Source organism: Gopherus evgoodei, chromosome 5 (assembly GCF_007399415.2).
Source record: "Gopherus evgoodei ecotype Sinaloan lineage chromosome 5, rGopEvg1_v1.p, whole genome shotgun sequence".
Lineage (NCBI taxonomy): Eukaryota > Metazoa > Chordata > Testudines > Testudinidae > Gopherus > Gopherus evgoodei.
The window spans coordinates 26,355,640-26,932,355 of record NC_044326.1 but is presented as its reverse complement, the minus strand read 5'-3'; the positions used below and the strand labels follow the sequence as shown (position 1 = coordinate 26,932,355).

General features: G+C 43.0%; 3 protein-coding genes across 4 annotated transcripts; 2 read left to right on the top strand and 1 right to left on the bottom strand.

Moving 5' to 3' along the window:
* The first annotated feature begins 145,699 nt into the window (after positions 1–145,699).
* Positions 145,700–148,534, top strand: MSX1 (msh homeobox 1). Its single transcript, XM_030563783.1, has 2 exons — positions 145,700–146,278; positions 148,027–148,534. Exons 1-2 carry the CDS (start codon positions 145,807–145,809, stop codon positions 148,455–148,457), a joined length of 903 nt encoding a protein of 300 aa, XP_030419643.1. The 5' UTR covers positions 145,700–145,806; the 3' UTR covers positions 148,458–148,534.
* A 131,765-nt stretch (positions 148,535–280,299) lies between these two features.
* Positions 280,300–282,554, bottom strand: CYTL1 (cytokine like 1). The gene is made up of 4 exons (XM_030564382.1): positions 282,371–282,554; positions 282,234–282,278; positions 280,825–280,953; positions 280,300–280,659 (listed from the first exon to the last, which is right to left on the bottom strand). The coding sequence occupies exons 1-4, from the start codon at positions 282,512–282,514 to the stop codon at positions 280,576–280,578; spliced, it is 402 nt and encodes a 133-aa protein (XP_030420242.1). The 5' UTR covers positions 282,515–282,554; the 3' UTR covers positions 280,300–280,575.
* Positions 282,555–319,023: 36,469 nt separating this feature from the next.
* STK32B (serine/threonine kinase 32B) lies at positions 319,024–576,460 on the top strand. 2 transcript variants are annotated; one of them, XM_030565483.1, is made up of 12 exons: positions 319,024–319,408; positions 356,405–356,460; positions 371,658–371,809; positions 471,528–471,701; positions 498,352–498,389; positions 508,947–509,036; positions 531,298–531,401; positions 538,683–538,799; positions 540,932–541,057; positions 550,285–550,416; positions 551,201–551,265; positions 575,237–576,460. In XM_030565483.1, the coding sequence occupies exons 1-12, from the start codon at positions 319,333–319,335 to the stop codon at positions 575,373–575,375; spliced, it is 1,269 nt and encodes a 422-aa protein (XP_030421343.1). In that variant the 5' UTR covers positions 319,024–319,332; the 3' UTR covers positions 575,376–576,460. The 2 variants fall into 2 exon arrangements, with proteins under 2 accessions (XP_030421343.1, XP_030421344.1); XM_030565484.1 differs by lacking the exon at positions 356,405–356,460 and having other exon boundaries at positions 319,345–319,408.
* Positions 576,461–576,716: the final 256 nt, after the last annotated feature.

Below are 576,716 nucleotides of genomic sequence, written 5' to 3'. Positions count from 1 at the left end.
GCGCTTGTGCTTCCCCCCTGTTTGAGTTTGTCCCTCTTGCACTGCACCCCCCAATTGCTGTTGTATCCCTCCCTCCCCTAGTGCAGCTAGAGGAGCCAGATTTCAATCTTGTGTCAGTGACTGACCCCCCCCTCCAAGTCCTTGATAGTCCCCTTCTCTACCCCCTCCCCCATTTTGGCACCCTCCTCCCCTGCCTACAACCTAGCAGGGACGAGTGGTTGACGTGCTTTCCCTCCCCTTCTCGGGTATTTCCCCTCCCTCCCTACTCACCATGGCGGGATTCGCAGCGGGTGGGACTCCTGGGACAACCCCTGTCCCCCCTCCCCCACCTGCTCTCCCCCAAAACCCCCCAGTCTCAGCCTCAACCGCCGCTACCGGACCACTTGCCACCGCTCCCGCTAAGGTGCCGGCAGTGCCAGGCGCCGGGGTGACCTCCGCTGCTGCCATGTTCCTCACCCCCTCCGATTCTGGGGGATCCCCCCCAGCTGGCAGAAAGGGCCAGGGCAAGAAGAAGGGGAAGGGCTCTGCTCGGAAGACTAAGCCCTCCATGGCAGTGGCTGCCACCGCTGCCGCGGCTCCGCCATCGCCCGCGGCGCCCCTCCCCGCTGTTCCCTCCACCAGCTCTGCGGGTGCCCGGCTCCCAGGGCATATGCCCAGGTGGTGGCGGCCTCCCCGCCCGCCGCTATGTCATCTCCCCCGACCGCCGCCTCCGCTACCACCTACGGCGGTTGGGACCCATTCCCCACCTTGACCAGGAAGCACGGCGTCCGTTGCCTCCTGGTGCCTGCCTCGCCCCACGTGGAGACCTACGTGCGGACGTTGGCCAGGTTGGTGGGGCCCACGGCCATCGATGTAGATGGCAAGGTGGTCTTCTTCCTTGCCTCAGAGGCCGCCGCCCAGGAGGTGGTGGAGAAGGGCCTGGCGGTGGCGGGTGTGTTCGTCCCCCTGGAGCCGCTGGAGGACCTAGGTGTCCGTGTTGTTCTGATGTCCGTCCCTCCTTTCCTTCCCAATGCCACCCTGCTACCTGCCCTCTCGACTCTGGGGAAGCCCATCTCTATAGTGAGCCCTCTCCCCTTGGGCTGCAAGGACCCCGTCCTCCGTCACGTCCTCTCATTCCGCCGGCAGGTGCAGCTTCAACTGCCGCCGGCGACGCGTGGCGGAGAGGCGCTCGAGGGGTCCTTCCTGGTCCCATATCAGGGGGCCCATTACCGGGTGCACTATTCTACGGGGGAGGCCCGGTGTTACCTCTGCCGGGCGACGGGGCACGTCCGGAGGGACTGCCCCTTGGCCGAGCTCTGAGGGGCACCCGGGACCCCCGAGCCCCGGCAGAGTGCCGGCCCCGTCATCGCCGGCACCCCTGGCCACCCGGTGCCCAATCACTGCTCCCGCTCGGGGCTGTCTCCTTCCCTTTCCCAGAGGGTGACCCCCAGGGAGCGGCCTTTATGTTTCACAGTCCCGACCCCCTCGGGGCTGCACTCTTCCCTCCGCCGCGCCCCATCGAGCCGGGGTCTGAGGCACAGCGCGTGGCGCCGGCCCATTCGGCGCCACATCGTGGGTCCGCCCCTTGCCTGCCCGTCTCAGTAGGCCATGGGGCTGTCCCAGAGGCCCCACCGGTGGATCGCCGGAGGCCAGCGACTCCACCCCCCCATACGCTGCGAGAGGAGCTGCGGGAGTTCCTGGTAGACGTCAGGGGCTCCTGCAACAAGGTAGCGCTTGCTCTCCAGCGCTAGGGGGATTTCCACCAGATCCTCCTGGCTGCAAGGGCCCTCATGGGAGAGGGCAAGAAGACTGGGAAGCAGGCTGCCGCGACTTACCACCGGGTCCGCAGCTTCCATGACTCCTTGCTCACCTTCGGGGTGGGTCACGGTTTGCTGCACGGCCCAACGGGGGCCGTGAGCGCCCCTGCTGGCGAGGCTCCCCCCAGCCCTCCTCATGGCACTCTTCACCTTTGCCTCATTAAACACCCAGAGCTGTAGGATGGGTTTCCGCAGGAGCCAGGTGCTCTCCTTCCTTCGGGAGGGGGGGTACTCTGTGGTTTTCCTGCAGGAGACCCACACGGATCCGGCCGCCGAAGCCAGCTGGCGGCTGGAGTGGGGGGACGGGGTCTACTTCAGCCATCTCACAACCCGTCGGGCTGGAGTGGCTACCCTGTTCTCTCCCGACCTACGGCCCGAGGTGCTGGGGGTCATTGAGGTTGTGCCGGACCGCCTGCTGCACCTCCGGGTCCGCATGGAGGGGCTCGTGGTGAACCTCGTGAACGTCTATGCCCCGACATTGGCCCCAGAGCGCCTGCCATTCTATCAGCAAGCGTCCGCCTTCCTTGGCTCCTTGAATCCTCGTGAGTGCCTGGTCCTGGGCTGGGACTTCAACATCGTCCTAGAGGAGCGGGACCGCTCGGGGACCAAGCAGAGCCCAGCTGCCATGGATGTCCTCCAGGAGATCATCAACCATCACTCCCTGGTGGACGTCTGGCGCGACCACCACCTGGACGATGTCTCCACTTTCACCTATGTCCGGGTGGGGGCCCATCGGTCATGCCACTCCTGGTTGGACCGCATCTACATGTCACGCTTCCACCTTTCATGGACCCAGTCCTCCAGTGTCCGACCGGCCCCTCTTTCCGATCACCACCTTGTCACCGTGACGGCCTCTCTCAGTGCGGAGAGGCTGGGGCCGGCCTATTGGCACTTCAACAACAGCTTGCTGGAGGATGCGGGCTTCGTGGCGTCCTTCCAGGAGTTCTGGCTGGCCTGGCGAGGGCAGCGGCGTGCCTTTCCCTTGGCACGACGCTGGTGGGATGTGGAGAAGGTGCACGCCAGGCTCTTCTGCCATGTCTACACCCGGGGCATCAGCCGACGGAGGGATGCGGCGATAGAGCAGTTGGAACGAGAGGTCTTAGGGCTGGAGAGGCGTCTGGCCGCCAGCCCCGAGGATCCATCCCTTTGCAGAGCGTGCCAGGAGAGGCGGGAGGAGCTCCGGGTCCTCGAGGACCATCGGGCTCGGGGCGCATGTGTTCTCTCCCGCATCCACCTCCTTCGGGAGATGGATCGCGGCTCCCACTTCTTCTATGCCCTGGAGAAATGGAGGGGGGCCAAGAAGCACGTCACCTGCCTTCTGGCGGAGGATGGCACCCCCCTCACGAATCCGGCCGAGATGTGCGAGAGGGCCCAGACCTTCTATGCGCACCTTTTTCTCCCTGGATCAGACCGATCCTGCTGCTTGCAGAGTGTTCTGGGACGGGCTCTCGACACTCAGTATGGGGGACTGGGACCGGCTAGAGCTGCCTCTCTCTCTGGCTGAGTTCTCGGAAGCCCTCCATTGCATGCCCACCAACAAGTCTCCGGGCATGGACGGGCTGACCGTGGAGTTCTACCGTGTGTTCTGGGACGTCCTCGGCCCGGACCTGGCCAGAGTCTGGGCCTAGTCCTTGCATAGCAAGGTCCTCCCTCTCTCGTGCAGGCGAGCTGTGCTCGCCTTATTGCCGAAGGAGGGGGACCTCCGCGATTTACGGAATTGGCGTCCCGTCTCGCTTCTCAGCACGGACTACAAAATCGTGGCCAAGGCCATCTCGCTGCGGCTGGGGTCCGTGCTGGAGGACGTGACCCACCCAGACCAGACCTACACTGGCCCGGGCCGTAGCATCTTTGATAACCTCTATCTGGTCCGGGATCTCCTGGAGCTTGGGTGCAGGGATGGTCTGTCGTTCGCCCTCCTGTCCCTGGATCAGGAGAAGGCGTTCGACAAGGTGGACCACGGGTATCTCCTGGGCACTCTGCGAGCGTTCGGCTTCGGGTCCCAGTTTGTGGGTTTTCTCCAGGTGCTGTACGCTTCCGCGGAGTGTCTTGTCAGGCTCAACTGGATCCTGATCGAGCTGGTCAGCTTCGGGCGGGGAGTGCGGCAGGGGTGCCCCCTCTCGGGCCACCTGTATGTGCTGGCAATCGAGCCCTTCCTCTGTCTTTTCCGCTGGAGGTTAATGGGGTTGGTGCTCCGGGAACCGGAGCTGCGGCTGGTCCTGTCGGCGTATGCCGACGATGTGCTCCTCATGGTCCAGGACCGAGGCGACCTGGCGTGGGTAGAGGCTTGCCAGGCGGTGTACTTGGCGGCCTCCTCCACCTGGGTCAACTGGGTCAAGAGCTGTGGCCTGGTGGTTGGGGCCGGGTGGCAGGCAGGCTCCTTCCCACCCGCTCTTCAGGCCATCTGGTGGAGCGTGGGTCCGCTGCTCTATCTCGGCGTTTACTTTTCCGCCACGCATCCGTCTCTGCCAGAGAACTGGCAAAGTTTGCAGGGCAGGGTGGCGGAGCGGCTCCGGAAGTGGACAGGACTCCTCCGGTGCCTTTCTCTTCAAGGGAGGGCACTGGTGCTCAACCAACTAGTCCTGTCCATGCTCTGGTACCGGCTCAACACACTGGTCCCGGCCCCGGGCTTCCTGGCCGACCTCCGGAGGGTGGTTCTGGAGTTCTTTTGGCCAGGACTGCACTGGGTCTGTGCAGGGGTACTCCACCTGCCTCTGGAGGAGGGAGGGCAGGGCCTGAAGTGCCTGCGCACTCAGGTTCACGTCTTCTGCCTCCAGGCACTGCAGAGGCTTCTTTATGGTGCAAGTAGTCTGGCCTGGAGAGCACTGGCGCACGCCTTCCTGTGCTGCTTCCAAGGGCTCCGATACGACTGGCAGCTCCTTTATCTCGATCCTAGGGGTCTTCCGCGAGACCTCTCCAGGCTGCCAGTCTTCTACCAGGACCTCCTCCGGACCTGGAAGCTGTTCTCCGCCACCAGGTCTGTGGCGGCCACCGAGGGGGCAGATCTCCTCGCGGAGTCCCTGCTACACAATCCCCAGCTCCTTGCGCAGGTAGCGGAGTCCCCCGCGATGCGCCAGAGGTTGGTCCTGGCGGAAGCTACGAGGGTCGGAGACCTCCTGGACTACGACCGGGGAGGCTGGCTGGATCCCCTGATGCTCACTCAACACATGGGGCTCTCCAGACCCTGTAGTCCCCGGCGTGTACTCCAGGAGGTGGAGGCCGCTTTGCCGCCCGCTGCTCGGGCCTATTTCGACCGGGTACTGCGGGAGGGCATGCCCCGCCCAGCCCCCACCCCAAGCCCTCCGGACCTTTTCATCGGGCCCCTTCCCTGTAGACCCGACCGGCCCCTCCTGCCCCTTCTCAGCAAGCCGGCTGCACAACTGCAGCCGGTCCGTTTTCAAACTGAGCCAAGGAAACAACTCTACACACTCGTGCTCCACACCCTTCACTTCCTCACTCTCGTGTCCCGCCCCGATACAAAGTGACGGGACCTCCTGCCACCTCTGGAGGGTGAGGAGCCCCTTTGGGCCAGCCTATACTCTACTCTGGTCCCGAGGCCCTCCAGGGATATCAGTTGGTGGCTCCTTCATGGTGCCATAAGCACGGGCGTGTACTTGGCGCGGTTTACCCCGTCTCGGACACCTGCCCCTTCTGCGGCGTGAGGGAGACCCTGGCGCATGTTTACTTAGAGTGCTCCAGGTTGCAGCCCCTACACCAGCTCCTCATTAACATCCTATTACGTTTCTGGCTGCACTTTTCCCCTCACCTCCTTCTCTACGCACTCCCTATCCGTGGCCCCACAAAGTCCCAGGACCTCCTGGTCAACCTCCTCCTCTCCCTGGCTAAAAAGGCCATCTACACGACAAGGGAGAGGAAGTTGGCCGATGGTGACTGTGGGGCTTGTTTCCGCTCCATGGTCCGTTCACGAATCTGGGCGGAGTTCTTTTGGGCGGTGTCCGCTGGCTCCCTTGACGCCTTCGAGGAGCAGTGGGCGCTGTCCGGGGTTCTCTGCTCGTTGTCCCCGTCAGGTTCCCTTCTTATGACCCTTTGACCACACTCCTGTCCCTGTTCTTTTATTAGTTGTCCCCCGAACTCAGTGGGTTCTGTGGTCCTGTGGGTCCTCCCCTTAGGCTGGGGGAGGATCCTTTAGCTTCGCCCACCCACTTCCCGGAAACCCAATAGATACAATGCCTGATTTGAGAATGGATTCCAATTTTGAATGGGTCTTATGTTAAAAAATGGTCTCAGGCCCCGAGACCATAAAGGATGGGGGTGCAAACAGGACAAGTGAGAAGAGGTATTTTGAGACATTTCAAGTTAGACGGTGTGTCCAATGTGAAGAGAGGGATGTAGCTATGAATGGTTGGGAGACTGAAAAGGTCAGGGTAGGAGAAGAAAAAATGTTACCTTCTAAATGCAAGCTATTTAAAAAAAACCTCACTAACTAAACCTATGAAGGACTTAGCTGGATGTGTTTTGCAAACTTTAAAACTCACTATGTTCAGCATGCTTTCTTCTGCTTTACTCTGTCTCTCTCTAGCCTTTCATTAGATCTCTGGATCTCTGCTGTGGATTGGGAATTTCATGCAGACCCATCCTAGAGAGCCCACTTCATTTGAGAATCTCAGTCAAAACAGCACAAATAGGGAGTCACCTCCCATCAATTGTCACTCACAGGGCAGTGTTCCAAGGAACACATGAGAAATGCTTCCTGAACACATACGACAACTGATCTTAAAGTGGATGAGGTGACAGTGTTTGGAATAATCTTTCCCCCACAGCCACAGATAAACAGTAATATGTCTGTGACTCAGAGAACTGAGGGACAGATCCTCAGTGGGTATAAATGGACATGGCTCTGTTGATGTCAACATAGCTATGCCTCTGGGTTTGAAACTCAAACTGTTGTGATCCAAAATAGGAGGAGGAAGTTTAAGGTGCTGGGAGGAGAACTTAAGAGGTATGGTGTCTTACGGTATGGCTACACTTGAAATTTCAAAGCGCTGCCGCGGCAGCTCTTTGAAGTGTGAGTGTAGTCGGAGCGCCAGTGCTGGGGGAGAACTCTCCTAGCGCTGCACGTAAACCACATCCCTTATGGGTGTAGCTTGCAGCGCTGATTACACTGAGGCTTTACAGAGCTGTATCTTGCAGCGCTCAGGGGGGTATTTTTTCACACCCCTGAGCGCGAAAGTTGCAGCGCTGTGAAGTGCCAGTGTAGCTATGGCCTAATTAGTCTCCTCTCAGCTGCACTAGTGGAAATCAGGAGAAATTCCACTGAAGACAATGGAGAGGCACAGGTTTAAAATTAGTTTAAGTCAGAGAAGAATCAGGAATGGGGTCTGATTCAAAGCTCACTGACATCAATGGGAGTTTCTTCATTGACTTGACTGAACTTTGGACCAAGCTACTTGTTCCTTGGATTACAGCAGCAGTAGAGTTGCCAGCATTTCTACAGTAGTCAGCCATGTTCTGCTTCACTGAATCTCGGAGAGCCTTGGGGGCATACTCCCATTAACGTATTTGTACAAAACAAAACCAAGTACTTGTGTGTGTTCTCTCTCTGTTTACCATGTAAATAACTTACTCCACTGTGCATCAAGGCTGGAGTGACCATGCTTTTGTATTTTATCTGTGCAAAGCATCCATCATGTACATCTATTACACCATGTCCAAATGTTAATAATAATTATTAATAATATTGTTAACTTATCAAATAGGATAGTGATGATTTACACCTTTCTTATGGTTAGAAGATCCAGGTATCTAAGCATCTCTGGAACTACTGACAGGCACTTTGAAAACTAAAAAGAAATACATTGTTTTATGAGTGAGAACCCTGGCATTTGCTCTCTTATTTAGGATAGATTTCCCCACCCCCACTCCAAATCATGACTACACTCTTTATATCTTTATTATAAAGCTTGCTGTATGGTTAACAATAATCAGATTAAATGTTGCCAGTTTTTAAACCATTGCTGATCTAGTTTGATTGCTATGAACAGGCTAAAATATGCAGTAATTTGTACAGCTGGCAATACTTTCATGAGTAATACAGGGTTTTGTTTTTTTTCTTGAGTTTGAGAGGAGGGGAAGAGCAGAGGAAAGGAGCTTGAAATTTCAATAATTTAATGTTGCTTCAGTGCTGTGTTTAAGTATAAAAGAATTTCTGAGGCTGTTCAAGATGTGCCAGCAGGTCAGGGTGCTTTCTAGTTCATCTAACTACTTCTTAATAAAGTAGTAACTATTTGAGGATTTGACAAGTCCCATGGGTCAGGAAACACACATTAAACAGCCTTACAGAAGTTTCCCCCCTTTCAGTATTGAACTGATATTGTATGACGGAAAAGGAGAGCTTTCATTCTCTTGCATGCATGCCAGACAGGGATCTCTTTCCATCTCTTTTTTGAGTGCTAGGATGTAGGGACTTTTCATCTTAAATATAAATCATGCCCAATAAATAAATAAAAATAAAAATAAAAATGGCTATGGAATATGAAGGGAAAAGTGAAAGGGGGAAGAGAAATAAAAGGGATGGAGAGACAAGAAGAGTTTAAAGGACAAGTGTCCTTCTTTTCCTTTATTTCGTGCTTTCCCTATTAATTCCTCCTCCTTTTTCCTTCACCCCCCTTTTCACTTTCTTCCTTTTCTTTTCCCCACCCTTTCAACAATTTTTCTTCTGCCTTCCATTATTTTTATGTAGATGTATTAAAATGAGCATATTCAAAGCTCTAAATATTTGCTCCTCGGTTCAAAAGCCATCACTACTGAAAGGAAACATGTCTCCCCCAGTGGACTTCACCAGCCTAGAAGGACATAAGTGCAATTCAAAGGTCATAATCCAAAGGTCCCAAAACATTTCCAAAACCTCACTATGAGACACCATCCAAAACTTAAACAGGAAAAACTCCATATTTTTCAGGTCATGATCTGGCCATTATAGAAGACAGGCTGATAGAAATCCAAGTTGTCTTATCCACAGGTAGAGTGAACACTCCTCACAGTGAGAAATACTTTAGTTCCACCAAATAGAGACCCCCTGGGGTTCAGCACGATGTTTACCATCTAGAACAGCTTTTTGTTAAATATTCTGAATCCTCTCTACTTTTCTCTGCTTGTCCCTTATTCCCAACCATTTTATTATCTTTGTGTTCAAGACTTTGTATTCTATTTCTATCAATCTTCTTTTCTGTTGCTTCCATCTTCTCCATCAAGTTTTTAATTAATTAATTGTATATTTTTCAAAGTCTTATGTTTCAGCATTCTTTAACTAAGAAATCTAATCTTCCCAGTATAGCTCTCCTATCCCTCCTTGTCCAACTTCCTCAGCACCTAAAAAAGTTAGCTCTGGTGTCCTGGTCAAGATCCAACTGGGTCATTACATTCTATCTACCTAATGTGTCCAGTAGGTCAGATGCTCTTAATAAAATATTCTCAGATTTCTACCCTGAGCACTTATGCAGTTTTGGTGTGTGCTATAAAGTGATTGCTACTTCTGAAGGAAGTCAACTCTCTCTCTCTCTCTCTTTCACTAGGGTTGCCAGGTGTCCAGTTTTTGACCAGAATGCCCGGTTGAAAAGGGACCCTGGCATTTCCGATCAACACTTCTGACCAGGCTGTTAAAAGTCTAGTTGGCAGCACAGTGTGGCTACGGCAGGCTCCCTGCCTGCCTTGGCTCTGTGTATCTCCCAGAAGCGGCACCATGTCCCTACTCCGTCTCCTAGGCACAAGGGCAGCCAGGGGGCTCCGCATGCTGCCCCCCACCCCAAGTACCTGCTCCACAGCTCCCATTGGCCACGAATTGCAGCCAGTGGGAGTTGTGGGGGCAGTGCCTGCTGACAGGGCAGCCTGCAGAGCCACCTGGCCGCACCTCTGCATCGGAGCCAGAGGGTGGACATGCCACTGCTCCCAAGAGCTGCCTGAGGTAAGCACTGCCCAGAGCCTGCACTCCTCACCCCTCCCACACCCCAACCCCCTGCCCTTGCTATGATCCTACTCCTGCCCTCTGAACCCCTCGGCCCCAGCCCAGAGACCCTCCTACAGCCCAAGCCCCACCCCAGAGCCTGCACCCCAACCGAAGCCCTCATCCCCCCATACCAATCCCCTGCCCCAACCCAGAGCCCCCTCCTGCATTCTGAACCCCTCAGCCCCAGCCTGGAGCCCCCTCCTGCACCCTGAACCCTTCATCCCTGGCCACACCCCGGAGCCTGCACCCCCAGCCAGAGCCCTCACCCACTCCCACATTCCAACCCCCTGAGCCATCCAGTGAAAATGAGCTAGTGAGGGTGCAGAGAGCAAGCAACAGAGGGAGGGGGGATGGAGTGAGCAGGGGGCGGGTCCTCAGAGAAAGGGCAGGGGGCAGAGCAAGGGTGTTCAGTTTTTTGCAAGTATAAAGTTGACAACCCTATCTCTCTCTTTCTCTCTCTCACACACACACGTGCATGTGGATAGTCTCATCTGCTCTGTAGCAGTTTGACCTAAATTCTGTAGCAAGACTCTTGTATTTATAGCCATCCGTGGCAGTGGACTGGAAATTCTGCAGTAGCTTCAGAGCAGTGTTTTAGTAGAGAGTGTCAGGTATCATCCTTTCTGTCCATGTGGCTGCAGGTTCAAATCTTGTGTAATATGTCACAGAGGAGGTGAATATTCTCTTCTGTAAGGCTTACCAGTCTGTGGGTATGGTTATATCTGACCATATGAGAGGGCCTGGGCTCCAAGCTCACATGAATGTCTTTGTTTGTTTATTTGTTTTTTAAGGCCTGACTAGATGATCTAATGACCCTTCATGGCCTTAAGATCTATGAATAAGCTAAAGCTGAGAGCACAGTTAGTTGAAAAACAATTCAAAATTTCAATGACATCTTTTGCTGAAATTTCAAATGTTGACTGAAAAACATAGGACAAATTATTCACAGTAATTTTCATTCCAATTTTAACCAACTCTTAAACTGAAATTTGTTAATGAAATAAATATGAACTGTTATAATACAATCAAAAGAGATCTGGTTTTAATCTGACATTCTACATGTTTTACACTGCCTCTGGATTTTTTTAATTTTTACTGTGCTGGAGAAATGTGTATTGAAAACACGGCAGGATCCTGCATTTTTGGTAGGCCTGTGAAACACGTTGCCACCATAACCTCTCCACTCACAAAACACTGACTCCTATCCCAGCCTTTCAAGCCTCTTTCCTAAACTAACTCTTGTCCATCATGATCACACACCTATAAACTCTACTGTGTATGAACAATACACTCTCTGTTTTAATAACTAAATAAGATAGCTACATGTCCCCTGAAAATTGGGACTATTTCAGCCCAGAATCTGCCTGCCAATGCACATAGCTCTATTGCTGAAGTTGCAGCTGTGATAAGGCTGTGCTACCACTCTAATGTCTTGAGGGAAGATTTTTCTTGCACTTCCTTTGTCTACCAGGGTCTTCTGTGGTCTGTGCCTCAGGCTTATTGTGGGGATCAGAATTTGGCCTATTATAGTTAAGGGATAATCTCTGTTGCTTTGTAGCACTCAAACAATAAATGACTTTGATTGATGGCTAAAGCAAAGATGAGATGTTTATTCCATCTCTAAAGCTGTTAATTGTGAACATACTAGAAGGCAACGGGGGATAGTCACAACTGCACAATAATCTAGTGCAAAAAAGAACAGAAATGTGCTTCTCTTGCACCAGGATCTCAGTGTAGTACTCAACATATGTCTCAGATTCTAGTGACAGATCAACACACTTTGGGACGTGGACATTAATAACTCAGCATGAGCGAAGCTACACCTGATTAATACCTTCAAAGCACACCAGGTCAGGCCTTCTTAGAAAGGATTATGTGATCACCTACATACTGTATGAATCAACAAGGGTTTTCAGTGTCATTTTTGAGATCTGCAATGCTATTATATCTATCAATCCCTTTATTTATAACAGACACCACTGTATCTGTTGTCTATATGCAATCTATTCAGCATCACTGTAAAGATACCAACATGTTACATGTTCTGCAGGGCTTGTAACTCTGTTTTTCAATAACAAAGGGCCAAATTCTGCATTACTCAGAAATCATATTGACTTCAACTGGCATTTTGCCTGTGTAAAGTGTTTAAGTTTTAGCCCAGGATGAGTAATTACCAAATTACACACCGGATCTCTTTCAAAGAGTCGTCTTGCTGATGTTCTTTTGTCACACAGCCTAGAAAATGTACTGTGGTAAGTGAGCAATCACGTTGCTATTAATTGGCATCCCATGTATTTACTGATAGATTAGTCCCTGAGAATCAGTCTCATTGACAGCATGAGGCATAATATGATAATATGTAAAGGAAACAATTTTGGAAAACAAATGCAAACAAAACCGCAGAGTAACATTTCCTTTTGATGTGTGGTGCTGTATCACAGCCATTTAACTTAATCCCACAAATAACAGCCCTACAGTTGCATATTGAAACCACATCAAACTTTACCAAATGCTGTAATACTTTGTAATGATAAAGTATTTTGAGTGTTTTTAAAAAAAATAAATTTACTTTACAGTTACTAACAGACAGCTTACCAAGACATCAACATTAAAATTGGCATCTTACATTTATTATTTTATACAGATGCTAGATTCATTCATACTCCAGAGCTGTCACTGTATAATTTAATCTTTCTTAAAACAAAATCAATATTGTTTTCTGGTTTGCACTATATCTTTCTCTCAGTGCAACCATCACGTCTTCAAACCTTTCTGAACATGATCCTTCTCTTCCCCCAAACCCCCCTCCTTGTGCAAGTATAATTCTAGAAAGCTGTATTTTATTTTGATCTGTTCCTCTTTTCTTTAGGGAAAAACCCTGAAGCATAGACAAGCAAGCATAATATATTACCTCTGTTGGCTTAGCTGGACAGCAGCGGGGGCTTGTAATAAGGATGTGGTAATACACCACAAGGAATCTGTAGACTCATAAAACCTGACCTTATAAATCTCTACGTTTATCAATTCCATGCAGCAGCCACTCCCTGCGGTGGAAGTCTCAGACCAATAAACCTGCAGCTGATAACCATATAATTTATCCTCAGTTTTTTTCCCCACCAAACCAGCTAATCATGCTACAGTAATAACGTCTGTAAAAAATTGAAATGTCATTTTAAAATAAAGATGCCATCTGATCATTCTCGTTACCCTACATACGATTAAAATGTTAAGCAAACGAATATACATGTATAGCAAAGCAGCCTAGAAATGCTTAATTCATATGTTTGTATCTCTTTTGTTTTTTGAAGTGCCTTCTGCTGTGAAATACTGTATTTCTGTTTTCTCACTTTATTTAGCTTCCTACATTAGGTCAGCTTAATAGTTTCTCTCGCTGTGTGATATAAATTCAAGAAACAGGGACACAGGTTTAGGCTGCAAGTATACTGAAACTATGGAATATGCCCTCTTTTTTAAGGCTGGCAATACCTTTAAAACACTGTGATTCCTGGTTACGCATCTTAAGAGCATTAAGAAGCAAACCCTGTCCCTGCACCAAAGCAGACTTCAGAGGCTTGGCACAGGGGAAGTCTGCAAGGGGTTGGAGTGGGGGGAGGAGTAATCTTCCCGCCAGGCCTTGGAACGGCAGCAGAGAGGCAGACGCTGCTTATTGAAGCCTCATGACTGCAATAGGTTGCTCTTTTCTCCTTTTCAACAGTGGTGGAGGAGATGCTGGTTGATGAGGACAGGACCGATCCTTCATCAGCTTATTTACTATTCATATTCCAACAGGGGCCTAGAGACCTCAACCAAACAGGTACTGTACAACCCCACTTTGCCTTGATCCTCAGTGCCAGAACCCCTGCATGCAGAGTGATGGTCCACAGAGACACTCAGGATGTATCCCTCTGCCCCTTCTCACTGTCCTGATTCCTGCATAGTGGGGCAGGGTTAGCCCCTAAAGACCAGATTTCGACACGCCTTGTGCACCCAGTTTTGAATGCAGAAGGGCTGCTTCTGCTGGCTTAGGTCCTAAATTTGCATGTAGAAAGTGACTAAACAAACATTCTTCTCTGTTTCCCAAGCCCATGTCCGCCCACACAAGGTTTCCGTTTTCAGCTACACACACATGATGTTCACCAACAAAACTGCCAGGCTATTATGATATTCAGTCAGAAAGTCTGGTGACCTAGATGCAGCCTGGCCAGTGAGAATGAGGATAAAGTTTGGCTTATTCATTTGATATTCATGTTACATTTAAATATGATTGTGCAGCACGCTCCTCCCACAATGGGCCCAGCAGCAGGTCCACCTGCTAATTTCCTATTAGAATTATTCAGTGTCATATAGAATTAGCTGCAAAATCAGGCCCAATGTGAGTGATTTGTTCTTTTAGCTCTATAAGAGTTAATAGCTGTTATTCAAATAAATCTTACACTTCAAGAGGAGATATGACCCCGACTTCTGTAACTTACAAGAAAAAAAAACCCATGCCCAATAAGATTAATTCAAATTACACTGAGTGACAGATCATGGTGCAACATTCGTTCTATTTCTATATCTTATAAGTATCCTGTGAATGCAGTTGGCTGGTATGTGTTTAAAAGGGATAATTTTGTATCCTATCAGACTTTTAGGTTGAACAATTTTTTTTTTTTAAATCAAGGTCTGGTCTGATCTGCATAGTTATTAAAGGTCCTATGGCAATTTTTCTAAGAGTAGGGTTTTTTCCTGTGTCCTCAGCCAAGATGTTACTCTTTATTCATATTGCCTTGCAGTGTTACGTGTGTGGGACTTGGCTATCATCCTCCACCCCAGCGTAGGCTGCACTTTAGTATGTACCGTATATAGTTTGCAAAGTGCACTGGGATGAAAGAGGTTTTAGAAACTTAAAATGTTACTAATGAGAAATTCATAAATATAAATATCTTTCGTTCTTAATCCTTTGCTCTCCACTGAATGCCCATGGGCATTCCTAGTAACGCTTATGTTAATGATCATTGTATTAGGCAAGCAATCCAGGAGAGAGTTGATTCTATTAAGCTTAATTTTAGGTGACTAGTTCCATTCAAATTTATTGGAATAAATCTGCATCAGATAGGGCCCAAATCTGTAAGCTTTACACATGGGAATAGTCCCATTAACTTCAGAAGGCCAGATTATGTCTTTGTTTTAGGGTTTGTCCACAAAACACCAGTACAACAAAATAGATATTTTCTTAATTTCAGTTAGCTAGCTCTGGGTAAAATAGCAGTGAAGACACAACAACTGGTCTTTTAACACAGGTTAACATCTGGAGTTAAAGTCTATAGGTGAGCTGGGGGTTGAACTCAAGCTGCTAACCCAAGTTAGAAGCAGAGTTGCTGTGTCTTCACTGCCATTTTAACCCAAGTTAACTCATTCATTTTAATGATAAAACCACTGATTTCCTGAGGAAACTACAATGCATTGGTGACCTTCCAGAAAACACCATCCTAGCCACCATGGACGTAGAGGCTCTCTACACAAACAACCCACACACAGATGGAATACAAGCTGTCAGGAACAGTATCCCTGATGATGCCCCAGCACAACTGGCTGCTGAGCTCTGTGCTTTTATCCTCACACACAACTATTTCAAATTTGATGACAATTTATATCTCCAGATCAGTGATACCGCTATGGGCACCCGCATGGCCCCACAATATGCCAATAGTTTTATGGCCGACCTGGAAGAACACTTCCTCAGCTCTCGTCCACTCACGCCCCTTCTCTATCTATGCTACATTGATGACATCTTCATCATCTGGACCCTGGGAAGGAGACTCTGGAAAAATTCCACCACGATTTCAACAGCTTCCACCCCACCATCAACCTCAGCCTGGACCAGTCTACACAGGAGGTCCACTTCCTAGACACCATAGTGCAAATAAGTGATGGTCACATTAACACCACCCTATACCGAAAACCTACCGACTGCTATGCCTACCTTCATGCCTCCAGTTTCCATCCCGGGCACATCACACGATCCATTGTCTACAGCCAAGCACTGAGGTACAACCGCATCTGCTCTAACCCCTCAGACAGAGACCAACACTTACAAAATCTCCACCAAGCATTCTCAAAACTACAATACCCACACAAGGAAATAAGGAAACAGATCAACAGAGCCAGACGTGTACCCAGAAGCCTCCTACTGCAAGACAAACCCAAGAAAGACTCCACTGGCCATCACATACAACAGGACTCCACTGGCCATCACATACAGTCCCCAGCTAAAACCCCTCCAACGCATCATCAGGGATCTACAACTCATCCTGGACAATGATCCCACACTTTCACAGGCCTTGGGTGGCAGGCCAGTCCTCGCCCACAGACAACCTGCCAACCTGAAATATATTCTCACCAGTAACTGCACACCGCACCATAGTAACTCTAGCTCAGGAACCAATCCATGCAACAAACCTCGATGCCAACTCTGCCCACATATCTACACCAGCGACACCATCACAGGACCTAACCAGTTCAGCCACACCATCACCGGTTCATTCACCTGCATGTCCACCAATGTAATATACGCTATCATATGCCAGCAATGCCCCTCTGCTATGTACATCGGCCAAACTGGACAGTCGCTACGGAAAAGGATAAACGGACACAAATCAGATATTAGGAATGGCAATATACAAGAACTTGTAGGAGAACACTTCAACCTCCCTGGCCACACTATAGCAGACCTTAGGGTGGCCATCCTGCAGCAAAAAAACTTCAGGACCAGACTTCAAAGAGAAACTGCTGAGCTTCAGTTCATCTGCAAATTTGACACCATCAGCTCATGATTAAACAAAGACTGTGAATGGCTTGCCAATTACAGAACCAGTTTCTCCTCCCTTGGTTTTCACACCTCAACTGCCAGAACAGGGCCTCATCCTCCCTGATTGAACTAACCTCGTTATCTCTAGCTTGCTTGCATATATATACCTGCCCCTGGAATTTTCCACTACATGCATCTGACGAAGTGGGTATTCACTCACGAAAGCTCATGCTCCAAAACGTCTGTTAGTCTATAAGGTGCCACAGGATTCTTTGCTGCTCATTCATTTTAGCTAATCTGAGATAAGATCTTTTTTTTTTTGCAGTATAAACATTCCCCCATACTCAGCTGTGCAGAGAAGTAAAGCTAAACCCACCAAAACCTGTGCCATCTGAGTAAGACTGAGCTACCTGCATCTTAAATCTGAATCCAGCTGTGGGGAAAATCACAGCCCCTGTCCTCTGGATAACCCCACCCACTTCCAGAAACATGTAGCCCAGGAGAAGCCAGAGAGGAAGGAGGAGTGGCCAAAACTGCTTTCACAAGTGTGGAGCTGGACACTAGGGTGGGTGGAAAGTATACTGAATCATAGAATGGTATGACTGGAGGGGACCTTGAGAGGTCATCTAGTCCAGTCCCCTGCACTCATGGCAGGACTAAATATTATCTAGACCATACCTGACAGGTATTTGTCTAACCTGCTCTTAAAAACGTCCAACGTCAGAGATTTCACAACTTCTCTAGGCAATTTATTCCAGTGCTTAACCACCCTGACAGGAAGTTTTTTCTAATGTCCAGCCTAAACCGCCTTGCTGCAATTTAAATCCATTACTTCTTGTCTTATCCTCAGAAGTTAAGAACAATTTTTGTCCCTTCTCCTTGTAACAAGTTTAATGTACTTGAAAACTGTTATCATGTCCCCTCTCAGTCTTCTCTTCTCCAGGCTAAACAACTCCCCCCCTTTTTTTTTTTTTTTTCAATTTTCCCTCATAGGTCACGTTTCCTAGACCTTTAATTATTTTTGTTGCTCTTCTCTGGATTTTTTCCAGTTTGTCCACATCTTTCCTGAAATGAATCTAGTAAAGAGGTGTGAAATCAGCTTCCTTCTAAGAGCAATGGGAGAGAAAAGGAGGAATTGTAACTCTTCAAAACACAGTTCATTCCTGGTTCTATGGCTAGGGATGGAGCTACATGCTAACCCTCACTAAAGGCTGGGCAGACAGGCTCAGTCTAGTTTTATTGGTTTCTGTGAATTTAAGGCTAGGTTCTGTGAGCAGTGAGGGCACTCACATCTAGCAGGTTCAGACTCTGAATGGTTAAGGCATTGCAGGAGTATGGGTACAGGACTGGACCAATAGGTAGTATAACATTGCAAACATATACCCTGATGTAGGCTGATAGAGTATGAAACAAACAGGCCAACAAAAATGTTCTGGAAGAAAAAAACCCACACTAAAATCGAAAAATCCAAACATAGCTATTTTCCTGCATATATATATATATATATATATATATATATTTTCCCCCCAGGAAATCAATCCAACCTGACAATTAAATCACCAACAAGAATAAGCAAAGTAATAGCAATGGCAGGCTAATATAAGAGTTCTCTTTCCAGGATTATTTTTCCCCAAAAGCAATCTTGAAAAGCAAAAGCAGATAGTTCTCATTTTTCTGTAGCCAGGGAGTCTCAATATACATATATTGTTTTAAGATTTTTTTGTCTTTACTGTAATGCAAATTTGCAGTCAAAATTTACCATATTCTAGTCTCTGAATCAAGTGATCATTTTTAAAATTTGTTTTAAGAATACATCAACCAAGTATGCAATTATACCTAGTAAAATTAAAGGGTGATATCTCAGCCCTATTGAAGACAATGGAAGTTTTGCCATTAACTGCAATAGGGCCAGGATTTCACCCATGGAATTGACCACTGTATTTTATCAGTAGAGTATGATAAAGCAATTCTGAATTTAATTGACACATCTAACTAATTCTATACAAATGGAATAAATGGTATATTTTAAACAAGTTTTCTGTTTGCCAGAAATTATTTTTTATCGTGTTAATATTAGTTTTTACTCTTTATCAAGTCCATCATACCAATGAGACTGAATTGAAGATTTGTACCAGATTAGTGGAAACTATTACTTCTACTGCATAATGTAAGATGGTAAATTGCAAAACCTGGGCCTGCTGCTACATCTCCACAGAGCTGATATGTTTTCTAATTATGCAGTTTATGGTCTGGATACTGCAATAAGTTTTGCAATGGCCGATCTTATTACAAGATCAGGTCTTAAGTGTGTATGTTTATGTACCAAATACTTGTAGTGAAATCCTGGCCCCACTGAAGTCCATGGCAAAACTCTCACTGATGTCAGTGGGGCCAGGATTTCACCCTTTCATTCTGATTGTTACCTATCAATAAGGAGAAGAAAAGCCATTCTGCTTGGCTCAGAGCCTGCAATTTGTTGTGGGAGTCTGGACCTCTGCACCTGTGTGCTGTTCCATTTGTTTAATTGGAACTCAGCCCACGTGAATGAGAATGTGGAAAGAGCCCTTGTGTGGATGAAGTGTGGTGTAGTGGATAGTGCACTGGATTAGGACAGGAGATTTTGGTTCTATTCCCAGCTCTTCTACTGGCTGATCCTGGGTAGTTGCTGTACCCCAGTTTACTCATCTGTAAAATGGGAATAATGATACTGATCTTTGTAAAGCATTTTGAGATCCGTGGAAAAAAGTGCTGTGTAAGAGCTAGGTATAATTGTTTGGAAAAAGCAAGAACAACTGCATATATATGATCTGTGGGTTCAGAAAGTCATAAGAAATATTGCACAGATTAAATTTTAGTTCTGGTTATTACTAAATGAGCTTATAATCATATAGGTACTTTGCTATAAATATATTTCCCATAATAACATTTGATATGTACAGGAAACTATTCTGAAACTCCCCAAAACGGGAACGGTCTCTTCATCCAAGTTCGTACCATGCCCATTGGGATGGTGCCCCAGCTATGTTCAGGCCTCTGGACAATACCATAAAATAACTGATAAATAATAACAATAAGAATTCAGTATCTGTGCAATCTATGGAAGGTCTATTAAAGCAAATAATCATTATGAACTCTCTCATTGGTAAATTAAATAGACTAGTAGAAAAAATTAACTAGTTACTATTCCTTTTGTGTGTCACTGGCTTTTGTAACTTATGGCTGGGATGCCTAGCACCTTGAACAAGTCCACTTGTTATTTTGTACAAACCTACGCCCCGGTTCAGAGGGTGCTTTAGCATGTTCTCATCTTTAAGCATGTGCTTATGTCCCATTGAACTCAATAGAATTTAAGCATGTATTTACATTTATGTACATACTTAAGTGCTTTGCTGAATTGGGGACCCAAGCAAAATTAATTAAATATCTGGCCAAGTGAGTTTTATTTTAAGGGAACAGGCATCTAATATGCTAATGTTAATATGCTAATTCAGGGTTGGATCATTAGTCTGCAATCTAGCTCACTGCTGGGCTGGAGCAGGCTCCCAGGGAGACTGTGACTTGGGGAGTTATAATTTTGCTCCCAGTCTCCTCCTGGCTCCAGTGAGGAGGTAAGTGGTGATAAGTTACACCTATCACATTATTTTATACTGTTCTTGATGTGCTGGCGTAACTACACCACTGGGCAGATTAGGGGTGGAGCCAAGACTGTCCCACCCCCCTTTCTGCCCCACTGCACAAGGGTGAGACACAGCAGTTCTGCAGAGACTGCTTCCCCCCTACCACACAGGAAGCAGTAGTTTAGTATACCAGTGTGAGGGGACTCCTTTTACCCCCTCAGCTCCTTGGAGCTAGTGTGCAGGATAGGCCTTAATTTTGTTGGCAAACATCATGGCTATAGCAATTTGCACGACACAGTATCAAATAATCAAATAGTCATCTGGATGAGGTGCAAAATCTACATATTTTCTGAAACCTTAAAGGTATCAATCTTTTCTGTCCTCAAAAAGTGCTTCCAAAATTTAATTGTGTTGGACAGAATTCTAAGGGGATATTGTTTTGTTTTAAACGCCATACTGAAGAAAACTGTTGTACCAAAAGAAAAGAAGAGAGGTTAGGTCCAATTTGTGCAAGAAAGTATTTAACTCAGATGAATGTACTAATTTATTCAGCATATTTCTGTAGGATCTGCATTTTATCCTTTTTTAATTAACTCATTTCAAAGCTTTCAAACTTGTACAAAAATATTTTATTGGAATTTCATTACTATTGTTTTCCTTGGGAAGGCAGCCTATAATCTTCATGATATTATTGTAAAGCCATCACTAAGCAACACGCTTTGGCATCTGTATAAGCTTTTGTCCTCCGCCTTCCCCCTGCCCCATCCAAATCCAGACATTTGCATTTACTGTTAAAATATTATGGATGCTGACACTAGTTTAGCCACAAGACCTGGTGTTTGACTGTCTCTAATTGATTTAATTATTCATAATTGCTCAGTTGGGGCTTATGAGTACTTTAGCGTGATTAAAGGGGAACATACAAGTCTGCAGCTAATGATGTGTTCCATCATAATTTACAACCGCGAAGCTGATAGAGTTAAATTGTATAGGCACTTTTAAGCCTGTTTTAGAATGGTATTTCAGACCTAGTTAAAAAAAACTACAAACAAACGAAACACAAACCATACTTGCTCTATATAAATGAAGCTTAAAGAATGATTGGAACAACTTGGGAGTCTCTTTTAGTGTGTTTAAATAAAAAGGCACTAGATAAACTCATCTATGTCTGTAGTGTGTATGATTCCATTGTAATGCATTTCTCTTTGTTGTCGCCTCCTCTCTGTTTAGATGTATTTACTAATTTGACGCTGAAACCAAAGCGGTGGTGTTGTATTTGGAAAATACTGAGGTATCTGTGGTTACACAAATATAAAAGTAACTTCTGTCAACATGATGCATCACAATGATCATATATGGCGGTTTTCTTAATTGTCACCAAACATGTTTCCATAATTAGTTCAAGACAAGTGATTTAGACAACGTGGTGTACATTTTATGAGACAACGTCTTTAAAAAATAATGTTGAGAGACAGCAGTGTCTTTTTTGTGTTTGGACATGGCTTGCACATTGTGACTGTTATTGGGCTACAAATAATAATTCTAAAAATTGTGGGTTCTTCTGTAATTAGATGGCTTTAAAAAAGGGCTTCTTCTAAACGAAAGTGTCTTATTTTCCTAAGCTGTTTAAGGAGAACGAACACACACACACATACACACACAGTGGTCCAGTATGAATGATGATGAACATTTTTTTTGGATTTATATAACCACGAAATTGTTTGTTAGTATTAAGTTCTGCCTTTCTGTTGAATTCACTTAAATCAGAGACTGCCACAGAAAGAGAGTGAGCCCTATTTACAGGATTAGGTTCAATTTGGTTAAGTAGATGGGGAAATGATGCAAACTAGAAAAGGCACCATTTGCATCCTAATATTAGAGGCATTATGGCTTTGTCTGGAATAAACCCTAAGTGGTAGCATATAACTTTATATAGCCTTTGTATTTTTAACTCCTCTGAACAACCCCAAAATAGTATCTTCCCCCTAATCATTACACGGAATGGTTTTGTGGACCTGTAGATAGACACAACATGCAACAATTAGAACTGAAATGTATTATCAGAAGGATATAATTACAATTATTTATTTAAGCTGGTTCTGAACCAGAGAATTCTGATATGAAGCTGGAGCCAGTAAAGGCTTGAAAAACTACTGACAATAAGCAATTCTTCATGGAACAAAACTGTTACAATAGAGAGCCTTTGATCTTGCCTGTCTCCTGTTGCCAATTGAACTTTGTCACCATGCACTGTCATCCACAAGGGAGCACTTTTGAATTAAGCAGTCTACAGCAATTTAGTCTGTTCCAGCTTTGAAGTGCCAACATCAGTCAGGCCAGTACTAACTTTTTTCATTAATTTTTTTTTTTGAGTTCTCTTAGGAGTTGTGCAGCCCTGGCATTTAGATAACTAAAGTCAAGAAACCAAGGCACTAAGACATCAAAAGCAAGAGAGGCCCCTAAAATACAAATGTGAACAATCATTAGGCTCTAATGGTGCACTTCATTAATGTCCACTTCAAAGCAAACGTTTACTGACTTTGGGATTGACTAATTTACACATTGTGGTAAATTGCTGCCAGCCATGCATGTAACCACTAAACATTTCTGAAATAAATAGAAACGCCCTCTTCCTTCAGAAATCAGGAACTGCAAACTGAGCCTTTAATTGCAAGATGGCTTTTCATTTGAATTGGAATGGATACCCTGTCTAGTGCATAAATCACTACAGCTGTGTGTGAATCACAGATGCCAATCAGCACTTTTTGCAAATTCCTACTTCCCCTCCATCCACCTCAGAAGATACTTTTCTTATGGAAATGTTCATCTGTTTGGAACATTCATTGACGGGGCTAAAACTCTCTAAAGTTCTCAAGTGACTTAGGAGCCTAAATCCCATTTTTGAAAGCGACTAAGGCGCTCAGGAACCAAAGTCTAATTGAAAGTCAGCTGCACCAAGGGTATGCGTACACTTCAGTCACTACGGTGTCATGGGTAGGTGCTGCAGCCATAGTGCTGTAGGATAGATACTTCCTACATAAACAAAAAGGGTTTTTCCATCCATGTAGGTAATTTACTTCTCGGAGAGGGGGTACCTAGATCAATGGAAGCATTCTTCCATCAACCTATCTGTGTCTACACCAGGGTTAGGTTGACCTAACTACGGAGCTCAGGGCACAAAATTTTCCATAGCCCTGAGTCACATAGCTAGGCTGCTCTAAGTTTTATGTGTAGGCCAGGCCTTGGGCTCTTAAGTGCCTAAATCACTTTTCAAAATGGGACCTTATCTCTAAGGTCTTGTCTACACACAAAAGGTACACCAATTTAAGTACAGTTGTATATTTAAAGTGGTACAATTCCCAACCCCCCTTGTATAAATGGTACCTTTATACTGTTATAACTGCATGCTCACTAGAAGTCTCATGGTATAATTATCAGTTAAAAAAATCACACCCCCAATTGACCTGCTGGTTCAAATATTGTATATAGATCATGCCTTTGGAAAATGTTACACAGCAACTTCACTTAATCAAAGTAAATAGCGCTAACAAGCAAATTGACACCATACCTAGTCCAAGTTATACAATTTGCAGCAATATTTGAGATTTTGTGATTTTCAAACTGTGATCAATTGAGTTGGATGACACAGAGGAAGCTGACCATGACTTAGAAGACAGTGTAGCCCAGGATAAGTGGTAGTCAGGATTTAATTATAGTGAGTTGATACTATTATGCTAAATATAATTTGTCCTGGTCTACACTAACCACTAAGTATCAGAGGGGTAACCGTGTTAATCTGTATCCACAAAAACAAAGAGGAGTCTGGTGGCACCTTAAAGACTAACAGATTTATTTAGGCATAAGCTTTTGTGGATTAAAAAAACACTTCTTCAGATGCAAGTCATGGTGGTATCCTGCCATCTAACTGTACTATTTCCAATCTTTTTCAAACAATCAGATCTTTTTATGTAGATGAGCCCCACAGAAGCTATAAGAGATCAGCACCTTTGAAAACCAGGCCATTGGTTTTTCATTAACAAAAGGGTTGAAAATAGTCTGCTAAAACAGTATTTGGACAAAGTTGTCAGAGATCTACACTTATACATACATTTTTGGAAAAGGAAAACTATTAGACATGGATTGGCCAAAACACAGAGAGAGGTTGCCAATGGATATGATTTTTAAAAAAACCCAAAAAAATGGGGCAGGGGGGTTAAAAATTGTAACTCTGCTGCTTTGCATTTCAACTAACTTCCTTAATTATAGAAAATTTTTAGCAATTACCTCCTCTTTGCAACATTTCAATAAAAGTTCTGCCTTCATGCCTGGCAGGGAAGCTGACTTGCCATGGGCAAGAATGGCAAAAAGAAGAAGAAGAAGAAGAAGAAAAAAAAACCCACTTAGCAAACCACAAATTTCAGAGACCTAGTCACATCTGCATTTTATCAGCTTTTTCCGGATAGTATTACACCAAACAATTGTCTGCAGATCGGTAGACAGCTGAGACTTTAAAGTGCTGAATTACTGAGAAAATGCTAGAGATAAAAAACAGCACATGTATCCTATCAGTATAATGAAACCAACCTGCTGCTAGCGCCATAGTGCCGTAGTTCTAAGTACCCTGTAGAGGAACGGAAGGCTTTCATTTAACTCTTAAGAGGAAAGTAAGGGAAAGAAGAGTAAAGGTCATCTAATACCAGCCTTAATCACAGAACAGAAATACTTTTAGATATATGAAGGGAGGAATGTTTGGTGTTCAAAATTAAACACCAACAGCAGACAACAAGAGGGTGCCTACTCATACCGGAGCAAGCATTTCCTGTGGGAAATTCCCAAGCCTTACCTTGATGTCAGCTGCAGTTACACAACCATGGAACACAGCAAAGGATAAAACTAAAATCAAACATGTAGGTTTCAGCCTCTGCTGCATAAAGGATTAATTCAGTGTACTCATAAACTCTCAAACAGAAGGTGATTCAGTAGATCAGCCAGAAGGTACTTTGGAAATGAATAATGGATATTTCCTGAACTGAGCATGGTTATTATGCATCAGGGCTACTACCTAGTGGCAGATGTCTAGGTAGAAGTCATGTTTAGAAATCCAAAAAGAGGAATCCATTAGTCATGAAAAAGAGTTTATTGTAGTATTTCTCACTATTAATTGTTCGACTTCATGTAAGGATTGTAGTGTAGATTATATCTGAGCTTTGATTACTGGTCCTAGCTGAGCATAACATTTAGGCAGATATCAAAGGTGGATTTACTCAAAAGAGGTGTAATCCTGCACCCATTGAAGTTAGCGGTAATAAAATCCTGGTCCCATTGAAGTCAATGGGAGTTTTGCCATTGACTTCAGTGAAGCCAGGTTATTAGCCCCAAGGCCTTCCACAGGAATAGAATTAGCCTTGCAGTGACTGCATGAGACAATATAAATTATTATTCTCATTATTTAATATTTCTATTACAGCAGCACCCAGAAATTCCAGTCAGGATCAATGCCCCTTTGTCCTAGTTGCTGTACAAAGATAGAGGTAAAAAATAATCCCTTCAGAGATTTAAGAACAGCAACACAGGAAGGATGATGGAAAGGAAAATATTCAAATGTAAACAACCTTTTTATTCATATACATTTCTTTTTACTAGTTTTATAATTGTAGCCTTTTATTTTATTTAAAGTGAATTTAGTAATGTTATATTACACAACCATGGGTTCGGCTCTGGTGGCTACAGTTTCAAGCTCAAAAGAGTGAAAGTCACCTGCACTACTTGTTTCAGATTTAGAATCTCTAGGAACTCATAAAGACCAAGGATAGTGGCCACACATACATTTCACAAGTACAAGATCTAGTCTGTTTTACAAGTTTTATTAAAGTTACAATTCAGGTTATGATTATCCAAGCATATAGAAATCCTATAAAGATCTATGTACAAGTTACAAAGATAGTCAAACTCACATCCTTAATGACATTCTTAGGGTCTAATGGCTGCCTTGCCAATTGATCATCAGTAGAGGGATGGTTCCTCTTGGAGTTTTCCCATAGGGAACTCATTTTACGCTATCCAGTAACCCTCTTTTATCTTATGATTCTCACTGTACCCCATACATATGCATGAAGGTGTCCACCCTCTTTTCCCTTATTTGTACTGTATCCCCCAAGAATACTGGGGTGCCCATTTTTCATAGATTGTTTATAGTTCCTTTTATTCTCATTAGCATTTGCGCACATAGCGCACCATGTGGCTGGGGCATGTGGTAGAAACAAAAGTGCCTCTAGGCATTTTGTGATCCAAAATTAATCTTGTGGACAGTTTTTCACAATACCACCCATTGGTACATCTATTCCCATAATCTTGTGGCATGGGGTCATTCTTTGGTCACTTATGTCAAGCATTTCTTAACTTTAAGGCCTAGTGTGGCTACACTGACATCTTACAGCCTAAGGCCTTGCATTTCAGCCCTACTTAGATACTTAATCCATACTTATCACTTCTAAATACTTATCAATCTTATACTTCTATAATTCTAATCCTACAATTTACATCTATTCAACCTATGATGATTATACATAACAGCATGCTAATGTTAGTCTGTAAGGTGCCACAAGTACTCCTCACTGGGGTTTTTTGATAAAATGAAATAATTGGCTACATAATTAAATACATAAATATTTACTTTTTTTCCCATTATCCCTTAGGCATCTGCCCCAAATACCCCTCAGTTTAGCCATTTAAAACTGGTTGATTTCTTGTAGGTGTTGTGGCAGAAACACAGAGTAGAGATTTGAAGGAGGAGAGAGACTAGCTTTCAAGCAAGGTATTCTAGGCCTAAGGAGTGATAAAGAAGAAAGCACAAAAGACATTTATAGGGAGAAGATGGTAGTTCAGACAGGCATCATTGGCAATGTAATTTGTAATTAAAGGGTGCCTTTTGTATACTTTAGCCCAAACAATTTGAACACACCATTTAGGTTTTTCATGCTCACAATGATTGATATTCTATTTTAGTGGGTGTTTTCAGTTGAGCCTTCTGACAGTGACACACACACACACACATTTTAAACAGCTGTATCTGTATTCCTGAAATTGGGCACACCACAGGTGCATGACTGAGGCATATGGAAGTAAAGGAAATGAGGAAGTGCAAAACCACATTCACGTATAGGTCAATTCCATTTTTAATGTGTTCTACTGTGCAAGCAAGTGTGAAACTGAGGGAAAAAATTATGACTAAAGCCTATAATTTAGCCTTATTGGCACTTATTTTTATTGGCATTCTCAGTGAAACGTATTGGAGAACTGTAGTTTGCAAGGTTTGTTTTTAACCCTGTGTTCAAACACAGGGTACATCTTCACTACCGGCTGTATCAGCGGGTAGCAATGGATTTCTCAGGGATCGATATATCGCGTCTCATCTAGATGTGATATATCGATCCCCGAACGTGCTCCTGTTGACTCCGGAACTCCACCAACCCAAACGGCGGTAGCAGAGTCGACAAAGGGAGCCGCGGACGTCGATCCCACGCCGTGAGGACAGTAGGTAACTCGATCTAAGATACTTCGATTTCAGCTACGCTATTCACGTAGCTGAAGTTGCGTATCTTAGATCGATTCCCCCCCCCCAAGTGTAGACCAGCCCATAGGCTCCTTAATAGGGTGTCCAAATCCCACAAACTGGCATGTAGGCATATAAAATGGGATTTTATGCACTTAAGATCTTATTTGGACATCCAAATATGAGCTCTAGATGTCATACATAAACCATTTATAATTGAAAATTGGGCTCTGTCCATGCTGAAAGCTCACTTCTGTAAATCTTCTGGGAGTCATCATTTGCAGAGCCTTATAGCTTGCTGTCTATTAAAGAAAGAGTAGATTTACTTACAAATTCTATATAAGATGGATATTCTGTGTCAAAGGAACTAAATATTGTGTTGTGAGAAGGTTAGAGGAAGGTTGAAAGATAGGAGTAAGTGTCCAGTAACTTTATGGGGCAGTATAAGTGGGAAACAGTATTCAACCTACATATTACCATTACAAAGAATGTGAACAATTAAATCAATCCCATCAATACACAATTGTAGAAGATTTTAATTTTGTTTCCAAGCAGTAGTGCATGTCATTTACTTATTGTTCCAGTTCCATTATTCTTTAATGTTGATTGCTTTAAAAGGTTGTCTTTAATTTAAAAGCTGTTTTCATTTTAGTATTCATCTTTCTGTCATGTTCCAAATGAGATGAAATTGAATTATACACAAGTATAAACAGAGTTTTGGTTTTCCTCATTGGTTTATCCCCAAGGATTGAAAATAAGCATCTTTCATTGCTCCTACCTGCAAGCCTGACACCACTCATCAGGAGGGTGTGGCCACTGACCAGCTCAGTCCTTCCTTAGCACACTTTGTTCTTTGTGCACCAAGATTAGACTCATAGACTCTAAGGCCAGAAGGGACTGTCATGATCATCTCATCTTACCTCCTGCACATCTCAGGCCACAGAACTTCACCCACCCTCTCCTGTTACAGGCCCATAACCTCTGGCTGAGTTACTGAAGTGCTCAAATCTTGACTTGAAGTCTTCAAGTTACAGAAAATCCACCATTTATTCTGGTTCAAATCACAGTATAATCAGTTTTTAGACAATAAAGGGAAGGGGTGAGCACACAGACATGCCCCACAGCAATGGAAATATGGATGGAAAGGATGTACAACATATACAATGCAGCATTCCATATAGATGCAAAAAGGATAGAAGTGCAGGTCATACAGAAGGAAAGAGAGACCTATATATTGCTCTGTGCCATGCCTTGATATGATGAGACCCAGACAAATTGGAAATTGACAGATAATCAGAAAATACTGTCCTTCATGCAGTATTTACCTGTGTTTATTTTGTATCCACTTCATTTGTTGGGATCCCATAATGTAAATCACTGTACTCTGGGCATCTCCATTTTTATTCTTTTACTATAACCTCCAGTTTTTGTTGCATTCTTAGACCAGCTCACAACGTGCCGGTTGCTTTTAGCACTGCTGTTCGTAGCATGGCATTGTACCACTTAGCTCCACTTGCACATCATGGCCAATGCACTTTAATTTTTATGATATTTTCTTACATAAACCATCACTGCAGATCAGGCAAAAGCACAGGATGGTTTGGCCTTTTTATCTGAGATGGTGTGCGTGTGACTCCTGGTCTATTGTTCGCCTGGCAAAGTCAGGCCTTGGCTTGTGGCTGGTAAATTTCCAAAGCAGCATGGAAAAACTGAAAATAAAATCTCTTAAAATAAAACAAACACCTCGGGGGTCCAAAAGATCAGTCCAGTCTTCACTGAAATAATGTCAAGGTGCTGTAGGTCAATATTTTTAGCTTTATAGCCTTGAAAGTGTCTTTTTAATAGTGGACATCTCATTCCTGCTTGCTCTCTACTTAAGGACAACCTATGAAAATACAGCTAATTGTAGCAACATACGAGCAATGGGATGACAGAACTTGTCCTGCAAATACCTGGTGCAAACAAGGGCTATTGGCACTTCTTTACTTAGCACTTTTGACTTGTTTACAGTAGCTGGAGCAAGGCAATTATTTACCCAGTTCTGCTGAACCATCACCCTGATTTTCTTAATCATTTGTCATTTTAGTGAATCAGCTAGCAAATTGTTTTCCTTTCAAGACACTTCATTTAGGTTTTTAATTGAATAGCATATTCTTGAACATGCTAATGAGTGTCAAGAGCTCATTGCAGGGTCTCTCTTTCATCTTGAATTGGGAAGGAATCAAAATTCATCTGTTTATTTATGTACAATTTAAATAGATTTTATAGTAAAGGGCACTTAAGGCCTATTTTGATAAGCCCTTGGCCTAATGTTTCCTCAGTGGAGTTTAGTTCTACTTCTTTGATTGGGAGGAGACCAAATGCTGTTGGCTCTGTTTCTTAGCTTATTGTAGGAATTATAGCCATTGATCTAGCTATCCAGCTGAGATATTCTAAGGTATAGCAGGTTAGGGAGTGGAACACAGATTGGCTGGCTTCAAGACAACACCTACAAAAATATTTGTACAGGTATTTTCTCATCTCAGTGTATATAAATTCATGCATATAACTCCTGTTAAAACTGATTCCCTGTTGACTGAGGTAGTAAGGTTCCTTTTCATCAAAATGAGGCCTATAGTATATGTCCTAAGAGATGAAAAGTAGCAATTCACTCCCAGTCAAGTGTGTTAAGCAATGACTAGCCAAGAGCCATTAAAGGAAAACTACCTAGGTATGGATTAATTTTCCTCCCATATCAGGGCTGGAAAGTTACCAGGACCAATGGAAAAGAAAATGAGATGCATTGATTGAAAATGGGTCACATGGTGCAGGGTAAACATTCAAGATGCACAAACCCACTACCCCAAACCCTTCCAAAGAAATAAACAACAATTCATGGATTAGAAGCTAAGAGAATTAGGAGCTCAGATAAAATGGTGATGGGAGCCATATGAGAATCTTAATAGAAATAGGAGGAAAATATCCCACAACAGTCCTGAACAGCATGTGCATAAACATGTGAAAAGAAGTAGTCAGTCTACCTCCGTCAAAGTACAGAAAGAAAATTTTAAGAGTATGTGTGTATTTATATGTGTATATAAAACACCCACACAATTATACACACATACACATATATAATCTATTAACATGGCATTTCTTTAGCTAACTATTGGTTTCTTTACATCTTGTGATTCAAATATATGGATTAGTTAAGATCAGGTGAATTCTAGCCCCAAATATTTAGAAAAAATCAAGCTGTTCTGTTATTGACACCTGCTATATGTTCTCATTTCTTTTTATTTTGGATAAAATATTTGAAAACTTGTTCTATTCTATTGCATACAAATAAATGTGTTTTACTTGGTTAAGTTATATGACCTAAGTGTTGAGATGTGGCCGTGCCTAGTTAGGCATCCTGCTCATCACAAAATTTAAGATAAGAACCAATTGTATGTATTAATAAAATAACGGTCATTATTTAAAAAAATATTTCTGATGACAATACTCTGAGCATCTGACCAGTTTTAGATGCCGAGCTAATGTATTGGGAGATTTTCTGGTTTTCTCACTAATCTGTTTTTGCCTTTTTCAGGAGTTTGTCCTGCCATTTTGATTTCTTCCTATCCCCCAGTTGTATCAACCCTGATTCCTTGACTCTTGAACTCTATTTAAATAACTTTTCTCTTCCAATCCTTCTCTATTCTTCCTCTTTCTTTTCTCATTCATGAAAAGAAGTAATATGGCAAAACACAACATTTCCAGTAAGTTCTTAGAATGTATTGGGGATAACTGTGGAGAAAGTAGCTCGGGAGACAGCCATTTTAGACTTGATTCTAACCAATAGGGAGGAATTGGTAGAGAATCGAAAGGTGAAAGGCAATTTGGGTGAATGTGATCATGAAATGGTAGATTTCGTGATTCTAAGGAAAAGAGGGAATGAGAACAGCAGAATGAGGACAATGGACTTCAAACAATCAGACATTAACAAACTCAGAGAACTGGTATGTAAGGTCCCATGGGAAGGAAATCTAAAGGAAAAAGGAGTTCAGGACAGCAGGCAGTTTCTCAAGGAGACAATAATAAAGGCATAACCGCAAACTATTTTCATGTGAGGGAAAGTCAGGAATAATAATAAAAGGACAATATGGTTCCATGAGGAGCTCTATAGTAACCTGAAATTCAAAAAGGAATCCTACAAAAAGTGGAAACATGACCAAATTGCTAAGGAGGAGTTCAAAAGAATAGCACGAGCATGTAGGAACAAAATCAGAAAGGCTAAGGCACAAAATGAATTACACCTAACAAGGGACATAAAAAAGCAATAAGAGGAGGTTTTAAAAATACATTAGATGCAAGAGAAAGATGTAGGAAGTCATAGATCTTCTACATAGCGGGGAAAGAGAGATAATAGCTGATGACATCAAGAAGGCTGAAGTGCAAGATGCCAATTTGGCTTCAGTCTTCACTAAAAAGGTTAAACATGGCCAGATACTCAACACAATTAATATTAACAACAAGAAGGAAGGAATGCAAGCCAAAACAGGAAATGATCAGGTTAAAGAATACTCAGTAAGTTAGATGTATTCAAGTTGGCAGGGTCTGATTAAATTCATCCTAGGTGCTTAAGGAATGAGCTGAAGCAATCTTGGAACTGTTAGCAATTATTTTTGGGAACTCCTGGAGAATGGATGAGGTCCCAGAAGACTGGAAAAGGGCCAATATAGTATCTACCATCAAAAAGGGGAACAAGGAGGACATGAGAATGTATAGATCAAAGAGCCTAACTTTGATACTTAGAAAGATGCTGGAACAAATTACTAAAAAAATCAATTTGTAAGCACCTGGGGGATAATCGGGTTATAAGGAATAGCCAGCATGGATTTGTCAAGAACAAATTATGCTAAACCAAGCTAATTTCCTTCTTTAAACAGGGTTATTTGCCTAGTGAAGGGGGGAAGCAGTAGACCTGATACTTCTTGATTTTAGTAAGGCTTTAGACACAGTCCCACATGATATTCTCATAAGCAAACTAGGGATATGTGGTCTAGTTGAAATTATTGTAAGGTGGGTGCACAACTGGTTGAAAGATCATACTCAAAGAGTAGTTATCAATGGTTCTTGACAAACTGGAAGGGTGTATCTAGTGGGGTCCTGTATGACTCAGTCATGGCTCCAGGACTATTCAATATTTTCTTTAATAACTTGGATAATGGAGTGGAGAGTATCCTTATAAAAATTTCAGATGACTCCAGGCTGGGAGAGGTTGCTAGCACTTTGGAAGACAGAATTAGAATTTAAAACAACCCTGACAAATTGGAGAATTGGTCTGAATTCAACATGATGAAATTCAATAAAGACAAGTGCAAAGTACTACACTTAAGAAGGATAAATCAGATGTACAACTACAAAATGTGGAATAACTGGCTAGGTGATAGTATTATTTAAAAAGATGTGGGGTTTATAATGGATCACAAGTTCAATAAAAGTCGTCAATGTGATGCAGCTGCAAAGAAAGCTAGTATCATTCTGGGTCTTAGTAACAGGAGTGTTGTAGGTAAAATGCAGGAGGTAAGTGTCCTGCTCTAGTCAGCACTGGTGAGGCCTCAGATGGAGCACTGTGTCTAGTTCTGGGTGCCACACTTTAGGAAAGATGAAGATGAATTGGAGAGAGTTCAGAAGTGAGCAACAAAAATGATAAAAGGTTTAGAAAACCTGACCTACGAGGAAAAGTTTAAAAACCTGGGTAGGTTTAGTGTTGAGAAAAGAAAACTGAGGGGGGACCTGGTAACAGTCTTCATATATGCTAAGGGCTGTTACCCAGAGAACTTTGATCAATTGTTCTCCATGTTCAGTGAAGGTAGGACAAGAAATAATGGGCTTAATCTGAAGCAATGGAGATTTAGGTTAAGTATTAGGAAAACTCTTCCTAACTACAGGGTAACTAAGCTTTGGAATCGACTTTCAATCGAGGCTGTGGAATCCCTGTCATTGGAAGTTTTTAAGAACAGTCTGGACAGACACCTGTCAGGGATGATCTAGGTTTATTTTTTCCTGACTCAGTGCAGGAGGCTGGATTTGATGACTTCTCAAGGTCTCTTTCAGCCCTACACGTCTATGATTTGATGATTTCTATGCTTCTGTGAAACATTTACATAGAGCTGGACCCTGAAGCAAAGCCATGGACAAGAACTCCCTTTAAGCACCAAAACTTTATTCAGAATTTGGCTCTACATCTGAATTTGGTGGGTGGTTGCCATCTCTGTAGAGTCAAATCAAAGCCCTAGGCCTTAAAACCCCAAAACTGAATGGGCCACAATCCAGATCCAAATTTTGCCTCTTGGGTCCATCCATAATTTCACCTAGAGTGACCCTCAAATGTAAGCAACTTGGCATAGTCTACAGTACTGGGACCTTCAAACCTAAGAGTCCTTAGCAGAGTATTTAATTAGAGCACCTGGATAAATATAGATGCTACAGGGCAGAAAAGATGAATACATTGCCAACTCTTCAGCTGATTTCATACTGTAAAGTTACTGGAATTATTGGGGAAAAAATAAGATCTTCTTTTGCTTAGTTCACATCAAGTGTGAATAGGAAATATTGAAAATAAGCAGTTACCAGCCGCACAGACTTTAACATACCAGTCTCCATGACAACATGAAACCCAGAGGAAGGAAAAATATTCCTGAGGGAAAGCTGAGAAGTGCAAAGAAAATGTAAAAAAAAAATAGAAAAAAAATAGAAAAAAGAGTGGGATGTGGTGTTTATTTTTGTTAGCTGAGTCCTACTGTTTGAAGTCCGTTCTTGTTAGATTACTTTATCTACTGCTCCTTAGGGAACAGACACCATGCTATCACTTTGTATAGACTACACTGATAGTGCTATTGCATTTGGGCATAGAATTGTATGGCATTTCATTAGAGAACTTCATTTTCCCTAGCGCTGTCTGAATACAGAGCCTATGTAATGCAGAACAAACTTGCTTCAACTTTGTTTCATTTTTAAGCTTGCAAGTTTAGGGATGTCTTTAAATCATTGGAAAAATTTCAAAGTGGGGGAAGGGGCAATAAGATAAAAACCAAGAATGCGGGAAAGAGAGACATTTTCTAAATAACAATGCAAAATATTGCCTGTGAGAAAGCTGTGAGAACCATCTGAGAAAGTATCATAACAACAATAATATCAATAACAGGCAAAATTTTTAAAAGCACCTAAGTAACCTTGGAGTCTAAGTCCCATTGACATTCAATGGCATTTAGGCTCCTAAGTCACTTAGACACTTCTGAAAATTTTATCCAAGAACAATATTAATGACTATTATACAGCACTTTTCATTCTGAAGGATCCCAGAGCATTTTAAAGGACTGCACATGTATGGATACAGAGACACATTTTACTGCGCCTACTACTGAAACACAACCACTTCTTGTGTGGATTACGACAGCTTTTTCACCATGCACAGCAGTTGAGGAAAAAGCAGGGGGCACATTAAGTGTGAAAAACTTCCCAAATATGTTTTCACTGAAATCAGTGGGTAAACCCTCATTGACCCCAGTGGGAGCAGGACCCAAATTAGAGATTTGGCCAGGACATGGATAAATCCTCTATTTTCCCATGAGATGCAATGGGAATTTTTATGAGCACAAGTGGTTAGGAATTCAGTTGTACATTATAAAGACAGTATTTCCAGCAGTACAACACTAAGAGGAATCTGGGACACTGGTTCTGTACTGGCCCAGTGGGGAAGTGTCTACTCCAGAAACAGCAATATCATCAATGACTCGAAAGGAAAGAATTAAAACGTCTATGTAATTTTGAGAGAAAGAAAAAGACAACGGAAAGAGTCTTGTGTACGTGTAAACCTGCCACTCAATCAGACTTGTATAGTAACATAATGGACCCATTTACCTCCTTATCTCTCAGAAATCAGTCTCAAACATAGATACATGGTGTGTTGACTTCAACTACCTTTATACACTTTGTCATGCCAGCCTAGCTATTGAAAATGAATTGGAAAGAAAACAGTGATGGGAATCTTGACACTGTCATGTGCCTTCCCTCCCAAAACATCTTAAGGTAACTGGTAGATAGCAGGTATTGCCATGTATGAGTCAAATTGCTTTATGTATCTGGCACACAGATGTCTGATCTTCTATGTCCCAGTTACCCAACAGCAGACAAATGTTTTGGATGTAGAATGGTGGAGGGAAAGGGTATCCCACCATTTTGTCTTATAGTGAAGCAAATCTGCCAATCCTTACCCACCATTTCATTTACTTCTTGTACTCTAGCTGATACAGAAGAGACCCCTATCATCCCCTATTCTATTATTGGGTGGTAGAATGTTTGGACTGAAATTAGATAGACTGTGCTGTGCGTTTACACATATAACACATACTGCAAGTTCCTTAATCCTCACTGTCCTTTCAACATGTCAGTCTTTTAACACTGTGCTATTGTAGGAGGAGAAAGATGTGAGCTATTTGTGGTGTTTTCAAGTATACTGCTAAGCACCAGTATATATTTTTTCATTTGTAATACCATAGAAAAGCAAAGTAAACCAGCCCACTGCTTCTATAGCGTTTTCCTCCAATCAGCTATCACTTTATTTACTTGTTGTATTACGAGAGGTGAATAACCTAGATCCCAACTTGCAGTGCTTCAGTTCAAACATGTTTCTTCAATCATGATTTTTTCCCAGATATTTTAGAACAGGGGTGATTGGTTTAACAGGAGTTGGTCTTTATTACAAAGCTTCTCATGCAAGAGCAAGCATAAATCAAACATATGTAAAGCCAGCAATTAGCATAGTACTGGGAAATTCACTCCCAAATATAGGTGAACGTAGTGGGCCAGCGTGGCTCCCCTTCTCCCCAGAGAGGGTCGAGCCCCAGCAGAAGTCAGAGTGGGCGGAGCTACGGAACTATAAAAGCCGGCCTTCAGAGCTCAGTCAGGCGCCAGGGGCCGGAGAGAACAGACATTCCTCCGGGAGCTCGAAACTGGGAGACTCCGGTGACCCAGGGAATCCGCCCAGACCGCCGGAGCTTCCCTGGGCTCGCCACCAGGAGGAGCTGCCGGAGCTTCCCCACGCTCGCTACCAGGAGGAGCTGCTGGAGCTTCCCCGCGCTCGCTACGAGGAGGAGCTGCCGGAACTTCCCTGCGCCTACTACCCAGAGGAGCCGCCAGAGCTTCCCCACGACTGCTGCCACCCGGAGGAGCCGCCGGCGCTACCGTGGCCCGAGTATTCTGAGGAACTCCTGGACCTACCACCCAGCCCCGGGTCGTGATGAGCCTATGCTCCTGGACCCTGCAGAGGCCGACGTTAGGACCCTGGTAGGTCCCGAGGGGAAGTACGGAAGCAGCCCGGGGGCAGCCGACCCCAGTCAGGCTGCGGAGTTGCCAGAGCCTATGTCAGTGTGTTGCGACCAGGATCCCCACTGACTGACCAGCGGAGTGACAGCCGCTGTTAGGGCCCCGGGCTGGGACGCAGTGGAGTGGGAGGGTCTGCGTCCCCCCTGCCACCCACTCCGGGGTGGCAGACTTCCCCTCTCCCTGGCCTGAGAAGGCCGATTGCTGAGCCTACTGACTGAGCATTTGCTGCCCCACCCTACCCAAGGGCTGGGCCTCTAAACTTTTACTGCTGCTCAGTCCTGACCCCAGGCCTGAGCTTACCGACTCAGTGTTTGCAGCCCGCCCTGAACTAGGGCTGGGCCTTTAAAACTGCTACTATTGCTTAGTCCTGACCCAAGGCCTGAGCTTGCCGACTCAGCATTTGCTCGCCCGCCCTGACCTACGGCTGGGCCTTTAAAACTGCTACTATTGCTTAGTCCTGACCCAAGGCCTGAGCTTGCCGACTCAGCGTTTGCTCACCCGCCCTGACCTAGGGCTGGGCCTTGAACAATCACTATTGCTCAGCCCTGACCAAGGCTTATTGACCCAGTGTTTGCTGCCCCACCTGGATCCAGGCCCGAGTTTACTGACTCTGTGTTGTTATCTGTCCTGACGTAGGAACCAGTGCCTCGTGGTTGTTACGGCTCAGCCCTGCCGGAGGGCCTGAGCCCCTTGCCCGCCGGACAGACAAGTACCGCAAGGGCTGCCAGGCTAACTTCCAGGGCCAACCGGAGCAGAGTGGGCCGGCGTGGCTCCCTTCCTCCCCGGAGAGGGTCGAGCCCCGGCACCACTCACTTACACGTGGCACCAGGAGTGTGGTGATACGACCCCTTGGCCCCTGTGAGAAGAGCCGAAGGGCGACATCGCCCTCCCCTAAAGGATCATGGAGATGGAGTGGTTGTTCCAGCTGCTGGCAGAGAATCAGGACCGGCAGCAGGCCGCCCAGCTACAGCAACTGCAGCAGCAGGATACCGCCCAGCTCCAGCAGTAGCAGCAGCAGTATGCCGCCCAGCTTGAGCAGCAGCAACAGCTTGTGCAGCAGTTCGGAACCCAGCTGCAGCAGCTGGTGGCCGCGCTACCCTGCCCTGTAGAAGCGCCAGGGGACGGCGCTGGGGCACCCCACTCCGCTGCCCCAGTACGACTCACCAAGATGGGCCCCGACGATGACCCCGAGGCGTTCCTGGTGACCTTCGAACGCGTGGCCCTCGTCGCAGGGTGGGCCTGGGACCAAAGGGCCACCCTTCTGGCCCCGTATCTGACTGGGACCGCCCAGACGGCATACCGGGGGCTGGTGACGGACGAAGCCACGGATTACGGCCGAGTCAAGGCAGCAATTTTGGATGCCCTAGACGTTAGCCCTGAGACCTTTCGGCAGCGGTTCCGGGGCCAGACGTATCCCCCAGGCGCCCGACCCCGGCTGGTGGCACAAGCCCTGAAGGAGACGTGTCGCTGATGGTTACAGCCAGAAACTTGGACCGCAGAGGAGGTCACCGAACAGGTCGTCCCAGAGCAGTTCGTACACACCCTGCCAGGCCGAGGACGAGCCTGGGTGCTCCGCCACTGACCGGCAACATTGACCGCGGCTGTCTCACTGATGGAGGACTTTCTTGCGGCCAAAACCTCTGTGGGGCCTGCCTTTCGGCCTCCAAATCCCGGGCCCAAATGCCTTACCTCGGACAAAAGGGAGAACTCCCTGACTGGGCCGCGAAACCTGGGCCGCAGGCAGGATACCCGTCTGGGGCCTCGGGCCCAACGCCCGGAGCCGGCCCCTCGGTCCGGAATGGCCCCCTCTGGGCCGGGGTCCTCGAGGACCCAGCGGAGCCCTCTCAGAGGTCCCAAGGGAGCTCCCCCCAGGGGTGGTCACCCTGAACTAGGACCCTGTTTCTGGTGTGGGCAGACGGGACACCTGCAGCGTGACTGTGCAGAAATGGACTGCAGCTTTGGGCAGGTCTGTGCAGGGGACACCTGGGCCCAGTTGGCACAGGCCCCCAAGCTTACGGTCCCGGTAGTCGTTGGGGACCAGGCAACCCAGGCATTGATTGACTCCGGCTGTGGCCAGATGTTAATCTGGCAGGCCCTGGGGCCCCCGGCAGACCCCCGCTTAGGAACGATACTTCTACAATGTATCCATGGGGACGTCCAGCCATACCCCAGTGCCTGTATCCCGCTGATGGTAGCTGGCATCACCCAATGTGTCGTGGTCTGCCTAGCCCCTCGGCTGGCATACCCGGTGATCCTGGGATGGGACTGGCCCGCCTTTGAGGAGGTCCTCCGGTTGACACTGGCACTGGAAGCAGAACGCCAGGAGGCTTTACCGGAGGAAGTGGATGGGACCCCGGGGACTGAGGTGGGGAACGAGGAAACCAGTGACCCTCGACTGGAGCCCGCGGTCGAGCCCCTCCTTCATACCGACTTTTGCCGGGACCAGAGGGCTGACCCTGTCCTTAGTTGGGCCTACAAACAACTCGCGGCCATTGATGGTACCGTCATCGACCCTCAGCGCGCAACCCAGTGGTCCCACTTCGAGTTGCTCTGGGACTGTCTTTACTGGATCGACTGGGACTCCCGCATGAAAGAACCCCAAACACAGCTGCTGGTACCGCGGGGTCACCGGCGAGCCGTGATGAAGCTGGCCCATGACGTCCTGGCCGCTGGGCATCTGGGCCATGAGAAGACCCTCACCCAGATCTTGGCACGGTTCTTCTGGCCCGGTGTTCACCAGGAGGTGAGGAACTACTGTAGCTCCTGCCCAGAATGCCAATTAGCCACTCCGCAGCACGTGCCCAAGGCACCCCTGGTCCCCATGCCAGTAATTGAGACCCCCTTTGAATGAGTGGCTATCGACCTGGTGGGCCCGCTCCCAAAAAGCAATGCTGGATTCCAGTATGTCCTGATCATCTTAGTCTACGCCACACGGTTCCCCGAGGCCATCCCGCTGCGAAGCACTCCTGCCCGGACCATCGCCGGGGAACTGGTAAAGGTCTTTGCGCGGGTGGGCCTGCCCCGCGAAATTCTGACCTATCAGGGCACCAATTTTACCTCTGTTACAGCAGGTCTGCAAACTCCTGGGGGTAAAACAGCTACGCACCTCTATCTACCACCCGCAGATGGATGGGTTGGTCGAGCGGTTCAACCTGACCCTCAAGGAGATGTTGTGGAAGTTCCCCCCGGAGGAACTATGCCAGTGGTATCAGCTGCTCCCTCCCCTGCTGCTAGCCATCTGGGAGGTGCCCCAGTCCTCAACCAAGTTTTCCCTGTTTGAGCTGTTGTATGGATGTCGCCCACAGGGCCTGCTGGACTTGATGCGGGAGACTTGGGAGCAGTCCCCCTCTCCAACCCAGGGACTCTTGAAGTATGTCCTCCAACTACAGGACTGCTTTGCCCAGGCAGAGACCCTAGCTCGGGAGAACTTAAAGGCTGCTCAGGGCAGGCAGGAACGGACCTATAACCAAGCGGCCCAGGTGCACGACTTTGAACCCGGGGACCGGGTTCTGCTCCTTCTACCCTCCAGCGAATCGAAACTACTGGCCCATTGGCAGGGACCCTACGAGGTGGCTCTGAAGGTTGGGCCTGTCACCTACGAAATCCACCAACCCGACCGGCGTAAGAAGACCCAGTGATACCATGTAAATCTCTTAAAATCATGGTGGGACCGGGAGGGCCTATTGATTAACCCTTACCCGCCTGAACCGGAGCTGGGTCCCTGGGCACCCCAGGCAGAGGACCTCACTGCTCCTCTGCTCGGCGACACCCTGACAGAAGAGCAGCGCAAGCAGGCCAATTGTCTCCTACAAGCTTTCCAAGGAACCTTCATGGCCCTACCAGGATACATGAGCTTGGTCTACCACTCAATCCAGACCGAGCCGGGGAAGGTAATCCGAGAAATGACCAGGCCGCTGCCATATCAGATGCGCCAAGAGATAGAAGAAGAGGTGTAGGCCATGCTGGCCTTAGGAGTCATCGAGCCATCTCGGAGTGAGTGGCATAGCTTGGTGGTGCTGGTGCCCAAGCCCGATGGCACCTGCTGGTTTTGTATAGACTTCCGGCGGGTGAATGCCATCTCGCGATTCGATACCTACCCCATGCCCCGGGTGGATGAGCTGCTGGGCCACTTCGGGGAGGCCCAGTTCATCACCACCCTTGACCTCAGCAAAGGGTACTGGCAAATTCCACTCGAGGAGACCTCTAAGGAAAAGACGGCATTCGCTACCCTGACGGGACTCTACCAATTTACACGAATGCCTTTCAGCCTCCATGGGGCCCCGGCGACCTTCCAGCGGCTGATGGACCTCATATTGCTGCCCCATCAAGAGTATGCCACTGCTTATCTGAATGATGTCGTGATCTATAGCCGCGACTGGGGAGACCACCTAGAGCGAGTGGCGGCAGTCCTGTGGTCCCTGCGACAGGCGGGACTGACTGCCAACCCCCCAAAATGCCGCATTGGATGGCAGGAGACCACGTATCTGGGGTACACTATCGGGGGAGGCTGAGTGAAGCCCCTTGTCGGGAAGGTACAAGCCCTGACCACCTGCCCGACACCCACCACAAAACGCCACATCCGGCAGTTCCTGGGGCTTGTAGGGTACTATCGGCGATTCATCCCCCAGTTTGCCTCCATCACGCACCCTTAACTGGACTGCTGACCAAGAATAGCCCTCGGCAGATATGATGGTCCCCAGAATGTGAAGAGGCCTTCCGGACCTTCCAGACGTGCCTTTGCCAACAGCCAGTGCTATACAGCCCTGATTTCCACCGGAGGTTCATTCTCCAGATGGATGCCTCAGAGGTGGGGCTGGAGGCCGTCCTGTCCCAAGAAGTAGACGGAGAGGACCATCCAGTGCTGGACCTCAGCCATAAATTATTTCCGCAGGAGAAGAACTATGCGGTGATTGAAAAGGAAGCACTGGCTATAAAGTGGGCCTGTGACGCCCTATGCTACTACCTCCTTGGGGCCCCATTCATGCTGGTCACAGACCATGCCCCCCTTCAATGGCTGATGAATATGAAGAATAATAACGCCTGACTCATGTGGTGGTATCTGGCCTTACAACCTTATGTGTTCACCATTCAACATCGGGCCGGTAAGGACTATGCGAACGCGGACTTCATGTCCCGCCTCGGCGGGATGGACGGGTCTGGCCCCGATGAGCGGGAGCCAGACTTGAGGGGTGTGTGTGTGTAGTGGGCCAGCGTGGCTCCCCTCCTCCCCAGAGAGGGTCGAGCCCCAGCAGAGGCCAGAGTGGGCGGAGCTACGAAGCTCTGAGCCCGCCCCTCAAAGGGTCAGGCGGCGACCCGGAGCTATAAAAGCCGGCCTTCAGAGCTCAGTCAGGCGCCAGGGGCCGGAGAGAACAGACGTCCCTCTGGGAGCTCGAAACTGGGAGACTCCAGCAACCCAGGGAATCCAGCCAGACTGGCCGGAGCTTCCCCGCGCTCGCTACCTGGAGGAGCCACCGGCGTTACCGTGGCCTGAGTATCCTGAGGAACTCCCGGACCTACCACCCAGTCCCAGGTCATGATGAGCCTATGCTCCTGGACCCTGCAGAGGCTGACGTTAGGACCCAGGTAGCTCCTGAGGGGGAGTAAGGAAGCAGCCCGGGGGCAGCCAATCCCAGTCAGGCTGCAGAGTTGCTGGAGCCTATGTCAGTGTGTTGCGGCCAGGATCCCCACTGACTGACCAGCGGAGTGACAGCCGCTGTTAGGGCCCCGGGCTGGGATGCAGTGGAGTGGGAGGGTCTGCGTCCCTCCTACCACCCCACTCCGGGGTGGCAGACTCCCCCTCTCCCTGGCCTGAGGAGGCCAATCGCTGAACTTATTGACTCAATGTTTGCTGCCCCACCCTGCCCAAGGGCTGGGCCTCTAAACTGTAACTGTTGCTCAGTCCTGACCCAAGGCCTGAGCTTGCCGACTCAGCGTTTGCCGCTCACCCTGACCTAGGGCTGGGCCTTGAACAATTACTGTTGCTCAGCCCTGACCAAGGCCTGAGCTTATTGACCCAGCGTTTGCTGCCCCACCTGGACCAAGGGCTGGGCCTGAAAACTATTACCATTGCTCAGCCCTGACTCAGGCCCGAGCTTACTGACTCTGTGTTGTTATCCGTCCTGATGTAGGAACCAGCACCTCATGGTTGTTACGGCTCAGCCCTGCCGGAGGGCCTGAGCCCCTCGCCTGCCGGGCGGACAAGTACCGCAAGGACTGCCGGGCTAACTTCCCGGGCCAACCAGAGCAGAGTGGGCCGGCGTGGCTCCTCTCCTCCCCGGAGAGGGTCGAGCCCCAGCACCACTCGCTTACAGTGAATATTGCCCTATTTGTAGTGGGGTTTGTTCTGTTAGTATATGACTTTTTCAGTTTAATATGGGTCCTGATCATTCAACTCTCACTAAAAAATAAGTTCCCAATTATCTTCATGGAAGAAGGAACATGGAATTTATTCTTAGAAATTGAGTGTCACAGGACTGAATTGAACTCTAAACCCTCTTAAAGGGCCAGCTCCCCATGGTGCCTCCTCAATCCTCCATTGGCAAGTTAGTCTCCACTGGCGAAACTGAGATCCACTGAGGAAGCATTTTAGTACATTCTGAAGTTAGAAAGAAAAGCAAAACCATAATATTGAAGTTCAGAAAAGAAGTTTTACTGAGTGTAATAGAACCTAAAGACTATTGTAAATGGCATTTGAAATGCGTGCTTGATCAGGTGGAGATGCGTGTTCTATAAGTTTCTACACAGGCTTACAGCTATATTCAAGGAACCAGACTCTGCCCTCAGTTATATCCATCCAAGCACATTGACTTCGCTTGGATTGCAGGAATGTCAATCAGGGCTGAATTTGTAGGCCCATCTGTCTGTTTCAGTCACACAGTGCAGTTTGAGGTATGGGAGTAACCAGGCCCATGTGATACAGGGACCTGTCATATCAGATTTCCTCTCAAGGCCATACCCACTGATTATGAGACTACTATTTTCTAGCCAACGTACATCTTTTAGTTGTAAGATCTTAAAAGCATTAAAGAGGTTAATAATACCAATATTTGCCATAAGTTGGGAGCAAGCCCACTTTTGAAGATGTCACTGGACTTACTCCCGATTTACAGAAGTGTAACTGAGAACAGAATTTGAACAGAAGTGTAACTGAGAACAAAATAGGCTGGAAGCTTACATTTAGCTCTTTGTGTATAATAACATAGTGTAATATAAACTGCTCATCTGCCCTTACTGTAGGCATCATTTTACTTTGATACTCTTTGCTGCAAACTGTAGAAACACTAATATAAGCTCTTTTCAATATAAATGTGTTGTTCTGTTCACCTCACCTTTAAAAATAAAGATACAACACTGTAAGATATGATGGTCAATGTGGCACACACTATCTTCATGAATTGCTGGCTGTTCTTTTCTCAGAGGATGATAACTAGCTATCTAATCAAAATGCATAAGCAGTGTCTGCCTCCTCCACCCCCAGCTCCATTCATTTTCTGCTCATGATCTCTGCTTGGGGTAGTATAATTGTTTTAGACATAATTTACTGCTTACTTGGTAATGCAGCATTTCAGCCTCTGATAAAAACCATATCAAGTCACAGCACTGGTACTCAGCTTGAAAGGGAGTTAGTGTAATCACTTTCTTACCCTAACCCATTGCCATATCATTTTTGCTGGATGAGGGGCTGAAAAGTAATCATTGTTAAATGATGCTGGCTCCAAACAGGAGCTTTGACTTCCCAGCCTGACCACTCTTCTTTGTCTCCTGCTTCTTTTATGGGGAGGCAGTAGGCAAACTTTTATAGTTTGAATTTCATGGAAATAAAATGAATATAATGGCGGACCATACAGACATGAGACATCTGTCCTAGCACAGGGCAAAGATAGGTATCTCAGAACTAACCTCAGGGCTGCGAGGGAGAGTTGATAAGTCATGATGGTGTAGGAGTATAAATAGTAAAGTCTTGAACATTTTGTTTCATAGCTGTGGGTATATCTATGCTGTAGCTGGGAGTGCGCTTAAAGTAGCAGATTGGATGCTGCAGCATGGGTGATGGCTCCTCCAGCTAGCCACCAGAGTTTGGACCCTGGGGGTTGGGTGGGCTTAGACTTGGGTGGCTAGCCCAAGCCACCGCCAGTGCTGCAGCATTCACATTACTATTTTTAGTGCAGTAGCTTGAGTGGAGCTGGCATGAGTCTGTGCACCTGGGTTGGGAAACCCACTTCCAGCTGCCGTGTGGACCTACTCTGTGTGCTCCTAAATGTTTCTGTTGTAGCTGGTAATATTTAACAATAAGGACTGGAAGTTAACATAATCAGTAGTATTTAACAAGGGTGGGTAAGGAGGGTACTGCAAAGCCTAGCTAATTAAAGTCTGTCCTGTGAACGGAAATCCTTGAATGAAGGATGCAATATGGTAGAGGTAAAAAGGTGGGCTAATCCCTGGTCCCATTTAAGTGAATAGGAGATTTGAAGTTTGCTTCAATGGGATCAACACGGGAACTTATATTATTGGTAATGGGCTCAGTCTCCCCCAGATCTCTTCACCCCGCACCCAAATCAATGCACAGAGGTATCTTCTCTGCAGGATCAAACCATACTTTCATGTGGAAAGGATGTTCAGCTGCCTGCATAGAAACATCCCCCTTGCCTTATGCCTGGACTCCGTTGGAGGCACTCCGTACATGTGTTGATCTGTATGGGGAAGGTAGACAATAGATGGACCCAGGGAGCAATGGCAAGGCAAACTGGGGGACGGAGTACATGCCATCTACACAACTAGCCCTGTGGAGCTCAGGGAGAAAACTAATACCACTCCAGGCTTGCTCTGCCATAGACATCTCAGTGTAAAGGGGGAGAGAGGATAGTTCCATCTCCATGCCTCTTGGCCTCTGTTCTGGGACTGCCAAGTCTGCTAATTAGTGTCAGTTATGATTTTTTGTAATAGATAAGCAGCCAAATGTATTCTCACTGGAGCTCCACCAGTGGAAAGAAGAATAGAACTTGGGCTGCATCCCCTAGGAACTGGACTGAGGTAGTTCATTTCACATGGGTCATTAAACAGTCAATCAGATGGTAGGGACTTTTGGGCCCTCTAACCCTATGGTCCTAAGTGTGCAGAATTCTGTCAGCAGAATTCCACAATCCTGTCTCTGGGCTGGATTCACAACTTCCACTAGTTCAACTTGCACAGAACTTGACTGTGTCAGTCACTTACTTCCCCTGCACCAAGTAAACACATTTTAAAAAACAGAGCATGGCAAGAGTGATTCACACATTATTATAGAACACTCAGTTATATTTTAATACAAAGCAGAAGCTCTTTTTTTTTTTAAATCCCATTCTAATTCAAGGTCAGAAAGCGGCAGACACACCTTTGACAAGAATCCCATTTTGCTATCGCAAGCTATGATTCAGCCTGAGATCTAAATAAGGCTTTTAAGGTGATGTTCTTACAGGTCACAAGCCACTAGATATATGGTCTGTTAGCACTGGCAAAGAGCACTGTATAATCATAGCTTGAATCTGCTACCAGCCATCTAACTTCTGCCTCACAGAGCAAAATTCCGCCCTCAGGTACACTCACGCAGCTACAACTACAGTCAGTGGTTCACAATTCAGTTCAGATTGTTTATATTCCCTTTGACAGTAAGGCTACATCTACACTACAAGCTAGGGGTGTGATTCCCAGCTTGTGCAGACATATTCCTGCTAGCTCTCAATGAGCTAGAGCACTAAAAATAGCAGCATAGCTGCAGGAGCATGGGCAGTGGCAGCATGGGCAAGCTGCCCCGAGTACACACCCATCTGAACCCTGGGAGTCCATACTCAGAGAGCCTAGCTTGTGCCACGGTTCACAGCTGCCTGTGCTACTGCAGCAACATTACTATTTTTAGCGTACTAGCATGATGAGAGCTAGCTTGAGTATGTCTGCATGAGCTGGGAATCACACCCCTAGTTCCAAGTGTAGACATAGCTTAAGCAAAAGATTGATAACCCCTTTTCCATCTAATCAAATGTCACTGACTCTGTGCCCAATCCTGCAAGGCGCTGAGCATCAGTAAAGTTAATGGGTGTTCTCACATGGCCGGATTGGGTCCTTAGAAATGACGCATTTCGATGGCAGGATATCCAAGCTGTAGTTCAGTGGGAGTCAGATGTTACTGTATACAGGTAAGCATTCATGCCAGCTGGCTTTTAAAAGTTGATAAGTCCTGTGCTGACTAGGCTTGTTCTTTGAAGTTGTAAAATGGTCTACTTTTACTCTGGCAACAAAGTAAAGGTCAGCATTTAGCACAAGCTACTACCGCATAGAAAGAGACAACAAGCATGAAAACAGGGTTTACAGTGGATGAAAAGGTAAAATAATAGGTGCTCTACAGTAGATAATCTCCTTTTTATCAAGGAAGAGAAAGAAACAAAGATTTGTTACAGCTGGGAGTCAAGAAGCCAAGGTACTTTACAACAAAAAGTCTATTCTGATACCTATTGAAAGTTAAACTCACAGATCTAAGCTGGCATCTCTACTCTTAGCACATAACTCAAGATTCTTTACAATCTGTACCATTGCATGTAGAAACTTTGTCTATTTAAAAAAAAAGATAAGAAACAGTTTTCTTGGCTTTGAACACAGCACTGTGGTCTACTCACATATGAAAAAAGCTGTTAGAATATTGTCAGACCCATAGATGCCAGGAAATTAAAACTGAAACGCTGTCCTTAGCTAACCCTGTTGTGTTTCAATGTTGCAGCTCATATGTTACATAAAATAACCTACTATTTTACAGCCCCCTGAAAGAGTATATAAAATGCATTACCTAGGAATAACTGGTGAATTCAGGATGAGGTTTTGACCCTGAATTAGGACCTGATCCTGCAAAACTCCCTTTAAAGTTGAGAAATTTAATGGAGTTTTGCCCAAGTACAAATAGTAGGAATGGGCCTTACACTTATTCTGTGAGTTTATTGATTTCTTAAAATATTGGATTTTTACTGTATATTTAATGTGCAAGTTCCCTTTTCTTTACATGTGAACTTTTTAAAAATGAAAAAGCACTTGGGGTTTTTTAAAAAAAACTTTCACTGGCCCATTAGACTCCAATGTTTTAATGTTTGCAGATGTGTGTTCTTTGCATCACCAAATATAACAGCTCCAAGCAATTATATATCTATATTTAGAAAGCTGGAAAAAAGTTGAGGTGGTTGTTTGATTGTTGAAGGGAGGGAGTGGTCTACTTACTGGAACAAAAGGATCCTTTTCAGTATATAGGAGTATATGAGCATTGGAGTATATAGGTTATATGAGTATAGGAGTATATAGGAGTTAAATGAATAGTCTATGGCCCTTATCCTGCAATGCACATGTTTAATTTCAAGCCTGGAACCACTCACATGCTTGAAATTACTCATGTGCATAAGTCTTTGCTGGATTGTGCTCTGTGAATGTCATGCCTCCATATGCTTAGATAGGGCCTGATTCTGCTCTCCTCTAGTATCTTACTCTACAAATAGTTCCAACCTGAAATCAAACATGGTTCCACTCAATAGGAGTAAGAGTGGTAGGACTGGGCCTATGGTAAATATTTGGTGTGAATTTTTAAGATAGTAAACTTTAGAGAGCATCCACAGTAAACTACATTTTAAGTACATTTACATGGTCATTTGTTTATTTCTAAAATATCTAAAGGCACCAGTCCATGTTATGGACTATTGAGATACAGAAATTCAGATCAGAAGACAAAACTATTTGAAACCATGAGCTTCTATTTATTTATGTCTTATTTATTTATTTATTTATTTATTTAAGGATGACTTTTGTTAGTAAGAGCTTACTAGGCAAATTATAGGGTCAAAAACTGCTACTAACTTATTGGCACTCACACTATAAATTTAAATATGGCTTCTGGATTTTCTTAAAAATTCTCAGCACAGGTGAGGCTAATAACCTAAATGTTAGTCCAAAGTATGAAATTGTAAGACAAGCATGTAGGTTTCTAACTATACCTCTGCCATTGCTGCTGTTCTCATTTAACAGATAGCATTCTAGTATCAGTATAATCTTTGCCATAGCAATAAGCGTGCAGGTTAACTTTAAACTGAAACTGGAGTGTATGTTTGAACTACATGCACAGGTAATTTTAACCTTCTGGTTTAAATCCAAATGTTTCAATTGCAGGAAGCACTATGTTTTCTTGTCACATTCATTATCTCTGGTGTATTTAATGTGTCATTTGCATCAGAACTGTGTTTCTAGTAGCTGAGTTTGGGTTGCTTTCTCACGGTAGAAACTATTAGGTTTGGATTTATGAATTGATGAGATACCCACACTTTATTCCTACCAGATCAGCATTTTAATACAATGCTGTATATAAATATAATGAAATGAAATGGATGAAGGGATAGTTTCTCCATATTCCCAATGACAGATAAATCGTTTTATCTTATCAAGCAGCTACCATCCTTCACGAACAAGACACCATTTACCAAGCAAGTATATTTTTGTAGTAAGTAGAAGTAAGATGGTAAGGTCCCAATCCGGGAAACACTTACTGATCATAGATTACACATCCCTGGACCTGGCATGAATGTGCAGGGGGCTGTCCAAGGAGCCTTTCTCCCACACACGCTATATACCCCACACAAGTGATAGGGAGCACAAGGACTGTTCCCTCCATTCAGCTCCAGGTTGCAAATTCTCTACAAAGCTGTCAGGAAGAACCCCTTGACTGTGTCCCTTCTCATGCATTGTGCAGCTGACTTGTGGTGGAGAAGGGAGCCCCACAGGGAGAGTCCACTAGCTACCCCCAGCATGCCAGGGAGTATGGGGAAGGGCAGTATCACCTAAGGTGCAGTCCTTCCCTGAGTTCTACACCTGCCCCCTACAGTCTAGCTCCATGTAAGTAATCTCTATTCTGCACAGTAAAAGCTACTTGCCAGAGCAAGGCTTTGATTTGGGCCCTAAATTAGCTAGTGATCAAAGCAGCTGAGAACTGAATTGATATCCCAGTGCTAACATGCTGCCTGCTTTACAGGTGAGCTCTCAGCCAGAGACATATTACAGGCTAGACTATGCAAAGGGAAATGTATAGCTTTTCTACCCCAGGTGAAGGCTAGGGAAGTAATTTTGACACATAAGGTCATTTCAGGGCAACTGCACCTGTACTTTCCTCGGTGGTTTAGCAAGGGCACTTATTTTCAGGCTTTTAGCTTCTTAGCTGTTGCCTTTTTGGGTGGAGACTCATGTTTTTTTCCCTTCTGACTGGGGTATTTCCAGGTGCACAGTTCTTTGTCTTCAGTGTGTTATTTCCAGTACTAGACAGGTTGCCCAAAGACACCTGCTTGTTTTTTGTTTTGTTTTTTAGATAGTTAACACATGTAATTGCTACAGTTATAATTTACTGCACAGCACTTTCAATGCAAGCTTACTTTATTCTTAATAACACTTGCAGAGAAAACATGAAAAACAATAAAGGAATTTACACACATGCTAATACGCTTACCAGAGGACATCCCACCCCTAACATGGGCTCTAGCAAGAGAAGTCCTTCAACACTCCACCCATGGGGCTTTTTTTGTAGTCACAAAGTCATCACAGCTTCAGCTCAGAACAAGCAACCAGTTTTATAAGGCCTCACTAGGCCCAGTCCTTCTAGTCCTACCCTGAGGTTTGGGGCCATCCATGGAATGTAGAGAGGGAGGTCTTGTCAATTTGCTGGATCATGGAGAAGGCCAAGAGTCAGTTTAAAACCAGGTTGTTTATCCAAAAACTCTGCCTTTGACTCTTGGTCCCTGGAGAATCCAGTTTGAACTAGTATATGTGCACGTTTCTGGGGTGGGGGTGGGGCTTTTCTGGGGGATGTCACAACTTGACTGAATTTGCCTAATCACTTCTTGTTGTTCTTCTGTTTACCCTTGCCATGAAAATCCATACAATTCCACAACACATGCACAATTACATTTTTAACAATAGACCCCAATGGCTTAAACTAATTCAATAAAGTTTATTTAGGATATTCCTAAAAATTGTCTGTCGCACCCTGCTCCCCACCTTGTTCTCAGGGAGAATGGGGCAGGGTACCTTGCAATCTGCTACAATGCCTTACTAATAGCAATCTATTTCTTTCCCTCTCCTGCACTTGCCAGCACACTTGGGAGAGAGGAGGAGTTGGAACTGCAGCTCTGGCTCCTCCTTGCCCATCTGCAGAGAAAAGAGCAAGGATCAGTCCACTGGAGCCTGGTGTCCCCCTCACGCCTGGAGAGGTGATCTGGAGGAGGCTGCAGGGGAAGAGGCTCTTACTCCTTACATGGCTACATAAGTCTGGGATCACAATGTGGTCCTTAAGGGTTAGATTAGGCTGGCGTTTCTGTAAGCCATCTCTACCATGATCTATTTGTAGAAACTTCTCGCACTGTCCAAGAAATGTTAGCTGAGGAGGGGCATCAACTAGTCTGTGAAAATGGATGGTAGGTCAGCCTATCATCTACTTCAACTGTCCTTGGCCCCACTCTTACGTTGTATTATGTCTTATCACTAAGTGTTACATGGCATCATGTCTCAAGTATTTCGGTCTAGTGTCTGTGATGATGTCAATTTGGACCAGAACATGGTGAATATTTAGAGCGCAGACATCTGTCCCCAAAATATCACAATGATAAGAAATGGGTTCTTCTGAATAGGTTGAATATTAACATTATTTGCTACATAGTTTTGTATAAATTGAACATTGTTGGATTAGTTGAGTTCTAGTCAAAATCTGTCCCTGCTGCTCTCTTGAACCAATCCCTGTGCAATATTGAAAAACAACTTTAAAAGGGGAGCATAAAAGAAAGAAAATGGTCTCCTCTAATAGATCTTTTTGTTCCTGACCCCTCCTTCCTGTGAAGGAAGGATGTTCTTGAGGCTAAGGCACTGAACTGGCATTAAAGAGACCTGTGGATTTAAGAGACTATGTCCTATTCATTGTTCTGTAACAGACTTCTTGCACTGTCAAACTTTAGGGCAAATCCTGTCTGTATAGGGAAGAGAATGGATGTCACCTCCTGTTTGGTTCCCACACCCCCTCCCCTTAACGATCATGGGCTTATGGCCTCATAGATCTTCACTGAGCATGAATCCACTTCTCACACCCCTGTTGTGCCCTGGTCTGTTCACAATTGCCTTTGCAACAGATGGTTACAAATGACTTCTCTTCTATTGTGAATGGTGGATTGTGGAGTCCCTTGGGCTTCCTGGATCTCTTGTAGAGCACAAATATAACATCACGAGCCTTGCATGCCCAAGATCTGACCCTTAGTGCCTGAAAAGTGTCCAATTAAGAGGCACCTCTTTGTGCAGGGCTAGTTAGAATAATACTTGGTATATATATAGAAATGTCCAGGCATAAATCTCAAAGCACTTTACAAAGATGGGTAAAATAGTGTTAGCTCTCTTTTACAAATGGGGAAATGGAGGCATGGAAAACTGAAATGACTTTCTCATGGTCACACAGTAAGCCAATGACAAAGCCAGGAATGGAACGCAAGTGGCACAGTCCTGGTAGAGCTCCTGCAGTTGGGCATTCAGCTACTGTGTTTGGGTCCTACCACTGAGCCCATGTGCGCTCTTAAGCTTCCAGTAAGCTGGAGCACTGTCTCTCCCCTGGTCCTCCCAGGCACACTTCTTGGGTACTTCTTTGTCTGTTGCCTCTTCGTGGAAATGGGACCTCCTGGCCCAGCTGCCTCTTGAGCTAATGGAGTAACTGATAGCAATAGTAGGTTGCCATCCTGTATATGGACCAGCGCTACAGGGGGATGAGACACTTTGCTGAAAACAGCAGTGGAATAGTGAGACTCGACAATCTAGAATTCCATTCCAGGCTCTAGACAAATGTTAGCTCTCATGGGAACAGACTTTTCTGCCCCTGCGCCTTCCCCTCCAATCCCTGTCCCAGTCTTACCTCTTTCCCCACCCCTGGCTTCTCAGCCCTTGCCCATTCTCCTCATCTTAGACAGTCCCTAAGAGAGTATGGTGGAGCTAAAGGTTCCAACTTTGCTGATGAGCTATATGGGTGTCAATAATACACCACATAATGCTGGAATTGCTGGTTTTTTCAATTTTCTTTTTTAAAAACCTCGGAAATTAGTTTTGTGTCTACGTTAAAAAAGCATTATTAAGGTTGCAAAGTCAAGCACTCAGAAGTTAGGAAAAGCCAAAATTAAGGTTGCTGGGTTATCATTAATTGTGTTTCTCTCATTTTGTCAGTGCGTGACTTGAGATGCTGGAGCTGATTTGAAAGTGCTGAACACTCTCAGTCTCAGGTGAAGTCAATGGGAGCAGTGATTTGAACATGTGAAGAGCTATATAATGCTACATACTTTGAAAAGTCAGGCACCCAAAATTAGTGGACTTTTGGTTTGCCTTGATCTCTCTGTGCCTCAGTTCCCCATCTGTAAAATGGGGATAATACCCTCTCATTTCATGGGAGGATTGTGAAAATAAATGGATGTTTGTGAAGCATTTAGACACTGTAGTGATGAACACCACAGAAAAGGCCATGAGGAAGATGATAATACCTTCTACAGACCAGCGTTTGAATAATGCAGAATAAATAAGGACTGGGGCCACTCATTGAACAATGAGGAGAAAACAAAATATTTAATAGCTGCTCATTAAGTGAACACGGTCTGTTTTATGCATTAAATGAGGCAGGGGTCCTGTGGAAAAAATAATAAATGATCATGTAATTAAAGGCTGTGTCATAATGCATATGCGCAAAAAGGCCAAATTAAGGTTTTACAGGCAACTTTAATTCTGGTGTTTCCTAACTTTTGAGAACTTGATTTTGTGACTTTAATAATGTTCATTTAATGTAGTTGTGTGTGTGGTTATAATATACACTCAGTGTAGAATGTAAGTTTCCAATATGGTTCCTCATTTCTCCCATTCCTCCATTTGTAGAAAAGAGAGACTAGGATTTTATTTTTGTTCCTCAAGTCTGGGACCAAAACGGCTACAACACTGCAAATAAGGATTATTATGTTGGTAAAATTCCAGCCGTTAATAAGTAGCAGGTGTTAAATATTTTAATCTCTTTCTCTGCTGGCTAGATCAATGACTTACCCATTATAATATTATGGCTAAAGATGTGCTAAACTGTCTAAAGTAATTAGTGACAAAAAAGATATGCCTGTTAACCCTAAGGCAATTTGAGTAATAGGAGAGAGGGATTTGTTTCCTACTTTTGTTCCAAATACCACTTTGTTACCTTTGCTTAGAATGTCAAATGGCATTTTACTCTGATAGAAATGATTTTACATTGTACAACATAACATTGCCCTGCACAGCCTAATGGCTCACCCACTTTGCATTTCAAAATACACTTTATTTCATATAGAGTCAATATTTACAGGATACATTTCAGCGGCACAGTATCTTATGTGACACATGATACTCATTTTGCCCAAGCACTTTCCATTAGGAAATCTCAGCTGCTTCAACAGATGAATTTACATCTCTGATTCAAAGTGAGATTTGGATTCCGATGTATTATCAGCTGGTGATTTTCCCAGGAGATTTTCATTTAACTTTTTCTTTAAAATAATTTTGTTTTTATGTAGCTACACGTTATTTAGTTGAAAGGTCTCTATAGAATCATTTATTAACTGTTCATGAACGTGTAACTGATTGGGAAAGACATATTCCTGCTTGAAATATCATTAGCACAATCATAAGTACACAGAATAGGGCAGAGGCCATCGTGAGATGTAACCAGTGATGCACTGAGATTCCTATGGCATGGCCCTGGTATCTTTAAAGGCTTTCATAGAACAATTGCTTACCAAAAATCCGTGAGATTGGGAAAAGTCTCTCCAACTGTGTCCAAGGAACTTATATTTTGGGCTTTGGTGACATCCAGCTAGACCAGTGTGAAACTCAAAGTCATGCCTGCTCTACGGCCACATATTTAGTTGGGGATTGGTTCTGCTTTGAGCAGGGGGTTGGACTAGATGACCTCCTGAGGTACCTTCCAACCCTGATAGTCTATGATTCTACGATATGTAAATCAGCATGTACAAATGAGTCACTACTGAATTAACTGATTATGTGCAGGTAGAACAATGGTGCTGACATGCAGGAAATGGGTGTGATAAGTGGCAATCTTTTTCTCTACCCTGCCCAATCTGTGGTTTTTCTTTTTTCCAAACACAAGAACCTAGCTACAGATGATGAGAGCTCCTGCCAGGAGACAAAGATAGTCTTTCATTCCAAGGCAATAGGGACTCTGGTATTTTATTTCAGTGCCCTGTGTGGTCCTGATTAACTGAAGACTGACTCTGCCCAGTGACAGAAATAGTGTGTCAATGTTGCCTGCTTCAGTTCACTGACAGTCAGATAGAAACTCAGTGATGCCAGCGGAAGGACCACCCCAGCCCCTTACACCTAACATGTTTCTACAGCTATAGCCAGATCAGAAACACTGCTCTTTCCTTTCTATTGTGCATTAGTACAAAATATAATTTGTGAGATGGGAGAAACACCTAGCAGCAGTTTGCTAGGATCATGGCATCATACTTAATTCCTGCACAGAATATGATTTAGATGATAGAGAAGATCTATTTTGGAAACAAACCAGTTGGCACGATTCACATATTATATCACACTTCTAGTGCATACAGAAACCACAATTTTGGCCCTAGATCTTTGGAAGTTCACCCATCATTACTTCTCCTTTCCTCATGAAGCAGTGGTATGGTAGCAGGCTAGGAGTTTGTTTTCAAGGGAAAGTATTATAATGGACGAGAGCTCCATGTGTATTGATGAATATTATTGAACAATTTTTGTAGCTGTTGTGGCTGGCTGGCTATGACTAGTAGCTAGGGATTTGGGGGATGATTTCTTTCTTCCAAAACCTGGGGACAAATCTGTGAAGTCAGTGCTCAGCACCTGATTAGATTCCTAATCCATATTTAGCCATCTAACTTTAGTCACCCAAGTTTGAAAGTTTGGGCTTTTGTCATTATTTCTGTAGACAATTGCAAAAGGTTTGACTGACACTTGAAACATTTTTTTCGTAGCTGGAAGTAACTGAGTCTAGAGAGGTTTAATTACCATTACTCAGTATCCATAATCTGAACTCTGATTCAAGTTCTGCTTTTTTTTTCTTCCACTGGCATAATACTTACAACAGAGAGTCATATGAGGGTGAGAAAACATATTTGGAGAGACAAAGTCAATCTGAATCCAAAAGATGCAGATCAGTAAATTCTATCCCTGTTGTGAAGAAGCAGTTTTATTATTGTGTTGAAATTTTCCATATTATAGTGCTATTCTATAAAGCCAAAACATTAAAAGTTAAACTTTCTTCCAATTCCAAGATTTATTTCTCAGAAATGATTTCTAGCTGTGATATTTTCTTTATACTTTATTTGACCACAGTTGTTCAGCTTGTCCTCATATAAACAGTTTGTGGATTTGGATCTGCCTTTCTTCCCATAAACCTTAATACACCCACCCAGAAATACATATATTCAGACATAATGTGCATATAATTTTAACTCATTCATGCTGTCATTTACATATGGCATGTGTATACAGAGATGCATGAATGGATTAAAAGTCACTGATGCTAATAAGAACAGAAATGTCTCATGGTGTGTTCCATTATAAAGTGAACTGAAGAAAACCGTCATAGAAAAATTAGCTAACTTTTAATCCTGTTATGAAAATGATTCATCCTGTTAAGCTTTCCCTTGTAGGCTCACCCTGGTGAGTTATAAACTGCTGCCCTACTGCTGTCTTTCTCACAATCATTTACTCTCAGAGAGCATCCTTCCACACTGGGCTTGAGAAGAGATTGACTGACTGACAGAAGGACTAATTTGCAGAGTATTGTGTGGTTTTTCGAGGCCATTACTCTTTTAATCCCCAAAGATTCCAAATAAAAGGAAAGGGCAATATCACATGACCCAGCCACAAGTATTCTTTCCAGCCAAAGTAAATTTACATCTTATAGACCAGCCATCTAGGCTTGGCCGTGGGTTGACCTTGATGTTTAGAGAGTAGAGAAAAAATAGTAATGCAATAGTTCAAACAAGCAGACAACTTCATAGCCACCTAAAAGGACGTGGGGACAAAGAAACTAACAGACCAAATTATGCATATCTACCTAGAGCGTTCAGATCAACCCATGGCTGTATTTTCAGTCCATCACAAGGATATCTGAGTCTATTCACCTAATTGTCTCTTTTGTTTGGCACTCAGGTATCTTATGCTGGATATGCTTTGCTTTGTTTGCTCTTCTCCTCAAAGGCTGGTCTACACTGGGTTCTTGCATTTTACCACATTCCTTCATTCTGAAATCTCTGTTAATACCCCTACTTAACTCTGCTCCCATCTTCCCATCCACACGGTGCTGCCTAATTCTAGTTGGAAAGTTCCCACCCCGGAAAGCTCAAAGTCAAAGCTATTGCAAATATCATCAGGTGGCCAAGGTTGAATCTACTAGCTGGAGTCAGAGTATTTGAGGTTTTCACTTGAATTGTGAAAAACTCTTCATATGAAGAGGAGAATGACCTCTTCCCGCAGCATGATTCCATCTCGAGGGCTTTAATGCCAACTGTGACATGTCTTTTCCACCACAGTGGTCCTGATTCTGCTCTCAGTTATACATGTCAGGTTTCAGAGTGGTAGCCGTGTTAGTCTGTATTGTTAGAGTTGGTATGGCAACACCCATTTTTTCAAAACCAGGTGAAACTTGTCTGGCTCTGAGTATTGTTGAGTTGAGTTTCCAGTGAATCTGAGTCAGTTCATGCATGGTGAAAACCATGCAGATCCAGTGGTTTCTTATGAAACGAAGCAAAACTCAGTGGTTTCAGCTGACTTCCACACTGAGGTTTTGGTCTCATTTAAACCTGAAGCTCAAAGTGAAATTCAAGGAGTATGAAGCCACAGAAAGTGAAACTGGGGGGCGGAGGGGAGGGGGAGCTTGTACAGATTCCTTTAGGTTAAAACTCTTGAGATCCATGCAGCTGTACTTCTCAGCCTGTCCTTTTATGTATCGTTTAAAAGTAAATAACACATTCAGTAGATAAGCCAATGAAATTCACACTGAATGAAAGAAAGACCAGATTATGGCTGGGAAATGGGAGTTCCCACCCACAGGATTTATGTTCAGGAGACAGCCATGATTTGGCAGTCTGCTCTACCTGTGCTCCAGGGAACACTGAACTAGCTCTGCTTGGCATCACTCAGTGACTCAGTGGGGCATTTCTGGGTCGAGTGATGGCCCAGCCATGTCCTTGCTCACCCTGTGCACCAGATCACATCTTCAGAGCTATGCTAGAAGGAGCACATGCTCAGCTGGATTCCACATGTGGAGCAGCAGCTGTAGGTGAGCACGTCTCCCCTGGAGTTTCTCTACACATTATGCTTCTTCTCCCGTCCACACATACAATCTCTCTAGTAACAATGCTTAGAGTCAGGATGACCAGGGCCGGCTTTAGGCCTATTCCACCAATTCCCCTGAATTGCGCCCCGCGCCTAAGAGGGCCCCACGCCCAGTGAGAATCCCTTCCCTGGCTAGAGGCGCCTTTTTTAATTTTTACTCACCTGGCAGTGCTCCGGGTTTCCAGCAGCACTTTGGCGGCGGGTCCTTCGCTTGCTCTGGGTCTTTGGTAGCACTTTGATGCCGGGTCCTTCAGTGCCGCCTAAGACCTGGAGCGAGTGAAGGACCCTCTGCTGAAGACTCAGAGCACTGCCTGGTGAGTACAAGCCCCACTTGTTTTTTTAACATTTTTTTTAAAGTCATCCCTGCTGGGGCCCCACCGAAACTGTTCGAATTGGGCCCCGCACTTCCTAAGGCCGGCCCTGGGGATGACCTCCTCTTCCCGCAGCATGATTCCATCTCTAGGGCTTTAATGCTAGCTGTGACATGTCTCTTCTATCACAGTGGTTCTGATTCTGCTCTCAGTTATACGTGTCAGGTTTCAGAGTGGGAGCCGTGTTAGTCTGTATTGTCAGAGTTGGTATGGTAACACCCATTTTTTCATGTTCTCTGTGTATATATATCTTCCTACTGTATTTTCCACTGCATGCATCTGATGAAGTGGGTTTTAGCCCATGAAAACTTATGCCCAAATAAATTTGTTAGTCTCTAAGGTGCCACAAGTACTCCTTGTTTTTTTAGTTATACGTGTGTAATTCAGGAATAACTCCTTTGAAGTGGAGACAGAGAAGAAGGATGGTCCAGTGCCTAGGATACTTGGGAATCTGGGGTTCAAGTCCTTGCTCTGCTACAGACTCCTGGCATAACCTTGACAAGTAACTCAATCTTTCTCTGCCTCAGTTCCCCACTTGTAAAATGGGGATGATAGTTCACCCCTCCCACACAGGAGTGTTGTGAGGAGAAATGCACTAAAGATTGTGAGGTGCTCAGATATTATGGTAATAGGGGCCAAATGAGAAGTAATTGGAAGCAGGTGTAAGTGAGATCAGAATCAGGTCCTGTGTTTTAGCTGTTCAGGGAATAGTAATTCTTACCCCACAGGCAGGTTGTGGGGATTTGTACATAACCAGATAAGACTGAAAAATGCTTTAGATTGAGGGAAGCAAATAAACAAAGGGCAGAGATTACATTTGCTCCCTCGATTGAAGGGATACATCCACCGTTTGCTATTCAGGTTCACTCCCTGCGGGTCTTGTTAGATTTCCTGCTGCTTTTGGATACACAGTGTGCAGCTGTTCCCAAGAGTGCTCTTTATCATTTGTGCTTGGCAAGGAGGTTATGACCTCTTATTTTGCATGCCATCCTTGATAGTGAACCTTGCCTTTTGCCACTTTGAGGCTGGATTACTGGGATGTGCTACTCTTGAAAATCATTCAGAAATTGCAGCTGTTGCAGGATTTGGCTGGCTGTTTGTTAAGCAATGTTTCACACAAAGAGTATGGAACACCTGTGCTTTGTGATCTGCACTTGTTCTCAGTTGATGTCTGAATTATGCTTAAGGTTTGCATTTGACCTATAAAGCCTTATACAGTTTGTGTTGAAGCTACATAAACATAGAACAATTACAAAAATGTGAGCCTAACTTTTGGTTATTTAGATGCCTATGGGTAGGATTTTCAAAAGCACATAAGGGAATTAGGAGCTGAAAATCTCACTGAAAATCAGCGGGGCTTGTGCACCAAACTCCCTTAGGTGCTTTTAAAATGAGGTCATTTACTTGGGGTAGGAATAAGTGCAGAGCATCCAGCAGCTCCTATTGGGAATTGCAAATGCTTGGCACTTTTTAAACTCAGGCCACTTATTTAAGTGCCTTTAAAGACTAACTTCAAGTCTCCAAATATATTTAATTTTAGCTATAGTATCTTGTACTGTGGTATCATGACAACTATGATAAGCTAAGGCACTCCAGCAGTGGTTTCTGAACTGAGGCCCATGGGGAATTAGTTGAGCTGCCTCCTTTCCCCCGGCCTCTGCTCTATCACATTAACATACAGCTAAAAAATACATTAAATACTTTCCAACCAAGCAATATCTGTATTTGGCCCAGGGATATTATCCAGTTGCCAATGGGAGAGGAAGTAGCCATTATGAATAGGAGTAAAGTGACTACACTGTCAGGGTAGGAGGGAAGATGGCCCAGGAAAAGGCTCTCTGTTAAGAAGTGATACTCACCATAAAAGAATTTGAGAACTACTGTATTGAATTAAACCATTCTCCTGTTTTAAATGGGCTGGAATGGGTGCCAAAGCACTCTTGCGCCTGGCTCTGGAACTCATACCCATCCTTGGTGTGACAAAGCTTGGATTCGACCATCAGGACATGTGGCTTGTCTACTCTCTCAGGCTTTTTTTGGGAGTGCTGCATAGACTTATGAAGGTTGGATAGAATTTATCCGAATAGCCTGAAAAAAATATTGAGGCCTTTGACCACATAGTTGAATGTTTAATTATTTAACGCCTACAGTCCATGAGCAGCACTAGCCAGAACTACCAACGTAAGGGAGCAGGAAGCTTTGGGAAGTAAACCATCCCCTGTCATGGGCAGAGAGATCTTCACAGCCGCAGGCCACCTTCTGGCACTCACATCTGTTGATCTCAGTAACCATGGCCTCTGTAGCTCTAACTGTCACTTTTATAAATGCTGGAGGCAAAGTGGGTTTTGGGGTGGAGGTTGACAGCTCGTGACCCCCCTTGAGGGGTCCCGATCCCCAGTTTGAGAACCCCTGGTCTATATGAATGCAGGATCATATTACTGTTTCCATCCTTCCCCTTCCACCACTCCTCCTGATTGTTTTGTTACACTCACTTGTGGTATCTTGTGTTTCGTGGATTCTACGATCTTTGAGACAATGTCTTCCTCTATTTTTGTACAGTTTCTAGCACAATAGATATGCTGGTCCTGATTAGGGTCTAATGGTGCTGCCATAATATCAATCATTCTATTTCTCTGAAATGTAGACCCTTTATGGGACACATTCACAAATGTGCTTTCTAAGGGCCATTTCCTGACTCCATTAAAGGTGGCTCAGTAACACCAGAGAGAGATTTGGAAAACAATTTAAAATAGATTATGACCCTCAGGCTGTATATACCATTAGCTTTTTTAACCTGTTTGATATACATGTCAGTGTATTTTCATTATAAAGCCAAAATCTGCCTTTAGTTGTGCACAGCACTATAGGTTCCATGTGCATTTAAGAGCACAATTGGGACAAGTGCTTGGTTAAAACTTTCTAACTATAAAGGAAGTTAAGTTTTGGAACAGGTTTCCAAGGGTGGTTGTAGAATCTCTGTCATTGGATGTTTTTAAGAACAGGTTGGACAAACACCTGTCAGGGATGGTCTTGATTCTAGATTAATTTGGTCCAGCCTCAGTGCAGCGAATGAACAAGAAGGGATCTCTTTTAGCCCTACATTTTAATAATTCTGTGATTAATCAGTTTGTAACTTATTGTAAACACAAACAAATTACCCAAATTAAAGGCCAGAAATAAATAGGGCATGGAGGGCACTGGGAGTCATGCCTGGAGAACTCCCACTCTTGGTGTTAATCATATAAGAACCAGACACAATTGGTTTCCAAGCACTAAAGGGAGTAGAAGGCCTGTACCTCTAGGAGCATGTATAACCTTAAGGAGGGTATGGAGGAGACAGGGCCTTGATCCCGGTCTCCCACATACTAGCAGAGCCAGGGGTAGGCTTTGCACCATGCCAGTCAGGAAGGAATTTTGCCTGCTCTAACTGGCAATATATTGCCCTAATTGTTCAAATCTCAGAATTTTTCATGAAATCAAACCTTCCAAAAATGTTTTGTTTTGACCTTATCTAAATATTTCATTTCAATTAGGTAAAAAAGTTTAAACGTTTGACTATGGTATTATTATTATTATAAACTATGTAATAAAAGTTAAAATAATAAATTCAAAACCAAATGTTTTATTTCCCATAGACAATTTTGACAGAATGTTTTGATTTAGTCAAATCAGCATTTTCTGGAAAACTTCCACTGGAAAATTTTTGACCAGCTCAACTACAGACAAACTGTTAATTAACTTCTTAGGGCTATTGGTCATATGTAATAGTTGACAGAAATAGGCATGCAAGCATGCATTGTCCTGCTGCCTCATATGAAGCTGTTGGCAAAATACTCGGCTGGCATAATTCCATTGACTTCAGTGGAGCAAATGCCAGCAGAGAATTTGACCCACTGACTCCAATGACAGTTCTCAATTTCCAATATAAACATTTAGGACCCAGTTCTGCAACTTACATATATAATAGGTAGGACTGAGTCCCACAAGCAGTCTCTTAATGTCATGGGGCATAAGTTCTACTCAACAAGTGTACAGGTTGCAGCATCAGGACTTCATAAAGTAGGAGACTACTGCAGGGTTAACTAATCCCTATGCTAATTCTCTGAAGAGGTTTGGAGCCCTTCTGAGTGATCATGATGTATTGTAATATCCCATTCATTATAAACTTTCAAAGCATGATTTTCAAATCTTTCCTTCTTTTTCTTTAGCATTAACAGGATTTGAATTTGTGTTTCATTTCTTGCTTCTATCTTCCCTGCTTGCTTTCAGACTTCACCATTTTTTCCCTTTCACAAACAGCTCTTTGCTCATGGAAAACATTTCGTATGTGGGATGAGTCGCCATATTAAAAAGATTATCGCACCATGGAGTCCATCGCATTTAGCAACAACAGCTCTTATATTTTTCTAAAACTGCCTTTATCTCTCTTAATCATTATTAGCTACTTCAGATTTATGACATCCTCCTCCTCCAAAGATAAAATCAATTAGTTGAAAAATCCTCAGCTTGTTAGCCATAGTAAAAAACAACCCTAACTGTTCTCTTGGTTGTGTATAATTGTATTTTCCACTTCACTGAGCATGTGCACAGGAAAACAGCAACAACCCACAGCAGGGAGTAGTCAGCTGATCCAGGCTTTTCAAGGATCTTGCCTGCAGGCCAGCTTTCAAAGAAGGGGGGTTGTGTCCTAAATAGCCCAAAGGATTTTCCTGACTCTCTTGGGTAATTTACACCAATCTTAAACATGTATGTTTGTCTGAGGTCTCTTTTATCAGCGTGGTAATCCCATTACTGACAAATGAAGATGTAATCACAGTTTATTCAAATAGCTTGAAAGCTTTATCCTCTTTTGAGAGAGAGTAGAAAGTACAACTGCTTGCAACTGACTTCTTAAACTCCTACTGAGATGCTAGCAAAGCAAAAGTGATTTTTAAAAGTCATGGAGATTTTGGAGGCAGAAGAAAAATACATATTATAAACTGGACCTTGTGGAAAGGATTCTCTTCTCTTTTACACTGATTTTACACTGGCTTTGGTGGATTGACTCCAGTCAGAGTGAGGCGGGAATTGGGCTCTGTCTCTTTGGCCTTTTCTACACTACTCAATTCCCCCCTCCTAAAATTTCCCACTACAGCTATCACTGATGCAGCTACACCCATAGTAACAACAGTGAGGATGCTAGTATAGATAGGCCTCAACCAGCCACTTACAAGCATGTCTAGTTAACATGGTGGTTAAAATGCCAGTGGCCTACATACACCAGTACTTCCCCCAGCATTGCTACAACCAAAGCTATCACCACTGGTAGCAGATTTTAGGGGGAAATACTAGAACAGATACCTTCTTTATTTGCAGGCACTTGTCAGATAACAATTGCAGCCTCCTAATTAATAAAAAAGAGTTGATAGCACTTAAAATTTTAAAACCTTTTATTATTCCTTTTCAAAATACGGAACCCTATATATTGTGACAGCTACTTTGTTGAATGATCATGCTATGACATGATTGCCCCCCTGCTCATGTTATAATGATGTTCGGTCTCAACTATACAAGCAAGATCAAACATTGTAACAAGATAGAGAGGAGATTATAATGTTATGACAGGAACCTTCTGCATGGTCATTTTAATGGCAGAGATGGGACTCTAAAATAAACACAAAATATTTTGAGTTTTTTATTTTCTCACTTGAAGCAATACCTTAGCTATATCTTCTAGACTGTAAGTGTCTCTCTTCTGTCTCTTAGGGTATGGCTACATTTGGAATTTCAAAGCGCTGCCGCGGCAGCGCTTTGAAGTGTGAGTGTAGTCAGAGCGGCAGCGCTGGGAGAGAGCTCTCCCAGCGCTGCATGTAAACCACATCCCTTACGGGTGTAGCGTGCAGCGCTGGGAGCCGCGCTCCCAGCGCTGCTGCCCTGATTACACTGACGCTTTACAGCGCTGTATCTTGCAGCGCTCAGGGCGGTGTTTTTTCACACCCCAGTTGCAGCGCTGTAAAGTGTGAGTGTAGCCAAGCCCGAAGCACCACAACATGTATCTTGTCTTGGTTTATAGCTACAGATGCTTTTTTTAACTGTCATTGTACTTTGTAAACTGCATGTAATATGATTAATATGAAGAATACACATGTGTAGAGCCAAATCCAGCAGTCTTGATGTAGGGCATAATCCTGTGACAAGCTGAGTGCCCTCTACCCCCATTGACTGAGATCAGTCCCTTAGTTGTTACCCAAGTAAAATTCCCATCACACTGGGATTTATTATTATTGTGTTAGTTTTTTATTAGTTAATTGCCCCAACCAAGCCTGGGGCCCCATTATGCTAGGGACTTTACATATGTATAGGAAGATATAATCCCTGCTCTGAAGAGTTTACAGTCTAAATAGATTTGACAGACAGAAGGAAACCGAGGCCCGGAGAAGTGAAGTGACTTGTCCAACCTAGAGCAGGTCAGTGGGAAAGGCAGGAATAATATCAAGGCTTCCTGAGTTTGACTTTAGTGTCCTATCAACTGCACCACACTGCCTCTTTCTATCTGATCCATAATAAAAGAATTATTAGTATCCATAACAAGAGGTGGGTTTAGAGGGATGGAACTCGCTGCTTCACACTGTAGGAGAAACAGGGAAATTCTAACTGCTGACAGGCCATTTAAATAAATTATAATTTTGTTTACTCACAGTTCCATATTGTATAGTGTGTAGATTCATTTGGAGTTTGTGTTCTGTATGATGCTGGCAAACCAGAGGCCAGCTCCTGCCAAGGTCCCCATGCCTCACTTGAATACTGACAGGTACGGATAAATTCTGGGGCACCTATGTTAGTATTGTTAAAATAGGTATTAGAGTTATATAAATGTGCTTAGTGTTCAGACTTTATTGAATGCTTGTAAATTGCTGCATGCATTAATCTCACTTATAATGTCTGCATCCCATATTGTAAGGCAATATTTGAGCATTTGCACTGGAAGCCTCTCTAACTCTTTAAATCTCCAGACAGGAGAGAGACATTCACTAGTATGAAATGCTGGCCTCCAGCAGAAACTGTTATGTCCTATCCCACAAGGAAGGCCTATCGACTCCAGACAAACTCTTGTGGAGCATCAAAAAGGACAAAAGAATTTGTTGATTGCTGTCCCCACTGCCCCATGAAGAGGGGACCTGCAAGTGAATTCCTCCCATCTATGAGTTTGCTGTTCGAAGCAGACGAGGAGAAGGAATAAGAAGGAGGAACTGTATCTTTATACTGCTTGGTCTCTGAGGTGCAAGGATTACTAAGCATAAGCAAAAGATCCCCAGTGTTTAGCCTGGATTAGCCCTAAAGGACAAATAGAGCTTGTCTATTATAGAAATTTTTATTATTTTTTGAAATTTAAGATTTGGGACTGTAGTGGGGCGACTACCCTACTCCCTGAGAGTATGGGCTGCGGCAGGCCACTAGGCCTGCGCAGACCGACAGCGAATAAGAAAAGGGCTTAGAGGGGGACCAATCGGAGCCAAGATTGGAGACAACCAATCAGGGCTCAACTTGGCCCTATATAAAGGCTGCCCAGGAAGGAAGCAGTCAGTCTGTTCCAGACCTTTGATGGGGGAAGGTCTGTCTCTAAAGGGGTGGGAAGACTAGCACCGTGGACAGCACAGTGCTGATGGGCTCAGGGAGCAGAAGGGAGCTCTAGCCGGAAGTCTACCAGGCTGCAGGCCCTGAAGAGAAGGGCCTAGCAGGTGCAAGGGGTGGAAGGGGAAGTGGCCTGGGAAAGTGGACAGATGAGGGGAGAGAAGGAGGACAGCAAGGCTGCTGCCAGAGGGTCCCTGGGCCAGGATCCAGAGTAGAGGGTGATCCTGGGTCCCCACTGCCTTCCCTCCTTGCAGTACACCCAGCCATTGGCCATGGGGGGTGACCATCACAGACTATGCCAGATCCCTGACAGGCGGGATTAGACTTTGGGGGTATGGTTGGACATGGTGGCTGGGGTGTAGGAAAACTGCTGATCAAACCTCCCCCTGGAAGGGGCTGTGGATGGACTAAGTGGCACTGCTGGAGGGCAGTGGTCCTGAAGAGAACGCTGCTAGCTGGAGAGCGATGTGGGCTCAGACACCAACCAAGGGCGAGACAGCAGTGACACCACTAGGAGAGGGTGCTCCACTGTACTGAGCTAATTCCTGGAGACAACCAGTAGGAGGTGCTGTGGTGGTGAGTCCCAACTGTGTCACGGACTCATTTGTGTGTATATATGTTTACCTGCTTTAACCTTGTCAATAACCATCTTGTTTCCTTTTCCTATATAATAAATCTTTAGATAGTTTATTATAGGATTGACTACAAGCATTGTTTTTGGTGTGAGATCTAAGGTGCGATTGACCTGGAGTAAGTAACCGATCCTTTGGGACTCGGAGTAACCTGAATATTGCTGTGATCTTTGGTGTAAGGAACTGTCTATCATAAAGGCAAGCCTATAAGGGTAGTAAGACAGATTGAAGTACTCTAGAGGATTGTCTCTGACTCCATCTTAAAGCTATTATAGTGCCTGAGGAATTTATGCTGGATAACATGTTGGTAAAATCTAAGAATAGAACTCAGAACCAAATTGTGCCCTGTTACCTAACAATCTCTCCTGAGCACCTGCAGGAGAGCTTGACATTCTGATTTTATGAATGCTGTCTGTTGATGCAACAAATTATGAAAGGGCATATGAATGGTGCAAGATATATCCTGACCTTACAATGGACGCTGTCTAGGTAGGAAATCCGGAGTCAAGAAGGGGATTTTAGGGGGCTGTTAAAACCAGGCATTTGGAACCCAATCTAGAGCTGACTTTCCTGGCCTTGACTATGTAACTACAGGCCAGACCAGGACCTGGGGGTGTGGAGTTTGCTGAACTGCAATACTGCCATTCCTAAATATCTCGGGTTAAAGGTATTGTGGATGCAATTCAACATTATTGGCCTCTGGAAGCTATCCCAGAATGTTCCCTTGTGATCACTCTAGACAACACTCTCAACGCTGATGCACTAGCCAGGTGGGCAGGAAAAGCCCTGGGAACTTTTGAATTTCATTTCCTGTTTGGTCGCCATCAGCACAGATGACCATCAGCACAGTCCACCATCACAGGCGACTATGCAGAGTCCACCATCACAAGAGATCACGCAGTCTCGGATTTGCAGACGAGCTCCATCATGGTCCAAACGGGAGATACTGGATCTCAATGCATGTTGGGGAGACGAGTCTGTTATGGCAGAACTAAGCAAATATGTACGCTAAAGTCTCCAGGGCCATGACGGAAAGAGGCTACTCCAGGGACTCAGAGCAGTGTCGTACAAAAATCAAGGAGTTTGGGCAAGCATACCAAAAAGCCAGGGAAGTGAACAGGTGCTCTGGATCACAGCCCCATACATTCAGCTTCTACTGTGAGCTGCATGCAATTATGGGGGGGGGGTGACGGCACCACTACCCCACCACTGTCCGTGGACACCTGCAAGAGGGGAGTTGCATGGAGTGACAAGGAAGAGGTCATTGGAGGAGGACAGTACACAGGTGGCAAGTGAGGAATCCATTTTCCCCCCAGCCAGAAACTATGCTTAATGCTGGATCCAATAGCCTCCCCCCATTCCCAATGCAGGCTCCCAGACCATGACCCTGGAGAAGGTACTTCTGGTGAGTGAGAGCCTGATTGGAGCCACGTGTGGTGGACCCAGCCGTGCTGGGCTGTTTGTGTATAGTTTAAAGGGCTCATCCCTGCTCAGAGCCTCATTGGAGGGTGCAGAGGGTTGGGTGTTGTGTGAAGTGATCATCCCAGAGAGCCCACAGGCCCTCCTTTATGGCAAACCCACCAGGAATTGCTTGCTATGGGAAAGGGGGCCCAGCAATTTGAAAACATTGAAATGAATGTAGAAGAAGCAGAACTCCGCGTGTGCCTAGGCTGCCTGTAAGATGAATTCCGTTGCCCAGCTGTGTGTGGTGGCTTATTCATACCAAAATGTCCCCTTTGTTCTCTGAAATGTGTATTTTAAAATACTACCCTCCCTTTTTCTCCTCCCACAGGTGCAAATGTTTCAACGCAGCCCCCATCTACTCCATCCCAGATGCTGGTCCAGATTAGAAGGCAGAAAAAATGAACTCAAGAAGACATGTTCGCTGAGCTCATGCAGTCCTCCCTCACTGATAGGACCCAGATGAATGCATGGAGGCAAACAATTGCAGAGTCCCGTAAAGCATTACAGGAACATGAAGAGAAGAGGAATGAGTGCTATGAGAGCAGGCAGGGCACTATGGTCAAGCTCATGGGGGAGCAAACTGCCATGCTCTGCTGTATGGTGGATCTAATGCAGGAAAGGTACCAGGACCACAAACTGCCACTGCAGCCCCTATATAACCACCTTCCCTCCTCCCCAAGTTCCATAGCCTCCTCACTCAGATACCCAAGAACACAAGGGGGAGGCTTCAGGGACCCACACACTCAACCCCAGAGGATCGCCCAAGCAGCAGAAAGTTGGCATATGTGAACTTTTGATTTGGTTTCTGGACTTGTCCTTCCCTCCTCCTCCTCATCCATTCCCCTAACCCCACCCTTCTTCCCCCTGCCCCAGTCTGCCTTCTGATTTCTCTCAATGTGTTATGCAACAAATAATAAAGAACAGTTTTAAAACAATTTAGACTTTATTTCCTCTCATATATATAGGCAGCAAGTAACTTCAAGAGAAACAAACACAACTGTTACACTGTACCCTGGCCAGTCATGAAACTGGCTTTCAAAGCTTCTCTGATGCATTCTGCTCCCTGCTGCACTCTTCTCATCTCCCTGTTGTCTGGCTGTGTGAAATTGGCTGCCAGATGCGTTGCCTCAACCTCCCACCCCGCCATAAATATCTTCTCCCTTACTCTCACAGAGATTGTGGAGCACACAAAAAGCAGCAATTACAATTGGAATATTGGTTGTGCTGAGATCTGAGTCAGTAAACTGCACCAGCGCACTTTCAAATGTCCAAAAACACATTCTACCACAATTCTGCCCTTGCTCAGCCTATAGTTGAACTGCTCTTTACTACTGTCCAGGGTGTCTGTGTGTACGGCTTCATGAGCCATGGCATTAAGGGGTAGGCTGGGTCCCTGAGGATAACTATAGGCATTTCAACATCCCCAACAGTTATTTTCTGGTCTGGGAAGTAAGTCCCTTCGTGCAGCTGTTCAAACAGATCAGAGTTCCTGAAGATGCGAGCATCGTGCGCCTTTCCTGGCCATCCCATGTTAATGTCGGTGAAACATCCCTTGTGATCCACCAGTGCTTGCAGCACCATGGAAAAATACCCCTTGCTAGTGCCTGGTTCTCCTCTTGTTCAATTTGTTTTCAGGTTATAAATTAATACTTAATGACACCAAGGTAAATGAGAGAAAATCACCCCCTATCATGCAGGTCCAAAGCCCACTGAAGTCAATGGAAAAACTTCTGTTTGGATTTGAATGATTAGGCTCCTACGGTATGTCTACACTGCATCTGGGAGCAAGGCTTCCAGCCAGGGTTCACAGACACCTTAGTGGGGCTTGTGCTAGTGCTCTAAAAATAGCTTCATAGACGGTGCTTTGATGATGCGGCCTGGACCGGAGCTCAAGTTATTAAGCCCGCCCTGGCTTCAGATCCTCAGCTGCGATGCCTATATGGTTATTCTTAGAATGTGAGTCCCACTACCACGAGTCTGTGGACCTGGCCTGGGATGCTCACTCTCAGATGCAGTGTAGACAAGTCCCTGGTGTCCAAAAGGAGCCAAATCTTGAAGGCCTCACTGAGACAGAGCTTCTTTGTGCTTAGTGTGTTACCAGTCAGTGCTACCTTCTGTTCTCTTTTGTTTTTGCAGCTTAGTGTTGCAGGAGGGTGATGTTGCACAGCTGTGAATGTTGTAATGTACTGAAGCTCTGCAAAATAGTCAGAAATGTTATTCAAGTTTTGTCTTGCTTTGCATTTGGATTTTTCGTAATATGTCAAGACTTTTTTTTAATACAACTTTTTTTTCTCTCCTGCTGCTTGTTACAACTCTGCTTCTTGTTTCAGTCTTCAAATTCAGATAGTATTGGAAAGGAACTCCCTGCTGAAAAAGAGAATTTCAATATAACTTCTTTGCTGTCATTGCAGGAAGGGTGGCGGCAGTTAGCCAACATGTGGTCTGACATGATGCACCCAGCAGAACAGACCTGGGCGGTGGTGTCTGTATTTAATTGGAAACATCCAGCATACAGAGGTGATTCATATGCATATAAAAGATTCATTTTTCAGGTGCAATTGCAGCTATAATCAAGTATGTTTTATTTGGTGAGTCACAAAAGGTGCCTTGCCAGATCATTTGTAACTATTTGTTAAATAGATGCACAGCAAGCTGCAACCTGGTGGAAGGAAGTCAGTTTTCCCACAGGTCAATTTTATGATGGTTGAAATTCACATCTTCACCACAAAAGGCAAGATCCATATTTGGTCTAAATCACCACAGCTCTATTGTGTTTTATAACAGCTGAAGATTTGGCCCAAAGAGTCTCTAATCCAATTTTATGCTGGATACTAAATAGCTGTTGAAATTCACCTGAACTGAAGTCAGGTGGTGAGTGGGCACTACTTTGGGTTGGAATAGTGGTTGCTGTCTCTCAGTACCTCCTGTGTGAAGATTGCTTAGTCATGAATTCTATGACCTTCTCCTGCCTTGCCTTAGGCAGCACCCTCAAAGCCCTTTGCTGCATTAAGGTGCACCTACGCAGCTGGTCCCGCTGCACTCCACTCCCATGGTGCATCGATGATATGGACAGCTCTACAACACAGGAAAATTCCACCTTGTGAGCAAAGGTTCATTGTAACTGGAGTCTCGCTGCAAGTTTGCACTTTGCTATGCCTTCAGGCAATTTAGAACTTCAATTCTTTTTCACAATAAGTGGATTCCCCTGTATATGGTTCAACTTCTCAGTTTTCCCCATCGTTCCCTAATCAATGGGCTGGAATTAGTGGATGAGTTAATGTTTTCCCCAAAGTGCTTTTTAGAAACCAAAGAAATATAAGTGATATAGTTATCTGGTATTTTAGTAATGCCTCTCCCCCACATACTGCAATGTAAAAAATAAAGTGTCAACAGATAGCACCATTCAGTTTCTTTAATTCAGGGCTTGTCAAATGGGACTACCTTAATGTGCACCAGGGAACTTTTAGTGCATGCCAGCAGCGCCCATAAGGGCCAGTTAATGAGCTACACACCAGTGCGCATTAGAATTTACACCCAAGCTGGTGTGGCCTGTGGCATTGTGAAGAAAAGCCTTCCGTGATGATCAATGATTTATAGTATGTGTACACAACCCATGGCAACAAGCCTCCCAGCCTGGGTCAACTGCTTCAGACTCGTGCTACCATGCTAAAAATATCCCTGTAGACATTGTGGCTCCAGCTGGAGCTCAGGTGCTGAAGCCTAGTAAAGGGGGTTGCTTCAGAGCCTGAGCTCCAGCCTGAGATGCGACTTTAAAGCACTGCCAATACATGGTAGTGTGAGCTCAAGTCTGTCAACCCAGGAAAGGAGGCTTGTTGCTGTGGGCTGTGTGGACGTTCCCATCATTATTAGAACTGATTGGAAAATTTTCCAACAAAACATTTTTTTTCAGAAAAAGCCTTTCCAACCAAATGAAAATTTTCATGAACATTTTTGATCTGGTCAATTATTTTTCATGTTTTGATTAAAGTTATGAAACCAAAATTTCAAAATGTTTTGAAAAAATTCATTTCAGTGGAGGAAATAAACCTTTTTTTATTTAAAAGAAAAATCCACTGGAAAAAGGAGAGGAAAGTGAAAGTAAATGATTTTTCCCCATCCCTTGGGAAACAAATCTTACAAAAAAAATCAAAATTGTTCATTTTGACTATTGTGGTTGAAAAATTTCATGGAAAACATTTGAACAAAACTCAAAATTTTCCTTCAAACTTTTTCACAAAATATACTTATGAGAGCTGGCCAAAATATTGGATGGAGCTGTTTTTCCACTGGAAACTACAGTTCTGTGAAAATTAAAATGTTTCATCAAATCCTGTCAATTTTACTGAACTTTTAATTCAGGAAAAAAAGAGAAAAACATTCCAACCAGGCCAAAACATCCTATTTTGACATTTTCAGAATGTTTAACATTTTAAAATTTGTATTTGATATTATAATGTACATTTTAAAATAAAATTTCTATCAAAATGTCTGTTTTGTTGGAATTAAACATTTTTGTCAATCCATTTCCTCCCTCCCCAAAATTTTCTTTCACATAGAATTTATAGATTTTCAGGCTTTGTTTTGAATGGGGACAAAAACATATTTCAAAATCCTTCGTAAAATGGAATTTCCATCCTCCACATAGCTCTAATACTTATCTATTTTCAGTTCTCTGCAATTATTATGGCTAGGGGCCAAGAGAGGTTAGAACTCTTCAATGGAAAGGTTGGTTAGCACTGGAAGTCTGTAGGAATGCTGCTCTTTCCATTTGTATTCAATCAGCTGATCACAATCTCTGAGAGGGACACTAAGTATTTTTGAATGTCTGGCCAAGTTTGCTGATCAGTTATATTGCTGTGTATATGATTATGATATGCCTTATCTGCACTCAGCAACTACAATGATGGGCACCTTGCAAATCCATGAAATGGTAATTTTGTGTTGAGTATTTCGAAACACACTGACTCCAAATTTGTGTGCTCTAGTTGTTCACACTAAATTTAGAACATATGTTAATCAGTTTTTGCAAGATCAGGTTTATTGTTTCCTCTATAAACTACATTAATATATGCCACAGAATAAGAAACAGAAAATGTCCTAATAATTAAATATGATGCCAAGTTCCTTATAATGTATTGTTTTTCAATCTTTACTAGAAGAATTGAGAATGTTCTGCATGGTCAGTAAATTCTTCAAACTTATCAAGGGATGACTCTTCCAAGGTGCTGACTGCTCTGCCCATGATCCAGCAAGGCACTTAAGCACATGCTTAATTGAAGTATATGTGAAGTCACATTGTATCAATCATATACTTAAGTGTTTGGCTAGATCAAAGCCAGAATGCTCAGCACTGTACAGGATCAAGCCTCAAACCTGCAAAGTGGAAGAGATTTTAATTAATAATTTTTCACTGTTACTGTAAAATTTACAGCTTTTGTTTTAACGGTCCTCCAGAGATTCCCATTGTTGGCTTGGCCATATCTTAAAATGTCTCTAAAAATGACTGTCCTCACTTTTTCTTTTCCTGTCTAAGCAACAGAACAAACCAATTTATATAAATATAAAATGAATGATAAAGCTGTCATTCACAAAAGTTGTCTTTAAGGTCAGAAACTGGACAACTTTCTGGTCGCTCCAGGGAATCTGTAATCCACAGGGTGTGGGATCAGCTGCTGACAGTCTGACATTCCTGAGTCAAGTGGGTAAACTATACATCCAGTATTTGCTTCCTGTCTCTTTCAAGAGAACATATGTGCCTGCAGCCAGACCATCTTAGGCCGTGGTCTCATAAAATCTGATAGGCTATGCAGGGCTGGGTTTGTTCAGTAGTACAAGAATGGCGGATGAGCAAGGTGAAAAGTAACTGTTGGAGGAACTGATTTTTAGTAATTCAATAGGTGGTATTTTTATTTCTGATGACTCAGTGCTACTGAATTGCCATTTTCCTAGCCACTTCTAGTAATATGATTCAATGGTAGTTCTTGAAGTAATACGAGTGCCTGTCTATTCCAGTGTCCTAACCACATTCCAGCTTGGGCAATTGCCTTCTGTCTGCTTAGTGTACATACTGCTTGCTAAGGTCTTTTACTTAACTTCTTGCTCCGCAAACTAGCACCCTTATAGTGGCTGCAGTTTGTAGGTGGGCAAAATGACATTATCCCTATATGTGTGATATATGTAATTCTTTAAAATATTTTGGACCTGGTTTTGATACATTTTAAGTTTACTATCCGTAACCTTATTTCACAAGTAGTCCCACTGAAATCATCAGTGGTCCCATTTGTGGAGCAAAATACTCATCAGCATATAGCTCATTATTATTATTTTATTTTATTATTATTTAGACTGAGATGGGATGTGAAAAGAATCAAGGAATCTACCTTCCCATTATAAATACGGTGGAACCATGATAATGTTTTACTTTTTCTAAATGAAAAGACCATTTTATATGGATTAGAGTGCAGCAACAAATCTGAGAGCTATCCTGATTTCACAGTGCAAAAGAACGTTAAATATAGTGCACCCAAGGACAAAAGTTTATACTGAACCAAAGCATCAGAGGAACCTTACTCTTTTGTTTGATAAATTGCAAAGAAAAAATAAGTACTAAATTTGTCAGATCTCTGGAGCCAAGACCAGAAGTGATCAGGAATCAGTGAAACAGAGAAAACTATTCTCTTGCCTACCCAACTTCTGACTGAGTCTAGCTAGGCATGTGGGCTGCTGCAGCAGACTGACCTGAATAGTTCATTGTGGCACAGGTTGAAAAGTATGGCGAGGGCTCTCAGTATTTATTGTAAACTTTACCACTCCTCTGTCTCTTTAGGATTTTGTGGGCTGTCAATAGAGTGGATCTGATCACCTCCACATTCATCCCACTACAGAACACAATATAGAGAAATAACTCTCAGGATTTTTAGAGCTCTGTAAATCATTAAAGCACTATGCGATCATTGACTAATTAAAAACTGAGCAAGGCCTATCAAAACAAATCTGCTGTGAGGACTAGTTTTAAAAATAGTACTTGAGAATTGAGAACTGTAGTTAGAGGACTCAAAATGTTTGTTAAAGAAGAAAACTAGCACGTTTTGGCCAAGAACACATCTGGACCCAACAGGGACATGCAGGGACATATGTGGGAATAACACTCCCCTGCTCAGCCTCCCCAGCCTTGTCTCCAGGCATAGGAGGGATTTTGTTCTGTGTTAGTATAGCACCTAGCACGTGGGGTCCAGGGCCACAACTGGGGCTCCTAGGTATTACAGCAATGCAAATTCAATTACAGGCTCTGTAGCTACTACTCCCTTCTGCAAGCAAATGGGCAGGGAAAGGCTGGGGAGTAGGTGGAACACCAACTCTGCCACTGCGCCCCCCCCACCTCCCCGCAAAGCACTGACTGACAGAGCTGAGCTGGCTGTAGTGGGGAGTATGGCCATGGCTACACTAGAGAGTTGCAGTGCTGGTGAGGGGGTTACAGCGCTGCAACTTAGGATGTGGCCACACTTGTAAAGCACGGCCAGGGAGTTGCAGCGCTGGCTATACACCCGGTCGAGCCTCGGGTGTAGGGATTCCAGCACTGGTGATCCAGCGCTGGTCAGCAAGTGTGGACGCCCACCAGCGCTTTTATTGACCTCCGGGGTATAAGGAGGTATCCCAGCATACCTTATAAGCCTCTCTGGTAATCATGCACACTCCGCTGCCCTGGGCTCAGCTGACCCCACCTTTAAATGCCCCGGGAATTTTAAAAATCCCCTTCCTGTTTGCTCAGCCAGGTGTGGAGTGCAATCAATCAATCAATCAATCAATCAATCAGCGACCATGCCTCCACGCCCCAGACGAGCCCCAGCATGGAACAGTTCCGAGCTGCAGGACCTCATCAGTGTTTGGGGTGAGGAAGCTGTGCAAGCACAGCTGCGCTCCAGCTGGAGAAATTATGATACCAATGGGCAGATATCACAGTCCTTGCTGAGAAGGGGCCATGAACGGGACGCGTTGCAGTGCAGGGTAAAAATTAAGGAGCTGCGCAGTACTTACTGCCAAGCCCGTGAGGGAAATCGCCGCTCAGGAGCTGCCCCCACAACCTGCCGTTTTTACAAGGAGCTGGATGCCATACTTGGGTGTGACCCCACTGCCAATCCGAGGAGCACGATGGAGAGTTCAGAGCACGGAGAAGTGGGGGAGGGTGTAGAGGAAGCCGAGAGTCAGGCTACTGTGGTGGAGGGAGACACCCCGGAGTCCCAGGAGACATGCAGCCAGGAGCTCTTCTCAAGCCAGGAGGAGGCTAGCTAGTCGCAGCAGCTGCAAGTTGCTGGTGAGGAAGAAGCTGAGGAGCGTGCTCGGGGTAAGCAGATTTTTATGTTTTGGGAGAGGACGGTTTGGGTTATGGCTGCTGCATGCATGCCTAAACGTGGAATAGCCCATTGATTTGCTCTATCACTTGTCTGTAATCTGCCTCGGTAATCTCTTGAAAAGTTGCAGCCAGAGCGTGGGCAATGTGCTTTCGCAAGTTTATAGGGAGAGCCACCGTGGTCCTTGTCCCGGTCAGGCTAACTCGTCCGATCCACTGTGCCGCGAGGGGTGGGGGGACCATGGCTGCACACAGGCAAGCTGCATAGGGGCCAGGGCAGAATCCACATTGCTGTAGAAGACCCTCCCTCTCTTCCCAGGTAACATGCAGAAGTGATATGTCTGGCAGTAGGAAACCCTGTTGAGAATTTAGGGATACTTGAGTGCAGGGCGCCAGGTTCGCGGTCCCCCCCCCAGCCCCGCGGTGCGCTCCGGTCTCCCCACTCCCCTTTCCAGCAGGTAGCCAGCCCCGCGGTGCGCTCCGGTCTCCCCACTCCCCTTTCCAGCAGGTAGCCAGCCCCGCGGTGCGCTCCGGTCTCCCCACTCCCCTTTCCAGCAGGTAGCCAGCCCCGCGGTGCACTCTGGTCTCCCCCCCCTTCCAGCAGGCAGCCAGCCCCGCGGTGCGCTCCGGTCTCCCCACCCCCTTCCAGCAGGTAGCCAGCCCCGCGGTGCACTCTGGTCTCCCCCCCCTTCCAGCAGGTAGCCAGCCCCGCGGTGTGCTCCGGTCTCCTCACCTTCCTTTCCAGCAGGTAGCCAGCCCCGCGGTGCACTCTGGTCTCCTCACCCCCTTCCAGCACGTAGCCAGCCCCACGGTGCGCTCCGGTCTCCCCCCCCACCTTCCAGCAGGTAGCCAGCCCCGCGGTGCGCTCCTGTCTCCCCACCTCCTTCCAGCAGGCAGCCAGCCCCACGGTGCGCTCCGGTCTCCCCATCCCCCTTTCCAGCAGGCAGCCAGCCCCGTGGTGCGCTCCGGTCTCCCCATCCCCCTTTCCAGCAGGTAGCCAGCCCCGCGGTGCGCTCCGGTCTCCCCATCCCCCTTTCCAGCAGGCAGCCAGCCCCGCGGTGCGCTCCGGTCTCCCCATCCCCCTTTCCAGCAGGTAGCCAGCCCCGCGGTGCGCTCCGGTCTCCCCATCCCCCTTTCCAGCAGGTAGCCAGCCCCGCGGTGCACTCTGGTCTCCTCACCCCCTTCCAGCACGTAGCCAGCCCCACGGTGCGCTCCGGTCTCCCCCCCCACCTTCCAGCAGGTAGCCAGCCCCGCGGTGCGCTCCTGTCTCCCCACCTCCTTCCAGCAGGCAGCCAGCCCCGCGGTGCGTTCCGCCCCCCCACCAGCAGGCCGGCAGTTCCGCGGACCGCCCCCCCCCCCCCGCCATCAGCTCGCCACTTTCATGTTCCCTACTGTCCCCTGTGCAGGCCACCAGCTACCTCCTGTACCCAGTGCAGATAAACCCCAGTGAGCCAGCAGTCAGTTCCCCCTCCCAGGTGAAGTCGGGGCAGAAACACTCACCCCATTGCTTGCCATGCCTTCGCTTCCCTGGCCTCTCTGTGTTATGTTAGGTATGTGGAAATGATGCTACAAAAAGTCTACAAACTCCTTCACTGTGTGATAATAAACAATGTAGCCTCTGTGTATTACATGTTTCTATCTATGTTTTTTTTAGTGACTTTGACTAATGCAGCCAGATCATCGGCCTCATGTCGCTTGCAGAACTTGAGAAAAAATCCACGAAAATCAATAGAGGAGTTGATCAAAGCAGTTATGAATCATTACAACAGAGAAAGTAGGAAGACGCAGGAATGGAGAGAGAAAATGTATGAGTGGAGGCAAACAGAAAGCAGGAGAGAGGAACTGGCTACCAAAAAAACCTCAAAGCACATGATAAGCCTCCTGGCTCGCCAAACTGACTCTTTCGAGTCTCTCATAGCCATGCAGGCAGATCTGTACCGTGGTAACCCACACCCCTCCCAAAGCTCTCTTTCTTGTTCCCCAGTATTTGCACAAAACACCTTTCTCCAGCAGCCAGTTTCTTATTACCCCCAGCTGCCCCAACACCTGTACGATCACCTACCAGCCCTGATAACTACAATCCTTACCCTGTGCACTCCACCCCCATTACTCTGCAGCATAGTAATCCTGAAGTGCAGCAGACATTGAACAATAATCCAAACAGGACATATTCAAACCTCTGAATGTACAGTCCACCACTCTAACCTGCCTTGGGCTTTTATGTACTGTACTTTGAATAAAGGATTTTATGGCTTTTACAATACGTTTTATTATTGCAGGAAGTGGTAAATATTGTACCCCAAGGTAGAAAGGAGCACAGCAAAGGCACCAAACATTACTGTTGGCTCTCAGCATCAAATTGGTCCCTTAAGGCATCCCTAATCCTTGAAGCCCTTTCCTGGGCCTCTCTAGTAGCCCTGCTCTCTGGCTGTGCAAATTCATCCTCTAAGCGTCGAACCTCGGAGGTCCATTCCTCACTGAATCTTTCACCCTTCCCTTCACAAATATTATGGAGGGTACAGCACGCTGATATAATAGCGGAGATGCTGCTTTCCCCCAAATCTAGCTTCCCATAAAGATACCTCCAGCGGCCTTTCAAACGGCCAAAAGCACACTCCACAGTCATTCTGCACTGGCTCAGCCTGTAGTTGAACCGATCCTTGCTCCTGTCAAGCTTCCCTGTATACGGTTTCATGAGCCAAGACATTAAGGGGTAAGCGGGGTCTCCAAGGATCACAGTGGGCATTTCGACATTCCCTACTGTGATCTTGCGGTCTGGGAAAAAAGTCCCGGCCCTCAGCTTCCTGAACAGGGCACTGTTCCGAAAGATGCGTGCATCATGCACCTTTCCAGGCCATCCTGAGTAAATGTCAGTGAAACGCCCACGGTGATCCACAAGCGCTTGCAGAACCACGGAGAAATACCCCTTGCGATTAACGTACTCTGATGCCAGGTGAGGTGGGGACAGAATAGGAATATGCGTCCCATCTATTGCCCCTCCACAGTTAGGGAAACCCATTTGTGCAAAGCCATCCACAATGTCCTGCACGTTCCCCAGAGTCACAGTTCTTCTTAGCAGGGTGCAATTAATGGCTGTGCAAACTTGCATCAGCACCATTCCAACGGTGGACTTTCCCACTCCAAACTGGTTTGCCACCGATCGGTAGCTGTCTGGAGTTGCCAGCTTCCAGATTGCAATAGCCATTCGCTTCTCCACTGGCAGGGCAGCTCTCAATCTCGTGTCCCTGTGCCGCAGGGTAGGGGCGAGCTCAGCACACAGTCCCATGAAAGTGGCTTTTCTCATCCGAAAGTTCTGCAGCCACTGCTCGTCATCCCAGGCTTGCAGGACGATGTGATCCCACCACTGAGTGCTGGTTTCCCGAGCCCAAAGGCGCCGTTCCACAGTGCTAAGCACGTCTGTTACAGCCACAAGCAATTGAGTGTCTTGAGCGTCAGGCGTTTCAATATCATCGTCTGACTCCTCACTGTCACTTTGCAGCTGAAGGAATAGCTCCACTGCCATGCGTGATGTGCTGGCAACATTCATCAGCAAGGTCCTCAGCAGCTCAGGCTCCATTTGTAACAGAAATCTCAGAAATCGTGCTGCAGACTCACAATGCCGCCAAACTGCTCGGAATGTGTAGCAAAGCACCACGGGGCGTTGGAACAGGAAGCGGAAAGACCCGCACACTTCCTTCCCCTTCCCACAAGCCACAGCGCCAAAATGGGACGAGGTGCTCTGTGGGATAGCTGACCACAATGCACCACTCCCAACAGCGCTGCAAGTGCTGCAAATGTGGCCACACTGCAGCACTGGTAGCTGTCAGTGTGGCCACACTGCAGCGCTGGCCCTACACAGCTGTACGAACACAGCTGTAACTACCAGCGCTGCAAAACTGTAAGTGTAGCCATGGCCTGAGCTACATCTGGTAAGGGGCTGTAGCTAACTATTCCACCACTGGAGCAAGGGAAGTAATTCCTCTTCCCCAGACTTCATCTGAATTTAGACATCCAAGTCAAGATACTTGTGTACTACTCTAAACATGAGAATGGGGTTCATGCTTCTGGTATGGAAGTCAAGAGTACCCGAAAATCTGACTCTTCTGTCTATGGGCTTGGTTCTTAACTCCCATATTCATCAGAGTAGGTCAAGTGAGTCATCTAATTAGAGTCAACGGAACAATTTGCATGATTAATTGCTTGATTAAATGTGACTGGAGTGGGCTTTACAATTCCTATTATTGACTCAAATTAGTCATTTGATAGATACCATCTTTCTCACGGGTCCATCTGGATGAATGTGTTCACTGAAGACTCTGGTCAAATTCCTAATATTATTGTTTACTTTCTTATTTCACAAAAAGGAAATAAGGAAAGGGAATGAGCATGAATAGAAACAAAGCTACCTTTTATCTTTAGTGTTAAAGAACTACTTCAGGTCTTGAATAATTTGTTTCAGAAACCTAGAAGGTAATAATGGGGTTTCAGATTTTGCATTTGATGCATACAGCGGACTGTGTTCTTTGCACACTTGCACTGGTGTAAATCAGGAGTAATTCCATTGAAGTCAGTGAAGTTACACTATTGTAAAATTGGTGAGAGATCACAGTCTGGCCCAAAGAGTCTAGAGCATTAGTCAGCTGGAAGGATCTTTCCCCTAAACACTTAATTTCTAGGAAACTGCACAATGTGACATTACAAGGATCCTATTTAGACACACACACTGAGCAGATCAAAGCAGTAACTACTAGAAATGCTTTCTGAAGGTATGTGTAACTATAAAATGTTTGGAGTGGCTGCCAGGATTTAGTAATCAGCATTGTAAAGTTTTGCGATACTCTTGATGTCTGCAGATGTTATGTGGCCTGTGGCAGAAAGCTGATGTTCTAAATTACCAATTATATACCTAATAGAGCCTTGAGAACAAGCTCCTGCTTTCCTATTGGTCACTGGAACAGTCTTTACATGCTAGGAAGGGACCAATACTGTAAACGTAATGTTGTCTCCATAGCAATGTGCAGCTCAGTGTTTAGCTTTTCAACACTTGAAAAGGTAATTGCTGTCCATTTTTTTTTCTTTATATTTTTCTATTCCCAGTTTATAACAGCAATAATAACCTCCTGAGTTGGGCATTTCCTGGCAATTAATGCCTGACTGTATTAAGAGCCCTTGGCTTTACCTCAAGCCCTCAAATCCTCCAGCCGGTCATTAACTGCCAGGAAATTCCCTTCCCGATAGTCATTATTGGTTATGGAAACCTGGATTAGAAATGTAATTACAGAGGTCTAACCTTTCTGTGATTTTTTTTCTACCATCCCACAGTATCTGCCATTATCATCTTCTGAATTGACTGAAGGCTAACTTGATCTGAAATAATAACAGTGCTGGCAAGTGTCCTTTCTTGTTCGGCTTTTACCATACAATTGTCTTCTGATACACTTTCAGTTATTGGCTTTCTGCTGTTTGCCAACAGATTTTAGCTATGCCTCTCTGTCAGTGTATACACAATCTGATTAAAACTGCCCTTCCAAAGTGCTAATGCTAGTGACAATGTTTAAAATAAGAAGGATATCCCTGATCCCTCAATCAGATCCTCACAGACAGACCACAGAAATCAATAGGTCTGTGCACAGGCCAAAGAGCCTGCCTTGATGGATCTAACTGCCTACATAAATAACACCTAGTATGGCACCCTAAGGAAAGTGCAGGATAAAGATGCATCCCTTCTCCCAACACAACATTTTATAGATTCATGTTCATAAAGTTAAAGGCCAGAAGGGACCATGAAGATCAGCTAGTTTGACGTTTTGTATAACACAAGCCAGAGAATTCCATCCATTTACTCCTGTATTGATCCTAATATGCTTTAATCAAACAAGTTATCTTACAGAAAGGCATTTACTTTATCTTACAGCTTCTTCTATACTCTGGCTGGTTGTTTTCTATTCCTTTGGCATGTTATACTAGCTTCCTCCAATTTACTAATATGTAACTTACACCATGATTTCTGTACTCTCTGAATTTAGCCTTGGAAAAGTTGCTTGAGCGAAAAGCTCAGTCCCTCATCAAGACCATATTTATGAACCAAATAAAAGCAAAACCCCAAGAATTATATTATGTGTATCCTTGGAAGAACTCCCACTAACTCATTAATTTCTGTTACTGACTCTTGTGCAGCCTGTATGGCACCATTTAATAATGACTTAGTGTCTTGAACTCTCTGTATAACCATAACTACTTACATACTTCATAAAATGCCTCAGTGTTAATTGTTTTAATGTACAAAGGGTATATAATTTGGATCAAAGGGCACTTTCTGTGAAATCTTAATTATGTATTCCAGCACTTGTACAAAATATTACTTCTTGACATATAGGTCATGTTCTAATAAACAGAGGAACCACAATAATGTGGACATGAAATTTAATTATTATATTACTGAATCATCTCTTTAATTTGAAGGCCTTTTAAAAAGCACAGTCTGCCTGACTGCAACCTCCGTCAATTCCTTCCAGAAGTGTTAGTGTGTTATGACAATACAAGGCAAAAGCACAAATGTCTTTTGAAAGCTGTTTAATTGCAACCATTCCATTGGTGTCTGTTGTGCATTAAAAAAGAAGTTCCAAAAGAACAAAGCTGAATATTATAAAACATTTTTTAAAACTCTCGGTTTTCTCCTTTTAAAAAGTTATATACTAAAGTGATACCTTTATATCAAAATGACTGCAAAATACCACTCAGCTTAAAGTAAATGAGTAAATAGTGTCTATTAAAGACAAAATTATTTCAATGCAATAATTAAACTTCCATACGGTAATGCTGACTCTTGAATAATGTAATACTTAATTATGGCTTAGTTGTTTACAAAATGTGCCTACTTACAGTAAGAAAAAATATATAAACTGCTTTTTAAAAAAAAATTAACCCAGCAGGCCAGATTCTGGCCAGATTCAGATCCTCTGGAGGGGGTCTCGGCACTGGCATAAATGTGATGGAAGTGGTGCCTGCTGCAGCTGATTTCCATCCCCCAACCAACTCCAGTATAGGGGTCATACTGGATTAGGGTGTGTGGGAGTATAATCAGGTGAAACTTTGCTCCACTGACCCTCTGCTGAGGTTAGGTCCATGGGGAGACAGGACTGCTTCAGGTAGAGAAAGCTGTAAGTTGTTCACTGAAAGCCTCCACTTCTCCTGCACCAAGCAGAGCTCGAATATAGAGGAGAACTGAGCCTACATTTGATTCTTTTCTGATTGTTCCTCTGTCAGGATTGAATCCCATGAAAATGGTATCGTGTTCCATACAGCCAGTCTGGTGGAGGTCTGATTTGCTTCTATAGTATAGCAGGCTCACAGGGCACATAGGGCCAGACACTTCATTCTGGCCCAGCTATGCTTAATGCAGGAATAGGAGGGCAGAGGGAAGGTGGCTTTAAACTGCAAGCTGAGCATAGCTGGAGTGCAGCAGCAATGCAGCTGTCATGACCTCCTCATCTGACTACACCCTCAACCCAACTGGGGCTGAAAGGGGTACATGGCAATGGCCTGGCCAGCCAATTCTGTGCCATCCAGGGAACCTCTGTATGCTGGAGGCAGGGCCGGCTCCAGGCCCCAACGTGCCAAACACGTGCTTGGGGCGGCATGCTGCGAGGGGCGTTCTGCTGGTTGCCGGGAGGGCGGCAGGTGGCTCCGGTGGACCTCCCGCAGGCTTGCCTTCGGAGGGTCCGCTGGTCCCGTGGCTCCGGTGGAGCATCCGCAGGCACGCCTGCGGGAGGTCCACCGGAGCCGCAGGACTGGTGAGCGGCAGAGCGCCCCCTGCGGTGTGCCGCCATGCTTGGGGCAGCGAAATGGCTAGAGCCGGCCCTGGCTGGAGGCATTCTTGGCATGAGAGAGCTGCTTGTTTTATTACTCCTTTATGCCAACAGAAGGATGTAAAGGGTCCATAATGCATCACAGAATTGGCCTAACAGAGTTTATATAGAATTCAACCCTCAAAGGGATATTTACACTGGTATGAGAGTGTATATAAACACTTCTCCCTCCTCTCCCCCAATCAATTTACTATTCTGTATACCACTGGATATTAATGAATGAAGATATTTATAATTAAATAAAAGCTTTCCCCTTATCAGCCTGAGCTTCAGAGGAGCATTAACCCAATGTTTAAAACACTATAGTTAATCCTCAGATGAGGCAAAGCTGTAACAATTTACATCAGCGGATGATATACTCAAATAACTTTGCAGTCTTAACATCATAGCCCAGGGTTGATATAAATAATAAATGAAAGTTAAAGGGTCATGTATTTAGATGTGATATTGTGTATTGTGCAACTTAATATTTTCCTAGTGTCAGAATAAGAATACAAACCCACAATTCCTTTACATTTATATTTATAATGATATAAGTTATTAAAAAAACATGCAATTATTAGGTTTCAGAGTGGTAGCCATGTTAGTCTGTATCAGCAAAAAGAACAAGTAGTCCTTGTGGTACCTTAAAGACTAATAAATTTATTTGAGCGTAATAATATTTTCCACTGCATGCATCCAATGAAGTGGGTTTTAGTCCACGAAAGCTTGTGCTCAAATAAATTTGTTGGTCTCTAAGATGCCACAAGGACTACTCGTTCTTTTTATACAATTATTAGTAAATGGTACTGTGTTTTTGGAAGGTGCAAATACATTATTTTAATGGCCAAAAATCTTCAGTAAAGTAGAAGGCACTTAATACTAGCCTTGCATTATCAGGTGGTGCATCTTTCATTGTCGTACATATTAGTTTAAATGGACAAATCCCATTAATAATGGGACTTGCGGTCTAGTTGGCCTCATATGAATTCAGAGTGACTAGAATTTTCGTTAGAGTTTTCAGTTTTCTTAATATATTGTAACTACAACAAGCTATGAATTCTTTCTACATCAGATACATCTGGTTTGACAAAACTGAGAATATGGTTTATTCCAGCATGTGCTCTGACAGGACTGGTTTTATGCTCATCATAGGCCAAAGAGTTTTGCATTGGTAAGGACCAGGGCTGGCTCTAGGCACCAGTGTTCCAAGAATGTGCTTGGGGGAGCCCTTCTCAAGGGGCAGCATTCCAGCTCTTTGGGGGCGGCACTTTTCAAGGGGCAGCACTCCAACCTTTTTTTTTTTCACTTGGAGAGGCAAAAAACCTGGAGCTAGCCCTGGTAAGGACTGCAGGACCCAGCTCCAGATAGCAAATATACTCACCTCAGATTCCAGTGCAGAATGCCTCTCTGCATGCCAAACTCAGAGATGAATCTAGTCTTTAAGTGGTTGTAATGTATGTCTTCTTCTCTGAGTCTGTGCTGATGAAACAGGACAGAGGTAGAAGATTCTTAGGACTTGTCTCTACACAGAAGTGGCACTGGTATAGTTTATATTGGTTTAGTTAAACTAACACAACTCCAGCTGAGTGTGTTCAGACTGTGTGCTAGAGTCTGCACAGCACCACATTGCACCAGTTTCAGTGCTGTGTGGCTGGGTCTCCCAGAGCCCCTTGCACTGCCTGCAAGGTCACTGCATTCTGGGCAAATTTTATTGTGTATTATGGGAAATGGAGGCACAGGTGTCAAAAGGCAATCATCCCTCTGCTGTATCTCAGAGCTTATCTTGTGTCTGCACCATTGCCAAACTGCTCTCTGCCAGTATGGGTGAACCCCAGAGGAACACTGTGCATATTGTCACAGGAAAGCTGATCTTGTTATGTTGGAAAGGCCATGGGACTGTGCCTGAGGTGCTGATGAGAGGAATCCATAACTGGAGAAAGATGGCATAGGAGAACACATACTTTGATGCTGCTTAGGTACTCTGGTTTCATCTCTTCTTGAAGAAGCTGCTCTTGGTGGAGTGACACTTTTGGAGATACCAACAAGCACTAAATGGTGGGAGCAGATTGTTTTGAAGACCTAGGATGACCAGTGATGGCTCCAGAACTTCAGGATGTGAAGGCCTCATTCCTATTTTGTGTGCCAAGCTAGCCCAAACCCTGCAGTGTCAGAACACCAGAATAAGAGCTGCTCTGAGTGTGGAGAAGTAAGCGTCAATCACAGCATGGAAGCTTGCCGTCTCAGTTTGTTACTGGGGTTAGTGGAGAAATGGTGTGGGGAAATGCACAATGAGGGTAGTTGTTATGGAGAGCAGCAAGGCAACTCAGCATCTCCTATGGTGCATCCTGTTCAAGCAGTAGGGGTTCCCTAATTGTGAGGGTGCGGTTGACAGGACACATGTACCAATTTTGTGCCTGCCTCACCTAGCTTCAAGGAAAGGCTACTTCTCAATGGTTCTTCAGACCTTGATGGATCAAGGGGGCAGATTTACAGACATTAAGACTGGATGGTCTGGAAAGGCCACAGTGTGAGAATATCCTTAAATTCTGGTCTATCTGAAAAATTGCAGCAAAGAACTTTTTCCCCCAACAATCCAATGGACATTAAGGGAGCTGCTTGCTCAAATGTTGTGGGTAATTTAGCCTACCCTTTGCTTCACTTGTGTATAAGATATATGATGACAACAGAGGAAAAAATTGTGTATGCATGTGTACATTTTGCTGTTTTTTCAAATTTTTGAAATTTCAACATTTTCAAAAATTGAGAAATTGTGAACAACTCTATAGCTGTCAAAAATGGGGATATTTCTGACATTTTGTGTTTTTTTCACTGATTTTTTCATCAAAATTTGATTTATTTTAAATTAAAAATTCAAAGAAATTTCACCAGCTCTAGTTCTTGGCAAGCAGATAGTAAAACAGTGGATTTCATGGTTTAAGGTCTATGTAGTTGTCACATCAAAGCTGCATAATATTGACTTTCTGTATCTCTGAAAGAAAAGAGAGTTCCCTAGTTCTTGCACAAAGTTTTCTAGATAAAGAAGGGTTGATGTAAATGATGTATAAGAGACATTAACCCTTAACACTCTGTTTATGACAGTCATACACGGAACGAATATTGAATTTCATGGGGCCTATGCATAGGCAAAATAGATTGAAAGGGAATGTGTGTAAGGAGGGTTATATAAATTGAAAGACATACACTGAAAGATACAAATAATGAAATGAATGGTGAAGGAAGAAGAATGACCTGACTGATTAAACTGATACGAGTCAAACAGTGCTGCTGAGTCTTTGAGTGTGTCAGAGGTCACCTCTATACAATCACTAAAGTTCCCAAGACATGCAACCTTCCCGACCTAGTCGGAAGATTAAACAGGAGCTCTGAGACTTTATCAGCAAACAATAATATACTGGATGTTGATAACTGATAGACTTCTAAGCAAATACTGTAAAAAGGGATTGGGAATAGGGGGTTAGTCAAGATGAGAAACTGGGTGGTAGGGAAGAAGTTTAGAATAAATTAAAATGGCTACTTCAGTTGTAATTCCCATACTGCAGCAATGAGAGAAACTCTGTAGATGACACTAAGCTTGGGGGAGAGGTAGATACACTGGAGGGTAGGGATAGGTTCCAGAGTGACCTAGACAAATAGGAGGATTGGGCCAAAAGAAATCTGATGAGGACAAGTGCAGAGTCCTGCACTTAGGATGGAAGAATCCCATTCACTGCTACAGGCTGGGGACTGACTGGCTAAGCAGCAGTTCTGCAGAAAAGGACCTGGGGATTACAGTGGACAAGAAGCTGGATATGAGTCAACAGTGTGCCCTTGTTGCCAAGAAGGCTAACGGCATGTTGGGCTGCATTAGTAGGAGCATTGCCAGAAGAGCGAGGAAGTGATTATTCCCCTCTATTCAGCACTGGTGAGGCCACATCTGGAGTATTGCATCCAGTTTTGGGCCCCCCAGTACAGAATGGATGTGGATAAATTGGAGGAAGTCCAGCAGAGGCCAATGAAAATGATTAAGGGGCTGGGGCACATGATTTATGAGGAGAGGCTGAGGGAACTGGGTTTATTTAGTCTGCAGAAGAGAAGAGTGAGGAAGGATTGCCTTCAACTAATTGACTGGGATTCCAAAGAGGATGGAGCTAGGCTGTTCTCAGTGATGGCAGATATCAGAACAAGGAGCAATGGTCTAAAGTTGTGGTGTGGGAGGTCTAGGTTGGATATTACGAAAAACTATTTCACTAGGAGGGTGGTGAAGCATGGGAATGGGATACCTAGGGAGATGGTGAAATCTCCATTCTTAGAGGTTTTTAAGTGCCCAGCTTGACACAGCCCTGGCTGGGATGATTTAGTTGGTGTTGGTCCTGCTTTGAGCAGGGGGTTGGACTAGATGACCTCCTGAGATTTCTTCCAACCCCAATCTTCTATGATTCCATAAGAACAGGCATCATTTGGGTACGGTTTATCAGATATTAATCAAATAGATGAAGTTCATATTCATGCTGATTATCTACTCTTCCAGGTTTGTCTTGCTAGACAGAGACTTGGAGCTTGATTATTTACTGAGAAATGCTGGAGTCTTAAGAGTTTCTTAACACAACTAATTATGTTAAAAATAACATGTAAATATCAAAATAATATTATGAGTACACAATCAGATTCACATTAGATGGAGTTGTATCCTTTTACCCCATCCAAAGACTTCTTAGATTGCAAGCTCCTCAGGTCAGGGATCATGTCTTCTTTTATGTTCGCACAGCACCTGACACAAGTCTCCAGTACCAATTGGGAGACTAGGCAATACTTCAGCAAAAAATACAAATGTTCTAAAAATACAGGAAAAATGACTGTTTATACTTGTGTTTTAAGGATGGCTTACTTTTCTGACATATAGAGAGGGTTTGTGTTGTTTTTTGAGGGGTGGGATGGGTGCAAAGGACTAGGGAGTGGAGGGCATTTTAGAACTACCTTTTCTTCCCATTCAGCTGTACCAAGTGTAAACTCAATGCAGCTGAGGGGCTGCTCCAAATCCTTTCCGAGTAACTGTTGGTTTAAGTAATCATGGTCAATTCAGCTGTCAGTAGCTACATAGGTCTTTAAGCCTAGTGAAGAGAGAGAGAGAGAGATTCCTTTCTGCTTAGTGCAATGCCAGCAGAACTCTTAACTGTGTTCCAATAGCAGACTCTTTTTTACTGGTAATGATGTATAAGCCAGAAAGAACCTTACTTAACTTTCAGATCCTAGGTTGAGTTTGCAGGTTTAGAAAGCAGAAACACACACTCTTTATCTGTAAACTGAGCAAATTTGATGCCAAATCTGTTGAGAGAAAATAAACATGGAACTCGATATCTTTTTTTTACAGGGTCGCTGTTCAGAGTACAAGACACACTTTGAAAGGGAGAACTGATAAGCATTGTTAGTGAAATGAAATGCCACAGAAGAGGTAAAGAGGTTCCCCACCCACAACCCCATTATCTATGTCCCCGGCTGAAATAATTGTCCAAAAGCCTGTATGGTTTATTTAAACAAATTTACTCAGAGATATGACTGACTGTTTTTTAAGCTAAATGCTCACAGTAACAATTACCTGTGATCTCAATGTCCATGAGCTTCAATAAACAGACCATGGATTTATGTCTTAGTGAGAACCAACCTATTAGTTGCAGCCATAAATCTCATGTGCCTTGTGTGCAAAGTGAATTTTAATAAAAATCATATAAGGAGACAGAGTTGCTAGGCTGAGTTTCACATGGTTGCCAACATTTGAAAGCAATTAATAAGGACCTTTTGGGGGTGGGTAAATAAAGCCATGTCTTTAGAGACTGTTGACATGTACTGGACTTGATTAACTTGTCTGAAGGACAGAATGAAAAGAAGTTTTCTTAAAAAAGAAATGGGGACTGTCACTTCTGAATAAGGACAGATGGTACGCATGGGTCAGTCCTCTGAGTTTACAATCTATTCTCATATTCTCCTATACTCTACCACCATATAAACAGCATAAGCTCCATAAAAATGAAGTGGTATAATAAAATAAATATACATCTGCACCCATCAGAATACTGAAAACAGATTCGGCTCATAATGAATAGAAGTGGAGACTATTAGAATAAGCAGGATGTGTGTCCATTTTCAAAGTTCTTACTTTCCACCTTCATTGTGCATCACACATCCTTTGTACGGGAAATGTGATGTAGCTTCATTACTAACTCAGAATTAAAAGGTCAAGCAAATAATTAGTGAATTTTATAATGATATTCACATTATTTTTATAACCCAAACAGCTCAGACCTTTTGTCATTTGCATGAAAAGATTAAAAAAGCACCTACCGAGTGCCAAATGCTTTGTGCTGTCTCAGCAGTGCAAGTCAGCTAGAGAGGTGCCCTGCAGGGGAAGCTAGGGATTCTCCCTGACATGCAAAGTGTATTTCAGGGACTGAGGGTATTGTGCTCCACTGGTTGCTATAAGACCAATTCAATTAGTGCAATTCAGCACAGCCTTTAGGCTGCTTTAAGTTATGTCAGGGGCCATTTTGGGCCTTGGTTGCAAAGGACTGGGGAGTGGAGGGCATTTTAGAACTACCTTTCCTTCCCATTCACCTTACCCAGTGTAAACTCAATGTAGCTGAGATGCTGCTCCAGATCCTTTCTGAGTAACTGTTGGTTTAAGTAATCATGGTCAATTCAGCTGTCAGTAACTACATGGGCTTGACCTGCATCTGTATATATAGAACAGGCCTGGCAGTGAGAATGAGGTAGATAAAATTCTAATTGATCACTTTCATTGGGAAGTTGACCTTGCTTTTGTACGTCTTTTGAGCTGTTGAAGTGTTACCTGTGCCAGTACCTATATGCACCACATGCTACTTCAGTACAATTCATGAAACCCCAGAATGGGATGCTAGTTTTCAACTAATATTGTATCTGCTACTGGGATCAATCCCTTCACTCTCTGTCACCATTAAATTCCAAAGGGAACACCGTGATTCTTTTATGTCAGTTTTCTTAGGCATTGAAGGTGTGGGTCCTATTATCCCATGCCGTGCATGTGTACCTTTTAAACCAAAATCACTGAGGGTTGGATAAATGGTTTGGGGGAGGGAATATGATCCATTCCAAACTGGCTGGATTTGAGCCATCTGAACCAAATTCATACACTCAGATTAAAGTTCAGCTGACTGGGCAGTGTGGCCTAGAAGAGCTTGTGGATAGCTGTGGAAAGGTTAGGTGGGGAAGTGCATTTTCCCGGTGAGTCCTGTGCTTGGGGAGGCCAGCCCAGGGGCAGCTCTAGACATTTTGCCACCCCAAGCACGGAGGGTCCGCTGGTCCCGCGGCTTTGGCGGACCTCCCGCAGGCATGCCGTGGGACCAGCGGACCCTCCGCAGGCAAACTGCCAAAGGCACCCTGCCTGCCGCCCTAGCGGCAACTGGCAGAGTACCCTCCGCAGCTTGCTGCCCCAGACACGTGCTTGGAGCGCTGGTCCATGGAGCCACCTCTGGGCCAGTCCACGAGATTAGCAAGAAGTGGGCTATTTCCCTATCTATTTACCCCCTCTCAATACCTTCCTGTCATTCCAGGATCATGGGTCGTGCTGGTCTTGCTTTGTTGATTGGAATAGTTGCACTATATTTGTTATCATATCCTAAGGCAGTTTGAATATGGGTTCAATATGCATGAAAGCAAACACCCTCACTCCTGCATACTCAGAAATCGTTAGTGCCAATTCCTGCCCTCAGATAAGTGCACATAGCCCCTGATTTGGTCACTGAGAGCTGAATGCATGGATCTATTTGGCTCTAAACACTACTGAACTACTGAACACAGGAAAATTAATAGGAGTTGAGGGTGCCCAGTATCTTCAAGGATCAGGCTCTAACAATCTAACAAGTCCACAAAAGATATGAAAAACAGAGCCGAAGCAGAAACTCAATTTTTAATCTATCCCAATAGATCTATTAGCTATTGCAACATATCAGATAAGATCACTCAGGGCCTTATTCAAATCCTAATGAGAGTCTTTCTGTTGACTTCACTGGCCTTTTGGTTTAGGCTGAGAGGGTCTTGATACTTTGCAATATGTGTTTAACTACTGCTTACTGTGGGTAAAGGATGTGACTTCAGCCTTTGGGCCCTTGTCTTTGGGAGTCCGAGAGAGAACTTCAACATTGTCTAAGTGGGTTTTGATTGTACGTTGTCTAGTTGGGTTTGTTTTTGTATAATAATACCCACTTCTGACAATAGCGTGCTTTGGTTTCTGAACTTTAATGGTGCTGTATCAGTAAATTTTATATACATAATATAACATGCCAGTGATTTGTTATGGGGTCCAAGGTTTACAAGAAATTACATCTCCCAAATAATTTTGTTTATGTTATTGACTGATAACCTGCCAAGTTTCATTGTAAAAAAAAAAAAGCAGCAGCCTTTTTAGCAATCAAGGAACACAAATGTGCTCCAAAATGCCCATGTGGTTTTTTTTTATATTTAACTTCCCTGCAGTGTTGTGTCTTTACTTCCCCAGTCTCAGCCTGGAACATAATTTTATGGCCAAGTTATCCAACCTCTTTAAAGTGAGGTTCATAACAGCAATAGGGACAGATCCTTAGGTGCATGGGTGGGCATTGCTATAGCAATCGCGTCTTTAAAAGCATTATTCACACTATCACTCTCGTAATAGTGGCACCTGCTAATAGTACTGCTGAAGTCTCCCAGTGTTTTGATTATAAGCCACTCTTTTCATGAGTTCATTTCTCGGCTAATAAAAGTTTACTTCTCAGCTGAAACTTGGCTGAAAATGGCTTTTGCCTGGGAATGATTATTATTAATATTTTAAAATACATTTTGCTTTACAAATATTCGTTGCTTTTAAATTAAAGGACGGAGAGGCCTACACAGCACATTTACAGCCAATCTGGCAGCCCTCTTTAGAGTTATAGGCCAACTAGAAGTTAAAGGGTCTGATTGTCCTGTGGTTTGTAGGGCGCAAAACTGGCCAAAGAGGTGTCAGTTGGACAATGGAGTGGAAAACTGGGACACAGTTCTGCTGCTTCTGTGCATGTGGGAGGATATTGGCTCATGTCAGCAGTACACACCCCAAGCCTGGCCTGTTGGAAGAGGGTGTGGCTAACAAATGAGAAAGTGCAGCAAGGAAAAAACCAACTATACCACATACTCTGCCCTTCAAAAGTAACTTTAGTAATGCCAGAAGGCTGTAAGTTAAAGCAGCCTCAGGAAGCTTTAATTTAGAGGTATGAGTGGGGTACTGGGATCCACCTGGTGGGCCTGTGCTTTCATTGACTGTGTTACGTCATGGGGGCATGAAGCAAAGCTGCTCCTCACCACGTAGAGCTCACGACTTGCTGATCTATTGTCTTCCTGCTACTCCTGATGATTCATGTCAGTCGCCTCCTCTCCGGCCCCACGCTTGTATGTTCATCACTCTTACTTGAGCTCCTGCTGCTGCTGTCCAGCATGCTGTGCTGCAGTATATACGCTACTGTTTCCCTGACTCAACAGCTGGATCTGCTCTCTTGTACACTGGTTGCAAGGTTGTGGTCGAGAGTACAACCTCTTTCATCACAAGTCTCTCAAAATCCCTCTGTCCTTATTCACGCTAACTTTGCGCCTCTTCCACTCCAAGTAGCTCGCATGTCTCTTGGGGTGATGCTCACATTCAATGTGTGACCCTAAATTTCATTGCATTTTCTGCCAATGAAGACAAATTGGGCTAAAATATTAAGTAGCGTGGACCATCTTCACAGTCAATACACAAAGTGAAATCATGGTCCCAATAAAGTAAATGGCAAAACTCACCCTGACTTCAACAGAGCCAGGATTTCACCCAGAGTATTGCAGACAAACACACTTCATTATAGCAGAAAGTATGTCCAGTTAATATGTGATGCTGCTACGACAAGGGAAGCCCTTCCAGAGTTGCTTCCTCAGTAATACCACTCCTTTATAATAGGCTTTGTATGAGCGTCTGAATTTTACCTTTTATCAACAGCCCAGATTTAATACCTGTTTTACAAGTGCCAGGTTGTAGGGGATTTTCTTGCATTAAAAATATATCCAGAAACTGAACTTCCAACCAGGAGTTCCCTGGGTTTTGGCGTAAATGTTGTTTGTGTGGTATTTCAGCCTGTACTTTTCCTGGCCCATTGAAACAAGTCTATAAAGCATCCACTCGCTTGAGCAGTACTGTACAAGCACATTCTGCAGGACTTAGGGACAGCTGTCTTCTCTGCCTTTGAAGTGTGCTGTCCAGGTGGATAATGCTCACCAGATACAGACTGGGAAAAAGCTGGGTATGCCACTGTAGTTTACTTCTGAGAAACTGAGAGGTGTGGTCCAGTGGCTACAGGCAAACCAAGATTGGGAGCCAGGAACTCTTGAGGACTAGTTTTCTCTCTGACATGCCTCCTGAAACAAGTTACTTAAGTTCTCTGCCTCAGATTCTGCACCTGTAAAATGAGGACAATGATACTTAGGTGTCTGCTCCACACTGGTAAATTAGTTAGTGGGCCAGATCAAAAGTAGCTTGCTGACTTACACCAGTCGATGACCTGGCCCTAATATGTGTAAAATGCTTTTGAATGAAATGCTGTACTTAATATTTTTTCCTTGAAGAAAAAGGACTCAATCCTCCAATGGAAAAATCAACATTTGGTAAAATCGTTGCTATGATTTCCAGCCATGAACTCTGATTCTCCTGTCTCCCTTTTCCTACCCCAGTATAATTCTATTGGCTCCGTTGGAGTTGCTCCTGATATACAGCTGTGAGAGGAGAATTGGGCCCATAGCCTTCAAATTCAGTTATTTTTGCCTAGCAACAATAAGAGGTTATGCAGTTAAATAACAGGGTGGGGGAAAAAAAAACAACTAAGAGGAACTGTAAATATATCCTAATAATTGTGTTGAAGCATAGGATTTATAATTACTAAATGTGTGATAACTGCTTCCTAAATGCCCATGCTCTTTAAACAACCTAATTTATAATTTAAAAAGCTGACAACTCTTAAAGTGTTTTATTTTATCTTGTCTGAAATAATTGAAGAGTAAGTTATTGAAAACCTTTATTTTTCATTAGCCTTAAATTCAGCTACAATTAATGTGCCCAATTTGATTATAAACTGCACAAATTAAACAATAAAGAGCTGTCTAATGAGAAATTAATTATGAGGTACAGAAGAGGAGCTGGGCTGGATAAAAGTAATAAGTTATGGCCTGTGGCAGGATGTGTCAGGTTTTAAAAGAGACAAAGGGCTTTTTCCTCAATGTGTGCCAGTGCTGATAGGGCTCATCACAGATCAGTAGATCCAGAAGCCATAACAGCTCGGTAATTGAAACTGCCAAAATCAATAGTGCTGACAACCTTAATTAAATTAAATATGTCTCTGATGAGCTCAAACAGCATGGCAGCGGACCACTTGACCCTTTCTCTGAGCACCGCTTGATAGAATGCGGCATGCAGCATGATGGATTTCACCCCTGAGGACAGTTGGAGCACTCTAGCTACAGTAGAAAATTGCTCCAAGAGTAATGGTCCCCTCCCCCCCATGTAACTATATCTTTGACTTACAAAGTACAGTGCTAGAGTTCCTTTCTTGTTGCAGTTTTTGCTTTGCATAGCTGCAGTTTTGCAAGGCTCACAGCTCCTTCTGCTGAGAACACTACAGAGAACTTCTTCCTCTGACATCTTTCCTTCCTCCTCCTCTTCCGCCAAGAAAAGGATCATTTTATTTTCCTAATGGACAAACAACTTTAGCAATTGCAATTGATGGATGAAACAGTTCTGGCTATTTTTCTGTTATAAACATGGTATTCAAGGGATCAGCTTTGCAGTTGTTCGAATTCATTTTTTTTTTATCATGACTTTTTAAAGCAACAAGATTTGATTGAAAATTGTATCTGCTTAGCATTACCCTGAAGATCCTCATGACATAATCGGTGGGAAAATGTGTGCTATAAATGTGAAGGAGACAAAGAAAAACCTTCAGGCCTTAAATCACAGGGCCTGAATCTCAGTTCATCTGTATAATCAGCATTTGTTTTTCTCCCTAGGAAATTGCATGAGTAAATATTTTCATAGAATTCTGTTCTGTTGACTGGGTAATTCCGACTTCCTAAACAACATGAAATAATCACACCTCTAGGTTTTTCAAAATGTTTGTAAACTGTTCCTTCATTATAAGCCTGTCAAAGATCAGAGGTTTACATTATTGAAGTAGATTCCTTTCAAATGCTAAAGTTGTTGCTGTGACAACTCCAGGAGAGAATAGATTGTTGGAGGTGGACAAACTGCGGGTTTTCCATGCCGAAAGATTTTAAATAATCCACCTCTGTTCAGCAAAATACTTTAGCTGAAGGGTTTACAGTGATTAAACACAGAGCTCTCAGGAAGGTAAAATGTTACAGTGCATGTAGGAACCAATGATTTAAAATCGTCCTGTTGGGCTCCATTTTATATATATAAAATTGGGCGAATTTTAAAGAAATGTGATCGGGTCACTGTAATTCTGTTCCATGTAGGATGTTTCATGAAAGACATCCAAAAGACATTTTGTGCATTTCTATTCTGCTAGCATCCTTTACAGAATTGTATGGCACTGGAAAAATTATGCAAAAAGCCAGTGCCCTGGAATCACTACCTGGCCTTTCTTGGTGCAGTTTATTGCACTGCTAATTTAAATGCGCTTCTGTGTCAGCCAAGCTGCTTTATAGCAGCCTCTCTAGGCCAGCCTTAAAAAGCCTTTCATGTTGGCCAGGGGCATACAAAAGACAAGGTGGGTGAGGTAATAGTCTGATAAACAATATCTTCTGTTGGTCAGAAAGAATCTTTTGAGCCCCATAGCGCTCTTCACGGGTGCTGTGAGGCTGAAAGCTTGTCTCTTTCACCAACAGAAGATGATCCAATAAAAGATATTACCTCATCCACCTTGTCTCTCTAATATCCTGAACTGACATGGCTACAACAACACAGCATAGGGTCGGAAGATGGCAGTTTGTGGGGCGTGGGAGGAATGATTGAATTTTGTTTTCAAAGTGACCTGATTTGTTCCCCCTCTTTTTGATTTAGGGTATGTCTACACTTGCCATTTAAAGCGCAAAATGTCCCTTTTTTTCTCTAAAACCATGGGAGCGTCTACACTCGTTAATGACTTTTTGCAGTGAAACTCAGAAGTTTCACCGCAAAAAGAAAACCACCTTCACGAGAGGCGTACAGCTCTTACCGCTGTTCTTTTTGCACTGTTGTGAAAGTGAAGACGTGTTCTAGCAGTGTAAACACCTTTTGGCCTCCGGAGGGTATCCCACAATTCCAAAAGCGACCACTCTGGCCAGCATCTCCGCCTCTGAGATGCACAGACGTCCGCCTCTCCCCCTGTAAGACCCAGAAAGTTTGAAGCTCCCTTTTCCTTTGCTTGTAAATGTGGTGGGGAAAGCAGTCAGACAGCAGGGGGGTTTAAAAAAATGCCACGGAAGAAACAAGAAAGTAATGGGGCTCCTGAGCCGTGAAGCAGAGCAGCATGGGGCACTGGACAGGGACCCAGAATGCCTTCCGCTCACCCCCTCCCTTCCCACACGACCTATCGAGAGAGCTGCACTGTGGGATAGCTGCACTCAGCGCTGGTCTCATCGGGGATGGAAGTGCTGTTAGTGTAAACACTCTCTAACATCTGAGGAATTGAGTGAGTACACAAACCAATGCCTTACTTTCACCGGTTCCCTATCACCTGTGAAACTTACAGAGCAAAAACTCTGTAAGTGTAGACATAGATGAGTAAAAAGTACCCAGCTAAAACTCTCAGCACTGTGTGTTATACTCATTAATATTGGTGGAGATTTAAAAAAGTACAGGGAAGTTAGGTGGCGCACTCTCATTGAAAGTCAATAGGAATAATGTGCCTTAGGGTATGTCTACACTGGCAAGTTTCTGCACCACAAGTTATACCATTCTTATTAAAATGCTGGAATTAAATCGCTGTTGCGTGTCCACACTGTGATCCTTGTAACGCTGGAGCGCATCCACATTAGCAGCTCTTGCAATGGCTAAGACAGCAGTGCACTGTGGTAGCTATCCCACTGCGCAACTGGCTGCAGGGTGCTTCTGGAAGGATTTGCAATGACTCATGGGGCAGGCACAGCGTCACATGATGCAGATTTCCCAATCCCATGGGCATCCTAATGCACTGCCAGCTGCTTTTCAACTGAAGTGGGTGGAGAGGACAAGTGTGTGATAGGGAGTGTGTATGGTATGGAGGAGGGGAGAGACACAGTGTGTTTTGGGGGACCGAGGGTGTGTCAGCATGCTGTCTTCTAAGTTCAGACAGCAGCAGGAAGCAACCAGTCCTGAGGCAGGGGGAGGGGGAAACCCCAAAATCAGCCCCCACCTCCCTTCCTGGGCTCTCTGCAAAGCAATCTCTCTCTCTCTCTCTCTCTCTCTCTCTCTCACACACACACACACACACACACACACACCTCTGTGTTCAACAGCATGAGCATTCCACATTAATGATTTGCTTTGTGTACCGGAGCAGATCAGCACAGCACACAGTGAATGTCAGAAACGGTGCTTTGAAAGGGGAGGGGGGCATGTTTCCAGGGCAGCCGAGTTCAAAACAATGAGCAGAGCAGTCACTTGAGGCATCATGAGACAGCGCTGGATGCCAATTACAGCGCAAAAAGCAATCAAGTGTCTGCACAGGCAATAGAGCGCTGGAGCCTCTGCACATATAGCCTCATGACTCTGGTCAAGGAGGTTTTTTGCAGCGCTGCAAATGAGGGGTTTCTGCGCACAAAGCGGCTTGGCAGTGTGTGCATGTCTGCAGTTTGAGCGCAAAAAGCTGCTTTAGTGCACAGAAACTTGCCAGTGTAGACGAGCCCTAATTCACCTTTGTGCTTTTGAAAGTTTCCCACCTTTTCCTTATGGTGCCAGCTCCTGCCAGGTCAGCAGTAAGCAAAAGCCTTTAACTTCACTCTTGACCAGCTCCCTCAGCCTTGCAACCACCCACCCATCTCAAATGCCCAAGAAGAAAGAGACTCTTAGTAATGGAAGCATGAGGTTGACACAGCCCCATTCTGGTGTGTCCATGTGGGGAAAATAGCCTTCCAGAATGGAGGGGCCTTCACGGAGAATGCCCTGCCAACAGCCACCTTTTGTTTCAGCTGAGGGGATTCCAGCAGGAATGCCTCCACTGATTGTGATTGTGGGAGAAGAGTGAGAGTTGGCCTATCAACAGGGTGACATTCACCGCTGTGCAGAGGGCCAGCTCGAGTTTTATGCACCCGTTAAGCACTCAGGGCTCCCACTTGAGTGTGCTGTCCCCTTTACACTGTGACATCTTTGTCACTTGTCACGAACACATTATTTTCTGACAGCTGATTGGTTGTTTGTCCTTAGCCTCCTGCCCTCCCTTTCCCTCACAGTCCCTCTGCTGCCAGCCTCACTCTGCCCCTCATGCTCCTCTCCACCCTTCCATACTCTTTTTCTTTCCTCTCCCCATTTCTCTTTCTCTCAATGGACCTTTTCTCCCCCTGCCCATTCCTTTGCTCCTGCCATTCTCTTCACTCCACCCTTGCCCAATAATAAACCGATCTCTATATACTATTCCCATTTGGGCAGGGGCAATCCAACAAGTACATGAAGGGGCTACTCCAGCCTGTTATCATTTATTAATGTAAAAAAATTAGTCAAAAGCTCATTTGCCAGTACACAGGCAATGGTGACTCTCCGGGAGAGGAGGTTCAGGCCCAGCTGAATTGTATCATAAGGAAAACTTGATGTATGGCTGACTGTCCAAGCGATGAACTGAGGTAGACATTGTTTGAGCAAGCACAGCCAAGGGAGGGTAAAACCCAGCACTATAATAGGTCTAGATCAGGAAACAAAGAGTCCATTCTTTGAAAAGATGCACTGACTCCTTTCTCACCTCTTCATGCACCCTGATGTTCTACTAGCAGCTCTCGGCAGTTCTGTGGCAGGAGGAGAACATCACTTACTGGACAGACCAGAGGTCCAAAGAACTGGATTAGGATATGCCTAAGACCATGTTGTGGTCTAGGAATCTGTTTAGAGAGTCCCAGGATCCAGACTTGCATACTGCTGGGAATAAAGAATGTAGGCCATATTTACAGGATAGGGGACTCTATCCTGGGAAGCAGTGACTCTGAAAAAGATTTGGAGCTTATGATGGCTAATCAGCTGAATGTCAGCTCCCCATGCAATGCTGTGGCCAAAGGGCCTAGTGCAATCCTTGGGTGCATAAACAGAGGAATCTCGAGTAGGAGTACAGAGGTTGTTTTTATCTCTGTATTTGTCACTAATGCAATTGCTGCTGGAATACCGTGTCCAGTTCTGGGGTCCATAATTCAAGAAAGATATTGACAAATAGAGGGTTCAGAGAAGAGCCGGGACAATGATTAAAGCATTAGAAAACCTGCTTTATAATTATAGACTCAGAGAGCTCACTCTATTTAACTTAACAAGGAGAAGGTTAAGGAATGACTTGATCACACTCTGTAAGTATGTACATGGGGCAGAAATATTTGATAACGTGCTCTTCAATCTAGCAAAGAAAAGTATAAGATGAAGTTTACAAATTCAGACTGCAGCTAAAGTGTAAATTTCACAGGCAGACTGACTACTCATTGGAACAACTTACCAAAAGTCATGGTGAAGGCTCCATTACTAACCACTTTAAAATCAAGATTGGATGCTGTTCTACAAGATCTACTCTAGGAGTTATTTTGGGGAAGTTCCTGACCTGTCGTACATGGGAGGTCTGACTAGATGATCACAATGGTCCCTTCTGGTCTTGGAATCAATTAATCTATTAAATTTGACTAATTCTGAGAACAGAAGAATTTTATAGCCAGAAATGACACATGAGGCGCTGTGGTTAAGGCATGGACATTGTATCTGTCAGCCCACATGTCAGATGAGTGCACTTACCTACTGCTCTCATCTGTCTGAAATCACACTTCATTCTATGTGTGTCTACTACATGAGAATAGTCCTTTCCATATTGTGACAGAAAAATGACACACACGAGAGACAGACAGGGTAGTGGGGAGAGAGGTAAATGACACTCTCGGTTCTGCCAGCTTGCAGATAGTAAATGCGTGTTAAGAAATCTATCCGAAATAACAAAGGGCTCTAAGGCCTGGTCTATACTAAAAAGTTAGGTCAATATAAGTCACCTTGGGTTGACCTATTTAAGCATGTGTCTACACTCAAATTTGTCTCCAGCTGACTAAGTAGTCCATTATGGGGACACAGTCAAACCGCCTCTCCAAATGGCACAGAGCCATGATTGAATTACTTTGGCTGACACAGTGAGAATGTAGATGCTGCATGACCTGTGTCGATCCTAAAAGTCCTCCAGGCACTGTCCCACAATGACCCACTCCCTGCAACAGCGACCACTCCTTTCACAGTTTAAAATTCCACACTAAGGGATCACAGGGACTAGAAGCCTGCCCACCCTGCCTTAAAAGCCCCTGGCAGCTGACTTTTGTTGTGTCTGTCCAACTGACCATATCATCTTCACGCACACAGTTACTTTACACACTCCTGTCTGGAGCAGGTAAGAAATGTTTGATCCCCTGGACCTGCAGGGGACAAGGCTGTGCAGGCACAGCTATGGACAAGTCATAGAAACATGGAAAATTGAGCTGTCTGTCCTCCAGTGTGCTCCAGCTTGACCCATCTTTCCCTGTTTAGGACCTTGCACACAAGGCTGGGTTTGAGGTTCCTTTGTGCCTCATGATCTCTCAAATTCCATAGAAGGTGAAGGCTGAGCTTGTGGTTAAAGTTCAGGAGTGGAAGTCAAGATCTGGGTTCTCTTCCCAGCTAAGCCATGGCCTTCTTTGGGCAACTACCCTTGCTTTTAAATTGGGAATATTAATAGGTCTCTACAGTTCACCAGTTTTAGTGGCTTAGTCCATTCATGCTTGTAAAGTGTTCTCTAGTGTCCCATGTTTTGCCAGACATCCTACTTCCAGGACCCCTCAAGAGGGAGAGAGCCAATTTCTGAGTGAGTGGGGTTGCCACATTGGTAGGCCATTTTGTGTGTTTTACTTTTGGGGGTGGGGTGGGGGAGGGTCAGCTGCATTTGGCAGAGCACCAAAAACATTTTTTATCTGGGACAGCAAAACACCTTGAGATGCCCTGTCAGTATCTTTCAAAATCCCTATGGTTTGAGGATCTGTGCCTCATTTTAGTGTGGAAGGTTGAGACCATGCAAATCTTTCTTCATGCTGCTTTTACACAACTGAGCTAATATTATGTGTATGTGTATTTTTGCTTTCACTCTTTATTACCTCCTCTGACTTCACTGACCCCTAAAGCTGCCTCTGGGTTGCTAGCTTAGAAGGGATAAGATTACCTCAAAAAAATAAGAGTCATCATCACCCTATAACTCTCCCCCCTTCCCAGCAAAGAAATCATACTTTGCTAGAACACTCTGGATAGTACTCCAGTGGAAGCTGATTAATGCTGCTTGCTTAGAACCCATTCCTATGAGACATTCTGAGAGGTGCTGAAAACCTTTGAATGAAAAGGCCTTGCAGGATAAGTTCAGATGGAACTCGTTCTCTGCATAGGATCTGATCATGACATCTCCACAGCACTCAGCCTCGGTGACCCAGAAACCCCAAGAGATTAGGTCTGAGACAGCACTTACTGACAGGACACCAAACAAGCTCAACTTTTATTCCTTTGAATGCAAACAGAAGCATAGCTTGGGAGTATTTTAACTGGGGAAGGAAGGAAGGCGGGTGGGTAGTTTTTAAAAATATTGATGAAGTTAATGAGTGCCTCAAGAACAGAGATTTGAGAACCTTGTCATTTTATACGTCTCTGGAAGGCCTGAATTGGAAACAGAATTCAGGGGTTTTTAAACTTCTTCCTTGAGGGGCTTTTTGTTTTAAATTACTCTAGACTTCGACAGCTGTAGCAAACCATACATGTAAAGCTCTTATTGTTGGGAAAACAATTTAGAAAAAGTGATTCCTAATCTGCTTACGCAAGGTATAGATACTCTCTGGAGCCAAACTTTTCTGAATGTTTTGTTTTTTTTGGCTGGCCAGACTATATCCCCATAATCTTAAAGAACCCACAGTATTTTCTCATTGCCAAAGAAACACTCGGTGTTTTGGATGGATCTGATTAGCTGCAGGCAGCTTCATTGTTGAGTTTACAAGCTTCTACTCCTTACCGTGGCAGCTGACCTCCCAGTGATTGTGTAGTATGATGCTTGTCGCTATGACCTGAATATATAAACTCATATAAAGCACAGAGGTAGGGAAGCAAAGCCTCAAGGTTCAGACAGGAATCCATGTTAGCAAAGGATATAAGATACAATTTGGCCTTTTTTTTTTTTTGCAGTATAGTGCTATGTACTCAGACTGATCTAGAGGGAGGTGACTGTGTCAGTCTTACTTCACCAGCTTTTGCAATGGGTTAAAGTATTTAAGATGGCCAGACAGATAGCTAGGAAGAAGCAATTTATAGAAGGAGGAGTGTCGCATTGATTATATCATAAAATCAGCAACCACAACAAAGATGCTCTAGCTCTAAGGAGAAAAGAAAAAGAGATGAATTCTTACAAAAAGAGGATTTCCTGAATAGCTGGCGAGAGTAAGATGGGCACAAAGTAGCTGGGAATCAGCAATCAAGTGATGGTGGGGAGAAACATATGGAAAGTGAAATGTCACAAATAAAAGAAAGAAACTGATGCTCTTCCTCATTCCCTCACTAAAATATTCCTAATGGCATGTCTACACGTACAGCACTGCAGCTCGTCTGATGAAGAGAGCCCTCCTGTCAGCATAATAAAACCACCTCTGTGAGCAGTGGAAGCTATGTCGGTGGGAGAAGCTTTCCTGCCGACACAGCGCTGTGCACACCGCTGCTTATGTTGGTGTAAATTACGTCGCTCTGGGGGTTGGTTTATTCACACCCCTGAGTGACATAAGTTCAGCCAACGTAAGCTGTAGTGTAGACATAGCCATGCTTTCTCCCAGGCCATCCCTTATGCACTGAACATCAGCCAAGCCAGCTTAGTGTCCTCCTTCAAGCTCTCCTCTGTCGCAATGCCAGCAAAAATTCTATAATAGCTAGGCAGCTGGTGTTCTGCAACCACTGCTTATTGAACTGCTTATGGTCTTCCAGGTGGTGTATCCTCTTGCTGCCTCTCATTTTCGTACATCAGTACAGCTATGTCTCATAGGGGTGTGAAAAATCCACACCACTGAGAGGTGTAGCTACACAGCTCACTCCCAATGTAGACAGCACTAGTCAACTGAAGAATTCTTTCACTGATCTAGCTATGGCCTCTTGGGGAGGTGGAGTACCTATGAGGACAGGAAAAGCCCTCCCATCAATGTCTGCAGTGATAGCTCAGTGGTTTGAGCATTGGTGTGCTAAACCCAGAATTGTGAGCTCAATGCTTGAGGGGGCCATTTAGGGATCTGGGGCAAAAATTTATCTGGGGAGTGGTCCTCCTTTGAGCAGGGGGTTGGAATAGATGACCGTCTAAAGTCCCTTCCAACCCTGATATTCTAAGTGCTACAGCACTGTGCTGCTGTAGTGTTTCAAGTGTAGCTACATGCCTTTAGAGTACAGTATAAGCTTTTTGAGCAAGGATTATCTTTTTATTATGTGTTTGTAGGGCACCGAGCACAGTGGGGTCCTGCTCTCTGAGGCCTAGAAGCTAATGAAATGCAATTAATAATTACATGCTACCTGGGGCTGTTGTGAGGCTACATTCATTAATGTTTATAGAAATGCTTTGGGATCCTTGTCCAGAAGCCTCAACTCCTCAATTATAAGCTATTATCAACTGCTATGGGGCTACAACTCTTGTCAAGGAGCACCCTTATTTTTGCTTGCTTCAGAGCCTAAGTCTGGGTTTTTTCTTAGCTTTTCTTGAAAAAACTGGATTCATGAAAGGCGATGAACCAGGAAAGGTTGAAAGTACAGTAAAATAGAGCAGAGGCCCAATCGTGAACACCCTCCTGTTGCTGGCAGTTCCCACCTTAAGTTCAATGGGCGAGTGATCAGCCCATGAAACAAACTTTTGCTCTTTGTCTTGTCTTGTAAAACTTGAACGGGTTTATCTGCTTTCAGCCAGGCTCTGAATTTTGTACATACCTCGATACATGAACAAGGCAGGTGAAAGGCCAGATCATTGAGTGCGGAGTGACCAGTTTGTATTGCACCACCAGCATAATTTGGCTGGAAATCCAGCTGTACTGGTTCAGGGAGAATTGCTCCAGTGCAAAGGTGACAGCTACCAAGAGGGTTTGTATCCTACACAACATCTATGCTGCTGGGATCCTGGGGAGAAGGAAGTGTGCCTCCCTAGAGCAATGTGCCTATGTCACACCAATCTGCCACTGACTTTTTGGTGATTAAAGGCCAGTGTAGGCTACAACAGCTCTCAGGCTGCTCTAGCACAATGCAAGGGGAATGGTACGTACAGAGCAGCATCGGACCTGGCACTCAGAGGAGAACTTTAAACCATCTTTGCACCAAACCCACTGATTAGTGCTTTGTTCATTTTTCCTTATTTGGCAAATCTGGTCCTTTATCTTGTGTTAAAGTGGGAGTTTAGGACAGATTCACAGAGATTAAGGCCAGAAGGGGCCATTAGACCTCCTGCATACCACAAGACAGTAAATATTATCCAGTTACCACTGTATTAAGCACAATAACTTGTATTTGGCTAAAGCCTATCAAGGCAGCCTGTCTTGACCTGAAGACATCAGGAGATGGAGAATCCACCACTACCTTGTCAGCTTATTCCAGTGGTTAATCACCTTCACTGTTCAAAGTCTGTGCCTTATTTCCAATCTGAATGTGTTTGGCTTCAGCTTCCAGCCATTGTTCTAGTTATACCTTTCTCTGCTAGAGACACACGCTTCCCTCGCTCCATTGATTCCAGATTGGCAACTTATTTTTTTGAGATTTGTCAAATAGTCAATTCTTAAGCCATCTCATGGGTGAGTTATTATATTAGGTAGTGCTCAATATTTTGAATAAGAATGGCATATGGCACTAAATCAAATTCCATTTCATTTTGCAGTCTAAGGGTATGTCTATACTACAAAATTAGATCAATTTTATAGAAACTGATTTTTAGAAATCGAGTTTATACAGTCAATTGCATATGTCCACACTAAGTTCATTAAATCAGCAGAGTGTGTTCTCACCACCATGGCTAGCATTGACTTACGGGGCTGTGCACTGTGGTTAGCTATCCCACAGTTCCCGCAGTCTCCACCGCCCATTGGAATTCTGGGTTAAGCTCCCAATGCCTGATGGGCCAAAAACATTGTCCTAGGTGGTTTTGGGTACATGTCATCAGTCACCTCTCCCTCCATGAAAGCAAGAGCAGACAATCGTTTTGCGCCTTTTTTCCTGGGTTACCCTTGCAGATGTCATACCACGGCAAGCATGGAGCCTGCTCAGCTCACCATCACCACTGCTTGTTGTGGGCAAGTCTACTGTGAGGGCTGCTGTGATTCAAGTAGCCAATGCAATCATTCGCATTCTGTTATCAAGGGTAGTGACTCTGGGAAGTGTGTGGGCCTTTTTAGATTTTAGGTACATCATATTCCTGTCCTGTGTCGCTGGTGAAGAAGTCTTGCAGCCATGGAGTCTAGTCTGGTCAGCGCTGTAACACCCCATAGAACTTCTGTGGTTGAAGCATGTAACAGCTACAGGGCTCTTGCTCTTTTGCCTTGGCTGAGAGACTTTGCCCTACTCGGACTTCCAAGCATTCGACACAGAAGCAACTGCAGCAGCTGGCATTGCTACACAGCAGCAACTCCTTGTCTTCGCAGCAGACAGTGCAGTAGGACCGGTGCCCATCCTCGTTGGACATGTAGCTTGGCCAGGGTTCTGGGAATGTCTTCCCTGGCCTGCTCCTAGCAACCTCCAGGGCATGGTGTATGGCTCCACCGCTTCTGCTGCAACTCTGCTCTCCTGCTCCCCAGCGATGAGCTCAGGAGATTCATTCTGGTCCTCCTGGGTGCTGCTGGCAGCAGATGGTGCAGTAGTACTGCTAACCGTCCTCATCCACCGCTTCCGCTGCAACTCTGCTCTCCTGCTCTCCTGCTCGGAAGATCTGTTCATGAAGCCTGGACAGTTGTAAGGAGCGGTTCAACTATAGGCTGAGCAAGTGCAGAATGGTGGTAGAATGGGCCTTTGGATGTTTAAAAGCTCACTGGTGCTGTTAGCCAGACCTCAACACAACCAACATTCCCATTGTTATTGCTGCTTGCTGTGTGCTCTGTAATATCTGTGAGAGGACGGGGGAGACATTTATGGTGGGGTGGGAGGTTGAGGCAAATTGCCTGGCATCCAATTTTGAGCAGCCAGACACCAGGGTGATTAGAAGAGCACAGCAAGGCGTGCTGTGCATCAGAGAGGCTTTGAAAACCAGTTTTATGATTGGCCAGGCTTCGGTGTGACAGTTGTGTGTGTTTCTCCTTGATCCATACCTGCTTCCTTTGTTGATTTTAATTTCCTGTAAGCCAGCAACCCTCCCCCCTTGAAATAAAGTAACTAATGTTTTGAAACCATGCATTATTTCTTTATTAATTAAATAAAATGAGATCACGGACAAGGTAGCCCAGGTGGAGTGGGGGAGGTGGGAAAGACAAGGCCACATTACTTATTATAGCCACACTAAAAATCGCACTGTTTGAATGACAGCCTTCTGTTGCTTGGGCCATCCTCTGCAGTGGAGTGGCTGGGTGCCTGGAGCCTCTCCCCCCGTCACGTTCTTGGACATCTGGGTGAGGAGGCTATGGAACATGGGGAGGAGGGTAGGTGGTTATACATTGGATGCAGCGGGGATCTGTGCTCTTGTTGGCTTTCCTGCAGCTCCAACAGACACTTCATCATGTCCGTTTGCTCCCCCATTAGTTCAGCATCGCATCCTGCCTCCGCTCTTCATGCTCACTTAATTCTTTCCTGGCCTCTGCCACTGAATGCCTCCATGCATTAAGCTGCACCCTATCAATGCAGGAGAACTGCACGAGCTCGAAAAACATGTCATTGCAAGTGCGTTTTTTTGCCTTCTAATCCGCGATAACCTCAGGGACAGAGATGATAGAGGGAGCGTAGAAACATTTTATGCTCTATGATTCTAGGGGGACTGCATGTTCACCTGTGCTGCTGAGTGCTGCTGAGTTCACTACGCTGACCAAACAGGAAATTAAATTCAAAAGTTCCTGGGGCTTTTCCTGTGTACCTGGCTAGTGCATTGGAGTTCAAAGTGCTGTCCAGAGCGGTCACATTGGAGCACTCCTGGATAGCTCCTGGAGGCCAATAATGTCTATTTGCATCCGCACTACACCAAATTCGACCTAGCAAAGTCAATTTTAGTGCTACTCCCCTTGTCAAGGAGGAGTACAGAAGTTGATTTTAAATTGACCTAACATGGCTAAATTCGACCTAACCCCGTAGAGTAGACAAGGTCTAAGGGAAGGCCACACTTCAATTAGACACTCCCAGCTGGGCTGTGTCAGCTGACTTAGGCTCACAGGGTTAGACTAAGGGGTTGTTTGACTGTGGTGTAGATATTTGGGCTCCGGCTGCACCCCAAGCTCTGGGACCTTCCCATCTTGCAGGCCCAGGTTCCAGCCTAAGTCTTAACATCTACACCACAGATAAACAGCCCCTTCACCCAAACCCTGCAATCCCAGCTGGCAAGGGCAATCTGTGAGTGTCTAATGGCAGCATAGAGGTGCAGTTATCTTTATCAACCAGACGATACAGATAGAGATTACAATACCTACTTTCCATAAAACCATGTTGACTGGTATTAATTCTATTCCTATCCTTTAATCATTTATCAGTTGAAACCTGTATCAACTTTTTCATTGTTTTGCCTGGGATTTATGTCAGGCTACTCAGCCTGTAGCTACCTGCATCATCCCACTTGTCCTTTTTGAATATTGGCACAACTTAACACTCTTCCAATCTTCTGGAATTTCCACAGTATTCCAAAATGTATTAAAAACTTACATCAGTGGACCAGAGATTTCATCAGCCAACTCTTTTAGGACCCTGAGGGGCAAGTTATCTGGGCCTGCTGATTTAAACATTGTTAGCCCTAGTCAATGTTGTTTAATATCCTCCTTGGTTACTAATGGACTGGCAAATACTTCATCAGCCTCATATGATATGAGTACATCATCCTGCTTCTTTCCGAATACTGAATTAACAATTTTACCACCTCCATCTAGTAATGAGCTTATACCATTACCAGGATTTATTTTGTACCTAATCTACTTAAAACAAAACTTTTTATTGTCCTCAGCACTGTCAGCATGTAGATATTAGTTAGCTTAATAATATATATTGAATACAGATCACCAAACAGAATGCTGCTTTTGTCCTTTCCTTCATTTTGGGCTACGTTCTGGAAATATTTGATGGCTTGATAATGCCATTTAACAACACAGAAATGTGATCAACTGCATGCCCTGAAGCACAGACCTTAAGAATTTAGACTAACATTAATCTGCATTGAAAGATATTTCATTGCCTTATTATTGAACTATTATAGAGGAATGCTTTGCAAGAAAGAGAATATTAACAAATGATTGTATATGTGAATCATAGGTCAAATCAGACACCTTATTGCAAATTTAAAGAAATTTATCTTTATAGCTCCTAGGAGGTGAGATGGAGTTCAAGGCCAAACCTTCATGCAATTGTGAGAGTTCGAATCATCCATATGATAATACTTGGTGACAACAAAGTCATAGGTCAAGTCTGAGAACTTACTGTTGCAAATCTAGGGAAAATTACCTTTCAGATATTATATGACACTCTTGTTAGTTTAAGGCGGAGATTTTGACCTTAAATCCACCGATGTAAATCTGGGATGATGGAGCTACTCCAGATTTACATTCAGGTAATTGTGTGTGTTTTTACACCTGAATTATTATTTAGATTTTAAGGTATTAATTAACACATTAACTGACATTATTAGGCATTCTAGTACAGAAAGGATACAAGTGTTTGTTCATATTCTTGTTTAAGGAATAAGTGTTTGTAATGTATCCTGTCTACACTAGCCTTTATAATGCTAGCCAATGCATATTAAAAATAAGATTAAAAGTCAAATGTAGACATATCCTTAGAGGATAATTTGGCCCTAAGAGTTTTCATATGATCATTCTCATATTTATATCCCCAGACACCCCAGCCAAACAGCAGCTGAAATATGTCCTAGTGAAATATATACAGAATAGCGAAAAATAATTGGTCTATAGTAAACAACTGGAAAAAAATACACATTTGTTTAAATACATTTTCTTGTAAATTTCACTCTATGACTTTCAAAACTGCCAGAGAAAGGTATTATCTGCTATTGGAGTTAAACCATTTCAGTTGGTTTTATTTTAGAGTTTGTTTCTTGGTTAAATGAATAAAGAGGTGATTTTCAATAGAACATGTGCTGTGTGCTCCTAAGTCATGTAAGCATTTTTGAAAATCCAATCAGACAACTAGTTTGGCAGCTTAAGAGAAGACAGCTATAGCTTTTACAGTGAACTTTCCTTGCCAGCATGTAGCATAGATCATGTTAGAACAGTCCTCCCCAAACAAATGGGGGGAAATGTTAATTATGCCAATTTGCACATAAAATGAATGATAATTTAGAGTGATATTCAAACACAAGGATAATTTATGTTTGCAGTTCCCATAAATTGTTCACAGTTCTTTTAATAGTATAATGATGTTTAGACTGATACAGTTAATAGATGCCAGAATTACGATGCAGGAAAAATGACATGAGCATGTAGATTCCTTTTTGCTTACCTTTATTATGTAGGTGCCACTGCAATGTAAGTGTTAAATAATGGTGATAATAATACAATACACAGAAATGTTGCTGTTGAAGAGAACTGATGCTATTTTTATTAGCATGTTATTTATATGCACTTGATGTCAAACCTGCTTTTCACTAAGATGTAGCAAGAAAAAGGAATCCATGAGATGAGTGAAGACATACAGAGTCCTTTGCAAGAAAAATATGGTAATGTCACTTTGCTCACTTGCCTGATTGAATGTATATTCTTCCAGAGATACTGACCTTTTAGACTAGTTTACAAAAGCTTTGTATCCAGACTAGCTTACAAAGAATAATTAATAGAATCATAGAGTTGGAAGGGCCCTCAGGAGGTCATCTAGTCCCACTGCCTGCTCAAATCAGGACCAATCCCCAGATAAATTTTTGCCCCAGATCCCTAAATGGCCCCCTCAAGAATTGAACCAATGCTCAAACCACTGAGCTATCCCTCCCCCCCCCCATTAGCATAGCCCCTCTCAGTCTTCTCTTTTCCAGATTAAACAAACCCAATTTTTTCAATTTTCCCTCACAGATCATGTTTTCTAGACCTTTAATCAATGTGTAATATAAAGCTGAAATACTAACTGGATGCAGCAAAACATGGAATGAATCTGCTAATTATTATGTTCGGAAATGTATATACCAAAACCAGCTGAAGCTGGGTTTTGAGACCCAGATACCGCTTGATGCCAACTGGCAGAGGGCACAGGGGTACTTAAAAATTATAAGGATCCCCCGGTGAACATTCCAGTTCACCAAAGAGTGTCACATAAGCAAGGCTGGCTGCAGGCACCAGTGGAGGAAGCACATGCCTAGGGCGGCACATGCTAAGGGGCAGCATATTGTCCATTCTTGGGGCGACACAGTCCGGGCGGCTTTTTTTTTTTTTGCTTTGGCAGCTCCAGTGCCGGCTCCAGCTTTTTTGCCGCCCCAAGCAGCAAAAAAGAAAAAAGAAAACTGATCTAGCTGCCACCAAAGTGCTGCCAAGGAGCAAGACAGCGAGTGAAGGACCCGCTGCCGAATTGCCGCCAATCTGGAGTGGGCCGATTGAGCTGCCACCGTCAATGAACGCACTACTGCCCCTTACCATTGGCCGCCCCTGGAGCCGGCCCTGGGCAGTTTAGGTGACAGTCTGAGCGGCTTTTTTTTTTTTTTTTTTGGTTTGGGGAGGCAAAAATGGTAGAACCAGCCCTGCACATAAGGTTTCTGTGGAAAGCCGATGTCACCCTGGTCATCATAATCTTTATTAAATGTATGTGCAGATAGTGTATGGAGCAGGGAGGGGTAGCATGCCTTAAGTCAGTTTCCACCAGACAGAAGGTGGGAAACACTGATATCTGTAGCTGACCATTGTGCACTGTGTGTCTTACAATGGTGGTCAGTTTACTGAGTCCAGTACTAATGAAGATATTTCAGGGACTTCAAAAGGAAAATTAACAGGAAGAAGCAAATAGAGAGGAGGTGAACCCCATTTTAGAGGTGAAGAATAAAGGACTGGTTTGGTACATCTGGGGCTGCAGAAAGATGCCCTGGGACCCTTTGTCATGGGGGCCATCAGGCTTGATCGTGTGACAGAAGGGTCTCAGCCATCCTGGTTGAAGAACGCTATGAGAAGAACTCTGGGGTAAGCAATACCTTATTAGACAAGAGGGCACCTTGTTAGTTGAGTTTCTACTCCAGAAGGAGTGTTGCGATTTTATTTTATATGTAACCTTTTGTTTCCAATATTTCTATAAAGACAAAGTGAGTCCTGTGGAGGCCTGGAGGGCTGTGCTTGTGTTGCCAGGACCAGGCAGGCACACACAAGGCTTCCTCATGCTAAGGGTAGGAGGTACCCTGGGGGAGTGTTACCAGGAGTGGGGGACTGCTCTACATTTTCTCCTTCTCCTCATATTAGTAATAAATTAAGATTGACTAGAAGTCAGAATGGGGCTTGCTATGAAATACAGTTAATGTTGTCCTGGGTCAGTAGAACCAGATCATGGTTGCAGGCTGGCTATGGAGATGCTCTATCCCATCAGCTGCTGCCAGTGCCACCACAGGCCAGAGCCATAACCATGTCCAGTACTATTGGCTCTGTCAGCACTACTGCAGCAAGCACAGATACAATTGTTACCACCAGTCTAGTTCATCTTATTTAATATTTACCTTCAATATCTATTGAATTATACTGTCATCTGCTACAAACATGAGAGGTTTATCTTTCCTATTCACCAACTAAGAGCTATGTATCGCTATTTGCTGGTAGTTCCAGACAGAAGACAATGGCCACATGCACTTTCTCTTCTCCTCTAAGCAGTACTAGCACGGGTCTCTATCTAAATCCCGGCTAGAAAAATTCAAACCACATGGAACATAACAACACTAGAAATGGGGGCCTTGCCCACAAAGGCCAGTGACATTGCACATCCTCAGTTGGGGAACCTGGATCACTCTAGTAAATAGAATGGGAATTACTCCATAAGAGAGAAAAGTCTGATGGCAGAATTTCACTCCTGGGAAATCGGATAATGAAAAATAGAAAAGGAAAAGCTAATGAAGGGATGACATGGTCAAAGTAATATGATAGGGAAACCCTCATTGAATGAATATGAGTGGGACAAGGATGCATTTGCCAAGGCTACAGAGAAGGATGTTGCTGTAATCAGGACATGAGCTGCTGAGAGCTGGATGAGAGTTTTAGCTGTGTGGATGGGTAAGAAAGGCATAGGTGACGGGTTATATAGGCTCGAGGTGCCTGGGCTCCAGGAATATTCAGGGCCGGGTGCCCTGCTCCAGCAATATTTGGAGCTGGGTCTCTCTCCCGGCCCTGCCTGGATCGGGTCCCGGCCCCGGCCCCCGCGGGTCTCCCCCCATGGCCCCACCCTGCCGTGCCGCGTCCCTGCCTGGAGCGGGTCCCGGCCTCCGCCTTCCACCCCTCCCCCTGCGTCCCCCCTCCACCACGTCCTTGCCTGCTTGCAGATCGGCTCCCGGCAGAACTGCTGTCTGTTGCTCCAGGGTCCTAGCACCTGCCCTCCGCTAATGGCAAGGCAGGCTGCCCTTACCCTGCTCTTCTGCCCTAGCCCTGTGCCTCTCCAACACCCCAAACCCTCATCCTCAGCCCCAACCCTCATCCTCCTGCACCCTAATCATCATCCCCAGCCAGAGCTCTCATCCCTCTGCACCCTAATCCTCATCCCCAGCCAGAGCCCTCATCCCCCTGCACCCTAATCATCATCCCCAGCCAGAGCCCTCATCCCCCTGCACCCTGATCCTCATCCCCAGCCAGAGCCCTCATCCCCCTGCACTCTGATCCTCATCCCCAGCCAGAGCCCTCATCCCCCACACCCTGATCCTCATCCCCAGCCAGAGCCCTCAGCCCTCTGCACCCTAATCCTCATCCCCAGCCAGAGCCCTCATTCCTCTGCACCCTAATTCTCATCCCCAGCCAGAGCCCATCGCCCTGCTCCCTAATCCTCAGTCCCAGCCAGAGCCCTCATCCCCCTGCACCCTAATCCTCTGCCCCAGCCAGAGCCCTCATCCCCTGCACCCTGATCCTCATCCCCAGCCCGAGCCCTCATTCCTCTGCACCCTAATTCTCATCCCCAGCCAGAGCCCATCGCCCTGCACCCTAATTCTCATCCCCAGCCAGAGCCCATCGCCCTGCACCCTAATCCTCATCCCCAGGCAGAGCCCTCATCCCCCCGCACCCTGAGCCCCTGCCCCAGCTCTGAGCCCCCCCGCATCATGAACCCCTCATCCTCAGCCCCAGCCCTCATTCCCCTGCAGCCTGATCCTCTGCCCCAGCGTGCACCACCTCCCACTTCCTACACCCCCACCCCCAGCCAAGCCTGCACTCAAACTCCGTCCCAAAGCCTGCACCCCTCACCCCCTCCTGCACACCCACCCCGTACCCCAGCCCAGAGCCTGCACCCAGCACCCAAACTCCTTCCCAAAGCCTGCACCCCTCCTGCACCCTAATCCCCAGTCCAGGACCTGCACCCCAGACCTCCCCCCTGAAACTCCACCCAGAGCCTTAGGCAGGTGGAGGCGGAGTTTGAGGAGGTGGAGTTGGGGGGGGCAGAGTTGCGGGGGCGGGTTCTGGGCACCACCAAAATTTCTACAAACTTGCCTCCCATGAAGAAAGGCTGTATCTTAGAGGTGTGATGTGGAAAGAATCAGCAAGATTTAATACTGTGACAGTCTGTTGGTATTATTGCTTGTGGTCTAAGTGATACTTCTCATCTCTGATTCAGGTTATACGGGGCTTCAGTAATAAGCTGATCAAACAACTGCTTTATACTCATGGTATAGGGCTGTTGATGATTCAGTGAGTGGCACTGTAGCAGCCTTTTCTCAGGGGTCAGCAAGCCTAATGGTCAGGCCACAGCCAAACAGTCTGTCCAAGCCCTGAGGCACTCTTCTGTGCAGGTTGGGGGCCCAGTAGCCAAGCCACAGTTCATCACACTTCCTCTCTGAGGGGCCTCCAGGATCTCCCAGGAGGCCAGGGGAGAAGAGAAGGAAAGAGGAACCCAGGCCCTCCCTCTCCACAAGGTCCCAGCCCAGGACCAAGGGGAGAGAGGCAAGGGGTGGCTCAGTCCCTTCTGGCTGACACTCCAGATCAGCCTCCCCTGGACAACTTCCTATCTTCCCTGTTTTCCCTTCAGTTTAGGGCACGGCCTCAGTTTTCTGCTTACACATTCTCAGTAGTTCAGGGTTTCAGGTGAAGGGATGCTTCTAAGCCCCCGCAACTTAGGGCAAAGGGGGATCCTTACTAAATCCTACTCACTGTCCCAATCCTTCCCCCCAGCTCACTCTGCCTCAGTGGCTGCAGCCTGTCTACCTCCTCACAACCATTCTTTCCTCCACACAGCCCTCTGCCAATGCTCTGTTTTAAGTCAGTCCTCCATTGGGACCAGGCCTAGCAGCTGCTGAGGGGCAGGAACTTCCTGTCCCACTACTGTTCTGCCATTCCTTTTACCTTAGTGTGGGGCCTGTAAACCCCATCACAGGTATTCTTCTCATCCCTCATAACTGAAAGAGTCTCCCACCTTGGTGTCAGGTGGCACTGTGCTGTGGATGGAGATGCCATCTTCTGGAAGAGAGGTAAAACTGAGCTCCTGAGCCTTGGGCCCACTAAAGATCCCATGGTTTGGTATCTATCTATCTATCTATGAATAAAGTTTTAATATGGGTAACCTGGCCAGCTTCCAACTCTATCTACCTAAAAATTTCCCTTATAGTTTCAACTGGCTACTTCTCCAATTCCTGACCTAAACTATTGTTTATTGTTCTTACATGTCATTGAACAGCTGCCATGTTCTACCCAGGAGATGACTGCATTACAGTGGTGGGTGAAGGGATTCCCTTGCTAATCCTTACTGACAGCACATATGTGCTGCAAGGGTTAATTAGCTAAAGCTTGTAAAGCCCTTTGACAGTCTTAGATGGAAGGCGTTATAAAAACATGATTTTAGGGCCCAGTCCTTCTAACCCTTATTCACATGCACAGCCCTATTGACCCCAATGCCAGAAGAAGGATCACTTGCATAAGAAAGGAGTTGAAGGACTAGGCCCTTGTTGTTGTATCATATATCTAGGCAGTGGCTATGTCAGAGCCGTGGTGGCCAGTCTATGGTTCAGGAGGTACATGTGATCCCCAAGCCCCTAAGCTGTTACCCCTGAGAGTGACTGTGCTGAGAAAATGTGTATTTGATTAGGAGTTAAAATATGGTCCCCGAGCTGTACCTGCTGCTTTCCACACACAGTGTTTGATTTAGTGAGGGGTGCTCCAGGAGCAATGCTGCATTGAGCCATGAGTGCTTTGAGCAACTGCTGCCTCTTCCCTGCTGCTCAGCTGTTTCCCTTTCAGCCACCTGCTGCTTCGCAGGGACAAGGAGAGAGAGTAGTTCTGGTTGCTCCACTGCCTGTTTTAGGGTGACCACATACCAAGTGTGAAAAATCAGGATGGGGTAGGGGAGTCTGAAGGTAATAGGTGCCTTTATAAGACAAAGCTCTGAATATCGAGACTGCCCCAATAAAATCGGGACATCTGGTCACCCTAGCCTGTTTCCCTGCTGAGCTGGGGGAGCCCTGGGGGTATGTCCACACTGCAATAACAAAACCAGCAGCAAAGAGTCTCAGAGCCTGGGTCAATTGACTCAGGCTTGCAGAGCTCAGGCTACAGAGCTAAAAATTGCAAGTGTAGAAATTTGGGCTCCAGCTGGATCCCTGGCTCTGAGACCCTCCTTCCTCTCAGGGTCTCAGAGCCCAGGGTTCCAACCCAAGACCGAACGTCTACACTGCAATTTTTAGCCCCACAGCCTGAGCCCTGTGTTCTGAGTCAGCTGACTTTGGGCCAGCTCTGGCCTTGCTGTGGGTCTTTTATTGCAGTGTAGACGTACCCAGGGAGAACAGGATAGGATCTCATCTGGCTCTGACTGTGCCTAAAGGAGTGATTAGCATAGTTACTCAGGGCAGCCTGGGAAAGGAGGAGAAGTTGAGAACCAACAATCAGTTATGGGTTCCCAGTTCTTACCCCAGCCCAGTTAGAGCTGCTATCATTTCTTGCTTCTGACACGTCTTTCTGCACCAGGGCTTGCTGAGAGGAAGGCGTAGTAGCCAGCAATGCAGCCAGCTGGATGCCTACTGGGGACTCTGCCATGCTGGGGTACCCCTAGTAACAGACTTATGGGTGGCATCTGCTTATTTTGTGCTACCTGTGGTCTCTTGGCCTTTTTGAAATAATATGTCCAGCCCTCATGTCATAAACAGATAGCTAAGGGTTAATGTTCTTTTACCTGTAAAGGGTTAACCCAGGGAACCTGAAACACCTGACCAGAGGACCAATCAGGAAACAAGACTTTTTCAAATCTGGGTGGAGGGAAGTTTTGGGTGTGAGTTCTTTGTTCTTTGTCTTGTGTCTGTACCCTCTCAGCTCTGAGAGTGATCTTTCTGTCTCCTGGCTTTCTAATCTTCTGTTTCCAAGTTGTAAGTACAATGATAGTAAGACAATAGGGTTATATTGTTTTTCTTTTGTATTTACATGTGTGTAGTTGCTGGAATGTTTAAATTGTATTCTTTTTGGATAAGGCTGGTTATTCATTTTTTTTCTTTTAAGCAAATGACCCTGTATTTGTCACCTTAATACAGAGAGACCATTTTTATGTCCTTTTCTTTCTTTTTATATAAAGCTTTCTTTTTAAGACCTGTTGGAGTTTTTCTTTAGTGGGGACTCCAGGGAATTGAGTCTGCAGCTCACCAGGGAATTGGTGGGAGGAAGAAGTCAGGGGGAAAATCTCTTTGTGTTAGATTTACTAAGCCTGACTTTGCATACCCTCTGGGTGAGGGGAGAAGAGAGATTAGCTCTCTCGGTACTTGTGTTTCCAGGACTGGAAACAGGGAGGGTGGAATCCCTCTGTTTAGATTCATGGAGCTTGCTTCTGTATACCTGGAGGGGAGGAGGGGAAAGGGAAATAGTTTATTCCCCTTTGTTGTGAGACTCAAGGAATCTGAGACTTGGGGTCCCCCAGGGAAGGTTTTGGAGAGACCACAGTGAGCTAGGCACCGTATAAATCCCTGGCTGGTGGCAGCTTTACCAGGTCCAAGCTGGTAACTAAGCTTGGAGGTTTTCATGCTAACACCCATATTTTGGACGCTAAGGTCCAAATCTGGGAAAAAATGTTATGACACCTCAGGCCTGAGGGAAAGAGTATTAAAGAATCACAGAATCATAGAATATCAGGGTTGGAAGGGACTTCAGGAGGTGCATTAGACCCACTGTATTAGAGTCTGCAGAAATTACAAGTACACTACCAGTGGCCAGGGCCGGCTCCAGGCCCCAGCACACCAAGCACGTGCTTGGGGCGGCAAGCTGTGGGGTGCGCTCTGCCGGCGCCGCGAGGGCGGCAGGCAGGCTGTCTCCGGCGGCTTGCCTGCGGAGGGTCCCCTGGTCCGTGGCTTCGGAGGCCCTCCCACAGGCACACTTGTGGAAGGTCTGCCGAAGCCGCGGGACCAGCGGACCCTCTGCAGGCAAACCGCTGGAGGCAGCCTGCCTGCCGTGCTTGGGGCGGCAAAATCTCTAGAGCCCCCCTGCCAGTGGTGATAAACAGAACTGTCTCCTGACTATAACACTGCAGTATTTTGTTTCCCTAAACCAGTCTGTTTCCATAGAGTTATTAGGGGGAGATAACTCATTTTAATGGCAGTTAGCCAAACAATCCAAATCTATTGATTCAGCAAGAGGAACATTAATCAACACCATTTAGAGTGAAGTTGTAGCAAGTAAAGAGATTACGCGTCCAATCCTATGCCTGCCAGAGTCAATGGACAGGGCACCCTTTTACTTTCATAGCAGTAGGATCAGGCCCAGGGTAAAAACACCACCACCACCTTACTCCATATATCTATGTGCCTTCAAGCATATCTGCTTCCTTCACTTTATAATGTGTGTTTATGATCACTACTACTGCAGAACCCAAACACCTATGGAAAAGCCAGCTGGCCTCCATTCTGCCTCATACATCATTAACAAATGTGTCAGCCGTGTCTCTGATTGCAGAGCCTTTCTTACTGGCAAAGGGATCAGGGGCCAACCCCACCTCCCTCAAAATCAACGAGAATTTTGAAAGTGACTTCAATGAAATCAAAATCAAGCCCAGAAAGGCAAGGGTTTGGTTCTTTTTTCAGATCTCAAGCTAAGTTTACAATGCTGATAGTTAAAAAATCATCATGTGGAACTGGACTTTACACAATGCTCAGCACCTTCAACTCTCATTGGAATCAATTGGAGTGGAACATACCCAGCATTTGTCAGGACTGGGCCCTTCCCAAGATTTTCAAAAATGACTATGCTATTGGCAGCCTTGGCTTGCGAGCGCTGAACTTTGGAGCACTTTAAAGAGACCTGATTTTCAGAAGAAGCTGAGCACCTGCCCTCTGAAAACAAGGCCCCTTTAAAGTACCTAAAATTGAGTGTCCCGAACAGAGACACCAAAAATCACCAATCTATTATTATTGTTTATTATAGTATGAATTGCAAACAAACCAGATCTGTTCTGGAAGTCACTGGAAGAAAATAAACCTGGGATGCTGCAGCATCCCTCTTACAGTCCTTTCTTCTGACTGCAGCTGTAAACTGCCTGCAGAAATGAAAGATAATGACTAAGTTAGAATGAAAGGGGAATATTTATTATTAAGGCTAATAAAGATCCAGTAAAAATATCGTAAATCTCTGTCTCTCTCTTTTTTAAATCAGGCATTTGAAAGTTGGTTTATCTACATCTTGCAAATCCTAATCCTCACAAGCTAAACTTTAGAACTGAATAAGGAATGCAGGTCGAATGCATTTCTCTTCTGAAGTTGAAGGGCAATAGCATGTCTTTTCTGTCACAGAGTCATAGTGAAGACAAGTGCCACTTGATGAAAGAGTCGCAGTTAATCCGTCTCAAGACTAGTGTCTCCATGTAACACCCAGGGGAACAGGAATAAAAAGAAGTGGTTTGACTGTTGAGCTGCAGAGAATGCAGCGTAGGAAAATCCTTGTTGTACAGTATGCCAGATTGTTTCACTAATGTATTTTTTTCTGCACTGTGAATGAAGGGCTTATATGCGGTCAAATTGGCTTTGAGGGGAAATATAAAGATGTAATGGTGTCAATGATCTGTCTCGCAGCACTGGTGGTGGTCAGCTGATAGCTCGGGTTAAATCACAGTAGGCCTGATCCTATAACTATTTCTCACATGGGTAACCCTTACTCAAAGGAATAGTTTCATTGACCTCAGTCTGACTGCTTTTGTGGATAAGGACAATTCTGATGCATAAGGATCTGGCATTATTATGGTAGCTTAATTGTGGCTAACTGTAGAAGACAATAATCTTTTCTTTTTCTTTCTTTCTTGTTGTAAATGAGCTAGAATTAGGCAATGTATTGCAGTTCAAAGCACCCTTGAATATTTTCAGGGGCAGATGATGGCAAAATAGGGTTCTGGGGTACGAGCTGTATATTAGGCAGGAACTTTTCCCCACTTGGCTTCTCCATTGGTTTTTATTCTGATTATTTTTTCAGGAAAGGACCATAGCATCTTCCACAATTCTAAAAATTATCATCACTTATTTATATAACAGCAGTGCCCAAAGGTCCCTATCAGAACGCAGGGCCCACTGTGCTAAGAACTGGTACCAGTGCATAGAGAGAGACAGGCCCACATTCTTGAAGGTATTTAGGTGCCTAACTCCTGGGCCCCAGTCTCTGCCCCTAAAGATTTTATTCCTTTTTTTCTCTGTCATAACTCCTAGGAAGTTTTCTGCTGGTTTGTTGCACCAAACTTTTTTTTCTTCTTTTTTCTTTGCACTGACTAGTTATTTAAGGCTGTTCAGAAGTAAGAGATGCTGATTTTTTGGTTGGTTGGGTTTTTAAAAAAAATTAACCGCGGTGCCACATTTGAGTTGTATGTGAGCGGACAATAAAGAATTACATCAACTTTGCAAACATGTGTAAGAAACCAAACAACTTTCAGACTGCCCTTTTAACTCCACAATCATATTGTCATGAAATATGCCATCTTACTTTGTGAAGGGTCATCCTATCTAAAAATAGACCAATTTTGTGAAAGTCCTAGGCTACAAGATGAAAGGTCTTTAAGATGCAATTCTTGGGGGTAATTGGAAAGCATTTTGTCAGTGTACACTGCTAATCTGCTTAGTATAGACTCATAGTTAATGCGATAGGATTTCAAATCAGCTGTTACCAAGAGTATAAACTAACTTCATATATGACTGATGGTGGTAATAAAAATGGAATCCTTTCCAAACACATATGAAATGCTAAATTAATGATCCAAAAATGCATTAAACATTCGTCTTTAACTGAACCCCAGCAGAAACTATTTTGCTGTTAGCTAAATAAAATATTATTTTCAGAACATGAATATGATGTAAGTAACTTTACTTGTACTAAATGTGTATGGAAGGACTGATTATTATAATGTAAGAATCAGAGTAGCTAAGCAATAGTAGGAATAAAAGTGTACGGAATTCTGGCTAAGAGGAGAGAAGGTTTTGGAAGACCTCTTAGGATTTCTCTCTCAACCACCTCCTCTGTGTTTTGCATAATGGAAATGACCTAGGAATCCTACAGGCCATTTGTCCCTAAAAGCTGGTGATGTCACTCAGTGTTCTGTCCTATGATTTGCAAATCCCTGAAGACTGGCCACTTGAAGAAATTGTCTGCCTGATAACTGGTGAAATTTACGATCATTTGGATGAGACCGTGTATATGTCAAGGACCTCCCCCACTAGACCTGTTACATGTTCACATCCTGCCCTCTTTTCTCCAGACCTTCTAGTGAGTCTGTCCCTCCCCTGCCACACACTCATCCCCACAGTCAAATCCACAGAGGGAAGAGAGGGAAAGAGGAAGAGGTTACCATTCTCCTCTCTGGAAAGAAGGAGAAACGGGCATCCTCTTTCTCTAACTCTTATATGTGCACAAACCCCAGATGCCAGGTCAGGTGTTGTCAACTGAGATTTTAGTCAATGAGGTAGCTGCATTGAAGCAAAGCCCTGGTAGAAACCATGTTGTGACTCTGAAAATTGTCTACATTAAGGCTTTGCACCTGTCAGCTACATCAATGGCTAAAATCTCAGTGTAGACAAGACCCAAGACACTGCATGCCCTCAGAGTCCTGCCTGCTAGATATCCCAGTTTTATAGGGACAGTCCTGGTATTTGGGGCTTTTTCTTTTATAGGCACCTATCCCCACCCCCGACCCACTTCCTGTCTATAATTTTCACACTTTCTATTTGGCCACCCTACTGCCTCCCCATGCCAGATATTCCTATTTTTCACTTTGTTTCCCCCTCCATAGAGTGACTGAGAAGAGGATCTGAAGGAGAAAATGAAAGGAGGTGAATGGAGTGACTGTATAAAGGAGACAGGAGAAGAAGGTAGGGGCTTGGACAACTGGGGGTAAGAGAAGCAGTAGAGGCTCATTCCGGTAGGCAGAGCCTGTCCTGTTGTGGGTCAGACAGTGTGTGATCACAGCCTATTGCTGTGTATCTTCCTGTCAGTTTTCCCTGCCTACTTTGTTACGTCACCAGCTATTGCCAACCACACAATCAAAACACTCATATGTCCAGATTCTCAAAGGCATTTAGTTGCCTAACTTGCACTGGAGTTGCTAGATTTCCTGGTGTCATTTCCAGTAACATAATCATTACTTACATATAACTGGAAGTGTCTGATTCTTCTGACTGGACAGTGAGGTGGAGGTGAGGATTTCAGCTCTCCACATTGGGGTCCAAACAGTAACTGACCTGGACTTTGGAAGAGGAGCAGTAGAAAACTCTGAGATCTTTCATGGTGGCTTAGATCAGCGAAAAATGCTATGGTTCCTCTTCTTAATTATAATACAGTTGTTAAGGGATTCTAGTTTCTTTCTTTTTAAATTTTGCTATATTCTCTGGAGCAGATCCTCAGCTGGTGTAAATTGGCGTAACTCCATTCATACCAACTGAGGATTTGTCCCATGTCTTATTTCAGTTTGTGCTGATTTCAGTTGTACTAACTGCATAGTGTTTGTTCCTTCTCTCCTCTTCCACGTGATACCCAAAAGCTTGTTATTAGGATTAAATTAATATTTTGCATTTATAGGACCAGATCCTGAGTTGGTAATAAATTGACCTCAGTGGAGCAAGGCCAATTTATAGCAGTTTAAGATTGGGCCTAAGGTGCCTTCTATATGAAGGTCCCTCAGAGAGCTTTATAAATGATCATTGATTTGGCTGAACAAGTAGAATAACATATTTGATTAATTCTGAGTGATGCTGAAAGAAATTACTTTGATTTTTTTCCCCCCCATTATTCACCCAAACTATAGAGCTGGGCAAATAATTCAAAATTTAGTCTATGAATAATTTAGTTGATTAATTTAATTAAATGTTTTGAATGGTATATCTGAAGGGTAGCCCCGGCCACCACTTCATTGTTTGTCTAACCCTAAAGGCCCCTGAGATAAGGAGATAAAATTATCAACTTCTTACAGATTATCAGACAAGAAGTCCATGACAGAGCTGGGGCTGGAATCCAGGTCTGAGTCCATGCCCTGATGTTTGTTAGCTGCAAGCAAGTTGCTATCAGAACACACTAATCAGATTGTGCTTAATTTATCTGATATTATGACATGCTTTGTGCAAGGGATCTGAAAGTTCTGTCATCTATCATTAGTACCAGTTGTATTTGGTTAAGTTGTGACTCCTTGACTAGTAATTATCATGACTGTGCAATCTAGGGCTTGGACCCATATGTAAATTGACAACAAAGTAAAAGCAAAAGTTATAAACCGTTGGTGTCTTCAGAGTAAAATGGTGCCGGAACATGTTTTATATCTTTTTGAAGAAGAGGCTGCTTTTTCTTTTAGAGCAGCTCTGTGATTTTTTTCATTACTCTCCGCATGCACTGTAGTCTCCTACAGGGCAAATTGCTTTATTTAACATGCCACAGAAAGCTACTGTTGCATCAGAGAGATGGAATGCCTCTCTTCAACTGTAATGCCAATAATTGCCTTTGGACTGCCACACAAAGAAAGTTTTGGTCTTCAAACTGTCTGGAAGGGTTTGTCTGTAATTGCTGTAATGTACAATCACTCCTAGAATGAAAAGAAAAATGACATATATTTAGAAAGTTCAATAAGTACAGTGCAAACAAGCAATGCTATTATCCAAGATGGTGTATGAGCCTCATGTTCTGAGGCTGAACCTCAGAATTTTTTTTTTTTGTGCATGGTGAGCAGTCTTATTGTTACTATAAAAATATAACAAAAGCTATTGGACTAACCGCAAGAACCCCCGTGAATGTTTTGTTAAACCTGCATGTATGTTTGGTTAAACAGTTGTGTCTGAATTCATACCAGGAAATCAGACTGACATATTATTTATATGAATTCTTCTCTTCCAGTCTGATCCACAAAATAGGTATATTCCATCGCCACATGGGAAATCTCATTGCCTACATAGGGGTTTACAAAGCTAAAATTAATTTGGGTCTTATATGTTCCACAATTACTAATCCATTAGCAACCTTTTTGGCTACAGGCATGCTCTGGCCAAATGCACTGGAATGCACTGGCCAAAAAATAGTCTCTCAGCCCTAAGTCACCTCATTGTTTTCAGCACATGGGTCTGATCCAGGGCCCACTGAAGTCAATTGCAATCTTTCCACTGAGGTTGGTGGGCTTTGAACCAGACCATCGATGTATATGATTGAAATGAGGAAAATGCAAGATGAGATAAATATGTTATTGCTATGAAACTCAGAAGTGTGTCCTAAAAAGATCAGGAAGAGATTAGACTGCTGTTGAACATGACTGGATCTATTTTCTTCTGGGGCTAGGTAACTATATCCCACAGAGGAATGTTTTAAAGGACCTACATCATGCTGTCTGGAGGAGCAGGGAGCTGGGTATAGAGTAAGGAGACAAGGAATTTCTGTGCAGGCACCATTTTACCTCAAGGAAACTTTCCTTAGGATGGAACCCAACCCCCAGACCCTTCAGTGGAGAAGGGCCTTAGCCTTCTTAAGTGAAAAAAAATGATTGGAAATGAGGAGTTTCAAATTCCCGATAAGGTTCATTCTTGAGTAGGAGAGAATTGATCTCTTGGTTTTAATCACTTCAGATATTTGCATAGTATCTTCATAGTATTTAGTTTGTCTTCTGCTGCTTCTTTCACATCTGAGGTCATCATGATCCTCAGTGATATCACAATCGTCTTCACAGTAACTAGCTGTGGTGGCACAAATGGGATTCTATCTTCAAGCAAGAAATAACTAACAGGAGCAAATGAATTCCAAAGCAATTAACATCCTGTTTTCTTGTACATGCTCCTAGTACAAAAAGCAAAGAGAAGGAAAGTTTTCCTGGCAACGTCAGCCGATATGAGTTCTATCTATATGCCACCTTTTGAAATGGAGAAGGTTTAACCAGTTTGGTGATCTTAAGTTACAGCTGATCTTGGCTTAAAAGCATATGCAATTCAAACTGCTTCACATGTGTAGTAAATAGGGACCTATCTTGCTAAGTAAGGTTTTGCTAATCTTTTAGCTAAATCAGAGAGCCATATGCAAAATATAAAACTTAAGGACATGTGGCTTTTCCATTGGACTTGGGCTCTATAGATCAATAAAGGGATTAAACTGATCCAATTGTGTAGTTTTTAGAATCTGCAACTTATATAATACAGTATTTATAATACTTTCACTGTACTATTAAATTATTATCTAAATATCATTTAATACTCTATGCTTCATTGTTTCAGAACATTATCTATAGAAAACATGCAACTGAAAATATATATATACAAAATACGGCAGGTATACTATATTAGTGAGCTATATGTATTTAATTCAAACAGTTATAACTAGAATATAAGCACTGCAGACTTTATCTATTCCTTTGTTCACTTTGACTTGAGGTTGCTAGACTGTATAGCTCATCAAGGCAAACATAAAAAGCAAGGAAATAAGCAAATAGGCAATTCAGCACTCCATCTACACTTCACTAACCAGTTCCCCCTTCCTAACCTCAACTACCTCCCGTTCCACCAACTGCAGCCCATGTATCTCCACACTCATTCCGAACAACGAGTAGGTGCCCTTGAGCTCTGCCTGTGTTCATTGGTAACATGTTCACGTGTTTGGATGACTGGTGTAGGGTTACCATGGCTTTCATAAATTACCGTGGCAGCATTGTAATGCTGCATGTGGTTTTGTAGGGGCCTCTGTGAGCAAGGTATGGTGGCTGTGAGATGTATTTAGTTTCACGCTTCTGAACACCTTTGTGAATGGGTCATCTGTGTTGATAGGGACTGTTCTAAAACTGAGCTTTGGGTTTTATTGCAGAAGTTTCAGAACTGAAAGCTGCATCTGTGTTCTATGTATGGCCAGAGTCTAAGACTGCACATAGGGATGGAGGTTTGGGGGACGTTAGTGAGGGACTGAGGTTCCAGCAGGGTCAGATACTCAGCTGGAGTAAATCAGCATCGTTCTACTGACCTCAATAAAGCTAGGCTGATTTACACCTGCTCAGGATCTGGCTGTATTTTTCATTTAAAATTTTCAACAACGGCCTATATCTGAGAGGTAAAGTGTATGTGGGAGGGAAGGGGTAGTTCGGAACTCCTGGACACTATGGTTTTTGTTGGTTTTCTTGTTTGTTTTTAGTTTGAGGAACCTAAAGAAGTGGAGCAGAACTGGGAAGATAAAATTTCAAAAATGAAGCATTTTAAATGTGTTCTATGCAAAAGTCAACAAATATTTTGCTGGGGAAAAACATTGGACAGCAAGTTCACTTGTCCCTTAAAAAGTGATTGTACCAAATTTGGAGAGTAAATTACAACTGTAAAACACGAAACAATGGCTTTTTAGTCTGTTTAAGAAGAAGTCTTGACACAGCCTGAATTATGGAGTCACTCCTGACACCTTCATAATATCATTTCTTGGCCATAGTTATATTTAACTTGCCTCTATTTCTCACATGCTAATTGCTGCTTTGTTTATGACTGTCTGTATTGTATCAGCTACAGAATTGCCAAGGAAACTCATTCTGGACTGGCTAATTAGAATGAGTCACAAAGTAGACACAAAAATGCTCAAATAGACACAATACAGTAGAGATCTCTGTGTTATTGTTTAGTGCCCTGTGCCAGAAACACAGGTTCCCAGTCCTGAGGGGTTGCCTTCTGTGATCTGCTGCTGAACACCTTCAGTTCCTAGTGGAATCAGTGCACATGCTGTCATGCTTCCTCTATAGGAGTCTAATGTGCAAATACCTTGCAAGACTGGGCCCCACTCTTGGAAATCTCGTTCCTAGCCAAACCCACAAATATTTACCAGATCCAATAAAATCCAAGAGTCCTGGTGGCAGTTCCACAGCTCTGGTCAGGCAATCTGCTCAGCTGAAATCTGATGATGATGTTCGTCCATCTTTGTCGCTGAAGACCTCAACAACTCATTCATTTGATGACCGGGCTCTGTGCATCTGAAGATGACTGATCAGTCCGATTTGGGTGTGGAACGTCCTGTCACACGTTGGGCAGACGTGATGGCACTGTCGATGATGTGTGGGCAGCTCTGGACTTGCGCAGCTCATGCTTTCTTTCAGCCTCAGCAGTACGCCTCGCCTCAAAGGTATTACTGCCTGTGTGAATGAGGCTGCGCCATGCTGGACGGTTCAGTGCAAGGGTTTCCCATGTGGCGGTGTTGATCTCAAGGGACTTCAGAGAGGTCTTCAGCGTGTCCTTGAACCGCTTCTTTTGTCCTCCATGGGAGCACTTTCCCTGGGTGAGTTCTCCGTAGAAGAGCTGTTTAGGAATGCGCTCGTCTGACATTCTCACGACATGTCCGGCCCATCTGGTCTGGGCTCTCATCAGCAGTGTGTGAACTGATGGCAGACTGGCTCTGGTAAGGACTTCAGTATCGGGCACTTTGTCCTGCCATCTGATTTTTAGAAGCTTTCGCAGACAGGAAATGTGGAAGTGATTGAGCCTTTGTGCATGACTCCGATAGACAGTCCACGTCTCGCAGGCGTACAGCAGAGTTGGAAGCACCACTGCTCGGTAGATCTTCAGCTTCGTTGGTAGGCTGATCCCTCGACGTTCCCAGACGTTGGAGCACAATCGGCCAAATGCAGAGCTGGCTTTAGCAACTCTGCAGTTTACTTCTTCATCAGTTGACACTGCTCAGGAAAGGGTATTGCCCAGATACGTGAAGTGGTCCACTGCCTGAAGTCTCTGTCCATTTACAGTGACGGACGGTTCTGAGTACGGAGCGTGGGGAGCTGGCTGGTGCATGACCTCAGTCTTCTTGATGTTAATGGTGAGACCGAAGTTGTTGCATGCAGATGAAAACTACATGGTAAACAAAGGAATCTTGCAAAACATGGTTCCCCGTCTGCTCTTTTGTGTCAGGATCCCACAGTTGACACCATACCTTATTTGGAATGCACATCAAATCACCTGGAGACTCATCATTAATGGTAGTTATGCGCATGCATGAATCACAGAGTGAATAGACCTTTAAACCAGCTGGGTGCATGGTTAAAAAAAAGGGCATAGAATATAAATCTAAATGAATATGTTAGTTCTGCTCTTTGAAGTTATATCATTCCCCCTCTGTTGCCAGTAGCTTTATTTTAGAAGATCCAGTACTTGAAGAATGTAGACCATCTATAATATGTAGGACCAGATTCCTGGCTGGTGTAAATTGGGATGGAGGTTTCACTGACTAGCAGCAGCTGAGGATTTGGTCCTCTAATGTTTTAAGAGAATACACCAGTTATTTTGTACTGTAATTTTTGATAAATTCAGGTTCAAGTATTCATTCCATAAAAAGATCTCCTGTTGAATGAGTGTTGCCCTCTTCAAGATCAATCATACAAGGTGCTGGGCACCCTCAACTCTCATTGACCTTTGCTGCAGTTCTGCTTTCTTACTGAAGTCCCTGGTACCTTCCTCAGCTCCCAGACAGCCAGGCCCTTCTCCCTCAAGAGCTAGAGGGAGAGTCCTCCTCAGCTCCTGGCTTCCCTTGCCTTTATAAGCCTCCACCGAGGCTTGCTGCTTTCCCCCAGCAGCAGCCCTCCCGCAACCTCAGTCCCCTCCCAGGGCTGGTTTCAAGCCCTTCAGGCAGGAGCAGGTGACCATGCCGCTACAAGGCCCTTTAAAGGGAGGTGAAGGAGTTCAGCATCTCAAACAAGGAGCTCAGCACCCTTACAAGGATTGGGCCCTACAGAGAGCCAACTTGCCCTCTGCCACACAGGAGGGGAAGGGGACAGAATTCTCTAGCTGGGTCCCCTTTGTGGGATTCGCATCCATGCAGAATGAACTGTGAGACCGGGCTATATTCATATGAATCCCCAGGGGGGCCAGAGCCATCTTCTCAGAGGCTCTATTCTCTTGCATTCTTGCTGTCCTGTCAGCATGCCCCGTTCCCCATCTTTCTTCCTGACAGTGTGTCTGCTCCAACAACCTCTCTTAAAGGGAGATCCCCACCCGGAGGGGGCCTCCATGGAAAAGGTAGCACAGCCTCAGCACACCTTTTCAGGGTAAGCCCCATGAGCCACAGGGGTCAATCAGCATGACCTGCTCTCTCCCAACAAGAGGCTACCTTCTCTCAGCCCCACCAAACATCCAGTCCCCACCTCTTCCCACTAGATTCTGACCCCAACGGAGTCCTCTGTGAGGTTCTAGGAAACATGAATGGTGCCACAGAGGTAGCTGATTCTACCCTTCTATGTAGGAGGGGTGAGTTTCATGTATCAAGGGTCAGCTGTGATCATTTGTCTTGGGGGTGAATAAGATGAGCAGAATTTGGCCTTAAAGGTCAGACAATGAGTAAGTGAGTGCCTTCTTAGTGAACTGTATATCCTTTTATTGGGGGGGGAGGGGCATTACTGAGTTTGTTACAGTAATCACTGCAAAACCTGAAGGACAAGTGAACTGGATCAGCTTTGTTGGGAGTCATGGAATACCCTGTAATCTACTCAAAAGTTTATGTTAATTCAAGGTATAGTCAGTTTTATACCCTATATTTAATTATATATTGTAGTTTCTTCGTTTAATATGTCTAGATAATTTGCATGCTCCCCTTATCAAAATCAAACATGCTGAATAGATTGTAATCATATCTATACTGATTTCAAAAATCCAAATTGCATTTCTGTTATTATCCAACTGTATTCACATGGACATGTAAGTTTATTCCAGCTTGCATACTTTGCCTGTCTCTCAGCAACCGCGCTAACTATTCTAGAGGTGGTGGTGAGTCACTGTAATTTATCCTTACCAAGCATTTTAAATAGACAAGATAAAAAGAAAATGAATTTAGCATCTGGGGATAACAAATGGAGAGGGCCACTTAGGAATCTGGGGCAAAAATCAGTATTTGGTCCTGCTAGTGAAGGCAGGGGGCTGACTCAATGACCTTTCAAGGTCCCTTCCAGTTCTAGGAGATAGGTATATCTCCAATTATTATTTTTATTATTATTTTATCAGAGGCTGCAGCAGGGTTGAGTCTACAGAGATTGACAGTGCAAACCATGGGAAAAAATGCTGGGGGCACCTCTGTATGTAAGTACCTTCACAAGGAGAAAATAAATTCTGAAGGCTTCCTAATCTTGCAGAGAAAGGCATAACAAGAACAACTGGCTGGGAGCTGAAGCCAGACAAATTCAAATGAGAAATAAGGCACAATTTTTTAATAGAGTGATTAATCACTGGAACAAACTACCGAGAAAACTAATGGATTTGCCATCTTAGAAAGTCTTCAGATCGAGACTGGATGCCTTTCACAAACATACATTTTGTTTAGTCAGACAGTTACTGAGCTTAACCCAGGGGTAACTGGATGAAATGTAACAGTCTGGGACATACAGGAGGTCAGACTCGGTAATATCTAATGGTCCCTTCTGGTGTTAAAGGCTATGAGTCTATGAAATATCTCAGGGTAATAAACAGATGTGGTGATTACAAATCCCAGAATACAATCCTCCCCCAGACTTGCTCAAATCAAGCCACGTTATGGCATGCCGTGACCTGTAGTCTTGTAGGTTTTACATCCTTATCAAAGATGGGATCCTCTGCAATCTGGTCCATTTTATGCAAACTATGTGTGGCCCTTTGGCTTCTGGAAATTTGACAACATAGCCCTCATTTGAGCAAAGTTTGGCTTCTCACGGTTTTAGAGTACACACTGAGAGAGACCTGTTGAGTACCTTCAACTCCCCTTGATTTTAATGAGACTTGATGGTACTCATCACTTCTGGATTGGACCCTGAAAACTTTTTTCTTTCAGTCAGTTCCTCTTCTCCCATGAAGATACCATAAGAATTTTACTGGAAAATAAGCTTAAATAAAATGTATACCTTTTAAAAGCAAATAGTGAGCACATTCCAAACCATTGCCTTCATCTTTACTTTTGAGGAGCACCCAATTGACTCCTCTGGTAGAATCTCTGATCTTCCTATATAGTTAAAGATTTTTTTTTACACTTGTTCTTGTATTATTGCTTAATGGCCAATCTTTTTCTAACTCTGCCAACTTATTGAAATGTTACCTTTAATATCTGCATTTCCACTCTCCATATTTCCAGTTCTTTGAAACAGATCAATGATTAGTTTAAAAAAAATTAAACAGAAACAACAACAAAAAACTATTCAGAATTCTAAACTAATCTGTGTGTGACACAACGGTATTTCTAAAAATTAATAGAGAAGAAATCTATGCAGGGGATGAGGATACGGTAAGCATATTTACAAGACATGGTTTCAATCAGTTACAGGTATATGTATATATGTAGAGGAAATAAATTAAAAGGGAAAATAGAAAGGGAGGGAGGAGACAGAATGAGTAGGAAAAACAATTCTTAAAAGGTAGAGACTGTTCATTATATTGAATTTGTCTCGCTCTGTGTTTTTTTAAGGGATTCCATACACAGTAGCATGAAATTAATTACATTTGTCATGTAACTTGAAGATAAGATAATTATGGAATGTTTAAATTTAATTTATGTGCAACGACTTAAAATACCAAGGACCTGTTTATGGAAGTCAGTGTGATTTTTCCATGGATTTCAATGGGAGTAGGACCTAGTTTTATGAAATGAGAACCCCAGATGTCTAAAACATCATTTATAAGCACTTGGAGCCTAATCCCAAACCCTTTAAAGTCAGTGGAAACACTTCCGTTGATTTCAATTGGTTTGGGATCAGCCCCTTACAGCTCAAACAACTTGAATATCGTGTAGGTTTGATAGAACCCCACAATCTCATTTTTAAAATGAATTCTGCTCCTTGACTGGTTGTCTCAATTTGGCTGAAAATTCCATTGTTGTCACGTGGGCACAAGACACTCATTGAGATTTTAAAATCATAAACCTGATTCTTGGACTCCATCACGGGGCCTGATCTGCAATCCGTCCCCAGGCACGGAACTCCACAGGAGTGAAGACTGCAGCACCTGGCCTGTTATTGGGGTTGTTCAATGTCATGCGCTCTGCTCTCAGGGGCACCCACACCCCGGGATGCAGAAGGAAACTGGGGGATTATTGCCGGAGTGAGGCCGAATCCTTTACTCCTGTCACACAAGGGGATGGTCTCACTGTCCCTCCCGAAGTAGCATGTTGTTGAAGCCACACACTGCAGCTCTCCTGGTTTTTGTGTCTGCCAGCTCCAGGGTGTCATAAACACGGTAGGATAATGAGCAGTTGGGGACCGGCTGCTTTAATGACTGTGATTGCGCTGGGGTGCCACCCCTGGGGCACCTGGGAGCAGAGGAGGAGGCGGCACACCGTCCCCTTGATCAAATACAAATGTCACTAGGTCGGCGCCGGTGCTAATGAAAACAGAGGAAGCAGAGCCGGCCAGCGATGTGTGGGATGCGGTGTTACAGGTGCACCGCTTCGTGCTCGGTAGCACAGAGGTAGGAGGTACAGTAAGAGGCGCATCTCCTGAAATCAATCAGCTGTAACAGCCCAGGTGTCCGCGCTGTTAAACGGCAAGATCCAGCCAAGTGCCTGCGCTCTTCAGAGCCGGGGGATGGGGGCTGAGCTTGAGGGCCCGATCCTGCAGTCCCCACTTGTGCAAAACTCCCTTTGAACTCAAGCAAGCAAAGTCCAGGGGAGTTTTGCCTGTGTCAGCACTGCAGGGTGCTGCCGTCCCTGGTCCACCTGGGAAAACGGGCAGGCCCTCTCCCCCCTCCCCAGCTAACTGAATAATGACGAAAACCCGTTTTCAAATAAATAACCCACACCAACCGTTCGTTCACTGCTCCCCACTCTCACAAGTTGCAGCAGATGGGTTAAAATTAATGCCCGGCTCCTTATTTCAGCCTCCTTCCCGCTTCCAAGGCGCCCGGCGCAGAGGACACATTACCGCAAGCTGGGCTAAAAGACTGAGAATGGGAGCTCGCATGGGCGAATTCGGCTCCTCCAGCAAGCAAATCCGCCCTTTTAAAGTAACCCAACCAAGGAGAAACAGGGCAGGAAAGAGTAGTTTGGTTCTTTTCGGATCACTGGGTAATTCTTGAGTTCTCCCCTTCGTCTAGAAATAGGTAACAGGGTTTGCACAATATGTGTGCGGCTGTGTTTAACTGATAGATTAAATAAATGGTTAGATCGCACCCACGCACAGGGAGAGAGAGAAAAAAAATATGTGATCGGAGTCTGCCGGTCGTAGCAGGGAAAATTCCCATTGAGTTTAGGGTAGGAGTAAGGGGTCCCGGATCCGGGCCATTACACATATATTGCTCTATTTCCCATAGGCAGAGTGGTCATTGTAGTTCGAATATCACCCCGGCTATTACGGAAACCAGAACAAGGCACTCAGCTCAGGTACGTGCTGGACATTTCGTGAGCATGTGTCAAAACTTTTCTCTGTAAAATTCCAGACCTACCTTTTGTTCAGACCTTTGCACTCCAGGAAATCGTTTGTTTCCCACCCGACACGCCCTCCACTGAGCTAGGGAATGTGAACCTCCACTTTCCAATCTGGTCATCGCCCCACTTCGGAGTTTCCAAGGATAAAACGTTTGGGGGACTCCTCGGAGGAAGACTGCAAAAAAAAAAAACCCATTATGGTGCCTGTTTAAACAAGTGTGTCTGCACAGGAAAATCAAACAGACAGGGAACGACTTCAGTTTCCCCGCTGATATGATGTTTGAAATGATAAGCCAGGATATATTTTCACGTAATTGGGCTGTGTCAGGGTACCAGCCTTTTGATCAGATAGGACCTTTCTATGTAGTCTCACATCAGAGGACTAGTAAACTACAAATTAAGGCAGGCTTCAGATTTTGTCTGCGAAGTAGCCAACTAAATGGAAGTTTATCCTTAAAGGTCACAATTGAAAAACCTCCTTAGAATGTGGCCAGCATAACTAAGTACAGAATTCAGAAAAGAGCAGGATGGAATTAGTCTGGGAAAGGAGTTATTTTCAATGTATGATCGCTGATAGCCCATAAACATTGAGCAGATAAAGATTAACATCTTTGAGATCTAATGGGAGCTTTAGAGCTCACCCTTTCATCATCCTAAATTATAATTTGCTTCTTATATACCAGGACAGAGTCTATGGAATGTCGCATGGGACAGAGCAGGACATGGGGTAGGCGAGGTTGTATTTAATTAGCGACTGATCAGTTAACGCGATGGGATTTCTAATTTGTGCAAACAGTATTTCCAAAGCATATTCATTGCATGGCGTTTTAAAAGCATTTACCCATGTATGATTTTTGAGTTTGAGACCGATGAGGTATTTTTCTCTGGCTTTTAAAGTTAACGTGTCTGGCACAATTAAGTGCTTAAGTTTTCTTATTCAAACGGAATCTTCTTTCAGTGGAATGCGTGATCTGTTTTGGTGAATTTCAAATGCCCAGGCATTTGCACACTTGCTTCTAAAATCTGAATATAAACTTAGCAAATGGGATGTGTTTGATGCATCTCCAAAACCTGTCTTGACTGAAGCCTTCTTCTGAACAGAATTGAACGATCTTCAATACTTTCGTGCCCCTGTTCTGAGGTTCTGGCTGACTCAAAACTTCCACGGAAGTGAAGGAACATTTTGTACCTTATTCTTTTATGTAGCTGTGGAAGAAGCAAAGTGCCTTTATTTCTCATCGGGGCAGGAGCCTTCGCGAAGGAGCGACCTTCCTAAGAGGTCTGATGGTGGCACAGAAACCTGTCTAGCTGAACAATTAATTTACACAAAATACACTATTATTCTCTGCGGGTCAGGCCCACTTTCGTATCCTCAGAGCCCCAGCACAGAGGAAGGAAACAAACTACGGAATTATATTGCTCCTACACAACCATGTTGCTTTCCAGCCTCCGGTTCACTCACTACTCTCTGAAGCAGATGACCAAAGAAAACTGGAAGGGGCGACCTGAATTGGGTAAGGTGAGCTCAGTCACAGGCGACAGTCATTTGTCAAGAAAAAGTCAAGATTGATGTCTCACAGGCAGAAATCATTCAGGAGCCTCTGTCTGTGTCCCTAGAACTGCTACTGTGAATAACTTTCTTAAGGCTCGATATGTTTGCAATTTAGGGCCAGGTCCTGCAACCCTTATTCTCACCAATGGGAATTTTGCTTGCATGAGCACTGCAGTATGGTAAATTTCTCTGAAAAACCGGGTCCTGTGAATGCATTCTGGACCCACCTATATTCCTAGCTATTGTGTAATCTCTCTGTTTCTGTCTGTCTCTCTTTCTCTCACACACGCACAAAATCAAATCCTGTTAAAATTTTACCAGTCCGGTGAATGGGACTATAATTCGGTTGACACATTGGTAGAAAGTGTGGTTAAAAGTGAGCTAATGTAGTTCTCTGTAGGTGCTACAGAAAGCCAGACCTAGCAGTGAGCACAGAATGAGTTTAAAATAAATTCTCAGACCCCCATTTTTGTTGCTTATTTTTCTTTCTTAAAACTTCAAAACCGGCACTGAAGAATTGAAATAAATTACTACTTAAATGATAGGGCTATGATCAAAGATGGTAAATTAGTATTTTGGTATAAAGATATATTATAAATATATATGTGTGTATTTATACTCTCACACACAAATACCTAGCTTCAAAGGAAGGAATTATTATCTGCATTTTACAGATGGGGAAATTGCAGTGAAATGACCTACCCAACATCACTCAGGAGGATAGTAGACGATCTGGACTAGAAGCCACATCTCCTGAGTCCCAGGCCAGTGCTCTATCTACTAGGCCATACTACACCTCCTTTGTGTACATAGACATGTGAATTATATCTGATTAATACATTATTCTTCCTTTGCCAGTTATGCAGACATAGTGCTCCGTGTAAACTGCAAAGCTTGTCTCTTTCACCAACAGAAGTTGGTCCAATAAAAGATATTATCTCACCCACCTTGGCTCTTCATATCCTGGGACCAACATAGCTACAACAATAACATCACAAGCACCTGCACACGCACGCGCGCACACATACATAAATCACACGTTTGTGCACTTTGCATTTATTTTTCTGATCATTCCAGAATGAGAATGTAGCAAGGGAATATTACTGGATTTTAGCAATAGAGTACAGACACCATCCTGTAAATCCAAAAACCAGTCAAGGAGAATCTTGCCATTAGTTTTAATAGCATCAGGACCATATCTTCAAACTCTATATGGTAGGCCCACCAGTAAAGGGGGAATTATAGAGCTAGGTTCACAGTAGCCTTTGCTGTGAAGGAACATACAGCTACTCCCCTTTCATGGGGTATTAATCTCTTCTTGCAACTGTCGGGGCAGTGAACTATGATGAGCTGATGAGCTGGTTTTATAGCAAGTTTGGTGCTATTTGAAAGTCTGACAACGGCTTTGCCTTGATTGACAGAAAATGACTGGCTGTTGAGCAGAAAAGTGATATCGCCACTAGGATACTCCCACTTGTTACATAAATAATGTCAATAACATCTAGACCTGGAATAGCATGAAAGCAACCGGAGCCGCGCTGACGTTTAAACATGCTCTCTCTGCAGTTCCAGATTCGAATCACACCAGCAGTAGCCCAGCCAGGGCCAGTTTAGATTATGTCTGGGGTTGCTGTTGGTGGAAAGTCTGAGCCGAAAATTCGTTTTGTACAAAATATTGTGGATTTCCACCCCCCTCCTCTGGCGGAGAAATTGTTTGGTCACTTTGAATGATGTCACTCGGCGGTATCGTATCTAGCCATCAGGTGCCATTAAGCAAAAGGATGAGGTGAGATCACATCGCAAATATAATAAGGCGCTGGAGTTTCTCATCAGGAGGTTACACACTGTTAGGGAGGTTTAAAATCAGTGGATGACTTCGAAGGCTCTAGAAGTATATTTTTTCCCTTTGAATTCTGTATAGAAGATACCTGGCGTCGGTTACTATACAATTATAGCTTCCTTTTCAATCTCATTCTCTCCAGGAGGAAAGAAATCTCGGGGCTGACCTTATTCTCGTCGAGTACAGTGGGAATTTCCCGACGGCTCGGGCCCCAGCGTTGAACAAACACACATACCCCAGAAGGCGCAAAGAAAAGGAGCATTACCCTGGGAAGCTGTATGAAGCCAATAGGGAAGTTAAAAATCCGTGCAACAGAAAGTATCGTCAATTTCAGATTAGATATCTGCAGGGCTCTCATCTGGCGTAATTCGGCGGAGCCCCTCTGATTGCAATGGGGCTATCCCGGTTTACACCCGTTGAGGCTCTGACATAATCAGCTGATGGAAGAGAAAATCTTCTAGACAAATAAAATCTGTCATATTTGGGTTTTTTTCCTTCCTATATTTTTCCTTCGTATGTTTTTTCCCCAGGAACTGATTATTATCTAGCTGAAATAGATACCCCCCACTATGAAGTCCTGCTCCCTTACTCTTTTCTGTGGGCACATTTGCTGCAAAAGGGAAATATCTCTATTGGGAACAGACTTAGACCGGGGACTTTTACAGTTTGCAATTTAAAGAAAATGTGGCGACATGCCTTTCTCCCTGCTCTATACTTTTCTAATGGCCTTTACGTCATATGTTTTCCAGTGATTTATCGTCGTGTAAGGATTGGCTGTTGCACAATAGGAAAAGAAGCAAGGGATTGTTCCAATGGTTTTACAATTTGGAGTATTTCATCTTCTTCAAAAGAAAAAAGAAAAAAACCTATGGCCTTGTGAGCAAATGATTAGAAGAAGACTGGGAATACAATAATTACCCCAAATGGAAACCGAGACCGCAGGCAAACAATACAGCTTTTGTGAGGAAGCTCTGCCTGTTAAAAAATCTAGCAAATCTCAGAACTGGCGCTGGCGAAATCCTTTTCTTATGCAACTATATGTAAAATGCTTCTGAGGCACGTGGGGTAAACATGAGCACACTGTAAAATAGCATGGGGATGAATTTCCCCTCACGATCTGAGATTGGCTGGCAGGACCAGCACGGGCTCTGGAAACCACAAACTATTTTCGCATGTTGCAGAATTTGGGACAAATTGCGTCTGGTGACATTTAGCCAATAAACAAACACAAATAAATGAAATCTACCTGGCTCTTTGGGGAATTCAGTGAGGCTCGAGGGGATGGGCTTGGGGGAGAGAGTTCTGCTTTGAAAGAGCCTCCTTTATAAGAGATCCGAGAGAATATAATTTACATCCTTCATATTTTATCATTTTGCCTCTAGAAAAAACGTCCAGAGGAGCTCCCGCTCCCATATTTACTCATCATGATCGCATTCTATCTCCATTCACAGTGAGTCATGTAATAAGGTTCCCATTTGTGCAAAGAGGACAGAAAGAGAGAGCGGGTTCAACTTTATTTACTTCATATTTATATCCTCCCAGCTCCCTGTTTGTCTCGTCTAAATCCAAGCACTAAACCATTGGGATATTCGCTTTATCGCCCCTTTTCACAATAAAGCTGATCGGAAGGATAGCTGACAGGTTAATTGCACAGTTATACAGTAACTGCCAGACTTTAATGTTTCAGCTAAACATGCCCTGGCTGGGCCCGCACAGCCCGCTCTTTAACACATTTCAAAGCTAACTTTTTGCTTAGCGGGGCATTGCCAGGAGCAAAGAGTGGGTTATAAAACACTCTCCTTTTTTACAAATGTCTCGAAGTGAGCGCGTCATTGGACTGCAAAGTTTGATAAGGAGTCAGGGTTGGTTTGAGCAGAGTTCCACGTAGGGTGACCAGATAGCAACTGTGACAAAACAGGAGAGGGGGTGGGGGCAAGAGGCGCCCACATAAGAAAAAGTCCTCCAAAAAATGGGACTGTCCCTTTCATAACAGGACATCTGGTCACCCTAGTTCCACGTTGTGTGTGTAATGGCTAGTAAAGTGGCTGGCTTGAACAGGAAACTCGAATGCAGTTACACACAAAACGCTGTTTCTTGTGGAATTGGCTGCCCAGCGTGGATGCAAATACAATGCCTGGCTGTATCTGAGATATAAATACACATTGTCTCAGCGTCTTACTTGCCTCACTGTCGCTTAATTCAAGCGCATATAAAAAAAAGATGAATTGGTACAATAGGGTGCTGTACAGATCCTGCTCCACAACTTAATGGCGTTAGCTGCGGCAGGATCGGGCCCCAGGCACATGTATCTGAACACACACATAACACTTCCTAAACATTTGCAGCCAGCCAGCGCCCGAAGTAGCATGACAGCATTGCTCCCGCACCTCCCGTGTCTTCTGTGACTGGTCAGCTATTGCACTGACCTGCCCCGTTCTGACATCAGACGGAGTGGATTTTAGCATCGCTGTTTAAACGCTGCATTTCCCCCCGCAGATATAATTATGTATATAAAAAAAAGGCAACTCATTTCTAACGCACAGAAGAATATAATTTATAGTCCGTTGCGGGAGTGCTGGGTTTTCCTTTGGGAGCCTTGTCATCTCTATGTGTTTAAGGTTTAAGATAAAAAAAGGAGAGCAATTAATTTTAAAACCTGAAGTGGGTTAAACGAACAACCTCAAAGCAACCACTCAGGTTAACAGCTAATAGGGAAATGCCAAGGCTCAGGTACACAGTGAAAGGCTGCTCCAGAGCAGAAATAAACTTTGGGCCGGATGCTGCTCCATTTGAAGTAGACTGTCAAATTCCCTTTGGTGTAAATGGCGGTAGCATCAGGCCCATTGATGGAAGAAAATGAATGAATGAAAGTTGTTTTGAATCAAATTAGATCATATTTGCTGGCGAGACTCGACGATTAACTCATCCAATGAATGCTTTATCCTCTAGAGCAAATGGAAAATATTCAGAAAGAAAGAAAGAAAGAAAGAAAGAAAGAAAGAAAGAAAGAAAAGAAAGAAAGAAAGAAAGAAAGAAAGAAAGAAAGAAGAAAGGTCGTATGGAAGAGTGAATGAGTGGTTTGGAAAACAAAAGAAACCTAAAATCAATGATCAAAAGCATGGGAGAGTAATGCTGAGGGGGGAAAAATGTTACACAGAGGTGAATTTAATCTCAATAGGTAGGAACACTAGTGATAAGATATTAATTTTATTTTCACCATCACAGACACACAGCCAACAGGAGTGATGCTGAAGTATTTTTGGGGAAAGCTGGCACCTTTATCAGAGCTTCCCCCCCTCCTCGTTTTTTTAAAGGCCTGTTTGTCACTGAAGGGAAACCTCTGCTTTTGCCATGGGGAGGGGACTTTCACCAAAAGAGCCAAGTTCCCTTTTGGGCAAAGCAAAGAGTCTCGGAGTCTGTTTGACATCTTGAAGCTTAAATAACCGTAAGGCATTGTTACTCCCTGGCAGCAAAGTGCCTCGTTACGCCTGATTGAGCTAATTGCTTTGAAATAGGATATATTATCTATAATTATAGAGATCTTGGAGGAGACGGCCAGCCTTTTCTTTCATCTTTTCCAAATGCATCATAATGTCGCGATCAAATTAATTTGGGCCACTTGAAATAGTGCTTTCCATTCAGCCTCGAGCCCCACCGAGTCTTAAAGAGACAAGGACGTCTTTGCAACTGGGGCTTGTTTGACCAACAAAATTACCACTCTTGATAATCTCAGGAGGAGCATACCAGATGGCTTTAACCTTAAAAGTAGTTAAGAATATGTTTGATCAGCTCGTTTCGCTTTATTAAGGGTCAGGACTGGAAAAGAGGAGAGGTGTATGTGAGGGGGGAGGAAGCTTAGAGTTCTGAGAGGGTAGTAAGTCTACAGGACAATTTTAACACTAGGAATGTGTGTTGATCTCTGGGAAGTTTCCATAAAGACCCAGCCACATAATAAACGAACTAGACGTCTGTAAATATCGTGCGCATAGTTTGATGTATCTTTCCAAACGATCTTCAGTACAGGGCATCCTTGGTTATAAATGCAAGAGCATGGCCACTGTGAATCCAGGTCCAGGGTGCCTTTACATTTCGGTTTATGGAATGGCCCGTTCCCCAGTCTGCAAAGCCTGTCATGTACTTTGCAGATCTGTCTGATCTCCGGTAAACTAAGACAAAAGAGAGTTGCCGTCTTTTCAATCCCTTCTTTCTTATTTCTCCGCACTGATTCAAAGATAACGTTTACAAAAGGCAGACAATGCCCTGAATTGGCTTAGAGCTGCCTTTCCCCTTCCGCCTCCCCTTTTTATGATCGTTTGTTGTATTCACATACTGAAATAAAATGCTATAGGTAATCGGTTTTCATAGCACATTCACTGTATTAAACGGGACTGTGTACGATGCTAATTGCCCAATATTGTTATCCAACGCAAGCGCCTTACTGAAGCTCCGCAAATCCCAATAAAAACACTGGACTGAAACAAACACCCATAAAACAGCCAACTGCCCCCACTTCACTTCGGAATTTCCGAGAGCCCAGAAAGGGGAATGACTGAGAGCTATTGAAAAGCAGTTGTTAGAGTGTCATCGTAACACAAGCAAAATAAATGGTCTAAAATCCCTCAGTGCTTAGATCCTCCATAGCGGAGCAGCTCACTCAGGACAGGCTTTGACGTTCAAATCCTTCTGCTAAACGTAAAAAACAGCAACGGGGAAGAATTCGTTGCATGGAGGTAAAGTTGATCTCCTCCTCCTGAACTGGGAGCTTGAATGTTTAATTTAAAAAAGATAAAAGGGGGGAAAAACTACTGGATCCCTCCTTTCAAGCAAAGCGCTTGCCAGCCCAAGAATTACAATCAAGCCCTTGCTATGCTACCATGATTAAAATACCACCAAGTACGGCAGGAACGTAAACATAAAGCGTTCATTGCTGTGAGATGAGTAAGGGAGTAATGATCTCATCCTGACAACTCTCAGTGAGAGCGGGATCTAGCTCTCAGAATGGGCCACGCACCCATCTCCTAAAGCTCCAGCAAGTACACCCATTGCTCCCCCAAACAATCTAAAAAAAAGTAAACAAGATATTTCCCATTCACGTTTCCATCAAAACAATGAGATCGGAGAAGGAACCTAAAGGCTGCCAGTGAGTGTAACAAACCCATGATCACCCTGTCTTGTTGAACCACTGCGTTTGGGAACCAGAAATAAGGATCCTACCTGTAGGATCAATAGGCCGCTTTAAGATTTTACACTTGGCAAAATAAAAAGAAATGTTGCCCCGCATCCAGCATCAGAGTTTGGGAAAATGTCCTGTGATTGGTCGAGCAAACTAATTTTGTCAGGCTGAATGTGCTGATGTCCCAGGGCTAAGGCGTCTTGCTCCCTTGATGCGGGTTAACGTCCTCAATAGTCCCCCTCCAGCTGAAGCCTTTGATCAGACCGCTGCTGGCGCCTAAAAACAACATCACTTGTCTGCCTATTAGAGGCACTGACTAATCGTGACAGATTGTTTATTCTCGCAATTAGCAATGCAGCCGCTTCTCGGAGAAGCCACTCACCCCAGCGGACCGACCCAGCCCCTCAGAGGGATCGATAAGAGCCGCAGGGGGAAAAAAATCGCTCTTCGTTCCCACCAGACTGCAGCAGGGAGGCTGGGCAAAACTTGTACATTCCACATGGCTCTCCCAAGGCAGGGGATATGGATTTTGAAAAAGTAACAGACTAGTTTGATTACATTGTTTGAAACCGTTTTCACCGTCAGCTTTGCAATGACAATGGAAGGGTCCTACATTAATGAAATATGGAAGTCGAATGCAATACATTTAGCACATGTATGCGTCTGTATAGATGTGTGAGCATCAATATGTGCGTAAACTTTAATATACATATACAAAGGATCTTTTTGTAAAGGATCATATGTAATATAAACAACAAAATACGCTATACCCTTTATTAGTATAATATTGAGTTGTTTATATTGTACCTGATCCTTTATTAAAGATGATTTGTATAGATATGGATGCATAAATGAATGATCTTATATGTGCATATACATGATAATTTATTTCAATCAGATCTGTCACGTATCAGATAATAAAATTTCCATTATACCAATTCATTGCATAATCTATATGCTCATAACCTACACGTTTTATTGGGTCCAGTTTAAAATGAAAGGGAATTCGCTGTCTCTCCCCGATTAGATAATTACCCTTAAATGACTGCAAGAGCCTCTTGTGTTTCTAGGAGATTAGAGCCCTGCAGCTATCCATAAACTTTTCTCAGCGAGTGGCCAATCACAGTATTAGGGAGCTGCTCAGCTTTACCGCACATCCGTCCTGGGCTGAGCCCAAGGACAAGAGATCGTAAAACAAAGTTGCAAAACAAAATAACCAAGTCTTTCCTGGGTCGAGAAGCTTAGGTTTTCTTTTAACATTAATGCATACTTTATTATATGGTATTGCATCTGCATATCCGGGCATATTTATTTAATGAAAAATATCATACTTCAACTATATATGTATGTGCCTACAGACATGTAAACACCGCGTGTGCTCACTGAAAAATACTCTCCATGTTTTGAACGCGCAGACGGCTGATGGGAGCCTATATAAGGACTCACACTGTAAGGTCACACTACGGGCACCCCGGTGTTTTGTTTATATTAACATTTTTTATGTCAATAGATAAAACTGGGCTTGGTTTCAGGAGTGTATTAATATATCCATATATTATTCCTTTGGCTCTTTTCTACTCTTGACAGTGCGCCCCAGGCGCTCATTGGACATAAACCCGGAGGGTACTTTTATACGTGGGAGCTGATGTTATATTTCTCACTGCCAGAGATTTAAAAACAAACCCAACTACAAGACAAGTATTTGTATCGCATCAACGGCCATGTTCCTTACACTGAAAAAACAATCGGGGGGTTAGAAATGTGCAGCCCAGAGAATTTCCATCGCAGTAAAAACAAAACAAAACAAACAAAACCTCGGACTGAATAGGACGCAAGAGGCTTGAATAGGAGCCATTCTTGCAAAAGACAAGAGACGGGCACAGAATTTACTCCAGAGGAAAGTTTCCCACTAACATCCTCGCGGTTCAGCGGGAGCAAGAAGGCAGCGGCCTGTTGATAGTAGCGAAGTCCCGCTCCGCGTCCAATGGGAAGCCGCCGTCCCTCCCCTCTGCGCGCTGATTGGACAGCTCCGGCATTCGCTTGGCCTTATTAACAAGTCTTGCTGGGAGCCGCGGCTGAAAAGCACCCAACGCCCCGAAAGCGACGCGAGGGACTTGCTGCTGCCCTGGCTGGTCACAACCCCCATGAACGGCGGCTGCCGCGGCTTAGCGCTCGGGTCGGGAAGGAGGACTGCCTCTGCATGGCCCCCGGTGTTGATATGACTACTGTACAGCTCGGGGTCAAAATCGAGGAGTCTCCTGCGTCTGCTTTCAGCAAGCCCAGCAGCTGCGTCCAGGCGAGCGTGGCGGCGATGGGCGGAGAGGAGGAGAGTGACAAGCCCAAAGTGTCCCCCCCATCCCTCCTGCCTTTCAGCGTGGAGGCGCTCATGGCTGATCACAGGAAGCCGGGGGCCAGAGAGAGCATCGCCAGCAGCCCCGAAGGGGCAGTGTCCCTGGCTGCTGGGACTTCCACTCATCAGACCCTCAGTCCCAGGGTGGGATCCTTATCGGGGGCAGCAGAGACGCCGGCTTCCCCGCTACCGATCAACAGCCATTTTTCTGTCGGGGGACTAGTAAAATTGTCCGAAGATGCACTTGTCAAATCGGAAAACCCCGAGAAGCAAGAGAGGACGGCCTGGATGCAGAATCCCAGGTTCTCCCCACCTCCCCCTAGTAAGTAGGAGATCCGATTTGTGTGACTAAATTGAATGTGTGAATACAGCAATGTGCCGGGTATGTTGTGTGCGCTAGAACGCAAACTCCTGAGCCCTGAGTCCTGGATCACAGGGGAATTCCACAGGACTGATGGTTGGGACTCTCTAGTTTTACATTTCATTACAGAGAAGCCACTATTTCCCGTCCTCCCTTCCCCCATAAAAGCAAAACCTCCCCAAAAGCTATTCGCACATCGCATTGCGTTGAATCAGTTTGGAACAATCCTTGTAGATCACTAGAACTGGAGTTCCGCTTAAGCGAAGTTAATTATACCGAAATTCCAGCGCAATTTCTTTCCCCGGCACGTTTAATATGGTATCTTTTAAAATACATTTTAAATGTTTCTAATGGCAGAAGACGGCTTCAGAGTTTCAAATGGAAAGGAGGAATTGAAATATCTCCTACCAAACGTCGTCTGGGGGGAAAATACTTGTTTGCGTATGTCAGTTCAAGTTTTGATTTGAACGAACCATACACATGCTCCAATTATGGCTTCAGCTCAGTGGTGATCTTGTTGATAGCGGTTTGTATTATTTTGTAGCGATACACATAGAGATCAGGTTCTTAAATTCTGATGCTTCAGTCTTGGGACTCGTTACAGGCATCATGAGTGCAGGCTCTGTAATCGCGTTTTATTTTGAAAGTACATAAATCTGCAATTTTAGATTTTTTCCACTTTATTCTTGATATAAGTAAAATTCTAAAAATATCAAACTGGATAAGCTCTATTTACATGAAAAAAATCATGTCTAATTATTGTGCAGAGTTCCAGAAATTCGGTAAATTCAGTGCAGGAGAATCTCTCGTTTTCTCTGTGGGCCCAATTCTGCTCGCCTTACTAAATAAAACGAGCAGAATTTGATTTCTACCCGTGTTGCCATATAGAGTTCAGCACGGTGAAACTCGTTCAAAGACCCTTGAGAGAGGACAGTCTCCAAAAGTGATTGGGTGCATATTTTTGAGGCTTTCAGTGATTTATATTACAAAATGAGCAGGCGTATTTTTAACTCAAAATAAAATAGGCGACGGTTTGGAAGAGTCTCTTACATTTTAAGTTAGGCCATAGGAAGCGGAAGGATATGAAGGGCAGTAGAGCGACGGGGTGTTAATTCAGAGTTCATAATTAATTACGTGCTTAATCTCTTTCCCAGGGGCCTAATGAAGAAGGTGTGAGCCTGAGAAGGCCTGTCGGTTTTATTTTTGTAGTTTAGTCCAATAAGGAAAGAGAACAGACACTTCCTTGGGGATCTTCCCCCTCTGTCCTAGGCTAACACCGGTCTCCCTTTCGTATCTTGTACACTTAAAAAAATAAGCGGACACTGAGGCTACACGACTACCTGTCCCAGTGCAAAGCATGTCGCAGGCTGCTCTATATGAAGCCAGATGGATGATCTAGCTTATGAGCCCTCAGTGGGCGCTAGCAGGTATCACTGGGGCTGTGACCATTCGGGGGGAGAGTTTTGAACCCTTCGTTACACACGCTTTGAAAAAGACATCGCACTGCTCCGCAGGAGAAGGGCGATTATTTCAAAAGTGCTATAGATATTGGAGATGGGCCCACTCCAAAGCCCCAGCCCCCGGCATTTGGGCAGGGGCTAGGGGCTGAATTTTAGCTCCTAGACTCAACCCTTCTCCCCACCTCCCTGCCAGGTGCGATGTGCTGATAACCAGTTGGCTTTTTTTGTCTTTGTTGCCCCTTCCCCCAGGGCGGCTGAGCCCCCCGGCCTGCACCCTGCGCAAGCACAAGACCAACAGGAAGCCTCGCACCCCGTTCACCACGGCGCAGCTGCTGGCCCTGGAGAGGAAGTTTCGGCAGAAGCAGTATCTGTCCATCGCCGAGCGAGCGGAGTTCTCCAGCTCGCTGAGCCTCACCGAGACCCAGGTGAAGATCTGGTTCCAGAACCGGCGCGCCAAGGCCAAGAGACTACAGGAGGCCGAGCTGGAGAAGCTGAAGATGGCAGCCAAGCCCATGCTGCCCCCGGCCGCTTTCGGCATCTCCTTCCCTCTGGGCGGCCCGGCGGTGGCTGGCGCTTCCCTGTACGGAGCCTCCAGCCCCTTCCAGCGGGCAGGGCTGCCTGTGGCTCCCGTGGGACTGTACACGGCTCACGTGGGATACAGCATGTACCACCTAACATAGAGCGCAGCGGGGCGCAAGGAACCCACCCGACAGCAGCCTGGCTGGGGCGCCCCCTCCCTCAAAAGCCAGCGGTCCAGCTCCTGTCCCTGCCTAGCCATCGTGTCCCCACCAACCCCCCTCTTGGCTTTCAAGCGCCCCCCAGCCCACACGCCCTACCCCGCACCTCTCGCCCCAGTTCCACGCTCCTCAAACTCTGCGAAGTTCCTAAGAGTCCCTTTGCAGAGACTTCCAGCCACCGGGCTCCACGGTCAAGTCTGGCTTTGTTTGCGTCTTTTAGCTCTTTATTCTTCTGCACCCGGCTTCGCCAGTGACTTTCCACAAGCTGGTCCTCCCTCAGATCCCCAAACCAGGAGAAACCTAAAACATCAACCATCCTTCCAGCTCAGACAAGGAGCCGTGGCTCCAAGCCTCGTGATTCCTTCCTAGGTTAATTCCGAGACATGCAAGCAGCGCTAAAAGTTTGGGGATAGACCACTTATTTGGGAAGGGTTGGCTTGGAATTGAAATAACAAAAAAAGACTGAATGGCAGGAACGCTTTTCTGTCTCTCTAGCAAGAAAGAGATAAAATGTACAATAGTATCTCCGTATCCATTTAACAGCGCTGTCTGTTATCTGTGTTTCTTCCTCCAACAGCTCCTTTGGAAGGGGCTCTGTGTACTATGTAATATACTGTATATTTGAAATTTTATTATCATTTATATTATAGCTATATTTGTTAAATAAATTAATTTTAAGCTACAGTGCTTGCCGTATGCTGATTGCCCTTTGTCTCCACGCCAGACCTGAGCTAAGGGATTCAATTTGTTCTCCTCCCAAACAAGACATCACTGTGTAAATGAGATTCCGCAGCGAGCACACATGAAAAATTCTTTCCTTGGGCCAGGGCTATACACATGGTGTAGTATTGCCCAGCCTGTAACATATTTTTGGGGTGTAGTCCCGGATTTATTTGAATTTTACTTCTTAAAAGTTCCCCCACTTTTTCTCTAATGCGAAAGAAATATCCTGACCCATTAACAATCTGGACTCTTAATGAATTGCTCGGTAAATGTCAGAATCGTGGAATGAAGAGGTTAGATGCACGGGGAATGCTGATCTCAGCTGATTGCTTGAGGAACCCAGTGTCCACTTCCTTGTCCCACATTATTTCAAAGTCCAGTTGAACAGAATAATTTCCCTCGAATAGTCAAATTTCACGAGTCCCAATTTTCTGTGCGATTAAGTGACGTAGGTGATACATTTCTAACCCGAGCACTGCTGATGAGATTAAAAAAAAAACCTCGATCCCCTGCAACTCTCAGAGTATTGCGGGAGTATTAACCCGCTCAAGGCGAAACTGGTTTCTCATCTGAAGTTATCGGGGCTACAAGCAAAATATAACTCGGTGGCATTTCACAGGAAAACACGAGGCTAACGCTTCCTCTCCGCCAGGCTGCGCTTTGGGGCTTTGAAGGATCTATGGGGCTGAGGGGAATGCGTAGGGGGCTCTATTCAGTTTCTGGATGAAATCTATCGGAGTCACTCCGAGAATGTAGGTAACTCGGTGTGCTAAGTGGGGGCACATTGCAATCCAGTCCGGCCTGGTGTGTGTGGGGAGGGAGACGAGACATTGCCATCGCTGGGTTGAGGGGCAAGGCCGGTTCGCTGTATAGAGGGGCACTGGACACCGCCATGCCTATGCTAGGTGACAGCGCGATCAGTGGTGAAAACCAGCAGCAGGCCGGCCGGGGGCTACGAAGTGGAGGGGACGGACCTTGCAGTTTGGGGGTGAGGGGGTTAGGGATGCAAGTCTCTTAAGGGAAAGGGGTGGGGGACAGCTAGTAGCTCAGGAATTCTGCCCTTGGGCCCTGTAGGATTGAAGTTCAGTTTAGCGCTGGGGCCTGGAAAGCTAGGGGGGGATCCTCATCCCTCAGGTTTTCTGGACTCCGTAACTCTTACAAAGGTCAATTTCAAACCGGCTTTGATTGAAGTTTGGACTTGTCAAAATTACCATCAAGGAAATATTAGCGACATTAAAGGTATTCAGTTACAGCGGGGGAATTCCTGTCAGACATCCATGGGCCAGCTCGGGCGATCGCATTCAGCTATTCGGTATTGCAAGGCAAAACCTACCAACCCCGCCTGCTCAACGCGAAACTCAGAAGTATGAGGCTGTTATTTCCCCTGTGGACGCAGATCTTCGAACAAATGGGGAACTCGAGCTCAACCCACGAGATCCCACCGCGTTTCAGGATAATGAAGTCCCCCACGATACGTGCCCATTGTTGCTTTGACATGAACGCGCCCCGTATATTCTTCCTAGCTGTGCCACTCAATCTGATTTCGGTTTGCGAAGGAGCGTTAGGCAAGGACTGTTTTTCTCGCCGCCCTTATGTTCCAACAATAGCACCAGGCTTGTCCCTGCTCCTCTTGCCAGCAATTTCAAACAGTAAGGTTGAGGCAAAGTTAGAAGAGAAGTAATTGCTGTAATGAGCCCGGGCAATCTTCTGCAGGCACAACATGGCTCCTGAGAGACTGTAGCTGGGGGCGAAGCGGGACTTTTATAATCTTCTAAATATCCACGATGCTTTCACTAACTCAGCACTACATACCTGCGCCTTGCCATTCTCCCAAGCGCTTGCTTTTCTAATGGCCCCGCTCTCATCTTTCTCCTCCCTCCCAGCTCCTTTCCTTTTTCTTGCGAGCCCGTCTTTCTGTCCTTTCTTTTCTCCGCTTTGTGAAAATGACTGTGCTGTGGCGAGACGCACCGAGATGCGAGCGATTTCCCACGTTCTGGCTCGAGGAGAGTGGCCTGGGCTAACACTGCCGCCTGGGAGATTAGATCTTGTAGCAGAATTCACCTGGGGAAGCGCTTTTCCAAAGATCCGACGGCAGGAGTCACCCCAGCGTCTGCAGGCAACAGGCACTGTTTGCTCCTGGGAAAGTGGGGGCTGCCACCCTCCCCTTTGCCTACCCCCTTCGGGTGGATATGAAATTAATCACCCCCAAAAGAACGCGGAGATTTGAAATCACAGCGATGCCCTTTCATCTCTCTCGCTTAGTCGGCATTTTTTTTTTTTTTTTTTTACATTATGACAACTCGGGGTGAATCTCTGAAGCAAAGAGTCCTACCGACCGCGTCTTTCCTTTAGGTCCCCCCCACCTCCCCGAGACCCGTGGGGTAAAGTCCCTGGTTGCTCAATTAAACCCAGATGAGAACAATTAATAACTAAGTAATGACAATAAGTTGGGAATCACACGGATGAACGCGCCATGTGAATAGGAAAAGCTCACACAAAAGAGCAAAAAGGATTTGTCGGCTCTTTTTAAGGGGGAATTGGCTTTTCTTTTCTCTTCCCTCCGGCTTACCAGCAAATAAAACTCACTTTGGCGTCTTTGTCGCCTTAAGGAGCTCAGTGGGCAGTTGGAAAGGAGAATGGCTGTTTTCCTTTCAACTTGAGGGTGCTGGCGCCACGCAGCCCCGAGGATAGAGAGTAGCCAAAGCAAAGTTTCTTAATAACTCTCCTCCCGCCAGTCAATTCTCTCTTACACAAACAGGGTAGCCCCACGCGTATCTATGGAGGCTATGCACGCACAGCGTACAGAACACAAGGAGATCCCCCCACAAATCCGCCTAGTATAGGACATTGCATGTAAGACTGTGCTACAGTGAAAACAAACCAGACAAAGCCCAAGAGGGCGCCTCCTATGTAAGAAGTAGCATGTTAATGCAAATATCTACAGAGGAAATAATACACACAGTAGCCAGATCAGGGGGAGTGTAAACAAACGAAAAAGGAAGCCATTTTGGTAACTGTTTTCCCCCAAACCAGTCCAGTTGCAGTATTTTGTTTATGGCTACATTATACTCACAAGAATTCAGCCTTTTAATACATGTGACCAGCCAGCAAATATCTCCATACTTTAACAATAACATGCAACCCCCCAAACAGCAAAGTGTGCTTGTCCAAATAGTAAGTGGAGAGTCAACATTCAAGGCTCCTGTTACAAGGTGAAATACTTGGTTTCCCACCAGTTTGAAGCAGGCTGCTCCAAAATTAGGGTCACGCTGCCCTTTACACATACAGCAAACAACTGGAAAAACCTGCTGCAGAAATGTCTCACTAGAGCAAGGTTTTATGGTGTTTAGGGAATTTCTGATCATTTCAATGTTTCTTGCAGAATTTAAGATTTAATTTGAAATGCAGTTTAGCATCTAGTCCCTCTGAATGTGACTCTGATGACATGTTGGGTAAAAATTTCAAAAGTGCCTAGGTGATTTAGGAACCTAAGTCCATGACTACACACAGTTCTTGTACCAGTTTAACTATTCTTGTCAGAGGTATCAGTTTCCTATCAAAATAGTTGTGTCCTTATACTCACATAGCGGCACCTACACTAGGGGACTTGTACCCATATAGTTAAAGCAGTAGAGTTTTTGTGTGTAGATAAGCCCAAAGTCACTACTGAAAATGAGACTCAGGCTCCTAAGTCATTTAGGCACTTTTGAAAAAAATATTGTAAGTGTGTAGTCAGTGAAACTGGAGCTATAGCTCGGAGGGCTCATCTACACTACAAATAATAAATATTAACAGGTTACACATTTGGCTGTATCAGTGACTTCAATATACAATGCAGCTGGCCACTGACTGGGATACAAGAAGATTTCAATTGTGTTCCCTAACCAGGTCAACCCATTTTACTTCCCCGGTAATGCAATACATTTAAGGACTCCCGCTCACTACGATTGGAGCTGTGTTGTAATGGAGTAAGGAGACAACTGTGTTATAACAAGGTCATCTACCATTGCTGCATTTGTGCTCTAGATAGATGTCATGTGCCCCACCCCTTCATCTCACTAGGCTGTTGATTGTGAAGCTGAAGGATGAAAATTTAAATGGAACTATTATTATATATTTTACTGCTTATCATTGTAGGAGAAACATCCCATGAGTCTGAGGCTCTGAATGAACCTCCTTGTGATGGGGTGTCCACCTGAAGGGGTAAATTAGGCCAATTAACCTATAGGCTGTACTTGGAGGAAAGCCAGGGAGTGCTAAGCCCTAACTGGCTGAGGAAGTCCAACTGGGGGAGGAGCTGGATGGGGTTTATAAAGCCAGGAAGCTGGGAACAGAAAGGAGCTATAGGGAAGTAGTCTGCAATTGCTATCTGGGAGAAGGGAGGTGTGTTTGGGTGGCTCTTTAGTGCAGATAACCTGCAATTACTCCCTTGGAAGAAGGAATTTGGGCTGGCAAGCCCAGAGGAGTTGAGAGACCCAGAGGTTATGGAAGAGGCTCAGGGAAAGGCAACAAGCTTCAGAAGGGAACAGATCATGGCTGCTGTCTAGTGAGTCCCTGAGCTGGAACTCAAAGCAGAGAGTGGGTCTGGGTTCCCCTACTGGCCATGGGGGAAGTGGCCCTATCAGGGCAGTGCTGGAGAAGACTGCCTCAGACTGACTTGTGTGGAAGGACTTTGGTACCCCTGAAAGGGGAAAACATGTAGTGACCAGTCTAGAGGGCTGAGTCATGAAGAGGTGGCTGCAGTTCCTGGAATGAGAGAGGGGCTGCTGAGAGAGGAAAAGACAGAGTGATTGAGTGGGACTACTGGAAGGGGCATAGGCCTGTCAGAGCTAATCCCTGTATCTGCTAGGAGATGGTGCAGTCCAGGGGTGAGTAAAGCCCATACCACACTCCTATTGACATCAGCATTGTAGGATCAGGTCCTAAATATACAATTTAGCATAGCTGGATTTACTGGGAAGGATGTTCCACAGGAATAAGGACCCAAATCTGAAAGTGGCTGAACATCTTCACTTTCCCCTAAAGCAGTGGCCCCCAAACTTTTCATGGTTGGGAGCCCCTTACCCCTATCTGTGCCCCTCCCCAGGAAACAGGTGGGAGGGGAGAGGGGAGCACAGACAGGGGTAATGGGGCTGCAGTTGGGAGCAGAGCTGTGGCTGGGGGGAGGTGGGGGTAGGGTTGGGGCCAGGTCAGGAGGGGAAGTTGGCCCAGACTTTGCTGCACCCCCCCCCCCCGAACGTTCCTCTGTACTCTCCCTGGGTGGGGGGTGTCTCACAGTTTGGGGACTTCTGCACTAAAGCCAATGGGATCTGAGGATGTTCAGTTGCTTTTGGGGGGATCAGCATCTCCCAGCTCTGGAACCTAAGGATGCAAGTTTTAAAGGTGCAATTAAACGGATATACTTTAAGACAATTACTTTATGTATTTTGTTCTCCACAAACCATTTGGAGTGGAAGGGAAAATGTAAGATTTAGGGTTGTTGAAAGCACCCTGGTAGCAAGGGGTGGAAAAACTTAGGGGAATTGGAAAGGGTGTAAGTGGGGTCTGAAAATTCTCAGGAAGGGGAGAGAGAATTGTTTTTAAAAGATCAGGGGGGTGAAATAATAATTTGATTTCATGTAATTATATAATGGGTGTATATTTGACATTATATTTGCAAAGATTAGCTAATGTTAGTTCAGAAATATGGTTGAGATGCTTGAAAAATTAAAGGGTTAAGGCCCACAGGTATTTATGCATCCAACTCCCATTTATTTCAATGGAAATTAGGAACCTAAATATCATCAGTCTGGGCCTAAATTCTCTGTTGTTGCCAATGGATGAAACACACTTATGCCAATAGAGCTGCATCTATTTACATTAGCAGATAATTTGGTCCAAGATTTCTAATTCTGCTGTGTTGTCCATCCTCAATTTTGGTGATAGATTACATAAATAGTACGCATTGAAGTTTGTTTTTAAAAAAGAGAGCAGGATTACAAAATACTATATGTGCCTTGGAATTTACTTAAATGTGGAATAGACCTTCATCGAGTAACAGACTTTAAAGCCAGAAAAAACCATTATGGTATGTCTTATACAGTGCTTAGCATGTTCGTGCTATTGTACAAGTGCTAGGTAAATATTAGATAACAATAACATGAATAGTAATTTAAATGGATACTTTCTTTAGAGATAAGCTCTGCTAATAATGTTAACGACTTAGCTTTAACTGATGTATATTTAACTGAGGTACCTTTATCTGATGAGCCAGTGTCTAAACTCAGAAAGCTCTGAAATTTAGGGCTTAAGACATCTTTAATTTAGGAATTTTTAACTAAGGCATCCTTCACATCAGCATTGCTAAATGAGTATTTGATAAGTGTATTCTGAACTGTTTTTATTAACTAGGATACCTGAACTGCAATTAACTAACTGAAGAAATAACAAGGAGTCCTTCTGGCACCTTAGATTAACGAATTTATTTGGGCATAAGCTTTCGTGAACTAGAGCCCACTTCATGCATCTGATGAAGTGGGCTCTAGCCCATGGAAGCTTATGCCCAAATAAATTTTAGTCTCTAAGGTGCTACAAGGACTCCTGGTTGTTTTTGCTGATACAGACTAACACAGCTACCATTCTGAAACCTATTAACTGAAGCATCCTTAACAAACTTGTCTTTTTCTCTGGAGGCCTTCGCAAAGGTATCCTAATAAAGAAATTTCATAACAAATGCATCTTTAAATATATTGGTTTTTAAACTAATCCAGGCCAAAACCATGGGTGTGTGGGGGGGGATGTAACTTTAGAACATTCATTGAAGAAAAACATTGTTTTAAAACAATGTGCAATTTTTTTCTTAAAGAGGATTATAAAACCAAGTAGGTTTGATGTTCCTAACTGCATTTGATTTTGTGTTACATATGCCCCCAAATTTCCCTTGAAATAGACAGGACAGTGATTTTTTTTCAAGCTTTCATAACCTTAAACAAGAAGGAATCAATTGTTGAAATAAAAATTAAAATTGAATTTTGGGCTGAAACCAAGATAGAAATTTTCATTCTAAGACGAATTACTCTGAAAATGTTATAAACTACTATTTGGACTAGGATCTCAGTTTCACTAGAGTTTACTAGTACGTGTGAGAGACAAGGTGGGTGAGTTAGTATCTCTTATTGAACCAACTTCTGTTGGTGAGAGACAAATTCATCACTAGCTTTGGGCCTGATCCAAATTCCAGTGGAGTCATTCCATGAACTTTCGCAGCTTTGGAGCAGATTCATAAACTGGTGTAACTTCACAGTAGAGTTGAATAGATCCCAACGTATGAGTGAATTGTGGTGGGTTAGTTGTGATTCCAGTTAAGAAGTTGTGAATTTAATTTATATACAAGTGTTAGTGTATACATAAAGATTTTCATGTGTATGCACACACAACATTTAAAGTGTATATTTTCATTTAAAATATTTGTCACAATGCCTGAAAAGTTTTTATGCCCTATGGTAAACATCAACATTTATTGTGTAGATAGCACTACAGTAACATGCACACTCTGACAGATCTGAACACGTACTTTAGAAATCAGCAGAATTTGTTTACACTGCACTAAAAACCAAAGGACGCATCAGTTAGTATCAGAAGCTTATCTTCTAAATATCCAGAAACAGTTTCTGTGCCTTTGATCTATTCTGTCAGGCACTACTGGAAAACTGCATCTCTAACTACTGCATTCAGCATGGGACATGACTTGCTGGCAGCATTCACCAATATTGACCCCCTTGGGACATGCTTTCTGGATGCAGATAAGTGACATTAGCTCATGTTCTAAAAAGCTTTCACATAAAGAAAAAGCTGAGTGCAACATTTCAGTGGATGGGATGATCATTTACAAATTACTTATGTCTCTCTTCTGTTCCATCTATTAGGCTCTGACCGTATAATGTTGAATCCCTCTTCAGGCAATATTCCTATTGACTTCAGTGAAATATTGGCCTGAGTGGGAAAAACATGCAGGATCAGGCCTCACTTCTGAAATACTTGCAAGCGCTGCATTGTGCCTTAAATTTATCATCAGAACTCCTTACTGATATCAATGGGAACTTTTGTTTAAAATGAGATCACACAATAGGACACTGGCTTCTGTTAGGATGTGGTGTGGTCTAGTGGCTAAAGAACTAGTCTGGGCTTCAGGAGACCTGGGGTCTATTCCAGACTTGGCTGCTGGCCTCAATTTTCCCCATCTGTAAAACTGGGATAATGCTTACCTTCTTCATAAAATGCTTTGAGAGCAGCTGATGAAAAGGACCATGTAAGACCTAAGTGATAATATTAAAAGCTTCTCTTATTCTCGTCTTCCTATGTAAACTGAAAGAAAGGAACAATATATTGCATGTATTAGTGCCTTCTTATCCATTCAAATCTATCAGTCCAAGTTACACAGAGAAGAGCGCAAGCAAGACCACTTTAGTGAAAAAGTGAAATGCACTGTTTGTGTCATTATGGTAACAACCAGGCTAGAAGCACAGCCAAGGGACAAGTGATGTTCAGCCAGAAAGAAGGTGAGAGTGCACTTGGAGAAGTGGCTCTGAACACAGCAGTGAAAAGTCCACACAATAAGAAACCAGTGTGCTCAAGGCACCACCCAACAGGGGTGCTAATGTGACCAGAACAGCTCTCATTGTAGCGGGAAAACGGTGGTGCTTTACATCATGGGTCTGCCATGTTGGAATGCCCAAACAACAACTAAGAATCCATCATGGCTGCCCTTCTCCCCCTCCTCAAATATAGTTTCCTGCCCTTTCTACCAAAAAGTGGGAAACCAAGCAACCATGTGACCTGTAATCTGCCCAGTAACAGCAGGGCATATAAGGGCTAGTGCATCAGAAGGAAGAGGCTGCCCTTCTAAGTGGCAGAGTTGGAGGTGCTGCTGCTGCAATTGTTGGAGAGCACAGCAGATATCTCAGCTCTCTAGGTTGCCTCAGGAGTATGCTGAACCATGCTCATTCATCTGGTTGCAGGAGGGTAATTCTCACTTGCATGCAGAGAGTGTCATCAGCTGCCACTCTCACTGAGGACAAACACACACCCACAATGTTGCAGGGAGAGTACAAGCCAAGTCATTGCTGAGGCAGAGTTGTCATCACCGGATCCTGAGGTCCACTCCTTCCCTGTGGGTTCCACCTACCTGGATCTTGTCTGGAGCTGTCCTGTTGTTGCGAGGGTCCCAGAGCTGCAAGACATGGTAGTGGTCCATTGAACCTCCATCCTCTTACCTGGGTCCTGTCCTAGGAGAGGGAACTTACCCTCAGTCATAGTCTGCATACTGCCAGTCCTTTAATTACCTTTATGTCATCTGTTGTGGGGGTCCTTGCTTTACCTGTGTTCCTATCCATTTGGTTCACCTCTGGTTTACCTTGTTTACAACTTTTGATGGTTTAATAAATACCTTGGTGTTTACACACACACACATCCTAGTTGGTTTACTTTTTTTAAAGGGGCTAACAACAAACCCCAATGATATACACAGGTGAGAGGATGTTCCTTTAGACTGTTTCTCTGTCGGCCTTACTAACCAGTCAACATCATGTGGTGATTGTCAGACTGCTAGGTCCAGTGCAGAGAGGTTAAAGCCAATGCAGAACATGCCTATAAGGGAACAGCAGCAGGAACTGTCCAAAAAACACTGGGTAAGTCTCAAACATGTTTGGGCAACAACTTATCTCCAGGGTGGTAAGGTAAAAACACATGCAAGCAATGGTGAAACAGCTTCGTAAATACTGGCAACTCTTAGTGAACTTCTAGACCAATATGCTCCATACACGTGTAACCCACATGCTTGCACCGCAGTACTTAATGGTGTAAATAAGGGAAGAAACAGTGAGGAGAACACTTGCTTTCTGGTTTGGGGAACTGGGTGTGCCAACAGACGTGCTAGAGCTGAGTGGGGTGACTGCTGGATGGGCCAGAATTGTCCCTACACTGGGCATGGTGGGCACCGGGTCTGCTGTTTGAAGCTGCTTAGCTGATTTCTATTGTGGTCTAGTAGCCTGGCAGGATGCATCCAGAGTCACTGACAGAGGAACCAAAAGGAACTCTGAGGGGCTGGGGAGGAGTTAAGATACTCAGTGGTGGGGGGGCAGCAGAGGGAGCAGAAGGGTCAGCTGTAGGAATTGTGTTCCTGGTACTTTGGCAGTTGTTGGATTTAGACTGAAGGCTTCCTCAGCCCACTGGAAGGGAAGAGGACTAGAACTGTGTGACAGGGTATGTAAGTTGCAGCTTGTCCTTGCAGAGATACAAAGGGAGTTTGAAGGACTTGTTTCCCAGACTTCAAGAAGCTTATGTGGCTTACAGAGTTTGGACAGCATACCACAGAGTCTGAGAATGATAAATCCTTCCAAAGAAAAGCCCTGCAGGAGCATGTGTGCATGTGCATAAATTATATTTTTGTAATTGATCTTGCAGTCGTAACAAGTATTACAATTTGGGGAAATGCTCCCTGGAGATCTTGTCTTTTGAGAGTTGTTATTGACAATATTCACAATTGTTTTGGGTTAGAAGTAAATTATGTACTCATATAGATTTTAGTAACTATTTGTCCTTTAGAGGTTTTGTGTCACTATATCAGAGATTTAACACTGAGTTATATACATCTGTATACCAGTCCTGAAAAGACTAACCTCTTGTCTGTATCGCAGCAGAAAAGCCTGCTGACACATAGAATCATAGAAGACTAGGATTGGAAGAGACCTCAGAAGGTCATCTAGTCCAACCTCCTGCTCAAAGCAGGACCAATACCAACTAAATCATCCCAGCCAGGGCTTTGTCAAGCCTGACCTTAAAAACCTCTAAGGATGGAGATTCCACCACCACCACCTCCCTAGGTAACTCATTCCAGTGCTTCACCACCCTCCTAGTGAAATAGTTTTTTCTAATATCCAACCTAGACCTCCCACATTGCAACTTGAGACCATTGCTTCTTGTTCTGTCACCTGCCACCACTGAGAACGGTGTAGCTCCATCCTCTTTGGATCCCCCTCCCCTTGCAGGTAGTTGAAGGTTGCTATCAAATCCCCTCACTCTTCTCTTCTGCAGACTAAATAAGACCAGCAGAGAGAAATGCTATACCAGTTATTAGCAGATTGCCTTCCCCAAATCCATCATGCATCTAAAGTGCACACACAATGGGCCTAATGAACTCCTACACATTTTGGTGAGGATGAACTCAGGCTCAAAATAAAGAGCCCCAATCTTTGTTCTGATGTAATGGTTAGGCCCCATGTCATGTTTTGTTTTTGAGTGTTTTGGTACTTATCTGTGTACTTCCGATGAACAGCAGCTATGCTTAAACAGTTCAGTCAGTGAGAGACTAAGGCAATGTGTCGTTTTATCTTTTTATTTTATCTACTACTTTCTTACTGTCTATTTTGATGTTTAGACCACTCTTCATCAGTCCACCCATATCTGTTAGTGCACCAGTTCTTGAAGATTTAGTTGTTTGAAATTTGAATAAGGTATAATTCATTTTTTACAGTACAGTTGTGTATCCATTTTCCTTTTCTCCTAGTTGGGTGTTTGAATGCATTGTATTTTGCCTCACTCCTGCGAAGATTTATGGACATGAATAACTGCACATGTGAGTACGCCTATTGACCTCCATCTTGTGTCTCATTGAACTAAGTAGAATTGCTCATGTAAGGTAACACTAGCAATGAACATGAGTGTTTCCAGGTTCTGGCCTGTTTTTTGTAACTTTGATCAAAAATAGAGGGAGTAAATCCTGGAAAACTTACATTTTAAGAGCTGTACCTATGGGTTCAAGACATCTTACTTTGTTTTTGACTAGTAAATGTTTTCTATTTTGACATCTTAAATGAAACTTTATTGACCCATTTTTGAACTATTTATAATCATACTACAGATGTATTGTAGCTCTTTTGTTTGATTTTAAAATAGTTTGTTAAAAACAGCATAATATCCTTAACTTATTCCCCTACATGTTAATTGAGGAGAAGATGTCATTTATGGTAACATGCCAGTTAATATACAAAAAGCTTAGGCCCCGATCCTGCAGCATCTTCCACATGGGCAGACACTTGTGCTTGCTCAGAACCCCACTGTCTTCACTAAGGCCCCTTCAGGCATAGGGAGCTGTCAGCGTGCAATGAATTGTAGGCTCAGGGCCTTAGATATGACCATAAGGCTGAACATCTTTCCAGCTCTTCCTCGACTTAACCTTCACAAACTTTCCTCCATTGCTATGAGAGCGTCTCCATCCAGATTCTACTTAGTTTACACTGGTGTAACATGGAGGGGTTCTGCTGAAGTGGAGCTGAAGTGGGGTTCTGTTGAAGTAGAGCTGAGGCCAGTGGAGTCACTCTAGATTTTCACTGTTGTAACAAAGCAGAATTTGGCCTCCTGTCCTCTCTCTAGAACCACCTCTTGCCCCAGCTCAGTTCAGTTCTGCAGCTAGTCCTGGCACCATTTTCATTTCATGGTCCACTACCATCATGTGATAATATCTGCTCCAGTCTCATTTCTCCTTCCATTCCCAACTCCAACTTGACTCAGTCCTACTATCAGCTCTGATCCAAGCTACATTTTTATCCTCAGCTCGTTTCTGGTATCAGTTTTCCTCCATTCAAACCTTTACCTCCGGCTCCTATGCAACTCCAGCATTCCCATTGTCTTTACTGAGTCCGGACATAGATTGCACTTTGCTGTATGGTGAGTGAAGTGGGCCCAGAAACCTCAAAGGAAAATCAGATGAAAACAAACCTTCCCAGCTCTCCAGAAATTGGTGTCAGCAGAGCTCTATGATACAGAGTTTTACAGCTCTATAAATCAGGCTGAAAACGTAATCAGAAGCCCCGTTAGCTTTCTGTTTCTTTTAGCACATCCACTTCTTGTAAAATTCAGATTAGAGGGGCTGGTCTCTGTAGGACTTGTTCCCTCTGAGCCCAGTAGGGCCATAAATCAAAAACCTACAAGTCACCACAAACAGCGGATTCTGGGTTTCATCATCTTATTGCCTTTGATGAGGTTATGTAAATGTTTTTTGATAATGTTGACCACTAAATCCTCAGTCATACTCTTGGAAGCTGAAAAATTTATGTATTTTCCATGGCTCAGGTATTTATTTCGAATATCCACTATTATCTTATTTATTTCTTCCTGCAGCCTCTATTCATAGGAGTAATTTCCTTGAAGTCAGTGGCACTACTCACATCAGCAGGGGCTGCAGAATCAATTGTTTTATTATGTGAGTAGAGGAAGTGGAATGGGACGGGACTCTTCAAGAATCGCTGCAATGAAAAAGAGCTGATTTCATGTTGATGTGTGAATTATTTCTTTAACTTTGATGTGTGATTCAGCAGCATGTAAAATGATCAGATGAATAACACAGTGTGTGATTCCCTCACTAGATAACTTGTTTGGCCACACAAAATGATGGTTATATAACCTCAGGGGCAAGGATTTCAGTCAGACTGCGAGCATGAATGATGAAACTGTTTCAAATCAATTCTGCCTTCTTAATGATAGTAAATCAAAGTAGGGCTAGCAAACTCATGATAACCCAGAGCTGAGTCTCACTAGCCCATTCAGTAGTTGGTCACTTCCTCAATTCAGTGAGCAATGTGAACTGGAAATCATTAGTGGAGAAAGGAAAGCTAATTTTTGCCACCCTGTTTTTGAATCCGATGCCATGTAATATACAAACAGGTTCTGAACCTGCCCGTACTTATGTTTTACCTATCCACTTCCAGATGTCACAAGTCCATGGTCAGCAGAAGAATTTTTTTACTCCCTCTTCCTTCTCGTTGGGACAGATTTCTGACGGCACCATAATTACACCACTATTCAGCATTCCACTACATTTTGCGGGGAAGGCTAGCAAAATGATTCTTTGGGGCACACAGCTGATATAACAGATTCATAGAACATAAAAATACTTTTGGGTACAAATTGCATAAATAAAATTGCTGCTTTTATGGTAGTAATGTCATCCTGTAATTTCTCAGGGGTAAGTTTAGTACCAGTTCATTTGTCAGTTTTTAAATTAAACCATAAGCACATAAGAATGGCCATACTGAGTCAGACCAATGGTCCTTCTAGCCCAGTATCCTGTCTACCGACAGTGGCTAATGCCAGGTGCTTCAGATGGAATGAACACAACAGGGCAATTGTGAAGTGATCCATTCCCAGTTGTCCAGTCTCAGCATCTGTCAGTTAGAGGCTTAGAAAGATGCAGAGCATGGGGTTTCTTCCCTCATGAGGTTCTATAGTAAGACATAAGTTATAAGCTTATTTGTCAGGAACCAGGACCCCATTGTGCTAGGTGCTGTACAAACACAGAACAGAAAGATGATCCCTCCCCCAGAGAGCTTACAAGAATTTACAGTACAAGTACACCCATAGTTTCATATTTCTAATTATAAATAATGTGGTCTGTGGAGAAGATTGTCACAGGCACTAATGGGAATTAGGTTGCTAACTCCAATTGACTTTAAATGGGGTTTGGATGACTGCCCATTTTGCTTTTGAAAATCTCTACTTATACTATTAGCAATATGATTAAATCTCAGAATAGATGCTGGTAAAGTCTTCAAAAGTTAAGTGCCTAAATCACTTTTGAAAATGAGATGTAAGTTCCAAAGTCACCTAGGTGAGTTTGACAATATTACTCATTTTCATTGTCTGGCTAAACATAAAGTGGGTATTTTAAAGGCTTGTTAAAGATTCTTCTGCATATGTGAGAGCGTTACATTAGGACACCATCTGCTGTCCAACTGGGGTCCAACTAGAGTTGGCTAACTGCTAAAGTAGAATGTACTATGGTAGCTATTAAAATAATTGAAATGAATAGTCTGTGTAATATAAAAAAATTACCTGTCAGATGTTTTACTCTATAGAGGACTATACAGAATTATGCTTTGTGTGTGTGCATGTGAAGTGAGAATGCATTGAATGGGGATTTCTTCTTGCATTAAGCTTTTCCCCTCTTCGCTAAAACATTGTTCAGATTTTCAGAGCAGCTGAGAAATAAAGGGAAGTAGTAGCAAATGGAAATCAATAATATTTCTCACTTCCCATTCTCCAAAGAGCTGTAAAAACATTACCTAATTATTCCTTTCACTACTGCTGTGAGAAATGTAAGTTTCATCCTTATTTTACAGTTGGGAAAATGGAGGCAAAGAGATGCAGTGGCTTACCCAGGGCTATACCGTGAATTTGGGTCAGAGTCAAGGTTAAAAGGCAGGACTTCTTGATGCCCATTCCTGTGCTCAACAAACCACTGCCTCTTTTCCTTAAATGTCCCCAAATTGGATAAACCTGATCACTGACATATATCAAACTTAATGGGGTAGATGCTCAGCTTACATAAAATGTCAGGGCTCCATTGGCTTCGCTGGAGCTGTAACAATTCACACCAGCCAAGGATCTTCCCCAACATGTCTCTTCTGAGCTAGATGCCCAAGGGTTCATGCCATGTTGAATGAATGCTGTTAAAATAACCACAGACTGGGGGAAGTTGTGTTCCAGGGAAAGTGGCCTTGGCAAAACAAATAAAAAATGAAGTGAATTTAGTACTCCTGAAAAGTTTTGGACAATGATCTTGGAGATTAAGGATATTCAAAGAACAGATCCAACACAGACCTCAACAATGCAGGCTACCTCAGATTGTCACGGAAAAGCACCTCAATTTGTTCTTGCTGAAGCACCTTTAACATTGAGAAGGTAGCTTAGTCTCCATAATCACTCAAGCTGTGGCCTTTTTGCTGAGACTGACAATTAGTTCTAATAATAGAGGAGGTTTCTATACCATGGACCTCTGTCAATCACAAATAGAATTGAGACCACCAACTCATTTCACATAGGCCACTGAATAACCACCAGATGGTAATGACTTTCAGTCACTATTAACTTGGGCCATATTCAAACCACTGACCTAGAGGTGAAAGACTCCATCTCCTATTACAGATCTTCTGCTCTAGTGCCTGGGCTAAATTAGTTTCAGGCATCAAAGGTAGCTTGACAGGCAGTTGCTGACTCCTCTTAGAAAACTATTCTATTTAGGGGTAACTTTGCTTATATAGTCTATTTTTTATTTCTCTTCCCCTGTTCTTTATTAATAAACAAGATTTCTTTTATTTTGTTAATAGGTCTTTTGCTCCTACCACTTAAAATGGCAAGACTGTTCTAGAGGAAGAAAGTTCAGTTAGTTTAAACATTTGATTTAATGTCTGTTGTAAGACAGCTGTATCAATTCACTCTGGGGAGTTATAACAACTCCTGTGATAGGGATAATAAAAAATGGAACAAACTAAAGACAGAGGGTTAAGTGTTTGAGTGCAAAATAGACTCAGCTGGCACAGCTGAGTTTTGCCCGGTAATGAGATCTTCCCAAACAATCATCAATTAATTCCTTTATTAGCTCAAACAACTAGGAAGTCATACTTTGAACTAGGGACACGTGTATGTCTTATTATAATATTTACTTACAGATTAGTTAATGTAATAGTTGTCTTTCCAGGTTAGACACAGCATAAATAGCATACAGTTAACTCCTCTCAATAGATATGTAGCATCAATCTGTCAAAACAAGTAGTACTGTTCCCTATATTGTTACCAAAATTAAGTTCCAGTGTGTAGGGAGCCCTTAGATGGTTGGTGTTCAGACTATTTACCATTGGTTCTCCTGTGAAAGCTCCTTAAAGGCAGTGAGAAAGGAAGTGTTAGTAGTTCCCATCCACAGGGTCCTCTGCTAGTCTTCACCCTAGACAACACTATTTAGGGGTCAAAACAAGATGTTTAATTGGTCCTGGAACACTATAGTCTGCCAGGCTTCAGACCTTTATAAGGGTGAGGGTGGTCATGGTCTGCATTGTAGAATCCTGTTTGTCAGTGTGTAGATTGATTATGGTCTGTAAAATGAATATTTCATAACCAAGGGAGGTGAGTTTAAGATGTGGAAAAACTTCACCCTGCCAGGTGGACCTACCTTCTCCAAGAATAATGGGTTGGGATGTCAGAAGCCAATCAGCTTTGTGGGTTAGGAATACACTTGCAGAATTACCTGTGAATGCTATACTTAAGGCTTGGATGTGGCATTTTGGATAGATTGGAGGGGTCACAGGTGAGTGTCAGGGAACTGGAGAGGAGTTGGCAGTAGTCTAGGTGGAAGATCATTAAGGCTTGACAGTGTAGACATAGGCTATGCCAGTATAGCCCTGTAGTGAGGTAGACTGGCCCTCTCCAGACACAGGAAGAGGGTGGTTCCACCTCTCATGGGTGGAGTCCTACTCCCTAGCTCTGCCCCCTGGAAGTCAAGGGGTGGGGCCAGAAGTATAAAGGCGGGTCCCAGAAGCCCAGTAGGGGCCCAGCCATTAGAGGGGACAGACACATTCTCTGGGCACCTGTGCTTGGAGCTGGAATGGGATGCAGTGGAGAAGGAGGGCCTGCATCCCCCATGCAGTGGGTGGCAGTCTCCCCCTCTCTCAGGTTGGCTGAAGGAAAGCCTGAGTTAACTGACTTTGTTTGCAGCCCCACCTGAGTTCAGGTTGGAGCTGAGAGACTTTGTTTACTGTCCCTCTATAAACCAGAGCCTGGGCTGATTGACTATTTGGAGCTCCACCTGCGTGAAGGCTTGAGGTGGTACTAGGGCTGTGGGGAGGCAGCCAGGGCAAGAAGAGGCAGCAGGTCCTACCCTCTTGCAAGTGATGAGTGGCCATTTCAGACTGCAGTTTGCCCCTGAGAGAAGTGGCTGTAGGATGATTGACAGTAGCCACTGAGGCAAGGTGGGTATAGGGGGTTGGGTCTCCCCTGGGAGGGGAGACCCAGAGTGTGGGGACACTGCTGTGGGGCAGCACCCCAAGGTAAGGGGCACCATGGTCTGGGAGGGACGTGGGCCTGAACTGGTGAAGATAAAGGGACTGCAGAGGGGCAGGTAAGGGCAGGAGAGAAACCAGCCAGAGGAGAGCGCTCCTGGCTGGATGAGCTAATTCCTGGACTGACCAGCAGAAGGTGCTGCAGCGGTGAGTGCCCTGCCTTGCTACAAGCCCACTAGTATAGTCGCAGGCTACTCTGATGGAAAGAATCTTCTTCATAGGAATACCCCCCCCCCGAATGATGTTAGCTCTGTTGATAGATGCCTTCTTCCATTGAAATGGCTGCATCTACATTGGGGTTTTTGTTGGCTTAGCTATGTCGGTCAGGGATGTAGGTTTTTCATGCCCTTAACTGATGTAGCTACGCCAACATAATTTTTAAGTGTAGACAACTCTGAACAAGGATTTTTAGCAGCAGGGATGAAGAAGAAGACAGGATTCTCAAGATGTGTTACATCCTCTTTCTTTTCTTGCATCCACTTTTGCCTGTTTAGTACAAATGCTGGGGGTGGATATAACCAGACCACCAAGTGGTCAGGTTGTTTACCAGTGGCTATTAATAAAGTTGTTCAGTGAGCAATTTCTGTATTGCTCAGTGTCACTCTTCACAGGGCTACAAGACATCTCGCTACCATCTGACCGTGGTGTGAGGAAGCCTTGCCCGTGCCTGTTGGGGGTCAGCTCCCTGACTCCACCAGCCACAGGTAACACACACACACACACTCTCTCCCCTCTCAGCCCACATGGGCTCTTCTGTTCCTCATGCAGGCTAGACATAAACATACTCCAATCCACAAGTCCTTTGAGCCTCTCCCTGAGCTGTTCCATCTCTTATCCACAGGAGACTCTCAGAATTACCATGCCTGCTGTTCCAAAAGGAACAATACACCACAGTTTACTAGTTACACCTTAGAACCCAGCTGTGCTTGACACACAGCACTTTGATTTCTTTATAGATAAAGTGAGTGTAAATTTATTTAACAAAGAATAGAGATCGATGTGATGGCAAACAAATATTGGGAGACAAAGGGTTACATGTAAAACAACATCCATTTTAAACTTAAACTCCACCAACAAGATGCCCTCTTGTCTAATCACATACAGCTTACCCCAAAGTCCTTCTCACAGTGTGTTTCAGATGGCTGAGACCCTTCTTTCATGAGCCCATGCATGCTGGCAACCTGTCTTGCCTTGATGAAGGACACCTGGGGAATAATCTGCACCCCCAGATACAGTTCCAAAGTTTACCGTCTTTACTCCTGAACAGGATAGCCCCAGCTATTTTTTCCTGAAGCCCCCACAACTTGTTGATTAGCATTTTGCTCAAACTGTAAATGGGTATCCATTGTGAATCCTATGGTACTCAATTTGCACATGACCAGCCAGAGGAAGATAAGCGTCTTCCTTCCTGCCTGATAGTATATGGATCATCCTGTGGTGACCTGCCTTAACTCACAGACCTAGAGAACATAAATTTTATATATACATATGACTCCAAATATTTTCTATTTACACATCTCACAATCATTATGATGACCAGTGTGATGCAGGCTTTCATTGGAGACCTTACATTATGTTCTTTGGCAAGCTAGTATATAGATCCCAGACCTGGGGGATCCCTGTAACGCTTATGCACCCCTGTTCTCTCTGTCAGCTGGCACCAAGAGGTCCCTGGATCACACTGAGGCATGGTCTACACTTAAAATGTAGATTGGCATAACTATGGTGCTCAGGGGTGTGAGTTCCCTAGCTATGTTGACCTAACCCGTAGTGTAGCTGCAGTAGGTTGACAGAAGGATACTTCCACCAACCAAGCTACCATCATTCATGGAGGTGTTTCTACAGTCATGGTAAACCCCTTTCATTGCTGTAGGGGGCATGGATACTACGGAGTTATGCCGGCACAACTACGGCGCCGTAGCTATGTCACTGTAGTCCCCATAGTGTAGACATGGCCTCAGATATAAAGGTAATGGCCTCACTCTCAGAGGAAAGCATCGGGAAGAATACACTACGATGCTTATGTGGGTCAAATGTACATTTGTGTATAGATAAATATACATTTTCAACCAATAATCATTGCTGATAGAAAATGTATAACATTGATTAAATAAAGAAGTTCCAGATCACACACTGGTATTCAATGGGCAAGAGGCAGGTAGAGAAATTTTACCAGCCAGAAAGGACACAATGAATGATAGAGGGTTAGCTCTTTGAAATATACATTTATTTAGTCTTGGCAGATTTTTTTTTTTAAATTTTGATGATAATATTCAACTCATTATTTTTAAGCACTCTTTTTATTTCATTGATTTAAATATTCACATTTGTGTGAAATTATGGGGGGTGTCAGACAATCGGGGGACTAGATAATTAGTTAATGACTGTAGATGTTGAGATTCAAAAAGTTAAAGCTTTATAACTATTAACTGTTAACATCACATGTCAAAATATGCAAAATAAATATCCTTAAATCAGACTCTAAGTTCTCAAGTAACAATTTTCTTTTTCTTACTCTGCCTATGTGTAAATTCTGATAATTAATGTAAGTATTTTTGTCTGTGTATGGTGAAATCGATGTTTGACATTCACAGATAAAAATCGAATCCTTCCAAGCCTGTATAGTATGGTTCCTAACAACGTGATTGGATTTCCCTCATTTTACTTAATGTTCAACTATCCGACAACCTATAATTGCTGCTCTTCAGTAACTGAAATTCTCTGATGGATCGTCTTGATTGCCCATCTCTTGATTTCCTCCTTGAGGCACTTCATAGACCCAGAAGCCACTGACAAATGTAAAACTCTGAATATGAGAACTGACACACATGCCATATGCCTACAATTTTTCTGAAATGTATGCAACGAGCAACATCTCAGTACCATTGTTGTCAAAGCTGGCTTCACTCTATTACACTGCTGTTGCCTTCTCTTTCAGTTGTCTTTCCTTTTTTTCACTCTCCATTCCCCCACTAGCTGTCTAATGGCTGTATAGGGAATGTCAATTATGGCCTAGTCAACATGGGAAAGTTTTGCTAGTTATACTAAAATAATTCTCCTGATATAATCACATTGCTATAGTTATACCAGTAGGACTTGCTGTGTGGGCATGCTTAAAACGTGTACTGCTTTAATTATACCAGTTAAAGCAGTGCAACACCCTAAGGGTGGATGCAGTTCTACTGGTATAAAGGTGCTGAAACCAGTATAACTATACCCCTATGGAAAGGATAATAACTATACCAGTATAAATCATCTTTATATCAATATAACTATGTCCACACTAGGGCTTTTACTGGTGTAACTAGTATAATTGGTATTTTACCTCACTGGTAAAAAAATAAATCAAAATATTAACTGAAATAGTTATACTATAAAACTTCTAAATATAGACCAGGTGTTATTCTGGAATTGGAGGCTTTCTTCATTCCAAAGCAGCATAAGATGAATCAAAAGGGCCCTCTCATACCAGAATAAGATAGTTATATCAGCCTAATGCCCCCTGTGAACACTCAGTTTAAATTCATATTTTAGTTTATAGCAAACTTTCCCAAGTAGACAAGCTAATGGTAATTCATCCATATCCTATTCCCACGGCCTAGTCAAAGGGCCAGGAGTCACTCAGAAATCTGTCTGGTAGCCATTGTACAGTACAAAGGGAGAACAGGTCATCTCTTAGCTCTCATACCCTCCATCATCATGAGTGGTGCACTAGGAACTGCCGCCTGTTCCCAGCGACCCTGTCCAGCATGAGTTTTTCTTCCTCTCTTATTTCCTACTTTTTCTACCTCCTCCCTCACCCAACACCCTTTCTTTCCTCGCTGCCATCTCTCTCCTTACATAGCACACAGGTGAATTTCACTGTATGTACCTTTTACTCCCTATTCTGACAGATGAGATAGGGCATAGGCTTTGTACTGGCCTCATACACAGAGCTGAATTTCACCCACTGAGTAGTTGATGGAGCTACTCAGTTGAGTAAAATAAGGATGATTTAGCCCTAGCTCATTTAAGGCTTTAACAATAAGCCGAGTGTATGATATGAGCCTGATCCTAGGAGCATCCACAATATACAACTAAAACATAACTAGTGATAATCATTCCCTGCTTGCCCACAAATAAGTCCCGACAACTATTAATTGACCTGAAGAACAAAACAGAATTACATGAACCTGAAACCAACCAACTGACCCCCGTCTAAAATCAAACAACCTCTGCCATACATGACTAGAAGATGGAATGCACTGTTAAAAGATGAAACCTTCATTATGTAGCAATCCTTCCAGTACATATAGAAGTATTACATATTTTCATACATTAATCCCGGGCCCAGCAACATAATCCATAAATGATTTCCATATGTTTTTGAATGAATCTCCCCTGTTCTGTATTTTATAAACCACTCTCCCAAGACATGTAATATGAGTAAGGAGAGCCATCCCTTCCGCCTCTGTTAGGGGAGCTCTGTCTTTCCAGTGCTTTAGAATGATTCTCTTTGCCATTGTGAATCTAAGCCACACCCAGCCTGCCTTCCTTGAAGGAAAGTTCTTCAGATCAGAAGTACCAATAATATACAGACCTGGAGTATACAGTAATATAAGGAACAGCTGTACCATTGCTTTCCCTTTTCCCCATTATGCACGTGACCCAAAACACGTGAATAAAGCCTGCCACATAGATTTGATCCAATCAAAAAAACATGCAGGGCTCAGACCCAAACTGCCATTTTTCTGAAGCAGTCTGAGAGGGTTATGTAAAATATTAAAATATGTAATTTTAAATTCATGCCCTTTACTGCTTTATAATTAAGAAACCAGATCTTTTCCCGCTGATTTTCCATGCAACTTTTCCCTGTTCTAATATCCCATGTGGCTCCTTAAGTATGTTAAGGCCTCACTATTAAAATTTATATAAATCAGATGGCTGGTGAGTGTTGAATCTGATTTTTCTCACTAACCTGAGGGATGGGGAAATATTAATATGTTTGAATTTTAAAACCACAAATGGGCTCTTGAATAATCTGGGTCAAAGGTTTAGATGATGTACACCAATTTACATCAGCTGAGGATCTGACCCTGTAAATTTTAGTCCTGAGATTCACAGAGGTCTATGAGACAAATGATAGGCTCAGTAAAAGGTCTTTTCTCAAAACCCGCAAGTGAGGCACTAATGTGTGAAAGTGAGTTTTACATACAATTTTAATGGTTGTATTTGTATCTTTACACAGACACACAGTTCAGTCAATGAGATTGTGTTGGACACAGTACAAACATTACAATCAAATCTCCCCTTTCTCTCCCAGTCCAAGTCACCTCTGCCTCTACATCTCAGTACCTCATATCTATCCCTCCCCAAATGAACGTCCCGGTCTCATGAACCCTCTGTCTGTGCTTCTTTTCACACAATATCCCAGGAATTAATGTCTTCACGACTTTCAGTCCTCATGGTTGTGGCACTCCATCATGGCAGACATAACCAGGTGGTGCTGTTACCCAGAGTCTTTCAAGTTCTTTTTCTTTGACTGTGACTGAGCTTTGACTCTTGGAAAGACATGCTGTGTTAGGTTGGAGTTACGCAAGGTTTTGTATAGTGGCAGTATGGCGGGAGAGCAGGTGTGAACAGCAGGAGACTTTGCTGTCTGCCTTGGGCTCTCCTTATAGTCAGTTTTGGGGGAAGAGTCAGGAAAGCCTGAAGCTCCCTAGAAGTGAGGGTGCTGCTGGTGCCCAAACCATGGCCCTACCCCCGCTCCGCCTCTTCCCCCTGAGGCCCTGCCCCACACTTGCTTCTCTACATTCCCTCCCTCTGTTGCTTTCCATTAAGGCAGGTAAAAAGTGGGAGGGAAAAGCCCTCCCACTTTAAAAAGTGATAGGGTCATGATCCCCTGACCCCCCTATTCCAGTGCCCTTGGACAGAGTTGTCCCTTGGAAGCAGGCACTGGTGCTGGGGCTGAGATTTCCTGGAAGAAGGGATTGCTCTGACTGCTGTTTGACCATCTCATTTCAGGATGGTTGCATATTTACAAATAAATAACTTCACTTCCAGTGGGAAGTTAACTTGCAAAGCCCTGACATCTGCTTCTGCTTAGCAGCGGGATGATCTTGGTGCCCGAATGGGATACTGTTGTCAGAAGAAGAGGGCCACCGTATATCTAAAATTCTAGGTATAGCTAGTTATATCTTTTATTCTGCATTTCAAACTCCTTTTACATTGAAGATATTTTGGAATGAAAGATATCAGGGAGTCTGAGGACAGGATACAGAATAGTCCCTCCTAGCCTCTATGAGCACATGGAATTTTAAGAAATGTAAAGACATTTTAGGGAGTATATTTTGGGGAGGACATCAGCCCAATTCAGTAAATGAACACAATGTAGACTTAATTGTTATAACAGTCTTGCTATCTTCAACATCATAGTCTCTGAATTCTTTGCTATGACATGCAAAACATACCAGGCATTTGGCTTTTGGGGGTTAGTGCCTAGCCAAACAGTTAGAAAGCTGCCTAGAAGTGATTTGTTGTCTTAGTCAATATATTTCTTAAAGAAACTCAAGACCACATGAAATTTGGCTTAAATGCCATTATGATAAAAGCCATTAAGCCAATGATCATCATTGTGTGCATATTTGTACTCTACAGGTTTACATGAAAGACAGACCTGGGCATGCTTACACTAGTTTTTCAACATATTTCTAAGTTCTGTAAATGCTATTATGTGATTTATATATTTGATATTTTTAAACCACTAAGACTGAAAAGGGCATGTGCACCATTATCATTGGCCCTTGTTATCAAGAAAAGCAGCATGTTAAGGTGATTACTGGCTGATAAATTAGAAGTGGAAGAGACCTATTAGGTCATCTAGTTCATTCTGACAATGTGAACGTGGTGCATTATTAGGAAGGAAATAGTAATTCATCCAGACTCATAACAAGCAACGCTTTTTCTGCTTGAGATACTAGAGTCTGTTCCATTCAAAGGTGGTATTTCCTTGCTGACTGCAGTTCTCCGTTGGGTTTGATCAGCTACAGAGATTTCCCAAGTCTTACCTTCAATGTTAATGGCATCAAAGGCACATTTGAATTTATCTTTAATATGGAGACACTGGTCTCCATGCTGATCTGACCTTGAACCTAGCTGGACATCAGAGGGAGGCAAGGGAGGGCCTTGCATTTAAGGCACTGGGACTCAGGAGACTTGGATTCAATTCCAGGCTCTGCCACAGACTTTGTGTGACCTTGGTCAAGTTATTGAATTTCTCTGTGCCTCAGTATTAAAAAAAATCCCTCTGTTGTTTGTTATCTTACTACTGTAGTAGAAAAGCAAGCCAACAGGATAATATTTGCTCAGAGTTATTTGTAGGCAATGTTCTGAACAGATATTAATTTACTAAACAGCTCATACTTTCTATAGACTGGCAGATTCTGATCTTATTTACACCAGGGTAAATCTGAATCATCTCTCCTCTGAGCCAGTGGAGTTATTTATTCTATTTTGTGGGAAGCCATGTGTAACAAATGCAGGTTTAAAAGGTCCCCAATCTGTGGGGCAGGCCCCCCTGGGAAGGGGGGTGGAGGACCATTCAGAGGGGTGCAGCTGGGGCTCAGGCCAGCCCCCACGGGGGGTGGGGAGGGAATGCCACCCCGCTGTGCTCCTGGCCCCAGCTGCTGGCCATGTCCACCAACCCTGCTCCTGGGGGCCCAGCCCTGGGCCCCCTTATCCCTGTCTGCATCCTCCCCTTCTAGAGTCGCAGCCTCTCTCCTAGCTCCAGCCCTGGAGGGCAGGGCATGGACAGGGGAAAGCGGGGATGCAAGGTAAAAAGTTTGGGAGCCATTGAAATACAGGCAATATGATCCAGCAAATAGAACATTGAACCAGGAGTCAGAACACTTGACCAACTCAGAATGGGAGCATTGTACTCCCACTTGGCACAACTCACAGGCATAAATTACATCGCCAGTTGCAAGTCAGTGGAGAATCAGATATTACATTTTTTGAATGAAGTAAATACTGAATTTGTGGCTTTGAAATGCAAAAGACAACCTGCGAACACTGCTAATGAGAGATAAGTATTTTATAGTATTGAACTTGACATAATTAGGAAAAAAACAACACATTTTGAGACACGGTTTCTTTATGCAGAGTAAATGAATTTAACCAACTGATTGCATGAATTTCAAAGATGCTGAGCACCTGTGCCTCCAGTTGAAGTAAATGTAAGTTGTGGGTAACTTAGCACCTCAGGAAATAAACCATGTATTTCTGTCAATGAAATGGAAGGCTCTTTCAATGGTATATGATTCTCACTGTTCAAATGTAGCAACACAAACAATTCTAAAATTTCTATAAAGAAACAGAACACAGAAATTACTAGGCGAGGTTCTTTGGCCTGTGTTATGCAGGAAGTCAGACTAGATGATCATAATGGTCCCTTTTGGCCTTTATGAATGAAGCTAGGAAAATTATTTCTCCATACCACTGACAGTATGTATATTTATGAATGCATCTAATGGCAGTTGGAATTATCCTAACTGTATGAAATAGAAGAACACCAATGGATTTGGAAGCCAGTCTAATATCCTGTGACTTCTTCCTCTGGGACACTTTATGCATACCGCACATAGGCAAGGTGAATTGTCAGTTGTGCAGCTTTCCAAGTCATTATGGATTTCAAGCAGACAAGGTAGATAATATGCTATCATTATGAAGACTCATATTCACAAACATAGCGTGCACTAACGAATACAGCAGCATCTAAAATTGTGTTTATTTTTCCAGAGTCTCAATGGTGCTTCTAGAACTTGCAGAAACCATTCTAAAATTAGAACGGCACCAAACATTTTCACACAGGCTTCTTGAACCTGAGTACCGTAGCTTTTCTCAGGGCTTGGCTACACTGGAGAGTTGCAGCACTGGTGGTGGCTTTACAACGCTGCAACTCACTCATCGTCCACACTTGCAAGGCACATACAGTGCTGTATCTCCCTGGCTACAGCGCTGGCTGTACTCCACCTCGGCCTGGGGAATAATGACTGCAGCACTGGTGATGCAGCGCTGTTCCGCCAGTGTGGCCACCAAAAGCGCTGTTATTGGCCTCCAGAGGTATTCAGAGGTATCCCAGAATGCCTGTTCAGCCACTCTGCTCATCAGTTCGAACTCTTCTGCCCTGGCTTCAGGTGACCTGCCCTTTAAATGCCCCTGGAATTTTAAAAATCCCCTTCCTGTTTGTTCAGCCAGGTGTGGAGTGCAATCAGTGAATCTTTCCAGGTGACCATGCCTCCACGCGCCAAACGAGCATGGAGCAATGGCGAGTTGCTGGACCTCATCAGTGTTTGGGGGGAGGAAGCCGTGCAGTTCCAGCTGCGCTCCAGCCGTAGGAATTACGATACCTTTGGGCAGGTATCAAGGGTCATGCTGGAAAGGGGCCATGACCGGGATGCGCTGCATTGCAGGGTTAAAGTGAAGGAGCTGCAGAGTGCCTATTGCAAAGCCCGCGAGGGAAACTGCCATTCCGGCGCTGTTCCCACAACCTGCCGTTTTTACAAAGAGCTGGAAGTGATACTTGGGGGTGACCTCACCGCCAATCCGAGGACCACGATGGACACTTCAGAGTGGGGGAGGGGAAGGGGGGGAAATCGAGAGTGAGGGTACTGGGTTCGGGGGAGACACCCCGGAGTCCCTGGAGGCATGCAGCCAGGAGCTCTTCTCAAGCCAGGAGAAAGGTAGCTAGTCACAGCAGCCGTTATTTGGTGAAGGACAAACAGAGGAGCGGGTTCCCGGTAAGCGGCTTTTATTTTCAGGATGGAAATTTTTTGGAAGAGGAGGGAAGGTTCTGCATGCATGCATGCATGCCTAGATGTGGAATAGCGAGGGGTGGGGGGACCATTGCTGCACACAGGCAAACTGCATAGGGGCCAGGATGGATCCGCATTGCTGTAGAAGACCCTCCCACTCTTCTCAGGTGACCCGCAGCAGCGAGATATCTTCCAGGATCAACTCCTGTGGAAAATGTTGGGAGAGTGTTCAGTGTAGGTGCCTCCTGCAGCTGTTTGCTCTCCCCAGTGCACAGAAACCCTGAGTACAGTACAGCTCTGAAGCAATCAGTCCCCCTTACTCACAATTTCAGAGCTCCTGTAGGTTATGTGCGCTCTCTTTGGTATGGGCAAATTATACTATTGTGAAGAATGTTACTCCTTCACTGTGTGGGAATAACTGTCTGAGATATAAACAATGCTGCCTCTGTTAAGTGTTGCCTGTTTTGCCTTTCCACAAGCAACCTTAAGTTCTCAGCTGCCCGTGTTATCAACAGCTCAAAGACTCCAAAACCTCCGGAAGAAGCCGCAAAAAAGCAAAGAAGACCTTCTGCAAGCAGTGATGGATCACTCTGCCAGAGAGAATCAAAAAGTGCAGGACTGGAGGGAAATGGAAAGCAGGATCCGCCAGAAAAACGCAGCAGCCAGGAAGAAAAGCACACAGCAGCTGATAAGCATCCTGGTGCGCCAAGTGGACTCTATCCAGGCACTCGTAGCCATGCAGGCAGAGCACTACCACGCTGGCCCCCCACCCCATCCCAAAGCTCTTTCCCTTATGCCCCAATGTCAGCTCAAAACCCCCTTCCCCAGCATCCAGGTTCTTGCCACCACCAGCTGCCTCCAACACCTGTACGTTCACCAACCAGCCCTGAGAACTACAACTCTTACCCTCTGCACTCAACCCCCATCACCATGCAGTATAGGCATCCTGAAGTGCAGCAGTCATTGCACAGCATTCCATACAGGACATATTCAAACCTGTAACTGTACAGTTCCCCACCCCACCCCTCTGCCCTTTTAGGTTCCCAAAATGTTGTGTGTCTGTCAATAAAGTTATTTTCTTTTCAATAAATGAATTCTTGGCTTTGAAAACTGTCCTTATTATTGCAGAAAGTCAAAGATACCTTAGCCCAGGAAAGAAACAGGCACCACAAATCAGCTTAGGAAAAACAGATTCCTACTAACGTTGAAACCACTGCACTTCAGTCCCGTGCAAGGCACCAAACATTACTGTTGGTTTTCAGCCTCAAATTCCTCCCTCAAGGCATCCCTCATCCTTGAAGCCCTGTGCTGGGCCTCTCTAGTAGCCCTGCTCTCTGACTGTGCAAATTCAGCCTCCAGGCGTTGAACCTCTGAAGTCCATGCCTGACTGAATCTTTCACCCTTCCCTTCACAAATATTATGGAAGGTACAGCATGCGGATATAACCGCAGGGATGCTGATTTCCCCCAAGTCTAGCTTCCCATAGAGAGATCACCAGCGCCCCTTTAAACGGCCAAAAGCACACTCCACAGTCATTCGGCACCAGCTCAGCCTGTAGTTGAACCGGTCCTGGCTCCTGTCAAGCTTCCCTGTATATGGTTTCATAAGCCAAGGCATTAACCGGTAAGTGAGGTCTCCAAGGATCACAATGGGCATTTCAACGTCCCCTACTGTGATCTTCCGGTCTGGGAAAAAAGTCCCAGCCTGCAGCTTCCTGAACAGGCCATTGTTCCGAAAGATGCATGCATCATGCACCTTTCCAGGCCGGCCTGTGTTAATGTCAATGAAATGCCCACTGTGATCCACAAGGGCCTGGAGAACCATAGAGAAATACCCCTTCCGATTAACGTACTCGGATGCTAGGTGGGCTGGTGCCAGAATAGAAATACGCGTCCCATCTATCAGCCCTCCACAGTTAGGGAAACCCATTTGTGCAAAGCCATCCACAATGTCCTGCACGTTCCCCAGAGTCACAGTTCTTCTTAGCAGGGTGCGATTAATGGCTGTGCAAACTTGCATCAGCACTATTCCAACGGTGGACTTTCCCACTCCAAACTGGTTTGCGACCGATTGGTAGCTGTCTGGAGTTGCCAGCTTCCAGATTGCAATAGCCACCCGCTTCTCCACCGGCAGGGAAGCTCTCAATCTCATGTCCTTGTGCCGCAGGGTGGGGGCAAGCTCAGCACACAGTCCCATAAAAGTGGCTTTTCTCATCCAAAAGTTCTGCAGCCACCGCTCGTCATCCCAGACTTCCATGACGATGTGATCCTACCACTCAGTGCTTGTTTCCCAAGCCCAAAAGCGGCGTTCCACGGTGCTGAGCATCTCTGTGAAAGCCACAAGCAATGTCGTGTTGTACACGTCAGGCAACTCGCAATCATTGTCGGATTTCTCATCACTTTAGAGCTTAAGGAATAGCTCAACTGCCAAACATGATGTGCTGGCAAGACTTGTCAGCATACTCCTCAGCAGTTCGGGCTTCATTTCCCACAGAAATCGCGCTGCACAGAAACCATTGGGAGAGTCACAATGGCACCAAACGTGGACGGAAAAACAGGGACTGCTGGGATGTAAAGCGATGCATCACGGGGCGTTGGGACAGGAAGCAGAATGACCCGCACCCTTCCGTCCCCTTCCTACAACCCATGGCGCCAAAATGGGACGAGGTGCTCAGTGGGATAGCTGCCCATAATGCACCACTTCCAACAGCGCTGCAAATGCTGCAAATGTGGCCACACTGCAGCGCTGGTAGCTGTCAGTGTGATCACACTCCAGCGCTTTCCTTACACAGCTGTACGAAGACAGCTGTAACTCTCAGCGCTGCACACCTGCAAGTGTAGCCAAACCCTCAGAATCAGTGTGCTTCTTGGAATCCTTTTAGACTCTTGATTTATTTTACATAAAAGCTTGTCATCAGCAGAAGAATTAACAAGTGACCCAATTCAGATTGGTCTTCACCTTTCACCCACATAAAAGTTCAAAAGGAGACCCACTGTTGTTGCTCATGGTATAACCATGTAATTATGAAGAAATTCAGTAGCAAATTACTTTGATGGCTTTTTCCTCTCTTTTATCAGCAGTTGAAAGCATTCTTTCAGGATGCAGTGAATGCTCTATTTACCTGTTCTGAGAATAAAACATGAATACATATATTTAATATTTTCCTGTAAGAGAAACAGCAGTGTCAGTGGAGGCAAATCATTGTCCATTATCACTTACAATTTGGCATGCATTCCCTTTATTGCTCAACACCACACGAATACTGGGAAAGTAAGTGATAAAGGATATTGTGATATCTCAAACTTTGAAAAAGTTCTTGAGCATACAAAGTGGTACTTACCTATTAGAGTAGTCCATCTAGATTCCTAGAACTGTATGTTCATAGAGTGCCATCACTTCTGAAAATGTGGAAAAATCATGAAACAAATTTAAGAACCTATAAGTGTCACAATGGATTGATCATATCATGGTCACCATTTTGGATTTCTTCCAATCCATTTACAATGCCACTTGAGGATTTAAAAGTTACTTACTGATTCTCAAAATGCTGTTTCATCAAAACTAAAAATGCATTGTATAATGACATAGACAAAATGAAAAAATAATTTTGTAATGCAAATGAAGCTTTTATATATTGAAATACGGTCATGGGACTACTTCCCCTTTGGGGTCCTAGCTAACTTTGTGTGCACAATTTGCAACATATCCCTCACATTTTTAAAATACAACACTGTAATGCATTACTCATAATGAAAGATGTGGATTTTCTAGCTGTGTCCCATAAAATTAGTAGATTAGGATGCAGGAGTTATGAAGAAATAGAAACATTCATAATAATAAAATGTGGCCTAAAAATAAGCAATTTGGGGGCAGCTTGATGGCAACCTTTACCACATCTTATTGAGACCTGTAGGGAATTACAATAATTTGTGGGTAATGAAATATTATATGTCCAGATATCTATAGTAAACAGGCTATACAGTACACTGTAGAAAAGGTTGTTTCCAGTCTGCTTCTAGAATTGCTGTATGCAAATCTTTCTTATATTTGTGGAGTTGCTTGATGTTTGTCATCTAGATGAACCTCAAAGGACTGAGGGTTTTTTACATATAATTTTATATCAAGTTTTTCAGGGTTGCTTTTATCAGCATTACATTTTTTTTGTTTGCTAGATGTGAAGATGAACAGGAACCTGGCAAGGCTTTTAATAATGAAATCTTTGATTTGAAGATATATAAAAAGCTGCTTTTTTAGGTTTATTTCCTCATATATTTTTGGTGAATTTGCTTGAATGACACAAATTGCTCATCTATGCAACATTCAACTTCTTGAGTGCCCACTCCATCAATAACCTGTCTTTATTAGTAGACTGGACCTGAGCTTTTCCAATACAGATAAGATGGGCTGAGAGCTGACTGATGTTCTTCATTTAATAATTATAATTTCTGGACTTTGTGCCAATTTTACAGAGGGATGGACAGAATGGGATAGTGCCTGGCAGTCGTTTAGTTCAAGAGGTTAGTGAGGCCAAGTCTCCACTTGGCTACACTGCATAAATAAGAAATAACTTTAAGAAATTACATAAGTGTAGAGCAGTTGCACATCTAAGTACAATCGGGGCCAGTAGACTTAATTTAACAGGCTGTAGCTCATACGTTGTTGTGAGGAAGACAGGAATTGCTCTTTTTTCTGAAAGCTGTTACATAATCACACAACTTCCTTTTAGGCAGAGTTAGGCTTCTCTTCCCTCCTGCCCACCCCCCCATCCCCGCCATTTCTGTAACTGAGGATTAAGAATCTTGGTTCTGCCATTGTCAAAATAATTGTTCTATGGAGATTATTTTAGGAATTGCTTTGTAATAAGAGAAACTCAAAAAGGATATAATCCCAGGTGAAAGGAAATAGGTAAAATGGAATTCATGCTGAGTAAATGTACCATTAACCTTTTCAAAACAGCCTAAAATAACATTTCAATTAAGAAACAGCAGAAAGAATCTCTGAGTTAATCTCATCAATCAGTGACCATAAAACTTTAACACCTTCCATTTAATTGCAATTGGTTGTAACTTCTTTTACAGCTAGATATGGTCTATGGGAAAATATGCCCTTTCCCATTTCCTGATCATGCAAATAGCATACTGAAGGCAATCATTTCCCAGTAGCACAAAGACTTCATGTGCTCCAATGAGGCCCACGTTATACCAGTACTCTGCCTAGGTCGTTCGCAAGTTTGTAGTGGCAGGGAGTGTGAGGAAGGAAAAGGGTGCAATGAATCTTCCCTCCCCTAGTATGGTTAGTGTAAAAGATAGGCACAATTGCAGACTCTGTCCTTAGGACTGCTCTGCATTGTACCCCAAAGGGGAAGGATCAGGGGATGGATGAGGAAGAGGTAAGGTCATGATCCACTATCCTCCACTCTCTTTGTGCTAGCTTGCAGGTCAGGACTGTCATACGCAGGGGAAAACTGTACCCATAATAGGGAGCAGTAGCAGTCACATTCCTACATGACAGGCAGCTCCAGCAATGCCTTCCTGTGCTCCCCGGAGGCAAGGCAGCTTTGCACTATCCCCTGACTTTGGGTCTGGGCTTACATAGGCATCTTAAAAATGGTTAGGCTGAGGCAGTTAAATAAGTTGCTTCCAATCACTGATTGAGCTCTGGTTAGAACCCAGGACTCCTGACTTCCAGTCCTCTGGTGGCAAGAAGATGTCTGTTTTCTCTCCTCAGTTATCAAGGAAGACTCTTCTGAGTTGCCAGATTATGCTTTACCAATCTTCTTTGGAGTAAGATACAGTAAGATTTTGAATTACTATTGAAGGTTAGATTTAGAATGTGAATCCCTAGAGGGCATTGGCCATGTCTTCCTTGTAGTTTTGGACAACACCGGGCACACAGTCTGTGCTCACTAAATAATAAACTGGCATGGATTGTAATGGGTTGGTTTTGCTCCTCTCTCAGGTGTCTCCAGTCTCCACTGTTAATTTGGTTTGGCTGGGTTCAGATGCATCAATTCAGAATTAGTCACAAGTAGCATTTGTATATTATGAAGTTGCCTAATTTGCTTGAGAGTTGTTAGAATCCAATAATGTATATTTTGGCTAGGGTTAAACCTTAATCCCAGATGCTATATGCCAATTCAAAGTGTGTTTTGTGTGCAGATTATCTGAAAATGGCTTGGCACCCAAGGATTTTCCATTGGCACTAAAAAAGCCATACTATGCCAAGAAAATAAATATCCAACAGAAATGTGTCAGTATTTCCTGCCAGTCTCACATTTTTGAAACTTTTTCCATCCTCCATGCCATTTATTTCTAATATGCTTCTAGGCTTCCTGGGGAAAGTCCTTTGAGTTTCACCCTGGGATGCTGAAAATCTTCTAATCTGAATACTAAAAATGTTAAACGAGGAGGAGGGGGGCCCTCCAGAGCAGTGAGGAAATTCCAGGAACCTTTTCCCGTGACAAGCTGGAAAACTTCAAGGTTGTCAGACCATCCAGAAAACACAACAGATGGGAAACGACACTGTCTCGGGATGGCAGATGTTCCTTCCACAGTTTCCACAAAAATGTTGGTAAACAGTCCTGCCTACTGTCTGAATCCCACATACCACACACTCCTCCCAACCCTATGTGCTTGTTGATTCCTCCCTCTCCTTTCCCCACTCTTGCCTTTGGAACAGTCTTACCCCCTTTTACTCTTGGAATATCCTCCCAGCTCTTGTCTGCCAAGCCCCCTCCTTCAAACCCTTGTCTTCAAAGCCTCTTTCTTGCACAAGTCTTCCTACACAGTTCTATTCACCAATGTCAGCTCCAACCCACCTTGTGCCTGAAATGTGTTTGGGTTTGTCTGTGTTAGACTGATTATTCTGTGGGGCAGAGATGTGGTGCTCTCTCCTATGCTCCAATCCTGCAAGCTGATCTGTGTTGGCAGAGCCCCTCAGTTCTTGCTTAGAGTACCTGTGAAGTATATGGGACTCTGTGAGGCCATAAGGGTCCACCCACATGAACCAGATTTGGACCTTGTTTTGGAAAATTCTGTGAATTTGACACTATGTATATATAAAATGATCATATTAGTAAAAGCCTTCAAATTATGCTTTAACCAACTAATTGGAATAAATAGAAAATGTGACTTGATATTTAAAGTATTTTAAAGTACATTTCATGTGTATATCTAGCATGCTTGTTTGATGAAATTTCATTATCTACCCACATCTGCAACATTGAACGAAGAGAGGCTACACACCAAGGTAACATATCCAGCTTGCCTACCTTTGATATTCAAGCATCTGCCAGATAGATCCGATAATCTCCAGGTTTTGGACCTGTGTTTGGGAAGACACAATGAAAATCAGGAAAGCATATGCCCTGTTGTTCTAGATAAAAATCCATTGGGCTCTTTTTGATCCAAACGTTAAAAAAAGAAGAGCTTTTGCCTGTTAGAAACTATTTCAAATTTTTTAAACATTGGCAAGTAGTAAGGACTTTAATTTTAAAGCCACCGTACACATAGTCTCAAGTGATGCACTTTTTCACCTTTCAGAAGAAATCTCACACAGACACAACTTTAAAGCTGATTAGAAATGAAATTTGAAATTGATGATGGCTGATGTGCAGTAGGTAGTTTTGAATTCTATTTTATTCTATTCTAAATAGATTTTTATACCATGCTTATCACTGCAGTATCTAAGCACCTTCCAATAGTGCAGTAAGCAATGTGCCTACACATCTGTAGCATGTTTGTTCTCTCATCCTCTCCACAAAGGGAAAAGTATATGAGTGTCTTATTTAGGCAGTGTCTTATTTAGGTAGGGTTTTCTTTTGTTTTTGTTAAATATACCCATTGCTATTAGAGCTGTCAATTAATCACAGTTAAATCATGCGATTAACTCAAAAAAATGAATCGTGGTTAAAAAAATGAATTGTGATTAATTGCACTGTTAATAGAATGACAATCGAAATGTATTAAATATTTATGGATGTTTCTCTACATTTTAAAATATATTGATTTCAATTACAACACAGAATACAAAGTGTACAGTGCTCACTTTATATTTATTGTTGATTACAAATATTTGCACAGTAAAATGATAAACGAAAGAAAAAGTATTTTTCAATCACCTCATACAAGTACTTTAGTGCAATCTCTTTATCATGAAAGGGCAATTTACAAATACAGATTTTTTTTGTTACATAACTGCACTCCAAAACAAACCAATGTAAAACTTTAGTACCTACAAGTTCACTCAGTCCTACTTCTTATTCAGCTTATCGCTAAGACAAACAAGTTTGTTTACATTTACAGGAGATAATAATGCCTGCTTCTTGTTTACAATGTCACCTGAAGGTGAGAACTGGCATTCACGTGGCAATTTTGTAGCCGGCATTGCAAGGTATTTACGTGCCAGACAAGGCCGGCCCACAACATTTTGGCACCTGAGGCGCAGAGCTCAAATGATGCTCCCATACTTCCTCGCTCGGGCCAAAACTTTGAAAGGTCTCAATTCTGCCTTCTTCCTGTTCTACTCTTCTCATAGTACTGCTCTGCTACCTACCCCAATAAAGGAGAACTAACAACTTAAAATGCCTTGTTCAAAAATTTGAAGTAACACGGACCTTTCAAATGCCTGAACAGCAAAAGTAACTTTTCTTGTCTGCATAGTAAACACTGGCATTTTTATCTGTTTGAATAATCAAAGTGGTGCTTTCTGTGCCTTCTTGGTAGCAAAGATTTGAACTGCTTCCTGAAGGTCCACAGTCTGGGCTAGCTCATGATCTATTGAGATGGTTGCAAGGCCAACCAGCCTCTCCTGTGTCATTGTGGAGCATAGATGTGTTTTTATTAACTTCAGCTTGGAGAAGCTGCGTTCTCCGCTGGCAACTGTTACAGGAAATGTTAGAGGTATGCACAGAGCAACAAAAGCATTTGGAAAGAGGGTGGTCATTTTATTTGTGCACATATATTCCAGAACAACCTTTGGAGTTGATCTTGCTGAAATTATCTTGAAAGGGCTTTCAGTTCATCACCTAAATCACTTGCACCAATATCGTACATGTCATCATGTGTCAACACTGTCCCTAGTGCCCTGCATTGCTGGTATAGGTCTTCTTCAGGTATAGTGAGGAGTTTTGGAATACCATACCGTCATAAACAGATAGCTAAGGGTTAATGTCTCTTTCACCTGAAAAGAAGTAACCTGAAACACCTGACCAGAGGACCAATCAGGAAACAAGACTTTTTCAAATCTGGGTGGAGGGAAGTTTGTGTGTGAGTCCTTTGTTCTGGTCTTGTATCTGTCCCTCTCGGCTATGGGAAGGATTTCTCTATTTCCTGCTTTCTAATCTTCTGTTTCCCAGTTGTAAGTACAAAAAGATAGGTTTGTTTTTTTTGTAGTTACATGTGTGTAGTTGCTGGAATGTTTTGAATTGTATTCTTTTTGAATAAGGCTGTTTATTCATATTTCTTTTAAGCAATTGACCCTGTATTTGTCACCTTAATACAGAGAGACCATTTTTAATGTATTTTTTTCTTTCTTTTTACATAAAGCTTTCTTTTTAAGACCTGTTGGAGTTTTTCTTTAGTGGGGAACTCCAGGGAATTGAGTCTGTGCTCACCAGGGAATTGGTGGGAGGAAGAAGTCAGGGGGAAATCTGTGTGTGTTAGATTTACTAGCCTGACTTTGCATTCCCTCTGGGTGAGGGGGAAAGAGAGATTAGCTCTCGGTACTTCTGTTTTCCAAGGCTGGAAACGGGGAGGGTGGAATCCCTCTGTTTAGATTCACGGAGCTTGCTTCTGTGTGTCTCTCCAGGAACACCTGGAGGGGGGAAGGGAAAAGGTTTATTTCCCTTTGTTGTGAGACTCAAGGGTTCTGGTATAGGTCTTCTTCAGGTATACATCCCAAATATACTGCTGTGTTCCTTGAGCTGCATGAAACGTTCTTCAACTGACAAGAACAAATGGATATAAACTGGACACTAGGAGTTTAGACTTGAAATTAGATGAAGGTTTCTAACCATTAGAGGAGTGAAGTTCTGAAACAGCCTTCCAAGGGGAGTAGTGGGGGCAAAAGACATATCTGGCTTCAAGACTAAGCTTGATAAGTTTATGGAGGGGATGATATGATGGGATAGCCTAATTTTGGCAATTAATTGATCTTTGATTATTAGCAGGTAAATATGCCCAGTGGTCTGTGATGGGATGTTAGATGGGGTGGGAAGTGAGTTACTACACAGAATTCATTCCTGGGTGCTGGTTGGTGAGTCTTGCCCACATGCTCAGGGTTTAACTGATGACCATATTTGGGGTTGGAAAGGAATTTTCCTCCAGGGAAGATTGGCAAAGGCCCTGGAGATTTTTCACCTTCCTCTGCAACATGGGGCATGGGTCACTTGCTGGAGGATTCTCTGCACCTTGAGGTCTTTAAACCACGATTTGAGGACTTCAATAACTCAGCCATAGGTTAAGGGTTTGTTACAGGAGTGGGTGGGTGATATTCTGTGGCCTGTATTGTGCAGGAGGTCAGACTAGATGATCATAATGGTCCCTTCTGACCTTAAAGTCTATGAGTCTATGACACTGCATTGCACAATCTAGCATCTGCTTAAAGAATTCAACTTTGAATTGTTGTTTGGGATTTCTTAATCAAAATGTCTTCTTCTTCAGTGACTCTTGTATTCTTGAATGGGTGGGAAAATAGCTTCAGTGTGAAGTTCCTCTGCCAACTTCTGTGCACTCTTCAGACATTTTGAAAACCCTCATCTGACCAATAAGGCTGTAATTATGACTTTGTGTTGTCCAGTTGTTCCATTTTCCAGATATTTCAAAGTCAACACCTTGGAATCTCTTGCTTACAACATTTATTTAAAACAGTATGTCATGCCACAAGACTAAGCCACACGGAAATTTGAAGTTATGTATGTTTCTGGTGATTCCATTTCCCTTGGCCATTGTTCTCCCATGAACAATTCCTGTCATAGCATTATCCTCCATAATGGCAACTATGGCATCATCTATCTTCCCAATTTTGTGTCTGATAGGCTTTATCACCTCCACTTGACTTTCCCATCATGTGGCACTCATTGGTTTCAGTGTCAGAGAGGATGTTCTCAGATGTTGCTTCAAAATTTGCCATCAATGAGTAGATGCAGAGAAAAATACATAGATGCTTTGAATTCAGGGCCGGCTCCAGCATTTTTGCCACCCCAAGTGGGGGAAAAATAAAAAGCCATGGTCAGTGGCACTTCAGCGGCAGCTCTACTGCTGCTGCTTCATTTCTTGGTGGCAATTCAGCAGCAGGTCCTTCCCTTCGAGAGGGACTGAGGGACCCGTTGCCGAATTGCCGCTGAAGAGCTGGGCGTGCCTCCCCTTTCTGTTAGCCACCCCAAGCACCTGCTTGCTGCGCTGGTGCCTGGAGCCGGGTCTGTTTGAATTACGTTAAAAAATTCAGCAGCCTCACTAGAACCTGATGCTGCATTACTGACCACCAAGTTCAATGAATGAGAACTGCTTGGGACAAAAAAAAAAAGCTCAAGGGTTTAACTCTCAGATCTGTGTCTGCACTCCTCTGTTCTTTCCTCTCATGTTGGCACCATTATCGTAGCCCTGACTTCTCATGTCAGCTATCACGATTCCTACAACTTCCAGCTTTTTAAGAAGCACATTTGTCATACCAGCTCCTGTAGTATCATCAATGTCAATAAATTCTAGAAAATGCTCTCTGACAGTCACCATGGTAGGGACATTTTCACTAGGTTCTGTTGTTGTTACAAAATGCACCATTAAAATAATTTGTTGCGTATGGCTGATGTCAGGTGTGCAGTCCAGAATAACAGAGTAATGTCTTGCTGACTTCAGATCTGCCAGAATCTTCTGTTTCACTTTTGTTGCCAGTAACTGTATGATCTCATTTTGAATTGTTTTTCAAGGTAATGGTGTGTGTACATTTCTTGGGTGGTGACTCTTCTTAGATGTTCCTGGAGTACAGCATCAAACTCAGCCATCAGCTCCACAATTTTAAGGAAATTTCCATTGTTTGGCACATACAGCTGATCCGAAGTGCCACGCAGTGCTAGGTTTTGGGTAGCAAGCACTCTCTCAATGTAAATGAGCCTTTTCAGAACATTTTGCCAGTAAAGAAACTCTGATGCAATCTTCTCTTGATGCTGATCATCTATGGTGGCCTTTAACCATAATCTCACCTCAAGCTCTTTCCACCTATGGAATGCTCTCTGGTGATTTGCTGCCTTTTCATGGCATGCCAGATTTCTAGCCAGATTTTTCTAGTCCTTTGTTCCTGTAGAACCCACTGTGCCTGGAACATTAGACTGGAAGAGTTTGCAACAAAACAGTAAGCAGTATTCTGGGTTTTTGAGTACATAAGCCATTGCCTCTTCACTTTGTCACCATTGGAGATTTCATGCCAGTAATGTGTTGGATGGAAACTTCTATTTTCATTGTCTTTGGAGAACATGAACTTTTTCACTTGCTGTGGCCCATGCAGTAAAAGGAGGTCCCTCAGGCTATTGCTTAAGTGGGTCCACAGTCCTGGATCATCTAGACTTAAGGAAGTAAACTCAGCAGCAGCTGTTTATTGTGCGTCCACCACACTCTTCTCTGATCTACACTCTTCTTCAGGAATGTGCATGGTTGCATCCATTTGAGATGGAGATATGGATGCTGCAGTAGCTGCCATATCACTTGCACTCTGACTAACTGGGAGATCAGGCATCTCCTCACCACTCACATCCTCACTGGGGCTGGAAGGCTCACTGTGAACATTTGTTTATGTATCTCAGGAGAGCTCCTTCCTGCTTAGATAGAAAAGCTTCCTTTGCTTTCTTTCTTTTTCTGAATGCTGCCCCAGAGGGGCATTTTCTTCTTTTACTCATGACTGCTGTCCTGTACCAACTATAGTGGCTCTCAATACTCAGTTAAAGGGGACAAATAAGCAAGCTGGTAGCAGAGCCTGAGTGAGGGAAGATATCAGCATCTTAAGGAACTATCTGGCTCCTGCTACTTCAGTTGACTGCCTGTTATCCTCAAGTGGGTTCAGGGAAGCAGCAGGAAACAGGAAGCTCCCTGAGAAGCTGGTGTTAATCAGTCCAGGCTCCTGGGTGTGCTAGAGAGGTACATAAGAGGCTCCTCCTCCTCTCTCTCCCTGCAGCTCCTGCTGCTTTCTGTTATTCCCTCTCACCTTTTCTCCTGCCTGCCTGTTACGTCTCTTGTCCCCTCCTTCCTCCAGCACAGCACTCCACCATCTCTGTGCATCTAGAGCAGAGAGAATACATATGCACCAGCAGCAGACACAATTTTCTACACTCTGGGTTCTAGTGGCGCCCCCCCACAGTCTGGCACCTGGGGCGGCCACCTCAGTTCACCTCATGTTAAGGCCAGCCCTGGTGCCAGATACGCTAAACATTTGTATGCCCCTTCATGCTTCGGCCACCATTTCAGAGGACATGCTTCCATGCTGATGATGCTTGTTCAAAAAATAATGTGTTAATTAAATTTGTGACTGAACTCCTTGGGGAGAATTGTATGTCTGCTGCTCTATTTTACCCACCTTCTGTCATATATTTCATGTTACAGTAGTCTCGGATGATGACCTAGCACATGTTGTTTATTTTAAGAACACCTTCACCGCAGATTTGACAAAATTCAAAGAAGGTACCAATGTGAGATTTCTAAAGACAGTTACAGCATTTGACGCAAGGTTTAAGAATCTGAACTGCCTTCCAAAATCTTAGAGGGATGAGGTGTGGAGCATGCTTTCAGAAGTCTTAAAGAGCTACACTTCGATGTGAAAACTACAGAACCCAAACAACCAAAAAAGAAAATCAACCTTCTGCAGGTGCCTTTTGACTAAGAGGATGAAACTGAACATGCATCGGTCCGCGCTGCTTTGGATTGTTATAGAGCAAAACCAGTCGTCAGCACGCCCTTTGGAATGGGAGGGATTGAAGCATGAAGAGATATATGAATCTTTAGCACATCTTGCATGTAAATATCTTGTGACACTGGCTACAACAGTGCCACGCGAACACCTGTTCTCACTTTCAGGTGACATTGTAAACAAGAAGCAGGTAGCATTATCTCCTGCAAATGTAAACAAACAAACTGAGTGATTGGCTGAACAAGAAGTAGGATTGAGTGGACTCGTAGGCTCTAAAGTTTTCCATTGTTTTATTTTTGAATGCAGGTTTTTTTTATACATAATTCTACATTTGTAAGTTCAACTTTCATGATAAAGAGATTTCACTACAGTACTTGTGTTAAGTGAATTGAAAAATGCTGTTTCTTTTGTTTTTTACAGTGAAAATATTTATAATAAAAATAAATATAAAGTGAGCACTGTACACTTTGTATTCTGTCTTGTAATTAAAATCAATATATTTGAAAATGTAGAAAACATTCAAAATATTTAAATAAATGGTATTCTATATTGTTTAACAGCATAATTGGTTGCTTGATTAAGTTTTTAATCGCTTGACAGCCCTAATTGCTATGCCTTTATACTAGAGAAGGCAAGATCAAATAAATGCGCCTTGTACGTGGAGTGGAAAGTAGTGAGGTTTGTGATGGTCCTTAGTTCCTGGGTGATTTCCTTCCACAGTCTCGGACAACCTTTCAAAAAGGTTCTGTCTCCCACACAGATGAGCTTTACTTTTATTGTTGAGAGTGCACACATTTCTGCAAATTCAGTGTGCCCATGTACAAAATCCTGCTTGCTTGCCTGCACAGATTATGCATACTTTCTTTGCATCTGTGAGCACCCACTAATAATACTGGTCAATTTGTGTGCACACACATTGAGACTTACTAAGAGGGAAAAAGGGGCAGGAGGGAAGATGGTAAGAGTTAAACAGAAGACTACTTTTTAAACAAAAATTACATGCATAAGCTTATGTTGATAGCAGGGCCATGTTGTGCACACAAAATATAAATCAGATATAAAGTCCCCTTTGTGTATTTACTTTACTAATTAAAGACAACATTCTGCTCCTAGATTTGAAATACACATGTGTATAGTACATGCTTCAGCTGGATCCCAATATGGAACTCCCACTGACCTGAGTTGGAACTGTGCATAGTTACTTCATGTGGAATGTGCCCTAGAGACCCACATTGCATCTGGGAGCAAAATTTTGCCATAAATAAATCCATTCCCCTTCTTTATTCCCCTTTTACAACTTGTGGCAGTGAAAAGTGGGGCATATCTTTTCCACAACTACAACCATGTAAATCCTCCTAAATCACGCATATGGAAGGGTGCAAATCTCAGACTGTTGTGGAAATCTTACTTCTGAATTTTTTTATTTCTGTGCATTGGAAATCCCACCCATGTTGTTACTTAAATATAGGTTAATGCTGAAGAATTAGTTTTTGTTCTTTGACCTTGTCTATACTGATGATTTCAGTCATCAGAAGCTAGCCACCAGTACAATTGCACTGGTACAAAATCATAGTATAGACAGAAACATTTCTATACACTATGATTTGCACAAGCACAGCTTAGCCTTCCTTGAAATTGGGGTAAGGTGTGTCAGTGGAAGTCATGGTTTACATTGGTATGAACTGTCTACACTAGGGTTTTGTACCATTATAGCTGTATAGATAGTTAAACCGAGTGGCCATAATTGTGGCAAATCTCAGTGTAGATAAGGCCTCCATTTTACAAAGATAGCTTAACCTGAAGTGAGCATGACTGAAGGGACCATTGTTGAATTCATCTCTGCCCAACTGTGTGATATATTTTCTGTTATATACCACAGACTAGATACAGATCAGGCTTGTCTCAAACAGGAAAAATATTATAAGGGAAAGAAGAAATTTATTCTTGAAAAATGATATTTGATATAAAAATTACAGGAAAACAGTTGCATTGATTTATGTTCTGTTGAAATAATTTACCATTAAGCAGATCTGCTAGCCTGGCTGTAAACATAATTGAGCACAATGAAACTTACGTAAGGTCTCCCCTGCCAACTCCTGTTCTGTAATTCATTAGCATCAAGTTGCTAGCATAGTATTGAGCTCATTTCAAGTTGGGTTCTTTTTTTAAACAGGGAAAAGTGCTTCTAGTTAGGAACACTAGGGGGCTTGATAGAAGTTTTGGAAGCTTTTATTCAAAGCATTGATATGGAGGGGAGCAGAGAAGGAAGATGAAGGGTAGGGAAGTGCTGAAACAGCAGCTGCTTTGTCAGTGGTTGTGGCTGCTATTAGGACTAATACTTTGATATTGGCACCATTGACTCTAGTCTTTGCCACTCACTGGGCCCAGTTCCAGTGACAGATGGCTATAAAAGATTTCCACATCAGTATGGGAGCATCAATGTAAGATACTGCCATGACTTTCAGTGCTTAAGGACCCTGTCTCCTATAGAAATTGAGCAAGTTAGATACAGCTTTTTCCTTATTCAGGATTCAGGTTTCTCCTTCAGGGGCTTGTAAATGTAGAAGAGTGGTTTTTGTTAAGAAATACTAGAAGCAGGCACTGTCCTACTGGCGCAGATGTCGTACAGCAGATCTGGTAGGAACGACTTTTTTGTTTCTTGAAATTGTAGGATAGCGCTGCTGCAGGGCATGAAAGCCGTACATCCTTAGTCTGGGTGGTACCACCAATGAGACTGCTCTGGTGAGTAGGGTCCCACTAACAGGAGCAAGGGGGACAGAATCAGGCCCTTTCTGACTTGCTCCTAGTAAAAAATATTTATGTTCCTGTGAGCATTGACTGAAGTAAGACTTTTCTGTGAATTTAAACATTCAGAAGTCAAATTATCATAGGAGCAAACCATGAGAGTTCAGCCAGCTTGTAGACAAGGAGTCAGACAGCCATAGCACTTAATTTGTTTTCCTTCCACTATATCTCAGGTGTAGTAGAACAAGTGGGAGAGTCTGACTTAGGTCGTATCTATACTTAGCTGGGAACAGCACCAATGAGGGCCAGGGTGCTCACCCCTTCTTGTGTTGCTGGAGCATTTGAAAGCATAGTGCACTGGGGTATTTTTGTCCATCCTGGCAACATGGCCAAAAAAGCATAAAAGACCTTTTGAATATAATGTCAGACTCAAGGTTGGTCAGGAAGTGTTCATCGACCAAGACTTTGCCAGGGACACTGCCCTGCTTGGAGAGAAGTCAGATAATTTCAGCCCCACCCTCAAAAGTCTCCAAGATGCCACCTAAACTACTGGTTGAACATCTGAGGGCAGCAGCCCCAGGTACAGAACTAAACTTGCACCATTATTTTTAAGTGCTTGAGATACCATTGAGGAAGAAAAAAAATGCTAAGCACTTGGCCAAAATAGAAATAATCTGGCATTCTGAACTGTGTTTCATAAAGAAAAGTACAATTGCAAAACTTTAATAAGTTAAAGGCACAACATTTTATTGTAGAAGAGACAGAATTGATTTGGATTTTTCCGCCACTTTCTGCATGACCTTTCCCCCAGTAAAATGTTGTAAGTCTTTTTCCTTATTGAAAATTTGGAATTATATTTAACTTTATGAAATGATTTTATATAGAATGTTTTAGAATGCCAGATTGTTCCTATATCAGTATTAATATAGACTTCTCCGACCCACAATTGGAAAACACATTGGCTATCTTAAATGTCAGTTTGAGATGTGCTGTGAGCAGATGATATGTTTGCAATCATTTGGAAGTTTTGCCATCCAAGTCAGTGGGGATGAGAAGAACAGATCCTCTTAATACCATAACCATTCCCCAGCAGTGGTAAATGCTCCCTCAGGCATTTATATGGCCACCCATTACCATAGTATCTGAACACTTCAAGGTCATTGATGTATTTATCCTTATTCCTGTGAGGTGTGGAACTATTATTTTCCCATTCTATATATGGGAAACTGAGGCAAAGAATTGCCCAAAGTCATACAGGAAGTCTATAGCCAACCAAAGAATTGAACCCAGAGCTCTTGAATTCTATGTTAGAACCCTAATCCCTGCTCCATCCTTTCCATCTTTCAGTCCCTATAAGGTTCTGAACTTCTCTCTCTTCATTAACATTCCCTCTTTCCAGCCACTGTCTCACTTCCTTTTGATCTTCAGTTGGGATGGCTTGATTGCTTATGAATGGGATTTTCAAAAGCATACAAGTGATTTAGGCCTAAAGCTGGCTGGAAAATAGACTTTTCCCACTGCACATTTAGACAAAAATGAAGATTTTTTTTGTCAATGTTCCATAGAAAAGTTTCACTTTTGGCAAACAATCAAAAACTGAAATACTTTGGCCAGAAATGAAACACATTGGCTGAAAACTGAAATACTCAGTTCAGAACTGCTGCCATGATGCCTTCTAGGAGTTGGAGTTGTGGTGCCTCATTCTTCTGAATAGGCTGGGTTCCCTAATTAGACTACATCTCCTATGATGCATCTCATAGTGAGAGGATGCAATTGCTTCAAGGGCATTTCTGGCCCTTGTACATCTTGGGGGTGTGTAGCTCAGTTGGATAGCCCAACCAATAGAGAGCTTGCCATGTTGTGTCAAGGAAATCTGAATCAAAATATTTTGGTTTCCAGGCTTTGGGTTTTTGGACAAAGCCACAATTTTCTGTTGAAAGCAGAGACTTTCCATATAAGATTTTGTTTAATCAAGAACCCAATTTTTAATCAAAACACAGTTAAGATGCAAAATTTTTGAACAGCCCTGCTAAACATCAGAACTCCCCTGGATTTGAATTAATAGGACATATGAGCTTAAATAACAGAGGAACTTTTGAAAATCCCTTGGTACAGCCTGAGCACACTAATTTGAGGGCTCACTTGGGCCTAAAGTGATGGATAACCTCATACTGGCTCTCTACATGGGGAAAATTTCACCCCTAGAGAAGCTCTGGCAGCATAATTCACTTCTGCTATGGTCAGGGAAGCTTATTCATAAAGAAAATTGTTAGTAAACAGAAGGTCTTAAGAATTTGCTGTGAGAGAGTTCTGTTGAAACTGTTGCCATCATCTGCTCCAAGATTTTAGGCCAAATGCAGCCTTTCTATAGCAAACAGGAGCACAAAGATGTGTAGAAGATCTGACATTAGAAAGTGATGATGCCTGGAAATGGTGTGTGTGACAGGGTGTACCAGGCCCTGAGGCCCCCTGCTGGAGGCCTCACAGTCCTGATGCACCCTGCACCAGGAAAGGGAACAGTCAAGTTAGGTCCTCCAGGCCTGCCTAGAAAGGCTGCAGGGAAACAGCCAATCAGAGTGAAGCAGGCTCAGATAAAAGGACCTGCAGGGACTGAGCAGGCCAGTTCCTGGTGAGGACCAGAGGAGCAAGGCAGGTACTTCAAACCTGAGGGAAAGGTGGCATTTCAGCGGTGGCGGCAATTCGGCGTCAACGTCTATGTTTAGCTATCTGCGGCGGCGCAGCTTCTCGGCAGCGGCAATTTGGCAGCAGCTTCCATGTTTAACTGTCAGCGGCGGTGCAGCTTCTATCTTCAAAGACAGAAGCTGTGCCTCTGCGGAGAGCTGAACATAGAAGCTGCTGCCGATTTACTGCTGCCACGGAAACGCGTGTGTCCCCCCAATGGCACACGGACTGCCCCTGCCGTCCAGCGGCAATTTGGCGTGCTGCTTGGAGAAAAAACACAGGGACTGCCACCCCTTGCAGATTGCCGCCCTAAGCACCTTCTTGGAATGCTGGTGCCTGGAGCTGGCCCTGTATGCATATTGACTGTATGTGACTTGCCTGGAGGGCTGAACCACTGAAGACCTGCCTGACAAAAGCAACAGCTGGTGGGGGTGCTGAGAGCAAAAAGAGTGACTGCAGGTTCACATCCAACCAATAGGAGATGCTCAAGATGCCACAGTGTGGAATGGCTATTAAACAGATCTGAAAATCCAGACATCACTTTCATTACACTTTTAAGATTAAAAATCCAAGAGTGATTTTAGGATTAAAGGACAGTATAAAAATGTATCTTACTTTTATTTGCCAGGTGGTTAAAAAGAGAAGTAAAAACAGTATCCATTAACAAAGAAAAATCATTAATTGTCTATCTCTTCTGCTAGGTGGAGTCAGCAGCAATAAGGGCTTGGTTCAATATCCAGGGTTCCCTCTTAAGAATACAACACAGAACTGGCTCAAACCCCAACCCAGTTATCTGGGGAAATTAAACACCACCCTTGGGCACCTCTAAGAGGCAATACTTCCCCCTCTTGCAAGCACTGAGTCTATGTATAGCTGAGAAAACTTTTATTAAGAGGGGAAGGAACCCAGTCTTTTGGGAAAACACCACAACTATGATTTGAGTACATCTGACCATAAGTAAAACTCCTCCCTAGGGTACATTGGGTAGTGCCTTTGGTCCCTGTTTCTCACTTTAAGGTGTGAAAGTCTGACAAATAAATGTCCCTTTAACACACCACTCTCCTCTCCCTCCACTGCACCCCACTCAAGCTGCTTTCTTTGGTCAGCGAAGACCCAGAGTGCAGAGGTGCGCTCATGTGAGCTCCCCTCCAGGGCTGCCCAGAGGATTCCGGGGGCCTGGGGCCTTCGGCAGCAGGCGGCTCTGGTGGACCTCCCGCAGGCGTGGAGCATCTACAGGTGTGCTTGCGGGAGGTCTACCGGAGCCGCCGGACTGGCAAGCGGCAGGGCGCCCCCTGTGCAGCGAAATGTCTAGAGCTGGCCCTGTTTGGCGGCGGGCAGCCCCCGCAGCAGGTCTTCGGGGCACTTCAGCAGTGGGTCCCGGAACGGAAGGGCCCCCTGCCGCCGAATTACCGCCGAAGACCGGGTTGCACTTCAGCGGCAGGTCCCGCTTCGGCGGTAATTCACTGGTGGGGGGGTCCTTCCGCCCTGGAGCAGAAGGACCCCCCCGCCGGCAAAGACCGGGAGCGGAAGAAGCTCCAGGGCCCGGCCCCGCAAGAGTTTTCCGGGCCCCCTGGAGTGAGTGAAGGACCCCACTCCAGGGGCCCTGAAAAACTCATGGGGGCCCCTGCGGAGCCCGGGGCCTAGGGCAAATTGCCCCTCTTGCCCCCCCTGGGCGGCCTTGCTCCCCTCTCTCCTGGGGGACATGGGAGAGAACACTGAGGAAAGTCTGCACTCCTGCTGCCACCATTACAACTGGATCACAGTTGCTGCCATTCAGTTTGCATCACTGCTGTGCCATTGTTCACTCTGCTGCTGTCGTTAATTGTCCCTGTGCTCGCTCTGTCATCTGCTCTGCAACTGCTGACCCCTCACCATTGCTTTCTGCTGCCACCTCCCTCTCTACTGTAACCTCTGCAAGTTGGTCTCTTGAGTTTCCACCCAGCTCTGATTGCAACAGCTCGTGGGGGAAGCTCACCGCTAGTGCGGCCTGTGCAGTTTCTCTCACAGAAATGCTGTCCCCCAGCAAGGCTTAGCACTTGGACCTGACTGTCAGTGATTTCAGCTCTTGTAATTACTTGACTAACACAAGATTCTCAGATGAGTCTAATCAGCTCTGTGTTTAAACAGTGGAAGGGGCAGCGAGCAGGTCAAATGGTGCCTATGACTCTTAGGCACCACACCACCAGCTCCCCACCCTTTTTCCCCTCCCCTGCGTACTGAGTTTAGTTCAGTTGAGGTGACTTTCTCAACCGGGACAGTGTAAGTACAGTCCTGCTTCCCTTTATTCATATGGGAAGGATAACATTTCATTACCCTGCATTCAAATTTACTTTTTTTATTAAAGCTAACGTTAAAATTATTTAATACACAAGGGTCCCCAAGGCAGTGCCCACGGGTGCCATGGCACCTGCCAGGGCGTCTAAGTGCGCCCACGTACTGGCCGGTGGATGAGCATCTACTGAAATTCGGCGGTGACGCTTCTGGATGATGCGGCTTGTCGGTGGCATTTTGGTGGATGCTCCTCTGCCGCCATGGTTGAGGACCACTGGGTTAAGAAAAGAGTGTCTATACACAGAACCCTGTACAGATACAAAAAGGTGTATCCGCATCCAATTTCCGCGCCCCCTCCCCGCCCCGGAGCCCAGCTGGGGAGAGCCGTGTGGAAAGTTGTGGGGAGCCTGGGTGGAGTCACAGACCCTCTACCTGCCCTCAGCTGGACAGGGAGCCTGGGAGGTGGGGGCACATCTGGGGGTTGCTCTCAGCTTCCTCCCACACACACCGTGGGCAGGTGGAGGGTTTGCCACTGCTTCCCACAGCTCCCCGGGTGGGCTCCACGCTTGCCCGAGCACCCCCTGCCCCCAGAGCCCCTACCCAGAGCAGGTGGAGGTAACCAGGCTCCCCACAGTTGCCAGCATGGCTCTCCCTGACCTGGCTCCGGCCACTGGGGGAGACGTGGTGGCTCTTGGAGCCACAGTCTGGCCACAGGAAGAGCTGGGAAGGCAGCTGTGGGGATCCGCGGCAGGCCCTCCACCTGCCCTGGGAGGTGAGGCCCGAGCAGTCCCCTGCCCAGCGTCCCTGCCCTCCAGGGCCCCCCTGCCGAGGGCAGGTGGAGGGTGTCATGGTATAACCCCCACTCTGAACCTTAGCGTCCAAAAGATGGGGTACCAGCATGAATCCCCCTAAGCTTAATTACCAGCTTAGATCTTGTAGTGCTGCCACCAACCAGGACTTGCAGTGCCTGGTACACTCTGGTCCCCCCAAAACCTTCTCAGAGGACCCCAAGACCCAGACCCCCTGGATCTTACACAAGGAAAGTAAACCCTTTCCCCCACCGTTGCCTCTCCCAGGCTTTCCGTCCCTGGGTTACCCTGGAAGATCACTGTGATTCAAACTCCTTGAATCTTAAAACAGAGAGGAATGCACCTTCCCCCCTCCTCTTTTCCTCTCCCCAAGAGGTAATACAGATTCAAGCTCTATGAATCTAAAACAAAGGGATTCCACCTTCTCCCCCCCCCCTTTTCTCTCCCTGTCTCCCACCAATTCCCTGGTGAGTACAGACTCAATTCCCTTGAGCCTCAACAAGGGGAAAAAATCAATCAGGTCTTAAAAAGAAAAACTTTTAATAAAAGAAAGAAAAAAAGTAAAAGTTGTCACTGCAATTTAGATGGTAAACGTTACAGCGTCTTTCAGCTTATAGACACTAGAGAGGAGCCTTCCCCCCAGCACAAATACACATTAAAATAATTCCAGCAAAATACACATTAGCAAATAAAGAAAACAATCAAAAAGACTAAACCACCTTTGTACTTATACTCACTATTTGAACAGAAAATTAGAGCGCCTGTAGGTACGTCTGGTTACTCTCAGAACCCAGAGAGAACAACAGACAAACAAACAACACAAAACAAAGATTTCCCTCTACCAAGATTTGAAAGTATCTTGTCTTCTGATTGGTCCTCTGGTCAGGTGGTCCAGGTTCACTGCTTGTAACCCTTTACAGGTAAAAGAGACATTAACCCTTAACTATCTGTTTATGACAGAGGGTCTGCGCCCCAGTTCCTCATAGCTGTCCACCCAGCTCTTACCGTCAGAGCTCTGAGCAGATACGAAATGCATCCGTGCTATCCACAAAAACGGTCCACAGATACAAAGCAGACACCCACCTTTTTGCAGGGATCTAGCTATGCATCTGGGAATAATGCTTAAAATAATCCAAAAGTACAAAGTTCGGTTTAAAAGTCATAAAATACACCTCTGCCTCGAGATAACGCTGTCCTTGGGAGTCAAAAAATCTTATCGTGTTATAGGTGAAACCGTGTTATATTGAACTTGCTTTGATCCACCGGAGTGCGCAGCCCTCCCGGCCCCCAAGCACTGCTTTACTGTGTTATATCCAAATTCGTGTTCTATCGGGTGGTCTTATATCAAGGCAGTGGTGTACATGGCGTACATAATCTGCGACATCCCAAATTTAGGTTAATAAATTTAACAATAGTTTAGATATTAGCATCCAATATTCAGGTACATCACTCATAAAAGGTTATACTAAGAGTAGCCTGTGGAAAGCAAATATAGTAATGAGCATAGATTGTCAGTAACTGAGAATTTAGGATAGGTTGTCCCTTAGTAAATTCAATCCATCAGAGAAGTATTTGTTATTTTCCTGTCTTCACTTCTCAATGGCACTAAAGTGTTTTGTAACCCAACATGAGCCAAAACTGATCATTTGGGCAACACAGCTCTGTTTTCTGGATACCTGGGTAGAATAGGTGTATTTATGTGGATACTGTCTGGTCCTGAAGTTTCTTCCCGCAGCTCATCACTAGATCATAGAATATCAGGGTTGGAAGGGACCTCAGGAGGTCACCTAGTCCCCTGCTCAAAGCTTTAAGAATAAGATGTGAGGGGAGAGTTCATTCAGACTGTGCTTACACTTGCTTTGGCTTTCTGTACACAAGTCTGTAAAAAATCTGTAGTTATCCTTCCTCCTTGCAGTTTAGAATGCTTGTCTGGCAAAATGTACAAGGCTGTGCCTCAGGAGATCTGAATTCCATTCCAACCTCTCTCTTGTGCTTCCTGTGCAGCCTTATACAAATTGCTATGGGCTTGTCTAGATGGAGAAATTTTACCATTAGAATTAAACTACAGTAACTCCCTGTGACATTCATATACATTCATATAAGAGTGCTTTTTCCTATGTAGCTTAAACAACTTTCAAAGTGACAAACTAAACTGGAAAAAAGTATTCTTACTCTGTAATAAGTGTCAAGATAGGGAGCTGTACCACTATAACTGCAACAGTATAATTATACTTGTTTAATTCTATTGGTAAATTTCCCCATGTGGACAAGTCCTTAAGCTTCCTTACTTCCTGCGCTGGTCAGGCCTCAGCTGGAGTATTGTGTCCAGTTCTGGGCACCGCATTTCAAGAAAGATGTGGAGAAATTGGAGAGGGTCCAGAGAAGAGCAACAAGAATGATTAAAGGTCTTGAGAACATGACCTATGAAGGAAGGCTGAAGAATTGGGTTTGTTTAGTTTGGAAAAGAGAAGACTGAGAGGGGACATGATAGCAGCTTTCAGGTATCTAAAAGGGTGTCATCAGGAGGAGGGAGAAAACTTGTTCACCTTAGCCTCCAATGATAGAACAAGAAGCAATGGGCTTAAACTGCAGCAAGGGAGATTTAGGATGGACATTAGGAAAAAGTTCCTAACTGTCAGGGTAGTTAAACACTGGAATAGATTGCCTAGGGAAGTTGTGGAATCTTCATCTCTGGAGATATTTAAGAGTAGGTTAGATAAATGTCTATTAGGGATCGTCTAGACAATATTTGGTCCTGCCATGAGGGCAGGGGACTGGACTCGATGACCTCTCGAGGTCCCTTCCAGTCCTGGAGTCTATGAGTCAATGAGTCTATAGTGTACCCCATGTAACCCCCCCGTACCCACATATTCACCACTGTTATATGATCATGTTATGTTTTGTATAAAGTATGCCTTGTGAGATCATTTGAAAAGTCATAATGTGTTGAACATTAATATTCTGTTAAAATATATTATCTTCATTGTATATGAAGTTATGAGATTTTGCTATATGTTTATTTGCAAGCCTGGGAAATGCCCACAAACTAGCTCCTGAGAGATAACAAAAGAGTGACCAACATCAAGCCACATATTAAGTGACCGTCACTGGCTATTCTCCAGCAGGGGAGTTGTAAACAAAGACAGTTGCTTGAGCATATACATGATGATGCTGCCTAAACCCCATGACACAGCAAGAATTCTTCCAGCACCTGGAGAAAAGTATAAATAAGGACAGTGATATCACCCAGGCATCTGCCTCATCCTCCCGCCCCGGCTCTACACAAGGAAGCAAGATCACCTGGAAAACAAAGATCTCCCTTGAGACTTTGGGAGGGGCAGGACCTAACTAGAAGGCGTTCCAGTGAGCATGAACTGTTAATTTTTGGATGAGAGATTCTTTTGGTTTTAGAATGATTAGTCTGGTAATGTTTTGGGTTTAGATTGCAGTTTTGCTATTTTATTTCTTTTTTTAACCAGTCGTAATCTTCTATGCCAATATCCCTTAAAATCGATCTTTCTCTAGTTAATAAATTTACTTTGATGTTTAGCCTAAATCAGTGAGTTTGTCTAAAGCGCTTGGGGGATCTGCTCAGATTAGAGGCTGGTGCATGTCAAGCACCCTTTGAAGGAGTAGTGAATTAATTAATGAGCTTTCAATGATCAAGAAGATCTTGAGCAGACTAAGATGCACATTTCTGGGGTGCAAGGGTGGGGCTGGGGGAATTTGCTGGTGTCTCCCTATATACAGTTCATGAGTGGCTTGGAAGAGCCTTCATGTAATTCAACTGGGTGTGCCTCTGCTTGCTGATTGCTGAGTGAACAAAGCCTGCAGCAGTTTGCTTTTCACTAGCATAGCAGTATAGGAGATAGCCTGGGCAGGAGAGTTAAAGGGGGCACAGGAATTCCACTATCTGGATTGCACCCCAGGACATGTCATCTGTAACTTCCCCAGCTGTAATATGAGAATAATAGTTCAAGCTGGAAGTGGTTTACTTCTTAGGCCTGTATCAGAGGGGTAGCCGTGTTAGTCTGGATCTGTAAAAGCAGCAAAGAGTCCTGTGGCACTTTATAGACTAACAGATGTATTGGAGCATGAGCTTTCGTGGGTGAATACCCACTTCGTTGGATGCATGTAGTGGAAATTTCCAGAGGCAAGTATATATATATATATGCAAGCAAGAATTAGGCTGGAGATAACGAGGTTAGTTCAATTAGGGAGGAAGAGGCCCTCTTCTAGCTGTTGAGGTGTGAACACCAAGGGAGGAGAAACTGCTTTTGTAGTTGGCTAGCCATTCACAGTCTCTGTTTAATCTTGAGCTGATGGTGTCAAATTTGCAGATGAATTGAAGGTCAGCAGTTTCTCTTTGAAGTCTGGTCCTGAAGTTTTTTTGCTGCAGGATGGCTACCTTTAAATCTGTTATAGTGTGTCCAGGGAGATTGAAGTGTTCTCCTACAGGTTTTTGTATATTGCCATTCCTAATATCTGATTTGTGTCCATTTATCCTTTTACGGATGGACTGTCCAGTTTGGCTGATGTACATAGCAGAGGGGCATTGCTGGCATATGATGGCGTATATTACATTGTCCCTTCCACCCACCTAAGTGGCCTGTAAAGTCAACTTCTGTATTCCACCTCCACGAGAGGCCGTAGCACTTGATTCAACATCCACAGGTCGACATGGGGATAGTATAGACACTGCATTGTGTAATTTGAATGATTTGGCTTCCAGAAGGTGTCCCATAGTGCTCCGCTGTGACTTCTCTTGAGAGCCTTTTCAACTCCACTGCATGTCAGCCAGGTACACAGGAAACAGCTGCTCCCCTGTTAATGTCCCGTGAACTTCTGAATTTTAATTTGCTGTTTGATCAGCATGGAGAGTTCGCCAGCACAGCTGATCATGGAGACTCAAGCCCGCAATGTCCTCTAAACGTCCTATGAGGTGGGGTAAGGGGAGGAAGTTTGGTATCCCTTGCACTCAACACCAGAGGAGGGTAAAAAGACCAGAAGGCACCCATTCCCACTTCTTTGATTGTTGTTGCAGTGCATCTGTAAGCAAGCTTTTCTTGTTTCTTCCCCCACAGTGTTAACTTGGGGCAAAAGGGCAAATATCTTACTTTTGCTTGCTGTCTCTGTGTGCTTGTGTTGTGTGCATAATAAAACTTAATGGATTGAGGAGACAAGGCGCTTTATTCATTCAACCTATCGTGGATGTTGGGCGTGGAGTTTACAGTGGAGAAAATGCAATGGAGGGGACAGTTCGGTAAGGAACAACACAGATAAGTGTTGCATTACTCAGGTTCATTGCTGAAATTGGTTTTCAAAGCCCCTCTTCTTATTGCCCTGGTGTCTGGCTGCTCAAAATTGGCTGTGTGGCAATCTGCCTCAACCCCCCACCCTGACAGAAACTTTTCTTCCTTTGTTTCACAGCTATCATGGAGCACACAGCAGGCAGCAATAACAATGCAGATACTGCTTTCACTGAGGTCTAACCTAGTAAGCAAACGCCAGTGACCTTTTAAACATCCAAAGGCACATTCCATCCCCATTCTGCACTTGTTCAGCCTATGCTTCCAGGTCCTTCCTGTTGTCCACGCTGCCTGTGTATGGCTTCGTGAGCCATGGGAGCAAGGAGTAGGCTGGGTCTCACAGAATCAACATCACCAATGGTTATTTTGCAGTCTGGAAATAAAGTTCCTGCTTGCAGCTTTCTGAACAGACCTGTATTCCTAAAGATGCACATGTCATGCACCTTTCCTGACCATCCCGCGCTGATGTCGGTGAAACAGTCCATGTGATCCACCAGCACTTGCAACGATATTGAAAAGTACCCCTTTCGGTTTATGTACTCTTTGGCAAGGTAGTCTGGTGCCAAGATAGGGATATGTATTCTATCACCCCACTGCAGTTAGGAAACCCCATCATGGCAAAACCATCCACTATGTCCTACACGTTGCCCAGGGTTACTACCCTTCTTAGAAGAAGTCTGTTAATGGCCATGCAAACTTGGATCACAACTGATCCCATAGTAGATTTACCCACTCTAAATTGATGCTCCACAGACCAGTAGCAATCTGCTTTTGCAAGCTTCCACATAGCTATCGCCACTTGCTTCTCCACTGTCATTTTAATACTGCTACGCTTCAGGGCTAGGGAAAGCTCTTCGCCTGGTTCCTGGAAAGTGGTCTTACATATTCAAAAGTTCTGCAGCCACTGCTCATCATCACATAGCTGCATAACGATGTGGTCCTACTAGTTGGTGCTCATTTCCCAGGTGCAGAAATGGCACTCAACCATGTCAAGGTGATGTGTGACTGTTGCAAGCAGCTGCAAATTGTTCCACTCTGTCTTCCAGCAGGGCTGCTTGCATGGTATCACATTGTTCTGCGCAGTGGCTATTTATCGGTTGTGTAAATACTGCAGGCTCAGGTGCAAGGTGTTTGTAATGCTCACAACAACAGTGTACAGCTGAGTGGGGTCCATGCTTATCATGCTATGGTGGGTAATCCAGGCTTATGAAAAAAGGCTTGGTTTGTTTTCCATTGATTTCAGGGATGGAAGCAGGGAGGGAGATAAGTGCACCATGTGAGGCTAACACAATGTTCCCATAACCACCCGCACCAATGTTTTGGTACCATAAGGCATTGCAAGCCTAACTCAAAATTCACCTTGGCTATGTGCACTCTAAGAGTACTAAGAGTAGTGTGGACACACAAGACTGAGTTGCTTTAAATCGGAGGCTTGATGTTGACTTACATAAAGTTGACTTAACTTTGTAGTGTAGACAGGGCCATAGACTTTAAGGTCAGAAGGAACCATTATGATCATCTAGTCTGACCTCTTGCACACTGCAGACCCCAAAACCTCACCCACCCTCTCCTATAATAGACTCCTATCCTCTGAGTGAGTTACTGATGTCCTCAAACCATGATTTAAAGACTTTAAGTTACAGACAATTCACCATTTACACTAGCTTAAACCTGCAAATGACCCATGCCCCATGCTACAGAGGAAGGCAAAAAAACCCAGGGTCTCTGCCAATCTGATCTTGGGAGAATTCCTTCCTGCCCCCAAATATGGTGATCAGTTAGACCCTGAACATGTGGGCAAGACCCACCAGCCAGACACCGGGGAAAGAATTTTCTGTAGTAACTCAGAGCCCTTCTCATCTAGTGTCCCATCACCAGCCATTGAAAATAATTGTTGCTAGCAGTCACAGATTAGCTACGTATCACTATAGGCAGTTTTGTCATACCATCCCCTTCATAAACTTATCAAGCTCAGTCTTAAGCCAGTTAGGTTTTTGCCCCCACTGTTCCCCTTGGAAGATTGTTCCAGAACTTCACTCCTCCGATGGTTAGAAACCTTCATCTAATTTCAAGACTATACTTGTTGATGGCCAGTGTTCTTGTGTCCACATTGGTGCTTAATTTAAATAACTCCTCTCCCTCCCTGGTATTTATCCCTCTGCCTTCATTTGGTTAGGCTAAACAAGCCAAACTCTTTGTCTTTTCTCATAAGGTAGGTTTTCCATTCCTCTGATCATCCTAGTAACCCATCTCTGCACCTATTCCAGTTTGAATTAATCTTTCTTAAAAATGGATGACCAGAATTACACTATTCCAGATGACGACTTGCCAGTGCCTTGTATAATGGTATTAATGCTTCCCTGTCTCTACTGGAAATAGCTCGCCTGATGTATCCTAGGATGCATTAGCCCAGGGATCCGCAACCTTTGGCCTGTGGCCCGCCAGGGTAAGACACCTGATGGGCCAGGCCGGGCCGGTTTGTTTACCTTCTGGGTCCTCAGGTTCACTGATCACAGCTCCCACTGGCTGCTGGTTTGGCTCCCAGATACCCTGCTGCCTGCCTTCACAAAGAGTATAGAGAGGATACACTGTAATCCAATTAACTCCCACCTGTGAGGAAAGCTGGGCAGCAGAAGGCAGATGTAGGCAGGTCCTGACAGGACAGAGGGACCAAACAAAATATGTCTCACATCTGGCTACATTTGATACAGTTCCACATGGGAAATTCACACAGCAGGTCTCTGAGTGCGACTCCTATATAAATTAAAAACACAGTTTTTTATATTAAACACTATTTATTATCTAAGGTGTTCTTAACCTCCAACAAAAGGGATTCCACAGCCTCCCTAGGTAACTTGTTCCATTGCTTAACTATTGTATAGTTATAAATTTTCCCCTAATATCTAATCTAAATTTGCCTTGCTGCAAACTAAACTGATTGCTTCTTGTCCTACCCTTGGTGGACATGGAGGAAAATTGATCGCCATCCTCCTTTATACCAACCTTTTGACATAACTGAAGACTGTTATCTTCTCCCTCAGCCTTCTCTTCTTGAGGCTAAATTAGACTTCTCCAAACCACATGTCATTTTGTTGCTCTTCGCTGGACTCTCCAATTTGCTCATATCTTCTGTAAACTATGTTGCTCAAAACTGGACACACTACTCCAGCTGAGGCCTCACCAGTGCTGAGTAGGGCAGAACAATTACCTCCCATGTCTTATATATGACATTTATCTTAACACATCCCAGAATGACATTTGCCATTTTTTGCAACAGTTTCACATTGCTGTTGACTCAAATACACTTTGTGATCCACTGCAACCCCCAGATCTTTTTTTCTGCAGTATTGCTGCCCAGCCAGTTATCCCCCACTTTGTAATAGTATTTCTGATGTTTTTTTCTTTCCGAAGTATAGTACTCTGCACCTGACTTTATTGAATTTCAGCTTATTGATTTCAGAGCAATACCCCAATTTCTCAAGATAATTCTGAATTCTAATCCTGTCCTCCAAAGTGCTTGCAACCCTTCCCAGTTTAGTGTTGTCTGTAAATTTTATAAGCATACTCTCCGCTCCATCATCCAAGTAATTAATGAAAATGTTGAATAGTATTGGACCCAGGACAGACCCCTGTGGAGCCCCACAAGCTATGTCTACCAAGTTTGACAGCAAACCATTGATAACTATGCTATTGAGTCTTTTTTTAATCAGTTGTGCATCCACTTTACAGAAATTTAATCTAGGCTATATTCCACTAATTTGTTTGTGTCATGGGGGACTGTCAAAAGCCTTATTAAAGACCAAGTACATAATTTTTTACTGCTTCTCCCCATCCACAAGGCTGGTCAGCCTGTCAAAGAAGGAAATTAGGTTGACTTGGTATGATTTGTCCTTGACGAATCCATGTTAGCTATTTATCATCTTATGATCCTTTAAACATACTTTTAAAGAAATGAACACTGAGATTCAGGAGCACAATTCTGTGACAAGAGGTGATTTCCATGTGAAATTCTGTGTCCTGGACTACTCCAGGCCCTGCCTACTTATGTTACAAATAAATTTGTAAGGCTGCTCTGAAGTAATGTGTACAGTATGAGAACCTAGATTGGCCTTCCAAAAAGTCTGGCTAAAAGATCCCTCTAATGTTGTAAAGATATTTGGAATGTTCCTAAATGCCACACACATCTTTCTGTAGGGTAAACTGTCAGCTTAGTGACAGGCAAAAAATGCAGTCCCGCCTTTCTGGAATCAAAGGGTCTGAATCACTGCTATGACTGTAAGCTTTCTGTGACCGTAAGCAAAGATCGTCTTTGTGTTTTCTGTCTGTCCAGCACCTAGCTCACTGGTATACTGGCCCATGGAGCTCCTAGGGGAGCTCTGCTCTGCTTCCCCAGCTCACGTAGTTTTCCCTGCTGAAGCCTGGTTTTAGGCGTGTTCTAAAATTGGATAATGAAAACATCTGATATTATTGCTGGCAATAACAGCTGCGTATTTTTACTGTGCGCTAACAATGAGTGTTATTAGGGGAATTCAGTAACTCTTAAAGTATCCAAAGTGTTTTGCTATATACTGGCCCAAACACATTTCTTGCTAGGCAATTAAAATTCTGCTGTAGCAATGTTGGCTTTCAAGTTCCTCACTTTCCCATTATTTTATCTGTTTATTTTTTGACATGCTATGTGTGGGATTTACAAATGGGGTTAGAAATAAAATCTTTATATAGCAGCTATTGTAGAATCATATAAATGCTATGCGGTATTTGTTTGTATTAAACCATCTAATTAAAGGGACCTTTTAAGGTCCAGAGCTAAGGGAATTCTGCACAGCAGTAGGTGCAAACATTTGTTTGAATTAACAGTAGAAATTTGGCTAGACAGTTCCAGTGTCCCTTTTTATTCATTTCTCACAAATACTAGTACAAGCTAGTTTTGGTTCAAAAGTAATATTGGCAGAAAGAAACATTCTTGAAAATTCTCATGTGAATATGGGTTTGCATGAAGGTACTCCTGAGATATGTTTGCACGGTCATCTTGAAGCTTCTTTGATTTCCCTCCTTCTGCTTGCAAATGTTTGAATCAGCTAATCAGAGAGCAGAAACAATACCATGTGACTTAGGCAGTGTTGCCAAGACTCCCGATTTCATCACAAGTCTCATGATATTTGATGTTTTTTCTATAGCCCTAAACCCTGGAGTCATGTGAGTTCACCAGAATCTCAGCTTTAACTTTAAAACAAGAAAGTTTCTAGCCCTTCAGGTTGTGGAAACAAGTATGAAAATGTAACCCATAAAGATGTAAAAGAAGATGATCAATAAAAACCTCCAAATATATTATTTTTAAAGTCTCATGATTGTCAGTTTTATGACTTTTTGGGTCCTGTTTTAGAGAACTTTCCCTCCACCCTCCCACTTCCTTAGCTCTGGTCACGCAGACAGCAAGCAGCAGAAGACCAGAAGTCTAAAGTGCAGACAATGCAATGTTTATTGTGGTTAATTTCCAGCAAGCATGATTCCAATTTTCCAGCCTACTTCCTGTTTGACCCCAGTTTATGTAGTAATATTCTCAGCTATACCTTAACCAATCATTTTACTGAAATCTATCTAACCAATCCTAACATATTGTAATATAATTCTCTAACCAATTATATCCCACTACCCTAATTAACTTACACCTTCCAAAATTAATTATATATCTGACAAAAACAATTGAGAACTAGACAGATTAACAATAGAAAAGTGGGAGCCATAAAGATAAAACATATAGAAATGAGGGTTTCGCAATTACAATCATTGATAAGTGATTTCTTGCCAGACAGGATGTAACCATCTTAAGATCTGTTTCTTTATCTGGTAGTGATAAGAAGAAGATCCTGTCCTGATAATGCCCAACAGCCCAATAACACCTATTTCAATGTGACTGGTTTATATGAGGATGTGACCGTACATTTCCCATCTTATGGCTGCCTCTGTTGCTTAGCCAAACAAGGCCTCAGACTATCCTAGTGAGAGAAGGCCCATAAAAGTATAGGCCTTCACAGGCAGGCCTGCATATCTATAATCTAACATCCTGACACATGATTATTGAACAGTTGGGTGACCAATAATGCACCACAACAACTGAATGAGGAAAGCTGAAGATATAATCTAAGCAAATTGTTTGCAAACAAACCATAGACTGAAATATGTTTGCATAAAGTGTTTGCCTTCTGCATCTAGGAACTCTTTAGATGTTTGAACCTTCCTGAGAGAACATCTTTCAGTGCTGCCCCTGGAGCAATGCAACTCTGTAAGGCCTGGTCACACTACGCTGTTAAACTGATTTTAACAGCATTAAATCTATTTAACGCTGCACCCGTCCACACTACACTGCTCTTTATATCGATTTAAAGGGCTCTTTAAATCGATTTCTGTACTCCTACAAAACGAGAGGAGTAACGCTAAAATCAATATTACTATATCGATTTAGAATTAGTGTGGATGCAAATCGACGTTATTGGCCTCATTATTTTACAGTAGCTACCCACAGTGCACCTCTCCAGAAACCGACGCTAGCCTCGGACCACAGATGCACACCACCGAATTAATGTGCCTAGTGTGGACGCGCACAGTCGACTTTACAATATCTGTTTTATAAAATCGGTTTAAGCTAATTCGAATTTATCCTGTAGTGTAGACGTACCCTAAGAGTCCTGAGTACTAGTCTCTTTAGTTGTATGCAGTGTGGTTGTAGCTGTGTCAGCCCCAAGATATTAGAGGCACAAGGTGGGTGAGGTAATATCTTTTATTGGACCACCTTCTGTTGTCTCTCTCACCAGTAGAAGTTGGTCTAAAAGAGAGATTACCTCACCCACCTTGTCTCTGTAGACTTGTTAGGGCAGGGACCATCTTTTTGCTCTGTTTGTACACTGCTTACCACGATGAGGTCCCAGTCCATGACTGGAGCTTCTAGGTGCTAGCACAATACAAATGATTAATAATAATACAGGACTGTGTCTTAATGGCACAATTGATCCTCAGCAATTAGGTGAAGAACATATTAGATTTTTGTCTGCTTTTCTGTGGTTTATGTGCAGACATCCTTGTTTTGTTTCTAATTTTTTATGAAGATTTTATTGGTGAAGGGAATAGGATGGCTAGGCAGATAGCCAGCAGAGATTAATAATCACATTAATATTCTTTGTTTATATATATAATTTTGCCTTGAAACCTGTTCATTATGTCTACAGAACTATGTTTCCATTATTACCTTAATTCGCTTTTCTGCATCACCTACACTTGTTAATTACCTCTATTTGCATCTTGCCTTAAATTAGACCCTGTTCCTGCAAACGCTTACACATGGCTGAACTTCCCAATTACGAGTTGCCCCACTGAAGTTAATGGGCCTACTTGCAATAGTAAAATTAAGCACACATGGATGTATTTTCAGGATTGGGGCCTTAGATCTTCTTTGAGGCAGGAATCATCTCTTACTCTCTGTTTGAAGATGCCTACCACAAGTGGGTCCTAATTCTGATTCAGTTCTCTGTGTGCTCCTGTAAAACGAATAATAAATAATACTCATATATTAATGACAAAAGATTTACCATCCTCCATTAGCCTTTTCAAAAGCACCAATGAAAGAATGAGATGTTTATTAACTGTTAAGAAAGATTTTATGTCCAATAATTTATTGCTATCATTTGATTTTTGTGTGATAAACACCAACACACGCTGAAAAATGGATTGCGAGAATTGATCCGTTAAAAATTGTGGCTGGAGAGTGTGATTCAAAGCCCATTGAAGTTAATGGAAGTATACCCAATGACTTCAACAGGCTGTAGATCAGGCCAGTGGTGATTACGCTATCATAACAGGAAATAAGTTTGGAAGGGATGTTTCAGGAGGGGGATGTTGAATATTTATCTAAAATAATCACATTTGTATCTTTTTAAAGGAACTTCTCAGCATAGTTTGACCGTTTGTTATAAGAGTTTATAAGAAGCAGTGAACTATGACTGCTCTTATTTCATGCCTGTGACTGGGTTTTAATTTAAAAACATTTAATTGAGAGACTTTGCTGGAAGAATCCATATTCCTAAAGCAATCCAGTCACTTGACTGGAAAATGCTACTTTTCACTTCAAAATTAGTAAATGATTTGAAACTGGATCTCCTATATCTGGAGAAACATTTGCAGAATAATAAACACATCGTGCCTGGTGCTTGTTTATATGAAGGCTGAATTAGACTTCTGGTAGCGAAAAGCAGCCTTAATGTGGGCAGAAATTATATTTACACTCAATCTAAGGCCCTTTTAGATTGCTAGAGCTGTGTTAAGGGGCCTTAAACAACGATTAAGAATCAGGTCCATTGGGTCATATCCCAGAATTAACTGGGAGTAATTCTATTGAAAGTAATTGCATTATCATAGCCTCATCCTTACGCCTGAGATGGTTAAAAGATGACAAATCAGCCTCAAAGGTTGTGCAAACAATGTTCTCAGGGGTGGCTCTAGGCACCAGTGCCTGGGGAGGCAAGCTGCAGGGGGCGCCCTGCCAGTCCCTGTGAGGGCGGCAGTCAGGCAGCCTTTGGTGGAACACCTGCAGGAGGTCCGCTGGTCCCACGGTTTTGGCAGCAATTTGGTGTCCAGGTATGCCGAAGGCACAGGACCAGCAGACCTCCCGCAGGCACGCCACCAAAAGTCACCTGACTGCCATGCTTGGGGCAGCAAACAACATAAAGCCACCCCTGAATGTATTTATCCCTCTGCTTGGTGCAGTCTAGGATGCACTGCCCCTTACCCCAATTGTATAATGCCAGGATCTGTGAGGAATATGGCCTTTATTAATCTGTTTGATTTTTCCCACTGCTAGCCTATCATGGCTCTGGCCTTCATGAGGAAGCACATGCACTATGATAGGCAAGGGCTATATCCTGCCCTTCCTTTCTACATCCTCATACACAAAGGCAGGATGGCTGTGAGTCAGGATCATCCCTCTGATCCCCTGCCTGCCTGATCCAGGCGTAGTGTGCAGAGATGTATTTTGATAAGTGCTGCTCCCTTTGTGTGGGGTGCTCAAGGAGGTAAGTAGCTGATTGGTACCGTGCTAAGAGTGTTGTTAACTGAGATTCAGAATGCCACGTTCCATGTTTGTTCATGTTGGTGTTACTTTCCTGGTGTGTGTCCATTGCTTCAATTTCTCTTTGCTTGTGATTTTCTCTCCAGGAGCCGACTCTTGAGGGTGGTGAGAGCCCATTTCTGATGACCTCTCCAGTAGGCCCAACTCCTTGCTTCCATTATCTTTGCCTCTCCTTTTCTAGTGAAACCCGTGACACTCATACAGAGGCATGGGGGACAATTGCTGGGAGCTGGAAGATTAAGGAGGGGGAAGTGTATTTCCTTGGAGATGTTTAGAGTAGGGTATAGAGGAACTATAAAGTGTTTCCTTGCTGATGTGCCACTGTGTCTTATCTTTTTCACAAATCTGAATGGCTAGAGATGCTCCTCAGAGGGGCCTGGATACCTGAGGCAGTCTACAATAAGGCAAGTGTTTTGAAGGGACACCTTGTCTATGTGTGCACGTTAGACTCAGCAGTGTAATCTTTTGTTTTCTAAATGGGGCCTATGGAGAGATCTCTGAAAAAGTGGGGGAAAATATATATTTCAGAGGAACATTTTTTCTTATTCTGACTGTTTTGGGAGTGGGATTTGTGGGAAGAAGAAGGCTGAGCTAAGAACATTGACTGCACTGGTTGCTGTTGGGTCTGTTCTGAATGGAGTGGAGTCAGTAAGAGGGAGGGCACAGGCAACTCACGTTGAGTCTGCTGAGTTAGTGGTGCCCTTGCCATGACGATTATTATTATGTATTTGTACAGTGGTAGCTCTTGGGAGCCCCACTCATGGACCAGGACCCCATTGTGCTAGGTGCTGTACAAACACAGATAAAAAAGGTGGTCTCTGACACAAGGATCTGACAATCTAAGTAGCAGCAGTTGCCTGGGTGTGTGGTCTCCGTGTTATGGCTTGTAACAATTCAAGGTCTTAACCATCCTTTCCCTCCACTTGGTTCCTCACTCCCACTAGTTGGCTCAGGCCTCTATTGAACTGCTTTCACCATATTTTGAAAATGCATAGGGGGCCCAGAGGGGCTAAATGAATAAATAATTAGCCTTGCTGTTACCCAGACTACAAATCTTAGCTACAAAAGCTTTCCAAACTGTTCAGAGTGGCATGGCTAACACCTGCGCTCAGATGTATGCACATGGTTCCTATTAATTTCACTGGGAGCTGTGGCTGTGAATCTGAAGCCTGGGCTACGCTTAACTCAGTTCAACGTGGCAATGGCGACATAACTATCCACACTCCTGAGCCTGTAGATTTGCTGATCTAACCCCCAGTGTGGATGCAGCTAAGGCAACAGAATAATGTTTCTATCAACCTAGCCACTGTTGCTCAGGGACGTGCTTCCTACAGCAAATGAAAAACCACTTTGGTTTCCATAGGCCGCATCTACACTACAAGTTTATGCCAGCATAGCTACGATGCAGTAGTGTAGTGTAGACGTGGCTTGAGAACCCTGTTTGACTCTGCAGTTAACAGGAGTTCCTGCAGTATTTCAGGGGAGAATATAACAAACAGTCAATATAGTCACACCAAGAGATTTGTTTCTCATTTCATTGCAATAACAATTAGCTGCTGTTGCCATTTGGCCTTTGAAAATTATGTAGCAACTGGCAAAAAGTGTCCTTTTATTCCTGGCTTTATGCTTGCAAGCTGGGTGGCACAGTGATATTTTGTAAGTGCATGTAAGAGTAACCTTGCTAGAAAAAAGCACTTTCTAAATGGTCAGAGTCCTTTATTCACACAGCCAAAGGCGAACCACCAACCAGCTGATTGACCTTCATTGCCACTGATCTCTGTTAAGGTTTTGCTTTCCTCTTTTTGCCTGTTTTTATCATGCTCACTTACTCTTGGTTTTTTAATATTTGTTGTTCCATACACAGGCGTAAATCCTGCCCTTGCTTGTGTTGCTCCAGAGGATACAAAAAGAGTGTAGGCAACTACAAAACCCCACACAGTCATGGTTTGGCTGCCATGTAGAACTTCTCTATCATATTCAACAGTGTGCTAGGAGAGATGCGAAGATAATATGCCAGACCACACACCACACCCGCACTGAGGTATGGTTCTCAGCTGCAAAGTGACTAAGGGGTACATGCATTGCTCCTGCTCAGAGGATCAACAAAATGCACCACACAGTTCATTGCCCTGGTTCAGCAGCTTTCCTTTTGCATCAGATAGATGTGCCAGCTTTTCCGCACTCTCTTGCTGACCTGGCTTGCTTGTGCTATGGCAAGTTTTGACCTTGTCACTGTGTGCTTTACTCACTGCTGGGTGGCACCCTCTTCTGGCAATTCTGGGGCAGAGTTCAACACCTCTTTCCTCTCTTCCACCATTGCAGTTCTGCTCCAGCTTACTGAGTTGCAGTACTGCTGCTTCATGACTCGGCCCTCCAGTCAGGTCACATTATATGCTTCCTACTGATTATCACCCTCCACACATCCTAAATCTTCCCGCATCTGCAACTTAATGGACTGATTGGGCCCTCCTGGGCTAATTCAGCTCTCTCAGGGCCAGTGTAGGGAGTACACCCCATCACAGATCCCTAGTTTTCAGAAGCAATGTCTAGGGCTAGGCTTTTAAAATGTGACTTTTAAACATATAACTAAGAAACAACGAAACTCAAAACTGTAATTGCAAAGACCTCAGATTTGTTTTTGTCTGAGCAAGGAGTGGAAGCTTGGAGCAAATGGAGAGCTGGAGTTTGCCAATGAAAAAAGCTTTATGCACTGAAGTCCAAAGCTTGCAGGAGCCCCAGGCAGATCCTGTAAATCCTGCAGGAGTCACATTTATGCTTTTAATGCAACTTAAAAACAAGGAAATTCTCAAACAAAAATAATTAGTAATTTAAAATAATTGGTTGCTTAAGTAAGGAACAAATGATAGAAAAAATAATACCAAGAATGTCACAATTAGAAGTCCTATAATATTAAACAGTATGAAAATTAGAACATATTATATACTGATCTTTTTGGAAGATGTACTGAAGGAAGATACTTACTAGTTATCTATCTGTAATTCAATATTGGATACAAAAGACTGTTCTTTGTGTAATAGCTACATACTTTGCTGATTAAAATATTAGTATTCAGAAGACGGAAGGTATACGATGAAAGGTATACAAGGCAAGGCATATCCTGAGGCAAGACACAAACACACACATTAGAGACAGACATAGTGCTATATGGGCCTGATCTGGTGCCCTTTGAAGTCAATGGGAGTCTTACCATTGACTTTGATGGGCACTGGACCAAGTTCTATACAATTAAACAAGTGTGTACGGTTTTTTTCCCACTGTCCTTCTATAACACAAACAGAAGCACTATATTTCTTGGTAGTTATATCCTGTTGACTCATAGACTCATAGACTCTAGGACTGGAAGGGACCTCGAGAGGTCATCGAGTCCAGTCCCCTGCCCTCATGGCAGGACCAAATACTGTCTAGACCATCCCCGATAGACATTTATCTAACCTACTCTTAAATATCTCCAGCGATGGAGATTCCACAACTTCCCTAGGCAATCTATTCCAGTGTTTGACTACCCTGACAGTTAGGAACTTTTTCCTAATGTCCAGCCTAAATCTCCCTTGCTGCAGTTTAAGCCCATTGCTTCTTGTTCTATCATTGGAGGATATTGAGTCCAAATTAAAGTTGTTACTGAAATGTCTAATATTAGTTTTCAAATGGTTAGACTTTTGTAAGATTAATGTACAAAAAGTGTATTTAAATATTTATTTACATTACATTCTTTATTTCCAACTTTTTAATGTTTAGAATTTTAACTGTTTTGATCATTATTATTATTATTTTTTTTACGTATAGGTAGCCACATCTATCTACTTATTTTTAAACTGTTAAAAGAAAGTGATTGAGATTGCAAAGTCAAGCTCTCAAAAATTAGGAAGTGTCAGAATTTAGGTTGCCCATAACCTTAATTCAGCCCTTCTGTTGTATGTATTATGATACTCTTTAATTATATCATCATAGACTACTTTTTCCACAGGGCTCTCTGGTGCTCCATATAAGTTTGAAAGTTTGTCTCTCATTAACAGAAGTTTGTCCAATAAAAGATATTATCTCACCTACCTTGTCACTCTATAGTTCAAAATTGATTTTCAGTGATGCCCAATGTTGCCAACTCTTGTGCTTTTATTGTGAAAATCGCAATATTTGGTGATTTTCTTAAAGCCCCTGCTCCTGTAGTCCTATGCTTATGTGAGAATTTCACCTTTCATTAAAAAAAAAAAAAGTTTCAAGCCTAAAGCTTGAAAATGTGAACTCTATGGCTCTAAAACCTGAAGGTAAATAAAAGACCCCCAAATTCATTATTTTTTAAAATCTCATTTCTAAGCCAACATCCTCATTTTTGGGGGTCTTGATGAATGATTTTGAATGCAATATTAGAAGTGTTAGGTACCTCAATTTTTATACGGGCATCAAAATAAATGTGGCTTGATTTTCTACAGCAGTGGTTCTCAAACTTTTGTACTAGTGACCCCTTTCACACAGCAAGCCTCTGAATGCGATCCCCTAATAAATTAAAACACTTTTTAATATATTTAACACTATTATAAATGCTGGCGGCAAAGCAAGGTTTGGGGTGGAGGCTGCCAGCTTGTGACTTTCCAGGAAATAACCTCGCAACCCCCAGTCTGAGAACCCCTGTTCTAAGGAGCCAGGAATTCCAAACATCCCACTGATTTACCCAAGGATGTAAAGGAAGCCTGAAGCTATGTCTTCAATGCAAAAAAGGCACAGGTAGATATAGCTAGATGAGGTCAACAGTATACCCCTGACCAGGGATTTACATTGGCATCTATGTAAAAACTTCAGTGCAATAGAAAAGAGGCAGTGCTGAAAACTAAGGGTATATCTACACTGCAATAAAACATCCATGGCTGGCCCGGGTCAGCTGAGTTGGGCTTGCAGGGCTCAAGCTGTGAGGCTATAAAATTGCAATGTATAAGTTCGGGCTCAGACCCAAGCCCAAATGTCTATACTGCAATTGTATAGCCCTGCAGCCTGAGAGCCAGATTCAGCTGACATTGGCCAGCCTCAGATGTTTTATTTTAGTGTAGACATACCCTAAGGGTCTGAGCTTTAAAGAAATATGCTGATTTTCTGTAGCTTTAGTTGTAACTGTTATAAAATCTGGAAAAGACTATAAAGAAGTGTGAGGGGCAACAGGCTAAATTCATGGGAACAGAAATGATCACTATTATAAGTGTTTGATGGCTCCAGTAACCTTTCTATAACTTAGCTTGTCTTCTGGTATCACTTTTATGCAATGGGGCAAAGTTGCTAACAGTATATATTAAAAGTAGTAAAAGTATTTATTGCCACACTACATTTTTTAGGAGCACAATTTTATGTGTCTCTGCTTGTGTTGCTTCATCCTAAATGGGGTATTATTAATACCACAAGAAGGTCTGTTTACATGCTGCTCCAAGAATTTTCTTGCCAAGGGAAAAAAATCTGCCTTTTCAATTATTCTGCATGACAATAAACCCTACTTAGCTTAAAAAATTAAAGCCTCAATTTTTAAATGTTTATACTGTTCTATTTTTGTGATCACAGAGGGAGGAGAGAGTTTCAAGAGACCAGAGTACCTGACCATGATAGCTATTAATACTTTGCACTTCTGCAGCACCTTCCACTTCAAAGCCTTTATCACCCCTGAGTGAACAATACTTGTCTTGCAGGGAAATGTAGTTGTTGACAGTGTTCAGACTGGAAAACTCAATCACAAAGAGGTGAAGATTGTGGTATTCTCTTGCAGTGGTGGAGACAGGACTCAGTTGTAAAGCATATAAAGGCAATTCTTTAGTCAGACCACTGACAGGATTTTGTACTTCTCCCTGATTCTCTTCCCAGCTGACTAAACACAGCCAGGAGCAGCTACAAAGAAGTTGGGAGAACCAATGGAGTCATTTTTTTGGTCTCAAAAAGTTGGTGTGTGTATGGGTGTGGTGTGGGTAGTGGAAATGACAAAAAGTCTGGCCCCACAGAAAGCCCTTCCAGGAGCACCACATCCTTTATTTAATCCATAAAAGTGTGTGTGTGTGTCTACGCCTGTGCCCATGTATAGTGCTTTCCTCCCAGGGCTCCAAGTCCCGCTCAAGGTTCTGAGTCCACCTGTATCCTGCTCTGCCCTGTGCTTGATCAAGTCTCCCCACTAGAAGGTGTCTCCTCTCCGGTCCATTGCTCCTCCTATAGTGTGCAAAGACCACTGAGAGTGAAGTCAATAGAAGGGAGGTGTGACTTTTCTCTCTAGCGTCCCTGCTGGCTTAGTCTGGGACCTGCCTTCTAAGGTGAGGGAGTCTTTGCTCATCAGCTGTTAAGCAGCCCCACAGGAAAAGCAGGGAGTGAAGTGTATATGGGATTAACTTCCTCTTCCCGCCCTCCATCCACCACCTGATAAAGTTGATAGGAGCAGAGGGGATGAAGTTGTGGTTCCTCATGCCTGAAAGCTGGGTAGGAGATGTGTCCCCTTTGTCCTACCCATCATGTTAACTAGAAAAATCTCTGCTTCTGGAAACACAGCTATGTGATGAAGAAATAGTCATTAACTAAGCTGAACTGCCAAGTCACCTTTTTGGAGATGACGGGGGGGGGGTACTCAGTTTCCTGTCAAAGTCAATCATGAAAATAAGAGTGATTGGAGGAGTGAAAGAGGTGGGGATGGAAGTTTAGGTGGGCACTGCGAGAGAAAGAATGGGGAAAGAATGGAGAGGAGAACTGAGGAAACAGAAAAAAATGGAAGGAATAGTGAGAGAGAAAACATTGGCATTCACCCATCTGAAAGCTTCTCATGTTCTAAACAAAATGAAGTTTAAAGTTGGTGCAGAATAGATTAGTTAGAGCCTAACAAGAGACTTGTCAGCAGTGCGACTTACAGCCATGATGGAAACTAGGGTTAGAATTGGCGGAAGGACACTTGCCAAAGGGGCCAAAGGAATTCACGAGCATTTTCAAGTATGGGCTGATGTCTCATTGCTCTGCTTGTGGCCCTTCCCACAGAGACAGACCAGAAGTGGGATAGGCACTGAGGTTGAGCACAAAGGTTGGCATTTATCCATCTGTGTGGCTGAAGGAAAGAGAGTGCAGTGGCTTCAATTTTCCATAAACTGATGTCTTCAAGGGTTTATAGATCCTGACTTCCAGGGTGAAGAAAAAGCCTTTGGTTACGTCTGGTCTGACTTTCAGGTCATGGCTAGCTGTGAGTGTGGTTCATGCGTCTCAACCCTGTGATTACTTTAAGTATTTTTGATCTAGAAATGATGCGGTATGTCCATCCAGATGTTCCATTGTTCCATCATTCAATTACCTGACCCTGCTCTTAGTCCTGAGATTGCACAGATGGGATTGGCCTAGGAAGGATCATCGCTTTTGATCAGTGAGGTTGAGCCATAACCCCCGCCCCCACATAAATCGTGGAGCTGTCCATGTATCAGTACAAATACATATACTCAAGACAGAGTTAATTTAGTCTTGTCTTGATGCAATCTGCAAGTTTTTACCATGTAGAAAAAAAAGTAAGCCTGTTCTCATTTTGCTCAAGATGAACCAATGGCCTTGAAATTTGAAAACAATATATATTCGACCACACAAACTAATAAGGCGCCAGTGTTTTAGCAGACATTATAAAACATAAAATTAGATGGAAAATTGCCTTAAGCCTCTGTAAATTAAAACTGCTCTTTTTACAACAAAAATGAGCCTTATATAGAAACAAACAATTTTGTGATCTTCATTTAACTGACCAGTTTCATATGGCAAACAGTATTTATTCATCCCGTTCCAGTGACCTAACCAGCATTTTACAATGTGATGCCTTGCATATTTTCACAGTATTGTAAAAAAAAAATAGGGTTCTGTAGATTTATTTGATCCCTGTTGAAAAATTATTATTTTTTTTAATTTCCTTCTAACCAGTGCAAACTGGAAATTGTTCTTAATGTAATTCTCTTGCTTACCATCCAGTCATTAATCAGGAAACCAATTAGAGCTATTTTGTGTACTCTAATTTGAAAAGTGAAAGTAACATATGTTGACAGTTAATTTGAATTTTTTTGTTAACAAGCACAGATTTTTATAATGAAATAATATTTGATTCTGTTATAGAAAAACATGGACTATTAAATTACAGCAGGTTGGGAAAATGCCAGTGCATTAACCACTCTGGGAATAACAACATAGATCATTTAGTGTTAGGTTTTTTAACATTTTTTGTTGATGATTTTCAATTTTAGTTATTTTTATACAGTATCACTATGACTTGATTTGGAACTTTTCAAACATACGTCAGTGCAATTTTTTGTTTTAGTACATTGTGGCTTTGTACCAGCACAGCACAGTATCTGAGACCTAATCACAAGAAAAATATTAGGTATCCAGGCCCCACTTCGAACACTTCTATTTTCTTGGTTTTTTTAAAATGTCAATATTCGTAAAAAGGTGCCAGACTGACAGCCTGCAAAATTGAAGTCTTTCATCTTAGGGCTTGATCTGAAGCAACTGAAGCCAATGGGAGTCTTTCCATTGACTTCAGTGGGCTTTGGGTCAGGCCATTACCAAACAGATACAGACGTAGTGCAAGTATCTCCACTCTTGTCTGACCCTGGTCTAGAGAGACTGAGGGTATGGCTACACTTGCATTTCAAAGCGCTGCCGCGGCAGTGCTTTGAAGTTTCGAGTGTGATCGCAGCGCCAGTGCTGGGAGAGAGCTCTCCCAGCGCTGTACATACTCCACATCCTCTACAGGTGTAGCTTACAGCTCTGGGAGCCACGCTCCCAGCGCTGCGGCACTGTTTACACTGAGGCTTTACAGCGCTGTATCTTGCAGCGCTCAGGGGGGTGTTTTTTTCACACCCCTGAGCGAGAAAGTTGCAGCGCTGTAAAGCACCAGTGTAGCCATGGCCTGAGAGCTTGTCTACACTTGCCGGAGATCGATGAGCGGCGATCGATGCATCTGCAGTCGATTTAGTGGGTCTCGTGAAGACCCGCTAAATTGACCGCAGATCGCTCTCCTGTCAACTCCTGTACTTCACCAGATCGAAAAGAGTAGGGGCAGTCAACAGGAGATCGTCTCTTGTGACATTGCATAGTATGGATCCCGCGGTAAGTAGATCTAAGCTACATTGATTTGAGTTATGCTATTCACATAACTCAAATTGCGTAGCTTAGATCAAATTTCCTCTGTAGTCCAGACAAGGCCTGAGTCAGAGGGTTGTTTGGGTCTTGTCTACTCTTCTTAACCTGGTGGAGTACAGAAGTCAAGGGGAGAGCTATCTGCGGTCGATTTAGCTAAACCCACTAAATCGACTGCTGCTGCATCAATCGCTGCTCATCGATCCCCGGGTAAGCATAGACAAGCCCATAGTCCACATGCCTAGTCATTCCTTGGTCTTATGCTAAAAATACTAGCTAGAGTGCAAGTTTGGGACAGAGACACTAGAATCTGGACTGAGGCAACAAATTTGTTTTCTACAAGTCACTGAAAAGCCATCAGATATGTACCATCCTTCAGTCACTTCCATCCTAGACTGAATTCTAATCACTCAACTAGAAACACCACAATTCTTTACCTATCTCCTTGGCCAGCTATTCTCTTTTAATATGTACAGTTTTAGATCTTATCTTCTCTACAGACACTGATATTAAACACTATTTAAAAAATAGTAACCAGAGTTACACAGAAAACATAAATCAATATGGGAAAAATACCCAGTTCCTCAAATTACCTTCTAGCAAAACTTCTGTCAGGGCCTATATCTGAATTTGGATGTATTAACAGTTAGTTTGGATGTTTTTCAAAGAAAGAAACATTCTAAAGTGGAAATGCTCTAAAGTAAAACCTGCCATGGGAGCATAATTTAAATGGGTCTTTCCTCCTTAAAAAGTACAGCTTCACTGCAGAGTTCAGTCAAGTAATCTGCACTCGAGCTACTTCACTCACATTAACCTAGCATGAAGGAGAGGGGCCACTCTGCAAAATAACAGTCGAGCTGCTGTGTCCACACTGGCACAGCACTCACTCATGTGTGTGCCCAGTCTTCTGGAGGAACATCCTATGGTTCACAGCGCTGCACTATAAGCCTCTCTATGAATTCTTTTGGAATGTATCATAGGAGAACTTTTCTGGGCACATGCAGGGGAAATGGTGTTAGCCCAGCATCTCATTAAATAGGGAAGGAAGACTTAACTGAAGCCCTCAAAACAAGGTCTTTTAAGAGGAACTTATATCATTGCACGCAGTGGGAAACAGGTTGGGTCCAGTAAGTTTAGTCCACATGCCCTATGGAAGGGTCTGAGGGCTCACAACATTGTTTTGAAAGGTCAAACTGAGGCATCTCAGGCGCTCTGAAAATCAGGTTTTGGACTGCTGTTACATTCTTGATCAGTTACTTTGTGCCAGACTGTGACTGGACCTACCGGGAGAGTAAGCAAAATAATAACCCGTATCCCTGTAGGGGACTAACAGGGCAATCTGGCCCTTTGTGGGCCAGTAGGGTCAGGGAGCAGCCAGACTTGTTCTGGAGGGAAGTCCAGTAGGCAATCAGCTGAACTATCTGAACAGCACCTAATGACTGGGTCTGATTCCCAGCTGGAGGATATAGAGGAGGGCCTCAGATCCATGAGGGGGTAGGGAACTAGGAGAGAGTTGAGATGAGATAAAACTCTCCTGTGGCTGCAGTAGAAGGTTGCGAAAGGGCAAACAGGCCCGATGTACCCATCCCTTAGGCTTGGGAGGTCCAGAGTTTTTAGTTGCTTGAGGCCAGAGGGCCCCACAATCGCAGCCAAGATTGCACTTGGTATTGTTCTAAAATTCCTTGTTTTGTGTTGTTATATCTCTGAGGAAAGAGGCTATACATGCAACAGAGTATGGCTGATTGTTGATCCTAGGCTGTTGATCAGGTCCATTAGCTTGAATGGGTGATGAATTCAGGCATAGTTTGCCACAGCCTAGGGTAAACGTGGATCCTGAAGCTCTAATAAAATGGATGGGAGAGCAACAACACTAAGAGCTGAAGCAGATTCTTGTTCAGCACCAGTTACAGCAGCAACAGCAGGAAAACCAGCAGCAGTTCATACTTTGCCTATTGACACAGGATGGCCAGGACTCACAGGTTGAAGCGGTGCCACAGTTACCTATGCGGAAAGGAGACGTCCTCACTAAGATGAGGCCAGAAAATGACCATAAGGCCTTCTTAGAAACCTTTTGATTGGGTAGCCAAGGCTCCCAGAAGCAGGAGCCACCAAGATAGCACTCTATCTAACAGGGGAAGCCCAGGCAGCACACTGTGCTCTGGGTGTAACCGTGGCAAAAGAGTATGGAACACTCACGGTCACTATACTGGTTGCCTAGGGATCAGTGAAGAAAGGTATTGCTGGCAATTCAGACAGGAACCATTTACTTCAGACTTATGGCCTATAATGGCAGCCCAATGGCTAAGAGACTTTTGCTCCCATTGGTTGAAACAGAGACACACTCCTCAATGGAAACAGTTGAGCTAGTGACTTTAGAACAGTTCTGCTGTATCCTACTGGCAGGATCCAAGGAGTGAATCTGTTGCCATCAAGCAACTCTCCTGGAGGAGGCAGGTAGGCCTCATGGAGAACTTACTTGATGCACAATTAGACTGACAGCCAATAGAAAAACCTGAAAGATAGAATTCTCCTGTGTCTCAATCTCATGCAAGGGTGGATGCAAGCTAAAAGTCTCCCCCAGGAAGGGTCTCATTGAGTTGTGAGATACATTTACAGTCTCCCAAGAAATTGAAACCCAAGATAAGCCCCAGTAAGCAGGCTGGGTTAGAAGGGTTAAGGGCCAGCTGTGAAGGAGTCCCCAGTGGAAAGGAAGAGGGGGTCCCCTAATTTGTTTTACATGTGGACAGGAAGACTATAGGTACAAAGATTGCTCCCATGTGCAATGTGCCTCAGATGCTGAGGGAGAGCCTGTTGTCTCAAAGGGATAAGTTGTCCCAGTTACAATAGCTAGAAACAAGGTGCTGGATCTAATAGATTTGGGTTCAGGTCAGATATTCATACAGGAGCAGTTGATAGTTCCTGAGGTTCTAGTAGGTACAGGGTGGGTGTACGTGGGCTGTATTTATGGGGATGTCTGGCTCTACCTTACAACGGAAGTTAGCTTGACTGTGGGAGGTCAGGAGGTCAAAATGAATATGGCTTTAGTTCAACACCTAGCTTATGCAGTGGTACTGAGCCAAGGTTGGAACCGTCTTTTGAGGGGGCTGCAAGGCAGGATCAGAACCTGCCCTCAGCATGCAATAGGAGGATAAAGTAGAGGATATTTTTCCCTTTCTCAACCCCCAGCTGTTTGGTGCCTGGACAAAGTCATACCAAGACCTGCGTTGAGGCAGAAGGGAGCACTCGGGGCTGAAGGAGTCCTTGAGAAGAGATCATGGAAAGGCATTGGGATACAGTGCAGTTTGGACTTCTTTGATTTATGTGTCCCAGAATAGGGTCCTCTTAGCCCATTGCCTGAGGAAGACATGCTGGCCTTAAACAAGGATCCCAATTTTGTTCAAAGTCAGAGCGGATCCAATGTTCAGCCTATTATATGGCTGACTGGATAGGGCAAATGGAATGCTGGTTGACCCTGCCCAGGAATCCTAACACCCCCATTTTGAACTGGAGGGGGATCTCTTGGTGAGGGTGATCTGAGACAGACCGGAGCCCTCCAAGCACACCTCCTAGTCTCCAATCAGTACTGGACCAAGTGTTAAAATTGGACTGTGATGTACTGTGGTTCAGCCACTTGGGGACTGAGAAAACTCAAGGAAGAATACTGGCCAAGTTCTTTTGGCCAGGTGTTTACTGAGATATTAAGGCTTACTCTACGTCCTGTCTGGAGTGCCAGCAGTGGGTGCCAGACTGACCCACAGGACTCCCCTAGACCCTCTCCCACTAGTGAGAAGACCATTTGAGTGGATTGGGGAAGACCTCATAGGGTCACATGAGCCAAGTTCAAGCATTTTAGTGATTGTAGACTATGTCACCTGGTATCTCGCGGCCATGGCCTTGCGCTGTACAATAGCACAGGCAGCAGCTACTGAATTGATGAAATATTCTCCAGGGTAGAATTCTGAGAGTCATCCAGACAGATCAAGGCATAGCCTTCATGTTGCAATCTAATGCAAAAAGTATGGTCCTTGCTCAGTAAGAACTCCTGTCCGCCATCCAGAAACAGGTGGGTTGTGTAGAATAGTTCAACTGTTACGCTAAAAGAAATGTTGCAAAATTTGTAACTATAAAGTCCCAAGAATTAGAGCGACAAGGTAGGTGAGGTAACATCTTTTATTGGACCAATATCTCACCCTCCTTGTCTCTCTGATCCCTGGGACTAACATGGACTACAACACTTCATATAAATATCCCAGAACTGGCACAAGATATTACCCTACCTGTTGTCTGCAATCAGGGAAGATCCTCAATCTTCTTTGGGCTTCTTATTTTTGAATGATTGTATAGCACTTAATGATTGGAGTTGATTCCCAGCTGGAAGATATAAAGGAGGGCCCCAGCTCCCTGAGGGGAACAAGTAAGCAGACTTTCCCCTGACTGTAGCAGAAGGCGATGAGAAGGCAGGTCTGCCCCAGGGAGACCCCTCTCCTCTGTCTAGGAAAGTCCACAGGCTATAAATTGGAACCGAGTGTGGTTGATGGTTTGTGCCAGTCTGGTGATCAGATCCACCAGTTTAGTGACCTTGGTAGGGATCCTTGCTTTGTGGCTCAGGGGAGGAAAGCAGGGCCTGTGTCCCCAGCGTTCATTTCCTCAAACAGGTGGGTGGAGGGGAAAGGGGAGTGGATGGAGCTTGGCTGGCTGCTTGTTGGCATGGGGGAAGTGGGAGAGATGTAAGCTTCACTAAGTTACTTCTCTCAGGGAAGAGCAGAGGATTCTCCAGGGACAGAGCAGCTATGTGCTGCCCAGATGACAGGATAGAGCAAAGTCTCAGTATAACTTTTGACTATCATTTCCCATAGATTGGAGGTTCCCTTCTTGCACTGAACAATGTCAGTGACCTCCACAGGTAAATTAAAAAACATAAAGTTGTTTAAATGTACAGCTTTTGGAATCTGCTCCTTCTACAAGAAATGGGGTAGGCTGCACCTACCAAGTAAAGAGACAGTTAGACCAGTTAAATGAGGGCCTTCTCTACAGTGAGTCACACACTTCCCTAGGGTGGATATTGAAAGGGGCTGGAGACAGTAATTAGGGATTTCTTTTTTTAGTAATTGCATTGGCTCTGGACTTCTCATCCTTTAGAACACTTGGAAGAATGTCATTTAGTTCTGACTGCAATTTAATAAAGCTGGTTGGGAAAGCGTGTTTTGTTTCTGTTTTGTGTTTTCTTTTCCTGCTAAACAATTTTAGTGAAAACAATATTTGCTTTCACCAATGTTTGTCTACTATACTTTTGTTTGGGTGGGAGCTAGGTTATTAAAAATATTCAGCTTTTGGAAAAACTGGTTCAGATCAGAGTTTTCAGTAAAGCCCCAAATTCTCACTTGCTCAGCTAAAATGATTCAGTTTGTGGCTGTCAAAAACTGAAATTCAGTTTTCATTTTTCTGATGAAAACCTGAAGAAAAATTGAAACGTCCCACAGAAATTTCTATTTTGGCCAAAAAGACTTAAAAAAAAATTGGAATGGAAAAATTTCAAGGCACTCTTGAATTTAATTTAAAGGACCTGAACTTTGCCTCACAGAAACTTGATATCACCAGAGGAAGGCCTGGGACTGTTTGGAGAAGTGCAATGGAAATTAATAAGAGACATGTCCTAAAGACACAAGGGAAAGGGAGGAAGAAAATTCTGAACCCTCATTTCAAAGATTTTTTTTACCAGGTACAAAATACATCTTGCCTAGAACATGTTCAACAGCTTTAATTCTGACCATGACCACTAGAGGTCAGGTTGTGTGTTTTTAATTTTAGCAAAGGTACTGTTCACTCTATTTATAATTTTTCTTCAAAAATACAATACTAAATAATTGTTTGATTTGTCTTTATTCATTTTCTGTAAAACAATTAAGGGCACATATCCCTGTAATGTAAGTTACAAGAGGCAGGAATATTTAGTTCTCAAACAAGGACCCTTCTCCAGTTATACTGCTTTTTTCTACGCAGTATTCTAAAGCTTCACTAGTTTGTGGAAAACATACTCCTCGGCTTGTGTAAAATGCATAGTTTCATTCCACTTCAATAGAACTAAACCAGTTTATCTCTGTTGAGGATCTGAGTCTCACTTTAGCAAATGCTCTATAGTTATGATGGATTTTATGTTTACATGTTCCCTCTGGTGTTTTCTAGTATAGTAGACTGGTTGATTGAGATATATAAAACTTAATTATTTCAGTAATTAGGGGGTTCTCTGAACTTCTCCAGGGCTTTCAGTGACATGGGTTTATACCTTCCTGTATTTCTATTTTGAGTTTCAGGATCAAATGAGTTTCTTCACACCTCTACATGAGCTCATTAACTGCTCTTACCAAAGACTCTCCATCTTCCCCAAGCAGACTTGGGTTTCCTCTGAGCAGGGAATGTGGAGAAAACAGGCCCTGTGTTTTGAAACTTCCAATCACCTTAGATGGCTTTCTGGGGTGGCTGGCTAGCTCCATTCCATTACCTGGGTTCTTTAGGAGAGTGGTGTGGATAGACCAACAACTTACTTACCTTCAGTCTTTGTGGAGTGAGCATGGTAGAAGCTTCTAGGGAGATGGCAGCCTTTTCAAAACCTGAAGCAGTGGGCCCAGGTCCTGCTATATAGCAGATGTACTTGTAGCTTTACCTTAGTCTGGTACTGAGAATGGCCCCATATAACATAAATTACACTGGTGCAACCAAAAGCAGGATATGGGCCAAGCATTGTAAAGTATATTAAATTAAACAAATATATTAAGCCTGAATCATTTAGTATCAGCCATAGTAAGACAATGACTCAGCCTGAATTGAACAGAGGATTAAATGCTCATAGGGAAATATATGCCAACACTGATGATTGCATCATATTGTACATGACTGTGAATCATCTTCTATACAACATTCAAATGGATTATGGTAGCTAACATGGTCTGTCATTTATCCACTGCTTAGAGTAACTAGAGTGCATTATTATGAATCTGCTCCCTGGCAACTTCCTCAGTTAGCAGTGCATGGCACTTATTAGGCTACTGATTAAGAAGATTGTATTGTGGTTTTCCAGTCATAAAAACCTCATGTACACTTCATCCAGAGAACTACCTGTGATTTCTCTCTTAACCCACTGCTTTTTAATCTGGCTGATGGATTAGTACTTTATGTTGTAGCCAGCTAGTTTAATATCTCTGAAAAGGATGGATGCTGGAGGTATCTCTTATATAACAATATATCAGATGAGGTTAAAGTGATGCATAATCTTCACATTGTGTTCTCCACAATATCTGTGAGAGTGAAGGAGAGATGTTTATGGCAGGGTGGGAGGCTGAGGCAAATCACCTGGCCACTGATTACACGCAGCCAGACACCAGGGAGATTAGAAGAGCACAGCAGTGCATGGTGCGCATCAGAGAAGCTTTGAAAACCAGTTTCATGACTGGTCAGGGGGCGATGGTGTGAAAGTTCTGTTTTTTTCTCCTTGATAAAAACCCACCCCCTTGGTTCACTCTACTTCCCTGTAAGCCAACTGTCCTCCCCTTCTTTCTTTGATCACTGCTTGCAGAAGCAATAAAGTCATTGTTGTTTAAAATTCATGCATTCTTTATTACTTTGTCACAGAAATGGGGGGATAAATGCCAAGGTAGCCCGGGAGGGGTGGGGCAGGAGTGGAGCAACGAGTGAGGTGGTGGAGGTGGGAAGGAGGGAAGGACAAGGCCACACTTCACTTCAAAACTTATTGAATGCCAGCTTTCTGTTGCTTGGGCAGTCTCTGGGGTGGAGCGGTTGGGTGGCTGGAGGCCCCCCCCACCGCGTTCTTGAGCGTCTGGGTGAGAAGGCTATGGAACTTGAGGAGGAGGGTGGTTGGTCACACAGGGTCTGCAGCGGCGGTCTGTGTTCCTCCTGCTGCCTGTCCTGCTCAACAATATGCTGGAGAATATGAGTTTGATCCTCGAGTAGCCTGAGCGTTGCTTCATGTCTCCTTTCCTCTCGCTCGTCCCTCACGTCCTCTCACTTGTCCTTCCTGTCCTCACATTCATTTTGTGCTTTCCTGTACTCTGACATTGTCTGCCTCCACTCATTCTGTTGGGCTCTTTCAGTGTGGGAGGACTGCATGAGCTCAGAGAACATGTCATCGCGAGCATGTTTTTTTCGCTTTCTAATCTTTGCTAGCCTCTGGGATGGAGATGATACAGCGCATGTTGAAACATTTGCAGCGGCAGGAGGGAAAAAAAAAAGGAGACGAGTATTTAAAAAGACACATTTTAGAGAACAATGGGTGCACTCTTCCATGTTGAACCAAGCTATTAACATTACATAGCACGTGTGCTTTCTTTACAAGGTTGCATTTTGACTCTTATATTGAGGTCCTGCCAGTTTGGTGTGAGAGATCCCACATGCAGGGCCGGCGACAACAGAATTTGGCTTGCAGGCAGACATGGTAAGCCACAGTCTTTTGGCTTCTTTAACCTTCATAACATGTGGGAATGGTTTCAAACAGCAGCGCCCTCATGTCCCATACCAAGCATCCGTTGGGTTGCCCATTTAAAATGGGTTGGCCATTTAAAAGGAGGGGATGCGGTTTTTGGGTTAACATGCAGCACAAACCCAACTAAAGCCCTCCACCCCACCCTGGGATGATTGCATCACCCCTCCCCGTACTACGTGGTGCACAGCGGGGATGATTTCTGTTCAGCCACAGGCGAACAGCCCAACAGGAACGGCCACCTCTGAATGTCCCCTTAATAAAATTCCCCTATTTCAACCAGGTGACCATGAATGTTACCACTTTCCTGAGGATAACACAGAGAGATGTTGCTTGAATACCAGCAAACACCGGGACCATCCGCTGCCATGCTTTGTTATGCAATGATTCCAGAGCACGTGCTACTGGCCTGGCATGGTAAAGTGTCCTTCCATCGCGTACGGAATAAGGCTGCCCTCCCCAGAAACCTTTTGCAAAGGCTTTGGGAGTATATCCAGGAGAGCTTCATTGAGATGTCCCTGGAGGATTTCCACTCCATCCCCGTACACGTTGACAGACTTTTCCAATAGCTGTACTGGCCGTAAATGCATCCCAAGTCTTCAGGGCAAATTAATCATTAAACACGCTTGCTTTTAAACCATGTACAATATTTACAAAGGTACACTCACCAGAGGAGCCTTCAGGGTCCATGAGCCCAGGTTGGGTCGGTTGGGAGGTATAGTGGGGCAGACTGCCCCACACCCTGGGAGGATGGGCTGTGGCAGGCCAGGGAGCCTGCGCAGCCTGGGAGCCAATCAGAAAAGAGCTTATGGGGAGCCATTCAGGCCCAGATTGGAGGGAACCAATTAGGGTCAGGCTCAGATGTATATAAAGGCTTCCCAGAGCAGGAGTAGTCAGCCTGTCCCAGGCCTTTGACAGGGGAAGGTCAGTCTCCAAGGGAGAAGACTAGCACTGTGGACAGTGCAGTGCTGGCCAGGCTTGGGGAGGCTAGGGTGCTTGAGCCTGTAACCTGCCAGGCTGCAGACCCTGAAAGGAAGGGCCTAGGGGGTGCAAGGGGCCGTAGGGGAAGCGGCCCAAGAAAGTAGACAGATGAGGGGAGAGAAGGAGGACAGTGAGGCTGCTGCCTGAGGGTCCCTGGGCTGGGACCCAGAGAAGAGGGCAGGCCTGGGTCCCCCACTTCACTCCCTGCAGTACACCCAGCCATTGGCTGTGGGGAGTGGCCATTAGACTATGCCAGATCCCTGACAAGAGGGATTGGACTCATAGGGCGGTTGGACACGGTGGCTGGAGTGTAGAACTGCTGATCACGGACCCCTGGAAGGGGGTCCAGATGGGCTAAGGGACACTGCCAGAGGGCAGTGGCCTTGAAGAGGATGCTGCCTAGCAGGGAGCAACGTGGGTCCAGAGACAGCAATGGAGGGCAGAACGACAGATGGGACACAACCAGGAGGGGATGCTCCACTGGACAGAGCTAATTCCCAGAGTCACCAGCAGGAGGTGCCAGCTGGTGAGTCCCAATCTGTTACAGGAGGGTACTGGGTTCAGGGTGATAAATGGTTCCTGGCTGTCAGGGAAAACATTTTCTTCACTTCCTTGCTGTGTGCTAATTTCAAAGTCGTCCTTCTCCTCTTCCTCATCCCCTAAATCTGCATCCCTGTTGCATGAGAGTCCATTGAGACAGTCAAAGCACAGGGGTGGAGTAGTTGTAAGGGCACTCCCTAGAATGGCATGCAGCTCATCATAGAAACGGCATGTCTGGGGCTCTGCCCCAGAGCAGCCATTTGCCTCTCTGGTTCTTTGGTAGGCTTGCCTGAGCTCCTTAAGTTTCACGCGGCACTGCTGCGGGTCCCTGTTATAACCTCTGTCCTTCATGCCGTTTGAGATTTTTTTCAGATATTCAGGCATTTCATCTTTTGGAACAGAATTTGGATAGCACAGATTCATCTCCCCGTACAGTGATCAGATCCAGTTTGGTCCATGCTGGAGCTCTTTTGCAATTCTAGGACTCCATGGTCACCTCTGCTGATGAGCTCTGCATGGTCACCTGTGGGATCAGCTCACAAGGCTGGGCAAACAGGAAATGAAATTCAAAAGTTCATGGGGATTTTCCTGTCTACCTGGCCAGTGCATTGGAGTTGAGAGTGCTGTCCAGAGCGGTCACAATGGAGCACTCTGGGATAGCTCCTGGAGGCCAACATTGTCGAATTGCGTCCACACTACCCCAAATTCAACCCGACAATGTCGATTTCAGTGCTACTACCCTCGTTGGGTAGGAGTACCAAAATCAATTTTAAGAGCCCTGTAAGTTGACAAAATGGCTTCGTCGTGTGGATGGGTGCAGGGTTAAATCGATCTAATGCTGCTAAATTTGACCTAAACTCATAGTGTAGACCATGGCAAAGATACAGCCAGTGCTTAATTTGTGCTGGGACTCGCTGGGGCTGAGCCCTGGCACCTCTTGGCTTTGCATTTCATAGCCCCAGCACCTCTAGGCTCCCAGCCAGTCACCACCGCTCTCTGGCCACCCATCTCTGGCAGGAGCAGTGCAGAAGTAAAGGTGGCAATATCCCATACCATGCCACCCTTACTTCTGTGCTGCATCTAGTGGCGATGCTGCCTTCAGAGATGCTCTCTGGCTGTCTAGCTAGTGCTTAATTTTTGCTGGGGTGAGCCTATCATAACCTTATTCCCAGATTTGGACCTTAGCGTCCAAAATATGGGGGTTAGCATGAAAACCTCCAAGCTTAGTTACCAGCTTGGACCTGGTACTTGCTGCCACCACCCAAAAAATTAGAGTGTTTTGGGGCACTCTGGTCCCCCTGAAAAAACCTTCCCTGGGGACCCCAAGACCCAAATCCCTTGAGTCTCACAACAAAGGGAAATAATCCTTTTCCCCTTCCCCCCTCCACGTGCTCCTGGAGAGATACACAGACACAAGCTCTGTGAAACTACACAGAGTGACTCCCCCTCTCTGTTCCCAGTCCTGGAAACAAAAAGTACTTTCCTATTCCCCCCAGAGGGAATGCAAAATCAGGCTAGCAATCCAACACACAGCTCTCCCCTTGATTTCTTCCTCCCACCAATTCCCTGGTGAGTACAGACTTAATTTCCCTGAAGTAAAGAAAAACTCCAACAGGTCTTAAAAGAAAACTTTATATAAAAAAGAAAGAAAAAATACAAATAGTCCCTCTGTATTCAGATGACACAATACAGGGCAATTTCTTAAAAGAATATTGAATAAACAGCCTTATTCAAAAAGAAGACAAATCAAAGCACTCCAGCACTTATATTCATGCAAATACCAAAGAAAAGAAACCATAGAACTTACTATCTGATCTCTTTGTCCTTACACTTAGAAACAGAAGACTAGAAAACAGAACTACTTCTCCAAAGCTCAGAGACAGCAGGCAGACAGACAAAAGACTCAGAGACACAATTCCCTCCACCCAAAGTTGAAAAAAATCCAGTTTCCTGATTGGTTCTCTGGTCAGGTGTTTCAGGTGAAAGAGACATTAACCCTTAGCTATCTGTTTATGACACGCCCCCCAAATTGCAGACAGTGGGGAAGCTCACTGGCGGCGATTTCCTTCTAGAACTTGAAAATAAACAGATTAATACAACACATGCACCTTTACATATACTACTAAGTATATGACTAACAGACTTTTACATTTTAAGAACACTTTTTAACTACTGGATTCTGGGAAACTCTCACGGGAGAGTGCATCAGCAACTTTGTTAGAAGCTCCTGTGATGTGTTGAATTTCAAAATCAAAATCTTGGAGAGCTAAACTCCAACGAAGAAGTTTCTTGTTGTTCCCCTTGGCAGTATGAAGCCACTTTAGTGCAGCATGGTCAGTTTGTAGTTGGAACCGCCGTCCCCAAACATATGGGCGTAGCTTTTCCAGGGCGTACACAATGGCATAGCATTCCTTTTCACTGACTGACCAGTGACTTTCCCTCTCAGACAGTTTCTTGCTGAGAAACACGACAGGATGGAAGTTGTGATCTGTTGCTTCCTGCATGAGCACTGCTCCTATACCACGCTCAGATGCATCTGTGGTTACTAGGAATGGTTTGTCAAAATCCGGGGCCCTGAGTACAGGGTCAGACATGAGCGTTGCCTTAAGCTGGGTAAAGGCTTTTTGACACTCATCAGTCCACTTAACGGCATTTGGCTGGGTCTTTTTGGTTAGGTCGGTCAATGGGGCAGCGATTTGGCTGTAGTGTGGTACAAATCGCCTGTAGTATCCGGCCAAGCCTAAGAAGGATTGGACCTGTTTCTTTGACCTTGGGACAGGCCACTTTTGGATAGCATCCACCTTGGCCTGTAGGGGGTTTATGGTTCCTCGACCCACCTGTTGCCCCAGGTAAGTCACTCTGTTTTGGCCTATTTGACACTTTTTGGCCTTAACAGTTAGTCCTGCCTGCCTGATGCACTCAAAGACCTTTTCCAGGTGGAGTAGGTGTTCAGGCCAGGAGTCTGAAAAAATGGCCACATCATCAAGGTAGGCAACTGCAAATTCTCCCAGTCCAGCTAGTAGACCATCTACCAGCCTCTGGAAGGTGGCGGGTGCATTTCGAAGGCCGAAAGGAAGGACATTGAATTCATACACCCCCGCATGGGTGACGAATGCTGACCTCTCCTTGGCAGGTTCATCTAGCGGTACTTGCCAGTACCCCTTGGTTAAGTCTATTGTAGAGATGAACTGGGCACGTCCCAACTTCTCCAATAGCTCATCGGTACGTGGCATTGGATAGTTGTCCGGACGAGTTACAGCATTTAGCTTACGGTAGTCCACGCAAAAGCGTATTTCCCCATCTGGTTTGGGTACCAGAACCACTGGAGATGCCCATGCACTGGTAGATGAGCGGATTATACCCATCTGTAGCATGTTCTGGATCTCCCGTTCTATAGCAGCTTGGGCATGAGGAGACACCCGGTAGGGTGGGGTTCTGATTGGGTGAGCATTACCTGTATCAATGGAGTGGTATGCCCGTTCAGTCCGTCCTGGGGTGGCTGAGAACAATGGGGCGAAGCTAGTGCACAGCTCCTTGATTTGTTGCCGCTGCAGACGTTCCAGGGTGGTTGAGAGGTTCACCTCTTCCACGCCACCATCTTTTTTCCCGTCGTAGTAGACACCGTCAGGCCACTCAGCATCATCTCCCTGGACTGTAAACTGACAAACCTGTAAGTCTCTGGAATAGAAAGGCTTGAGAGAATTAACATGGTACACTTTAGGCTTTAGTGAGGAATTGGGAAATGCTATGAGATAGTTTACAGTTCCCAGGCGCTCTTGGACCGTGAATGGCCCTTCCCATGATGCTTCCATCTTATGGGCCTGTTGCGCCTTCAAGACCATAGCCTGGTCTCCTACCTTGAAGGAACGTTCTCTGGCATGTCTGTTATACCAGGCCTTTTGCTCTTCCTGAGCATCCTTTAGGTTCTCTCTAGCAAGGGCTAAAGAGTGTCGGAGGGTGCTTTGTAGGTTGCTTACAAAGTCCAGAATGTTAGTTCCTGGAGAAGGCGTAAACCCCTCCCATTGCTGCTTCACCAACTGTAATGGCCCCTTAACCTCGTGACCATACACAAGTTCAAATGGTGAAAACCCTAAACTGGGATGTGGTACAGCCCTGTAGGCAAACAGCAACTGCTGCAACACTAGGTCCCAATTATTGGAGAATTCGTTGATGAATTTTCGTATCATGGCCCCCAAAGTTCCATTGAACCTTTCCACCAGGCCATTGGTTTGATGGTGGTACGGGGTGGCAACCAAGTGATTCACCCCATGAGTTTCCCACAGTTTTTCCATGGTCCCTGCCAGGAAATTAGACCCTGAATCTGTAAGGATGTCGGAGGGCCAACCTACCCTGGCAAAGATGTCTGTTAGGGCCAGGCACACAGTGTTAGCCCTGGTGTTGCCTAGAGCTACTGCTTCTGGCCATCGGGTAGCAAAGTCCACTAAAGTCAGTACGTACTGCTTTCCTCTGGGCGTCTTTTTTGGAAAAAGGGCCCAGAATATCCACAGCTACTCGCTGAAATGGGACCTCAATTATGGGGAGTGGCTGGAGAGGGGCCTTGACCTGGTCTTGAGGCTTACCCACTCTTTGGCATACCTCACAAGACCGGACATACTTGGCAACATCCTTGCCCATCCCCTCCCAGTGGAAGGACTTCCCCAACCGGTCCTTGGTTCTGTTCACCCCAGCATGGCCACTGGGATGATCATGGGCTAAGCTTAAGAGCTTCTCCCGGTACTTAGTTGGAACCACCAACTGTTTTTGCGGCTGCCATTCTTCCCGGTGTCCACCAGAAAGAATTTCCTTGTATAAAAGTCCTTGGTCTATAACAAACCGGGACGATTAGAAGAGCTGAGAGGCGGTGGGGTGCTCCGTGCCGCCGCCCACGCTTTCTGAAGGCTGTCATCTGCTTCCTGCTCAGCCTGGAACTGTTCCCTTGAGGCTGGGGTCACCAGTTCTTCCTCAGACTGTGGACTTGGGCTTGGTCCCTCTGGAAGCGATGTAGGTGATGGGGTTGTTTCCGTTGCTGGTGAACCGCTCTCCGCTGGTGCACCTGAGGGTATTTCAGGCTCTGGCTGAGCCTTTTGGGTATGGCTGTCTTTTGCTTTTGCCAGTTCTGGCTTGCTGGTGCCCTCTGGCGTTGAGTTTGAAGATGTGGTTGCACTTGCTGGTGCTGGTTGCTGTTCCAGTTCCGGGCCTGGGACTGGAGATGCTGTGGCTGTTTCAGTGGTAGGCATGGAATCCGGGTCCACTGCCTCTGTCTGGGTCTCTGGTAACACAGACGGGGCCTCTGTGGACGGCTCAGGAACAGGAATGGGTCTGGAAGCTTGCCTGGTTTGGCTACGTGTAACCATTCCCACTCTCTTGGCCCGCCTCACCTGGTTGGCCAAGTCTTCCCCCAGTAGCATGGGGATAGGATAATTGTCATAGACTGCAAAAGTCCAGCCTTTGTACTGGACAGGCAGTTGAGCTGTAGGCAAGTCTACAGCTTGTGACATGAAGGGATAAATTGTAACTTTGGCCTTTGGGTTGATGAATTTGGGGTCTACGAAGGATTGGTGGATAGCTGACACTTGTGCCCCCGTGTCTCTCCACGCAGTAACCTTCTTTCCGCCCACTCTCAAATTTTCCCTTCGCTCCAAGGGTATTTGAGAGGCATCTGGGCCTGGGGATCTTTGGGGTGATGGTGGTGTAATGAATTGCACTCGCATGGTGTTCTTGGGACAGTTGGCCTTGATATGTCCCAGTTCATTACACTTAAAGCATCTTCCATCTGATGGGTCACTGGGCCGAGGTGAGTTACTGGAGACTGGTGAGGTTGAAGGGTAGGGTATCTGTGGCTTTACTTGGGTGGTATGTGGGGTCTTTGGCTGTCCTCGGTTGTAGGGTTTATGGTCTGTGTGCCCCCTGTGGTAATCGTTCCCCTTGACAGTAGCTTTCTTGCTTTCTGCCAGTTCCATCCATTTGGCTCCAATCTCCCCCGCCTCAGCGATATCTTTGGGATTTCTATCTTGTATGTACCGTGTGATGTCTTCAGGAACACCATCCAAGAACTGCTCCATTTGTATGAGGAGGTTCAGTTCTTCCAGGGTTTGAATGTTGTTTCCTGTTAACCAGGCCTCATAGTTTTTTGCAATGTAGTAGGCGTGTTTTGGGAATGACACCTCTGGTTTCCACTTTTGGGTTCTGAAGCGCCGACGGGCATGATCTGGGGTTATCCCCATCCTGTATCTGGCCTTGGTTTGAAAAAGTTTATAGTCATTCATTTGCGGCTTAGGCATTTCAGCTGCCACCTCTGCTAAAGGTCCACTGAGGTGTGGCCTTAATTCTACCATGTACTGGTCTTCGGGGATGCTGTACCCAAGACAGGCTCTTTCAAAATTTTCCAAGAAGGCCTCGGTGTCATCACCTGCCTTGTAGGTGGGAAATTTCCTGTGCTGTGGAGCAATACTTGGCGCCGGGTTGTTAGGGTTGGCTGGCACATGCAGCCCAGCTTTTGCCATCTCCAGTTCATGTTTTCTCTGTTTTTCCTTCTCTTCATTCTCTTTTTGTTGTTTTTCCATTTCTTTTTGTTGTTTTTCCATTTCTCGGCGGTGGGCCACCTCTTCTTCTTCTAGTTTTCTTTTGTGTGCTGCCTCTTGGGCTGCCTGTTCTCTTTGGAAGGCTGCCAGTTTGATGCTTTCTTCCTTTTTTTTCATCTCCATCTGTCGCCTGTGTTCAGCTTCTTTGATTTGTTCTTCGGCGTCAATCTTTGCCTTAGAAGTCATGGTTCCTGTTTTCTTGTGTTGGGGTGCCCTCCGGTGTTTATCTTCTGCACTGCAGGCTCTGTTGCCTCCTGAAGTCTGCCTAGCAACAGTGCTTTTTTCCTTTTCTCTCTCTAGCTAATGTTCAATGAAGGGAAACCAGAAAAACCACTTTATTTGCATGCATATAAGTGCTGGTACTTGCCTCCTAATGGGAGGGCTATTGCATGACAAAAGACCCTCAACAGTCTTCTCGCTTAACATGCAAACCACAAACTGCTAGAGAGAGCAGAAAAAAAAATTCTCTCTGGTTCCCTTTTAAAACCAAACTGTTTCTCTCTGCTAAAAAGCCCTTAGCAGAGAAAAGAAAAATATAATATTCCTACTGGCTTCTGGATTCTGTCTATATCCCGCCACTGCCACTCATATCATAACCTTATTCCCAGATTTGGACCTTAGCGTCCAAAATATGGGGGTTAGCATGAAAACCTCCAAGCTTAGTTACCAGCTTGGACCTGGTACTTGCTGCCACCACCCAAAAAATTAGAGTGTTTTGGGGCACTCTGGTCCCCCTGAAAAAACCTTCCCTGGGGACCCCAAGACCCAAATCCCTTGAGTCTCACAACAAAGGGAAATAATCCTTTTCCCCTTCCCCCCTCCAGGTGCTCCTGGAGAGATACACAGACACAAGCTCTGTGAAACTACACAGAGACTCTATGTTATAACCTTATTCCCAGATTTGGACCTTAGCGTCCAAAATATGGGGGTTAGCATGAAAGCCTCCAAGCTTAGTTACCAGCTTGGACCTGGTACTTGCTGCCACCACCCAAAAAATTAGAGTGTTTTGGGGCACTCTGGTCCCCCTGAAAAAACCTTCCCTGGGGACCCCAAGACCCAAATCCCTGAGTCTCACAACAAAGGGAAATAATCCTTTTCCCCTTCCCCCCTCCAGGTGCTCCTGGAGAGATACACAGACACAAGCTCTGTGAAACTACACAGAGACTCCCCCCTCTCTGTTCCCAATCCTGGAAACAAAAAGTACTTTCCTATTCCCCCCAGAGGGAATGCAAAATCAGGCTAGCAATCCAACACACAGCTCTCCCCTTGATTTCTTCCTCCCACCAATTCCCTGGTGAGTACAGACTTAATTTCCCTGAAGTAAAGAAAAACTCCAACAGGTCTTAAAAGAAAACTTTATATAAAAAAGAAAGAAAAAATACAAATAGTCCCTCTGTATTCAGATGACACAATACAGGGCAATTTCTTAAAAGAATATTGAATAAACAGCCTTATTCAAAAAGAAGACAAATCAAAGCACTCCAGCACTTATATTCATGCAAATACCAAAGAAAAGAAACCATAGAACTTACTATCTGATCTCTTTGTCCTTACACTTAGAAACAGAAGACTAGAAAACAGAACTACTTCTCCAAAGCTCAGAGACAGCAGGCAGACAGACAAAAGACTCAGAGACACAATTCCCTCCACCCAAAGTTGAAAAAAATCCAGTTTCCTGATTGGTTCTCTGGTCAGGTGTTTCAGGTGAAAGAGACATTAACCCTTAGCTATCTGTTTATGACAGAGCCCCAGCACTTCTTTCTTTACACATTAAGCAGTGGATACAGCTACTAAAGTTACTTTCTCTCTGACCACGATAAGACTCTATCCATGCCTTCAAACCCCCAGAATCCCTTCACTGGCTTCCTATTTATCACATCTTTGGATTCAAGCTCCTTCTCATCCATTTCCCCTTGCTAGCCCTTTCGCCAATGGCAGCCAGTGTCCCAAAGTGCTGGGACAGGAGCTTTCCATTAAGAACACTCCTTTCCTTTGGAAAAAAATGAAGTGTGACCCCTGCTCCTACACAACCCAAATAAAATCAACAATATGGGCCTCTGTCCCCCCGTAGCTTCTGCACTGTAACTCCCCTCACTGCTCCCCTGCTCTGTTTTGCTCTGTGCCTCTCCACTCCCACCTGACACACAAACCCTGCTCTCCTGATAACCTCACTCTTTACCACCTCCCTCAGAGGTCACAGGTCACTCCTAACGCCCGCCCCCTTTAGCCCTGTACTCCATGACCAGATCACAGGGCCTTTCTGTTCTCCCCCTTCCTCTAAGTTTGCATTTCCTGCTGCCTTGAAATCTCCACTTCCAGTTCAGCTTTCTCCCATTTCGGCACCTCATGGTATTTCTGCGGTGGGGGGTGGATCTCTGCATGTATGGCTGCAAGAGTGCTCAGACTCAGGGGGCCATTCAGATTCTGCCCCCAAAGAGTACTGAAAAAAGCATCCTCCGAGCATGCTGTGCTCTCAGTGCTGCTCTATCCATTCAGCGAAGGGAGGCGCTCTTCTTAGGGGCTTGCAGCCACCAGCCCCTCCCTCTCCTGACTATACTTTGTGCCCCTACTAAACTCCTGCTGCTTTCTCCAGCGTGCTGCTGGAGACAAGGGAGCAAAGAGAGACATTTGCCACACAGTTTTTAGGTTTGTTGAAAGACAGGAGAGAGATTTAACTGGTGGAGTGTAGCCTCATGACCAATCACCCACCTCCCCCTTGCATTCCTCCCACTGCTTTCAACCTTATTGTCCTCTTGGTTCCCTTTTCCAGTTTTGGATTCAGGCCCAATGCTCTTCTTTTGTTTGGAACAGTCTTTTGCTTCCGAGACAATGCTAAGAGCCTTTTCTTTCCTTTAAATGGTTGCATAGTCTGCCCCTTAAAGGTAGTGGGGCCTAATGGTCAACCCACCCTGTTGCATGGCATGGTCCTTTAAGAGTTTGTGAGGTCTGACTATACATACACATGGACCTGCGAGACATTTGGTGAAAGGAAGCAATCCCTGAGTAAGAAGTGTTTTGGGAGAGCATAAGAATGGCCATACTGCGTCAGACCAAAGGTCCATCGAGACCAGTATCCTGTCTTCCGACACTGGTCAATGCCAGGTGCCCCAAATGGAATGAACAGAACAGGTAATCATCAAGAGATCCTTCCTCTGTTGCTCATTCCCAGCTTCTCGCAAACAGAAGCTAAGGACACCATCCCTGCCCATCCTGGATAATAGCCATTGATGGATCTATTCTCCATGATTTATCTCGTTTGTTTTTGAACCCTGTTATAGTCTTGGCCTTCACAACATCCTCTGGCAAGAAGTTCCACAGGTTGACTGTGCGTTGTGTGAAAAAATACTTCCTTTTGTTTGTTTTTAAATCTACTGCCTATTAATTTCATTTGGTGCCCCCTAGTTCTTGTGTTACGAGAAGAAGTAAATAACACTTCCTTATTTACTTTCTCCACACCAGTCATGATTTTATAGATTTCTACCATATCCCCCCTTAGTTGTTTCTTTTCCTAGCTGAAAAATCCCAGTCTTATTAATCTCTCCTCATACAACAGCTGTTCCATACTCCTAATAATTTTTGTTGCCCTTTTCTGAACCTTTTTTAACCAATATATCTTTTTTGAGATGGGGCAACCACATCTGCACGCAGTATTCAAGATGTGGGCATACCATGGATTCATATAGAAACAACAAGATATTTTCTGAATGATTCCCAACATTCTGGTCACTTTTTTGACTGCTGTTGCACATTGAGTGGATGTTTTCAAAAAACTATCCACAATGACTCCAAGATCTCTTTCTTGAGTGGTAACAGCTAATTTAGATCCCATCATTTTATATGTATAGTTGGGATTAGGGTTGCCCTGTCACCCAGTTTTGAGGGATCCTTTTGTAGCTCTTTGCAGTCTGCCTGGGATTTAACTATCTTAAGTTGTTTTGTTTCATCTGCAAATGTTGCCACTTCACTGTTTATCCCTTTTTCCAGATCATTTATGAATATGTTGAATAGGACTGGTCCCAGTACAGACTCCTGGGGGACACCACTATTTACCTCTCTCCATTCTGAAAACTGACCATTTATTCTTAACTTTTGTTTCCTATCTTTTAACCAGTTATCAATCCATGAGAGAACCTTCCCTCCTATCCCATGACTGCTTACTTTGCTTAGCCTTTGATGAGGGATCTTGTCAAAAGTTTTCTGAATCTAAATACCCTATATCCACAGGATCCCCCTTGTACATGCTTGTTGACCCCCTCAAAGAATTCTAGTAGATTGGTGAGGCATGATTTCCCTTTACAAAAAACATGTTGACTACGCCCCCAACAAATTATGTTCATCTATGTGTCTGACAATTTTATTCTTTACTGTAGTTTCAACCAGTTTTCCCGGTACTGAAATCAGGCTTACCGGTCTGTAATTACTCAGGTCACCCTTGGAGCCCTTTTTAAAAATTGGCGCCACATTAGCTATTCTCCAGTCATTTGGTACAGAAGCTGATTTAAGTGTTAGTCTACAGACAACAGCTAGTAATCCTGCAATTTCACATTTGAGTTCCTTCAGAACTCTTGGGTGAATACCATCTGGTCCTGGTGACTTGTTACTGGTTAGTTTATCAAGTTGTTCCAAAACCAGCTCTAATGACACCTCAATCTGGGACAGTTCCTCAGATTTGTCACCTAAATTGAATGGCTCAGGTTTGGGAAGCTCCCTCACATTCTCTGCAATGGCCTTATCATCCTTGAGTGCTCCTTTAGCATCTCAATAGTCCAGTGGCCCCACTGGTTGTTTAGCAGGCTTCCCGTTTTTGATGTATTTTTTTGCTATTACTTTTGGAGTCTTTGGCTAGCTGTTCTTCAAATTCTTTTTTGGCCTTCCTAATTATATTTTTACACTTTCTTTGCCAGAGTTTATCCTCCTTTGTATTTTCTTCATTAGCATTTAACTTTCACTTTTTAAAGGATGCCTTCTTGCCTCTCACTGCTTCTTGTACTTTGTTGTTTCTTTCACTTTGTTACTTTTTCTTGAAGGATCCAGGGCCAAGAGCCTGGCAGAGAGGGTATAGTAAGGCTCCCTTCTCCCTCAACCAATTGGGGATGAACTGGGGAAAAGGCAGTGCTGCCTTCTCCCTCATAGCAGAGAGATGTCAGAAGACATTGGCAGGGCAAGGCTAGCCTGATTAAGGAAAAGGAGCCAGCAAAGGCTTTACAGCTGGGTAACCTGCAACTCCACTCCGAACAGGAGAACTGAGGGCTCCTGCTTAAGAAGGATCAGGAAATCTGATTAACAGACCCCTGCTCCAGAGAGGAGAGCTGAGGCTTCCTACTTAAAGAAGGACTGAAAGGGGTAACCCAAGGAAGGAAGCAGGAAAGCTTCCAGAAATACAGACTGTTTACAGGCATATGCAAGAAGAGTCTCCAACTTCTGTTTGACTCTTGTTAACAAATAAATCCTTGGAAAAGGGGTGCTCTTGGATTTAAAATGGTCTGTCTGGACTTGTTTATAAGCTATGTGAAGGGAAATGTGGGAGGGCTTGCCCATGGTGCCATGCCTGGTACTATATTGTGAGGGTGTTGCCCTGTTGGTGAGGCCCTCCTTCCCTTCCAAGACCTCCCAGGTCCTTGTGTGTATATATAGAGTCAGACTTTTCAAACTTTTAAAGGACGATGACATGTGAGGGGGTGGGCTGACTGATAGGCCCCACTACTATTAAGGGACAGACTATGCCATCACAAATGGTGGATCAGGCTACTTCTGTACAACATATAATTTAACATTACCCAGGGGCAACTCTAGATATTTCGCTGCCCCAAGCACGGCAGCATGTTGCGGGGGGCGCTCCACCAAAGCTGCAGGACCGGCAGACCCTCCACAGGCATGCCACCAAAGGCAGCCTGCCTGCCGCCCTCCTGGCGACCGGTAGAGCGCCCCCCCGTGGCATGCTGCCCCAAGCACGCGCTTAGCATGCTGGGGCCTGGAGCCACCCCTGACATTACCCTAATTAAAGTTAATGGGCTAGACTGTACATACCACTCATAGGCTCACGTGTGCAATGTGGTAGTGCGGCACCAGCTCAGCAAGAGCTCTGAGAGTCATGAACGTTCCAGAGCACATCTAATAGACCACCGGGAAAAGCAGCAGCTGCTGGAATGGATGCAGCCTGTGATCAGATCTCTTCTGTGGCTGGCAAGCTCCACTAGGGTTTGTGCCATGAAGGAGCTGGACCCACTTCCTTCATGTCTCCCTTAGGGGGATTTGTGCCCTACCAGAGAGCAGTGTACTCAGGCCCTCAGGAAAAGGAGGTGGGTATACACCACTATGTGGCCCAAAAAGGCTAAAAGAACAGGCTAATAACAGCCAGAGGAAGAAGGAGGTCTAGCTGCTTTTCTTATTAAACTACAGGACTTGGAGCAGCATAATACATTGCCACAACAGCTTTATCTTTGGTCAGCCAGAATTTCCTGACTCCCTTTCTGCAGCTTTGTCTGGCACATTAAAGCTGGATATTCAGATATCCAGTGTGGCTTTCTATCTACTGCTGTCCATCACCATTCCCCTTCCCTTCCCCCAGCTGTTTTCCTTTTGCACTTAATTGCTATGGCTGCTGATATGGAGGGGAGGATATGTTGATTGACTTGTCTCAAGAGCAATCAACAATTCACATTGATGCTCGTTATCGAAACAGATGTTCATTTTTAAATCTGAATGTCATTCATCTGCTTTAATTATGCCTGATAGTGGAGCTGATATTAATACCGCAGTTCCTTTTTAGAAACACATTTGCAGCAATCGGAGATATTCCACATCTCCAAACTATTTTCTCATCTGAATGCTGAAGAAAAACATCTCATATGAATTAACTGTCAGCCCATTTTGAATGCCTCAATTTTTTCCTACTTCGATAACACGGTGATGGGTGCCTTAGAAATACCTGCAACAGACTGCTAATAAACTGAACTTCCTTGTGGAGGTGAAAGTTTGGAGAAATTAGGAAAATTGTCAGAAGTACTGCTATCCATGCACCACACTGGTTGCGTATCACCACAAGGCTGTTTAAATAAAATAATTTCAGATAACCGTTCATAGAATAAATTCTAAGGGCAAATAACTTCATCTTCTGTAGCCTATTGTCTCATAGAGCATCTGTAAGAGTAAATAATGTGTACAGAAAAATGTTCTGCATGATGTTGTATCCAATCATACAAACAGTGCTATCTGAATTATGCTGAGGTGCAGAATAACATCTTGCATGCTTAGTGGTTGTTCTAGTTACACAGATCAACAGAATGAGTCCAGGCCTGGGACAGCAGTTTGTTAAATTAATTTACACTGGAAAGTTTTGGACAGGTGACTCAATTAACAAAGTTCGTCCCTTCCCCCCAAGGTCCCACTCACGGCCTGCCTCTTCCCGCCACTACTACACCCCCACCCCAGCTCTTCCCACCCAGTTCCTCCCCCTCCTTTCTCCCTCCCAGCCTCCTGCACACAGCAAAACAGCTGATTGTGGCAAGTGGGAGGTGCAGGGAGGCACAGGGGAGGTGCTGATCTGTGGGGCTTGCTGGTAGATGGGAGGCACTGGGGGGAGGGGAGGTGGGGAGTAGCTGATAGGGGGCAGCTGATGGGGGCTGCAATTTTTCCCCATGGGTGCTCCAGCCCCTTAGCACCCATGGGGTCGGCACTTATGGGAGGTATCATTCAACACCCCCTTTTGGGTGGGAGGTGAACTCACCTGACTGCATGCCCAAACTTTGGGACTTCACTAACTTTGAACAACAAAGCAGAGGGAGTGGTCTGTGAAAGGGACATTTGTCTATTGGACTTTCACATCACATGTGGGAAACTGAGGCAAGGAACACTGCCCAGGATATGGTGGGTTAGGTGTTTACTTATTGTTTGAATACTTTTGAATCATTGTTGCTGTGTGCTCTCGTCTCTTAATAAAAGTTTTCTTTTGTTATATACAGACTCAATGCCTGTGAGTGGGGAAGTATTGCCTCTTAGAGGCTCCCGGAGTAGTGGTTAGTTTTTCCAGATTTCTGGGTGGGGGCTTGAGCCAGTTTTGTTTTGTTTTTGTAATGCAAAGAAGAACCCTAGAAATTGTAGCCAGCTCTTGTTGCTGCTGACGCCTCCTGGCAGATGGGTTACACTGGGATGTTTTACCAAGTATCTTTCCTCCATAAAAGAACTAGGTAAGTTCATGGAGGATAGGTCAATCCAGGACTATTAGTCAGAATGGGCAGGGACAGTGTCCATAGCCTCTGTTTGCCAGAAGCTGGGAATAGGTGACAGGGGATGGATCACTTGATGATTACCTGTTCTGTTCATTCCCTCTGAAGCACCTGGCACTGGCCACTGTTGGAAGATAAGATACTGGGCTAGATGGACCTTTGGTCTGACCCAGTATGACCATTCTTATGTTCCCTTTAGCTGTCTTGGATATTTAAGGAAACACAGGTATTGATAGCGACTTTAAGAATTCTGTTGCCACAGTACGTGTTAATAATACTCACCTCAATACACACAAACAGCTGCATTTGTAAGGATCGGTTGGTAAAAAGAGAACCTCTGCATTTCTACCACTAGATAGCAATATGTAGCAATGAATGCTGTCTCCCAAGATGGACTACAGGAGCTGCTGAACTATGCTCCACATCCACCCATGTTCCCAGAAGCAGGGAGAAGACTGAGGGAGGAAGGGGCACAAAGGATAGTCTTTTTCTTTTATCAGAGTGAGTCACCTCAACCATCATTCTCTGGCTGCAATTTCTGTGTCATAAAAATGCAACTGCCCCCTTACATTGGGGCATCGATACTTTTTAAAACAAGCTCTGAAGATAAAAGGCCAAACAAGCCTTGTTGTTCTCTGTTATCTGAGTGCACAGCAGAGGTGCAGAAAAAAAAATTTATGTGCCTCGCTACTGGTCCCAAAGATGTGAAACAGTTTGCAGGACAGGTGGTTTGTTCATTTTTCAATAGCTAAGCACTGCCTCTGTTTGCTTGGAGGTGAGAGTGCAGAGTGGGATTGGACAGGGAAGCAGCAAAGGGCCCTTATTGTCTAGGTTCCCCAAAAGCATCCAGAGATAACCTCCACACTCCCAATTCTTGGCATGTACTGGAGGCATGAGCGTGTACAATAGTGGCCAGAGCAGGAGAGATTGGGATTTAAGGATCCAGGATTCTATTCCTAGCTCTGGGGTGTGTGTGGTCCTATATCAGAGCAGAAGGAATCAGGACTCCTGGAGTTAACGCATGAACACACACAATACAAAGACTAAACCCAGTCACTGTGCTGTAACCACTAGATAAGACTCTCCACTAGAGAGAACGGCAAGATACGAGGGTCATCTCTGGATGCGTCTTAGCAAGGAACTAGAACCCAGGTTGTCTCTTCCATGGGTTGCTGCATTTTGTGATGTCATTTTCTGGGAAATGTTTCCTCTTGAACACCTGATGGCTCTCTTTCACCTGCAACTTAGCAAACAGTGCTACAAGCTCAGCAGTCTGCTCACTAGTTTGTTTCCATACACAGCAGCTGACATGATTTTCTGAGCTGCAAACCCAGGGTACAAGGGCACACTAAACCCATTATTGTCCAGAGAGAAAGAGAACCAATTGGCTTCTATTGGGGGATACCAGTAAGATGTCATTGTGTGCTAGGCCTACGTAGGGGGAAGCACAGTTTGATCTTGTCAAGGCACCTGAACCAAACACAAATTTATCAGCTTTTCTACTTGCTGATGAGAGTTCACAGGTGAGTGCTACTGCCATTGGATTACTCATTTGTTTTCTCCAACCTGTTCTCACATCTGTTATGCTCCTGTTCACCTATATTCCCCCAACGTTAGTACACTAAGGACTTTTTGTAGACACAAACCTGTTTAGCTGGAACTACTTTTTTGTTTTATAGTGAGAAAAAACAAGGAAGAACTTCGATTTTTATTTGTGTACTGTGCTTTGAAATCTCTAGAGCCTAGTCTACACTAGTGCTCTAAGTCAATGTAAGTTATACTAGTTAAGTTACATATGCAATGTAACTTAAATTGACGTAGCGTACATCGACTTAAAGTGGTATCTACACCACGCAATGTCAGCGGGAGATGATCTCCCATCGACAAAGCTTCAGCCTCTCATTGAGGTGGATTAATTAAGTCAACAGGAGAGCGCTCTTCCATTGACTTATCACATCTTCACTAGACCCGTTAAATTGATGCTACTACATCGATCGCAGTGCTTCCAATTTAGCCCATAGTGTAGACAAGGCCTAGGAATCTGCTTTCTGTGGGAAGTAGCTGACATTTTGTATTCAGTTCAGGGTGCTACAGAGGAAGCTCACTCTCTGCTTTCTCTAATGGAAGCATTAGTTCATTACAGAGCTCTGTATGCCACAGGGGGCTTTTCTAGGTGTATGGAGTGTTGTGGAAGGTGGCACAAAATTGGGGGTGAGCAAAATTCACATAAATTACCTAGGAACGAAGCTTCAGCACGGCAAGAGAGATGAGTGGATGCAGGAGGATTATGAATGGAATTAATGGGAGACTCTTGCAATGCATTGCTTCATGGGTGCCATTGGGCCTATGTGGAAATAAGAGACAAGTTTCATCTTGATTTTTATCATTGCCACCGGAATTTTAGTATCCATATTTCCCATGAGGGAGATGATTGTGTCGCACCACCCAAGGAGACCATTTATACTTGTCCCTCATCCTTCCAGGCACACAAGTGATTGCAATCTACTCCCTTTCCAGTTCATCCTCCACTGTCATTGCTATCTCTAAGCAGCAAGGCCGAATGTGACACAGATTTTGTGTCCCACTTAGTCGGTTTCATGTCTTATACTTACCTTGTCTGTCAGCATGTCTTGAGATACTTATCACTGTAAACTGCCACAGTGAACAAATCTGCTGGTTTACCGCACACAAATGAATGCTTTGGCAGTATTTCCCCCCGCTCCTCAGTATAATCATTATGTCAATCATCTTTTGAGACTATAATGAACTCTGCAGGTAAAGTCCTCTCTTTAAATAAATGCATTACTCTGCTCAGTTTATTAAACACTGAGATTAGACTACAAAAGTGTCCTCTTTCCCCTCTGTAAGTGAACAAGCTTTGTGTATGAAGATTTAATGTAACCATGTCCTTTCCTAAGACTGATACTACTTACTTCTCATTGCTGCATTTTTTGGTCTCAAGTGCCAAGTCTTTCTAGATTATGGAGTGTGATGTAAAAATCTCTAACTAGCTGAAAATTTGGCAGCAAATTTAATATTCATATCAACAGGGATGTTAGCAGGCTTTCTAAAGGAGATATTGGGAACACTTGAGGAGCTCTGAGGATTAGAATCACTTCACATTTAATATTTAGCACTTCAGTTTACATGAATATTTCAAAGACATTGTTAGCTGCTATCTTGAATCTTAAAACAAGACTTTCCACTGCTCTGACCCACGTATGACCTTCTCTAGTCAATCACCATTTACAAGCTTTTTTGTCGGTTGGCCTTTGCATTTAAAAGAGTTGCTTCCTGAATGGCAATGCAAGGGAGTGTTATAGGAGTACTCTGTTCCTCTATCACTCACCTGGTCTCTTTCATATCTTGGGACCAACAGGGCTGCAACAAAACTGCAAACAATATCTGTAAATAGCTGATAGACAAGGTTAAGTAGATGGCACTCAGGAATATGCAGCGTAGGACCAATAGAAACGTGTGTGTACTCCAAATGGCTACCTCTGTGCAGCTTTTTTACATCATCAAGGAGCAGAAGTTTTGCCCTGAACCTTCTATGCTCTGTAGTACATCCAAGGCTGGATTAAGGCAATCTAGGGCAGGGGGTCTCAACCTTTTTCTTTCTGAGGCCCCGCCCAACATGCTATAAAAACTCGATGGCCCACTTGTTCCACTACAACTCTTTTTTTTTTTCTGAATATCCAGTAGATTAAAAGCCAGGGCTAGCATTAGGGGGTAGCAAGCAGGGCAACTGCCTGGGGCCCAGGGGCCAGCAAAGCTAAATGGTTTGAGCTTTGGCTTCAGCCCAGGGCGGCAGGGCCCAGGTTTCAGCTTCAGTCCCAGATCCCAGTGAGTCGAACGCTGGCCCTACTCTCTAGTTTATTTTGGCACCCCCTTGAAACCTGTTTGTGACCCCTAGTTGAGAACCACTGATCTAGGGCCCTAGGCACACTGCAATACTGGGCACTTCCAGACCTCTGCAGCTTCATACCCCTGGAGTGGCCGTGTAGCCCCTCCCCCTATCCCAGAATCCCCTTAATCCCCTGCAGGATTGGCAGCAGGGGAGCTTCCTCCTGATAGAAACACCAGTCGGGTTTCCTCCGCACCACAAAGAGGCGGGGTCACAGCTACTCCTCTTAGGAGTGGGAGTGAGTCTTCATGAATGGGTGGACCTGGGCATGTTGCACTTTCCCTGCACCACAAACCGCGTCCTGTGTTAGAGTGGCATTGACAGAACCATGCTAGAGTAGTAGATGTAGAAGTTAACGCTTGGAGAAGGATGAACTCTCGTGAGCAGGGGATGCCTCCTTTCAGAAGCTCCTGTCCTTTAATTTGCCCTGCCATGATGAACTGGGGAGCTGCTTGTTTGTTGGCAGGGAAGAGGAGTTTTGTTAATAGCAGAAGCATTGATTTATTCTTTGTGCATTCTGAATGTTGAAAACATTACTTTTCAAGGAAGCCTGCACAAATGGTGATGGCTCATCACAACCAGCAGCCATGCTGGATTCTGCTCACCATGAAGGTAAGGAAACATAAAGCTAGTCTGCCATCTAAAACCCAGTGCTACAGAATTGAACAGTAAGATCCTGCAGAAGTGAGGTTTGTTCTGTCATTTTTTCCTCTACCTTTCGTTCATGACAACCTTGACCCGTGTCTTTTAATAGCAAGGGTGTTTTGCCCTGAACTTCAATGGGAGCATGATTCACCCACTGGATGTTGACGGGAGTTAGCACTGCACAGGACTGAGCCCATACATTTGTCAAGTGGTAAATTCTACTTATCATGATATGCAAATACCAATTTCCTAGACCAATGGATTTAATAACTTAATTGTGCAGGAGTCACTCTCCTTAACCAGTTTTATGCCAAGCATCTGTTGTTCTATCAGGTCCATAAAGGGAAAATTCTATGTCAAAAAAGACTTATAAAAAAGGGAATAGGAAGGAACGTTACTATGTTCCCAGGTAGTTTCATGAGCCTTAGTAGCTATGCAAAGTAAAGGCTGACTCTGCAAACTCTTACTACTTGGAATAGTCCCATGAACTCAAGTGAAGCTAAGGATTTGCAGGCTGTGATCCTGAAATAACACAGGTAATTGCATTTAATCTTTATGGGTCTGCTACTGCACCACTGTAATCAATGGGTGTATTGCTTTCTGTGTGAGCAGCAACAGGACCTTCAAGCATAGGCTGATCACTTATCAACCTCTGAAATCTCCTTAGGTCCCCTTCTGTACAATATCATAGCTGTTAACTGTCCTCTGAAGTCCCTGGTATTAGTTACTGCCAGTATGCTGGACTAGGTGGACCAAAAGTTGAATCCAGGATCTCAAATCCTATGTTGCAAGCACGCTATAGTTAGCTAATAAAACAGTAACTTTGTGTTTAAAAATAAATATTTGATGTATTAGTCTGAGATCCAAATTAAATGCTTATCTATTAAAAATTATTGACACTTGGGACCTCTGAGAATATTTGTAGACTACTTCTGATAGGAATTAGCTGCTAAATTCCATTTTGTCCTATTGAATGTCTGCATATAGTTCACAGTCCAACAAAGCCAGTATATTTTAAGTGTCTGTGTAGTCTCTTGCTCAGTTTATTGTATGAAGCTATTGAGGAGAGAGGAAAGGAAACAGCATGGGTAACCAAAACACCAATTTGTATTCTGGTTTCTGCTAGAATATAATGAGATTTTGCCAAGGATCAGCTGATACACAAGGGAGGAAAAACTCGGTGATCAAAGCAGTCATTGACAGCCCTGATACTAATTTTTTTTAATGTATGCCCACACTCCACTCAGATTCCAAATGTTTAATATCACTGTCTGTACCACGGGGCAGAGGTATCGGAAGTATAATGGTAAAAGAAAATTTCTTAAACACAGAGCGCGCCATTGCAATTCTAATGATCATGGAAGGTACTTAACTCTTGTAAGCAAATAGCTGCTGCCGAATGCCCTTCTTGTTGGGAAGCGTAACCATACCTGCTCGGTCTAGGGCTCTGCCCTCTTCTCTTGCAGGTTGATGAGATTGCTACAAAGTTGGGTCTCTTCGCTCAGGCAGGAGCAGGTCATGCTTTAAAATCCAGAATACCTGAGTTTAATCCTCACTGCTGATGACACTCCCAGAGGTGTTGTGTCCGAAGTGGTGGAATGTAAGGGCAATTTGAGCTGGGTGGACCTCTGATGTGGCTCACCCATCATTGGAGAGAGTCAGAGCACAACGCTGAGTGTGGGTAACACAAGCAGAACTGGCTCTGTGTGAAGACAGTGACTAGGTAGCTGTGCTAAATTTGTGATTAAGGACACATTGTGCATAAAGTTCTAATGCCTCCGAGCGCTTCTGCTGGGAAGGGCAGGTGGGCTGGAACTTAAAGCCATAATGCTTCACAAAATAGTAATAATATAGTATCTTTCATCCAACCACTTCAGGCCACTGTGAAGTAAATAAGGATGATTATGGCTGTATTACAGGTGGATAAACGGAGGTATGCATAGGTTACATGACTCAGCCACGGACAAACAGCAATTCCAGAGCAGAACCTGCTCTTTTGGCCAAAATCAAATGTGTCACTAAGTTAAGATGTTTGTGATTGCTTTGAGTAAAGAAATGACTATGGCGCAAATTCACTGGCTGGCAGGCAGAATGAGACCACTGAGATGAATAAAATATGATTAAGTGTAGCCTCAGCTTCTTGTTAAACACCAGAGCTGTGCAAATAACTGGTCTTCCAGTTTGCTGCCAAATCCAAACTTTTTATTTTTTAAAAAAAGTTTCAGGTCAAACACAATATTTCATCTTGACTTTGAGCTTTAAACTTTTTCAATTAAAATGACGGTTTTTATTTTAAACATTCTGAAAATGTCAAAATGAAACACTTCAATTTTAGTTTTTTTTTTAACTGAAACAACGGTTTCATACATAAGAACATCCACATGGGGTCAGATCAATGGTCCATCTAGCCCCATATCCTGTCTTCCATCAGTGGCCAATATCAGGTGCTTCAGAGGGAATGAACAGAACAGGCAATCATCGAGTGATGCATCCCCTGTTGTCCACTCCCAGCTTCTGGCAATCACAGCCTAGGGACACCTAGAGCATAGGGCTATATCCTTGATCATCTTGGTTAATAGCCATTGAAGCATTGAACCTCCATGAGCTTACCTAGTTCTTTTCTGAACCCTGTTATCCTTTTGGCCTTCACAACATCCCCTGGCAATGAGTTCTACAGGTTGAGTGTGTGATATGTGAAGAAGTACTTCATTTGTTTGTTCCAGTCCTGCTGCCTATTCATTTCATTAGGTGACCCTGGTTCTTTTGTTATGAAAAGGAATAAATAACACTTCCTTATTCACTTTCTCTACACCAGTTACAATTTTATAGAGGCCTATCATATTCTCTCTTAGTTGTCAACACCAATCAGCACTTTTTGTCTCCCCAAAAAGGTTTCAGTCAAAAATGTTCACCCAACTCTATTCAACACTGACCAGATGTTTCTAAAGTGCCAGTCTTTTAACCCCTCCCACAGCAAGATCCACTGACAGTGGGGACACTTGTTTGTGAAAAGTTGTAATTTGCAAAGAATTATGCTGCTCTGTTCATGCACAAAGGGGAGCACCAGTGGTGAATCAGTAAATCTCAGTGACAGTAAAATTTCATTAATGCTGCTACCATTGACCCACAATAATGTAGTTCTTTCCACTTGATATAAATAGATAAACAGCCACTAGCCATATTTACCTCATATACATTTCAATTTTAATCACCAACCATCTGCATTATTCCCTGCAGTTCTGCAACAAGGAAGTGAATTATTTTAAGCTGTAAAAGGGGGTAACACATCATTCTAAAGATAATATACCTTCCCTGGGCTCAAGGTATCCCCTACATTCATTAGTATGCATATTCCATAAATATTTATGGAGATTTTTTTCTTTAGGTGAAAGAAAGGCCATGGACAAAATCTGCTCTGTGTTTTGGTGGTGCAAATCTGGAGTAGTTCCAGCAGGATTATTCTGGATCTATATTGATGTCGGAGAGCAGAATTTGCTGTCGTTTTGCACAATGTTGCAGTACAGGTTTGAAGAGACACTTCTCCATCCCACCTCTCCATCCAATTCTCAAGAAACTTCTTAGCTAATACAAGAGAAGTATTAACTATATTAAAAAATGAAGCAGCCTACTCTGGTGAATGTCAAGAAGAGCTTTAACACTGCTATCAGGGACAAATTTCCCTGGATAATTTATTTCAGGTGGAAGACTATCATCACCCCAAAAGTAGGGAGGGAATGGGAAGGAAATCACAATCACTCCAAGTCAACACACATGTTCTGAAGAAAGGCAGCAAGATTCCATTATCCGAGCTTAGGTGCCTAGGTGGGTGATAAGTAATTTGTGTAGGAGTAGGACAAGTGAGTCGGGGAAGATCTCTGTTGGGGAGGAAAAGCAAAATAGTAAATATTTCATTTATTTCCATCTGCCTGTGCATGAGCCGGATGCAGTGGGAGGAAGGGACAGAAGTAAATACAAGGGCAGAACTAAAAACAGACACTGAAACTATGAGTTTTCATTTGTTTTTTACTAAGATAAAGAATTAAACAGCATTTATTCAGTGAGGAGGCCAGGATTTCACCCACACAGTATAAGAAAACTGGAAACAAGTACTTGGACGAGGAAATCTCCTCCCTCTTCATGTGGAGTTCAATTAGAGCAACCAAGTCTGTTCTGCTATTTTTCTTCAACTAGGGCATAGTCCTGGGAGGTTCTGAGTGCCCTTGCCGATTTATTTAATAAAGCCCCGAAGCCCATATTTAACTCTTTTTGACTTCAGTGGGATTTATGCATGTGCTTAAGAGCTGCTTTGAATATGGGCCAAAATGAACAGGAACTGAGGTTTTCAGTATTTCAAAGGATCAGAGCCCTAGTGTGTGTTTGTCAAAGGAGCTAGCCATAACATTTTAGTGAAACTGAACCTAAGATGCGAAATGAACTAAAGAAGCCCTCCAAAAGCCATTTGTATTTGAGGGAATCATATAAACCTGGTTTTTGCAATAAGAACGAGATCTTCTTTGAAGAAGTTTGAATCTCAAAACCAGGCTAGTTTGTAAAGAAAACCGAAATGTCCTATTTTCAGACAGATAGAAATCATTACCTGCTTCCATGTTTCTTTCTGGATACGAATCCCTTTGAGTAAATGCAATCTGAACCCGGTGATAAGAGGAGGATATAAATCTATTTTAATTAAAAGTAGAATCACAATCTCTTTAAAGCAAGACAATAAACTATTCTAGTGCACTGGGAATAAGCTGACCAGATTTCTGGATGACAAATCTAGGGTATTGTGGAGCAGGTGTTATGAATGCTTATCAGAGGTTTGAGGAAATATGTTACACTGATAAGAGAGAGAGATTTATCATTGCATTGTATATAAGTAAGCACTAATATCTCAACAGGGAATGGTTACATGTGAAATAATTACACTTTGGAACAGGAGAAGAGTGTAAGGGGAGAACAAAGTACCTTCAGCTTTCTGCAGCTTGCCATGTTTCATCATAAATGACATCTAATTCACAGATTTATTTTCTAATATCTCTATCAATTATATTAATGGGCCATATAAAAGTCACTTTTAAAAATGTCTGTGGTTCTCAGTAATTTTGCCTTACAGAAATGGTTTAATAACCTTTCTCTAGCTAGAATTCCCTCGGATTTAAAACCATGTGTTGTGCAGAAAGTTACATTGCCACTAAAGAGGGATGTCCTGCCTGATACTTACATTGAATAAAATATTGATGTTAATTGCCCTTGTTGTAGTCAGACATGTCTGTGTCTGGGAGGACAGGGGATTCCTCTGTGGAATATTTGCTTAATCTAGGGAAAAAAGAGCAAATATTTACTTTAGTAGATCTAGATTTATATTCTGTGTGTGTTTGAAAGAAAGAGAGAGAGAATATTTCCCGCCTCTTTCTGCCCACCCTCCATTTCAGATGCAGTAATTTCAAGAATGAAAGTATTAGAGTAATAGAATATGTGGTAGTGATTGCATATTAAGTTGAGTTGTCCCATTGCAACTGATGGAAGTGAGGGTTCAACTGGGCAAGGTGTTCAGCATTCTGTCCAGGATCCAGCAAACACGTAAATATGGGCTTACCTCTCAGCAGGAGAATCGTCCTGATGATTTCAAATCAGCAGAACTACTATGCTTAAAGTAAAGCACATGCTTTGCTGACTCAGGGCCTATGCTTAGTTGTAAGGGTCGGCAGGATCAGACCCCTAGTTTTTAAAGGGCTATGGTGCCTCCTTACGGGGATCCTCCTAATTAATCTGGGTAAACTGGCTGACTTCTTAATGCATTGACATTCATCACTCACAATTTCTCCTTTAGCACTCCACATAAGTCGTGTTGTGCAGTGCACTGGAATGGAAAGCAGAGATGCATTAGGGAGTGTGTGAGCCCGCTGGCAACTCATTCAACTGTAACAAAGTCCACTTCCCTCCCTCAATGTGGGTGGGAACATAAATTGTTGTGGAGAGCACAGGGGCCTAACAATGAAGAGCGTACATAGCAGAAGAGATGTGAGGGTCAGGTTTAAGCCTGAGAAATGGAAGACCAAAGGGAAGAGAAGAGGGAGGAGAAATACAGTAATAAGGCAGAAGTAAATGGGGAGGGGGCTGGGGTGAGCAGACAGATGGGGAGGCAAGAGAGAAGTAGAAATGGGTGTGTCAAGGTATTATTCCCACTTTGAACTTTAGCATCCAGAAAGTGGGGACCTGCATGTACCCTTCAAAGCTTAATTCCTAGCTTAGATCTGATAGCGCTGCCACCAACCAAAAATATAGTGTTTTGTTACACTTCCTGTCCCCCAAACCCTTTCCTGGGGGACCCAAGACCCAAACCCCTTGGGTCTTAAAACAAAGAGAAATAAATCATTCCTCCTTCCTTTCTCCCTCCCAGACTTTCCCTGAGAGATCACTGTGATCCAAACTCCTTGAATCTTAAAACAGAGAGGAATTAACCTTCCCCCTCCTTCCTTCCCCCCCCCCCCACTCCCTGGTGAGTTCAGACCCAATCCCCTTGAGTCTTAAACAAGGGAAAAAATTAATCAGGTTCTTAAAAAAAGAAAGAAAAAGTAAAAATTATCTCTGTAAAACCTTGATAGAAAATGTTTACAGGGCCTTCAGCTATACATAGACTAGAGGGACTCCCTCCCCCCAGCCTAAATTACAAGTTACAGCAAACAGAGGTAAAATATCTTTCCAGCAAAATACACATTTGCAAATAAAGAAAACAAACAAAAGACTAATCCGGCTTCTAGCTAGTATTTACTATTTTGAACATGAGAGACTGTTTCAGAAAGATTGGAGAAAGCTGGTTGCACGTCTGGTCCCTCTTAGCCCCAAGAGCAAACAAAGAACAACACAAACAGCACAAAGAAAGACTTCCCTCCACCAAGATTTGAAAGTATCTTGTCCCCTGATTGGTCCTTTGGTCAGGTGTCAGCGAGGTTCACTGAGCTTGTTAACCCTTTACAGGTAAAAGAGACATTAACCCTTAACTATCTGTTTATGACAGGGTGAGACTCAAGGGAGTGGAGAGGAAAGGAGAGAACTAGAGAGGGAATGAAAGAAGGGACAGACAATGGAGCATCCAGGGACAGATTCTCCTGCTGGCTAGTAGTTTGGTTTAGTTGTTTTCTGAGCAGGACTACTCAGCATGAATGTGAGGGCGGGGACAGAGCCCTATAAGTAATGGGAGATTGAGAAAGCTAAGAATACAAAGAAAGGAGATGTGGCTTTACAAAGAACGAGAGGGAAATAAATAGAAGAGAGAATAAACTGGGAAAGAACAATGGAGAGGAAGATGGAAAAATGAAGGAGTGAGAAAGAGAAAGGGTTACAAGGAATGGATACAAAGAAGGCAAGATGTATGATAAGTGTGCCCAGAGGCACCAACTAAGGTTGGGGTCCATTTGTGCTAGGCATTGTAAATGCACGATGAGGGGCTGTAAGCTCCCTGGGGGAGGAAAAATCTACATAGACAAGAGAGACAAAACATGAGAATGAAAACCAGTACAGAGGCAAAATAACTTGCCCAAGGCCACACAGCAGGGAAATGGCAAAGCCAGGAAGTAGAGGTGGGTAAATAACTGATTTGTTTTTTTGATTCACTTGCAGTTCAAACACTTGGGGGGAAAAAAAATCAGGTTGGCCTGAATTGAATCTGAAAAACTTTGACAAATCAAAAATGTGCATTTCTCAGGTCAAACAAAAAGCATAATTCAACCCAAAACATTTTGCTTCCAAGCATTTTTAGAAACCTAATGTGACAAAAGTGTGGGAGGAGTGTCCATCTTCTAACTTTTAGAGTAGTGGTTAGAACTACTGGGGTGCGGGAGACCCAGATTCAAATCCCCACTCTGGAGCAGTGATTTAAATACAGGCCTCCCAGCAAAGTGTTCTAACCAGCAAGCTATAAAGTCATTCCCCTTCTCTGCCTCTGGCTCAATGTCTATTGAAGTATTTTATACAAAGCAAACCAGCTTGAACAGAAAAGATTGAGACTCATCTCAGAATGGCCAATAGCTTTGTGATTAGGGCTGCATTGTATTTTTGTTAACTACACTTTGTTTCTCTGACAGAAAAGGGAAAGCCAAAAGGAACTAGCTGGAGGATGTGAAGGGGAAGTGAAAGGAGGTTATTATAATTTTTTTGTTTGGAATAAAAGAAGTCCACAGACAGACCCAAAATTAATATTCATCCACTGTAAAAGTGGCCTGCAAAGGGAAAGATATGCCTGCACCTTTTGTTTTTCCCCCTGAAAGGATTGTTTTAAATGTTAGGAATATAAAGTTTTGTCTTCCTTGTTTTTGCTAAAAGATGCTTTTTGTGGATCACAGAACTGAACTAAGCCCTTTCCTGCACCCATAGGCACGGGAACTAGGGTGAGAGGAGTGCAGGTTTTATACAGGGCTCTGCTCCCAGCCCCACATGCTGGATCCTGGTCACTGGCCCTATGCATCTGCTAGTGGCCCCGCACGTGGGCTCCTGGCCCTATGCTCAGGGTTCTGGGCCACCATCCCCACACCTCCGGCCCTGGACCCTGGAGTCCTGGCCATGGGTCCCAACTGCCATCCCTGAGCCTCCGCTTCTGGTCCTATACACGGCTGCCAGCCCCATGCCTGGGCTGTGGGTCCTAGCTGCCCCAGCTCAGGGATGGGGGCGGTCAAAGGTAAGGGAGTTGGCTTTCAGCACCCCCACTCTTAAAAATGTTCCAGCTCCACTGCCAAGGACTCAGTTGAGGGGGTGTGGGGAGGTTATCTTTAACAACTCTTGTTGTGGAAGATATTTCACCCACATCTTGTCAGCATTTGAGCTAAAGAGGCTTAAACAGTCAGACTGAAAATCCAGGTTTGATTCTCTTGTCTGTCAGAATGTCATGATGTCACCAGTTCTCCAGTGCTCCACAGTGTCCTCTAGTGACACCAAAGGAATCAAGACCTATTATTTCTAATGTGTTTGGGGAGGGGGAGAGAGAGGGGAAGGTGCAGCCCATACTTTAAAAACACTTGTTTAGGAAAAGAGTGCACAAACACATTCTCCTGTCCCAGGTCACCTTCAGGCCCAAGTAGTAGGTATGATGAAAAGGACCATTTCAATGTCCAGCTTGCTGTTAAAGAGGAAATAATGCACAAAAGCTGTTGCTCATGCCTTCTTGCCATCCCCTGTGACAGTTCTTTCCAATAGTATTCCTCTCTTTTCTGCGGCATATAGGGCCTGATCTAAAGCCTGCTGAAGCCAATGGAACAATGGGTTTTTGATCAGCCCCCTATGTTAGAGAATGGCTGGGTCCAAATTCCTTAAAATAGACTGTGGTGTGAGATGAAAGGGGCCCCTCCCTCTTCCTTTCAGCAAACCAGGTAGGACATGAGAGTGAAACTGTCCCTCCCACCCCAAATCCAAAGCCAGGTGGGACATCTGAGGTAAAGCATGGCTGCTGGTACCAGTGAACCTATTTAGGCTCAACAGACACTGAACTATAAACTGCAGAGGAAAAGTTACTGGAAATCTCTACATCATCTTTTTTTATGAGGTTTCTTCTTTTTCGGCCAGGCCTGCAAGCTTCCTATTTGTCACCTATTGCTTAGCATGAAATGAAGTCATTCCTCACACAGGCTGTTTTCTTCAGTTTTTTCTAGCAGTTCACATTTCAGACTTGTCATAAGTGATTTGGATTTTTTATCTTCCTGCCAGATCAGCACCTGCGTCTGCAAGTTCCAGTAAACCTTGTCCAAAATATGAAATCCATGGCTCTGCAAATCAAGATATTCAGCAAGAAGGGCCTAAAATGAAATCAATTTTGGAGTCATAAGATAGGGTCAGTCCCTCAGTCAAATTGTTGAAGTAAAGCTTTAAATAGTGGAACTACAGTTGATCAATAGCTATCATCTTTCCAAAAATAAGATTCATTGTCTCAGGTTGCTATCATGCCTTCTTTAAAGCAAAATTAATCTCTTCTTGCAAAAGGCGGATCACAGGCCAAAGCCTGTTCACTTAGTGAAGCCAAGTTATATGAAACATGGCTGCATTTGTTTATAGGAATTTACATGAACGTTTCTTATTTCAGTTCATTTGGGTACAAAATCCCTAAGGTTCCACACCCCGAGAAAGGTTTGTGACTCTTGGCCAACTTTCAGATTTGTAATGAAGTCCCAAGCCAGGTGGGTATGAAAGCCTTGTTACAAAAGTCTCAAATGCATCTAGAGAAGTGGTCGATGCAGAATGTCAGATAGTGCTGCTGCAGAATGTGAGCACTGGAAGTAGTTTAATTATGGCAATGATAGGACAGTATATCCTACCTAGTGGATAGGGCACTGGAGAGAAGATCTGGGTTCTTTCCTGGCTCTGCCACTGAACTTTTGTGTGACCTTGGGCAAGTCACCTCCCCTTTTTGTGCAGTTGTTTTCCCATTTGTTTTCTGTTTGTCTTGTCTCTTTAGATCATGAATCTCGCTTATCTGGCAGAGTGGTCCAAATTCTGAGTTTGTTTATGTTTGGTGTGCCAGGGTAGATAGTGAAGTCTATACACTCCCAGCAGTGGAATGAACACCCACGGATGTCAGGAGATTTGCCGAGATCTAGTAGGGAATGTGATCTTTTAACAATTAAAATTTAATTATTTTTTGTTTAGTGCCTTATGGTCACTGTCATCGTTGTCTGTCTGAGAAAGCTGCTCCCCTTTAGGCATTGCTGTCCCTGCCCTTTGATTTTCTTCCTTCCTCATCTGCATTTCCAGGCCTGCTGACAGAAATTCCGCAGAGGAGTGGGGGAGTGGAGCCCGGGTGGGAGTGACAAATCTGTTACTTCTGGGGCTGCCTGCGCTGGCCAATCACATCAGCCTGCGGGGCCCCCCAATGCGCAGGGCCTGGAGCAGTCTCACGTACTAGGAGCCCTGCAGCCTGCCCCGGTGATTTGAAAGGACTGGGGCTCCTGGGCTCTTTTAAATCACCCCTGCCTCTAGGCAATTGCCCCCTTTGCATTCCCTGTCAGCGGGCCTGTGCATTTCCCTGTTTCTCTTCTTCTCTGCAGCAGTTCCCAACCCAGAGGCCTTCACTCACCCAGCCACACTGATCCTTTCCGCTAAACTGGTCAGGGTTAAATAGTTTAATCTTGACAATCAAGTGGGTTTTAGAGTAGTGTAATGGGTTGTCCACCCCCACAATAGCCTAGAAGGGGTTAATGAGGCTGAGAAGGGTCCAATTAACCAGATAGGCCACCTAATTCCTCTCAGCTGTGGCCTAAGTAGTCCCCTGAATGATGAGGGAGCCCAGCTGAGAAGGAACAGATGGAACTAGTATCAACAGCATAAATGGGCTGCAGTGAGGGAGTCTGTAGCCACTTCTTGGACAGAAGGCTACCTATTTATGGGAGAGGGTGTAAGAAAAGGCTCAGGGAAAGGGCAGTGAGGTTTAAGACAGTGCAGACCCTGACTGCTGATTAAAGGATCTCTGAGCTGGAGCCCAGAGTAGCAGACAGGCCTGAGTTCCCCTACCAGTGTCTGGGGAAACAGCACAGATGGGTAGTGAATGGAAAGATTTCCGGAGACAGTTTGTATGGAAAGACTTTGATACCCCAACAGGGGGAAAACACAGAGTGACCTGGTCAGAGGCCAAGCCATGAAGAGAAAGCGCTCTGAGTTGCAGAGAGAGGCAGCAGGGCACGTGGATGAGCAGCAGAAGAAGGCATCAAACCTGGAAGGAGCTAATCCCCAGAGCAACCAGGAGGAGGTGCCCTGCTGGTGAGTGGAACCCTGTGACAAGCAAACACTCCAATCGGATTATTAGGATACAGGGGAGTTTGCCCCAGCTAAATCACAGTTTCATACAGAGTGAGGCAGACATTACTGCATCAGTTATGCTTGGGTCATGTTTGGAAGATTGTCTCTGTAACCATTTGCGCTAGAAACTTTTAAAAAAATGAAAACATTGTTTCTCCAGAAACGAATAGGTTATCCAGGGCACATAAGAACATTCTATGGGTGGAATCCAGTGGTGTGCTGTATATTTGACACTCTTGATTAAGGCAGTAAATTAACTGTGGCAGAGACTCTCTCTGCCCACCACAATGGGGTCCTGCCCTCAACTAGGGCCTCTAGGCATTGCCTGCAATACCACTAACTATATAAGTCTGTGTGTAGAAGTGAATTTTGAAAAGGAAATGCTCATTTGTGTGTGACTATTCTTTCTACTCTCCACTGACTAGTGTATATTAACTTTTTAATGTTTCTTTTTCAATTTATATAGTATGGACCTGCTGTTGTAGACACTGAGGCACATGAGTAATTTTACTTATGGGAATAGCCCCTTGAACTAAGAGTAAATAAAGTTACTCCCAGGCCTAACTGTTGCAGGACTAGGCCTTGCTGCATGGTTTTCTTATTGTATAGAGCCATAACATACTTCTGTTAATGCTCGTTACCATTAATTATCAATAAGTGATCTGTAAGTCTAGCTTTTAACAACACACATATAAATGGGATTGTGATTTTGCTGGACATGAGTAAAACTTCATATTCCTTCAGCAGAACTGCTTAAATAAACATGCTACTATAACCATCACATCAGAGCAGCAAGAGTGACCAGGGTTAATAATGATGTAGTGTAAAGTGTTTGCTGAAGTAGTCAAATTTGTATTTGATAAATCTGAGAGACATGTACTTGTGGCAATGTTTTATGTTGCAGGGATCAGGGGTGGCTCCAGGCACTAGCACAGCAAGCACATGTCTGGGGCAGCAAACCACAGGGGGCGACCTGCTGGTTGCTGTGAGTGTGGCAGTCAGGCTGCCTTTGGCGGTATGCTTGGGGGAGGTCCGCCGGTCCTGCGGCTTCAGTGGCAATTCGGCGGCGCGTATGCCAAAGGCGCAGGACCAGCAGATCACCTGCAGAAACGCCACCAAATCTGTCTGACTGCCATGCTTGGGGCAGCAAAAAACAGAGCCACCCCTGACAGGGATGTACAGTCTTGTGCCCCAATTCAGCAGAGCACTTAAGTCCACTTCTAAATGCTATGCTGAACAGGAATGAACGGAAGCAGATGTTCTGCTGATTCAGGGTCGCAGTTACCTGTTCCTGCAGCCCACCTCAAATATTCCACATCAGAAAGGCTTGACCTGCTTGGTGAGTTTTCCATTTCCTCAGAGAAAGATGATGATGCTTTTGGTGGGCCATCAGTTCACCTGCAGAGCAGTTACATTTAGCTGACAACAATTGTTCCTGTTAACGGCCTTAAATTGCAGTAAGGGAGATTTTGGTTAGATATTAGCTTTCTAACTGTCAGGGTAGTTAAGCACTGGAACAAATTGCCTAGAGAGGTTGTAGAATCTCCATCTTTGGAGGTTTTTAAGAACAGGTTAGATAAATACCTGTTAGCAGTGGTTTAGTTATTACTTAGTCCTTCCTTGAGTGCAGGGTATTGGACTAGATCTATTGAGATCCCCTCCAGTCCTATGATTCTGTTATCCAGGGACTCAGATATCTGAGGGCTTTGAGAGACACTATGGATTTTCTCTTTTCTCATCACTTCATAATTGCCTGGGAGAGGTGATGGTATTAATTTAACAATCTCTCTACTCTGTCTCTGAGGAACAAACCCTCCCATTAGGAAGCCCTGCTAGGACACTTTCAAAAGTGTGATAAAAGAAAAAGCTGGAAGCAAGATCATCTGAGATAAAAAAATAGAACCATGCCCTTAGAGGGTGGTTTCTAGCATGAAATGTGACTCACAGAAAGAGTAGGAAGTCATCAAGCAAAGGAACACACAACTTTTGAAATGCTGTATGGAAATAGACAGGGCCGGCACAACCCATTAGGCAACGTAGGCGGTTGCCTAGGGCACTAACATTTGGGGGGTGGCGACTACGGCGGACGGGTATTCAGTCACCGCTGTTGTTGGCACCATTTCGGGGGCAGGACTTTCCGCCCCCTCCGTCGGGGTGCCATTTTGGGGGCGGGACCTTCCGCTGCCTAGGGCACCAAAAAGATTGCCGGTGCTCCTGGAAATAGACCACTGCATGCTGCCAACATTTAGCATGAGTGAAACTTTTGGAACTGGTGTGATCACAAACAATAGATTTTTTACAGGGGAAACATGATTCCCTGAAGTAAATGTTGACAAAAGCCTTTCTTCTGATGAATGTTTGAAAGTGGGCTGCTCTGCAGATATTTGTCAAATGTGGAAATCAGAGAAGAACCTCTACAAAAGGGAGAATTTAGTAGAGCAGATTAGAAAATGTGTCCCTCCATTTTTTTTAATTGAAACATTCCTAAAATTCTTGATCAACTCTAGTTTACTCCAGAAAAACATTGCCCCTGTGATGCAGCCTGTTGGGTTGTGGAATAGTCATCAGAAGAAGGTAGTGGAAGCTGCTTAACTTGGAGCCAGGTTATGATACCCTAAAGTAATTCCACTAAAGTTAGTAGGATCACTTATGAAGTAAAGTACTTTTTCTCATGCCAAGTAGCATCAGAGTCTTGAGACTTCTAGGGGCTTGTCTACATCAGAAAGTTGCAGCGCTGGTGAGGGAGTTACAGCGCTGCAACTTTGAAGGTGTACACATCTGCAGGGCATCACCAGCGCTGCAACTCCCTGTTTGCAGCGCTGGCTGTACTCCCGTTTTGTCTCGGGTGTAGAGGATCCAGCGCTGGTGATCCAGCGCTGGTAATCCAATGTAGACACTTACCAGCGCTTTTCTTGACCTCCGTGGAAGGAGGAAGCCTCTGGTAATCAAGCTGGTCTCCTTTCCCGGTTTGCTCTCTCGTTCCCGGAACCCCGAGCAAGCAGGTCTCCTTCCCTGCGGTTTGCTGGGTGGCTCCGGGAACGCGAGAGCAAACCGCGGCGAAGCGGGTCTCCTTTCCCGGTTTGCTCTCTCGTTCCCGGAACCCCGAGCAAGCAGGTCTCCTTCCCTGCGGTTTGCAGGGTGGTTCGGGGAACGCGAGAGCAAACCGCGGCGAAGCTGGTCTCCTTTCCCGGTTTGCTCTCTCGTTCCCGGAACCCCGAGCAAGCAAGTCTCCTTCCCTGCGGTTTGCTGGGTGGCTCCGGGAACGCGAGAGCAAACCGCGGCGAAGCGGGTCTCCTTTCCCGGTTTGCTCTCTCGTTCCCCGAACCCCGAGCAAGCAGGTCTCCTTCTCTGCGGTTTGCAGGGTGGTTCGGGGAACGCGAGAGCAAACCGCAGCGAAGCTGGTCTCCTTTCCCGGTTTGCTCTCGCGTTCCCGGAACCCCCCTTGAAGCCGCCCAACAGCGCTGCAGTGTGGCCACATCTAACACCACTTGCAGCGCTGGTTGCTGTAAGTGTGGCCACTCTGCAGCGCTGGCCCTATACAGCTGTACTAATACAGCTGTAACAACCAGCGCTGCAAAATTTTAGATGTAGACATGGCCTAGGTCTTTGTCCAGGCTTTAAAAATGTTAGAAGATGTACTGTCAAGATCATGCTGCAATTTCATAGAGGTAATCCTAATATGGTTTTGTCACCTTTAGGTTCTGTGACATAATGGATCTTTGCCACTCATAATTTCTATCATTGTTTGGATTTGGAAGACTCAACTGAAGGGATTCATTAAAATGATTGGCCCCCCAAAAGCTCATAAGAGTGCACTCATTGCAACTAAGTCTGAATAGTTTTATTTCTTCATTAGAGCTCAGATATTTAACTTGGATATAGATTAAATTTGGAAATCATCTACTTCAAACTCCATATTTATACAGGCAAAACTGAGCCGGGTGCCCGTTTGTTACCATGATCTCCTTCCAATTATCATAATTATCAGCATCTGTTCTCAAAATATTTTAGTTTTTTAATATCAGGGCTGTTTGATTCTGAAACGAACTCTCCATGAAGTAAATGGAAAAAAGAACACTTACCCAGGAAGTTTTTGAGCTACAATCTGGATGTGGTACCAAGTCATAAATTTAGTGGACAGTTGAAAAGCAAGTGTAGTGAAGTGCCAAGAACTTTGACTGTAAAACCAGCAGAAATGTGATGAGAATAACCAGTCCAAAATTATTTCAGGGAAGCCTCTTTTTTTTTTTGTTTTTTGTTTAAAAGGTCTAAGTTCTGGTTGCTGATGTGGCTGCTTTCAATGTAATTGTGAGACTCTAGTTTCTTTCATAATAATTGATCAGTTTCAATGGTAATTCTGTCTCAGAAATGTTCACTTTAGTGGAGCTCAACTGCTGGAATGCTGGGACTAAAACCATGTTTTCTAAATTTGAAGAAGTGAACTTAGGTTACTAGTGTCTTTACAAATCAACTTACCCCAAATAAGAAAAGATTAAGAGGGCCTGTTTGTTGCAATTCCTCGGCTGAATCACATCCCAGAATTCAAAGGACAGATTGTGCTTGGCCATCACATGCTTGAGCAATGGTAGGAGAGGGTGTAGGAAGCCTCCTCACCTTTACACAGATCATGTAAGGGCAGAATTGAAGCCCCTGCACTTCGGGGAGCACAGTGACTGCTTCTGGGAACCAGAAAGGGAGGAAAGCAGGAAAGGATCATAACTTGCTCTCAGCACTCACTAACTAGCAGATCACAGTTAATCATAGATTATTAGGATTGGAAGGGACCTCCAGAGATCATCTAGTCCAACCCCCTGCTCAAAACAGGACCAATCCCCAAATGGCCCCCTCAAGGATTGAACTCACAACCCTAGGTTTAGCAGGCCAATGATCATCTAGCTGGCTGTACAGGGGACAATAATGTGCACCTCACAATGGGAACCAAGAGGTGACATCCAGTTTCTGTATGCTCAGGAATTCTGCAATGCAGAATGTGTCCATAAGGCGAAGCGGCTCTGAATCAACCCCTACTATGAGTTGTGCCAATGCCCAATGGCACAAAATGAACTACCAGGACTTCTTATACCTCTAATATGCATGAGTTCATGTAGGGGGAGGCTGAATTTTACAAAGTGTTCAGCACTTGATTTCAGTGGGTGTAGAAGGAGCTTAGTAGCTTTTGCTCATCTTTCTCAGATGTCAGATTTTTCCTCCACAACAGAAGGCAGCAGAACCAAAGTACCAGAATATCCAAAAGATCCCAATGAGAATAGATCTCCACGCACTGCAGATTAGGCTGTGATGTAAACAACCATCAACCACTGAGACTGAAGCCAACATTTGTTTATCATTTACTGTGGCAGACTCTTGCATAATTCAATGGCTCAAGTGTTCCTATTCTGTAATACTTTTAAGAGAGAACTTCTGATCCTATAACCTCTCTGCAACAAAAAACTGGCTTGTTACATAAAAATAAATGATCAGGCATTAAGAGACAAGATGAAAATCTAACTCTAATGCCATGAGTGAAGCTGCTTGTGTATGTATCTCCCATGCCCCTCCATCCACCCCATCTTGTATCTTCACTACATTCCCTGAGTCTGCTTGTTCTCTAATTTACAATTACATCAGTTGTTCCCCTGTGACTTCATGGAGTTATTAAATTACACAGGCAAGGCAAAGGAGACCCAGGCCCTTACTGTCCAATCAAGCTCACTGCTAGACTGCAGGCAGCCAAAGCCTTGGGTAGTTGTTTCCTTCTACCATCTGAGTGCTGGTGTCAGATTTTGACTTGGATCTGCAGACCAGCAGTGTTTCATTTGAATGTTGTGCATCCACAGACTCCCAGGAAACTGACAGGCAACATTTCTCCTCTCCAGAGATCTGCGACTATTCTGAAGCTGCTGTTTGCTGCTAAAATTTGGATGCTGTTCACTGAGAAGTCAAATGAGCAAAATGTTTTCTACCATGATCCAGGGGCGGCTCTAGACATTTTGCCGCCCCAAGCATGGTGTCATGCCGCTAGAGGTGCTCTGCTGCTCACCAGTCCACCGAAGTTGTGGGACCAGTGGATCCTCTGCAGGCATGCTGCCGCAGTCACCCTGCCTGCTGCCCTCCTGGCGACCGGCAGAGCGCCCCCCGCGGCATGCCGCCCCAAGCACGCACTTGGTGTGTTGGGGCCTGGAGCCACCTCTACCATGACCATTAGGTCCTACTCCTGCTTCTCACAAACTCACATGAACTGTATGAACCCACTGAGACCAGCATGTCTGACTGGGAACATGTGACCTATGGGCTGGTAGAGAAATTTGATATGGAGTAAATGCAATGCAACATTAATCAGCCCCAGTGCAGTGTGAAAAACACTGGATGTGTCTGTAAGTAACCAGAGTGATGATTGTCAAAGTTAGACTCAGGAGTCACAATATGTCAGACCACTCTGTTTTATTAGCAAAGCGCTCTGCTAATACACCCAGATAATGTGAGCACCATACAAGACACGAACTATCTTATTTATACAGCTAAAAGGGCGTGAACTTAACAAGATAACAAAGGAAGCAGAATCTAATAACTTTACCTGGGCTAGACATGCATATCTTATTTCCTTACTGACAGGTTTCAGAGTAGCAGCCCTCTTATTCTGTATCCACAAAAAGAACAGGAGTACCACAAGTACTCCTATTTCCTTACTATTACCGATCTCCTGTTAATGTCCCACCATTAGCTTAAGTGGACCCATTGTTTCATACCTTAATGTTTCTCTTCCTGACAACTATATTTCAACATTCCTTATTTCTTCTTAAAGGAACATACTTTTCTTTAATCCGTTCTTATTTTTACAATATAATTCATTCTACTTTCACATAGTCCTCCCTCTTTTAGGGAGAATAAGTAAAGGTAATAGTGAGAACATGACACCGTTCTACTCCTGGCTCTGCCATTAACTTGCTGTGTGACCTTAGGCAAGTCATTTATGCCACAACATTCATAGTTAGGTCCATAAAACCATATTTAAGTTGCTAAACAAGAAGAATAATTTGTATCTAAAAGCTAAAATTTTCAAATGTAGGCCTTGTCTACCCTTGGCGCTTATGGTGGCATACCTACATCACTCAGGGGTGTGAAAAATCCATACCTCTAGGCAGTGTAGTTAAGCCAACCTATCCCCCAGTGTAGATAACACTAGGTCGATGGAAGAATTCTTCCAGTCTACCGCCTCTGAGGGGGTTACCTATGCTGACAGCAGAATTCCTCCCTCAGCATGGATAGTGTTTACACTGAAGTGCTACAGCAGCTCAGCTGTGGCTCCACCGCTGTAGCACAAGTGTAGACAAGCCCTCAGGTGTCAACTTCTCTGCAGCTCTTTTTCTTAACTCTGAAGTACTACAAGGTGAAACTAATTGTATGTAATGCACTTTGAGATCTCCTCTTTATCTGCCTAGCTACTTGCCTAGTTTTGTACCATACTGATGAAATTCTATATATGTGAAAAGTAGTTGTTCTTGATGTATAAAGAGATGGTTGAAAAAACTTAACATAATTATGCTTTTTAATAGATTTTCTTGAGTACATCTCTGTGATTCTCCTTTTCAAGGTAGTAACAATTAGAATCATTCCATTTGCATAACTTTACCCTAGGCATGAATTTTTTAGTGATGACAGACATTTGGTTGAATTGGATTCTTTTTTTTTAAATCAAAGAAGGTGGAGGAAAACTATTGGCTCACATCCTTGTGTTACATAAAGAAAAGCATTTGCTGCAGGACTTCAGCTGAGTAAACAAGATGACACAATGTTCTTGTATTGCCCTTTTTTCTTCCTACCACCTGTCCTGGATGAAGAATGGGCAGGATGTGCCATTTCAAGATGCCTGGCATGAAGAACTCTAGGGAATAATTGACAATCATAATTAATCAGGAAGATTAGGTAACAAATATGATGCCACACAAGAGCTTCTTCTTTTCTCAGTAAAAGAAAACTCTTACTTTTGCCTGGATTATTTTTTAAAAAGTAGGTGGATGATATTCCCCATGCTAACCTTTAGTTATCCTCAACAAAGAGTAATGGCCTCCAACACATGCTGCAGCTGATCACTGTTGAGATTAGTGAGGCATCCTTGCCTGTGTACATCACTGCACAAGGCCAAGATTTAAAAAAAACATAAGTGCCTAAAGTCAGGCTGCTTGATAAGTAGCCTGGTTTTCAAAGCTGCTGAGCACCCAACAGCTCCTGCTGAGGTAAATGGAGCTAGGGGCATTTGCACTAGTAGAGGGTCTGGCACTGAGTTCCTGTCACTCTGCAGGATTCTCAAAGATCCCATGAATGGTAGGATTTGTCTTCATGTCTATAGCCAAAATCTCCCCTCTCCCACAGAGCTGCACTATGTGATGTTGAATGCCACTTGGATACAGCTAAATGAAATGGTGGTGTTGTAAGCTCCTTGGGGATTGTCTGTTTTTATACAACACCTTGCACAATGGAATCCTGACCTATAAATGAGCCTTGTAGGTGCTACAGTAATTCATAAAGCACTTTTGGGCTCCTTTAGGATAAAAGGTTCTATATATATAATTTGCTTTATTATAGACTGGTAAGGTTCAAGATTTGGCCTGCTGCCACCATGTCTAGAAAACATGGTGGTGATGTTGCTTATCTCAAATATGTGCCATAGTCTGTTCCATTTTAACATCATATTTCAACTCCTGCCTACTGCAAGAGGAAGCAGAAAAGTTCCTTCTAAAAAAAGTAGCCTTGACTTGTTCTTCAGCTCTTCATGCCTTAACTGTATAGAACCTGTTTGTCACAGGGCTGTACCAGAGAAAGGGCCAGAGATTAGGCCCAACGCAATGTGGTGAGCATCGTCCAGCCCTGAAGAGCTGTAGCAGTGTGCATGTGCCCCCAGCATCCCTGGAAGGTCCAGGAAGAATTGTGCCCTTAGTGTGGTGCTGTCTCCCTCTGGCCCCTCCCCCCAAAAGTAACCAAGCCTTTATTATTTGTATTGCAGCAGCCACATGGTTAAAGACCTTGTCATAGTATCTTTCCCCAATCTGAACCTTGAGTCCAAAAGTTGGGGCACCAGCATGAATTCCTCTAAGCTCAATTACCAGCTTAGAACCTGTAGCTCTGCCACCAATCAGGAATTCCAGTGCCTGATACACTCTGGTCCCCCCAAAACCCAGACCCCCTAGATCTTAACACAAGTAAAGTAAACTCTTTCCCTCACCAGTGCCTTTCCTAGGCTTCTCTCCCTGGGTTACCCTGGAAGATTACTGTGATTCAAACCCCTTGAACTTAGAACAGGGAAGAATGTTTCTTCCCCCCTCCCCTTCTCCCTCACCCAGAGGCAATACAGATTTAAGCTTCGTGAACCTAAAACAAAGGGATTCCACCCCTCTCCCCTCCCTTCCCTTTTTTCCCTGTTAAGTACAAACTCAATTCCCTTGAGCCTCAACAAGGGGAAAAAATCAGACAGGTCTTAAAAGCAAAACTTTTAATAACTTTTACCTTTTTTCTTTTTATCTTTGTAATTTAGATGGTAAAAGTTACAGGGTCTGTCAGCTTATAGAAATTGGAGAAAAAGCCTCTTCCAGCAGAAACACAATTTAAAATACTTCCAGCCAGATACACATTTGCAAATAAAGAAAACCAATTAAAAAGACTATAACCGCCTGTTCCTTACTAGATACTCACTATTCTGAATACATAAGAGACTGTAGCAGGGAGATTGGCAAGAAACCTGGTTGCACGTCTAGTCCCTTCCAGGACCAAGAGAGAACAAAATCAAACCCAAAAAACACAAACGAAGGCTTCCCTCCACCGAGATTTGAAAGTATCTTGTTTCTTGATTGGTCCTCTGGTCAGGTGTTGGGTTCCCTGTTTGTTAACCCTTTACAGGTAAAAGACATTAACCCTAACTATCTGTTTATGACAGACCTGATTGTACAGCACCTTGTACAAACCTAAAACACAAAGATGGGATGAGAAGATTATAAAAAGATGCCCCAAAATAACACTGTGCTGGTGTTTCACACTTGCATACCCTTTAAAATAGCTAATTAACTCTCACCCTTATGAGGCAAATGACATCTGAATTTCACAGAGGCAGAAACTGTTGCAGAGAGCTTCCCCTGGAGGTGGTAAAGCTAGGTGGAGCTGCCACTGTGATTCAGTGGGGATAGTGAATGAATGAGCCCTAAATCTATAATCTGTGGTCAGGATTAAAAAAAACAACCTCTCTTCCTCCTTTCCCTGGTCTCTACCTTGTAAACAAGACAATATAAGCCTTTCAGAAAAAAGCATCTCCCTCAGTTGGGCTTGTTTCCCATGGTGTAAGGTAATCCTGTAGTAGCTTGATAGAATACTTGAAGTATATAGCCTCTGCAGTATGACTCTGATCCAAAGTCAAAGGAAAATTCACATTGACTTCAGTGCATTTTGGATCAGGCCCCATAATATTGGGAGCAGCTACTGAACTTGTAAAAAGAACAAGGAGTCCTTGTGACTAACACATTTATTTGGGCATAAGCTTTTGTGAGCTTAAACTGACTTCATTGGATGCATGCAGTGGAAAATGCAGTAAGAAGATATATATTCACACAGAGGATGTGAAAAAATGAGAGCTTCCATACTAACTATAACCAGTAATCAATTAAGGTGGGCTATTATCAGCAGGAGGACAAAAAACTTTTGTAGTGATAATCAGGATGGCCCATTTCCAACAGTTGACAAAAAGGTGTGAGTAACAGTAGGGAAAAAATTAGCATGGGGAAATAGGTTTTACTTTGTGTAATGACCCATCCACTCCCAGTCTTTATTCAAGCCTAATTTAATGGTGTCCAGTTTACAAATTAATTCCAATTCTGCAGTTTCTCGTTGGAGTCTGTTTTTGAAGTTTTTTTTTTGTTGGAGTTTTGCAACTTTGAGGTCTGTAATTGAGTGACCAGGGTGATTGAAGTGTTCTCCGACTAGTTTTTGAATGTTATAATTCTTGACATTTGATTTATATCCATTTATTCTTTTGCGTAGAGACTGTCCGGTTTGGCCAATGTACAAGCCCTCCTTGAGTTAGGGTGCTAAAAATGATAGTGTAGCGGGGTAGCACAGGCTGTGGCAAGCAGAAGCACAGGCTAGCTGCTTCATGAACATACCCCTGGGGCTCAGGCAGATTTGTGCACGGCATGGCTAGCCAGTGCCACCCCTTGCTGCTGCTGCTGCCTGTGATACCCTGGCTGCTCTACTATTTTTATGGCACTAGCTCAATGACAGCTAGCTTGAGTGCCTACGCAAGCTAATAATCACACCCCGAGCTCCAAATGTAGATGTGGAGCATGCTCCACATGTTAAGGTATACCTTACTCCTATGTATAGAATATTTCCTGCATATGTTAGCAAACATCACTCTGAAGTACAGGAATGGGTCCAGATTCTTCAAAAGGGACACTTTTTTTTGTAATGTAAACTTATGCTCTATGCCTTGATAGAACAAATATCTAGTCTAAATTATGAGATCAAATAAAACACAACTTCCCATTCTTCAGAAAATATATAGGGAGGGATTCTCTTAATTTTCCTGCTTGTTAGGACTCAAAATCATAGTAAAAATAATCTAAGCACATTCTCTTTTGAGACTCACAAAGATAAAGGATGTCTAGACAAAAATTTGTTGGAAAGATTTTTTTTATTGGCTTTATTTTCAGATCTTATTATTTTCTAACTGCTATATGACATCACCCAAGGGTGTGCTTTTCTTCTGAATTGAGGCTTTTAACATGGACACAGGCACAGAAGATAAAGAAAATTTGTTTTCATGAGATCACTATCTTATTCTGGGCATGGAGAGACAACACTTTGTCTTTGGCTTAGAAAGATAGCAACAGTTCCCTTACAGTTTGAATTTTTCTGGCCAGCTGGCAATGCAGTTTAGGGCAGTAATTTAGGGTTGCTGTTTACTGTGACTCTAAGGGGAGAAAGTAGGTTAGTCCAAGAGTTTTTGCAAGTAAACTTGGTGCTCATTCTCTGGAGTTTGGATCTGCACTGAGCAGCTTACTACCGCTCTAAAACATTTTGGGGGGGCAGGGACAGGGATGTGTAGATAACCATAGTGGGTAAATATTTGCAAGTAACATTCAAATCTATACTCTTGGAGCTTTTGCAAAGCATTTGAAAAAGCTAACTCATGTCCTTGTGTTTGCACTGCCCAGAGATGTCATACACACAGGGGAATGGAGACCATGGTTATATGTAGTTTGGACAAATTCATATAAAAAGAAAAATAGTAATACAAGGGATTAAAACACACCAGGTCAAATTTCTCTCTAGTTTAATGCTGTTCACTTCAGTGGAATTGCATATGGGTGAACATGGTGTTTTCTGTATCAGCAAATCCCCATCAGACCAACCAAACACAGTTTGTTACCTCCAATTTTCTTGGATTTAAATGAAAAATAAGAGCATCATTTCTACTCAGTTATGGTTAAGGATGTGGGTGGGATTTTCAAAAGCACCCAGCGTTGGCCTAACTCTCTGCATTGAGCCCAATGGATGGGGAGTTAAGCAAACATTAGCCTCTTGAACAACAAACCATAGGGTGGGGTTTTCTAGAGAATTGGAAATTAAGCTGATTGGAGCATTTTTCAGAATAAACAATGTTGCCAAAAAATGAAAATTAAATGTTTTGAACAATTTTGCTTCAGCCTCCAGCCCCACATTCACAGACCAGCTTTAATTAGGACTAAGTGTAAGGAGGGAGACCAATTAAGGAAGCAACAATAACATGATTAAAACAAAGCTTTCCCCAGTGGAGAAAATTGACTGAGAGAGATGGCACGGGACAGGAGAACTCAAGATGTCTCCAAAGGTGGCAGTGTTCTTCTGCCGTATCATGGGCATCCCCATCCACACCCTATCGCAATGGCACTACTTTCTTTGCCCATGGCTATCCTACAGAGTGATCTTGCATGGGGGTTTGCTGCATGCAGAGGGGATCCAGGGAAAGATCTCGCCCCAGGATTTATTACTTTTACTTTTTCCACAAAGCGAGTGGGAAGACAATGAACTGGGTACTTCATGGCTCTGCACCTTTTGCAGTCATTGTACACTGATGCAAAGTGAACATATATTGCTACCAATTGAACTTTGTAGCATTTTACACTTGCTTTGTGCTCATGTAAAATGACTACATGAGGTGCACAGCAACTAAAAGGATGGCCCAATGTGTCTCCCTAATTCCTGCCCAGTCTCTGCTCCTTACCCCTCCACAGGTCTCAGTGGAGGGTGCTTTTCAGGATCGAAGAGAGATATCTGTGCATCTTTCACATGGTGCTTTACCCACCCATGAATCTCACTGGGGTGAACTGGAGCACTGTATGTTGCTGTGAAATGTAAGCACTAGCTCTGCTTTCAGAATTTTTTTCCATTAAAGATAGCATTTGAGACATGATAAAGTCTGAGTTGAACCTAGCGCCTCGTCGATGGTGTGCCTGGACTATGGAGCAAATCTTCTCCTCTGCCCTTTCCTCATCCCTCAGCTTGCAATACAGGGAGCATCTATAGTGTCTAGAAGCACATCAGGCTGCATAGAAGGTCAAGTCCAGGTCTTCCCAAAATGAGCAGGTTTGCCTCTCTGCCCAGGATTGGCTATTACTATCAGGGGCCTTGTTGTGTAGCATTGTAAGGCCATTAATATTTCCCCAGCACTGTTTGCTAAACCAAATGTCCAAGTGATCAGACAGTTAATTAAAGATGAGTTTTTTTTCTAGCAGAGTTCAGCTGTGACTTGATTTCTTGGTTGCCCCAGAGAGACATCAATACTTGTGCTCTGCCTGGCCTGCTGCCAGCATGCTAATAATTTTCTTCTGAAACACACTTGCTGTTAAAGGAGCTGACCTTAGGTCAGTGCTATCAAAGCTGAGGCTGGCAAATTGCTTACAATTGAGTTCTAAGGGTTATATTGCACTTGCCATGGAGGGAAGTGGCTTGAGCAGAAAACACACTGGGCAAACAACCTAAGCAGTGATCAGCTCACTATGGTATGTTTGGAGAAGGACTATTTGCACCAGTTGAAGATCACATGGTGGTGGTGAGCCTTGTTTGGAAGCAAAGTTTAAACCAAATGGTTGGGTGGATGCCTGTGCGTTGTTAGGAGAAATTTGGGGAATGCATGTGGACATGGTGAGAGATGGGGGTGTATTCCAGGCATCGCAGAGGAATTAAATGGTGGTTAGCACATTGTATTTCTCTAGTGTAGACAAGGCCTTGGGGGTATTATAGATGCCTTTCTATATAGAGATTTGCAGATCATCCAGAAATTGGAAGAGGCTGAGATCAGAATATGAAGGTGGAGGGAGACCTTCTCACTCTCATTTTGCTCATTTTACATCTCTGACTTGGTGTTTTACTGGCCCTTAATTTCATGCAGTCTAACAAGATATTCTGGGGTAACAGAAGCTCTTGGGGTTGCTTTCAAATAACTTTCATATTCAGAACACATGGGACTGCTGAGATGTAAATAATACACACCTGAATAGAGTCAAGGTCAAACATATTCTTCAAGCAAAGGAGTTAGTCTTTCTTGCTTATGGCAATGTGTTTTTATTGGAATTCTCAAGCTCATTTTGATTTCTGCAGGCATATTTTGTTTCTGCTTAGATCTTCATTAATCTATATGGTAATTTTAGATTTATATGTCAATACTTTGCCTTTCTGAAAATATCATGTTCTTTTAATTAAACTCAGAGCACTCCTATCAGGTAGGAAAATATTATACTAATTTTAGAGATGAGTAAAATGAGGCACAGAAGTTACACTGGCTTGTCCAAAGTCACACAAAGATCTGTGTTGGAACATTATGTAGAAGTCTTGATTCCAGTTCCTTTCTCTAAACACTAGAACATTCTCCCTCCTCAGAAGCTAATCCAATAGATGCAACCCATCTCCCCAAGAACTCCATGCACGACTGTGCCCCTGTTCATGAGCAGCCATAATGTGATCCAACTTTGTGGAGCAGCTGCTATTGATATGTAAATCTGTGAGAGGCAGCTGAAGAATTCTAATGGTCCCTCTTCCCTGATCAGAACAAAGTGCTGCATGCTACAGCTGAGAAGACTATAGTTTCTGTGGTATTGGGTAACCCCAAATGTTCCAAAAATATGTCAGCTCTTTCCTGTCCCTTAAACCTTGACATTTAAAAAAAAAAGATAATTTAGGGGTTCTTTTTAGTTGCCTGATTAACTTGTGAGCTTTTGGGGTTCATGGTTCCAAGCTTTTCACTGCAGCCAGGAGGGGCCTAGAAACTTCTGTCTTTTTAAATGAAAGTTGAGATTCTCACAATCGCATGTCTCCAGGAGTTGGGGCTGTCAGAAAACACCAGACACTGAGATTGGCAATTTAAAATCATGAGAGTTGGTAATACCTGAGAACAACACCCCAACCACCAGCATCAAGGCTCGTGAAGGAGGAACCAGCAGCACAGAGTAAAGGAAGGAGCCATCTATGTGTATAGTTGCCACTTCCATGGGTCTGAGTTTCTTCTAAGTGGGTCCCCAGAATCTGCAAGGTTGAAGGGGGGAGGGCTTCACTCCTTGTACACATTTCAGGGCCACAGAGCCCTCGTACTGGATGGGATGCTTTCATGGAGTTTCCAGTCTTGCTCTTTATTATATCCAATATATGTATTTTATTTCTATGACTCAATTATCACTCAGTTCTGAATAAGCTTCCTGAACTGCTCTCACCAAGCTAAATCTTTGTAACAGAAACTGAATTAAAAATGAATATTCATCTAGTAGTACTAATAAAGTTAGCATTTAAAAATGAGTGTTTCTTAAAATGTTTAAAAACACATTTGATGACATTTCTAAGCACAGAAACATTTGCATTGCCATGGAAACAAGGCTGAAGACTGCTCATACTGAAAAAAATCAAGTTATAGGGTGATTGTGGAAAAAGAAACTAGAGGGGTGATATCTTTCAGTGTGTACGTGAAATGGACCTGATGTGATGCTGACTTTTCTGGGTAGAAGGGTGCGTTTTTAATTTAGTTTTTCACTGAGATTTCCACTGACTAAAGGGTTATTTTCTATACATGCAAGGTAGATGCTAAAAGGTATCAACATACATGTACATAAACTGTACAAGTACAGAGATGTCTGTGGCTACAGACTAACACTTTTACCAATTGCTTTAGAAAAAATAGACAAGTGCAAGCCTACTTCGAGCGAGAGAGGAACCACTAGGTCAGAATACGAATTTTTTTTTTTTTTGGTGTGAATGTAGTTATTCATGAAAGAGTAACAAACCCAGCATTTAATTTCTGATCAAACAAAACATACTTTCTAACTCGCTCTAAACTGAAAACATCAAATGACTAAAATGCTTTTTAACCATAGTTTTGCTAGCAGCTTGATAGGTATGTAAGGCATGCAGATCATTTCCTGCCAAGGCTGAGAAACATGAGTAGGTCTGAGATAATAGGGCTAGTGTGCTTGAAAAAGAACAAGGTTGTAAATGTTGTAGTTGATTGCATTTTTGGGTGGCTCTTGGCTTCCTTTAAACCATCGCAGGTACTTTCTGTGGTCTGACTCTCTTAGCTCTGAATGACAGAGGGATCAGTCGGAAACAAGACAGGGATTTCCAAAGCCTCACAATCGTCAGTAAGGAACACTAAGTCCTGGGGAAATAAGAGTAATGATTAGTGTTATAAATGGGCAGTAGGGAGGCAGAAGGCAGTGGAAAATATCAAGTTTAGGCCCTGATCCACCTCCACTGAAGTCAGTGGCAATTGGATCTGGCTGGAAGCAGATGTATTAGTAGCAATGTATGGTCGTTGACATACCCTCCTGCAGAAGGAGATCATAATGGTGTACAGGCTCCGGATCTTTTCCTTCAGAGCACTCACTTGTGGCACTCTTTGACATGCAGGGTATGCCACAAAGTTACGGAGTTTTGCCAACACACAATAATTCTGCAAGGCATAGAAAGGGTGATTTGTAAAACTGCTTGGATACACTACCCATTCCCTTTCATGGGAATTCACAACTCCCAGCTCTATGTACATGTGTTTTTAAATAAACCATTTATTATGTAAACAACAATCAATATTTCATAACAGGGTTGTCTGCTCTCTTTGGTAACTGCATAGACACCTCCCCAACCCTGGTCTTGGCTCTCATAGTTCAATACCATCACTGGCTTCTTTTTATGTTCTCTAGTAGAGGATAATGCCAGCAAAACCCTCTGGTGTTAATGGAATTATATGCAGGAGAATTTGGTCTATTCTTTCGATAGGAGCACCTCAGTTTGTTACAATATACAGTAACCAAGACCTCTCTGTCATCATTTGCCTCACTCCCACTGGACAGAGGTGTAAGAGTCAGGTGGAACTTTGTTCATAGCACTTAACATTTGTGCAGTATCTTGACAATGTAAACTAATTTCACTATGTTCCTGTAAAGCAGGTGAATAAATTATTACTGTCCCCATTTTGAAAACAGAGAAACTGAGGCACCGAAGTTAAATTACTTGCATTTTGCCATGCAATGAGTCAATGGGAAAGCTGGGAATAAAACCCAGGAGTTCTTGGGTCTCAGCCCTTTACTGACTTCATTAGATTATGCTGCCTCCAACAAAATTTAAGGGGTTTTCCCAGTTGTTTGTGAAGAAAGCATAACACAGCATATTCTACTGCTTAGCACTGGAACTTAAGGTGCTTGCACAAAAGAATGTCACACACGTCCTTTGTGGTGGATGGACATGCATTTATTATCATCACTGCCATTCTTTTGTCTCCTATGGAAAACGTTCAGAGAGCTCAAGAAGTGGTAGCTGATTAAAAAAGAGAAACTCAGCAATGCACTCCCCCACTTGCATTCATTGAAATAGCAATTTGAATGAGCTAGATATGCCATATGTGGAAAGAAGACGAAAGGGTCTTGATTCTGCTTTTGACCTTTTCACTATTCTCATGCATATATTACTTGCTGGTAATATTCCTTTACAACAAATATACAAATGTTACTCACTTAAAAATGGTGATTTAATCATTTCCACAATTATAAACAAGAAAAACTTCAGGAAAAACATCTTTTTTTAAATGAGATCCTACAGTGCTGATTTTCACTGTTTCTCTCTAGTCTAGATAAAATTTCAAAAAATAGCTACAATCTGTACTCAGAGTAGGTCCCATACTCTTTTCATTAGCTGCTTTTAATTCATGGTTGTAAAGAAAGAATAGTGTAAACTTACATGTATGTCCAAGTAGAGCTTGGGCAGCATCTCCACACAGGGGTCCTGTAGTAAAGAATAGAGATATTGCAATTTTTTTTCCTAGGGAGATTTTGTTTCAAAAGCAACACTCTAAGTAGTGTTTTAGATCCACTCACCACAGGTTCAGTGTTCTGTAAATTCTTAAATGATGCCATGATTTCTTTGCTCAAAGACAGAATCCTTGAGTAGCAGGTTGGAGGAGCTGAACTAATCAACAGAAATACAGAGAGCAGAACAATCAAACTCAGCAGCATCTTCATTGTGGAGAGTGTGTCAATAAATGTTAATGGGTTCACAACTACTGATAAGTTTCAGTGGACTCTAAGTTTGACAAGTGGACTCCCACCTTAAATAGGCTCTTGTATCAATGGAAAAATGTTTTGGGGTTGATCCAAACAGCGGCTCACTGCCGTTTTAAATTTCCTGCCAACCGGCGAGCCAAAGCTGCTAGCACTTTCCTGCCCTGGAGCAGGGAAAGGAGGGAGTGAGGATAACCAAACAAACACAACTGGTACACTTTATCCCCTAGAGAAAACAACCCAGTAACCATCTAAAGGCTAACGCAAGTACGTGTAATAAACAACACAGGATTATTGTGGAGTTGCAGACCCCGCTCCTGCAAACATTTAGGCACATGCTTCTCATTATGCACACAAGTAGTCTCATTGTATGGCTGCTCGCATGCATAAAGAGAAACAAGTTTCTCTAAGTCTAAATGCTAGGAAGATGGGGGCCATATATTGCTGTATTATTTAGAATAGAAAATGGCTGTAGTGGCGCACATCCTCTGCTGGTCTTGGAGATTGTTGCTGAATCTGGGAGTATAGTGGGTTTTGTTTGTTTTTGTTGCAGTCACTATTTCTATTGTCAGTATCTACATATTCAGTACCTCTAGTATGAAACCTATTCTCTTTTTAATCTCAACTTCCCAACACTGGACCAGATTCCATTTCACTTTCTTTTTATGGTAAAGGGATAGTGTACCTTTTTTTGACTTTAGTCTTTGATTTAAGTCATGACAGGTTGAAGAGTTTCCTGTCCACCAACCCTGGATACACTACATCTTTCATGTCCTTAAACGTGCCGTTCAAGACTACAGAGAAGAAGATTCCAAAGAGAGTAGGGGCAAGAACACATCCTTGCTTTACTCCGCTTTTCTTCTGAAGTGGACCCTTCAAACTGGACAGTTGCTCTTGGTTGGTGGGCATCCTATCTCGTCTAGTATTGTAAATAGACCTGCTCTGCTGACTGTGTCAAATGCTTTGGTTAGGTCCACAAAGGTGATATACAATGGTTGGTTTTGCTCTCTGGTTTTCTCCTGGGATTGACAGAGAAAATATCATGTCTATAGTTCCTGAATGAACTAAAATGCTAGTAAATTAAACTAACAACCCATAGCAAATACAATCAGTGATTTAATAACCCTTCAGGTTGCTCCAACACAGGGCCTAGATTTTTAAAGGTAATTAGGAGTTGGTCCCCTTAATAATGCAAGGCCTAAATCCCATTTTCAAAAGTGACTTACACTCTTAGGCCTACAGTTGGATTAGAAATGTTTTTACCATCCCATGAAAACTTTTGAGGTTTAAATTTTTTTTCTCATTCTGCAGTAATATAAAAGACCTTTCAAAGCTTTTCATGATAAACGACAGACCATAGAATAGCTGATATCTTGCATGACTCCTAACCACTAGACTGTAGGAGACCTAGGTTCATATCCCTTCTCCAAATCAGGCAGTGCAGGGATTCAAACCTGAATCTTTCATATCCTCATTGAGTGCCCAAACCACTAGGTTATTGGCTATTCTCAGGTTGGTTTGTTTGCATACTCCCTTTTGTGAGATTTCTGTTACAATGTTTGAAAGGCATCTTTCATACCAATGTGGAATGAGAAAAATTTTGAAATCTCATTGTCATGCTTCGCTCAGCAATGCCAGGCCTAAGTGACTTGACAAAGGTCACACTGGAAGAACATGGTGGAAATGGGAATCAAACCCAGATCTTGAGTCCTAATCAGTGCTTTAAGCACAACACTCTCTTCCCTCTCAATGTCCCTGTATTACAACCTCAGTTTTTACAGGAAAACAAAAATCTCTATATTTCCCAGGTCTCTTTCTTTTGTATTTTTTCCCTTTTCCTAGAAATGGAAGCCAGATCTATAAGAAACAACTGTCCTTTTCTCAGGTGCTTGAATTTTTTAAAAGCACATGGGACCTTTTCATAAATGTCTATTTTGATTACCATAATACTTAACAATAACATGTTATACTTAACTGCATTTAGATTGTACTTTACATGTTCATAGCATTTTAGCGTTTTGATTGCCAATCAGCTGCAGAGTAGACTAATACAACGGAAAGAAAAAAATCATTCGGTGAGCTGACAATGAGTGAATAGGACTGAACGAATACATCAAAATATTTTCCATTAAATACTCAAAGAAAATATGAAGTCCACTCCACCTGTCTCTATACCCCTCTTGCTTCCACTTTGTGAGAATATTCCTGTGAATGAGATTAGTGGCAGGAATGTTCATGGAAATAAGTTTTAAGCTAAATAAAAGAGAACATTTTGCAAAACTTTAAGCTCCTAAATGTGACATTCAAACTTAATTCTTAGTTATTCATCTAATCAGAACAGAAAACAATATTGTGTGACTAATGAACCGAATCTAACTAACAAAGTGCACTTCACATGCACATGGAAACAATGAGAGACAGATATGACAAGAAGGTTTAAATGCAGAGACCACAGCTTTATTTAAAACTTTTCCCAAACTGAGTATGTAACTTCACTCAGACTACCCAGAAAGGTTGTTCCAGTGCATTTCCCAGTGGGCACTAATGGCCCTGGTAGACATAAACTTGAAGATGGGTATGAAAGCCATGTCTTCTCTGCTCCCTCAAGCCTGCCAAGGGACTTTGACTAGCTAGAGTCCTGACCCACTCCCCTCCTCCATGCTGAAGCTGGTGGAGAGGAGAGGAGCCAGGAGTTGCCTGGGGTAGAAGCACCCCTTCCCCTTCCCAACATGGTCATATCCAGGCAGCCCTTAGTCGGACCTTATCCAGGGACCTTAGTCGGACACTTTTTTTTCCTAACCCATGAACTGCACTGGAACCTGCTGAACTGCAACAATTGTAATTTAACCCCTCCCCTGACCCCCAGACCAGAACTGGATGCCAGGTGGAAGGCGAAAAATCTCTCACAGCAGTTAGCCAGCCAATTTTGCCACATGGAAGAAGTCCCTTCCAGACCCCAAAACTGGTGATCAGCCAAACCCCTGGCATCACCAGGGATCCAGCAGGTTGATAAAGGATGAGGCTGAAATTGGGAGCCCACAATGGCCACCCATCTTATTCAGCAAGCTGCATCAACCACCCTCACACTGCAGTACCACCACATGGGAGCCAAACAGCTGGCCACAGCACCACACTCACTGCCCAGTGGCAGCAGCAGTGGGCAGGACAAGCCCCCCTCTCCTGCCAAGTTCTGGCCCCTGATGCAGCATGTGATCCGTTCCCACACCCTGAGCATGAGAGAGGAAGGAAGGGTGGCGGGGGGAGAGAGAAGAAGCAGCCACATGCTTGAATAAAGAGGTGTGAGAGAGAAAAAAGGAGAGGGCTCTACTCTGTGCTGATTAGGCCTCAACCGGAGTATTGTGTTCAGTTCTGGGTGCCACCGTTCAGGAAAGATGTGGACAAAGTGAAGAAAAGTGCAAAAAAGATTAAAGGTATAGGAAACAAGACATATGAGGGAAGATTGAAAATATTGTTTGTTTAGTCAGGAGAAGAGAAGACTGAGAGGGCACATAAGTTTTCAAGTACATAAAAAGTCATTACAAGGAGGAGGGAGAAAAATTTTTCTCCTTAACCTCTGAGGACAGGACACAATGCACTGGGCTAAAATTGCAGCAAGCGTAGTTTAGACTGTACATTAGGAAAAACTTTCTCGCAGGGTGGTTAAGCACTGGAACAAATTGCCTAGGGAGGTTGTGGCATCTCCATCATTGGAGATTTTTAAGAGCAGGTTAGACAAACACCTGTCAGGAATGGTCTAGATAACATAGTCCTGCCATGAGTGCAGGGGACTGGACTAGATGACCTCTTGAGGGCCCTTCCAGTGCTTTGATTCTATGTGAAGCTCTGCTTCATCTACTCACCCTCCCGACCCTGGCCCCAGAAGATGTTTCTGTTGCTCTTGGTTCTGCCAAAGCCACACTCTGGCTAGCAAAGTGGCCATTCTGAATTCTTGGTATCAAATACTTGCAATGAGTTACATGTGACCAATCCCAAGAGCTAGATACATGTGCAGATGCTGTTTAGAGCCTGAGGGTGGCTGGCCCTAAAGTGGCAGCAAAGGGGAGAAAGAGGAAGCACCTGCAACTGCCTACTCAAGCCCCAGTGTTCCATCCTGCCTCCTTGCTCAGACACAAGGAGAAAATTGCCCTCTATCCCAGTGCAGGTGGAGGGGCTGGAGCTTTGGATCCACCAGTCTTCTTTCTATATACCCTCCCCCACCTCCCACCCCCATTTGCTCATTAGCAGAGTGGACCTGGCACAGAAAGTGGTAAAACTGACTTTCACTCATAAAGAGAGAGCAGTTCCTCGCTCACCAGGACTCCTCCTAGGGTAATGCAGTGCTGCATTGCCCCATACTTAGGGCTAGAAACAAAGGCTGGATCTAGCCCTCAGTGAACAGTTTCAAATAACCGATAAATTTCAGAAAAATCACAGACTGCTTATGGACATCGTGTGCACGGAAAAAGAAGCTAGATTTGTCAAACAATTCACTATGAATTATTTGCTCAGCTCTAGCATTCATCACTAGCAACAGAGTTCTCCCGCCCCCTGCACCTTCTGGTGAAGCTAATGTGGAGATGCATTGAGCCACATGCCAGCTGTGACAGTTAAAAAATGAGCTACACTAAATGCTATTGAATGGAGGCTGGTTTAAAGGTTTTCCACTGTTACTGAAGGAGGAAGTCCAGGTTTAATTTTTTCACCTACATCATCTCATCTTTGGGCCAGATCACACACAGAGAGTTGATCCAAACCCAAGTGAATAGCTCAATGTCTGCCAAAGTTGCCAGCACACTGGCACTTCTCAGTATGCAAACTAAGCTGCTCAGTTAAGAAAATAATGGAATTCTTTTTTTTAGTTGCATTAGAGTTTGTAGCTGCTTTGAGAAGTTCTAGCAGATCCACTATGAACAGCTTATTTTCAACTTATGTCCCTGATATGGGCAAACAATTATTCCCTTTATTTACGGTGAGCACTGAACTTCTTAGAGAGACGTGCTATCAGTTCTAGACATTGAGAATTGATAACCAGACATAGAAACTTTCACTTCTAGAGCACCTGGTACAAATCTGGTCCAGGTAGATAGTGACCAAAATCCATCTATTTGTTGCTCACTTACCTATGTGAGGCCAGTTGGTCTTAGATCACATTTTCCATCTTATGGAGAGACGAAAGACTTGAATGGATATGGAAATGGAATTACTCTTAGCAGAAGTGAGTGACCTCTGAAAGTGGGTAATCAAAATTGACATAGAAGGGGGTCCTCAGAGCCAGATAGCAGCAGTAGCTAAGGATCTAAATGTGTCTGATTCAAAAAGGGTATGAATTGCCCAGTTTCTTTCTTACATCATGAGTTGATTCCTTCAGGTCTGTGATGTGTGATCCACACTGGCAGGACACTGCGTCTGATCAGTAGACAAGATATTCGGTCTCTAATGCCACCAAGATGGCAATTTGATGAGCTCTAATTATTTACTCAGAGCCAGATGCTGCCTCCCTTACTCATGTTTAGTAGTATCTTTGCTACTGACCATGTGTGATTTCAAGAGGACAACTAGTAGAAGGATTACTCAGTGCTAGTGGGCTTGATTCTGCTCTCACACAATGTAAATCAAGAGTAGCTCGCTAAAGGAAGTGGAGCTGCACTGATGTAAAATTGGTGTAAGCAAGAAGAGACTCAGGAATTACTGGAAATGTTACTACTGCGGACTGTTTATATTTAAAACCAACCAACTTTCCATCTATAGGAAAAATTTATTTAGAACCTTCAGTTCAAACGCAAAGGCAAAAGCAGTCTTTTTACATTTCCAGTGGCTACCGTGGACTTCAGCAATGGGTCCATCAACATATTGGTGTATATTCTATTAAAACAACAAACCAGAGTTGTTAGTTAGTGGCAGGGGTTTTTTAAAATTGTAAATACACAATAAAAGCCAAGCTAGGCTGGCCTGGTCACAACATAACATAACACAGGGATCCAAGTCTGGGTCATGACCTTGCCTTGTTCTCCAGCCAGTAGAAAGCCCAGCAGAATCAGCACATTCAGCTCCAGGAGGGAAGGAGTAGTTCTCTCTAGCAGCATCTTCTGGCTCACTGAAGTGGTAGAATTGATAGCGTCTGATGAAACTGTTCAGCCCTTCTCATCAGGGAGAAGACTGCAATATATAGACTTTGAGAGGAAAATAGAGGACCACTTTTCTTACAAAGCTAACATGTGGCAGAGTGGTAGGTAAAGTTTTGATAAATCTCTGGTAATATTTGGAGTGTCACAAGATGACCAGTGTCCCCAGACCAGGGGGGAATGGGGCCAGCCCCACCTGTGCTGTAATTAACTACATCTCAGCCTGAGGGAGGTGGAACTAATAGTATCAGGTGCTAACATGGTGAACATATGGTCTCATTGAAAAGTCTTGAGAGAACACAGTTGGGGGAAGCTATAATAGGAACTGCAGGCAGTAGCTTGGACTCCTGGGGGAAGCCCTGGATAGGGCCTGTAAAAAACAGAAAGGTCCCTGGAAGAAGCAACCAGATTGTTCATGTGTGGAGGCTGTGGGAAACCAGTCAGGAGGAAAAGCATTTCCAGGGAATTTCAGTAAACCATAGGCAGTGAGAGGGACTCCCAGTAAGGTAGCCTGAGAGTCAGGTTTCTATAGCAGAGCCAGAAGGACTAAAAGGTAGCACTAAGGGTGAGAGCTGAGCCCAGAAGGTAGTATGAAGAATAGCCATGGGGGCAGAAGCACAGTGCATGTGGATGTTTTGTTTAACATTTAGTTGGACTTTCCTTACTCTGGAAACGGACTAAATTTTAAGTGTGACCTTGCTGGAGGACTGTGTTACCCAGAAGAAGACTTCCTGTGGAATCAGACCAGCTGATAAAAGAGACTGATGAAGAAGGAAGTCTCTCTGCAATGCTTTGCCCTGACCTGAGGGGGTGCTCTGGTGAGTGAGCCCCAGGAAATGGGGGGAGACTGGAGACAGAAGATTAGAAAGTAGAGGTGTGTCTAATCTACAAAATTCTGGTTCAGATCTGAACTCTCTCCCCCCAGCCCCGACTGCTTACCTCTAGGTTTTGGTCAGAGACCTGAGGACCATAGAAGCCAAGCAACCAAAAGGTACTTGAGCAGGGAGTGGAGAACCATCAGCATGGAAAGGGAAGAGAAGAGAGGGAGCTGGACTTTATATCATAAGGTTGTGGTGAGGTGGTAGCAAAATGGAGATGCCTAGACAGGAGAAACATATGACAGGAAGACACTGGAGGAGAGCAAGATAATACTTAATGTTCAATGTGTGTTATGTGTTGTCTTCTGTGCCTGATTCACAGAGGAACGGAATCTGTTATAGTATCCTAGTTGGGAACTGTGGGACTGATCCAAAACCCACTTAATTCAGTGGGGAGTTGCTCAGCCTTTTAGCTGAAGTTGCAGATGTTCATGCCTATGGCTCTGGAAAACCCAGATTCAATCTTTGATAAGGATCAAGGTGATGGTTGTTATAAAGAAACTCCTTAATTGTACATGAATTTCTGTGTTGGTGATCACATGTCACACAACCATTTGAGCTTCACTCTTATGGTTTCTGATGTCACCAGCACCCTTGCTGGAAATTGCAACTTGTTTGTTTACTCTTTAGTATGCAAAATTCCTTAAAAAAGCAAACAGAAAAAGAGAGATTGGGAAGTATCCCATGACTTACCTACCTACATTTTTGAGCTACATAGTCTTGTTTGCTTTTAAATTACTAAAAAATTAAACAAATTTTTTTTTTCTAAAAATGAAAGGGCTTGCTATATGGGCAGAAATTCCTGTCATGTTTGAACAGTCTACTGAGACTCCAAACAGCTTTCTTTATTATCCCTTTAAAGTTGAAGACTTGTCTAGTGAATGTTTATATTAATAATATTTGGAGGCTGCCATCGGGCACTGCATGAAATGAGCCACTGATTAAAAAGGGGGAAATATAGAAAAATGCTTTTATTTAAGCCTTGTGTATTTAGGAATTGATTTAAAACACCTTTCTTAAGCTTTCAGTTGTGACAAAAATAACACTCCTTGCATTTAGAGCTTGGCGGAACTGCTTTAGCAAACTTTGGTCTCTCCATTACAGAGAGGTAGTCAGAGGTTTACTCTAGATACCAGGGCTTCCTGTAGGGGTTTGTTTACACTGGGATTTATTTATTTTGCACTGATACAGTTATATTGATGTAACTACATTGTTACAAACCTTTAGTGTAGATGCGCTGCATAGGTGTAAAAGGTACAGCTTGCCTTCATTTGAAACTGCAGAAAACCGGACTTGTGCAAGTCATTTTTTATATCAATGCTCTCTGCTAGTGATTTGCACCTCTTGGTGAAGCTCCACTGGCACACAGATGCCCAGTGCAGACAAGCCCTAACCAACTTGCAGTACCTTATTACTATACAGAAGTTAGCTTGAAACTGTAATGCCTTTTGTTGGTTATTGAATTTTCTTTGCTGCTTACTCTCTGGTGCTGAATTATTTTATAGTCTTATTGTCATCCCCAGCATTCCTTCTGTTTCCGTATACTAAGAGCAAACTGATATTGCCACTCAAAAAGACATTTATTTTAAATCAAGTGACTAAAAGAAACTAAACAAATCCCTATGAAACAGTCAGGAGTAGAACTCAGATGTTCTGACTAGGGATAATGAGCATATCTGGCTTCATTTCACATGAGCCACACAAACCAAAATCTGGAGGACCTATTAACAGGGAACTGGCACTGTACTAATACCTGCAAGTTACTTGAAAGTTAGATTTCTATACAACACATATGGAGATGGTAGGACTTGGTGGTCTTTGAGGTAGGATGGTCCAATGGTTTAGGGCATGAGCTTGGAACTTGGGAGATCTGCATTCAGTTTCATGCCCTGCAACAGACTTCTTTTGTGATTTTTGGGCAAGTTATTTAGGTTCAGACTTTTAGAAGGTATTTTGGCTCCTAACACTGATTTCAATGCCATTTAAGAGCCTAAATACTTTTCGAGGATCTGGGTCTTAGTCTGTCTCTACCTCAGTTTCCCATCTATAGAATGGTGAAAATGCTCTAGCTCACAAGAGTGTTGAGATAAATACACTGACAGTGGTGATTGCACAGCTCTAGTCCTGACTCTCCTCTTTCGGCAGTGACCACTAGACTTACTGATTCTAGTAATGTAGGCTTTAGAGACTTGTCTTCACAGCCAAAAGAAGTGGGTGTTTTTTTTTTTAAACCCTCAGGATTACTAATACCCATGAGCTATGCCAAGGGAAAAACACAATGAAAAGCAGGCACTTTAGTTTTACCATGAAGTAAACTAGGTGAGGTCTAGCCTGGGGGAGTATGAGAGTGTCTGTAAAAGGTTAGACTTTTACCTCAAGGCAAAACTAAAGTGCCTGGTCCTCAGTGTGTTTTTACTTGAGATAGCTTGTGTGTTAGTTACCCTGAGGTCAAAACACACTATTTCCTAGCAGTGACGAGGCTTAAGCAACATTTCTAGATTCTGGTTTTAGATTTAGATCCATATTTGTTAATCTGAGGCAGCTGAGAAACCAAGCTCACTTACTAGCAAACTATCCCCTCCACTCCTTTTCCAAAATATGTTATATAGCTCCAGGTCGTCTCACCACCAGTCATCTTCATGCCCCTTGTGGTCATCTTCACAATGAAGAATGTTATGAAACTAACAGCTAGCAATGAATGTATTGGGGCAGCATATTCAGTGGGTCAAATTCATCTCTGTTGTAAACCCACTAATGAGATTAATGGCTGAGATCTGAGCTACCCACTCGCTTGTAGAGGATGTCCCTCTAGATCATACTGGTAAGAACTTCTGTGTATGGGGTGCCTGATCTGTAGGTAAATGGAGGACTTCTTTCCCCAGGACGAGCTTTCCAGCACCTTTCAGCGGTGTTAATTCACTAAAACACATGCAATGAAATGACTAAGATTGAAAATGCAACTACATCACGACTTGATATAACACTAATTTGAATATAACCTGGTAAAGCAGTGCTCGGGGGGGCGAGGGGCAGGGCTGCGCACGCTGGCCGATCAAAGCAAGTTCAACATAATGCAGTTTCACCTATAACAAGGTAAATTTTTTTGGCTCCCAAGGGCAGAGTTGTATTGGGGTAGAGGTGTATGTATAATCAACTGCTTCAACCTAAACAGAAATCCAGGGAGACATCCCTGCTGAACTACAGCACGCACCAACGCTTTTGCAGTACATTCTTAGCATGATAGCAGGTTCAGTTTTCCATTCATCCTTTTTGCCCAGAAATTATCATCTGGTCAAATGTGCATTGCTTTGTGTATCTCGCATTGTAAACAACTCTTCCAACAGACTAATATAACAGCAGAGCTAAAACAAATCCTCAAATCAACTAGCTATGATGAGCAAAGTTCCCAGCTCAGATTTATGTAATAGACTGTGGCTCTGTTATTCTTTTCTCTCCATATTCGTAGATCTCCTACTGTGTATAAACCGTATGGATGAAATCCTGGCCCCACTGAAATCAATGGCAAAACTCGTTGACTTCATAGAGCCAAGATTTCACTTTAGGTATCAGAAAGCCAACTTTGTGAGCTCCTTCGAGCTACACTGGACATCAAGGATCTTGTCCACTTTGCAAGGTGTGAATAACTCCGCAAAGTGTAAGAACATGGAGAACAGGCCCTGGATGAATGAAGCTCTGCAGACTACAGTCATGTATGTTGTGAAAACAACTGGAGTGGTTTTCTGTTCAACAAATTGAATAAACTTATTAAACGTATCAGCCAGGCTCAGGAATGGAATTAGGTGACAAAGAAAAGTAAATAATGGAGCATGACAAAAAATAGTGTTAATATGTATGCTGTGTACCAAATATACTTCTCAATTAAAAACCTTATTTTTATTGCAAACACTTCATCTCAATATTTTTTAATTAAACAAAAAAAGAAATGAAGCTTCTCTTCTGCTTAGGAACCACACTTCCCAACACCCTGATTACTGAGGGTCCCTATAACTAAATTTTTTTTTTTAATCCAGACAGCTGAGAAGGCAATGAGCTGGTTAATGTTAAGGCCTTGTGTACATTTTTGTGGAGTTTTGTATTTGCTGACATTCATGGTATAGTGATAACTTCCCGCAGTTAACCCAACCATAACTTAGATGAAGGCCTTGTTGATACTAGAAAATGGTACCACTTTAACTATACTGTGCCATTTGACTTCCCATCCTCTTGATATTAAAAAATAAAATCTAATATTCCTTCTCCGTGTAAGAGGTGCCAGCTATAGCAAATGGAAGGAGATGTAATCACTACAACAACCACTGTCTTGAGATATGATCCATGCCACGTGAAAACATAGAAACCCTTGTATTCAAGGATTGCAGGTTCTTGTCAAACCAGCTTTACCCCATTTCCATGCTGGAGTCAGGGCTAACTGACCTAAACCTATTTATATAATGCTGACCTGATCTATTGTGCAACAGTTATCCTCTTGTCTGATGCAAGGGATTGAACTGGGACCTCCAGAGCTATAATGTGACCTTTCATAGCTTGAGTTAAAGAACCAAGAGTTGTAACAGACTTTCATATCCTCTGTAGATCAGGCACAGAGGGGATGCGTACTGACCAGAGAGTTACACTTGCATACTGAACCCCAGTCTGAAAGCAATGTTAAAACCACTGTGTAACTGTATCAGCTGTTCTGTGTACTCAAAACACTATTGGTATATTATGTACCAAACTCAACATGAACCCATTCTATCTATTAGTGGTACATAATTGGCAATGACTTTGTCCATGTCAAATAGACAGTGGTGCAGTTCCTTTTCATGTATAATTTTGGTACAGGCTGTGCTTTTGCAGTAAAACAATTTGAGACACTTTAATAGTGTTATCTATATTACATCACAGAAATCAACACAACAAAGAAATCAAGGGAATGAAAGCAAAGGTAGAAACCCTTTAGAACTCAGTGTTACTCATTAAAGTTTTAAAGTGATCAGACAAAGCCTAGTTTGATTTACTATCCTGTAACTCCACTACGTATTTATAAATGTAGCCCTCTTTTGCAATAGATGTACAATGGGCCAGTTCCTGCTTCCACTAAAGTAGTTCAATGGGAATTTAGCCATTTACCTCAATGAGAGCCTGAACAGCCCCAAATTGTTACCTTTAACAGTCGAGTGTTTGCTTGAAATCTTACCAGGTGTTGATCTTTCTGGGAATAGGTTAAGTGTGTTTGTTATTCCATCTGGATACAGAAGAGGAGGATGTTTGCTCTCTGTGTGAGAGAACCTAGTGTGTGAGTTGATAAGTCCTGTGGGAGGACCAAGCTATAGCCAAGCCTGGATAGAAGATCTGAGCTGTTTGTTAACAACAACTACAGAAAAAGCCAAGAACCAGGAAGAGGAGAGTTTGGACTTTAAGCACTGTGGACTGTGTTTGTTTGAAGAGCTGTCTGCAGAAGGTGCCTGCTCAAGAAAATATTGACTACACTTTTTTGCAACTAGTTATTTCTTATACTCTTTCAAGGGGTGTAGACAATATGTTTCAGAGCACCAGACCTAACTGGCACTCCTAAGTTACTTTTTGATGTTATAGTTTAACGATTTCAAGCTTTTCTTACTGCCTCACAGAACTTACTCAATTTCTTTCTTTATAAAGTTTTCTCTCTCTCTCTCTGTTGCACCACATGTGAAGCTTCAGCTTCCCTTAGGGAAGCATTTTGTTTAGCTGTGTGGACACATTCCTTACAGGAAACAGACGCCAAAGCATACACACCAGGAACTAAATGAGAAGAATTTATCTTTTAATGGAAAACAAGCCAGAAAACTGGCCCTGGGCTCTGAAAGTCAGTATACATTGAACTTGTTTTCCACTTTATTTTTTATTTTTACTGGTTGAATCAACAGAGTAATGTATGTGTTTTCTGATCACAGGGCAGCGCCCATGGTCAGTTTAATATCCTCGGGCTGCTGTAGGGCTAAACAGAAATACACATCAGACAAGCTTGTGTCCTGCTCACGCGTGAGGCAGAAGGGGCAAGGTCAGTTTTCATCATGAGTCAAAGTTAAGGCAAAGAATTCAGAACATGAATGTGATTTTTAGATGGAAATTGGTGCAACAGGGAAAAAATTGAAGAAAGATTTTGTTTTATTATTTTATATTCTTATTACTTTCATGGCAGGTGCCACTATGCATGGTAGGTCAGGTGCTCCATTTTCTTCTAACAGAGTCTGATACCGCCACTTGCACCCAATGGAATGGTTGGTGTAGTAAGGCACTATTCAGTAAGAGCAAAAGTGTCAGAATCTGGCCCTTACTTAGGAATATATGCTAAATGTCTGTCACTGTGCAGGGGTATAGCTGCTGTTAGGGTGGATTGCATGAAGTCCTAGTGCCACCATTTTTTCAGCTTTACTTTCCACCGTACTGGAGTGTTTGAGGTTCCATCTGCAGGAGTAAAGCCCAGATTATTAAAGATATATAGGCATTGCTATACTCAGTGGTGCAACTTCTACCTCATTTAGGAGCCTAGGTCTCATTTTCAAAAGGGTTCTAGGCACTTAATCATAATCTCATTCAGCAGAAGCTTTAGGTCAGTTTATACAGTTTTAATGCCAGACAATAGCAGGCCCTTGTGCAGCTGTGCATGAAGACGGGGGTTGTCTCCCCACCTTGTTATCCCATGCGAGGGCCAGTCACGACTGCAGTCTTTGAGGCCTTCTGGGGCCTTCTGGAGTACAAGCCACACAAAGTGGGCAAGAAGGTTGGGATGGAGGAGCCAGGGGATGGATCCTCCCCTCCTGCCCCCGCAACATTTCTTGGCCTCCCATACAGAGGGATTCACACTGCATGATTTTAAGGAATGACACAGCGTTGACACTTCATTTACACTGGGGAGCTCCACCCCTTTCGCAGGGCTATGCGTTAATATCTCATGTATTCCAATGAACTAGTAGTAGTTTTTTGAGTTTAAACACAGCAGGTAGGAAGAAATGGCAATGTCTTTTTCCAATCTGTACCCAGCTATATGTAGCCAGATTGTGCAAACCACACAAGGGGGTGATGAGATAGCGGCTCTTGCAGTTTACACACAGTGTGATGGGATGATTATGGGATTGCTTGGCTTTCTTCTGGTAGCCTCACGTGAGCAAAGATTTCTTTTCCTAATCCCTCTTGCATGGTGAAGTGCATGGGGATAAAGGAGGAGTTATACTCATCCCAGTTGTTACCTATCAGCTCTGTGTTCTTGGGGAACCCACCCTGTCTGACTTCCCCACCACCCTGACATCTCCCACCCCCACTCCCAGCCTCTGCTTGAGCCAAAGTCGATCAGAAGAAAGACTTAGACTGCCTGTTCATTGCTTTTTGTTAGACACACCTAAACCCCTCCAGAGAAGGGTGACAGGATTAAGGAAACTCCCCTAGCCTCATTTGCATTGAAGATGGGAGAAGGAGGCATCTTCATTAGCATACAGAATGGAGAACAGAGTTTCCAAGACAAGAACGCACGGAACTCTGGGACCAGGAAAGCACTGCATGGTGGGGGATCTCTGCTCCGGATGTTAATGAACCTGCACCCGTACACACCTACCTCAGTAGTTATCAGACCAAGTCTAATAATAAATCCTTTACTGGTATCCAAAATTCTGAAGCTGCCTAATTGCATTGTGAGCTCCCTTGAAGGAACGCCACCCATAGACAGGAATGATCAGTTCATATGGCCTCGCCTGAACAAAATGGCTTACTCTCTTGAGTCATCAGTTTACTCACACACAAATCTAGTGTTCTCCCTTGAACCATTGTTTTTCTTTTTTCCCTACAAAACCCGCTAACCATGCTCAAGTAAGTGTTCTGATGCCTGGATCCAAAATCTGCATCAGTTCCATTGGGACTTCATCTACTCCTGACTGACCATGTTGGGGCTCTGCCTGTCTCCAGCACTCAGGACCCTCAGCTGCCGCCACCACCACCTGGGACCCCCGATCGATTCAAGCTTCATAGAGTGGTGAGAACCCATCTCTCTATCTCGCTCTCAGTATAGACTTCTGACCCTGACTTGTGTGATCAGTTATAGTTTTCTAAACTTGACTTTTATAATCAAATTCAAGTTAGACTTAATATTATAACTGTTTTGTTGGGTTCCCCTTGTATGGTTATTACCTGGCAATAAATAACTTTCATGGTTAAGCTGGCTGCTCTCCCCCGCCCCTCGTGGGTGTTTTTTGTCTTCCCCATTTGCTCTGCAACAATGCTCCTCATACTTAAGCTAAAGATCCCTGCAGTGCCCAAAAATCCTGTGGAGTTTGCTCATCAAATCGGTTACTACCAGAAAAATTGTAAAGTGAAAGTGGGGATAGGGATGTGCTGAACCTGGGACATATGCGGGTGGCAGCTTGGAAGTGCTGCTCGACCCAGCCTACTGAGTCCAGGGACATATAAAAGGTCAGCTTGGGACTGATGATTAATCCAGTCCTCTCAGATGCACTGTGTATGTTTGCCTGATTCTGGGGCTGGAAGAACCCAGCCCTGGGGAACCTAGGTCCTGCGGGATAGCTCCATTGGGAGAAGTAGAGCTCCATATGAGAACACAAGTGACACAAGCAGTACATTGATAGAATTACAGAAACGTCCTCCGCACCAGAAGAGTAACCCTAATCAATGAGCATACCCCAAAGTAACAGGCAAATGTTACTTGGTAACACAGTGTTTGATGCCACAGTGACAGAAGAAATTGCTGTACTCTGAGATAAAACCATCCCCGAGCCACCCGGCACATTGTCTGATTTGTGCTGTTTGTTTTGATCATCTTCACCATGGGACAGTGACTGTGTCATCATAAGTGTCTTGTACAGCACTGATCATACTGTCATTTCTTACAATAACAGCAATTAATAAGCAGATGCTTAATAACTAGAGTGAAACCAATGCAAATAAGGATTTTTTTCTTTCCTTTATTCTGCTCCTTTTCGCTTTCATTGCAAGCTTTGCTTGTGCTGCCATTTAGCAGGAGGTATAATAGATATCTCCTGAAAAAGCACAGGCTAATATTGGATTTGGTTGTTGATGCTCGATGTTTCTCCTCTTAGTGGTAAAGAGGTTACTTGGGTGACACCCCCAATTTATGTACACATTTCAATTAACCTAAATTCCATATAATGGAACATCATCATCATCTGATGATGATTGCCTCTTGAGGGGAGCTACTGTGACTGATTTGGAAGGAATAGAAGAGACTGTTGTTCTTGTTTGTAGGCAGACTGAGGCCCTGACCCAGCAAAGTGTTTAATATATGGGTAACATAAAGCATCTGGTAAGTCCCATTGACTTCAGTGGAAGTACTGGATATGCTCAGAGTTACGCACATACTTAAGTGCTTTGCCGGATCAGGGCCTAAGGGTGAAGCAGGAGAAGTATTGTCAGAAAAAAATGTGGCCAAATCCTTGTGTACTGCTGCATATTTTCAAGTTAAATATGTCTTACTGAGTCCCCAATGAAGTGGTCAGACAGCAGAGTGGAATGTAAGACGTCGTTGAGAGCAGGCATAGTAAAATGTGATGGGCCAGATATATAGCGAGGCTCACTGACAATCGATGGACTGCAGCTGTCACCGAGTGGTGCCCTCGGGAACTGAAATGACCCTTTGGCTGACCTCCAAAGAGATGGGAAGATTTTGTTGTGAAAAGACATGGCTGCACATGGAGAAGGAAGGCCGGGATACAAGAAGAAGACCAATCGATCAAGGTGAAATATGTTTTAGGTAGTTTTGTAATGGAATTATTGCAGCACTGCAAAATTCATCAGTGTTGTTACAAATCTTTACTGACACCTGTAATCATTGGTCCACATGCTGCTGTTTAGGTCAACATAATGTTGGCTCTTTTTGTTTACGCACAATCCTTTTATTATTTTAATTCATTTATTCTTTTAGCTAAGAGCTTTCAAACAGGCTACAAGAGAACATAGTCTATTATAGGTACAACTTTCCAGAGGTTTGCTTGAAGCAACAGAATAAGAAAGCAATGGATGAGATTGTTTGCTATGACTGCATACTCTATTGCTGCTGAAAGCTGGAGACGAATTTTCACACGCCATAGAGAGAGGGTGGTGGTAGTGTAGTGCAGTAGCACTTAGGGGTCCCAATCACAGATCAGCACACCACCTCACTAGGCGCAGTGCAAACACAGAACAAAGAGATGGTCCTTCCTCCGTCGATCTTATGATGTATTCTCTGTACACTTCTCCATTTTCAACCCGTTGGCCTTTTTCTCATAGAGGCTGTCTCCCTATGACTAATGGTAACAACACATCTTTCCTTGACTGACTCTTGCGTGCCTAGCTTGGCACTTGTTTCGTAAAATCAATAGATGAAAAACATCTATATCATTATGGTGGATTCCTGGCTGTTATGCCTACTGGCACCAATGAATCATACACATGAGCGATGGACAACTAGGGTTGCCACCTTGCTTGTGTTTGTCCTGCCTTGCTGGTTAAAAGAGTTAATGTGCCAGAGGTGGGGGGGCTCTACAATTCACCTGCCCTGCTGTCTGGACTGCAGCGCCATGTTAGGATAGCATAAGAAAAATGATTAAATTACATAAAAATGCACATGGGCCATGTATGCGTGTAAGGTAGTTCTCTAAAACATTTTAGCAATAACTATAGTCATCACTAGGATCCTGTTAGTTGGTATAACACTAGTGCCTAGAGGCCCTAGTGTGCTGAACACTCTGTAAACAGAGACAACACTTTCCCCGAAAGCTTCAATCCAAAGAGTCACAACACAGAGGGATGAAGTGACTTACCCAAGGTAACCAGCAGAGCTTAGAATAGAACCCTTCTCTGGTTCCAGTCCTGAATCCTGACCACTAAAGCATGCTGAAGTCAATGAGATTTCAGGGTATTCAGCACCTTGCAGGTCTGGACCCCTCAGAAAGTTTTCTCATCTGCAGGCTGATGTAAACTAGAGGGGCTGATTGTAGAACCCTTGCTCGTGCTGTGCAGGACTTGGGCAAGTAGTCCCATTGACTCGTGTGTGAGAGGGATCCATAACTGGACCAATTCAAATAAACAACACACTGCTCCAATAGTATGATTCTACCTTAACGTTTTCCTTCTGTGCTTTTTCTTCCCTCCCCTCAGTGCTGTCAGTCTACTGAAGACTCCAGCAATTTCAGCAGTAGCCTCAGCAGGTTGCTTTCAATCAATAGCCGTGGCTCCACAGCAAGGAACAAAAGTAACAAATTTTCCTCAGAGCAAGCACACTCTGATTTCATTCAGGCACAGACATACGCTCCAGATCCCAGAGCACAATCTCCCAGCACATCAAGACACAGGCTGCAAACTGTGCTGAAACAAAACAGATAAGCAAGTAGAAGCACTTTCCCCCCCTGTTGAGAACAAACACACCAGCATCATAGACAGATTCTGCCTGCTGCAATAGCTCCTCTCTCCAAACTGAGGGCCTGATCTTGCAAGGTACCAAATACACTCTGCTGTAAGGGGAATCTGAAACACTCAGTGCACTGGCTTATGTATTCAGCACCCTCACAGATTTGGGACCCCGGTCTGTGGCCAAACAATCATAATTATTCTTCAAAGCCTTAATCCTGATTGTCATTGAAGCCAATAGGATTTTTGCCTTTGAATTCAATGGGAGATCTTGTCTGTGTTCTTGAAAGACAGTCATAGACATTAAGGCCAGAAGGACGATCATGGTCATCTAAACTGACCTGCATATCCCAGGCCACCAAATCTATCTCACTCCCTCCCGTAATAGACCCTAACCTCTGTCTGAGTTAAAGACTTCAAGTTAGAGAGGGAGAATCCATCATTTACTCTCATTCAAACCAGCAAGTGACCCAAGCCCCATGCTGCAGAGGAAGGTGAACCCTTCCCACCCCCACCCCTGGGTCTCTGACCCGGAGGAAAATTCCTTCCCAACCCCAGATATGGTGATCACTTAGATCCTGAACACGTGGACAAGACCCACCAACCAGACACTACAGAGAATTTTTTCTCAGGTAAGCTAGAGCCCTCCCTCTCGAGTATCCCATCTCGGACCATTGCTAATAGCAGGCAGGGATAGGCCATATGCTATTGTAGGCAATCTCCTCCTGCCATCCCCACTCAGTCAGCTGATGAAGGATGGGGAAGTCTATAATTTCACACCAATCATTATTACTGATAAGTTGCCTGTCACAGCAAAAGACGTGTCAAAAAATACTGGCTGTTAGCAAAGCATCCCTAGTGTTCTAAATGTAGCTATATTACATGGGAAGAGAGAGAAAAAATCATTAAGCAGTAAAGTATATTAAATACCTAACATTAAGGGGGATGTAAACCATAGGTCACCAGCATTGGTTTTGAGAACAGAAGACTGAAGCTGTTTTCATTGCTGGGGAAGTGGCTGCACAGCCTGCAAATAAACCAGCAAAGCACCAAAGCCGGCTGGCTCAAGGAGATCTCTATCAGCTGATCCACCTTCCTTCTCTGTGGATTCACCTCAGGGCTGCAGCCTGACTTCCCTTGGGATGTCTACTGGGAGCCGGGGGTAGGGGGGTGCTTTACCAAGCATTACCAAGAGCTGGATTCTGCTCCCACCAGCAGTTTTACACCAGAGTAACTCCATTGATCTGAATTAACTTGGAGCAGAGAATTGAAGCCAGCTCCTCCAAGTCCCAAGTCAGCACCGTAACCACTGAGCCATCCTTCTTCGAGGAAGAGCAACATGATGAATAGTACTGGAAAATATAATTTTCAGTGATGTTTCACAGATTTTCATAAGTGCCTCTTACTTTATCAACAATGAACTTTTCCATTCCTATGCTTAGAAACATGGGTACAGTGTCACTGCAGTTCTGCAGCAAAGGACCTGGGGATTATAGTGGATGAGAAGCTGGATATGAGTCAGCAGCGTGTCCTTGTTGCCAAGAAGGCCAGCGGCATACTGGGCTGCATTAGTAGATTGAGGGAAGTGACTATTGCCCTCTATTCGGCACTGGTGAGGCCACACCTGGAGTATTGCATCTAGTTCCCCCCACCCCCCGAAAGAACGTGGACAAATTAGACAGAGTCCAGTGGAGGGCAATGAGAATTATTAGGGGGCTGGGGCATATGACTTATGAGGAGAGGCTGAGGGAACTGGGCTTATTTAGTCGGTAGAAGAGAAGAGTGAGGGGAGATTTGATAGCAGCCTTCAACTACCCGAAGGGGGGTGTCAAAGAGGACGGAGCTCAGCTGTTCTCAGTGGTGGCAGGTGACAGAACAAGGAGCAATGGTCTCAAGTTGCAGTGGGGCAGGTTTAGGTTGGATATTAGGAAAAACTATTTCACTAGGAGGGTGGTGAAGCACTGGAATGGGTTACCTAGGGAGGTGGTAGAATTTCCATCCTTAGAGGTTTTTAAGGCCTGACTTGACAAAGCCCTGGCTGGGATGATTTAGTTGGTGTAGGTCCTGCTTTGAGCAGGGGGTTGGACTAGATGACCTCCTGAGGTCCCTTCCAACCCTGATATTCTATGATTCTGTGATCTAAACGCATTTTTTAAAATGTGTCCACTGTACCAGTGCAAGCAATTCAGTCTGGTTTGGTTGTTCGAAGGAGAGCACTTTATTGTACAAGTAACAAATTGTCATGTACAATAAGAAGGGACGGATCCAAAGTAGAACCCCAAATCCAAAGCTCAGAGAATTTGGAAAGAGTTTGAACCCAGATGTGCACTTCACAGCTCAGTGCCATCACTAATTTTCATTTATTGGTTTAGGATTTATTATTGGTAAAAGTTTTCAGTGTATGATACTGTACTTAAACAGACATGATCATTTCTGCCCTTTATATTTTGCTCTATGCATGCTCACTCCTGCAGTACCTTCTCAGGCTAAACTCTCAGTGAAGCCAATGATTGTATTGTCCCCACTCTGACAGTACACTCAGGCAGTAATGTGATAGCATTGGTCCTGGAGGAGGCAGGAGATTGAATATAGAACTTCAAGTGGGGGTTCTGTTCTGTCCAGGGAAGAAGGAGATACTCACTGTGGTCAGAAAACTGCTGAAGCCCTTTCGCCCTCCTGGAACATACAGAAACATAAGTCAGGTGCTGCTTTAACTGGACACCCAAACAGGGCTGCACTGTGAGTCATGTTCTGTTTAAAACACTTTGATTGTTTCAGACCTATTTGGCATGTCCTCAGAGTGCCTGAGGTCAAATACTGCATTCAGTTCCTATTCTGAATAAAATGGGACCTAGATGACTACAGGTCAGATCTTCAGCTAGGATAGCTGCACTGAAGCTATGCTGATTTTATGTGTGTCTGGCTCTTTGTTTCCTTAAGCCTGTTCAAAGGCTTTTACCCTCCACCTGAAAAGAGAGGATCGAGAAACCTATAGTTGCTGCCAAAACTGTTAGAAACGTTATTTTGTTCTAGTACTGTATCTTGGGAACAGGGATTGTATTGCAGGGGGAAAGGAAGTAATCTCAGGAGCACACGAGAACTTGGGAAGCCAGCCTAGATTCTTTGCCACAGGCCCTCCAAAATACAGGGTGGGTTGTAACTCAGGCTGAGTGTGAGGAACCCTGGATTTATCCTGGAATCATTTAAAGAACTGACAAGCCTCCATAAATTTTTGTACGACAGATCTATACTAATACGATCCATTCTTTCTTATTGTAAATCCAATAAACCTGCAGCCTTTTAAAATCAATCTTGTCCCTGCGCTGCAGCCTTGCCCTTGGATCTGAAAATGGAATTGGTGTCTTTCTGGTTTATGCATTTTTTGCCACTATTGAAGACTTTGCAAATATAACTTAGTTGACAGTTCTGGGTGATTCTGAAAATTGATGGGTTCTGTGATCCTAAATCACTTAAATTCTTCTGATAATCCCACGCTGTTTGATGATGGATGAACCAGAACAATACCTAGTTTCGCTTTTCCCATAGCAAGATTGGCTCTTCATGCTAACAGGAGTACAAAGCAATAAACACATGCTTTTCTCAGAAAAAGAAGCAGAGGTGATCTACTACATGTAGGGACCATATCAGAGCCTCATTTTAAAATACACCATCAATAAAGAAAATAAATAGTTATTTATTAATATCAGGAACTAACTCTTGGATAGTACTCAAACAGTAAAACTTTTAGTACAAAATAAACTGTAATTTACAGACTTGTAACTGCAACTGGGTATATTCTGAAATCAAGAACTGTGAGGTCACCATCTAACTGCCATCAAAGGCATTTTAATGTAAGAGCTGCAATGGCAGAATTGCTAACTACTTACTGTCTTCTAAACTACAAGAATGCCCAAAGGGACGTTTTATAGTGCAAAGGAATGTAATCCTGCTACGTTAGTAGTGATTTACAGATCTCCACACAGAGTGAGCAATAAAATAAAAAAATCAAAGATAATACAGTTCTTAAATAAATGAAAATGTACAATACCCTGTTGGAATGGTGCTGTTAAGATTGAGATGAGTTTGCTGCTTCTAATAAAGCATTCACAGAAAAGTACCCAGCTCTAGCAAACTGTCCTTTTTCCTTCTTACCACACGATGTAAAAAAAAATTGACATTTTCCATGCAGTATACAACTGTCAAACATGTCTGTAAGGATAAAGCCAAAATGTACTTACTTTAAAGAGAATCGATGAGCGTACAGGGTTAGGTACAGCTCTTAGTTATATGGGGGTAAATCTGGAAGAACTTTGCTGAAGCAGCTAGAGACTTTTTGGATTTTCTTTGGTGCAGCTGAGAGGAAATATCTGTCCCAGAACAATACATATTAGACATAACTTAGTCTTAGGTTGAATGGTCTCACAAAAGTTTATGCTTTAGAGCAGGGGTAGGCAACCTATGGCACAGGTGCCGAAGGCGGCACACGAGCTGATTTTCAGCGGCACTCACACTGCCCGGGTCCTGGCCTCAGCCCGGAGGGCTCTGCATTTTAATTTAATTTTAAATGAAGCTTCTTAAACATTTTTAAAAGCTTATTTACTTTACATACAACAATAGTTTAGTTATATACTATAGACTTATAGAAAGAGACCTTCTAAAAACATTAAAATGTATTACTGGCACGCGAAACCTTAAATTAGAGTGAATAAATGAAGACTCGGCACACCACTTCTGAAAGGTTGCTGACCCGTGCTTTAGAGATTCATATAATCTCATAATTTTTTTTATATAGGCATTCAATTTTAGATTCTGATTCCCAAGGGCAGTTGGAAAAGTATATGGGTAATTGTTCCTGGAGAGTTGCTACAAGATCAACAAGAGTAAGAAGGAGGGAGACTAAGATTGTACACTGGAGTCCAGGCTGTTCTGGGTAAACCCAAACCGAGGATTCTTCTTGTTGTATACCTGTTAAGCACTGAGAGAGTGCTCAGTGTTATACAGAACAAAAAGGAGAGATAGATACAGTCTATAAGGAACTTACCTTCGCAGGGAGTGATGCTACTCCCGTTGAAGTTACTGGAAATTTGCCATTGATTTCTGTAGGAGTTGTATTGGGCCTTGACTGTGGATTGAGTGACAGATCAACACTTCTGATGCTATACTGTTTCTAGGGATACCACAGTGGGAACAATATAATCATAGGACTCGAAGGGACCTCGAGAGGTCATCTAGTCCAGTCCCCTGCACTCATGGCAGGACTAAGTATTATCTAGACCATCCCTGACAGGTGTTTGTCCAACCTGCTTTTAAAAACCTCCAATGACGGAGATTCCACAGCCTCCCTAAGCAATTTATTCCAGTACTTAACCACCCTGACAGGAAGTTTTTCTAATGTCCAACCTAAACCTCCCTTGTGGCAATTTAAGACCATTGCTTCTTGTCCTATCCTCAGAAGTTAAGAAGAACAATTTTTCTCCCTCCTCCTTGTAACAACCTTTTAAATACTTGAAAACTGTTGTCATGCCCCTCTGTCTTCTCTTTTCCAGACTAAACAAACCCAATTATTTTCAATCTTTCCTCATAGGTAATGTTTTCTAGACCTTTAATCATTTTTGTTGCTCTTCTCTGGACTTTCTCCAGTTTGTCCGCATCTTTCCTGACATGTGGCACCCAGAACTGGACACAGTACTCCAGCTGAGGCCTAATCAGCATCGAGTAGAGCAGAATTACTTCTTGTGTCTTGCTTACAACACTCCTGCTCTTACATCCCAGAATGATGTTTGCTTTTTTTGCAACAGCATTACACTGTTGACTCATATTTAGCTTGTGGTCCACTATGACCCCCAGTTCCCTTTCTGCAGTACTCCTTCCTAGGCAGTCATTTCCCATTTTGTATCTGTGCAGCTGGATGAATAATCATTCATGTCAACAAACGGTGGCTTTAAGCTCTCTCACCACATTTATTTATGGAAAGTTGTAAATTGCTTTTGCACTAGTCAACCAGCTATAGCAGTTTGTATATTCTCCATGTTCTATGCTGCCCTCTTATACATGTACCACAGAACCTCACCCACTGTGATCAGCTCTGGTCACCCTATCTTGAAAAGTTATATCAGAGTTGGGGTAGGGACCGGGTTTTCAAAGACAAGAGATGAGAATGACAAGGAGCAGCGTTTAAAATTTTCCATGTGCAGAGAGATTGAAAACAGTGAAACTGTATACTTTTAGAAGAGATAACTAACTAAAACATGCTAAAAATGTGTGTGTTTATTATATACACAGGACAGGTTAAAAGAATATTATCTCCATTTTACAGAAACTCCATTCCTGGAGGCTAGTAAGTACTTGACTAACTTTACAGATAGGCAATACTTAACTTTTGCTACATTTCTTTCCCAAGGAAACTCCATGGGTCTTGTACCATAACAGGATTGAACTCAGTGTCCTTACTCCCAGTCTGCTTTTTTCCATAAAAGCAGCAAAAAGTCCTGTGGCACCTTATAGACAGATGTATTGGAGCATGAGCTTTCATGGGTGAAAGCATCCGACGAAGTGGGTATTCATCCACGAAGGCTCATGCTCCAATACGTCTGTTAGTCTATAAGGTGCCACAGGACTCTTTGCTGCTTTTACAGATCCAGACTAACACAGCTACCCCTCTGATACTATTATTTTCCATGGTTCCAACTATTCCCTGGAAGTGATTTTCTATTATCAGACTGATTTTCCCTACATTATAATGGAAAGAGTAATATGATTGCGATATAGAAACTGTGAAAAATGCAATGCAATAACCACATTGAAAAGCAAAACACTTTTTGATTAAATAACCACTGTGAACTCATAAAAGCTGTTATCTGGCACTGGAAGGAAATAACAAGCTGAAACTTCTTTGTTGGAGAAGAGCCCGCAGTGTTCACAAACTGGCCAACACTGAAAATTTACCATCATGACTAATAATGTTACGTTTAATTGTCTGGTATATCACTGCTGATAAATATTCTCTTAAAGGGCATCCCTCCAATTCTTGTTAACATACCACTTTCAACTTTCTCAGTTTAATCCTGATCCTGCAATTGGAGCCACACAGATGAACCCTTCTGCTTTGAAATCCACGGGGTTTTGCAGACACAAGGGTCTGCCTAGACTGATTCAGTGGCAGGATTGGGGTCTTATAAGGAGACTAGAGGTTTTGATTTAATAGTTCTCACAAACCCTAACAAGGGGTCTGAAGATACCAGGGCAGCTTTTGATCTTGGTTACCAGCATAAATCTAAGTAACTCCACTGAAGGAAGAATCTGTCATACAGTATGGAAATTAAATGTCACAATTTTATTCTAACTGTACATTGGGTCCAAACAGCGAGGGACTTTTTTCAGAGAGAATTTTTAAAAATCCAAGTTTATTTTATAATTCTGACATTTAAGAATGTAATTAGGCCCAGACCCAGTAAAGCACTTAAGTGCATGCACAACTTTAATCAGGTGCGAATTTCTGTTAATATTCGTGGGACTGCTCCTGTACTTAAAGTTACTTAAGTGCTTTGCAGGATCGGGGCTAAAGTGCATGGCACCTTGTGGGATCCAGCCATAAAAGAGGGATTTATGTTTATGTTTACATTCTTTTGACTGAGCATGAAAGTTCACCTAGAAAATCTGAGGGATTTTTACAAAGAGATCGAAATAATTTCCCCTGCTCTTCAGAATTTTTAATTTAAATTTTCTACAGAAAAAGCCAGTATGCTTTTTGCATGCAAGACACTGAAGAGTTTACTGTGCCAGCTTTTCTTCTACGGCTGGATCTAAAGATGAGTGTCTTTCCATTAATATCAGTGAGCACTGCAAAATCTGCTCAAGTCAAAGTTAACTGTGAATTTAAGTATTGCAAAAATAAGCTTTTACAAAATATAACACCAATGGGAATGTCATTCATGTGTTTTTTTTATTCTAATATTAATTAGCAAACAAACATTTTCCAGCACTGTTTGCAGTCCAAACATGGAAGCATTCTGGTAGTGCAGAAGACAAAGCTTTCTCGGGCTAGTCTGAGACTGGGGAATGAACTTGTACCCGAACTGAGGGCTATCACAAAATTCACTACCTTCCTTTCCAGTTTGATCTGCCTTCTCAAACACACGCATATAGCCACATGTATATTTAAAACAAACACAAAACCCTACCAAAACAATATATGCAATTCTCCCCAGGATGAGAGTGACAGAGAATGAACTGCCCATGATAGTTGTTAGTAATGTCTCTTAATGTATTACTGAAAAAGGCTCAAATGCTACAGTGATAAGGGTAGCATAAGAACCCAAAACATAAGAATGGACATACTGGGGCCAGATCAATGGTCCATCTAGCCCAGGGGTAGGCAACCTATGGTACGGGTTCCAAAGGCGGCACGCGAGCTGATTTTCAGTGGCATTCACACTGCCCGGATCCTGGCCACCGGTCCGGGGAGCTCTGTATTTTAATTTAATTTTAAATGAAGCTTCTTAAACATTTTTAAAAGCTTATTTACTTTACATACAACAATAGCTTAGTTATATATTAGAGACTTATAGAAAGAAACCTTCTAAAAATGTTAAAATATATTACTGGCAAGCAAAACCTTAAATTAAGCCTGGTCTACACTACGGGTTTATACCGAATTTAGCAGCATTAAACCAAATTAACCCTGCACCCATCCACACAACGAACCCCTTTATATCGATATAAAAGGCTCTTAATATTGATATCTGTACTCCTCCCTGATGAGGGGAGTAGCGCTCAAATCGGTATTGCCATTTCGGAATAGGGTTAGTGTGGCCACAATTCAACGGTATTGGCCTCCGGGATCCTACAGTGCACAATTGTGACTACTCTGGACAGCAATCTGGAGTCGGATGCACTGGCTAGGTAGACAGGAAAAGCCCCGCGAACTTTTGAATTTCATTTCCTGTTTGCCCAGCTTGGAGAGCTGATCAGCACAGGCGACCATGCAGAGCTCATCAGCACAGGTAACAATGCAGTCTGAGAATCGAAAAAGAGCTCCAGCATGGACCACAAGGGAGGTACTGGATCTGATCGCAATATGGGGAGAGGATTCTGTGCTAACAGAACTCCCTTCCAAAAGATGAAATGAAAAAAACATTTGAAAAAATTTCCAAGGCCATGATGAAGAGAGGTCACAGCAGGGACTCAGTACAGTGCCTTGTGAAAGTTAAGGAGCTCAGACAAGCCTACCAGAAAACTAAAGAAGCAAACGGAAGGTCCGGGGCAGGGCCGCAAACATGTCGCTTCTACTCTGAGTTGCATGCAATTCTAGGGGGATCCGCCACCACTACCCCACCCCTGTCCGTGGATTCCGAGGTGGGGGTAATCTTAGCCTTGCCTGAGGATTCTGCAGATGGGGAAGATGAGGAGGAGAAAGAGGAGGATGAGCTTGCAAAGAGCACACAGCACTCCATTCTCCCCAACAGCCAGGAGCTTTTTCTCAGCCTGACAGAAGTACCTCCCAGCCTTCCCAAGCCACTATCCCAGACAATGAAGCCATGGAAGGGACCTCTGGTGAGTGTATCTTTGTAAATATAAAACATGGTTTAAAAGCAAGTATTTTTTAATGATTAATTTTCCCTGAGGACTTGGCATGCATTTGTGGCCAGTACAGTTACTGGAAAAGTCTGTTAACATGTCTGGAGATGGAGCGGAAATCCTCCAGGGACATCTCCATGAAGCTCTCCTGGAGGTACTCCAAAAACCTTTGCAGAACATTTCTGGGCAGGGCAGCCTTATTCTGTCCTCCATGGTAGGACACTTGACTACGCCATGCATATAGCAAGTAATCTGATATCATTGCATGACAAAGCCTAGCTGCGTATGGTCCTGGTGTTTGCTGGCATTCAAGCAACATCCGTTCTTTATCTCGCTGTGTTATCCTCAGGAAAGTGATATCGTTCATGGTAACCTAGTTGAAATATGGGAATTTAATTAAGGAGACAGAGATGGTTGGGCTGTTTGCCTGTGGATTAAAAGAAATCCTTTCCTGCATTTAGCCAAGCAGGGGCGGGGGGGGGGCGATTGGCGCTGAGCTTTTTCACGTTTGGCTAGCAGCGATCTTCCATGATACCAGCCACGCTGTGCGGGGAGGGGTAAAGCGATCATCCCAGAGAATAGGATGGGGGCAGTTCTGGTGCTGCACGTTAACTGGAAAGAAACAGCACTCAATGGGCTTTACTTGCTATTTGGGAAAGGAGGGCACTGGATATATGAAGGCTGCAGAAGCCGAAAGACAATGGCTTACCATGGCCTCATGCAAGCCAAATTCTGATGCCCAGACCTGCCTCTGTGATCTCTAACACCAAAGTCGCAGGCACTCAATATTAAGATGCAAAATGCGACCTTGTAGTGAGATAATATATGCTATGTAAGGTGAATAGTGTTGTGCACCTTGAAAGAGTATAACCATTGTTCTGTAAAATGTTTCTGTCCCTTTTTTGCCTCCCTCCTGTAGCTGCAAATTTTTCGTCTCCCTCCTCCGTCCCGAAGGCTATCTCAGATAAGGCGGTGGAAAAAAAAGACGCAAGATGAAATATTCTCGGAAATCATGGAAGTGACCCGCAATGAAAGAGCTCATCTGAATGAGTGGAAGGATGTGGTATCAAAGTACAGGAAAGATGCCAGTGACCATGAGGAGAGGCAAGACGCTCGAGATGAGAGCTGGTGCCAGGAAGATCAGCGGTGGTGGGATGCAACTCTGGGGCTGCTGTGTGATCAAACTGACATGCTCCAGCGTCTGGTGGAGCTTCAGGAACAGCAGCAGGATCACAGAGTGCCTCTGCAGCCCACATATAACCACCCTCCCCCTTCATCATGTTCCTTAGCCTAGTTAACCACCAGATGACTAAGAACGCATGGGGGGAGGCTCCGTGCACCCGCTTATTCCACCCCAGTGGACAGCCCAACCAAAAGGCTGTCATTATTTTGAAATTTTTTTAGTGACCTTTTCCTTCCCTCCTATCCTCCTCCCAAACCTCACCCAGGCTACCTTGTCAGTTCTACCCTCTTTTTATAATTAATTAAGAAAGAATACATGATTTTTAAATGAGAGTGACTTTATTTCCTTAGGAAGCAAGCAGTAATTGAAGAGGGAGGGTGGGTGGATTACAGGGAATGAGTCAATCAAAGGGGGGGGTCATTAAGGAGAAACAAACACAACAGTCACCGTACCCTGTCCCGTGATGAAACTGGTTTTCAAAGCTTCTGTGATGCGCACCGCTTCCTGGTGTGCTCTTCTAATCGCCCTGGTGTCTGGCTGCATGTAATCAGCGACCAGGTGATTTGCCTCAGCCTCCCACCCCGCCTTAAAGGTCCCCCCCTTACTCTCACAGAGATTGTGGAGCACACAGCAAGCAGCAATAACAAAGGGGACATTGGTTTGGCTGAGGTCTGAGCAAGTCAGTAATGTGCACCAGCGCGCCTTTAAACTGCCAAATGCACATTCTACCACCAGTCTGCACTTGCTCAGCCTGTAGTTGAACAACTCTTGACTACTGTCCAGGCTGCCTGTGTATGGCTTCATGAGCCATGGCATCAAAGGGTAGGCTGGGTCCCCCAGGATAACTACAGGCATTTCAACATTCCCAACTGTTATTTTCTGGTCTGGGAAGTAATTCCCTTGCTGCAGCCATTTAAATAGAGTAGTGTTCCTGAAGATGCAAGCGTCATGAACCCTTCCCGGCCATCCCACGTGGATGTTGGTGAAAGGTCCCTTGTGATCCACCAGTGCTTGCAGCACCATAGAAAAGTACCCCTTGCGGTTTATGTACTGGGTGCCCTGGTGCTCCGTGCCAAGATAGGGATATGAGTTCCATCTATCGCCCCACCACAGTTAGGGAATCCCATTGCAGCAAAGCCATCCACTATGACCTGCACATTTCCCAAAGTCACAACCTTTCGTAGCAACAGCTTAATGATTGCTTTGGCTACTTGCATCACAGCAGCCCCCACAGTAGATTTGCCCACTCCAAATTGATTCCCGACTGACGGGTAGCTGTCTGGCGTTGCAAGCTTCCAGACGGCTATTGCCACTCGCTTTTCAACTGTGAGGGCTGCTCTCATCTTGGTATTCTGGCGTTTCAGGGCAGGGGAAAGCAAGTCATAAAGTTCCATGAAAGTGCCCTTACGCATGCGAAAGTTTCGCAGCTACTGGGAATCATCCCACACCTGCAACACTATGCGGTCCCACCAGTCTGTGCTTGTTTCCCGGGTTCAAAATCGGTGTTCCATGGCTAGAACCTGCCCCATTACCAGCATGATCTCCAAGCGCAGGGGCCCACAGTTTGACAGAATTCTGTGTCCATGTCCTCATCACTCTCGTCGCCGCGCTGCCTGGTTTTGCAGATTCTCCTTCAGCATAGACTGCACGAGAATGCGCGAGGTATTTACAATGTCCATGATTGCTGTCTTGAGCTGAGCAGGCTCCATGCTTGCTGCACAGTTCACCCAGGAAAAAAAGGTGCAAAACGGTTGTGTGCTACTTTCACGGAGGGAGGGATGAGGCTGTACCCAGAACCACCCGTGACAATGTTTTTTGCCCCATCAGGCACTGGGATCTCAACCCAGAATTCCAATGGGCGGAGGAGACTGTGGGAACTATGGGATAGCTATGGGATAGCTACCCACAGTGCAACGCTCCAGAAATTGACACTAGCCTCGGTACATGGAAGCACTCCGCCGAATTAATGCACTTAGTGTGGCTGCGTGCACTCGACTTTATACAATCTGTTTTAAAAAGACGGTTTCTGTAAAATCGGAACAATCCCGTAGTGTAGACATACCCTTGGAGTGAATAAATGAAGACTCTGCACAGCACTTCTGAAAGTTTGCCGACCCCTGATCTAGCCCAATATCCTGTCTTCCAACAGTGACTCAAGCCAAGTGTTTCAGAGATAATGAACAGAACAGGTAATCATCCAGTGATCCATCCCGTTGCCCATTCCCAGCTTCTGGCAAACAGGGACTAAGGACACTGTAGAGCATGGTTTTGCATCCCTGCTGATCCTAGCTAACAGCTAACCTGTATAGAATAAAATATGAATATGAAAGTGAAAGTGATGAGGAGCTGATTACAATAAGAAATGAACTTGTTCATTATCCAAGCTGTCAGAAATACAAAAAGGAAACATGACATAAATAGTGGAAAGGAAATTATAGTTATGATTTTTTTAAATGTAAATTGTTATGAATAATAGAGTTAAGGAATCTTGCTCCTTATTGTTCCCTCCCTGCCCATGGGCAGAGGGGAACCAGGGCAGGCAGATCAGACTGGGAAGGAGCCACAGAAGAAGAGGAATGGCTGACTTTGTAGCATCATCCTTCCCTTGCTTCCTCAGATGCCCTTCTGTGGGTGCATCACAGGGACTGGTCTCCAGAGATAAAGAGGGGCTGGAGGACTGGCTGTCTATGTCTGTTCTCCACATCATTGCTCCTTTTATTTGCATTAATTTAGATGGAATAAAGGGCTAAAGGGTTAACATAACCTAGTTACTGGCCAACATTAAATAGTGTTAAAGAAGGTCTGGGACTTGGGATACAGAGACCTCAGCCTGCTTAGCACCAAGGCAAATATGCCATTAAAAATCCTTGTAACTTTTCATTAAAGCTACAGAAAAAAGGAAAAACTGTTCAAGTATTTGAAATGTAAAGTATTAAATAAAGCTTTCACTCCTTTAACAATACCCCTTGACCCCTTTTCCTTTAGCTGTAGATAATTTTTAGAAGGAACCCATCCTCCAACCCCATTGTTTGACAGTCTCTTAGCTGGCGGTAACTGTCATTTCAGGAATCCCATGTCTGGGATTCAGCTGGATTCAGTAGGGGTAGCAATGTCATCAGGGTCTCTCTCACTCTGTCCCAGTCTGGTCAGGACACCTCTCAGGATCAGGACGATGAAGGCCCGGGGTCCCAGCAGATAGAGGTGCAAGCCATCCTCACTATCTATTTTTTCATACTTACCCACAAAATCTTTCTTTTAAGTACTCAAAAAGGAAGTGATGGGTGGAACAGCCCACCACACCTTGTTTTGTTCACCAGTTAGGCCTGGTATCAGAGGTACCAATTCTGACTCATTAACTTCTGGCTCCAGATCTCTTGTGCATAACAAGCATAATTTCCACATAGTCCTTGAATTATATCAACTTAGCCTTTTTGTTTTAGACTAATTCAATTATTCTGACTCCCTTTCGTACCTTTTCCAATCAAGTTTTGTTATTGTAGCATCTTATGAACTTTGACATACTTTTTAAACTTGAGTTCACAATTTGGATAAATTTATAGGCCCAATTATCACAACACTTCCCAGGCCCTCAAATACCATAAGATTTCCTGGAGTGAGATAAGGCTGAGGCCATCTGCATTAGCTTACATAGGGTTGTCCCCTCTCAAACAAGCCCTTCCTGAGGAGAGGGGTTCTGCAGGCAGTAGGCCCCGGGGGAGCAGCCTTTTGGTCTCTGTACAGATGAACCTGGCCTCTTGCAGGTGTCTTGAAATCTTGGAAAACCCATTGGTTTAGGGGGCAGAACCCCCTTGTGTGTTCTTTTCCTCCCCTTTCACTAGAACAATTAATGGAAACTGTGAATGAATTTCAGTTTTTCTCCTACAGTAGTGTGCAATATGGGCCTTGACTTTCAAACACTGTATATATGATTTTTGACATTGAATAGTTTGCATTATTTATTACAATATTAATAATATTTTGAGGATAAGGCCAATCTCTGTAAATAAATACCTATGTCATCCAAGAAGGGGTTCATTAATGGACATTATTTGTCAAGATCCTCAAGTTGATATTTCTTAGGTGTGTCCAGAAAATGATATGTAAAAAAAATCTCCACCTGTAAAAATATAATTGAGGTAAATAAAACTAGAAGTTCCTGTTAGTGGGTAATGATAATACTTAGCTCTTAATACCCAGTTCTTTTATAGCACTTTTCATCCATTCATCTCAAAGAACCTTACAAAGGAGGTCAGTATCATTACTCTCACCATTTTACAGATGGGAAGCTAAGGCACAGGGAGCTGTAGTGACTTTTTTACTCTGATAACAATCCTAAGTTATTCCCATAGTAACAGAGGTGCTCAAATTCATCTCCTTCCTTATAATGATCACCCTTGGGGCTGGTTGATTACATGTCAGAGAGTACCACTGAACTGAAGCCAAACGCTGACATCCCCACTCATTGAAACTCCTGCTGAAATCAAGGGGATTGGACTAAATAAGCGTGATTTGTTGACTTTCTTGGGAGCAGCAGGTGCTCAGCTCCTCTCCGGATGAAGTGCTTAATGAGGTATTCTGTAAGGTTCATAAATATGGCTATTTTATAGTGACTATTTCCCCAGGAATCAAGTTTGATTGGAGATTGAATGGAACCCCTGATGTGAAAGGCCAGATGAAAAAGGAATGAAAACTTGAAAGAAGTCACCGTGAGAATAACTGAATGTAGACTAAAGCATTGGGAAGAAACTTGTGAAAGATTGGATCCTCATAGAGAAGATGATTTTAGGATGACACTAAAGCAAACTGACAACAAACAGATGAAGTTGTGCAATCTAAAATCCTGAAAAATGTAGGTATAGAGGCTTTAGATGACGAAGATGCTGCAAATATGCTAGTTGAACATTAAACCAAGATTAACATGCTCACTGCAAAGCTGAGGATACAGCCATTGCAAAACACGCAAGATGGAGTAGTCAAGAGGAAAGACTAAGAGAAGAATCTAAAAATGTGCACATAGACCCAATTGAGCACCGTGGCTTCAGAAACTTGTTTCTGATGATCTAGAAGATTCAAAAGAGATGCTTGAACCAAGCAAATTCCCTGGGGGTGACCTCATCTATGGCCATATGATAAAGCACTTTGGGAAGAAGGCTAGAGCCAAGTTAAAGATGGGCTCAATAGATATCCACTGTTGGGAGCAGGCTTTAACACCCACCCATGCTTTTGAATGTAATATTGTACGGAAAATGATACTCTTCAGATTTGACACTTTGGATCAAGCCCTTACAAAGGACCCTGTAAGAGTTGCTGAATTCATTCTCGAACTTCATGGCCTGCTATGATTATAGTGGAATAAGAGAACTATAACAACATTTCTCATACTTATCTCTCCTGGGGGGTTTTCAGTGTGCTCTGAAGCACTGAGGCAAATTTTTTTTTGACAGGAGTCAGAAAATAAGACACACAAAGTGTGCTAATTTGTAAGTGTGATTAGTTTGCTCAGCAAAGGACCCGATCAGTGTTAAAGAAAATAAACTCAGCCCCCTCCACCAACAGAACTGGAGAATCTCCTCTATAAAACTATACATACAAGAGAATTAGATTGTGCCTATTTAACAGCACCCACAACAAAAAGCAGCAGTTTGGCATCCAGACGACTGTTGTGCCCTGATTAGGTACCTTGCACTGACTTCCCCGGATGCCTAGCAATAATGATCACCCAACTGACCGTTGTATTGCACAGACAAGATGTGTTTAGTTGAGCCAGCAGGTGGCATTGTAAGGCTGAACATCTCACATGTTTACTGGGGACCGGGTGTTTGTTTTGACTCGTTAACCCTTTCTGTGCTAGGATCAAGTCCCCCACTCCCTTGGGCTGGGCTCTGCCTTTCCCCATTTGTTTAATTGCGTGTTGTTTACCGCAGATCCTCCTCACCGGCAGCTGTAAGATCAGCCCTGGAGCAGAAATAAACATGCCATGATCTGCCATGGGCCAGTTTGCTTCCCAGCACGTTTCACGTATGACTCCATCACTTGGCACACGCAGCTGGAGAGAACTGTCCAACCTGTGCCTCCGACCCCGGCCCCAAACTCCACTGCTCTAAGGGCCCCCAGGGGTGAGATATGCAGCAAACTTTAGCAACCGCCCTTCCCTGTGTAATGGACGTTTGCAGACGTAGCCTCGCTTATTAAGGATGAGCAGGAACAAGTCAATAGACTTCGCCCTAATGCGCAAATCGCACTCTTCGCTGCCACGGGGCAGTGTCTGAGAAAGATGCAGTGTCCGGGGGGTGTTGGATTCTCCCAGATTTTAACCCCAGATCCCCAAATTCCATTACCTAAATGAGCAAATAGAGAAGAAGTCTAGCAGCTCCTAGTGAGCCAAAAAAACCTCCTAGCCCCCAACATAACAGTGCCACAAAAAAACCCGGATCTGCCACCTGGATCCAGACAATTTTTGGTCTCAGTCAGGAAATTCTACCACTTAAATGGAGAACTTGTTTAGTTGCTCCTACTTCACCTTTAAAATCTAGACCCTCATACACCAAAGCACCTCAAAAACTCAGGTCCGGAACTTGGCTGCAAGTTCTTGCAGCATAGTAAATTGGAATCCAGAGTATTCTGGTGAACTAGAAGAAGTGCCTAGATTCTAGATTTAGATAACAAAAGTATGTGGGGGAAGGGGGCTGCCACTAATATTAGCTCCATCCAGCGGGATTCAGGTGCTGAACCGGAGTTTCTGCAGCTTTCTTACAGCAGATGTTGCAGTTTAGATTTGGGGTCCAGTTTTCTTACAATCGGGAGCTGTTTTTGTGGAAAAGTGGAAACACTTGTCTCTTTGGATGGTCACATTTCTGTGTTCAGAGGTTATATTCGCCAAGGTCCAGATGCTGAAGCCAAGTTTTTGCAGTAAGGGTGCACTGCGGTGCATCAGAGACCTGGTTTTGATTCCACAGGTGTGGCTCCACTTTTCTCTGTTTGGCCAGTGGAATTGGGGGGAGTGAGGCCAAAAGTTGGCTGGAACTAGCAGGATCTTGGTGCTGGAGCCTGGTTTTTGTAGCCCTGATGTGCTGGGCTGTGTTGGGGGTCCCGGAACAGTAGGAGTGGCTATAATGTCCTCACTTTAGGAAGCGGAATTTGGGATCTTGGGTACCAAACTCAGTAGGCTCCAGGTAGATCCAGCTTTTACCTTTTACCAAAGGCAACCATCAGCAGGACCTACGCCCCCTCTCTCCCTCCCCTGACTGTCTGCTATGAAATATGGATCAAGTTAGTAAGTAGCAGCAGCAGTTCCCGTCAGAGGCAGATGGATCACTTTCATTTCGCAGGATGATTTCTAACCCCCTCGAGGATTCCCCGAGCAGCCGCAGCCCGCCTCGGAGCGGCGATCGGAAGCGAGTCCTGGGCGTGGAGGGGAGGTTGAAGGCGTGAGAGCGTGGAAGGGGATGCGGGGACTCCCGCCTAGTCCCAGAGCCAGCGAGAGGCAGGGAGGGCTCGAGCCCTGGACGCTGCTGGGAAGTGCGATCAACCGCCTCCCACCCAGCTAGTTGGGCTGGTTTCTTTGTCTGGAGTTCGCCCCCTTCCCCCTTGGGATGCTGGCCGTTCGCCCTGTGGAGACTGTGGCTGGGGATGTGGAAGAAGCTGTGGAATAATATGGGTGGCAACCACTCCCACAAAACTCCCGTGTTTGATGAGAATGAAGATGGTAAGTAAGGAGCTGTCCATTCTCCCGTGTGTTGCCCCAGCCTCAGATTTGCCCACCCCCCTTCTCACCAATCTGCCCTTCTATTGATACTGCCTCCTCTCGCCTCATAGGTTGTGTTTTCCTCCCTATTTCACGTGTCAAATATTTTAATTAAATCCTTAGGTTCGAAGCAACACAATCAGCCTTAGTGGTTCAGGGGCTTGGCACCACTCCCTTCCTTTTTAATAATCTCCAGTTCAAGATTTGTTTGGGTCACTTAGGGGTTTATTGTCCTTGGGTTAAAATAAATAAATGGACTCAGTTAACAAAAATCGGGTCTATCCTATTTTTATGGAGCACTCATTGTTCACTTTTAATGTAGCTAATTGCTCAGTTTCACACTGTCCAGCAGGTTTCACACCACATGTAGTTGCATATGTTTGTGAATGGAGTTTATGTTCTTATGAGTTCAGACTTGAATTGGAGGGGAGTTTCTTTCTATTTTCCTGTCCAACTGACTTTTTGCATTAGCATGTTATTATATATTTTAAATAGTGATGCATGGTCCCACCAACATTATACATTCCCCCCCTACTTTTTGAAACTTTGAGTCTGCTAGGTTACTTGGAGATGTCCCGCTTTCACAGACAATACTACAGCGCACTCTGTATTCTATAGTTAAAGAAGTGCTTTGAACTAGTAGAGAGCTTTTATTAAGTATGATGGTTCTTTAATACTTATATATTATATTTATGTATATTTCTCTCAAAAACAAAACAATATTTAATTTAAAAATTTGCAACTGCTTGAATTCAACCACTGTAGTTTTCTGAAGTAGAGAGAATTTATGTTGTAATTTTAAAGAATAGAAGTATGTCATCACTGGTAACGCTTTTGATGTTATGTGTATACGTGCTATATATTTTTGTATATACGGAGAGTTCACACTGAATTTTGAACCTATTCATTTCCCAATAGTTCTAAACTCATTAAAGGATATAGATTTTATTCAAGGGATGTTATGGTACAACAGATTACATTGCACTATCTTAGTTTCCAAATATTTGTAATGTGTCTGTAATACATCTTTAAAAACTCTCCAGTAATATGATCTTCTGAAGACACTTAAGACTTTTTTATTGTTCTGTCAGTATAAAGGACTCAGGTAAAATTTAAAGTATTTTAAAAAGCAGATCCTCATTTATTCTCATTTCAGACACAAAAGTTGTTGCTCCCTACTTCTCAGCAAAGATTTAACAGCAGACTATTGAGATGAGAGAGCATAATAATAAGACCTCATTATGTTTAGAAAATACATTACAACTTATTTAGTAGGTGACTATGTTTTGTGGACTGATATTGTTGATTGATCTGCATCGGAGCAAAATTGAGTAATTCACCAAGGGTCACTCAGGCTATGTCTTCACTGCAAAAAAGGTATGCGTACATCAAGATAGTTCTCTTAATGTAAAATCCTAGTCGACACAAGGCACAGTAGTTTTTGAGTCCATGTAGCTAGACGAGACAGAGTCCAGGCGGAAGACACAAGGTTGACCTCAGCTAGCTACATCAAAGTAAATACCTGTGCTTTGTCTTCACTAGGATTTTACATCAGGAGGGCTATCTGGAGTTAGCTTATCTCAAGGTAACACATCACTTTTTGCAATGAAGCCCCAGTCATCAGTGCAAATAAACACTTTTCAGTTGTGAATTCATATGAAGAAAACTTCATGCCACTTTGTCCTTTTCCTTCAGAAAACCATTTCCATTGTGCAGTTATTAGTAATTACGCTAAAATAATCATATTTCATATAATGTAGATGTATTTTACTAAGATGTCTATCAAATTATTATTTATTATTTGTTTTTATTAATTCTGGAAGCTTCTAACATCAGCTTCATGTTTGCTTTTAAAGTAGTATGTTTACAACAGACTTCCAGTTCAGAAGAGTTCATTGGTATTGAAATGCTAGCTTATTTTATTAGAAACAATGTTTCTGTTATTTATATAATGGCAGTATACAATGACATTGGCTGAGTTATAAGCATTTAGGGTGGGATTTTCCAAAGTGCCTAAGTGATTTAGGAGCAGAAAACCCCTTGGTCTTTGCAATTGCACCTTCAGGGTTTAATCCAAAACACTTTGTACTTCATAGTGTCACCAGACCCAAGTATGTCACTGAATTGTCTGTTGATGCAATATGAACAGGAGAAAAATATAGTAGCAACTGAGTAGCTTCATTAGTAGAAATGAGCTAATATTGCCTGGTAATAACTATTCTTATCAGTACCAGTTTAATCAAAATGAATGGGAGTTGTATATGCATATTTGAGGGTCTAATTGGAAGAAAATGATTCAGTGTATTGGACACAGTGTTGCTGGTTTCTCCATGTGGTGGGCAAAATAAAGAAATGCATATGTCATATGGCACTCACACATCATAGTGATGGATGTTGTATGAAAACCTAGGCATTAAATTATCTTATAGCATAACTTTGTTAATCTAAACAACTGTAACTTAATGGATCCCTTACATCTAAAGCCTTCTCAATGGGTCACTATGAAACTGCATGGACACAACAGGCACCACACTAGTGCCTGATAAAGCCTGGGCAATTCAGTCACCAATCCCCTTTCCCTCAAAGGAGAATTGAGCTTGATTATGAGGCTCCATTCCCAGGTCTAATCCAACAATAGAGTTTACACCTTCAAAATAATCTCTGCCTATGTCTATGTTTGGGATAGTAATGGCTTAGCCTTCCAACATCACTGTGAAGTGAGTTTTAGAAATTTTTTTGCTAAATTGTTCAAATAAACCACATGTATGTTTTTACAATAAGAGACAGTACATCAATAGTAAACTTGCTTTATATAGCAACTTTAATTTAAGGTGTTCAAAGCTCTTTAAAAACACTTAGATTTACAAAATCCCTGTAAGGCTGGTCAATATTACTGTATATTGTTGCACAATATAATTGTAATCTGGTGTAATAGAAATGAAGCATGGTGACATTAATGACTTAGCAAAGGGCTATACAGTGAGTTCTTGATTTAGTACAGCACTTAAGCACCTTCTGAAGTACCAATGACTTTCCTTAAATCAAGGCCTGAGTCAGTGGCAATGCCTCCAATCATGCTGAAAACAAAGACCATAGGCTTACTGCTGCATTCCTTTCACGAATCATAATCTTATACATTTATAGATTCCAAGACCAGAAGGGACCATTGTAATCATAAAGTCTGACCCATTTGTACTACAGGCCATAAAACTTCCCCAAAATAATTCTTAGAACGTATCTTTAAAAAAAATCCAATCTTGATTTACAAATTGCCAGTGAGATAGAATCTACCACAACTCCCTATAAATTATCCCAGTGGGTAATTACATTCTCTGTTAAAAATGTGCCCCTTATTTGCAGTCTGAATTTGCCTAGCTTCAATTTCCAGCCATTGGGGATTGTGTTATACTTTTCTCTGCTAGACTTAAGAGCCCATTATTAAATATTTGTTCCCCAGGTAGGTACTTATAGGTTGAAATCTAGTTAACCCCTTAAACTATTCGTTAAGCTAAATAGAGAGACTGAAGAAGCTGAATCATTATAAGGTTAGATCAGTGGTTCCCAAACTTGGTTCACAGCTTGTTCAGGGTAAGCCCCGGCAGGCCACGAGATGCTTTGTTTACCTGAGCATCCACAGGTACGGATGCTCGCAGATCCCAGTGGCTGTAGTTCACAGTTTCCGGCCAATGGGAGCTGCAGAAAGGGGTGGCCTGGCTACGGTGACCAGATGTCCCAATTTTATAGGGACAGTCCCGATATTGGGGGCTTTTTTTTATATGGGCTTCTATTACCCGTCACCCCCCATCCAGATTTTTCACATTTGCTATCTGGTCTCCCCTAGGCCCGGCCCGTACCGCTTCCTGCGGCTCCCATTGGCTGGGAACGGTGAACTGCGGCCACTGGGAGCTGCAAGTGGCCATACCTGCGGACACTCAGGTAAATAAAACATCTCGTGGCCCACCAGGGGCTTACCCTGAACAAGCGCAAACCAAGTTTGGGAACCACTGGGTTAGGTTTTCTATGTCTTTAATAATTCCCATGGTCCTTCTCTGAACTCTCTCCAATTTATCAACATCTTTTTTGAGTTGTGGACACCTATAACTGGACACAGTATTTGAGCAGTGGTCACAACAGTGCCAAATACAGAGGTAATATAACCCCACTACTCTTACTCAGGATTCCCCTGGTATGCATCCAAGGATTATATTAGCTATTTTGCACTGGGAGCTCATGTTCAGATGATTATCCATCATGATCCCCAAATCTTTTTCAGAGTCACTGCTTCTGAGGTAGAGTCTCTCATCCTGTAAGAATGGCCTACATTTTTGTGTGTACATGTGTATATTTACCTTTAGCCATATTAAAACACATTGCTTGCTTGCACTCACTTTACTAAGCATTCCAGATCACTCTGTATCACTGACCTGTCCTCTTCATTATTTACCACACCTCCAATTTTTGTGTCACCTCCAGTCTCTATTCATGATGATTTTATCTTTTTCTTCCAGGTCATTGATAATAATGTTAAATAGCATAGGGCCAAGAACCAATCCTAGAAACACACCCACTCTATGACAATTCCCTGTTTACAATTACATTTTGAGACCTATCAGTTATCCAGCTTTAAATCTTTGTCATATGTGCCATGTTTATTTAGTCTAGTTTTAAATTTAAATGTCATGAGGTACCAAGTTAAACATCTTACAGAAATCTATATATATTACATCAACATTGTTACTTTTCTCAACCAAACTTCCAATCTCATCAAAAGAGGGTATCAAGTTAGCTTGACAGGACCTGTTTTTCATAAACCCAAGTTGATTGGCATAAATTGCTTTGCCTTCCCTTAATTTTTTATTAATCAAAGTCCCTTATCAGCTGCTCCCTTATCTTTCCCACATTTAATGTCAGATTGACAGGCTTATAATTATCTGGGTATCTGATTTATCATTTTGAAATAGTGACACAATGTTAGCTTTCTTTCAGTCTTCTGGAACTTTCCCAGTGTTCCAGTACTAATTGAAAATCAGCCAGCTCTTTTAAAACTCTTGGGTGTAAGTTATCTGGCCCTACCGATTTAAAAATGTCTAACTTTTGTAGTTGCTCTTTAACATCCTCCTGCAATACTAGTGAAATGGAAAGAGTGTCATCATATGATCTAACTACACCATCTGTTTCTTTCCCAAAAACAAAACTGAAATATTTATTGAATACCTCTGCCATTTCTGTATTATTACTGTAGAAATCTCATAATGGACCAAAGCACTTGAAACAAGATGTGTGTGTGTGTGTGTGTGTGTGTGTGTGTGTGTGTGTGAAAGGAATGCACAATACTTAAAAATAAATGCTATTTTTAAGTATTGTGACTTGTATGTCATCCTTGGAAAAGCTTCTTTGAAGACCCTCATTTTAAAGGAAGATGTTGAAGTTGCCAGTAGAATGCAGAGAATCTGACAATTAAGTGACTAGTTCACCAGATTGACAGCTTGTGATGAATACATAAAGTATATGAAAAGATATTAATGAATTAAAATGCCTGGATTAACATGGATTAGAGGGGGTTAAGAGTGGTAAATAATGGCTAAAATACAGCAGAAGCTGGAGGTATATAAAAGTGAACAGGCAAAACTGACATGTGAGGTTGTACTTGGAGCCAATTTGGAGCAATGGGTAAAGATCGCAATGAATATAATGCAAAACAGGATATGTAGTGTCTAACTTCTTGTCAATGATCAGATAGCTGCTATCAGCCTGTTGCCACATGACTATAATTGATAATGTTTGAAAGAGCCACATAACAGCTGTAAAGAAGCTGTTCCAATTTAGGGCCAAAAATCTGTGTTTCAGAGAGACCTTTTCATGTTAGTCCATAACTTTAAAAGAACAGTTACAGTAAAATGAGTCAATAAAATGAATTATGAGTGTTAATAAATACAGTGTGAACAAGATAAATTATAATAGCTCTTGATGAAAGTAATGATTTCAGAATGGGGATCACCCTGAGCTCTGAATTATATTTTGTCTATGTAATTCAAACCTTGGTGATTACAATCCACTTTATTTTCTTCTTTAGAAAGAAGAGTATTCTGACTCCCTACTCGCATTTGTCTTTGGGTAAGGAGAAAAAAAATCCCACTTTGACCTATACAATTGCTCCAAAGTCATTTTTCTTTGTATTATTTTAAAAAATAAAATGTAGGGTTTTTTTTTTAAAGCTTTACCACCTGAGCTCAATATCAAGCTACCGAAGACGCTAAATATAAAATTAAGACGCCATTAACATTTTTTCACTTTTGGCTATGTTGATTTATACAATTATCTTTTCTACTTATGTTTCAATCCTTAGCAGCAGTTTCTTTATTATTTATTATTTGTGTTACCATAGTGCTTAGCAGCCCCAGTTGAGGACCAGAATCCTATTATGGTAGGGACTGTACAAAAACAGAACAAAAAATGAAGCTTACAATTGAAGTGTAGGACAAGAGACAAAAGGTGGAAATTGGATCCTGAATGAAAGACTTCAAACTTAGCTACAAGAAGACTGAGGTAAGTTAATAGGAAGGGGGAAAGTGGAGAACTGGCAGATACTATAACCTAACCCAAAGATACCAAGCTAGGTCACAGTCCTGAGAAGACTTGCGCACAGGCTTAACTTTGTGCACTGTAAGCAGTCTCACTGACTTCAGCTGGACCACACACAGTGCACAGCTAGGCACAGATATAAACCTTTGCAGTTCTGGAGCTTTCCCCCGCCCCCCTAAACTGTGTGCACATAATAATACTCAGCTCTTATATAGACTTCTCCTCAGTAGATCTCAAAGGAGGTAAGCATCATCCCCACTTCACAGATAGGGAAAACTGAGCCACAGAGGTGAAGTAACTTGTCTAATGTCATCCAGCAGGCTGATAGTAGAGCCAAAAATAGAATCCAGGTCTCCTGAATCCCAGTCCAGTCCTCCAGTCACTAGGACACACTGATATATATCAGTTCCCTTGCGACAGGAGAAAGTAGTTTAAAAACTATTATCCCTCAGAAAGACCCTTATCTTGGTAATGAACATATTTCCTTAAATAAATCTTGGGGCTTTAGTCTGACACTGCTTTTTTAGGTAGAAACCCCATTGACTCCAATTAGAGTTTTGCACACATCATAATTGCAGATTATTTGCTTTGTAAGCAGAACAGGCTAATGTGTACTGATTTCATCCTCCCCTTCCTGTAAAGAAGGATAAAGCCATCTTTGTCAGTGGAATTTAGTATCCAGTATACTAACCACTTCCAAGGACAATATCAGCTTCACGTGTCTAAGTATTCACTCAGCACGAGGAAATTACTTCACACACACAAAATAATTCTGTGCATGCTCTACATTTGCTGCCAATAGGTGCAGGTGAGAGGAGAAGCCCAACATTTTATATCATGGAACAAAGTTGAGTTTTAGGTTGAGTTTCAGCTGGTTTTGGTTTTTGATATTGCAAAACTAACACTGCACTTGGGTTTGCCCATGTCTAATAGTTTCCTTTCCTTTCCCCTCTGACATGTCAGCACATGCAGTGATACGGTTCTAGTCCAGCTTAATCTCTTGCTCAAGAAAATTGTTGTCAGTGCCTAAAATTCCCAAAATTTTAGCTTCAGAAATCAGAAATTTTGGCCAGGAAAATAATCATGGCATTAGCTCCTTGAGCAGTAAGCAAGAGGTGGTGATGTGGGGGGTTGCTTTGGTTTTTTTGTTTTAGTACTGCCAACTTTTTCCTTTCGTACTCTTGCTTTGCAGACATCTGGCAAAAACAAAAAGTTGTAGACCAATGCCTATTTGCAGGACTTCATCAAGCCAGGAAAAACTGCTATTATACATTGGTCAACATTAGACAGTCAACGCTTGCCAATAGCTTCCACACAAAGGTGAAATGCTCTCAGCATAGAGATATACTCTTGCATCTCTCAGATAGCATAATGTGGCAACTGTTAGGAAATGTTAACTTTCTTCCATTTGTTTTGCCCAAAATGTACCCATCTTTTTCTGTCTCAAGGGCCAAAAGATTTGTTCAGCACTCTAGTCAGCTTCCACTTTGACTAGGGTAACCTCCTCTGGTTTTAATTCCCTCATTGTGAACCCCTCCAGTCTGTCCAGAAAACGGATGCTAAATTTATCTTCCTGCCCTAGTCAGGCCCTGTAACACTCTTCTCAGAATACCTGCCCACTGGAGCCAGTGCCAACGTCCCATCCTTGTCTTTTGGCTACTTCTTTGCATATCTTGGATATGATTTTATTGTGTCTTACCATGTCTGCTCACGGTATCAGCCTCATGCAGTGGTGTGTTTCCCACTACCACTGTCATCTCCATACCTTTTTCTGTGCTATCTATGCTTGAAACTGCCCCCAATCCTAGTTCTCCCATTCTGAACACTGGCCCTCAATCACATCACTCTGAAAGACATGCGTCTTCTGTGAAGCTCAGCCACAAGCTGAGCACTGTCCTCTCTACCTCAACATAGTGTACAAAGATCATAAGGCTGGTAGGGCCAAGTAGCACCTTTTTATAGGTCTTTTCATGTTTGTCCCAACTGTAACTCTCTCGGTTTGTAAAGAGGGATGTGTTTTGCACAGTGTTGCTGAAGATACCAACAGTTCTTAATCAAAAACAGGACCAAGTCATGTAGCACAATGGCAATTATGGATTACGGGCTGTGACTGAGGTCCTAGTGGGGGCCAGCTATGGTCACTCAATTAGGGTGAACTGCAAGAGATGGGGCAGACGATCCCCATAAAGCTGGTGGATATTCCAATACTTAGATTTACCAAGTTAGCATAAAACAACTTCATTACCTCACTGGTTGCTCAGAAGTCCAAACAACACAGTTCCCTTAAAGTGATCCAGCCTCAGGCCTCCATCCAGGTTCCTAAGTCAAATATGATGATTTCTGAAAATCTTATTTCATGATATAAAAGAAAAGATTCTACCAATCCCAAAGGATCAGACACCTTACCTTCCAGGTTACAGATAATTCTTATTAATGAAACTAAAATTTATTAAAAAACAAAAGAGAGGGAGTATGGTTAAAACGTCAATATACATACAGACATACATTCAATTCATTGAGGTTCAGATTCATAGCGGAGATGGTGAGCTTTGTAGTTGCAAAGAGTTCTTTCAGAAATAGTTCATAGGTTATAGTCCAATGTCCAAATCTCATATTCAGGGCATACCAGCATAACTGGGACCTCAGTCTTACAACTCAAATTTCCCCGATGAAGCATAAGCAGATCTGAGATGACAGAATCAGGATCCAAAGCTCTTTTATACAATTTCATGTCCTCTTTGAAAAGTTGGGAGTTCCTCTGGGAACAAAAGGTAATTAGGATGACTTTGAAGGAGGTCCATCACCAGTACTTAGCTATAGAATTAACATAAGGCAATTTGCTTGTTCCTCCACCATTCACAGTACATTTCAAAGAGAGATGAATACTGAGCTATCCCATGTTTACAATTCATTTACCCATTTGGATGTTCTTTTGATCTCTGAACTATCAGAATACAGCATAGACAGGGACTGTTGATTACATTGTGGACCCTACTCATACATATGTAAATACACAAAAACACAAACATTAGCTCCCCACATGTCTTTTGAGGGCTATTTATTTTGCAGGATGTTTAACCCTTTCTAGCCATGCAGCACACAGCCATATGCTGGCATTAGGTAGGAGGAAAAACAGCACAATAAAGACAATGGATTTCAAGAAGGCAGACTTTAGCGAACTAAGGAAGTTGGTAGGTAAGATTCCATGGGAAGCAAGTCTAAGGGGGAAAACAGTTCAGGAGAATTGTCAGTTTTTCAGAGATATTATTAAGTGCACAAGAGCAAACTATCCCACTATGTAGGAAAGCTAGGAATTATGGCAAGAGACCACCATAGCTTAGCCAGGAGATCATCAATGATCTGAAAGTCAAGAGTGCTGCAAAAAAATTGAAAGTAGGTCAAATTACAAAGGATGAATACAAACAAATGACACAAGTAAGTAGGGACAAAATTAGAAAGGCACAAAACAAGATTAAACTAGACATAAGAGCGAACAAGAAAACATTCTATAAATATGTTAGAAGCAAGAGGAAGATCAAGGCCTGGTCAGGCCCATTACTCAATGAGGGGGTAAATAGAATAACAGAAAATGTGGAAATGGCAGAAGTATTACATGACTTTTTGTTTGTTTTCAACGAAAAGTTTAGTAGCAGTTGGACATGTAACTTAATGAATGCCAGTGAAAATGAGGTAGGATCAGAGGCTAAAATAGGGAAAGAACAGGTTAAAAATTACTTATACATGTGAGAGGCCTTCAAGGGACCAGACTGTGATGAAATGCATCCTAAATACATCCTTGTGCACAAGGAGCTGACTGAGGAGGTATCTGAGCCATCAGTGATTATCTTCAAAAAGTCATGGAAGATGGGAGAGATTCCAGAGGACTAGAAAAGGGCAAATATAGTGCTAATCTTTAAAATGGGGAAGAAGGACAATCTGGGGAATTACAGACCAGTCATCTTAAGTTCAATACCTGGAAAGATAATGGAGCAAATAATTAAGCAGTCAATTTGCAAACACCTAGAAGATGATAGGGTGATAAGTAACAGCCAGGAACATCATGTCAAACCTGATAGCTTTCGTTGACAAGCTAACAAGCCTTGTGTATGGGGTGGGGAAGCGGTAGATGTGGTATATCTTGACTTTAGTAAGGCTTTTGTTACTGTCTCACATGACCTTCTCATAATCTAACTAGGGAAATACAATTTAGATGGAGTTACTATAAGGTGGGTGCATAACTGGTTGGAAAACCATTCCCAGAGAGTAATTATCAGTAGTTCACAGTCAAGTTGGAAGGGTGTCCAGCAGAGATCAGTTCTGGGTCTGGTTCTATTCAATATCTTCATCAATGATTTAGATAATAGCAAAAAGAGTACACTTGTAAAGTTTGTGAATGATACCAAGCTGGGAGGGATTACAAGTGCTTTCGAGGATAGGATTAAAATTCAACATGATCTGGACAAACTGGAGAAAAGGTCTGAAGTAAATAGGATGAAATTCAATAAGGATAAATGCAAATTACTCCATTTAGGAAGAAACAGTCAGTTGCACACATACACAATGGGAAATGACTGCCTACAAAGGAGCACTGTAGAAAGAGGTCTGGAGGTAATAGTGGATCACAAGCTAAATATGAGTCAGCAGTGTAACACTGTTGCAAAAAAAGCATATATCATCTAGAATGTATTAGCAGGAGTATTGTAAGCAAGACACAAGAAGTCATTCTTCAGCTCTGCTCCATGCTGATTAGTCCTCAGCTGGAGTATTGTGTTCAGTTCTGGGTGTAACATTTCAGGAAAGATGTGCACAAACTGGAAAAAGTTCAGAGAACAGCAACAAAAATTCTTAAAGGTCTAGAAAACATCTATGAGAAAAAATTAGGTTTGTTTAGTCTGGAGAGGAGAAGACTGAGAGGGGATATGATAACTTTTTATGTACTTGAAAACTGTTACAAATAAGAGGGAGAAAAAATGTTCTCTTTAACCTCTCAGGATAGGTCAAGAAACAATGGACTTAAACTGCAGCATAGGTGGTTTAGGTTGGACATTAGGAAAAACTTCCTAACTCTCAGGGTGGTTAAGCACTGGAATAAATTGCATAGGGAGGTTGTGGGATCTCCATCATTGGGGATTTTTAAGAGTGGTTAGACAAACAGTTGTCAGGGATGCTCTAGTTAATATTTAATGATGCCTTGAGTGCAGGAGACTGGGTGTCATAAACAGATAGTTAGGGGTTAATGTCTCTTTTACCTGTAAAGGGTTAAGAAGCTCAGTGAACCTAGCTGACACCTGACCAGAGGATCAATCGGAAGACAAGATACTTTCAAATCTTGGTGGAGGGAAGTCTTTGTTTGTGCTGTTTGTTTTGTTCTTTGTTCGCTCTTGGGGCTAAGAGGGACCGGACGTGCAACCAGATCTTTCTCCAATCTTTCTAAAATAGTCTCTCATATTCAAAATAGTAAGTACTAGCTAGAAAGGCGAATTAGTCTTATGTTTGTTTTCTTAACTTGCAAATGTGTATTTTGCTGGAAGGATATTTTACCTCTGTTTCCTGTAACTTGTATCTTAGGCTAGGGAAGAGGGAGTCCCTCTAGTTTATATAAGCTGAAGACCCTGTAAACATTTTCCATCCTGGTTTTACGGAGGTAATTTTTACTTTTTCTTTCTTTAATTAAAAGCTTTCTTTTTTAAGAACCTGATTGATTTTTTTCCTTGTTTATGACCCAAGGGGATTGGGTCTGAACTCACCAGGGGATTGGTGGGGGGAAAGGAGGTGGGGGGAAGGTTAATTTCTCTCTGTTTTAAGATCCAAGGAGTTTGGATCAGTGTATCTCTCAGGGTAACCCAGGGAGGGGAAAGTCTGGAAGGGGGAAGGAGGGGGAAGAAGGGGGAATGGTTTATTTCTCTCTGTTTTAATACCAGGGAAGGTTTTGGGGGACAGGGAGTGTACCAGACACTGGAATTTCTGTTTGGTGGCAGCGCTATCAGATCTAAGCTAGGAATTAAGCTTAGAAGGGTACATGCAGGTCCCCACTTTTTGAACACTAAAGTTCAAAGTGGGAATAATACTTTGACACTGGGGTAGATGACCTCTCAAGGTTCCTGCCAGTCCTACAGTTCTATCATTATGTTTGTGTACCAGAGATTGCACTGGCTTCCAATTTATTTCCAAGTGCAGTTCACAGTGTTGGGTTTGATCTGTAGAACTGGCTGAGTTGCCTTCCCTGTTGATTCTGCAGCTCAGACTTTTCACTGCTGGCAACTGTGTTCTCAGTGCTAGAACCCGTATATCTTGAATCTGTTTAATCCATCAAAGCCTATGTTTGGAAGCCTTCACTGGATGTTGTAAGACTTGTCTGGCTTATCTGTGGCTTGATTTTGGTATTAGGGAATGTCAGGGATGAGGCCTGGTAACTAACAGGTAGTTTGCTGTAGTCTGGTTAGTAACTGGATTTTAATGACATAAGGCAGCAGGGGTATTGGCAAAAGACATCAATATAAATATCTCCATACATAAATCAACCAGTACAAATGAGTAGCCCAGAATCTGTAAGACACTTGGACAGGCTTGTGTTTTTCCAAAGCAACTGCTTCCAGATCTGTAGGAAATATTGATAAACAATTTGATACCCCTGTGTTTTTATACCACTAGTTCAGTTATACAGAATATTGTATTTGCTGCCCTTCCCAATCTGGAATTCCTTGATCTTTCAGAAACTCTTTCTAGTACCTTTATTTTCAGTGTATTCCAAAGAAATAGTCCTGGGCAGTCCAATTTTACTTCACTCTTTATTTTATATATCAGTTTTTATCATTTTCTCACATATGCTCAGTTTCTTCTGTAACTATAATGGAAGATCCATTCTATCTACAATCAAAATCTGTTCCACTCTGTCTACACCTTCTTTTCTCTCTCCCACAGTGCTTTATTCTAAATACAAAACTCTCACAATGCTTTTATGACTATCGCACCCTATTTTTTGATATACTTATTTAGCAGATTATGAAGAATTTACTTTCATTTATTTCTAATTAATACCCAGGCATTTTCTTCTTAAATCTTGCCATTTGCAGTATAATTATAAAACTTTTACTGGAGACAGAGGCAGCTCTCCAGTACTAATGTTTGAGCTTTATTTGTTCTATCAAATATAATAAGCCTCTTAAGTATTTTCTTTTATGAAACCCATGTTCTTAAAATATACTGTACCTTTATATATTTGTGATACTTTGCCTATTATCTCTATATTAATATGCTTATTCTTATTACTTCCTATCAAATCTGCACAGTAGTTTGGTTATCTGACTCAAATCCACACCTTGTAGCTCTTTTCTTATGTTGGATATATTCATATTTTCAATTGTTTTTATTTATTTCTACTTTCTCACCGTTCTCATTCTAGCTCTTCAAAATTAGGGCAAAACACTGAAGATGATTGACTATTCACGCTCATCCAAAACTTCCATTGAGTTTAAAAGCAGTTTTGCCTGAAGGACTGAAACAAAAATCAAGTAACAGTGTCATGATTTTGGCCCTCACATCTGCTGTAGCGAAGACTGATGCAAAGAATTCATTTAGTTTTTTCATAAGAGCCTTGTATTCCTTAAACACTCCTTTAGCTCCTTGATCAACCAATGGCCTCACTGATTGTTTGGCAGGCTTCTTGCTTCTGATGTACTTAAATTTTTTTGCTGCTTTGCGTGTTGTTCTTCAGATTATTTTTTGGCCTTCTTTTTTTTCACACTTGACTTGCCAGAATTTATGCTTCTATTTTCCTCCACGGACTTTGACTTCCAGTTTTAAAAGGATGTCTTTTTGTCTCTAACCACCTTTTTACTCTGTTTAGCCATGGTTGCATTTTTTTGGTCCTCTTACTGTTATTTTATTGTTTGCGGGTACAAATTTAGTTTGAACCTCTATTATGGGTTTTTTAAACAGTTTCCATGCAGATTGTAAGCATTTCACCCTTGTGACTATTCCTTTTAATTTCCATTTAACTATCTTCCTCATTTTTTTTGTTCTCTTTTAGAAGTTAAATGCTACTGTGGTGGGTTTCTTTGATATTTTCTCCCCTACAAAGATGTTAAATAAAAATTCACTTACATAATGGCCAGTACTACTGAGCGGTTCAGCTATATTCACCTTTGGGACCAGATCCTGTGCTCCACTTAGGACTAGATCAAGAATTACATTTCCCCTTGTGGGTTCCAGGAGTAGCTGCTCCAAGATGCAGTCATTAATGATGTCTAGATATTTTATCTCTGCATCTCGTCATGAGGTGACATGTGCCCAGTTAATATGGGGATAGTTGAAATCATACTACAGTTTCGTGAGGGTGCCGTGAGCAAGGGCCATCATAATTACTGTACTCTTATTCTTATTATGACAGAGTGTGGAATCTCAGCTTGGCTATGATCCAGGGTGAAATCCTATCCCCATGGAAGTCAATGACATTGATTTCAAATGGGGTCAAGATTTACCCCAGGTCTCATAAATATAAACCAGATACATATGGCACATGCATATGAGCTCTTGCATGCTCAATACTCCCACTCATGTCAATTTACATTTATGTGCAGGTTGGAGGACTGCAGGATTGAGCCCCATATTTGTTGAATATTTATAATTAAACATCTTGTGTCTGATACGGTATTACCATGATTACAAGGAACTGGATTGAGTGGGTTTACTATTGCTATATGTGTGCTTTAAATTTTAGACTACCTCCCATGCTGTAATTAACAGTTTTATCTTCTGTGAATTGCTTGCTGTGCTGCGCAGCTAATAACTTCTGTCATTAAAAGAAGAAGCCATGTTCTAGATATTAATCTTTATTAACCAGCTGTGGATATTCTTGTTGCTCCTTCTTTTGGCTCACTTCTCCTGTGTCATGCCATATTAGCTTCGCTTTAAATCTTGCTTATTTCACTTCCTGACTTACTAGTTACATAACTATATCTATATGGACCAGATTCCAGGGCCGCCCGGGGGGGGGGGCAATTGGGGCAATTTGCCTCAGGCCCTGGGCCTTGTAGTGGCCCCCACGAGAGTTTTTTGGGGCCCCTGGAGCGGAGTCCTTCACTTACTCCAAGGGCTTTGGAAAACTCTTGCGGGGCCTGGGCCTCCGGAGCTTCTTCCGCTCTGGAACTTCGGCAGCAATTCAGCAGTGGCGGGGGGGGGGGGGGTCCTTCCACTCCGTGACCCACTGCCGAAGTGCCCCAAAGACCTGCGGCGAGGGGTCCTTCCACCCCGGGACCCACCGCCGAAGTGCCGGGTCTTCGGCAGCAATTTTGCGGTGGGGCTACCCACTGTTGAAGACCCCAGGCCACCTGAATCCTGTGGGTGGCCCTGTCAGATTCCTATGTCCTTACTGATATTTACTAACTCCTTACTTCATGACTGGTCTCATCCACTTCAGTGTAACCACTTAGGTGTTATTCAGTGTGATTAAGAATATTGCTAGCCACCTGAAAATAGGTTTATATCAGCATTTGGAGTATTCCCTAGAGGAAAGTACAGGGAAGCTTAGGAAATAGTGAGGTAACTTGATTAACGACAAAACTGGTGCATTTTAAGGGTATTCACTGTATGTACTTTCTGCAGCAATCTAGATACTTACATGCTTCATCAGGACCAAAAGTACCAATGCTATCCTTAAACAGATAACTACACAACTGTATTGTGTGAGATGTATGTAAGCAGGGTACAGAATTTTCATCAGATCTCAAAATCATATTTTAAAATAGGCCTCCATGTTTCTGATAATGGAATTATGGCTGTGATTGCCAAATATCTTGTCAAAAGAAGATGGGACAAGGTGTTGTTTTGGAGATCATAAATAAAACTAGACTCAGGGTTCAAGGTTTTGGGTTTGGATTTGATGGTAATGAAAGCTTGCAAGACGCTCTCAAAAGATTTTGATCTGAAAGGGCAGATTGAATGGCGGAAATCTCATGAAATCAATTGACCCCAGAGTGGAATGGGAGGTATCCTAACTGGAACCAGAAAATAGCAACTCTTTGGCTTTGGATATGAACTGAAACTTTTTGTGGGAATGTATCTGTTTTGACAAAACTTGCATTGAAAGAGGTTTCTCAGGTCCAGAAGAGGGGTAGAGGAAACAAAGGGATCACTCCAGAATAGCCAATTGGTTATGGCACTCACCTGGAAAGTGGGAAACCCAGGTGCAACCCCTGCATCTTCTGCTTCCCAGGTGAATTCCCTAGCCACCAAGCTCTAGAATCACTCTCTCTTTCTTTTTGAGGAAGGGCTGGAGCAGTACTTGGCCAGGAAGACCCCACCCCACAGGCACTGCCGAGTATGCTCCTGGGAGAAGACCAGCAGTCCCATTTGGGGAAGGAGGAGGGTAGAAAGGGACCATTTCCTGGAGGAACACCAGTCAGCAACAACAGGAGAGGCTGCTTCTATTGAGGGGAACTGACTCTGAGTCTTCCCCCCATTCCTAGATGCTCCCCAAGGGGGAGGGGGAACTGTGAGCAAGGGTTCAAGAAGGCTGCAGGCACTGGTGCTAAACTATGGGGGGTTGGAAGTAAAGTTGCTAAGTGACCATGTCCCAGTCAGAGATATAATGGTGGTAGGAAGTGGCTCAGGGGAAGGTGAGCTGGTGGGCTGGCTAAACACAGGCCAGTGCACACTACCTCATTTTCAGGGCCCTGGGCCAGGACCAGGTGCAGAAGAAGGGCCTGGGTTCCTCTACCCACCCTAGAGCTACCCAAGGAGGGCAGAGATAGGGGTTACCACCATCAAAGAGGAGGGCGGGGGCACCTTGAACTAGCAGAAAGGCTAGAATTGGAGGGCCAGACCAACTGGCCAGCCGACCACCCAAACCACCCCTCTACAGACTGATAGAAGGATTGGACTCAGCAGCCCAGACAACTATGCCTGCTGGCCAACTAAACCATCCTGGGATAAACTGACAGAGAGACTACAGTCAGAGACACAGACCACTAGGCTTGCTGGCCTGCTACAGACCTGATGAATAGTTATTTATTTATTTATACAGAGTGTAACAGCTCCAGCAGGAGAGATTGAGGTAGTTTCCCCCACGAATAGCCTGTTAGTTAGATCACTCACCTAGGATGTCGGGAAGCCAGGCTTAAGTTCTGCTGAAAAGCCGACAGGGCCATGAACCTGAGTCTTCCACTCTTTAGGTTAATATCCTAACCATTGGGCTACTCTGGAATAGAGTCTCTCTCATGTTTCCCCCCTCCACAGACACAAAGAAGTTTGAAAGGTCTGGGTTTCATCCAAAGCAGAATGGGAACACTTTTTGAAATCTCAAACTTTTGCAGGTGGGAAAGATGTTTCCCACCCAGTTCTAACCCTTATCCATTGGAAGCCCCTTTAACTCAACTAATGGAGCTGTATTTGGTTATGAAAGGTCTTTAGGATATTTTAAATTTTGGACAGAGAGTCTGAAACTTTTCTACTTGGTTTCAGTGTCACGTTTACCCTTCAAAAGGGTTACAAACAGCCCATAGACTCACAAAGGATTGCTTTCTATTCTGTGTCTGTGATAAGGTCTTGTACATTGATTCCATTGTTCTCCAATGACTTCTGATGTTTCCAATGTTGCTACTAGGTTAATAGCTTTTTTGAACTAAAAATGTCCTGTATCAGAACAGTTCTCAGTAGCAGCAAAAAAGGATCTTTAATTAAACTTTTACTGATATTAAAAAAAATTGAAACTGACTTATGAGTTTTCAGTAATGGATTTTTATAAATTACTACTTTATGAAAGGCTGTGTGCCAGAGTCATTCAGATTGTAACTTGCATTCCAATTACTTGCATTCCAATTACTTTCCACTCAAACAAGTTATCCTTATAAAAATAGCCTTTTTACAGTATAAGATGGATTACCTAAATCAGTGGTTCCCAAACTTGTTCTGCCACTTGTGCAGGGAAAGCCCCTGGTGGGCTGGGCTTGATCGCAGCTCCCAGTGGCCATGGTTCACTGCTCCAGGCCAGCTCCAGACCAGTTGCTTCCATTGGCCAGCAGCTCCCATTGGCCTGGAGCAGCGAACCACAGCCACTGCGAGCCGCGATCGGCTGAACCTGTGGACGCAGCAGGTAAACAAACGAGCCCGGCCCGCCAGGGGCTTTCCCTGCACAAGCGACAGAACTAGTCTGGGAACCAATGACCTAAACATTATATTCTTTTGCATGTAAACACACCAATGAGATCAGTAGCAACAACCCCTTGTTAGAGGGCTTATTCCTTCACCCACTCACTTCCCTGGTCCTTCTCGCATGAACAGAGAGCAACAATACCTGAAGTCCGAAGGTGCAAACAATTTGATGTTTATTGGGGTGAACTTCCAGCAAGCGTGGTACCAGTTTCCTTCCTCAGTGTCCCCCTTCCCAGCTCTGACACCAGAGAGCCTTGCCCGTGTCCCTGTACCCAGTCTCTGTTCCCATTCCCCCCGCCTTGCAAAACATTATTTCAATTCCCCCACCTCCATTCCCTGTTCCTCTCCCCCCTTTACTTCCTGATTGACCAGACTATATAGTAAAACTTGAGTTTTGCTTAGCTATACCTTAACCAATCATTTTACTGAAATTTAACTAACCAGTCCTAACATATTGTAACATGATTATTTAACCAATTATATCCCACCTTAATTAGTTTACACCCATCAAAATTAATTATACAGCAGACAGAAACAGTCACAGAACCAGACAGAGATTATACAGACAAACCATAGGGAAATGGGGACTACAGTGATAGAACAACAAAGAAATGAGGATTTCACATCCCAACTATTGATAAATGAGTTCTTGCCAGAGAGGATGCTATCAAACTAAGTTTCCTTTAAACCTTTTAGGCTCTTCCCTTTTTGTGGAGGTGATAGATGGGATCACCTTTCCAACAGCCCCGGATTACTTTATTTCAGTGTGACTAGTTTGGAATGTGAGGATGTGACCGTTCGCTTCCCAGCTTATGGCTGCCTCTGCTGCTTAGTCAAAGAACAGGGCCTCAGACTGTCACAGTAAGAGAAGGCCCTCACACTGGCAGATAGTGATTTTGATTCTTTCTTTTATACCTCTATAACTAGCTAAATGACAAGAATACACCTAAGTTTTTAGAGTATAGGCCTTTGAAGACAGGCCTGAATATCTATATTCTAACACTCCACCCCCTTTTTTTCCTTTTTCTTTTGGGATCCTCCTGCCCAAGTATCCCTGGAAAAGCGTAGGTGACACATTTCCTGATAGGGCCAGGCATTAAAGTGGAAGGTGCCGATATTCCATTTGTCCCACTACCCCTTGTGTAGTACAGTGCCCTGCACCTTCTCTCGTATGGGCATACCACGCCTGTTTCAATTAGTGTTCCAGACTTCCCATTATAGTGGGCCCGAGAAGGTTGGGTCCATGTTGTCTAGCACACTGTGGGGTAGGGAAGACTTACTACATTACTTATAGGTTATCGCCATATGCAATGTAACACAAGTACAGTTAAAAATACACAATCCACAGCGATACCGAGTTCTGACCACTGCAGTATGGTCCAACATCCGAGCCACCACCAAACCACCGCATCACCTCCTTCGACAGGGTTAAGATTTTAATGGGTCCAGTTGCTGGCAGTTGCAACAAGCTGCCTCTGCAGGTTTTGCGTGGTTTTGTTTATATTATAAGTTCATTGAATGTCCACAGAGAAATGGGTTATTGTTGAAACCAACTTAGCCACTTGGTATGGAATCAGGCAGTATGCCCTGGTTTGATTATTTACAGCAATAAGATTTACAGATTCATTTGTGTACCAAAGTCCAGATAGTAGCGTGTAGATGTGTGTAGTTTGGTTATGGGCTGGTGTAATTGTGCACCCAGTTATCTACCCCTTGCCATAGGCCATTGATCCTGCTCCTCCATGGTCACAGGAAAGGGGCACATTTAAACATCTTCTTTGATTTATGCCATTTTACACCCCCCCTCCATTGATTCCCAGCGAGCTTCTCCCCTTCTCATTATTTTCATAGGGCTTGTGGGGCCCACCTTAGTTGCTGTTCCATTTCCAGGTACCATTGTAGCTGTTACAGGTGCTGGCCTCCTAGTTGAGCATTTTGCATTTCCATACACTCCCCCCACCCCCACGTCATGCTAGCAGCAAGACAAACACCACAAAACACAGATCAATGGTGTTCTGGGTTATTTTTCCCCTGGCATCAGCTTGCTTGTAGAGTGTCTGAAAAACAAAAGAAACAATTTCCATCCCCCTTGTGGGGACAAGTTATTGCTTAATAATAATACCACTTCCTTTTACAAATTTCCTTGCTAATTGCATAAAAAACAGAAGAATTACCCTCAGGCTGTCAATATTTTGTTCTATAGTTAGGCTGCTAAATTACCGCACTCAGTGGTCATTTATGAAATTCATGAGGTGGTGTCCCTCAGTTTCCCCTCTTGTACAACAGACCAGGTTTGCAGTCATTTCTCTGCTGTACCAAGCTTTAAGTTTATTCTCAAGTAATAGCTGAGAGATATCTGCTCTGTACACACACACACACACACACACACACACACACACACACACACACACACACTCTTTAGAGTTAACCTGTCCCCATTATTTTCAGGCTTGACTTGTTTTTCCCCTCTCTTTCTTGGGGGTCCATAATCTGAGTCTTCTAGTAGCTTGTTTGCTGACCAGGTGCATTTATTATTTGCATGTCCTTTGTGCTGCTACTTGATTAATAAGTAGCCCCTCCACCACATTGGGCCAGAAACTCCATTGCTTGCACCTTGTGTAGTACAAAGTCTTATGCCAATTATTCACATTCTGATTATTTGTGTTTTACATCTACCTTGTGCTGGTGTAAATGACAACATAGGTGCTGGGCAATAGAGAATCTGGCTCATTATTAAGGCTAGCTGAAAACTGGGGATTCTTTTCTATGAAACATTTTAAATAAACTGACAAATGTTAATTTTGTTAAAAAAAATTCCTGAAATGTTCTGGTTTTTCAACTAAATGGTTGGAAACAAAGTGTATTTTAGAATAAATTTGAAATTCAAGAAATTTATTTCAATACAAATAATAATGAAGACTTGCTGTTGTGGTGTTTGTCTATTCCTTTTTCCTCTCCTTCCCCTTCTCTTCCTCTTTTCCACTGGAAAAGTGGGGGAAACAAAAAATAAAAAGGAGAGGTGATAAAGAGAGAGACCAGAGGGGTCCCAAAACCCAAGTCATTTTTTATTTGATTCAAAATGAAAAATTCTCATTTCGATGCAGTAGAATCAATTTGAAATGACATTTTTGTTTCAAACCATTTAATAAAAATATCAAATTTTTGTGAGAATTTTCATAGCCTCCAAAAAGCAATTTTTCATCAAATTATTTTTTCTGAATCAACTTAGCCCACACTACTGCTCAGATATACTCAACCAGGCTATGACAATCAAAGATTTGCTTTCCAAATACTTACTATTTTCCTGACATCCAGTCAATATTCCTCCATGCCTTGTAATACAATAATCTTACTAAATACGACAGAAGCACCCATAACTTCCAGACTCAGATTTTTAAGAATTTTGTTTTGGACCAACCAATAACTAGTTTTCAATGCTGATGGATCCTGGAAAGTTCTGTTATTTACTAGTAAATCTAGTGCTAGTAAGAAGGACTGTGGCAGAGGAATATGGCTCTTCTCATTGATGCAATCATGATATGTAAGTAAATGAACGTCTCTACTCTAAGAGGACAAATAACTAATCGAATAACCATTATAAATACATATGGAGCAGTGCACAAGCCAAACATGACCTTCCACTGATACAGTACTCTTTTCTTCAGGACAGCTTTAGGAATTCCCTTTAGTTTCAGTGCCCAGGCTTTCTGAAGAAGCATTTGCTAAGGTACTAGAGGCACACCTTAGTGATTCCCGTAGGCTCTTTGGCAAAAGGACACAACTGGACTCTTGGAGCTAAACCCTCATCCCACAGAAGGCAATAGGAGTTCTGAAATTGACTTCAGTGATTTGGCAACAAGTCTCTCTCCTGTCCGAGAACCTAGGATGTATAGAATGGCCTCTCTCAGTACTTCAGTATGAAATAGGGAGGTTGTTTACTAATGTAGCTTGTTGATTTATCTTGATTTTCATTAGAAATGGCCCTGAGATTGTGGCATAGGCAGGCCCCTAGAGCTTGTATCTAAATCCCTGCCACAGTGAGGCTGTAATAATTGCAATTTGTTAGTACCTTGCTGAAAGAGGAAAATTAAGGGTCTCAACTAGCTGTTTGATGTATTTTTACTGCCTATTTGCATTTAACACTATGATTTTTGTAGGTGAAAATAATTGTAGGCACAACCTACATCATTTGAATGTCAAATACAATCATAACTGAATATCTAAATGATTACATGTTGCGTGTACATGACTGTGGATGCAAAATTGCACCTGCAGTTTTTGTGTGGTTGCAAATTGTGGGCTCAAAAGTGAGGTTAGGCTTTGAGAATGTGATCCTTTGAAGCTTCCTCCTGAGCAACTTTGTTTCCCCCTCCTCACGCCCCCGATGCTGCCTTCTGCTTAATGATTTCCAAATTCACATTATTGTACTCAGGTGATGGATTGTTGTTGGATAACCAAGATTTGCTTTCCTTTAGTGGACTACACTTTATCCTTCTAGTCTATTGTTAATAGGATTCTTAGTATAAAATGACAGGTCACTCTAGTGCTTCTCCAAAATGCTTAACCCACCAAAATGAATACAGTTAAGGGGAGGAATTTTTTTCAGGACACAAGCTCGGGACAGTAATTTATAATGATGGTCTGTCTAACCCAAGTAGTTTACTTTGAAAAGGAAGTCTAGTGCACGAGGTGATTGATTAAAAATGTGAATACATTTAAAGAGGTATTCAGAACTCTTACATCAAGAATTTTAACATTCCACCCTATATTAAAATAAACACACTTATTCAGCTAAACCATGTACTTTGCAGTACATGAAGAAAAAGAGTCTTGTGCAGAATCCTGTTCATTGGTCCAGTGGTGGCAGCTGGTAAAAGTAAATGTGTGGTTTAATCGAGAAAAGATTGAGTCAATGGGAGGTTTTTTATTAAAATATCCAGTGAGCCTAAAGCTATGGAATTAAAAAAAAAATCAAGAGGACTACATGTTTTGGATTCTTTTGATATAATTGAAATGTATGGTTAGAATAATTGCTCTGGGCATAATGATAAGTCTTCTTTCTGTATGTCCTTGGCAAACAGAAACAGAAACCAAAGCTACTAGAATAAGAACAATCATTCAATTTTATGTCAGAAAATGAAACATTTTTTCTGTTTTCTAAGTGGTTGAAATTGATCATATTTACTTTACATGACACTAGTAAACAAAGTATTTTGGTTTCAGGAAATTACTTTTATTGTATTACACAGTGTGGGAACAATTTTCCTATGTGGTCACCAAAATATGAGCCATATTTGGGCATTTAAATAGCACTTAGGTGCATTCTTTGGGAGGGACAGGGGGAAAACGTCTGTTTTCTATTTAAATAACCTGAATTCATATTTGGATGTTCTCTGAAGATATCTGGGAAACTGAGGCAAGGAAATTAAGGCCTAAATCTCAAGTTGGGTACCCAAAATTGAGACACTCAAATTTTATTGGACACGTAAGAAGAACTTTGGCCTAAGTGATACACTCAAGGTCAGTAACAGAGCCAGTTACAGAACTCAAAGGTGAAATCCTGGTTCCACTGGCAAAACTCCCATTGACTTCCACAGGCATAGGGTTTCATCCCAAGTGTTACTGGCTCCCATTCTTGTCCTCAGACCATGCAACATGTAAATGTATCACACATTTGGTGCTGATATTTGATGTACTTACTGGTAAGAAGATTAAAGGAAAGAGTTTCTATGAAAAGCCAAGGAATTTTGTCAAAATTAAATTTATTTTATTTTTGCAAGAAAATGTTGATTTCAATGACAAATTTTTATTGGAAAAATTCTCAATGAAACATTTCATGTTGAATTGGCTGGAGCTGGTTGGGAATTTTCCATTGGAATGATTTTTCAGCAGAAAATACAGTTTCTACAAAATCAAAATTTTCCCACGGAAAATGTCAATTTGTCTCTAATTTGATTCTCTGTTGGGAAAACCAAAATAAAGAGTTTCATTTGGAGTCAGTTCAACATTAAACTGTGTTTCCCCATTGTGGTGCATTGTCTTATGGGAGCTTTCATTTGGGTGACTGATGTCCCCATTCTCTCCTATGAGCTGGGCTCCCAAGCTGGACTATAGCACCCATGATAAACAGAATGTTCCCTGTGGAGTCAGTGGCTGTGTTACATCATGGGAGATGGAGCCTGGTCCACAGGGGAGAATGAGGGCATTAGTCACCTAAACTACAACTCTCTGGAGGCAATAAACCAGGGGTGGCCAAACTGAGCCTGAGAAGGAGCCAGAATTTACCAATGTACATTGCCAAAGAGCCACAGTTATATGTCAGCAGCCCTCCATCAGCTCCACTCACTGCTCCCAGGACCTCCCGCCCACTGGCAGCCTGGCCAATTAGCACCTCCCCCTCCCTCCCGCACCTCCTGATCAGCTGTTTCATGGTATGCAGGAGGCTTTGGCAGGGAGGAGTGAGGGCATGGCAGGCTCAGAGGAGGGGGTGGGAAGGGGTGGAGTGGGGACAGGGCCTGTGGCAGAGCCTGTGGTTGAGCAGTGAGCATCTCCCGGCACATTGGAAAGTTGGCACCTGTAGCTCCAGCCCCAGGGTCAATGCCTATACAAGGAGTCGCATATTAACTTCTGAAGAGCCGCATGTGGCTCCGGAGTCACAGATTGGCCATCCATGCAATAAACCATCATAAAGTGCATTTATAAATACAGATTAATGTTGAACTGACTCGAAATGAAACTATTCTGATCAGTTTAACAAATTGAAATGAAACTTTTCTATTCAGGCATATTAGAATGTTTTGTTTTGACTGAAAATGCTGAAACAAACAGTTCACCATTCCCAAACAGAAATTTCTCTGAACTTTTTGTTCTAATTCAGGATGCTAAAAATGTTGAGATATCAGAATTTCCTGTGGGATGGAAATTCCAGTTTTTGCTCAACTAATTTTGATATTTCAAAATGTCAAAAAAAGTCAAAATGTCAGAAAATCCAACTTTTCATTTCAATACAAAAATAGAATTTTTTGAGATTTACAGATTGATAGATTTCTGAACACTTCATTCTGCAAACATTTCTGATATTTCAATATTTCATCTTGTTTTGGGACAAAAACAAAGTGTTAAAATGCTAGTTTCCTTCAGGATAGAAATTACATCTTCTGAACACCGCTAGTTCACAAATATGGTCAAACTGACATTTATTTTCAAATTCAAACAAATATTAACAGAACTATTTTTTTCCACTTTTCACTTGGCTCTGGTTATCAGTTTTTGCACATACAAAAGTCTTCAGATCTTCCTCAATCCAAACAGACTGTAGATAATTAAGAAAATAATTAAGAGAATAATTAAAACAGTAATTAGAAACAGCAGGTAAATTTGTCTTAAAACAGTCATTAAGCTTGAAGAATTGAAATGTCTTCATTCAGTTTAAATGCAAAGCTCTGAAACACAATGATAGAAAAATGTAGCATTAGTGAAATAAAAAATCACCCTTGAAACTGCTGTTATCTTTCTCTCCAAATACCTATCATTTTCCTAATTACCATGTTCTTCCCATCTTCCTAATCAAATGAATATATATTGGTGGCATATTATAATCTCAAACTTCTTTTAGGTACTCGGTCTTATTCTCTGCTTACCTCAAAGTACAGCTGCTTTTAACATTCTGTCAACAAAAGCTTGTGTTTTATCCTCAGTTTGAACATTATCTCTCTTTGCTAATGCATTTTCTATAAATAGAGCAATCTGGACTATGATTCCATCTAATATAACATTTTATGCCCCTTAATCTAATTTTTAAGTACTTGTCATGTTTCTCCTGTATATATTTGTTCACCTTCAAGACTCCATTAGGGCAGCTGAATACATAACTGCATATAGCTGGCTATTCATCTTCTATGCTTGTGCATGCAAATACAGTAGCAGTTTAACAAGCTGTGATGTCTGCTCAAATTTACTTAGGTACTGCCAGAACAACCTTGTGGCTTGTAATCGTCATATCTCTGTCTGTTCAAAAAGCCTTAGAATTTACAAAATAACCAAATGGAAAAAGCATGCTGGAGAGACCTTGAAAACTTAATAACAATACTGCCAAATGAGTAAAAGGTACATGTAGACTCCACAAGGAAAAAATAATATTAAGCTATTGTAGTTCACTGAGTTACATATGAAATGGAAGCAGAATGTAAAAAAATTACCAGATGTTTAAGGCACAAAGTAGACTTGAATCAAAATCTAGCTCCTTGGCTGAGTGTTTCATTGTGAAGTGTTGTCTCCAGGCAAACCTTTTAAAGTATATTGTAATGTAATAACCCTATTTTTTATGGAAGAAAACTTTGGCTAGGTTCACGGCCGGTGCAAGGAAGTTTTGTGCCCTAGGCGAAACTTCTATCTTGTGCCACCCCACCCCCCCAGCTAACTCTGCCTCCCCCCATAGCAGTTAACTCAGCCCCCCACCTGGGAAGCCCACCCCCACCGCAACAGCTACCCCCCTCCATGGCAGCTAACCCCGCCCAGGGAGACTCCTTCCCCGCCGCAGAAGCTAACCCTGCCTGGGGAGACCCCTGCCGTGGCAGCTAACCCTGCCTGGGGAAACTCCCCCTCGTGGAAGCTAACCCCACCCGGGAAGCACTCCCCTGCAGCACCTAGCCCCACCTGTGGAGACCCCCACCACGGCAGCTAAGCCCGCCTGGGAAGACTCCCCCCTGCGGCAGCTAATCCCGCCTGGGGAGCCCACCCCAGCTCACCTCTGCTCCGCCTCCTCCGCTGAGCACGCTGGCGCCGCTCTAATTCTCCTCCCTGCCCAGGCGTGCAGCGCTGATTGGAGGAGCCTTAGAGTGGGGGCTGTGTGCTCAGCGGAGGAGGCAGAGTGGAAGTGATCTGGGGCGGGGAGTGGTTCCCCTGTGCACCCCCCCATTACTGTGGGTGGTCCTCCCCGTGCCTCCCCCCTAGCTCACCTCTACTCCACCTCCTCGCCTGAGCAGGTTTTTAGGTGCCCTCAACCACTAGCGCCCTAGGCGGCTGCCTAGTTTGCCTAAATGGTTGCACTGGCCCTGGCTAGGTTATGGCATATGAAACTGGTGCTAGAAAGAGCTGCAAGTATTCCTTATAATTCCTTTGTATTCCTTGTATTCCTTTGTATTCCTTTGTAATTTAAAAAAACTAATGCAACTTTACAATTTCAAGTTTGGAAGAAACAGAGAGGTGGTGTACCTGTATCACAGTAGTGAGATTCAGAGCCCCAATGAACTCCACATAGACACAGAGGAACCCACTGCAGGATCAGGCCCAAGTTCTACTGTTCTCTACTGTGTGCAATCAGATCTGCTCAACTGTGTGTCATAAACTCTGTGCTTCTAACAGCTGATAGGGTCACTTGGCTCAAGTGGTGGTGGTGGGGAAACAAATTTTGTTCTTAAAGCAGAAGGTCTCCATTCAGTTGCTATAGATCTGTCAAGTTCAAAGTGGCACTGGTGTGCAGCAGAGTGTTCTGGTGCTTAGTCCTAGGCGGTAACTGATTTGTTAGAGTTCTGTATCATGTGAAATGGATGATGAATGCAAAGTAGAAACAGTTTCATCCAAATTCCTTGGCTTTCTAGAACTTTATACAGGGAATTAATAGAGAAACTAATGTTCCCCTGATTCAAATGCCATGTGGTTTTTGCTTATGCTTCATAAAGGACTCAGTCATGGTTTTGATTTTTTTCAGCGGTATGAGCTTGGATCATAGTTTGGTCTCAGTTACATCTGTACAACTGAATGAAGTCAGTGGGATTACCTAGGAAAAGTCTAGCTCAGAATAGCAACATCTAGATACCAACATCTACTGAGTTGCTTAAACAATTTCAAATCAAATTCCTATGCATTCTTTTCAGCAATGCTAAAGTTGTATATATCTGCATCTATACTACCTAAGCTGAGGTATATGTTTTATTTTATGGAGTGTAAAATTCTTCAAATAACACTTATTAATGTATTTGGATTTATGATATTTTTACACAATAAATATATCCCAGCCACATTGAGCACACAATAGGTAAGTTAGCACTCTACAAAATCCACCTCGTTTTCAAATCATCACCTGAGCCACATATAAGTTACAATTGAAGGAATGGTGTTGAAAATGAGAATATTTTAAATTAAATTCCTACGTAAACCTACAAATCAGTGAGTGGAAATTTTGTGTTCCTATTCAATGTGGCATGAATCAAAAATGTAATGATCTGTGTGAAAATAATGGTTTGCTTATTTTTATTCGGCTCGAATCACTGCACCACTCACAAATAATGCAAATGGGGTGAATGCTTGTAAAGGACTCTATTATTTTAACATATCATTATGCATATAATTCTGTATAGTCTATGCAAAAGGATAAGTAATAGACATTTCTATGAAAATTATCCAGTTTGTCTGCATTATGGCCATAAAAAGTCAATAGACTGTGATGTGAATGTTATTTTCCTAATGGTCTACTTTTTCTGAGGGGTGGGAGACCAGGAAATGTGTAGATCTTACTTTCCAATATATATCTTTTTACTGCTTTAGGAACTTTCTGTTGTGTTACATCCTTTCAGCTATACCAATGTCATCTGGGAGGCGGTATGGCTGGACTGGACATCAGGTTCCGTTCTCAACTCTATGGCTAATTTATATTAACTCCAAGTATCATTTTATCTGTTTCTTTGTATTGAAATGGACCCATTACCATATTATCTGATCACCTCACAACCAGAGCTATGCCAATAACTACTGGGTTTTTTATTTTTATTTTTTGGTTTGTTGGCAGTTACAAAATATAAAATTTCATTTCGGGTCAGTTCTAAACCAAAAAGTTTTGGAACTGTCTGCAAATGGAAAAGTCAAAAAAAAATAGGGTTGGGTTGAATGAAGTATTTTGTTTGATCCAGAACAGAATGTTTTATTTTGATATTGGACATCTTTAACAGTATTATAACTTTATTTAGAAAGTATTAGCAGGTTTATAAATTTGTTTTTTAATCAAAGGAAAGGAAATTTGGAAGTGAAGGGAGAACTCTTCCTACCCGCTTCAATTCAGTAGCCCAGTGGATAGGACATTTATCTGATATGTGGAAGACTTGAATGCAGGTCCCCCATGGGAGTGCCCATATCACTGTGTTATTGGTTACTCTTCAGTGGGTTTCGCACCCTATAGACTGGTTGTGAGAGTACTGGTCTGAGAAATGGGAGACCTGGGATCAGGAACGGTTTCAATATTTCTGAATGTTTTCCCCTTTTTTAAACAGAAACAATTAGCTGAAATTGACAGGAATTTACAAAATATTTTGATTGATCTAAATATGTACCTCAGTTCCAGGTGTCACCCCGTGGGGGCTTGATTTCAAGTTTTCTGAGTTTGTTTGGGTGGAAGAGGGATGGGGGGCGGGGAATCCAAACTAATTTCTAGACTCTGTAAATGCCCAAGTAAAATATATATTCTAAGGGCCAGACTCAGAGCTGATGAGCAAGTTAGATCTCCTATAGACTTGCTTAAATTCTCTTAGAATTACTTCTCTAAAATGACATTCATGTACATATGTGTAAGGGACTCTGATTTGGGGAAATCTGCATGCCAACGAGTCAGAAAAAAGATTTAAGTTAAAGCGTTTGTATGAAGGTTTACTATAATTTACACAATATTACAGGATTCTTTTAGCTGCTTTTCTTGCTACAGTCCTCTCTTCTGGACACTTAGCATATGAGTCACTCCCTGCTTTCCGCTCACAACCTCTGCTCTAACACTATCTGCTCCCACTCTCAAATATAATCTTAGAGTTTAAGGCCAGAAGAGACCACCAGATCATCCACTCTGATCTCCTGCATATCACAGGCCACCAATGGGACCCAGCACCCGCACACTAAACTCAACAACCAAAATTAGGCCAAAGTATTACAGCCCACAGGAGACTAGACTATTAGAATAGGAGGGACTGAGGTACCACCAGTGGCCCAGGCCTCCACAGTGGCAGGGAAATGATTAAGTGAGATATACCCTGATAATCCTGGAAAGTGAACCACACACTCATGCTGCAGAGGAATGTGAGAAACTACTGGGGTTACTGCCAATCTGAGCTGGGGGGAAATTCCTTCCCAACATCACATATACTGATCAGTTAGACCTTGAACATGTGAGCAAAAACCAGCCAGCCAAACAGCTGAGAGAATGCTCGATGCTACCTCGGAGCCCCGGTCCTCTCTAATGTCTCATCTCCAGCCATGACCATCCTTGATACTTAAGAGGAAGAAAATAAAATAAAATAAACAATACACTGGGGGAAAGCATCACTTCCTGACATCTAATCCTTAATCATTGTGCTGGATCTAATATAGGGCCTAAACCTGGAATTCTTAGTCAAAACTCCCACTCATGCTGGTTGGAAATTTGAATGAGTAACAAATGAAAGATCAGGCTCTCAGACTGCAGTCTCCATGAGATACTTTATTTTCCTACATGTTTGTAAAGCACCATTAACCTCTATTATGCTACACATGATAACCCACTTGCAAACGGTGCTTGCTTAAAAACTTGTAAAGATAAAATGCATCAACTTCCCCAAAAGTTGAGAAGGAAATGTTTTCCTCCCAAGTGAAGAATACCAAGAAAACTATTTTAAAAAGAGCAATAGTCATATTATTTCTGGTAAAGAACGAGTTCCCCTGCCAGCCATACCATTGTCTCACCTGGATTCTATGCTAGTGTAACACCGACAGATAGTGGTCATCAGCAGGCAGGATCGAACCTAGGACGTCTGGAGCTTAATGCATGAGCCTCTCTCTACCACATAAGCTAAAAGCAACTAGATACTAGCTAAGGCTGTAGAGCAGACTCATTTTATCTCTTTCTTTAAGTGGTCTTCATGCCACTAGATGGGACAGAACACCACACCCAGAAGGTGTGTGGGTTACACTAGCAAAACATCATTAGATACAATGCCAGTCTCTGCAAGGGTGTTAGATGTGTAATACTTTAAGGGATGAGAACTCTGTTGTTGTGATACCTTAATTGCACAGACACTGTCTGATCTTGATGATATTTTAAGCACAAGAACTACTGGAGGTCATGGTCAACCATGGCTCATCTCAGCATCAGCTGTGGCACTGCAGTCCTGAATGTTCACAACAGGGAAAAACACAGTAAAAGAACAAACAAATTGTGTGATTAAATAAGAAAAGGTAAGTACAAGAAAAGGCAAATCAGAATGAAGGATGAAAATCAATACCTGAGGACAATGGACTTGTATAACACTAAGGTAGCACTCAATTTAGTTTGCAATACTCTGTTAGTCACATCTGTATTGCTAAGCTGACTTCTATATTTAATGTATGCAGTGTTGTTGTAGCCAGGATATTAGAGAGAAAAGGTGTATGGGCTAATAACTTTTATTGGACTAAGTTCTGTTAGTGAGAGAGACAACCGTTAGAGTACACATGGAACTCTTCTTTATGTGTTAACTACTTATGCTAAACAATCTGTTCCATCTTGTATTTAACTGTGACACTTGGAGTAAGTTTCCCAGACCTGAAGAACAGCTCTGTGTAAGCTGTAAAGCTTGTCTCTCTCACCAACAGAAGTTGGTCCTATAAAAGATATTACCCCACTCACCTTTTCTCTGCTATATTTAATGTTTTTCTGTTCGTCTTGACCTCCAATAGGTCTACTGTTTAAAATACCATAGTCCTAAAATTGAATATTGCTATTTTGACTGATGTCTCATCTGAAAAAAATGTCTCTTCTACCCTTCTCTGGCATCATGCTGAGAGCACTGAGTCAGCACTGACTTAGAGGAAAGAGTGCCACCTACTGAATCAGCAGCACTGCTTCTTGCAGAAGAGGTGCTGGAGGGGAGTGGCCTATCTAAGCAGTGACCCAGACTCCATAACTCTGGTTTTAATCTAAGGTGTGAGGGAGCTTTGCCACTGACACAGGATTCAACCTGTGTTTTTGTTATCTATGAAGATCACAGTTCAGGGTGGCATGGCTATAGGAAGCCAGGATTCCTTTTCACCTGCCTGACAACTACCAATTGGTTGTGTCCCTTTTCATTGTCTGGCAGATCCACCTTGTCTGTCTTAACTTCAGTAGCTAGAAGTTGACATTCACTTTAAAATTTAAAGTAAGGGACTTGTTTTATAGCAACTCACGCAAAGACAACATTGTTTTCTCTTAATGTTAGGTTGAAAAGTGTAACCTTCCACTTAAGCTTCATGCTGAGAGTGAAAGTTGTGAACATTAAATCAATTACTGTGGCTGTATTTTTAATCACTTGTATGTGGTTTGTTAATAATCTGAGTTAAACCAAAAGGGACAAATGCCTTATTTAATCATTTTCTTCTTGAAGAAGTCCAATTTACATTTAAGCCCCCTATAATAAATACATTATCCTAGTCATTAAGAGTAATGATAGCCATTAAAGAACAACATTTAGAGAAATAGGGTTTAAGAGAACATTCATAAACTTCTTTCCCCTAACTAAGAATGAATGTTTAATCTAGATTCTTACAAAAATAAAATCCCATATTAAAATGATACATTTCAAAATCAATCTGGTGTGGCATAACAATATAATATATCCGTGTTGTAACTTGTGTGGAATTAATTTCAAATTGCTGGAGAAGAATCTACATCCAATGCTATCCCGCTGTAATTGGGGACCAGCCTTAGTGGCCCAGACTCTGATCCAAGCTATGCTTGTTGCACATCTGCAGTATGTCAGTTGAAGCCAATGAACCTGATTCTCCTTTCACTTATTTTCTTCTGAGTAATATTGAGAGGAAATCCAGCCTAACAAGTCTTATGCTGGTCTAGCCAAAATCAATCTATGGCCTAGCTAAAGAACCCAGTCTTATCCTTTCTGAGGCCAAACTCCCATTCACACATAAATAGGACTTTACCTGCCTAAGGAGTGCAGGCAGGAGGCCATGCTCAATTAAATGACATTGTCTTTAAACAGAGGCATCTGGTTTAAAACCAAATCAATAAAATGTATAAGAAATATCAAAAGGGGTGTAGTATGTGAGTTACAGAGTTAAGCTTGTTTGCAAAGGAGAAAAGCTGCCAAAGAGTGGGATAAAAATCACTGTCTACCATTTAAGCAAGAACTGAGTGGAGCACCTCTCTCTTAACCTTTAAATGTTACAAGAACGTATATCTCTGATCAGCTTCAAGATCCTGGTCACTGATCCTGCAAGTCACTCCTTCAGGCTGACTTCAGTGGGTGCACCTGTGCAAAGTGACTAGCTGGGAGAGGGCATAAAATGTCAGAAAGCTTGGTGGACTGGGGCTTCACTAGCTCTGGATCACTGAAAGAACAGATCCCCTGGACACCAGCTTTGATCAATGATAACCATGGATTGCCCAGGGCCAAGGGAGGGGAGCACAGCTTTTTCAGCAGCAAGCCCTCATTTGGAGCAAAATATTATTAGACTCATCTGTTTGATAAGTCTTCTACCAACAGCAGTGTAGCCCACTCGTCAGTGTGTGTTATGCATACCCACTGTACCTGATCCATGTAGATGATATGACTCTGCTACTGCACCCCTTTAACCCACTGCTTTGTTTAGCTCACACTCTAGTATCCTGCTTCCTAGTGATTATCAAGCAGATATTTTTTATAGCAGCACTAACAAATGGACCAACAATGCTTCCTTGAAGATACTGCAAGTTAGCAAAAATTATCTAATATTTAAATATATTATAAATATAACTAATTGAGTTAACAAAACACACTACAAGCATTGTTATAGGATGACACTGAGACATCAGCCTTTCCCATTGACTTGCTATACATAGGGACTTAGGACTGCAGGGGAGCTCCTGGGTCATCAAGACCAGTCTCCTGCTATCACAGGCAGCCCCATTGTTTAATTGCAACATTGTCATATAAATGACATCAACCTTAAGAGGCTCTACTCTCCCATTCAACCTGGGCTGGTAGATATTTTTAACAGGTATGTATAAAGTATGACTAGGAAGTTTTGTTTATTTGTGAGTAGGATTTTTTGCCTGAAGTGGTACATTTTCAGAGCAATTTTGCAAAGGTGCTATACATAATTTTGCAGAAGCCCAGTTAACACAGTGGTGGGCACATTAGAAATGGACAGCCAAAGCTAGAACAACACACAAGTTGCCAGTTCTCAGGTTTTTTAAAAATATTTCAATAAATTTTGCCAGTTTCAGTTCATATGGTTTTGTAGCCTTTAGGTTTCACTTTAAAGTGTGATTCTGTTCTGACAAGTGATTGTAAAAACTGAATCACACATTCCTATAGTTGTGTCTCAATATCAAATTTGCTCAGACCACCAGTATAGTGATGGATTTTTGCCTTAACTACCAGCCCTACCACCTAACCTGGGCTTAGAATGTAGTGTGACCTTCAATCTGGCTCATGGAACACTACCACTAAGAAAGGTTCTGAAAGCCAAAATCTGCTCTCTCACACCATTATGCAAACACCTCTAGCGCAGATACTACTCTAATTTATATGGGTGTGACTCTGGAGTAAATCCATTCTATGCTAAGATAAAAATCTTCTGAAGTAAGCTTTGTATTATATCTAAGAAAATTGTGTGGTTTTTTTTTAAATTACATTTTGCACTGGGGTAACAAACCATATAGGGAAGGACTGATGCAGATCCTTTTGCATCATCCAAACTCCCTTTCACTTCTATGGATTTTCTGCCTGAACAAAGAGATGAGATCCTGAGAGTGGTTACTACTACCACTGCTATTGCATATCTGTAACAGGATGGCAGTATTTGCCTATTAGCAGATGATGAGCTGCTGGAAACTGTTAAATTAACTGATTTGCTGACTCACTGGTGCAGCTGGCTCATTATCCCATCTGGTTACAAGAGAGGTTGGGCATGGCCTGAGCTGGGACCTGAGGGAAGGAATTGTAAGTGTAGAGTTTTTAGTTCACTAGTGTTTTGAGAATAACCTTTTCAATAATAAATCAGACCTGAAAAGAAATAATTTGCTTTCACTGAGGATATGTCTATGCTGCAGTTAGACACCTGTGGCTAGCCCTTGTCAGCTGTCTTAGGCTCATGGCTGTTTAACTGTGGTGTAGACATTCAGGCCTGGAATGCAGTCCAGACTCTAGGACCCTACAAGGTAGGAGGGTCTTCTGTAGCCTGAGCTTAAATGTCTATGGTGCAATGAAACAGCTTTACAGCCAGAGCTGGCTGGCATGGGCCAGCCACAGGTGTCTAATTGCAGTGTAGACATACCATGAGTGTCTAGGTTTGTGGCCGTAAGGGAAGGATCACATACATAATCACAGTAACACACTTTTTTTTTTTTAACCAGACTTTGCACTTTCGGTAGTTTCTTCTGTCTGAAGATCTTTGCTGTGTTATACAAACAATGACATTCCCCCAATGAGGTTGGCATTGATTCTGGAGCCCTGCAAAATGCATTTTGCTGTGTAGATGAAAGGGTGAAAATTCTAAACCATCTTTGCTGTGCTGAGGAACTGTAGACAGTTATTGGACTGGAGCCAGTGACATCAAAAGTGAATAAGACTGACTCAGGAGAAGAGTGGAATCAGGCAACCCAAAATTCACTCCTGGGCCAGAATTTACACCTATCACTCTGGGTGGGGGATGGGGAAAGCAACAGTTGTGGTCATCTACTACTCACTAGGATATATTTCCCCCCTCTCCCTCCCATTGACTTACTATTGCCAATCCTAGATGTTAAAAAACCATGAATTAGCACCCCCCCCAAGTATTTTAAGATTTTCTTTAAACTTGTGAGTTGTTGTTTTTTTTAAAGTTGGGTTAATTTTATTTTACTTACAGGTTTCTGAGTATTTAGGTTACATTCAGTTCATACTTTCAGGCTTTTCTCTGCAACAACTATTTTTAAAGAGGGAAGGTCATCTCTGTGTAAGCTCAAAAGCTTCTCTCTCTTGCCCTAACAGAAGCTGGTCCAATAAGATATCACCTCACTCACCTTATCTCTCTGGTATCCTGAGAGCAAACTGGCTACCACAACACTGCATACAATGCTTTTTTCCCCCCATCAAACATATTTTCATTTCCAGGACCTGAAATTTTAAGAAAAACATTAAATATCATGAGAGTTGTAATCAAGTCACAAGAGTAGGCAACATTGCATTGTTTTTAATTTTTAAATAACTCTTCCTGATTCTGAGTCTGCATTTTACAAACTATTATTCCTCTCTTTTCTATTTGCTTTTACAGTTAATTTTGACCACTTTCAAATACTGCGAGCTATTGGGAAAGGGAGTTTTGGAAAGGTAAGAATCAATGTTTAGTAGTTGTTGTTTTTGGTGATAAAATCTAGCAGCAGATTTCTTCATACTAATATGATATGCTCATTCACTCTGGTTAGGCTAACAGAGTTGCATTTTGAAGCTTTTTTATCACAATCAAATTAAGTGCAACTTTGGTTGTACATTAAATTAAGTTACTTTGACTACAGTACATTTGCTTGTTAATCATATAAATGTGATTATAAGTAAATATCTTCTATAGACTTTAGCATGACTAAGAAATCAACTTCAAAAAAAAAGAGAGAGAAGTAGTAGCAGACACCTCAGTTAGGCTGTCTAGAAAAGAATGATCTTGTTCTGAACCCGATTTATCTATTTTAATATGATTAAAATATTTCAGTTACAAAGATACTTTTTACATTGATTCAAATACATGTAAAGGTCTATAAGCTGAAATGTAATTAAGATAGAAAATGTTTCTTCAATTCAATAAGCATGTGCTAGAATGGGGAAAACCAATTACTTGTTTACAAATGAGTATATAATAATAAAGAATCATGTAATAACCAAGATCTTAAATTTTTGTATGGATAAATACAAGTCTATGCAGTCTGATGGAGTCATGTTAAGAAAACATTGGAGAGACCATTACTTGAAATGATAAATTTGAAGCTTGCATATAACTTGGACAGCAGATCAAATAATGATAATAAGTTAGACCTTGATTCAGGAGATTTAATTTAAGCACATGCTCACTGTGTTCTTTGGAGCTACTCTCACACTTATGATTAAATCCATATATGAATTTTTTCAGGATCGGGGGTCTTACATGTGTAACAGTGTGTTTCATCCAGCAGAAGCCCAAATCACTTCGCAAGCTGACTTTCAAACTTTTGGCTGTAAATCTTCATTTAGTTCAATGAATTTCATGAGAAGTTTTGCCTGAGTAAGACTGCAAGAATGAGTGTCATGCAAAACTGTATTCAAGTATCCTCTTCCATATCACTGAGGTTCAGCCACCTCTGGGGTAGAACACAGTAACTGTTTACTATCACACAGCACTACTAGAATGTCACATCAAAGTGAAACTACAGAGGTCCTTAATGACTCCATTGTTGGGGGTACAGGTTAGATCCAGGATAAGTATTCATAGGTATATCCAAATGATCCTAACCCTTGAGGGGTCCATGCATTATTCTCTTTCCCTCAGAGTTGCCCCCTCACCCTGACAACAATGCCTTCCCTAAAAGGCCCTGGCTCTTTATGCCAGATGCAGTTGTTTTGTAAGGGAAGGGAAAACTGAACGCTACAGCCCTCTGAGCTCTTCAGGAGCTAGCTGGTGGATCCACTCTTGTCATGTGGGGCAGATGGCAATGCTATCTAAAAGACAATGGTTCATGAAGCACTGTTTGTTTTTGTAATTCCTGATATGACAGCCTTTCCTGGTGCTGATTATTTGTTTGGGGTGCAGTTGACTGCAGTGTTCTCTGAACCTTTTTATTATTTGGATTTAAATTCACAGTCCCCTAGAGCAGTGTTTCCCAAACTTGTAGTGGCCAGTACATCCCTCAGCCCATGCTGCTTCCAGCAGTTCCCATTGGCCTGGAGCAGCAAACTGCAGCCAGTGGGAGCTGCTATCGGCAGAACTTGCAGATGGGGCAGGTAAACAAACTGTCCCGGCCTGCCAGGGGCTTTCCCTGCACAAGCGGCATCCCAAGTTTGTGAAACACTGTCCTAGAACATCCATTGAACAATAGGAAGAAATATAAACATGCTGCTAATCTTTTAACATAATTTGTTTAATGTATAGTTGTCAGTGCAACAAAATAGTCTTCTAAATAATGTAATCTTTATCCCAAAGCAACACAAAAAAGTTCCACTCCATCTTCTGAGTCTTTCACAAACAGTAAAAGAAGAAAACACATGTTAAGATGGCCTGTCCTACGGTATCCACAAGGACGGCATGTCAAAAGCACAGCTTCCAAAAAAGTTTTTTTTTCAGCAAATCACTTTCAGCCCCTACCATCCATTCAGGAATGACTTTGATCCCAACTTTACCTGTCAATCTTCTTCTGGAACCTCCTCATGACAGAAAGCACCAAAGCACAGTGGTGTTGCCTCATCATTTCTTTATTTTAGTAAATTGTGCCTGAACCTACTGTAAAACCCTCTCCTTGATTTATGTCCTGTATTTTATTTGTGCTTGCAGAGCATGGCACTTTTCTTGACTTGCCTTTGGGTCAAGATAGGTGAGGTAATATCTTTTACTGAACCAACCTTTGCTGGTGGAAGGGACAAGCTTTTTGGGCTCTTTCTCAGGACTGGGGAAGGTAACCAGTGTGTCTGAGTTAAATACAAGTTGAGACAGATTGTTAAGCATAAGGGGTTCAGACATGCTAGCAGGTGGTAGGGTGTGTTACAAATTGTTCTAGTGAGCCATAAACACAATGTCTCTGTTTAAGTTCATGGTTTTTAGGGTCTAGTGGAGTTATGAATTTAAGTTCCCAGACTCATCTTTTGACGGTATTACACAGATTTCCTTGGAGGAAGAGGACTGAGAGGTCATATATGGAGTGATCGATTTATGAAAAGTGTTTGCTCATGGATGATATGGTGTTTTTGTCTTTTCTTTGTGAGCTCAAGAGCATAGTGACTGTCTGGTTTTACCCACATAGTTGTTGTTGCTGCATTTTATGTACTGGATGATGCATGCCACATGTTGTGATAGGCATGTATATGATCCATGGATCTTGAAAGGTGTGTTATGTGTAGAGATGTTGATCATTGTAGCAGTGGAGATATGTTTACAGGTTTTGCATCTGTTGTTCTGGCAGGGTCTGGTGCTGCTTTCAGTTGCTGTGCCCTAATCTGTGGGGAGCTTTCTTCTGTTGATGAGATTGGTGAGGGTTGGGGGTTGTTTGCAGGCCAGAAGGGTGGGTTCAGAAAAGACTTCTACTGTGAGGTGGTAGGTGACAAATTGGGATGTGTGATGAGTGGCTCCCCCCCGACTGTTGAAATGGGTTCTCTCAGGGAGTTTGGGTGGCCCTTTCCATGATGTGGTCCATATATCTGGTGGAGTGCCCTATTTAGTGAAGGTGGTTTTAAATGTGTTTAGGTGTGTATGCAGACTTTCTCTTCAGAGCAAATTCTGTGGTACCTGAGTGCTTGGCATTCTAGGGTAGCTGCTTGATCTGTGGAGGTAAGTGTGGTGATTCATGGACTTCTTACAGATAGTTGTCTATCGGGTTCCATTGTTGAAGCTGATCATGGTATACAGGAAATTGATGCTGGTGTGGGAGTGTTCTAGAAAGAATTTGATGGATGGACAGTGGTTATTAAGTTATGGTGGAAATCTGAGGGAGTTTAGGTCATCTTTCCAGAGGATGAAAATATCATTGATGTAACTCAGGTATATCATCGGTTTCATGGTCCATATTTTCCAGAAATCCTTCCTCAAGGTGGCTATGAAGAGGTTGGCATAATGTTCCCATGGTTTGAACATAGAGTTTAAATGAGAAGTTGCTGTGGGTGTTTGGCAATGCATTTGGAGTGGATTTCAGAGTGTTGTATGTTATCTTATAAGTATTTGAGGAAGGCAGTGACGCCATCATGGTGAAGGATGTTGGTGTATGTAAAGGTCGCATCCATTGTGGCAAGAATGATGTTCTCTGGGAGGTTGTGAAAGTTGCAGAGTTTCTGCGGGAAGTCAGTAGTGTCTTAGAGGAAGCTGACTCTTTGCGTGGTGAGTGGTTTGAAGATGGTGTCTATGAGTCCTATATGCCTTCAGTAAGAGTGCCAGGGCCAGGTATGATGGGTCTGCCTGGGTTCCCTTGTCTGTGTGTCCTGAGGAGCATGTAAAAGGTCTCCGGGGTGGGTTCATGGGGGATGAGGTTGTAGAGTTTTTCTTGGAGTTGTTTGGGGAAGGATTTGATGATACCTTTAAAATCTTGTGTAAACTGTGGTTTGGGGTCTCTTTTGAGTTCTTTATAATAGGTTGCGAGATTTGTTTGTTAGCCTCGTTGACATAGTCATCACTATTAAAGACTATGATGATTCCCCCTTTGTCTGTTGGCTTGATTGCTATCTGATGGTTGGATTTCATTGTCTGTATAACTATCCTATATCAGTAGTGGAGAGATTATGGTATATGCAATATTTGCTGAGAATATCACTGATTTCTTTCCCCTGAAGCAATGGATGTTATCATCCAATGTGTGGTTTTGTCTACTGGAAGGTGTCCAGTCAAATTATTCTTTTTTTCCCTTATGACTGTTGGTGGGAATGTGATAGTTGTGGGTAATGGTATCTTTGTTGTGACAGAATTCCTTGACTGGTGTCAGCAGAAGAATTTTCTAGTTCTCCACATGTTAATATGGTATCAGATTCTGTAGTGGGGCAGAAATCCAATTTCTTGGAGAGTACAAATACTTCAGTTCCAGTGAGGGGCAGTCTTGACAGGTTGATGATGTTGAGGTATTGTGTATTGTTCATATGGGGATTCTGGTGTCATGGTATCTCCCAGAGGTGGTTCCACTTTTTGCTTTTGTGTTCGATGGCTGTCATCAGCCTTTTTTAGGGTTGTTCTGAGTTTCCTGAATAATCTTCAGGTAGGTTTCCCGATTTTTTTTTTTTCCTTCCAGTGTTTGGGAGCATGTGATAATTTCTTGTTTGAGGAGCTCCCTTCTAGAGTATGTAAGATGGTTCCTCAGTTTTTCTGAGGTCCTTCTGCAGAGCTTTCACACTTGGAGTTGTATATAGTGGTCCAAGGGTTAGAGATGGAGAGTCCTCTCGGGATGATGATATGTTTCTTGCATCTGCTCAGGAAGTAGATGTTGCTATTCAGTCTGGTTTCCTTCATCATGTTGTTAAATTTCCATTTTAAGGAGTGGTGATTGTTGTTCCCCCCTTCTTATGGCCACCCTGGCCTCTCTTGTCTTGTGACAGTGGTCGGACTTTTTACGACACTCCTAACTTTATATTTTACTGCTTCTGGGATGCAGCGTCTATGCAGATATATTTTAAGATACAGCAACCTTAGACCTCTGCAGGGTTTGACTGCAGGTGGCAGCTGATGACAGCCAGGCAAAGACTTTGCACAGCTCAGCATGCTTTTGTGCACAGTGCTCAAGGTGATTCTCTCCATCAGCTTGTCCTTCTCTTCCCCTCTGGAGCGAACTCCCTCAGCAGCTACCCTGTCTCCCTAGAGACGGCCTCAAAAAACAAAAAAGCATTTTTCCTGACTTTTGTTGACACCTGAGTGGCAGTTTATCTTCAATATTTTACTGCAATGGTATTTGTTCTTTGAGAATTTATATGCCACTCAGCAGATAGGAGGATGAGCTCTTGAGATATAAAGACCTGAGAAGTGGCCACCGGACTTTCAGATGACTCTATACCAACATGCAACATTCTCTTAGAGAAGCACTATTTCTATTGAGATTGGCAGGGCAGATGCAGTCTTGTAGCTACAGTAGTAGTTCTTTTACTACAGAAAGTGAAAAGAGATACCACAGTGGCTGTGAGCAGGATAGGAAAGGGGCCATGGATGTGGAGGGGGAGGAAAAAGGAGTAAAATTACTTTTCCCAAAATAAAAAAGGTTTATTTACCCTGCTCAGGAGGAAGCTCCTCTGACAGCTAAGGCTGCAATTCAGCAAAAGGTGTCCTTAAATACCGAGTGACTTAAGTTCTGAGCCTGATTTAGGTAGTGATTCAGTAAGGTACACAAGCATATATGTACCTTTAGACAAGTGAGCAGTCCCACTGACTTTGTCCCTAACTTCCTCTATGGTTTGAGTAGCTCACTTTCCCAGTTTTCTTCTCTGTACCACAGAGCACTGATATTTCACAGTATCTTGAGATCTCTGGGTGAAGGGAACTTTCGAAGTTCAGGGCACTGTACCATTAATATTTCCTCTAATACCCAAAGCTAGCCAAGTCAGAAATTCCTCAAGAATAGCCTTCTGCTTGGTATTCAGTATTTCTTTTCCTGGTTTGTGACTGTAGGAAGTCCAGAGGGGAACAATTGAAATAAATAATTCAAACTGCAAATTCCTAAAATAAGTCCAGGTAACGGTTTTTTTACACCCTGTCAAATATTGCAAGTGTGTGCTTGCATCTGATCTAACTTGATTTTTTCTTCCTTAATAGAGTTCTGTAAAATGTGAGTCTAATCAAATTACAGTAAAAATTATATATTTGGATATTCAATAAATCAAATATTGACTAGGAATGAAATACTATAATTTACTGCAGATGTAACCATGTAATTGCAGGCTCGCACAGGCAGGATAATTTGCATTCAGGTCTACTTTCCAGGGATATTATTGTACCAGACTTCTTCAGATTCTTTGTTCAAATTGTCAAGTACATTGAACAGTCTGCAGGAGCAGCCCATTTTACTAGCTAGGACGGAAAATGTTTGTGGAACCACCACTCCACCAGCAGCCAAAACAAAAAGAACAAACCCCCTCCAAAATACCCCAGAACACCACCCCACAGCTAGTCAATCAGAGAGGAAAAAACAGCAAAATAAAAATGCCAAACAGTGTGCCACTCCCTGGAAACTGGCATCCAGGGTCATTGCCCTGCTTGTCTGCCCCTAGAACAAACCCTGACAATCTGACCTCAAATTAAATTTAAATTATGATTTGAATGTACAAACACTTCCTTATCCTATATATCTCTGGTGTTAAGACTCAGGGCTCAGATCTGATGCTTAATGGGCACTGGCGTAAATCAGGAATAGTTCTACTGAAGTCAAGGCAGCGACACTGGTGTAAAACGGATGGGAGACCAGAATAAGTCCCACAGTCATAGTCTGTTTTACTGAATAATTGGCAAAGTATTTTCCAATAATCTATAGTTTATCCAACAGCAACATACTGCACCAGTGCAGAGTAGTAATGTTTCTTGACAGTATGGCCACAAATATTCTTGAGCTTTAGGTGACATGAGAAGATACTGGGCTAGATGTTTTGCCTCTGTTCCAGCTGTTTTGTACTGGTCATGCTGTCATAACATTTCTTCCCAGATCTGGACCTTAGCGTCCAAAATATGAGTGTTAGCATGAAAACCTCCAAGCTTAGTTACCAGCTTGGACCTGGTAATTGCTGCCACCAGCTAGGAATTATACAGTGCCTAGCTCACTGTGGTCTCCCCAAAACCTTCCCTGGGGGACCCCCAGACTCAGATGCCTTGAGTCTTACAACAAAGGGAAATAACCCCCTCCCCTTGTTTCCTTGTTACTTCCTCCCAGGCTCCCCTCCCTGGACAACTCTAGGAGATTCCCTGCTTCCAGTCCTGGAAACACAAGTACCGAGAGATCTAATCTCTCTTCCCCCTCACCCAGAGGGTATGCAAAGTCAGGCTTAGTAAATCTAACACAAAGAGATTTTCCCCCTGACTTCTTCCTACCACCAATTCCCTGGTGAGCTGCAGACTCAATTCCCTGGAGTCCCCACTAAAGAAAAACTCCAACAGGTCTTAAAAAGAAAGCTTTATATAAAAAGAATGAAAAAGGACATAAAATGGTCTCTATATTAAGGTGACAATATACAGGGTCAATTGCTTAAAGGAAAAAAAATGAATAAACAGCCTTATCCAAAAAGAATGCAGTTTAAACATTCCAGCAACTACACACATGTAAATACCAAAAAACAATATAAACCTATTGTCTTACTATCCTTGTACTTACAACTTGGAAACAGAAGATTAGAAAGCCTGGAGATAGAAAAATCACTCTCAGAGCCGAGAGGGCACAGACACAAGACAAAGAACAACGAACTCACACCCAAAACTTCCCTCCACCCAGATTTGAAAAAGTCTTGTTTCCTGATTGGTCCTCTGGTCAGGTGTTTGGTTCCCTGTGTTAACCCTTTACAGGTAAAAGAACATTAACCCTTAGCTATCTGTTTATGACACATGCCTTAAAAGGGCAGCTGAGGTTTCACTGGGTCAGGGAAATCCCTTAGTGGTGTGAAGCCAGGTCTATAACACCCATTCCGCAACCCCTTTCTAAGTTTCTTCAGTCTATGGCCAGGGTCAACTAGCTGAGACCATGGCTATTAGTGGCTCGGAGCATGAGGGGACGGATCAGAAGTGGAGGATAGATTCTGTATCGCTATATACCTCTATCTATCTTCTTAACATGTTTGTCCCAGACATATACCGGAGCAACTTAGTTGGGACTAACAGTGTGTGGGGACAGAGTGCCTCACCTCTGCTTCCAGTTGTCTCCCCCAGGCAGCTGCTCCGGAGCCCAGCACAGAACACACTCTCCTGGGTAGATGGGAGATGTAACAGGTATATGTTTTCCAGCAGGAAAGTGATTCTCAACAATCCCCATCATTGGTAGAGGCAGTGCTTGTTTAGGGACATTTGACTAGGTGGGGATACTGCACAGCACAGTGAATTTCTCTGCAGGGTACAAGTAGCACATTGAAAGTGGTTAAGAGACAAATTCTTCCATCTTTCTATACAATAAATCCTTTTCCAGACCCCACTTCCATTGCACAACAGTATGAGAGCTAGGTAGAATTGCAGTCCTGGGGACCTGTTGAGCAGGGGGTGTAAATTGGATCTCAAATTTGTGTAATAGTGTGTGTCCTCCTTTTGCGTGTTGGAGAACTCAGAGGCAGAATGCAGCTCAGCACTGGACTTTACTCTGGATTGTGCCTCAAAGGCGCAATCTAGCTCTGAAGTCATAATCACATCAGTTTCACTCTCCAGCTGGCTCCATGGGGAAAGCAACTTTGTGTGAATATTGCCCTTGTCAGATTCTTTGTCAGCTGCTAGCTTTAAGAGAACAAAAGTAGAGGAAACATATCAGTCTTTAGATTTTATCAGGTGAAAGGAACTGTTCAATCTCCCAGCAGCTCAGGCATGTAGAAACAAATCTCTGTGGCTAGAACATTTCGTAAGGGACATTTTAAAAATCAGCATCACATACCCTAAAACCAAACTGATAGACAAATTCAGCAGCTGCCACTGACACTGAAGCTGGGGGTACCAACTGTGCAGAGCTCCAATTATTGATTTGATATTCACAAGAAAATTCTAAATGGATAACATTTGTAATGGGAGCACAGCAGGTGCAGAATCCCACACTTATGTGCAAATGGGGGAACTGTTCACTGGCCCCCCCATTTACACATCAGTTAGCCTATTTCTCTTTACAAATGTTGGACTTGTGTTCCCATTTTTATTTTTGCACTTGCTGTGGTCCATGTTTCAAAATGTCTCCAAGCATAGGTGTAGAGTTCTGCTACCGCTGGTGGGTGCTCCACCTCCCTCTGTCCCCAGCCCTGCCCATGAGGCCCCACCTCTGTCCTGCCCTGGTTCCAACCCCTCCCCCGAAGTCCCCAGCCCAACTGGGCTTCCTTCCTGCCCCTATTCTGACTCCTTCCCCAAGTCCCTGCCCCGGCCCTGCCTCTTCCTTGCCTCCTGCCCTGAGCACACCATATTCCCACTCCTCCTCTGCCCTCCCAGAGCTGCCAAACAGCTGTTTGATGGTGGCAGGAAGTGCTGGGAGTAGGCAGAGGAGCAGGGATGCAGCACACTCAGGGGGGAGAAGGCGGAGGAGGAGGTGGGGTGGCAGCGGTGGTGGTGGTGGGGGAGTTTGGCTGCTGGTAGGTGCAGAGCACCCACTAATTTTTTCCCCTGGAGCACCCGTGGAGTTGGGGCCTATGTCTCCAAGAATTGGAAAGTATTTAAGCAATACAAACATTCCATGATTTCCAGAAAATATCTTAAGTATTTTAATGAAAATTCTCATTAATCTCAAAGAAAATTATGTGTTGAAAAATGTGTAGGAACAAGTTGTTATAACAGTTGCGTTGACTTTTTTTAAAGACACATCTTTACACGTTACATGTGTATCCTATAATAACAGATGGTCTGATCCCATCATGAGCACCTCCACATTGCTAACCCCCCCATCTTCAGTGGGAGTGAAGAGAGTTTAGCACCTTTCAGGAGCAGGTGCTTGTTTAAAACGCTTTTATAAATATTGTGTTTAAATTGATTTAAAAAGTTATCTTAATTTCAAATGTTAGAGCAGATTTGACATGCCGAGTGCATGATCCTATATTGGTATCTTAAGACTGGTTTCTGCCACCTTTAAACTGTAACACCTCACTTTTTGAGCAATCTCTCAGAAATCTCAATGGGGCCCATAGTAAGCAGGCTCTTAATGTAACAGAATAGGTGGTTTCTGAGGAAACCTTGCAATCCTGGCCAAGGATTGGAAGGAAAAAAAGTAAGCCACATGTTCATGTAAGTGAATGGCTTCTGGGCTTTGGGTAGTGAGTAAAAAATTCAATTAGTGGTCTATTTACATAGTGCATCAGGAATGTGGGTTGGAGCATCTAGCATTCTATAAGCATTCACTTAATTTCAGACTGAGAATCAAGAATCTCTACTGAAGCACCTGCTTTTTTGCACTCCAACAGAGCTTGGACAAGTTTGAACATTTTCCCTCTCACTTTCCCTCCCCTATCTTTTAATGCTCCCATACACATATAGGGAATTGGGGAGAATAACAACAACAATAGGGAAAAAAGTAACAGCTTGCGGTGGTGCTGTATTGACATCTTGGCACTCAGCCTGTAGTTATCCCGAGTTCTTTCACTAATAATTAGACTTCCACTGACTGTATCAGGAAAAAAACCACACTTAAAACTTTTATTGTGCTCACCATTATACATCACTGATGGGTTTAGACAAAACTTTATCATCCTTATTTTCCTTGATAACTAGACCCCTTCTATCATCAAGAAAGGCAATCAGAAGCTGTATTTATTCACATCTGAAAATTTGACTTTATATTCTGTGTTAATAGAATATTAATGCCTTAGGGATTGTCAGGGGGTTGATGTCTGAGCTTGGCAGCACCCCTAGTGGCAGTGATCTGGGCCATGCTGTCCAGTGACAAGAGTCAGTGGGCAGCGGTAAGGGAACCCAGACCCTTTTTGCTCTACCAAGTTCCAGCCCGGGACCCTGTGAATAATAACTCAAATATGTGGCTTAGGGGCAGGCACCCTTACACCTGTTCCTTGGGATGCTTCCTACCCAGCTTTGATTCCTACATCAGTGCCATTAGTCAGCTTCTGGATTCTCCCTGGAATTCTCTCTGACTGCGTTCAGAGAGTCTTCCTCTATCAGCTGCAGCCCAGATTCCATGGGGGTGACGGGCCTGTGGCAGCTGTCTCAGCTATGTGGAGCCTCATCCTCAACTACTCCCCTGTTGTGTCCACCTAGACTGAGCTGAGCTGCTTTCTTTTTGAGCCCAGCCTCCAATGTGAGCATGCCCAGAAAATACAGCTGGGCAGGGCCTTCTGGGCTCAGAACTTTTCTTTAATCCTTAGTCTGCTGGTGTGGGGATCGTACACTCCATCACAGGACTAGATTAGGTCTCAAGGACACAGCCCATAGAAGCTGGCAACTCGTTGCTGCACTGTCCCAAAGCTGCCCTGGAAAGACAATGTGGCTCAGATCCTGTTGCTCATTTCCTCTCAGGGGATGGAGGAAGTAATTTGCTGATGGTCAATAACAGCTCTGCTGGCTGTGGCATTGGAGGTGCTGGCAGGATTTTAACTCGTTCCCCAGCCCTCCTTCCTGATTCTCCACCCACCTGCTTTGGTGTGAAGGTGTACGTGGTCATACAGCTCGCATTATCCCTTCAGATCTGGAACTAGGTCCCAGGTGCTCATGCATGGGTGGACTGTCTGGGCCAAAGTCTAGCTTTTATGTGACAACCCATTACAATGAAATGAGAGGGTTCAGCTGTTCTGACTCCTCTCCATTCTTCCTGAGTAATGACAGATTTGAAATATGCATACTAATGTAAACACACTTTAAAATGCCACACAATGTTTTTTGCTGTACCAGTATTTTGTTTGACTTTCCAGCACCTGTCTTCCAACTCTAGACACTTCACCATTTTAAAAACAATATTTTATAAAACACTTTAAAATCCTGTAGCCCATATATTGTACCCCCACATATGTATAATAGCTCCAATGCAAAACAAATAGATCACATTCTCTTAACACCCCTCCTCTGCAGATGCCTAAGAGAAGTGATAGGTTTTGCAGAGTGACTGGAACTAGGAAAACTCTGGGTGGTGATGATCATGGGAAAGAAACATATTCCAAAGGCAAGTATTCTTCCCAGAGGATACCTTACCAGCAGCTGCCTTTTTCTAAAACTAATGATATGTAACTCCCATACCTCCACTGATCACGGCTGTGATAGTAGACCTCTGTCCCAATATAACGGGACCTGATATAACACGAATTCAGATATAACATGGTAAAGTAGTGCTCCGGAGGCGTTGGGGATGTGCACTCCGGAGGATCAAAGCAAGTTCGATATAATATGATCTCACCTATAACACAGTAAGGTGTTTTTTTTGGGCTTTCGAGGACAGCGTTCTATCTGGGTAGAGGTGTATCACACAGGGTGAGAGGTAGTCTTAAGTAGAGATGTTTGGGAGTTTTTAGACAAAATGTTTTTCACTGGAAAATGCCAATGAATCAAAACAGAAACTATTCACAGGAAAGAGTCGGTTTCAATAAATTTCCCATTTCAAAAACATTTTGGAAAATTGTTTTGAAAATGGCAAAGCAGCGTGGTTCAACATTTTTTAAATTAAAAAGTTCTATTTGAAACAATGTTTTGTTTTGATATTTGGTTGCTTTCCCAGTTTACCAATATTACCTCAGTCTCTTTCTGGTCTGAGCATTAGCCCTCATCCAACACCCTGTCTTGTATAAATAAGGGGTATTCATCCCACTGCATCAGTTGATACACAACACAAACTTGACTGGAGAATAACTACTGTATTCTACAGCCATTTTAAAAAGAAAGATATACTTAAACTAAATATCCAGAGCACTCTGCAAAAGAGCTTTATAGATTTAGTGCCACTACCTTTTCATTCTTTGAACCTTTCCCCAAGACCCACCTCTGTTGCAATGCCTAAAAGAAATCAATCAATTTATGTTGTCTTAAAGGGCAGATGGAGTTAGCTGGACCTCACTTTTATCTTTAAATAAATGTAAATATATATAAATTGTGTATATTTGATTCTATTCCTCTTCCTGCCCTTACTCTTTGTATGTCATGATTTCTGAGGGCCAGATTCTGATCCCCTTACTCAAGTTGTCTTGTACCTTTCCCCACAGATATTCCCCTTTTAAGTCATTGAAGTGTAAAATGCTATTCAATGTGAGTAAAATTGTCAAAATCTGTCCCTTAGATTGTCCTTCCCCCAAAAATCTTGCAGTGGGTGAGACTGTTAGGTGCACTGAACCTGCAGTCCAGAGGGAGGGAGTCCTAAAGTGACTTTAAGCCATCTTTGCACCTTCCAAAATGTGGTCAGTGGTCAGCTTTGCAGCAATGACTCAACCTTGCCCCGCCCTGTCCAGGAACGTGAGGTCTGAATGGCATGAAATCTTGGTGGAACAAGTCTCTTTGTTCCATGCAGCAAGGTAGCCAACATTCACCCTCCCTCCCCTAGTGGAGGCGAATGGCAGGTTGGATTAGGACCTGCTGTGGGCATTACGTTAGTTGCACTGGGAAGGAATTTTTCCTGCACCATCTGAATTGGCTTCAGTGGAATGAAGTTTTTTCGCTTCCCCACAGCGGGTGTGAGGGAGGACCTTTTCTGGTGAGAAGGCCGTATGTTGCAACTTATTTTGTAAGTGTGGGGCGGATGTCCAGAGCAGGTAGTCCATAGGGAATGGAGCCAGTGACCAGATAAATGGCCTGGTAAAGGACTTAAAAGGAGGTACTGGATAAAGGAACAGAATGTGGGAGGGGGTTGGGGACTCCTCTGATTGGTATGGCAGGGAGGCAACCCCCCCATTCTCATAGCTCTCCTTAACTGTCTTACGATGGTGAGGTCCAAGCCATGGGTCAGCTGGGGGACCTGGATGGAAATAAAGTAGGGCTGGTGGAAGCCCCAAAGAATTGATTTGATAGTCCCAGATATTTATATAATAAAGTTACGGCCTGATTAAAATCCATAACAAGTGTCTCCTGTCCTCCTTGCAGTGTACCCAGGCAATTGGCTAGAGCATGGGTGAAGTTCTCATGTCATGTTTTATGCATTTGTACAGTGCTTAGTAGAATGGGACTTGTATTCTGATTGGAGCCCGTGCATGCTACTGTAATACAAATACTAAATAGGAATAACATGGTAAGTTCTAGCAAAAAGTAGGTAAGAACACCTTCAAGGGGTGACTTTAAAAAACCCTGCAGGAACAAGAGCACTGAATGGGAAAGCTGTTCACATTGTTAACCCACATTGTTTTGCTGCAGTATGTAGCATTTGTTGTGACTGAGCTCACTCACTGCTTTCAGGCCCGGATACGTTTTAACCCCATGTTCCAATGTTACCACAAATGGAGTTGCAGAGTGATGGTTCTTAGAAATGCCTATTTAAGAATATGGCTGTCAGTCCAGTTTTACTCAAATCAGGGTTAAGTTAGTCTTTGCTTACACCTCCAGCCACGTTCCCAGCTCCACACCTGGTCTTGTCCACAACCTTGGTGGAGCTCCGTTCCCACCTGGGGCTGACGGTGTGGCCAGGAGTGATGAGACTGCACCTGGTGGCTGGCCCCCGCTGTGGCCCGGTTGCGACTCCACTCTTGCCTTGGCCTTGGCCACCACTTGGACACTGGCCCTGCTCCCAACCCCATCCCTGTAGCCCCAGCTTTAGCCCTCTTACCCCTGTCCACATTGCGCCCCACTCCCCCAGCCACATCCCGCTCATGACTCAGAGGGAGGGGCAGGGCATGGACAGGGATAAGGGGAGGGCGTGGCCTTCAATAGTTTGGGGACTGCTGATTTAAACTAAATGAGGCAGTGTGGCCTAGTGGACAGAGTGCTAGACTGGAACTCAAGAACAGATTGGGTTCTGTTCCTGGCTCTGCCGTTAGCTTGCTGGATGACCTTGGGCAAGTCACATCACCTCTATGTGCCTCAGTTCCCCCATCTGTAAAGAACTTTGAAACCTAGTAATAAAAAGTGCTATATAAAAGCTAAGTTGAGGTCTCACTCAGGATCCTACAGATTACCAGCATTTATTCCTCCTTAGAGTAATCATCATCATCATTGAAAAAGGATATTTTTTTTAAAGTCACAATGTTATAGTTTTCTGTGATTCCAAAAGGGTAGCAGCTGTCAAACTTCTGTTTTTAATTTTGCTGTCTATTAGGTGTGCATTGTGCAGAAGAGAGACACCAAGAAAATGTATGCCATGAAATACATGAATAAACAAAAGTGTATTGAGAGAGATGAAGTTCGGAATGTCTTTCGGGAGCTACAGATCATGCAGGGCCTTGAGCATCCCTTCCTAGTCAATCTGTGGTAAGCAAACCTTTAAAATTTTATCAGGCTCCTATTGTCTCCTTACTGCTGAACCAGTACAAATTGCTCGGAGTTGAAATCTTGAAAGGATTCTTGGAGACTTTTTTTAAAAGCTCATTTAATTTTTTCTGTAGTTTTTCCACCATAAATATTTTAAAGGTGCCCTTTCATGTTGGAATGGTTAAACATAACAATTTGCCTTTTTTTTTCTTTCTGGTGTGTTTTCTTTCTAAATTGCTACAGTAACTGTGTTTAAAAAAAAATTGGTTTCCCATGGTTTATCATTTTCTTTGACACTAGTTTTGCTAGGAGTTTGATTACAAGATTTTGGTATATTGAAAGCATGTTGTGAACACTTATAAGGATAAAATAGCTCCTTGCTCAAAGCATGTCTGTTGATGCAGATGAAACTAAAGGAAGGAAAAGCTTTCTGCCTAGGTTAACTAGGCAGCCCATGAGACTAAAATTCTGGATCAGATACAGTTTATAAATCTCTCTCTCTCTCTCTCTCTCTCTCTCTCTCTCTCTCTCTCTCTCTCTCTCACACACACACACACACACACACACACACACACACACACACACACACACACACACACACACACACACACACACACGTCAGTGGGCCATCCCTTCTCTATCTCATCTTGCCAGTACCAACTACAGTATCTCCAAAAGCGTCTCTCCTTTTTAATGTCTTTAAGGACCATTTTCTACTAGGTGAAATGGCTATTTTCTCCTCTGGTACATTGTACAACTGCAGCAAATTACTCAGTTATTCTGGATGTTTACTTCATAAGACTGAGAATAATGGATGTTGTGGGCAGCCATTGTTATAATAAAGTAGTGATAAGACATTTGAATGTAGCTGAGAGTTACAGTACTCTGGAAATAAGGTGAATATCATTCAACAGGTGGCGGGTGGAAAGTTCAAAAGGAGGTGGCCTGACTCCAGTAATGATTCAAATATTTTCATAGATGTGGCAGTAGGGAAAGTATTTTGCTGTTTGACTTGTCCTAGGTTCATAGGTAACAGAATCTCTGTCATTCCCCAAAGTACTCTTCTGTTTTGGAAACAGAACTAATGGCTGGGAATAGCATTCAAACATCTATCCATCCCCAGCTACTTTCATGATCTCTGTCATTATGGTATGTGAGTGTCCCAGCCTCGCATGATGGATCTGAGAATTGTTTGGCAAAGGGACAATGAGTAGATCAGATATACCTCTGGTGACTTCATAAACTATATTGCTTATGTCTCAGGACGCTGGCAATGAGATGCAAGTTTTTCACCTCTGATCTGAAAATAACCTGCATTAGTTGCTGTAAGGATCAAAAGTCATTGCCTTTTCATAGCTCTTCACTTAGCACATAGGTTCATGCTTTCTGCAGGTGTCCATGGGGCAAACAGGCCGTTGTTCGTGCTTCGGAGTATTGCTAGTGTTGCTTTTCTTGGAGCTCTGGTGTTAACTGCACTAGTGGAGAGTGCAGCATGTTGATTCAGCAAACTGCAATGTTAGTCATAAAGAGAGACCACAGGCTTGGTTCAGTGGCAAAGGTGCTCAGCCAGGTTTATTGTCAACAAAGCACAGTAACAGTGTCCCAGAGGAGCTAAAGGTACACTAACATGTATGCCCATGACAAGGTACCAGGTCAATCAGCACCCCTGGAAGCTGTCCCCTAGAGTAGTACAAATGTCTCTCCTATGACTGCTCCTTTTTATACATTGATACAAACAAGTTATGAATTACACTCCAGGTGTTGTTAGTTACCACCTGTATCCTTATACCTGGTAGTTTGAATGTAACATCCTCATCCATTATTCTGCCATCCTTTCTTTACCGTTATGAGAGATCAGTGTGTTCTTGTACCATCTCTTAAGAATGTGTTTACGCAGTTACTTGAGAACTCTGTCTTTCTGTACCATCCTGTCAGGTGAGGCATGCACTTGGTTAGCTGACATCCAGTATTCCTATTTTAACAAGCTCTACCCTAATTCATAGCCTCGGTTCATACCGTTTAGCCATGCGTAGGGCTCCAGCAAGGTCTACGCAGGCTTGTTACAGTTCTTGGCTGTCTTGGCAGAGATGACAAAGACTAGCTGACTGTATGGACAACTAACCTACCCTCTCCTGGCTCTCATTTGGCTCACTCAGTATCTGCATGGGTAAATAACGGAGCAAGATCTGATCCACTTGTCAATTTGGCACCTTTCATGAGGGCTAAGGGCCAGTGTTTCTTCTGGTATATGTGGCACAATAGAGCTGTGCCCATTTATACTAGCAGAGAGTTTGGCCCAAAGTTCACTTTTAAGAAAGATCCTACCATATATATAAATCCCAGTGATCCCTGTTTAGAACAGAATCTTCTCTTAATTGTACTATTATACTGTATAAGCTACAAGAAACTGTAGCAATATTAATAATGGATCAGTCCCAAAGATCAAACATCTATTGTGAAACAAATTGTTTGCCAAGTTGTGATCTCATAACAGTGAGACTGATTTATCATAGAATTTTAATGCCTGACAAATTTCTCTTCTCATTATTCTTTTTCGTGACACAGATTAAAACTGGGAACAGGCAATACCACAAAATGTATTCCTTTTCCTGACAGGTTTTTATGATAAATAATTAATCTGTTCTTATGACACTCCTGGGACTACAATCTCATGATCTGAGGATTCGCATGATATATATCCTCTGTACATGTTGCCCTAACTGTGCTAGAGAAGTTTAATATTATATACAGAAAAATTTCAGGGTCAAAGAAAGACCAGAAAAATCCCAAAAGACCTGCATGAGAACAATGTTTAACAACAATCTAAAATCGGCTAATAGAGTATAAAAATCCATCTAAGGTGCCTATATGGTCCCCATTACTGCAGTGCCTGAGCATCTCATAACTGTTGATGTATTTATCCTCACAACTCTTCTGTGAAGTACGGAAGTGTTATCCCCATTTTACAGATGGGAAAGTGAGCTACATTGCAACTAAGTGATTCACCCAGGGCTACAAAGGAAATCTGTAGCAGAGCAGGAACTTGCAACCCAATCTCCCAAGTACTAGGCTAGTGCCCTAAGAATTGGACCATTGTTCACTGGACAAAGTTTAGTTGGCCTTTACATAGACGGCATGCTTCCAGAATCCTAAATGTATTTTGCATTCCTTCTACTGGATCTCTCAAATTTCAACAATTGCAGGCTTTTGTAGTTTGTTCCATATTACAAACATAGTTTGTGTAATACAGTTCTGTCTGAAGCTCATAAGATATCCCACTCCTTAACTTCACGTCCTGACCTTTTCTTTTATTGTATTGTGAGGGCACCAATAAAAAATAACGTTTGTATGTCTGTCATGAGAATGTTGTTTTTTTGTTCCAGACTAGCGTATACACACATACAATGCTCTATTACATCTTGGTTATTTAATAAAAAAGTAACAAATTATTAAATAGAACATTGAAAATATGAAAGGAATGTTTCTGTTAAATGTATTTTCTGTGAACTAAGTATTATGTCTTAAAATAATGGAATTTTCATTGATCACCTGTGAAATGAGGAATCCATTCAATACATTATCACTTGCAGTTTGATGCAGTACTAATCTACATGAAATAAGTTTCCACTTTAATTACAACTCACATGGCAGATTAGCAGGGTTCCCTCTGGTGAGTAAATGTTTCACCATACTAATGGTGGAAAGTTGCTGACAAAAACTAGCCTTTCTATTTTTTGGTACTGGCAGTTTTTAGTTCTTTTGAGCTGAAATTGTTTGTTAATTTTTTTTTCACATTGTTGTGTATGTGCCTACAGGCTGCAATAAGTATATTTTACAAGTTAGCATATGAATTGTAAAGGGTTAATCATCTTAGTACCAGGGACAGCTCTAGCTTTTTTGCCACCCCAAGCACGGCAGGCAGGCTGCCTTCAGCGGCTTGCCTGCTGGACGTCCCTGGTCCAACAGCTTGCCTGTGGGAAGTCCGCTGGTCCCGCGGCTTCGGTGTACACTCCGCTGAATTGCCGCTGAATCCATGGGACCTGTGGACCTCCCACAGGCAAGCCACTGAAGGCAGCCTGATTGCCACCCTCGCAGGGACGGGCAGGGAGCCCCCCACGGCTTGGTGCCCCCTATGGCTTGCCACCCCAGGAACGCTCGTGGAGTGCTGGTGCCTGGAGCTGCCACTGCTTAGTGCATATGTAACACTGACAGACTCCTGGTCGTTGGCAGGCTGGATTGAACCTGGGACCTCTAAAGGTAAATGCGTGAGCCTCTACTGCATGAACTAAAAGCCAAATGGCACTTAGCTAAGGCTGTAGCAGACTCATTAATCTCTAAGTGGTCTTGGTGCCACTAGAGGGGACAGAGTACCACACTCAGGAGGTATGTGGATTACATATGCACATGGACTGAGCTGGAATTCATGTGAGCTGTTGTGTTCTTTCTGGGGAGGCACATTTGGGAATAGTTTGTCTGTCTAGACCCCCGTTGTCATAGTATCTGAGCTTATAAAGGTGATGTTGTTGAAACTAATGTGATATCTTGAAAGTGTGTTTAATTACTATGGCTTGAAATAGGTTTTGCTCTGGGCTTCCCAAAACTGAAGAGCAGTGAAGGCTGTTAACTAGCTTTGCAGATTGCCTAAATTGAAAGGGTAAAGTTAAAATTGTGTGGAGAATGAAAGTGCCTTTTTGCAAAGGATTTTGAGATTTCAAAATCAGGTTTTGTTCTAAATCAGAACAAAGCCTGAACATCTTCAAAATTCTCCACCAAGGACAATTCTGTACATTTTTTGTTTTGTGGTGATCAATATGTTTTGCTTTGTATTGATTTTAGACTTATTTTTTATTATATGTAATAAAACAAAATGCAGTAAAAAAATTGAAAATGAGAAGTCATTTCCAAATAAAAAATCAAAATGTTTCATTAGAACTTCCCCTCCAGTTTTCTTCCAAATAGAAATTCAAGTGACATCAACCTAATTTCGCAAAATATTTTGATTTTGGTGGAACTGAATATTCTGACAGAATATGGTTCTGCCAATATTTCTCCAACCAACTCTATATGAAATCCTAATAGGATTTTTACCATTGATTTCAGTGGGGTCAGGATTTTACCCACAATGCCTACACTCAATCAACATGGACCCTTTAAAGCTGGCTGGTGTGCCAGGTTAAGCAGCTTTCTGTTTGCTATTCTCTAGCAGTGAGTTATCTGGTGAACAAGCACATTGGAAAGTGACACAGTCAAAATCAGAAGAGACAAAATGACCATATGTTCCACTTTTCATATGATGTCGTGGTGTCCCAGGAACTTCCCTACGGGGCCTGAAATGATTTTGTTTTTCATCACATCAAAGTGGTTTTGTGGGGAGTGGTGGTAAAGGGTTAAAAACAACGTTTGTTCAAGACATTTTTACACTGATTGGGATTTGCTCTGTGTTTACCAGGAACAATCAATCCAGTGGAACAAGTACTCGGTGTGATGAACAGTGTTTGTTTGGATTTAAGACAGAAGTCAAATGCATGTAGATACCAGCAAAAGTGTTCTGTTGCTCATCGTAAATGTTGATGACCAGAGCTGGTCAGGAATTTTCCATCAAAATGCAGTTTCCATAAAATCAAAATTTTGGGGTTTTCCATCAGGAAAATCAAAATGAAGTACCGGTAGTTAGTTTGTTTTGGGTCAGGTTGAACCAAATCAAAATGTTTCATTTTGGATCAGTCTAACATTAACCTGTGTTTGCCTGAGCTGCTATGGTGCCTCATGTCCCACTCTCCTCTATGGACTGGTGGTCTTGTCTGGACTACAACTACTATAATATCCTCCCTTCTCCTCTCTGGTTAAGATGCCACAGTGCATCATGGGAGTCATATGACATGGTACGTCATGGAAGTTGTAGTCCATCTGGGGACTCCTTCCAATACAGGAAATGCGGCATAAAGAACCCAAGCTAAAAGTCCCATGAGGCACCACAGGGGACACAGATTAAGGTAGAACAAAACCAACATGAATAATTTTCAATTCAGGAATGTCACAACATTTTGTTTTGATTGAAAATGTCAAAACAACACTCTGACATTTCCAAATTAAAATGTTTTAGAATTTCTGTTCTGTGGGGAAAAAAAATCAGTATTTCAACTTTTTTTGCTCAATTCAGGATGAAAACTAATTTCAAAATATCAGAATTTCCCACAGGATGGAAATTCTGGTTTCTAAACAGCCCTATTAATAAACATGTGTTCAGTGAATAATGATAAACTCAAAATACACCCAAAATTGGAGTGAATAATAAAAATAAACCTTAAAGGTGAAGGACAAGGGCACAGAATCATTTTTAAAAAAACTCAAGGCCAAATTATGTTGCTTTCAAACCTGTCCTCCAGGCCTTGAAAATATGAATGTATTCACAGACTGTCTCATAATCCGGAGATTTCAACAGATTAAATTCAAACACATATCAACAAAAATCCTGCAAGTATTGTAATTCAAAATATGGAATCCCAAATGTGAATTTAAAAGCCTATTTTGGGGACTCTCCAGACAAGACAACTTAATTATAGGCTCTCTGACAGAACAGGTACTTCCAAATATTAACAATTGTAGCCCTCAAAGTAGTAATATAGTTAAAGACATAATGACAAATCTCCTTACACTTTTTTTTTAAAAAAGAATCTTTCTTTGTGCAAGTAAATTATCAAAGGAAAAAAGGTTAGTCAGTAGCTCAACTCAAGATTTCATGTTTCTTTCCCCCTCTATAACACAACTACTGGAAGCCAGTCAGGTTTTGAATCAGAAATCCTCAAGAAAGTGATGAGAGGTGGCTATGCAGTTAGTCTGTCAACCGTTTTAAGATATTAGGTCAAAATCTATGGTGGGGCTAAGTTCATTGAGGTCAGTAACTTCACTGAAGTCAATTGATAAGCCCAGCAGAGAATTTGGCTCACAGCCTGCAAAATATACAGAATAGCTGATATTAAATAAGGTACAGAAGAGCCAGATAATTTTTTTATGAGATTCATGCATCTTGTCTCACTTTTATTAAATTTAACTCCACAAGCAGAACTTGTAAATCGTTTTATTTGAAATATGAACAGCCTTTCATAACATCTGGTGTAGAAAGAGGTCATTCCCCCCCCGAATAAAACTCAGTTCTTCAAAAAGGGTTTGGTGGTTTGATTTATAGCCTACACTAAGGAAATAAAACTGAATAAATGTGTGTAAAGATACATGAGCCTTATAACCAGCTTTATCGGTTTTACAGGCATTTTTGGTAATAGAGATTTCTTTTTAAAATTAAAAGCGGCCCAGCTTTGTTTCAGCTCTTCTCTGAGATGAATGAGCTGTAGAAATGCTGATTCTTAACACAATCCTATGCTAAGACTACAGCATGCAACTCCAGACGTCAACATTTTACTTTATACTGGTCAGTAATATTTTAGTCATCTTATTGCTTCCCATGCCCATCCAGGGGTCCTCAAGGGTAGGCAACAGAGTCTGAGCTAAAGAGGCCCACAAACTATTTTTCTTCCAGTTGACATTAGGACTGAGCCAAGAACCCAAGTTTAAATCCACGATATGCCAATGCATTGCACTGCCCCATCGTCTGCAAAGATTGACTAGCTCCTCCAGGAAAAGCATAAAGACCCGTTGCTGGCAGTAGATCCTCCCTGCCCAACAACTCAGGAGTTAAAAATGGTTTAACTGCTGGCATAGAAGGGAGAGACATATTTTCAGCACCATTCCTGACAGTCTAACTGAGACCTGTTGGGACAACGTGGCAACTGTGTTTTTTGTAACTTTGCTTAAAAACATATCCTGTCAAAATTGTCAATTAAAGTGTTTTCAGTGCCAGTTGAGGGGAATATTAATACTGTGAATTATGTTTATTCAGAAACTGCTTGAGGACCAATCCAGAATGGGGGCCCATTATGTTAGGCAGTGTAATAGAAGGTCTTTGCCCCAATCTAAATAGACAAGACACAGGGTGTGGGAGAGGTAGGACACACAAGCAGAGTGAACAAAGTGATGGCATCAGACATGTTAGTTCCATGATGATGATTTTGGCTGTATTGACTTAGAAGGGGATCTGCTAAATGGAAAGAAAAGCTCCTCTGCATAGTACTGGGCCCAGGGCAGTACTCTAGAGAGGGGTGGTCCTGGCTGGGCCCCATTTTACCCCTCCCCTCAAGGGCAGCAGTCCCTGCTTTGGCAATTCCTGCTGTGTCTGGCTCCTCTGCAGTTTTGGGAATCTATCATTGTCAATATACAGGCCATTTTCCTAGTCTACTCTGAGCTATATGGTTAATACACTTACACCACATAAAACAGAGTTGGCTGCATTGTCAGAGGAGCGATATAGTTTGATATATTTTCCTTCCAGCGCAGCACTGTCTGGGATATATGTGTGTCTATTTCACAAGAGACACTTACAGGAGTCTCGCTGGTTTTAGATTACTGCTGTAGGCTACTAGCTCAGATTAAAGCAGCTTCAAATTCAATTAAAATTGGAAATAGCAAGAAATAAATGATATTAACTATAGCCAAAATATGGATACCAGTCTCCCAGGTTCTTGCTAACATCTTGTCTGCTGCGTTCATAATAACCAAGGTTATGCTATTGAATAAGTCAACTGTAAATTATCTATTTAGCTCAAACATGAAGTGCTCCCATCGGGGGAGAAAAAAAACAGGAGTGGCATGTTTTTCTCTTTTGGGAGTTTTCCACTGGCTCCAAGGTGGGATGCCTCGATACTGGTTTTTGCAGAGCAGTTTGCAACACTAAACCGGCACCAAAAATGCGTTTTTGGATAGTGAACAGTGTTTTCAGCAATATTTGTTTATCTCTATCATCAGCCCGGGTTTTGAGCTGTCCCTGCACAGCTGCAGAGGCGTAAACAAGAAATTCTCCCCACTCTTTCACAGACACATAGGTGCTCCTCACAATAGCTGTCCCGCTGCTCCCTGTGTCCTCAGGAGCAACGCTCCAAAAAGAAGCTGGTAAGGAGGAATACTCTACTCTATCCTAACGGATAGACTAGACTCTGCACTCCACATACACAGGGAGCAGCACTCTTGAAGGCACGGTCTCTCTGTTGCCTCTTTTTACTTAGACACAATCTAGCCCAAAGATTTGTAGTGAATTAGTTCTAGGAGCATGCTGGAAACAATTTGAGACTAAGATACTCTGGTGGTTAGTTCAGTTGTATTCATTTAGATGGAATAAAGGAGCCCACAGAATTAAAGGTGTTGACCCAGTTTTAAACAAGGTTTGGCATACAGATAGCTTAGCCTGCTGAGTACCATTGCAAACATGTCATTTTAACCTTTTATTCAAGATACAGAAAGGAAGGGGAAAAACAAGGAAAGCATTTGAAACGTGAAGCATTAAGTAAGGCTTTCATTTTAACACCCCCCTTTGGTTCCTTTTTCTTCAGTTGGAGAGAGCTTTTAAAAGGAAAAAAAACACACCTTGTCTGACAGTCTTTTAGATGGTAGCAAAGATAGTAATAACTATCGTTTTGGGGGGGGGGCGGGAAAGAGAGAGTTAACTCTGATGAGCTGTTAAAGCAGCAGAGTCCTGTGGCACCTTATAGACTAACAGACGTTTTGGAGCATGAGCTTTCGTGGGTGAATACCCACTTCATTGGATGCATGTAGTGGAAATTTCCAGGGGCAGGTATATATATGCAAGCAAAAAGCAGGCTAGAGATAACGAGGTTAGTTCAATCAGGGAGGATGAAGCCCTCTTCTAGCAGCTGAGGTGTGAAAACCAAGGGAGGAGAAACTGGTTTTCTAGTTGGCATGCCATTCACAGTCTTTGTTTAATCCTGAGCTGATGGTGTCAAATTTGCAGATGAACTGAAGCTCAGCAGTTTCTCTTTGAAGTCTGGTCCTGAAGTTTTTTTGCTGCAAGATGGCCACCATAAGGTCTGCTATAGTGTGGCCAGGGAGGTTGAAGTGTTCTCCTACAGGTTTTTGTATATGGTCCTTCCTAATATCTGATTTGTGTCCATTTATCCTTTTCCGTAGAGACTGTCCAGTTTGGCCAATGCACATAGCAGAGGGGCATTGCTGGCATATGATGGCGTATATTACATTGGTGGACATGCAGGTGAATGAACCAGTGATGGTGTGGCTGATGTGGTTAGGTCCTGTGATGGTGTCTTGGGTATAGATACGTGGGCAGAGTTGGCATCGAGGTTTGTTGCATGGATTGGTTCCTGAGTTAGAGTTACTATGGTGCAGTGCACAGTTACTGCTGAGAATATGCTTCAGGTTGTCTGTGGGTGAGGACTGGCCTGCCACCCAAGGCCTGTGAAAGTGCAGGATCATTGTCCAGGCTGGGTTGTAGATCCCTGATGATGCGTTGGAGGGGTTTTAGCTGGGGACTGTATGTGATGGCCAGTGGAGTCCTGTTGGTTTCTTTCTTGGGTTTGTCTTGCAGTAAGAGGCTTCTGGGTACACGTCTGTTGTTGCCGCTGCTGTTAAAGTCTGATCCCGTTTCCTAAGAAGAAAAGACAAAAGAAAACAAACACACACCAGGGAAGATAAAAGAATAGCAAAGACAGAAGGTAAGGCTTCTGTCTCTGATGTTGACTTTCACTTGCAGCCTCACTGCAGGTAGGCACAGCACACGGTTTTACTAGTTCATTCTGAGACTTGGCAAATTTGTACCATCATTAGGTAATTTAGAGTATTACATTTAGCTGACTTTTTCTGGTTACAGGCTTACAGCTGTGTTGCAAAAATATGCCATTTTGTCTGACTAAGCTAGACCCTTATTATATGGAAGGAAATAGGAGAGAGATAGAAAAGAGGAAAAAATAATGTGGGGAAGGAAAGGATGTGTGGGGTCGGAGGTAGGCAGAACTCTCACGTCCCAGGTAGTGGTTGGTTCTGGCTGAATTCCATCAGAGGTGACAGTGGTATCTGGTTCCCTATCTCTGGCCTGGTCTGATCAGGACATCTCAGAGGATCAGAATAACTGAGTCCCCTAAGGCTGGAGCACCAGGAGATGGTGGGAGTGTCAGCCATGACAGTGAATCTTGCTCCAATAGCTAATTTTTCTCCCAGAGTTTCTTTAAGGACACCAAAATGGCATGATGGGTTAAATAGCCAGTTCTCTCATATGTTCCATCCGTTTGGCTTAGTTGTCAGCATACCAATTTTGGTTCACTGATCGCTTGATAAACAACAGATCTTAGCACAGTTCTTGAGTTACATGAGTGGACCTTTTTAGTTTGGACTAAATCAGTCTGTCTTGCTTTTTGCATTTTTCCTCATTAGATGTTGTAAGTTATTCCCAGATTCCAAGGCCAGAAGGGACCATTGTGATCATCTAGTCTGATCTGCTGTATAACACAAGCCATAGCACTTCCACAAAATAATTTCTAGAGCATCTTGATTTAAAAATTTGCAGTGATGGAGAATCTACCACACCCCTTGGTGAATAGTTCAAGTGGTTAATTACTGGCACACTCAAACATTTATGCCTTATTTCCAGTTTGAATTTGTCTAGCATCAACTTCCAGCCATTGGATGGTGTTTTACCTTTCTCTGCTAGATTGAAGAGCCCATTATTAAATATGTGTTCTCATGTAGATACTTATATAGACTTTAATCTAGCCACCCTTTAACTTTCTCTGTTAAAATAAAGAGGTTGAGATCCTTAAGTCTTTCACTAGAGGGCATATTTTTCTAATCCTTTAGTCATTCTCATGGCTCTTCTTTGAACACTCTCCCATTTATTAACATCCTTCTTGAATTGTGGGCACCAGAAATTGACACAGTATCCCAGCACTGGCTGCATCAGTGTCAAACAGAGACAAATAACTTCTCTACTTCTACTCAAGATTCTTCTGTTTATGCAGCCCAGGATCACATTTGCTCTTTTGGCCAACGTGTCATGCTGGGAGCTTATATTTAGCTGATTATCTGCCATGACCCTCCAAATCTTTTTTCAGAGTCACTCCTTCCCAGGTTAGAGTCCCCTGTTCTGTAAGTATGGCCTCCATTTTTGTTTCCTGATGTATAGATTTGTTTTTAGCCATATTAAAATGTATATTCTTTGCTTGCACCTAGCTTACCAAGATTGCTCTAAATCAGTGACTCATCCTCTTCATTATTTACCAGTCCCCTCATTTTTTTAATTTTTTTTATTTTATTTTTTTTCATCAGTAAACTTTATCAGTGATGATTGTATGTTTTCATCCAGGTCATTGATAAAAATGGTCAAAAGCATAGGCCAAGAACCAATCCCAGTGGGATTCCCTTGTGGTACTACATAAATTTTCACTCTTTCTACAGCTAAACTCATAATTAGGGCACATGTAGACCCCATTATCACAACAATTCCAAATCAGCTAAACAGCACGTGCTAGGTATAAATCCTATACCAGCAGCCTCTCTGAGTGTCGGGGCCCTGCAGTTGCTTCTACAATCATATGGGAAAGTGTAAAGCTTCAAGGCCTGCCCATCATTCTGAAGTATCAAGTGGCACAAGAAGGGGCCATGAAGCAAGAACAGGAGGTGAGGAAAGCTGGTAAATCCCTATTTTCACGGCAGGAAATTACTACTTCTGTGGAGTAAATAGTTACTGGGCCTTCTCAGTCTGCCCACCATCTACCTGTCAGCTTCTTCTCTGTTCTTGTGGCACCATCTCTGGAGCAGCCAGTCTTAGGAGGGACATGTGAGAAGGCAGATGGTAGCAGTGACTTTGCCAGTCACCAGTGGATACACTAAGATAAGAGCGCAGGTGAAGAAAGGGCCAGAGAGACACAGGATAGGGGAAGTATGGAGAGAGGCAAAGCTACCAAAAACTTGTGTATTGTTGGGAGAACTGAGCTAGAGCCACCAAAGACTTGGACAGATAAGGGGAGAGGGGCTGAAGTAGGGTAGGAAACAAGTAGGGTATGATGTGGGAAGAGGAGGACGTAGGACAGCTTTTGCTTGAGTGTAAGATGGTTGGGAGTTTGTGAGTGGCTATAAAAGGTTGGAATGGCTCAACTTATTTGACATTTGGCAATTCAGGTGGTGTGCATTGTTGAGATGGTACCAGATTATTATGAATTGCTGAGACTGATGTGAATGAATGTGGCAAGCGTGAGTTTGGGATAGCTTGGTATGTCTGAATTTGTTAGAGGATTCTGGGAGCAGGATTCTCTTAGCATTAAATAAATGATATTGAAAATTACTTGAAGTGCTGAAGCTGCACTTGAATGGTTAATAAAGGCTCAATCTGAGTGTATGTTTCAACATAGAACTTTTGAATATCAGTTGGGGGACCAGCTCACAAAGTAAAGAAGACATAAAAATATGCGATCAGTGGGTTTGGTTCAAGCTGACCTGGGTCAAAATGTCCACTCTGGATGGCATCGCATTGAGTTTAAGTGAATGATTGATGAGAAGGTAAACGTTGATTGAGCTATGGTCTGTGTCTGCTTTGCAGTCCCTTCTAAAACATTAATTAGAGAAAACCAGTAATGAACACCCACAGGGCATATTTTTGGGACATGACTCCTTTGAGAACAAAAGGTATAAATGCGAAGCAAAGTAAATGTTAAGTTACACCTCTACCTTGATACAATGCGGTCCTATATAACGCAAATTTGGATATAACGTGGTAATGCAGCGTTCCGGGGGTTGGGGCTGCTTTACCTCATTATATCCAATTAGTGTAACGGCAAGTGGTTCCTCTGCGCCCGCCCATAACTTGCTGAGGCCCTCCCCGGGGCCCCCCCACAGCTCACCTCCACTTCGCCTCCCCCCACAAGCGCGCCACAGCTCCACTTCTCCCCCCCTCCCTGTCAGGCTTGCTGAGCCAATCAGCTGTTTGGCTCGGCAAGCCTGGGAGGGAGGGGGGAAAAGCAGAGCTGCGGTGTGCTCATGGAAAGAGGCAGACTGGAGGTGAGCTGGGGCAGGGGGGCCGCAGCAAGTAAAGAGGGGAAGCAGAGGAACTGCTCACTACCCCGGCTCATCTCCGCTTCACTGCCGCCGCCTTCTCCCACAAGCACGCCACTCAGCTGCGCTTTCCTCCCTCCCAGGCTTGCTGGGTCAAACAGCTGATTGGCTCAGCAAACCTGGGAGGGAGGGGGGAGAACCGGAGCTGTGGCGCACTCATGGGAGGAGGCGGAGCAGAGGTGAGCTGGGGCGGTGGGGCCCCAGGAAGGGCCACAGCAAGTAACAGGGGATGCAGAGGAACCGCTTCCTGCTCCAGCTCATCTCTGCCTCCTCCCCTGAGCGTGCCACTGCCACTCTGCTTCCCCCTCCCCGCCCCAGGCTTGCCAGGCCAAACAGCTGATTGGCTCAGCAAGCCTGGGGGAGAGGGAGGAGAAGTGGAGCTGTGGCGCATTCGTGGGAGGGGGTGGAGCAGAGGTGAGCTGGGGCGGGGAGTGGTTCCTCTCCCTACCCCAATATAACACAGTCTCACCTATAACATGGTGAGATTTTTTGGCTCCTGAGGACTGTGTTATATCGGGGTAGAGGTGTAGTTCCCCAATTAACATCTGAAGACACTGTGAGACAGAGGGCCTAGGGCAACCTAGGTCCTGCGTTGAGGGACTTTTGCGGGATTCTAGAACCAGAAAGGCTCAGGGTGACCTAGACCCTGCTTCAGGGGACACTTGACAGACCAAGTACCTGAAAGGGGCAGAGAAGAAGTCTCCATCTAGATTTCGTAGATATACCTGCTTTGTTTGCCAATCACGATACTATGTAAGCTAACATAGTTACTGAGAGTTTATGCTTGGGGAGCTGAGGCTTATTGGAAAAGATATGTACTGTGTAGCTTTAACTGCTTGTTTGATTCTTTCTCAAAGAAATTACTGTGCATTAAGCATATTGGTTTCCAAATGTTGGTACCGGTGGTAATCCGCCCAGCTGTGGGCCAATTAAAGATCCATTTCAACATGCATGATGGACATAAATCCACACCGTGTAGAAGTCAAGCATAGGAGTTTATTATGTACAGCATGGATGGAGTGTCACCTTGCTTATTAGGCTCAGAGACACTGTCAATCATTTGATTCCAGTGGAGTATATGGATTTTCCATGGCCGGGGGAAAGTGATGGAGTAGGCAGTTCCACACCCCCAGATAGGTTTAGCAGCAAGACAAGATAGCATATTAGCCAATGGTCGAAAGGTTACATAATGTCTCCACCCCGGTCTCAAGTTAACATTTAATTAGTACTTTATTAAAATGTTAATATAAAATATTTGTTGAATATATGTTGAATTCTGATTTTGGATCCATAGAAATGAAGCAACTCCTCTTGATTGTCCAACAGATACATACCTAGGGATTAAAGCAGGGATCGGCAACCTCTGGCACACAGCTCACCAGGGTGCTTACCTGGTTTGTTTACCTGCCGTGTCTGCTGGTTCGACCAACTGTGGCTCACACTGGCTGCGGTTCACCGCCCCAGGCCAATGGGGGTGGCGGGAAGTGGCGCGGGTGAGGAATGTGCTGGCCACGGCTTCCCGCCACCCCCATTGGCCTGGGACAGCGAACCACGGCCAGTGGGAGCTGCCGCAAACTGGCCCGGCCCGCCAGGGTGCTTACCCTGGTGAGCCGCATGCCAGAGGTTGCCGACCTCTGGGTTAAAGCAAAGAAACAGTGAAAGTATATGGCAATAAAGATTGTCTTTCAAGTTGCTCATTTTAAGGCAGGCATTGGTCCCTGGGAAAGGGAGGTGGGAGGAGGCCATATCTTATACTGACATGCTTGAACCTGTCATTAACTCAAGGTTAGTGTGTGGGAAGAACATTTCCCCACAAAGAAACAAAACAACAGAAACAGGACTTATTTGTTTTCTTTGCAACTTTGAATAAGACACAATTATTGCCCTAACATCTGGTGCTTTTGCTAAACAGGCTCATCTTAGCAAAGCAAGATTCTTTGTTTATTCTGCTTTTTCTTAGCTAATCAGTATTTGCGAGGCCTCTGACTTTAGGCCTGTAAGAGAGCTGACAATTCATATACCAAATTATTACATAAGCTATGGATTTTAACCCTTCACATGAGCCCAGAGGCTACCATGGGCTTGTATTGTAGAACTCCAACTAAATAAATAGCAGTAGCGGATTAAAGTTTACCAACTACTAATTTCTGTATTTACAGATAAGATCAGAATGTATAACTTGATACTAGGCCTCTTCTTGTTTGCTTATTTATGCTGATTATTTGAACTGCATAACTGTAAAGTGCTGAATTGTGCTGCTGGATTTTACATCTAACCATTGAGTTGTGTGCTGGTGATTGCTCTCTGAGAGCAATCATTGCTACTTGATTTGTCTCTCACTGGAATGGTATGTCAGACTTTTCATCTTAAAACACAAGTTAAGAGGTATAAATTGGAATTAGCTTTAGACTAAATTTGATTTCTTTTCCTACCAAAACCTCTGCTGTAGGTATTTTTATTTCATCTGCCATCTCTGAATTCCAAGGTGCAGGTAGTGTCCAGTCCTGAATTCTTTGTAGGTCTAATTTCTTCTGCATCATCCTTATTGGGGTAAATGTATCATTTCACATGGAAGGACTGGTCTGGAGTCACAGACCCTGGAGCCAGGATGCCTCAGCAGCCCACCAGGAAACCCAGCAACTTCTGTTAGAATCTTCTCTGTGATTTGACAAAAGTTTGTCAAACCTGAGGTGCTTCCAGTAAATATTTCGGGTTTGACATATCATTTTCCTCTGAAATTATGTTTCATTGGAAAATTCTCAACTAGATCTTGTACCGGTGCATTGGGAAAAAAAATCCCAATTTATTTTATTAATCCCAAGTTATTTTAATAACACACTGTTTCATTAAAGCAATGGAACACACGGTTATATCTTAGAAGTTAAACTACTCTTGTGCATTTAGGGGCATGTTCACTCCCTGTGCATGGCCAGACTAAGACAACCCAGAACCCTAGGCACACTCCTCATGGGTGTCACCATGGCTATGCCACTTCATAGTGGGAGGGGCCACCTATACACAAGCAATCTGATGGATTTATGGCCAATCTACCCATCATATGTCTTTGGGCATGATAGGCCTGCCCAGATGACTTTACTGTCAGCTGAGGTCTGTCCAAAGGAAGGAAGACTCTCAGCCTTCTGTATTAAGGCATCTGTGATGGGGTGTTAACACTTTCAGGGCTAGCGTGGTGTGAAGGTGGTCCAGAGGGGGCCAATTAACCATATAGGCTGCAGCTGAGGGAGAGCCAGGGACTGATTTAGTTGGGAATTGGTCCTGTTTTGAGCAGAGGGTTGGACTAGATGACCTCCTGAGGTCCCTTCCAACCCTGATATGCTATCATTCTATGAAAAGACTAATTGAAGATGAAGCCCAGCTGGTCAGGAGCAGGCTCGGCTTTTGTAAATTGAGAGCAGAAAGGGGCTGTAGGGAGAGAGTCTGTACTCTCTCTGAGAGAAGAGAAATGTGAAGGAGTAAACTCAGTGGGGTGTATAAGCTGAGGGACCCTAGCTCTGGAAGAAGGGTCAAGCCCAGAGGAGTTGTGAGGAAAGAGAACCCGAGAAGACAGAGTAGGAAGAAGCTCAGAGAAACAGCAGCAAGGAAGGGGACTATGTAGATCTTGGCTGCTGGTTATAGGGTCCCTGGGCTGGCACCCATTGTAGACGGAGGGCCTGAGTTCCTCTAGTAGCCCCTGGGAAGTGGCACAGAACTGTTGGAGGTGCCACCTGGACAGCTGGTCCAGCCAAACTTTGATACCCTGGAAGTGGGGACTTTATAGTGACCTAGCAGAAGACTATGTTGCGAAGAGAGAGATCTGTGAAATATGGGAAGAGACCACCGCAGCCATGCAGTGACCACTGGCAGAGGGTATCATATGGGAGGAAGCTTCTAGGCCATGCCTGACCAGGAGGAGGCACTCTTGCAGTGAGTACTCCCTTCTGACACCACCCCAGCAGAGTCATGAAGAGGTGGCTGCAGCATAAGCCCCTGCATACCCAAGGACTCCTGTTAGGACATTGCTGCCCCCGAGAGCATTGGTCTACAGTATTGACTACAGAATAAAGTGAAGGGGTAGTTCACATATATTAATTTGTTAATCTAGATGTGATCAGATTAATTTCACCACACAACCACTCCATACTCCACCTGCACAGAGCCCACATACTAAGGCTTTCTAGTGGTGTTCACGCTCAGCAAAAGGCTATAGTCAGTGGATAGACAGTGTATATAAAACATGTGCCAAAGGCATTTATTAGAGCTAAGTAACAGAAATAAGCACTTACGCTGCTTTAACTCTGTACACTGCTTTCAACATATTAGTCCTCAAAAATCTGTACCCAACTCTGGAAATGTCTCAGATTAACTGTTCTCCTTAGGAACTTGTGCTGACGTATTATAGCTTGTAAATAATTCACACTGGCCTCGTTAAGAGTAGACTGGGGATTTGACATCTGTGATATTTTAGCTTGAACTGCAACTAAAAGGCACAGGTGAAATCTTATGCATTTGCAAGGGAATAGATCTAATCTGAGTGCGTCCTCAGTCTTGACAAAGCAAAATCTTTTTTAAAAGCAAAAAATCCTAAAACTACCAGAGATGCAAATATCTCAATTCTCTCTTCTGTTGTATCTCTTCTTCAGGTTACATGAGAAGCTCTCTTAGGCAGGAACCCTGTTTCTTTACCCATCCATAAAGCCTAGCATGGTGGAGGTTTGGCACAAATAATAAATAGCAGTGACTGATTCCACCAGTTCCCTAAAGAGACAGAACAGCAGCTGGAGGTATAATAGAGGCACATAAGAGGTGTAACAAATTCCTGTGTGTAATGCAATTAAAAACTTTATGCTGTAAGAGTCACATTAAGTGGAGCTGTTTTAAAATGAGAAGTAATAGAACTGAAGAAAGGAATAAGTTTTATAATGTATCATTGTAATACGGCTTGCTTTGGGAATTCTTTGCCTCAGTTCATTAAATTTAGTAGAAGTCTTAGTTACTTTTAAAAGTTAAACTAAAGAGGGTTTTTATGGTATAACGGGGCAGTTAATTGGATTTTATTGATCTGAAATGATATTTTATTATACTTGTAAAGTACTTTGAGGAGCTTATGTTAAGAGACTTAAAGAAAGTGATTATTTTAAAAGATCATAGTTTAATCAATTACATTTATAATAAGAATTTTATGCTACAAAGGAGACTAATGCTGAGTTTCATTATATGGTGTGTTCTAATGAAGGGCTTATGTTTATATAGCCCTCTTCCTCCAAAGGGACCCTAAAACTCTTTTCAAACTGCAGCGTGATAAGGAACGTTTGAGTCAGAGCATATTTGAGGAGAGAATAAGTGGATGGTGTTGCAAGTGAGAAGGGGTGAGAGGAGAAGGAGACAGAAGGAAGGGATGAAAGCAGTGGTATTGAGATGGAAGGAGAAACCCTGTATTCTCTTTCTGCCAATAAACTATTTCAATATATGAACTTGGCCTGGCAGCAAATGACTTGTTCAAATCAGATAAATTCACCTGTGTTTGAGCTATAGGAACAAGCACAGACAAACCAAAGTTTTGTGGGTTTCAGATTTTGTTTTCTTCATTCCAAAATAAAGTTGATTTTTCCAGACTGTATTTCACAAGTGGCCAGGCTTTTAGACTAATGCCAGTTATTAACTTAAGTTTAAATGATTTTTGTTATTGTCTGAAAGTGACCGCTCAGGCACATGCTATGCAACATTTTTCATAAATTTGTTATCAAATGCCAGTGCATGCTTGATCAAAATGAACACTCTCCAGTGAGATTTTGTTGTTTGTGGCTGCCATTTTGAATTCAGTGCCCTTTTCTCTGTTGACAAAGGCTAAGCTTTTCAAAAGTGGGTAACTAAAACTAGGCTCCAACATGTATTTTTAAGGACCTGAATAAGTGTCCTGACTTTCAGAAGTGCCAAACATTCAGAAACTCCTACTGAAGTCAATCAGTTTCAGAAATGTTCAAAATTCAGCCACTAAAAGGCCCCTACACGGGTTCCTAAAGTTGTAATTTCAGGCACCTGTTTTCCACTAATTTGGTCTAAGACACAGGAGGCTGGTTGTCACTGATAAGAAAGACATTGTTCTCTTTTTGACAGTCATTTTACTGAACAGCAAAGGAAACTAGGAGAGAACACAAAGCTTTCAGCAGCTTTTTTACGGTACTTCTACATATCACAACTTATAATTATGCTATGATTGCTCAGTTCACTTGTCCATCAACATTCACCATCTAAAACTTTTTTCTGCTTTTCACCTGTGCACCTGATTATAAAATTTAAACCAAACCGAACTACATAGATGTCAGATTTCCAATTGCATCCTGGGATGAATAAATTATGTAAATTACAGTGACCGTCCCCTCCCTCCTGAATGAGGAAGGATGGAATGTCCCTTGTAGGGAGAGAGTGTTTTTAAAGAGGATATATGTCGTTGTTGTTATGACTAACAGCTTACATGTACAGCTTGAGAGGAGGAACCACTTTGAGGGGGTTCCATAGGTTCCCAGTTAAAATTCCAGCTGAGATACATTCTTCACTAAAAAACACAAGAAGAAACATCAAATGAGAAAAGTCGTGTGATGTTCTTAGTTATTAGGCTCTGTGTTGTAAAATGAAATCCCATTTCTTGTTTCCTTCACTGGTTTGGGAACTACCCCAGCCCCTGCAGTCCTCCCTCAGTTGATTTGTTTCAGGATGCCCATGTGTATCTTTTTTTTTTTTTTAACTTGGTGTCAGTTACGGTTGTGCACAGCTGAAAATGAGCAGTTAAATATGGTCCACTGTCCTAGGGCTCTGAGCAGTGCTCATTACTGGTGTAATTCACTTGTGGTTTGGTGGGTCAGCACAGGTGTCTGTTCTGCTCACACCTGGCCTGAGGGCTGTATGCAGGGACTACAGGCAGAGCAGCCACACAGGGATGTCTCTGCACATCTCACTCACCAGGGAAAGGATAGACCAGCTGCAGAAATGTAGGCATCTAGAAGTCCATAATGGAGGCAGGCCAGGGGCGGGGTCTTCAGATCCATGTTTACAATGATTCTGTGGTCTCAATATCCTGTACAAATACAGAGAGGTCAAGACCTCAATTTCTGCCCATAGGCTGGAATAGAGCAACCCAGAGGCTATTCAGCAGCCCTGCAACAATACTCAAGATGCACAATGCTCAAATCCATAGGCTTCATGAGGGTGGAGTGAATGTACGCCTCTCAGAAAGCTACACACGCTCTCTGGTATAGGATTAAACCAGGGGTGGGCAAACTTTTTGGCCCGAGTGTCACATCGGGTTTCCAAAATTGTATGGAGGGCTGGTTAGGGGAGGCTGTCAACCCAGACAGCCAGGCATGGCCTGGTCCCTCTATCCAGCCCTCACACTCCCTGACCCCTTACCGTGCAGTACAGAGTACCAGTGGCTGATGGTGTTACAGCGCTGCCAGGTCAGGCTGTGGCTCTGCAACTGTGCTGCCTGGCCACCCAGAGCGTTGCGCTGGTGGTGGAGCGAGCTGAGGCTGCCGGGTTGGAGGACAGCAGCCAAGGAACCAGGGGCTAGCCTCCCGGGCCAGGAGCTCAGGGGCCAGGCAGGAGGGTCCCGGGGGCTGGAGGTGGTCCACAGGCCGTAGTTTGCCCACCTCTGGATTATTCTGGATGGAATACTTAGTGATTCAGAAGCATTCTAGTGGATTGCTTCTTTTAGGGGATTTTCTTTATTATTTAAAAACCCTAAGGAAACACAATTTGTAAACATTATTCAGTGTAATATTAAAGAACTACAAAAATATTGTCCGGTCCCTACTTTTGAAACCTCATCTCCATCTTCCTCCACTTTCCCTTCTCTTCTCCTGCCCCCTCTGGAATCTGCATTCCATCACAATGGCTTGCCAATTACAGAACCAGTTTCTCCTCCCTTGGTTTTCACACCTCAACTGCTAGAACAGGGCCTCATCCTCCCTGATTGAACTACCTCATTATCTCTAGCTTGCCTGCATATATATACCTGCCCCTGGAAATTTCCACTACATGCATCTGATGAAGTGGGTATTCACCCACAAAAGCTCATGCTCCAAAACGTCTGTTAGTCTATAAGGTGCCACAGGACTCTTTGCTGCTTTTACAGATCCAGACTAACACGGCTACCCCTCTGATACTTGACAACCTTTTTGTTTTCCACTCCTTCCATTCAGTGAAGTCTGGATTTTTTCTGAGATACAGCCCTGCATTTGCTTTTTCTTACAGTGGGCTCTTGCACTCCTTGTCCAGAAGCATCATAGACTTGACATTGGTCTTCTCTCTGACTCCTCTGTTTCCACATTTTTTTGTCTTCCACTGATTATGCTCCATTAGTTTCCTTTCTTCTCCCCCACCATGGTGCTGGCCTCTATGATTTCCCCCATCTCCTCCACATCCACCATCCTCTCTGATTTTGACTCTAGATCTTCCTTTTCCATTCCTCACATCTCCTGCCTTTATCTTCAGCAACTTCTGTTTGAACAGACCGTCTGGCCCATTAGCCTATTATGTCAGCCTCAACACAGCTTCCCTCCATCTTTGTCTGCTTCTCCCGCAACCATCTTCACACTTCTTTACATGCCAATCCCCACTCATAGCTGGAACATCTTCATGAGCTAATCTGCAAGGCCTCTACCCTCTCCTCCAGAGCAACTTCTACCATAATACCTAGAAGGAGTACTCATCTGGTAACGGCTGGATGGAAGGGCAGTTGCAGGTGGCTGATATTTACTTTATAAAATTGATTGTATGATTTATCCCTATCCTCCTTGCATCCTGTTTGTTTGTCTTTGTCTTAGATTGTGAGCTCTTTAGAGCAGGGTCTGTATTTGAAAAGCACTTTGTGGGCGCTTCTACAATATAAATAATAATAACTGTCCAATGTGTCTGCCACATGGAAGATGCATGGTACATTAATAAGGTTGCATTGTTACTTTGTCCTTTATTAATGCAGGTTTCCATGACTCCAAAGGGAGAAAAATTTATCAAAGCCAGTAGTTAAAACTGACAATTTACATTCTGGTCGTCAGCTTAAAAAATGTGATGTACATTTAAATAATTAGATTCTTTGAGTGCTTGGTCACATATACTGCTGCCTGTTCATCTTCTAGCAATCTTCTGTAATAAAACAAAACCCCATGGGATATCAATTTCCAACTGTCTGACTTGTTCTATTTATAGCAAATCTCTGTGATCTGAATGGGCTACGTTTTTATCATTTTTAAATGCGTTACATTTAAAGCCAGGTAAAGAACTGTGTGTGCTATATGTATACTAGAAGTACATGCTATATCTACATGATTGGAACCTGCACATAAGATGGTTGTCTTAATGGAATATTTTCATTTTTCTACAGAAAATTGACTTTTTAACTAAACAAATCTTTTTTCAAAAAAGACTGGTGTACCATGGGAGAAGTACTTCAACCAGGGAGCCTGGCCTACAGATGAGCATGAAAAACATGAACGACAATTCCCATGAGGCATGAAGGTGCCAGTTCAGAATCAAAACATTTCTGTTTCAGTTTCTGGTTTTAACAAAAAAAAAAAATCCCCAAGAAAATTCCATTTTCTGACCAGCTTTGTCTACACAGTTCAAAGCCTTAAGCATTTGAAAACTAAAGGTAGTTTTGGACTAAAACCCTACCTCTGTCTGTCTGATTATTTTTTTATATCACTATCATGAGTGTAATATCAACATGCCTCCAAACTTCGACACAGTTCAGATCTGGATCCAAACTTTGTTGCATTGAACTATTTTTGTTAACACTTTTGAACTGACTAACAACATACATGGTGTAAAAACCAACATGAGTATAAAAGCCTTTTCTTAAGTATTTCAAGAGATACTTGCCACTTATGGGACAGATCCTCAGCCCATACACCATCCTCTTGGCACCATTCCCACATTGCAAAGGATATGCTTTGACTGGGATGTGGGGACTTCCCTCTTATGGGAGAAGCCCCAGGTGGCATGGAGCTGGTATGGCTGGCTCTGTGCCACCTTCTCCTGGGTCACTGACCTAGTGGATGTTCTGAGAGCATGCTTCAGGGGAAACGAGCTGGAGAAGAAATGGGAAGGACCTGTGTTCTGGTTATTCTGGGCCAGTGGAACAGCCCATATGGAGCCCTTCCAGCTTGTACAAGTTAGAATAGCTCTGAGGTTCCTCTAACTTGTGCAGAGAGGTGAAATTCACTTTTCCCCTACCCCGCTGCAGTAATCCACAGGATTAAGGAGAGCAGAGAAGTGACCTAAATCCACCTCAGTACCCCTCACCAAGAGGAATTCGGGAAAACCTGAAGATCTGACCTTGTCTTTTTGGGGAAGTTTGCTTGTAAAATCAGAACCAGTAGAAAGCTTCTTGTTAGCACCCTCTCTTCTGTAATTGTTTTCAGTATTTGATATTCATAGTTAGTCTGAATCATGATTATAAATACTTGTCATAGTTTAGGATTGTTAGCTTTAAGCTTCCTGCTGTATAATTGTAAGAATGTAGGGAGATGAAGGACAACTAGATTCCTTTTAAGTAACATGGTGGGTTGAATGGCCTCTGTGAAGCTGCTGCCAACTGGATCTAATTTAACCAAACATGTACGAGTCTTCTCCAAACCAGTAATGTATTTCATTAATTTAATGAATAATTCTATCCTTTAAAATTTTTTAGTGCATTTACATGTGATGGATATAGGAGACTGAAGTTTGTGTAAATGAGCAAATCAAAGTGACCTCTTAAAGTAAGCTGCAGATGGAGAATGGGGATGGGGAGCATATTTCTCCTATTGAAATCATCATCCTACCCACACTATTAGTGCAGAAGACAGAAGTCAAACAATGCCAATTGTTCCTATCCTGGGCTTGTTTTTCCAGGTCTTTTATATTAAGATGTAATAATGCCACTTCAGCCATTACTGTCTATGGAGTGTGCTTCTAGGCTAGCCTTTGCATCACTTGCCATGAGGTCACCAAGAAACACTTATTTATGTAGTCTGTCAGGCTTTCCTAAAATGTCACAAATATGTCCATCTCTGCTGTACTACTTGGATTGTTGTAGGTCCTTATGCCTGTTTTGGACTTTTTCATTAGTTATTCTATTAATCCTTTTTACTTTGTGAAATATTCAAACACCTGCATTGAAAGCTGTTTAGTTTGCATTGGATAGACTTCTCATTTTTCCAGGACTCTGCTCCATATGAGGGATGCTTTGGACGTTGCTTCTCCAGATCTTAAGTTTGGTGGTTTTGCTAATCACATTGGGCTTCCGCACTGTATTGAGTTTTTGAAATATAGCACTTGCTTTACCTATTCTGGACCTATCGTGAATGATGCTATCCTGATAAGTAAATTTATTAATGGTTTTCAAGGCTTCATCTTTCAAATAGATAAAATCATTGGTAGGCAGATTAATTTAAAGAACTTCCATCTTTGATTTATTAATAAAACCTATTTGCTTGGAAGAATTTGCAAGACCATCTATCTTTCACTGCATATCTTCAATTGGTTTATTTATAATACCAGATGTCATCTGCAAAGTTTGTCTCCGAGCTCACCATCTATCTATACAATTTCTATTTCCATATTGACAGTCCCTCGCATAGCAAAGTCAATAATGACTCCAAACAAAATGGAGGACAAGATACAACCTTGCCTGATACCAGTCTTAACACCAAACCAGTCCATTTCTGGTTTATCTTTACTGCACATGAATTTGGATGTTTTTGTTGGGGACTCCATGGACTTCTGTGATGTTAGTGATTGTCTACACTATCAAATGCCTTCTGACAATCCACAGAATTCAGGACTGCTAGCAGCTGCTATTCTGTGCACTGCTCTATGATATTACAAAGGATGATGGTCTGGACTACAAAAGATTGATTTATTCCTTTATCCCCATATTCCTCTTTTTCATTGTTTATCTCTCTTTGGCCCTAAGTCATTGAGCAGGATTAACTTAGCGTGTTTTCTTTCTGCAATAGCATCCCAATTGAAGTCCATTCTTCCTTCCTGCCTTTGCTATATCCCAGATGGTCTCTGTTGTATTAATATAAGATTTTCTAAGGGCTTCCCATGCCTTTTCTACATCATAGAAAACTTTTTCTGCTATATTGGAAAGTTGAAATTCTGAATAATTTCTTTATATATTTGCCCCCAAGTTTAAAGATGTTAATCATTCTTGTGATCTTTATTGGTAATTTCTTCTTTTTTTTTTTTTTGATTTATGAAACATTAACTCTAATTTGATGTGAAAGTAAAAGACAATGGAAAGCAGCACAGCTCCCATCACCTTCTGTTGAATACACAGGAAGGACAACCCGCCACCACCCATGAGCTGTGATAATGCCACTAAAAGTGTAGGGAGAGCATTCAAGCCACAGACCACTTAAAACCTTGGAAAGGCAGGCTTGCTTTCACTCTTACCACCAAGAAGCCTCTACCCTGATCCTTAGAAGACCATTTCAAGGTAGGAGAGGGCAGTTTTTAGTCTCTTGTTCTGTTTGCAGAGGCTAAGGGTTGCTACTTCGTGCTAGGTGCTGGAATGGTTTTGTGAGGTGGACAGCTGTTCACTGAGAGCTGGACTGAGACGATTAGCTCTTTCTCATAAGACAATGAGAACGGCAACTTGGCTTTCAGAAGTCAGCACTGCTGGCAAGAATGTTTCTTTAATAGAAATAGGCCAGAGAGGCCTGGTTTTTGGTTTTGCAAAACACCCTTGACCAGATTTCAGCTTTCTAAAAAATCAAGGGTTTATTGATATGAATCTTCATTTGGAGGAGGTTAAATAAAAAAAATCCATTTTGGCCATCTCTGGTTCATGTTACGAGATTTTACAGTAAGCTTGAACTGTTGGTAAAGGAAGAGCAAGCTGGGTTGGTGCTAACAGCAAGTGAGGATATGTCAGTTCTGTTTTGGAGAATGAGGAAAAGAGAAGCAATAGTGGAGAGGTATCTGTAAGCAGTGACCAGTGTTCATTGAGATGTGTGTGTGCCTGTAGAAATAGTCAGCCTCCATTTATGAGAGTCTCTTGGCTGCCAGTGTATTTTTGTGTGAGCAATGAGCCTAAAGCCTCTTACTCAATTTCCACTATGTAAAGGGTTTACTAATAAATAGGGTTTTTAGCTCTTATAGTTTGATGCTGCAGGCAACTGTACATCTCTTTCCATTCACATATTCCAATGTTGACTTAAAAGCCTTTGTGTTTGCAAAAATCTCATGCTAATTGCCAGTCTTAAATATTTATCTACATTATGCTTCCTTTCTTCCAAAGGCTGGGTTTTAAATTTTTTATCAATATTTTATGCTGCTGATTTGGTTGTAGAAGCATAACCATTGATTCTAGTGCTTTAAACTAAAGACAAAGGAGTGTAATCTTTCAACAACAGTAATTATCTCCTAATAATTAGAGTTGGTTACTTAAAAATAAGTAATAGTAGATTGAGAAAATGATAACTGGAAGCTTTTGTAATTAAAATGACTAACAGTGAAACATAAACAGCAGCAACTATAAATGGAAGAAGCCATAAGACACACCTGTGTGGCACTTTTGGAAACACAAATCTGTTTCCAGTTAAACGGACACAATCAAAAGATCAGAATTCTTTATTTCAAAGAAAAAATAAATCTCTTTGTAGAGAAGTGAGATTTCTCTTTCCCTCCTCATCCCCCTGGGGCATATATTCTCTTGATTACTGTGTATGGCCCAGCCTTTAATACCTACTCTTTTCTAGCACCTGTGACTGGAGTTGTCCCCTCCATGAAAGAGAGGAGAAAAAGGAAGAGAAGGAGGCATCTATAAAGCTAATGTCAGTTGTTTATGAACTGGCTACTAGGCCAAGAGGTGTTTGTGGAGCAAATTGCGGTTACTTCCTGTTCCACACCCTTGCATCGCTTTAGTGACTTGTCTAAGTTCCATGCAGCGAACAAGGGATGTGGGGTCCATCTGAAAGTAGGTCTCCAGTGTCCCAGAATACACTACTGTTACTGATACACTGGGTAGGCCCTTTCCCCTGTTAGTTCTATTTATCCCCAGATAATAATTCCCTAACCTGCCTCACCTGGGTGTTGTGAGGATAAATACATTAAAGATTGGGAAGCTCTCTGAGACTACAGGAATGGAAGCCATGTAAGTACCTGAGAGAGAGAGATTTCTTCAGCTATGTGAAGAGATGCTTGAATTCAGTGCATTGAATTCAGTCTGCCAGCAGTTTTGCAACTATGCTAAACCAACAAACTGTGGAATTTAGTTTTAGTTGTACTTATAACGTTGAACAAACTAGAAATAATACCTCAAATTTGACAGATTTTAAAAGTATAGGCCTAATTCTTACCAGCTTAAAACTGGGTATAAAAAACTTTCATTCAGATTTGGTGATATTTTACACCTTCTTCTCAAGTTGTCAGTGCTTACACAAGGTGCAAGACAGTGAGGAATTGGAGTGAGACCCCCATATATTTAATTTTCTATTCAGTATGCTAGAGGGGATAAGTGTGTGTGAGAGAGACAATCAATCATTGTGACCCAGATTCTGATCAGTTACACCAGAATTAAAGGAAGTATTGTAATATAACTGAGATCAGAATCATTTACTGAACCTGCCCCCAGTGTCCAGTCTCTGAAATGATCATTTCGTTCTTAAATTAGCAAAGCAGACTTTCTCAGCCTGCTGTTTTTCATTGCATTCTCCCATTTTACTTTGACTTGTTAAACTAGTGGTACTCTTTGGTGCAAAAGGGTACAATATTTTTGATGACCTCCTATCACATTCATATTCTTCACTTCCTAGGCTTCCAATTCTATTCTCCTCATAGCCCCTTCCTTCCTTTCTTTCTTTATCTTCACTTTTGTCTTTCCCCTTCCTCAGTTATTTCTTTCCAGAAAACAAATTTAACACAAGTATTGTTCATACTATGAACAATACTTCTTTTACTGTAATGTTTTTATTTGTATGGATTCTGGGCCAGATCCTCAGCTGGTATAAACTGAAATCAGAGGTGGTAGGCCTGATTACATCAACTGATGAGTTGGCCATCTGTTGATGTAACATCAGCCTGCAGCTAGCATTCATTCTTACTTTTATTCTAATTACCAGTGTTACATTCTGAAAATCTCTATCCTTGGAGATTTTCAAGAGCAGGTTAGACAAACACCTGTCAGGGATGGTCTAGATAATACATACTCCTGCCATGAGTGCAGGGGACTAGACTAGATGACCTCTCATGGTCCCTTCCAGTCCTATGAGTCTATGAAAATGACCAAAATCTTCACCACACCTCCCTGTCAACCCCTTGCCACCCACACATGCACTTGTCCCTCATCTTTTCTATATACAGGAGACCTGTGAGGTGAGGTTTTAAAATCTAATAGAGCAATGGCCCTTTGGCTAAAAATATGTAGGAACTATTCAATATCTGATACATCCTCTATCAGATGTTGCACATGCAGGGGAAGAAACTTGATGTAATAGGTCTTTCCCATCACTGACTTTCCATACTATTAGCCATATCATCTTTGTGTCTGACATGTTTATTACTGTGGTGCATGGACCCGTAGCATCCAGAGTGCTTTTGCTGGTGGTCTGTGAAGAGGTGTTGGTCATATGGTGCTGGCTTTCTGCCCCATTTCAGGTCATTATATTGCCTTTAAGGCTCTGTCTATACTAAGGAAATATGCACGGGTGCAACTACAGACCCCTCATGTAGATGCACCATAGGACTACATTCCTGTAGGGACACCACTGTGGTGAATCTCCTTCATGCACACAGGGCAAAAGACTGCTATAACTTTCCTAATATTACTGCTCTGTGGAAGCCATAGCTGTGGCTGCTTCTGGGAAGTTATGAGACCCCTGTGATTACAAACAGCAGGGAAGATGGTTCATGCAATCATGAATGGGAGAGGAGGTGTCCTTGAAATCATGTCTGTTAAGCTGTGGTCCACAGCAGGAAAAGGTAGGAGCTCTTAGTCCTAGTCTACACTACAAAATTAATTTGGTATAACTATGTCACTCAGGGGTGTGAATAATTGACGCCCCTGAGCGATGTAGTTATACCAACCTAAGCGCTGGTGTAGACAGTGCTATATCAGTGGGAGATCTTCTCCCACGGACATAGCTACCACCTCTTGTGGAGGTGAAGTTATTAAGATGACAGAGAGCTCTCTCCTATTGGTTTTGAGTGTCTTCACCAGACACATTACAGTGGTGCAGCTGTGTCTGTGTAGCTGTGCCAATGTAAATTTCTAGTGTAGATCTGCCCTTAATTAATTAGAAAAGAAATGGTGGGAGGGAGGGGAGGAAACAATGGAGAAATTAGACCAATACGGAACACGAACTAACCTAGATAAAACCCAAATTCCAAGAAAATGCTAACTTAAATAGGAAGTCAGTGAGGTTGCTGTCATGTAATCAAGAGCAGAATTTAGCCCACTTGTTTAGATAGGTGGAGGCTGGCCCATTGACTGCATTACACATGATAGTAAATATATTTTTGAGTAATCCAAGTGAAGTATTTTGCTTCAAGGAGATTCCTTAAAGACTCAGATTTTGAAGCAGGTGTGTGTCTTTCAATAGCTTCATCATTCCTTTATGGAAAGGATAGAAATTTCCTTTTGAACTTTTTGGCCCAGTGACAGGTTGGCAGTGAAGCTTTAGACATTTGTTTTTGTGAAGAATTCTTTGAAAAACCTTCCAGTAGTAAAAGAAGGGTGTCAAAGTTAATATAAAAGTTCCACACTGAGATACTGTCCCTTTACTATAGTTTTGCTTTGAAGCCACAGTGTTAATTTTCAGCAAATTAATAATTTTGAATGCCATCAATGGTGGTGTCCTTTCACTTATTAAATCTCTCTTTCCCAGGGGCTGGTGTGATATTTTCATTTTCTTCTAGTCATAATATGGGCCACTGTCATTTTCACTTTAAAATTTCTGAGCACAAAGATCATTTATACACTAGCAAGTCTTGTACTTTTCGTTTTGGGTAATGTTTATTTACTAGTTGCTTTTTGCTATGTTTATCTCCTTGATATAGTAGCAGTCTGTGCTGGAATCTAGGATCATATTATTTTAATTTTCCCAAGTTAGAGTTGGAGACTTGAGCTCAGTAGGTGCTACATGTGCTTCCCCTGAACAATCAGCAGTGTGAATATTATCATTACTATGTGTCAGCCATTACCCGAGTAAAACTAAATGGTTCAAATTAATGTCTAGTGCAGTGGTTCTCAACCTATTTATCATTTTGGGTCACATATGCGACCCACAATGTGTTACCTGGGCTGCAGCTTGAGAACCACAGCGAGCCCCCTGAACTGCCCCCACAGACCCCTATGCCCAGCACCTCCCGCCCAGAGACCCCTCCATAGAGTGGGGCCAGGAGCGGAGCCCTGGACGTGGGAGCTGGGTGGCAGGGACCCTGGATCCTATTGCGCAAGGCTAGGTGGCAGCCTCGACCTGCTGGTCCCCGCTGTGTGGTGCCAGGTGGCCAAGTGGCAGCCCACGCCCAGACCCCGACATCATGGGGCCAGCTGTGCTGTGCCAGCTGCCCAGACCCCACCGCGCTATGCAGCCAGGAACCTGGACCCCACCACGCAGCCCTGTGGCCCTTAGAACACAGCTGAGCCACAGCTGTGTGCTGATTGGGCTGCTTGCGGCCTATGGACTGTGTGTTGAGAACTGCTGTTCTTTCTAATGTAACAACACTGACATCAGTGGAGCTACAGCAAGGATTACTTTGATCCAATAACTGTGTATGCAGAATGCCAACTGTAGTCTGAGGAGTCTGTCCATCAGTTTGGGGACAAAAATAAGCCATGCCCAACTCTGTTTTAGCCTTCTACACAGGCTGTTTTATTCTCCTGCCACACAAACGCAAGAAACATGGAAAAGTAACAGAAGTGATAGTCCTGACCCAGACCACTATTGCAGGTCCTCTAATCCCAGTAGTTCACAGTTCACAGCCCTTCCTTTGGCAAAAGGGGACCACATGGCCAATCTGCCCTGCTGCTGCAGCAGCGGCAGAAAGATGGAGGGGGAGGCAGTGGCAGTTGCTGCTCAGGGAACTGTTTGTCTCTCCTGGCCCTCAGCCTCTTACAGGGCTGGATCCTCACTTATCTTTTCCAGCTGCAAGTCAGATCCAATCATTTGCTGCTGCTTAGCTGGACCAGCTGGTTCCCAACTCCTGCCTGCATGGCTTCTCCTTAGGCTGGGGCTTGCTGTTGTCTGGATCTGCAAGCTCTTAAAAGGGATATATTGGGCCAAATTCCTCTCTCAATTATAAATCATGGACATGGGAAGGCCTCCTTCATGTGGATCTTGGGAGGTATGAGTCTCTCCCCTCAATCCATTACAGCTCTAGCAAATCAATATTATTCAAAGATGCAATTGTTCTGGAAACTGGCATTCCAAGGCAAATGCTCAAAAGAATTTTGGAATGTAGCACTCATTCATTCAGAGGTAGGCAGAATATATGACCTACCCATGAGTGAAAAAACACCCTTGTGTTATCCATCTTAGATTAAAGATAGGCCCTATGTTTTAGAAAGGAAGAGGTTTGCTTTTAATTTAAAGGATGGCTCATTTTCAGCTTACCCTTAGGAGGATGCCATTATTTTAAGGGAATCTCCTGTCTCTTACCTTTCAAAGGCTACAAATCAAATTCCATTGTGCTAGAAAGCACAATTTTTAAAGAATCAGAGGGGTAGCCATGTTAGTCTGGATCTGTAAAAGCAGCAAAGAGTCCTGTGGCACCTTATAGACTAAGAGACTAACAAACGTCTGTTAGTCTATAAGGTGCCACAGGACACTCTGCCAATTCTTAAAGGATAATTTGGAGAAAGGATTCCAGGTGCTTTGCATTTTTAAAAAAAAACTTTATAATTACAAACACTTGAATCTATAATTCCATTTCTTTCTTCACAAAGCATGTGTTGCGTATCCAGGATTTATGCTATCTCATATGAATTTGTCTATGCTATGTGTATATGTTATGATTTTTATGTCAAAGAAAATTACTTTTCCTGTAGCTAGATTTTGATCCAAAATACTGTATATTCGTACACTGCATCCTCATAACAGAGCTCTTGATAGAATAGAAAATGCAAGATAAAGCAAGTGAGTGACACATCCAGGTTGGGAGAGAGCTGGCTCTCAAACCCATTGGTAATGTTAGAAGTTGCCTTTTGAAAAGTCAGTCTTCACCAATAATTACTGCTCAGTGGTATCTGAGAAAGCTTGTCTCCACTTATTGTGGGATCGATGCACCGGGGATTGATCTAGTGGGTATAGTGAAATCGACTTCCAAGCACTCTCCCATCCAGTGCTTTCCCCAGGAATTGAAATTAGGGGGAGGGAGATGTTTGAATTTACGGGGGAGTGGCAGGGCCAATGAGGGGTGAGACCATGAGGGTGAAGGTGGGCTGTATGGCACCATAGTAAAAACTGAAAAATGTTTCATGACCATTTTATTGGACTTAACTCATGTTTTAAAATCATCACACAAATTAAAGTTGGCTACTCAAGCCTTCTGTGAAGCACTACATCTATATCTACATCTTTCTTGGTTTCTTGTTATAATTTTGCACAACTCTGTTAATGAACTTCTTGAATGCAATGCATTCATCTTTGGTGGCTTCTCATATGTCTGGTACTTCCATTCCTTCAATTGATATGCTCGTTGGTTCATTCACATGATCAGGCAGAAGGCAACTTCTTTAAGAACACAAAATTCTATTCAAGGATGCAAGAGAATGCTCAATTGTAGTTGTTGTGACTGGGAGTAGCAAGAGAAGAATTCCCACTTCTTTCATCCGAGGAAACATAGCATAAAGATCCAGTCAAGCCACTAGTGATGTTGAAGTCAAATCTTCATTCATTCATTGTATGATATTCCACTCTGTGTTCAAAATCTCTATTCTGTCCTGAGCACATGGCAGCTCCATTGCTGCTAGTGCCTCACTCCACTCAACTGTTGCTGTTTTATAGGACAGGGATTTGTAAAAGCTACATAGAGGTTGAATAGAATCTAGAAGTCGTTGTTGTAGATTTTAAGAATCAAGTCTGTGTACTTCTTCAGTTGTCTTAACAAACACTTCTTTTCCTCTTCACTTAAGGATTCAATATAAATGCTTTCATTAGTCAACTTCTGGACTGAAGTCTTTGCTTCTTCCAATACTTTTTCAATGGACAGCTCTCTGATCCAAATGTAGCTTCTGTTGCTGGACAAAGATCTACTATTGTTGTAGCAGATGCCTGGATGGCATTGTGGTTTCAACAGAAGACTTATGAGAAAGAGAATGCCAATAGTCTTCTCTGAACATAGTAGCAAAAGTAATCCACCAGCCTCACTACTTAGATCCATCCCATCTTGGTAGATATTTTCCAAAGTCAGTAATAATGGCTGGAGTAATTTTAATACAACAGCCAAGGATCGTTCATGAGAAAGCCAGAGGGTTTTCCCAGGTTGGACTAATTTGAATTTCAGTCATGAAACCTGAACTTCATGAAACACCCATTGTTTCATGGTGTGTGTGTATATCTTCCTACTGTATTTTCCACTACATGTAAATTTGTTAGTCTCTAAGGTGCCACAAGTACTCCTGTTCTTTTTGCGGATACAGACTAACACGGCTGCTACTCTGAAAAAAATTCAGTCCCAGTGTATTTTCTATATTTTCCAAGGTATTCAGTCTTTTTGGACTCTTGCTGAAAAAAGAATATAATGAAGACATTAAATGTATAGCTTTTTAAATGTCTTTTGAAGAGTCTGCGGCTTATGCTAGTGCTAGATGGAGTAGATGGCCTCTGCAGTGTGTATAGGAAAGATTAGGGTTACACTTTTCTCTGAGCAAAGCTTGTACTCGACCATGTCTTGCAGAGAAGTTTGCAGCTCCATCAAATGCACAAGCAGCCATCTATTTGGGGTCCAGTTGACAAGCATTTAACTCTTCTAAGATGTAGGTTGTCACAGATGCAGCAGATGTGTCTTCTATAATGTGAACATCTAGAAATGCATCTACTAGCCTACTACTGACATCAAGATAACATACACAATGACTTGATGTCCATTTGCATCAGCGCATTCATCAACCATGTATGCACATTTTTTGAAGGTGGTGAGAGAGTTCTTCACTTTTCAACTGCTCAGTCTTTCACTTATCAGAGGGGTAGCCATGTTAGTCTGGATCTGTAAAAGGAGCAGAGAGTCCTGTGGCTCCTTATAGACTAACAGACGTTTTGGAGCATGAGCTTTCGTGGGTGAATACCCACTTCGTTAGATGCATGTAGTGGAAATTTCCAGGCGCACGTGTATATATGCAAGCAAGAAGCACATGCTTCTAGCCAGTCAGCTGAGTTTCTTGCAGAAAGATAGTGAGTATTCGCTGGTCTTGTTTGGAACCAGTGTTCAACTTCCGGATGAACAAGTAATAATGCACCTAACATTGGCCTCTGGTTTGTAGTGTATAGTATCTCTTGCTTAAATAGAAAGTATGATGCCACAGCCATGTTTGTTCACATGAACGGTGTTGTCCCCAGCATTCTTAACAGCCTCATTCACACTCACCGGTGTTGTCCTTGGTCAGTGGAGACTCAAGAGTTCAGAAGTGTTTTCACACGAGTTCGCCTCCCAAGTGGGGGGAAAGAAGCCACCTTGCTAGTTCCTCCAGCTACTCACTGTTCACTCTGGCCATTGTTGTTCATTGTGCCACCGTTCACTCCATCGCTCTGTTGCCAATGGCCCTGCGCCATCACCTTCTGCTGCCACCTGCCACTGTGACCTCTGCGAGTTGGTCTCTTGAGGTTCCATCCAGCTCTGTGATTTCAGCTGAGCTCTCAGTGTGGGAACTTCGCTCACTGCTAGTGCAGTCTGGGCTGTCTCTTCCACAGAAACACTGTCCCCACAACAGGACTAAGCACTTAGACCTGATTGTCACTGATTTCAGCTGCAGTGGTCACTTAACAGAACAAAAGACTATCTATGGAGCCTAATCAGCTCTGTCTTTAAACAGTGGAGAAGGGCAGTTCAAATAGTACTTGTGACTCAGGCAGACCATCAAACAAAATACCTGTCCCCACCCTCTCTCTTGATGCCCTCAATCAGCACTGGCTAAGTACCGTTCTACTGCCCTTTACTCATACAATAAGAATAACAACATTTAATTACTTCCCTCCACCCCCGCATTCAAGTAATTTGTAACCCAACCTCAGCCAAAATACATCACTTGGGCAACACAGCTCTGTTTGCTGGATACCTAGGTAGATTAGGTGTGAATGTAAATACAGTCTGGTCCTGAAGCCTTTCTCCCCAGCCCCAGCTCATCTCTAGCTGTCAGGAAGAGCTCATTTAGACTTTGCTTACAAACCATAATTTGAAATTATTAGGTTGGCCAACATCACCAAAATGAATGCACTGACATTGTCATAAAAAATAACAGCTGTATAAGGAAGCTAATCTATGTTCATACTTTCCAAATCTATTATACTTTTTCAGATACATATATTTTATCATACACTTTATATGCTTTTAGAGTGTGGATTAATGTTTCAATTTCCAAACAATCACTAATTTGGCAACAGTGCATGTAACTAGTTTGCAAAACTGGGGGATGGGGTAGGGAAATCATGGCTCCCGTCGACTCCAGTACTCCACTGGAATGAGATACATAATGTAAGTCAACAGGAGAGTTTCTCTCGTCAGTCCAGCATGATGTAGACGCAGCAAAAGGCCGACCTAAGCTATGTCGACTCCAGCTACGTTATTCACATAGCTGGAGTTGCGTAACTTAGGTCAACTGAGCCCCATAGTGTAGACCTGCCCGAAGATTGCCAACTTTCTAATAGCAGAAAACAAAACACCCATGCCCCGCCCCTGCCCACCCCTTCTCTGAGGCCCCACTCACTCCATCCCCCATCCCTCTGTTGCTCACTCACCCCCACCCTCACTCACTTGCTCATTTTCACCAGGCTGGGGCAGGGGGTTGGGAGGGGGTGACAGCTCTGGCTGGTAGTGTGGGCTCTAGGATGGGGCCAGGGATGAGCGGCTTGGGGTACAGGAGGGGGCTCTGGGCTGGGCAGTGGAGCCTAGGGGTTTGGAGTGTGGGAGGGGGCTCCAGGATGAGGCGGGGGGCTGGGGTGTGGGACGGGGTGTGGGATTTGGGAATGAGTTTGGGTATGGAGGCGGCTCAGGGCTGGGGCAAGGGAAGTTGGGGTGCGGGCTCTGGGAGGGAATTTGGGTATAGGATGGGGCTCAAGGGTGGGGCCAAAGGGTTTGAAGTATGGGAGGGGGGCTTCAGGATGGGGCAGGGAGTTTGGTGCAGGAGGGTATGAGGGCTCCGCTGGGGGTGCAGGCTCTCGGGTGGGGCCAGGGATGAGGAGTTTAGAGTGCAGGAGGGGGCTCTGGGCTGGGCAGTGGGGCCTACGGGGTTGGAAACATCAAGTCTCCTCCCCTGTATGTGACTGGGCTCCACTGGCGATTTAAGGGGCCTGAAGCTCTGCTGCCATAGCGGCGGCCAGAGCCCCAGGCCTTTTAAATCGCCTCGGGGCTCCCAGCCACCTCTGCAGCTGGTAGCTCCGGGGATGATTTAAAGGCCCTGAGGCTCCTAGCCCTGGGGGTGATTTAAAGGCCCCGCCTCTTCCAGTTGAGGCCACGCCCCTGCTCAGGACTCCAGCATACTGGTAAGTCATTTAACTTACTTTCACCCCTGCCTAATGTCCACCCTAAACCTCCTTTGCTGCAATTTAAGCCTATTGTTTCTTGTCCTATCCTCAGAGGTTAAGAGCAGCAATTCATCTCCATCCTCCTTGTATGTTATATTGCAGATAAATGCACTCACATATGTAATATAGATATTATCTATGAACATATGATTTCAACACAATCAAAGTGGTTTGCACGTGACTCTGTAAACAGGCTTCTCGCTTCCATGCACATGAAAATGTGATTTAATATATTCATGTAAATTCTTAAGATTAGAAATTCTAAGGGGATTTGCAGAATTTAGCACTTCTGACTTGGGCTTCTGGGTACTATCAGAATACAAATTAATAATATATTCTCTGTATTCTTTGTAAATAACATGCCTGTTGCTGAGTCTCACTTCATTTGTTCAGCCAGTATATTTTAAAGCAAATGCTCAAATATGAAGACAAGGAAGCATATACTGGTTGGGGGGTGGGTCGGTAAAGTCCCATTAAATTTACTTTAGAAATAATAATACAAGCTAAACCTTGTGAGATGTTAAAGTTTTTCATGGAAGATGAAAAGTTAATAACTCCCATAATGAATAATTCAAATATTCTTATTCACTTTGTAGCTTCTTTTTTGCTATAAAATAAACTAGACAAAGAACATGTTTATCCAGTCATGTAATGTTTTGTCACACCTGATGCTCTGTCACACAAATAAAATGTGTATTCTGTCAAGGCTTTTGTGTAATATATTTGCATATGTTCAAGTTCTGTGGGAGAGTTTGTAAGTTGCTAGCCTGTTAATTAGTATATTTCACCACCACATCTTTCTAGAGCATGTATTTGGAGCTATATTTTTCACTACCCAGGGCTATGAATGTAATTTAGTGTGTAATTTAAGCAGGCTTTGCAATAATCTGCACTTGTATTGGAGACATACAAAGAAAAAATATGTGGTTCAGAAAGTGACATTCTTCCTTCTGAATCCGTATTGACCTAATGCCCCAGACTGTTGTGTTGGTGCATTATTCTATGGGAGGTGCCCTTGATTGGTTAAGAGGTGAAACAAGGGTCCTAATGTAATTGCAGTCTAAGAGTAGAGATTTTAATATTGGTGCTCTAATTAAAATCGAATTAGGTGGTAGTCCACCTACCAACATTTCTCCTGTTTCAGTGGATAAATTATTCTCCGTTGTTTCCCCTTGGGCTGGCATGTAACGTTGTGTACTGTGTAAAGGCTGCCCTCTTCACCTCTTCAGGGGTGGATTCCTCTCGATGACTGGTAAAGTAAACATTATGTGTATAGAACTGAAACCTACATTTATACAAGGTTGGTCTGTATTTAAGTCTCAAAAGCCAGGAAATGATACTTTTAAGTGGAACATGTAATCTCTACTCTGCCCTCTAGTGTTACTGTATATATACTCCAGCACTGGAGCACCCATGGAGTCAGCACCTATGGCTGAGGATGAGGTTTGGGGTGAAGGAGGAGGCTGAGGTTTGGGGCAGCGTGTTGGGGTGGTGTGGGAAGGAGTTTTGGTGCAGGAGGGGACTCAGGGCTGTGGCTCCCTGAAAGGGACTGCCAGGTCCCTGAAGCCTCTAGATGCATGGGCAACCAGGGAGGTTCCACGCGCTGCCATTGCGCCTGCAGATGCTGCCTCTGTGCCCACAGGTGCCACCCCCATTGCTCCAACTGGTCGCAGTTCCTGGCCAATGGGAGCTGCGGAGCCTCCCTGGCCGCCCATGCATCCTCTCCAATCTTATTTCTTTTCTTTCTATCTGGTAGATAAATCATTCAGGGTATCATCATTAGATTAGAGAGACTATAAAATTAGAAAACTCATTAATAACGAGGGATTTTAACTATCCCCATATTGACTCGGTATATGTCTCCTCAGGGTGGGATGCTGAAATAAAGTTTGACACCATCAGTGACTGTTTCTTGGAGCAGCTAGTGATGGAACTTACAAAGGGAGAGGCAATTACTGATTTAGTCCCAAGTGGAGCACAGGATCGGGTCCAAGAGATGAATATAACTGAACCATTTGGTAATAGCAACCATAATATAATTAAATTTAACATCCTTGTGTCACGAGGACAAACCCAAGAAGCCAACCACAGTAGTATTTAGCTTCACAAAGGTGAACTACACCAAAAAGTGGAAACTAGTTAAACTGAAATTAAAAGGCACAATCAGAAGTGAAATGTCTGCAAGCTGCATGGAAACTTTAAAAAAAAAAAAAAAGTTCAAATTAATGTAAACCCCAAATTAAAACACATAGTAAGAGGATCAAAAGAAGTGCCACCAGGGCTAAATGATAAAGTAAAAGAAACAGATGCAAAAAGGCATCCTTCAAAAATTGGAAGCTAAATCATACTGAGATAATACAAAGGAGCATAAACTCTGGCAAGTCAAGTGTGAAAGTATAATTAGGCAGGTCAACAAAGAATGTGAAAAAGCAGCAAAGAGTCCTGTGGCACCTTTATAGACTAACAGATGTATTGGAGCATGAGCTTTCGTGGGTGAATACCCACTTCGTCAGATGCATTTGAAGAGCAACTAGCCAAAGACTCAAGAAGTACCAGCAAAAAAACTTCTTTTAAGTACATTAGAAGCAGGGCCAAACAAGAAGTGTGACCACTGGATGATCGAGGAGCTAACGGACCGCTCCAGGAAGATACGGCCATTGCAGAAAAGCCAAATGAATTTTGTATCAGTCTTCATGACAGAGGATGTGAGGAAAATTCCCGCACATGAGCCATTCTTTTTTGGTAACAAATCTGAGGTATCCCAGACTGAGGTGTCAATACAGGAGGTTTTGGAATAAAATGATAAATTTAACAGTAATAAAGCACCATGACCAGATAGTATTCATCCAAGAGTTCTGAAGGAACTCAAATTTGAAATTGCAGAACTGCTAACTGTGGTATGTAACCTATCATTTAAATCAGCCTCTGTACCAGATGACAGAAGGATAGCTAATGTGATACAAATGTTTAAAAAGGCTCCAGGGCTGGTCCTGACAACTACAGGCCAGAAAGCCTAATTTCAGTACCAGGCAAACTGGTTGAAACTGGTGAATTATCAGACACATAGATGAACACGATTTGTTGGGGAAGAGTCAACATGGCTTTTGGAAAGGGAAACCATGCCTCACCAATCTACTAGAATTCTTTGAGAGAGTAAGCAAACTTATGGACAAGGGTGATCCAGTCGCTATAGTGTATTTAGGCTTTCAGAAAGCCTTGGACAAGGTCCCTCTCTAAAGGCTCTTATGCAAAGTAAGCAGTCATGGGATAAGAGGGAAGGTCCTCTCATGATTAAAAAACAGGAAACAAAGGGTAGAAATAAATGGTCAGTTTTCATTATGGAGAGAGGTAAATAGTGATGTTCTCCTGGGGTCTGTCCTGGGCCCAGTCCTAGTCAACATATTCATAAATGATCTGAAAAAAGGGGTAAACAGGTGGCAAAATTTGCAGACTATACAAATTACTCATGATAGTTAAGTCCAAAGCTGACTGCAAAGAGTTCCAAAGGGATCTCACAAAGCTGGGTGACTGGACGATAAAATGGCAGATGAAATTCAGTGTTGATAAATGCAAAGTAAAGCACATTAGAAAAACATAATCCCAACTGTACATACCAAATGGTGGGGTCTAAATTAGCTCTTACCATTCAAGAAAGAGATCTTGGAGTCATTGTGGATAGTTCTCTGAAAACATTCAGTCATTGTGCAGTGGCAGTTCAAAAAACCTAACAGGATTTTAGGAAAGGGATAGCTAATAAGATGGTAAATATCATAATGCCACTGTATAAATCTATGGCACGCCCACACCCTTGAATACTGCATGTAGTTCTGGTCACCCCGTAGACCTGGCTTGACATAAATAACTTACCTCATTTCTCACTGGATGTAATTGGTAAGGTGAATGGAAGGTTAAGTTCTAAATAGGGGCCCGACAAACAGTATGCTGGAGTCAGGATGTCTGTGCTAGTTAAGATAAGCAGCAACTCTCTGATGCTAGGGACTATGCACAAAATAAAACCTCTAATATAAAAATTGGTTTCCACATGGACAGAGCATACTGTGCAGGGATTGGTTCATGCAAAGTAAACAAGCCAGTCCAAAAATGTGTGATTTAATGTACAGCAAATGCAAAGTAATGTGTCAATTTATACAAAGGAAGAGGTAGTCTGTGTAACCTTGGATGTGTGATACGCTCTATACCAACCCCCTACCTTCCCCCTACGTGTGAGTCTGATCAATTGAGTGTCTCTTTGCTGTATGCAAAATAAAGGAAACTGAGTAATGAAATCTATAGCTGAACGAATGTTTTGGGTCCCAGAACTGGACAAGGTGTCTGAATAAGCCAAGCAGAAAAAGTCTTGGGAGGAAATTCTAACATACCTCATCTAAAAAAAGATATATTAGAATTGGAAAAGGTACAGAAAAGGGCAACAAAAATGGAACAGCTTCTGTATGAGGAAAGATTAAAAAGACTGAGACTTTTCAGCTTGGAAAAGAGATGACAGAGAGGGGATATGATAATCTATAAAATTGTGACTGATGCGGAGAAAGTGAATAAGGAAGTGTTATTTACTCCTTCAGAACACAAGAACCAGAGGTCATTGAATGAAATTAATAAGCAGCAGGTTTAAAACAAACAAAATAAAGTACTTTCTTCATACAACACCTAGTCAACCTGTGGAACTCATTGCCAGAGGATGTTGTGAAGGCCATAGCAGGGTTCAAAAAAGAATTTAGATAAGGTCATGGAGGATAGGTCCATCAGGGGCTCTTGGCCAAGATAGTCAGAGATGCAACTCCATGCTCTGGGTGTCCCTTGCCTCTGATTGCCAGAATCTGGGAGTGGACAACAGGGGTTATATCACTTGATGATTGCTTGTTCTGTTCATTCCCTCTGAAATGTCTGGCATTGGCCACTGTCCAAAGACAAGATACTGGGCTAAATAGACCATTGTTCTGACCCCGTATGGCCATTTTCATGTTCTTATAACATTTTAAACTGTATTAAGACTATGGACAGAGTTAAGGTGGATGGTACTATTATGCTGGATTGTATTTGATTATACAAATTTTCTATCTCCTCAGGACCTGATTCTCACAGGTATTTAGCGTTGTTTTCTATGGGAACTGCTGGTACTCAGCATCTGTCAGGATCAGGCTCTTTGATATTCATGTGTCTTTTTTTATGCTTTCCATAATTTCATTGTCAGAATGTTTTACTAGGCCTTCATTGGCTGAGATTCCTTATATGTCAAGTTCTCACCTGTCTAAAATACATAATTTAATCATATGTACTATGGGCAACTATTTGAAACACAGGTACTTAAATAAATGGTCTGAAATCAATAGGAGCTCCAGGGATGTAAGTGTTGAAGTATGGATTTAGGAACCTAACTTTACGCACCTAGGTTTGAAAATTTTAGCGTAAGTCACCCAGTGAAAGGCTGCTTCAGGGAGGAGTTTGAAGATAGTTACTCTGGATGAAATGAGATCATTTCAGTTAACGTTGTCAGTTTATGTGGCTAACCCTAAGGAAGACCACTTTGGTCAAAACATCTTTGTTTTTTGTCTTCTTTTCCTGAAATCTATATTGATCGATAAGTGTAGGATAATGTGAATTGATTTTTTATTAGAGTGTATAGCAGGAAGTCATTGCTGTAAGTTAGTATCTACAGCTGCTAGGACTTCTTAAAATAAAAAAATCCATACTTGGTCTACTACTGTAGCCATAAATTGCAGGGGGGAACTAATATCTTGACAACTTTTGCTTTGAATTACTCGGTTAGTTATTCTTTAATAAAGTAGGCATGTGGTAAAATATAGCTCTGGGTGATGTAATGATTGTTGGTCAAAACAGAACGCCAATGCGTTCAGCTTTCAGATCCCATTATGCAGCTAAGGCTTGGCTGTTATATTAAGCATATACTAAGATAAGAGTCAAAACCAGGATGCTGCTAATAGTTAGGCAAATGCTGCAAACATCTTGCATGAATATTCATTTTAAATACATGTGCTTTTTCTGTATTTGAACCCCTTGTGCATTTGCTTTCTGTGAATAGTCTAGCAAATGAGTTTTACTAGTTTGAGAGTCTGAAAGATATTTTATTGAGATCAATACTGGAGTGACTGGATTAAATGACCTGTGTTGTACAGGAGGTCAGACCGCATGATGTGATGGTCCCTTTTAGCCTTGAAATCAATGAATAATCCAAAAGGGAGATGAAACAGGAGATCTAGTGAATCATGGAAGCAGCATTGGAGACTGTAAGTAGTTGGTGGATGTGGAAAGTTCTGCTGTCTTTTATTTGCAGAGATCAGTTAGGTTGTGATTAATCAGGGGGATAATTTTTTGTGCTTAAATATAAGATTTGCAAAGTGTTTTGATCCCTGAGATGTTATGAGAGTGTGACGTTTGTGTTTAAATTGACTGTGGGTCTTCAGTGGCAGGCAACCAAAACACTGGACTCCAAAGGAGAAAATTCAAAAAGGGCTTTTATTTTTAAATGTTTCTTCTGGAAAAGTTAGTAAAATACTCTAACGAACATCATGCCAAATTCAGTTGTTATCTGAAAAAATATTGTTAAATTTGCAAATTAAGTTCAGTCAGAATAGGGTAAAATAGAGGGATTTTAATGCTGGTTTAAATGCAAATCTCAGCACAACTGTAGAATGGAGTCACTGCCGACCTCTTTGTAATACAACACTCATACTTGATATAGCAATGAATTGACCAGTGGGTCTGCATGTTACTGCCCTCTGTGGGATACAGTCAGAACTGTTCAGGTTTGCATTATGGATTTAGCTCAACCAGGCTCTCAGGGCAGGAGGCCCTGGATTTTGTCCTGTTGTTCTGTTTATTTTTTTTACTGGAGCACCTAGAATGCAAAACCAAGATTGTGACCCCATTGTGCTGGGCACTGCACATACACATAGTAAGACACCTCTTCAGGGGGGGTAACAGGAGCCCATATTAAAAAAAAAAAGCCCTAAATATCGGGACTGTCCGTATAAAATCAGGACATCTGGTCACCCTAGCCTTGGCAGAACAAAGAATGGAATCCAGATCTCTACAGTTTTAAGCTACTACTTTAACCACAGCACCATTCTTCTCCAGGCTGTTATGAGGCTGTTTCTGTGGTGTGCAGACATTTCCTGCATTTGTTACTGTCACTTATTATTTACTCAAGCTTTGTATTCCTCTAAATTAACCCATGGACACTGAAAACTTTATCCCATGTATTCACACGACACTGACATATGGCCCAATTTATTGCAGAGCACATTATTAGTTGATCATTGAAATTCCCCATCTTTTTTGGCAAGGTATACAATGTGCCCACACATTTATAACAGGTTTACACCTAACATATGTATGGACTACTCTATGAACATCTGTTTTTGAATGCCAGCGTGTTCTCTGCCTTTAGTCACTCATTGGTGCATGTAATTTAGAAAATGTAGCCCTAGGGATTTTCCACATGAGTGACTGAAGAGCTAATAGAAAGGGTGTTTTTTTTCTTTCTTTTGTTTTTTGTTTTTAAAAGAAATCCTTGCTACTGTAACCCACACACCTCCTGGGTGTGGTATTCTGTCCCATCTAGTGGCACCGAGACCACTTGAAAAGAGAGAGAGAAATTAATGAGTTTGCTCTACAACCTTAGCTAACAGGCAGTTGGTTTTTAGCTCATGAGGTAAAGGCTCCTGCACTATGCTCCAGCAGTCTCCGGTTCCATCCTGCCCGCCAATGACTGGGTTCTGTTGGCATTACACTACCATTCATCCACTTAATATGATCCCACTGCTTCATAGATTCATAGCTGGGTTATGTTACAGGTCCTTCTAACATCCATCCAGATAAACTATTTGAGAATTAGTTTGGGTAACCTAGCTGGGCTCCAGTCCAGCACCTAGGTACTTACCTAACTTTAACCATGTGCACAGTCCAACTGAATAATTGCTTAGCATCTTTTCATGTCTGTAGATCTCTGATGTGCACTCCAGAAAGCAGGATCTGCAACCTAGAAGGTTAGAATGTTCACCTAACTTTAGGGTGCTCAAGTGATCCAGCTTTTGGCTACATTATTCTTCTGGGTCTGATCTACTGAGAAAGTGAATCCATCACAGCTCCTGTCTATGGGGGACTATCTCAGCTATAGATGCTTAGGCTTTTAGTTCTTGAGATCCTTGATTTAATACCCAGTGCCAGTCACAATGGTTGTTGTCATGTTATAGTGGTGTCAATTAAGTGTGTTGGGGGAGGCGAAGTTCCTCCCCCTGATTTTCCACTGCTGAGAGTTCTGTAGGCTGCCTAGCCAATGAGCCATGGCCCAACGACTTTCAAGCAGTGGTCCTGTACAAAATCAGTATGACTTCTGCTGTAGCAGCCCAGAGAATTGCTGCAGCTGTATGGTCACAACACCATTGAAATCTGATTTAGCTGCCCCTGCATGCAGACAGGGGCAACTGGGCCAAAGATCTGTGAGTAGCATTGTGACCTGGTGCATGGGGTTGTAACATCACTGAAGTTTCGTCTATCCACCGCCCTCTGTCCAGGTGGAGGGGAAGCTGAGCCAAATGGTGGTGTGACCTGGAGCACAGGGAGTCTGTTCCTATATGATGGAGCGCATGGGAGTCTGCTGAGAATTGACTCCTGGGGGCACTGGCTCATGCACTGTGTGAGGAAGAGGGGGGAGGATTAGTGGGTACTGGAACAGGGTCCCTGCTAGAGGGTGGGAGTAACTGGAATATGTCCCCTCACCCTAAGAAATATCTGAATTGTTGTCACTGTCATGTTAGCACATAAGGACATCATGGTCACTGATCAAATTTCATGGATGCAATGTGCACAGCACTGCAGCTCTGCAAATCCACAGGCCTCTGAGATAGAGGACTTATGTTTAGCTGACATAGCAGAGCTGGTCAGTAAGTGAAACTAAGTATACACTGAGCTTTATTCAGTGATAAAATGGGATTAATCCATTATTCATCTAATATTATTTGCCCACTGATAGGGCGGTCTGAATAATGGCAAAAATTATTTGCCAATAATTTATTCAATGTAAAATGCCAAAATTCATTGGATGAATTATTCACAATGAATAATCTGACATAGGGTGACCAGATGTCCTGATTTTATAGGGACAGTCCTGCTATTTGGGGCTTTTTCTTCTATAGGCTTCTATTATCCCCCACTCCCTGTCCCGATTTTTCATACTTGCTATCTGACCAGCCCTATCAGCATACCGCTTATCCTCTATTGAACACTAGAACTGGGCTAAGAACTAATTGGTTTTGGTACACTGGCAGGTCTGGGGGAAAAAATTAGTTAGAACCAAACTAATTAGGACTTTTCAGTGAATTGAAAAAGTTGGGAACATTTTGTTTCAGGTCAAACAAAACGTTTTGTTTTCAGATAGGGATTTTTAATCTTTTTAATTACAAACAAAGGAAATAAAGTGAAATGAAAGGAGGCGGTACCCTCCTCCAATCCCATAGCTTGGTGGTTCAGCCACTCAGCTGGGATGTGGGAGAGCGAGGTGTGAATTCCAGCTTTGGAGCTGGGACTTGACCCTAGGTCTCCCCTTTCCAGGCTGAGTGCCCTGCCCTCAGGCTTTGTGCTATTCTGGGGTGAATTTTCCTCAGTTTCTCCTCTTGAAGCTGTTACACTTTATATTAAAATATTTTGGAGCAGGGACTGGCACTGTTGTCTCCCCTGTCCCAAGCGATTGCCTGAGCCTCCAGACTATGGAATCTCTCTCTCCAGCCCAATGACTACTTGTGTATTTTATACAGAGTGGAACAGCTCTATAAGTGATATTAAGTGAGTCCCACACCAGAATACCCTATAGCCTGGGGGTACTGCCCAGGGAGCAGGAAAACCTGCATTCAAGTCCCTGCTCCCCAGACAGGCACCCTGGTTTCCTGCCTCCCAGCTGAGCAGGGATTTGCACTTGGGTCTCCCACATTCCAGGTGAGCACTCTAACCACTTCAGCATTGAGTGCAAGGGGGGAGGGCAGCCCCCCTTCCTTCTCAGTTTTGTGAACGGTGCCTGTAGATGTGTTGACTCACCCCTGCGACACCTCCTGCTGGTCGTCCTCGGGAATTAACTCACTTCCAGCCAGGAGTGCCCTCTGCAGGCTGGTGATCTGCCTGTCCTCTTGGCCCCCCATGTCCCTCCCTGGACCCCGGTGCCCTTTTAACTGTGGTGCTGCCCCCTGGCAGTACCCCACCAATCTGGGTCTCCCCTCCCTGGGGGACCCCCAACCCACTATCCTCACTTTGCTTCAGTTTTGGCTACTGCCCACTCTCCATCTAGCCCCCATTCACTGGGGCAGACTGTAGTATCAGCCACTCATCATAGGCAAAGGGGTTTGGACCTGCTGCGTCTGCCTACCCATGGGCTGCCCCTTTGCAACCTCAGTACCCAGCTGGCCTTACCCTAGGCATGCAGCCTGTGGGGGTTTCCAGGCCAGAGCTCCCCAGCTCCTCTTGCCTTCCCCCAGCCCTGTTCCTCCTTGGGCACCCAGGTACACTCCCTAGCAGCCAGACCCTTCTCCCTCTAAAGGCAAAGAGAGACTGTTTGCTCCTAGCTTCCCAGGCCTTTTTATACAGGCCATCTGTGGCCTGATTAGAGTGTTGGCCAGCTGTGGCCACTTCCCCAATCAGCCCAGATTTTAGAGCTGCAGCTTTTAAGCCCTTCTTGCCCCAGCCCTCTCCTGGACTGTTTTAAGCCCCAAAGGGCAGGAGCGGGTAACCACCCCGCTACAATGCCTAAAATCAGACCATGTCATTATGATAAAGTTGAAATGAATCAGTTCAGCACTTCCATTTTTTTTCCATTTAGGCTGAAACCATTTGCCCAAATTGATATAAATTCACAAAATGTTTCAGTTGATCCAAATCTGCATTTTTCAGCAAACGAAAGTTTTGACCAAAATTTTTTTTCACCTGGGTCTAGTATAATATATAACTGCATGACACATCTTTGCACGTCCTGTATGTAAACTTTGCCACTATATAGGGGATTGGCACAAGATCATACAGATCCATAAAGCCCGTATGCTATGGTAACTGGCACTTTAAATGTGCACAATATTTTTAATACTTCATAATGTCAAAATAAAGCTCTCCCAAACTGTTTGCTGTAGATACCACCATTTCTCTTGCTCTCATGAATTTAAAATACTGTTGTTTTCTTATTAGACTCATGAGCATGCTTTAAAACCGACGCCAGATATTGCCCCATCACATAGCCATGACTTTAAAAGACTCCAAATGTGGGAGATGGAGAATCTGTTTGAAATGCACAATAATATTCAGAACTATGTCACTGCATATTGGTCTAATTCTGAGAATGACTGTGTGTATGAATGGACAGTGGAGAGGAAGAGAGAGGAGATAAAGTGTGATATGAATGAAGCCTAGGGTTGAATAGGCACCAACATGGAAATGGCACTCAGATGTGCCAACGTACTGTGGACTCATTTATCTTCCTCAAAAAATGTCAATACTTACTTTCATAATCTTTTAAAACTACCGCAGTCCACCGGCCCTGCCTTAAGTGCTTGCAGTTTTAAACCACACACAGAGAGATCAGAGCATCCAGCTTCCTACGCTTGTGTCGATTTATGTTAGAAAGGTCTAACAATGCAGAGAAGAGAAGAAGCACTTCTGTTGGGCATATTTTCTTGGAAGAGAAATCTTCAAGCTTTTATGTTTTTTCCCCACAGTGAAAATCTTTATTTTAAAACTCCCTTCTCTGACCCCATATTGGCCACCTGACATGGTCTTGCTTGAGGCACAAAGAGCTCTAAGACTGGTTCTGATTAAGCTCCTAAAGAACACTTAAAAGTGGCGCTCTCTTGTGTACCAAGTGGACAAATAAAAGAGGAGAGGGAAGAATTTTCACTGATCATCTAAGAGAACCTTTAAGAACTTTTGTATATTTAATTTCTTATCTGCAAACAGTACAGGAGTGAAGGGAAAGACTTTGAGCCAGAGACAAAATATTAAAGAGTATTTTAAGTGCTTTTCCTCCCCACCCCACTCCTTTTTGGAGATATATGTTTGTTAATGTATTTAAAACTAAACAAGGAAAATGAAATCTCAAAAGACCATTTCAAAGAAGCAGATAATACCTGTGGTGGTTCCATTTGTCATTACTAAGAACATTGTCTAGCTACTTTAAACAGGATGGTCATTTAACTTATTAGAGCAATAGTGACATATAACATCATCTTAACCTGAAGGAGCCCAAAGCATTTGCAGATTACCTGAATTCATTTTTGTAATTGTTACACTTATCAAATACTGTGTAATTAACTGGAGAGCCAAGGTTTCCAATAGGATATTTAAATTATCCAGATTTTATGTTTTGAATTTCAGTCTAATTTTTGACATTGCAATGACATTCCTGAAAGACCTAATCAACAATATTCCATTTTCTGCTGAAATGGAAGCTGTGGGGTCCGTTGAGCTTGTAAAAGCTGGATTCCATGAGCAGGGAAAGCAAATTCCTGCTGTCTCCTGACTGCGGAGCATTAGCACTGAAGGTTACTGGCACACTGGTAATGCAGTTTCACTCATAGTTGGACCTATTTTGGGTGTGAAATAAGGGGGCACTGACAGGAATGTTTCATAGATTTTTAAGGTCAGAAGGGACCATTATGATCATCTAGTCTGACCTCCTGCACAATGCAGGCCACAGAATCTCACCCACCCACTCCTAACAAATACCTAACCTATGTCTGTGTTACTGAAGTCCTCAAATCGTGGTTTAAAGACCTCAAGGTGCAGAGAATCCTCCAGCAAGTGACCCGTGCCTCATGCTGCAGAGGAAAGCGAAAAACCTCCAGGGCCTCTGTCAATCTGCCCTGGAGGAAAATTCCTTCCCGACCCCAAATATGGTGATCAGCTAAATCCTGAGCATGTGGGCAAGACTCACCAGCCAGCACCCAGGAAAGAATTCTCTGTAGTAACTCAGATCCCATCTCATCTAATATCCCATCACAGACCACTGGGCATATTTACTTGCTAATAATCAAAGATCAGTTGCCAAATTAATTGCCAAAATTAGGCTATCCCATCATACCGTTCCCTCCATAAACTTTTCAAGCTTAGTCTTGAAGCCAGATGTGTCTTTTGCCCCCACTACTCCCCTTGGAAGGTGTTCCAGAACTTCACTCCTCTAATGGTTAGAAACCTTCGTCTAATTTCAAGTCTAAACTTCCTGATAGCCAGTTTATATCCATTTGTTCTTCTGTCCACACTGAGCTTAAATAATTCCTCTCCCTCCCTGGTATTTATTCCTCTGATATATTTATAGAGAGCAATCATATCCCCCCTCAGCCTTCTTTTGGTTAGGCTAAACAAGCCAAGCTCTTTGAGTCTCCTTTCATATGACAGGTTTTCCATTCCTCGGATCATCCTAGTAGTCCTTCTCTGAACCTGTTCGACTTTGAATTCTTCCTTCTTAAATATGGGAGACCAGAACTGCACACAGTATTCCAGATGAAGTCTCATCAGTGCCTTTTATAACGGTACTAACATCTCCTTATCTCTACTGGAAATACCTCACCTGATGCATCCCAAGACCGCATTAGCTTTCTTCACGGCCATATCACATTGGCAGCTCATAGTCATCCTGTGATCAACCAATACTCCGAGGTCCTTCTCCTCCTCTGTTACTTCCAACTGATGTGTCCCCAATTTATAACTAAAATTCTTGTTATTAATCCCTAAATGCACTTTTCACTATTAAATGTCATCCTATTACTATTACTCCAGTTTACAAGGTCATCCAGATCTTCCTGTATGATATCCCGGTCCTTCTCTGTGTTAGCAATACCTCCCAGTTTTGTGTCATCCGCAAACTTTATTAGCACATTCCTGCTTTTTATGCCAACGTCAGTAATAAAAAGGTTAAATAAGATTGGCCCCAAAACCGATCCCTGAGGAACTCCCCTAGTAACCTCCTTCCAGCCTGACAGTTCACCTTTTAGTACAGTCCGTTGTAGTCTCCCCTTTAACCAGTTCCTTATCCACATTTCAATTTTCATATTGATCCCCATCTTTTCCAATTTAGCTAATAATTCCCCATGTGGAACCATAGGAAATGCTTTACTGAAATCGAGGTAAATTAGATCCACTGCTTTTCCTTTGTCTAAAAAATCTGTTCCCTTCTCAAAGAAGGAGATCAGGTTGGATCTATCTTTTGTACAACCATGTTGTATTTTGTCCCAATTACCATTGACCTCAATGTCCTTAACTACTTTCTCCTTCAAAATTTTTTCCAAGACCTTGCATACTACAGATGTCAAACAAAAAAAAAATCATGGTAAAGCATAACATATAGGACAGTCTGAAACTACACTCCATATTCTTCATAGAAATATTATGATATGAATCTGGCATAACTAAGTTGTGTTTGATGCAAGATGTGTCTTGTGAGATATCATCGGGAAGGTTATGATTTACCGAATATGGTTATCTTATTTGTATGCATGTATCATTGCTGTATCTGAAGTTGGGAATATGAAATCTGTATCTATAGCAAAAGTGTTTGCATCTGGGAAATGCCCAGCAGACAGTAAGCAATGAGCCTCAGTGGGTGATTATGAAGAACAATAAGACTTTGAAAATACTAATCTCCTGCCTTCCTGAGAAGCTTCCTGGGTTGCTGCTTTGACACTACAGGGTCAGGTGATCATGTTACCTAGTACTAGACCCCCACCTTGGGCTTTCAGTGTTTTTTTCCATTAAGAGTGGGTAGGGTCAGACTGGGAAACAGAAGATTCCCGCCATATATAAATTCTGTTTAAGGCTGGAGAGTGAGGTAATCTGGACAGCCGGTTCTTCAAGGAATTGCCACCCAGGATGACTGCTGGAAACACCAAAGAATGATCTGGGGAGAAGGACTGGGACCCAGGCTGAGAAAGGTATACCTGGAGATTTAAGTTGCAAGCAGTGCAGTTTACCTTCAAGAAACTCTGCAACCCACATAAAACAACATTTAGGGTGAGAAATTACTATTTGTAGCCAATTTCTTTAATGTATCCAGCCTAGTTTGTGTGTTTTGTTTTATTTGCTCAGTAATCTGCTTTGCTATCCCTCATAATCACTTAACATTTACCTTTTGTAGTTAATAAACTTATTTTTTGTTTATTCCTAATCCAGTTTGTGCAATTCATATCTGGGGGAGGGGGACAGAAAGCTGTGAAAATCCCCCTCCAGATTGAGGGAGGGGGCGATATTTATGAGCTTGCGCTGTATAGGTCTTTTTCTACAGCACAAGACAATATTATTTTGGCTTTACACCCCAAAGGAGGCATGCGCATGAGTGCTGGGTAAATCCCCAAGCTGAATCCTCCCACACACAGCTGATTTCCGTCTGTGTCTGCAGCAGGGTGTGGCCTTACCTGTGTGTGCACTGGAGAAGGCTTGAGGGCCTGGAACAAGAAGGACAGGGTGAGGAAGGGCCAGGCTGATGGAATGGGCGGGCTCAGTGGGACCCTAGCACATCTGGTGGCATCCTGGATGTGGGGAAGGGGGTCCAGCCTGTCACAGACAGTATGTGTCTTGCTCTGATAGCAGTATGGTGTGATTCTGTGTTTGGATGTGATTGTCAAATGAGGAGCGGATTTTCTAGCTGTTCTACCAGTTCTGTTAAAAAATGAACTAAGTGTTTTTTGAAAGAAATAGAAAAAAACCTCATCTCCAAATTTAAAATACAGTATACTAAGGTGCCTTCTTTAGGGTAATCTGGAAATTTAGGGTGACATATCTGAGCTAAGACAAGTTCAAATATAGATTCAAGCATCATTTACTTGATCTAAACTCAGAAACTTGTCCATTCTCCTAGGAAAGGATGCTAAAGTGCTGGATGCTCTTTGGCAAAGTTGTGAAGCTTTATCTTCCATTCATAAACTCAGAGATTTAGACTTGAAATTAGCACTGACCTTAGATGATCTGTAAAACTCAGTAATAGCCAAAAAAGTTGTTATCCTACACCTCTCTGTGTAATGTACCCATTATCTATAGTGTGTGTGTATGTGTGTAAATAAGTAAAGGCAAACACAAATCTCTGGTTAATCATGTTAAATCTCTCTGAGATCACATATCTGCAAAACAAAATGAGCATCCTGTCACTAATATATTAGCCACTAAGATAGACTTAAAACCAATTTAAAATTATAAAAATTACAATGATCAAATTCACAGGAGCAGTAGCTAACAATTACTGGTGGATGTGTTTTAAAGCGCCTGGTAATTTAACTAGAACAGCAGCATGTTTTTATTATTAAATCTAACAAATTACAGCCTCTTCTTTGTTTCCTAAAGAGTCTCTTGGTTTCCCACTTTAGCTATAGGCAGGGATGATCCTAATTAGCATGATTCTTTGCGTCATTGTTCCTCCACGGAGGATTTGTCATAGTAACAGTTACATAAATGTAACAGACCATGGCTACATTAATCCCCTCTAGGGATCTAACCCGAGACCTTCGTCACCAAAAGTGCAAATGCTTTCCATTTGATCTAAAGAAAAATTCCTTTATCTGTGGGGTAGTAGCAAGCTATGCAGTTTGCTAGGATTAGCCGCTAGAAGGAGGAGATTGCATTCACTGACTCAGCGTAAGTGCTAAGGCAGTGGTTCTCAACTAGGGGTCTTCTTCCTGGGAGTACCTCAACTCATCGAGATCAATGTTTCTCAACCTGGGGGTCACAGGACAGGTTTGGGGGGTTGCAGCTGCAGGGCTGGCATCAGGGGGTGTCAAGCAGGGCAATTGCCTGGGGCCCACACCTCTGGTTCCCGTGAAGCTAAGTTACATGCTTCAGCCCCATGCAGTGGGACTTGGGCTTCAGGGATACAGTAGTCTGGAAAGGTTGGGAACTACTGTGCTAAGGTATTGAACCACATTATGTCTTTCATCTAAAATTGTACATTCATGAACTCTGGTGTCCAATGTGCTGTGGTAGAGTGAGCTCTGTGGTGGGAATCAGGAGATCATGAGTTTAAATCCTGACTTTACTATTGATTAGTGTGTATTCTTAGGCAAATAATTTCATTTTTCTGTCTCAGTTCCCTGTCTGCAAAATGGGGACAAAAATACTTTATGCACCTAACTCATAGGGATGTTATGAGGATTAGTTAGTTAAGATCTGTACAGGGCTCTATACTTGAACTATATAGTGCTTAGCATTCTATGATGCTGATTTCCATAACTCATGACAGCGTGATATCATAGTAATTTCATGCTGGTGAGAAATATTCCCCTATCCTATACAACGTTAGGGGGAGAAGACGACTCCTGCAAGGGTCTCCTGATCTTTGGCTTTGAAGGATTTAGTTGCTTGCACTATGCATCATGGCTCCCTCACAGTATTGGAAGGAACCACAGTAGGTAGCAGAGTTGACAAGGCAAGAGGGAGGGCATTGTGTGCTATGCTGGGGCTCCACCCAAAGACCCTGACAACCTGCTATCATGGAATTCCCACTGCTTACGCTAATTGTGGGAGAAGATGAAAACTGGCCAGGGGAACAAGAAACTGAGGAGAGTTCAGTGGAGGGGGAAAATTAAGAGTGGGAAGGGGGGCAGGATAGAGGGAAGGAATTCAGGAGTGGGGAAATAGGTCCAGAAGAAACTCAGGATGGGGAGCTTAGCAGAGAGGGGTTGGGTTGGGTAAAAGAACCGGGCAGAAGAGGGGACAGAGACAGGGTGGGGATGGAGAGTCTATTTTTTGTGAAGATATGCATTGCTGAACTGAATCTGTCCATGGAACGTTCAGGCACCTGGGAGGAGAATCTGTGAGAGGAGGTAATCATTGTGATAGGGAATGGGCCTGGAATTTTTTGAGGGGCCGTGATTTAATAGGCAAGATTAGTGGAGTGTAAGCTATTCGAATTTTGTTCAATTCAGTAACAGTAATATGTCACAGAGCACATTTTGGGGAATTGAGACAACTGACCTTTTCTGTACTGGGATCATTAAGCATGGAGAAAGGCTAGAGCAAAGATGAAGGTTCAGCTCTTCTGACGTAATATACTGGCAGAGTGTGGGTGACCATGTCTCCCTCTAGTGGTCAACTAAAAAAAGAGGCTAAAGAGTCTGCTGCCATTGCCATCTAATGGAGTTACTACTTAACCTTAGCTATTGGTGCTGATGATTCCAGGTTTTGTCCATACTAATAAAGCGTATACATAAGGTGAAGGGGAGGGGTGGTTAAAGTGTTTCCAGATTAAGGAATTCAGGATTTGCCCACCATTTTAAAATGCAAGTGATTGCGGATCAATTGAAATTAAAAAAGCAGACCCAAGGAACCAGAAGCAATAACCATGGCTTTGAGTCGGTGATCAAAGATCTGAGAGTAAAAATGAACATACACTGGAAACGGAGCAGCTAGGGAACCAAACAGATATACACACAGTTAATATATGTAGGCAGAGCCAGCCTAGGTTTTGTATGGACCTACAAGACATGGACACACAGGAAGACTTCCATAATCTACATTACATATTTTGTAGGCAGAAAGTGGTAACACTAGGAGAGTTTAGGAACTGGGTAATGGATTAGTGTCAGTGTTAGGGAGAAAGGGAGTACAATAGAACCTCAGTTACGAACACTTTTGGAATGGAGGTTGTTCATAACTCTGAAATATTCCTAACTATGAACAAAACATTATAGTTCTTTCAAAAGCTTAAAACTGAACATTGACTTAATACAGCTTTGAGACTTTAAAGGCTGCATTTTTTCTTCTGCATAGTAACCATGTTAATTTAAATGAAACAAGCACAGAAACAATCTTTTGTTTTAAACTTTTCCCCTTTATTTTTTTTAGTAGTTAACTTTTCACACAGTACTGCACTGTATTTGCCTTTTTGTTTGTTTGTTTGTTTTTGGTCTCTGCTTCTGCCTGATTGCATACTTCTAGTTCCAAATGAGGGGTGGGGTTCTACTGTATTACTATTGTTATACCATGGAGTTTTAGACCCCTCCAAATGATTTTTCAAGGTATGTGATTGATGGTGAGAAGGTGGAGGTCAAAACTATATGCTGGAAAGGGCTGCTGATGGAGCAGAACTTGAAAAAATCACAGGGTGCTGTGTAGTCAGACTAGTCAGCTTTGCTTGCTAGCAAAGTTAAGAGTAGAATTGGCCAAAATTCAGAGATTTGGTATTTACAAATTTGCTTTAGTTCCAGTTTTGAATAAACTCAAATCTACTGAAATTTCCACACAAACTTGAGATACTCCAAAAGTTTCATTTCTGAAAAAATGGAATATATTGTTCCTGAAACAAAGTGTGAACGTGACATTCTGTCCGAGTGAGCAAGTGATTGAAGTAATCTTTTTTATTGAACCAACTTCTGTTGGTGAGAAAGACAAGCTTTCAAGCTGCACAGAGCTATTCTTCAGGTTTGGGAAATGTACCTCTAGCATCACAGCTAAATACAAGATGGAACAGATTTGTTTAGTATAGTTAGTTAGCTATAGTGTGACCTAGTAACACCTCTGCAGTCACAGGACAAAAAGAGGTTGTGTTCGTGGGTTACAGATTGTTGTAATAAGCCATAAATCCAATGTCTTTGTTCGGTCCAGGATTTTTAGTGTCTAGCGGAGTTATGAATTTAAGCTCCCAGGCTCGTCATTTGAAAGTATTGTGGAGGTTTCATTTGAGGATGAGGACTGATAGGTCAGATATGGAATGACTGTTTTGTGAAAAGTGTCCACCAACAGGTGATAGGGTGTTTTTGTCTTTTATCATTTTTCTGTGTGAGTTCATTTGAGAGCATAGTGATTGTCTGATTTCACCCATATAGTTGTTGTTGGGGCATTTAGTGCACTGGATAAGATACACCACTTGTTGTGATGGGCATGTGTGGGATCCATGAATCTTGAAAGGTGTGTTGTGGGGAGCGTTGATCATGGTAACAGTGGAGATACGTCGGCAGGTTTTGCATCTGTTGTTCTGGTAGGGTCTGGTGCCACTTTGGGTATGTCTATGCTACAAAATTATGTCAACCCAATTTATGTCAATGTACATCTATCGCAGTAATTAAATTGCTTTTGCATATCCACACTATGCTCCTTGTGTTGGTGGTGCACCCGGAGCACTTGCACTGATTTGACTGTCAGTGTGGGGCAATGTGGGATGGCTTCTGAAAGGCATCCACAGTCGATGTAAGCAATGCAGTGTCTACTCGTCAACATTGTGTCTATGCCTCTCATGAAGGTGGAGTTAAGTCGGTGTATGGGCAAGTTATGATGGTGGCAGTGACATTTTAGTGTAGAAACTTATATTTAGGTTGACATAAGCTGCCTCTCTGCCTCTCCATCTCATACAGCTTCATATTGAAAAAATAGTCACACTTTCACACAGTAGCAATGCATATATTAAGTCAGTTCACATAGTGTGGTGCTGAAAGTTCCCACTACAGCTTTGCCAGATTTTAGTTATTCTTTGGATAAAACGATGAGTCTTATCTAATAGTTTAAGATAGACAATGCAGCAAGGAAACAAACATCCACTATCCTCCCCAGCTAGCAGTATTGTCAATGTTTTCCCTAGGCCTAATGCTGTTCATTGGACTTCCAGCTGTGTTGCTTGATGAAACCCTGCTGTTTTAAAGGGCTTCCTTTCTAAGCATTCATTTCATACAGAATTTGTGACTAGAATGTACACCAAGCCTGAATGCCTCTGGCACATTGATGAGCTCACGCTGCCTTCAGCTGATAGCTCAGTTTTTTCCCCCCCAAAACACTAATTGTTCATGTTCTTCTGTTTCTTTTCTGCTCCCGTTGGATCATCTTTTTTTGCCAACAGTTGCATCAATGGTGCTAGCAACAAAGTTAGCTAGTTATGATAGCAATAGCTGCAAATAAAAGCAGCAAATGATTCATCACTCCCTATAGTAAAAACGTCTTGAAAATTACACTCTTCTTTTGTGGTGTTTTTCTTATTCCTGTTTATCCTTTTCTGTCAGATTTCACGCTGTGGATATAAATGTGAGGCACATTTTTATAATTTTTTTCCATCATTGTGACAGCATCCTTGGTATTATCAGATAGTGATTCATAGTTTGGCAGTGTTTGGAGAATAATTGTGTTAGCCCTTTTTGTGCTAAATATCATTCCCTCAATGATTCATTTGGGTGAATTGTGTGTTATGTGCTGTCTTTTTTTCCTTATGTATCCAGGGCCACCCGGGGGAGGGGGTGTAAGTGGGGCAATTTGCCCCAGACCCGGCAGGGGCCCCCATGAGAATTCTCCGGCCCCTCCTCTGCCTTCCCCCGGCCCGCGCATCCAGGAGCTGCCCTGGATAGAGCTAAAGCAGCGTGGCTGAGGCGGGGCTTGAGGGGGGCGGGGTTCTGAGCCGACCGACGGGAACTTAGGCCCCACTGGAGCCACACCACTGCAACGCTGTCCAGGGCTTCCTGGACGCGGTGCACTGAGACTCCAGGAGATAGGGGAGGCAGGGATAAGCAGCATAGGCAGGGGGCTGGGGCTGGGGCCGGGGGGGGTTGGACAAGGGGCAGGAAGTCCCAGGGACAGTCAGGGGACAGGAAGGGGGCAGAGGTTTTGGGGGAGCAGTCAGGGGATGGAGAACGGGGAGTTGGATTGTGGGCATTGCAGGGGTCTGTCAGGACTCGGCGTGGTGGATAGGGGTCAGGGCAGTCAGGGGACAGAGAAGGAGGGGGTTGGGTCCCGGGTTGGTGTTTGGGGAGGGGGTCTTGCGGGGGGTGGTGAGGGGACAAGGAGCAGGATGAGTTGGGGATTCTGAGGGGGGCAGTCAGGGGATAAGAAGCTCATTCAGCAGTTGAAGGCTCGCAGACAGCTATTTAACACGAAGAGCCAAGCTGTTATCTTTTCCATGGGGGAGGGATCACATGAGAAGAGCAATATCCTACACCACCTACCTCTTTCCCAACCCTACCAAGGGAGACCCCCCCTCCCCTATTCCCCAAGACTTCAGAGGGGTTAATTCAGTGGTTCTCAAACTTTTGTACTGGTGACCCCTTTCACATAGCAAACCTCTGAGTGTGACCCCCCCACCCCTTATAAATTAAAAACACTTTTTAATATATTTTTAACACTTTTATAAATGCTGGAGGCAAAGCGGAGTTTGAGGTGGCGACTGACAGCTCGTGACCCCCAGTAATAACCTCGCGACCCCCTGAGGGGTCCCAACCCCCAGTTTGAGAACCCCTGAGTTAATTTAATTTTAGCACCCTGTGTCCATTCACATGCATGTGCTATTTTGAGCATTTCAGTTTTCACAACATAAGCTCATCTCAGATTCAGGAGCAAGCTCAAATGCTCAGTTCGTGGAGTATGTACATAAGCTATACTAAAGACAAACGCACAGTAACTGTCTCCAGTTTGTGAGGGACCCCATGGAGCCAGTCTCTAGTAAACAGATACATTCATGGAGGTTAAGTCCGTTAATGGTTATTAGCCAGGATGGGTAAGGAATGATGTCCCTAGCCTCTGTTTGTCAGAGGGTGGAGATGGATGGCAGGAGAGAGATCACTTGATCATTACCTGTTAGGTTCACTCCCTCTGGGGCACTTGGCATTGGCCACTGTCAGTAGGCAGGATTCTGGTCTGTATGGATCTTTGGTCTGACCCAGTATGGCCGTTCTTATGTTCTAAGTTAAATGAACCCAAAGTTATGGAGACAGATATGAGTCAAGGAAGCCAGCAGAGTATCAGAAACCTGGAAAAATCTCTGACAGGATGAGCTCCGGCTTTCAGTCACAAGCTGAGGTGGTTCAAAAGTTTTAGATTTTTTTTAAGCAGAATTTTTTTATTATTTCCTTAAACAAACACAGCAAGCAGTAGATATTTGGTCACACACTTCTGAAACCCCAAGCCATGTTCAGGTTTTGGCAGACTAATTTCAGCTTTTCAATTAAAAAAAACACAATAAATTTTGAAGGAAAGCAGACTGTCTGTGATTTTTTTTTCCTGCTTTTTAAAAACCCCTTGTTTTGGATCCAAAAAAAGTTTTGACAGAAAATATTTGTCCAACCCTTTTAATGAGCTGTAGTGCCTTTTAGCACTAGCTGATGCTGAGAAACAGCGATACCTTGTAAAGGTGACTTGAAAAGAAATTTTCTCAAAACTGGGTTTGTGTCGAGATTCGGAAGGTTTTTAAATGTTCATTTTTCCCAGGGCTGCTCCAAGGGGCGGTGGGGGGGAGGGGGGCGGGAATTTGCCTTGGGCCCCACAGGGGCCCCCATGAGAATATAGTATTCTATAGTATTGCAACTTTTTTTTTATGGAAGGGGCCCCTGACGTTGCTTTGCCCCAGGCCCCCTAAATCCTCTGGGCAGCCCTGTATGTATCTTAACATATATCACTAGCTTATATGCCATTTTATAAATATGTGGTTATCTTTGTCCTTTATGTTGACATGCTGAATTTTCTCACTGCACATGTAACAGATGTTGGTCAGTAACACTGATCAGTACCAAATTCCTGTTTAAAAGAAATTGCCACCCTTCAGAACAGAAGGAATTATAAAGGGCCAGGCCTCTGTGACTTGGCAGGTTTTACTTTCTAAATGTAAGTCAGTCAGTGGGCCATCCAGTCACTTGATAAGAAATAGTTAAGTCCCGGATAGCTGGTTTCATGAAAGCCCTTAGATGTTCATAATGAATGGGAATCTCTTCAGGATTGTCTCTGCACTGATGCCATCTTCCTGTAATCACAAAGCATTAGTTGATTATTTCTCACCTTCAGACTAAAAATTGACCAGGAAATCTGCTTCTTGGTAATACATGAAGGTAAAATGCCAGTGGATGACCTCCCTTGCATGCTCATTGACTTGACATCAGCCCATAGTTTGAACCACTATTTTGTCCATAAGCATCACCAGGTTGTGCTGTTCCACATAGTCTTCCAAGTTCCTTTTCTTAGTGTGAGCAAATTTTAAGTCTTGAAAGAAATATTTGTGGTGGTGCTAGGTTTTAGTTATGTAAGGTTCTGTGTAGAGGGAGCTCTGTGAGCAGCTGGAGAGTTTGCTTTGTGCCCTGGGTTCTGATTTAGAGCATTTTTTCAAGGCAAAGTTGCTCCCTGTGAACCAGACATCTATGTTGCACAGAGATTCCTTGATAGAAGTGATTGCCCAGGATGCTGTTTGTGACCATCTCTGTTCCAGGACTCTTGTGTGTGATTAAATAAAGCAAGTTATATTTCAAATATAGCCTGACTCCATGTCACTGATTTCTCCACCACCAGAAAGCCAACCTGCAAGACTCCAGACATCTGTTACTGTTCAGCAGAGGGATATGCTGGTGTCATAACAGGACACTGGAGTCAGAAGAATGGACAACAATAAAAAGCCAACATTTTCCTTGCCTACTCCTGGCTGCAGAATTCTATCCTATAGGGAGTTGATTTATTTTGTTTTAAACTCTAGCTCATGGAGGGATCAGTCGTCATGTTTTGGGGAGAGACTTAAATGAAAAATGATATTAATATAATCATTATAACTTATTTTTTAAGTTGTTAAAACTTTTTTGCATCTTTACTGAATAGTAAGATAAAGCCACAAGTGTGTTTATCACCAGGATGCTTGGAAATATAACAATCCATATGTTTAGTTAGTTATGATTACAAAATGTTAGAGCTCATCAAAGAAGTTCCAGAAGTTTTCTGCTTCTATCTTCCAAAGACAAGAAAATGTCAAGACGACAAACATGTACAACATTCCTTTTAATTGTAAAAAGGAATGTAGAGCCATAAATTTAGGTTGTAAAGTGGGCCTATACCAATCCTTTTCTTTTCAAACAAAAACCCAAGTTTAAATACACATGAAGGATTCAAGAAATATTCTTATTGAAATTGATTTTCTTGTGAAACACACTAATGTCTTCATTCTTTAAACTTGGAACACACTAATGTCTTCATTCTTTAAACTTGGAAAACATTTATGGTGGGCAATGTTTATAGAAGATATTATTTCCAACTAATGTTTCCACTTAAAGGTGAAAACTTTTATTATTTCTCAGATGCTTAAGTTAAGCATAAGTTTCTTTTTAAGATGAATATAGAACCAATTACTGCCCAAGTGGCTAGTGATTTGGGGAGATGGAATTCATTAAGCCAGAAATTCAATAATATTTTCAGAAGTTGCTTTGAGGTGCAGGTAAGAAACCTAGACTGACTCTGAACAAATTATAGCTCCTCCAATCTCTGGGAGGATTTTGTTTTCCCAACTTGAAAATTTTTCATATCTCCTTTCGATAAGTCAGGCATCTTTATAGCTATTAGATATGACCCCACTTTGGGTTCAGAATGAACGAGAACTGGTATAGCCTCTCTCCCTTTCAGGCATTGTAGGATCAAATTATTATAGATTAGGTGGCTCCAACACTCCCACAATAATGGCAGTGGGTCAAGCTTTGATCTAACCTGGTTAGAAAGTTCTGCTTTCATCCATTCTTTGGTGTAGAGGTGGTTCTAGGGAGCAGTCCTTTCCTTAAAATCAGTGGCAAAACCTTGATGCGAAGAGATTGGATTGTTGGGGGGTGTTTTGTGTTCAAGGCCGGCAGTCTGCCTAGTGGTGATACTCCAGGCTTTGTCGCCTGGTGGCAAGAGTCTGTGGCTGCCCTGCCTTGCGGCTAGAGTCAGTGGTAAGGTCACCCAGCAGTGAGAGTCTGTGGCAAGCTTACCTAGCAGCTAGAATCCATGGCAGTGTTGCCCAACAGTGAGAGTCAGGCCTACTGGATTCCAACATAGGGCACTTCAAAATAATAGTTCTGCTCCTCAGCCGGGGAGGGCACCCTTATGCCTGTTACCTGGGTCACTTCCTACACCTGCTTCTGTTCCTTCATCTGAGCCACAGCTCTGTTTTGTGGTCCCCCTTGGAGTCATCTCAGTTATTCTCTGAAGAATCTTCCTTTCTGCAGCGACTCGTTGCCCTTGGCCAACGCAGTTGAGAGACCACAAGCAGCTTGACTGTGAGGCATGGTCTTGGTCCCTTGGAGTCCCAGAGGCTTCTCTGAAGGAGGCTAAAGCACCCAACTGCTGTCCTGTTAGGTCAGCCCAGACTGAGCTGGCTTGCTCCCTTTGAACGCTCCCTCCAGTGGGAGCATGCCCAGGGCAGGTATGGGAGTGTGGCTTCCTGCATTCAGAGCAGCTCCTTAACGCTTGCCTCACCAGTGTGGGTTGGTACACCCCATCACATGGATGGACAGAGGAATTATGACTGTGTCGCAGCAAGCTGATAATGATGAATCTAAGCCATTTGTAGATCTTGAGCAACAATTTGGCTTGCACTGCCCTGGAGCATGGAAATATCTCCAGTTAAATCATTTACTTATGAATGTATTTGGACTGGATGCATTGGGAGCTACAGAACCTCCAGAACTTCTATTATTTATGAAGAACCTTCCTGGATTTACTCTGCTAAAGTTAATAATTTAAGAGTTGCCTAGAACAGAGATTTGGGTACACAATTTTCAACCCAGTAGAATACAATTAGATCTAATGTTTAAAAAGCAACCATAGACCTGAGGTTGTGGCTTATTCACCAAAAGACAGTTTTGAATATGCTGGTCCTCATGTAGGCTAATGGTAGTGGGCCTCACCAAGGCTCATGACTGTTGGAAATGTAACTTCCTTGGTGCTACATTAGCTCATATGTTTGAGAGTTATTTTGTATCAAGAATTTCTGATATGAGGTGGATCAAAGGACCAAACTGATATTGGATACTAAGCTAGAGCCCATTCTTGGATATATTCCTGAGACTTGGAGATTACCTGGTAACAAGGCAGCATGGTTCCAACATGCAGCATTGGTTGCTAAAAAAGCTAACAAATGACTGGCATTGCCCAGAAAGGAAATGACTGAAAAATGCATGTAATTTGGGCTGACTTTTTAGAGGTCTACAATTAACATAGATCCTGAAAATAGATATGTTGCTTCCCCTGACCTCCCTGAATCCTAACCCTTTTTATTTACTTTCTGTATTGTGATTAATCTGGTATTTTCTTATATTTATTGTATTTTGGAAGAAATAATAAATTATTATTAATTTAAAAAAGTGAAAGGGTATCTCTAAGAATGGAATGAATAGAAAGAGAGTCAATACTGGCTTTGATAGTTGTCTGGTGCTTTCCTGCCACAGGAAGAACAAAGGTAATTAAAGAAATGCTGCATATTCATAAATACACTACATATTCATGAGACAAAGAGGCTCCTAAGGACTACCCATGAAGGCATGGAGCCAATGAGAGGGTGACAGCAATCAGCTTGAATCTAAACATGCATGTGCATTTTCCTATAGTTTCATGAAAATAAGGAGGAGAAAGATTATAAAAGGTTCTGAAGTGAGCACCCTGTTCCCTCCCCTCTGCTTAAACAGCAAGCAGACACAGCTCATTCTGTCCATCTCCACAAGCAAACTGCCACAGGCAGATAAGAAAAACAAAGAAGACTGATGAAGAAACCAAGTCAAGGAAAACCTTTTCAAAACTTCTACATGGATTGGTGAGAGAAAGTTAACTAAGACACTGCCAAGGCATTAGATTTAAAATCTTGTAATGATTTTATTGGGATATGAAAATGCTGCTGACATTTAAATTACTAATCATTTCTCCTGTTAATCACCAGATGATTAGACCAGGTATTCCTAGAGAGAAGACTGGGCCAAACATCAGGATTTAATTGGACTTAAAATCTTTACTATTGGTTATTTGGCCTGTCTCAAGATAGCTCCTCAGATGGCTTATTTTAAGTAAAAAAGACAAACAAAATTTAATATTTTTTTATTTTTGTAGGATTTAATTAAGATTGCCTATTTTCCCTTAATTACGAACTGTTTGTTATTTATTAATAACTCATATCATCCACTTGCCCTTAAATTATTTTGCCACTATGTAAACAGTTTAAAGTATATAATAAGATACTAAATGGAATTCACAATAATTCTAGAAACAATACACTTTGTTCTTAACTTACCAAATGAAGAATGTCCTGCAGGTAATTCACTCTCACTCTGTTAAAATTCTCCACAGAGGACACACAGAAGAGATTGCAACAGAAGTCACCAGTTTATCACTTTATTATTAACAAAAGTAAAAGAAATCATTAAACAAAACAGAATATAAAGGAGCCATGATTTATCTCTGTGATTATTTTGCTTGGTCTTGATCACGGTATCCCCTAAATTATGTAAAAGAACCCCTGGCACTAAATAGTAGGAGTCAAACTCCTGATTAGCAGTAAAAGAAACAATTAGTAAGAGCTGGCCCTGTCATTTTGTGTTTCTCTCAGATATTTTTTAAAATAAAATTACTTGGTATGATTAAATTTACAATTACGTTTACCCATTTCTACCCCATAGTACTACCAATCTGTATACACATGCCCTTTAGCTTCCAAGGGAGTCTCATTTCATGGCAGAATTGAGCCCAAATATATAAGGTATTAATGCTCAGAAAGTATCCTTTACAGGATTCTTTTCATGTTCAAAGTGCTCTACAAACATCATCAAACACTGACAGCACACTTACAAGGTAGATGAGACTTGTCCTAATTGTTGTAAATGGGGGAAATGGCACACACAGATTCAACCTGAAATTTTCAAACTTGGGTACATAATATTAGACATGTAAATCCATAATGAGGCACCTAAATAATAGAACATGTAGAGGTAGGTACATTATGTCCATTGTTTGGGTGCCTCATTATGGATTTAAATGCCTAATATTAGACACCTAATTTTGAAAAAAAATTCCTAAGGGAGTTAGTAAAACCACAGAGGACTTCAGGGCTTTCTCATTCCCAGGGCTGGCTCCAGGCACCAGCCCAGCAAGCAGGTGCTTGGGGCGACCAACGGAAAGGGGCAGCATGTCCGACTCTTTGGCAGCAATTTGGCGGCAGGTCCTTCATTCCCTCTCAGAGCGAAGGACCTGCTGCCAACTTGCCATGGAAGACTGAAGCGACAGCAGTAGAGCTGATCGCGATTGGGGCTGCTTTTTTTTGTTTGGTTTGGTTTGGTTGTTTGTTGTTCTTGTTGCTGTTGCTGCTTGCAGCAAAAACCCTGGAGCCAGCCCTTCTCATTCCTAGCCCTATGCTTAAATCATTACTCTGCTCCTTTCTCAGAATTTAAAATTAATTCTGAGTGTGATTTTGTTTTGCTCAGGCACTGTATCTCCACAGCCCCTAGTTAGAGCTCAGTTAACACACATGTTCTAAATGAAAATTATTAGTATATCTTTATGCTTCCCTCTAACTGATGGATGATTGCTCAGATCATTTAATGCAAAACAAATGAGTGTACTGAAAAACATGCTTCCATTTGCACTTACTGAATCCCACCCCATTGCCATTAGAAGCTCTGATTTAACACCTCATATGTACTGCATGTAGCTTTTCCTGCTTAGCTCCAGCCACCTTCCAGAATTTTTTCAGCTTGAACATACTTCTAAAAACCCAACAATACTGTTTTCTATTGTCCTCCCCAATCTGGCTACAGAATCCAGTCTTGGAGCAAGTAATCATACCAGCTGCATGTATTATATGACATTACAATAGCTTTCTACCCCTCCTCCAGCCCTTGTAACTGGATCTTATAGTGATTTCCTATTAGCAAGGCATTTAAAATAAATATGCTGTTAGAGCTGGTCAAAAAAATTCCAGCAGAACAGTTTCCCATCACAAAATGCTAATTCAATAGAATCTAAAGGTTTGGTGGGATCATGTCAATATCAAGTAGGCAGGGTTCCATTCCAGCCCGTTTGACTTGCCAGCATCCCTAGCAGCTCAGCTGGAAGACTACTTGCCAGTTGCTCCACAGCCCACCTGGTGGGCAGCTAGGGATTTGGGGCCTCTGTTTCCTGGTCTTCTCATCTCCACACTTGGTGGGTTTGCCAGGTTCCCCTCTGGTTCCCCCATAGCCTGCTTGGTGTGGGCTCTCTGGGTTCCAAGGCTTCCCAGGCAGCCTGCTTCCATAGGATCCCTAGTTCCTCCTACAGCCCATCTGCTGGGCAACCTGGGTTTCTAGGCCCACCTGGAGAGCTGCCCCGCACTCAGCTTGTAGATTCTGTGCTGGCTAGCTCCATGGGCTCTTGTCAGCTGCCCAGCTGCACCACCAGGCAGGCCCGGGAACCCAGGGAACATATTTTGTTTCAGAAACACTGAAACATTCATGCTGCTCAGGTACTGGGAATGGTTCGGTGTTTCTAAAATGAAAATATTTTTTAATTTTAAGTCTAGGAGTTTTTTGTTTTTTAAACTCTGCATTTTTCATGGGACATAAATTCTGTTTCCCAACCAGCTTTAGCTATTATATAAATAGTACTTTGAACTTCTATGGCAGCTCCCCTGGGTAAGTGTCATAATTCCTATTTTATGTATGAGGAAACAGACACGGAGAGCTTTAGAGCTAGATCATTTCATTCATGGGGGGGAAAGGAATAGGTAGGGAACAGAAAATGGTATGAGTTTCTACCATGTTAATCTGTCAGAGAGAGGAATTGTCCACCTCACTTCCACTGGTAGAATGGACAAGGTGGTTGTGAGCCCCAATACAACGGATCTTGAGATCCACACAAATCTGCATTTGTAATGCTACCTGTTCCGTCCCCTCAGCTGTTAGTGCAGCATAGCTCTGATGGGATGTGTGATACTGATCATGTAAGATGGTGCTGATTGGGGCAGCAGCTTCATACTTTCCAATTCCCCACAGGCTTTTAGAAATGACCCCTTCTAAGTGCAATCTAAGTACCCTCCGGGATGCTCTTCTTTATTCCCCCTCTCTTCTCCTGGTTATCTTCCCCTCCGCTTTTAAGCCCTGATTCCCTCATCACAAAGCACATCAGTAACCCATTTTAACAGTAAGTAACATGGATAAGCTGTTATACCTTGTACACTTGTTCCAAGCTGACAACCAAATTCTGTGGGACAAACTTAACTGTCTAGTGCAAGATCAAATCAGAGTACTCAATGATCTAGGTTCCTTCCTCGGACCTCCTGAATCAATTTGATAACCTCAGCAGCTAGCTAAAAAGACAGGTGATATTTCATTTTTATATCAAATACTCCTTTTTACTGTAACAGTAATGGGAACTGGGAGAATGAAGTACTCCCATACAGTACATTGGCAAAACACACCAATTTTCAAATAATATGGAATTATGTGAGCAATGTTTTTGTGGGTCTCGGGGGGGAAGTATATGAAACGAACATTCTGCTCTTTTAATAATCTGCATTACTCATCTGCTAAGATCTTGGAGATCGAAAAAAGTAGCAGAGCATAGAGGTTAGCTCCTAAAGAAAAAATAAATGTGAGAGTATAACTACATATTAGCTTTCCCTTGTTTAAAAGGTAGGAAAATGGGTACAGTGAGGGAGAGGGGAGAAGCGTGTAAATTAAAACTGCTTGAGGAATCCAGTCCTATGCTGCTGAAGAAATTATTTGGATTTCCATTAATATTGAGCATCATCCCTAAGCTTCCCTCCTGCTCACTTATACACATCTCTAGACACATTTACAGTACTTATTCAGTCTCTTCTTCTGTAAACCTTAATTTCTAAAATGGGCTTTGGTCTTTTCTTATTTATATACCTCTACCCCAATATAATGTGACTCAATATGACATGAATTCAGATATAACAGGGTAAAGCAGTGCTCGGGGGCAGGGGGGGCCTGCACACTCTGGTGGATCAAAGCAAGTTCGATATAATGCAGTTTCACCTATAACATGGTAAGATTTTTTTTTGGCTCCTGAGGACAGTGTTATATCGGGGCATAGGTGTATATCTGCAATCCCAGTGATTTGAGTGGGGTTTCTTCTATGTAAAAGAGCATGGTATCTGGTCCAAAACATGCCAGGTACAGATCTGTTTAGATATTTCAATAAAACATATGAATTACATTGATTCTCTTCTTTACATTACAAAAATGTAGAAGCAAATATTGTAAAAATGGATTACTTAAACCATAGTAAAGAAATGGATGTGATCTTAATATTTTTTCCTCATTAGAATAACAGATAGCATACCCATAGGTAACTACCAAGTATGCAAGATAATAAGCTGTGTGTGTGTGTGCGCGCGCGTATGTGCGTGCACGTGCATGCATGTGCTGTGTTCAGGGTTCAGGCATAAGATGAGAACCAAGGCAGTGCAACAATCAGACAATATTCCTTTATCCTCATATGCTGTATTTCCCATGAAGCACTTCCTGACAATAGAATTTTCAAAGTCCCTACACATTACCCTATATGTAAGCATACTATAACTCCCCTTATTGGGAAGTTATCTATAGTAATATGCTATATAACTCTTGATACTCAAGTCTGGGAAAAGGGCTATATGTCTGATTAGTGGATGGATGTTACATTAGGAAGAAAGGCTTTGACATCTTAATGAGTGGGATTTCAATGCCCACTTCTCATTAGAAATAAATGTTAATTCATAGAATCATAGATTGGGGTTAGAAGAGACCTCAGGAGGCATGTAGTCCAGCTCCCTGCTCAAAGCAGGACCAACACCAACTAAATCATCCCAGCCAGGGCTTTGTCAAGCCAGGCCTTAAAAACCTCTAAGGGACACCCCAGATTGTTTAGGTGGCTTTGAAAACTCCATCCAACACATTTATCCTTGGGGCAGGGGCAGAGAGGTAAAATAGAAGAGCTCTTGCTATGCTTCACAACTAATACCTAAAGGATGAAAAGGACCTAGGTCAGAATCTGCACACTCTGCATGCTGAAGGCAAAAGCTGTGCTTGGGAACAGAAGCCATAAAAGGAAAAGATTACATCAAGAAGGGCTCTTCTTCCTATGTGGTCAATGGGGGGGAGGGATAGCTCAGTGGTTTGAGCATTGGCCTGCTAAACCCAGGGTTGTGAGTTCAATCCTTGAGGGGGCCACTTAGGGATTTGGGGATTGGTCCTGCTTTGAGCAGGGGGTTGGACTAGATGATCTCTTGAGGTCCCTTCCAACCCTAATAATCTATGATTCTATGATCATTTGTGGAAGGAGCAAATTGTGCCTAAGCCCTTCAATTGTAGATACTTAAAATCAGGGAACAGATCTATGGTTATTTCCTTTCAACTATTCCTATATTTTCTTTATGTGCCTTGACTGGGAGGTCTGTGGATCCAGAAGCCTGGTCTAGGGGCTCTCTCACTCTTCCACGTTGCCTTACTACAAATGCAGCTGCTGTTGGGGGAAAAAGAAATTGTAACATATGTTAAAATGAAATATTAACAAAATGGCCTCTCAAGGTCAAGGTTGAGGTACAGTGGCAGCAGGAAGGGGATTTTTCCACTGCTTCCATCTGTTGTACCTGGATAAAGCAGTTTAACCTGCAGTGCTTGTCACCCAGGAACTTTCATGGCTACGTAAGGTTTTAGAAAAGTTAAACAAAAGGAGTGTTCAAACAAATATATAAGTTCTTGGAGCTGAATGCATAACTAGTGGGTTCCTCTGAATCAAGATAAACCCTAGAATCAATGGAAGGTGTGTGAGAGCATAATTGTACTCGGTACTTGAGTCAGGGACTGAATCTGATTTTGACTCACCATTTAAAAAATGAGACAGTAGTGCCAAGTTCCAGATTCTGGGCACGTTGTTTTATTAGCAGTTTTGCAGCAGTCGTATTTATACATGAGAGTTCTAGACTGGCTACAAATTCAGATGATCAGTCACACTACAGAGCCCCTAGTCTTGAAACGTACTGAGCACAAAGTGGCTCAGATCCCAGTTGAGTTGGGGATGCTCCTCACCTCACTGGGTCTGAGTGCTCTGGATTCTAGACTAATATACTAGGAAGAAGAACAAGAGATGGTCCATCTCTCAGTCCTGTTGAGAGCTCTGGAGTTAGTGCATGGATGACAGGCAACAGCGAGGTCCCAGCACATAAGTTTATTTCCTCTCGGGGATCTCCTTAGGTCTATGTGGAAGTTGGGGAAGCCACATGTGTAAAGACATCCCTCACTTTTTCCCCAGAGAAACAAACTTCACCCTGACAGAAGAATTACAAGGAAACTTAACTGAATCTCTTTTTCCACTCCTTTGGGTGAGATAATCCACTTGTATTATGCTTCCTACACGGCTGTGTAGGACTCTGCCCTTCCTTTGGGTCTGGATAAGTTGAGATGTTTGCATGTCAGGACTGAAGTGTATTGGTAGAGATGTGTGGCAAAGATTCAACAGCACCTGTGCGCAAAATGTCTTGCTCAAGCCAGTGTAATTAGTTTCTCACTTACATAACCACTCACAAATTTAACGAAAAGCCTGTTAATAGGATAGGTCTCACCAGGAGAAGTGTTTCAATTTCCTAGAAAATGTAAGTTGACAGCAACATGAGGTAAAATAAGCATGTTCAAATATGGTGATTTTAAATTAGGTAAATTAGTCTCAGGAAATGAGTGGAGCTTGTTGTGTGAAGTATTTCTTTAGCAAGGTCAAGCTAGCTTTAGTAACTAATGCCAGCATCAGACCAGAGGAGATACTTAGAGATGCTGTCTGCGAAGGACTGTGGTACTTCTAACACAAAAGCAGGAAACCATGAATCATTTATGACAGCAGCAGAGAGTTGGTTTTTTAGACTAAGGCAAGGTCATGGAGTGAAGGGCATAAAAGGAGGACTGTCAAACTCCTACAGGGCAACTAGCTATAGAAAGCTGACAGCAAGTGCTAAAGTCTGTCATCCACATGGTGGATCTACTAGGTAAGCCTGGATGACCTTTTTTAGGTCACAATAGTAACAGAGGGAAATGTGAAGGTTTTTGATATAGTTCAAAACAGAATCTGACCCTGCCTTGCTAAATCAAAAGTATTGAGAGTGCTTTCTAGCTGAATCTATATGGCTGCATAGTATTACTGTAGTATCTAAGGCCCTGATCCTGCAATGATTCACACACGTGCTTAACTTTTAGCACGTGCATAGTGCAAAAGGACTGCTCACATGCTTGAAGTTAAGCATGTACACAAGTCTTTGCAGGCTCAGTACCTGAGTGTGAAAGTTGCATTTGTGATGTTGCTTTGCGTAATAATTCTGAAAGCCAGAATTTTTTTTAAATCTGAATGTGCTCGGGTCAGAAACAGAATTATGTTTAGTGTTAAAAATAGAGCTGGGTCTGAGACAGCTCTTACGTTTCCCTCCCACATGTGATCACCCTGAACTATGAGAGCTATTGAAGTCTCAGCCCTGATCTGGAAATTGAACGTTGTGAATGGCTCAAAACTCTAGATCTGAATGCCCTAAAACTTGGATTGTTCAAAATCCCAGTCTGGGTTAGAATTCCTATTGTGCAATTTGTGCCTATCACTAATCAGAAGTGCTGGTAAGTTTCTTTGTTTTTGTTTTTTACCCTTTCATTGATGAAGTAAGTGCTGAGAACAATTAATGGGAAAGATGCTTATATTGTTACAGGTCTTTCTGTTAAGAAATAACAGAAAAAACATGTTAGGACATTATTACAGCTGTGCAGGGTATTTAGGGAGCACAACAGACCAGATCTGGTCTCAACAACTGCTTCTTTATTAACATACAAAAGGGCATCCAGCGATCAGGCAAAACTCCCCACTCCTGAATACGTCTGTGGGGACTATTCTAAAAGAACTGTACTGAACCCCCAGGATACAACATCTCTCCCCCTTGAAGTTCAACAAAGTTCCTTGATAGGAAAATCATCAGCTCAATATAGTAACTGGAACTCTAACTTGAGGTGCAGGGAAGACTGGTAAAGACACCATGGTCTCTGGCAGTCCATGTATATTAAACAAGAAACAAAGCCCCTCAGTAGTTACAGATGAAGTAGCTACCCTGACCAGAATGACTTCCATCCACTTAGAACGTGCATTCACCATGAAAAGAAACATTGACCCAAGGAAGGGACCAACACAGCTGATGTGTAGTCTGATCCAAAGCCTTCCTGTCTATTCCCATGGTGATAAGTCTTCTACCATAGGCAACTTTCTTTGTGTGGCACAGCCCAGTACCACTTGATTACTCTAACTAGCCTTGGCCAGCAGACATAACATCTGGTCTGAGTTTTCATTCAGGTTGTCCCAGGGTGAATTCTGTTCAGTTTTTCTAGTATTAACTTTCTTGCCTTGAGAGGAGAACTCTGCTTTGGAGATTTAGTTCCCAACAACTGTGAAAATAAGGATGGATGTCTGAAGATACCATCAACTTGGGCCTTCCATGATGTATGAAATGAGAGACCTGCAACGGAACAAGCGAGCGATCTGATTAGCTGTTAGTGGAGCTTCTTCTACTCTTCTACTCTGGCTAAAGGTAGCACCGCTTTTTGAGATACTGGAGTGTCTTCTTTACCTACTGGCAACCGAAGGCCATCTGCATTAGCAATTGCTGGTCCAGGCTTATAGAGCAGAATGGGTTCTGCCAGAATCCTTTGCTGCATTGCTTCATTATTGTTGCCACAAAGAATGAAGCTGTGTAACATATCCTCCAAACCATTTCCAGTTTCACATTGGGCTGCCAGCTGGCATAAATTTGCCACAAATTGAGACATATTCATTAGGCTCTTGGATATAGGAGTTATGTTTAAACCATAGGACACTAACAGATGGCTTTGGTTCATAATGATCCATCACTGCTTTAACTATAGAGTCAAATATCACCATTTCAGAAGTCTGTGGCTCCTGGAGATCATAAATCAGTCCACAAATCTTGCAACCCACAGCACTGAGGAGGATAAACTCCATTTTGTCTCATCTGTAACACCATTAGCCAATAGGTAACAGCGGAAGCATTCTACATAATGTGTTTGTTTCCTTCTGAGACTCAAATTCATCCTCCTGCCATAGTGCACCATTCCCTTGTGTATTGGAAGAATACAGAGTCTGGGCCCCTTGTCCTCTCTCAGGAAGACAGCCAACCCTGGAAAGCAGCTCCTCAGGAGCAGCACAGCCATTGACAGCAATGCATTGAGTGCTTTGCACACATCAGTCAGTGTAGCTTGTTGCCAATATGTTAGAGCAGCACAGTGTGTGGTGGGAGCACAACATACCAGGTCTGGTCTCAAAAACTGCTTAGGGACCAGGCAAAATTCCCCATCCTAGAATGCATGTTTAGAGACTATTCTAAAATAACTATCCTGAATCCCCAGGATGCAACATACATATGTCTGCCCGAGTCCCTTTCCTAAATGCTCCTTTTGTCTGTTACATTCCCCTGGCTTAGGAAGCCAGATCCTTGGAGCTGTCAAATTACATGAGTTTAAGACTAGGCCCTGACCCTTTCTTCATGCTGACTCCAAAACTTGGAAAATTATCTCATCCTATTCCTAACCATATTTTCTCTTCCTTCATATCATTCCTGAAATCCCACCTTTCTTAAAGGTCTACATATACAGTCTGTGTCTTGGGGGCATCCACATGCTTCGGAGTAAAAACCTCTGAGTTCTCCTTTGCTTTAGTTGCATTTTGTGTGTTTGTACCAAGCAGCACACACGGGGTTCCTTGCTCACTGGCTGTATACATATGATAATTACTACTGCTATAGTGCCATGTACAGCTAAAGTGATAAAAATAAGCAGTGGTGATAACATGAAATGATGATGAAGAACTTGCAGAATAGTTTTTAAAGTATGACGAATCTATCCACATCTATTCACAGATCCAGCCACAGTACCTCAGCCGAGGATATCAGTAAATCCCAGGGCTGTTTCAGTGTGCTGTTATTCATGTAATTTGAATGTGGTGTGACAAAGTTCCTCCTCTACCTTGGTGGGTCCTGCGCTTATTTGGCAGATTTGCTCACCTCAGTGATCTTCCTCACAGTCTGGGTCAACATCTCCTGTGTCTGATCAGGAGTTGGGAGGTTTTGGGGGAACCCATGCCCGTCCTCTACTCCGGGTTCCAGCCCAGGGCCCTGTGGATTGCAGCTGTCTATAATGCCTCCTGTAACAGCTGTATGACAGCTACAACTCCCTGGGCTACTTCCCCATGGCCTCCTCCAAACACCTTCTTTATCCTCACCACAGGATCTTCCTCCTGGTGTCTGATAACGCTTGTACTCCTTAGTCCTCCAGCAGCACACCCTCTCACTCTCAGCTTCTTGCTCCCAGCTTCTCACACGCACTTCCTCTCCTCTGGCTCCCCACTCCCTGACTGGAGTGAGCTTCTTTTTAAACCCAGGTGCCCTGATTAGCCTGCCTTGTTTGGCTGCAGGTGTTCTAATCAGCCTGTCTGCTTAATTGGTTCTAGCAGGTCCCTGATTACTCTAGTGCAGCCCCTGCTCTGGTCACTCAGGGAACAGAAAACTACTTATCTGGTGACCAGTATATTTGCCCTCTACCAGACTCCTGTACCCCACTGGCCTGGGTCTGTCACAGTGGTTACTATTTGTAGTTACAGGGCACCTCTCATAAGGATCATTACGTACAGCACAGAAACTGGTGTTTTATTTAATCTTCTCACCAAAATGAGAATGGAAAACAAATTTGGAAAAGCATTTGGAAAAAATAAACTGATGGAGATTGAAATTGATGCAGGATTGTGAGCATAAGGACTAGCTGAACTTGGTAAAACTCACCATAGTACCCAGCGTGAAAGCTGTATAATTCAAATGAGCTTTGAAGTGATTGCATCTGAGTCTGCTAAAAGGTTGTACAGAGAAAGAGACCGAGGTTTGGATTCCTTTGCATTCATTTGCAAGTTTTACTATATTATTGGCCTGCTAATATGTGAGAAAATTGCATGCTTTTCATGCACAGATATGTGCCATTAAGTCTGCAAGTATGTGGGTCTATCTCTGGCAGCTGAGCCGGGAAAGTAAATAATTAGACTTCGGAAAAACAAATGATCAGAGAGCACTTTTGGCATGGATCACTTGAAGAAAGAGTGTGTGTACATAATCTTCAGACACAACAGAAAACATTATTATGGCATAACAGAAAACATTATTGTAGCATAGCAACCAAGAGTATTTATGTTGACAATAGTTTCTAGTCTAAATTTCTGGTTTTTGCTTGTAACTTTCGCCTATTTGCCTGAAATTTTCCAGGCCTGAAGACAAATAGTTTTAGAATATTTGATCATACAAACATTCTGCGTTATTTACTTTCAGACTAAAATGGTTGCAGTTTTAATTTTACAGTGGCTCTCTCAAATCCTGTACCCACACTCACAAAGCAGAACTTACTGGGACAAGCAAGGCCCCATATCAATTCACATGAGACATGGAGCTCTAGAATCACAATCTAAGCATCACTTGCATTGACTCCTTTTTTCAGCCCTGTGGGCTGAAGCCTATGAGAGAAAGGAAGTAACTGAGTGAGCTCTCTGCTGAGAACAAGGGTGACTTAGTGAGGCAGTACCTCATTTAAATATCAACATGTTCTCTGCAGCACCTTATTTACATATCAGCTTGTGTTCTTTGCTGTCATCTGCTAGAGAGCAAGGAGAGTCAGTTGAGCAAGGAAGTGCCTCATCTACTTATTTACTGTGGATAAGTTAAGAATCCTGGGGTGTACTTTCCCCAAGTTTTGTAGTTGAGGGCCAATATTTTGGAGACCACCGTATTGGGAACCCACTAAGCAAGCTCTGGACAATGACTGGGCTCTGTGTCACCCTGATTAAGACTGATGTTTGCTGAGGTTGGGAAAGAAGCCTTGGAGAGAGCCAAAGAGTAGAAGAAAGAGTCTGTAGCTCTATCTTGTTGGAAGGGACACCCTGGTGGTGGTAACTCTGTGTAGGATCCCGTATACTATTCATCCCTTTCTAATATCACTGAATTGAGAGCAGCAGCTTCTTGTGAGCAGTGCAGAGCAGCTGATCTTCCCCCCAGTTGAGGTCTCCAGGTGGAGCAGAACAGCAGAGCTGGTTCCAGATGAGAGAGATTCCATGAACGGAACAAAGTAGTAGTCCCAGGCCACCAGCAGCATCTAGGTGACAGCACCATTCACAGCCAAAGGATGGAGTGAAGTATGACCCACTAACAGTGCTGCATGGGGAGCAGCATTACTGAAGACTGCTCCAGCAATAGAGGCAGAAGATTTGAGGGGTTATAAGTAAGGCTGCGAATCTGTCATGGATTCCGTGACTTTCTGGGACCAACCTGGCTTCCGCAGCGGCCGGTGCGGCTGGCCAAAGGGCCGCCTGAGCAGCTTGGGTGGCCCCAGGACCAGCTGCACAGGCTGCTGCAGAGGCGGTCTTGGGCCTCCATAACACCCCTCCACCCCGCAGCAGCAGCTGGAGTTTGGGTGTGGGAGGGGTCTCAGGGCTGAGGCGTAGGGTTGGGGTGTAGGAGGGGGTGAGGGCTCTGGGCAACACTTACCTCAAGGGGCTCCCCAAAAGTGGACAGCATATCAGACTCCATGTGCTGCCTCCACTCACAGGCGCTGCCCCTGCAGCTCTCATTGGCCATGGTTCCCAGCCAATGGGAGCTATGGAGTGGGCACTCGGGGTAGGGGCAGCGCACGGAGGCCTCCTGGCCACCCCTCTGCCTAGGGGCTGCAGGGACATGCCAGCCATTTCCAGGAGCTGTGCGAAGCCTGACAGCCCCCAAAGCACCTGCAGGGGTCCCAGGCCATGTGCCACCGCCCTTCCCCTCCCAGGTACCAGTGCTCCCCCCCGCCCCAAACAAGCCCGTGGGCTGCCCTCCCTCCACCCCCAAGCACTCAAGTTCTAGTCGGGATATATAGTCTAGTCATGGACAGGTCACAGGCTGTGAATTTTTATTTACTGCCCCTGACCTGTCCATGACTTTAGTAAAAATACCCTGACTAAAACGTAGCCTTAGTTATAAGCCGCAGCCTTCATCTACCTAAGAACTCGCGTGATGTCTCCCTGACCCAGCATCACTGCAGAATGTCACCTTAGGGGATCAGGTAGCATAGCCTCAGAGCAAGCAGTCAGATGAAGATTTTCCTTGGGACTTTCTGACCAAGTAACTGAGTGGAGAGACTGTGCTGCATCAGCCACTCATGGCTCTTTATGAGGATGTGCATAGGCTGGGACTGTGACCTTGGGGTAACAATGGCAGAAGTTAGTTGTTGTTGTTTGGTTGGTTGTTGCTGTTAAGTTTACCCTGTCATTTCCTTTCCCTCTCCCCTGTAAAGTTTTCCTGTTTAAAATCTGGTCACTGTGCTTGCGAGTGGGGAATAAGTTGTCTATCAATGGCACCCAGAGTAAGATAGAGGGATACAAGTTCCCAGGTAGCTGAGTAGGGGATCGAACTGGAGTTTTGTACGTGTTAGAAAAAACACTAGAAAGTGAGGACCGGCCCTTTATGCTGCCAACACCACTGGCAGGAGGGTTACCAGGGCAACCCTACAACCCAGCCTGCCCGCTCACTGAATTGTTAAAAAATCTGGAATATATATCCATGCTAAGACACCGAAGAGCACCTCATGAGATGGATGTGGGGCATTTGAGTCAGGGAGTTCAGTAGCAGTTAAGGTTATATAATCTTTTCTACAGACTCCAGCTGGAACGAGATAAGAGGGTACTGGAGCAGCTAAGGCCAGGTAGTATCCCTACAAAATAGAGCCATGCTGCAGGGGGCTAGAGCCACTTCATAGGCATAGGTTTTCCTCATGGTTAGCATTGGCCTGCAATAAATCCCTGGAAGTTTGGAGTTGGGCACTAAGCCTGTTCCATTGGGGACAGACCCCAGTGGAGAGGAACACTGCATGGGGCTCCTACTAAGAGTTCCTCCCTCTGAACCCACGCCTGTGTTGCTCTTTTGTGGGACAGGATAGTCTGGCCTTTGCTTCCCAAACTATTACGTTTCAGAGAAGCAGAATCATCTAGTTATTAAAAAACAGTCCAGGATAAGCAGCTGTGGAGAACTGATCCTGGCTTTGCCTCAACTTGCTTTATGTCTTTGGGGAAATCACTTAAGCATGTAGTGTCTCAGTATTAGTTTTAGAACATGGAATAATAATACTGTAGATTACCTGTTTCACAGGGGTAAAGTGGTCTAATTAGCTCTTATCCATGTATAAATTGTTACATGAGGCCTACAATTATTGGCTTTTTAGTAATTCTCTCTGCTTTTAGTCCATTTGTTGTTTTGATGCTATTATCATAGCCTACCATATGGATGAATCATATTCAATAAAGAAACTACATTAAGAGAATGTCAAGATTTTAGAGCAACGCAGTCTTGTCACAAAATGGCAACATTAAGGCTGGAGATACAGCATTAATTATATCTACTTTTTCATGTGCATTATGATGCAGTCTTTTTAGTTACACAATCATATACTCTTATCCAAATAATATAACCGAAGGTCATACAGTTTATCTATATCCTAAGAAACACATAGATAGAATCTTGTAATTTTAAAAATTCTTGTATACTTACACTATTTGAGTTTCATAATGATAAATTTGAGCTCTTTGAGTCTATTTTAACAAAGATAAGTTTAAGGGGGCAATGTGATTACAATCTATAAGTAGCTATATGGGGAACAAATATTTAATAATGGGCTCTTCAATTTAGCAAAGAAAGGTGTAACATGAAGTATGGGCTAGAAGTATAAGCTAGACAAATTCAGACTGGAAGTAAGGTGTAAATTTTTATCAGTGAGAGTAATTAACCACTGGACCAAGTTAACCAGGGTCATGATGGATTCACCATCACAGACAAATTTTAAGTCAAGATTGGCTGTTTTTCTAAAAGATATGCTGTAGGCATTACTTTGGGGAGGTTTTATGGCCTGTGTTATTCAGGAGATCAGCCTAGATCAGGAGTCAGAAGCCTTTCAGAAGTGGTGTGCCGAGTCTTAATTTATTCACTCTAATTTAAGGTTTCACGTGCCAGTAATATATTTTGATGTTTTTAGAAGGTCTCTTTCTATAGGTCTATAATATATAACTAAACTATTGTTGTATGTAAAGTAAATAAGGGTTTAAAAATGTTTAAGAAGCTTCATTTAAAATTAAATTAAAATGCAGAGCCCCCTGGACCGGTGGCCAGGACCCAGGCATTATGAGTGCCACTGAAAATCAGTTCGCGTGCCACAGGGTGCCTACCCCTGGCCTAGATGATCCCAATGGTCCCTTCTGGCCTTGGAATCTATGAACCTTTATTAACTGAGACTTTATATATAGTATCTGCTCTTTACCGTATCGTGAAAGAGACACTCATGATGTCCCAAACACCCTCTTGCAGCTGAGTTTGGCTCTGCTATACGCTGCCTCAGTTTCCCCCTCAATGAGGTCACTTTAACAGCCCAGTCATGGAGAAGCCAAAGATTCTACTTTACTTGACAGCAGTGTCTCTCCCTTTAATAAAGACTTCTGAAAGGAGCATTTGTAAAATGGTTTAAAGGCTCTTATTTCAGAGCCCAGATAGAACTCAAAAGTCCCTGGGTTCTAACAGCACCACCTCCTGTTTAAGTTGTTAGGCTTCTCTGCCTTCTACTGAGCTCTGCAGTCTTCCCCTTGCTTGTTCAGAGTCTCTCCCAGACCTCTCTGCCTGGAAAGCACTGTAATCCTGACTCTCCTTGCCTTAGGGGCATCACTTCTGCCAAATTTAGTCTCCCTGGGAGCTCGCCTTCCTCCAGAGCTTCCTTTCTCCTCAGGAGCCTCCCCAACTGAGCTCTCCTAAGCCTTTCTTTAGGCTCAAGTGTTCCTTACTCCTACTGCCTAAGTAGCTGGAAGAGACAGAGTGGGTTGGTTAATATCTGTTATTGGACCAACTTCTGTTGATGAGAGAAACAGGTTTTTGAGCTTACACAGAGCTCTTCTTCAGGTCTGTAGCTGGAAGGTGGTTACAGCCACGTGGACCTGGACTGGCTCATTCTCTTCAGCAGAGCCTGTCACAGGTAGACTGGGCAGCTACATCTCCTTAAAGGACCAGCCCTGTGATGCACAGGTATTTTAATAAGTTTATCAGTCTCCATATTCTTTACATTTTCTTTTCAATTATTAGCCCCAGCCTTCCTAAGATGCAGTGTGGAGGATAAGGCATAATTAAGTAGAAACTAATTTACTTGAAAAATTTGGTGTCCTGTGTATGCCAGCAAAATACATTTATTGCTCTATGTTCTAGTTATTCTGTGGCATATGTTGCATTGGTATTGTTCACTGTGTTCTGCCTACCCCTGGAATCTGACCCTCTGTCTTGTATCTTGTATAGTTATTTCCAAATTGTAAACTGAGGGTAAAATGCTATCAGGTATCAGAGGGGTAGCCGTGTTAGTCTGGATCTGTAAAAAGCAACAGGAAGTCCGGTGGCACCTTATAGACTAACAGATGTTTCGGAGCATAAGCTTATGCTCCAATACATCTGTTAGTCTATAAGGTGCCACCGGACTCTGGTAAAATGCTGTTGTTCTGATCTGGTAGGGTGTAATACCCACTCTGCACAGTTGTAAATGAGCACACAAGTTGCAAGAAGTGAATAATCAGACTCTGCTTGTCTGGCATATATGCATTAGTAAATATATTACTGTTGTTTATTATTTATACCATAGTAGCTAGGAGCCCCAGTCATGGACCAGGATACCACTACACTGGGTGCTATACAAATACAGAATAAAAAAGTGGTCTCTGCCCAAAACAGTGGTAGCCTGAGCGACTGTACACTTGTATGATTTGAGTATGTAGTGATATAATTAAAAACTTAATTATAATACATACAAACAAGGGGACAGGGTTAAGGCTTGATATGCAACATGATTATTTTATTTCCTGATTTTTGTGTACTAAACTGAACAACTTTATCCATCTCTTAATTTAGTATTTCCAAGGATCCTCTTCCTCCCACCTGCTCCCTCCTCCCCCCACCCCCATGCTTCCCTCACTTGTCTCCTGAAAACCTTGAGAGCTCTGTAGAAGATGAGGTGAGGAGTCCTTGTCTCATCCTTGCACATCCATTCAGCATGCATCTGAATTAGCCTGACATATGCAGAGTTGCCTTCCTTCACTGCACACTTTGCCCATGTCCAGACTAACCCGCGGCATCAGCGGGTTAAAATCGATTGCTCGGGGATCGATATATCGCATCTAGTCTGGACGCGATGTATCGATCCCCGAGCACGCTTACATCGATTCCGGAACTCCATCAACCTGAACGGAGTTCCGGAATCGACACGGAGAGCCGCGGACATCGATGCCGCGCCATCCAGACGGATGAGTACCTCGATTTTAGAAATTCGATTTCAGCTACGTTATTCCCGTAGCTGAAGTTGCGTATCTAAAATCGGTTTTAATACCTAGTCTGGACGTGGCCTTTATGATCTTAGCAAGACATGACAGTGCAATGACTAACCTAATTGCCTTCTCTGAGGAGATAACTGGGTCTGTGGATGAGGGGAAAACAGTGGATATGTTATTCCTTGACTTTAGCAAAGCTTTTGATGCAGTCTCCCACAGTATTCTTCCCAGCAAGTTAAAGTAGTATGGGCTGGATGAATGGACTATAAGGTGGATAGAAAGCTGGCTAGATCGTTGGTAGTGATCAATGGCTCCATGTCCAGTTGGCAGCCGGTATCAAGCGGAGTGCCCCAAGGGTCAGTCCTGGGGTGGTTTTGTTCAATATCTTCATTAATGATCTGGAGGATGGCGTGAACTCAGAAAGTTTGTAGCTGACACTAAACTGGGAGGAGTGGTAGATACGCTGAGGGTAGGGATATGATACAGAGGGACCTAAACAAATTAGAGGATTGAGCCAAAAGAAATCTGATGAGGTTCAACAAGGACAAGTGCAGAGTCCTGCACTTAGGACAGAAGAATCCCTTGCAGCGCTACAGACTAGAAACCGAATGGCTAGGCAGCAGTTCTGCAGAAAAGGACTTATGGGCAGTGGTGAGCTGGAGCCGGTTTGCATGAACTAGTAGTTAAATTTTGAAGCAGTTTTAGAACCGGTTGTTAACCTGCTTCCCTGCGAGGAGAGGGTGCTGTGTTTTGATGAGCTTTGGCCGGGAAGTGTGTAATTCTTCCTCTGGCCACTGGGGGTGCTGCGCTGTGGGAGCCATGTGGGCCACTGCCTGGCCCTGTTGCTGCTGCTGCTGCTCCCCCCCTGGCCCTGGGGCTCCCACTGCTGCCTAGTGGGTTCCCAGCTGCTCTTCTGGGCCTGGGCTGTGTCCTGTTGCTCGGGCTGCTCTGAGATGCTCTCCCCATGAGTTCTCACCCCATCAGAGAGCGGTGGAAACTTGGTTTTTACTTTGACCTGCTAACACAGGTTAAAACCACCATGGCATTGTCCTCTTTAGGTTGGTAACATGGATTAGTTTAATGCAGGTTAAAAATACACCTTTTTTGTAAGATGGACAAGGCCGAAAGTTCCATGGCTGCCCATTAGTTTGTGCATCAGTCCTGGAAAGGCTCCCCATGGCATTGTTGTCTTTGCTGTACACTGAAGTAGCACTGAAACAGGAACATATGGGGAGTCCTTAAGGCTCATAGATTAAAGGTCTAGAAAACATGACCTGTGAGAGACGATTGAAAAATGTGGTTTGTTTAGTCTGGAGAAGAGAAGACTGAGAGGGGACATAACAGTTTTCAAGTACATAAAAGGTCCTTACAAGGAGGAAGGAGAAAAATTGTTCTCCTTAACCTGAGCAGGGCTGTCCTTAGGCATACACAGCATATGCACAGGGAACCTGAAAATTTGGGGCACCCTGGGTCTTAGTGTCCACCCTTCCACATCTTCCTGTCCCTGCCCTAACCCTTCCTGCAGGCTCCCACAGCTTCCTCCAGAGGGAATCTAATAACTTAGAAGTGAAAAGAACAGGAGTACTTGTGGCACGTTAAAGACTAACACATTTATTTGAGCATCTTTTTTATTATGATGTCAGAGTTGTTCCTGAGGCTGTTGATGGCGTTGTGTTCAGCACTGCTGAGGTTATGGGCCCCATAGTCTTCCAGCCTGTCAGACCTATTAGCACAACATTGAAACTGTTAAAGAGCCATTCAAGGGGTAATGAAGCCATTTAACACACGAGGTATATATTGTCAGTTTCTGAATTTCCTGACAAAAACAGCTGTGCATTACTGTAATATTTACTCACAACATGTTAGTCTACAGGACCTTAGTTTAAAATTTGCTTTAAAAATAGTTCATTAGTGTGTTGCTGAAGATTATAAAATCACATCTCTAAAAAATCCTTGCATAGATTTTTAGATGCACAATCTCAGTATTCATCCTTTAGCCTTAAATGCTTGGATCTTCAGACATACAGTTTTTTAAAATAAATCCTTCAAAAGACCACCCTTATCTAAAATACACATTTTAATTTTAATTACTATAGTACAAAAAGCTTGCTTCCAAAGTCTTCCGGTCCTTTCTCCCTTCACGCCCCCTGTTGAAGAGAGCCCTTTAAGGGACAACACCCCTTTCCTTCCAGATAGCTGGACAAATGAGTTTCCTTTTCTTTACTTCTGACTATTCGATGAACTAGTTTTAACAGAATCATCCAGCAAAATCAGTACCTTAATAAGATATAAAATTCTTTGTTATGTCTAAAATCTTTGGAATTTCGTAAACATGTCTATTGTTATGGAGATCACACAAAGTAAATTACTGTTCCCTTTTTCTAAAAGCAATGAACATTGTTATGAACAAACTAAACCTCTGTGACTGATTAATTTAAAATAATGTCTTTGTTTCAGTGAGTTAAATAGGTAGTAATCTGGAATTATTAATTATTACTTTATGAATGCTTGAGTATGTTTAAAATCAGTTTAGAAATACTGATTAAGAAAATGTAAAACAGAGAAGTGCTGCATCAAGTATTCCATAATATTTAATGTTGTATGCAGAAGGACAGATGACTTGCTCTTACTACAAAGTTTTTGCAAATAAATCTCTGACAAACTTCAGGATATATATTAAAAAAAACGGTGACTGACATTTTTTATTCCCAAGTTTAGTGCTTTTAATTAGGTACCTTCTGCATGTCCAGTCTTCCCCATCTGGCATGCTGTGGAAAACATGCTCCATTTTCTTTAGAAAGAAATTAAAGAAGAGTGGTTTCTTTTCAAATGTCATTTGCTTCATTTGGGTTCAGGGATTTGGCTGGAAGGGGGAGGAAAGAGAGGAGGGAGACAATGGGAAGAGGGTGGGGCCTGGATGGAGTGGCGGCGGGGCCTGGGGAAGACAAGGGGTGGTGTATGGGCAGGGCCACAGGCAGAATAGATGGGCTGGAGAGCTAGCTTCCCCAAGCGTCAGCTTCACCCTCTGCCTATGACAGCAGGTAAGAGTGGGTGAGGTCCTGCAGTGTGCACTGCACTCTCCTTAGGCAGAGGCTGTCTTCATAGAGCCAAATGCACCAGTGCCACACATTCGGCATGAGGGAGAGGGTACGGGGGGGTGTCTGTGGGGAACTATGACTCTCTGCCACCATGAAGCTCAGTATCCTTTGCTGCCTCCTCCCTCTCCCTGCTCCTGGGCTGCTATCTGGCATAGGGGCACCAGTTTAATAATACTGGATAGGGCCCCATAAATCCTAAGGACGGCTCTACCTCTGAGGTTAGGACAAGCAATGGGCTTAAATTGTAGCAAGAGTGGTTTAGATTGGACATTAGGAAAAACTTCCTGTCAGGGTTAAGCACTGGGAGGTGCTTAGGGAGGTTGTGGAATCTCTGTCATTGGAGGTTTTTAAGAGCAGATTAGACAAGCACCTGTCAGGGATGGTCTAGATAATACTTAGTCCTGCCCTTAGTGCAGAAGATGACTAGATGACCTCTCGAGGTCCCTTCCAGTCCTATGATTCTATGACAGAGGTTGGGTTGGTTCTCACTATCATAGCCCTGTAATCATAAACTCAATTGCAAATGAAGGGCCAGGTTCACCAGTACAATTCGCTGCTTTGCATTACACCAGCAATGCAAAGTAACTGTAATCCCAGTTTAACTGGTTGGTGCTCTCTGGCTGCTTTGTGTTGCTCTAGGGCACCATTGAATCTGCCCTTAGCAATTAAAATAAAATAAAAACAATTTAAGGTTGCTCCTGCAGTGATTCCTGGAGGAGAAAAACTATGAAAAAAATTGATTTATTTTTAAGATTTAGTTTAATTTAATTGGGGACCACAAACAGTATTATGCCTTAATCATAATCATATTTTTGTATGGTGTCAGTGCAAGGCAGAATTAAGATTGTTAGGGTGCCTGAACTATGCACTTCTTTCCACATTTGGATTTCTTTTTAGTGCAACCTTGACTGAATTACCTGGGTTTAAAATGCTTGGTTTGGAGAAAATTACAGCATCCCTGAAATGGTTTGTAATCTGTCAATTACTAATGCATATTCTCAACCTTAACTCCATCTTAATGGAGTTCCCCACATTTCCCATGAAATAAATAAAGAGAAACCAAGAATCTAGTGTCAAGTATCAGGAGATAGATGTGGTAGTCTGTATCCACAAAAACAGCAAGGAGTCCGGTGGCACCTTAAAGATTAACAGCTTTATTTGGGCATAAGCTTTCATGGGTAAAAAACCTCACTTATTCAGATGCAACAGATGCATCTGAAGAACTGAGGTTTTTTACCCATGAAACCTTATGCCCAAATAAATGTTAGTCTTTAGGGTGCCAGGAATCTGGTGGGTTCTTCAGCTGGTGGGACATAAAACTAAACGTTATTTGGGGTTAACACAAAGAATATGGAATACAAATGAGTTAGAATAACTTTAACTCTTTATCCTAATGTGTAATAATATGTGTATTTGTCAAGGTTCCTTCCCCACTCTGAACTTTAGGGTACAGATGTGGGGACCTGCATGGACACTTCTAAGCTTAATTACCAGTTTAGATCTGGTATCGCTACCACCACCCCCAAGCACTACTTTTCTTCCCTGGGTAGCTTGGAGAGACTTCACCAATTTCCTGGTGAACACAGATCCAAACCCCTTGGATCTTAAAACAAGGAGAAATTAACCATCCCCCCTCCTTTCTCCCACCAACTCCTGGTGGATTCAGATCCAACCCCCTTGGATCTAAAAACAAGGAAAAAATCAATCAGGTATTTAAAAAGAAGGCTTTTAATTAAAGAAAAGAAAGGTAAAAGAAAACCTTCTGGGAAAGATTAGCATACCAGCTACTCTCACAGACAACAGATTCAAAACACAGAGGATGTTCCCCTGGGCAAAAATCTTAATACACACAAGAATACCCAAATTTGATAATTCCCTTAATGGTACCAAGACAAGTTAGAAAGAAAATAAACATAAACCTATTTATCCCTTTCTAAAACTTACTACTCTGATAAGAGGCTGGTTCCTTGATCTTTTTCACTCTGGCTGAAACTGAGGCCTGGTCCACACTACAGCGTTAAATCGATTTAAACAGCGTTAAATCGATTTAACTCTGTACCCGTCCACACTACAAGGCACTTAAAATCGATTTTAAGGGGTCTTAAAATCGATTTCTGTACTCCTGCTCAACGAGAGGAGTAACCCTAAAATCGATATTACTATATCGATTTAGGGTTAGTGTGGACGGAAATCGAAGTTATTGGTCCCATTCTTTTACTGAGCTACCCAGAGTGCACCGCTCCGGAAATCGATGGTAGCCTGGGACCATGGACGCACACCACCAAAGTAATGTGCCCTAGTGTGGACGTGTAAAATCAATTTTATAAAACCTGTTTTATAAAATCGATTTTATTAATTTCGATTTTACTCTGTAGTGTGGACGTGGCCTGAGACTCTAAACAAAGGAAAACTTCCCTCCTTCCTTTTGAAACATCTTGTTCCCCTATTGGTTCCTTTGGTCAGGTGTCAGCTAGGCTAGGTGAACTTCTTAACCCTTTACAGGTAAAAGAGGCATTAACCCTTAACTATCTGTTTATGACAGTATTAAAATCTGAAATCAGATATTAACTAATTTACAAAGTGTTTAGTTTTCTGTGATTTTGCTCAATATCTGATTTATCTTCCAGTCTGAAAAATGCCAAAACATTAAGCCAATTCCCCGTTGCTAATGTTGCGGTTAGTTTGGTTTCTATGAGTTTGCTCAAGGCATGATTTATCATCCAGTCTGAAAATACCCAAAAAATGAAACCAATTCACTGTTGCTAAAGGCATTATGCTTTATTTTAATTCAGAGAAAGCTGATTAGAATGCATTAAAACTTTTCTTCAAGCAAACAGAACATAGTTCTGTAATTAGAATTATTTTTCTATAACAGCTTTATGCTACCATTTCCTTTTTTGTGTGTTTTTGAAGCCAGACAAAGCAATCAGCTACAAGCCATTTACGCTTTCATTTCTGTGTAGATTAAAATGTGGTTTTACAATCCCTCAGTAATGGGCAGTCAGTATTAGCACAAGCCTGTAATTCATACATTAAGGTACTCCCCAGCTACCTGGTAAACATAAAAGTCAAAACCAGCCTCTGATTTACTTCAGAATCAATCAGCGTTTTTTGGTATGTCATTTGCTGTTGAGCAGATAAGAAGCTTACTGAAGTAAAATTACAGTGCTAACTCATAAAAGCTAATCTCCACTTGGCTGATTTGCCAAGTGTCCTTCCTCCCTTGCCCAAACCTGCATAGCTATTCTCAAAGATTCGTTTTTCAGGTGACTGGTATTTCATTTCCTGTCAACTCCAATTCTTACAACAATAAATCAAAATCATTAGTATAATGAAATGTCAAATAGAAAGGAGTTAAAAGGGAATTCTTCATTTGCTTTAAAAAGGATATTTGGTTTGTAGAAAGGAAAGTGTCAAGGGAAGAAAGACATTTTCACCCTCAAAAGAAAATCCATCAGAGTTTAGGAGTTGCAACATAGAGTTCTATTCAAAACTTTGGCAGATAAGTTGGTCTTATAATACTCCAGCTACTTGGTACAGTTGGAGGAACTCCTACTCCTTGCTCCTTAACAAAAAGGTAGGCAACTTAAGCTGCTGCTGATGGGGAGTGGTATGGGTTGCCAAGGCAAGAGGCCTTCTACTTGCAGGAGTGCCCAGACCTTCCTGCATGTGATAGGTATACATATCTCATCCATGCTGACCTCATACATTCTGCTCTGAAAAGTCTTAGGCAGTGCTGTCATATTTCACAAGGTCAGAGCAACTGTTACCAGAACCCTATCACTCAGGCCCTGAGAGAGGTGTCAAATACTCAGGTCTCAGTCAAGTAGAGTGACTGTGTAGGAAAAATGTCTATAGTCATGGCTAATGATGTGTAAGCCAACCAGGATGAATGCAGTCTACCCTAGTGGTTGGAGTGGACATCAGGCCAAGTGGGTCAGAGTCAGTAGTCAGAAGCTGGACCCAAGAGTGAAACTGCAGGTCAGGAACTTGAGCAAGCAGGATAGCTGGCAAGGTAGAAAGAGGAGGAACAAGGTAACACAGGAGCAGGCACAGTGGTGAGCAGGAGCACTGAGAAGCCAGCAAGCTGTTGATGCTGCTGGCTTAAGAACCAGCCTGCTGGCCCCTGCAGTCAACCAGGCAGCATGACCAATTAGTCACCCTGTTGTAGGCCAGTTGTACTGAGGAGGATATTAGCCCTGCTCCAGGCCTGATTCCTGATGTTATCTCCTCCCCCCACCCCGCCACCTTTCCCTGAGAAGTATGTCTAGGGGCCTCAGGACCAATGTAAGCATGGTGAAAAGAACACATGGGTGTGTTCTGTAAGTTCCAATGGATGTTGGTCAGGGCCAGACCAATTCAAGTCAGTTAGGTAGTGTAGTTTTCCTTGGATCCAATGAGAGTTTAGAATCTGCTGAACCATGTATTCTTCTTGGCCCTGAATGGTTATAGGTGGCAGAGGAGAGTAGAAGGGATCTTTGACTAATGATTTTGGAAGAGGGATGTGGGTGAATCTTGAGGGAATCTGCCAGCTGTGACTTGAATTTAACCAGGTTAATCTGTTTTGTAATCTGGAAAGATGCCAGATACTTGTTATGAGGCTTTGCAGGGGGGTCAGTCCAGCACAGATTCTAGATGGGACAACCACAGCTTATTCCTTTCCCAGAAGCTAGGTGTTGGTTGGTAGGACCAGTCAGCATACCATTTGTAGGTTACCGTGGTGTCTTCTAACTGCCTCTGGGGTTCTTAGTGCACTTCTGGATGTGGGCAGTGAATTCAGTAACAGTGGGCATCGATGATTCGAAGGGCACCTTGGGATGAGCACAAAGATGGAAACCATAGTTAGCAAAGAGAGTCTGCTTGGTGGATCCAGCATGAAGGATCAGGTACAGCCAATGATCTTATTGATAATATAGGAAGCAATGTAGGTACTGTTCAAGGACCTCACTGACCCACTCTGCTTGCCCATTGGTGCTGGGATGATAGGTTCTTGAGTTCAGGATCTTGATACTCAAATGTTGTAGAACTGGGATCCTCAGCTAGATACCATATTTGTAGGCAAGCCATGGAGGTGAAAGATGTTGCTCACAACTAGGCAGAGGAAAGCACTCATAGGACAAAATGTGCCATCTTGGTTAAGTGGTCAACCATCACTAGAACAGTAGTGTGGCCTTGTGAGGGTGGTAATTCTATGATAAAGTCCATGAAAATGATGACCTAAGGCTGAAGTGGTTTGGGTATGAGCTGGAAGAGACCCAGCAGACTTGAACAGGGGGTCTTGGTCACAGGCACAAAGCTCACAGGAATCTACATAGGATGCAACGGAGGTGCTTCTGACAGGCCACCAAAAGTTCCTGGAAACCAGGTCATGGGTCTTGGAATGGCTGAAGTGGCCTGAGGAGTGTCGTGGCAGAATTGTAGGATATGAAGCCAAGTGGCCCTTTCAGAAATATAAATGTGTCCCTCATGGTATAGGATCCTGTCCTGGAAGGTGAAGAATGTAGAGGACTGATGCTGGTCTAAGGCTTGACAGGTTTGGATGACAAGGGTATCGCTAGGTAACTAAAAGCAGATGGAGGCTGTGGTGCCAGAAATGATGTTTGAGGGCTTGAGAATTGTGGACATAATCTCCTCACCAGGTTTATAGTATTCACACTTTCATTACAATACATCTGCCTTCCTGTCCCTGACCAGTAGGTGACCACAAACTCAAATCATGCAAAGAAGAGGGAACAGTGTGCCTATGGCTGGTTCAAGTACTTGGCCATTTTTAGGTATTACAAGTTTGTGTGTTATGTCAGAACTTGGACTGGGAACCTAGTACCCTCCAGAAGAGGAGACTATTCTTCAAAGACTGTTTTGGTGGCCAGCAGTTCCTTGTCCAGGATGTCATAATTCATTTCAGCAGGAGTGGGTGAACCTGGCTAGCTTGCAATAGCTCTGATGCCAGGGCAGAACTGCTCATTTGGGTTGTCCTGGGCAGGATGAATGGCAGTCTTGAGAAAATCAAGGTATGCTCATAACACTGATTCTCTCAATCAGATTGTTCAAACTGGACAGAGGCTCCACCTGCTCAAGCTCATCCTTTATATCCTTATTTAACCCCAGGTGGAAATGGAGGTATTGTGCCACCTCATTCGACCCTGTGTCGGAAGCCAAAGAACAAAACTCAGCAGCGTACTTGCCAATGGACCAGCCTCTGTGCCATAAGACCTGAAGGGTTGCATCAGTAATCTGGACATGGTTGGGGGTCATCAAAGATAGTGGACATGGCTTAAATGAATTCCTCTAATTGTTGCAAGATGGGGCTGGACCATTCCAGGAAAGGAAGGGGGAAGCCCAGGCCAAGGCCTCCCCAGTCAACAAACTTAAGATGAGTCCCACATAGGCCTGGTCCATGGGGAATGATTGAGGACATAGTAGGAACAGGAGCTGACACTGGTTCAGGAACTATGGAAACTTGTCCCAATCTCCATCAAATTTGTTGAGCTGCGAAATCTTTGGCTCTGGGAAGGGTGGAGTGGGAAGAGCAGCAGAGCAACCTGTGCCTGCAGGGCTGCATTCTATGTTATTCACACTTGAAAGTTCTGAATGATGTCCACCAGTCCTGCTGGGGCCTTGATAGGGTCCATGCTAGTACCAAGGACCCCTGGCCCTAATTTTAAGGGCTTCTCAATCTGCCAGCCAATCGGGATGAGGGAGGTCTAGCCTAATCGTAGTTGGAGTAGGTGTCAAGCCTAATGGTTGGAGCAGGCATAGGACCCCAAGGGTCAGAACCAGAGTCAGTGGTTGGAAGCAGGGCCCAAGGGTCAACTGGAGGGCCGGAACTGGATACCAGAGCCGAGGATCTAGCTGGAGTCAGTAGTCAGGAGCCAACGTCAAGGATCAAACCGAAGATCAGGAACTGGAGTGAGCAGAGTCTCAGGCAAGGAGGGGTTCAAGGCAGGTGCAGGAGGAACAAGGTAACATAGGAGCAGGCACAGTGGTGGGCATGAGCATTGCGAAGCCACTGAGCTGCTGGTGCTGCTAGCTTAAGAGCCAGCCTGCTGACCCCTGCAGCCAATCAGGGGGTGTGGCCAATCAGGCAACCTGCTGAAGGCCAGCTATCCTGATGAGGCTGCCTGGTGATTAGCTCTGTTGCGGGCCATGATTCCTAACATAATGATACTGTGACACATCATATTGGCAGATGTTATATATGAAACAGCAAACACGCATCCACGATTTTCCAGTATCTCTGTGCAATGTGACTCAATGCCTCTGCACACACCCTTGAGGTGAGAGACAGTGCCAGTGAGAATGGCTGCTCTCTGTATCTCGTGATTCTATCTGCAGTGTCTGTCCCACTCCCAGCATGTCCACAGGTTCACACATTTAAGGTGAGCTGACAAATCTTCCTCAGGGCTATGGGCCCATTCAGACCTCAGCCACAATGGCATAAGTTTAGAATAATTCTGTTACATCAATGTAGGTGAGATGATAATCTGACCTCTGGTGAGGATGAGTTGTGTGAGGGGACCTTACTCGGATCTTCAAGAGCTAAGTTGTGTATAGCCTGTTACACTGCCTCAGAGGTTGGAATAATAGCCTGCTCTGCTGTCCGTGTTAAGCTCTCTACTTCCAGTCATGAGAGATGCAGACACACGCAAGAATTGAAATGTTAACCAAACTTTTAAATCTGGAAGGTACGGTTTGTAGATTTTTTTTTGTAATTTATTTTATGTGGACTGGTTTGAGTTAGGTTGAGTTCAGTGGATGGAGTAGCATTCACTGAGACTATTCAGAGAGCAAGATTACTTAGCATGAGAAAATGAGGCAGAATTGGGCCTTAAATGAGTCGACATTTTGTATTTGTACAGCAGTACCTTCTTCCTTTTTTTCCCTTGCTTTCTTTGATTCTCCTCCTTTCTTTATTATATGTGCACACTCATATATTCACTTTTCCTAAGATACACACTAAAGCAGAGGTAGGCAACCTATGGCACGTGTGCCAAAGGCGGCAGAGGAGCTGATTTTCAGTGGCACTCACGCTGCCCGGGTCCTGGCCACCCGTCAGGGGGCTGTGCATTTTAATTTAATTTTAAATGAAGCTTCTTAAACATTTTAAAAACCTTATTTACTTTACATACAACAATAGTTTAGTTATATATTATAGACTTATAGAAAGAGACCTTCTAAAAATGTTAAAATGTATTACTGGCATGTGAAACCTTAAATTAGAGTGAATAAATGAAGACTCGGCACCCCACTTCTGAAAGGTTGCCTGCACTAAAGGTTTGGTTGGGGGATAGCTAACCAGTGCTATTCTTTTTATTCACAGAAAACCAGGCTCTAGAATTGTTCACTAAGGATGACATCCTAGCTCCATTTAAATCAGTGGGATTTTTGCCATTGACTTGGATGGGGCCAAGATTCCACCTTTAGGTTCATATTTGTTTCTCTTTAATATTAGTCAGATCCATCTTTCAGCTACACAGTCTGTTCTGGGTGCAATTTTTCATCCACAACTCATTCTTTTTCCTGGAAAATGAGTTTAAAATCAAGGCCACGGTGTTCCAGCAAATGGTATTTGGAAGCTAATAACAGCAACATCAAAAATCCAACTTTCTAGTAGCCAATGCCTACATCCTTAGGGAAGTGGCCTCCATGTATCCTCCTTGTGGGGGTCAGAGGCCTCTCATAATCCATTCCACCAAGATATAATTTTAGAGACCATGGGACGTCTCCAGTTCCAAACCAAACTAGACATTACATTTATCCAGGAATTTTTAAATCTGCAACTTCTTGTCTCAGAATAAAAAATGGTAAAAAAAAAAAAAAAAAAAAAAAAAAAAAAAAATTAAGAATGTCTTGTTCAAGCAGGCACTTACGGACAAAGTAACAGGTGGATCACCTTTCTAGTTTCATCTGCTTTAAGCTACAACCACTCCATTTTAAAACACAACAGGAAAAAAAGCAATCAGTCTTAAACATCAGCTAAGTATGTAAATATCACTTTTGAGATGGTTTCTGGCACTGTTGTAGGTAGCATCTGGAATAAATCTGAACATAAATGACGCCTTTCATTTCTTTTGTTGAGGTGCACTGTGTGTGTGCGGAGGGAAGTACACACTATGTGCCACCCCACTTTATTATTTTGCTTCAAAGATTTGACTTATCAAGAAACAAATATAATGCAAATAAATATGTATTTTTCCCCTGGCATTTGGGAAATGCATAGAAGTGCAACAGAAGGTCATGCTCTAAAAGAATGGAAAGAGTTTAAATATGTGACAACTGATAAGCAGAACCTCATTTTGCAAAGCATGAGTCTGGGAATAAAGTCAGACTGTATAAAGCTGTTTGATTAAAATAATCTAATACAGACATTTCTGTCTCATATTTTTGCTACAGATTTTCTAGATGAACCATTCTTTATTTCTGTAACATATGTTTAGGGACTCTAAGAAATTAGAGTACAAGCCCCATGTATTTTTGTGTGTGGTTTTTTTTTTTCCCAGTCATCTCTGCCAGGGCCCCGGCAAAACTGTTTGAATTGAGCCCTGCACATCGGGGTTGCAAAATTGTATCGGGGGCCAGGTAGGGAAGGCTGTGCCTCCCAAAACAGCCTGTCCCCCCCATCCGACCCTCACCCTGTCCTGCCCCTGACTGCCCCCCCTCAGAACCCGCAACCCATCAACACCCGCCCCCACTCCTTGTCCCCTGACCATCCTCTCCCGAGATCCCCCCATCCTAACTGCCCCCCAGGACCCCACTCCCTACCTAACTCGCCCCGCTCCCTGTCCCCTGACTGCCCCAACCCCCCATCCATCATCGCCCGTCCAGAACCTCCGCCCCCTCCAAGTCCTCCTCCCAGCCCCGGCCCGGCCCCCCTACCATGCTGCTCAGGGTGTGTATGGATGCCGCACGGCCCGCTGGAGCTCGCAGCCCCACCCCCTTACCATGCCACTCAAAGTGGCAGGAGCTGCAGAGCTGCCCAGGAGCGGTTCAGAGCACTAGCGGCGTGGCATGCTGAGATTCTGCAAGAGGTGGAGAGGGGCTGGGGAGCCTCCCCAGCCGGGAGCTCAGGCTGGCTGGACAGGACAGTCCCATGGGCTGGATGTGGCTCACAGGTCAGTATAATGACTGAAAAACCTCCCTCTCCCAATTGCCCACCCCTTTAACAACCAGTTCTAAACCAGCTTCTAAATTTAACAACCAGTTCATGTGAACCAGTGAGAACCGGCTCCAACTCACCACTGTATACACAGAGTGAGGAATATATCCTACATGATAAAAGGTATCAATCCTGCAAGGTAATACAGTGGATGCAGATTCTGGACGTCAGAAAGGTGGATTTCAACTGACCCAGAGAAATAGTAGGCAAGGTCTCATGGAAATACCAATTAGGAAGAAAAGGAGTCGAAGGGGATTGGCAGTTCCTAAAAGATGTAATACTAGAGACTCGACATCAAGCTATTCTGATGCAGAGGAAAGAGAAGGGCCATAGGAGGACAATGTGGTTGCACAAGGGGCTTTTTAGCTATCAAAAAACCAAAAGAGATACAGACAGGAAATGGAAGGAGGGGCATGTCACCAAGGAAGTATTCATGGGACTAGTATGAGCATGTAGGGGCAAAATCAGGACAGCCAAGGCAAAGAATGAGTTACAGCTGGCAAGAAATGTTAGAGGCAACTGGAAGGGGTTCTTCAAATGTGTCAGACAAAAAAAGAAGATAAAGGACGGTGTGGATCTGCTGCTCAGTGGAGAAGGTGAGCTGGTAACAGAAGATGATAGAAAGGCAGAGCTGCTCAATGCCTACTTTGCTTCAGTCTTCTCCCAAAAAATAATGTGACCAGACAAGTAGCGAAGTTTCCACAGATGATAAAGAGGAAGGGATGCAGATTGGGATACATAAAGAACATGTCGGAGATCTTCTGACCAATTTGAATGAATTCAAATCAATGGGGTTCAAGTCAGACTGATTTTGATAACTGGGAAGCTACTAGAGCAACCTATAAAACATTCAGTTTGCAAATACCTGGAGGATGAAGGGGTAATCACTAGCAGCCAGCATGGATTAAACAAGAACAAATCCTGCCAAACCAGCTAAATTTCCTTCTTTGACAGAGTAATTGATTTGGTAGATAGGTGGACATAATATACCTGGACTCAGTGGCAGATTTAGAGTTAGTGGGGCCCAGTGCTCAGCTTCATTTTTGGGGCCCCTCCTTGGGACCTAGCCAAAAAAAAGAACATTCTCTCTTATCTTCCCCTCTCCCCAGTTTGTCATTTTTTTCTTTCATCCTCCTCATATAAATAATAGGAAGTAAATGAAAGTAAAGTGAGGTACCCTGATTGTTTTTGTAGTCTAACTTATTTTTCCACAGACCATTTGAAAATCTCTGAGGGTCTCGGTGGACCACTTAATGATTTTTCCAAATATTGTTTGTACCATTAGCTAACGATTGTAAAGCACTTTGGATAAGAGCTCATTATTAAAAAAAAATGTAAAAACAGTTGGAGTGTGGGGTCTGGCCAGGACTTAGGGTGTGGGAGGGGGCTCAGGGCTGGGGGTGCAGGGTCTGGGAGGAAGTTAGGATGCAGGAGCAGGCTGGGGGTTGGGCTGCAGGGTCTGGCCGGAGTTAGGTGTGGGAGGGGGCTCAGGGCTGGGGCAGGGGGTTGGGATGTGGAGCACTTACCTGAGGCAGCTCCTGTTTGGTGCGAGGGGTGCAGGAGTCAGGGAGGGCAGGGGGCTGGGTGTGTGTGAGAGGGGTGCAGGAGTCAGGGCAGAGGACCGGGGGGGTGGGCTGGGGTCATTGGGGTGCTGCCAGCCCCCTGCTCTGAGCAGTTCATGGCAGGGGACTGGGATGTGTGTGCGTGTAGGAGGAGTGCGGGGCCCTCCTCCAAAGCCTCACCCTCTTCCAATTCCATCCCCTCCCCCAAAGCCCCGCCCCCTGCCTCTTCCTCACCTCCTCCCCAGAGCATGCTGTGGCCCTGTTCCTCACGCTCCCTCCCAGAGTGACCTGAGCACTGGCAAACAATTGTTTGGCGGCGGGGGAAGCACTGGGAGGGGGTGGAGGAGGGGTGGGAATGTAGCATACTCGGGGGGAGGAGGTGGGGAGGGAGGAGCTTGGCTGCTGGTGGAGCACAGCCTGCAGCAGGAGCCATCATGACCAAACTTCTGCCCCCGCAGCTTCCCGGGCCTGGGGGCCCCTGTTGTTGGGGGGCCCCTTGCCAGGGCACCCTGTGTTTCACTGTAAATCTGCCTCTGCCTAGTCTTCAGCAAGGTTTTTGACACAGTCCCACAAGAAATTCCGATAAGTAAGCTGGAGATATGTGGGCTCGACAGAACTACCTTAACTGGTTAAACAACCGTAAACAGTAACTATTAATGGAATGATGTTGGATTGGAAGGAGATGTCAAGTGGGGTTCCACAGGGATCTATTCTGGGAATGGTGGTGTTTAACATCTTTATTAATGACCTATATGTGGGAATAGAGAGCATACTGATCAGGTTTACAGCTGACACAAAGTTGGGAGAGTTGCCAGTACTTTGAAGAATAGATCTAAAATTCAGAGGGATAAACTGGAAAACTGGTCTAAAGACAGCAAAATTGAAATTCAACAAAGACAAATGTAAAGTGCTACACTTAGGAAAGAAAAACCAAATGCACAAATACAGAATGGGGGGGAAATGGCTTGGAGGCAGCACTGCTGAGAAGGATCTGGGAGTTGTGGTGGATCACAACCTCAACATGAGTCAGCAATGTGATGCTGTTGCAAAAAAAGCAAATGCAACTTTAGGTTGCATTAAGAGAGGCATAGCATGCAAGTCACAGCATGTGTTAGCACCACTCGACTCAGTGTTGGTTAGGCCTCAGCTGGAGTAGTGTGTCCAGTTTGGTCACCAATGTATAGAAAGGATGTAGAGAAACTGGAAAGGATCCAGAGGCGAATGACAAGGAAGATCAAAGGAATTGAATGCAAGTCATGTGAGCAAAGGCTGAAGGAACTGGGTATGTTTAGTTTGGAAAAGAGGAGATTAAGAGAGATATGATAGAAGTTTTCAGATACTTGAAAGGTTGCCATAAAAATGGAGAAAAGTTGTTCTCTTTTTGCCATAGAGGGCAGGAAAAGAGGCAATGGGTTTAAACTGCAGCATAGCAGATTTAGATTAAATCTTAGGAAAACCTTCCTAAGAACTGTAAGAAGCTTCTTCACTGGAGGTTTTCAAAAGGAGGCTGGATAGCCATCTGTCTTGGATGTTTTAGACACAATAAGTACTGCGTCTTAGCAGGGGGTTAGACTAGATGACCCTGGCGGTCCCTTCTAACCCTATGATTCGTCACCTATAACTGCATTTATCTAAATACCAAGCATGGTTTTTATAGGCCTTATTTTTATTCCTGCTTCTTGCTGGGGCAATTTATGAATTTGGAAGATACATCCGCATTTTAAAATACAGAAACCCCAAAAGGTTTTCTAAATACTGCCCAGCAATAAATCAGTGTTAAAAGTGGTGTTCTATGTTTCTCAAAATCAAAATGCCAAGTGACATCCATGGGCCCAATTCTGCTTTCCTTGTGCACCCAAGAGAGCTGCTGTTGTCAGAGTGAGGTGTGGGTGCACAAAGAACACGGGGTTGGGCTAGTATTTGTTTTCTCCAGTACTACCGTCTGTTGCATTTGAGCAAAATGTAATTCTACCCTGGGTAGATCTACCTCTGTTAGATAACTGAAGGGTCTGGCTTGGTTTTTTGTTTGTTTGTTAGTTTAATAGCTTTCCTTGCCAAAAACAACTAATTGAATTGAACTGAATAACAGGTGGGGTTTTTTTTCATTTTCATAATTATTTCTTCCAGGTATTCTTTTCAAGATGAAGAAGACATGTTCATGGTGGTAGATCTGTTACTTGGAGGGGATCTGCGTTACCACCTACAACAGAATGTGCATTTTAACGAAGGAACTGTTAAATTATATATTTGTGAATTGGCACTTTCACTGGACTATTTGCAGAGATATCATATAATTCACAGGTAAGTGAATAGCATTCATTCTGTTAGTAAAGACAGTGTAGACCATGCCACAAGTAGGACTTCTTTACTTAGCCACACTGGGAATTGTTTATTGCACTTGTACAGTATGTGTCTCATTTATTATGTGGTTGGTTTTGTGTAACTCAGTTTTGCCTGTGGATACATATGCGATGTTTCTGCTGCATAAATGTAAACAGGAGTTGTTTGGCCCTGGTGTGTTTTTTTTCCCTCTTCTCAGCCTTGCAATATTGTTGTTTCCACACTCCCCTTTGTAATACTCCCTTTGTTTATCCTCTTATCCAAGAGCCGTGATGCATGATTATTTAATGTTAGACACAATACTCTGAAGGCCACATGTTTTAATTTTTCTTAATTCCCTTACAATTTTCCTGAACACACACATTTCTAAATCAATAGAATAACTGTCAGAAGGGGGGAAAAAAGCAAAGAGCATCACAGTGACTGATGATGGGGATTAGCTGTCAGTTTCCAGATTGCTAGAAATGTACAAGGAGTAATATAAAAGCAATAGAAAGGAACAGAGTGGAAGAAATTACAGGCTCTGTATTCTTTCCCTCTCTGTGGCATTTTCTATGCTGCAATGATCTGTTAGTTTGCCGCCTCTTAAACTATTTAAAGAGTCATAGTACTAGTCAGTGTTAATGATCACTCTTTGTCAAGCATGCCACACATCAGGTATCCCTCAATATTTCCTGAATATTTCTAAACCTAATTTGAGCATGGAGGTGGGTTCCCTTGTGATGGTAATAATAGCAAACTGTGGAAGAAAAAAATCCTGGGCCTGATTCTGCTCTAACTTACATTGGGTTTACCGTGGTGTAATTCTACTGAATTAAGTAGGTTTCCTCTTGGTTTACATCAGTGTAAGTGGAAAGAGAAGCTGGCATCATGTGTCACCGTAATTGTTTCATCTGAATTCCAGAGGCCAAACTGAAACTGTTCATGCAACAGGGTTGACAGTAATCAATATAAATAGATTCTTCTAAACAAATTAATTGAGACCCGTCATCCTGTCCACCCACTAGTACTCCCTTTTGCTGTTGTATGAGAGAGCTGATTACAAGGACGTTCTGACTCAAAATGAAGAGGGCGGAATCATATCGTATCTATTCCAGCTGGTAGGATACTTAAAATCATAGACTATCAGCGTTGGAAGGGACCTCAGGAGGTCATCTAGTCAAACCCCCAGCTCAAAGTAGGACCAATCCCCAACTAAATCATCCCAGCAAGGGCTTTGTCAAGCCTGATCTTAAAAACCTCTAAGGAAGGAGATTCCATCACCTCCCTAGGTAACCCATTCCAATGCTTCACCACTCTCCTAGTGAAATAGTTTTTCCTAATATCCAACCTAAACTTCCCCCACTGCAACTTGAGACCATTACTCCTTGTTCTCTCATCTGGTACCACTGAGAACAGTCTAGATCCATCCTCTTTGGAACCCCCTTTCGGGTAGTTGAAAGCAGCTATCAAATCCCCCCTCATTCTTCTCTTCTGCAGACTAAACAATCCCAGGTCCCTCAGCCTCTCCTCATAAGTCATGCATTCCAGCCCCCTAATAATTTTTGTTGCCCTCCACTGGACTCTTTCCAATTTTTCCATATCCTTCTTGTAGTGTGGGGCCCAAAATTGGACACAGTACTCCAGATGAGGCCTCACCAATGTCAAATAGAGGGGAATGATCACGTCTCTCTATTTGCTGACAGTACCCCTACTTATACAGCCCATAATGCTGTTAGCCTGCTTGGCAACAAGGACACACTGAGTCATATCCAGCTTCTTGTCCACTGTAACCCCTAGGGCCTTTTCTGCAGAACTGCTGTCTAGCCTTTCGGTCCCTATCTGTAGCAGTGCATGGGATTCTTCCATCCTAAGTGCAGGACTCTTGTTGAACCTCATCAGGTTTCTTTTGGCCCAATCCTCTAATTTGTCTAAGTCCCTCTGTATCCTATCCCTACCCTCCAGCATATCTACCACTCCTTCCAGTTTAGTGTCTTCTGCAAACTTACTGAGAGTGCAGTCCACGCCATCCTCCAGATCATTAATGAAGATATTGAACAAAACCGGCCCCAGAACCAACCCTTGGTGCATTCTGCTTGAAACCGGCTGCAAACTAGACATGGCGCTGTTGATCACTACCTGTTGAGCCCGATGATCTAGCCAGCTTTCTATCCACCTTATAGTCCATTCATCCAGCCCATACTTCTTTAACTTGCTGGGAAGAATACTGTGGGAGACCGTATCAAAAGCTTTGCTGAAGTCAAGGAATCCACTGCTTTCCCCTCATCCACAAACCCAGTTATCTCCTCATAGAAGGCAATTAGGTTAGTCAGGCATGACTTGCCCTTGGTGAATCCATGCTGACTGTTCCTGATCACTTTCCTCTCCTCTAAGTGCTTCAGAATTGATTTCTTGAGGACCTGCTCCATGATTTTTCCAGGGACTGAGGTGAGGCTGACTGGCCTGTAGTTCCCCAGATCTTCCTTCTTCCCTTTTTTAAAGATGGGCACTACATTAGGCTTTTTCCAATCATCCAGGACCTCCCCCGATCTCCATGATTTTTCAAAGATAATGGCCAATGGCTCTGCAATCACATCCGCCAACTCCTTTAGCACCCTTGAATGCAGCGCATCCGGCCCCATGGATTTGTGCTCATCCAGCTTTTCTAAATAGTCCCAAACCACTTCTTTCTCCACAGGGGGCTGGTCACCACCTGCCCATGCCATGCTGCCCAGTGCAGCAGTCTTGGAGCTGACCTTGTTCATGAAGACAGAGGCAAAAAAAAGCATTGAGTACATTAGCTTTTTCCACATCCTCTGTCACTAGGTTGCCTCTCTCATTCAGTAAGGGGCCAACGCTTTCCTTGACTTTCTTTTTGTTGCTAATGTACCTGAAGGAAACCCTTCTTGTTAGTCTTAACATCTCTTGCTAGCTGCAACTCCAAGTGTGATTTGGCCTTCCTGATTTTACTCTTGCATGCCTGAGCAATATTTTTATACTCCTCCCTGGTCATTTGTCCAAACGTCCACTTCTTGTAAGCTTCTTTTTTGTGTTTAAGATCAGCAAGGATTTCACTGTTAAGCCAAGCTGGTCGCCTGCCATATTTACTATTCTTTCTACACAGCAGGATGGTTTGTTCCTGCAACCTCAATAAGGATTCCTTAAAATACAGCCAGCTCTCCTGGACTCCTTTTGCCTCTCATGTTATTCTCCCAGGGGATCCTGCCCATCAATTCCCTGAGGGAGTCAAAGTCTGCTTTTCTGAAGGCCAGCGTCCGTATTCTGCTGCTCTCCTTTCTTCCTTTTGTCAGGATCCTGAACTCGACCATCTCGTGGTCACTGCCTCCCAGGTTCCCATCCACTTTTGCTTCCCCTACTAATTCTTCCCAGTTTATGAGCAGCAGGTCAAGAAGAGCTCTGTGCCAGTTGGTTCTTCCAGCACTTGCACCAGGAAATTGTCCCCTACATATTCCAAAAACTTCCTGGATTGTCTGTGCACTGCTGTATTGCTCTCCCAGCAGATATCAGGGTGATTAAAGTCTCCCATGAGAACCAGGGCCTGCGATCTAGTAACTTCTGTTAGCTGCCGGAAGAAAGCCCTCGTCCACCTGATTCCCCTAGTCTGGTGGTCTATAGCAGACTCCCACCACAACATCACCCTTGTTGCTCACACTTCTAAACTTAATCCAGTTTACTTCTCCAGTCTAAGCTCGGGCAGGAGTAGAAGGCTTATTCTGTATTAAGGCAACCACACAAAACAAAATTGAATTAAGTTTTGTAGCTAGTGATTTTCTTGCAGGTTAAATTTGGATGAATGTTGCAGGAATTCTAAACTGCTCAAGATAGTTAAGACCAAAGCAGACTGTGAAGAACGTCAAAAAGATCTCACAAAACTAAGTGATTGGGCAACAAAATGGCAAATGAAATTTAATGTGGATAAATGTAAAGTAATGCACATTGGAAAAAATAACTCCCAACTATACATACAATATGATGGCAGCTAATTTAACTACATCTAATCAGGAAAGAGATCTTGGAGTCATCGTGCATAGTTCTCCGAAGACATCTATGCAGTGTGCAGTGGCAGTCATAAAAGCAAGCAAGATGTAAGGAATCATTAAAAAAGGGATAGAGAGAATAAGACGGAGAATATCTTATTGTCCTTGTATAAATCCATGGTACGCCCACATCTTGAATACTGCATACAGAAGTGGACTTCTCATCTCAAAAAAGATATACTGAGATTAGAAAAGGTTCAGAAAAGGGCAACTAAAATGATTAGGGGTTTGGAATCGGTCCCATATGAGGAGAGATTAAGGAGGCTAGAACTTTTCAGCTTGGAAAAGAGGAGACTAGGAGAGGATATGATAGAGGTATATAAAATCATGAGTGGTGTGGAGAAAGTGAATAAGGAAAAGTTATTTACTTGTTCCCATAATATAAGAACTATGGGCCACCAAATGAAATTAATGGGCAGCAGGTTTAAAACAAATAAAAGAAAGTTCTTCTTCACACAGCGGACAGTCAATCTGTGGAACTCCTTGCCTGAGGAGGTTGTGAAGGCTAGACCTATAACAGGGTTTAAAAGACAACTAGATAAACTCAATGAATTTAAGTCCATTAATGGCTGTTAGCCAGGATGGGTAAGGAATGGTGTCCCTAGCCTCTGTTTGTCAGAGGGTGGAGATGGATGGCAGGAAAGAGATCACTTGATCATTACCTGTTAGGTTCATTCCCTCTGGGGCACCTGGCATTGGCCACTGTCAGTAGACATGATACTGGGCTGTATAGACCTTTGGTCTGACCCAGTATGGCCATTCTTATGTTCTTATTATTATTTCAGACATGACCAACACACCTTCCCTCCCCTCATAAGCTTTGCTGCTCATAGATTTTAACAAAACCCACCAGCAGTTGGCTAATATGCTACACATTTTCAGTCTGAATAACTTGGGCTGCGTATTTTCAGCCAGCTATTTCTTACCGTGTTTACTTGAAGAGTTGAATCCAGGATGCTTTTGCAGATAGAGGCTTAGCTCTGAGGAATGGTAGCGCCATGATTCTATAGATGTTTTCCTTGTAACACATGCCATGTTGGTAGAATTACTTTTTTTCTCTCTTATTAGGAGTAAGTGGATTTTATAGGCCTCAGTTAACTGTGTTGTCCTTACAATTTTATCATCACTTGGCAGTTTCACAGTGTGAAGACTGAGACTGGATATGACAGATATCTGGAAAGAAAATTACAATACCCTTCCAGTAATAGTGTAAAGCTCAAAATGGTCAATCTGCCACGATTTTTGTTTGTGATGCATTTGTTTTCTCTCGCCTACCCATCTCGTGATTTTATGGTCCTCACCATTTTGATTGGCACTGCTGAAAGTTCCACTTTTGACAGGAAAGAGCAAATCTATTATGATTATGGGTGGTAGTGAGGAGATCAGGGGTGATAGTGAGGTTATATAGCTGCCAGTGTCACACACTAGCAAAGTGTGTGTTGTCTCCCTCTTGTGGCTGCTCCACTACCAGATAACAGCTTACCACTGCTACTAACTTCAGGAGTTATTCTTTTAGTTCAAATGGCAAAGATCTATGCTGCAATGCAAAAGTTCACAAGTTCTACCCTGCTGATGACCCATTCAGAGAGTGATTATACCAACGATTCTGTAGAGTTAGGTAACATTTCTATGCCTTTACAACTTCTGTTTTTTATATAGACTTTTACTTATGGCTCCAAAAATAATATGCCAAAATTATAAATTCCCAAGTAGTGATTCCTGTATAAAATTATCCACATAAAGTGTAAGTGGTAGATAAGATAGGGCAGGTGGAAATAAGGACCATTTTTTCTTCACTGAAGTTCAGATGTGGAAGGAACTAAAACAGTCCAACTTTGAGTTCTACCAGGGCATGTTCAAAAGTAATGTATGTAAATGACAGAACATGTCAGATTGCAGCCTATACTAGAGTTTTTCTTGCTGTCAAAAACAAGCTAATGAACAAGAAATGTAATAGCATCTTGAAGTAGACAGAACAGGAAAAGATATCCCATGTGTGGTTATTATTCGTATATGCCTGTTCCCTGAATTATCTTCATGTGTATTTCTCCATTCTTGGCTTGATTCTTTTTATTGAGCTTTTGAATGAAGTGCAAGTTTGCATTCTTTCCAAAGGAAAAATGTGGAACCTGAATAAAAATCTCATATAAGAGAAGAAAATTAGATGATGTATCAAATCATCAAGAAAATGAACACCATGCAGACAACAAAGTACAGAAAAAATACTGAGCATTTGTAAGCCTAGTACTGATAGACAAGAATGTAATTCTTGGCATAAAAACATTTAATCTCAAATGATACCTTATAAAGGAATAAGAAATTACTCATATTCAGAAATCATAACTTTTACCATTTGAATTGCATTTTCACCTATGAGAATGAGTTCTAGTTTTATTCTTAATTATCATCAGTCATTTATTTTGAAGCTGTAAAACAACCTCAAACCCTTTGTTATCTTATGATTCATCACATGTCTTACCTCCCTTTAACAAAGTTCGTTGGGGAATAATATTGAAGTCTAGATTTCTAGAGTATATACAATTGCTGACTTTATCAATTGAGTCTGTATCACTTATCGGATTCTGTGAGGTGTGCTGAGGTGCTCCATGCATACCTCTGGGAGGAAAAAGACCATCCACACCAGTGGTCACTGCTATATTCTTTTACAGAGTGCAAGCTCAGGTCAACTCTGCTGTTGAACTGTCCTATGTGCACCTCTTCTGATCTCCTGCATATGGGCTCATTCTGTCCAATAATGGGTAAAGGAGCAGTTTTGCATTAATTATTCTTAAATTATTCTGGTTTGTATTTTTGATGAAGACATAAAAAAGTTTAAGTGGTTTAATAAGGATACAGCATGAATAAACTAGACCCAACAGCAACAGATGGGCCATTTGCACATACCTCATGTCTCAGTTTTAGTAGGTGAAAAATGCATTACCTTACTCTGCAGCTACTGTGAGTGCCTCTTTGGGGTTTCCTATCATTTCTCTTGAGTATTTCTTTACAGTGAACGCTTTTTTTTAATACTGTCAGACTGGCAATAAGCAAAGATAAGAAAATGCAGATTTTTGTGGAATTTTTGTCATTGCAGGAATTCTTTTGTCTATTGAGCTATCTTACTGTAGAGAGACAAGGTGGGTGAGATAATATCTTTTATTGGCCCAATTTCTGATGGTGAGAGAGACAAGCTTTGCAGCTTACACAGAGCTCTTCTTAGACGCTTCTTGTCTCTCTCACCAACAGAAGTTGGGCCAATAAAAGATATTACCTCACCCACCTTGTCTCTCTAATAACCTGGGACCAACACAGCTATAACAACATTGCATACTGTCTTACTGTAGATGGAAAATGTATTTCACAAGCACCCACTTTTATAGCACAGAACCATCTTGTCCTTCACTCACAAATGTTTTCAGCAGATTCCAAGATAGTTTTGTGAGAGTCCAGATGAGCTTGGCATGAGCTGTGTAACTTCTGACTTAGCTGGATGTATGGAGAGTGAGAGAGAAGGGGAGAGTCACAATATTGAGTCATGCTATTGATTGACTCAGAGAGCTTTATGTGCTAAATTTGATTGATTTTGTATTTTTTTTTCAAGAGTTCTCTCTTTGAAGTGCCTTTGTTGACTCCTTTTTTATTTCCCCTTTATTCTCATATGCCTTCTGAGAGTTCCCTATGTGGCAGCTTTCAAATATTTCAATGTCCTCCATTAATTTCAATTCTAACAGTCATGTAGTTTTCCCTCATGAAGCAGCACTGTAGTTAAATATCTCTGATTCTGAATGAGAGTCCCCCTAGATAATGTGAGCATGTTCCAGATTGTGCAAATGTAACACCAACAGACCCCGGTCACCTGTGGGCAGGCTAGAACCTGGGACCTCTGGAGCCTCTACCACATGAGCTAAAAGCCAACTGTCTCTTAGCTAAGGTTGTAGAGCAAATTCATTTAACTCTCTCCAAGTCATCTCGTTGCCACTAGATGGGACAGAACACTTCACCCAGGAGGTGTGTGGTTTACATACTTCCCCTAGCTGAGGGAGCGTGTCCCGAGCTTCAGAGACTTCCTATTTGAAATCCTGGACAAGCCCCCACTTGTAACGGCAACAGACCCTTGGTCTGGAGGCGATCAGGGGATAGGGAGGGGTGGATATGGCAGGGGTCCCAGGGGGGCCATCAGAGGACAGGGAACGGAGGGGGAAGTTGGATGGGGCCTACCCACTTTCAGATGCCCTTCACCATAATGGGCATGAATAAAATTTGAACAGATGAACAGAGTTGTTTTAACTCAAGGCCAAGCTGATTTTGAATAGTTTTGCAGTTCATATTGAACAATTCACGCAGCCTTAATCTGTACCTTTGAAAAATTCCCATCTAGTCCTTTTCATGCATATTCTATGTAGGACTTAATACAGAGAAGAAGGAAGCACTGTCAGGGGAAATTTTCTCTCTTAGGTATTCATGGAGGAGGTACTGATGTGAGAAATGAACTCCTCGATTTGGTACATTGCTTCTCAAGTTGTTTACTGCAGACATTGAGAGATTGCCCTCCGTAAAGAAGATCTGATCAACATGCTTACTCAAGGAACAACAGGCCTCTCTTCTGAAAGAAACTCAAAGACTGTTAATAATATAGTTCTTTTAGCGGGACAGGCTGGGGTAAAAAGTTATCTTCAGGAATGTCACACTTGCAAGCTATTGTGCTAATTAAGTGATTTAGTCATCTATAATTCTGGCTTTAAGTGTTTCAGCTATAAAGCTCTGCCTAGTTTTAACTTTAGGCACTAGCCCTGCAGAATTTTCCATGTAGGGTGCTCTTCCAACTCTTCTACACAAACCTACCGACAGACCCAGACTCTCTCAGAGTTCCACATTAATTAAAATTGTAGCCCATTTCCCCATCTCCCATAAAAGGGCTGTGCACATGAAGCTAAAATTTATGAATATATGGACAAAGATGTGCTTTTCTAGCCATAAAGTTTTATCTTAGTCTGCATCAGGACTAATTATTACTTGATTTGGGGAGGAAGATTTCATGTCAAAAAGTTACATTTTAGAAGATCTAACACTGAAGAAATAGAATTATTAAGCAATACCTATCTCTCTGTTTCACACAAATATTTTACATATCAGACTAGAATAATTGTCTCCTTGAAAAGAAACGCAGTCTCAGTCAGAATCATTGTCTGCCCCCCAAAAATCCATAGTCACCCATTTCAATTGTTAGATGGTATCTTTATTCCTGAGTTTCAACTAAAATATAGCAATAGAGATGCCTTTTCAAACAACACGTCTCTTCGTGACGTTATCCTTCCATGTCAGTTAGGCTCTTTGAGACTCAACGGGTGACTGTATCTAGGGTGAAACTTGACAGTTCAGGAAATAGGGCCTTCTTGGCAGGAAGCCAAACACATACATGCATTCCGCACACATTTTCCAGGCTGAGCTTTTTCCTAATTGATAAAGTAGTCAATAATGATGAGCTCCTTATGCCCTTCTTTTAGACCACTTATGCAGGACAAAATTCATGGGATCAAATTCTGTTCTCAGTTATGCTTGTATATGCATTTCCACAGGTATAATTGAGAACAGGACCTGGCCCACTTTGTCCCCTTTGTACCTAGAAGGAGCCAGTTATACTTGTATGTTTGTTGATGGGACATTGCTGATCTCTTCATCTGCTTTGGTAGCAACTTTATTCTTAGTCTTCAGAAATACTACATCAGCTCTGATGTCCGAAGCAACTCTGTGTGATAGGTATTGTTTTCTGCTGGATCTGATAAGTTGGCATTGGAGAAGATTATCTCGTTCCAGTGAACTATGTTTCCTATGGTTATTAGAGACTGTGTGTGTTCTCAACGAGTGATTCACTCAAGGAGTATGAATCTGTACTCACATATGGTGAACATCCCAGAAACAGTTGAAGCTAGGAAGCTGAAAAGATTACAGCAGCATCAACTGTGATTATATCGGTATTTGAATTGATATGTGCTGATTCTTTGCAACTCTTATGTGTTGTTCTAATCTTAGACTTTGATTATCTGTGGAGTTTATTTTGCATTGTTTCTTTAGTAGCATGTTTTTCTACAAAAAAAAAAAAATGTTTGCTGTATTTTGTTCAGTGCTGGCTATATAGCCAGATATTTGTAAAGCTTTCTTCCTACAGCTCTGCCAAAGCTCTGCTGATCTACTTCTGAGCCTCTTCTAGTATTATTGTAATGTGGACATGCTTCCACAAAGGATTAAAATATAATTAGGAATAAGGGAAATAGTAAATTCGTCATCACTTGGAATCTTTAAATCAAGATTAAAGGTAAACTCTAGCTCACCTGCAAGTTATTGGGCTTGATAGTTTTCACCTAGAAAAGAATAATTTCTTTCACGGTAGGTAATTCCTGGGTAAAATTGAATGGCCTGTGTTATGCAGGAGGTCAGACTAGATGGTCACGTGCAAAATCTAGAAGAAGCTTTAGCACTGCAGTCTAGATGAGCCAAGAGATTGCAAACCAGTGCTTTACTATGCTAATGTTTTATACCTTCTCATGGCATTTTAAAGGTTCAAGAACCCTATAGTAACTTGATTCAGGCTATGAGTCAGAGGCCATTGTAATGCATTTCAAAATTCTCTTCGAAAACTGTAAAAAGTCCTTCAATAAAACCTAGAAAATCTCTCCAAAATTGAGCAGAATCCCTGCAGTTTTTTTCCATGCACAGATTTTTTTTTAAAAAAAGAAAAGTTTAAAAAAAAATTGTCCTGTCTGATTATAACCTAGTGGGCATATCTGAATGAAACAGACTTATCATGACTGATGTTTACAACCTAGTTAAAGTGGCTGATCAGTCATCTTTTATTGGAATGATGAATTATGCATTGCAGGAATTAGCATAAGGCATACTCTGCTAGGGACCAGCCATTCTGTAAACTAAGATCCATTTGTAATGTACTTGTACAAGGAAGCAGTATCATGGGACTGTGGGATCTATCAGTAAGTGTCCCAATGTTTATGGTGTTAAAAATCTCATCTTTGCATTCAATATTAAGTGCAGCATGCATTAATGCTCCATAGAAAATGTTTCTTAGAGAATGGCCAAGATTTTCTAAAATGACTAGAAGTTTGGGTCACTCCCATTTTTGGGTGCCCAACCTGATAAAGCATAAAGGGCCTGCTTCTCATTCGGTGGATACACAGTGCTTTATGAAAATTAGGTACCGATTATCTTTTTAGATGTCTTGAGTTGGGCAGTCAAAAATGGAGGCATTCAAAATTCATATTTGCTTTTAAAAATCTATAACAGGATGCAAAAAAGGGCTAGATAAGTTTATGGAGGATAGGTCTATTAATGGCTATTAGCCTGGTTGGGCAGGGATGCAAAACCATGCTCTGAAGTGTCCCTAGTCTCTGTTTGCCAGAAGCTGGGAATGGGCACAGGGGCTAGATCACTTGATGATGAAATGTTCTGTTCATTCTCTGATGCATCTGGCATTGGCCACTATCAGAAGACAGGATACTGGACTAGATTGGCCATTGGTCTCACCTAGTATGGTCGTTCTTATGTTCTTAAAAATCGTGGTACATAATAGCTAGCTGATTTTGTACACCTGCTTTGTAGATCCGGTCAGAGACCAAGATGTCTAACACAACAATCAGAGTGAACTCTAGGGAACTCCTCCCCACGGAGCCATTCAGCCCATATTGGAGGATTCAATCTTTCATTGCTGGAACCTGCCCAATGCCTCCCTGTGAGCTGTTGAGAACTCCTCCTGGGTGGTGAGCATCCTCAACTCCCATTGAACACAGTGGGAGCTGACGGTGCTCAGCAGCATCCTATGGTTGTGCTCTAGGGTGACCAGATGTCCTGCTTTTATAGGGACAGTCCCGATTTTTGGGTCTTTTTCTTATATAGGCGCCTATTGCCCCCCACCCCATCCCGATTTTTCACATTTGCTGTCTGGTCACCCTATGTGCTCACCTCTTTGCTGGACCAAGCTCTTGTAGTATTAGAAAACTTTCATGGGGCTGGTGTCATGTTGCATTGCAATCTGTATCTGTTTTCACTGCTATGATGCAAAGTTTAAACAAATCTGCAACAAAATCATATTGGATCTGCAAACAAATATAGAAATACAATACAATGACAGAATCTTTGTATTCAGTCAGGTTTTAGTACTGTGCTAGAATCTATGTAAGTAAATTCAGCTGATGTTACAGTACCAGCCCAATGAAGAATAACAGAATAGTGCTGATCTGTGCTTGTGGGAAAGACCAAGTACAGTGGTCACCCTTTAAAAATGGCCATTGCTTTGTAATGAAATAAGTTTATCTGTTTCTCTAAGGCAAAATCAATAAGTTTTTAAGGGTGACCACTATGCATACTTTACAAATGTAGATATCACTACTGCCACCTATTGATGAAATTAAAGAATTGAAAGTGTTTAGCTAGGCCACATTTTCCCAAATAAAGATGAGAGAGAAATAGCTAAAGATATTTGTTTGAATTTGTTCCAATTAAGATATTTGTACATTGGTGTGGGTTTTAGGAGGTACTTTTTAGCTGACTTGCATTTTTGTAAAAGTAAAGGAGCTTGAAAATTGGTTCCTATCACATGTAAATACTGGGTAAAGATGAGGGTTTCATGAAGTGGGGTTACATTAAGCCCGCAGAAGGGCCAGTTCCAAAGCTCATTGAAGTCAATGTAAATCTCCCATCATTTCCTTATCACTGGTATCAGCTCCACTGGAGGTAGCAGCATGTTAACTGTAATGCTGATGGAGTATCAGCATTGTTACTACTAAGGGTATGGATGGCTACACTTACAGTTTTGCAGCGCTGGTAGTTACAGCTGTGTTAGTACAGCTGTGTAGGGCCAGCGCTGCAGTGTGGCCACATTTACAGCACTTGCAGCGCTGTTGGGAGTGGTGCATTGTGGGCAGCTATCCCACAGAGCACCTCATCCCATTTTGGCGCTGTGGCTTGTGGGGAGGGGCAGGAAGTGTGCGGGTATTTCCGCTTCCTGTTCCAATGCCCCGTGGTGCTTTGCTACACATTCCGAGCAGTTTGGTGGCACTGTGATTCTGCAGCGCTATTTCTGCGATTTTTGTTATAAATGGAGCCTGAGCTGCTGAGGACCTTGCTGATGAATGTTGCCTGCACATCATGCATGGCAGTGGAGCTATTCCTTCAGCTGCAAAGTGACAGTGACAGTGACAGTGAGGAGTCAGACGATGATATTGAATCGCCTGATGCTGAAGACAGTAAATTGCTTGTGGCAGTAACAGACGTGCTCAGCACCGTGGAACGGCGCCTTTGGGCTCGGGAAACCAGCACTGAGTGGTGGGATCACATCGTCCTGCAATCCTGGGATGACGAGCAGTGGCTGCAGAACTTTCGGATGAGAAAAGCCACTTTCATGGCACGGTGTGCTGAGCTTGCCCCTACTCTGCGGCGCAGAGACACGAGATTGAGAGCTGCCCTGCCAGTGGAGAAGCGGGTGGCTATTGCAATCTGGAAGCTGGCAACTCCAGACTGCTTCCGATCGGTGGTGAACCAGTTTGGAGTGGGAAAGTCTACCGTTGGAATGGTGCTGATGCAAGTTTGCACAGCCATTAATCGCACCCTGCTAAGAAGAACTGTGACTCTGGGGAACGTGCAGGACATTGTGGATGGCTTTGCAGAAATGGGTTTCCCTAACTGTGGAGGGGCAATAGATGGGACGCATATTCCTGTTCTGTCACCACCCCACCTGGCATCAGAGTACGTTAATCGCAAGGGGTATTTCTCCATGGTTCTGCAAGCGCTTGTGGATCACCGTGGGCATTTCACTGACATTTACTCAGGATGGCCTGGAAGGGTGCACGATGCACGCATCTTTCGGAACAGTTCCCTGTTCAGGAGGCTGAGGGCCGGGACTTTTTTCCCAAACCGCAAGATCACAGTAGGGGATGTCAAAATGCCCACTGTGATCCTTGGAGACCCCGCTTACCCCTTAATGCCATGGCTCATGAAACCGTATACAGGGAAGCTTGACAGGAGCAAGGACCGGTTCAACTACAGGCTGAGCCGGTGCAGAATGACTGTGGAGTGTGCTTTTGGCCGTTTGAAAGCCCGCTGGAGGTGTCTTTATGGGAAGCTAGATTTGGGGGAAAGCAGCATCTCCGCTATTATATCCGCGTCCTGTACCCTCCATCATAATTGTGAAGGGAAGGGTGAAAGATTCAGTGAGGAATGGACCTCCGAGGTTCGATGCCTAGAGGATGAGTTTGCTCAGCCAGAGAGCAGGGCTACTAGGGAGGCCAAGGAAAGGGCTTCAAGGATTCGGGATGCTTTAAGGGAGCAATTTGATGCTGAGAGCCGACAGTAATGTTTGGTGCCTTTGATGTGCTTTGCTCTACCTTGGTATACAATATTTACCACTTCCTGCAATAATATAACGTAGTAAAAGAGAAATAAAATCATTTATTCAACATACAGTACATAAAAGGCAAGGGGGGTTAGGGTGGTGGACTGTACATTCACAGGTTTGAATATGTCCTATTTTGATTACTATTCAATGTCTGCTGCACTTCAGGATTACTATGCTGCAGGGTAATGGGGGTGGAGTGTACAGGGTAAGAATTATAGTTATCAGGGCTGGTAGGTGATTGTACAGGTGTTGGGGGCAGCTGGGGGTAATAAGAAACTGGCTGCTGGAGAAAGTTGTTTTGTGGAAATACTGGGGAACAAGAAAGAGGGCTTTGGGAGGGCTGTGGGTTACCACAGTACATATTTGCCTGCATGGCTACGAGAGACTCGAAAGACTCAGTTTGGCGAGCCAGGAGGCTTATCATCTGCTTTGTGGTTTTTTTGGCAGCCAATTCCTTTCTCCTGCTTTCTGTTTGCCTCCATTCATGTACTGTCTGTCTCCATTCATACATTTTCTCTCTCCATTCCTGTGTCTTCCTACTTTCTCTGTTGTAATGACTCTCAACTGATTTGATCAATTCCTCTTTTGATTTTCTTGGATTTCTTCTCAAGTTCTGCAGTCTACGTGAGGCCGGTGATCCGGCTGCATTAGTCAAGGTCACTAGAAAAAAGAGAGAGAGAACCATGTAATACACAGAGGCTACATTGTTTTATTATCACACAGTGAAGGACTTTTTAGACTTTTGGTAGCATCCTTCTCACATACCTCACATAACACAGAGAGGGCAGGGAAGCTAAGTCATGGCGAGCAATGGGGTGAGTGTTTTTCCCCCAAGTTCCCCTTGGGAGTGGGAATTGACCAATGGGTCACTGGGGTTTATCTGCAATGGGTACAGGAGGTAGCTGGTGTCCTGAACAGGGGACAGTAGTGAACAGGAAGGTGGTGAGCTGCTGGCGGGGGGAGGGGGGGTTGGGCTTTGGTCCACGTTCACGCCGTCCTGCTGGTGGGGGGAGGGGAACGCACCGCGGTGCTGGATGCCTGCTTGGAGGGGGGTGCATAACACCGGAGCACACCGCGTGGCTGGCTACGTGCTAGGAGGGGGGGTGGGGAACACCGGAGCGCACCGCGGTGCTGGATGCCTGCTGGGAGGGGGGTGCATAACACCGGCGCGCACCTCGTGGCTGGCTACGTGCCTGGAGGGGGGGGGTAAACAACAGAGCGCAATGGGCTGGGGAAACACGTATCTGGCGCCCTGCACTCAAGTATCCCTAAATTCTCAACAGGGTTTCCTACTGCCAGACATATCACTGCTGCGTGTTACCTGGGAAGAGAGGGAGGGTCTTCTACAGCAATGTGGATACCGCCCTGGCCTCTATGCAGCTTGCCTGTGTGCAGCAATGGTCCCCCCACCCCTCGCTGCACAGTGGATCGAACGAGTTAGCCTGACCGGGACAAGGACCACGGTGGCTCTCCTGATCAACTTGAGAAAGCACATTGCGCACGCTCTGGCTGCAACTTTTCAAGAGATTACCGAGGCAGATTACAGAGACGTGATAGAGCAAATCAATGGGCTATTCCACGTTTAGGCATGCATGCAGGCAGCCATAACCCCAACCCTCCTCTCCCAAAACATAAAAATCTGCTTACCCGGAACACGCTCCTCTGCTTCTTCTTCACCAGCAACTTCCCGCTGCTGCGACTGGCTAGCCTCCTCCTGGCTTGAGAAGAGCTCCTGGCTGCATGTGTCCTGGGACTCCGGGGTGTCTCCCTCCATGCCAATAGCCTCACTGTCGCCTTCCTCTACACCCTCCCCCACTTCTCCCTGCTCTGAACTCTCCATCGTGCTCCTAGGATTGGCAGTGGGGTCACACCCAAGTATGGCATCCAGCTCCTGGTAAAAACGGCAGGTCGTGGGGACAGCTCCTGAGTGGCGATTTCCCTCACGGGCTTTGCAGTAAGCACTCCTCAGCTCTTTTATTTTGACCCTGCACTGCAACGCGTCCCGTTCATGGCCCCTTCTCATCAAGGACTGCGATATCTTCCCATAGTTATCATAATTTCTCCTTCTGGAGCGCAGCTGTGCTTGCACAGCCTCCTCACCCCAAACACTTATGAGGTCCTGCAGCTCTGCATTGCTCCATGCTGGGGCTCGTTTGGTGCGTGGAGGCATGGTTGCTGATTGATTGAATGATTGATTGCACTCCACACCTGACTGAGCAAACAGGAAGGGGATTTTTAAAATTCCCGGGGCATTTAAAGGAGGGGTCAGGTGAGCCCAGGGCAGTGGAGTTTGCATGATTACCAGAGAAGCTTCTAAGGTATGCTGGGATACCTCCTTATGCCACGGAGGTCAGTAAAAACGCTGGTGGGTGTCCACACTTGATGACCAGCGCTGGATCCCCTACACCCGAGGCTCGACCGGGTGTACAGCCAGCGCTGCAACCAGGGAGTTGCAGCCCTGGCCGTGCTGTGCAAGTGTGGCCACATCCTAAGTTGCAGCGCTGTAACCCCCTCACCAGCGCTGCAACTCTGTAGTGTAGCCAAGGCCTAACTTTGCTCAGGTTACCATGCTAAAAATACTGGTGCCCTGTGCAGTGCTCCCATGTTGCTTTTACAGTGCAATGGTGGGTGATTTCCCAAAATAATGAAGAGTAGGAAAGGCCAAATATAGTGCACAAATGTTGTCATGATCTGTAATATACTCACTGGTCATTTAGAAGAAGTGTAGATCATAGATATTTTGGACTTCAGGCCTGATGTGTTCTTGTTTGTTCATTTGTTTTTAAAAGAAGAGCCTTAAAGAAAAACAAAAGGAAAGTTGCTGCACTTCAGAATCCTTAAACAGACTCATAAAGACTACTTCACCATTTTGTGATAATATTCAGTAGGTTACATTATGTATGTGCATCAGAAATGGTCCTCTTGCTACGTAGAAAGAGATCAGACATGAGAGCGAACACGGATGGGGCAATGGAAGTCTGACCAAAGTGTCTCATGAGTGCTTCCTATCAGCTAATTAATATGGAAGTAATAATGGCTTTGCATTTTACACCATAGCCTAAGGAGTAATTACTGAAAAGATGCTGAATGCTATAAATGGGAGGAAAATCTCTAACCCTAATAAAGATAAATAGACCTTTGCATGAGTGACTTGTGGGACAATACCATCATAAAATACCTATGGTCTTATACATTTCTAAAGTGTGACACTAAAATTTTATTCAGGATCTAGAGTAAAATCTATAGACTTTTGGTGATAGTGTATGATATTTATTCAGAAATGTTCCAGTTCCTGAAATCTTTATTCACTTTTCATTAAGGTAAACTGTCCATTAATGTCCAGACTTAAGAATGGAAAATTTGCCTCAGTGATGGCTACAGGATTTGAACAATATAAAATGAATTATATACAGTAACTCCTCACTTAAAATCGTCCTGGTTAGCGTTGTTTTGTTGTTGTGTGGCTGATCAATTAGAGGACATGCTCATTTAAAGTTGTGCAGTGTTCCCTTCTAACGTCATTTGGCAGCTGCCTGCTTTGTCCACTGCTTGCAGGAAGAGCAGCCCGTTGGAGCTAGCTGGTGGGGGCTTGGAACCAGGGTGGACCGGCAGCCCCCCAATCAGCTACCCAGTCCCCTATGTTCCCTGTGTGGCATCCGCCCAACAGGCTATTGATTGCCAGCAATTCCTCCCCGCACCGCCATGTGCTGCTCTTGCCCTCTGCCTTGGAGCTGCTTCCAGGAGCCTCCTGCTTGCTGTGCAGGGGGAGGGGGAGGAAGGAGGACTAATGTCAGGGTGTCCCCCTCCCCCCTGCTCCTGCACCCCACTTACCTCATCTCCATGGCGGGGGGTGGGCGGTGACGTGACAGGGCTCAGGACGGAAGGAGCTTCCTGGGAGCAGCTGCTATCTCAACTTGCTGATCTACTTAACAAGACAGTGTACTTAGAGTGGGGTCAGCCTACTTAAAGGGGCAACTTGCATCTCTCTCTCTCACACAGGGTGTGTGTCTCTGTCTGCCATGCTGTCTCCCCTCCCTCCATTTGTGCTGCCTTGTAGAGTGTGAGGCTACATTAACAACAATGTGTTAACCCTTGAGGGCTCACCCAAAAGCTACTTCATCATTTAGCAGTAAGGCATTCCTTGGGAAATATCGCACCTTCTTCCACCCTCTGACTTCACCTCAACCAAGCTTCACAATTATCATCGCTGTGTACAGTATTAAATTGTTTGTTTAAAGCTTACAGTGTGTGTGTGTGTGTGTGTGTTTCCCTAAAATATAGTCTTTTGTCTGGTGAAAAAAATTTCCCTGGAACCTAACCCTATTTACATTAATTCTTATGGGGAAATTGGATTCGCTTAACATCATTTCGCTTAAAGTCGCATTTTTCAGGAACTTAACTACAATGTTAAGTGAGGAGTTACTGTATGATGGTTGAAACAGACCATCTTTGGATTTAGAATGTTTATTGACCCAAAAGTTCTTATAGGAGGGAAAAAAAGATTAATCTTTTTTACTTCCAGTGATACCTGTCCAACTATACAGTACAGTACAATACACTTTTCTATGATATACAACACCATTTCACTCAAGTAGCTGAACAGAGTCTGGAAAGTTGATATGAAAAGCTTGTTTCTGAAAGCGTTTCTCTCTTAAATAGCTGTGAAACTACCATTCTAGCTCAGAGTCACTGAAGAGATGCTTTCAATTATTTTAGGTCTGAAATGTAAATTTTTCAGGGAGGGGAGGGAAGAGCTGTATAAAACTTAAACTTCATTGGGCCAAATTTGGCCCCAATTAATGTTAGGCTTTCTGACATTTTGGATAAGAATGAGATACTGTGAATTATTTCAAACCTTTTGTGCATAACAGCCTCCAGACAATGCAGCTGGAAGTGGCTAGGTTGATTAAGCAAGTTCTTGCATCCTTTGCTTCTTAAATGATACTTATGCGTTGATAGCATGGTGAAAAAGAGTCCTTTTTTAAAATTCAAGCAGAATTAACGGATATCAACTGTGCTAGGATTTTCACCTCATTGGAGAGAGAAATATTTTAAAAACATATTCTGCAGGATAAATAGCTCAGTTCATCAGAAGGTTATCCTACAGGTAATCATCTGTAGCACTTGCCTCTGATTGTCAATATAATTAGCACAGGTTTAAATAGACCTACATCTGAACTGATCCTTAATGATACCAGGGATTGGATTACTAACTTCTCCCTTTGTTTCATCCTATTTTAAAGTCTGTTTCAGAACCTAAATATTAGGTTTATTTGGGTACCACATGTATTGTCTTCTGGAAGTACATCGAGGTACATATGCACATGCACACAACCCCCTACAAGTTGCTAGCTCTTTCTCTGCAAAGAAAGAGCTTCAATTTCTCTAGCAATCTAATATTTTGTGTACTGGACTAAGATTTCCAGCATTGCTGAAGTTATCAGGATTCAACACTATGGTAGCCTTAAAGGGACAGATCATCATATCACACTATTAATAAATACAGAAATTAATGGCTCTGAAGGACTTAGTTACAGACAGACAGCCTTTGGCAGTCAGTAATGAGCAGGATTAATATAGAGGGAACATGGACTGCTAGTCAGAGGTCTGGTTGGGCTGCAGTGGCGGCCATTTCCGCTCAGATAGGGTGTGCGCTGGAGCACTTTTTATTTAATACTTTTGCTGTGATGCTTGCTTAATGCCATTGGGCAGTTCTAGTTGCTGGGAAGAATGTTGTGGGGAGTAGGAGTGAGAAAAAGGTGATTGAACTACAGGGTGCTGAGGAAAGGAACATAGTTGTTTTCACTATAGTGTGTTCTTCAGGAAGATCCATGCTGGTGATGGAACCTTGACAGTGCAATGCTTTCTCAACACAGCTGAGATCACTCACCACACTGGGCCATTATTGTGTTGCCCATCCAGAGACAATACCCATCTGGCTAAAGTCCTGTCTTAGCTTTATTATAGCCGGTGAATAGTGATGTATCCCACAACTCAGGCTTCATCTGATGTACAATGTCAGAACCACAATGCATTTTGTAATCTGTTTTCCTCGGATGTGTGATTTTAAATTCCTGTTATTTCTGAATATCAATACCAAATACAAGTAAAGCACAGTGCCAAGCCCCTGAACCCAAATGTGAACATCAGAACCCATTCATAGTCCTTTCTGAAGTCAGTAGAAACTAGTTTAACAACACCCCAATAGATCCCCACCTGGTGGGGATCACCTGAGTGCTCTCAGGTAATGGTAAGGTGAAACTTCCATTTCCCAACTCATTGCTATTATTTTATGGTTGTTAACAAATGTCACACAGGTAATATTAATCTTTATTAAACTTGTCCTGAACTACCCACATCAGATTAGCCCTTATGCTAGGGCAGGTGAATGTGCAATGTATCTTGATGTAACTCAATGTAAAATAATAAAAAGATCCGGTCAGGTATTTTGTGTGCTGCATCAAACTGGTAGAGAAGAGCTAATCTGGAATAATTTATTTTTTGAGTGGATCAGATACTCACCAGGATTAGGTTATTTGAATTATCCTTGCATGGCTTGAATTTATCATCCATAATTCATTTTTTTTACCTGTGCTTTTGGTTTTTTTTTTATAGTAGCAGCTAACGTCTAGACATCATCTTGTACTATTATTCATTCCAGACAGCTGCTCTTTGTACAGTGTTCTCCATATCCTAAACTACAATTTGTGCACATGATTGGCCATTGCTATAGGGAATATTTTAACAAACTGGAAACATACAGGCTCCCTGGGTTGGAATCCGGAGTAGTGGGCAGTTCCAGGTTCCCTCACTGGTGAAGTGTTGTAAGCCCCAAGAAGGGGATAAAGGTTCATTTGGAAGACCAAGCAAAAGGCTGAATTTAAAGGGCCCAGAGCTGGGGCTGAAGACCCTGTTGAGGGCAGATAGAGGTTTTGTTTGCTGTTTGCTACTCAGAATTAGTTTGTTTTAATTGTGTGACCCAGCCAAAAGGCTGAGCCACAGAAGACCTGCTAAGCAAGGTTGACAGCCAACAGGGGCACCAGGAGCAGAAAAAGGACTGCAGTACCACACACACCAGCAGGAGGCACTCAAGAAGTGAGTAGCCCCCATTACAATCTGCCATTGTATTGCCCAATCACCAAGCTTTACTGGGTCCTTCTGGAGTTCCTCGCAATCCTCTCTAGATTAAATTATCTGGAAATTTTATCAGATCAATTCATTAATAAATATTACCATAGAATCATAGGACTGGAAGGGGTCAAGAGGTCATCTAGTCCAGTCCCCTGCACTCATGGCAGGACTAAGTATTATCTAGACCATCCCTGACAGGTGTTTGTCTAACTTTCTCTTAAAAATCTCCAATGATGGAGATTCCACAACCTTCCTAGGCAATTTATTCCAGTGCTTAATAACCCTGACATTTAGGAAGTTATGCACCTCTAATCCCAAAACAGGTCTTTGGAGCACTTCATAATTAGCTTTCTTCCATGTTGAAGATTGGCCACTTATTCCTACTTCTATTTCTCCCAGTTAATCTAGTCCACACCAGAATGTAACCTCTCATTTTATGACTAGTTAGTATCCTTCATAGCCTGCTGGAAAAGACTTTAAACTTGTTAAAGTCCAAGAACATTATATCTGTCTATTCTCCTTGATTCCTGCCATAATCTTCTTTCAGCTAAAAACCCTAGTCTCAGTTTTGCCAGAAGCTGGGAATGGGCGACAGGGGATGGATCACCTGTTCCATTCATTCATTTCGGGGCACCTGGCATTGGCCACTGTCAAAAGACAGGCTACTAGGCTGGATAGACCTTTGATCTGACCCACTGTGGCTGTTCTTATGTTCTTAAAGGGGAAAAGACAACATTCCATCTGGATAAAGCTTTCCCACTCCTCAGTGGTTCAGCATGCTGCCTTTGCCATCCTTCCAGCCCAAGAAACAAGAGACAAGGGCAGAGATTCAAAACCAGGCTTTACACAGACCACCATGCCAACCTTTACCATTCTAACGCCATCTGATTGATTTCCTGAAGAAAAGTTTGTTGGGTCATCCACAATAAACTGCACGCAAACAGGAAAAAAAGGCAATTAAGATGCACCATTTTTTTTTGGTTTTTTTTTAACTTCGTTTATTTGAATGGATGCTTTCCAGCACCCTAGAGTTCGGATTGTAAATCCAATTGTTCTGCTCCTGTCAGTAGCTGACTTCTTGGTGTAAAAGGTGGCTCCGACCCTACTCTCCAACGTGAGCAAAAGAAAGGAAAGAGCAGTGGAGACATTAAGGACGTGAAGCTAAGCCCCTCAAGGTCAATTTGAGCTATTCCACTGACTTCAGTGGGCCTTGAATCCTACCTTGGTTGAGCTTGATCAGTATAATGTGAGCAACATGGTATGCTCTCTACGGAGTGAACATCTTTACAGTGGGGATTCCAGTTGCTCTAGATTTCATAGCAGAAGTTAATTTCTTATTTGGAATCTTGGTAGGGTATTTTCTATTTTGATTGTATTTATATTCTTAAGGCAACACCAGTCTGACACACTCTAATATCCAGAGAACAAAGGGAGGCAGAAATGGTTTTACAAGCAATGGGAGGCAAGAAAAGCTTACACACATACCTCTTTTCTTCTGTCCTATGCCTGAGTATGACAATCGAGCTGCTTGGATCAATCTGCTCTTTACAAGGAGCAGGGGTGGCTCCAGGCCCCAGCATGCCAAGCACGTGCTTGGAGCGGCATGTCACGGGGGCGCTCTGCCGGTCGCCGGGAGGGCGGCAGGCAGGCAGGCAGCCTTCGGTGGCATGCCTGCGGAGGGTCCGCTGGTCCTGAGGCTTCGGTGGAGCCACGGGACCAGCAGACCCTCCGCAGTCACGCCTGTGGGAGGTCCACCGGAGCCGCGGGACTGGCGACCGGCAGAGTGCCCCCCGTGACATGCCGCCGTGCTTGGGGCAGCGAAATGTCTAGAGCCGCCCCTGACAAGGAGATGCTGACTAGTAACCAATTCACACTAAGCAAAGAGGGTAGATGGAATGAACTTCCCCTCTTATGGAAACTGGTGAATACGGTAGCACTGCTAATTACTACATAGCGAATGGTTTGGAAGCAGCACAAGGAATAGGCACAGTTCAACATCTGACTTAGTGTGCTTTTTGCAGCTGTAATGGGATTTCTATTGTGAGCTTGAAGCAGGACCTCAGGGGTCCTGGATCCTGATTTAATGGCTTTCATTCATTTGTGTGGATATTCATAATAGACAAAAAACCTTGAAGTTAATGCACTGAATTTCACATACTGCCATTTGAACATGCATGCCAAGATGCAAAATATTTTCTATCATAACAAATAGATTTTTTTAACTTAAATTAACATCTGAATTTATGCTGCCTAGTCAAATGGCTTGTCCCATTTATGACCATTTTCATGCTATGCTTTACTCATACACTTAAATATATTTGACCAGATCATTTATTTTTCAAGAGCTGGTTCACTTTGGTCTGTTGGAGATAAATGTTCCAGGTACCGAATACCCAGTAACAATAACTGCATGTTTTTCCAGTGGTTTTGGCTAGCTCATGCCTTGTCCTTGCTTTAAATGCATTTCTTTCCAGACAAAGCGGTGGTGTGTATATATCACAGTTCCGTAGGTTTTGACTGATTAGATTGCTCTCCAGAATAAGACATAACCCAGGGTAACCTGCCCCCAGGCTGTAGCCACACACTGCCTTGCCTCAGAATAGAAAAAATAAAATAAATGGAGCAGGTGTTATAGTAGTTCCCCCAGGTGGGGGAAAAATCTTGTCTACAGTATATGTGGATCTGTGGTTGTCATGTGTAAACCACTCACTGAATTTGTCTCAGGTAGATTAGCATAGATCTAATTTTATCATTTGACTGCTTCAGAACATTATAGATATACCCACCAAGTAGAACATATCTGTTGTCAGGTAATATACAGCATGAACATTGGATTTGCCAGACTAAATCCAATTTCTTTTAATATAATATTTTATGTTTACATAATAATAAATATTTAATGCTTATAAACCATTTCTGATATTTATCTCATTCTTAAAATTCACAAAAACTGAAATTTAAAAAGGATTGAGTTTCTGGTAACTAAACTCTTGGGTACCTTTTTGCATTGTCATGAAAAACTATCATCGATTATGAAGCAGAATTCCCATTTTATTAATTTTATAGAACTCTGATCCAATCTTACTCCCACTGAAGCCATGTTGAGTTTTTCCATTTATCTCAATAGGAGCAGGATCAAGTGCTTAAGCTGTGTTTCCTGAAATGAGAAATTCAGTTAAGATCTTTTAAATTATATCACTAATGCTACTAAACTCTGCTTCATTATTAAATAAAAAGCTGTAGCCTGCAAGATCTAAGCAGAAGTATCTTTACTCACTTGAGATGTGCAGGATCAGGCTCTAAATATGAAAATACAGCAGACGGTGAGAATATTTGGGTAAATATTATAACAGCATATACTGTCTAAATAATTTTAATTGATCAGTTACCTATTCCATGTTTCTTTTGAATTTGTTTAATTTTGGCTGTCTTTAAAGCAAAGGCTTGAGAATTAATATATGTATATATTTTGATTAACAAAATATAAGGACAAATAATAAATTAGAAAAAGTAAAATAAAAATGGTTGTGTGACAGCAGAGACAAAGTTTAAGTAAATTACCTGAAGGGACAGATCCTCAGTCTGTGTACATTGTTGTATCGTCACTGAAATCACCAGAGCTATGACAATTTACAACAGTTGAGGATCTGCCCCAGGAGGCTTAAGTTTATCTAGAAGTCACAAAGTGGCAAATTTATTCTGATTGTGTACCATTCTGGGGAGGCAATTTTGATACTAATAGGTATATCCAGTGGCGTGCTGTGACAATTTTAGTAAGGCACACACCAGCTCACTTATATCTTAGGTGGTCCAAAATGGCATCCTCTGTGCAGCATGAACTTGCATGTACACTGCATGTGAGCAGGGCCGGCTTTAGGCCAATTCCACCAATTCCCCCAAATCGGGCCCCGCTCCTAAGAGGGCCCCGCACCCAGTGAGACTCTCTTCCCTGGCTAGAGGCGCCTTTTTAATTTTTACTCACCTGGTGGCACTTCGGGTCTTCGGCAGCACTTGAGTGGCAGGTCCTTCGGTGCCACCGAAGATCTGGAGCAAGTGAAGGACCTGCCGCCAAAGACTCGGAGCACCGCCTGGTGAGTACAAGCTCCATGTGTTTTTTTACTTTTTTTTTTTTATAGTCATCCCTGCCAGGCCCCCGTTGAAACTATTCGAATTGGGCCTCGCACTTCCTAAAGCCAGCCCTGCATGTGAGGTCACACTGTGCGGATGTTTGTTCTACAAAATCGTATCCTCATGGCCTCAACAGAATCATCCTACAAATCAGATTTGATCCGCAGGTGGAAGCTGGACAATGCACAGAAGGTCAGGCATGCTAAGCCTCCAAACCATGGCCATGCTGTTTCCATGTGCCTCAAAGCTGAGGTAGCAGTTTAGGGGAGCCCTGCAAATGCCAGTGCTTGGTGCAGAGCCACTGGGATCCTGCCCCCCAGCACTGTCACAGTCCCTTTCATCCCAGGCTTCCACACACACAACCGTGCCCCCCTTAATAACATCCAAATCCCCACTCCCCTACTGCTCCATGGAGGAGTTATGGGGAGTGGTGGCAAGGGGTGGTTAGGAGGACTGTGTGGCAATGTGGGGGGGACATGGGAGATTAGTGGATAGTGAGAGGGGTGGAGGGGTCATCCATGTCCCCTGTTAATGCCCCGTCCATGTCCTCCTTGCTCAGGTCTGTCAAACTAAGACTTCCCAAGACAAACAGGCACCTCCAGCTGCAAATCACCCCCTCTCCCTGCCCCCTGTTATAATGAATAATTCATGTAATCTCTAAAAACTACCTGTTTCAGTGCTAGCCGTGTGAAAATAAAGCCATGTCAAATGGAAGCTAACTGAATCTGCTCAGCATGCCCATTTTCTCAGATCAGTAAAAGGACATCAATAGAATTGTTTGCCTTTGTGTAATGTGTGGTTTCCTTTGGAAGTTTTACTGACCCAGGTCTCCTGCACAGAAGAGAAACACTTTTGAATTTACACACATCCATTCAGTACTGTATATAATGCACTTCCATTTCTTATTTTACAGAGATATCAAACCTGACAACATACTGCTGGATGAGCACGGTGAGTTCCTAAGATTATTTTATCCCCAACATTTCAATTTCATGGGCTGCACCAGTGGCTCTGTGATTAGTGTTGTGTGAGTTCATCAGAGAAACTGGGTTCATATGTCAAGTCTGGTCTTTCTCTGCAGCAACTTGTCTGTCAGATTGTCAGCCGTCTTGATAGGCTCCAAGTAGAGTGGTCTTCAGCTATTTGGGTAGACTTCACCCAAACAATTAATAATCACATATTCCATCATGTATTCTTTCCAATATGCCATTCTACAAAGATTGTAGTGTTACCTATTGTCATATTTAATCAGATCTTCAGTTCTGAAGCATTTTTCTCTCACATAAAAGACACAGGCTGAATGTTTGAGCTTTGATAAGTAACTGGGCCAACTATGTGTTATACACTCACATCCAGATTGGATTTGTGCTTTAGCAATTTCTGGTATGAGAGTGGCAGGCCATTCAAAATGGCACTCTCATCTGCCTCTGTTTCCAGTATTGTCAAATCTTTTGATTGCAAATCTGATGACACTTAATGTTATGGGTTGTTGTCTTTTTAAAGCCTCAGTTCCTGGAATTCTGTAATTATGTGGAAATCTCTATTTTTATTTAAAAATACAAGGACGTTTTTAGCCCTCATGTCTGGGCACAGAAGCTGACTCTGAGCATGCTGGGGATGGTGTGGGGGCTCTGGCCACTGTCACCAGAAGCTGAGCCTGCGGGGGAGCAGCCTGCTGCTGCTGCTGCAGCCAGGTGCTCTCCCAGGCAGCTGCTGTGCTGCACTGGGCAGCATCCGGGAGTGGCTCCAGAGCCTGGCTATCAGGCAAGCATCCAAACAGCCGGGAGGAGCCAGGCTAGCACAGCAGGAGGACAGAGCCTCCCACCTAGCTAACATGGGATGGGGAGAAGGGGATGGGGAGAGTGCGGGGGCCCCAGGCTGGAGATGAGGCAGGGAGAGGAGGAGTCACATGGAAGGTGACAATGGGAGAGTTCACATGGGGGTGTCACATGTTCCCCCCCTTAGCTGGTGTCCCCCTTTGTGTCCTTCCCACTAGTCAGCTCTGGCAGGGCTCCTAGGCGAATGCGAGATGGTACCGGCAGCGGTGCTGAAGGAAGCCGGGCGGACATGTGTAAGCCATGGCCGTGCTGGAAGAGCGTGCCCAGTAGCACCACCCAAATGTCAGGTGGACTGCGTCTGCATGGGAAGGGGACCCACTGACTGTTCTGCCCTGGGGCCTGGAATTGCTGTCGGCGGGCTTGATGGTCTGTATGCCACTTTTGAGGCATAAACTTAAGCTTCTTAAAGATATACATTGTGCCATGGACATTTATTTATATTTTTATATTTAACATGTTGATTACAGAAGCTGACAACATTTTTGCAAAGGAATTTAACTTTTAAAATTCTGCTTAGATTTGTTTCTATTTAGAATTTCTTTATTGATGCACCTGAAAGGGCAGTTTCACAGAGCTGAAAACAACTACGAGCCACATCAGCTGGGAGGAAGAATTTAATCAGAAGAATGTGAATGATAATTGGGAATTGTTTTAGAACACTTCATGGGATGCCTGAAAGCCACAACTGAGGAAGATGGCATATTGGTTTAAAAACTGACCAGGTTTAGTGGGGAAGTGAAGGCAACTACAGTGGAGTCGCATCATAGGTGCATCTAACTTACACGATTTTTACTATATGTGCTCAGCAAAACAAAACAAAAAAGAGAAAAATAACAATTTAAATACTGTACCTGTAGTGCAGGCAATTCCGCCCGCTATTCCACTCAATGAGCATTTGACTATATGCAATTTTCACATTACATGCTGACTTCAGAACCTAACCCCTGCATAAGATGTGACTCGTCTGTTATAACAAATAAATATACCAAATGGCAATAAAGGGAAGTTGATAATAATGAATATAAATCAGAAGCTAGCAATTGTAGAAAATTGACCAGGGAAGCAAAGGGACGCAAGGAGAAATTTATGGCCAGCAGAGTTAAGGACTGCAAGAATGAGATTTTTAACTATATTGGGAACAGAAAGTATCCTGACAATGGCATTGCTTTATTACTAGATGGAAATGGTAGAATTACCAATAATAGAATCATAGAATATCAGGGTTGGAAGGGACCTCAGGAGGTCATCTAGTCCAAAATGCAGATTATGGAAATATACCTATCTCATAGAACTGGAAGGGACCCTTAAAGGTCATTGAGTCTAGTTCCCTGCCTTCACTAGCAGAGCCAAGTACTGATTTTGCCCTAGATCCCTAAGTGGCCCCCTCAAGGATTGAACTTGCAACCCTGGGTTTAGCAGGCCAATGCTCAAGCCACTGAGCTATCCCTCCCCCTAAAAAGGCAGAAGTGTTCATAAATATTTATTTGGGAAAAAATAGATGACATAGTCTCATATGATGAAAAACCTCTTTCCATTCCACTAATATTTCAGGAGGATGTTAAACAGCAGCTACTAAAGTTAGACATTTTAAAATTAGCAGGTTCAGATAACTTGTTTCCAAGAGTTTTAAAAGAGCTGTCTGAGTAGATCACTGGACCATTAACACTGATTTTCAGTAAGTATTGGAACATGGGGGAAGTTCCAGAAAACCAAAAGAAAGATAATGTTGTGCCAATATTTAAAAAAGACAAACAGGTTGATCCAGATAATTATAGGCCTGTCAGACTGTGATGAGGGTGTTCACACCACACTAATCTTGATGGGTCTAAAGTGGTTCGGAAAGGCAAATTAACTTTACAGGAAACACCTGAGGGAAGACTTAGGCTTGACTGATGCTAATTGATGATTAAGCCCAGGTTGAGCTTGTAGAAAGTCAGTAAGGGAGAGCAGAAGGGGACTGTAGTGTAGAAGTCTGTAATCATTCTCTGGCCTTGTGAGGAGAGAGGGAGACGATGCAGGAAGGCGGGGGCAGAGGGGGCACAGAAAACTGAGATCCTGACCCTGATGGAAGGGGTTTACTCCAAAGAGTGGTAAAGAAAGTTGTTGGAGCAGGAGACAGCCCAGGAAAATGGCAGAAAAGTTTGAGATGGTACAGACCTTGGCTGCTGATTGTAGGATCCCTGGGCTGGAACCCAGAGTAGTGGGTGGGCCCAGGATCGTTTACCAGCCGCTAGGAAATTGGCACAGTCTTGAACAGCAAGGCTATCTGGATTGGCACCAGGACAACTGGTCTGGTGAGACTTTTGTTACCCTTGGAAGGGGAAAATAGTGACCCAGCCAGAGGACCAAGCCACAAGCAGGAAGCACTGTGACTCCTAGAGAGCACAGTGCCCACAGCACAAGTGACAAAAGGAAGGCAGCATCAGGCTGGGTGGAGCTAATCTCCATACTCAGCCATAAAGAGGTGCCTTAATAATTTACTTGTTAGTAAGGCAGCAGACAGTAATATAACTGTGTATGTGTCGGTCTTGGCTCTTATAACAACCCCAGCAACAAATGTAGCCCATTACACAGGCTGACATCAATCCAGGCTAAGCTAATGGAGTGGCTGATGCATGACTCAATTAATAAAGAATTAAAGGAATGTAATGCAATAAATGCCACTCAACATTTGTTTAAGAAAAATAGATCCTATCAAACTAACTAGATATCTTTTTTTGATGAATTTACAAGTTTGGCTGATAAAGCTAATATTGTTTATGCAATAGACTTAGACTTCTGTAAGGCATTTCACTTGGTACTGCATAATATTTTGATTAATAATCATAATATCATCAAATTGACATGGTACACCTTAAATGGATTAAAACATGGCTACCCAACAGGTCTCAACATGTAACTCTAAACAGGGAATCATTATCATCAAGCAGGTGTTTCTAGTAGGGTCCTTCAGGGATTGTTTCTTAGCCAGGAGGTCAGACTAGGTGATCACAATGGTCCCTTCTAGCCTTGGAATCTATGAAATCTGTATATTTTGAGACAGTTTATGACTTACCTTCTAGTCACATAGGCCTTCATCAATGGTCCTCTCTTTTTTACTATTTTTTCCAGAAACTGGGAATGAATGGCAGGGGATGGATCACTTGATGATTCCCTGTTCTATTCATTCCCTCTGACACACCTGGCATTGGCCATCAGAAGACAGGATACTGGGCTAGATGGACCTTTGGTCTGACCCACTATGCCTGTTCTTATGTTCCACATCTTTATTGTCACGGAGTCACCGGGCGATGCTCTGGAACTGCTCCCCACCAAGTCAGTCAGGACTTTGGGGATCCTCCTCTCCCTTGGAGCAGACTTGTTCAGGGCAAGAAGCTCACACAGCTTCACCTCCTGGGTCTCTCCTTGGAGCATTCAGCATCCTCTGCCCCTCCGTGCGCTTCCCACAGCGAGTCCACCCCAGCGGGGTCCTGGGGAAGCCACCGGGTTCTGCACCCCCACTTCGCAGTCAGACGTGACTCTCAGCCAGCCAGTAAAACAGAGGTTTATTCGATGACAGGAACAGGGTCTAAAACAGAGCTTGTAGATACAGCGAACCGGACCCCTCGGCTGGGTCCATTCTGGGGGGCAGTGAGCCAGACCCACAGGTCTGCCCTCCACCCTTGACCCCAGCCAGCTCCAGACTAACAACCCCTCCCAGCCCCTCCTCTCTGCTCAGCCCCTTTCCCGGGCCAGGAGGTCACCTGATCCCTTTGTCTCCAACACCTTCAGCTGGCACCTTTGCAGAGGAGGGGCCCAAGCCATCAGTTGCTAAGAGACAGAGTGTCAGGCATTTAGGTGCACTGGCCATTGCTCTGCCAGATACTTAAGAACTGCCATGGGGACACTGAGGCACCAACACAGTATTCAGAGAAAACATTAAGAACTTTCCCAGTTCGTCACATTTATCATTTCATGGTCTCATGCATTCACATGGGTTAAAGTATCATTTCTTTGCTATTGACACTCAGACCTACTTCTACACCTTGGATCTGTTTTGCACTGTCCAATTTTACAGCTCTCACTATCCAGAAACAAGCAATGTAGATATATTGTTTGGAACAATATTGTACATAATATCTGTAATAGGTGCCAGGATACAATGTTTGATAATTTTTTTTCACAATTACCCTGAATATTCTCTTATTTTTGTTCAAAATGTCATCTAAAAGTCATTTATAGACAGAAGTTACAAAGCTGGACTGAAAAAGGGTCACTGTGTTCTTAACTTTTTGAACCAATATGAAAAATTCTAGACTTTGCATTTCAACGTTTTTCTTCATTACTTTTCCTGTATGTGACTGCTGTAGCTACGTGAAAGATTCATAGAGTATTGTATCTTTCACGGCACCGGGATACAGTGCAATGGGATAACATTCTTTGGGATGATACAGACTGCTATTCCCAGAGTATGTCTACACTGTGGGATTATTCCGATTTTACACAAACCGTTTTTTAAAAACAGATTGTATAAAGTCGAGTGCACGCGGCCACACTAAGCACATTAATTCAGCGGTGTGCGTCCATGTACCGAGGCTAACGTCGATTTCTGGAGCATTGCACTGTGGATAGCTATCCCATAGTTCCTGCAGTCTCCCCTGCCCATTGGAATTCTGGGTTGAGATCCCAATGCATGATGGGGCGAAAACAGTGTTGCAGGTGATTCTGTGTAAATGTCATCGCTCAATCCTTCCTCCGTGAAAGCAACAGCAGACAATCATTTTGCACCCTTTTTCCCTGGATTGCCCTGGCAGATGCCATAGCATGGCAACCATGGAGCCCATTTAGCCTTTTGTCACTGTCATCGTATGTGTACAGGATGCTGCTGACAGATATGGTATTGCAGTGCTACATAGCAGCATTCATTCGTCTTTGCAAGGTAGCAGAGACGGTTACCAGCCCTATATTACAGTCTGCAATTGGAAATTGGCGATGACAGTTATCAATCCTTTTGTACCGTCTGCTGCTGTCATGGGTGCTCCTGGCTGGCCTCGCTGAGGTTGGCCAGAGGCGCATGGACAAAAATGGGAATGACTCCCTAGGTCATTCCCTTCTGTATGTTTTGTCTAAAAATTGAGTCAGTCCTGCCTTGAATATGGGGCAAGTCTACTAGAGAACCAGAGAGCACAGCTGCTCTGGATCAGAGCCCCAGACATCCCACTGCATGAGCCCCATGATGATCTGCATGCCATTCTAGGGGGTGCCTCTGCAACAACCCCACCCATTGCTTCCCTCCTCCCCCAACCCTCCTGGGCTACCATGGCAGCTATCCCCACATTTGTGTGATGAAGTAATAAAGAATGCAAGAATAAGAAACACTGATTATTTAGTGAGATAAAATGAGGGGGAGGCAGCCTCCCGCTGCTATGATAGTCCAGGCAGTACAGAATCTTCATTAGACATGAAAGTGGGGGTGTGAGACGCTCAGCCTCCAGTTGCTATGACGAGGACGGTTTTCAATCCTTTTGTACCGTCTGCCAGGAGTGACCGGGAGTCATTTCCATTTTTGTCCAGGCGCCTCCGGCCGACCTCACCGAGGCCAGCCAGGAGCACTCATGGGACGATGAGGACGGTTTCCAACCCTTTTGTACCATCTGCCATCAGGAAAGGAAGGGGAGGGGATGCTGCTGTTCAGAACCACAGCACCACATCTACCAGCAGCATGCAGTAGACATACAGTGACATTGAAAAAAGGCGAGAAACTTTTTTTTTCTCTTTTCTTTCACGGGTGGGGGGAAGGGGATTAAATTGATGACATATACCCTGAACCACCTGGGACAATGCTTTTGACCCTTCAGGCATTGGGAGCTCAGCCAAGAATGCAAATGCTTTTCAGAGACTGCAGGGACTGTGGGATACCTGGAGTCCTCAGTCCCCCCTCCCTCCCTCCATAATCGTCCATTTGATTCTTTGGCTTTCCATTACACTTGTCACGCAGCGCTGTGTTGAGTCCCTGCTGGGGCCTCTGTCTGGAGATTTTTTCAAATGTGGCATTTTGTCTTCTGGAACGGAGCTCTGATAGAACAGATTTGTCTCCCCATAAAGTGATCAGATCCAGTATCTCCTGTCCATGCTGATCAGTGCTCCATGCTGGGCAAACAGGAAATGAAATTCAAAAGTTCACGGGGCTTTTCCTGTCTACCTGGCCAGTGCATCCGACTCCAGATTGCTGTCCAGAGCGGTCACAATGGTGCACTGTGGGATAGCTCCTGGAGGCCAATACCATCGAATTGCGGCCACACTAACCCTAATCCGAAACCGTAATACCGATTTGAGCGCTACTCCCCTCGTCGAGGAGGAGTATAGATATCGATATTAAGAGCCCTTTATATTGAAATAAAGGGCTTTGTTGTGTGGACGGGTGCAGGGTTACTTCGGTTTAACACTGCTAAATTCAGTATAAATGCATAGTGTAGACCAGGCCCCAGCAACCAACTGTGTGGGCCAATGCAGAAAAGAGAGAGAACCATGACCTCAGCTGCTTCTTACTCCCTCTGGGGCAATTATCATCTTTGAAGAGGCAGAGAAGGAAGGGAGTCCAGGGGCTCAGATTGACCCAGGCACTCATGCCTGGCCTCCACACAAGTGCCAGGCAAAACTAGTCCTTGCTGTTTATAAGCATTTGAGATCCACTGCTGAGAAGTGCTATACCTATGCATGGGCAGTGTTACTGCTTTTGTATCAGTAGCAAGATGTAAAGAAATTAGGAAAAACACATCTTCCTGGTTTTTCTCCTTATGAAGACATGTCTGCTACATGATAGCCACAACTGTGTAGACCACTGGTACAGTATGTGGGGTGTTGTTTTAGCTTTGTTAAATGAAAAAATAAATATAATAAAAGAAAGAAAACAATGCAGCATAAGAGTAGCAATTTTAATTGTAAATCAAATATTTGCATCAGTCTGGGTGGGTATTATGTGATAGATATTCTGTGACAGGTCATCAGGCTGGCATTCTAACAGGGACAATCACTGGCGATGCTATCGTTTGAATCACAGAGCTCAATATTTATCTGCCAAAGAAATAGTGAGGATATTATTCTGCAGCAATCCATGTTGTTTTTCATTCCACTGTGCATTTTGAAATGCTTATAGCTATTGCCATTAGGAGCACAAGATTGGCAAGCTGGTTGTACGAAATATGATTATCTTTTTCAATAAGGCATCCCCCATAGTCTTTAACTGCAGAAATGAACTGGCTAGGTGTGGTGCTGGGTGCCAGAACTCAGAGCAACTCATTCACTACACACTCAACAAATGCAGGGTTCCTAAAGGCAACAGCCTCCTTCACTATACAACTCTGATTCAGCCCCAGAGTGAAGTCCATCCTGTGCACTGAATGAGAGAGGGGTTCTGTGGAAAAAATAGTATGTGATCATGTAATTAAAGACTGCCCCATAATTGACAAACAAGGAGGCCAATTAAAGTTGCACATGTAACCTTAATTCTGGCATTTTCCTAACTTTTCAGTGCTTGACTTTACAACCTTAACATTAATAAAATGTAGTTTTTGTTTGTGTCTAATCTTATATAAGCTCTTTGGGACCAGGACCATTACTTTTCTGTTTGTTCTGTACCTAGCACAATGGAAATGCTAAATAACATTGGAAAACTGCACAGGTAGAGATAATCCATGTTAAGTGGGGACTTCAATGCTCAATTCCAATTAATTTAAATGGAAGCTTTGAAAATTTCAGCTGTAGTTTTTACCCTTGGTAACTGATAAGTTATCATGCTTTAAAATAGTCACTGAACCATCAGGCTAGATCATCATAGGCTATTTGACAAATACACTGGAATTCTTTCAGCATCATACACATTTGGGGACAAACTTCTGCTGAATACTGTTGTGGATTCAGTGGTTAGGGCCTTAATTTTGCACTTACAAAGAAGCTTTAAGATGAATCCTAACATAATTTATTTGTGTTTTATGCTAGTCAATTAAGTAGATAGTACTAGATTTCTAATATTGCTATAGAGTAATGAAGGTGGTGATAATTTAGGAATAGGTTACTGTACAGTGACTGTGAATTATTTTCAGCACTTTTCTAAAATTCTGATCCAGATGGATAGGTGTTAATGGTTAGTTGGGGTAGCTCTCTTTACACCTCCACCTATGTTGTGGCACAGAAAGGTGCAATCCTAAACAGCATAATACCTATGCCACTTTTTGCTTCACAATGTAAAAGCAGCACAAAAAAATGAAGCCAGTGACAGCTTGTGGCCTTGTCTTCACCTACAGCTCTACAGAGGTACAGCTGCGTCGGTGCAATCTCAGTGATTTAGTGAAGATACTCCTAGGCCAACAGAAGAGCTTTTCCCATTGGCATAGTTATTGCACCTCCCTGAGAGGTGGTAGCTATGTTGATGGGAGAAGCTGTCCTGTCAACACAGCACTATCTACACGTGGGGTTAGGTCAGTGTAACCATGTCACTCGGGGGGTGGATTTTTCACACTCCTGAGGGACGTAATTATACTGATATAGGTCTATAGTGTAGACATGGCCTAAGCCTATGTGACCTATGCAATCATATAGGGCTCCTGGGAGGGTAGAACCCTGTGCTATATGTGTCAGTCCAGCCTGGCAGCCAACTACAGTATTGTCATCCTCATTCAGTGTCTCATGATTTTAGCATCAGAAGTTCATTACAGAGTTAGTATTCCCTACTTCCCTAAGCCCCACAGCTACAGGTTAGCTGTGCTTCCTGGCTTGTTCTCCCTCCATTTTGTCTGCCCCAGCATGTTGCATGATGCCAGTAGTCAACAAGCATGTCCACAAAGTCTGCTGGTGCACACACAGTAGGAGACAAGGCATGAGCTAAATGAGTGGGGCTGAGTCAGCCACAACTTGCAGTGATCTGTCTTACTGGAAAACTTAATGGTGGCAGGTTTGGACCATCCAACTCAATTTGTTATGTTCAAATCAGAATGGTGAGTGAGAGTATGAGAGCACCTGCATACTTCCGCTACATACCCTTTGTCCTACACCCTGCTGTCAAATAACTGGTCATTTGGTGCCTGTCTGCTGGCTTGACATGCACTCCTGCCATCTGAGTCTTATTTTATAGTTACTGAATCAGAAAGAAATGGAATTTTCTTGTATAGCCGCTTTCTTCCTGGCTTCCTCCTTGCCTGAGGAGACTCAGAAAAGGACCAGGCTGAAGAGGTCACTATAATCTGAAGAGAATATGAAGGTAGAGAGGTGCCACAAATACATGAAGGTGTTGGGGATGGGACTGGTTATAGGTGGGAGAGGTACCCATATATCTCCACAGAGGGCTCCACACAACCTAGGGTTGTTCCTGAACAAAGCTACTGCCTCTGAAAAAATGTTGTCAGTACCAGCCATGGTAGAAGCAGGAACAGGGGTACCACTAAATAGAGTTCAGCATTGGGAACCATCCACAAACAAGAGAGCTGGGCCCTCTGATACCTAAAGAGCAGCACAAGGGTGGAAACAGTTGCATTCCATTGTTTTCCAACTACCTGGGCAGACAATTTAGTTTTTATTAAGAGGTAAAAATCTTCCGTTTCATTTCTTTGCATTATCATCTAAATATTAATGGTACTGGGACGATTCATGTGCTGTCTTAAGTTCTATTTATACTTTTTGTTTCATTTAATTTCAGGGCATGTTCACATCACTGACTTTAACATAGCGACTATAGTCAAAGGATCAGAAAAGGCTTCCTCTATGGCTGGCACTAAGCCCTATATGGGTAAGTTTTAAAGACCATTGTAAAAATACATACAGCATATTTCAAAGAAGTGTGTCTAAAGAAGGATGTTCTGGTGTGCATGTATGATAACGCTAAACAACTTGTGACATTGCACCTGCTTTAGTGCAACTTGTAGCTGCTTTAGTGCAACCGGAAATGCCTTAAGGATATAGAAATTGAGGACGAGTACGGTTTTGCAAAACTTTTACTCAGCAGTGGCTTTGGTTCAGACCAACGTCTCATTTCATCTGAATCCCCCAAGTTTGAAGATATGGATAAATGACTATAGTTTTGTTCCTATTTCCACCGTTTGGGAATATCAGCTTTAAACACTTTCAGCACTTGTTCATGTGTTTTACTGAGTTGGAGCCTTATTGAGTATCTCAAGAGCATGGCTGCTGATTATGGCCCCAATCAAGTGTGACAAAGTCAGACCTGACAGCTGTAAGAGAGTGGTGGAACGCAGGTGTATCAGCCCTAAAGTGGTGAACACCCTTTTGCCCATGAACTGAAAAAACAGTTACCTAAGGTTAATTAGAGACACCTGAGTCCAATTAAGGGCTGCCAGCCATAGGTGGCGCATGAACTGCTGGCTGGGGGAGGCTGCGCCCCAACCCCAGACCCTCCTTCTGAGGTCCTGCTCCTTTCACACCACCCGCTGAACCCCAAAGTCCCCACCAGCATCACAGCCATTGGCCCCTACCACAGGCTAGTGCCCCCAACCCCAGAGCCTCCCCGGCACTGTAAGGGCTGCAAGTAATGGGAGGGCCGGTGGCAAGACCACATCCTCCCCAACCCCAGAACGACAGGAGGGTAGGTGGCACAGCCATAGAGAGACTGGAGGGGAAGCAGGAGGGGGGAGACAGGAGGTTGGAGTGGGGGCAGGGCCATGCCTGGCTGTTTGGAGAGGCACAGCTTCCCCCAGCCTATGATACCTTCCTAGGTGGAAGGCTGTTCTTCTCCCCTTAAGGGAAACAATCAAGTTAATTTCTGTTTGGGGAAAGGTTAGCAATCAGAAGCCAGTGTAATAAGACATTGGCCCAGGGAGGGGGCAGAGAACTGTATTTCTTTTGTGTTGTGAGTTTAGGGGTTTTTGCTTAAGAGAGGTACTCGTGTATAACCTGAGGCCCACTCTGTAAATACTGAAAAATAAACCAAAGCGAAGAATTAAAAGCTGCTAGAGTAGGACTGATTGACTCCAGGCCCCAACCACCAAAGGGAGAATTTCAAAACAATCTGAGTAACCATTCAGATTTTAGCGCACTCACAAGAGTTATGTTTAAAACACATAAAATTGTGAGGATGGACTCTCTTTAGCTCTGTTTCTATATTGGGGCATGGACACTGTAAAAAATGTACACTTTCTTAAATACTGTTTTTAATTTGGGTTCTCCAAAGATTTCATGAGTGCCATGCACTACCTTGAGTAAAACTTGTCTGAGTTGATTGAAAACTTGATTGAGACTATTATGAACCACATCACATCAGTAGTTTGATCTCAAGCTCTGAGAAAAAAAATAAAAACCCAAAACACACACACACACACACGCACACACACAACCTCCTCCCTGAAACTATATCTTATATCTTCAGAACACTGGTGGGCAGCCTGAGGCCTGTGAGAGCTGCGGGAGGCAGTGTGGGCCACAGGGACATGCTTGCCACCGCTTCCCACAGGTCCTATTGGCTGAGAACGGCGAACGAGAGCCAATGGGAGCTGTGGCCGGCCATGTAAATGTAAACAAACTGTCTGGCGGCCTGCCAGCGGATTACCCTGATGGGCCACATGTGGCCCACAGTGTGCATGTTGCCCACCACTGCTCCAGGACCTGTGCTTCAAATGACTCCAAGATTGGGTCACTAGCCCCACACTGCAACTTCTTAAGGAACATCAACTTTCAAAGAAATACAACTAAGCATGTCAATTTTAGAGGACTTACGGTATGGCTACACTTGAAACTTCAAAGCGCTGCCGCTTTACAGTGCTGTATCTTGCAGTGCTCAGGGGGGTGTTTTTTCACACCCCTGAGCGAGAAAGTTGCAGCGCTGTAAAGCACCAGTGTAGCCAAGGCCCCAGAAAGGTCCATCTTTAAACAGATGTCGTGAAGCAACCTTAACTTATAGTGGTGCTCCCATGCCATTATAATGCACAAATTATTGTTACTTAAATTCTTCAGCAAGACTCCTGAATACTGGAGATTCTTCAGAGGACTCAGATAAATGAAAAATGGGGAGTAGGGTTTTTCATTTAAATATGAAAATGAATAAAACAATAACTGTATGTATTGTTTAATTAATGTTTAATTTTGTATTCAATTAAATGAATTTTATGATATCCTTAAATTTTTAATCTTCAATGGGCTGCAGAAATTTGTATTTAAAATGCACAACTGTTATATTAGTTGTTAGGGGAAAGCTGGAGGGTTGGGTATTTGGTTAGGGGACAGGTGGGGTTTTAGCTCCAGTATGATGTGGCAGATTATCTGGGTGTGTAGAATAAACAGATTGTGTGGATGTTCAAATTATCTGCAGTGAATTGGTTAAAAATATGGATACTGAAATGAACATGATTAGATTCCAATGAGATGAATAGGAGACTGAGCACCTCTTGGAGCTTGTTTCAGACTGTCTGCACGCTCAGGCAGACCCCACTTCCTGAGCTCATACTTGGTTCATGTTTGGAAGTGTTTCTTCACATAAGAGCTAGAAACATAACTTTTCAAATTTGGATTCTGCAAGACAATTCTGCAGTAAAGGATGAGTACACAAGGTTCTGCTGTGAGCTTATTGACTGCTACTCTAGGGGCCAGCTTGTGCATTTAAACCAGTGGCCAGCACTAGCCGCTGTCTCCTGGAAATTCAAAGAATGCAGGAGGAGCAACATATGCTCCTCCCTACAGTTGGCACAATCCACAGACCAGTGCAGAAGGAGGCAAAATGCCTCCCAACCCCTCTAAGGCGGCTAGTGATGATAGCTAGGAGCTTTTCTTGTATTCAGAGATGCACGTGGTAATACAAATAAATAATAATAATAATGGCTGCTATTATGGTTAGGCCCCACTTCATACACCCTTCCCCCTTGTGCCCAGTGCAGGGGCTGGCCACATCAGTATCTAAAGAAATTCTTCCTAAATCTCTTAATTATCCCATTCCCTTATCATTCTGCCTCTTCTTCTTTAATTTAACATTAAGATAAATAGCATTGGTATCCTCTCTCTTTTCTATTCCTTTCAGAATTTAGTTCAATTGCACAGCAGTAAGGCTAGTGCCTCCTTCTCCCTGACCTCACCCCTACCCCCAAAATAAAACCACCAGAAAAACCTCAATACACACGAAATTGCAAAAGAGAAATGCTTTCTCTAGCCCTTTACGTAGAGATTATCAATCCCCTCCATCATCCTGCTTTCCTTCTACTGTATCTTCCCCATTTCTTGAAAATACCAAAATACAGCAAAAGCCACAAGTTCAAAGTCTTCACTACTCTGCCTGTCAGAGGAGTTTCAAGCCTTCGATTCATTTGTAAATGTGAGAAAGCATTTTTTGCATAGCCTGTAGGGCTTTTTGAAGTGTTAAAAATATCTGTTTCAGTGTGAGAAGTGAGGAGTGTGGATGCTCTGCAGTTTATGATGGGTATCAAGTCTGCAAAAAAACACTACTATTGCCAGACAGGGCCTGATCCTGATCTCACTTGTGCTGGTTTTGCCTTTGTAACTTCATTGAGTTTGCTTGATATACTCCTGATTTATGTGGGTTATGTCAGAGTAAAATCAGACCCTTAGCAAAATGCTAACAATTAATTGCAATGTTGGTATCAAAGTTCTAGTTTTTATTTGTGCTAGCTTTTTGAAACAAAGATATTTTCTAAAAAGTTCATAGACTGTCTGCCACAGACTTTCTATATAACCTTGGGCAAGCCACTTACACCAGGCCTAAACTAAGAGAAAAGGCCATGCTTTAAAACATGGTGGGGAACATGCTTTAACATAATTTTAAACAGGACTTTGCACCTAGTATAGACCAGGTAAGTTGTGTTTTTAAAATGTGTTAGTTGGTTGTGGTCAATACTGGTTGAGGTCAATGCACTTTAAAACACAGCTATTTTCCCAGTCTAGACATTGCCTTAGCATCTGATTCTGCAGCATTAGCTTAGTACGACGTCATGTAATGGTTTCAGAATCTGGCCCTAAACTTCTTTGTGCGTGTTTCGCTATCTATAAAATAATGCCTTCTTATTCACTGGAGCAGATCCCAAGGAGCACACTGCACCTCTGTTTCAGGGATTGTCCTGACTACCTACCAATCCATTTCAAAGAACAAATAAACATTTTTGTTCATAAAGCCACATTTGATTGAAACTTCAGCTATTTTAGACAATCTCTCCCTGTATTTTACCCCTGCTGATGTGTTCAGGTGATCTTCATGCATAGACACAAGTAAAACACATTGCAATTGTAACCCCCATTTAAACTTTGCCATTTCCTAGAACTCTTTACTAAGCCTGTGGGGTAGGGCTCAGCAACCTTTCAGAACTGGTGTGCCGAGTCTTCATTTATTCACTCAAATTTAAGGTGTCGCAACCGCCTAGTTGGCCTAAATGGTAGCATTGGCCCTGCTCCCAAATGTATATTAGAAATCATGTGTCTCACCTACTGCTGAGTTTTTGAAAAAATTAGTTCCAAATCTCCTATATCAGGTGTAGCTTGAGGGTGCTGATAGGAAAAACAATCACTATAATTTTTTATTGTCAGAACCCCTCTCAGAAAATGTATAGGCTTGCAGGCTGTCATTCTCCTCTTCTCTGGCAGTCACTGGAGAAGGTCACTTCATATGTCAGATCTTTTATTTAATGGCTGGCTTTTGACAGACATATCTGCTATCAACAACTAACTGAAATGTTTTGGTGACATGGGTCACATGAAACCTGCACTGTGAATATCTGGGAGGAGAATAAGAGTGTGATGATCCTTAACAGAGAGATTTACTTCTTGTAAGGTCACTATCCTAAGTCCACAGCTGGAATATGACTTTTGTTTTTACTTCCTTCAGGTGATTACTTGGTCTTGAGTGTGCTTTAGAAGTTTTGGAATTTCAGGAAGAAAGATGCTGTGTAACTGCTAGGCATTTCCAGAACTAACAGAGCTTTCTGAGCAACAGAAGGTGGTTCTGGACCACATTTTAAAGAGAAAGGAGTTAAGGACTGTCATAGCATTCTCTCTCAGATCTGAACCTTAGAGTTCAGAAAATGAGATACTAGCTCCTGAATCCTCTAAGCTTAATTACCAGCTTAGATCTGATAGCACTGCCACCACCCAAAAATATAGTGTTTTGGGGCACTCTGACCTCCCCAACCTTCCCTGGGGACCCCAAGAACCCAGATCCCTTGGGTTCTTAAAATAAGGTAAAATAAACCATTCCCCCACCTTTCCCCCTCCCAGAATTTCCCTCCCTGGGCTATCCTGAGAGATACTGATCCAACCTCTTAAATCACCATACAGAGAAGCATCTCCCTTCCCTTCCACAAAGAGGCAAACAGATTCAAGGAAAACAGAGAGAGATTCTATCTCTCCCCTCTCCCGTCTCCCCCACCCATCCTGGTGAGTTATCCCAATCCCCTGGGATAAAACAAGGGAAACAAGAAAAAAAAATCAATCAGGTTCTCTAAAAAGAAATCTTTTAATAAAAGAAAGGAAAAAGTAAAGAATTATCTCTGTAACTTCAAGATGTAACTATTATAGGATCCTATAGCTTACAGACACCAGAAAGAGACTTTCCCCCAGTACCAATACAAATCAAAATATTCCCAGCAACTACACATATAAAAGTTAACCAGCCAGATCCACAATTGCAAATAGAGTAAAACAATCAAAAAGCCTAAACCGCCTGTTTTTATTTACTATTTGAAAAGAAACTTAGAGAGCCTGTAGTAATGTCTGGTCTCTCTCAGACCCTCCGAGAGAAGAACACACAACGGACAAAGAACACACACAAAAGCTTCCCTCCACCCAAATTTAAAAGTATCTTGTCTTCTGATTGGTCTTCTGGTCAGGTGTCCAGTTCCCTGCTTGTAACCCTTTACAGGTAGAAGAGACATTAACCCTTAACAATCTGTTTATGACAAGGACATAGAGGTAAATAGTAATTGGGATAAAATACAATGTGGTTTTACAAAAAATAGATCATGCCAGACAAATCTGATCTCTTTTTTAAGAAGATAACTGATTTTTTTAGACAAAGGAAATGCAGTAGATCTCATCTACTTGGACTTCAGTAAGGCATTTGATACAGTTCCATGTGGGAAATGATTAGTTAAATTGGAGAAGATGAGGATTAATATGGTAATTGAAAGGTAGATGAGGAACTGGTTAAAGGAGAGCCTACAATGGGTCATATTGAAAAGTGAACTGTCAGGCTGGAGGGATGTTACTAGTGGAGTTCCTCAGGCATTGATCTTGGGACCGATCTTATTTAACATTTTCATTAATGACCTTGGCACAAAAAGTGGATGTGTGCTAATAAAATTTGCGGATGATGCAAAGTTGGAAGGTATTACCAGTACTGAGGAGGACCAGAATATTATGCAAGAAGATCTGGACAACTTTGAAAACTGGAGTAATAGAAATGGGATGAAATGTAATAGTGTGAAATACAAGGTCATGCACTAGGGACTAACCAAAATTTTTTTTGCTATAAGCTGGGGACATATCAGTTGGAAGCAACAGAGAAGGAGAAAGACCTGGGTGTAACAGCTGATCACAGGACAACTATGAATCGTCAATGTGATGTTGCTGTGAAAAAGGCTAATGCAGTCCTAGGATGCAACAGGCAAGCTAATTCCAGTAGAGACAGGGAAGTGTTAGTACCATTATATCAGGCACTGATGAGACCTCATCTGGCATACTGGTACAATTCTTGTCTCCCATGTTTAAACAAGATGAATTAAAACAGGCGCAGGGAAGGGTTAATAGGATGATCAGAGCAATGGAAAACCCACCTTATGAGAGGAGAGTCAAGGAGCTTGTCTTGTTTAGCCTAACCAAACGAAGGCTGAGGGGAGATATGATTGGTCTCTATAATTACATCAGAGGGATAAATGTTAGGGAAGGAAAGGAGTTAAAGTGAAGCACCAATGTTGACACAAGAACAAATGAATAGCAAATATTCTCAACAGCCTGAGATGGGACATTAGATGGGAAGGGCTCTGAGTTACAACAGAGAATTCTTTCCCAGATGTCTAGCTGGTGGGTTTTGCTGACATGCTCAGGGTCCAACTGATTGCCATATTTGGGATCAGTAAAGAATTTTTCCTAAGGTCAAATTGGCAGAGATCCTGGGGGATGGAGTTTTCACCTTTCTGTGCAGCATGAGGTACGGGTCACTTGCAGGTTTGAACTTGAGTAAATGGTGGATTCTCTGTCACTTGAAGTCTTTTTAAATCATGATTTGAGGACTTCAATAACTCAGCCAGAGGTTAAGGATCTATTTCAGGAGTGAGTGAGGTTCTGTGGCCTGCAATGTGCAGGAGGTCAGACTAGATGATCACGATGGTCCCTTCTGGCTTTAAAGTCTATGAATCTATGAGTTATTAACTGTACAAAGTGGCAGTCAAATGTGGGTTGCAGCCAACATTCTCCTACATAAAATATCAAATCATATTGTAGGGCACACCTGTTCATAATATTGATGCTACATCCATCCAATAGGTTTGATTAATTTTTAAAAGTATTAAAATGTGTGAATTATCTTAATTCTATATATCATATATCATTTTATTTATTTTGCATAAACATTAACATTATTTGAGTCCTACAAATCTCTATTTAGTGACTGAACTATAACTGTATGGCAGAGTTTCTACATGTATATATTCTTTACTTCATGCATTAGAGTTTGTAGAGGATAGTTCAGTTCCCACATAGAGGTTTCCTATTGTTTTCTCTTCTGTTTCAGTCATCTGAATAATGCAGCGTGACTTCATTTAATATCAAACTAATAAAATAAATTTCAGGACATAATCCACTTAACAAAATACAGAGCCAATAAAATCTACAGTAAATTGCCTGGAAAATTCCTAGCTAGATCTAGCTACCTTGCATGCTGGTTATCTCTGATTTCCACAGCTCATTTTAGAGGTCATCGTCACACTGAATTATGACTGTTCAACTGACAATGTTAGAGAAATTTGGATTTACCAGGAGTCCTATTCAACATTTAATATACATTGAGTCAGGCATATATTAATAGTGCATAGAAGTACTATCAAAGGCAGAAGAAAGCTGGTTAATGTTCTGACATCAACCTTAAACCTTACAGGTAAAGCAAAAATATTGTGTAGGGCTGAATTCTATTCTGATGTAATTACATTGAGTGAAGTGTAGAACACAGGGTGTGAATGTGGTGTGGGATTTTTAAAAAGCATTCAGCACTGGCCGAATTCTGCTCTTACTGAAGCTGATGGAAGTTTTTGGCATTTGCTGCTTTGGGAGCTAATTTAGGCCAATGTTTCAGCACTTTTGGAAAGCCCACCCTTGGCTTATAACCTTTAATGGTTTCATTGCTGATCTACCAGTGCTTTTTGGAATGCAAGAAAAAGTCATGATTCCTGCAAGAGCAAGTTAACTTCTGAGTGTTCATCTTCACAAGGGATTAAGCAAGAGCTCCAAGGGGGGTTGACAGGCAAATAATTATCCCTCTTCTGTAGACAGATTTCTGTGACTTATCTGGGGAGCACAATGGTGTAGTGGAGTAAATATTGAACTGGGAGTAGGGTACCTGGGTCTAATTCTGGTTCTTCCACTAACTTGTGTGACTTTATGCAAATCAGTTAACCTGTCTAAATTTCAGTTTCTCCACTTATAAATTGGGGACAATGACATTTTCCTGCCCAGTAAGAATATTGTGAGGCAATCGCAAACTAATGTTTCTGAAATGACAGACTAAAGATTATAATGTTACATAAACCCAATATTATTAACAAAAGTCAGTGGCATAGATGGGAATAGAATTTGGAAGCTCCTGGGTCCGAGCCTTATACTCAATCCACTAGCTCATAATAAATACTCTGCCAGACATAAATGCAAATGATTGCTCAAGCGGCTTGCTAGAAAAGATGTGACAGTTTAACTGCAGTGAGACCTTTGACAACACAAAATAAGGAGGACACTTAATTATGGATACATTTCATATTCATTAGCCTGAGACTGTTATATATATTCATTTTAAATGTATAGGTCCAACATTCTGTTAGACATCAGCATAATGCTACCTGATTGAAGCTGGTCTAGAGATTACACACATGCACACACACACGTACACTAACATGTACACACACATACATGCACAATTATATTCAGGACAAGTTGTATAGTGGGCAATATTCTAAGAATAGATGCAAGAGAGACTGTATAACTACGTAGCAGATTAATACAGTGCTATAGAATCAGTGTATATCATATTCAATCAATTTAATCTAATAAATCTTTGCTGTGATGAAATCATATGAATATATGAGGATTAAAAACTACTGAGGCATATTAACTACTGAAGGTGTGAATAAAGAAACAAAACCCTTCTAAAATAGCCCTTGACCAATCGCTAGAAATTACCAGCATGTTCAGACTTGAAGTACCATGTTACCATGTACCACACACATTTAAGACAGACAATATCATATTGCCTTTATATAAATCCAAGGTATGCCCACATCTTGAATACTGCGTGCAGATGTGGTCTCCCCATCTTAAAGATGTATTGGACTTGGAAAAGGTTCAGAAAAAGGCAACAAAAATAATAAGGGGTATGGAACGGCTGCCATATGAGAAGAGATTAATAAGACTGGGACTTTCAGATATGTTCTGATAGAGATCTATAAAATCATGACTGGTGTGGAGAAAGTAAATAAGGAAGTGTTATTTACTCCCTTCTCATACCACATGAACTAGGGGTCACCAAATGAAATTAATAGGCAGCAGGTTTAAAGCAAACAAAAGGAAGTATTTTTTCACATAATGTACAGTCAACCTGTGGAACTCTTTGCCAGAGGATGTTGTGAAGGCCAATACTAAAACAGGGTTCAAAAAAGAACTAGATAAATTCACGGAGGATAGGTCCATCAATGGCTATTAGCCAGGATGGGTGGGGATGGTGTCCCTAGCCTCTGTTTGCCAGTAGCTGGGAATGGGCAACAAGGAATGGATCTCTCGATGATTACGTGTTCTGTTCATTCCCTCTGAGGCACCTGCCATTGGCCACTGTCAGAAGACAGGATACTGGGCTAGATGGACCTTTGGTCTGACCCAGTATTGCTGTTCTTATGTTCTTATTTCAGCTTTCACATATATTAATAGAACTCAGCCAGGAAGTTAGTCATAATTTAGATTTTCATTCTTTAATAACAGATCCAAGTTTCACACCCATAGAGCAATGTTGTGAGGACTACAGCATTATAGACTTTGATTTTGTCTGTATACAGATTCCATGTTGCTTCCAGATTTGGGGAATCTGGCCAATCCCCTACTGGCCCCATTCCCACCAGGTGGAGAAGGGGCCGGACTTATGGGAGGCAAAAAGGAAAAGTAAACTCTGTGCAGTAGGAGGTAAACTGCTACTTACTGTCCAAACAAGTTGATATTTACATTTCCAGTGGAAGGGAAAAGTAGTTTTCTTTCATTTTATTGTTTCATTTCATTAGTTAAACTGCTCCTCTTCTAAATAGCAAATTACTTGCTACCCCTCTGATTTAATTTCTGCTTCCTATTTAAACCTCAATTGGTAGAATTATTAACCTTCTCTGAGTGAAAATTGATATTGGAGTGCTGCTGTGCAAATGCTGAGAAAGCAGTTAGCATTTCCTCTGAGCATGTACAAATCTGGAGATGATATTGCAAAACCTAAGTTCCATTTGTCCTTTTCATTGAAACTACTGTATTAACCAGTATGGCCCTGAGTCAGCAAGGTATTTAGTCACGTGTCTAACTTGAAACATGAGTAGCACCAATGACTTCAATTGACTTAAAGTTAGGCATGTGCTTAAATACTTTGTTGAATTGGGGCATAAGGGCCAGATGTACAAAGGGATTTAGGTGCTGGAAGATACAGAGGGACACCTAGTTTATTTTATAAAAGTGCCTAAGCAAGTTAGGCACCAAATTCCAATTGAAAATCCAATGAGAATTAAGTGCCTAATGCACTTAAGCAGCTATCTGTAACTTTAGGAATCTAAATCCCTCTACATCTGGCACTAAGGCTCAGATTCTCAAAGGTATTTTGTATCAGAGGGATAGCTGTGTTACTCTGTATCCACATAAACAACGAGGAGTCCGGTGGCACCTTAAAGACTAACAGATTTATTCGAGCATAAGCTTTTGTGGGTAAAAACCCCACTTTTTCAGATGCACCTAACTCCCATTGATTTCAAGGTGTCTAAATGCTCAAAGGTATTTAGGTGTTAGTCATCTGGCCTAAGAGCCTTCTGTCATCCTTACTCTGTGAATGGTTCCATTAAAATCAATGGACTACTTTTATAGTAAGGTACTACCCAGCGTTTGTAAAGATGGAAAAATCAGGCCTTAAAGCCCCAATGCTGAAAGGTGCATAATGTAGGTGAAACCTTGCTCCCACCTGCAGCCCCACTGGAGTCAGTGGGTCCTATGTGAGCATCGGGATCTGGCCACATATTGCAGGATTAATTCTCACGTGATCTAAAACACATTGAACATTCTGATATTGAAGTGGCATTATACAAGCACTTTGACTTTAACACTGTTGTTATATGGAGAAGAATGCCCTTTGGATTTTAGATAAGAGTTGAAAAAATGTACTCTCTTGGATATGCATTTTATCAAAATAGTGACTGGTTTCTCAGACCCAATCAAAAAAGGATGGTGTGAAATCCTGGCCCTGACTGAAGTCAGTGGGAGTTTTGCCATTGACTTTAACAAGGCCAGGATTTCACCCATTGTGAGCAGTTCTACTTGCTTGAGCTGCAGCACCAGTTAAGTAACAAACACTGTAACTCAGAATGCAATTCTCTTTGTCTCCTTTGCCCACTCCCATCTGGGAATTAAATGTTGAAGTATGGCAGGAACCTGTCATTCAGAAGAGACTTTCAGTGTTCTAGTGGAAATTGTTTTTGATTTGGTCTAATGATGAGACTTTGGAAATGGCCCTTTGTGTGTTGGCAGTGAAGTTGATATGAACGTTAGTCTTTTTAGATCATATCCGGCATAAAGTCAGTTGCACTGCATATATGCAGCCCATGACCCGAGTCTGATTCCTGGTACACTGTGTAAGTACATAGGCATTACATACTTCTTGAAGTGTATGCACCAGCCCAGTGCAAAAGTGTGTATGTGGTAGGATGACAGTTTTGTAATCTGTGCATTTGAGGACCCAATCCAGTTCCCACTGAAATCAGTTGGAGTTTTTTTAGTCACTGCAATGAAACTGCATTGGGTCCTGAAGGAGGCAAGACTCTGCATGTATCATGGTGCACCTTTTAAAGTTACTCATTTTTGTATAATCCAGTCAGTGAGGCAGGGCTCCTTAGGGCCCTCAGTTTATCTGTATTCACCATATAAATTGCAGTTAATATGATGAAAGCTTTCATCTCATTCAGGATTAGACTCTCAGTGCACTTTGTGCAAGATGTGCAATGAGGTGCACAGTGAACAAACGGCTCCTTCATGGGTAGCGCTCTCTTCACCATTGTTCCCTCATTATGCTGCTCCTTTTTCACTCTGTCTGTGTCTTCAGTTTCTTTATTCTTGCACCCTACCCACTATTTTCTCTCGCTCTCTCATTCCTTTCCATCTTATATGTGTCTTTGCTTTTCTTCCTCAATATTATATTTCCATCTTTCTCTCCCTCTGCCCAATACCATTTCTTTCCTGCTTCTTCATTCTCTCTTTTTCTCTTCCTACTAATCTTCTTCCCCTATCTCCACTGCTCCTTCTCCCACACAGAAAATGGGGACCCAATCATCGTCCCTTCATGATAGTGTAGCAAAGAATGGACCAGAGTTTCACCTTTTTCTGCTGTGGCCAAGGGAAGAGGACAATCTGGCAGCAGTGTTTAGAATAGAGGGGATAGGTGCTCAGATTTAGCTGCTTGCTGGCAAACAGAGTGCAAATCAGCATTGCAGCAGAAATCGATGGTGTGGGAGCTAGCCCACATTCTAGTCATTCTGGGCTCCAGCAGGAGGCTGGCTTTGGAGACAAGGGTGGATCTGTGGAGGCCAGACCAGTGCTTCCATTGCCCAGATTTTGAGGTCCATTGGTATCCTTAGGGTCTGTCTTCATCTGCAATGTGTCTCCTTTACCACCAATATGGTCACACTAGAAATGGAATAGTCACTCTATTAGATGTGTTCTTCTAATGCTGTTTTGTTAAAATGAGGAGGAAAATCATGTGCTTTCAAATATATTGATTTGTTTTGTCCTCACCCTGTGCTTTTGTTTTGATTGATAGAACATAGAGTCATTGTAATCCTGACAAAACTATTAATTGTGGGAAGCTCCATTCCACACCTATGATTGTTTCACATCTTTCTACACCACAGCCCAGATTTACAAAGGTATTTAGGCACCTAACTCCCATTGAAATCAATGGAAATTAGGTGTCCAACCTGTGTAGGTGTTTTGAAAATCCCACTAGGCACCTATGTGCATCTTTGGGCACCTAAATACCTTTGAAAATCTGGCCTCATCTCTCTTTGATCAGACGGTGACTGTGGCTCTGAATTAAGTCTTCTACTACACAATATAGATTATTTTGCTATCCATCATGGCCTGATGAAGAGACTTTGATTCACAGAAGCATGTCCTTTGTTGGACTAATTAATAAGTTATCTCCTGCAACTTGGTATTTTACGTACTTAAAGGCATTTCTATAATACTCATTGTCATAGCAACTGAGGAAGTTACATTGTAATTTGCTGCAATTTAGGCTTCCATTCTCCTCCATTGACTAGTCTAATGCACTAGTAGGGCATTTTTTGAGGATTATAATTCAATGAAGTCCCCTATCTTGGCATGTTAAAATTAACCATAGGCAATTCAGCCCAATGCCAGAGAATATGAATATATGTTTGTGTTTTACTATTTAATTGGTAAACACTCACAAGCATGGTCCTTGCCAAGATACACTTTCCCTATCTGTACGAGCTTTGGCCCTGATCCTTCAAAGACTGCTACATGTGCCTCACTTTACTCACTCAATGGGAATACTCCCAGTGCATAAAGTTAAGTACATTTTTTCAGGGTGGTGCCTACAATTTAGATGCAAACTTTTATATGACACACTAAGTATTTGTCCTGGAATCTATTTGTTGTTTATTTGAATTACCTCATCTGTCTCGGCTCTCATGCAGCCTCCATTGCTGTGGTATATAAATGCCATTGAATGAGTAGTGTGTGCTGCTGGTTTTATATGCTATGAACCTAAATGATTTCTATCTCACACAGTGATATGCAGATTTCTCACTTTTTCACTGATGCTTACCAGCTGGAGATAATGTTGAAAGATGACACCACCACCAGTCTGATTGTCTAATATACTACAGCATTAATTCTTTAGCAATAACCTGGTGCATACAAATTCAAACTCCCCCACCCATTACATACAAGGCCATTTAACTATGATTTTTTAAATAGCAATGATAACCTCAGTACAGGACATTTCAGAGGAATTAATGTCCAGCTTGGATAGTAGCACTCAGCTGCATCTGAGGCCAACAACTCCTTCCAGCCAGTAATTAATCTTCAGGAATTGCCTTGCACTGCTATCATTATTGCTTACATGTATTGCAAGCCAGGAGATGCATTAGAAGAAAATAAAGGTCACTTGAAAAGGTCTGCACTGCATCTTTTTTTTTTTTTTGCCCCCACCCCCCCTTTCACTGATTTTGCACAGTTCTAACTTGCCCCATGAGAGAACACAACAGTGCCTCTCAGTGTGAAAAATCTCTGCTATAAGCCTCTCAAAGCTTCCCTAATCAACACCTGTCAGTTTCAAATGTAGTACTACTGGTCAGGCACACCAGAGTTTCTTCAATTAGGTTCTTACTGAAAGAATGAAACTAAAACAGTTCATCAAAAAAGAAATCTCCTTTCCTGTTGACAACTGGGATTCCTCCCAGAGGCATGTCAAGGCCCTGATTTCATTATGTTGTCTGATAGTGCACATTGGTGTGATCATAAAGGTAACCTATCAAGTAAGGTAATAGATATTCTCTGTTTGGGCCAATCACTCTTGAAAGTTACAAACCTCAAGCTGTTTAATTTATCATGGTCAATATTTTCAAACCTGGGTGCCTAAAGTGACACTCCTAAACGCGCATTTAAGCACCTAATTAAAATGGCCTGATTTTCAAAAGTGCTAAGCATTTACACTTTGGTCATTGAATTCAGTGGGAGCTGAGAGTGCTCAGATGCCTAACTTCAGGCAACCTCAGTTTAATATGAACTCTGGACAATGTTTTGGCCTATGTTGTGGCCTATTTAACTGCAGCTGGTTAAATAAAGTTATATGTGATCATAGAAAAGTGAGTACAATGTTGTTTGCAATTATATTTATATTCCCTTTATTGCAAGCTTGTGCAAGGTAATGTTGGATACTGAAGACTTGTCACAAGTAGGGAGCAGAATTATCAGTAGATTAAGTAAAAATTCAAGTCAGCTTTTTCATTTTCTATAACATACCTATACCCTGAACTGCATCACTGTTGTTATGTTGTCAGAGTATAGATCATTTGGCTGCTTTGACAACTGCAGAGTGGAAGAGTATCTATGAATTAATTTGTCAGAAATGATCTATTTCACAAAATGTACTTGAAGCTGAAAGTACACAATTAAAATGAATAATGGTGAGCATGGAGCACTGATGTGGATAGATTAAGGTAATTTGAAGTTAGCCATGTCTAGCAATGTTTGGCAGACCCATCAGAATGAATGCTGTAACCTGAAAGAAACATGCTTTACAGTTTTTATGCTTAATTATGGTTATTACCTGTTCTCCAAATATGATCTCACTCTAAGACAAAACATGCAATGGGATAATCTATCATAAAATGCTATTCTGAGACATCTGGGTGCAGAGATGATAGGGTAATTAACCACTGGAACAATTTACCAATGGTGGTTGTGGATTCTCCATCACTGCAAATCTTAAAATTAAGATTGGATGTTTTTCTAAACGTTCTACTCTCCTTTCAACAGTAATTATGTTGGGGAAGTTCTATGGCCTTAGTTATACAAGAGGTCAGACTAGGTTATCACAATGGTCGTGTCTGGCCTTAGAATCTATAAAGATCTGCAATGATATGGCATTGTAGATCTTTGGATGCCAAAAGATATTTTAAGATTTACAAAAATCTTTAAATATTGAACTCTGGAAAAGGAGATGGTGTGTTATTTTATTTATTAGTTCATTTAAAAGAAAATATATGGGGGAACCCTTGAATACATTCAAACAGACTCTGTTTACCACCCAAACAGGCTAATGTTAGTTTTCAAGAAAGCAAACAAGAGCATAAAACAGAGTGAGATTAAAAGTATGTTAAGAGAAAAAAGCGTAGAGGTAGAGGAAAAAGAAATGAAGATTTATAACTTGGAGAGTCTTTGCAGTCAAAAGGGCGAGTGAATTTGTTATTAAACCTGCCAATAAATCATCTTTGATATCATTTACTATGTTAAAGTTGGCACAGGTGTCCTAACACGAGACATCAACTCCTTTCTATCCTATTCTGATTCATTACCACTGTATGCTTTCCGTTTCATTCAGTATTGTGTGGAATGGGATTTGACCATAAGCAATAACACCACTGTGGTGTGCACAGTGATATTCCTTTTTATCTAGGCCAAAAGTTGTCTGGTTCCTGAGATCTTCATTTTCAGAAGTGTCTACCTTTTTGGGTGCCTGTGTCTTTGGGTGCCCAGTTTAGGGCCTGATTCCCAGAAGTCCTTACACCTGCAGTTTTAATTGAGTTCAACCTTTAAAAGGGTGAGTGATACTACTACCCTGGCTAATGCACAGTAAGTAGATGTGGAGAGCGGAAGGCAGAATACGTTAATTGGGAATGTGACAAAAATTAAATCCCTTGGATTCAATGGGAGCTGCAAGTACTCAGCACCTCTGGAAATCAGGTCTTTGTTTTAATTCTGTGAGACTTCTGCTTCTACAAGAAGCTAACAAGGATGTTGTGCCTCCTCATATGGTCAGCAAGGGATCACTTGTTCTTAGAATACTAAATGAACTTGCTGCCTCCTTCCTGTCACTTGAAATGAGTGGGAAAGTATCTAACCAGAGGACTGCGCTATATTACCAGGTCCAGTATCCAGCAAGCTTATAATCACAGGTACAGGGGGAAAAAAGAAGTATATCCTGCAGTCAGAGGGGACCAGTTCAGGAGAAAAGTAGAGGCTGGAGGTCCAGCCTGGGAGCAGGCTGTGTAAATGCTGTTGCAGGTACAGTGTCAGCAATAGCTACAGCAGGAGGAAACAGGCAGCCACCTGCAAGGAGGAAGGCAGTATAGCGCGGTCCCAGGGAGACCATTTACTTCCTCGCCCTGTTCTGGATGGCTCTGAGGGGTTGAGTTAGGACTGTTGCTTTGAACTTTATTATCCCTATTGAAGTCCTTATGCCTAGGGCCAGTCACACCCTTTATTTTTGCCAGCCCTAGTAAAATAATTACTCTGTTACTTGCTTGAAATGTGTGTTTATGGGAACTCACCAAGAGCTGGTGTCTGTAGAGCCTTGTGCCTACAGAATCACTTTATCTCTCCTCTGTGAGGTTGTCGTACCCAGAGCTCATGCTGCCAGACATCTAGAAGGAGCTAGTGAAGCACTTAACCTCATGGTAAGAGTTATGCTTACTACCACACAAAACCCCATTGTCTTCACTGCAATGATGTATGCTAGTAAGATCAGTCTCAACTATTTAAACTTAATATCTTGCTGAAGAGCATTGGTGAGTGGATTTCACTGGAACCAGGCAGAAATGGAATTTCCCCTCTTACCTGGGCTCTTTCATTTCAACACATTTGAATGAATCGATTAGGGCAAAAAACAAAGCCCAGTTCAAGTAGCTACTCTGAGGGCTAGGAAGATGTGCAGGGAGAAGAAGGGTAGGCATTCTCTCCACCTCATGCCTGTAGATATGCTGAGGATCTACTCCATGAAGGGTTGAAGTAGTCCTCCATAACTCATGCAGCTCCACATCATGAAGGGACAGAGCAGCAGAGGATCCACACAGTAGTAGAGCCTCTTTCCCTCTCCAACTCTGACCACCCAAGGCCCTACCCTGTGCTTCAGGTGCCTGCCCAGAGCTGGGCTCCACACCACACCAGGGTGTCCACCCGCATGCACAGTCTACTTGAAGCTAGCTCCCTCCTGCTTTTATATGGTAGAACCACACTGGTTCTGTTGCTGGGGGATTTCCACAGCCCTGGGCATCAGGGCTGGATTTTACCTTTACTCTTAATAGCACTGGATAAGTGTTTTACATATTTCAATAAATACAATGAGTAAAGTCAGTGGCAATTTTTAACACTCCACTGCAGACTCTTTACTCGCTTTTATCCCAAACAGTTTGTACTCAGAATTTGGCCTCCACAGAATAGTCTCTTTTCATTATTCCATACACCCCAATTCAAAGCTCTTGTAATGCAAATGCAGATCATATGTAGGATCCGCCCCTCCTTTTCAGGATGGCATCCTCTTATGGGTCCAAAATTCAGCAAGGAGGCTGTTGTCAGGCCCTGAAGTGCGCCAATATTGCCGAATCACAGAGCTTTGCAATAAAGATCTAGTGGTATCCTGTGGACCTAAGATCCCAATTCAGAAAAGCATTTAGGCACATGCTTAATTTTAACCACATTCTGAGACTTAAACACATTATTTTAAGCATATGCTTAAGTGCTTTGCTGAATCAGGGCCCAAGGGGGTGAAATCCTGGTGCCATGGATGTCAATGGAAAAACTTCCATTGGCTTCAATAGGGCCATATAAGGTACCACATAACCTGCCATAATTGATGCAACACCTTAACTCATTCAGGCTCTTCTCATCTGGTAGAGCAAGCGCTTATATCCTAAAACTGTCACTCAAGCTGCTGGACTATAGAGAGTTGCTCTGGAAGGAAAATAAATACCATTAAAGCAGAGAAAAGCTGCTTATCTGCTTAGGAAAACAGGAGCCTAAATGTTCATTTTCTGATCTGAAGACACTGTCACCAGCTTAAGGTGGGAAAACAGAGCACCTTTAAATAGACCTCAAAACCAAACAAACAGTTGGCTCAGTGCTGAAACTTGAAGCACATCCTGCTGATCAACCTAATTTGGGGATGAGGTGACATTGTTCACTGCAGCTCTCAGACATAACAAATAAAATAAATAACCCAGGCACTGAATTAGAAAAACCCAGCTGTAGCGGTCTGGCAGTGTTACAACCCTCTCACACAACTCTAAACATTACATCAATGAAGCACTTTCACTGCTACCCCACAGAAATGAAAGAGGAGCCCCTCACCATATTGCAACAGTGCAGCTATGAATTAAATAATGAGGATCATGCTGCACCATACAACAGAATAATAATATGCCTATATAGCAAGCAAGCTTTCTTCACAGGCTTTCAGCTCAATAATTTTTAAATTGTCCTAAAATATGAATGAGAGACAATTATGACTCATGTGTAAGAAAAACAAGCTATTATATTCCAGTTGTATATTTCATAAAGAACTGCTCTATATGTAAATTCAGCTTAAAATGTGAATAATAGGTTTATGGACTTTCTGAATTCATCACATAAGGGAGTTTTAATCCAGGTCTCCAGGATGCCCCAGGAAATGATCCAAAAGTCACATACTTCTCCATAAGGAACTCCTTTTATTTAGTTAAAGCGGATTCCCTAAGTGAGATAGTCAAACCCCTGGCTGCCACTCTGAATTAGTTGTGACTAGACTAGAGGATAGATCCTTTAATGCCAGATTCACATTAGTGTGCGATTGTAAGTGATAAGATGGTAACGTAGTGTATTAGTCTCAGTATCAGCCATGGAAGAACTCACCTGGTAATTGCAATCTAGCATCATGGTTCAGCTTGGCGATACCATTGTTTAGAAAATAGCCAAGGAATGTGGTGTTATCACAGAGTTTACTGACATTATACTGTGAACAAATTAGAAAAGCATGACTACCTTTTCATTTCATATCTTACCTTAGTTGTCTGTGGTTTTCAAAAGATTCTACAGATCTTTTATTTAGAGGATTTTTTTCTCTTACTAAAGTTAACTAATAATATGTTTGATTTTGAAAAGATCAAAGGCATTTTTAGTGGGCAAGCTATTTCTATGGCATTTATCACTTCATAAATAGAATATCTCAAACCAGGTCAGATTTTGTATTAGTATCTGGATTTATATTTAATTTAAAAAACAATTAACTTAATTTCATCCTAATATAGAATTTTGGAGGTATGATACGTGAGTTTCAGATTTGAGTCTTGTATTATTTTCTAGATCGAATAAATAAAATAACCACTACATTAACCCTCTGTGGCAATACAGTCAAAGTGACTGTCTTTGCATTTGAGTTTGTTCAACACTGAAATTGAAATCAGTTGGGGGAACTTCGTATTTCCCAAGATATTTAGTTACATTTCAACTCCTACAAATTTGGTTGACTCTAATTTATTTTAATCACAAACCCAAACAATCCCGATTTCATATATAAATTTCAATATATGAATTTCAAATATAAAATGGATGGCCTAGAAAAATCCTAATAAACATTTTGCCTGGAAGATAACAACATAGATGATAAAGCCTCTCCAGATTTTTAACTCTGTGTTGAAACATATGAATTGCCATACTGGATCAGAGTCACGGTCCAACAAGTCCAATATCCAGTCTCTAACAGTGGCCAAATATTCCCTAGGAAGTTTTCATCTTCATCTTTAATTCTTAGAGATTGGTTTAAACTCCAAGGCAGGAGGTTTATATCCATTTCAGTACTGGGGGAATGACTGATTCAGGGAGTTTGAAAAGAATTATAAAGCCTTTCACCTTTTGGTTACCAGTTCCAATCCATCTCAAGTCAGTAGTGACCAAAAGTTGATTCTACATGACAGATGTCGAATGACCTATGTGAAATGAGTCTGGTGGTCATAGTCCAGTGGTTAAAGTTGCAGTTGTTTCTACCAGTTGTCTGTATTCAAAGGCCAAATTCATTCCTGTATTAAGAAAGCATTTACTCCATTAATTTAAGTGTTGAATTTGAATACACTAGAATTGAATTTGGCTCGCAAAGTTCATTTATTAATTTTAATCTTCCAGGCATTAAGTAGCAAACACATTTCATGTATGGTTCCCCCACTTGAGTAATGCACTTGCCTTTATGTATCTAGAAACATTTAATAAATAATGAATATATCTTTTCCTTGGATTCTTTTTAAAATTGAATGGTGATTTCAATGCACAATTGGGTATTTTCAAAATAACTGATAATATTTTGCCTTACGCTGAGTACAGTAGAATATCTGCATTCTGAGCTAGACATGCTAAAATATATATCTTCCCAATGGCGGTTGTTATAATATAGTTTACTTATGTATAGGGCAGGGGTTGGCAACCTTTCAGAAGTGGTGTGCCGAGCCTTCATTTATTCACTCTAATTTAAGGTTTCGTGTGCCAATAATACATTGTAACGTTTTTAGAAGGTCTCTTTCTATAAGTCTATAATATATAACTAAACTATTGTTGTATGTAAATTAAACAAGTTTTTTAAATGTTTAAGATGCTTCATTTAAAATTCAATTAAAATGCAGAGCCCCCTGGACCGGTGGCCAGGACCCTGGCAGTGTGAGTGCCACTGAAAATCAGCTTGCGTGCCGCCTTCGGCATGCGTACCATAGGTTCCCTATCCCTGGTATAGGGTAATGTCTAAGAACTTAGAGAACTCTACTTACAGGAAGTATTTGAAGATGGAGGACTATATATTTGGAGGAAGGACTAAAGCCTGAATGTTCTACACTCTTGACCATTTCTCTTTTCATGTTTGAACACCAAACAGTGCAGTTGGGCATGCAAAACCCCTTATTTCTAATTAAACTCCTGAAAACAGTTCTGTGTATCTCTGAATGCAGATTGGGTGATTACTTTCACCTAACTTCACACTCATTCCTTTTTATTCAAATGCAAATGTTATTAACAAGCTACCATTTAACTTTAAAATACAATGCACTTCATTAGATTTGATTTATTTATTTTAGCTCCAGAAGTGTTCCAGGCCTTTATGGATGGAGGTCCAGGATATTCATACCCAGTAGACTGGTGGTCACTAGGAATTACAGCATATGAATTGCTGCGGGGTTGGGTAAGAGTGTTTGGTTTTGGTTTTATTTAAAGTTTTCCCTGACAGTAATTGAAATGTTTGCAGAGTGTCTGACTTATTTTGCTTAACTAAGTTTGGCATGACTGAGATTTGGGTTTCTAGTGCACCCTCCAACTGGGGGTAACTTCCCAGTTTTACATTTTGTTATGAAGCTTTCACCCAGCACTAATAATTATTTCATGGCAGTTCACCAAAAAAGGACGTAAATTACATGGTGTGTTCAAATGAAACATTAAGGGCTTCTCCTGCAGGCTTGGCTCACAGGACTGCTCACATAAGTAAAGGCGGCAGGATTGAGTCCTGGATATATGAATATACTAAATTGGAAACAATTAAATCTTTTCAATATATAAGCTAAGTATTATGGGGTTTCATTATATTTTTGCTCTCTTGAGCAATTCCTTAGAAGAGTTCATATAATATGCCAAGATGTTTGGACCAACCACAGGAGAGGCTTCTCTGCCAGACCACTCATTACTTATCTAATCAAGTATGTGAATGAGCTTGATGAAAAATCTTCCTAAGCATGGTTGAGTTTCACAGAAGATAATGGAAAAATTCCATTCCATTTTAGTTCCAAAGGAATAAAACCTGATAGTGTTAAATCTTTATTTACCATTTCCTATGGAAGATAGCACTTTAAATAAAATTTCTGTGCAGTTACTTGTGGCTTAAGTGTTTCATTTTATATTTCATTCCTTTTTGGAGGTTTAGGGGGGGAAGAGGATTTTAGAACTCTTTGCTGTGTGGTGGTCACCATACATGTTAGACATTCTCTAGAAAAGTCATAATTACTATTTGTATTACTAAACAAACACCAAGAAGCCCCAACAGAGATCAGCTCCCCATCATGCCAGGCATGGTATAAAAACATGTATAAAACAATCCCTGACCTACAGAATTCAAATTCTAATTAGAGAAAGCAGACAAGGATGGCATGTACATTTTAGCCCAAATGTTTACAGGTTGGCAAAGTCATGCGCAACTGAAAAACAGGGTATCGTAATGGGAAGTGTCAGGCAACCTTAGTAAAAAGCACTGCTACTAGCTCTACTTAGATTAAAAACCAATGAAATAACACCATATTGCTTTAACAGTAGTCTGTTGACAGAGGGGTTCTCAGGAAGAGAACATTGTGATGGAGTGCACAACAGAGGATGTAGAGTTCCAGCCCTGATCACAGAGTTGCTAATTATTTTAATCATTATGTAGTTATCTATCTGCCAAGCTCAACACAATCTTCCCAGAATGATTTTCTCTTATAGAGACAAAACAAGGCTGGAACAGAGGCTGAATTTCAAAACCATGTTAAAATAAAAACACCACCATCCATCTCATGACCCAGCCAGGCATTTCTGCCCTATTGAGCAGGATTTGTTGCTTATGGAGCAGGCTGTCATTGTGGGGACAGACTAGTCCATGGCCTTGTGTAGAGTATAGAAAAAGTGCTTGTTTGTCTAAACTGTAAACACCATTTTTACTAATCTAGACGAGGCCCAACCAGAGGAGCACAAAGCACAAGAGAAGGAGTAGTGGAGGTAAGGAAATGTACTCAACCCTACCTATGCTATTACATATTAAAAGCACACACTTCAAAACCCCCGCCTGCCACTGTAGTGGCCCCCTGTGAGGAAGCAGGGCTTATAAAGGGCTGCAAGATCAGGCAGCCAGCTCAATTCTCTTCTGTGCTCCCACAACACTCAGCTCAGCCTCAAGAGCACGTATGGCTCATTTCCATAGGAGCAAAGGAATGGCTATATTGGATCACAGCCGTGTTCTTTCTAGTCCTGTCTCTCACAATGGCTAGCACCAGATGCTTCAGAGGAAGCTGCAGGAATCCCACAGTAGGTGGAAGAACCACAAAACCACCAATGGGAAAAAGAAGAGAGGACAAGGGAGGCCTAAATCTGCTGTTGTGTGACCGAATAGTTAGATCATTTCTCACTCTGGAACTGGTGATAGAATATGGGTAACCTACAAAATGGTCTGATGGAGATCAAGATAAGTTACGTTAAACAATAAATTGCTTTTTGTTTGTGCTGACTTTTTGTTCTTGTTTGCCTCTACCCTTGTTAGATAGAACTAATCTTGTGCAAGGGGGAGGGTCATAATTTTCACAGCTGTTTTTGTTGCACTGTACTGTACGATACCAGTCAGCCAAAACGGCACGTTATTGGAAGCGAGGCAATAGCTACCATAGCAGTTTGGAATTTGTATTAGCCTGCTCAGTCCATTGCTCCCTTCCAGTCACAGGGAGGAGAGAAGCTGCTGGAGAGGTTGTTAGTGGGTTACAGGTTGTTATAATAAGCTGTAACTACAATGACTTTGTTCAGTCCGTCATTTTTAGCGTCTAGTAAAGTTATGAATTTAAGCTCCCAGGCTCATCTTTTGAAAGTGTTGTGCAGGTTCCCTTTGAGGATGAAGACTGATAGGTCAGATATAGAATGAGCAATTTGTGAAAATTGTTCACCTACAGGTGATGTGATGTTTTATCTTTTATCTTTTTTCCTGTATGAGTTCTTTTGAGAGCGTAGATTGTCTGGTTTCACCCATAGTTGCTATTGGGGCATTTAGTGCACTTGATGACGTACATTACATGTTGTGATAGGGCTGTGTGTAGGACCCATGGGTCTTGAAAGGTGTGTTGTCGAGGTGGGTGTTGATCATTGTAACAGTGGAGATCTGTCTGCAGGTTTTGCGTCTGTTGTTTTGGCAGCGTCTGGAACCGCTTTGAGTTGATGTGTCCTGGTCTGTGGGGAGCTTGCTTCTGATGATGAGCTTGGAGAGATTAGAGGGTTCTTGAAAGGCCAGAAGAGGGGATTCAGGAAAGGTTTCTTTCAGGATGGGGTTCTCATCGAGTATAGGCTAGATTGGTTTCATCTGTCACAGTTCTCCAGGCAGACTTATCAGTAATGATATCTCAACAAAGGTCTAGCAGAACTATGTGTGCTAGCATATGCAGACTGCAGGCTGGTGTATACTTCAAGCAGCCGTTAATAACATGAGTTGCTGGATTCAGCTGTGACAACAAGTTGAATGTGGCAGCTGCACGTCCAGATCTCAGAACAGCATTCAGCTAGAACAAACACTAGGCCAACACAGATGTTCGAAGGACCAAAGGTTCTGCTCCCTGAAAGTTTCCATATCATGGCTGTACAGGAAGAGATCTTCCTTTTCAGGTGTTCCAGCTGAGAAGTACGTCTGGCTGTGGTCAAGTTTTACTCCCAATTTTGTGACAACTGGATGGAATGGCAATGGCTATCCTTGGACACAAGTCAAGATGATTGGTTAGCAAGATGATTGTTTAGATGGAAAGCAGTTACTGTTGTCTTGGTTTCATTGAGAATTAGTCTCCATTGCTGGAAGTAATTGGTCAAAGTATCCTGTCTTGCCTAAGATTCCTTTCAAACCTGTAGAAGTCATTTCCAGCAACACAGAAGTAATCAGCATATGCATACTTCTCTGCCTGGGTTTCAGAAAGGCTGTATCTGTGTATATTGAACAAAAGCAGAGCCAAGACTGACTCTTGTGGAAGGCCATTGTGGAGATGTTTTTTGGCGACTGAATTTCTCCCTCTCTTGCAGGATGGAGCTTTGGCTGGTAATCATTTCCTGGATGAATTGCACTATTGCCTTACATGGAATAACTTTGAGCATCTTGGCAGTCTGACTGATGGGCTGCACATTGTTGTAGGCTGCCATTAGATTAATAAGGATTACACCAACTTTTTTTCCTGACTCAAATGCATCTTTTATGTCAGTGAGATGAAGTGTTTGATCTTGGATGCATTGTCCCCTTCTAAATCCAGCCAGAATGTGAGGCAGCTGAGGTTTAACTACTTCATTAATCTGCATCAGAATTCATCTTTCCATCACTTTATAGAGACAAGGGGAATGAGGGTAATAGCTTTTATTGGACCAACTTCTGTTGGTGAAGAAGACAATCTTTTGAGCTTACACAGGACCTGAAGAAGAGCTCTGTGTTAGCTTGGAAGCTTGTCTTAGCAACAGAATTGGTCTAATAAAAGGTATTATTCACCTACCTTGTCTCCCTAATATCCTGGGACCAACACAGCTACAACACTGCATACTTCAATTTATAGGTAACACACAGCAGAGAAATTGGCTGGCAGCTATTTGGTTCTGTCAATGGTTTCCTTGGGTTGGGAACTATGGCCTTTGCTTGGCAGCAGGCTTTTGGGATAGTGCAATTCTGAGTACAACAAATCAGAAACTGAAGCAGCTAGCTTTTGGTGATTGGTCTAAAGTGATTGATTAGCTCATTGTGGATACTATATAGGCCAGAAGCCTTATTAGGCTGCAGTTGTGTATAGCCAGGTTGAGTTCTGAGCAGTCAAAGGTGCCATCAGGATTGCATCTACCCTTGGCACCTGCCATCTCTCATTTTAACTGCACATCTGAAAGTTTAATCTTATTTAAGCGCTCTGCCACTGGCCACCAACTGGGATACAATTAAGTTTTCTGTAACGGGGTATTCTTTCTTGCCCAGACTAGAATCTCTGCTTGTAATAGTTCATCAGGCTTTGTGACTGAAGTGAGTGTAATTCAATTTGAAAAAAACAATGAGGAGTCCTTGTGGCACCTTAGAGACTGACAAATTTATTTGGGCATAAGCTTTTGTGGGCTATAACCCACTTCATCAGATACATGTAGTGGAAAATACAATAGGCAGGTATAAATATACAGCACATGAAAAGATGGGAGTTGCCTTACCAAGTGGGATGCCTTACCAAGTAGGTGGTGGCTAGTGGCGTTCTGTTACTTTCTTTGTTGGACCTGTTCTGTAGTAGGTGACTTCTGGATACTCTCTGGCTCTGTCAATCTGTTTCTTCACTTCCCCAGGTAGATATTGTAGTTTTAAGAATACTTGATAGAGATCCTGTAGGTGTTTGTCTCTGTCTGAAGGATTGGAGAACAGAATGCCACTAGCCATCATCTACAACCCCCAACTAAAATCTTTCCAGTGCACCATCAAGGATCTACAACCTATCCTGAAGGATGATCCCTCACTCTCACAGACCTTGGGAGACAGGTGAGTCCTCACTTACAGACAGCCTCCCAACCTGAAGTAACTTCACACCACACAACAAGAACATTAACCCAGGAACCAATCCCTGCAACAAACCATGTTGCCAGCTCTGTCTGCATATCTTTTCAAGGAACACCGTCATAGGACCCAACCACATCAGCCACACCGTCGGGGTCGTTCACCTGCACATCTACCAATGTGATATATGCCATCATGTGCCAGCAATGCCCCTCTGTCATGTACATTGACCAAACCGTGCAGTCTCTGCGCAAAAGAATAAATGGACACAAATCGGACATCAAGAATTGTAACATTCAAAAACCCGTAGAAGAGCACTTCAGTCTCCCTGGACACTCAATAATAGACTTAAAAGTGGCCATTCTTCAACAAAAAAAGTCAAAAACAGACTTCTGCGAGAAACTGCAGAACTGGAATTAATTTGCAATCTTGCCACCATCAAATTAGGCCTAAATAAAGACTGGGAGTGGCTGGGTCACTACAAAAAATAATTTTCCCTCTGTTGATATTCACCCCTTCTTGTCAACTGTTGGGAATGGGCCACGTCCACCCTAACTGAACTGGCCTCATTAGCACTGACCCCCTACTTGGTAAGGCAACTCCCATCTTTTCATGTGCTGTATATCTATACCTGCCTACTGTATTTTCCACTCCATGCATCTGATGAACTGAGTTATAGCCCAGAAAATCTTATGCCCAAATACCTTTGTTACTCTCTAAGGTACCACAAGGACTCCTCGTTGTTTTTGCTGATACATACTAACACAACTATCCCTCTGAAACCTGCCAGTTTGGAAACAGTTTCTTTCCATTGCTTTTGCCTAGTTTGATCTAGAAGGTGTAAAAAGGTTTCTACGTCTATCAAAAACTTCCTATTCATTCTTGGCAGATTTAAATTCCTTTTATAGTCTAGTTGTGTCACTCCTGTAAACTCCAAGTATGCTCAAGTTAAAATATTGTACCATCCTTGCAGCTTATAGAGGGTAAAAAAGCAGTTTTCACAGCCTCCTAAAGTTGTGTCCTCAACAGAGAGCAGAACAGGATTCAGGAGTCAGAATTCCTGCACTCTATCCCTGACTTGGCCACTGACTTTCAGTGTGCACTGTGAGGCTTAAATGAGGTTTCCAGAGTGCTTTGAGATCCTTGGGGGGAAATGCCATATACATGCAAAACTGTAATTCTCCCATTTTCCCTTTCTCATCCTCTGCATGGGGCAAATCACTAGTGACTTGATTCTCTAGGGACTAAGCAGCCACACTTCCTATTGAAAAACATGGGCACTGCAGGTGCCTAGAACCTCAAAAGATCAGGCCAAAATGACCATGTCTTGAAGGTCTTGGACTGTTCAAATTAACCAAAGAACATTAATCAGTATCAGCGTTTTTCACAATACCTTAAAATGTGATGGAGGTTGGAGCAATGTAATAAGCTTCAAAACCAAATTGTTTTGTAAGATTGGCAGGTGCAGAGGGAAGCATGACTGCAAATATGCCCAGTAGCTGCCTAAACAAACAAGCTTAAATTCACCACTTACCCACTAGGGCATGGGGAATATGGATGGCCTTGAGATTAAGTCCCTGGACTGGACTGGGATATAGAGGATCTGCTTTTATATTTTTGTTCTGACACAGATTTCTCATGTTATCTTTGGCAAGTCATTTAATCTCTCCATTGCTCAGTTGTAAAATGAAGATGATGATTCTTCCTTTCTTTGTCTTCTCTGTTTAGACTGTAAACTTTTGGGGAAAGGGACTATCTATTACTAAGTGTAAATACAGCACCAAGCACAGTGGTGCCCTGATCTCTGTTGTGGCCTCCAGGTTCATCTGTAATAATAAATAATAACAATTAATAATAAAATAACCTACACATCACACAGATGGCTCCAGAGACAAAAATATTCATAAATCTAATTTGAACTGACCTTGAAAGCTTTCCCACTGCTATAAATATTACAAAATAAAAAGAAAAAAAAATTTAAATTACTGTGTATTTAAATTCATTAGTACCAAAGAAATGCACACGCAATCCATATGAGAAGGGTTAGCCTTTAAGATATTGTAAGTCTTGTATGTTTAGAGAAACACTGTTTTCCAGTGTAAGCAATACTGAGGTCAGGAATACAAAGATTTTGTATGCTCTGTTTATAACCTTCCTTATTGATTTTACATTAATATTATTTTAACTTCACCACAGAGGCCATACGAAATTCATTCAGCCACTCCAATTGATGAGGTCCTCAACATGTTCAAGATAGAAAGAGTTCATTACTCATCCACATGGTGCAAGGGCATGATAGCATTGCTGAAAAAGGTAAGACAGTACAAGTGCTATTTGCACTCACCTTCTCCCCCAAATAATCCAGTGGATATCATAGAAGCAAGATACAGCTCATACATGTATCAGGTTGTTTTAATCTCATGGATAGAGGGAAAGGTGCCTTTCTTTGGCCTTTCCTGAACAGCAGAGATGCTGCATTGTCTCCTATGAAGTTGGTTTATTATTATCATCATACTGGTCTGAAAAAACAGATCAATTTATCTTTTAAATTATGTTTTTATAAGGAATTTGATTATTCCTGAAACAGGCCTAGCGACCAAGGGCGTCTATTTTCCACAGATCCAGGAGTGGCACCTCCTGTGTTGCCCTGTTCTTGCCTCAGCCCTAGTTTGGGGGCACCACATTCTCCATTTCCATTCAGTCCTTTGCCTCTGCTGAGATTGCCAGCAAAGTTACCTAGAAACCTAGGAACTGCCTCTCTCCTTATACCATGCTCCCATAATTGAAGCAGCAAAGGTTCTCAGGCTGGAGTCTCCTCGCTATAAGTGACCAGAAGCCACAGGCTGGACATTCTCCATGAAGTCCCATGACACTGAAACTTGCTTTCCTCCGTCAGTCCACCTGAGCCCAGATTTCTTCATCTTCAAGTTATACTGCAAGGTATATCTTTGAGCAGGAATAGAGTTGCCAACTTTTTATCACACAAAACTGAACACCCTTGTCCTGTCTCCAGCCCCTTCCCTTCTCTGAGGCCCCACCCCTGCTCACTGCATCCCCCCTCCCTCTGTCGCTTGCTCTCCCTCACCCACTCGCTCATTTTCACCAGGCTAGGGCAGAGGGTTGAGGAGCAGGAGGTGGTGAGGGCTCCAGCTGGGGGTGCAGGCTCTAGAGTGGGGCTGAGTCAGAGTGCAGGCTCTAGAGTGGGGCTGAGGCACTTGGGGTGCAGGAGAGGGCTCCGGGCTGGGGGCCAGGGCCAAGGGTTTCAGAGTATGGAAGGGGGCTCTGGGCTGAGACAGGGGGTTGGGATGTGAGAAGGGGTGAGGGCTCTGGGGTGGGGCCATGGATGAGAGGTTTGGGGTACAGGAGTGAGCTCTGGGGTGGGGCCAAGAGGTTCAGAGTATGGAAGGGGATTCTGAGCTATGGCAGGGGGTTGGGGTTTGGAGTGTGGTACGGGATCCGGATGATGCTAACCTTGGGCAGCTACCCAGAAGCAGTGACATGTTCCTCAGCTCTGTGCGCTGCCTCTGCAGCTTCCATTGGCCGGGAACCCCGGCCAATGGGAGCTGCGGAGCCAGCACTCGAGGCAGGGTCAGCGCGCAGAGCCTCCCTGGCTGTCCCTCTGCCTACGAACTGAGGGACATGTTGCTGCTTCCAGGGAGCTGCACAAAGCCAGGTAGGGAGCCTGCCAGCCCCGCCAACTGGTCTTTTAATGGACCAGTCAGCGGTGCTGACTTGAGCCATCAGGATCCCTTTTTGACCACGTGTTCTGGTTGAAAACCGGACACCTGGCAGCCCTAAGCAGGAAGCGTTTTTAAATGTACCACTGGAGCACTGTAGATAAATTTCAGATTTACATTTGGTGGAATGAGAGATCTGGTTTTTGTTATATGGAGCAATGAGATGATCAATTTTCACTGTTGTCAGGGAGCTCACAGCAAAAACATATGATAATGAACTGAAAGAATACATGTAAGATAGTGTCAAATTATGATGGGAAGTTGTTTTTTTTAATCACTTGGACTCTTGTCCACTAGTAAATGGACTAGTGCTACTAACTCATTTCATATTCTATAGGTCACTGAACAGCCCTCAGATGGTAATTACATTACCTTAATGTTATATGCCATGTTATTGTAGCCATGTTGGTCTGAGGATATTGGAGAGACAGGCTGGGTAAGGTAATGTCTTGTGCTCGACCCATTTCTTTTGGTGAGAGAGACAAGCTTTCGAGCTACACAGAGCTCTTCTGCAGGTCTGGAAAATGTATTCAGATCATCACATAAGTTATTTTTTTTTTAAATATTGGGACTTGTAAGAAGTATGAGATGGTTCTCCAAGCTTTTCCTAATTAAAAATCCTATTATCCACATCGGTAAGATGCATTTACCCTTCTTGAAATCTTTATGGCATACGGTGTCTTAGAAAATGCATTATTTCGATCACAGCTCCTCACTAAGGACCCCGAGTGCCGCCTTTCAAGCCTTGCAGACATTCAGAGCTCTCCGTACTTAGCTGATATCAACTGGGATGCTGTCCTGGAGAAAGCTGTGACACCAGGCTTTGTTCCGAATGTGAGTCAATAGTCTAGATGATCTAGATTTGCAAATCCCCTATCCAATTATCGCTGTCATTTTAACTGTTTACTAATAGACATTTGCATTTATTTCTCCAAGGATGTTTCAGTGTTTTCGTCCTGATGTACACACTAAATTAAATTCTGCTCTCATTCACCCTACCATAACAGAGAGCAAAATTTGCATTAGGTTATTGGACAATGGTTGGTGGGGGCCTGTGCTGTGAAGTGGCACTGAGCATTCTCCCTCTCAGGTGCTTGGCTGGCTGGTTCTTGCTCACATGCTGTAGGTCAAACTGATCACCATATGTAGGTTCAGGAAAGAATTTTCTGCCAAGTCACATTGGCAGTGACTTTGGGTTTTTTTCCTTCCTCTGCAGTGTGTGGATGTGGTTCACTTGCCAGGATTATCTGGGTATATCTCAGTTAATCATTTTTCTGCCTGCCATTGCAGGTACCTCAGGCAGTGGTACACCGTGGCCCCTCCTGTTCTCTGTCTGTGGCACACAATAATTTAGTCTCCTATGGGCTGTGGATCTAAGTGAAGTTGTTGGGTTTAGTGTGTGAGTGCTGGGTGATGTCAGTGGCCTATGATGTATAGGAAGTCTGTAGGTTCCTTCTGTGACAAAAAAATAATTAAACTTGGTTTACTTTATATTTTCTTTCAAATAAAAATGGCTCTCGGTCGGAACAGAGGGTAGCCAATTTTAGGTCTGATCCCTCAAACACACATGTACTTAACTTTAAACACATGAGCAGTTTGATTGAAGTAAGGGGACTGCTCACATGCTTAATGCTACACATGTGCATAAGTTCTTGCAACATAAGGGGCTTTGCGTCTTTATAATATCCTCTGATATGAAAATATTCTATTCCTGAAGAATAGGGGGACTTGACTCGATGACTTCTCAAGGTCCCTTCCAGCCCTACCTTTCTATGATTGGTTTATTTTCTAGAAGACAATTTTCCACTTTTGAAGAGTTGGATTCTGTTTTTAAAAATGATTTACTGAATGAGGGCACGTGAGAAAATGAATAAAAAGTAAGAAATGATTTGATTAAATGTTTCTCAGGCTCCATTCTATCATAAAAACTCTTGCAAAAATCTCCCCAAAATGATATGCTTGTCACAGATTTGGGGTTGGTTCAGGTTTTTTTCAAACCTGAAAAACATGGGCCAGCTCCCACTAACTTTAAAGCTCCCACTAACTTTGAAGGGACCGTGATCAAACCATATTGTATTTCAGGTACAGATGGTATTGGTTAATCAGGCAAATGAAGCTAGGTGAATTGCAGAGATTATGTTCTTGGTCTCTTTAGGGAGAGATGCTAGCTGTACTTCCTGGCATCTGATTCAGAGTTATTACTAGAAGCCACACACCTCATCTTTTCAGCAAAAGTGTACAGTGCATGGGCATTGCACAGCTTCTAGCAGTGAGCTTAGAAGAGTATAACCCGTGTAGCTGAAAGAGCACTGTCAAGCAAATTGAGAAGGGGATGGGAGAAAAGCAGCCCATCTAACCTGTTTTAGGAAATGATGGATGACATTCACTCTAGCAACACACACACAGAGCCAGAACATTTTGACTCCATATGGGTACAGCAGAAAAGAGTTGGAAGGTGAGCTCCATCCTCATCAAACCAGGCCAGGGTGCAGGACACCTTCCCTCCTACCCACAGCTTCTGCTCCAGCCTAGGGACTGGGGTAATGGCCACAGTCATTCCACACCAGTTGTGCAAGGTACTGGACCTATGGACCCCCTCCCCTGATCAACACCTAGATCCTCCCTGGCTCACTCCCCAAGCGAACTCTTCAGGGCCAGCACAAAAACCATGTATGTGACACACAAGGAGAGTACAGGCACCCCTTCCAGCCATTCAGCTGGATCTCCTCCGCCCCAATCCTCATGCAGTCTCTGTGCAAGGTTTGCCTTGCACTGATCCTTCATAGCAGGAGTGAATTCTTTTGACAAGAAGTTCAGCTTAGCTACTCAAAAACTAAAGATTACCTCCATTCCTTGTATTTTCAATGCTGCAAATAACATTCTCTTAAACCAGTGCTTACTTTTAAGTCACTGAGTCAAATTCAGCCCTAGTGTGAGCAGCACAAGTCCATTGGCTTACATGAGGGTGGAATTGGGACCAGTAAAAAAGCTTATAGTAAATTTTGAGGGGGTCAGATGCATGCTATCTGACCTTAATAGCATGCACTACGATAGATGTGATTATCTTCATAGGTACATGCTAATACAAAAGCAAAGCAAATGGAAATATTTGGCTTTTTTTTTTTTTTACCTTTTATGTATAAATCCAAAATACATATTTCTATTTAATCATAGCTGCTAAAACGATGCACTGATTACAAGTAGCCACTTCCAGTCATAATGTGAAAAAAGATGAAATCCAGAGTTTTTGAGGTTAAAAAGAACCTAAAACGTTTTGGGATTCAAATAAGACAAGTAACATATCATACAGGACATCTCTAAGTCCAATTGCCGTTTCTTATTCTGACATAATGATTATTGTTCTGCAGCCTAAAGTTAGAAATTACAAAATGAGATACCAAAATCTTGCATACATTATCTTCAGAATCATCCTCATATATATCAGTTTTTATCATTTGGGCAGATAACAATATTTAGCTTAATCTAATTGTTAAATCATAATAATTTTTTTGTCAATGGAGATGTAGTTTTGATGAACAAAATGTATCGCTTATGACTTCGGTGGAACAGTGACAAATTACATCAGCTGGAGATCTGCCCCAGAGTCCCTATTAAGACACTAACTGAGGCTGCAATCTTGTAAATACTTATGCATATGAATAACGTTGCAGATGTGAGTAGTCCCATGGAATTCAAAGTTACTCATGAACATATTGACAGAATCAGGGCCAAAATTTTGCACCAAAACACTTTAGGTGCCTAAAATTTCACGCTCCTAAATTTGAAAATTTCACCCCTAGTTCTTTATTTTCCACAGTTCATTACTTCTCTTTAACTTGTTTAATATATTTTTGGCAGATTCCGGGTTTTGGGGCTGCGGGGTGGGGGGTGGAGGTTCCTCCCTAATTCAGATCTTTTTAAGGACATCTTATCTGTCATGTTTTCAAGAGAGTCTAAACAAGTTTCCAAACCGTCTGTTGCAGGAACAAGTTATTTAAAAGTAATTTAAGAGGCAGATGCAGAAGCTAATTGTTTGGTACTGTTTCTCAGACAACTGAATCACCTCCATAACTGTAGTTGATTACAGAGAAGGTGATGCTGACTGTGAAACAAGAGACTCTTGTTTACTATTTCCATCCTATTTGGAAACACTGATGTGCCTGCCATTAAAAATGTATCTAAAGATGCATTGTCCTATTGTATTTTGGTTTGGTTTCTCTATGTCTAGCAGGCATTGCATACATACACTGTACCTGCTTTTTTCTGATCAGATCCAAAAAGAAAGCAATATCATAGACATCTAGATCCAAAATGATTCCAGTGCTAACATTGTCTGAATATGGACTTCCCATAGAGAGATACAAAATTCCCGTCCATCAAAGGTCAAAACATTTTTAAAGGGGAAAAAAATCATAATCCTCCACTACTAAAAGTAAAACAATTTCCCTAGCTAAAACACCAACTCTCATTGGCATTTGGAGCTACTCTTAGAAAAATGATTCTTCAATTTACAGAGACACATTAAGAGGCAGAGGGGAAACCCATTATACCAGATGTAACTAATTCAGATAACAGCGAAAATTAGTTCAAAATAGAACTCCAAATCTAGGTTTAGGGGTTAAAAGAACACCCTTCCGCATTAGTTACAAAGGAATATAATGAAATACACTTCTCCAATTAAAGGAAGAGAGAAGTAAAACTGCACACAGGTACTCTGAAACCTAGTTAAAGATTCAATTAAAAGCTTTGCCAGAGGCTTCAGGCTAGTTGCTTATATAGCAGGGTTCGCTCCACTCTGCTAAACATGTGTATGAGGTCCTTAGGAAGACTAGTGAAGAAATAGGTGTCTCAGTGCCTTTGTGTTAACACCACCCTATTTTATGTCTCCATCTTGTCTGACTGAAGACCAGAGAACTGGACTGATGGAAAGCTGTTTTCCCTGGAATTTGCTCCCCTTACCCTATCCTCCCAATGACTCTGGCAGAACCCAGTTTAGTTAACTTTTGGGGCCCACTACAAAACTCATATTGGGTTGTGGGTGTTTTGATGTTGGGGGTACAGGGGGAGGACGCTATTTATTATTAGGGTAGTGTTACTTTATTCTGGGTGCTTTTACTCAGCACTTCCATGTGCATGTCCACAGTACTCTTGCCACTTTCCAAATACAAATGGATTTTGTTCCCGCAAGGCCCATGGTGGAGGCGGGGAGGGGAGAAGGGGCACGAAATTTCATGCTATATATTTGGTATTCCTGTTTTGAAAGCATTATGTTAGAAGGGGCTATACTGTTATTTCACCATCATGTGGGCTTGTTTCTAGTCATCTGCTGGCAGTGTCAAGCCCTGTATTTCTCTTAGACATTTTCTTTGTTGAATGTTGGAGGAATCAATCAAGAAGGTGATTTAAATGTAATTTTGATTTTCCATAGCCTTCAAAATTACGGAGAGAAAATTTCTCAAATGCTGGAACAAGTCTCTAAACAATATCACTTGAAAAAGAAAGTGGTATTTGAAAAAAATGAGAATGCATTTCATTCATAAAGTGCTCTAATCTAGAGGCATCCATAAAAAACAGCAACATAGTGATTGCTACAGACTCCAGCAGAACTTATATTTGAGCTAAATATATTTTGAGGGTATCTCAAGATGTAGGTATGCCATACTCACATCATACTAATAATTAAACAACAGAGAACATTGTAGGAAGGAGGATAATAAACTGGCCTAGAAAATTAACCCTTGCGTCTGGGAACACAAACAGCTATATCAATGGATCTGTGATGGGTTGGGCATAGAGGTCTTTTAGTGTCTGTTGGCATGGTGGGAGGAGGGGTCTTCCACCACAGAATCATAGGATTCTAGGTCTGGAAAGGACCTCAGTAGGTCATCTAGTCCAATCCCCTGCACAGAGGCATGGCTAAGTATTATCTAGAACATCCTTGACAGGTGTTTGTCTAACCTACTCTTAAAAACATCCAGTGATGGAGATTCCACAACCTTCCTAGGTAATATGTTCCAAGGCTTACCTACTCTGACAGGAAATTTGCCCTAATGTCTACCCTGAATCTCCATTGCTGCAATTTAAGTCCATTACTTCTTGCCCTGTACTCAGCGGATAAGGAGAACAATTTATCACCATTTTCTTTAGTTTATAACAGACTTTTATGTACTTGTTATCATGTCTCCCCTGAGTCTTCTCTTCTCCAGACTAAATAAACCCAGTGTTTTCAATCTTTCCATGCAGATCATGATTTGCAGATCTTTAATCATTTTTGTTGCTCTCCTCTGGACTTTTTCTAATTTGTTCACATTTTTCACAAAGTGCATGGTGGGAATAGGGCCAGAGACTTGACTGGTGGTGTTCTGGTTACACCAGGAAAAAGCATAAAAGAAAGATACTCTAGTGGTTAGGATGCTAGCCAGTGATGTGGCTTCAATTCCCAGCTCTGCCACTGACTTCCTGCATGTCCCACAGGTCTCCAGCTATAAAATGGGAATAATAGCATTTCCGTACCTCACAGCGGTGTTTTCAGAATAAATAAATTAAAAATTTTCTGGTGCTCACAGACTGTAGAAATGGGGACAGAGAACCATGCTACTGGGGCTGATGAGGGAGCTGCTGCTAATGCCCCACCACCAAAAGCTACACCTGCTGACCCAGTGGGATCAGATGATTAACCACAGACTGCTGACTGGACACCACTGAGTATAAAGCTTCCTCTTTCTGTCTGATCCCTTGTCTGAGCACCTAGCTGCTAGGCTTGTGATTACCTAGACCTCTGAGAGCAAGTCCCTGCCTCCTTGCTTGGTTCCTGCTAACTTGCCATGTTCCTGTTTCCTTACCCTTACCCTCATTGTTGATGGTGGCTTGGACTCTTGGGGTGGCCACAGCCCTGACTCTTCTCCTGGCTCTGGCCACTAAATCCTACAGCCCACTTTATGGCCCTGACACTTAGAGAGAGAAAAGCAAATCTCTAAATAAACCTAAACCCCAGATAAGGTTTGCTTTATGCATAATCTGGGCCTCCTGTGAACTTCCTCTCCTGGGACTCAGACCTCAGGACAGTGTCAGCAGAGGAAAAGGCATTGTGTGTGAAGGGCACTAGCTGACACCTTGTTTGTTTGTTCTTCCCATTGACATGATCAAATGACTTTAGATCTTGCATGTGCACCACAAACTTTATGGGCTCAAACAGATCTAAGGTACACAATGCTTAGGAATGTGCCAAGCCATTTTTGACCCCATGTTTGTTAGATCAGCTTAAAATGATCAGTTTGTTCCCCTAGACAATTTGTACAGTAAAGAAGGACTGTCAGATTTGAGATGGCTTGTTTAATTTTCATGTCAACGTGATTGTCAACAGAGCTAACTGAAAAGTCATAGACAGGACAGGACACTTAAGGTATTTTCTGCATTTCTATATTTCAGTATACAAACAATTTAGCACACAAAATATTCTGCTCCCGGGGGGTGGGGGGAGAGAGAGTGAGTAAGATGTTTAAAAAAAAAAATAGCCAGTGAGTTTTTTCAGGTTTTTTTGTTTATATCAATGTGTTTTTTACTATTGACCTTTGGAATCAGTTTGTTTATTTTTACATCCGTTCATATTTTCAGTTGTTTACAAAACTGAAAATGCCCAGAAGCTGGGATTTTTCCTCTCTTTCATCATCCTTTTCCACTGCACAACTGTGGGAAGAAGGTTCATGCCTGCAGCTCTTAAGTTCTGATGCCAAACAGGCTTCTTCCAACAGCAACATCTGAGTCTCTGGATGACTCCTACTTAGCATTTATGTAGTACTTTTATGTTCAAAGCTCTGAACAGACATTCATTAATTAACTTTCACACCTCTATGAGGTGAGCATGGTCAGGATTATCCCTATTTTAAATGTGAGAAAACCAAAACCGAGATGAAATGACTTTCTCAAGGATGAACAGCTACTGAGTAGCAGAGCCAGGATTAAAACTGACTAGTTCCTGAATCCCACCAGACTATTAGAGCTAGCTGAGATTCTTTGACCATTTTTTTTTCTCCTAGCAAAATATCATTCTGTTGAATTTAGCATTTTCCCCAGGAAAATGTCAATCTCAACTAAGATTTTTGATTTTCTTATCAGGAAAATGGCAAATAAAAAAAAACTTGTTTTGACATGTTACATCATTTCATTTTTATTGAAAATGTCAAAAAAAAATCCATTTCGTCATTTCTGATAACCAAATTTTCAGAATTTTTTTAATTTTGTGAAAAATTTGATATTATGACATTTAATTCTAATTCAGAATGGAAAATTATGTCAAAATCTCAATTTCCCATGGAAGGAAGATTCTGCATTCAGTCTCTCACTCTCAGTTACAGTAGTGAAAATCTGTAGTAACTTCATCAGGGCTGCCCAGGGGAAGGGGGCCAGTGGGGCAATTTGCCAGGGGCCCCGCAAGCCACTCCAGGTTTTCAGTGGCACTTCGGTGGCGGGCCCTTCACTCGCTCTGGGTCTTCAGTGGCAGGTCCTTCAGTGCAGCCGGAGACTCGGAGCGAGTGAAGGAGAAGTGCTGCCGAAGCCTTGGAGCGGCGCCTGGTGAGTACAAGCGCCACAAGCGGTGGGGTGGGAAAGCCGCAATCGACGGCGCTTAGGCTGCTCTATTGCGGCCGCTTCATTCTTTGGCAGCAATTCAGCAGTGGGTCCCTCTCAGAGGGAAGGACCCGCCTCCAAATTGCTGCCGAAGACTCGGCCCTGTCCCAGGCCCCCTGAATCCTCTGGGCGGCCCTGAACTTCATTGGACTCACTCCAGTTTACACCTTTATAGTTGAAAATAGAATCTGCCCATTTATAATTTTACTCTTAATCTTTCTTTCTGATTTATTCACTGGCTGCTCTGCTGCTTGTGTTGTGCTGTAGCAATTGAAATGCTCTCAGCTCACACTTACCTTGTTTCAGTAAGGTAGTTCAGCATATGTATGTTTTTAAACAATGTGGCTTCAGTAGGATTACTCAGATGTCTAAGTACCTTGTTCAAGCAGAGCCACTTTCACTGGATGGAAATAGATTCCCTCTTCCTAAAAGTCAGTCCATTTAGTGCTCTTGATTTAAGAGAAAAGGCTATAAACAAGCTGATTCCACTCCAGTTGAAGCTAATGTCAAAACAGTAGCCTGGTTTACCATTCTGTTTTCCGAGCATAGCTGTGCCTGCAAAATCCCTAGCAGAGGTGTAGTTATACCAGCAAAAATGTCCTTTTGACAAGATAAACTTATTTTGTTCAGGGAACTGGTTTAAACTATATCCACAAAAGCACTCTTTTGCCGGTATAAGCTGTGTCTCCATAAGGAGGGTTTGCTGGTATAGATACAGCTTTCTAGCGAAGACAAGGCCCGTCATTGATTGCAACAGGAGCAGGCCCCAATACTGAATATAAGTCTGTGTTGGCACCATGTTCTCTATAGCAAATTAAAAGATCTTCTGTATGGGGAAAAATATTAAAGCTCTTCATGAAGTGTTCAGTGTGTATCACAGGATTTTAGCACAATTCCCAGCATCACAATGGGGAGTCCTGTAGTTAAACTGACATTCAGCTGTCTGAAAAATCTATCAGTATATATGTTTTCTGCACAAGCAAGGCCTCTGAATCACTTCCTGACCTTGCCTCATTTCTGCGGTTACTTTAACAAAGTGGAGAAAATTCAGCATTCATTGGGTTAGACTCTTCTCTGTTACAATGGTGTAAATCTGGAGTAACTTCATTGGAGTCACTCCAGATTTACACTTGTATAAGTGTGAAGAGAATCTAACCATTTATAATTTTTTACAATTGTATGTTTTACTCCATCATTTAAACTTTGAACTTCATTACTGGAAATGAAGGTCACAGTTTCTGTTTCACAGCTGGTTCGCTTAATATAGGCCAAATATATTGGGCTTCTGTTTGTATTGTATTATATTGGGCTTCTGTTTATAATTTTGCCCCATGCGTGGTCCCTTCTGGCCTTCACATCTATTGAACTAATATCGAACAAGCAAACAAAAGACATAATGGTATTCTGAAAAATAACTTTGTACCCTTTTGTAACAGAAAGGAAGACTGAATTGTGACCCTACATTTGAACTAGAAGAAATGATTTTAGAGTCCAAACCCCTTCATAAAAAGAAAAAACGACTTGCAAAAAACAAATCCAAAGATGGAGCAAAAGAAAGCTGTTCACTGGTAAGCCATGGACTATGGGTGTAATCAGCATCCCATTTCCTTTCTTTGAAGGATTTGATCAATCAAGTTCAGTTTTAGCATTTCTGAAAATGATTTGGTCCCAGTGTTGGTTAATCTGCAGTCCCAAAACACCTCCAAAACAAGCCACAAAGCAATGATTTATTTCAGTCATGAAAATAATTTGAGCAACTTTAAGATTTGAAATGCTAAAATATACACCTTTAAAGTAAGAAAATTGCTGCCAATTGGCAAATTCTCTTCCCAAACAGGGATGGAAGAAGTCATAAGGAGTACTTATCTGCAGCTGGTACTTAGGATGACAATGTTCAGCACACAAGCTGCATGTTTATAAAAGTTTTAAGGAAAATCACAAATATTTTTCTCCTCTTTACCAGTCTTGACTTATGTGTCCCACATCTAAAGGCTCTTTATATAAAAATCCTAAACTTTTCAAGGAGATAAAAAATAATGATTTTCCAGGCTCAAATTTTCAGTGCAATGATGTTTTATACATACTGTTGCTGCTTCAAGTGGTTTTGAACACTCACATATTGTAATCTCCTTAGAGCTATCAGACTTTAAAATGTTCAAGAATTCTTTAAAGGTGAACATCTCCCTTTAAAAAAAATTCAGACTGCACAGTACATACATCTTGAAGAATCTGGAAAATGCCGCTTATTCATATTAATTTGTAAGCTGTTTTGTTCAACACCGGTTCTGTTGTTGTGATTTTGTGTACAATTTTCTGTCATATATAATCAACATATTTGTGCTGTTTTTAAAGAATGTACACCTGCAGCAGTGCTTGGAAAGTGTGAGGAAAGAATTCATCATATTCAACAGAGAAAAGTAAGTGCATTCCTTAAATGCCTGTTTAACATACACTGCTGAAATTAATTTCAAAAGGAGGAGGATTCCTTCCCCCCTAAAAAAAAGTCTCAGTAAAAATGATTAATGATCACACCAGAATGAGTTAAAAGCCCTTACATGAAATAAAAGGCTGGACTTCCATTGATTTCCCTGTTGTACTGTCTGTGGTGTAGCAATTTTGTTATTCCGTCTCTGAAAACAAGCTGAATGCTTACGGTGAATGTGTGGTAGAAAGAAGAGGTAAATGTCACTGATGGTCTCCAGAGAAGCAGTAACAATTAAGCAAAAGGACTGTTCTGCAAAGGGCCTGCTTTTTCACAAGTAGAACAAAGCCAAAAGAGGTGATAACTCATGAAATTTTAATTAAGTAAGCTGCAGTGTTCCGATGTGGATATTCTTTGTGTACTTGGCCTCCAAAAACCAAGACTCCATTACTCCTTTTCATCATAACTCAACATTCAGAGAAAAATGATACCTCTTTACAGCCAGCAGGCATGCCTTAGTCGTCTAAACATTAGCTAGAACCACTGGAAACAGGTTTGAATCCCAAGAGGGTAAACACCCTCATTTGTCTTAATAATACATTGGATTCCATATAGTTTACTAGATGGGGGTCTCTTGGATATAACCATAGAAATTGGAGACCTGTCTGTTGTGCATTAACATTAAGGATCCAGTGGCAATTTTCATAATAGAAAGGATTACCCCAGTCTCCTTGACCAAATTTTCCTTTCCCCTGATCTCACTGTTTTCAGTAGTTTCATCTGAAAGTGTCATTAGCGAGAGCAAGCACAAGGATGATTCTGTAGCTTGGTGTCACAGATCCCCAGGATCACTGCAACACACCCAGCTTTGGAACAGTCTCTAGAAGGAACCCTTCAGTGTGCCAAACCCCACAGGGGTTTCACTTTTCCTCCAAGGTAAGCCATGCAGCTTCACTGCCTCCTTGGAATGTACCTCTGAGCCTTCAGCATTCCTGCTTCACACGATGAATTCCATTCAGCGAGTCTAACTGAGGTAGACTCCTGGTAGAGGCTTGTATACTTTTCATGGATTAATGTACCTCACCAAGCATTGGCAGTGACATTCAACCAGCATTGTCAAAACAGACGGGTTTATTAACTGGAACATGGCATAGGTAGACATTAAGGTAGTATGCAGAACTGAAGGTTAAAGCATAATCCATTTCTGCTTAGCCCAGAGCCCAGGCAAGCTGTAGTGATTCCTTTTGTTCAAGATCTCTCAGTCTCTCCATCTGACCTCCTTGGTCAGACTCCAAGGGATAACCCTAGCTCCTTCCAGCAACCAACTCTTATCCCCCGCCTCATACTTCTCCAATCTTTTGTTCTCCATCTGGGAACTGTTGGGCAGCATCCCTGCTGAGAGGTGGGGAAATCCAGATCTCTCTGGGTTGTTGGTTACTAGGTATCAATGACTATTGGGTTTGCCATTGTTTTCTCAGCTGTTCCAGTAATATGGGGACTAAGGCCCAGACTGCTAGATGACAGTCACATCAATGTCTCTTAGATCCTGGGAGAGCAAACTGTCCTACTATAGTGTGGCAAAAAGGGGAAACTGAGGAACACATAGGTCTCATAAAACTATTACAAAAAATTCCCACTTTGTCACACCTAGTGGTTAGACCAGTCGCTTCGGAGGTATGAGACCCAGGATCCACTCCCCCTGTTCTAATGACTGTACTTTAAAAATTATTTATTTGGAACAGCTTCAACAGGAGAAATTAAGGAATCCCTACATCAGAATACATCCTATAGCCCATAGGGTACTCACCTGAGAGGTGGTAGATCCATATTCAAATTCATTTCCCCCTCAAATTGAGGATCTCCCGGAGCCCACTAGGCTAAAAGTTATGAGGGAGATCCTTCTCCCAGTTGTTTTGTGTGAGCTTGTTTACAGCAGGGGTAGGGAACCTTTCAGAAGTGGTGTGCCGAGTCTTCATTTATTCACTCTAATTTAAGGTTTCGTTTGCCAGTAATACATTTTAACATTTTTAGACGGTCTCTTTCTGTAAGTCTATAATATATAACTAAACTACTGTTGTATGTAAAGTAAATAAGGTTTTTTAAATGTTTAAGAAGCTTCATTTAAAATTAAATTAAAATGCAGAGCCCCCCCAGACTGGTGGCTAGGACCTGGGCAGTGTGAGTGCCACTGAAAATCAGCTTGTGTGCCACCTTTGGCACCCGTGCCGTAGGTTGCCTACCCCTGGTTTACAGGTACCTGATCCATTAGGTGAGCTTTGAGCACACTTACCCTGCAGGCCTGGTTTGTGCAAACACTTTCAGGCTTAGATGTCCAGATGACTAGAGTGAGGCTTCAGTGCACATGCTCAGAGACAGAATCACGGGTGCCTAGAGAACTTTTATTGCCAAACATTAGGTGCAGAACAGGTGTAGACACTTACAGGGTTCTGCGGCAGCTGAACAGAAGTTTTGTGAATCCTGGTGGGGCCAGATTCCGGGATTTTGGCACATAAATTGGCAGTTAGGCAAATAAGTCGTCTTGTGATTCCAGTTCCTAGTCTCTAAATAAGGTGTGTGTGTGTGGGTGGGGGGGGGTGTAGAGTCGTATTCTCAGGGTGGATGCCAATGTATCTGTTCCAGGATCATACATTAGGGGAGCCCAAAATGTAGTAATGTTTGCAACAGGAACAAAAAATAAAGGCCATACTTGTAGGATGGGGGATTCTCTCCTGGGAAGCTTTGACTGTGAAAAGGACATAGAGGTCTTGATGTAAAATCAGCTGAACATGAGCACCCAGTGCAGTGCTGCAGCCAAGAGAGCTAATGTAATCATTGAATATATAAACAGGAATATCAAGCAGAGGCACAGAGATTATATTACTTTTGCATTTGGCTCTGGTGTCCTGTGTCCATTTCTAGCGTCCACAACTCAAGAAGACATTGATGAATTGGAGAACGTTCAGGAGAACAATTAAGGGATTGGAAAACATGCCTTATACTGAAAGACTTAAGGACTTCAGTCTTTTTAGCATAACAAAGAGAAGATTAAGGGGTGACCTGATCACAGTTCATAAGTACCTACCTGGGGAACAGAAATCTGATATCAGATGTCTCTTCAGTCGAGCCAACAAAAGCCAGTGGAAGTTAAAGATTAGACAAATGTAGACTTGAAATATGGTGCATATTTTTAACTGTGAGGGTAACTGACCATTGAAACAACTTACCAAGAGTTGTTATAGATTCTCCATCACTTGCCATTTGTAAATCACAATTGAAGGTTTTCCTAAAAACTGTGGTCTAATTCAGACAGGAATTGATTCACAGGTCAGACTAAATGATCACAGTGGTGCCTCCTGGCTTCATAATCCAATCTGTGATGAGTAATTCCTTTTTACTTGATGCATTAGACTGAAAATCTTTATTTTTTTATTAGCTCATAGATAGTAGCTATTTTAATTCTTGCATGTCATGAAAAACAATGACTGAAAAGACTAAATGTTAGATGGACTGTGAGATGGGTGTGTAAATAACAGGGAAAGGAGTAAATTCACTAGAAGGAAAGGAAAATCCTGGAGTACATCTGCATGTCAGTCAAATTATCATGTGTTTCAGTCACTGGTTGATTGGCTTGACCCATATGTAGGCCTACAATAGGCCCTACATTGTTGTAAGTTAATTGAGAATATTGTTACGTTTTACTTTCAGCACTGAATTGCATTAGGGCTTCATGTACTTTTCGGAGAACAAGGAAGTTAAATTAAGTTGATAACAGTGAGCAAAGGTCAGATTTTGAAACAGAAAGTGAATTAAAGTTTGTTTGAACAGAATCAAAGCAATGACATACAGGAAAGAACAGAACACAGAGAGAGTAAATCAACATAGTCTTCAAGATGACTTTCTTCAGAGATTTCCAAACAATGCATTTCGAGCCAGTTGTACTGACCCAGGTCTTTCAAATTGACTTGGTTTGAATCTAGTTCTTGTGATTATCCACAGATCATGACAGACATAAACTGTTTCTATGGGTGCAATATCAGATACTATGTGACCTTATTACCGTAGTTACCGATCATCACCATTTCCATCTATCCCTCATCATTTTTTTCTATCTTCTCATTCCTTCCCTTACTACCTTTGTTTAAATTCATATTCAATTGCAGCTGTAAGTGCTACTACATCATACATAGGTAACTCACCACTGTTTCTTACATGACTATACATTTTTCTATCACTGTTTCTTTGCACACATAAGAACTGCCTTTATAATTCATCTGTTTGAAAATATTTGATTATTACCTCAGATGAACCTTCACTATAAAAAGCCAAATTCTGCTGTGACTTAAACCTTCTGCCTCATTTACTTCAGTAGCATAGAGACGTGTAAATCAGGTCAGAATTTAGCACACAGCTTTCAGGTGAAAGGAATGTAAGTCCCCAGAACAAAGATACTCCTCTACTTTGATATAATGCTGTCTTCGGGGGCCAAAAAATCTTACTGCATTATAGGTGAAACTGTGTTACAGCGAACTTGCTTTGATCCACTGGAGTGCGCAGCCTTTCCCCCCTGGAGTGCTGCTTTATTGTGTTATATCTGAATTTGTGTTATATCATGTAGTATTATATCGAAGAAGAGATGTATCTGTGAAAAGCTTAATGAGCTTTCATATCAGATAATCTTTTCTTGAGCAGCAGGTTCTATGGTAATGTGGTACAGATACAGTAGGATTAGGGATTCATAGAATATCAGGGTTGGAGGGGACCTCAGGAGGGCATCTAGTCCAACCTACTGCTCAAAGCAGGACCAATCACCAACTAAATCCCCAAATGGCCCCCTTGAGAATTGAACTCACACCCCTAGGTTTAGTAGGCCAATGCTCAAACCACTGAGCTACCCCTCTCCCTAGCCCTGTAACACCCTTCAATTTAATCCCCCCAAAATCTAGATCAATTCTGTTTTGTGGATATACCAAGTCAGTTGTTGTCTCTGACATCTGAGAATATCCCTAGAATGCCTGACTTTCTCTTACTATGTACCTTTCATCCTGCATGAGATATCACACAGCAGAAAATATACAGTATTTATTGTGTTATATTTTTCAGTTTGTGGTATGACAAGGAACTTTTTGACTATAGTTAAAGGAAGGTCAATGAGACTTGGAGATTCAAGAACGGGCTCTGTAAACTGTTATAACTCTCTACCAAAAGTATAACTGCCAACTGACTACATTTTTTGCAGTGTTTGAATAGCTAGGATCTAGCAGATCACAGTTGGCAGATATGGAATTTGCACACTATGTCATATATACCTTCTGCAGATGGCTAGATAATCTCCACTGGAAGGAAGCGATTGGAAACTGGTAAGTATAGGGAGTGTTATGAGCAGGGTGAACATCAAGAGGGTAGAGTCAGAAAAGCCCCAGGATTCCATTAAAATGTATGGACTGAATCCAAAAGACTAATCCTGCAGTACTTCAAGAGTTACCAGCTGTGTCTAGCACTGTCCTTTTCCAGTAAAATTGGAGATTACCTTGATGTTAATTCCTTTTTCTGGACAGTCTGTTAAAATGGCTGCTGCGTTACACACGTCCTGGACAGTTGTAAGATTTGATGGAGTAGAGATTGGTAGGATGGCATACAAGATAAGAGAGGGCATTACAGGCTGAGTGTGCAGCATGAAAGAAGGCCCAGGGTCAATTGTGGGTGAAGGTGATGTGAGGAGCATCAGGGCATGCAGAGTCGGCACTGGGAAGCAGTGATATGTATTTGTAAAATAGGAATTGGAAATGGAGGAATCAGGCTTATGTTGACTGTTTTTCCTGCACATTTGGTTTAACAGCACAGGACTCACCAAATAAACAAATGCATTGTGACCAAGATTTTCAGAAGTAGGTGCCTAAGATTTGGCATCTACATACTTATGTAGGCACCTAAATAAGTGGCCAAATCTTCAAAATTGCTGTTCACTCAGTAGCTCCCACTGATATAAATGGGAAGCAGCACTTTTGAATATCAGCCCACTTATTTAGGTACTTAAATAACAAGGTGGGAGCCTAACTGTAAGCAGCCAGATTTAAAACATTTTAGTGACCAAAAGCAGTAAGATACATGACTGAAAGCAGTCTTTTGCAGAAGACTAAACGTACCTAGCTGTAATAAGCATGCAGACATTGATACAGCATATGGAGTATGGACACTTCTATGTAATTGCCAAGTATCATGAGAAACAGAAAAAAAACCTACTTTTCCAGAGTGTAAAATAACTTGATCATTCCCCGAATACAAGGAAAAACCAAATGAGTAAATAGGCCCTTTTCTTAGCCCTTTGAATCAGCATGGTGAGAGGTTGCAAGGGTAGAGGCTGTGGCTGCTCTGTCAGAAGTGCAGGTGGGGCACTGTAACTTACCTTAGTTATGTATATTCTTATTGAAGAGTAAGTGCATCCCCAAGAAGCAGGACTGCCCGGAAGCGAAGCAATCCTCCTTCCCAGGCTGCAAAATGGCCATGGAGCTGCTCCACAGATTCTACTGCAGCCCTGAGGCAACAGAAGCTCCTTTGGGACCCCTGCCTTATTATGCAGTGAGCAATATCCATGGATCTGCATAGCAGCCAATCTACCAACCTCACTCCCCTTCCTTATTTGGGACACCCATGTCCCTAACCCCTGACACGCCCCCCCCCACACGTCTCCCCCCCAACACACACACACACAATAGCACTTTGGGAGTCCCTGCAAAGCTGTGCACAGGTGGTGCACACTTTCTCCACAGGCTTCCCAAATCCTCCCTCCCTGTGCAACATGACCAAGATTTTCAAAAACGCTAGTGATTTTATGGGGCTCAGTTTTTAATTATGTCCCATTTAAGACTTCTTAGAATGGCCTAATTTTAGGAGGGATGTGCTCAACTCTTTCTGAAACAGGCCCCTGTTTGTTATCTCAAGCTGGGCACCAAAAACCAAGGCAATCAAAATCCCTACTGAGCTTTTGAAAATCTTGGCCCTTTACTGCATCAGTTCAGTTTAATTTGGGAACTCTTGAGAGCTCTGACTGTCATGTGCAGTTGGGATGGAGTTTAATATACTTTATTTTACTATCTTTTGAATGGGCCAGTGCGCCATATATGCCAGTGGCAGAATTGCCATTGCGTAAAAGGCTTTATTTTTATTAGCATGCCTATTTCAGTTGAACATGAGCTACAAATTATGGAACTCATTTAGGGGACTGTGATGGGGAGTTTACCCCACAGCAATCCTGAAAGGAAGCTCAGAAAGAGCCAATTAGTGTGATAGGCCCCACATGAGGGGAGTAGGCTGGAGGAGCAGCCCCTGATTGGAGAATGAAATTCACTTGAGCAGGTATGGACTGGGCTAGGATAAAGCCAGGAAGCTGACAACAGAAAGGGCTGTAGCGAGGATGTCTGCAGCCACTCTCTGTACATTAGAGAGTGAAGGAGGGAACCCAGGAAAAGAGTAGGAGCCTGGCCCTGAGGGAAGGGCATACCCCAGAAAGGGAAATCACAGTGACCTGGCTGGAGAGCTGAGTCACAAAAAGGAAGCTACAGCTCCTGGAGCAAAACAGGGGCCATCTCGAGTAAGAGAGAGGACAACAGGTGAAGAGACCACAAGGGGAGGCACCAAACCTGGCAGAGAGCTAATCACCTGGAGGAAGTACAACCTGCAGTGAGTGAGAATCTCATGACCGGGACATATTCACACTGGTTATATTTTCCAATGCTAGCACTTGCCGAGCAATTATATATGTGTGTGTATTTGTCTCTCTCTAACCCAAATAAAATGAGCAAATGGGAGTTGTGTAGATGTAGTCTAAAGCTGATAACAAGAGTCAATGTTTCCCTTCGTTCTTTAAGAGTTATACTAAAATGTCTCAGTTAAAAAAAGATAGACTCTAAACAATACCAATATCATTCTTTATTATCCCTTTGTTTTCTCTAGCTAAAACCCACTGTCTGAAACCTATTCCATAGTGATGTTTTTATCCTTTCTGTTGACAAGGTTTTTAAGTCCAAAATTCTATTTCTACTGTTTTCATTTTTATTATTTCTAGAAAAATCCAGCAATAGCTTTTCCCCAAACATTTGCAGAAGTATCTGAATTTGTATTCTAACAGTTTTGCCAACAGTTTCTTAAGAAGCTGACTTTGTTTAGTAGAGCCTTAATAAAAGGAATCCCATAATGAGCAACCAGAGCTGAAAGAAAGCTCTCTTTTCAATTCCTTTTTAAAAAAAAATTGTAAAGATAAAATCATATTGGTTGGTCATGATTTTATTAAATGGGCTAAACACAGATTATTCCTGCTATTCTTCCAATGTTATCCTCATTAGAGAAATCTTCACATCTGGCTGCTTCTATTAACAAATGAGAAAGAACCAAAATAGTCAAAAATACAAGAAACACTATAGAGGCGGAAGTCTGGGCTAGTGGCTTGGGAAGCAAGAACACCCAGTTCTTATCCTCCACAGACTCTTGATCCAAAAAAAAAATCTTCTTGGCCACTGACTTCTGTGGCCTTTATATCAGGCACTTTGACCTTGGGCAACTCCCTCAACTCTCTAACCTCAATTTCCATGCATGTTTAATGCACTTTTGCCTTCTTCACAGAAGTGTCCTGAGGCTTAATAGGGTGATGAAGCAGAGTATTGGATCTGGCAGAACAGATGTACATTTGGGCCCCATGAGAGATTCACCCCAAATGAAGGTAGCAGCATTGCCTCAGTGTTCTGCCAGGGAGAATTTGTACCTAGAGCTCTCTAGCATAGAATGTGGAAAAACAGTGCATTCCCTCATAGGTGCTAGAACTGGGGGTGCTGCTGTGCCCTTTGGCTTGAAGTGGTTTCCATTACATGCAGGATTTACAGTTTGGTTCAATGGCTCTCAGCACCCCCACTATACAAATTGTTCCAGCACCCCTGCATTCCCTGGCCTCATTGCCTAGTTGGTACAGTTCACCTTTTGGTTCCATTGTAAACTTTCTGGGCCTCTGACTTAATGTTGAAAGATGCTGTGTAATGCAGAACTAATATTAAAAACCAAAGGGTATGTCTCTAATTAGTGTTATGTAGCTCTTGGCATTATTTGATGTGTTGCTGTCTTTAAGTGGAAATTGTCTTCAAATGCAATGCCATTCCCTGACCATGCAGTAACTCAATTAAAGGGGAAAGAATTGAGTTTGGATTGGTACTTCTAAATCATTAATGGTGAACAGAAATGACTGCACAGAAATGGAGCAGTTCATAGCTAAGAAGCAGTTACTAGTCCTGAGAAGCCAGCCAGACTCAACAACGTTTAGCAAGGCATCTTTTTAATTAAGTAAGATTGCTGATGAAGAAAGGCAGGCACGTCCATTACGAAAGGAGGAAGGAAGAGATTAGTGAGAAGTAGCACAGTGATCTGAAATGTGGAAAGAGAGAGATTTAAGATAAAGCAGGGTCAGCAGAGCATACTTTGAGTAGCAAAAAGAAAAAAAATGTGAGCATTCAGCTATTATGATGACGAGTGATATAAAAACCTAGACAGACATGAAACCCCTATTAAGAAAAGCAAATCCAACCAGGTACAGTGTAAATCATTATGAATATTCAACTCTACTTGAAAGCAGGCACTGTTTTCATCGATCTAACAACGGCATATGATATGGTGTGGCACACTGGCCTGCTCCTGCTACCTAGGGTCACAGGCATCATTGAACTGTTCCTCCGTGATATGCGGTTCAGAGTCCATATAGGGGAGAAGACGAGTGCTTGGAGACAACAGAGCAATGGGCTACCCCAGGGCTCCATGCTTTCTCCAATGCTGTTCAACCTTTACATCAATGACTTGCCAACAACAGAGTCATGAAAGTTCATTTATGCAGATGACATCTGTTGCAGTACCCAGGACCAGACGTTTCATGAGCTTGATGCCACCATGATCAAGTTAGTTGACTACTGTAAGATTTTAGCACCTCCAGGGAAGCATCATAAAAACAGTCTCCAATTTGTTCCATCTTCACCACGCCACCACAACCTGAGAACTGAATGTTTATCTGAATGGTCAGAAGATGAAGCATGAAGTAGAACCGGCCTATATAGGTGTGACCTTAGACCGCACACCGAGTTACCACGCCCACCTGACGAAGACATGCAACAATCTTCTTAGCAAACTGGCAGGTTCGTCCTGGGGTGCTTGTGCTCCAACTTTACCTCATGTTCAGTAGTATTTGGAGTTGATCATCACACACCAAATTGGTGGATACACAGTTACATGTTGCCAAGCGCATAATCTCCAGCACCCTGTGTCCGACTCCACTCCCATGACTTCCAGTTATGAGCAGCATTGCTCCTCCTCATATCAGAAGAGAGGTTGCCACTGGCAAGTTAGTGGAGAAAGTATGCGCCAGCTCAAGCCTGCTACTGCACAATGACCTTTTTAAACCACCAGCTGCATGTTTGCCGTCACTGTCGCCCATTATGGTCTCATCTGCCATGCCAGGATGTAGGGCAGAAACACTCTGGTGAGAGGAATGGATATCTGTTATAATCCCCAACCAGTCCCTCATCACCAACCCCACAATCTGCCTACCTGCTTTTGACCTGCCACGTCACCAGTGGTCCCTGTTGAACAGGTTCTGGACCGGGCAAGGTCTCTGTTCAGCCAACCAGTATCTCTGGGGTCTTCATGACAGCCTTTTGTGCATCTGTGGTGCAACACAGATGATGACGCACACTGTCGAGGAATGCCTGCTGACTAGGGTCCACGGTGGCCTAGAAGAACTGCATCACGCCATTGAAGATGCTATCGCTTGGCTAGACAACTATGCACATGCTAAATGATTTAACTCTAATCAAAATAAAATCTCATGAGTGTGCTCAAGAAACCTGTGTTTAAATCAGAATGGAGAAAATGACTGGGATTACAGAGGACAAGTAAAGTAAATATGATCCTACAAAGATCTGATCCAGATGCAGAAATTATTGGGTGAGTTTTAGGCCTGTGTTATGCAGGAGATCAGACTAGATGATCAATGATCAAAATGATCTAAAAATCGATGAAAAGTGCAGAGACTCCTCCATTCATGTTGTTTTCTCTGGGAGGTGAGGGCCCTTAGCCCTTCCCAGGAGGCATTCAGCACCTTGCAGGATCAGGCCAACAGTGTCCAAGTACAAGAGCATAGAGAATTATAGAGAATGACAGGAGGAAAAGAAGAAAATTGCAGACTAGCCCCTTACTATCAAATTTAAGGGTGTTAGCCTCATGTAGTGGCTGCACTGAACACACCCAACTCTAGTGTCTGAAGAGAGGAATAAATGTCACAGCTGGATATTGGACTAGTAGCTTGGAAGTGGAACAAGCTGAGAGATCTGTACAGATAGGAAAAGAAATGCAAATTTATGGCAAAAATTCCCTATCAATTATATATGAAGCAAGTCATATTGAATTCATTGGGAGCCATTTAGGCATCTTTGGGTCAAATCTGATTCCTGCATGTTACAGCTGTGTGGTCATGGCACTATAGTTAATAAAACTGAGTAATGTAAATTTTCATTTGCATTTAAGAAAAACTAAATTCCCTATCCTTAATGTCATTTCCAATCATAAATGTTAGTTAAAACCTAGGAAATTCCAGCAGGGTGTCCTTATCCGCTTCATCAGTCTACACATTTATTAACAAACCTATTTTAAAATATATAGGATTTACATTCAATGAGAATGGTAGCACTAGGCCACAAAGGATTAGCTGCTGATGGAAAAATCTTGAAAAACTTTCTTTGGAAAGACCATTCTATTTGCATAGCAGAGATTTTTCTGGATTCCTCTTCTCCCTTTTATTTAAATTAATGGGAACATTGGTGTGAAAACAGGATCTTTGCTGCTTAAGAATTCAATGGCTCCTCCTATTCATTCTTCAGATAAAATGGCTTGGCCATGGAATTTATATCCAAATCCAACTCTGTGAGTGGGTGAATTTCAAGTTCCAATTCAAGCTTGGTTCCATTCATCAAACTCAATACTCCTCACTGCTTTCTATTCTATTTAGCTTCTTATACAGCACCCATCACCATGGCATCTGGGCACCTGCCCAGTTAGCCATGACCATGAAAAAAGGGCTCTTTCTTGTCTGCAGCATAAGACTTTGCCATCTCCTGTCAGATTCAGACTTAGTCATAATGATACATGCATGCTTGGCTCAGTTCTGTACACCAAAATATGGAACTGCCTACCTTAAAATCTACAATTGGTTAAGAACAAAGGAGCCAATCAGCTCAGTGACACAGGCCACTGAAAGCCTATCACCCCACTGTCATGCTATCTTACTGGCTCCCCATGGAACATTTAGTTCAGCTGAAGAATTGGATCATCATCTTCAGACACTCCATGGGCCTGATGAAAGTTACCTGGGGAGCTGCTGCATACCACATGATGACAACCTCTTGTGATGGCTACCTTCCACTGGAAAAACAGAACGGTCAACCTCAAGCGTGAAATTTGTGTATGCAGGAGATGGAGCTTTCTCAGCACCTCACCTATGAATCTGGAACACAATCCCAGAAGAGATAAGAAGGGCCATGAGCCTCAGTAACTGGAGACCAAAATGCAAGCTCTCTCCTTTCACCTACATTTCCCATAATAACCCCCACTTATAAAAAACTGAACCCATGAAAAGAACAAAAGCAAACCCCATACAAACTAACCAAAAATGTAGTCCCTGATGACTGGAGAGAAGAGAGTGAGAAATTTATATTTTATGTGTCTGCTTTATTATGTGGAGAGGAACTCTGATGGTAGGGTACCGGGGGCCCTATAAAAATGATGTAGCTAGATGGTGATGGATATACCTAACTGGGGTAATCTCTTGACTACTCAGCCTCTGCGGAAAGAGTTAATAATCTCCCTTGCCTAGTGGACACGTGTCTCAAACCATCATGAACAACCAGGCTTACTTGTGTCCTTATTAGCATCTCAGCAGAGTTGATATGGGCTACAGAAACTGAACTGCAGGGGATTCCTCCAAGCCAGAGCTGAGGCATATTGATAAAGCAATGTGGAAGCATGCACGGCTGCTGTTTGTGCTTGGCATGGTGGGTAGATAAATAGAAGATTGCAATGGACAATTGTTCTAACAACTTCTCTGTATCTAGATACTTACAAGGCCTTCATCTCCACAGGATCTGAGAAGATCACAGTCATTAATGGATGTTATCCTCTCATCACCTCCATGAGAGAGGCTAGTATTAGCCCTGTTTTACAGATGGCAGGTTAAGTGACCTGCTCCAGATCACATAGGAAGTGTGTGGCAGAGACAAGAATTGAACCCAGATCACATGACTCTCAGCCATGTCCACTGTACACTAATGAATCTGTCTTTCCTCTTTCCTGGGGCAGACCTTCAAAAATTCTGGATACAGGAAGTACAGCTGCTGAGTTGGTTCCAAGTTGGGGGAAAGGAAGGAGGACAGGGCATGTTCTGCTTCCTACAGGTTGTGAGGAGCCCAGGTGTCCTCTGTCTATTGGACATTTCTCATTGGTGGAGGCTGGTTACTGTTTAAGAGTTGAAGCAGCTGTTTTGTATCTTGTTTGTGATGCACGCTCTTGTCCTGTATCAGGTGTTTCTAGGAGGGCAGGAAGATAGATATGACATGGGAGAGCCAGTAAAAGAATGTTTACAGCCAGTAGCTGTTTCTGATTCTCTGGCAGTTTGTTGCTGCTAGAATGGAAGAAGGAGTGATATCTAGGACATCCAGCCTCCACGTGTTTATCGTCTGTCAGGCAGAGTTTATATTCACACATTTATGATCGTGTGTAGTCAGTTTAGACTTTCACATACCATAATTCTGAACCTCTCTATTCTTGTGATACTGACTCTGTGGCTCTCGTGGGTCCACAGTTTTGATTACAGCGCCCATCTGGCACACCTGAGGCAGCACAGATACACAACATTAAGCAATTTGGTACTAATAAGCAAACACAGCTGAGTTTTTCTCCTGCTCCCAAACCACATTGAAAGCCACCAGAAAACAATACCATGACCTTCCTTTCAGGAGCCAGGAAGTGGCGGGAGGGTAGAAGAGTCGCAGAGTAATGATGGATTGCTGTTGTGAGGTTGTGACATACTGTCTCATGGCTTTACATCACTACATGTTGACAGTGAGCTGCGGCATTGCGTACATCAACAGTGAAACTTCAAGAAGTCATGTCATTGTATCCATCCAGCATCACAAAGGGCCTGGTGACTCATAATTATCCTTTTGTAAGTCCTTTGGCCAGTGACAAATTACAAGGTCACTGAGATGAGGGAGAAGTCTGGGGAAAACATGGTACAGCTTGTTAATGAGCCTGTCTTTCATAGCTTTTTCTTTTTAAGGCCCCAAGCTCAGAGCTCCAGGGTCAAGGTGAAGATGCAGCATCCCTGCATAGCTGGGAGGATAATTATTGCAAACAGTTCTACATGTGGTTGCAGGCAAAGCAGTGTCCTACTCCCCCATAATTTCCTTTGGGTGTGGTCCTGGTGGTGGGCAGGTCAAAGCACCTGCTGTGGGTAGTCTGCTGACTGCCTTTCAAAAGGAAAAAGCTCTTGCTCCCAACCTCCTCTACCATTCAAAGCAGGCTGGAAAATGTCTTTGCTTGGAATACCTTTTGGCAGGCTGACTGCTTCTGAGAATAATACACATACGTAAGCAAGAGCCTGGAGCAATTTATGAACAATTTATGAACAGGAACAAAGAGCATGGCTTTGATAGGCTAAAGAGATGATTGCCCCATTTAAGCTCCACAGAAACTTATTACCCTACGGGAGATTTTAGGAGCAGCCTCCACTTTGCTTGTATACTTGTTACAAAGACTAGACTAGAAAAATAAATCATGTTTTAACTAATACATTTTTAAACAATAGTATAGACTAACGTATCTGGTCATGGTCATCTGAGACCCTATTTTTAAGCAGGACCCATTTTCCTAGTCTGGGTTGAACCTTAATGCTAATTGAGCATTGACGTTTCATTTTTTTAAATGGCGGAACATCACTGCTGTTTTCATTTATTTTCTCCTTCTCTTGAGTCTTATTTTGCTTTGTCTATTCCCATGGTAAGCCTGAGATCTCAAGGCACTGTTAGTCACAGTATCACAGCATCTGGTCTAATTTATCCCTTGAATTCCACATACCAGTATTTCACATGTTAGTCAGTCTTTATGTGCATCTGACCCCATTATACTTGATTGTAAAGTGTCAGTTGATGGCAAATTATATTCGCAGACATTGACTGAACATAATTACTCAACAGGAACCATCAACCTGAATCAATTATCTATGCTGTATGCATGTTTCCCTGAGGATTTTAAGAATGAGTAGGAGTAAATGTCATAGGTGTGCCAACAGTGCAAGAGGGTATTTAAGTATGCAGGGCCATTTCCATCAGAATTTTATCTGTAATGTTAAGCTATAAGTAAAACAGATCTATCAATTGTATTGAATTAAATTAAATGGATTTATTTGATTACCTGGTAAGCTAGTGAGCTACCAAAACACACACCTTAGTAAGCAAACACAATGTTGGGAAGTGATGTAGGGTTTGTGGTATAGTATGATTCTTCTTGTTTTTATTACAGTAATGCCCAGAGTACCTTATTAGGGTTAGGGCTGTGTTGTACTAGTTGCTGTTCACACACATAAGAGGATAAAGTTTTTGCTCCAAAGAGCTTAGAACAGGGGTAGGCAACCTATGGCATATGTGCCAAAGGCGGCACGCAAGCTGATTTTCAGTGGTACTCACACTGCCAGGGTCCTGGCCACGGCTCTGCATTTTAATTTAATTTTAAATGAAGCTTCTTAAACATTTTAAAAACCTTATTTACTTGACTTACAACAATAGGTTAATTATATATTATAAACTTATAGAAAGAGACCTTCTAAAAATGTTAAAATGTATTACTGGCACACGAAACCTTTACCCCAATGCTGGCAGCCAATACTGTGGTAAACTAACTAAAGATGTATTAGCTAAGAAAAGGAAATGAGTTATTGAGAGGTTAAAGCAGGTAAATATATATGTACAGGTGAGTCAGTCTATAATTCCAAATAGGAGCAGTGATGTGATAGCCTGCCAGTTTCCCGAAAGTCTCTCAGGGCTACCCAGAATAACTCTGGGGATCACCATCTTCTCACTCAGTTAATCTGCCCTATTAGAATCCAGACAGTCCAGAGATGAAGGATCTTTCCTTTAATCTATTCTTATAGCTGCTTCTCAGAGAAAACAAGCTGACAGTGTCACTACCTTTGTGGGCTTTTCCTTTGATGATGTTGAGTGAGGAATGCACTATGAGTCTTTGACCTCTGATCTTCACTAAGGCTAAGATTTAATCACTGAGATTTTTAGTAAAAGTTATGGACAGGTCATGGGCAATAAATAAAAATTCCATGACTTTTACTATAAATACCCCGGACTAAAACTCAGCAGCTCCTGGGGCCCCAGGGTGCTCCTGTTCTGAGTGGCCTTAAGACACTGCTGCTCTGGGGACTAACAGTTGGCCCCTGCTTCAGCAGCAGGGGATGACTGCCACCCACTGCTCTGAAGCCCCTGGGGACCGCTGCTGATCTGGGACCACCACTGCTCAGGCAGCCTCCAGGGCCAGTGGCATCAGCCGCTGCTCAGGGGTCCTGGGGGCCAGCTGACCCACCAGCTGGCCCCATGGTCCATGCCAGCAGCTGCCTGAGTGGAAGTCACAGAGGTCCCAGAAAATCATGGAATCTGTCACTTCCAGATCTTCATAACAGACTCACTGCCTTTGTCATGACACACAATGGCACTTTTCTGTTAAAGTTCTTCATTGGCATTTCACAAGGCCTCTTTCTTGTCTGATGGGTTATTTAGTTACAGGGGTATTTAAAATGTAAATGTTTGCTATTACATTATAACAGGATACAGAGAAGTGAAAAAAATCCATGTAACATCCCATTAGTTTTCATGACGTTTAAACACCAAATATACTCTGATACATTTAACAATTACTTTGATGTATACTAATACAGAAGTGAAGTGACATGATGTGCCAGCATCACACTAACTCAATTTAATGTAAAATTATTATTACATCAGTTCTGATATATTTAGCTCTTACACTGGAATGCCTTTGTTATCTGTGCCTTTCAATTTCTATGAATCTGGCATGGGGATAGCAGCCATTTTGCTCATAGAGTTGCCATACTGTTACAGAGGAGACACTATGTTCTCTTATGGAGACTTTACTGTTGTTCATTCTTGTTGTCATTTTTCCTTAATCTAAATTAAAACTCCCTCCAAGTGAGAGTAAATATTTTCCTCTTTGTGTATGGAAATGCAATATTAGCAAGTGTGTTTATCTAATAAGAGGATCATCTTTTGTTTTGCTATAAGATCTAAATAATGCTAAAACCCAATAAATGACAAGGATTTTTACACTCCTATCATCTGGCTGGTCAGTTTGTTTTCAACATGCGAGATAACTCCCCCATATTTTGACATAGTGAGGCAAATTGAGAGCAACTTCAGCAGCAGAGTTTGCATATTTCTCTCTGTTTCTGTCTCTTATTCCTCAAACTGGAGCTAGCTATAAAAGCAGGCAGATGAGAACTAAGTGCAGTGGTGCAGGTGTAAGGCCAACAATAAAATTCAGTTACGACCTGCAAAATACTCCAAGATTGTGCAGTTTCACAAACACTCTGAACAGCAAAAGCTACTTCCTAAGGAGGAAAAAAAATGCTAGGAAAAGGCAGACAGAGAATTTATCAAATGTTTTTGTATCAAGCTTAATTCTCATGCTCCACAGTGGCAGCCAGACATCAAGTCAACCTGCTTATTGTCCAAGAAATCATATTCACTTATTGATATTTTCTTCTGTTCAGACAACCATTGAACAGAAGATGGCACAAAAATAATGGGGTAAGGTTTCAAAGTGGTGCATGTAGCCCATTATTTTTGTAGGACATGCACATACTGTAGGTCTTGACTACTACTTTTCAAAAATTGCCCCAGTATTATAGTGTGGGTACCCTGGTGGGTCTGTATGAGATTCCAGAGGAAATAAACAAAGGATTGCTGTAGCGCACAAAAAGCTAAATTCACCCCCAGCTTAAGCTTGCATAAAAACTCGAGAATGGTCCTGCTGGAAAGGAAATCTGTACCTCTGGCAGAACGAGTGGGAGTGGAAAGGGGTCATTGCTGACCTGCAAAAGGGTGAGAACCCCTATTGGTGCAGCAGGTTTAGTTGGTGCAGGCAGCTGCACTTTACAGCTGCACTTTGCCAACTGGGTTGCTGAATTTGTTCCTATTACTTCAGTGTCAGCAAATTCCAAATATTTAAGCCTGTAAAGGTAAATTACAATGTCTTTCACATGCGATTCCCCACTGAAATGTAAATCATAAGCCCTGTAGAAACCTTTCCTTTAGATCAAGGGGTAGGCAACCTATGGCACGCGTGCCCAAGGCGGCACACAAGCTGATTTTCAGTGGCACTCACACTGCCCGGGGTCCTGGCCACCAGTCCAGGGAGCTCTGCATTTTAATTTAATTTTAAACGAAGCTTCTTAAACATTTAAAAAACCTTATTTACTTTACATACAACAATAGTTTAGTTATATATTATAGACTTATAGAAAGAGACCTTCTAAAAATGTTAAAAATGTATGACCGGCACTCGAAACCTTAAATTAGAGTGAATAAATGAAGATTCGGCTGACTCCTGCTTTAGATTATATATCACTGATTCAGAGCAATCTGGGTAATTTGGTAAACAAGGTGCAAGCAAACAATATTAACTATGTTTTAATATGGGTAAATGTACATATCTAGGAACAAAGAATGTAGGCCATTCCCACAGGATAGGGGACTCTATCCTGGGAAGCAAGAACTCTGAAAGATTTTGGGATTGTGGCGGATAATCCGCTGAATATGAGCTCCCAGCTCACTGCTGTGGCCAAAAGAGCTAATGTGATCCTTGGATGCATAAGCAAGGGGATCTTGAGTAAGAGTAGAGAAGTTATTCTGTTTCTATATTGTGTGGCCGCTGCTGGCATACTGTATCCACAATGCAGGAGGATGTCAATAAACTGGAGAGGGTTCAAAGAAGAGCCATGAGAATGATTAAAGGATTAGAAAACTCGCCTTCTAGTGAAATAGTCAAAGTGCTCAATCTATTTAATTTAACAGAGAGAAAGTTAAGGGATGATTTAATTACAGTCTATAAGTGTCCACATGGGGAAAAAATATTTAATAACGGGCTCTTCAGTCTAGCAGAGGAATGTATAACTTAATCCAGTAGCTAGAAATTTGAAGCTAGACAAATTTGGACTGGAAATAAGGTGTACATTTTTAATAGTGAGAATAATTAAGCACTGGAACAGTTTACCAAGTGTTGTGGGAGATGCTCCATCACTGACAATTTTAAAATCAAGATTGGATGCTTTTCTAAAAAAATGATCCTTTAGGAATTAATTTGGAGAACTTCTATGGCCTGTGCTATATAGGAGGTCAGCCTAGATGACCATAATGCTTTTGGCCTCCAAAAACTATGAATATCAAGAGTCAACAGAGGGCAAGACCACACCAACCTCTGATATGAGTGTGCAGTTGCAGGGAAGGGAATGGATAAGTAGTTTTTTATCCTTTACTGCCAACACAGACTGCATGAAGGTCAAGAAGAATCACAGCTCCTCAGCTAATTGATCAAGTCTATTCAGAGAGACTCAAAAGTCTGAAAACCCTGAATCCAGAGTCTACCTTTAGGAAAGATTGTGAATCCTTCCTCTTTCCACCATAAGTGATGCTCACACTATGAACATTCTGTTAATCTTGCATCCCTAACAATCAAAAGAAAAAAAATACCAACTCCAATCAGAGGTTTGACATAAAAAAGGGGGGACAGATTCCATGAAATCTGCTAAGGATTTCACTGTTGCAACTGATTTTATGAGGAAAGCATTCAGAAGCACATAGGTTTATTTATAATAGGAGATATACCAATCTCCTAGAACTGGAAGGGACTTGAAAAGTCATCAAGTCCAGCCCTGTGTGTTCACTAACAGGACCAATTTTTGCCCCAGATCTCTAAGTGGTCCCCTCAAGGATTGAGCTCACAACCCTGGGTTTAGCAGGCTGATGCTCAAACCACTGAGCTATCCCTCCCCCTTAGTTTCAATGAGAACTAAGATTTTCAAAAATGCCTAATTCTGAGGTTCTCAGACTGGGAGTTGGGACCCCTCAGGGGGTCGTGAGCTGTCAGCCTCCATGCAAGACCCTGCTTTGACTTCAGCATTTATAATGGTGTTAAATATCTAAAAAATGTTTTTAAGTTATAAGGGGGGGTTGCACTCAGAGGCTTGCTATGTACAAAAGTTTGAGAACCACTGGCCAAATTCCTATTGAAATTAATAGGAGATAAGCACCTATGTGTGTCTAAAAATCCCATTTTTGCATGTCTGCATTTTTAGACACCTTTAAAAATCTGGCCTTCATATACTATCGGAATGGACAGCAGTACATCTAACATGCTTAAACCAGAAAAGATCATTATAATCCTCTAGCCTGACCTCTTGCATGAAAATTTGGAGAGTGATCTTTTGGCTTGATTTATGATGATTTTTGCACCCCCTTACATCCCCCCAAGAAAATCCTCAGCCCTTTTCATGGGAGGTGAATTCTGTTTCCTGGCCCAGCTCTTGTCAGTATCATTACTGCCATTATACAAATGGGGAAACGGAGGCACAGAGCAAGGAAGTGACTTGCCCAAGGTTGTCCAGCAGGCCAGAGCAGAAATAGAACCTAGGCCTCCTAACTCCCTGCCCTGGGCGCTAGCCACTAGGCCATACTACCCAGTAAATATTAGAGTGCTTGGAGCCTTGGATAGGATTCTTTTTTAATCTATTGTAAAAAAACTAAATAAGTAAATGAATAGAATAGTAGTAATAAAGATTACCCACACATTATGCATACCAGTTAACAAATCTATCCATGAAGGTGACTATAAAGACCAATCAAATTCAGTCTTCAGTTACAGGTAATTAAGCTGGGCACTGAGAAAAAAATATCCTCCACCACCACCGCATTGTGTATATATAGCCCATTATTCCAGCCTGATCTCATTAAGTGACACGCTTGCCCTGTAGGATAGGTACGGGATGGAGAGGGATTGCTTTGCCCATGTCAAGCGGGGAATGCAGCACCTCTTTAACAGCAAACAGAAGTACTAGACATGTTCTGAATAATATGTCCCCAGGTGAAACTGCAGGAAGAACTTATTTCAGCAGCTTACAACGAGCTGCATAGGAAAGTGGTCAGTCTAACAGGGTTAACACCCTCATTTTTTTTTAAAATAAAAAATGCCATATGATATTTAAAGGCCTGGGTTTCCGTTTTGTGTCTCATCTGACCAATGCAGCTCCAGCAGCACTGTGTCCCATGCTGGAGCATTGGTTCAGTACCGACTCAAAGGGAAGAGTGCCACTTTCTCTCTGGAAACAAAACAAACAACCGTGCACCAGAGGGGAGGCTAGCTAGGGCAGAGGTGCTCTTTGTACCACCCTCAGCATGGGGCCCCTCCTTTGATCTCCTCTTAACATCCCCCCACCGCCGACCCCCCGGCATGCTTTGTTCCAATTTGAATGCTTGTAGATGACTTTGGCCTTTTTGCTGAGACCTGATTTTTTTTGCTTTGCACTTCTCTTGAGAGGCTTTTTTCCTTTGACGTTGGTTTTAGAAACCGGGTTCTCCTGATTCAGTGTTGATGGCCCAGCTATGTATGTAATAAGCAGACTCATGGCTGTAGGGAGGAGGATGTTCTGGAGTTTGTTGGCCCCTGGAATACTATCTCAGAACTCCCTAAGGCCAAATTGGATAGGACAATATCCATTCTCTGGTCTCTCCTTAACCCATTCTCTGCTTGTCCTTACCCAATGCATTTCTACACACACACACATACTATCCATCCATTCTGCACCCTACACCACCCAACCCATACATTTTTTCCAATCAATTTTGTTTTGCTCTCAGCAATGTCAACTCTCTGCTGTGGCTCCCCACAAATTAATCAGTTCAGCTCTGTCTTGATTCCCTCCTGTGCCATTCAACCATCTGTTCTGTGCTCCCTTTTCCCAGTCAGTTTATATCTGCAGCTGTGATTAATCTCTTCTAGAATTGCTCCATCCTAAATCTTTTCTTTCCCTTCCTCACTGGTTCTATCTATATTTTTTCATTTCTGTGCTTCTGGACTCAACATTCCTGATAACTGGCTTGGGAATCAGGAAATGGGAGAAGGAGGGGAACAGTAGGGTGCATTGGGACTTGTTGGCTAGGCCTGCAGGCTGGGAGAAAACAGAGCAACCTCTTCCTCATTCATGCTCTCCACCCTCCAACCAACAGACATGTGACCTCAGCCATTAAAAGGCATGGAACACCTGTATTTCATTGTGTTGTCAGCATAATTTGCCAATTATAATGGTTTTTAACTATAAAAGTCTGTTTTTAAAGGATTTTCTTTTCACTCTGAGTGAAATCATTTGCCAAAGAAAGAAAACCTGGAAAAATTAATTGTCACATGAAACCGAGAAGTCCTCCACACACTATGCTGCAGCGTCCACTGGGTGGCACAATTGTTCTGCATTCTCAGGACCAGCATGCAAATTGCAGCCTGTGGCAGTGGATTGTGGAATGGGCTGAGACTGGATGTAGAATGGCGTTCTAGCTAGGCCCAGAATGATCCCAACGGACAACTGCCAGCAGCTCACTCAGTGCTTGCTCCCAGCAAACCTCTCCTGTTTTTCCCAGTGATTTACCAGAGTTTGGAACAATTATGTATGGCTAGCGGTGCTGGCTCAACAACAAGTAGGTGAAATAGTTATGAACAAAAAGTGTGTCTAAGTCTTAGAAAGCTGCCACTTGCCTTAGTCCACCACATCAGCTTTGCAGTTAGCGCTGGTCAGTTTTTAAAGCACTGGGAAATGCTGGGGTAATGGTAACACATCATTTCTATAGTCAGAGCATTGCACAGATAGCCAGGGGCAGGACCGGCGGCAGGGTTTCTCGCGCCCTAGGCGCACGGCCATTTTGCTGCCCCCCGCGCTGATCCCGCGGCTACAGTGGAGCTGCCACAGGCATTCCTGCGGAGGGTCCGTTGGTCCGTGGCTTTGGTGGAGCTGCCGCAGTGGTGCCTGCAGGCGGTCCACCGGAGCCGCGGGAGCAGCTGACCATGCGCAGACATGACTGCGGCAGCTCCACCGGAGCCGCGGACCAACGGATCCTCCGCAGGCACGCCTGCGGCAGGTCAACCAGAGCCGCCTGCTGCCCCCCCCCGGCAAAATGCCACCCCCTCAATAATCCTGGCGCCCTAGGCGATTGCCTAGGCTGCCTAAATGGCTAAATGGTAGCGCCGGCCCTGGCCAGGGGTGCATGAAGAGTGACGTGTTTAAGTATGATCATCGTCCCATTTACACATGGGGGCAGAGCACTGCAGTGACTTACCCACAGCCCCTCAGTGAGTCAGCGCTGCCAATTCCCAACTCTGTGAAAAGTCCTTCACACCACCGAGACATACTGTTTGGGCAAGGTAAAAAAGGCAGGTGATTATATACCACCACAGTAATTCCCTCAGTAATTATACTCAAGTAAATTTGTTAGTCTCTAAGGTGCTGCAAAGACTCCTGTTCTTTTTGAGTAATTCCCTAGTCATTTTGCTCAGCATAGGGGAGCGGGCAGAACCACGGCCCCTCCCCTCGCACACTCCTTTTTCCTCCCTTCCCTTCCCACTCACTCAAAGTAGAGGAGATTTCGGGCAAGTAGTGGGCAAGCTAAGGAAGTCAATGAGATCAAACAGGTATAACTGGAGGGCAAAACTGGACCCCACGTGCAGTGGGAATATGTACATATCCCTAAACCAATGGGCACAGTACTTTTATTCTTATATGATTATTTGTCCGTAGTGAATATATGTATCATTTTAATCCCCGGTAGACTGAGAAGACAGCAGGAACAGAGTGGTCAGACGTCTAGTTTGGACAGGAGAGCATCCCTTCAAACACATGGAAAACTTCAGGATGGACGCAACAACAACCTACTGGGACATGGGTGCACAAAAGGCTGCAGCAGCTAGTTGGACATGCATCTTGTTGCACAGTTTAATACTGAAAGGGTCCGTGAAAGCTCATCTCTGTGCACAGCTTGATATTTCACCTCCCCCATCCTTCCACCTCAGAAAACTGACTCCTACAAAAAAGTGCAATCCCATTGCTGAATACAAAAATACAAAGCACACAGATTGGATGCTCAATTTACACAGATGACACTGTTTCTCTTTAGATTGTGCTACCAGAAAAATGACCATCAGCAGCAAAATGTAAGGGGTTTCTATGTTGACCCTCCTTTTGTAACATCTTCAAAATCCTGGAGCAAAACTTGAAAGAATTCATTTGGACATAGTCTCCATGGTTGGCAAGTTTCTGGTTACTTGCAAGATACAAGCTGTCTTGGCCAGCTTTGTCCTTAAAATCTTACATTATCAAAAGAAATACTCTGCCATCTCTGTTAATTAAAACAATCTACTTAAATTGGAATATGGAATTTTGGGAGAGTGCTAAACACAGGCCAAACATTTGCCATTATCATAATATATGTATACAGTGTAAAAATATTAATGTAATGTGAAATAGACCAAATATCTAATACTTTCATTTAACTATCTGAAATGAGTTGAAAGAGTCGTAGCATGAATGTTCTTTAACTTTATTCATTCTGCTTGATAGTAGAAGACCTGATCCTGGTCTCATTAAAGTCAATGAGAGGTTTGTTGTTGATTTTAGTGGCAGCAGAATCAGACACATGGATAGTGTATTATTATGAAAGTGAAAGATCATAGGCTGTGCAATTGAGAACTCAAAATCTGAGAACTAAAATTGTTAGAAATTTGCTCATGTCCCTAACATTTAGAGAGAAAGATGTTGTTATAAACTGTGAAAAAGTAATGTGTCTGTTTCCAGTGATCTGTTCTGGTTAAGAATTGTCTTAGACAGGGAAAAATACATCCACTTACTTAGGAGTAACACTCATATAAAACACTTTTAAAAAAAAATTATGGACACCTCCATATATTTATAGTATTTTCATAATTTGGTACATCTACATTTTGTTAATAAGTGCATAATTGTTCTGCTGTGTTGTTTTAATATTTTTTAAGATCAACATCTGTAAGCAAATCTTCATTTTCAACTTTTTAAAAAAATAAATTAGACTTTTTGGAAGTGATAATATGCATATTTTATTTAACGTATTCTATTTTTATTGTATTGATTATAGCATAATTTTTTTACACAAATCCTATTTGTTTTTTATAATTGAGTCTATTTTTAGATTTGGTTGGACATTATATATAATTTTTGGCATAAAACATTCATAATTTAGATCCTTGCAGCTTACAAGTCTAGTGTAGTGAAATAGA

Bases quoted from the DNA above. Each gene is read 5' to 3' on its own strand.
- MSX1 (XM_030563783.1), top strand. From the start codon at position 145,807: ATGGCCCCCGGTGTTGATATGACTACTGTACAGCTCGGGGTCAAAATC. The intron at 146,279-148,026 runs GTAAGTAGGAGA...CCCTTCCCCCAG, and splicing joins GTTCTCCCCACCTCCCCCTA to GGCGGCTGAGCCCCCCGGCC.
- CYTL1 (XM_030564382.1), bottom strand. From the start codon at position 282,514: ATGAAGATGCTGCTGAGTTTGATTGTTCTGCTCTCTGTATTTCTGTTG. The intron at 280,954-282,233 runs GTAAGTTTACAC...TATGCCTTGCAG, and splicing joins AGCTCTACTTGGACATACAT to AATTATTGTGTGTTGGCAAA. The intron at 280,660-280,824 runs GTATGTCAACGA...TTATTTCCCCAG, and splicing joins TGATCTCCTTCTGCAGGAGG to GACTTAGTGTTCCTTACTGA.
- STK32B (XM_030565483.1), top strand. From the start codon at position 319,333: ATGTGGAAGAAGCTGTGGAATAATATGGGTGGCAACCACTCCCACAAA. The intron at 471,702-498,351 runs GTAAGTGAATAG...CTTATTTTACAG, and splicing joins AGATATCATATAATTCACAG to AGATATCAAACCTGACAACA. The intron at 498,390-508,946 runs GTGAGTTCCTAA...ATTTAATTTCAG, and splicing joins CATACTGCTGGATGAGCACG to GGCATGTTCACATCACTGAC.